This window comes from Castor canadensis, chromosome 12, assembly GCF_047511655.1.
Source record: "Castor canadensis chromosome 12, mCasCan1.hap1v2, whole genome shotgun sequence".
Taxonomy (NCBI): domain Eukaryota; kingdom Metazoa; phylum Chordata; class Mammalia; order Rodentia; family Castoridae; genus Castor; species Castor canadensis.
In genome coordinates this window covers 53,485,915-54,062,630 of record NC_133397.1, presented here as the reverse complement: position 1 = coordinate 54,062,630, position 576,716 = coordinate 53,485,915, and the positions used below count along the sequence as shown (strand labels likewise).

At 40.3% G+C, this 576,716-nt stretch overlaps 5 protein-coding genes, 3 long non-coding RNA genes, 3 other non-coding genes and 7 pseudogenes across 19 annotated transcripts; 7 read left to right on the top strand and 11 right to left on the bottom strand.

Annotated features, from left to right (window-relative positions):
• Window positions 1-40,096: 40,096 nt before the first annotated feature.
• On the bottom strand, window positions 40,097-43,042 carry LOC141415038 (cyclic AMP-dependent transcription factor ATF-4-like; annotated as a pseudogene).
• Window positions 43,043-44,737: 1,695 nt separating this feature from the next.
• LOC109698718 (eukaryotic translation initiation factor 3 subunit J-like) lies at window positions 44,738-48,342 on the top strand (annotated as a pseudogene).
• A 56,477-nt stretch (window positions 48,343-104,819) lies between these two features.
• Window positions 104,820-104,922, top strand: LOC141415342 (small nucleolar RNA U13). Its single transcript, XR_012440316.1, has one exon. It is a non-coding gene; the product is annotated as a small nucleolar RNA U13 (small nucleolar RNA).
• An 11,912-nt stretch (window positions 104,923-116,834) lies between these two features.
• LOC141414818 (uncharacterized) lies at window positions 116,835-136,794 on the bottom strand. Its single transcript, XR_012439700.1, has 4 exons — window positions 136,005-136,794; window positions 127,072-127,199; window positions 126,607-126,728; window positions 116,835-118,791 (listed from the first exon to the last, which is right to left on the bottom strand). It is a non-coding gene; the product is annotated as an uncharacterized lncRNA (long non-coding RNA).
• A 13,866-nt stretch (window positions 136,795-150,660) lies between these two features.
• B3gnt2 (UDP-GlcNAc:betaGal beta-1,3-N-acetylglucosaminyltransferase 2) lies at window positions 150,661-327,907 on the bottom strand. 4 transcript variants are annotated; one of them, XM_074049822.1, is made up of 3 exons: window positions 178,733-178,973; window positions 173,844-173,982; window positions 150,661-153,151 (listed from the first exon to the last, which is right to left on the bottom strand). In XM_074049822.1, exon 3 carries the CDS (start codon window positions 153,140-153,142, stop codon window positions 151,949-151,951), a length of 1,194 nt encoding a protein of 397 aa, XP_073905923.1. In that variant the 5' UTR covers window positions 153,143-153,151; window positions 173,844-173,982; window positions 178,733-178,973; the 3' UTR covers window positions 150,661-151,948. The 4 variants fall into 4 exon arrangements, with proteins under 4 accessions (XP_073905923.1, XP_073905924.1, XP_073905922.1 ...); XM_074049823.1 differs by lacking the exons at window positions 173,844-173,982; window positions 178,733-178,973 and adding an exon at window positions 327,770-327,907; XM_074049821.1 differs by lacking the exon at window positions 173,844-173,982 and having other exon boundaries at window positions 178,733-178,972.
• Window positions 227,654-393,379, bottom strand: Commd1 (copper metabolism domain containing 1). Its single transcript, XM_020175020.2, has 3 exons — window positions 393,144-393,379; window positions 327,770-328,051; window positions 227,654-228,131 (listed from the first exon to the last, which is right to left on the bottom strand). Exons 1-3 carry the CDS (start codon window positions 393,318-393,320, stop codon window positions 228,024-228,026), a joined length of 567 nt encoding a protein of 188 aa, XP_020030609.1. The 5' UTR covers window positions 393,321-393,379; the 3' UTR covers window positions 227,654-228,023.
• Window positions 254,393-261,108, bottom strand: LOC141414816 (derlin-1 pseudogene; annotated as a pseudogene).
• On the bottom strand, window positions 260,424-260,532 carry LOC141415226 (U6 spliceosomal RNA). The gene has a single exon (XR_012440230.1). It is a non-coding gene; the product is annotated as a U6 spliceosomal RNA (small nuclear RNA).
• On the bottom strand, window positions 271,151-301,728 carry LOC141414817 (EKC/KEOPS complex subunit GON7 pseudogene; annotated as a pseudogene).
• LOC141415347 (small nucleolar RNA U13) lies at window positions 273,929-274,021 on the bottom strand (annotated as a pseudogene).
• On the top strand, window positions 331,186-333,431 carry LOC109693634 (cysteine and histidine-rich domain-containing protein 1-like; annotated as a pseudogene).
• LOC109693628 (proteasome subunit beta type-1 pseudogene) lies at window positions 357,889-359,942 on the top strand (annotated as a pseudogene).
• On the bottom strand, window positions 387,347-393,131 carry LOC141414819 (uncharacterized). Its single transcript, XR_012439701.1, has 2 exons — window positions 391,449-393,131; window positions 387,347-388,245 (listed from the first exon to the last, which is right to left on the bottom strand). It is a non-coding gene; the product is annotated as an uncharacterized lncRNA (long non-coding RNA).
• Window positions 393,380-410,483: 17,104 nt separating the features above from the next.
• On the top strand, window positions 410,484-428,212 carry Cct4 (chaperonin containing TCP1 subunit 4). Of its 3 annotated transcripts, none has more exons than XM_020175018.2 (15): window positions 410,484-410,752; window positions 413,514-413,566; window positions 414,408-414,497; window positions 415,546-415,654; window positions 416,395-416,537; window positions 417,850-417,971; window positions 418,359-418,394; window positions 418,488-418,620; window positions 419,599-419,738; window positions 420,498-420,594; window positions 420,683-420,793; window positions 420,876-421,006; window positions 421,146-421,380; window positions 427,346-427,459; window positions 427,674-428,212. In XM_020175018.2, exons 1-15 carry the CDS (start codon window positions 410,626-410,628, stop codon window positions 427,686-427,688), a joined length of 1,656 nt encoding a protein of 551 aa, XP_020030607.1. In that variant the 5' UTR covers window positions 410,484-410,625; the 3' UTR covers window positions 427,689-428,212. The 3 variants fall into 3 exon arrangements, with proteins under 3 accessions (XP_020030607.1, XP_020030608.1, XP_073905921.1); XM_074049820.1 differs by lacking the exon at window positions 410,484-410,752 and adding an exon at window positions 411,896-412,047; XM_020175019.2 differs by lacking the exon at window positions 418,359-418,394 and having other exon boundaries at window positions 410,486-410,752.
• Window positions 428,213-440,026: 11,814 nt separating this feature from the next.
• Fam161a (FAM161 centrosomal protein A) lies at window positions 440,027-458,719 on the top strand. Of its 3 annotated transcripts, none has more exons than XM_020175016.2 (7): window positions 440,027-440,290; window positions 445,788-446,020; window positions 447,922-449,079; window positions 449,445-449,612; window positions 451,789-451,888; window positions 457,506-457,660; window positions 458,140-458,719. In XM_020175016.2, exons 1-7 carry the CDS (start codon window positions 440,135-440,137, stop codon window positions 458,273-458,275), a joined length of 2,106 nt encoding a protein of 701 aa, XP_020030605.1. In that variant the 5' UTR covers window positions 440,027-440,134; the 3' UTR covers window positions 458,276-458,719. The 3 variants fall into 3 exon arrangements, with proteins under 3 accessions (XP_020030605.1, XP_073905919.1, XP_073905920.1); XM_074049818.1 differs by having other exon boundaries at window positions 440,027-440,314; XM_074049819.1 differs by lacking the exon at window positions 449,445-449,612 and having other exon boundaries at window positions 440,027-440,314.
• A 39,789-nt stretch (window positions 458,720-498,508) lies between these two features.
• LOC141414815 (uncharacterized) lies at window positions 498,509-503,279 on the bottom strand. Of its 2 annotated transcripts, XR_012439698.1 has the most exons (4): window positions 503,055-503,279; window positions 502,717-502,808; window positions 501,057-501,131; window positions 498,509-499,318 (listed from the first exon to the last, which is right to left on the bottom strand). It is a non-coding gene; the product is annotated as an uncharacterized lncRNA (long non-coding RNA). The 2 variants fall into 2 exon arrangements; XR_012439699.1 differs by lacking the exon at window positions 502,717-502,808.
• Window positions 503,280-530,060: 26,781 nt separating this feature from the next.
• Window positions 530,061-533,075, bottom strand: LOC109680308 (small ribosomal subunit protein eS12-like). The gene is made up of 2 exons (XM_074049021.1): window positions 532,933-533,075; window positions 530,061-530,571 (listed from the first exon to the last, which is right to left on the bottom strand). Exons 1-2 carry the CDS (start codon window positions 533,073-533,075, stop codon window positions 530,061-530,063), a joined length of 654 nt encoding a protein of 217 aa, XP_073905122.1.
• Window positions 533,076-548,741: 15,666 nt separating this feature from the next.
• Window positions 548,742-548,932, top strand: LOC141415123 (U2 spliceosomal RNA). Its single transcript, XR_012440148.1, has one exon. It is a non-coding gene; the product is annotated as a U2 spliceosomal RNA (small nuclear RNA).
• Window positions 548,933-576,716: the final 27,784 nt, after the last annotated feature.

Sequence of the window (576,716 nt, the reverse complement as noted above, 5' to 3'; positions counted from 1 at the left end):
TGGAGCTTGCAGTATTTTTCTAAGACTTTTGTATTTGGGGAATAAATTTCCAGAAATGAGGCAGGGCTGCAGGCTAATTCCAGTACAGGATGAGGGCTATGAAAACAAGAAGACAAAAGAAACTTCAGCACTCAGTGGGAAGGGGCCTGATGCTAACTTTCCATCACATACCCTCTGGCCTTCACATGCCTGCAAACACCTTGGGGCCTTCCCTTTCCCAGGTCATGATTTGGCATGACCTGGAGCTGCTTGCTCCTGTGTTTGAGCACTGAGATCTGGTGCTAACTCTCTTCTGGTCTTAGGAACACAGGTCAGTGTTCATCTCTCCAAACTGACGCTGGAGCTCAATAATGAATGATGGCTGCAGGAGTTATGGGTGTTCACCCACGTCAGGCCCGCCTCCTCCCCAGTCCCAGTCAAACCCTGACACAGCTACTTTGCAGGGAGTGGTGAGACTCCCTAATTCTAGAAGGTCATTTAGGGTGATAATTAGGACAGTTATTAATTTCTGAGGTCTCAGATGACTCATTTATCTCTGATATGCACAGGTATCAAAGGAGGGTATTTATGGCTTAGAAACAGACCTCCCATTCTCCCCTGCTGTTAATTATTTATTAATAATGAAAGGCTCCTGAGCCTCCCTTCCTGTCTTCTCTTCCTTGCCCCCTCCTCTGTCTCAACTGTCCCTGTACAAAAAATGATGCTCTTCTTTCTCACTACTAAAGCTGTTCTCTTCCGGCTCTGAGAGACTTAGCTCAACTCTGCCATGGAGTGACAGGGTCTGATACTCGGTCCCCAAGGGAGGACACAGACAGGACTAGGGTGGGCATGGAGCAGACTTTCCCTGGGAGCTACCTGTCTTTAATTTGCCTGCTTATGTATATCAGTCCCCGGGAAGGCTAGAAACCAGGCTGTCACTTAATAGCTATGTGACCTTGGGCAAATTACTCAATCCTCTGGTTCCCAATCTGTAAAACAGGATAATAAGGCTAGCTAATGATAGCAGTGATATAAAATGTGTAAACTGCTTAGCACAAAGCCTATATCTGTCTAAACCTCAAAATTCTTATTTTATTTTCAAGAACTGTGGTTGGAATACAAACTGAGTCCTTCTAGTTCAGTGTGGTCTCTGGATGAAACCGGCCCCACTAGGACTCAAGACTCCAGGAATCAAGTGACACGGGAGATGAGGGGAGAAATTGCTTGATTTCTCAACCTTCTCAACCACGGCACTTGTAGACACTTTGGACCAGATTGTTCTTCATTGCAAGGCATTATCTTGTGCATTTGAGAATGAGTTAACAATATCTCTGACCTCTGTCACTAGATACCAGTTAGCAGCATTATAGTAGCAACAATTAAAAATGTGTTTAGACATTGTTCCCTGGGGGGGGGGGGCAAAGTTGCTATGGGTTGAGTAGCAGTGGTCAAAGAAGATGGGGAAGGTGGGGGCATCCCAGCAAGAAACTGGCTGAGCTGGCCAGGTTAGGCAGACCCTCAGTGTTGAGTTCGGAAGATGGCCTTGGCTGATGAGCCCTTTGGATATGCCTCTTGGCTTCCTCGGGAGGCAGAGCTCTGCTTGAACATGGGCCTCTGGATTCCCTGCAGCCCCAACTAAAATATGTAAACTTGTCTAGCCTCAAGAGGCCTAACCAAGAAACAGCGCCTCACTGGCACAGAATGGACACTGGGCCAATTCTCATCTCGGGGCAGAGTATGTAACCAAACCAGCTCTGCCACTCACTTGCTGTGTAACCTTGGGCAAATTGCTTAACCTCTGTGTGCTAGGATCCTTATCTATAAAATGAAAATAATAAGAACATCTACCTTGTAGGGTTGTTTTGAAGATTAAACAAATTCAATATGGGAAAGTACTTAGAACAGAGGCAGGCAGATAGGAAATATTGTTTATCAAACAAGCCCAAATCCAAAAATCAGCTGCTACTGACCAGGAGACACAGCCTCCTGCAGAGGTGACCAGGCCATGGCCTAAGGCCTAGCAGTGGAATTTTTGTGGGTACCTGACTATCTGTACCAGGGGGAGAGGGACAGGACTGTGAGTCCCTGGATCCTTCCCCCTAAGGGGTTGTTCTTACAGAAAACTCTGTGAAAGGCTCTAGAACTTTCCATTTGGCAGCCCCTGGGGATTTCTCTGGTTAGAAGGTATTGGGAAGAAATATTTTTCCTCCCCCAGTTCAGGAGTGGGGGGCTGTGAATTAACTGACAATAGAGGAATAGTGTGTGTGACCACTCAGGACCGAGTACCTTGTCCAGTGGCCAGAGGTAAATGTCTACACCAATTTAACAAAAAAGGGGGCAGATTAGAATGGAAGTGGCTTGTTTACATAATCATTGTTTTTGGAATGTCCAGATGCTCAAGGCCAATGACCTCCATGACTGGAGACCGTTGGACAGGGAAAGGGTTATGGTAAAGTTCTGCTTCAGTCAGATAAGGGAAGTTCCATTAAGAGTTCTCTACACTTCTGCTGTTGGGATTTTGGCCCATGAAGGGAAGTACCTGAGGAGTGAGGGAAGGAAGAGGGAGGGAGTGGCTATGACCTTTTGGGAACCCCAATACTTCCTGTCTGGCAGAGAAGGTGAAACTCCAGCCTGGAGGCCTCTCTAAATATGCAACAAAAAAAGTCACTTAGCATTGCCAAATGCTTTGGATGACTTATCTGTTTCTGTATAATAATTCACCCTCCAACTAAGCAGCTTAAACAAACAAAAACCCCGATATTTATCATCTCTACCAGAAGGTAAAGGTCAGGAATCTGTAAGCAGCGGAACCGGGTGGCTTTGGCTCAGGGTTTCCCATGAGGCTGTGGTCAAGATCGTGAGCAGGGCTGGCTGCACGTGAGGCCTTGGGAGGCAGATTATCCAGGTACCTCCACCCTGGCTTCTTGTGTGGCTGTTGGTTGGAAGCTTTGGTTCCTCACCACATGGACCCCCAAGAGGGTTGCATGAATGTCCTTACAGTATGGCAGCTGGCTTCTTCCATAGTGAGCACTCCAAGCCAGAAACTAAGACGGACACCATGCCTTTGAGCTAGCCTCCAAGGCATAAACCATCACTTTCTATAGACCAACTGTGATGCATTGTGGGAGGAGATGGTACAAAGGCACCATCTTGGGGGCTGGTGACCACGGCCTTCAGGACTCTCTCTGTCAGCCAAGCTCATGCACACCCAGCAGAGACTCTCAGACTGAAAACCCAGTAGTGGGCTGGAGCGGGACTCAGCGCTGTTCCCTGCTCTGCTTGCCTCCTCCTCGATGAGCGACACACCCACTCAGAACTGGGCTAATTGTCCTCATGGCAGAGTTGAGGCACTGGTAAAAGAAGCGTAGACTTTGGTCCCCTCTTCAAGTTGAGACTGGGAAATAAGGGCTTCGCACCAAAAACAAGGACAGCTGGAAAACGTGCCACTGTAAATAGTGGTCCAAGCTTTCAGAGGAGGGACGTGAGAGGGACTGAGCAATTCCTGCAGGTTTCAGAGAGGTGATAGGACCTAAGTTAAATCTTATACCCAGCGCCTTTCCTGAACCCCAAATGTAGACACACAAATGATGCCAGCTTTCTAGGGCTTTGTGGTGATCTGGCCCTGGAGACTGCACCACCCATTCTCTGCAGCAGGATCCTGCCTGGCATGGCTCATCTCTTGTTGACTTTCACGTGTCCTTTCTACTCAGCACCAGGAACTCCATGGAGAAATGACCCAACCATTGTATGCACAATGAATAAACAGAAAAAAAAAAAACCAAAACAAGGAACTCCAGCCCCCAAAATTGCCTCTCCTATCTTTCCATCTGATGTCACCACCTGTGTCTGTGGTCCCAAGGCACCCCAAACGCTGACGAATCCCTGCCACACCTCACACACTTGTGGCTTGCTCCCCACTAAGCTAAGCAACTCCAAGGCCGGCACTGAGTACAGAATGTTTGTAGAAAGAAAAAGGAGCAGGGAGAGGAAGGACACATCCAGGAGGCAGCAGATAACATGTCTCTCTTTTTCCCCTTTATTCCCAAGAGGGGCTTCAGTACTCTCACAGCTCTCAGCCAAACTGCCCCCCGTCTGTCCTCCACATGAAACTAGGCAGGACAGCTGAATTGTATGGCACGCTGTTTGAGAAATGTCTTAGACATCAGAGGCAGGCCGCAAATGGGCAAGCTCTCCTACTGTGCAGGAGGAGGTGCAGGTTATCTTTTATTAATTTTTTTTTTTTTTTTTTTTTGCCCCTCCCCCTCCCCGCCCTCCCCGAGGTGCAGGTTAATAACAGGTGGAACATGCCCTGCCACCCAACGATCTCTGTGGGAAAATCTTGTGACCCAGCGGTTCCCCAGATAGCATGGGCAGTGCCTCCAGCTGAATGTCTGTGATTAAAGTGAGTCAAGATTATGACTGGTTGACCCCAGAATGACACCAACCATTTGGAGACAATCATAAGAGCTGAAGGTTTCAGGATGCCTGATTGCCCCTAGACCTACCCGAAGCCACCCCTCCCACCCCCATTTCCCCCACAGTCTGCCCCAGAGTGCCACCTTGGGGTATTCACAGGGGCTCACTTGTGTTTTTTCTCTCCACATGCGTTAAATATTAACTCGTGTTCTGCTTTGGTTTTGTTTTCAGCTTGCTGAGACCAGAGCTTTGGTTTTGTTTTCAGCTTGCTGAGTGAATTAGCCTTCTGTTCAAGGCATACCATCTTTATTGATGTAGTCAGGGTTCACTTATTTTGCTTTAATTTTTGACTTTTTCAACTCCCAATCTCATTTTCCTCCTCTTACCATAGGACTCATTCCTGATTCTTATGTGTCCTCCCAACCTATATTTCTATTTGCTTCCGGGCCCAAAATTGGTATTATTTTGAGTGTACTTTTGTTGTTGTTTTGTTTTGTTTTTTGTGGGACTGGGGTTTGAATTCAGGACTGCATGTTTGCAAAGCAGATCTCTACCACTTGAGCCACACCTCCAGTCCTTTGGGTGTATTTTTAACATGTGTATAAATAGCCTTTTGATACACATCTCTTACTGCTTCTCACCTCCCAATCCAGGTTATGCTTTTGAGATTGCTCCAAATTGATAGAAGTAGACATGTCCCACGCAAAAGTGTCCCTTTTGCCTGCTGAATAGTACTCATAATAAATAAAATACATTTTATTTATCTGCTTTCTTACTAATAAACTTCTAGGTGTTTCCAAATCTGTATTACAAACACTCTGCAATGGGCATAGTTTTATATGTCTTGTTGGGGGCCTGGGCAAAGGTTTCTCAGTCCCAGAGTGGCAGAGTGGGGTAGGAAGATCTTTGTAAACTGCTTCCCAGAAGGGATTGCACTAGGCGACATTCCCAGAGGGCTTCTGGTTTCTTCCACCTTTGGCAGGGCTTGATACATAAGTTTTAAAGATGTGCCAGTCTGATAGGTGTACAACCAGTCCTTACCACATCTTAACCAAATGCTCCCCAGGGGTTCTCCCGCACTAGGCGTCTGATGGTTTCCCAGGGTCAGTGTGCTGTGCGCTCACTGCCTAGCAGGAAGCAACAGATCACAGAAAGCAGGAGCAGGAAGGACAAGAGGGACTTTCTGGCTTTTTGGTTTTAGGTTTTGGTGGATTTTTTTTTGTTTTTTGGATTTTGGTATTTTAGCCACACCTCCAGCCCTTCTTTCTGGCTTTTGAGTTTCAAAATCCTGGCTTCTTAGGGGACCAAAAAGGATTTGTGGCACAGAAAAAAAAAAAAAAATCCAGAAGAACATCATCAAAAATGAAGGCTGGGCCAACAGCCTGCTTTGTCCAGCCCCACATGGACGATGACAGCTGGCAGTGTGAAGGAGAGAGTGGAGAAGGAAAGTAAGAAAAGTTCCCAACAGATGGTGGCCCCGAACGCCCAGGGCTGAGGCAAGTAGGCACACAGGATGGGGACCAGGGCTGTGGTTGCCTGGATCACACTGACTTGGAACACTTCTCACCTCCAGGTGGCTGCCAGCGCAATGCAGCAGTCTGCTCTAGTGTAACCAGATCTTTCCATCTTTTCATGCTATCCAAAATCGTAATTTTTTTTTTTTATGAAAGCTCTCTTTTGCAAAAACTATTCTGGAAAACTTCAAACAGTGAAAAATAATCAAGAGTATAGATAGGGTCTTGGCTTTTTGCCTAGGCTGGCCTTACTCACAACACCCAGTTGTTATTACCAAGTTTCAATAATAACTGACAGTGGCTAATTTTCTGTCATCTATATCCCTATTCACTCTTCCCAATTCTGAGTTAATTTAAAGGAAATCCCAGATTCATATTTTTCTTTGTAAAGACAGGGACTCTTGTTTCTAACCATGACACAATTATCCTAGCTAAATAAAACCCAATACTTTTTTTTAACATCAAACACCCTGTCAAGGGCTAAAAATGATAATTTCTTCACAAAATATTTATTTCATATAATTTTATTCATTTGTAAGTTCTAGGGATTGAAGCCAAGACCTGGGGCATGCTAAGTGTATACTCTACCACTAAGCTACACCCCAGTCCTAATTTTCTTTTTTAGTTTGTCCAACATAGGATCCAAACAAAGCCCAGGCGTGGGGAGTGACTGACGAGTTCTGACATCTTTAATCTGCTGCTTTATTCCCTGCTTGCAATGCATTTGTCCTGTGTCCCGTGTCCTGGGTTCCCACCTGGACTTTGCTGCTGTCAGTTAACATGTGCCTCTGTCTTCAGCATTTCCTGTAAGTTGGTATTTGGATCTTAGAAGCTAAAGATCTAATTTTTTTAAATGGATTCCCTGTGTGAGGATTCACAGCCTCATCCAGGGAGAGACAAAACTCCAAACAAATATGCAAGATCTGAGTCTGGGGACATGAGCACTGCACTTCACTCTCTTCCTAGAATCCCACCAGAGAGCCGCAAGACCCCAGATGTGAGTGGGCGTGGAGACTTTGGAGGTGAGCAGAGTCTTATCAGCCTTGCAGACTGATTCACAGAGCAACAGTTCAGGGGGCCCTGCACCCCACAGCAACCGAGGACCGTGTGCGCTGCCCCACTGCCACACTGGATAAGTCCTCCCAACACAGGCAACCTGAGAGAAAGGAAGCAGGACCCTGGTGGCCAGATTGGAGCCCAGGATCCCTGGGTGGAATGGGAGCTTGTCACTGGGTTTAGGATGCACGGAGGGAAAGAGAGCACCCTCCTCACTGGGGCTTGTGGGCTGGGCTGGGATCCTTGTGGGATCCCTAAAAGCCTCCGAGCTGAAGCATTCCCTCCTCCACCCGTGGGACAATTGCATGGAGGAGGTGAGGGGGACCCTCAGGGGTCACTAATGATTTAGGAAATTCTCCTTTCCTGTCCTTTGGATCAAAATGGTCTCCCTGAGACTGAGGATATGACTCAGGGGAGAGGGCTTGCCTAGCAACCATCATACCTGTGGGTTTCCAGTATCCCCCCCAAATATTCTTCCCAATGTTCTGGGTTTATCCTTTAAAAAAAAAAAAAGCAACTGAGTATACCTCATAATTAATTTACTAACTTTTTTTTTTCAACCTGAACTCAGGTTCTTTGTTTTCAGCAGAATTTTTACTCTATTTGTTTACTGCTATATTTAATAATTTCCTGTCTTTATATTTTATTTTAATTTTTATATTTTCTTGGTTTTTTTCCTTATTATGCCTTTTGCTTATTCATGTCTTTGCAGTTAAGTATGTATGGTAAGTCATAACTTTTCAGCAGGAATAGGAAATTAAAACAAACAATGAATATTTTCTTTTCTATATTTAACTCCGAATAATTACAATCAGAACTTTCAACTCTCTTTTCTAAAGAAGGGAAAAAAAGTTTTGCTTTTACTTCCTATCAAGTAAAGGCAAGAAATATTCAAAAGAATTTTTAAAACATCACGTAATGGAAGACATATCTAATAACAAAAAGCTAAGAATACTGAAATATATTGTACCCCAAAATATAGCCACAAAATACATACAGCAAAAGTTGGTAGTGCTGGAGATGTAGTTCAGTGGGAGGGCAATTTCTTAGCACGTTCAAAGTCCTGAATTTGATCCCTAAAACAAAACAAAAAAAATTGTTATAAACACAAAGAAATTACATTTTAGAGAAACAATTACACTAAGAAGTTTATTTACTTATTTATTTATTGCAGTACTGGGGATCAAACCCAGGATCTCACGCATGCTAGGCAAACACTTAACTGCTGAACTACATCCCAGCCCCTGCACTAAGAAATTTTAATGTTCCATCTTCATTTAGGCTTGAATTCAGCTGCTTAATAATAGAAACCCAAATAAGGCAGCTTCACCAAATGGGGTTTTTCCCAGGTAACAAGACGTCTGGTAGAAGGTCCCCAGGGCTCGTGTGGAGGTTTTCTAACTTCAGGCTGTGCTACAGTGTGCACTGTTCTTGACTTCATTTTACAAGATGGCTACTATGTTTCCAGGCATTGACTCTGCATTCCAGGCGCACACACACACACACACACACACACACACACACACAGCCTCCCTTCTAGATCTCGTTAGACCTCAGCTATGCTACATGACCATTACTGGTTGCAAGTGAGGTATTCCTTTTTTTAACCCGGGCGCATTGCTATCCAGAACAAAATTAGTTATCTTAGTGAAGAAAATGTTGCTGTACGTCAGATGGTTTATCAAGTAGCAGCGCCTGCCCCACACATGTCAATAATCCAGTGTGGTGGGTTGGATATTTGTGTCCTTCCTCCCCAAATTCATATGTTAAAACCTTAGCCCCAGTGTGATGGTATTCAGAAATAGGGCCTTTGGAAAATAATTGGATTTAGATGAAGTCATTCGGGTAGGTCTCCCATGATAAGATTAGTGTCCTTACAGAAAGAGAAAGAGAAAGAGCTCTGTCCATAAACAACTGGGCACACCACAAGAAGACAGTTGTTGACAAGCCAGGAAGTGGACTCCCACCAAACTCTGAGTCTGGCAGCACTTTAATCTTGGACCTCTTAGCCTCCAGAACTATGAGAAATAAGTATGTGTTGTTTAAGCCACCTTGTCTATGGTATTTTGTTATAGCAGATCAAGCTAAGTCAAAGGAGGCGGAGTGGGGGGGGGGAGGAAAGGCAGCCTGGTGGGGACAAAAAAAAAACCGGAAGCAGAAAAACCTAGTCTAGCCACATCTCCCTGCGTGACTCTGAGAAAGTTTACCCAACCCCAAACCTTACATCTCCTGAGTGGGCATCCAGAATAAGGGCAACGCCTCGCTTGTAGGATTGCTGGAAAGGTTGTGCTGCTTGTCCCAATCCATGGCCTGGGGCGGAGTTCCAGTTCAGCTAACACCAGTTGTTACGCCTGTTGACTCTGGCTAACATAGCTCTCAGGAATGGTGTCTGCTCTGCTTAGAGCAAATTCAGACTTAACTTCCTAAATCACTGTGGTCTAAGTCTGTAAATCTTTATAAATACACTGTGTGCCTGGAACTAGGAACATCCTGGGAAACCACACGTGGTTTCTATCCTGGGAAATATGGCAGACTGCTTGTTGCCCTCCCTTTGTTTCCCCTTCTTCCATAATGACAGAGCCCTGATTCTGCTCGTGGTGATACTAATCCTGCTAAAAGATGACATCTCCTAGCTTGCCTTGCAAATGTGACCGATCATGAGATGGAAATAGGAAGATGAAACTTCTAGAAGGACTTCTTCAATGAAGTGATTCAGCTAGAAGGTGAGCTTTTTGGTCTTTTCCTTTTCCTGTCCCAGAAGTGTAGACACGATGGCTGAGTTCAGTCAATTCTGAGACTGGCAGCAGAGAAAGAGCACTTGGGTGTCAGACTCTGACTCTGTGAACTGGCCTTCCCACCCTAGACAGCCTTCCTCCAGATGTCTTTCATTTCACCCTGAGAGCGGGTGTGGTGGCAACACCTGGAATCACAGCCACTTGGGAGGTATAAATAGGAAGATCACATCCAAGGCCAGCCCTGGGGAAAAAAAAACACAAGACCCTATCTGAAAAATAGCTAAAGCAAAAATGACCGAGGGTGAAAAAAAATAACTAAAGCAAAAGTGGTAGAGTGCTTGCCTAGTCAGCTCAAGGCTGTGAGTTCAAACACCAGTACCACCGCAGAAAAACAAAAACAAAACATGAAATTATCGTTACTTAGGAGTTTCTGCCAGATGTATCCAACCCAAATCCTACCAAATACAGGGATTTTCATGAGATCCACATCTCTCTCTCTATCCCCTCTTCCTTCCATTTGATTACTGTTGGAGGCTGCCTTCCTGCTACTGAAAAACAAAATCTGTTAGGAAATTAGTTATAAAAGGTACATATCCTCAGTCTTCTAAAAAGATAAAACCTGGCTGGGCACTGGTGGCTCACACCTGTAGTCCTAGCTACTTGGATTGAGATTGGGAGGATCACTGTTTGAGGCCAGCCCAGACTCCTCCCAAAAACCCACAAGATATAATCCAGATAATTAGGCAAATACTTTGACCAAATTCAAACAGAAGGAAAGGCTAAGATGTCCTGAATCATTAGTGACCTCTGAGGGACCCCTCACCTTAGTGCAGTTTTCCCACAGGGAGGGGATGGCTGACCCAGAATGCCTTGCTCTGAGGCTTGCTAGAAGAGCGTTCTTGGGAATCCTGGGAGGCTCCTGTCTCAGTCACAAACCCCAGCGAGGTCCTACATAAGCTTCTCTGCTTTCCTTGGTCATTGTGACCTCTGTGACAGGATCCCACTCTGTCCAGAGGCCCTGATCTCCATCCTGGACACCTGGGTCCTGCTTCCTTCCTTTGTACACTTTTAGCTGAAGACATTTCCAAATTTCTCTTTCACTCCCAAATTATCAGTTTAATATGTGTTAAAGTTTAGACTTTTATATGGCTAAAAAGTTTGTTTAAGTGTTGCTAATAAATACTTTTATGGGCTTTTTTTTTTGTCTTTTTATATATTGGTTGGTGTGTCTTTTCTCATTCAAATTTTACCAAAGATGGATTTGCTTTTCAAATACTTAGCTTTTGATTTTATTTCTTGAGGCTACTGAAATTATTTTTTTACTTTTAAAATTTCTCCTACCTTCTTCACCATAACTTTCTTCTTCCTCTTCACTTGGGCCTTCTCATTCCTTTGCTAGTATTTTAAGTTGAATTCTTTCTAAAATGCTCTATCAACCACCAAAAAAAACAGAAAAAGATTTAAACCATAAAATTTCCTAAAAGAACCTCTTTAATGCATTCCAGAGATTACTGTGGTACATTTTTACTGTCATTGTTTTGAAATAAACTGTTTGTGTTCTTAATTTGCCATCTTGTTCCATTGTTGATTCGGTGAGTATTTTTAAATTTTCTAATAGTTGGTTTTGTATTTGTGTTGGTTGTTACTTTATTGTACATCCTATTTTGGCCATACTTCAGTTCTCCTCTTTTTGAACTAATTGGGATAATGTTTGTGAGTTAGCTCATAATATAGGAGAACATCTGGGTAATTACCATGCTGGTGGTGGTCCATTTTCAAGGCAAGGCATTTCACTCCAGCTGCTTGTTTGTGTATCAGTTTTTGGATGTTGGAGGAGGGGAAACTGATATGGGAACTTAAACTGGGGGGGGAAGTCACATCATAGTAAAAACTGTGTACATGCCAGGAGGCACATGTCACAGGGAGACCTTCCCGCCACAGGAAGAGACAGATCCCACTTCTAAAATTTGACCAATCCCAAGAGAGGCATATTTTAAGTAACCCACTAGAAACTAATCAATGGGAGGGAGAATGTAAACCCCATAGTACTCAGCTAATGAGGAACTGGGGGAGAGACCTGCACACTAGCGATAAATGCTTGTTGTAATTGCTCTGGATGGGCCTGGCTTACTAGACACCAAATCTTGCAAGATCATCATGAAAGTCTCACTTCTGCTGTACCTCAAGTATCTCTGAGTCCACTCTTTGAGTTTGGACAGGTGAGAATATTTCTCACACACAGATGAAAACTATACATACTACAAGCTAGATACTAATTTCATCTCTAAGATGCTTTTTCTCAGAGGCTGGGACAGGCTTGGGGACCAAGGTTAAGGGTTGTGGACTTTCTGTGAGTACACCTAGTAGGGGCACAGAGCACCTCTCACACAAACTATGTGTTGCTGAAATAGAAAGGGGGTAGTTAAGAAAATAGCTTTGTGATTGGTTAGAGAGATGAGAACAACTTAGGAAAGACTCTCAAAGGATGGACTGAACTAGAAACAGAAGGCTCTGGGGCTGGAGTCATTAGTGAGGTCAAAGGTCAAATGTATTTGTTGGCTCATTTTGTAAGATGGTCAGAGATGAACAGACAAGGTCTTCACTACATGGTTGGCCTTAAAGCCTCTGTGCTGTTCTAGCTATTGTGTCTGAGCCTTGAAAAGTGTGGCCTGTTGCATGTTTCATTCTGAGAGGTAGAATATAACCTGATCCTGAAATCTAATAATGGTAATGCACAAATAAAGAATATTCTAGGCCACATGTTCTCCATGGGCAGGGGGAATAACTCCTGCAAGGGGTCAAATTTGGTTCTTGAAGGGGCTAAAAAGATCTTATTCTAAGTATATAGAAAAAGCAGCTTTACGTGTAGCACATATACAGAGATACCATTCATCTGTGGTATTAAAATTAAGTGGAGGAACAACTGAGGAAAAAAGACTGGATAGGATGAATAATGAGATAAAGATAGAAAATTCACTGTTCCAGGGAATCCTCGCTTATACATATAAACCACCCACAAATCTTACATAACAATATAAATAGAATAGATTTCATGAATATATTATGAACTACATAAAATAATGAGCAAAGAGGCTTTATCCCAAGAATGAGTGAAGATTACAATCACTGAATTAAATAATGAAAATGTGGGGATTCAACACGTGCTGAAACAGCCATTTCTGGGTTTTTTTTTTTAAAGAGGAATAGAAATACATTACAATAACAAAATTCAAAGCTATTTAAAACAGTACAGACTTAACCTTTATACAAAGCAGACACATTGTAATTTAAAATAGGAACAAAACAGGAAGAGCCACCAGTCCCACCTTTACCTCAGCCTCTTGAAGTGATGAACTGCCACTGCAGCTATGAGGAGACCTCATCCTCTTGCAATTTGGTCTGCAGATAGCCTGCTGCTGTCCTTTGCACTGGCTGGAGGTCAATGTCACCTGCCGACCAGGGCATCTTCTGCAGAGCAGCTTCCTAGATCCCTGGCAGGTGGACATACCCATATCTCAGCACCTGTAGACTGGGTGGCTTGACGATAGACACATTTCTCATAGCTCTGCAGGCTGGGAAGTTCAAGATGAAGGTACTGGCAGACTCAGTAACTTAGTGAGGGCCCTCTTTCAGTTGTAGGTGGCTTATGTTTTGTATCCTCAGAAAGAAAGTAGGAAAGCCTCTGGGGACCTTTTTATAAGGACATTAATTCCATTCATGAGGGCTCTACCCTCATAACCTAATTACCTAAGGCCCCAACTCCTAATACATTACATCAAGGGTTAGGATTTCAACAGATGAATTTGAGGGAGGGTCACAAACTTTCAGCCATTGAATTCTTTCTGAATCCTTCTGGAGTGCTTAGAAAGCCTGATTTCCCTTGCTGTGTTCAAACCAGCCAGTCTCACTGCTCGAGACTGTTTCTAGCCTTGCTTGGCTTGGCACATCCTCTAGTTCCTTTGGCATTCTCTACCTGCCCATCATCCTTCAGGCAGACACACACCCATACCCGCCCATCAGAGTTCGGCTTCAATATACCCCTGTGTTCCCACTTGGAGATTTCTTTCTCCCCCTGGAACAATAAGACATTTCTCCCAATGATTGTTCAGTCCCTTTTACCTTCTGCGTAAGCTGAAGGTGTGATTGCCAACACCCTTTAGGAGCTTGTACTAGATACAGTTCTTAGTTGTAAACAACAGTAAGTAACAAATGAAAAAAGAAATTTACTTAGTGTTTTGTGTTAGTTTGCTAGGCCTGCCATTATGAAGTACCACAGCAGAAATTTATTGTCTCAAAGTTCTGGAGGATAGAAGTCCATTTTTTTTTTTTTTGTCTGTACTGGAGTTTGAACTCAAAGAATAAGAAAGCTTGAACCATACCTCCAGCCCATTTTGCTTTAGTTTTTTTTTTTTTTTATAAGGTCTCCAATGTTTTTGCCAGGGTTGAGGGCAGTTTCAAACCTTAATCTTCCTATGTACACTTCCAGAGTAGCTGAAATTACAGGCATGAACTTCCACTCCCAGCCCCAAGGGTAATTCCTTTTCAGAGCAATGAGAATCAGTTTATGTCTCTTCCCTAGATTCTTACAGCTTGCAGATCCTCACCTTCACCTTCACACACCATCTTCTCTGTGTGCCTGTGTGTGTCCAAATTTCCCATTTTCATAATGACAATAGTCGTATGAGTTTTAGAATCCCACCCTATCCCAGTATGACTTCATCTTAACTATCTCCACAATGACCTATTTCCAAATAAAGTCAGATCTTCAATGGCAACACCAAGTGCACATCAGTTGGTCTTATTGCTATCGTACTGTGCTGTGCCTCCCAGGACCCCATTTGTTGGGACATCAGGCTCTGTACTTCTACACAGCCGTTCACAATGCAAGTGCAAGCAAGGGTGTCTGGCCATGCCTGAGCCACAGACTCTCACTTAGCTGCCAGGGGACAGGAGAAGGTAGATATGCCCCGCCTGCATCTGGGGTAGAAGGTGGAGTTCTGCCTCCATAATTTGTAGCAGTTCCTTCCCAGTAAGAGAAGTATTGGGATGCTAAGCCGATAAAAAGACGAATGTCACTGCAGAGCTGTTTTCCATATCATCTACACCAGTGTCCCTCAAAGTATGGAACGCCAGCATCAGCATCCCCTGGGAGCATCTTATATGCAAATTCTTGGCTCACCCCAGACCTACTGAATCAGAAACTCTAGGGTGGGACCCAGAAAACTTCAACAAGTGTTCCAGGAGATTCTTTTCTTTCTTTTTCATTTCCTTTTTTTTTTTTAAAATAGTTTAACTGAGGTATAGTTCACATACAGTAAAGTGCACAATTTGGTGAAACTAAATTGTATACACTTGTGAAACTATCACCATTGTCAAGATAATATTCAGACTCATCACCCCCCAAGTTTCCTCCTGCCTCTTTATGATCCCTTCCTTCTTACACCCTCCCCCATTCTCTCTGATGTCACCAGGCAACCCTCATCTGTCAGTTTTTGATTTTTATAATTTTTTCATAAAATGAAATCATAAGTATGTATTCTTTGACATTCACCAACAGGGTGGTGTGTGTTGTCATTTCTTTTTATAGCTGAGCAGTGTTCCATGGTGTAGTTACACATTTGTTTACTGACCTGTTAATGGACATTGGGTTGTTTCCCATCTGGGGCTATTATAAAGAAAGCTGCTCTAACCATTCATGTACAAGTGTTTATATGATTACATGCCTTCATTTCTGTTGGGTGCATACCCAGAAGTATGACTAAATCATATAGTAGAAGAAACAGCCAAAGTGCTTTCCAAAGTAGTTGTTCTATTTTGCACGTCCACTAGTAAATGTGTAAGGTTCCGGTTTCTCCAAATCCTTGTCAACACTTGGTATACTCAGGCTTTTCAGCTCTGAGTATTGTCTTGGATGTGTAGTGGTGTCTGTGGTTCTTATTTGCATTTCCCTAATGTCTAATGATGCTGGTCATCTTTTCATGTGCTTATTTTGCCATCTGTACATCTTCTTTGGTAAATTATGTGTTCAAATATTTTGACCTTGCCAAACCCAAGGCTACTAAGATTTTCTATTTCATCTCCTTCCAAGTGTTTTAGTTCTTAAATATTATCCATTAAAAAAAATTTTAGACTGGGACTAGCAATGCAAGCCTGTAATCCAGCACTGAGGAGTCTGAAGAAGGAGGATTGAAGGCCAACCTGGGCTACATAGCAAGACACTCTTTGGCCTAAAAACAAACTTAAAAAAACTAACAAAACTTTATTGTTGGGCACCGGTGTCTCATGTCTGTAGTCCTAGCTGCTCAGGAGGCAGAGATCAGGGAATTACAGTTCGAAGCCAGCCCAGGCAAATAGTTTGTGAGACTCTACCTCAAAAAAACCCATTACAAAAAAGGGTTGGTGGAGTGGCTCATCGTGTAGGCCCTGAGTTCAAACCACAGCACTGCAAAACAAAAACAAAAAAACACTTTATTTTTAAAGAAGTTTGAATTTATAGGAAAGCTACAAAAATAGTACATGCAGTTCACTTATGTCCTTAAACCCATCTTCCCCTGATGTTAACAACTTACATAAATATATGTAACATAATTATCAAAACTCAGAAATAAGCATTTATTAACTAAGACTTTATTTATGTTTACCATTTCTTCCCAATGTACTTCTGTTCCTGGATCCAATCTAAGATACTGCATCGCATTTGGTCGTTGTGTCCATTTGTCTCCTCCAATCTGTGCCAGATCCTCAGAATGTCCTTTCAGTTTAATTGCATTGATGGTGTGAAGTAAGGATCAAGACTTTTTTTCTGCAGAAAAAAACTGGAGATGTGGCTCTCCAGTTGTTCCAGAAGTATTTTTTGAAAAGATTATCCTTTCCCGACTCGAATTGTGTTGAATTTGCCAAAAATCAACTGACCATATTTATGTAAGTCTATTTCTGGATTCTGTTTATTCCACTAAGATATCAGTTTGTCTATTTTTACTACAGTGCAATATTGTCTTGATTTGTGTAGCTTTGTAATAAATCTGAAATCAGGTGGTGGTGTTAGTCTTTCAGTTTTGTTCATCTTTTTGAAAGTTGATTTGGCTATTTCAGGTCCTTTGAATTTCCAAATAAATTTTAGAATCAACTCAAAAGAGCCTGGTGGGATTTTTTTACTTGAATTGCAAGGAAGTTACAAATCAATTTGGGGAAAGTTGACATCATAGAATATTATATCTTCTGATTCATGAGTTTAAAATATCATGCCACTTATTTGGTTCATCTTTAATTTCTCTCAACAATGCTTTGCAGTTTTCAGTGTACAAGTTCTGCATATGTCTTTTCAGATTTATCACCAGCAAGCCCTCCAGGTGAATTTCATACACAGCAAGTTGAAACTCATTTTCTAAATAACACCACTATTACTTAACTATGATGCTGAAAAGGTATTAGGATAAAATGCACAAAATATATATTGCAAACACAATTGAGAGTTTAGAAAATCCAAAAGCATAATTCACATGAATTGATAAAACAAGTTGGGTATAATAGATGAATATAAGATCCACTGTATACTCAAAATACAACAGGATTCCTTTGAGTTAATTAGAAATTTTCATTAAAAATGAGCTCCTGCCAGGCACTGGTGGCTTACGCCTGTAATCCTAGCTACTCACGAGGCAAAGATCAGGAGAACTGTGGTTTGAAGCCAATCTGGGCAAATAGTTCACAAGACCCTATCTTGAAAACCCTTCACAAAAACAGGGCTTGTGGAATGGCTCAATGGGTAGCCCTGAGTTCAAGCCCCAGTAGTGCAAAAAAAAAAGTGAGATTCCTTCTTTTCTGGTGATGCTAGGGTTTGAACTCAGGGCCTCATACTTACTAGGCAGACACTCTACCACTTGAGCCACTCCAGCAGCTATTTTTTTAAAACCATGTATGTTTCTATGTGTTTACAATTATTTAAGCAAATGAATAAAAAATGGCCTGGAAGTCTCAGACAATTTGCATTCCAAGAAGGGAGGAATATGGAGGGAGGGAGGGAAGCCCCTCCTTTGAACTTTTTTCATTGACCATGTATTAATGCAGAACTGAGCTGAATAAAACTTAACAAAACAGCACAATAATCTCACTTTGTAAATTATAGGTATATTTGCATATATAAAAAATACATCAAAAGATGACCACAGAAACTTAATAGTAGTTAAGTATCATGGAGATTTTGGTGGTATGACTTAAGTGGTAAAGCACTTACATAGCAAGCACAAGGCCCTGAGTTCAAATCCCAGTACCATATGAGAGAGAGAGGATAAATGGAGGGATTTCAGATTATTTTCATTCTGATTTTCTGTTTAATGTTGTTTAATGTTTTATAATGAGCAATTAATTTTATAATAAAAAAGTAACAAAGATGTCTGTATTTTGAAAAGAAACAAACTGAATCTAAAGAATGCTGTTCATGACATAAACAAGGATACTTTTAAACTAAGTTAAGGGTTGGGGTGTACCTCAGTGATACAGCACTTTTGTGAGGCTTTGGGTTCCCCCCAGCACACACCACACCACACACACACACACACACACACACACACACACACACACACACATCTCTAAGTTAGGAGAAATAAGATATAAACAATAGAAAAATAGATCATGTTCCTATTTATAATTCATAGTATAGTCACACATAAATGTAATAAAGGTAAATCTTCCCAGTTTATAAATAGTTTATTGTAATACTATGAGTTTTTCAAAACTTCCTGTTAAAATATTTATTTCCTTTTCCTGTTATGAAAACCAATAATCATAGTAAAACAAATGAAAAATACAGAGGGAAGGAGGCCTCAGTTTTCCATGAGACAAAGAAACAGCACAGCAACAAAGAAGAGCCCAGCAAACCTGCTAGATCCCATGGGATGGGAACTGGAGCAGGAAACAAAAATGCCAGGTATCTCCCCAGACCTGGGGTAGGACCCAAGCTCTCCAAAAAGCTATAGTGGAAGCTTGGCTGCTGAAATTTTAACTTCATCTAGAAGATGTAGCAACACAGGCTGGCCTCCATTGAAGGTGGGTTTAGGGACAGGTCCCATGAAGAGCATCTTGCACTGTGGAGGGGTAGGACAGGTGGGGCAACAAATCACCTTACTGATGTTGCCTCCAGAAAGGAAGATGTGTGGGGATGGTAGGAAAAAAGGAGGAAGTAAAGACCACCAGATTATACCCAGGGACCTATGAGTGTAGGCCACATGGACCTCCTGAACGTCAAACACTACAGGAAGATGAAGCCCACGGAAAAGGGAATAACTGAAAGGATATTTGAAACAACAAAGCCTGCTAACACTGAAAGATCCCAGATTCTTTCCAGTCTCCTCACCTCCTTCTCCACTCTTCATACTGCTATTCAGTCAATAGTGAGCCCCATTCAAAGATAAGCAATAATCAGAGCTGGTGGAGTGGCTCAAGTGGTAGAGCTCCTGCCTAGCAAGCATGAGGCCCTGAGTTCAAACTCCAGTACTGACAAAAAAAAAAGCAATAATCAAAAGGGACCATCTGGGATTTATGCCTAGAAATTGTACTAAAGGCTGATTAAAAACATAAGAGGGTGTGAAGTCCTGAGTTCAAACCCCAATCCCAAAGGGGAAAAAAAAAAACAAGAGTAATTACCTAAGGAAACAGAAAAGATGTTTAGATAAGTTCTCCATATTCTCAACAAAACTTCAGACAGCACTCTTCCTAGAAAATGATCCCAAAGAAAAGACAAGAATCCAAAGATGAGGTTATAAAATAATAGAAAATGATAAAACATAATCTCACAGACTCAGGATAAAAACAGAGGAGCAGAAGAGTAAATCATGATAGAAATAGAATCTATGCCAGAAGTAAGGGAACTTAAGGTAAAAGCATGTAGTTAACTGTGGTGGCCAGACTCCAGGAAGCCATGCCAAGTGGACAACCACAAACCCCAAGACTCGCTAACGATCTTAGAGCAAGTTACAACTGTTAGAGAAGAACAAAGGATTTCTCAAGGAAGATAGTCACTTTTGAAGGACTAAAAGGAATGAAAGAGAATTATTTTCAAAAATAAATACAAGAGAATTGTTTTGAATCTGCTGGTCAATCGGAATCTAGCTATCTGTATATAGATATAGTCAAGAAATACTGATATATATCTCTACACTGAGATATAGCCTACTGAAGTTATGAAATGCTGAGGATAAGGAAAAATCTCACATGGATATCCATGTAGGAAAGCATGTACAAAAAGGAAAATCAAAAGACAGAAGGTCAAATCTAAAATGTTCTGAAGGAATAAAGAACATGACATAAGGACTTTGTACACACCAAGTTATCCTTCAAATATCAAGACAACAGACCTTTTCAAGGATGTGAAACCTCAGAGAACAAAAAGACCCAGGAATCTTTCTGGGAAAACAACTTATGAATGAAATCTATCCAACCAAAGGGTGAGTCAAAATAAATTCTAAAAGAAAGAATCTGGGTGTGTTAGTTTCCTAAGTCTGCCATAATAAAGTACCACAAGTTGGATGGCTAAAAACAACAGGAAATTTACTGTGTCCCAGTTATGGAGCCAGAAGTATGAAATCAAGGTGTCGGCAGAGCTGTGCTCCCTGGGAAGGAGCTAGGAATAATCTCTCCCTGCCTCTTCCAGCTTCCGGCTGTTCCTTGGCTTGTGGCTACATAACTCCATCCTTCACATAGTGTTCTCCTTGTATGTCTATGTTCAAATGTTCCCTTTTTATGAGGACATTAGTCATTTGAATTAGGGCCCACTATAAGCACTTCATTTTAATTTCATTACTTCTGTAAAGATCCTATTTCCAAATAAGGTCACATTCTAAGGATTTCAACATACATTTTTTTCTTGGGGACACAATCCAATCCCTAATACTGGGATGGCATAGGTAATAGTGAGCACTGAAGTCTAAGTGTGGATAATTCCTCTTCTCTCATAGCAGGAAGACACCTGAAGTTAGTCTTTTAAAAAAATTTCTTATTGTCTACCAGTTGTCATTATTTTTCCTAATTCTGGGATAATATTTTAAGAACTATTTTACCTTGTGCTGAAGAAGTAACCAATTTACTAATTCTGAGATTTGTTGCAGATTTTCTACTGCTAAATTCAAGTAAAATATGTTTAATTTTTTTCATCTAAAATAATATGCAGAGTACGATTCTAGTTTTATAAAATTATATCTGTTGGTCTATCTATTCACCTACCTATTAGTCTCAAATCATATTTTATAAATGTTAGGGGCAGTTATTTCAGAGAAGTGGCATTTATAACTCTCTTTGTTGTACTTACCTATATTACTTGAACTTTTAAAATGAATATGTTATGTTGACAAAAATGATCAAATCACTATTTCTTTTCCTTCTCTGTCTCTCTCTCTCTCTCTGTCTCTCCCTCTCTTTCCCTCTCCTCCTCAACCCCTCCACCCCCAGCTTTCTTTCTTTTTAGGCACTGGGGGTGCTAAAAGTCATTCAACCTCAGGCGGTATGAGGGGGTCAGTTCAGAAGACAGAAGGTGGTGTCTGAGAGTGTCATGACAGCAAACACAAGGTGTCTGGGCTGTAGGATGTCTTTCCCAAACTGGGGACCTGATCCACACAGCTGTGGCAGAAAACTCCAACTGCAGGGGGTACCTATATTGACAACGGTAACACGCAAGCCCCAAGAAACCAGATGGTCTCCAAGGTTAGCAAAATGAGTCAGACCTGTCTTCTAGCTTTTGAGAAAGTTCAGCATTGGCTTTATTAGGCATCAAAGAAGCCAGTGTACCCACAAACCAACCAGGAGGTCAGCTGTGTTCTTCTCGGCCCTCACTCAAGGGGCTGTCTTGCATGACTGTCCTGAGGTCACAGCCACGTGACTAAGTCTTCCACTCCATCCTCCAAGGAAAGGCACCTGGGTACATAATGGTTGCTATCATATTCATAGTCTATTGTTCTTCTAGCTGGTTGCCCCCAAATGGCAGGAAATGTATCTTTTATTATTCCTCTTCCTGTATTTTAGTGGGAAACCAGTTTTCTGAGAATGTAGCAAGCAGGCAGCTGGACCTTGTAAGGCTAAGCACATCGCCAAAGGGTCATGGCTTTGCACCTGTGCTCCCTGAAACTTGTTGCCGGCATTCGTATTTGATCCTCTCAGCCTCCCTTATGTAATAGGTGTGCCTACAGGAGACCAGATCAGCCACAATAGATGAAAGGACAAACAAGGCAACAAGCAGCAGCAGAGGGTCCTGGCATGGTCAAGCCCTTCCTGTGACCTGAACTAGGGGTATGGATCAGTGGAGAGTCTGTGGTCAGTGTGCACGAGGTCATGGGTTCAATCTGCAGTCCCACAAAACAAAACAAAGAACTCTATAGTGCAGTATCACAAATGAAATATCGACACAGACAACAGCCCCACTGGACCTTCGTGGTGTGCTTTTACAGTCACACCCACGTCCCTCTTGCACCTACTGACCCCTGACCTCTGGTATCCACTAATCTGGTTTTCATTTCTATAATTTTGTTATTTCCAGAATGTTATATACAAAAGGGGAAAAACATATATTGTACAAGTTAATCACACACTATGCAACCTTGTGGAATCTTTTTCATTCAGCATAATTCTCTGGAGATTTATCCAGGTTGTTACAGGACCGTTTGTTTTTCTCTCTCTTTCTCTCTCTCTCTTCCTCTCTCTCTGTCTTTGATGGAAGTGGGATTTGAATGAACTCAGGGCTTCACACTTACAAAGCAGGCACTCTACCATCTCCAGTCCATTTTTCTCCGGTTATTTTGGAGATGAAGTCCCATGATCTATTTGCCTAGGCTGGCCTCAAACTGCAATCCTCCCGAGATCAGCGTCCAAGAAACTAGGATTACAGGCGTGAGCCACCAGTGCCTGGCAGTCTGGTTTTTTTCTGTTTTTATTATTGCTGAGTAGTACCCATCCTAGGGATGCACCATTTTGTTAGCGGGTTTGTTTCCAGCCTGAAAGACCCTCTTTTTCCCAGGCATCTGTCAAATCCTACTACCTAGTAGGATTTCACACTGTGGCAGAAAACTGCTTCAACTGCATGGGCCACCATTTGTTTGTAACAACTTTACATAGTCGCACGCAACCCCCAAGAAGTCTGATGGCCTCCACGTTCAGCAAAATGAGCCAGACCTGTCTTCTAGCTTTTGAGAAAGTTCAAAATTGGCTTTATTAGGCATCAAAGAAGCCAGCATACCCACAAACCAACCAGGAGGCCAGCTGTGTTCTTCTCGGCCCTCACTCAAGGGGCTGCCTTGCATGCCTGTCCTGAGCTCACAGCCACTGACTAAGTCTTCCACTCCATCCTCCAAGGAAAGGCACCTGGGTATATAATGGTTGCCAATCATATTCACATTTTATTGTTCTATCTAGTTGTCCCCAAATAATTGGCAAGAAATGCATCTTTCTGCTTTTCTCTGTAGCTTAATGGGAAACTAGGAAACTTCTCCCTAACGCCAATAAAATAAAATTAAAAACCTGAATACAGGCCTAAGTGGAGGCAGCTGGTAAGTTCTGCCTTTGGGCTGAGGAGCCCATGTCTCCAAGGGACAGAATCACTAGACAGGCTGTCATGGTAACCTAGTAGTAATAGCAAGTGGTAGGCCCTCAGCAAAGGTCGAGTGCAGTGAAACACAGCAGGAGTCCATGAAATTAGCCCTTGCCAGCAGTCAGGGATCTGTCTTGGAAAACATTGCCTATATTCACTATTTTTTTTACTAGAAAGATTAATATTAAATATACAGAAAATTATTCATGAAAACCTATAGGAAATCAACTCATTTGAAATAAAAATATTATAAATTATAGGTTATCCATGTTCACAATCTAAGCCCTAGAATTGTCTGTGGCAATTTGTCCACCTCACCTCCACTCTCTAGATTCAGCTAAGATTGGTACTAATTATTCAGGGAGGCTGGATATCTCTGTGGTCAAATCCCTGGAGACAGAACTAAAGGGCATCTTACCACCTGATAAAAATCAAAGAGGTACAGAATGAAGACGGCTCAAATGCCAGCACTGGATTTTTTGTGGAGAAGTGGTCCTATGGAGGAGGTCCCCAGCAAGAGACCCAGTCACTTACAGACTGGGGGTAGATAAAGGTGATGGGTGGAGACGCTCCAAGAAGGTCACTGGGCAGGATAATCCTCAATGTACTTCTAACCCTCCCTAGATAATGGCTTAAGAGTGGGTCATTCCTTCTGGGCCAGGTGGGGAGTCACCAGTAAAAGGTTAAAAGTAGATGTCTATTTTTCTTTAGGGCGGGGCAGAGAGTTTTCAATAAGTCACTTTCAAGGGGGAGGGGGTGCAGTTCTAACATGGCTTCCTTTTGTTCACCCTAACACCACCTTGCACCCTGACCTTTGCAGTACTCCAGTTCTCCTTAACTTATGCTAACTTCTCCATGCCAAGATACATCTCTAAGAACCTCTCTGTTTGTTAAAAATGTGACTTTACTCACTTGGTGGAAGTAGATTATATGAACGAATATGCTCCTTTGACCACGTCCTTCCAGCTGTCTCTTAGCTTGCCTTGGAGGCTGACGGCAGTGTCTGCCTTAGCCAATTTCAGATCTTGCCTATGTTTAGCCCTTTTTATGTAAGTCACTTCTTAAGCTCGCTCACTCCTCAGCCTGCTTGAATTAAGGGTTCTGTCCCTTTTGCCCCATTGATTTGCTCTTTCCCGGACCACCATGGAGCCCCTACTCACAATAAAGATGGTGACTCGTTTCAATTGTCATTTATCTAATGCTTCTGCTTATTTTCCATGTGAAATGCGCACGGTCTCCACCTTTAAATCCCCTTGTCCATTTTCTCTCACATCTTCCTTTCCCAGTTCTCACAACCTCTCCTATCATTTTCCCGCACTCCTTAACAGACTTTTCTTCTCCTGGCCCTGTCCTCAGCAAACAAGCTCTTTTATCCTCATGTTTTAACTCCCAAATAATCTCCACACCCAGAACCTTCCCTGCATTTCAGTTCCATATACCCAACCCTATAGAACGTCTTTGAGGTTTCCCAGGTTTGGTTTGTCTGAATCCGAATACACCATCATGCCGCCGAGCATTGGCTCTCTTCTTGTGCTACCTTTTCTGACACAGCATCTGCAGCCCAGAGGACAGTACTCCTGAACAGAAGTGAGACCATTCTGGGGTCCCCAAAGCGGAAGCTGACTTTGAGACTTAACAACACTTTCCTTGGTTTGGTCAGAAATCATGGCCCCAAGAGGTTTACTAGACACTGACCTCAGAGGGGAAGTCTGCTTGCCTTCCCTTCTATCAGCATCCCCTTAGAGCTTTTACCTCCCAGAAAGAAAACGGACTGCAGTAACTTTGCTTCTCCTTTGCATATAACGATGTCAGCCTAGACAGGGACCTATGTGAAAACAAGGGTGGGGGGGGCCCTGGGAATGAAGAGTGAGCCCAGTGGGAGGCCTCCAAATGCTCTGATGTATCCTGAGAATACAAAGCCAATTGATGGAGCACAAGACCTCGGAATTTTAATCTTTCAAGAGCACACTTCCTTCTGCTTCTGACTTCTCTGGAAATCCCACCAGTCACCCTGATTCTCTATTCCATAAGAATTGAGTCACAAAAATAGAACTACGAGACAAGTTAGTTTGACCCCTTTGTCCTCTGAAATGTGCTGGTGCAAAGAGGCTGGGGCAAGGAGGAAAAGGCAGTACTTTTTTAATCTAAGTGGTTCTTCCGTCTCAAGGAAAAACAAACTGAAGCACGCTTGGAATTTAAAAAAATGTCCTAAATTAGCCATCTATAGAAAAGGGACTGGGGGTGGGGGAGAGCTCATACATGGACTGTTCTACTATTTCAGGAATGAATTTTTATCCCCAGATTCATAAATGGGCTTTACTAGGAAGGATATACGCTCCTCCAGAAACTGTGAGCTACATATTTTTGTGTTGATGTATTTTTCTAAGGAAAAGGTCCAGAATTTTTTATCAGATTCTCAAAGAAGTCCTCGACTCCAAAAAAGGAGTCAAAAGGTAAATATTTCTCAAAGGATACCTTAGTTGAATTAGTTATCTATTGCTGTGTAACAGATTATCCCCTAACAGCAGTATACACTAGCATTGTTATCTCATAGTTTATGTGGGTCAGGTGATGGGAGTGACTCTGGTTGGTCAAGGTCTCTTAGGATGTTGTAGTCAAAAAGTCAGTTGAGCTTGCTGTTGTCTAAGACTTGACTGAGGCTGAAGGATCTGTTTCCAAGACGGTTCACCCACAGGGCTGTTGGCAAGAGGCCTTAGTTGCATGCCACTTGGACCTCTCTGCTGAGCTGCTTGAGTGTCCTCACAACATGGCCACTGGCTTTTCCCAGAGTGAGTGACCAAGAGAGAAAACAAAGAGGAAATCACAAGGCTTTTTATGACTACTTCAGAAGCCATACATCACCACTTCTCAAAGGCAGAAATCAGGCTCTACCTTTTGAAGGCAGGAATATCAAAGAACATGTGGACATATTTTGAAACTACCAACTAGTAGAAAGGCCATGCTTTATAAACTTGATGAGAAGCACATTTCTCCCTCTGTACACTCTTCCCTTTCTTCTACTAGATTATTTTGCAATGGTTGGGATTGGTCCCGTAATCTTGCGCAAATTAGTAAATTTTGTATCTCAAATTTTTCTTTGGTAACTAAGGATAATAATAATATCTACTTCAGAGGATTGTTGTATGAATATTAAATGAAATGTTAGGTTAATAACTGATAAAAACATTAAGTTATTTTTTTTTTCATTTTTCTTTTATTATTCATATGTGCATACAAGGCTTGGTTTATTTCTCCCCCCTGCCCCCACCCCCTCCCTTACCACCCACTCCACCCCCTCCCGCTCCCCCCCTCAATACCCAGCAGAAACTATTTTGCCCTTATCTCTAATTTTGTTGTAGAGAGAGTATAAGCAATAATAGGAAGGAACAAGGGGTTTTGCTGGTTGAGATAAGGATAGCTATACAGGGCATTGACTCACATTGATTTCCTGTGCGTGGGTGTTACCTTCTAGGTTAATTCTTTTTGATCTAACCTTTTCTCTAGTTCCTGGTCCCCTTTTCCTATTGGCCTCAGTTGCTTTAAGGTATCTGCTTTAGTTTCTCTGCATTAAGGGCAACAAATGCTAGCTAGTTTTTTAGGTGTCTTACCTATCCTCACCCCTCCCTTGTGTGCTCTCGCTTTTATCATGTGCTCATAGTCCAATCCACTTGTTCTGTTTGCCCTTGATCTAATGTCCACATATGAGGGAGAACATACGATTTTTGGTCTTTTGGGCCAGGCTAACCTCACTCAGAATGATGTTCTCCAATTCCATCCATTTACCAGCGAATGATAACATTTCGTTCTTCTTCATGGCTGCATAAAATTCCATTGTGTATAGATACCACATTTTCTTAATCCATTCGTCAGTGCTGGGGCATCTTGGCTGTTTCCATAACTTGGCTATTGTGAATAGTGCCGCAATAAACATGGATGTGCAGGTGCCTCTGGAGTAACAGTCTTTTGGGTATATCCCCAAGAGTGGTATTGCTGGATCAAATGGTAGATCGATGTCCAGCTTTTTAAGTAGCCTCCAAATTTTTTTCCAGAGTGGTTGTACTAGTCTACATTCCCACCAACAGTGTAAGAGGGTTCCTTTTTCCCCGCATCCTCGCCAACACCTGTTGTTGGTGGTGTTGCTGATGATGGCTATTCTAACAGGGGTGAGGTGGAATCTTAAAACATTAAGTTATAATAATGCTGACTCCAATCTAGAGATTTCCTTTTCCATTCAATAGGATTGTACATTTATGGATTATAAATCTAAGTAGGGTCAGAAGTGATTATTTATTGAGATTTATTTTGTAAAGCAAGTGCTGTAGGGTAGAGATGCAAAAGAAGTTAAAAACAGACCCTGTTTTCAATAGTTCCAAGGTGAAAGGTATATTTGCATGAAATAGAAGGTTGTTTTGGAAATCCATGACACCATTTCTTTGCTGAGAACAGGGGAAGTCCCTGCCTTGAGTGTAATTATGAAGGTTTTGAAACATGAACAAAAATTTAATTGGAAAGGAATGCTAAAGTTTGAAGGGGAACAGCAGAAATGCCTAAAGGGACCATTCCAGGAAAATTTAAAAGGAAAAGAGAAGGATGTATGAAGTCAAGAACTCCACGAAAGGAACAGACTTTTAAAAGAATAATAATTTTAAAAAAGAGAGAGAACTACTTCTCTGGGGGAAGAATTGATTTGTGCTGTGGTGATCCCCAAAGGGGAGTTTTACCATATTTATTAATCTATTCATTGGAAGAAAAAGATATTTTGTTAGCCCTTAAGGCACAAGGTCAATGTTATTAGGCTTCTATGATCCAGAACACTTGTAGCCATGCAGGATACTTTACAAAATAATAATAACCAAGCATACATTTCTCTCATTAATTCAGACTTTAGATTAAAATGTTGGCCAGCAAACATCCCGCTGAGATTGTTCCTTGCCACCCAGTTTTTTTGTCCCCTTTTGTGGAAGGGGCCAGGTTTCCAGGAGCTTCCTGGTTCCACACACCTCATTCAAATTCAGATTCCCAACAGATCTTCTAGTCATGGCTGCAGAAAGGAGACAAGAGTGGTGTCTCTAGGCTGGTGTCAAAGGCCATCTGCAGGTAGAGAGAACAGGAAGGATGTTGACTATGTACGCCTGGAACTTTCAGGGATCAGCTTTTTTCTCTGATGTTTGGCTCCTCTATTTTCTTGTTGTTGAATTTGAGGATACTCTGGGCTACATAATGAGTTCGAGGTCAGCCTGAGCTACATAGCAAGACCCAGTCTCAAAAAACAAACAAACGAAACCTGGCGTGGTGGTAGCTCATGCCTGTAATCCTAGCTACTCAGGAGACAGAGATCAGGAGGATTGAAGCCAGCTGGGGCACACAGTTCATGAGACCCTATCTTGAAAAAACCCATTACAAAAAAAGGTTGGTGGAGTGGCTCAAGGTGTAGGCTCTGAGTTCAAACCCCAGTACCACAAAAAAAAAAAGAGAAGGGAATGGTATCATGGTCAGGTCTTCAAGGGGCTTCAGCCGTGTTAGGAGTGCTGTAGGCTGGGACTATAGCTCAGTTTGCCCAGCAGGTGTGAGGCCTTGGATTTGATCCTCAGGACTGGGGAGAAAAAAAGAGAGATTTATTGAGTTTAGAGGTTATAACTGGCTATGCATTGTAGTAGTCTCTATACATTCTATATTTATTGTTTGATAAAGTAGTTTAAAAATAAATGACTTATGTTGATTGCTAGTTTGCAGTTTTGCTCTTTTATTTCAGAGCTAACAAAACCTTTTTTCCAGGCTGTATTAGTTTCTTTTGGGTTTTGTTTTATTGTTGTTTTGGGTTTTTTTGAGACAGGTCTCATTAAGTAAGGCTGGCCTCAAACTCAAGGTCCTCCTGTTTCCATTTCCTGAGTACTGGGATTACAGCCATGTACCAGCACGTACTCTGTATTAGTTTCTCATTTCTGTATAACAAATTACCAAAAAGTTAATTGTAGGTAGATTTATTATCTTGGAGTTCTTATCCCTCCTTGCATTGTCAACATCAGCAAAAAAATAAAAAATCTTTGAAGCAGATTCTCTGTCCTGTTTCTATCAGCACTTGACCTCTGGCCTCTGAATCTGACCCTCTTATAAGGACTCTTTGACTACATTGGGTTCCCCTATGTAACCCAGGGTAATCTACTCACCCCTCTGGGTCCTTAACTAATCACATATGCGAGATCCCTTTCACCCTGTTAGTAACATCTTCACAGATTTGGGGGATCAGGCTGTGGACATCTCTGCAGGGCACTTTTCTACTTGCCACAGACCCTACAACAGTCTTTGAAGTCCTAGTGCCATTCCTCTTATGCTTCAGGGAAAACCCATCCCCTGCTTAGCTCTTGGTTACTATCTATCTGACTTGGTTTTCCTACCCCTGTGAGACCCACCTGGCCACAAAGTGGCTAAAAGGTGAACCTTGGTAGTGGGGTGGGAGAGGGTCACAGAGACCAGAAGTTCCCCAGCTGAAGAATGAGTCCAGAACTAAGGGAGTGGTTCTGAATGGAACAGTTGGGCCTCAGAATTTCCTTGGCGTAGCTGGACTCTGACCCTTTTAAAACACAGATCTGACTATGTCACTCCACTACACAAAACCGCTTCATGACTTCCCCTGGGCTTTAGAATAAGGAACAAAGGCCTAAGGGTCCTGGAAGTAGGTTTCTCAACCTCAGTCTACTGACGTTTCGGGCCAGATCATTCCTGGTTGCTAGTGGCTGTCCTGCATTGCAGGATGTTTAACAGCTTCTCAGGAGCACACTGAAAACACACATTCACCCTGTGACAACCTTGCCAAGTGTCCCCAGAAGACAGTATTGCCCTGAGTTGAGAACCCCTGTCCTAGCCTGGCCATCCCCTATACATGCTCCCTTCTTTAGCCACCCAAGGGCTGTATGTCTCAGCAGCACAGCCTCAGGATTTCTCTGGGCCACTCGCCTCTACCTCTGAATCAAATGTCTGCTGCTCAGGCCTCCTTCCCTGCTTCTGCCTCCAAAGCTGGTTGCTGTGCACTGTAGCAGGGCCACTCCTCTGTCACACCTCCTTCACACCTGCTTTCCCCACAGACTGCCACCTCGAGAAGAGCAGGGACTGTGACTCTCTGGTCCTCCCACGGTGCTAGTGAATAGTAGCTACTTGGCCTGTATTGTCCTATGACTGTTGACGTTGTCATCCAATCTATCCTCAACCCATATCAGATACCCAAATCAGGAATCAGAGTAAATCCCCAAAGAAGCTGTACTTTTATGTGTCTACACCTTGTGTCTGGAGTGCATTGGTCTCATTAAAGGTTAAATAGTAACTTGGGGTGTGAACTGAAGAGGGTGGTGAGCCTAGAATTCCTAGGACTACACCACAAGAATCCTTTGCTGATGGGGAGGTGGGGGAAGCCCAGCAGAGAGAAGGCACTCACCTATCAGGTCAGTTATAAGAGACCACTCATATATTCCCAAACCAGAGATATCTAGATCCTGGCGAGGTCCCATCAAAGAGCAAGAAAGGCGAAGATCTAACATACCACAGAAACTCAATCCCAACCTCAGCTAAGGGTCAGTATGTCACCCAAGTAAAAGGTTTTAACCAAGACTCTGAAATGCAGTCCTCTGAACAACACTAAAAGGACAAAGTCCAGGCACCAGGTGGTGGCAGCAAATTTTCTAGCACAAGAAGCCAGTTATCATGCTTCCCTGATATTGGGGTTCAGTTGGGTCCTCCCTGATAAAGCCCTGCACCCCACTAAACCACCATTCTCTGAGGTGGGTTTCCTAACTTTGTCCAACATCCTAGCAAATATATTTCTTATATTTTTTATTCTCTAAATATATTCATTTAAACATATGTGTGTGTTTGTATATACCTTTCTCCATAACAAAAACAATACTTTTCTGATTATATAACTAACTCATTATTTGTTCGTGGTAAAACATGTAAGCACTACTCAAAAAAAATATGTAAGGAAAATTAAAAAATCACCTGAAATCCGAAGACAACAACCATCAACATGGAGACCCTCTTTTCCTCCATTTCTTTATCCAAATGCACATGCAATGTGATTTTTACATATGTAAGGCAAATGTATGTTGCCTTTTTGCAAGGCGCCAGTGGCTCATCCCTGTAATCCTAGCTACTTAGGAGGCAGAGATCAGGAGGATTGCGGTTGGAAGCCAGCCCAGCCAAATAGTTCCATAAGACCCTATCTCGAAAAACCCTTCACAAAAATAGGGCTGGTGAAGTGGCTCAAGGTGAAGGCCCTGAGTTCAAGCCCCAGTACCTCAAGAAAAAAAGGCAAATTTGTTTGGCTCAGATAAGTGAATTCAAAAGGAAAGACTATCATTAATAGCCAACTGCCATCACCCACCAGAATGGAAGGTAACCCCCCCCCAAACACAATGAAAACAAAACAAGGTGATTAAATATCTAGTCAGATACCAGAGCTCACCAAGGCTCCAATGCCTGAGGCTACTACTCCCTGAGGGTTAAAAGAGGGGGTGGATCTGCAAGGGGCTTTATAATTTAGACTTTCTTCCAGATGCAATTAGAACAATTAAAAGAAAAAAAATTTTTTTTATGTCTGTGAGTAGCTTAAACTTTCTGGAATGCCCACAAGCACCCCTTATATTCTCTGGTGATGTCAGGGGACCAGACCCTGCAGGCTTCACTCATGACAGCAGAAGGTAGGCTAGGATCCTGCTGCCCTCTGAAGCCTCAGATTGCTATGAAGCCTCCAACAGCACCTCTGGGCCTGCTCCCAGAGCCTCCTCTGGCTCCTCCAGCCCCAGGCACCCCTTCCATCTACAGCCAGAGTTGGTAGGAAATGCCAAGGCTCCTTCTCTCTCACAAAGGCTCTTCTGTATCAGAAAGCCACTTCCTGGGCAGGATACCCAAAGTTTCCTGTGTGTTGGGGACTGTTGGCAGCAAGGGAAACCTTCACCATGGGCGGGGTCTGCAGAAGGGGAACGCTATAGCGTGAGGCAAGGCTTAAGAAGGCACACTCAGCTGCTGATCATGAACTTGCATGATCCTGGTGCATGGTGCTGGGCTTGCCTCACCCTCATCCTGGCCCCGTGAACTGTTCAATACGAGTTGCTAGACAGCTGGGTGTCCATGTGGAAAAAGATAAAAATCACATCCTTACCCTAGGCCATGCACAAAAATAAATTCAATGTGGACCAAAGACTTAAAGGCAAAACATTAAAACTTTTAGAAAATACAAAAGAATTGCTTTATAATTTAAGTGTAGAAAAGCATTTCTTTAAAAGACACCAAAGAACAAATGTTTATTATTAGTAGTATTAATGTTGATAAACTAAGTTCCTTTGATTAATGTTGATAAACTAAGTAATATTTGATTACTTTTTTTTTTTTGGTGGGACTGGAGTTTGAACTCAAGGCTTCATGCTTGCAAAGCAGGTGCTCTGCCACTTGAGTCTATTTTGCTCTGGTTATTTTTGGAAATGGGATCTCACAAATTATTTGCCCAGGCTGCCTCAAACCGTGATCCTCCTGATCTCAGCCTTCAAAGTAGCTAGGATTACAGATGTGAGCCATAGGCACCAGGATATATATATACATTTTTTTTTTTTTAGACAGTATCTCACTGTGTAGCCCATGCTGGCTTCATATTCCAGATCCTCCCAAATGCTGGGATTACAGAAGTGTACCACAATGCCCAGCTTTTGGGATGACATTTCTAAAGTCATCATAATAACCAAAGTTAGAAGATAAAATATAAACTGGGAAAACACATCTGCACTGCATATAAATGATAAGAAGTAGGTGTCCAGAACCTGTAGGGAAGAAAAGATTTTTTAAAATGCATACAGGTACTTGAGATGTAACTCAATAGTAGAGCACTTACCTAGTTTATATTAGACCCACACCATTAAGTAAATAATAAATAAATAAATAAAAACTCAACAGACAAACATAAAACCTACAGGGAGAAAAGGACAAGAGAGTGAACAGGAAAGTCACAGAAGAGGAAACAAATATCTAACAAATATACAAAAAAAGATGTTTGACTGCACTCCTAGCCAGGGAAATGCTAGTTAAAATTATAAGGAAATGCCAGTTCTCACTCCTCTGATTGGCAAAAATGTAGAGAAAGGTCTGCCAATGGCAAGTGATGGTGAGATTATGAGGAAACAGCTCAGCCTGCTGGCGGGATGCTAAATGAGGACAGCTCCTTAGGAAGAGAGCCTGGCGCTGCCCAGCAAGGCAGGAGGGGTGTGTGTGCGTGTGTGTGTGTGTGTGTGTGTGTGTGTGTGCATACTAAACTGGCTTCTTTCCTAGCTCAGTTCTTCTGAAACATGGCAACCACTTCATCTTTCTTCAGTTCAACCTGAACATACCCTTTCTGCCTTTAGGGGCCTTCATGGCTCCCCATGGCCTACAAAGAAACATCCAACTCTTTAGCTGGACATTCAGATGTAGCCACCCACTTTCAGTTTCTATCCCCTCTACCCTGTATCCTTACTGCTCTTCCTGTAAAATTAATAGTGCAGGGTGAAATGTTGCTTTTCAATCTGCAGCTACATGGAATGTTTATAGGGAGAAAGGTAGCTACGGGACGATCTAGTACCCCCATGTTATAGAAGAGAATACTGAGACCCAGGGAGGCTGGCACGGTCCTCAAGGTTGCACCAAGAGAGAGAATCAGAGATGCCAGCTCAAGGCTCTTACACAGCACCCTTCCTAGGCTGAAGTATTACAAAGCCAGTTATGGGGATGTGGGGAGCCCAATCCACCTGGTTCTCTTCACATCACCCTAATTGACACAACCCAAGAGTGACAGCTACTTGTTTGTCATGAATACAAAATATCCCAGGATGCTGGAGCAGGAAACTGGACCTGAAGTACCATATCCCCAAATTGGGATGTCCTTGTATTCACCTTGTCAACAGGGAGCAGCCAGAGCTCTCTGTTACTATAATTGGATTAGTCTTGTGGGTTTGCCCTGCTCCTACTTGTCAAAAGAGATTATACAGCACAGTCCTGAACTGCTGCATGGACCACAGTTCAGGTGCAGGCTGAGGCTGGAGCAGGAGGAAATGCAGTCATTAATCACCGAGTACCTGCCTGTGCCAGCTGCACCGCCTTCTTCCTGCTGCAAGCACGTTTGCTCCAGCCACAGCTCAGAGGTCTCCCTGTGAGCTGCACGTCCTCAGCAGGGGCCTGGGTGCAAACCCAGGGAAGGTGCCAGAAGCTTTTGAGGATCTGTATTCACTATTCACCTTGCCTGCCTCTCTGTGACTGAAAGAGGAGTAATATTAAGTAGCAAATTAAAAAAAAAAAAAAAGTCACAGGACAGGAGGGAGCCAAGAGAAGAAAGGAGAAAGCTTGCTCCTGCTTTTTCAACAGGAATCCTGCAATTTCATTTTGCACTGGACCCCACAAGTGACAAAGCGGGCCCTGCCCCCAACCTAGCAGTTTCTCAACTCTATTGGGTGAATGGAAAACACTGTTCCTTCAGAACCCTACAGATGCCTACAATAGTGAAGCTGCTGGGGTTGAGCCCCCGCCCCATTCTCAACTACAGCAAGCCAAAAGGCCACCTAGAGAGCAAGTTAGAAACGCACTCCTAACACATTCCAGGTGTGTCTAAGCTTCGGCCTGGGGCCACATTCCAAGGGAGTCTCTCTCACAGAGTCTGAGGATGGGTTGCATAGGTAGGGACTATGCTCTGAAAGTTTCCATAAGTGTCCATTGGGTAAACAAGCATCTAGCAACTCCATGACTACCTCCCTACTTTCCCCCAACCTATGAGATAAGGCAGAAATTCTACCCTTCACCCACCACCCTAAGCCCATTTTCTTAATAACAGCCAATATTCACCAAGTGCTTACCAGGTGTTTTCTACACGTCAATCCTTGCCACAAATTTATGGTAAGAGGTACCATTATTATCCTGATTTTACAAATGAAGTCTTCCTATCCCTGGTCTCTAAACCCTCCTACTTGGCTGGTCCAGCTCAACCCACAGCTCCCTTTGAAGATTCCCCCTCAGGGGTGCTCTGCTCCTCACCCTCCCCCAGGAGACCCTGGTCTAATGTACTCACTCAGCCAGAGTCCTCACACTGCAGTGCTGACCTCAGTGGGTGAGAGGGGGTCCTGGCCTTGGGATTGTGCCCTGAGGGACTCGCCCTGCCCCCTCTCTAGCCATTTCCTTTCCAGTGAGATGGAGCATCTATGGGGGGCGGGGACCTCTAGCCCCCTCCTCTGGGATGCTCTTGGAAGCTGGAACTCTGGAGTCCCTGCACAAATAGCCCTGAGCCATTCCCATGGTTTCTGTGGGATCATCCCTTGGCCCATCTTCCCAAGGGCAACACTGCTTTCCTGGTGGCACTGAGTGTGTATAGATAGATCCCTATCTCAGAGTGTGGAGGAGGAAAGAATGGTACTCCCACAAAGCTCAGGTGTGTACATAGATGAACATGAGGCTCCTCTAAGTTGAGGATGAACAGGTGGGAAGAGAAGGTGAGCTGGCCGTTAACTGGGGACCAGGGTTACTGGGGGCTGAAGATCCACTTTTCCAGCAATGCCATTGTGTTAGTTATCTGTTGTTTTGTAACCAATTATCATAAACATATGGCTACATAAGAACATATTAATTGTCTCACACATTCTGTAGGTCAGGAATCTGAGCAGGGCTTAGCTAGGTCCTCTGCTTCAGAGTGTCTCACAGGGTGTTATCCATAGCTGCAATCTTATCTGAAGGTTCAAGTGGTGAGGGATCCACTTCCAAGCTCACATGGCTGATAGACTTTCAGTTCCCTGAAGTCCTTAGACTGAGGGCCTCAGGTCATTACTGGTTGTTGGCTGGGAGCTGTCCTCATTTATTTGCATTATGGGCTTCTGCAACAGGGCAACTTGCTTCATCTAAACCAGGAAGTGAGGGGGTCTGCTGCAGGAGCAAAGTCGCTATCTTACATAATCTGATCATTGAAATGCCATTTTTCATTGGTTAGAAGCAATTCATGGGACTTGCCTACACTCAAGAGAAGGAAATTAACCAGGATGTAACTATGAGGAGATGGGAATCTCTGAGGGTCATTTTAGAAGATGCTGGCCACAGCAAAATTCAAGCCAGAACTTCAAGGACACAGACAAAGTTCTAAATTCAAACCTGATTTTCCCAGGCTTATTAAGGGAGGAGAATAGATAATATTCTAGTCAGCACCTTGGTAGCTTGAGTTACAGCTCTTAAATAATTAATTACGTGATATGTGTTATAAATTTATGTTACACATAACATAAATGTTAGGGGTAGGCCTGCTTCTGTGCATGTGTCCTAGCCGCCATCTCACACAGGGAGAACCATGTGGGCAGAGTCCTGTCTGCTGATCTTTTGCCCCCTACACAGCCTAGCACGAGTGGCAGTCATGTGGTGGCCATCAGCAGAGTTTGTGTGACAACTCTGAGCTGCCCGACTGCAGGGGTAGCGCCCTCTGCCCAAGCCTATCTGGGGAGGCAGCTGGGCTGATTTCAGTCTCTATGGTTTGGGTTTCCTCTTGAGCAAGAAGAGAGGATCCCACATGGTGCAGGAAGAAAGCACAGAGGCAAAAATCTTCCACCACAGTGAAATAAAGCCGGATCCTTCCAGAGTTCTGCCTCTAGATAAACCAGGATTCTTAGCTTTCTATTATTTTATTACAAAAATATTTTTAAAAACAGGATAAGAAATGAAAAAGCCAGATAGTTCTACCACTGAAAGTCCCTGAGGGGGTGTGTGTGTGTGTGTGTGTGTGTGTGTAATTTCCTTCCTTAGAAAATGTTTTCTATGCATTTTTTGCCTTTAAAAAACTTACATTAGGGCTGGCAGAGTGGCTCAAGGGGTAGAGCACCTGCCTAGCAAGCGTGAGGGTCTTTTTTTTTTTTTTTTTTTTTTATTCATATGTGCATACAAGGCTTGGGTCATTTCTCCCCCCTGCCCCCACCCCCGCCCTTACCTCCCACTCCGCCCCCTCCCTCTCCTCCCCACCCCCTCAATACCCAGCAGAAACTATTTTGCCCTTATCTCTAATTTTGTTGAAGAGAGAGTATAAGCAATAATAGGAAGGAACAAGGGTTTTAAGCATGAGGTTCTGAGTTCAAACCCCAGTACCACCAAAAAGTAAAAACACTTACATGGTTTGTGGGCTTAAAACATAAAAGTGATCATACTGTTTTCAATTATATACCTACCTTTTTCAGGACACTGAATGTTTTTTTTCTAGATAGCAGAGATAGAACTGTAGAATAACTTAAAAATAGATAGGAGATTCACAAGGTCACAAGAATGCACAGTGAAAATTTCTCTCCCGTCTGCCAGTTCACACCCCTGGAAGTTCCTTCCTGCCCTTCCACAGATTACTTATGTGTTTGTAAGCAAACATATAACTCTTTTTCTTTTCCTTTTTCTGCATAGTGTTGGCACACTATAACACGATTCTGCATTCTATATATCTTGGGATGGTTCCATATATTTCCTTGCAGGTGGCTCAGCCTCAACCTTGGCTGAACTTTAATATTACCTAAGGTGTGCTGGGGATGCAGCTCAGTGGTAGTGCTTGCCTACCATGTGCAAACCATGGTTTCAATACCCAGGGCCTGAGGCTAGTCTGGGCTATACAATGAGAACCTGATCCCCCTATCAAAAAATAAAATAAAATAAAACCAGCTTTCTCAGAAAGGAAGAGGAACTAAAACAATTCCATAGTTGCTATTGGGTAACTAATTACCCTTGTTAGGGACTGAGGAGTGTCTCAGGACACAGGACCTTCAGCACAGAATGCTGTGGTCCCAAACACCCCATAAATAAAATTGATAGATATGGCTAATGAAATTAGAGAATTAAGAGTATTCCATTAATTAATTATTGATTAATATTAAGTCTATAGAAAGGAGGGGCTGGCCTGTACCTTGGCAGGTAGAACACTTTCTTTTTTTTTTTTTTCTTGTATTATTCATATGTGCATACAAGGCTTGGGTCATTTCTCCCCCCTGCCTCCACCCCCTCCCTTACCAGGTAGAACACTTTCTTAACACACATGAGACCTAGGGCTGGATCCCCAGCACTGCCAATAAATAAATAAAAGATTATAGGAAGAAATTTTGTACTTAGGTAGAAAACTACGCAACATCTATCACAGTCCTACAGCCGATTCATTCTGGCCCTGTTTACTGTCTGTGAGCCTCTCACATCTCTTTGTAAATTGAACGTGACTGATGGATAGACTTGAGACTATTATCTGGCAGTTTTCTTTGACTTCTTTTCCCCCTGTGGAAAAACCAGTTTGCTTCCATTTGTAAATCAATCTCTTTAATTCCATTCAAATGTGTATGCCTTTCACTTTTTTTCTTTGAATCAGTTATAATGCCAGTTATATTCCCTTGCAAATTAAGGAGTAAAATAAAATCTTTAACACATGCTCATTATTGTGTCTATAGGAGAGTCTGGTCTTTAGAATTTTATGGGAAAATTGCTTTTTAAAATAAGGCTATAAGGTAACTTCTAGAACAAAAATACAAACGCACAAAATCATCTCACACACACACACACACACACACACACACACACACACACACACACTAATAAAACAAAGATGATGGACCAAAACATAATTGTCACAACCTGTTAGTAGATCAAAAGCATCTGTTAAAAGATGCTCTTACTGGATGTGTGGCTCAAGTGGTAAAGTGCCTGCCTAGCAAGTGCAAACTGTGAGTTCAAACCCTGGTACCCTCAAAAGACTATCATATTATAGCACAGAGTAAAAGTCAGTGATCAAACAAAATGATTAAGAGAGGTTGAAAACTAAAGGATGAGGAAATGTGTTTTACCAAGTAAATATAAAAGTTCACCCAAGATTATGATCTTAATGCAAGACTTAGCAGGTCAAAAATTGTCAAACAAGAATTCTTTAGTAACAAGATTTTGAAATTTAAAAAAAAGGATATGCTTATTAAATTTTATAGAACAATATACATTAATAAATGAAAAGTAGGGGAGGTATAAAGAAAAATGAACACACACCAGTAAGGGAGATTAATTTATTCTTCTGTTTAGCCATGGACATAAGGTGGACCTACATAACACCATTTTAAAAATGGAATTTCCTTATATATATCAAATTTATAATCTAAGAACTACACTCTTATTTTCATGTGTCTATGGGACATCTTCAAAATTAATTGACTACTGTAATTAAGTTACAAAAAAACTTTAATAAATTCCAAAAGAAATAAAGACACTATTCTCCAAACATCATGTAATAAAATTAGAAAATTACAGAACCAGGAAATAATGACTTTACTTGTTGGACATTTAAAACTTACTTAACAGTTTGTTTCAAAAAAAAAAGAGAAAAAAGGAGGAAGAGAAAAAGAAGGAAGGTAAGAACATGCAAATGAAGGGGATCAGAGCATGACACCTACGTTCTATCACTTTGGCTTAAGGATTATTTTAAACTGAAGACAATTGAGGGTCACACTTCCTCCTGAAATGGGCTAAGGCCTGGACTCACATGGACATAAATTAGTTAAGCTGTCCTCTAGGAAAAGCCTCTAGGCCTTTCACTAATGACACTCATGGTTTAGAACCAGCTTTTCAGGAAGAATGGACATGAGGGCTGGAAGAAGCAGTAGAGCACCTGCCTAGCAAGCATGAAGCCCTAAGTTCAAACCCCAGTACCACAAAAAAAAAAAAAAAAAAAAATTGATTGCCAGGTGCTGGTGGCTCATGCCTGTAATCTTAGCTATTCAGGAGACAGAGATCAGGAGGATCATGGTTCAAGGCCAGCCCAGGCAAATGTTCGTGAAACTCTGTTGTTTTTTTTTTTTTTTCACTACAAAATAATTTATTACAATACAGCTTCAGCACAAAAACTTCTATGTACAAGCACACAGCACTGACTATCCTATTAGGGGACCTTCTTTTTCCCCCTTTCTTTGAGGACCTCTTCTAGCAAATCTTTCAGATACTGGATCTCCTTGGCCAGAGCATCTGCCTTCTCTTTCAGAGCTTCATTCTTCTTTTCTAGCTCTTTACATTCACCAGTGAGGGCCTCCTGCTCTGCCCTTTTTTTCTGGAGGTACCTGATGGCTGCTGTCTTGTTCTGCTCCATTTTCTTCAGTTTCTTATCCAGCTTCTCAACCTTCATTTTTGCTATTTCTCCAGGAGGGTCATACGGTTTGGGGCGGGTAGACCCACGGGGGACACCTGCAGATGGCAAGCTCCTATTTGGAGAGCCCCTAGAGGTTGAGGGGCTGTGCTGGGGAGAGCCTGGGTAGGACCCTGAGCTCGTACAGATGCCACTGTCATTATCTGAGAGGTTGTCTCCCTCCTTTACACACTGGGGGATCATGGTAATGTAAGCAGTAAAGTCAGGCTTCCTATCTTCTTCAGAGATATCTACTTCACTCCCTAACTCTGAACTAAAGAAATGGTCTGGAGTGGAAGAGAGGACCCCAGGGGGAAGAGGTTGTAAGAAGGTGAAAGGGGCAACCTGATCAGTTTTTGTTAAACACTCTGGGAGATGGCCAGTTGGGTTCACTGTCTGGGGCGGGGGGGGGGGGGGTGGGGGGGTGCTCCTTATTAATCTCTCGGACTAGTGGGGTAAAGAGATCACGTGTCACCCAACATGGCCAACAGCTCATCTGGCATGGTTTCTAGGTCATCCAAGCGAAACAGGGCATCAAAGTCAAACTCCTTCAGATCCATTTGCTCCAACATCCAATCTGTCCCGGAAAAGGCATTCTCCTTGCCGGTGTTTGAGGCACTGACCTACCCATCCACAGCCAGCCATTTGGAGGAGCCCGCCTTAGCCTTGGTAAGACTCTGTCTTGAAAATATCCAACACAAAAAGGGCTGGCAGAGTGGTTCAAGTGGTGGAGGACCTACCTAGCAAGTACGAGGCCTTGAGTTCAAATCTCAGTATGGCCAAAATAAAAGAACTGAGCAGAAGAAGCCTGGTCAAAGATGATGTCTCAAGTTCAAAATCCTCTAAGCAGGACATAACTCTCCCCGCAAAAGAAACATGAGACCTTTGGAGAGGCATAACATCCAATTAACAACAACTTTCCCTTTCCTTTTCTATAAATACCCTCACTGACAACCAACTGGGGAGGCAGATTTGAACTTACAGCTCCTGGCCTGTTTGCCAATCAGCAGCACAATAATCTTTTTGCTTTTTGCAAAAACACAGTGCCATAGCATTGGCTTCTATGTGCATCGTACAGCAAGCCCTTGCTCAGTAACAATTTCTGGCGACCCCAGATGGGACTTTGAGTTCTTTGACTGCTGGCCCAAGGTTCTGTGGCCCCTCAGTGTGGCTCTGGTGGCTGACCTTCAGGAGCCACCTGCCTGATGTTAGTCTGGAAGGCTCAGCAGCTGGACTTGCTTCCCTGTCCCAGTGCTGCAGGACCTCAGCACCAACTTCAGTTTTGCAAAAAAATCAATTATCTTGTGAAGAAAATGTCTCTAGGTGAGTAAGCCTGCAAGAGTGACTGTACCTTGAGCTGACTCTGGTTTAGGGGCATAAACCACCTTTACAGGCAAAATTATCCCTGTGGTTTTGACTTTTGGGGTGAAATAATCCCTTTGGGAGTCCTGGCTTATTCTGGCCTCCAGAATCTGGTTTCATTAGAGAGTTAGTCCCAGTTATCTGGACTGTTCTGGTCTGGAAGTTCACTTTGTTTTAATGTAATTGTTTTATACTTTCTTTAGTCTATTCATTTGTTAGTCTGCATTTTGTTTACTAGTCTGTGTTTGTGATAATTGGCTTTGTCACCAGTGTAAACCCTGAAATTACTGAAAGTCTGTTGTCCTGTCAGTTAGATGTCACTTGCTTGTACAAATAAACACATGTTCCCAGCTGCCGACCATCAAATTAACACATACCAAGTCTGGGGATCAGACTGGTGGTTCAATTTGGTCCAGATGTCACGTTCATACTCCAGACAACCTTGGGCTCAATATAATCTCATTACAATGATATTTAAAAAAAAAAAAAAAAACACTGGTGCTATGATAGATCCATTCATGTCCAAATTAGGGGAGAAGAGAGGTGGTACCCCATCTCTGCCTTGTTGTGAACTGCTGTGATGACAGCAATGCAACCTCCTCGTAACCCAGACCCCCCAGAAATCCAGACCTGCTCAGGGGGAAGGGGCCTTTGAAGCATGAGATCCCCATCTCCATTCCCTGGCCCTTGAAGAAAATTTCCTGTTGGGTTATTTATGAATGGAACTGAGTAAGAAAAGAACCTGCAGATTTGGTAACAGTTTGATAGAGGCTAAGGGATTTGCAGGCTGCAACACCCACCCTATTAGAAATGTATCTACAGGAGGGTCTCCAAGGTGAATGCTCCCTCCAGCTCGGTCTGGGCACCCCTAGGTGACTAGGATCTTGAGACGTGTCAGGGTAACTCACTTATGATGCAAAGAAGTCTCAGAGGAACCACACAGAAGAACATACTCCATCCCTGGATTGAAAGGAACTCTTAAGCTCACCCCACTGTGAGCTACCCAGCAACTCTTAGTATTTGAGGGTTTCTGAAACCTGTAAAAGGGGATATCTGGCCCATTGGTGATGCTCTAGGAAGGCGAACTTCATAAACAGCACACTACCGATCCCACACATTTCTTGAGCCCCAACTCTTGCTCTGGCCATCAAATAAGCCTCTCATAAAATGGGGCACTGGGCAGAATTTAATTAAAACCCACCAGGGCAAACTTTTCCTGAAATTTTTAGGAATAGTTTTGGCAGGGGTTCCACCAGCCAATCCCTGCTTTTCAGCAAGGTTTTCTCCTATACTTTTTAGCATAATTAGACTTTTTCCAGTGAGTTTATTTTTGGTTCCACATACATAATTTAATATTTTGTTTGATAGGCATGCCCAATTTAAAAGTTTCTTCTCTTTCTCTCCCTCCCCCTCCCCCTCCCTCTCCTCTTCCTTCTCCCTTTCTCCCTTTCCCTCACTCTTCCTCTTCGATTTTGGACACTAGAGCAGAGTGCTTAAGGCCACACATCCAGCCCTGTTGCTTGTATTTTGTTTTTAAGATAGGGTCTAAAGTAAATAACTTTTAAAAAAGACAAAAAAAAACCCAACAAAAATAAGATAGGATCTAGGTGACTTTGCAAGGTCAGGTCTCAAAATCCCGCTTCCACCTCACAAGTAGCTGGGAAAAGTTTCTTGTGAACACTTTCAAGATAATTTAAAAGTTACATGCTAATTTTTAGAGCTGACATGTAATGGTTTTTAACCCTAGACTACTTTCTTTCCTCAGCCTACTTTAAGTTTATTTATTATTTAAGGCTGTTTGGAAATTGTTATTTCAGCTAGTCCTAGCTAAGATGTAAGCATTCAAGAGTTAATTTCTAGACTCATTTGAAAGGAAAAAAAGGAAACAAAATTGAAAATCTTAAACCTCAGCTACATAAACAGGTGACCTACCTTGTTTCATTTTGTCATAAATATAATTTGGATTCAACTATCTTTTTATAAACTGGTAAATTTACGTTTCTGTATCACTCTGCCTCATGACTAAAATTTTAGCACGAAAGTTATATGATCCTGGTCTGTGTTATGTATGTGTTTCTATGTGTTATCTTTGAGTACATGTTACATGATATGTCCATATAAAATTCCCTAAGGAATTCTGTTCCAGGTGGCTTACAGATAGATGAGTACTCACATAAACTCAATCTATTACATTCACCCAAATACTATTTAGTTCAAAATTGTAAGCATACAGTTTTGCCTGGATTTGTTGGTCAGGTAGGCTTATATTTATCTCTGTTAAATATTAATTAATAGATAAAAAATATCTGAGTCATTTCTAAGTAAGTGAAAATACTGAAACATCAATTGTTAAATATCAGTTGAAGTAATCTTGGCTTCTTAAACTTTACAAAAAGGACAATACGTGTGAGTTGATAAATAAATGTATTTTCATAAATTTTTGGCATCTGGCAAATAATTGGAGATTACTTTTTTCCTGGATCTTACAGAAAAAAAGGTTACTGGATAACATTCCTATCTAATTAAAAGTATCAGTGCATTTCCCTTTTCCAATGAAATTTGCATTTGTAAAAATGCCCACCTCTGCTGCATCAGGAGGAGGAGTATAGGAAACACTGTCACCACCAGAGATGGCATGGGGTGAGTCTCCCCAACAACCCTCATCTCCATTAATTTCACCCATGTTCTTCCTAGTCACCTTCCCACAACTCCCCCAAGCTGAACCCTCTTTTCTTTTTTGGCAGTACTGGGGTTTGAACTCAGAGCCTCATGCTTGCTAGGCAGTTGCTCTACCACTTGAGCCTCCACCAGCCCTCTCAACCTTCTTTTCTTTTCTCCATAGTCACTAAGGTTTATTATCCTATGATAAAATGGCTTTAAGCCTGCAGGTGGGTCTAACAATCACTTGGAATTTTTCATTTGTTTCTTTCTTTTTTTTTTGTGACGCCCCATGCAGGTAAAAATATCAATATCTATAAAGTTTATATGTATTTTCTCCTATTATCTGCCCTTGGTCAGTTTAATTCACAGGTTCCTATGCACTGAACATAAGAGGGTAGAGGAAAAGAATTTCCTCCTCTACATAGACTGTAATTATCACGGATTTGGGGGTCTGCAGGTTGGTAAAAGAATGCCTGGAAACAGAGTAGAGAAAGCAAAGATTTATTAAGATGCCATTAAAGGGGGTTAAATGGTGGGCAGCTGTGCAAAGGAGCATAGCACGGGGAGACAAGGCTGAGAATAGGTTTATTTATACCTTGGGTCAGGCCGTTTTTGATTGGCTGTCTCCTTTCTTGTGGACTTTACTGATTGGTTGTCTCTTCCTTGGGTTATGGTTTGAATTTTGCTGCACTGGAATGTCTCGTCATTTCACCTGGTTCTTGGTATTTTGTCCCTGCCATGCCTCCATAATCAGGGAATTTTCCTCTACAATAATATTAGTGAAAACTGCACATATGGGAAGACATAGGATACAGTCAAAACATTTCTTAAATGAAATATAATTACATTTAAAAATTCTTGCTGGGTGCCTAATAGCTCATGCCTATAATCCTAGCTATTCAGGAGACAGAGATCAGGAGAATCATGGTTCAAAGCCAGCCCAGGCAAAAAGTTCGTGAGATACTATCTTGAAAAAAACTTCCACAAAAAAGGGCTGTTGAGTGGCTCAAGGTGTAGGCCCTGAATTCAAACCCCAATACTGTTGGTGCTGGGTGTACATTGTGGCATTTACAAAGGTTCTTACAATGTATCAAATATATCATACTTGAATTCACCCCTTCCACTGCTCTTTCATTCCCCGTTCCCCACCAAAAATTATTATTATATTTTTTGCAGTACTGAGGCTTGAATTCAGGGTCTTCACCTTGAGCCACTCCACCAGCCCTATTTTTGTGAAGAGTTTTTCGAAACAGAGTCTCGCAAACTATTTAACCGGGCTGGCTTTGAACCATGATCCTCCTGATCTCTCTCTGCCTTCTGAGTAGCTAGGATTATAGGCATGAGCCACCAGCACCCAACCAAAAAAATTTTTAGTAAAAAGAAAAATAAGGACTGGCAGAGTGGTTCAAATGGTAGAGCACCTGCCTATCAAGCATGAGGCCCTAAGTTCAACCCCAGTAATGCTCCCCCAATAAGAAATAAAATAGGTTAAACACAAAATCTCAAAAGGAAAATTATTCCTAAGGAAAGCAAGAGAAAGAAATCATCTAAGAAAAAATGAATGAATTAGAAAACATAAAAATTAGCATTAATAAATCTATGAGTTGGTTCTTTGAAAAGGCCAAGAAAATAAGAAAGGGGGGATCCCCAAAGAAAACAGAACAAAGATCATAAGTAATTCATAGCAAAAAGCATACAAAGGATGTTTGAACATAAAAAGATGACTAACCTTTCTCATAGAGAGAGATATGTAGCACACTGAGATATCACCTCCCACCTGCTAGACTGGCTATAATAAAAACAAGAAAGATATGGAGAAAAAGGAGCATTTTTACACTGTTGGTAGTTAATATCTATTTTAGTACAGCCATTTTGGAAAACAGTATGGAGGTTCCTCAAAAATCTAAAAATAAGATTACTTATGATCTGTATGAGTGACCCTAGAGGACATTAGGTTAAGTGAAGCAAGCAAGGGACACAGAGACAAATACCACAGGATCTCACTTATATGTGGACAATTCAAAAGTCAAGCTCGTAGAAGTAGAAAGTAGAATGGTGGTTTCCAGAGGCTGGCAGAGGGCTGGAGGAGTGGACAGAGAAAGTCAGTGGGTACAAAGATATACTTAGAAGGCAGAAGTTCTGGTGTTCTATAGCACCAAAACATGGTGCATTTCAAAGACCTAAAAAGAGGGTTTTAACTGTTCTTACCACAAGAAACAGAAGTATTTGAGGCAATGGATATGCTGACAAGACTGATTTCATCATTCCACAATATATACATGTATCAAAACACCACATTGAGCCGGGCATGGTAGTTCAAGTCCATAATTCTAGCTTCTTGGGAGACTGACACCAGGAGGGTCTCAGTTCAAGGCCAGCCTGGGCAAAAAAGTCGTGAGATCCGCATCTCAACCAAAGGCTGGGTTTGGTGGCATGTGTCGTCATCCCAGGTACGTGGGGGAAGCACAAATAGGACTGTGGTGCAGACTGGCCAGGGCATAAAGGGAGACCCTATCTCAAAAACAACCAATGCATTGTTGGAGTGGCTCAAATAGAAGAGTGCCTGCCTCACAAGCTCAAGGCCCTGGGTTCAACTCCCAGTGCTGCCAAAACCAAAACAAAATAAACTATCACATTGCATATAAATACAATTATAAATAGATACAAGTATTATTTGTCAATTAAAAATAAAAGTATAAGCCAGACATGGTGGCACACATCTGTAAGGTGCCATCTGCCTAAGATGGAAAGATCATGAGTTCGAGGCCAGTCTGGTCTATATGAGACCCTATATCAAAAAAAGAAGCTGGAGTTGTGGCTTAAGTAGTAGAGCACCCGCCTAGCAAGCACATGGCCATAAGTTCAAACCCCCATACCATCAAAAAAAAAAAAAAAAAGAAGAAACTAATGAACAAATAAATAGTATAAAAATAAGTAAAAAGGGATATACACTTTAAAACTGTAGTAAACATGCACACGAAAATATACTCACCATCATTAGTCATCAGGGAAATGTCAATCAAAACCACAATGCACACCAAGCTGGCCAAATCGAGTGACAGTGACTCACCTCCGCTGAGCTAATGCTCCCCTCACACAGGCTCACACCTGGCCCATGATGGCTACAGCCATGGCAGCAGCCTGGCACTCTCCCAGAACTGGGGGACTTTCCCAGGAAACTCTTTCCTCAGAGGAGCAGGGACAGGCAGTGGGGGAGAAGCACCACTAGCAGGACCACAGGGGAGTCCAGGACAAGGACATCAAAAATAATTGTGATGATGAGGATGTTGAGGAAGGAAAAAGAAAGAGGAAGTAGAAGTAAAACCAGAAGCAAAAATATCAAAAAATGAAAAAAAACAATCAGAGAAGATAAAAGAGAAAGGAGAAAAACTAGGAACAGAAGAAAAGGCTAACGCTCACTAGAAGAACAATTAAGAGATAAATGGTGCCTAAACACATTATAGGTCAGGTATCCAATTAGCAAAAGAAACTTTTGGTATGAATAATTCAATTTATGGAATAGATGCAACGAACCCATCTTCCAGAGATGACAAGGCAGAATTTGTAAAGTTACTAAGCATAAAATTACACAATACGAAAGGCCGCTGTGTTACACCAGGTTTTTGGAAGCCTCAGTTAGAGGAGTGTATTTCATTGGAAATGGATTTCTTGAAAAAGATTACCAACTCATTGACTGGGCTTCACAGTGAAAAACAGAAGCAAGAAAAGACAAGCAAGGCCAAAATAAGGCTGCAAGTTGTGCTTGCTGGAAGGAGACCAAAGGCCATCATGAAAGACATCCATCTGGCAAATTGTGTTGGTTATGATGGCTTCAATATGACTTTTATCACCAACACACATAAGCTGAAATCCACTTCTTGCCCACTAGCATAGCTACAGAAAGGAAAAGTGTTGAGCTAGAGGAGTGGCTCAGGCAGTAGAGTGAGTACCTGCCTAGAAAGTGTGAAACCCTGAGTGCAAATCCCACTACTGCCCCCCCGCCCCAAAAAATCCAAAAAGAAAAAATGTTGGCAAAGACATGGAGAAATCGGAACCCTCTTCTACTGCTGGTAGGAAGGCCACTTTGGTAACCATTTAGCCATTCCTCAAAAGGATAAACAGGTTGCCATTGGCCCCAGCAATTGTAGTCATAGGTATATAGTGAAAAGAATTAAAGATGTATATTCACACAAAAACTTATAACCAAATGTTCATAGTAATATTATTTATAACAGCTGAAAGGTAGAAATAACCCGAATGTCCACCAACCGATGAATTAATAAATGAATTACTATATACAAGGGATGCAAATCAGCAGTAAAAAAGGAATGAGATACTGACTCATGCTACAACATGAATGAGCCTCAAAAACACTGTGCTAAGTGAAAGAGCCAATCACAAAAGAACATATATAGGATGATTCCATTCGTAAGAAATTTCCAGAATAGGCAAATCTACAGATGCAAAAAGTAGATTGACAGTTGCCTAAGACTGGAAAATTGAATATGGGAAGTGATTGTTATAATAGTCATGGGGTTTATTTTTGAGGCAGTAAAATTGTTCTAAAATTAATCATGGTAGTGACTATACAACTTTGTAACTACAGTAAGCTCATCTTATTCATGGATTTATTCCATGCAATTTTGACCAAGCACAGTGAAAAAAGAATATTTTTTTTAAATCAAAAGAAAATTTAAAACAAACATTTTAAATTCCTGCACTCACATTACAGTCAGTCAATGTGGAGGTGCTCTCAGTCAGTTCCATGTTGGTGTTTAAATTGCCATGTAATTTGCTGAGTGTTTCCCTGCCCTTCATTTTGTGAAAATGTGTCTCCCAAAAAGAAAGTGGAGCTCAAAAGTAAGATAAAAGTTAGTGTGCTTAATTTAAGCAAGTAAAAATGTGAGATTTGTTGAAAGGCAGCATGTCTTTAGTGGAAGTTGGGTGGTGTAACGGGAAAAATGAATCAATCCTCTGTATAACTCTGAACTCCATGCGTCCTGAGCGGGCAGTTTCTCTTCAGTTGTGGTCTCCTTGGAACCATAGACCCGTGGATATCAAGGGTCGACTGTATACCCAAAGTCACCAGATTATATACCTTAAATAAGTTAACAATATAATAATCAAGTTATATTTCAAGCTATTATTTTAAAAAATCCAAAACTAAGGTAGCACTTTTTTTTTTTTTTTTGCTACTGGGGTTTGAACTCAGGGCTTTCACCTTGAGCCACTCCACCAGCACTTTTGTGTGATGGGTTTTTTTGAGATAGGGTCTCAAGAACTATTTGCCCAGGCTGGCTTCAAACCATGATCCTCCTGATCTCTGCCTTCTGAGCCTGAGACACCGGCGCCCAGCAAACACTTTTTTAATGGTTAGGAAACCCCTGTGCCTTTTTGTCTTCAGAGAAAAGTTTGCCACCCAAGGACCACCTCATCCTTCCAGATCCCAAATAAGACTTGGCTCCACCCCTTCTCAATGACTTCCTCATTTATAAGCCATAATTCTCCTGTGCTTTGAGACCTGCCCCTTGATAAATGCTCTTCCTGTTGCACTGACTGGAATAAAGTGATTTCCTTCAATGTCAGATGCATTTGTCTTAGATGGTATTTAGACATAGGGTGCCCTCTGCAAGAACTGGTTAGATTTTATAAACTCAAGAATTCATGGAAATTTTAGTGATCTTATCTTGGAATTTTAGGTCTGAAGAAACTGTTGTTAAGTGTTTAAGTTTTGATGTGTATACAACACATCATAGCTTGGCCAGGCATAACTCATCTGCTTTGTGAGTTGGGACAAGCTGTGATAGTTTCTGTTCCTCATTTAGTGAGACATACTAAAGGGACCCACCTCTTCCTGGAGTACTGAGGAAGGAGTTCAGGCACTGTCAATTACTGTTAACCACTGCTAATAATAAGCCTTTATTGTTAATGATAAGCCCCACTTTTAACATTTATTTTCCTCTAAATAAACTAAGATATTGGGGGCTGCGGCAATTTGACCCCTTAATTGGCAGCTGTTAGCCTCTCCCCTGGAGCTCTGGTTGCCTTGAGTGAAGGACTGTCAGCCAAGTCTCCAGCAGGACTGTCCTCATGCTGCACCTGCTGCTTTGAACACTCTATGGACACCTTGAGGAAGCTACACAGCAACCACAGCAGTTTGCTGCCAAAGCTCAACTCTGGTTCCCAAAGGCACTGTCCCAGCCATGACTGTTTCAACCAGCTTGCACTGAACTGTTTACCATCACAAACCTCAGTGATCTCTACATGACCCTGCAGCCATTACCACCCTGGCCAGAGGAGGAGCATGTCCCCTGGTGACCCAATAGATGGCCTGTGATTGGTGCAAACACAGTCTTTCATTTGCATAAGGGACTACACCAAGATTGGTGCAGACACACTTGCCATACCCCCTTTCTGGTTGTATATACAGGCTGATTAGCTCACTTTGTGAGCCAGCCAGGAGACACCCCTGGACTGCCCTCTGATATTGCAAATTTAAGCTCAGTTAAAGCTTCTCTCGAGTGGCCTTTTCTTGCCTACTTTTGACCTACTTTTGATCTTCATCATTAGTAAAGTAGGCTGAGCTGGTAACACAAAGAAAGAAGAGGTGGCATCAGTGACAGATGCAGTGGCAGCAGTGACAAGCAGCAGCTGAAGAGTTCCAGAGAACAGGGCAAAAATGATAAGCAAAAGCAGCAGAGATGAGAGACAAGAAGTAAAGAGAGGACAGAGAGCTGTAAAGAGCCAGAGAGAGCTATAAAGGGATCACTGAGGTGTGTGGTGGCCAAAAGTCTAATGCAAGCTGTTTGGAACAGTCATGGCTGGGACAGTGTCTTTGGGAATCAGAGTTGAGCTTTGGCAGCAAACAGCTGTGGTTGCTGTGTAGCTTCCTCTGGCTGTAAAAAGACAGAAATCTGTATAGATAGAAGTCTATACAGACAGAAGTCTAAAGAGCCAGAAGAGAAAAACTGTGGGCCCTGATCACTGGAAAAACTCCAGACAGCTGCCAGACCTCAAGGGCCAAGGGTCTCAGACACTTTAAGCCCAAGAGCTATAACACTAGCCACCACTGTCAAGGGCTGACGATCCCTGCATCTAGGTCCAGGTCACTGTAGGGTTAAAGGTCCTGGCACCTGAGGCCTGTACAAGAGCTGTGACACTAGACAGCACTTCCTGCTACTGTCTGCGGCTGCCCATTGCTGCAGAATTACAGTAACTGCATCTGTGTGAAGGTCTAGAGTGAGAAGCCTGGAGCAACAAGCCCCTAGCTCTCACTCTATGAATTTGCAATCAGAGTCTCTGGGTCTACCAGTCCAGCCCCTGACCCTTGGGAACTTAAAGGTCCAGGTTTGCCAGTGCTAGAAAAGCTTCTCCTCACCTACCGTGATTCCTATTCTGGGAAGAGCAAAAGGACTCCAGCCAGCTGATTGGTAATCCTAGTACCTGCTTAATGGTAGATCTCAATAGATACTCGTTGAATGAATAAAAAGTCAATATATTGTTGGCGACAGAGAAAAAGCACTACAATTTCTTTGTTGGTGACAGTTTGGTAAAATCTATTGAAAATACAAGTACACAGACTCTTGACTATTTATCATTATATATTTACTTGCTTATTTCCCACAAAAATGTAAGCACCAGGAGAGGGAGCAGTGGTTTCTAATATGCTTCTGCTTGTTTTATTTAAGGGAGGGACTGGCTGACCATGTAAATGCATTAATGTGCCTGAGATAGCTTTAAAAGGTCACAGGAGAACTAGGTCATGCTGGTTGCCTGCAGGAAGGTGAACTTGGTGGCTAGAAATCAGAATAGAAAGGAGGCTTTTCACTGTATTCAATTTGTAGACTATTAGCTTTCAAAAATTTCCTTAATTTTAAAAATAAAAAGAAAGCTCTCCTATCATATCTTTTTTTTTATAGCTCCAAAACAAGCTGCTGTATGATGTAGTATAAATCATTCATCAGTCCTGTTTTAATGGACAATTAAGTAATTTTGAAACTTTGGCTGTTATAAACAGGATAGTCTGGATATTTGCTTCTCACATGTCATGACGAATAGGATGCAAGGTCTTTTTTATGACCCCTGACCTGTGATTACAAATCTTTGCAGGAAAAAATGTAACCAATGGTCCAAACTAAACAGAAGTTTCCTACCATTAAGTCCAGCTGTGCTTGGTGGCTGGGAGCAGGGCAGCCTCAGGAAGCAGGGGGTGCTAGGAAAGGGGGAATTTAATTACCTTCTCTTAACATTTTCATATGCTCATTGGTAAACTCACTCAGTTCCTAGGCCTGTGAATATTTACTAATTTGCCAGGGTACAGCTGTCTTACAAAGCAGGGGAAAAGACAAAGTAACGAGTGTCTACTAAGATATGAGGACAGCTCAGAAATTTTAATTTGTACATTGCGAAAAGATCTGAACTGGAAATTGAGAATCCCGGTTCTGGTACTGAGGAGCTGTGTGACCTTGATGAAATCACTTTCCTTCTCTGGGCCTCCATCACTTCGTTCATGGAATGCTGTATCCCCGTGGTAGCTCTGCTGCTCTGATTTGAGGCAGTGGCTAGGTGGTAGCAGCTGTAACAAGGCTGTATGTTGTGGTTCCTGTAGGCAAATAGGGCTCCGTGCAGAGAGGGAAAAGCAAACAGAAAAGCAGCACTTCTTTATTTCCAGAAGTGATGGCAATAGTCTACCCCTATTGGGGCTGATGGACTTCAGGGCACAGATGGGAACATCCTCAGAAGCCCAGTATCTGCTCTAACATGATGCAGGGACGCTGTCAGTTCTGGGTGCTTCCTGTGGCACCTTTCTCAGTGCCCAGGGGCCCAGCATGTCTCAGGAGGCCTATCCCTTTTGAAGAATCTGACAAGTCACAGACTTCCCGGAATGCCTCTACCCTGTTCTGCCTAACCTGAAAACAAACGCCTTTGGAGAAAGGGGGATTGACACTACTCCTTATCCCTCCCACCGTCCATCCTGTAAATGCAAACAAAGGTCTCCTGCATTCTCACTCTCTGAATTTGCGATCAGATCCTCAGCTAGGAAAGGGCTTGCATTTCCCTGTGCAAGCTATGGGTTTAGTGAAAGTAATGTTCTTCCTTATTTTCAGTTTTCATCAGTGATTAAGACTTCATTCAAAAACAATTGTGAACTTCTCTGCTCACAAATTTTATGAGGGACCTGCCCAACAGAAGTCTGCTCATTTTTAGTGTTCCAGTTTCTATCTTGGCAGAACTGGGGTTTCAACTCAGGGCCTCTTGCTTGCTAGGCAGGCGCTACTACTTGAGCCAGGTAACCAGTAGTTTTTTAAAAAATTTAAGAAGACTGCTTTTTTTGGAAAGTCCTCCTTTTTTGGCTTTTTTTCTTTTCCTGAGCTGAATGGTCATATTTTCTAAATTGATCCCAACTTGTACCCTTTCTCAGTGATTCAAGAGTGTGCAAAATAAAGTGGCTTTTCTTCTAAAGCATTCAAAATTATCAACTTACAAAGCAAAATACACTAACAAATAACTACAAAAATGTTAAATCCAATTGCTTGAATAAAGTTGAGTGACTTTAAGTCTTATTCAGTATTATTAAAAAAGAAAACAGCACAAACTTGCAGGGTTTTGTTTTGTTGACTTATCAGCAACAAAATTTACTTGTCAAAGTTCCAGAGGCTGGAAGTCCAAAATCCTGTAGTTTTAATGTCTACTTAATAAGCGCAGCAAGACTGTATCACACAGTCCTAAGTGTATCACACCTCAAGTCTTATAACTACATGTATACAAACATAAGAAAAACATGGATTCTTTACCATGGCAAAATGTTCCTCAAACACCATGGTATATCGTCACACAATGGCTCCCAACACATCACGCCTTCCTGTGTCCAGCTCTTTACAATTTGATTTCTGCCATATCTCCCATCACAAGAGTCTATATACCAGACCCCACCCCACCCCACCCCACCCCACCAATTTGGGAATCCCTTAAGGCTTCATTTGCTCAACAGAGTGGGCCGGAAGCAACCCTGCAACTCCCAAAGCTAGGTCTATAAGACCCAGGTAGCTATTGCCCTTTTGAAGGTTTCTACCATTATGTGAAAAAGGCTGTCTAGCTTAGAGCACGAAAGGTCATTTGGAGGAAAAACCGAGTCATCCCAGCCAACAGTCAACTTAACTGTCAAACATGTGAACCAAGTCATCAGTCCTGGTTTGGCAGCTGGCTAACTGGAGCCACATAAGTGGCCCCAAAGAAGATCAGCAGAGAAATGGTCCAGCTGAGCCCAGCCCAGAATTAAGAGCAAATAAATTGTTGTGATCTTAAGCTACCTAGTATCAGTGTTAAACAGCAATGACAACTGACACATGCCACGTGCAACTGTTGTGGACACTATGTTACTTCATGAATGCCTCCTGAATCACAAATTAGAACAAGAAGAAAATGGGCCCTTGGCGCTATTGGGAAACAACAGTTGCTTTTGTCAGGGCATATTGAATTCACCCTCTCTGAGAAGAAGGAAACCTATCAGTCAACAACATTCTTTCTTCCTCTAAATCAGGGTCAGTTTCCACGGTCAGACAGGCACAACCCACAAACCCTCGCAAGTCAAGTGGTCTCTTATTTTGAGACTATGGGAGGAAAATGTGGCGATTTGGGGTGGTGACATGCTCTAGCACATTAATGTCCCCAATTGCAGATTACACTGTGCCTGTGGCAACTGCAGGATTCCAGGTGACAGGAGCTTCCACTCTGCCTTTAATCATTAGAGTTTGTGACATGCAAGGCCTTCTAAAGAGTTGGGAGCCAGACAGAAGTCCACTTGTCTGGTCTGAGGGCACTATTGCCCTGGCTCCAGCTTGAGGTTATGTTTGGAGATTTGCCTATGAATTGTAACTAAGAAGCAATAACAGTTATTAAAATTTAAAGTTGCCTATCTCTTGATCTATCAATCCAGCTTTAGGGAAAACATCCTGTAGAAATAAAAAGGATCAATAAGGATAGCTGTGCAAAAATGTTTATCATAAACATTGCCTAAAGTAAGAAAATGAAGCCAGGGGCTGGTGGAGTGGCTCAAGTGGTAGAGCACCTGCCTAGCAAGTGTGAGGCCCTGAGTTCAAATCCCAATCCCACAAAAAAAAAAGGAAGAAAGAAAGTGAAGCTGGGCCTGGTGGTGAATGCCTATAATCCCAACACTCTGGAGGCTGAGGCAGGAGAATTGAGAGTTTGAGGCCATCCTGGGCAACATACCAAGACTCTGTCTCAAAAAAAATAAATAAAAGTAAGGAAAAAATAGAAACAATTTAGACATAACTAATAGGAAGAGAGGTAAGTAAACTGTGGGCAATCCTTATGAGCAAATGTTACGCCATGTTGAAAAGGTGATTATATTACATCAATTGACTTGGAGAGATTTAGTTGTTCTTTCATTCATTAAATATTTACCAAACATCAGCTATGAGCCTGGCACTGTTCAAAGTATTAGGAATACAGCAAAGAACAAAACAAGGTTTGTTGCTTGTACAGTTCATAGCTAAGTGGAGGAAGGCAGACCATAAAAAAACAAATAAATATATAGAATGTTAGATGGTAATAAGTGCTACAAAATAATGAAGGTGGACTGGAAGATGGCCTCTGGAAGGCCTCAAGGGAAGGAACTTGGAGGGTATCAGAGGAAGGGCAATCTGGACTGAGTAAACAGAAAAGGCAAAGACCCTGATTAGGGAGCATGCTTGATGTGACCTAGAAACATCAAAGAGGCCAAGAGTGGCCCAAGGTAGGGTAGAAGGGGAGGTCAGAGGAGAGAGCAGAGGGGCTGGGGTGTGGGTGTGCACGTGTACAGATCCTGCTGAAATCTTTTGGTTTTCACTCTGAGCAGGACAGAGGCCCTTGGAGGCTTCTAGCTGAGGTGCCATTGATCTGTCAGGCTTCAAAAGGACCCCTGTGGCTGCTGTGAGGAACACAGAATGCAAGGAGCAAGGGCAGAGCTTACTTCACAGGGGAAGCAATGGGTGGGACCTGCAGGAGGTCCTAATGGAACTGGAGGTGGGGTGTAGGCATGGAACGAGAGAGCACTAAGTAACACTAATGTAGCACTAATGAGTAAAGTTAATTCCAGAATGATGTGGATAAGCATGATCCCATTTTTGCTCAAATAAACATCAAACAAATGCTCTCACTAGCTATGGATCTTTGTGTAGGGGTTAAATGAATACACTGGTTGGCTGGGGCTGTCACAAAACAAAGCCACAGACTGTGGGCGTTAGATAACAATTTCTAGAGGCCAAGAGGCCAAGATGCTGCTGCTGTCAGAGCTGTTTTCTGGGGAGGCCTCTCTGGCTGGGCGACAGCTGACTTCCCACTACTCTGACAGAGGCCTCTAGAGCCCTGTGCTGGCACAGGTGACAGAAGAAGCTCTCTTCTGCCTCTTCCTTATAAGGACAGCAGTCTTTGGATCTAGGCCCAACCCTATGGCCTCACTTACCTTCATTGCTTCCTGTTAGGCCCAGTCTGCAAATCCAGTCATATTGGAGGTTGGGGATTCAGCCTATTAATTTGGAGGATAAAAATTAGTCTGTAATGGTGAGATTAGGAAAGCCTATGGAGTGAGCCCCACAGTAGTCAGCACTGGCCACCTGGCTAGCCTGTGGGTCAGGGGAGGTTCTCCTTTCTTTCCTTTGAATTGTTTCAGTAGATGCACTAGCACATGTTAATTTTTAAAAATACTAAAAATATGTATTTTTAAATATATATTAAAAATATATATTTAAATATATATAAATATTTAATATAATATATATAATATACATATAATTATATATAATATAATATATATTAAATATAAATATATATTAAATATAAATATATATTAAATATATATTAAAAATTTATATTTAAAAATATATTTTTTGTCCAGGTATTTAATAAAGAAAGAGCTAAGGGGAGTGGAAAGTCAGTGACTGGTGCCCTATCCAAATGCTCTCAGGGCTGGTGGTGTAGCTCAGTGGTTGAGCACAGCATGGTATGAGACTCTGGGTTTAATCCCCAGCACCAAAAACAAGAGCAACAAAACCCCCAAACCTTGCAAACTAAGTAATCTTAAACCAGTCATCTAAATAAAGATGGAACCTGTCATGGGTCCTGGTCCTTCTAGCTTCCTTAAAGAAGCTGACTTGGGCCTCCTCACCTAGAAGTAGCAGCCTCCTGGAGAAGCCTCAATCCTCATGGCTTCTAGAAAGCTCACCCCCAAATCTCAGAGACTAAAAACCCTTCACACTCTGGCCCTGCCTTCCTCTCCACACTCCACTCTTACTCCCCTTCCTATTACATTCCAGCAAGAAAGATGTTCCCTCTCCAGGGACTCCATTCATGCTGTAACTCTGACTGTCCCTCCATCTTCTGACTCTTAGAATGAAAGGCTGGCTCCTCCTGCCCTTGAAGGTAGGTCCTTTGTAGAGAAGGATCCAGAATACACCGCTGAGAAGAGGGTTTGGTTTTGTTTCCTGGATTCCCCTTGCCTAACTAAGGCAGAACCTTCCAAAAGGATTCAGCTCTCATAAATTCCCTCTCCAGGAGTTTCCCTACCAGAGAAGACTGACTCTGATCACCAGAAAGAAGTCACAAGGTATTAAAAAAAATCACCTAGACAGACATTGTCACAAAACTGTCACCTCTTCTATTTGTTCTCATAAAGATCCACCATCTTTCTCCCCTATTCCTCTATTAAAAGGTTACATGAGCTTCAAATTCTCATGTCTCTTCAAGTCACATTTTTCTGTTGAACTCTTATATGGGTGAATAAAATTCTGTCTTTTGTTTTGCTGCTCTATTTGATCAGTTTAATTCACAGGCCCCCAAGAACAAAACATAAGATGATAGAGGAAAAGTTTTTCCTTCCTGACAAGTATCACCTCCTCAGAGGAGGCTGCCCTGTGCTATCTCTTTTTTCTTCTGGTTTCCCATTTCATTTATCATATCTAATGATGTTATTTGTCTCCAGTTCCCTATGATAAGTACTTCTAATTTTTGAGGTTTACATTTAACTAAAGAGAACCAAAAGCCTTTGTCTGTTCCTTTAGAAAGACCAACTTCAGTTGTTAATGACTTTGACTAATTGCAGAACATCCTATTTTTCTGCCACAATAGTATTGGTGATTGTTATATCAGTGTTATCTAGAGTTTAGATAACACTGATATAACAATCCTTCCACTAGACTATGAGCTGCACAGAGACACCGGTTGTATCCATCACATTCATCACTGAATATAAGGGCCCAGCATTGTGCTTTGCATATAAAAGGTGTTGCTGCGCAAAGGGATGAGGGAACCCATCCTTGGCCTGCATCCATTGTTCAGCCTACAGTTTAGCTCAGATCAACACTCACTCAGTGAGAACTTATTGAGTGCCATGGTGTGGGGGCAAAGGAAATTTCTCCACCCTCTGAATGTTCACTGGAAGAAACTAACAAAAGCTAAGTAGGAAAAAGGCATACAAGTTTAACATGCAAAAGGACATAGAAAGTTTGGGGGAAATCACAGGAATGTAACTACCCACTAGCTCAGTGTCATTCAGAAGCTTACGTACCTCTTTTTCTATAGAAGAGGGGGAGAATGGGACATATAGACTCTTTTTGAGAGGTTTAAAATGAAAATTGGGGGAAATGAATGGTTCTGACAGAAGTTAGTCTGTAACAAGCCAGGTACCAGCGGCTCACGCCTGTAATCCTAGCTACTCAGGAGGCAGAGATCAGGAGGATCCAGGTTTGAAGACCACTCCAGACGAATAGTTCGTGAGACCCTATCTTGAAAAAAAGGCTGGCAGTAAGAGCGCCTGCCTAGCAAGTGTGAGGTCCTGAGTTCAAACCCCAGCACTACCAAAAAGAAAGAAAGAAATTAGTTTTATCTTTGGAATTTGTGCCCAAGGGACAGATATCTTGTAAGGGAAGTCGTCCAGGTGTGGTTGCCTTCTGTTTTGAAACAGGTGATAGAATTTCAGGGTGGGGATGGCCCTGAAAGCAGATAAGGAAATTCTCTGCCTAAGTTTGGGTGGGTAGAAACAGCACAAGCTTTCCTTTAGCTTTTCCAAATGCCACATTGGTGGTGGTGGTATGTGCATTATTCTCTGAGTCCTGACAATGGTGCTCAGTGTTAAAAGCACACAAAGATCCACTCCTTGTCCTATAGGAGATTATAGGAAAATGAATTGCACATGCTGGGCCCTGTGAGGGGCAAATAGGAGGAAGTTTACTGATGCAGTGGGGGAGGCAGGGGAGAGAAAGGGGAAAACATGTGAGAAGGAGCTTGGAAACAAACAGCTCCACGCACAGTGGTTTAGCACATAAGTAAAACAGAGATTGTTCATCTATTCTTCTGGCCTTTGTTTAGGGAATAATTCACATCATTCTGCTAATTACAGAGTAGTGAAAATAACAGCAACATTAGATGGAGCTTACGTTATTTCTGCCTCATGTAGACAACTGTGCATGGGGACTGCCTGTTCCCTGGCATATCACTGGTCCTCTCTTGGCAGAGTCTCAAATGGCAGGCCCAGCACATAGGATAGTCAAGAAGCCCCCTAAAGGGTGAGGACAGGTAAGACACCTAAAAAATTAGCTAGCATTTGTTGCCCTTAACGCAGAGAAACTAAAGCAGATACCTTAAAAGGAACAGAGGCCAATAGGAGAAGGGGACCAGGATCTAGAGAAAAGGTGAGATCAAAAAGAATTAACCTAGAAGGTAACACACACGCACAGGAAATCAATGTGAGTCAACTTCCTGTATAGCTATCCTTATCTCAGCCAGCAAAAACCCTTGTTCCTTCCTATTATTGCTTATACTCTCTCTACAACAAAATTAGAGATAAGGGCAAAATAGTTTCTGCTGGGTATTGAGGGGGTGGGGGGGAGAGGGAGGGGGCGGAGTGGGTGGTAAGGGAGGGAGTCGGGGCAGGGGGGAGAAATGACCCAAGCCTCGTATGCACATATGAATAATAAAACAATAAAAAAAAAATAAGCCCCCTAAAAAGCCCCACAGTGTTGCCTCCCTGTCTCAATTAAGGCTCCTTTAGCCATAAGGGCCAAAAGAGGTCCTGAAGTTAATTCCACCATCCCCCAAAGAACAAATACCTAATGGAGAATTTTATGAAGTGACTTCAATGCACAGGAATCCAAGAGAACCTGAAAAACCAGGCCAGGCCTCACGTTCTCAGAGGATGTTCTCCACTCCTCATTTTCATGTGTTCAAATGTCCACATCCCCTTATCTTGAGTTGGACCTCAAGTGCAAGGAATTGAGGGATGCCTAGAAAACTGGTAAGCATGCTTCTGAGTGTGTTTATATGTTTATAACAGACTCTTAGAAAGTGCTTTTGTTGAAAACCATGTACATGTCCAAAGGGTAACTAAGAGCAGGAGAAGAGCGGGTCATCCCTGCCCCATTGTACATCTGTCTCCTTTACACTGAGTCTCTCTCCCCTCAATCATATGGGATCCAGGAAAGCAGGACTGATGGGTAAATAACTTCTGACATGAATTGAAACTGCCCTGACGAAGACTTTTTCATCATGATCACATTGCTCCCCTCAAGTGATGACAGAGATAACAACCTCTCTGGAACCTCCTTGATAATGATCAACCAGACCACACCTGTGACTGGGACTGTTTAATAATTATGCACAATTCTGTCCCCTATCCCAGTTCTTCCTCTCCGTAAACCTAAAGCCCATGTCTGTACCCCAAAGATGGTCTGAAGTATTAACTTTTCTTTCTCCCACACTGCACCTGTGTCACATAATAACCTCTTTTTGCTGCCCTTCACCCCTTCTTGTTTCTTTATTTGACATATTGGCATGGCATGGGTAATTGCACCTGTCATACAGAAGCCCTGGAGTTAAGCCTCTGGCCCAGCATGTGCAATTCATTTTCCTACAATCTCCTATAGCACAAGGAGTGGATCTTTGTGTGCTTTTAACACCAAGCACCATGGTGCTCAGTGAACTGAGTGAAGAAGACTCTCCCTGAACCTGGGCAGTACCATCCCACAGGCTTGGGACTCAGGTGGAATGAAAAGGTGAAAGAGGGGGAAATCTGGTCCTGTGCTCAGTCCTTCTCCAGGACTGTTTTTTTCTGCTGCTATCATCTGAGGATATAAGATCCCAAATTCTTCAACTTTTGAACAAAGACTCGCACCAGCAGCATTCCAGGGGCCTTCAGCCTTTGGCCTCGGTCTGGGCTCTCTCATTCTGAGGTTTCTGGCTACTTGGACTGAGCAGCTATCAATTTCCCTGGCTCTCCAGCCTGCAGACAACCATTATGAGACTATTCAGCCTCTGATCTTGCAAGCCAATGGAATAAATCCACTCTTAAGGCTATCTATATTCTATTGTTTGTGTCCCTGGGGAATACTCTGACTAATACAGCATTTTAGCAGAGTTGACGATCAACCTTTGGATTTGGATTTGTCTGGGATTGGGGGAATATTATAGGAAGCGTGACTTTTAGGGCTAAAACCAGGAAAGTGCTGGACAAACTGGAAAAAGTTTGCTACCAGTTCAGTCAACATCACTTTTTTTTTTTTGATGGCACTAGAGATTGAACCCACAGCCAGACAAGCACTCTATCATTGAACTACACCCCTAGTCCCCAACAAACACATCTGTTTTATGTTCATGTATCAACTGATTCTAAACAACATGTTTCTTCACATTTTAATATCACCAAAATTAAGATGTATCTTAAAGTCAGGGTGTCTTCCCCTGGATTGAGGCTGAGTTCTCCCAGAGAAGATGCAATGCACATTTGCTAGTCACTTCTGGGCCACGACCAACCCAGGGTCACCTAAATCAATTATCTGCTTAACTTTTTTAGATCACTCTAACAATATGAATTCAGACCTCAGATCTTCATTAGTACAGTCTTGTGGTTCAAATTCTCAGGAGATGCTGGGAGCTGGTTGCTCACGCCTGTAATCCTAGCTACTCAGGAGGCAGAGATCAGGAGAATCATGGTTCAAACCCAGCCTGAGGCTCTATCTTGAAAGCACCCATCACATAAAAAAGGACTGATGGAGTAGCTCAAGGTGTATGCCCTAGGTTCAAACCCCAGTCCCTAAAAAAAAAAAAAAAAAATCCTCAGGGGAGAATTACTATTTCTCCCTCCATACAGCACCAGGATTGAGAAGGGCACATTTCCAGCTAGTCACTTCTGTAGGAAGATTGATTTCCCCATGTCTCTGAGCTTTTATGTGAAGTCCATCTTTGGCTTTTTTTTTTTTCCTAGCGTAGTGGTACCTAAAATTATGGTGCTGTTAGCAGTTATGGGCGTGGTGTCTCAGATTGAACGAAATAAAGGTAACTATCAACCCCCTACATGGTCAGAGGGACTTTGTCCTGGGTGCCCTGGAACCCTGCAATCTCTGGGAAGGAAGAGAGTGCTACCCCGGCTACTCAAGTCTATGTCCAGAGAATATAGCAATAATTCTGCCTCCATCCAAGCCTCTTTTTCTTTTTTGAGAGAGAATGGGTCTTGCTATGTTGCCCAGGCTGGCTTCAAAGTTGTGATGCTCCTTGTCTCTCAAGTACTGAAATTACAGGTATGCACCACCATGCCCAGCTCTCATCCAGGCCTTTTGATCCTGGTGATCTCTCCCTGAGCCTAGCAGCCCATTTAAAAAGCACTTATTCACCAGTTTCTCCAGACACACCAGTGTTGGGGACTTTTCTACATGGTGCGCATTTCACTGAGATGTTTTTAAGCTCTGCCCCATGTAGAAAACCCTAGGAAGCAGAATTGCCAAAGAAAAGAAAGGTAGTGTTTGAACTTGGAAAACCAGTTATCTACATATTCTACTCCCTGAATCTTTTTTCACCTGGGTCCTGCAGGTTGCATAGCATTTCCTGAATGTGTGATGCCCATCCCTTTCATTCCCAGGTATCCCCTCTGATCAAACCCCTGTCCTCCTCCTCTGTTCACTCACATCACTGAAGCTCACGATTTCCTTCCTGGTGTAACTTCCCAGCTTACTGGATGCTGGCCCCAAATTCATGTTAAAATCCTAGTCCTCAAGGTGATGGTGTCCAGAGGCTGGGCCTTTGGGAGACGATTAGGTCTTGAAGGTGGAACCATCATGAGTGGGAACTAGTGTCCTCATAAAAGAATTCCAGAAAGCTTGCGCCTTCCACCATGTGAGAGCACAAGAAGTTGCTAAAATGAACTAGGAAGTCAGCTCTCATCAAACAACGAATCTGCCCCAGCTTTGATCTTAGACTTCACAGCCTCCTGTAATGCAAGAAATAAATTTCTTATGTTTACAAGCCACTTAGTTTATGATACTTTGTTAGAGTAGCATGAATGAACTAAGACACTTGACTAAGCTTTTTCTACCCTCAGCCCAGTGCAGAACTGCACCCTCCCACTGCAATCAGAAGCAGTTTAAATCCGAGGCCAGCTACTGTGAAAGGCTGAAGTAGGTACAGGGGCCTCTTGCCCTAATGACAGGTGCACCTTGTACCCTGCAAAGGCTTTGACAACTCTGCTACTCCACCTGGGCTGGGAAAGGATAGAAGGACAATGGCATGCCAAGTCCAGACTGACAAGGGGGAAGAATTCTGCAAATTTGTGGGCACTAAGAATCCAGCATACACAAAAGGAGCTCACTTGTCCAGTTCATCCTGAACTGGACAGTCGAGGGTATTGATAAGAGGGTCTAGCAGACTGGTTCCATTAAAAGAGCACTGGATTTAGATTTGGAGTTCTGCATCCAAACTCTCCCCTTTCTGTTTGCATGACTTTGGGCAAACTGCTCCACCATCTTAGACTTTGTTTTCCCCACATAAGGGAGTGAAAAAAGGTTTCCTTCCACCCTCTGTGTTGTTTGGCCGGGCTACAAATTAAATGGACATAAAACAGATTAACAGAAAAAGAGGAGAACATATTTAATTATGTTCCGATGCACAGAAGTATCACAAACTAGGAAACTTTAATTTTTTTTTTGAGACAGGCTTTCTGTATGGAGCCCAAGAATTCATGATCTTTCTGCCTCAGCCTCCAGAGCACTGAGATTACAGGTGTGCACCACCAAACCCAGCTAATGGGACTTAGAGAAGAGTCAAATGATTGAGTGGGAGGGGGGCGGGGAAAGAAATGGCTCAAACAATGTATGCACATATGAATAAGCGATTAAAAAAAAATAAAATGATTGAGTCACAGAAAAGAAGAGGGACTTAGGGCTTTAAGACAGGGTAAGGATACAAGTTAGGGAAGGGTCAGGGGAGGAATCATTTGATGAACAAAGGTTGCCTTTTTTAAGCACCTAAATCTCTCAGGTGATAAAAGGTGTCTCTGAGCAGCCCTCAAAACAGGTGACTGTCTGGGCTGAAGTCAAATTCCAGTCTCCTCTCCTGTGATCTGAGTTATTCTTCCGTAGTTGATAAGATTCCCAGGAAAGGATTCAAGACAATTGAGTTCCTTCTGGAGGCTCCTTCTTCAAGCAGATAAGGGGAGCTCCAAGCCCCTGCCTGCATCCCTGTCCCCCAGGTGTCACAGTTCAAAGGAATCAGCAGACCAAAGGGGCAGATCTTGAGGTAGCATTTCCTGAGTTCCTTCACTCATCTATGAAAAGGGAGTTATTATTTCCACTTTAGGGTTGTGTAAGGATTAAGTGGGATAATGTGTGCTTTAAAACATGCTTTGCAAGCATTAAAGCATTACACAAATATGCATCGTAAGCCTGGGAGGGAAGTGAAGGGGACATTCTGTTTAGAGCATTATTTTTCAGAGTACAGCTTGTGAGCCATCAGCAGGTCATAAAAATAAAATTCAGTGGGTATAGGAAGGCAAAAATCTTTTCCTTTTACTCTTCTAGGTTCTTAGCAGGGAATTCTATTACAAAAGACAGATTAACATGAAAAAAAAAACAAAAACAAAAACACCCCAGAAGTTCTTGAACTTTTGTGCTGGTGGCTCACACCTATAATCCTAGCCACTTAGGAGGCAGAGATCAGGAGGATCAAGGTTGGAAGCCAGCCTGGGCAAATAGTTCTGCAAGACCCTATCTTGAAAAACCCTTCATAAAAATAAAGATGGTGGAGTACCTCAAGGTGAAGGCCCTGAATTCAAGCCCTAGTACCACAAAAAAAAAAAAAAAAAGTTCTTGGACTTTTAAAAAATTATTTTTTTAAAAGACAGGGTCTTGCTATGTTGTGCAAACTGGCCTTGAACTCCTGGGCTCAAGCAATCCTCCTGTCTCAGCCTCCTGATTAGCTGGGACTAATGGCAGCACATACCTATAATGCCAGCATTCAGGAGACTGAGGTAGGAGAATCATGAGTTCAAGTCCAGGCTGAGATAAATAAATAAATGAGGGCTGGAACATGTCTCAAGTAGTAGAGCATCTGCCTTGCAAGCATGAGGCCCTGAGTTCAAACCCCAGTACTGCTGAGAAAAAAAAAGAAAGAAAAAATGCGTATCTCACATACATGGGAAATACTCAGGAAAAAAATAACTCAGAATTGGTTAGAATTTGAGCTTAAATGGCATTTTCAGTTAAACAAAGAAAGAAGGGCATGGGAGAGGCAAATTATGGGAAGAATACCAGGGAAAGCACAGTGAACAAAGGTAAGTAAGGTTTGCAGATTCAAGACATTCCTGACAGGAGCAATTTAGAGTCATCCCTGTCTTCTTGGCACAGAGAGATCTACTTACATATAGAGAGAGACATTCAAACAGAGATGTACTTCATAAATGTAAACTTCTTTACTAAAGTGTCATGAGTGAATTATGTCAGTAACATAGCTTATGTTTTTCTACAATGTCAATAAATTCACAAGCTATGCCAATTTTGTCAGCTTAAGTCACCAATTGAGTATTCTTGATTTCACTTGGTACTTGTGACCATTGGAAAAACACAGGTTCTTTTATTCCATTCCAATCTTAATCACTAATATGCACTCTCAGATCACACATTACACTTTACACAATGATATGTAGGTTACAAAATGGCTAAGAGAGGTTTAAGTGGCAACAGGGTTCAAAGGGAACTTACTGAAGGCAAAGGCAGAGAACTAATACAGATGCAAAGAGAGTTACTACAGGTTGGTAAGATACTAATTTAACAACCCAGTAACAGAGCTGTTCAGGGGCAGAGCTGGCTCAAGGCATAGTGGGTCCTGACCAACAGCAAATCAAGTAGGCCACATCAAACAGGAAAATCATGATGACATCAGAAAGTCAGCACAGCTATCTGCCTCAGGTCCTTGTATCCAGCAAGAGATGATTTCAGGCGAGATACAAAAATGAAGTGAAAGCAATAGTAAAGTTTATTAGAAAAGGAATCTAGTATAACAGAATGAAAATGGGGAGAAGGGGGGAAGGGAGAAACATTTCCTGCTCCCCATGCAGGAAATGGGAGCAAAGACTCATAATTATGGGCCTTAATCTCTGGTCTTATACTTCGGGAAGTCCAAAATTTAGGGAGCCATATCTGCTGCTATAACAGTACCTGAGGTAGGGTAATTTATAAGGAAGAGTAATTCACTTGCATCATAGTTTTGGAGAGTGAGAAGTCCAAAATTGAGGGGGCCATATCTAGTGAAGATCTTCTCACTGTGTTATAACATAGTGGAAGACATTATGTGGCAAGACAGAGATTTTTGAGAGAGAGACCCAGAAATTGGATTTGTAATCCCAAGCCTTTTATTATCCATGTTCATCTATTAGCAAGGGTGGATCCCTCATGGGTCAGCCTCCCAACATTAGGCCCTAACTCCCAACACTTTTCCACTGGGGATTAAGTCTTCAGTATATACTTTGTGCAGGGATGCATTCAAACCACCACAACAAGGGTGGATGTGCTCCTAGGATCCTTGGAGAATCTGGGAGTGGGCTGAAATCCTGGCCTCAGAGTAGGTTATTTTCTTTGACTGATTAAGTAAAGGGTAACTCTGAATGGCTGGGTGGCTCCCCTACCATATCAAGAGCTAACAGGGTTCAAACACAGTTTAAAAACAGAAGTACTGATCTGCAGCTTTCTGGGATCTCCATTCTTGGCAGATCCTGGACTCCAATTTCTGTCACCCAAATCTCAGAAGATTGCCAAAAGACATTCGTGTACTACTTTTGTGTGGGTGCCTGTACACGTGTTAAAATATATGTGGTAAAATTTATCATTTTAACCATTTTAAGTGTATAATTCAGTGGTGTTAAATATATTCATGATGTTGTGCTGTCATCACCACCAATCTTCAGAGCCTTTCATCATCCCACACTGAAACTCTGTGCTCATTAGTTTATAGCACCCCATTGCCTTGCCTCCTTCCCTGACCCCTGGTTACCTCTATTCTACTTTCCATCTCTATGAATTTGAATATTCTAGGTACCTCATTTGAGTACAGTCATAAATACTTGGTTTATTTCACTTTAGCATGTTTTCAAAGTTCATCCATGTTGTAGCATGTGTCAGAATTTCATTTCTTTTTAAGTCTGAATAATTTCCATTGTATGGATATACCTCATTTTGTTTATCCATTCATCCATCCATGGACATTTGGGTTGATTCCATGCTTTGGTTGTTATAAACATGAATGTACCTAAATCTGAGTCCTTGTTTTCAAGTCTTTTAGGTATATACTGGAAGTGGGATTGCTAGATTATATGGTAATTCTATGACTAGGTTTTTGAGGAACAGCCATACTATTTTCCACAGTAGCAGTATCATTTCACATTCCCAAGAAAAATGCCCAGGGGTTCCAAGTTCTCTGCATCTTTAGCTATACTTGTTATTGTCTGTTCCTTTAATAGCCGCCATCCTAACAGGTACAAAGTAGTATCATCTAGCACTTTTGAATGGCCAACACCAAACCTGGGCTCACCACCCTGGGCTACTCTGGGATGTGACCTGACAAGTCTTCACTCCCTTGAATTTTCTACCACCTTCAAACCTATTTGGAAAACATTTGTCCAGATTTTCTAGTTGTACTCAGTGGGAAGTTAGTTGAAATAAGCTCTTCTGCCATTGTTGCCCCCTCTATACTTCTGGAAAATAAGAAAAAGTCCACAACTCCTTTTGTCATGGGAGTGCTAAGTGTGTTAGCCAGTTTTATGTCACTGTGGCCAAAAGCCTGAGAAAATCAACTTAAAGAGGGAAAGATTTATTTTAGATTGCAGTTTCAGAGGTTTCAGTCCATGTCAGCTGGCTCTGCTGTTTGTGGGTTGTGGTGAAGCAGAACATCCTGATGGAGCAGTGTGGTGAAGCAAAGTTCCTCATCACATGGTAGCCAGGAAGTAGAGACAGACAAGAAGCAATCGGGTGTACCCTGCAAAGGCACGTCTCCAGTGACATCCTTCCTCCAACCAGGTCCGACCTCCGACTTTCCACCACCTCCCAATAAGGCCATCAAATTATGAATCCATCAATGGAGCAATTCATTGATCCGGCCAGAGACCTCATGGTCCAATTATGTCTCCGTGATTGAATCTACCAGCTGGGGAAAATCCTTCAACCCAAAAGCCTTTTGGGGGATACTTCATATGCAAACCAAAACACTAAGTAAATCTATAAGTTCATCAATGTGTGCTAATCATTTGTGGTTTTGCTAAAAATTCAGTTCACTTTTGTCTCCTTCTGGGAATATTAGGGTTATATTTCTTGGTGTCCTTGTAGTTCTGTAGAGCTATGTGAACATTTCTGGCCAACGAGTTTTCAGCAGAAGTGATACTTGTCATTTGGGAGCCAAGGGTTTAACTGCTGAATGAGACCCACCAAGATATTGCCATGGTCACTAGCAATGCTTTGAATGGTGACTGCTCCAGCAGCCTGGGTCTCAGAAGAAGACAAAAGGCAGGGGGACAGAGCAAATAAAACATCTAAGATGAACCTGTACTAAGAGGAGAAATAAGTTTTTGTAGTTTTAAGGTACTGGGATTTTTTTTTCTTCTGGATAGCCTATTCTGACTAATAAAATATACCGATGAGCTTTAAAAGCTAAGCTACAGTACAAAAGGAATAAAAGTACTGTTCTATCTTTAATTGGACACCCTTTGCAGTTTTTTCTGACATTAACAAAGTCTTTATTTTGTAGCCATGGATAATATCTTAATGGATAATTGCTTGCCAAAGTGCTAATATAATGATCTGCTACAGGAATGGAAGAGGCCATTCACCACAGTCCCTGGAGCAAAACTAAAGGGGAGACATTTTGGAATCCTTTTAGGGGATTGTCTACTAATGAGACATCCTTTACTTTTGAAGCAGACTGTAAGTGCCCACCTCTCCCTAGGGCACTGAGACAGGAGTTAAACACTGTCAGAGTACTGTAAATACTAGTAAAGCACAGTTAATGTTAATGATGAGCCTTTACTGTAAGCACCCCTTTTAATGTTTTTTTTTTTTCTTTAAGTGTGCTGAGATGTTGGGGGCTGGGACAGTTTTACTCCCTAACTGATAGCTCTTAGACCCTCCCCTGGGGCCCTGGCTGCCAGGACTACCCTCATGACAGCACTGTCTGCTTTGAACACTGCATGGACACATTGAAGAGCACACTAATGCACAACTGACTCCTGAAGCCACTGTCCCAGCAAACAGCTTGCACAGGACTTTTTGCCATTACAAATCTCAGTAAACGCTAGACAACCCTGCATCCATTTCTGCCCAGGCCAGTGCAAGAGCACTTTCCCTGGTGGTCCAACAGAAGCCCCCCAACTAGTGTAAAAACACATGAGGGGCCTGCCATGATTGGTGCAGACTCCCTCGTTACACACCTTCCCTCTTTCTGGCCATATAAGGAGGTTGCTTAACTCACTTAGTGAGCAACTGGCTGGCAGGCATCCTCCTGTGACGCCCCACCCTGTGATGCTGCAACATTAGGTCGCCATAAAGGTTTTCTCTCAAGTGGTCATGCCCACCTTTGCTGAGCTGGCAACACAAAGAAAAAGTAAAGAAGAGCAAACAACAAGAGAATCATTCCACAGCAGTGAAATCGACAGGCTTGGCTTGGGATCAGCATGTAGAGAGAAGGAGAGAGACTCCTCCTGCCCCAGGGGACAAAAGTACCCGAGACTGAACCTTGCGGCCTCGACCTTATGCAACTGTCTCAGCTGTTAAAGCCTAGGGCCCACAGTCCCTGTCCTGTCATTCATTCCACGTCCTTCCACATCCTACAACTACCCACAATTTCTATCTGGGTAAAGCAGAAGGACCCCAGCCAGCTGCTTTGTGACACTTTGAAGGAGACTTGGGTGGTTTCATAGATAGGGCTTGAAAGGAGTTCTGGAGTTCATTTCACCTGATTGCTTCTTTTTAACTCAACTTAGCCATTCTTGATGCTGTCAGCAGCCATTCTAGAGGCAATGTTAAGAATGCTTTTCTAGGTAACCAAAGCCACCAATCATGACAAACAAAATGCAGGGAAAAGCCCTGGGCTTTGGTTCACATCACAATGCAGCCACTTACTGGTAGTGTAATCTTGGGTTTATTACACAACCTGTCAGAGCCTTAATGTCCTCATCTTTGGTAGCTAGTCTGCAAAGATGCCCTCTACCCACCACTGGCCTTGTCTCCTATTATTCACATTTTTTTCTAGTTCCCTCCTACATTGACTGGGTTGCAGAGAGTAACCAATGGGAGGCAGCAGACGTGAGGCTAGGCCATAAGAAGCAATCCTGTCTTGGAACACTAGTTCTGGGGAAAATGAGAGTGATGTGAGAAGTCCAAGTACCAAAATTCTACAATGTTGTGAGTCAGTCCAATGGGGAGAGGCTGTGCACGGACAGCTCAGCCAGCCTTCAGCAGCTGTGTCCACCTCAGCAGAGGCAGCAGATGTGACTGAAGATGCCACCTTAGAAGTTCAGTAGAGTTTGGATTTTTGTGTTGTTTCCTTTTGTGGCAAGAGGGATCAAACCCAAGGCCTTCTGCATGAGTGCAAGCACTCTAACACTGAGCTACATCTCTAGCCCTAGAATAGTTTTTTGTTTTGTTTTGTTTTGCAGTATTGGAGCTTGAACTCTGGGACTTCACCTTGAGCCACTCCACCAGCCCTATTTTTGTGAAGGGTTTTTCGAGATCGTGTGTCACGAACTGTTTACCCAGGCTGGCTTCGAACCATGATCCTCTTGATCTCTGCCTCCTGAGTAGCTAGAATTACAGGCGTGAGCCACCAGCCCCAGCTAGACTAGTTGTTTTAAACCACCAACATTTCAGGGATGGTTTGTTATATAGAAATAGAGAACCAGAACATCATCTGAGAAGTGAGAATAAGACCATGCTTAACAGGCTGTGTAAGGCTAGAGAAAAATGTATACAAAATGTCTGCATGATGCTTTCTACTTTATAGAAGTTATTTGTAATATAAAGGGAATGTCCATGTAAATACATTCAAATGGAATATATATATATATATATGTGTGTGTATATATATATATATATATTTTTTTTTTTTTTGTAGGACTGGGGTTTGAATTCGGGGCTTTGAACTTGCAAAGCAGTCATTCCACTACTTGAGCCACACCTCCAGTTCATTTTTCTCTGATTATTTTGGAGATGCGGTCTTGTAAACTATTTGCCTGGGTTGGCCTCAAACTTCAATCCTCCTGCTCTCAGCCTTCCAAATAGCAAGAATTAGAAGTATGAGTCACTGGCACCTGGCAAAAATGCAATAAATTTTTGGTAGGACTAGGATTTGAACTCAGGGCTTCACACTTGCAAAGCAGGCACTTTACACTTGAGCCACACCTCCAGTCCAAATGGAGTAATTTTTATAATTAAAAAATACTGATATCCACAGTGAAGTCATTCTTATAATGCATGCAAATGTGGCAGGAAAAGCTGGGTAAAAACTGAGACTCTCAAAGGTTGTGGCAGAGCAGAGGAGCTGTGTGGGACAAAACACACTTGGAGGTTTGGGACAATTGAGAGAACTCTGAGGCTTTAGGCTTATTATGTTCTTTGCATATCAATAATAGCAAGAGGAAATGAACACAAGGTAACCGATGCAATAGTTACTGTGCTGTCTGTAAAATATGGCCACTTAAAATTAAATTGGGTTCTCTGGATTAATGAAAAAAATCCCTTGTATTCTAATTGGCTGTTGTGCTGTTGTGTTAATTAAAAAATAGGAATGAGAAATAACTAACATTACAGTGAGTTCTGAGGTAGCTCAAGTTCACCAAGGTCTGTCAGCCTCTATAATCTTCAAACGTCAAGGAGATGCTCACTTAGGAACTCCCAAATTGAAATTCAGACTTTTTTCAAGGCTAAAAGGCACACTTAATTATGCTCTAAGCTTGAGATATTCAATGAGTAACAGCTGCTTCTTTCAGAAAGTAGGCTGAATGAAAATATATTTTGTCCCACTGCATATCAATATGGCAGTTTAAGTGAAGGAGTAGAGAGGCTGTAGGAAAAGTAGGAGGAGAGGAGAGGGAGGCAGAAGGACAAGGGTTTGTATCTTAGCCTGGCCAATTAGGTGGGCTTATGGCTTCCAGGTTCTCTTCCCACCTGCTGTGATTTGGATAAGTGTCCCCACAAAGGTCCATGTGTTAAAGGCTTGGTCCCCAGAGTGCTGCTATTAGGAGCTGGGGCCTGTAGGAAGTCCTTAGATCACTGAAGTCATGTTCTCAAAGGGACTTGTGGTTCCACAGATCCTTCCTTTTTTTTTTTCTTTTGCTTCCCAGCTATGGAGTAAGCAATTTTTGCTCCACCATATACACCCAACCATGATCTACTGTCTCAATCCAGCCCCAAAATAATGGACCCAATTGATCCTGGACTGGAACCTCCAAAACCGTTTGCTAAAATAATCCTTTTCTCTTCAGACACTAATCACCTTAGGCATTTCGTTATAGTGATGAAAATCTGACATACCACCTCTCTCACCCACGAAAGTACTCTTTCTTTTAATTCAGGCTTCCCACATAGAGTCCTTATTAAAGCTCGTCTCAGGATAGAATTTAACCAGCAAACTTCTGCTGACAGGATATAATTGCCATAGTTTCAAATAAAGACTTCTCTGAGACTAAGGAGATCTTTGAACAGAGAACAAAGCTTCAGACCAAAGGAGTCATTTCTTATTATGATTTAAAGAACAGTTCATCTGCAACAGAGAAGGGGTTTTCAGACAGAGGTGTTTAGTGTCCCTGATTCAGTAGGGTCTCATTCTACCGAAGAAGAACAAGTTTTATTCTCACTGTGTTTAAATGATGCCTGGTTATATTGCCATAATCAAGTCTGTTAATGAACAATTCCATTCCGCAATGATTTTTACTTGTTTTTATTTTGTCTGCTATATATGTCTGATAATAAAAGGGTTTTCTAAAATCTCCCCCCATAGTCATAATCCAGTGTCTAGGATCAGTTCCTTGTTGCACTCTTGTTATTCGCTGAGATTTGGGTACATCAATGCCTATTAGACTTATTTCTCCCCATTACTGCTTCCTCTGTTCCTCATCTTTCCCTCTCTTGAGATTTTTACTGTGGTCGGTTTGTTGCTTGGATGCAGGCTTTTCTTGTATAAATCTCCCAATGGAGTGTGTGGGTGCCATACTCTCTGAACCATATCACACCCACAAAAACATTTTCTCACCTTGAGAGATGTTACAATTTGGATCTTTAATTTACCTCCCTCCCCCAAAGATTCATGTGCTGAAGCCTTGGTCCCCAGTGCAGCATTGCTCAGATATAGAGTTTTTGGAAAGCAATTGGATGGTGAGGGTTCTAACCTTATCAGTGGAGTAATACATTGATGGATTCCTTATTTGATGGGCTATTGAGGAATGATAGAAATCTATAAAGTGGAACTTAATTGAAGGAGGTGGATCCTTGGGGGCATGCCCTTAGGAGCTATTTAGCTATATCTTATTCCTGAGTCCTTCCTTTCTCTCTCTCTCTCTCTTTTTCTTTTAGGGGCTAGGTTTTGAACTCAGAGCTTTACTCTTTCAAAGCAGACACTCTACCTCTTGAGCCATGCCCCCACTCCATTTTGCTCTGGTTATTTTGAAGAAGGGGGTCTCCTGCACTATTTTTCCCAGGCTGGCCTTAAACTGTGATCCTCCCAATCTCAGCTAGGATTACAGGTGTGAGCCACCGGTGCCTGGCTTGTCTTTCTCTTGTTTTGCTTTCTGGCTGGCTACCATGAGGTTAGCAGCTGTCCTCCACCACAGGCTCCCAACTGCCACGATGTTCTGACTCTTCACAGTATCAAAAGCAATGGAGCCAGTCAACCACAAGCTGAAACCATGGCTAAAATAAATCTTTCCTCCTTTTGAGTTGATTCTCTCAGCTATTTTGTCACAGCAACAAAAAACTGACTAACACAGGAGATAAAACCAATCAGGCTGGTTGGAGGCTTCTTAGATCAAGGTCTTTTTCTTCTAGTTGTCATTAGATTTTTTTCTACAGTCTCAGAGTTTCAGTGTTGCAAATGAAAAGTCTGATAATAGTTGGATGCTCCTTTTTTCTTTTCTTTTTTTTTTTTTTTGGATGCTCCTTTATAAGTTGTTTGCTCTTTTCTCTGAAAGCTGTCTTTAGCATGAGAGTTAAAAGAATTTTATAGGATATTTCTAGATGTGTAACACCTTTTTTCTAAGTCTGGCCTGGAATTCAATGAGCCCTTTTAAAATGCAAGTTTGTTTTAACCTCACAGGCATTATGTGCTTACTCCAAAAATATCTTTTCTCCCTGAATTTCTGTTTGTCATGTTAGGTCTCCTGGATTTCGTGCCTAAGTCTTTTATCGCAGTACAGATGAATGGGCATTGAGAAGTAGAAATGTGGTTAACAGCACACTCACGGAAGCGGTACATCAGCTCTACCACAACTGTGTGACGTTGGGCTAGTTCCTTAATCTCTCTGGGCCTCAGTTTCTTCAGCTGTAATATAGATTGAAGAATAATAGTAGCTAAGTCATAAATTTTAGTAGGAATTAAGTATACTAATATATGTATACTTTGATAGTTATGTAGTTATTATATACCTCATCTCTTTGTACCTCTGTTCTGTGATTTGAGATTTTCTTTCACTGTCTTCCAGGTTACAAATTCATACTTCTGCTTTACCTGTGAGCTCTTTGAATTAACCTACTGAGTTGTTTGTTTGTTTGTTTGTTTTTGGCAATACTAGGGTTTGAACTCAGAGCTTCAAACTTGCTAGGCAAGTGATCTCCTACTTGAGCTACTCTGCTAGCCCCCTCTATTGAGTTTTAGAAAATCATGTTTTTAGTCCCAGAAAGAATTTCTTTTCTTTTGTGCAGTGATAGGTAGACAAGCACCCTACCACCAGTCCCAGAAAGAATGATTGAGCACTGTACTTAAGTCATCTTAAATGCTCATCACGTAAATCATGTCATTAGCCTCCATTATTCGCTGCTCCTCTCTGTGAAATACTCACTTTCCTACCCATTGACACCAAGCTTGGCATGCTTTAGTCGATGAAATGTGTGTAGAGGCAACAGAGGACATTTCTGAGAGGAAATTTTAAGAGTCTTCATGTGGTTCTGCCATCTTTTTTCCTATTCTCTGTGAACTGAACATTTTTGTTGGGGGGAGGGGCGTTGCAATCCCCTTTAGCTTGAATCCTAAAATAAAAAAGGCCTGGGACAGAGACAAGTCATGAATGACGTGAAACATGACTGAGAATATTTCAGTGGCTTTGTTTTCATAAGCCACTGAACTCCTGGGATTAGTCTTTTTTTTTTATTTCCTTTATTCATATATGCATATAATGATTGGGTCATTACTCCCCCCTTCCCCCCACCCCCTCCCTTTTCCCCACCCCCTCGCTTCCAAGCAGAAACTGTTTTGCCCTTATCTCTAATTTTGTTGAAGAAAGAGTATAAGCAATAACAAGGAGGATCAGGGGTTTTTGCTAGATGAGGTAAGGATAGCTATACAGGGAGATTCCTTGCATTGCTTCCATGTACTTATGTGTTACTTTCTAAGTTAATTCTTCCCAAACTAACCTTTTCTCTAGTTCCTGGTCCCCTTCTCCTATTGGCCTCTGTTGCTTTAAAGTTTCTGCATTAGTTCCTTTGCATTGAAGACATCAAATGCTATCTTTTTTTTTGGGGGGGGGAGGTTACCTACCTATCCTCATACCTCCCTTGTGTGCACTCCCCTTATCGTGTGATCAGAGTCCAAGCTGGAATTAGTTGTTATTGTCCTTGCTGAGAGTTCTGATCAGAAGATGCCTGGTTCTTGTGTTCCTGCACATGGATGTAGCAGGAGAGATAATGACGCTTGTTAAAAGTAAAGGGAAAGTATCACAATAAGTCATGGTGGCCTCATCTGGCGAGATAGGCCTGGTGGAAGAAAGAAAGCAAAACTAGAGAGTTCTCTCTATTTCAATGCATTTAACAGCCATATCCTGTAGGAGGGGAAAGACCTGGGCAGTTTCAGTGGGTAGAGCTAGGGTGATTGGAAGTTACTCTGATCGTGTACCTCTTAGGAATTTTAATCATATGCATGGGGTATGATCGATATTCATGTTTTTTAATCTGACAGATAATGGAGGGTGAAATCACTCCCAGGCTTCTTGTCTTAGAATTTACAACAGAAAAGAATAGCATTAGACTAAAATAAGGAGTTTAGAATGAGATATTGTGAGAATAAGTTACATGGGGTCTGAGGAGTTCCATAGCATCCTTTCCTAATTTCTAACCTGCCTCATTATCACAGCACAATCCAGCAAAAGCTTACTCACACAGCTAGTACTAGTTTGTTGCTTAAATTGTCACATGTGTCTTCTAGCAATTATGCTGTACCAGAACCACTTATTTTGAGTGATCTAGTTTTCGATATGCCTGATTGTTGGGTCTCCCTATGTGCCTTATTTTCATGTGCCTACATGGCTCTAGCCACCTGAAAGCTCAGGTCTAGTTGCTAAGACTCTTTAGGTGGTGGCAAACCTATAGTCACTACTCCATAAGTTGCTGTGGTCTGATGTTGATGATACAATCCCCACCTCCAAATCCATATGGTGGCGTCTAATACCCAATGTGATACTATTAATAGGTGGGGCCTTTAGGAAAGTGATTAGATCATGAATGGAATTAGTGCCCTTATAAAAGAGGTTGAAGGGAGCTGCCCTGTAAAGATACAGCAGCAAAGTGCTGTCTTTGAGGAAAAGACCCTCACCAGACATCAAATCTGCCAGTGCTTTGATCTTAGACTTCAAGCTTCCAGAACTGTGAGCAATAAATGTCTATTGTCATAAATTACCAAGTCTAAGGTATTTTGTTATAGCATCTTGACTGTAGTTTCCTATCTAGGCACCAGGTTCAGGCACTAACAGGTAAACTTCCTGTCTCTGTAGTTTTCTAAAGCACAGGTTGCTGCTTTCCAAGTCTCAGAGGCAGTGGGTCACCCCCTCCTATTTAGCTTCCTGGGGATCAGAGAGACTAGCTGCTCTCCCAGAATCACACTCACAGCTGGTATTACAGTCTTCTCAGATTCCAATCATTTGTACATGATGTTGTCTGCTTACATTATTAATCAGTTGATATTGTCTTGGATACTTGGTGTTGATTTTTCTACTCTTTATTATTTCCATGTTTCATTCTGAATAATTTCTACTGACCTTTCTCCAAATTCATTTTTTGTTTTCAGTTGTCTGCTGATAAGCCTATCAAAGGAATTGCTCATTCTTGATATTATTTATTTCTAGAATTTTCATTTGACTCTTTTTGTTTTTATTTTTTGCAGTACTGGGGCTCGAACTCAGGGCTTCACCTAGAGTCACTCCACCAGCCCTATTTTTGTGAAGGGTTTTTCAAGATAGGGTCTCTCCAACTATTAGCCCAGGCTGGCTTCGAACCGTGATCCCCCTGATATCTGCTCCTGAGTAGCTAGGATTACAGGCATGAGCCACCAGCGCCCAGCAACTCCTTTTGTTTTATAGGCTCCTCTTCATTGCTAAAAGCCCCCATAAATTCATACTTCCTTTCCACTTTTTCAACTAGGTCCTTGAACATGTTCATCTTATTATTTTAACAATATATTAACATATCTTTTGGATAGATACAAAATCTAGGTGGTAATAATGATAAAAAGCCATCATTATTAGGCTTGAGAGTAGCCAAGGGTGGGAGTAGGGAGAATAGGACCCTATGTTTTCTTTCAAAGCTCATATTTTGAAGCAAAATTTGGAGATAATAAATAATCTCTCTGTGCTCTTTGTCTTGTAACCACTGTGCTCCCTGCCCCCTGGTGACATTTCTGCAGTTTGTAGTTGCAGGTGCAGGCTGCCCCTGTAATCACAGTTCTCGGAGCGGGAGCGGGGAGTGTCCTTCCTTCCTGCCACCTTCTCCCCTTTGTTATGTAAGATCAAGTGGAACTTATTAGACACCTGGCAAGTGTTTCTCTGCCAGCCAAGCACTAATCCTTTCCTCAGAAGGGAGGCGCTGAACATCTCTGACTCTGCCAGTGCAGATGCTGCCTAACCATTTCTCTGGAGCAGGAGGGAGCTCCTCACTCACACAAGTACTGTGCCTCATCCCTGGACTCAACTCCCCTCTCAGCTCCTTGACCACATGGGGACAAGGCTCTAGTCCCCAAGAAAGCACATGTTACTCCATGCCTGGAGTCTGTTCAGGGAGGGTCAGGCCAAGAAGGCTGCTGGCTGGGGGAGTGATAGAGCACATTTTAAAATGTGCTTCCTTTTGACTAACTTCTCTTGGTGTCATAGAGCCTGACCACTTAACCACTGGTTTTCTTTTTCAAGTATGGCTTTCTTTTCTTGTGATTTAAAAATTCAATCCAAAATCATATATAGTCAGCAGTCCATATATATGTGTTTCATCTCCATGGACTGAAAATATTTTTTAAAAATTATACCTGTACTAAACATGTAAGACTTTTCCTTGTCATGATTCCCTAAATAGTGCAGTTTAAAAACTATTCATATAGCATTTATATTGTATCAGATATGTTATCTAGAGATAATGTAAAACAGATGGCAGGATGTGCAGAGGACATACGGAAGTACTATGCTGTTTTATGCAAACTTGAGCATTCATGGATTTTGGTTTCTCTGGGTATCCTGGAACCAATCTCCATGGATACCAAAGATCAACTGAACGTGTATGAACACCTGGGAACACTGCTCTCAACCTGAAATCTAAAATATTAACAATGACATTACCTATGTGTTTTCCTTTGCTTTCATTTTGTATTTTTAATTTTCTTCTTTTTAAAGTAACTTAATTGATGGCATGTTTAATCAATATTTAATGCTAAATTATATTTCATTAATGTAATATATAATTTAGTTTAGTTTTAGTTATTTTGGAACTTTATAGAAAATGTATTGTTATATTTAGTCTTTGTGGACTTGCTTTCTCACTCAGCATATATAAAATTATTACATTGTATAGAATCCCATTGTGTGAATATATCAGTTGAGTTGAATTGTGTTCCCCAAAAAAGATACATCCTAGCCCCTGAATCTGTGACTGTGACCTTTGGAAACAGTCTTTGCATATGTAATCAAGTTCAGATGAGATCATACTCGAGAAAAGTGGGCCCTAATCCAGTGACTAGTGTTCTTATGAGAAGAGGGAGGCTTGGACCCGGACACACAGGAGAGACGGCTGTGTGAAGATGGAGGCAGGGTTTGGAGCGATGGGCCTACAAGTTGAGAAATACCAAGGACTGCAGCAACCAAAGATGCTGAGAAGAGACAGGAAGAATCCTCTCCTTCAGATCCTTCAGAGACACTGTCAGCACCTCGATTTTCTAACCTCCAGAACTGTGGGAGAATATATTTCTGTTGTTCTAAGCCACCTAGTTCATGGTTCTTTGATAGGGAAGCTCTAAGAGACTAACACAGGTACCTTCACTTTTCCTGAACTGTAGAAATGGTGAGCATGATGGGATGGAAAAGATTGTGAGTTCCCAGCCTTTCCATCCTTGCTTCCCCTAAGAAGGGTCCTGGCCCCACTTCCCTCAGGCCCTTCTGGACCCCACCCTCTGATGGAGGGAGCCCTGCTCTGCCAGTCATTCTTGAGGGGAAAGGGGAAGGAGATGGAATACTCCGCTAGACCAGGAGCACCTGGAGCCTAGGGAAGCAACGTAAAGACAGGCAGAGAGGGAAGTGCAAGCCCTATTGTGTAATACCAAGGAAACTCAAGAGGTCTGCTGAGGACTTTGTTCACTTAGCAGTATGTGAGAAATGCACATGAAAGATTATTTTGAAATCATGTGGTCTTTTGGCAGTGTGGGAGTTCCAGCCAAGCTGAACCAGTGGACCCTGGCTCGTCAGCTTTACTCCCCAACTCCCATGCTGATGCTCTCTGCCCACCAGGCCTCTACAAAGCTTGACAGACATATCTCCTCCTCATCCCCAGCAACCTTAGGAGGAAGTGTTTTAGATGAGAAAAAGGAAGCTTAGCACCAAACCTTCATGACATGGCCAAGGTCTAAAGCTACAGAGTTACAGATTGCCTTGTGCCCGTTCAGAGCTAGAAGCACTGAGGAACCTTGGGGCAACACCTGCTCCATACACTCAGAATAGTTGTGCCTCCGTATGTCAGGCACTGAGGCCCAGGCAAGCAAGAGAGGCAGAGATGGAGGCTATAAAATGAGCCCTAGATCCAAATTTTCCAGGTTTCCCCTAGGTTTTTCTAGCTCTATGGATGTTTTACCTAAATTCCCTGGGCCTCAGTTTCCTCATCTGAAAAATGGAGATAATTCTACTACAACCTCAGAGTATAGTTGTAAGGATGAAGCAAATCAACACAGTCTATGAGACACTTGGAACAGCACTGGCACAAAGTTAATTCTTAATAAAAGCTAGCTCTCATAATTATTTTAAAAATGGTGCCCTACTCAGATCTGACAAGACATCAACTACAAATATATAAATCATTAAGAAGACTTGCTGGATGCTAGTGACTCGTGCCTGTAATCTCAGCTCCTTAGGAGGCAGAGATCAGGAGGATCATGTTTCAAAGCCAGTCCAAGCAAATAATTTAAGAGACCTTATCTTGAAAAACCCTTCACAAAAAAGGGCTGGTGGAGCAGCTCAAGGTGTAGGCCCTGAGTTCAAACCCCAGTACTGGAAAAAAAAAAAAAGACTCTTATAAATAGACTTTTCACTTAGCATAAGGAAGAACTTCAATCTAAATATAAAAGGGGAATTAAAGTATTAACTAATTATAACGCACCATATATTTAAAAACACATATATAAACTAGGAGCAGTGGTACACATCTGTAGTCCCAGCTACTCAGGAGACTAACATGGGAGGATCACTTGAGTCCAGGAGTTTGAGACCAGCCTGGACAACACAGCAAGATCCTGTTTCAAAAAAGACAAAAATACTTCTACTGGAACTCTGTTGCAGTTACAGAAAGGAGCAGTGAGATTGGATAGACAGACTTGTACTCACATCCTAGGATTGTCACCTTATGGGAACCTCTTGGGCCTCACCTGTAAATGGAATTATAGAGCCTACCTTCCTCTTCTGAAGGCTACAGGAGACCATATTTGGGGAAGCACTCAGCAGGGCACCTGCCTAAGCCTCACTGGTGCCCCTTAGTCTCCTTATCTATAAGATGGGGATATTCTAACAGCACTACTTTCCAGACTTAAGGTGAGGTGCTAATGAGATCGGGCCCAGAGAAAACCCTCACTGGAGGATAGTTATCAGGGTTGTTACATACTTTCACATTCTTATTCTTGTGCCCCAAGAGTTTCTCTGATCCTAAGATCAAGGGCCTCTCAAACTAATCTCAGGACCACTACTAGAAGAAACATGTAAGCATGGCAGCTGCTCCCTGGCCTCCTGAACGTCCTTCTGGCACAGATCAGGAACTCGCCCATTCCCTGCTGGGCAGGCCCCACTCAGGTGACCTCTCAGCCCCAGGGCTTCTTGTTTCCTCCCAGCAGCTGCAGGGCTGGGCCTATCTTCTCCACTTCAGGCAGCTGCCCTGGCCGCCACTCATTGAAACTTTCACAGTTAAAGAGGCTCTGTCACGTTCAAGGCTTTCTCTTTTCTGGTTGCCCATAGATAAGCACATAGGGCATTTTTATTCCATGACTCACAGCTAGCTGATGATTACAGGAAAACAGATAGGGGTTTGTCCAAATAGCAGTTTTGAGGAAGTTCCAGTCTTCCCAAGTTGGTCCTGACTTTCTGGGAGCAGGAAGTGTTAGTTCTGAAGACTGGTAACTCCCAGGGCTTTTACATTAAACTTAGGACCAGGATACCAAGGTTTGGGCTACCAGTGGAGAACTTTCAGCCAGTACTGGTTTCCTGTCAGGAAGGGCAGAGGAAACACAGGCAGCAGAGGCTCTTCTGCCTACTCTTCACAGGGGAGAGCAGTGAATGAAGCCACTGCTACAGAGATACCCAGACCCTGCACCCCAAGTCCTGTAAAAACAGCCCAGACATCCGGTGATCTTAGCATCTATGGCCCATTCCCTGGGGACTGTGGCTGGGCGCAGAGAGAAGAGTCATCAGCCTGGCAGGGAACAGAAAACTTGAACCAAGAAGTCTCTTCCTCGTGTGTTAACTGAAATACAAAAATGAGTCATAAAAAGAAAGCAGAAAAACCAAAGAGATGTGTGACCATGTCGTCGTTTTGGTGGTGCAAGCAACACCAGTGGGCAAAATGTTCTCTGTAGAGGGTCCTACCCACCTCCACCATGTGTCTGGCCTAGCCTGAAGCTGAGAAGGGAAACTGGCAACCTTGCAGGGCAGGAAAGTCCCAGCAGGAAGCCTGGCAGCTGCTCTCTTCCCTTGAAAGAAGATGGGCTTGTAAGAGCCCAGATGTACTTTGCCCCATGATTTCAAAAAAGAGGCCTAGACACCATCAAGTGACATCTGGTGACACTGTGTCATGCACTCCACATGCATTCCCTTCTCATTTAGTTCACTTCCCAGGGCAGTCAGGTACAAAGTGATTATACTCATTTGACCTGTGAGGAAACTGAGGTCCAGAGACTGTAAGTAACTGGTCTATACTTACGTGACTGAGAAGTCTCTCAGCTCCAGCCTGAGTCTTAACACTGAGTCCACAGCTGCTACTGAGTCAGTGGCATGGGTTTCCAAGTGCTCTCATACTGCACAGACAGGGCACACCTGTAATTCCCACAATCAGGAAGTAGAGGCAGGATGACTGTGAGTTCAAGGTCAGCCTGGGCTACATAGTGAGATCCATCTCATACATACACACAGCCCCACACCAAATCCTTCTAAGTACTCTCACATCTATCAGATCGTGTGCTCTCTGTGTAAAATACTAGGCATAGGTCTTCCGCTCTCATCTCCCACATCACCCATGAGAATCAGTGCTGCCAGGGTGCAGGGCTACCAGCAGCTGCAGTCTATGTGGCTAGCCAACATCTTACTGAGACTTGAACACAGGGCTTTCCCCCATGACACTGAGCTGGCTGCCTACCTCATCTCCCCACCCCGGGCACATCTGGAAAAAATGACTCAGGGAACCTTGGGCTACTCATGTCGCCCTCATGTATTGAAGATGCCATGTGGTTTAGAAAGTACTTCAAAGTGGGAACCCATGCCCTGGCTTTCCCCGGCCTTATTAAGTAAAGGTCATGGTGTTTGTGAAAATGTGAGCTCACAGTGGCTGGCTCACAGGAAAGACTGTGCCTGAGATAAGGCTAGCTTCTGGGGGCTGCTCTGCAGAAGCCCGATCCATCCCTGCACCTCATTGGATGGGTTGGTCAGAAGCTGCAGCCCTCCCCATCCTGTCTGGCTTTGGCGAGCTCTGTGTCTGACTGACTGCCACTCTTCTCCCCTACTGAGGTCTGTCACAGTCCTAACCACACCAGAAAGGCAAGAACAAAGAGAGGTTTGGACCCAAAACAATTTCTGGACTCTGTCTGTAACATCCTGTCTCCACAGAGGATTCCACAACTTTCCTTCAGTCTCTGTGACTCTGGATTCCAGATCTAGGGGGCCTGAAGCACTCACCTGGTCATTGCACTAAAACTTTGGCTCAGGTGTTTGACTTTCTTCTCTGTCCAGAACAAAAGGTCATCAAAGCCTCAGCAGCCTCTCTGAGGCAGGAACAGGAACTAGCCCTCCTAACCAATCCCCACCAACCCACTGTGGTCCAGAACATGATGTTTCTAGGGACAGAAGAAATGGTGGACCCTGAACCACCCACTACCCCTGCCTTTCTTGTGGGGTTCTGTAGCACAAGCCCAGGTAGGTGAGGAAAGTGGCAGTCAGTCAGATGCAGAGCTCACCAGGATGGGGAGGACTGCAGCTTCTGACTTCTTATGCAGTCAACCAGTGGGGGGTGGATGGTTGCTCTCTGCAGAGCAGCCCCCAGAAGCCAGTCTCATCTCATACGTAGCCTTTGAAACCCTTTCCTGTGAGCCAGCTCATATTTGACCATGTCAGACAGCATTTACAGCCCACCAGATGTGAGGCAAATAGCCACCGCTGTCTTGAGGAAATCCAGATACGGTAATTCCAGGCCAACAAGTGATGGGTACCGATAGCAAATGTTAAGTGGGCGGAGAGTAGAAGGGCCCCTAACAAGTTAGGCACGAGTTCTAAGATGTTCCTTTTTCTTAAGTCTGGGTTTGGGCTGCTCTCTTGTTCCCGGGTGGCGTAGATGTTGGGTTTTCCAATACTCGTTCCTGGGTAATGAGGTTTCTGGATGACAGAAACCTGACCTTAAGTGGCCCTTGCCAGATGGAGGCCTGGGAGTACCAGACACTTGTCCTCTGCAGACAGATAGAAATTATTCTCTATGATTTGCTTCCTTTACCTCCTGACTCAGTGGAGTCTGTGGTCAGGTGGGCTATGGGCCTCTTCCTGAGCACCAGTCCCTTGAACTTGGAGGTAGAATCGTGGCAGCAAGATGAGAAGCCTGGAGTGGGAGAGATTTTCTGGGTCTCATGTGATCCTGGGCCCTGGGAAATTTCAGAAATACTGGGGAGGGAAACTCCATGTTTGGAAGTAAGAAGGAAGCATAATTTCATTTTAGAGGTGGTGAAATTTCAAAATAGGTTCATAGCATATGAAACACTTATTTCACAAGTGAAGAAGCCAGGAATCAGAAATTGGGGGAGAGAGGGGAAGAAGAGAAAGGCCCCAAGAGGATCTGCTGTCTGAGAGCAAGTGCAGATGCAGCAGCAGTAACCGAGTCTCTGGGACCGTATGAGTTTGTTCCAGCTGCCTCCACCTAGGTGTTGTCCAAGGGAGGCTAGATCACACAAATTCCTTCCAACTAGCCCATCATGAAGTGATCAAAAAATAACTTTTTTGAAAATAGCAAAAGCTGCCTTGTATGCACATATGAATAATAAAAGAAAAAGAAAAAAAATAAAAAAAAAAAATAATAATAAAAAAGAAAATAGCAAAAGCTAACCAGAAGCAACCAAACATGGACACTAGTATAATCTTAAAAACATAAGATAGAAAAAGTGTCAAGAGGAAAGAAACAGAAGATCCCAGAATGGAATGTTAGCTGTCTCTTCCTACACACATACCTGAAGCAGAAAGAGGGAGGGTTATAGGACAAGTTCCTAAGAAGTTATTACCAAATCCCTCTCCATTTGGCACAAAGAGTTCAGGAAGGTGGATTTGAGGCCTGAGCTGCCTTCTAGGGAAGTCCTAGAAAGAAGGTGTCCCTGAGCCTAAGCACAGAAGACAGGGGTGCCTGGAGGAACACCTGGATTTGCCCTTGTCCAGGCTAACAGCTGTCTTGGGTCACGAGCCCCAGCACCAGCAGAAGGACACACACCTGCTGAGTCAGTGGTCCCTCATGTGGGACACTGAGCTGGTTTCAGGAAAGGGGAAAGGACACAGCTCTGTCCTTGCCTGTCCCTGAAATCCTTAGACCTCAGTAAAGCAAGAAGTAAGTCTCACCTGGCCCCAAACTGCAGTACCGAGGGAACAACAGATAGGAAAATGGGTCAAAAAAGAGCTCACTCTCACACTTTCAACATTAGATGGTCCAATCAGGCTCACTCATGCAAAATGAAAAGAGGTGATATGGAGGCTAAGCCAACAATACTAGATTTTTTGAAAGTATCAGGAAGAAGGAGGCAGGAAGGAAGAGAAGAAAAGAAGGAAAATCACCAAGAAGCAGAACATGAAAGAGAGAAACCTACCCAGGCTGTAAGAAATCCTTGTCCCAGATACAGAGAAAAACTTCTACGAATGCTTCACACTATAAAATTAATAAGCATAGCTACTAGTTAATTAAATATATTAAATTTTAAATTATATTGATTGAATAATTAAAAATATATCAATTTAGTGTATAATTAAATATTTAATATTTTTTAATTTAATAGAATAAGAACTCAAAGATGAGTCTCAAGTAAATGAAATGAAAAGGAAATTCAGAGCTAAGGATAAAACAAGAGATTTATAGAATTACAGGAAGAGCTAGAAACATTAAGGAAGCTGAAATTTCTCCAGCTCAGAGGAGGGACTGGAGATAATTGTAGTCAACACATAGAAACTGACATGCAGAGGATGTCAGCATGTGGAACACAAACCCAAATCATCCAACATAGGATAATTGGTGTTGAATTTCAGGTGAAGATATTGAATACAAGCTGGGTGCTGGTGGCTCACACCTATAATCCTAGCTACTTGGGAGATCGGGAGGATTATGGATCAAAGTCAGCCTGGGCAAATAGTTCGTGGGACCCCCATCTCCAAAATAACCAGAGAAAAATAGACTGGAGGTGCGGTTCAAGAAGTAGAGTGCCTGCTTTGCAAGCACAAAGCCCTGAGTTCAAGCCCCAGGCCCACCAAAATAAAAAACCATATTGAACACAAGGTGAACCTCCCTCAACTGCCCTCATATCCTCCTACAAATACATAGGAGAACTTAATAAAATATAAAAACATATTTTAAATAATATTTCCAAATGCCAAGCACAAAAGGGAAATTTCCAAGGCAAAGTAGGAGCAAAGTTGTAAGCAGAGGCACAAGCTGCCAGGCCCACAGGGGACTTGGAGTGCATGAGTTGTGGTTGGGGTATAATGACTCAGGAGCCGTAGGCACAGCAGGAAGCCATGAGTTTAGGAGGCATTACCAAGCTGCCCCTCCAGGACATGGGCCAATCTAAGACTGGCTGAACACAGCTATCTGCCCAGAGCCAATGGTCCTGGTCTGCCACACTAAGACTTAGTGCTGTATTTTGTTAGGACAATACTGAAATCTCCCTTGCTAGAGTCCTTCCCCTCAAACCCCACACTCAGGGAAGAAGACCCAGGAAAGATGACTCCAGTGGAGATGAGCTCAAGACAAGTGAGCCTATAAGGGAGACCAAGAACTCTAAAGGCAGCCTTCAAACCTCCCAAAATGAGACTCATGCTTAAGAACTAGACTTAGAGATAGTAGCTAATTATGAAGAAATTGTAAATAAAAATGTATATGTAAAACTTCAGTGAACTAAATGAATGAATAACCACCATAAATAGAGCAGGTGGTAATGAAATAAAAACAGACAAAAATTTTACTAAGAAGGAATATTAGAAATTAATAATGTAGGTATTGAGATAGCTAGAAATAGTCTTATATCTGTTTTATAGGTTAATGAGGGTTTTGTACACAAACATTCCATATGCATACACAGAAAAAGATTTGGGAGAATATACATCAAGTTGTAAATACTAATTAACTCTGAAAATGGGACTAAGGTTACCTTTTATTTTCTTCTTTTTGCCTATCTGTATCTTCTACTTTTTTTTTTTTACAGAAAAGACACAATGTTTTCATTAAGAGATAAAATCACTGAGATATATTTTAATTTTAAAAGATAGGGAGGTGGTAGCATGTGTACAAGAATTATGAATTAAGCCATGAAATAATTCTTTTTGGTGGTACTGGGATTTGAACTCAGGGCCTCATGCTTGCTAGGCAGGTGCTCTATCACTCCACCAGTACTGTTTTGTGATGGGTTTTTTCAAGATAAGTTCTCAAGAACTATTTGCCCAGGCTGGTCTTGAGTTGTAATCCTCCTGATCTCTGCCTCTTGAGTAGTGTGAGTCCCAGGTACCCGGCTGAGAAATTAATAAAACTTATATCACATGGAAATAATTGAATAAATTTTGAACAAATATTTAGAGTATATTTTGGGTGGTCTGCCTTTATTTAGGCTATGTATCATACCCAAGATAATTTGCTTCAAGGACAGCGGCAACAGAATGGCCACAGCTGAAGACCAGAGAGGCCAATGAGAACCAAGAAGTGATCATGTGTGCTGCCTAACCAGACCTCCAGCACGCATCGGAAGTCACAAGGGTAGCTGCTAGGGATTCCAGCACTAACTGGACTCAACCTGCTTCTCCATGAGAAACCACCGGAGTGCGCTGGTGGGGAGAGAGAGGTTCTGTACTTAATGCCAGCTACAGGTTCTCCTGAGCAGCCCAGGTAAGCCTGCTGCAGTAAGTAAAATGATTTACAGAGCATGGCCTAAACAGAATTTTCCAACCCAAGTGTAATGCGCCTTCCTTGGCACAGCCTCCTCAGGGAAAGTCACAACTGCTGTGTGAACAGAAATACCTGTGACCCCAGGAGACAGCCGTTGGTTCTGCTTCCGTAGGCCAGACTACGTCCCAGCCAACAGAGCCTCCCTGTACTTCTCTTGGGCTGGTCTCTGGCCATCAGTCACCCAGGGGTGCCTTCAAAAGACTTCTCCCTGTCAATCTCAAACCTCACCCTTCTACAGTGGAACGAACTTTTTGTACACCAAGCGCTGTCTTCAAGGGTCAAGGTCACCTTTGCCTTTTTTTTGCCTTGTCCTCTGGAGTTATAAGCCTTCTCTCCTAGGGTCTTGCAGTTAGTCCTGTGAGTTCTCACTTCTCCCAGGAGTCACAGCAGGTGCTCATGTAAAGTGGACCCCCAAAACCCCATTTGGATCTGCCAATTCACATCCCTTCCCTCAAGCATATCTAGGGTCCTGGGAGCCTCTGCCAAACGATTGTGACCTGCTTCTCTGAAAAGAGTCACCTTCCCATCATGAGTCACCTGCTGTCCCTTGGTAGTCACATGCAATGAATGCATTTAACAACCAAAGTCAACCCAACTAAACCAAGAATATATTAAAATATAGTATATTTTAACAATTATAATAAAATATTAATAATATTATTAATGGTTCATTAATAATTAATAAACTAATAATACATACATGAGTTTGGTGACAACTTGCTCTCTCACTGTGTTCTTTACAAAGAACCCCTCTCCCCAAGTTGAAGGGCTCAGTCTCTCAAGATTGCCCCACTCAGTATGGCATTTGCAAATGCCAGGTTGTCACCTGTACTTCTGACCAGCCAGCTGTGTCTGAGGAGTTCCTGTGAGGCCATCTGCAGGCTTGGTCCTTTGCTGGTTGGCATGCCTCATGGAGCTCAGCAAAGCACTGTGCTCACTAGTGCCGGTTCTTTGAGCAGGCTGCTAACCAGGAGCAGTGGGATGGAAGAGGAACAGAAAGCAAGGGATGTGACAATGCACAGCGTTTCCAGGACCATGATCCATTCACCAACTCAGCAGCCCATAGTTTCAGCCTCCTGAAACTATGTAGGGACTCCAGTCCCAATCACCTCCTGAGCATACAAAAGACACTCCAGTCTCTCTGGGAACAAAGACCAAGTGCATGTCCTTCTCCCAGATGGGTGGACTGGACCCCTTCATGAAAGAAGTCTCCAGTTTAGTCTGGAAGACAACAAAAGTCACTAACTTAGCTGTTTGCCCATCACAGCCCCACTCTACAAGGATTGTCCCATTTCACTCTTAAGACTGTCACCTTGGAGGGTAAAAGTTATATGGTCGCCCTAGAGATAAAGTGCATTCACATGGAAAGAGAACTTGAAATCCAGAGTAGAACACAGCCTCCAGCATTGTGTAAAGGACTGCCATGTTTCTATTATGGGAAACTGAGGCTCCAAGAGTTTAAGCGGCTTCCCAGGACCATGAGGCTGGCTGGGGATCAGTAGTTTCTCAGGCTTCTTACCAACGGGGCAAACAGAATCTGGAAGAGGAAAGCACAGGGAGAGCTACAGCGCTTTTCCAGAAAAGTCTGCTTTCATTGCTTGTCAGTAAAGCCAAAGGGTAGGTTAAAAAGTTAATTTTAAGGAGACGAAGGACTGAGAGAGAGAATTATGGACTTTAAACCTGTGTAGACTTGAAGTCCCACATGGCATCCACACATTCCACAGCCTCTGAAAGGTGAGCAAAAATATCTTAGGGTCAGTGTGTGTGTGTGTGTGTGTGTGTGTGTGTGTGTGTGTGTGTGTGTGTGAAAGAGAGAGAGAGATTGAGAGAGAGAGCATATGTCCATGTGGCATGACAGCACTTGACTCAGGAGTTTCATCTGGGGTATCCCTGTGCCTAGCTGCCTCTCCTGGTCCTGGCCACCCTGCCATTTCCACGCATGTCTCACTCCTGTGCACCACGTTCCCAGTCCTTGTGATTGAGGCTGTCTCTGCTCAAAGGCAAAAAGTGGCAGCTTCTTACTGCCTCTGTCTGCAGTAACACCCAGGTGTGGAGCAGCCCCATCCTAGTTCCCAGAAAGCCTTTTCTGAAGGGTCCCATCCTCCTTGGAGCCAAGCCTAGGTGCCACTATCTGCTCAGCCTGTGGGTTGGAAGGTGCCAGAGGGACATCTGGCTTGGGTGTCCATGTTTAGTTCAATTCTTCAGCCTTCCTTTGGCGGACGCTTCTCACCCACACCTAGAAACGATTTAGGGGTTTCCTCTCCGTGTTCTCATGCCTCATTGGGTGGTTCCTAGAAACCTTGCCAGGAAGGCAGGCATGGGGCATAGGGATGGGTTTGGATTATGTGACCCCGATGCCCTTCTGTGGGCTTGACGGAGGGGGACAGATAGGGAATCACACTGGCCTGGGCTGTGACCCACCCACAAAGGCCTGGTCACCAGCTTCCTCTGCATGCTGTCGAAGAACAATTTTCAAAAAAACCAAAAGCATGGCTCTGAAGGCATGGGTGGGAGGAGGGAGCTAGTGGGGGTAGTGGCCTGTTTTGTAGAGATCGTGGGCACAGGAGTCTACAACGATACATGACAAAAAGTCAGTTTTGCTATGTGATTTTTAAAAATTAAATGAGAATCATGGCTTTCATACAAATACAGAATGAATGTGTGTCAAAAATGTATTGAACTAAAGAATGAGAGAGTCAGCAGGATGGAAAAGATGATTCAAAAGAAGGAGAGGTGGGCTGGGACTGGACATAGGTGCATGCACAAGGCCTGGAGTTCAATCCCCAGCACTACAAAAGGTGTAAGAGATCTGAAGTACTTATAGTCACTCAGGAATAAACATAGAATAATAAGATTATTAAATGACCTTATATAAAATCTCAGCCTTTTGTCTAAAACACTTATTTATATCAGTATAAAATAAGCTTGCATGGTTATCAATTTTCTATTCCTTCCTCACAAAGTTGTAAAATAAGCCAGGCGTGGTGGGGCACCCCTGCAATCCCAGCACTTAGGAGGCTGAGGCAGCAGGATCACAGATTCCAGGCCAGCCTGGGCTACATAAAGAAATCCTGTCTCAATACTACCCCCCCTAAAAATAGTTGTAAAATACCCTAATGAATAGTATAGCAAGTTAGACAGAGGTTGCACCCCTAGAAATGAGATAACACCCCGGGTAAGGCCTGCTAGCCAGTGCCCAAGTCCAGCATGACCCTAAGGGCCTGCAGGAATCTTTTGTCCTATTTCCAAATCTTGGACAATTTTTCCTGCCTGTCCAGATGAAAGGGAACAAGAATTGAGCTGTCCAGTGACGGAATCAAAGAAACAGAGGCCCAGGGCCTCTGTATGCCTAAGGAAGCTTGTCTTCATCCTAGTAGGATATCAGTGGTTTTCAGGAATGTGGCCATTTTAAGAATTGTAGGAGCAGGGTTTGGGGGGGGTAGGTGGCCCAAATAATATATACACATGTGAGTAAATGTAAAAATGATTAAGTAAATAAAATACTATTCACCCTCCCCCCCAAAAAAAAGGAATGTAGGAAAGAGGGCTGGCGGAGTGGCTCAAGTGGCAGATTGCTTGCCTAGCAAGCCTGAGGCCCTGAATTCAAGTCCCCGTGCTGCCAAAAAAAAAGTATATTGTAGGAAAGAAAACCAGGAAGGGAAAAGAGAGGGAGATTATTTTCAGGACCACCAGTTTCATCCTTGCTCTGGGATTCTTGACGCAGAGCAGGTGGCAGGGCAGGCTCTGGCATATCTCCCTCTAGGTTTCATGGCACCATGCTGACCTTCAGCTCTACAGATGGGTTCCCCATTTTTGTTCCCAGACAATAGAAATGGGGGCTCATTAACCCAGTGTGCCCACAGGAGACCCCAGAGAAAGCCCCAACAGATTGGGAGTGGATTTTTCCTCCTCAGACCCCTCGGGCTGGCTGGGAACTAAGCAACTAAGTTTGGGTGGCCCTGAGACTGGCCGTGGAAACTGAGGTTCTGGAAACCCAACCCATGTGCAGCTGCAGGTCTTCCTTTCCATGAAGGAAGGAAGCAAAGCTGATTTGCTGGAAGGGGAATGCTAACACTGTATGCAGGGAGGCGAGCACCCTTTAAACAGGCCCTGAGAACTGGGGGACAGGGAAGGCCAAGTGTGACCCCCTCAAGATGTCCTGTTTACAATTCTGGTCACACTGGGGCAGCTGCAACTGGGAGTAGCCGAATTCTTCCTTTCCTGGGAGCCCACGAACAGAGTGGGGAGTTGCTGACCTGTCCCCTTGGCACTGGTGCCAGCAGCCTCTCTCCCAGGGCTTAATAATTCAGGCCTCTGTGTCTGCAGCAGGGCTGAGAAGTGTGGTTTCTGTTTCAGACTCCCTCCCCACACCTTGAGCTATTAGAGGAGGGTAGGGAGGCTAATGAGAGCTACTCCCTCCCCAGACCCCTGTGTCCTGACTGCCCTTCAGCCTTTGTCTCAGCCTGGGGGGAGGACTGTCCCCACAGCTCTATGGCTGTTCCCTGGCAGGCAGCCAATTCCCCCCACCCCCATGCTGGATTCACACCTCACTGGACACAGCTCAGGAAGGGGAGTTCCCATTCTCCTCTCTCCTCCATGCCCTCTCCTTAGACTTCTCCCTCTCCTACCCTTCCCCAGGCACACCGATCTCCAGACCCGACCTCCCTGCTAAGGGGACATCAGCATGGCAGAGGGCAAGGTTTCAACCCCTAACTTCACTCAAGACACCAGACTGTCTGGTCTGGGGCTTCCAGATAGTTATCTGTTCTGCAACTATCTGGGGTTGGGGTGGAGTGACACCTTTCTGCCTGAGTGTGGACTGAGCAGAACAGGATCCTGGGGCCTCCTTCCCTTTGGGCAGGTTCCTGGCATTCCTGTCTCAGGCTTAATTCAGGAAAGGAGACCATTGAAAGAGCCGCCTCCCAGTCACAGGCTAGGCCAGAGGGTCTGTTGCTGACCTGGGTTCTGGACTTCCCATAGTACATCATGCTGAGATCCAAACAGAGCAGGAGACAGTCCTGACATTGGGATTTCTCACAGGGAGCTGAACTGGGGCTGCTGCAGTGGTGGCAGCTGCTGTGGCCACAAAGACAACCAGCTAACCTGGGCAGGGGAGAAGCCTTCTGCCTTGGCACAAGAGGCAGGCAGTTTGGGGCCTTCAAGAAATCTGGAGACATTGGAGCAACAGCCAGGACAAATCTGAGAATGACAAGGAGACAGATGTCCCTAAAGAACTCCAGAGAGTCTCTACTGTCTCTGGTCAATGGGAGCCATCTCACAGGGGCTAAAAGTTTGTGAACTTTTTGTCAGTGACAAAGAGCCTGGAGGGTCACTTTGCTGACATTGACACTCAGAATGAATAAGCAAGGGAAATTGCTCTCACACAATCTTAGCTCAACTTTTCAAAAGCCACAGCATTCCTAACAAGGTTCCTTTGATCTGAGGGGCTCCAGAGGTGGGATTCTTCCTTGGGGTCGCTTCTTCTCATTAGGGAGGTTCTCCTGTCCTGAGCAGCAGGAACGGGCCTATGCTGAGCCTCTGGGCCCTCTCACTCTGAGTGGGAATTGCCACCCTGAGACAATGAGCCTCTGGGGTTGAGCATCCCTTCCCAAATGACTTATCTTCACCTGAGCTTCTGCCAATCAGTTTTTGAACCCACACGTAAATTGTCACATTTCCCTGCTAAAAATAATTTTGAAGCCAGCCGCAAAAGACATCATAAAATATGATTCCCTTATACAAAACATCTAGAACAGATGAGTCTATGAGAGAAAGAAAGTAGATTAGTGGTTACCTAGGGCTGGGGGATGTCTGGGGGATTTGTGGTCTAAAGGGTAAGGATTTCTTTTGGGAGTAATGAAAATATTCTAAAATTGATTGTGAAGATGATTGCACAGCAGTTTAGATAGATGGGTGAACTGTATGTTATATAAATTCTGTCTCAACCAAACTTTCAGAAAAAAGTAATTTGGGCAGATGTTGACTCACCAGATGATCTGCCATTTGGCATATGGCATATGGGGTGGCTCTTTGTCCACTCTGGTGGCAAAGGTCACAGCTGGCCCAGCTAAGTGTGGAAGGGCAGTGAGCTCTCGGGGATGATAGGCTGCTAAGCACCCAGAGCTGTAGGCTCGGTTCACAGTGGGTGGGAGGCGAAACGGGGCCTCCATCTCCTAGAGAAGTCAGCAAAAGACCTCACAAAGCTGTTCCTCCTCCTCCTCTCTCGGAGGAGGCCCCTGGGCCTCTGGCAGTCAGCTTGGGCATCTCTATGCTTGAAGACACCAATTCCCAATTCCCTTCACTAGATGGGGCCTGAGATGGGGCTGGTAAGCCTGGGCTCTTAGCACTGTGCTCCAGGCTCCAAATTTCCTCCAGAGATGCCATGGGCTACATCATCCCAAGAGATGAAAATAACGGGAAAATGACTGCTACCCGCTTTTGGTTCTCCAGGAGTGATCCTGGGACCACTCTTCAGCAAACAGGAATATTTCAGGAATGCAAACTTCAGAACACCCACAAGACCTACAGAATTGGAAGCTCTGGGCGGGGACCCAGCAATCTGTGTTTAACAAACCATCAACCATCCAGGGGAGTCTTATGCACTGTAAAGTTTGAGAGGCATGGCACGGATTCTGAGGTACAGGAGGCAGAGGGACCCTGCCGTACTCCAGTTGTAGCCTCAGCCTGCACAGTGCCTGCCTGGGATACAGCAAGCAGTCATGAAGATTGGGTCGAATGAATGCTTGGACTTAGCTTCATTTGTCACTGCTGACTTCTCTCTAACCAGGTGCCAACCAGGACATTTGCAAGTTGATAAGAGAATGGTGTGGTAGATCTGATAATTCACTTTAGCTCCCGGTCAGCTCTGTTGGGTCTCTGAATTATTAAGGAGGACTCACAGCCCATTTCACATTTTATAGACAAGGCTTGGCTCATTGACAGGTTTTCTTTTCTAACCTCCATAAACCAAAGCACTTTGCATTTGATTTCAGAACCTCGCTCTCCTCTCCTGCTGCATCATCCTGGCCCTTGGAAGTAAAAGGAGGAAGCAGCTGGAAGGATGTTTTTGCATTTTCAAATTAAAATGTACCCAAATTATTATACATCTGGCACCAGAAGAATGAAGACATACAAGCCAAGTTTTTCTTAGAAAACTAGGGGGAGGGCACCTTACTACAAGGAACATATCCTCTTCCCATTCACAATCAGGTGCAGGCCAGAGGCTGAGTGAAGTTCTGTGCCTTCTCTCACTGGTTCTGGGTTCTGGGTCATCTCTCCCATTCTCTGCTGCTGCCACTCCCCTTTATTGCCCCAAAGCCAGGACTTATTGGGGCTCACACCTTCCCAGTCACTTGCTCGATCATCCACGCCCATGCCCTATCTCTGTAACCATTCACACACTTATTTCTTTCTCTCTCTTTTTTTTTTTTTTTTTGCCTTATTGGGGTTTGAACTCAGGACCTACACCTTGAGCCAGTCCTTTCTTTTGTGCAATGGTTTTTCTCAGATAGAGTCTCACAAACTATCTGCCTGGGGCTGGCTTCTGACCATGACCCTCCTGCTCTTTGCCTTTTGAATAGCTAGGATTGCAGGAGTGAGTCACTGGTGCCTGAATAGCTAGGATTACAGATGTGAGTCACTGGCGCCCAGCTAACCATACACATTTCAACTGGTGACACACTGGCCTCAGACAGGCTGAACACAGTACCAGGATGCAGAGGTGTCTTGTCATCTGTTTCAGAAGCTCATGGCACCCTGCCACTGGCCCCACCCTCACAAGGTCATCACACTTGACTGACATGCACTGACACCCCCCCACCCAGGTTATCTCTCCCCCTTGGAAGTCCAGAGTATTTACTTTTTAAAACACAGCCCTGTAGCAGTCTGATTGATAGAACAACCAAGCTAAGAAACTGACCGTCCCTTGTTTTCTGGGCTATGGACCCATAATGAAAAAATGAAATTCCTCCCCGCCTCCTAACAGATAACCAGAGTTTAGGTCCTGGGGTCTTAGGTTTCCCTGCCCAGAGAGAAGAAGTCTTTATTTTTATCAAGTGGGTAAACACCCCAAACATACCACTAATGATGGGGAGCACCATCTAATAAGTTGGTCGGGCATTCCTGTATCTTCTTTGGGGAAGTGTCTGGGCAAATCTTTTGCGTTTGTAAGATGGATTTTGTTTTTACAGAAAAGCTGTAAAGACAATGCAGTGAGTTCTGATACACCTTTCAGCAGGCTCCTGCTGTCTGACCTTCCCTGAGCCTTTAAGGCCTTGTCCCCCTATTTCACCAAGGAGCCTGGTGTCTGCCTAAACAATGAGGAAGATCAACTCTGGGATCAGAAGAGTGACAGTCACCTCAGAAGGGCCATTTCAGTCCTCTCTGAGGCTCTCAGGGCTGAGAGCCAGACTTTCAGAACAGTCACAGCGCCTATTCCCTGAAAAGCAGCATGCGTTTGGTGGACTTTGATCTCAGATTTGCTTGCATTAGAGCAAACAACCCACTAGGAGATTAGCGTGACCTTTGGCAGGTCCCACACCTGAGTATTGTCAAACAGTCAAATCAGTTCAACAGGAAAAGGAAGGAAACCAGTGCAGGCAAAATAAATAGTCATTATAAGGATGGCTTCAAAATAAGAATTCCACCTGAAGGAACAATGCCTTCCTTGTTTTGGGGAGAGGGGCCACCATCAGGCCCAATTAGGCCTAAGCTCTGCAGGGCTAAGGCAGGACCTCTGCCTTATAGAAACCTCCTTCTTTGTGGCTCCTCCCCAGCCTCCCCAGGTCTGGCCCTGCTCCCCCTCCCAACAGAATCCCTCTGTCACACTCCAAATTTTTTCTATAGCCAAGGCCACAGAGGCCTTGGTTCTTCTAGGAGAGTCACATCAGGTCAGGTGGGTATGTACTGAGGGGAAGCCAAGGCCCAAGTTACTGGCTTTGAAGGGTTCCTTGAGAGGCCACTGCCAAGCCCTATTCAGCCTTTATCATGGTACTTTTATTCATTGTCACACAAGCAATCTTGCAGTTGCATTTGTACTAGAAATTTAGGAAAAAGAACCAAGTGCAGTGGCTCACATCTGTAATCCTCACTACTTGGAAGGCAGAAATCGCGATGATCTCCATTCAAGGACAGCCCAGACAAAAAGTTCATCAGACTCTATCTCAAAAATAAGCAACACAGAAAGAGCTGGGGGCATGGCTCAAGTAGTAGAACACTAGCCCATCAAGCACAAGCCTCTGAATTCAAACCCCAGTCCCCCCCTAAAAAATTATACTTGAATGTTTATAGTAGTGGTATTTGAGATAGCACCAAAGTGTAAACAATCCAACCATCCATCGTTCTGATGAACGATAAACAAAATGTGGCATTCCCACACAATGTAATATGATTTGGCAATAAAAAGAAATAAAGTATGACACAAGCTACAGTGTGGACGAAACTTGAAAACATTAAGGTAAAACAAGTCAGAAACAAAAGGTCACATATTACACAATTCCATTTATTTGAAATGTCCAATTGGCAGACAAATCTACAAAGACAAGATATAGATTAATGGTTTCCAGTGAGTGGGGAGAGGAGCATCTGCTAATGGATATAAGGTTTCTTTTTCAGATGATGGAAACCTTCTGAGAGTAGATAGTAGTGAGTATACTAAAAACCACTGTGTAATGTAATTTAAAGTAGGAAAGTAAAGCCTAGCATGGTGGTGTATGTCTACAATCCCAACACTCAGAAGGTTAAGGCAAGAGGATCATGAGTCCAGCATTGGCTGTAAGAGACCCTGTATCAAAAAAAAAGTAATTAAATAAATAAAATAGTAAAGTTTATGGTACACGAATTATTCTCATTTAAAAGCACATCCTACCCACCAATCCATCAGCAATTAATATTTAGATGGAGATTATCTTAGTCCCTTTTGTGCTGCTATAACAAAGTGTCACAAACTGAGTAATTTTAAATGAACAGAAATGCTTTGGCTCACATCTGGGTGCTGGATAGTTCAAGATCAGGCTGACGTCTGGCAAGGGTCTTCTTGCTACAAGACCCATGGCAAAAGGCAAGAGGGTGAGAAGGACACAAAAGAGGGCCAATTTTATCTTTTATAAGGAACCCATCATGTCTCCCGGTACATGTGTCGAAGGCTTGGGCCTGCGGTGCCATTAGCAGGTGGTAGGCCATTTAGAAGGCAGGGCCTGTGGAAGGCAGTCAGGTCCCCGGGGTGTGCACTTGAAGGGGACACTGGAACACGGGTCCCTTCCTCTCTCTTTCTTTGCTTGCCAGTGACCATGAGGTGAACAGGCCTTCTGTGCCACACATGCCCACTATGAGAACTGTGCTACCACAGGCCCAAAGCAACAGGGCCAAGTGACCAAAGACTGAAACCTCTGCCACCGTGAGCCAAGATAAACCTTTCCTCCTTTTTTTTTTTAATTATTCATTTATTCACATGTGCATTCATTGTTTGGGTCATTTCTCCCTCCTGCCCCCAGCCTCACCCCCTCCCCCACTTCCTCCTTTTAAGTTGATCTGTCTTAACTATTTGTTACCACAATAGAAAGCTGACTGACAGACATTCATACAATAAGGACATTAACCCATTCACAAGGGATGAGTCCTCATGACCTAAACACCTCTTAAAGGGCACCCCGCACCTCCACATTGGGGAATCACATGAACCCTGGGAGTACATTCAAACCATAACAGATATCTTTCCAGGTCTAAGTTACATAAGTAGGTACTTTAAAGAAAGAGTATAATATTTATATTATTTGTTAGCCTGCATTTGTTACATAATGAATTTGAATACCAACCCATGCCACTAAATATAGCTCTGCATACAATTTATCAACAGCACTTATGAATATTCCTCTTTGTTTACTTTTCTAACTTTTCCCTTAAAATTAATTTCAAGAAGGAGGACTGCTGGATTTTTAAGAAATGCAGAATTTGTCGGCCAGGTGCTGGGGGCCCATGCCCGTAATCCTAGCCACTTGGGAGACTGAGATCTAGAGGATTATAGTTCGAGGCCAGCCAAGGCAAACAGTTCCAGAGACCCTATCTCCAAAATAACCAGAGGAAAATGGGCTGGAGGCATGGCTCAAGTGGTAGCATACCTGCTTCGAAAGTATGAAGCCCTCAGTTCAAACTCCAGTCCCACCAAAAAAAAAGAAAAAAGAACTTGTCAAATTGGCCACAGAAGTCTGTGATTTACCTGCCCACCCAGAAGGTGAGAAGACCCAATGTGGTACCACGGTCCTATTCAATTTCTGACCACTTTGCTGCCAGACTTCACCTTCATCACCACATTCCTCCATTTTATTTTCTAGAGCCTTCCACCCTCCCAACCCATCTCTTTGGGGAGGATGTCTGTATTTGCCAAACATCTGTTCATTTATTGAGCACCTCCTTTAATTATGTTATTAGGTATTGAATATTTTGGTATTTGCTTTAGGTGACTAAACATCAGTATTGTTTACTCTTCACAACGTCCTGGGAGATGGGTGGAACGCCCCTTTTGCAACTGAGCAGACCAGAATTCAGGCCCACGGCTGTCTCTTGCCGAAGTCCCCACTCTTTCCACTCAGAACTCAGGACCATGCCTGTCTTTCTCCTGAACTTTGAAGAAGTTTCCCTTCCTGGAGTCTAGAGTACACTTTTGCACGCCTCCCTAGCAATCAGGTACAGGCTCACATCTTATCAATCAGAATTTCAAAACACCAATTCCCCGACGTCTCCTATATCTAAGAGGACATTGAGATCCCTCCCGCAGACGCCAGGCCCCAAAGCAATCTATCCAAGCAAGAAGACCGTGCTCCCAAGTCCACATGGATGATTGTCACTGGAAGCCAGCTTTGGCAATGCACATGACTCAAAGCTAACAGCCCCCACAAAAACTAAGGACTATAGGACACCCAGAGGAAAAAAAGAAGTTTCTTTAATAGTGAGGTTTCCTTTAAAGAGCCCCCCAAAAAGGTTGATTTTTCTGGTACAGTTGGCAACTTTTCAAAACGACCCAAGACCAGTGTGTGTTTAGAAAGAGACTGGGGCTCCCATCACTGAAACAAGAATGGCCGTGTCTGGCCTGCAAAGCTACTGCAGGGCTGAGGACTGAGCAGGTCCAAGAGAAGCAGATTCCTGTGTGATGAGCAGTGCGCCATGCCCCCCACGGGCTCCTGGGATCGGCCAACCACACGCTAAACCAGCCTTAGGTAATGTTAGCCTAAGGTCAGAAATTGAGTCCAAAAGTCAACAGTGACTTGTATTCTCTCTGCTGCTAAGAGGTACCACCTGGATGGGGTGGGGCTTCCACCCACCCAGGCCTCAGGCCTTTCTGGGACATCAGGACTTGGAGGACCCTGTTTAACCATGGGTGGCAGATCCTTTGCCCTTTTCATGGTCCTTGGCTACAGCACCCTGGGGCTGTTCTCTCCCCTTACTCACTTGCTGGCCCTGGGGCCTTCCAGCCTCCAGTGCTTCTCTACTTATCTCCTCTTAGTACATTTCACTTTGTTCTGATTACCTACTGCTACAGAATTTAGTAATGAGGAACTGCAATTTTCTTAACTCCCACCTTCTGAATGTTAGACAAATCTGGACAGGATGCTGCTGAAGTGTCTTCTCTCTACCCCAAAATAAGGCCAGCCAGCTTCAAGTGAAGAATTCAGCCCACCCCTGTATGAGGGTGTGGCAAGGTCATATTACAGAGAGCACATAGGATGGGGGATATCGTTGTAGCCATCTTTGGAAACTATGTTCAGTCTGTCCATGCTGCTAATGGAGTCCTCACAAAGCTTAGTGTAGAGACTTTCACAACTGCCCATCACCTAAATGATGCCACTCAAATTGGGCGTGGTGGTGTACATATGTAATCCCAGCTCTCAGGAGGCTGAGGCAGGAGGAAGGTAAATTCGAGGCCAGCTTGGGCTGTAGGGTGAGCTATAGGTGAGACCTGGCCTCATGAAAATAATTGTTAATTTAATTAAAAACAAATAAAAATTTCATGGCCTAGATGGATAGAATTGGGCAAAAGGATTTGCCTTCATCTTTCTTACCCATCCCATCTGAGCTTTGGGGCCAACTATCCTAATTGCTCAAAGCCTTATTGTCAATAAGCATGTGTCTTGCCAATTCTATGACAAAAAATAACTATAAATAATGAAAACAGATACTCCACAGCACCATTGTGGATGATGTTTTTCTAAAGTAAGGACACCTACCTGGCACTGGTGGCTCATGCCTGTAATCCTATCTACTCAGGAGGCAGAAATCAGGAGGATTGCTGTTCAAAGCCAGCCAGGGGAAATATTTCAAGAGACCCTAGATAGAAAAAAAAAAAAAATCACAAAAAATGGCTGGTGGAGTGACTCAAGGTGTAGTCTCTGAGTTCAAACCCCAGAACCACAAAAATAAATAATAAATAAATAAAGGACACCTGAGATGGCGATGTACTGTTTACACATTGAATAATCAGGGAAGTTATGCTGGGGGAAAATGGCCTTTCATCCAGAGCTCCCAAAGGTCCAGTTTAGCAAGAAAGACTGTCCCATGTATGCCTCCCTCTAATCTAACATGATGACACATTGAAGTGATGGCAAGACAGAGTGTCCCTACTCACCACACTAGGCAGGTGTGAACTTGAACAAGTTCTACGTTGGTGTGGAGGTTCCCAAATCAAAAGTGACTTTTATCTCATCAGTCACTTCATCAGCACTCATGGTGTTTCTACATTTCTTTGCCTGACTTCAGACATGTGGAGAAGGGGCTGGGACCAAGAGGGGAACAGCAAATTAAATAGAATATGGGACTGGGGGATATAGTTCAGGGGTACAGCACTTGCCTAGACTGCATGAGGCCCTGGGTTGGATCCCCATCATTGCAAAAAATAAAATAAATAAATAAAATATGGTCCCAACTTTGTGACATTATATATACATATATATGTGCACACACATATATAATATGTATGCATACACCCATACATTTTATAATGGTCAATTCTATGTGTCCACTTAACTAAGCTAGGAGATGCCCTGGTAGCTGGTAAAACATTACTTTTAGGTGTATCCATTTGGGTTTTTCCAGAAGACATTGGCATTTGATTCAGTAGGCTGAGTAGAGAAAATGCCCTCACCAATGTGGACTCAAACAGAACAAAAAGGCAGAATAGAGCTGAATTACCTCTCTCCTCTAATGTGGGGACCCTATCTTCTCCTGCCCTTGGCCTTCAGACTCAGAGCAGGATTTCACCATGGGCCCCACCCCTATTCCCCACCCTGCTCTCAGGCCTGCGGATTAGAGCTGGAACTTCACCATTGGCAGCCCTGGTTCTCAGGCCTTCTGGCTTGAACTAGAAACCACCAACTCTTCTGGGTCTCCGAGACAGGAAAAAGCAAACTGTTTCCTCTCACACATTCACCTCAATCCAGTACTTCACCTCTGGTCACCAAACTGTGTGGGATATTTCTCCTCACCAGCAACCAATTCTCCATCAGACACCAACTGGGTGCCCTACAATTTAAGTGAATCCTGACATGCTAGCTACCTGGAGTTAGAACTGATACTACAGGTATCTGTCCTACTTCAGAATGCCAGTCGCAAGTTCCAGGTGTGACCTGTGCTTCTGGCCAACAGGCTAGAACTCAGGAGTTCCCATGAACCCCTTGTCAGGTTCAATTGATTTCCCAGAACAGCTAACAAAACTTGAGGAAATCATTTACATTTACCTATTTATTATAAATGATAATACAAAGGATACAGAAGAACAGCTAAGTGGAAGAGATTTGAGAAGCAAGTGTTGGGGAAGGGTGTGGGGCTCCCATGGCCTCTTGGCCTGCCACTGTTAGGGCACTTGCATGTGCTCAACCACCTGGAACCTCTCAGCCCCACAAAATTCAGGAGTTTTTAGGCAGGCTGCATCACTTAGGTGTGATCTACCACTGAGCCAGTCTTCAATCTCACTTCACATCCTGAAGAATGGGCTAGAGCTGAAAGTTCTAATTGGCTGCTAATCATGGTGGTGTCTGTCTGATGGTTGGCCCCCATCCAGGATCCCATCAAGAGTCACCTCATTAGAGCAAAAGATGTGCCCTATCACTCAGGAAATTCCAAGAGACTGGGAGCTCTGTCCCAGGAACTGGCGGGCGGTTGGGGGCGGGGCAGAGACCAATGTATATTTCTTATTATATCACAATTTCCAGCTTGCAGACAGCAAATCACATGACTTCATTCTCCATAATCACGTGAACCACACACACACTTGATTCTGTTTCTCTGGAGAATCTGAATACATATATACACAAGAGTTAGTTTTTGTTTTCTTCTATGTATCTTATATTCTCACTGAGTGATAAGCATACAACATTTTTATATGTATATGCTTAACACATAAGCATTATTTAAAAGAAAGAAGAAACAGACCATAAAAGAATTCCAAATTAAAGAGAATATAAAGAGCTATGAGTGCCAGTCATGGCAGATTACTTATCTAGTTGCCATTTCTGCTTCTTTCTTGTTAACAAAACCCCTAGTTGACCCAGGGTCAGCCCAACTAAAGATTAATCACAATTGGTTCAAAGCTCATCATTGTCAATAATTGAACTAAAGTTGGGTATGGTGTTTCACGCCTGTAATGCCAGCGCTCAGTGTGCTGAGGCAGGAAGATCTCGAGTTCAAGGTCAGCCTGGGTTAGGTAGCAAAACCCTGCCTCAAAAAGCAAACAAAAAGAAATAGTTCTGAGGGTAGGTCCATGACTCAGTTTTGTTCATAAAATGCACGTGAAATTCAGCTTGCGGCTGTTAGGGAAATTTTTGCTCTTCGGTTATGAGACAGGGAGATAAAAAGAAAAAAAGGCCCCTTTCTACCCTCCTCCTTAAACTTCCAGGAAGTGTCATATAAAGACAGTACTTAGAGCTCCAGCAGCCAACTTGTGACCATGAGGGAGGACTGCCATCATGCTGAGATGGCAGAAAGAAAAGTGAGAAAATCCTTCTGTGGTTCAGAAGTATGATGGCTGAGTTTTTTACTATTGTGTGAGACGTGCTTTCCTCAAACCTTGTTATGACAACAATACATTACTCATTTGACATGAGCTTAGAAGAAAAAAACAGAAAAAAAGAAAAAGAAGAAGAACCTAGATCTTCAATGACATCATCAAACCACCTAATGAACACTGAACCTGCCTTCTACTAGTCCCTGAAGTTGGAGAAGAATAAGCATGGTGGTTCCTGATACTTGGGTCGACTCAAGTCCTATTAGCAAGAAGAAAGGATAAAATATATTTTGGGTGGTGACCAAGACAGTCTGCCATGAACACCTTTTATATCCATCCTTGTGTATATGCAAGTATATTCATCAGACAAAGTCCTTAAAGTAGACTAGCTGGACCAAAAGAGTCTGTTCATTTAAAATGCTGATAGACATCAATCCAGACTTAAAAAGAAGGGAAGTTCTGACATAGGCTACAACATGGATGGATTTGAAAAACATTATGTTAAATGAAATAAACCAGGCACAAAAGGGCAAATATGACATGATGCTACTTACCTGAGGTACCTAGAATAGGCAAATTCATAGAAACAGAAAGTAAAATGGAGATTGCCAAGGGCTAGGAGGAAGAGGAATGAGGAATTATGGTTGGAATTCCAGTTTGGGAATGAAAGAGTTCTGAAAATGGAGATGGAGATGGTTGCAGACAGCACGAGTATAGAGTGCTATTAACCTGAGCACTTCAAATGGTTAAAATGATAAATTATATGAATGGATATTTTAACACACACACACACACACACACACACAAAATTGTTGCAAAGTCATCCTCCAAGAGGCTTTGGCATTTAATCGTCTCAACCCTAGTAGGCAGGGTGGTGCCTGAGTTTCCCATAACGTTTTGAGCCCAGCGTTAGCTCAAGAGTTCCTGAGTGGCAGCACAGAAGGTATTGGTAGATATAAGAGACCAGATATATTGCCAGGTACTGGTGGCTCACACCTGTAATTCTAGCTACGTGGGAGATTGAGATTGGGAGGATCATGGCTTGAAGCCAGTCCCTGGGAAACAGTTTTTGGGACACCATCTCCAAAATTACCAGAACAAAATGAACCGGAAGTGTGGCTCAAGTGGTTGAGTTCCTGCTTTGCAAGTTGAAGCCCTGAGTTCAAACCCCAGTCCCACCAAGAGAGAGAAGAGAGGAAGGAGAGAGAGAGAGAGAGAGAGAGAGAGAGAGAGAGAGCAGATATAAGATCAGTAGCAGAAAGGTTAGCTTTAGAACACTCAGGAAGGGAGGGCTGAGCAAGCAATCATCTGTGCCTTTCTTTTTTATTTTTTCTTGGCGGTACTGGAATTTGAACTCAGAACATAATGCTTGCTAGGCAGGCACTCTACACTTGAGCCACTCCACCAGCCCTCTCTGTGCTTTTCTTAATTTTCTTTTCCCTTCATAATTTCCACCAATCATGGTGGCTCCAAGACTCCACTGTAGTTCTCTAACTTAAGTGAGAACAATAATCTAGGCTTTTACTTTCTCTGCTTAAAAAATTATCCAAAATTAGAAATTCAAGAAAAAGATTACCACATGCCTTTTCAAAGCCACATGACTAAGTACTGTGTAACAACCTGCCTGAGAATCATATAATTTTGTAAGGAACATATCTGCATTTGACCTCCTATCTACAATTGATCAGACTGGGTTCTATAAAACTAGATTTCATGTGTAAAAGACTGCTAAGTTTTACAAATGAATTTTTTCCCTGATGGAACTATAAATGATGAACTAAGAAACTGCCATTTCTGACTCTATGGCAGTAAAGATGTTACCTCCTTCATGCATTGTCCCCAAAGATAGGTGGCTATTTCAGAAGGCCATGGTGGCTCTCCTGGGTTCCCTTCTTAACTCTGTACCATCCACATAGCTGCCCACCAGACCCTCTGCCACCTCCAGTTAGGCCACAAGAGCCTCAAAATCTGCTACCCCTGAAATGGTGACTCCCTTTTGACTTTTCCCCAGGTGAGGGGACAGGACCCCCTCTCACCAGGGGTTGGGTGGTACCCAGTCTCTTCTCGAGCCCAGCAGTGTAACCACACTGTCACTATGTGATTCAGATATAGACAAGAAAGTCCTGGGCCTTGGGAGTCATCTTTCCCTTTAACCTTTGCATCTAAGAGGCTCACACTCTCCTTTCCTGGGGTTTTTGTTCTTGTGGCCCAGGAATTTGCTCCTTCCAATTTCATGCATCTCTTCCCTTCTCTGGATCCTGTCCCTGGAGCCCCACTGCTCTTTTGGGATTTCCCATAGCCATCACTTGCCCAGAGCCTTTGCTGCAGGTTTTGATAAAGGTTTAGAGAGAGGCTACTTTGCCCACACAGCCTGGGCTCCTTTTCCTAGGTGTGATTGGATCCCATAAGCATTCCTTCTTTAGAGCCTCCGGCTGGCTCTCCCTTCTTAGGCCTCACACTGGGCCATCTGACTTAAGTAAGCTCCCGCTTTCTCTAATCCTTGCCATACCTTGCCCTTCCCTTTCCTATCTCTCAGCTCCACTCTCTGTAACTATCTTTAGGAATTTGATATTCTTCCCACATTACTGAACAGGGCAACTCATGATGATCTCCTAAAGGTCCCATCTCATAGGAAAGAAAGATATAAACATGTAGCAAACTGGAGGGAGGTTTTTGTGTCACATGACTCTCTAGAAACTGTTCCTATATTTGTCATATTTTTATTCTCTCTTGGAGCCCAGAAAAAAGCTATATAGCCTAAGAATTACCCTTTTGGGGAGTCTCTGTTTTCCTGGAGGTAGAGCAAACCTCTCTGGTACCAGTGATCACTGTACCAGTTCCCACATAAGGACTCTGAGCTGTGCCCCACAGGCCAGGGGCATCACCATCTAAGCAGTGCATGGAACCCACAAGAAAGCAATCACTCCTGCAGTGATCACCAATGCGCAGTCTCCTCCCTGCAGCCCGCCAAGACCTCGAGGAACAGTTAAGTTTCATGCTGCGATTTCTAAAGACTTCCGGATTTTGAGATTCATCAAGACTTCCTTTGGTTTAACAATCGTATGCACATGTCCTTCCCTTCTGACAGGGTCTCAACTGTCACACTGCTTCAAGGATACTGTCCTTCTCCTGGAAAGGCTGGCCTCAGAAAGTTCTGTCTGCTGACTCTGACTATGGGAGGCCCCCAGACTGTCCTAGTTGGCCTGGGCTTGCTAATAAACACTACAGATTTCGTGGTTTAACCCCAGATGTTTACTTCTCACTGTTGAGGCTGGACGTCCAAGATCAAGGTGCCAGCACAGTAGATTTCATTCCAGGGCCCCACCCCTTCCTTGGCTCATAGGCAGCCACCATCTTTCTGTGTGCTCACATGACCTGTCTTATGGAGAAGGAGGGAACAAGCTCTTTGGAGTCTCCTGTCTTGAGGGCGCTAAACCCATCACGAGGGCCCTACCCTTGTGACTTTAGCTCATCCAAATAATCTCCCAAAGCCTCGCTCCCAGTACATCCTATCAGGTCAGGGCTTCAACATGAACTGCGGGATACAGTAGTTCAGTCCATCGCAGGCTCTTCTTCTTAGTCTCAGACTTTGAGGTAGTCTCTTTAATTCCCACAGATATGATGCAAAGTGACAACCAGGATCACTGGGTGTGACTGCATCTCTGCAAAGTTTCTTCTTATCTTCCAGACTAGAAACAGGAAAGCAATTTTTTAAATTACTACCCTAAATTTTAAAGGTTGGTTTTTTTGTTTGTTTGTTTGTTTGTTTTAAAGTGCTCTTGGATATTTCCCAGAAGATTCCTTTGTCTTTTATTATTATTATTAATTTATTCACATGTGCATACATTGTTTGGGTCATTTCTCCCCCCTATCTTCATGCCTCCCCTCCCTCTATTCCCCATCCCACCTCGCTTCCAGGTGATTTCTTTATCTTTAAAAAAAAAAAAGTTTCTGAGAAAGTTCTTCCTCTGGAGAAAGAGGTTAGATACAGAAAGAAGGTGACAGCTAGTTCCTCTGTGCTGATCTAAAAATATCACAGAATGCTATGTGATAAAACCCATTAAAATGCACAATGACTTGCGTTTCACCCTTTTATAGCTCCATTTATGGACTATGATTCACAAGAATGCTCTGTCACCAGAAAAGCACAAAAGTCAAATTTTGCCATTGCAGTTTTATGATTATTACCAGCAACACTGATGGTGTTGAGACCATGGGTGATTCTTTTCCCTTTGGCCATTTTTTTTTCTTTTCTTTCCCTCTGTTGTTACGATGTTGACGGTACAAGCACTTAAAGAAGAACAGTAAATAATGGCAGCTAACATTTACTGAATTCTTAACATGTGCCAGCAACTTGCCAAGTCTCATTTAATCTTTACAAAAGTCTCCTGAGGTAGATACTATTACCCATGAAACCACAAAAAAATGAAATATTAAGTATAAATAATTACTTCCCTGCTCTTCACCTTCTAAGAAGTAGATTCCTAGGAGCAGTCTTTTGTTGTTTAGCTTAGTTTTTTTAATAGTGAAAATGGTAGTCTGATTTATTAGGAGAAGAGTACACTTTCACTAGACTGAAAGCAGGTCCCCTGTAGAGTGAGAATTAGGATGACCTTTGTTTTTTGAGATACAGTCTTGCTATGTAGCCCAGGCTGGTTTCAAATTCACAATCCTTCTGCCTCTGCTTTCAGAATGCTGGGATTACAGGTATGCACCACCATGCCTGGCTATGGAGAATGGTTTATTTTCCTTGGCAGGGTTCTATTGAGGGTAGGAAATAGAAAAGGAGAGAAACAGAGACAAAAATAGACATAGAGGGCCAGAAAGAGCTAAACTAGAATAAAAACGTGGAGACCTCAAGAGCTGGAGAGAGGTAGGTGATTAGGAGTGGGATAAGAGAGTAAGGAAACACGAAAGCAGGAGATGATGTGAGGTAGGACATGAGGGGCTGGGCTGGAGAGCTGGTAGGAGAAAGGGTCATGGCCAGCACAGAGGGGAGAAGAATTTTGGGAAAAGTGCAACATTTGGAGAAGATTTTTCAAAGTTCTGGTATGTGGTATATAACGTACTCTTTCTTCCATATCCCCAAGTAAACTTCACCACAGACTACCACATTTCATGTCATCTAAGGTGCTACAGACTATACTCAATTGCAAGGCACATTATTTTTTTATGTGTTAATGAGAGAAAGAGAGGAGGAGGAGAAGGAGGAAGAAGAGGAAGAGGAGGAGGAAGAAGTGGAGAGGAGGGAGAGACAGGAAGGAAAGAAAGCCACCAATTGTAAGTGCCCATCAACTGAAAAGGTCTCTAATTTCAAAGAAATACATCATTCTTTAATCTTTTCACAGTCGGATTCATGCCTTTTTTAATGCGTCATTATCACACAATTCCAGATCTGAGCTGCAATTCATATTTGAATCGCACTGGTTTCATAGAAAACTGAGTATGAGAGAGGTTAAATTACCCGTTGCTCACAGCTGAAGAACTGAGCCCCGAGCAGCTTGGGTCCCAAACCCGTGCGCCCATGAGCTCAACTTTTTGGTTACCACACAAAGTCAATAGTTTGACAAGATTTTACTAAATCTGTAGTTAGTAACAAAAATGACTTTTGCATTTCAAAATTACAGCTTTACATGTATCTCTTATGTGGCAGTGTTGAGATTCAGAACCTGCAGTCCCAGCTGGAGAAAATGTGAGAAACCATGATCTGGAATTTGCGGCTAAAGAATTCTTTTCTCCTTTTTCAAATGATCATGAACCAAATAAGGGTAGAATGGTCACATGCCCCAACATCCACCAGCAAAGGTCTCAAATAAAAGCGGAATTGGCACCACTGCTAAATATGCATTTCCTTCCAAGACAACAAAAAAGAAGCTTTTTATAACTCGCAGAAGTAGAAGATTGTGGAGCTCCAAGGCCAAGTTCTAAGACCAAACCAAATATGTAAAATGCAAACAGATCATCAGCTGACCACGACCATGGGAAATGCTGCCCAACCTTGTTAATAATGACAGCCTCCTGTGCTCCCCATTACAGGCACCTGGCAGCTCGCTCCCCAGCCTGCCCTGGCACTAACAAGGTGTCTAGTCTTTACCCTGGCAGATCCTCGCTCCCACAGTGCACCCATCCCTGCTCTCAAAATCCTACAGGTGGGAACAGAAGCTGCCTTTTCTGTAGAGTTCCAAATCCTCTGACAGGATTTGATAGAACAGTAATGTCGCCATTTTATCCTCAGACCTCACTCGAGAAACTCCCAAGGACAGCCCCGCCCTAAACAGAAATTCCCGCGCTCTAAGACAGCCCCACCCCTACCAGAGACTACCGCGCATGCGCTAACTTCCTTACCCTCCCCCTTCTATAAAAGCCACGCTTCGCCCAGAGCCAGGGCTGCGCCATCTTTCCCCCGGACCAGCCTGGCGGTTCCAGCCTGGCATTAAACTTTGCTCTTGGACGTGAGACTTTTCTCCTGAGCTTTCTGTGTGAGCGGCGTTTTTTCCTAACAGAATTGATGGCCTTTTCTGGAACCCCTGTCATGATTCTGATTTTCTTTCTCCTTGTTTTACAAAGGAAACTGTCAACTAGAGAGATGGCCCCTGAGGGCAGCACTACGTTGTCGTTTGCTGGTTTGTTGGCTTGTTTTTAGTGAGATATGTAAAGCTTGAATGAAGTCACTGATAGGGACCAGGGAGAAAGTTAAAATAGATTCAGAGCCAGGACCACTTGATTTGTGGTAGAACCAGATGAGCCAAGGACGGTAACCATGGGCCTTTGCCCTGCCTGGGTCCTCTAGCATTTGACAAATAACGGCCACAACAAACAAAATCTTCTCTAAAAGACCTAAAATGGGCTTTCCCAGTAAACCCATTGTAAACTGAAGTAATCATTAGTTGAAAGGACATTAAATACAGGTAACCTACAGGGCGAGGGGTGGAGTGTGGGTTCACCTCGCCACCTCACCGCTGACCCATACAGAGCTGGGCTTTCCCTCCAACGTCCACTATTGCAAGATCACACAACATATCTGGGGAAATCAAAATTCAGAATTTGAAGTATAGTGTCTACCAAATGTGTTGCTTATGCACCATGATAAAGTTAAAAGTCATAAGTGAAATCATTGTAAGTTGAGAACTGTCTGTACATAAGGAATAATAGGAAATTCTAAGGAGTAATGTCCTGCTTCTTTTGTTTTCTCAACTTTTATCATGGAAATCGTCAACCAAAAAAATTGAAATAGTGTAACTAGGAGCACAAACGCCCGTATCTCACCAAAGCACTTCCTCTAACACATTCTGGAGTAATAGAAGCTCTAGCCCAGGGAGAAGGAAGTAGGAATTCTGGAGCAGGTAAAGACAGGTCACAAAGTTTCCTCTGCCAATGCCTCAGGCTGAGTTCCTGGTTCCCTGCTAAGTGCTGAAGAGAAGCTGCCCCCTTTCAGAAACTGCTGGAAAAGGCAGTCTCTGGTTCATTACTGTTACGCAAATGTTAAGCAGGAAATACTTGAGCTAAATGGTTTCCTGCATTATTAATGTAAACGTGTCTGTGATTCTGCAGAGTCAAATCTCTCAGCAGTCCCCTTAAGAGAAATACGGGTTTTGTTTTGCTTGTGTGTGGTGTCTAAGTATGGGTTGAAAATTCTGTGCTTGAAAATTGTTGCTAGTTCACATGAACATAGGTGGAAAAGAGTGTTCCCAGAAATGGCCTGTCTATAGTCCTTGCTATTATCACGAAGGTATGGTCCACGGAAGTTTCTTCAGCTAAGTGGAAGGACCCAAGCCATCAAGCTATCAGGAAGTGAACTCTGGGCATTCCCAAAAACCCTGGAGGACACCCTAAGGAGTGGCTTAAAGTCCTCTTATCAGCAATAAGTCAAGACCTCATTCTAACACAGCTTGTAAAATGCTGTCACACACATAAAGCTCCTTGCCCTGAGAAAGCAGTGTCAGTGTTGGTAGTAGTGAACACAGAGGAAAAAGAAAGGAAGCTGGGCCCCCCTTAAATGGCAGCTTTAAGAGGGAATGAGAGGACACGATTTGGTGACTGTCTTCTTGGGCCAGGCCTGGGAGGTGGCTCTCTGCAGAGTCATTAAAAATTGATCAGTCCAAGAGAAATAGCAGTTAGTTACAAAATATATAATAGAAATGGTAATTGTGTATAATTATTATATGTAATAAAATATGTTAAATGGAGCTTATTCTTTATGTTATTCTAGTTCTTAAATTTTTTGGTCTCAAGATCCATTGACATTTTGAAAATTTTTATTTAAGTGGGTTATATCTATTAATTTTATTGTATTTGAAGTTAAAACTGGGAAATGTTAAAAATACTTAAACAATTATAGACTTTATGGCAATAATGAGCACATTACATAGTAATATAAATTAACTATTTTTATGAAAATATTTTTCAAAACTAAAAAATAATATTAAAATAGAGTTGTTTTGTATCTTGTAAATCTGTTTAATATCTGACTTAATAAAAGACGGCCAACTCTCTGTGTTTGCAGTTAATCTGTTGTGTATACTTCTTTGGTTGAAGTGTATGAAAGGTCTAATCTCATACAAATATGTAAGTGGAAAATGGAGAACTTTTGAAATAGCCTTTTTGTATAATTGTTGACATTCTTCTTTGATACTACACCAAAGCTTCCAAGTGATAGTTTCTCAAAAGTTAGTTGCAATGTAGAATCTGGAACCTAACAATGAACTTTTTGTACTCTGCTCCTGTAAAAACTCATTGGTCTAACTTGTAATTTGAATGGATCTTTTATCTGTGCATGATTTTGTAACATCATGCATTGGAAATACTGGTTCACTGACTTGTACAGGCCTAATTATTGACACATTTTACTATATAATGTCAAAAAATCACTTTCATTCATATCACCACCTATCTCATCAGAAAAGTTTTTAAATATTAAGAAGGAGTTGCTAGAAAGCTCAGATTTTATCCTTGGCAACAATTACTGTCAACTATTGCTCTTGACGTGATAGACTTGCCTGGTTCTTTTTTGAGAAAATGTCTACCAAATACAAGTCTGAAGAGCCCATTATTTTTCTGCCAGTCCTTTTCTCAGTGAAAAAGGAAAAGAACTGTTCAGGTCACAACTTGAACAACCGCACAAGTGCTTTCACTCCAGACAAACACTGTACCAAAGTATGCAGCAATGTGGCTGAAGTCCTTTCTGTGTACTTGCATTTCATCACACAGAATGCTTACTTAGGAGTAGCGATTTTATGCTTCATTGGTGTTGCTCTTGAGTTAAACTGTTTGCTTTTTACTGTAAGTGTGTAGTGTCGAGAACATGCCAGCCACAAGCAAACCTTGGAGCCCACAATGTGATTTATGCTCAGGCTCCAGAAGTTTTATTCGTCACTGCTTTTGTGCCAGTCAGTACAAATTTCAACATGGTGAAAAGAGCAAATATTGTTGGAAGGAAAATTTGCCTTTTTCAGTTTAAGTCTCAGGGGCTGGGGGGTGTTGCAAGTTAGTTGACAACAGGCAGATTCACAGGAGAAAAGATGTTATCCACATAGGAACATTCAGATAAAGAGGTTCCCCTCAAAGGGGGTTTATCTGCCAACTTAGGTAAAGCCTGAGAAAGAACTTCTATAGGGAAGCAAATGGAAGGTTGATAGCATTTGTGATCATGTGTATTTAATGCAGTTTGTCATCTTGGCTGGAAACTCCTCCAAGGGGAGCATTTATGGCCACTTCTCTCAAGAGGCTCTGGGAAGTTCTGAAAAAGTGTCCATCTGCATTTTGCTGGGTCTCAAATGCCTTCTGTGTAAAGGAATCTTCATGCCAGTTTGTTGGAGCTGAGTAGGTCCCATCATCATTTTATTACTAATGTGAGAATAATTGTGATTTGGCAGAAACCTTCATTAGGTTTCATGGACCCAGAAGTGTATGAATGGCACTTTAGGAATCTCTGCTTTACACCCTCCCTTATTTTTTAAAAAATCAGCATAATTTGTTTTTCCTTAAGAAGATATATTGATTTCCCCTATTGTGATTGTAATTTTATATTTCTATCATTTTTGCTAAAGCAAAATTGCTTTATGTCTTCAAAGATATGTTGTTAGGAGCATAAAGGTTTAGGAAAATTTGTATCATCTTGTGTATGATATCTTTTACCAGTATAAACCTTCTTGCTAATTATTATTGTTTTTGGCAGGGTTAGGGCTTGAACTCAGGACCTTGCACTTGCTAGACAGGTTTTCTACTACTTGAGCCACATCCCCAACTCTAACTAATGTTTTTGTCTTGAGATTATCTGATATTAATATTGTTATACTTTTGTATTTGCCTACTACATTTTGAAAAATTTTATTATCAAGGCAATGCATTGTGCACAGCTTTTTGTTTGTTTGTTTTTTGTGGTACTGGGGTTTTAACTCAGGGCCTACACCTTGAGCCATACTACAAGCCCTTTTTTGAGACAGGTCTAGCAAACTATTTGCCCGTTAGTTTCGACCACGATCCTCCTAATTTCTGCCTCCTGAGTAGCTAGGATTACAGGCGTGAGCCACCAGTGCCTGGACATTTTTTTAAAATCAAGTAGTATAATAAGACTTCTAACAAAAAACAGGGGAGTGGCCACTGTCTGCCAACCAGTCTTATTCTCTGAAGGCAAGTACTGCAAATGTTTGTATTTATATCTACCTTCATAAATGACATGCTGTACCCTCACTGACTGAACATCAGTCTATTCTCCTTCAAAGTGGTTCCATCAACATGCTGGCTGCATAATTAATGAACTAAATGACCAGTCATGTTGAGCATCTTTTTGTGTGCTTATTTATATCCATATACCTTCTTTGGTAAAATTCAAAATTTCAAATTTTCCCATTTTAGTCTAGTGTGATGGTACATACCTGTAGTCCCAGACACTCAAGGAAGAAAGCTGAGGCAGGAGAATCACTTAAGCTCACAATTACAAGACCAGCCTGGACAAAACTTGAGAGCCCATCTTTGTTAAAAAAATCCATTTTAAAATTGGTTATGTGTTTTCTTATTGTTGCGTTTTGAGAGTTCTTTATTCTGGGTACAACTCCTTTACTAGAAATAGGGCCATTTATTGATGATTATCCTTTTTCCACTGAGTTGCCTTTGTGCCTTCATTGAGTATCCATTCCCAATCTCTCTGTTCCACTGATCTTCCTTACTGTAGCTGCATAAGAAGTCTTGGAATTGGGTAGTGTTAGTCATCCCAATCTGTTCTTTTTCAAAGTTGGTCTTGCTATTCTAGGTCATTTATATTTCCCCAAAATTTTAGGTTCAGTTTGTAAATTTATACTAAAAAAGTTTCCTGGGACTTTTGTTGGAATCTCATTGAGTCTGCAGCTCAATCATCAGATTTCCACACAGATTGTTATGTCTGTAGATAGAGCTTTATTTTTTGTTTATGATATGGATGTCTTTCGTTTCTTTTTCTTGCCTGATTGCATTGGCTAGAAACTACAGTGCAATATCGCATAGAAATGGTGAGATAATACCCTCCTGTCTTGTTTCCAGGCTTAAGCAGAAATTGTCAATCTTTCATCATTAAGTATAATGTTTGAGCCAGGCATGGTGGTACATGTCTGTAATCCCAGCATTCAGGAGGCTGATGCAGGATTGTGAGTTTAAAGCCAGCTTGGGCTACATAATAAATCCCTGTTTAAAAAAAAAAGAAAGGTTTTTTTGTAGACACCCTTCATCAGGTTGAGGGTGTTCCCTTCCAATAACCCCTCTCTATTTTTTTTTTTATTAGTGTATATTGATGGGACAAAAGGTTTTTATTGTGATATTTTCATAAATGAATATAATGTACTTTGATCAAATTTACTCTTCTATTTCCCTTTCTTGTCCCCCCTTCAATTTTAATGAGTTTCATTATTCTATTTTTATACATGCATATGAAGTACTTACTTCAATCATATTTAACCCCCTTCCCCCTCTCCTTTTACCCTTCCCCTCCCACTGGTTTATGCCCCCAAACAGTCCCCTCCCATTTTACATTAGTGTCATTCATATTTTTTTCTTTTTAGGTCTAGATTCTGCATATGAGAAAGAACAAGCAGTATTTGTCTTTCTGAGTTTGACTCATTTCACTTAATATGATTTCCAGTTCCATCCATTTCCTATATATGATAGACTGAATAATACTCCTTTGTATATACACCACCTTTTCTTTATCTAATCGTCAGTTGATGGACACCTAGGCTGATTCTATAGCTTGCTACTGCAAATAGTGCTACTATAACAAAAGGTGTGTAAGTGTCTCTATTGTATGCTGATTCACGTTCCCTGGATATATGCCCAGGAGCAGTACTGCAGGATCATATTGTAGTTCTACTTTTAGTTTTCTGAGAAAACTCCATTCTGATTTCCATAGTGGCTGCACTAATTTACATTCCCACCAACAGTGTATCAGGTTTCCTTTTTCCCCACATACTCACCACCATTTGTTGTTTGATTTCTTGATAATTGCCATTCTGACTGGGGTGAGAGGGAATCTCAATGATGGTCTGATTTGCATTTCCTTCATGGCTAAGGATGTTGAATATTTCTTAGTGTATTTATTTGCTATTTGTACTTCTTTTGAGAACTGTCCGTTCATTTGCCCATTTATGAATTGGATTATTCATTCTTTTGGTGTTTAATTTCTGGAGCTCTTTATATATTCTGGATATTAATCCTTTATCCATGAATAGCTGGCAAAGATTTTTTCTCACATTCTATAGGTTGCCTCTTGATTCTGGTAATTATTTCCTTTGCTGTATAGAGCTTTATAATTTGATACAATACCATTTGTTAATTATTGCTCCTATTTCCTGAGCAATTGGAGTCCTATACAGAATGCTATTACCTATGCCCATATCTTCTAAGGTTTGCCAATGCTTTCCTCTCATAGTTTCAAAGTTTCAGTCCTTACATCTAGAAATTTGATCCATTTGAAGTAATTTTTGTACGGGGTGAGAGACAAGGATCTAGTTCCAATCTTTTACATGAGGATATCCAGTTTTCCCCACACCATTTTAATGAAGAGGCTATCTTCTCCAACATATGTTTTCAGCACCTTTTTAGAAAAATCAGATGACTATAATGTGTAGACTTAGTTCTAAGTCTTCTATTCTATTCCATTGGTCTAATTGCCCATTTTGGTAGCAGTACCATGCTGTTTTTGTTACCATGACTCTATAGTATAATTTGAGGTCTGGGATTGTGATATTTCCATTACTACTCTTTTTCTTAGAATTGCTTTTGTTATTCAGGGTCTTTGTGCTTCTGTATCAATTTTAGGATTGAATTTTCTATTTCTGTGAAAAACTACATTGGCATTTCAGTGGGGAGTTCATTAAATCTGCAGACTGCTTTTGATGGGTTAGTCATTTTCTTAATTTTTATTGTGCTGATCCATTAACATCTTTCCATCTTCTAGTGTCTTCTTCAATTTCTGTCTTCAGGGTTTTACAGTTTTCATGGTAGAAGTCTTTCACTTCCCTTTGTTAAGCTTATTCCTGGGTATTTAATTTTTTTACAATGTTAGTTTTTGAAATTTTATTATTTTTAATACACACATTTCACAAATAGAATCCCTCTAACACCACACACATTTCCATAACCAAATGTTATTATTTACATAGTCTTCCCTCAGCAAAATTGTAATACAAGACATCTTGACAAGAAATCTTTACATATAGCAATATATTTTGAGATGGTTTCAATGGTGCCCATCTGTTATATATTTTTTCAATTTCCAAGAAGAAGAAAGTCAACAGGACATGGAGCTGAGCTGGGTTAGGCAGCATCCTATTGTAGGAACCAAAACATAAAAGAAGAGTACTTTCTCCTCACCTCTTCCCCAACCTCCAACTAAAATTACTCAACAGCTGCTACCAGGAAACTACACAGAAAACCAAACCTCGTTGGCAACCTGGGCACAGCAGAACAGAACACACAGTCAGCATTGGTCCTGAAGGCCTAAAGGAAAAATTTCAGCAAGTTAGTTTTGGTAGCTAAAAAGTTGTGTCTCTCAATCTGTAAGTTTTAGATTTAAACACTTAATAATATTCTTTCTTGATGAGTTTATTTCCCCCAAACAGATATTAAAATTCCTTTTATTCAGAAAATGAACTTCTTTTACAAAAACTGAAAACTTAAAGGATGTTTGGGGAAGCAACTTTGGAATTAGATTGGGACAATTCACCCACCTTGCCATTGCATGGTACAGTGTGTCTTTTAAAGAAAAATCCAGTTAAACGGAGAAACCAGGAGGACCCCCAGGCCACCGCAATGACACTGGTGCCCAGATGGCTCAGGAAGACACGGACCACAAGGTGAGCTAAGCAGTACACGGTACTCCCACAGAAAACCCTGGGCCAGATCAGCATAGCCCCCTGGACAGACCAACCCCCACCCAGGGAAAAAAAGAGAAACTGAGTAATAAGCAGTAAGAACAATAAAGACACATGGCAAAGAGGGTGGCGCGCACTGAGCGCTGAAGAGGTGGGGAGGGGAATTCCTCACGGAACTGTTAATAAACAAGCCGGCCGTAGAAGGCAGGAGTGGTGGCACACGCCCAGCAACCAGGAGCAGGAAAGCTTGTAAAAGTGGTGGAGGGAGGAAAACTCCACAGGAGAGGGGGAAGACCCACTTCCCACGTGAGCTGTAAATAAACACGCCGGCCTGAGATAGCGGGTGCAGTGTCATCTCCCCCAGTGTGCTTGGAAAGGGGAAAGTTTGTAGCAGTGGCATCGTGCACAGGAGAACTCTGAGTAAACAAAGCCTGAGGGGCCAGGTGAGTGTTAAGCTCACCCCAGAGATCTGGATGAATAACGCCTCCAGCAACAGCAGGCTGACAGCAGTGGGCAGGCAGGCCACAGCCATAGATAGCCATTCACAGACCTGTCTCCAGACTCTTTTTTTTTTTTCTTTTCTTTCTCCCTACCTTTGATGAGACAACAACAGAACTACATCTGCATGCTGAAAAACTCACTGAAACTGTATTGCATTTGAACTTGAGACACTTTGTGGGGTTTTTTTGTTTGTTTTGTGTGGTTCTGTTTTATTTTATTTTTCCTCTTTGATGAGACAACTACAGAACAACATCTGAGGCACCATCTCCAGAATTGGAGGCTGAGGGACAAACACCAAAATTACTAAGACTGAATCTTTAATGCATTTGAACTTGGAGATTTCTTTTATTTTTATTTCTTATTTATTTTATTTATTTATTTATATATATTTTTTTCATTTATTTATTTTTTATTTTTATTTTTATTTATTTTTTATTTTCAATTCTCTCTGTCTCTCTAATGCCTTTTCAGCTAACAGTTGATTAGTACACGGTCTCTCCCTGTTTATATCTTTGAAACTTTTTTTGTTTGTTTCTTTGTTTTGTTTTTTCTACTTGTTTATTTGTTTTTCCCTTTTCCTTTAACTTCTTTGCTTTCCATCTCCTCTCACCCTTCCATTCTAAATATCACTAGTGCTATTATTACAAGCCAGAAAATACTTAATTGCACACAGTACAGGGACAATAACAACAAGGGCAATGATGGGAAGACAGAAAAAACAGGGAAACCAGTTTCCCCATAGCAAAAAATTAGTACAGGAATGAGAGGGAAATGAAGAAAATAGATACTCAGATCCAGACTCCAACAAAATGAGGATAAACTACGCCAAGGAACCCAATGAAGCCCACAAGAATAATCTAAAAGAAGAAATACTACAGGTACTCAATGAGAATTTTATAGAGATGATACTGGATAGGGTCAACCAAAATGTACAGGAGACACTCAAGAAATTCCAAGACAACAAAAATAGAGAATTTGAAAAATCAAAAGACGAAATAAAGAAAACCATAGAAGCACTGTATAAACACCAAAGTGAAACAAAGAATATGATTAATAAAGAGATAAATGAACTCAGGAAAAAAATAGACAACATTAAAGAGGAAACAACCCAAGCTATGGAAAACTTCAGAAAAAAGAATGAAACAAAATTGAAAAACAAAATGGAATGCCAATCCAGCAGAATAGAACAAACAGAAGACAGAATCTCAGAACTCGAAGATGAAATGGTAATTAAAGGAAAAACTGAAGAACTATTAGTTAAACAACTCAAGACCTGTGAAAAGAAAATGCAAGAACTCACCGACTCCATCAAAAGACCAAACCTGAGAATCATGAGCATCGAAGAAGGAAAAGAGGTGCAAACAAAGGGAATGCGTAATATATTCAACAAAATCATAACAGAGAATTTCCCAAATCTAGAGAAAGATATTCCCATACAGATGCAAGAGGCCTCCAGAACACCAAACAGACTGGATCAAAATAGAACTACCCCATGGCATATCATCATTAAAACAACAAGTTCAGAAACTAGGGAAAGAATATTGAAGGCTGCAAGAGAGAAAAAACAAATAACATACAAAGGTAAACCCATCAAAATCACAGGAGACTTCTCAACAGAAACATTAAAAGCAAGAAGAGCTTGAGGAGAGATCTTCCAGGCACTGAATGAAAATAACTTCAACTACAGGATACTCTACCCAGCCAAACTATCATTCAAAATAGATGGAGCAATAAAAGTCTTCCATGATAAGCAGAAACAAAAACAATAAATTACCTAAAAGCCACCACTACAAAAGATTCTTCAAGGGATTCTGCACACAGAAAGTGAAACCCAACATAATCTTGAAAGGATAGGCAACACCAAACTACAGGAAAAGAAAAAGCAAGAAAGTAGAGAGTAACCTCAACTTAGGTACATACAATCAAACCTTCAAACAACTAAGACAACTAAATGACAGGAATCACCACATACCTATCAGTACTAACAATTAATGTTAACAGACTTAATTCACCCACCAAAAGACACTGTTTGATGAAATGGATTAAAAAGGAAGATCCAACAATTTGTTGCTTACAGGAGACCCATCTCACCGACAGAAATAAGCATAGGCTGAGGATGAAAGGCTGGAAAAAGATTTACCAAGCCAATGGCCTCTGAAAACAGGCAGGACAAAGTAGACTTCAAACCTACATTGATCAAATGAGATAAAGAAGGACATTCCATACCAATAAAAGGGGAAATAGACCAAAAGGAAATAATAATTATCAACCTATATGCACCCAATGTCAATGCACCCAATTTCATCAAACATACCCTGAAAGACCTAAAAGCATACATTAACTCCAACACAGTGGTCGTGGGAGACTTTAACAAGCCATTATCATCAATACATAGGTCATCCAAACAAAAAATCAATAAAGAAAGTCAAGATCTAAAATATACAATAGATCAAATGGACCTACTTGATGTCTACAGAACATTTCATCCAACTTCTACACAATATACATTCTTCTCAGCAGCCCATGGAACCTTCTCCAAAACAGATCGTATCCTAGGGCACAAAGCAAGCCTCAGCAAATATAAGAGATAGAAATTATACCATGCCTACTATCTGATCACAATGCAATAAAACTAGAACTCAACAACAAAAGTAAAGACAAAAAACATGCAAACAGCTGGAAACTGAATAACTCATTACTTAATGAACAATGGGTCATTGGTGAAATAAAAGAGGAAATTAAAAAGTTCCTGGAAGTCAATGAAAATGAAAACACAACCTACCAGACCTATGGGACACAGCAAAGGCAGTCCTGAGAGGAAAGTTTATAGTCATGAGTGCATATATTAAAAAGACTGAAAGATCCCAGATCAATGACCTAATGATACATCTCAAACTCCTAGAAAAACAAGAACAAGCAAATCCCAAAACAAATAGAAGTACAGAAATAATAAAAGTAAGGGCTGAAATCAATGAAATAAAAGCCAAAAAAAAATACAAAGAATTAATGAAACAAAAAGTTGGTTCTTTGAAAAAATAAACAAGATCGACAGACCCTAGCAAACCTGACTAAAATGAGGAGAGAAAAAACCCAAATTAGTAGAATCAGGAATGCAAAGGGGAGATAACAACAAACACCATGGAAGTCCAGGAAATCATCAGAGACTACTTCAAGAACCTATATTCAAATAAATTTGAAAATCTTAAAGAAATGGACAGATTTCTAGATATATATGATCATCCAAACCTGAACCAAGAGGATATTAATCACCTGAATAGATCTATAACACAAAATGAAATTGAAGCAGCAATCAAGAGTCTCCCTAAAAAGAAAAGTCCAGGACCTGATGGATTCTCTGCTGAATTCTATCAGACCTTTAAAGAAGAACTGACACCATCCCTCCTTAAACTGTTCCACGAAATAGAAAGGGAAGGAAAACTGCCGCACACATTTTATGAAGCCAGTATTACACTTATCCCAAAACCAGGCAAAGACACCTCCAAAAAGGAGAACTATAGGCCAATCTCCTTAATGAACATTGATGCAAAAATGCTCAATAAAATAATGGCAAACTGAATTCAACAACACATCAAAAAGATCATTTACCATGACCAAGTAGGCTTCATCCCAGGGATGCAGGGGTTGTTCAACATATGAAAATCAATAAACATAATAAACCACATTAACAGAAGCAAAGACAAAAACCACTTGATCATCTCAATAGATGCAGAAAAAGCCTTTGATAAGATCCAACATCATTTCATGATAAAAGCTCTAAGAAAACTAGGAATAGAAGGAAAGTTCCTCAACATTATAAAAGCTATATATGACAAACCTACAGCCAGCATTATACTTAATGGAGAAAAACTGAAACCATTCCCTCGAAAATCAGGAACTAGACAAGGATGCCCACTATCTCCACTCCTATTCAACATAGTACTGGAATTCCTAGCCAGAGCAATTAGACAAGAAGAAGGAATAAAAGGAATACAGATAGGTAAAGAAACTGTCAAAACATCCCTATTTGCAGATGACATGATCCTATACCTTAAAGACCCAAAAAATGCTACTCAGAAGCTCCTAGACACCATCAATAGCTATAGCAAGGTAGCAGGATATAAAATCAACATAGAAAAATCATTAGCATTTCTATACACTAACAATGAGCAAACGGAAAAAGAATGTATGAAAACAATTCCATTTACAATAGCCTCAAAAAAAATCAAATACCTAGGTGTAAACCTAACAAAAGATGTGAAAGACCTCTACAAGGAAAACTATACACTTCTGAAGAAAGAGATTGAGGAAGACTATAGAAAGTGGAGAGATCTCCCATGCTCATGGATTGATAGAATCAACATAGTAAATATGTCTATACTCTCAAAAATAATCTACATGTTTAATGCAATTCCCATCAAAATTCCAATGACATTCATTAAAGAGATTGAAAAAATCCACCGTTAAATTTATATGGAAACACAAGAGGCCACGAATAGCCAAGGCAATACTCAGTCAAAAGAACAATGCTGGAGGTATCACAATACCTCACTTCAAACTATATTACAAAGCAATAACAATAAAAACAGCATGGTACTGGCACAAAACAGACATGAAGACCAGTGGAAAAGAATAGAGGACCCAGATATGAAGCCACACAACTATAACCAACTGCTCTTTGACAAAGGCGCTAAAAATATATGATGGAAATAAATAAATAAATAAATAGCAGCGTCTTCAACAAACTGCTGGGAAAACTGGTTAGCAGTCTGCAAAAAACTGAAACTAGATCCATGTATATCACCCTATACCAAGATTAACTCAAAATGGATCAAGGATCTTAATATCAGACCCCAAACTCTGAAGTTGAAACAGGAAAGGGTAGGAAATACTCTGGAGTTAGTAGGTATAGGTAAGAACTTTCTCAACGGAACCTCAGCAGCACAGCAACTAAGGGATAGCATAGATAAATGGGACTTCATAAAACTAAAAAGCTTCTGTTCATCAAAAGAAATGGTCTCTAAACTGAAGAGAACACCCACAGAATGGGAGAAAATATTTGCCAGCTACACATCAGACAAAGGACTGAAACCAGAATATATAGGGAACTTAAAAAACTAAATTCTCCCAAAACTAATGAACCAATAAAGAAATGGGCAAGTGAACTAAACAGAACTTTCTCAAAAGAATAAATTCAAATGGCCAAAAAAACACATGAAAAAATGCTCACCATCTCTAGCAATAAAGGAAATGCAAATTAAAAGCACACTAAGATTCCACCTCACCCCTGTTAGAATAGCCATCATTAGCAATACCACCAACAACAGGTGTTGGCGAGGATGTAGGGAAAAAGGAACCCTCTTACACTGTTGGTGGGAATGTAAACTAGTACAACTACTCCGAAAAAAAATTTGCAGGCTACTTAAAAAGCTAAACATTGATCTACCATTTGATCAAGCAATACCACTCTTGGGGATATACCCAAAAGACTGTGACACAGGTTACTCCAGAGGCACCTGCACACCTATGTTTATTGCAGCACTATTCACAATAGCCAAGTTATGGAAACAGCCAAGATGCCCCACTAGTGATGAATGGATCAAGAAAATGTGGTATCTATACACAATGGAATTTTATGCAGCCATGAAGAAGAACGAAATGTTATCATTCACTGGTAAATGGATGGAATTGGAGAACATCATTCTGAGTGAGGTTAGCCTGGCCCAAAAGACCAAAAATCGTATGTTCTCCCTCATATGTGGACATTAGATCAAGGGCAAACATAACAAGGGGATTGGACTTTGGTCACAAGATAAAAGCAAGAGCACTCAAGGGAGATATGAGGATAGGTAAGACACCTAAAAAATTAGTTAGCATTTGTTACCCTCAACACCGAGAAACTAACGCAGATACCTTAAAAGCAACTGAGGGCAATAGGAGAAGGGGACCAGGATCTAGAGAAAAGGTTAGATCAAAAAGAATTAACCTAGAAGGTAACAGCCACGCACAGGAAATCAATGTGAGTCAACTCCCTGTATAGCTATCCTTATCTCAAGTAGCAAAAACCCTTGTTCCTTCCTATTATTGCTTATACTCTCTCTACAACAAAATTAGAGATTAGGGCCGGGTATTGAGAGGGTGGGGCGAGAGGGAGGGGGCAGGGTGGGTGCTAAGGGAGGGAGTGGGGGCAGGGGGGAGAAATGACCCCAGCATTGTATGCACATATGAATAATGTAAAAGGGAAGGAAGGAAGGAAGGAACGAAGGAAGGAAGGAAGGAAGTCAGGAAGGAAGGAAGGAAGGAACAAAGGAAGGAACGAAGGAAGGAAGGAAGCAAGGAAGGAAGGAAGGAAAAGTCCAGTATTTCAACTACTTCAGAATAAAGTGGAGAGTTGAGATGCCTTGAATAGAAAATGATCAATCAGAAATTGTCTTCTCTCTTAACTAAGCAGGTAATTTTATTTGCCCAGGGTTGGAACACTTAAAAATAAATGCTTAAAAAATGTTAGAGTAGATGAAAAATCACTTTGAAATGATTGGTCACTCTTAGGATGACTGCATGTTATTGAACACTATTCATCAGAAAAACGGACTTTGGATCTCCTGGATGACTGATATCCTTTAGTATTTGAACCACAATAAAAATAATATTCCAATTCTAGTCAAGGTGCCCAGGGCACACTCAGAAAACATTAAGGTGAGCAGAGTTCTAAAGTAAGATTTACCTTTATAGTGTTGCATACCAAACTATATTTTGTTCTCTAATCAGCCAAATTTTCCCTTCCAGACAAAAATGTAATACTTTAAAGGCAAACAATATTGAGCATGTACTCAGGCTTCTCTTTTTATATAACTACAGATGTATATCTATGTAATCTTCATTTCATCATCAAAATAACATTCCAAAGCAAATTTTACCCAATTATACCAAAACCTCATCATACTTGCTTTTCAGGGGGCAGAAAACAATCTAAGGAGAAAACAAGGATGCAGCACACACTGTACCACCAGAGCTTCTTTTAACACAAGGTCACCTTTAATCTTCAGAACAATAGAGCAGGTTTCACTAAAAAAAAAAAAAAAGTGTAGGTGAGTTAAAGAACAGCCTTACAAATACTTTACTATTTATTTTAAAATTAGAAATAAATTCCAAATGGTTCTCTAAAGAGAAACTTACCAACCTTATACTTGGGTGCTTAAGAGAATCAGTAGGGAAACAGTTACTCACAATTCCAGTTTGGGGCTTCAAAGACAAATTTGCCTATAGGCCTCTGGTAGGTGTATGGAACACTGTGTAGCCAATAATGACTTTCTGCTTCTCATAGGCATTTTGAGTATCCCAACACCCCCACTGCTGTGAAGTATTTCCAGATAATTAAACATCAATTCAGAGGCAACAAATCAAATACCAATCATCCAAATGGAAAGATGAAGAATATTAGCTGATGATTCGTTCTTCAGTGCTGTACCACTTCAAAAGACATTGAGGATTTCATGTAGGAGAGCAAAACTCACTTGTAATACTGCTTAAACACATCTGAAAGGAATAACAACACTGAGTTGGGGAAAATAGTGTAAATAAAATGAGTAATATAAAGATATTCACATCAACCCCAAATTTTCCTAGGCACAAAATGATTACTTTTAGTATCCTTTTACCATATCTACATATTATACCTGAAATTATCGAATTTGGGAGAAATTATATTGCAATTCCAATTCTTCCAGGGTACAGGGGTATCAGTGTATTTGAGTCACAAAGAGCTAATGAACAGAAGGATGTCTTTTGGAATGCCCAGTGCTCTGACTAATCCAGTTCTATATGTGATCATTTTCTTCACTAATAGTAAGCTATCATGGGGATCTTTAGACTGATCTATTTCTCAAATACACTGTTTGCATTTCAAACAGTAATTTTCCAAACTGAAACATACTTTAAAAAGAAATATTGAGGGTTTAAACATGGTGGTGGTACAACTAACTACTTAAGAGGTACAGAAGGAGAGGATTATGGTTTGAGGCCAGCTCAGGAAAAAAGTTAGCAAAACCTCGTATCAGTCAACAAACTGGGCATGGTGGAATACACCTGTGGTCCCAGCTGCACAGAAGGTAGGTAGAAGGAATGAGGTCCAGGCCAGCCCCAGGTGAAAACATAAGACCTGATCCAAAAAATAACTAAAGCAAAAAAGGGCTGGAGGTGTAGCTCAGGTGGTAGAGTAAGTGCAAGGCTCTGAGTTCAAACTCCAGAGGAAAAAAAAAAAAAGAAAGAAAACAAATGCTAAAATTGTTCAGTTTTTTTTCTTTCAATTTCTTCAGTTTCTTTCTTCAAAGTTTTACAGTTTTCATTGTATAAGTTTTTCACCTCCTTTGTTAGGCTTATTCCTAGGTATTTAATTTTTTTGAGGCAATTGTGAATGGGATTGTTTTCCTGATTTCTCTCTCAGCCTGTTCATTATGGGTATATAGAAAAGCTACTGATTTTTGTGTGTTGTTTTTTTGAATCCTACTATTTTGCTAAAAGTGTTTCTCAGGTCTAAGAGTTTTCTGCTGGAGTTTGTATGGCCTTTTAATATCAGATCATAGCATTTGCAAATAGGGATAATACCTCTATTTGCATTCCTTTTATTTCTTCTCTTTCCTTATTGCTCTGGCTGAGAATTTAAGCACTATATTGAATAAGAATAGAGGCTGGACATCCTTGTTTGATTCCTGACTTTAGAAGAAATAATTTGTTTCTTCCTATTTAGCATAATGTTGGCTATAGGTTTATCATAGATAGGTTTTACTATGCTGAGGTACGTTCCTTTCATTCCTAGTTTGTTCAGGACTTTTATCACAAAGGGATGTTAAATTTTGTTAAAGGTTTTCCCTGTATCTATTGAAATATTCATGTGATTTTTGTCCTTTACTCTGTTCATGTGCTGTATTACACGTATTGATGTGTGTATGCTGAAACTATCCTTGCATCCCCGGATCTAAACCAACTTGATTATGGTGTATAAATTTGATTATGGTGTATAAACCATGGAATTTGGCTTGCAATTACTTTTTTGAGCATTTTCACATCTATGCTTATCAAGGAAATTGGTCTGTAATAATCTTTTTGTTGTGTGTCCTTACCCGGTTTTGGTATCAAGGTAATACTGGTTTCACAGAATGAGTTTGGCAGTGTTCTTTTCCTTTCTCTTTTGTGTAATTATTGCAGAGCATTGGTGTTACTTTTTCTTTAAAGGTATGGATGGAATCCATCCAGTCCTGGGGTTTTCTCTGTTGGAAAACTCTATTACTACATCAATTTCATTTCTTGTGACAGACCTATTTAGGTAGTTTATGTTCTCTTGGTTCAATTTTGGTAGCTCATATGCATCCAGAAACTTACCCATTTCTTCTAGTTTTTTTTTTTTTTTTCCTTTCTGGGACACTATTAAAAGATCTTGCAGTTTTTCCAGTTAATTAGAATATAAGTTTTTGAAGTATTCCCAAATGATCCTCTAGATTTCATTGGTGTTTGCTGTGAAAGTCCCTTTCTTATCTTTAATTTTATTAATTTGGGTCTTCTCCCTCTTTCTTTTGGTTAGTTTGGCTAAGGTTTTGCCAACCTTGTTTATCTTTTCAAAAAACCAACTTTTTGTTTCATGGATTTTTTGTGTTGTTCTTTTAGTCTCTGCTGCAGTAATGTCTGTCCTGATCTTTATTATTTCTTTCTGTCTACTGCTTTTGAGTTCTTGTTTTTCTAAGAACTTGAGGTACATGATTAGGTTATTTATTTGGGATCTCTGTTTTTCTTTTTGTGGCATTGGAGTTTGAACTCAGGGCTTCATACTTGCAAAGCAGGTGCTCCATCAGTTGAGCCACACCTCCAGTCCATTTTAGCTCTGGCTATTTTGGAGATGAGCTCTTGCTATTTCCCTGGACTGTCCTTGAACGTCAATCCTCCTGATCTCAGCCTCCTAAGTAGCTAGGATTACAGGTAGAAGTCACCAGTGCCTGGCAGATCTCTGATTTTATTTTATATTTTTTAACAAAAGCACTCATAGCTATAAACTTTCCTCTTAGCACTGCCTTTGCTATGTCCCAAAAGTTCTGCTAAGTTGTGCTTTCATTTCATTGTAGGAATTTAAAAAAATCTTTGCCCTTATATTTTTTGGTGACCAACTGGGTTATTAAAGTCACCCACCATTTTTTTTCAGAATTTCTAAATCTTCATTGAATTCCTTTCATGCCCTACATTGTCTTCATTTCATTCAGCTATTTATTTGAGTTTTCTTGGAACTCATTCAGGCATATATTTGTATCCTCTTTAATTTATCGAACATTTTTGTAATCATTTTTCTGAATTCTTTGAGAATCCATATAATTCACTGTCATTAGTGTTTATTACTGTGGAGTTTCTGAGTTTTGGAGGAGTCATGTTGCCTTATTTTTTCATAGTTCTTATGTTTCTGCATTGGGATTTACACACTTGCAATCATGTCCTTGGGCTTAGAACTGTTTGCTGCTTTTCTTTGTTACCTCATTTTCTCTGTGATTTTCTGTCATCTTGCCCCCTCTTTTGTGATTCCCAGTGCTCTTCTTCTCTCTCTTCAAAATATAGTCTCTCCTGTGTTACCTGACTATCTTTTTCAAGAAGTCAAAATGTGGATTCTTCTAATTCACCATCTTTCTCCAATTTCTCTCATTATTTTTGAAAGTTTTAAATCAGAAATGGACATTGGATTTTTATATCTGTTGAGAACATATAGATTTTCTGCTTTAGTTTGCTAATATGGTCTCATTGATTGTGTGTGGATGTGTGTTATTAGGAATATTGATTCATTTTTTAATGTTGAGCCAACTTTTTAATCCTGGGATAAACCCAGTTGGTCATCATGTATTATTATCTTTAGATACTATAAAACTCAATTTGCTAAAACTTTATTTGATGAATATTGATCTGCAGTTTTCTTATAATGTTTTTGCCTAATTTTAATATTAGAGTGATGATGGCATCATAAAATGAATTGAAAAACATGTTCTTATCTTCAAATTCAAGTAGCCCATTTCTTCTTGAAAGAACTTTGGTTGTTTGTATCTCTCAAGGAATTTTACCATTTCATCTCAGGTATCAAATTTATTGGCATAAAGTTATTCATAGTGTTCCCTGTGTTCCTGTTAATGTCTATGGAATATGTAGTGAGACACCACTTTCCTTCCTAATTGATACTTTGTGTCTTCTGTCTTATCTTCCTTATGGTCTATCAGGAGGTCTATCAATGCTGTTCACCTTCTCAAATAACCAGTATTATGGTTTGGATATGAAGTATCTCCCAAAAGGCTCAGGTGTTACAGGCTTTGTTGATAGCTGATAGGCTTTTGGGAAGTGATTGGATCCTAAGGGATCTTATCTAATCAATGGACTAATCCCTAAAATTATTCATAATATAATGCAATAACATTAAATAATACTATTGCAAAGTGTTAGAAAATAGGAAGTGAGGTTTAGTTGAAGGAAAATGGTCACTGGTGGCATGTCCTGGAAAAATGTTCTTCTTTCTCTTCTCTCTTTCTCTCTCTCTCTCTCTCTCCCTGTCTCTCTCTCTCTGTCTCTCTCTCTCACTCATCTCTCTCCTTTCTGGCTGCGATAAGGTGAGCATTTCTGCTCCATCACACCCTCACCACCCATAAGCCCAGAAGCAAAGGAGCCATGTGACCATGTACTGAAACTGAAGTCCAAATAAATCCTTCCTCTTTTAAGTTGTTTCCCCAGGTATTTTGTCACAGTGATGAAAACTGAATAGCATAACCAACATTTGGTTTCATTAATATTCTCTATTGCTTTTCTTTTTTCGGATTGTCATTATTTCCTTTGATTGTCATTATTTCCTTTCTTTTGCTAACTTTGGTTTCATTTTTAAATCATAAGGTGGAAGTTTAAGTCATTGACCTTTGGTTTTTTTCTTACATTGGGCTTTTAGTGCTATAAATTTTTCCCAAGGGCTACTTTAACAGCATTTACAAATTCTTATATGTTGTGCTTTTATTTTCATTCATTTCAAAAGAAGATTTTCTAACATCCCTTTGATTTCTTCTGTGACACCTGGCTTATTTAGCAGTGTCTTATTAAGTTTATAACTATCTGGGGATTTTTCTAAAGGTCAATTTTTTTATTTCCAATTTTTTAAAATTCATTTACTCACATGTGCATACATTGTTTAGGTAATTTCTCCCCACCCCCACCTCCATCCTCTCTCCCCCCCACACCCCTTCCAGGCAGAACCTGTTCTGTCTTTTCTCCAGTTCCATTGAAGAGTAGAAATAAGCAATAATAAGAAAGACAAAGCGTTTTTGCTAGTTGAGATAAGGACAGCTATACAGAGAGATTCCTAGCATTGCTTCCAAGTACAAATGTGTTACAACCCAGGTTGATTCATCTCTAACTGATCTTTACACTGGTTCCTGAGCCCCTTCTCATATTGACCTCTGACACTTTAAAGTTTCTGTATTAATTCCTCTGGAGTGGGGACATCAAATGCTTTCATGTTTTGGGTTTTCTATCTAACCCCATACCTCCCGTATATGTTCTCCTCCTTGTCATGTAATCCAAGTCCTACAACATTGCTGTATTTCCCCTAGATGTAAAGACCGCATATGAGGGAGAACATAGGACTATTGGTCTTCTAAGTCTGGCTAACCTCACTCAGAATGATGTTCTCCAGTTCCATCCATTTACTTGCAAATGATAAGATTTCATTTTTCTTTTTTATTTCCAATTTAATTCCATTGTGTCCAGAGAAAATATTTGATATGGCTTTAATTCTGTAAAATGTATTAAGACTTGTCTTATGGCCCAGAATATGGTCTCTCTCTCTTTAAGCCACTCTACCAGCCCCTTTTTGTGATGAGTTTTTTCAAGATAGGGTTTTGGGAACTATTTGTCTGCAGCTGGCTTCAAACCATGATCCTCCTGATCTCTGCCTCCTGAGTAGCTAGGATTATAGGTGTAAGCCACCAGTCTGGTGAATATAGTCTAGCTTGATGAATCTTTCATGTATTCTAAAAATGTGTGTTCTGTTGTCATTGGGTGGAGTTGTTTTACACCAGGTTGGTTGATAATGTTCAAATCTTTTATATTTTTAATGATTTTCTGCCTTAATATTGTATCAATTAGTGTGTTTATTTCTCCTTGATAGTCTACCAGTTTTTGCTTTATGTGTTTTGAAGATCTGTATGCATAAATATTTAGGATTTTTATGTCTTATTGATGAATTGACCCTTTGGTTATTATGAAATGATTTTCTTTATTGTTCTTATGAAATCACCTTTGTTTAATACTAATATAATATAGCCATTACAGCTTTCTAGGCAGGCACTCTACCATTTGAGCCACTGTACCAGCCCCCATTCCAGCTTTCTTTTTCTTTTCTTTTCTTTTTTCTTTTTTTTTTTTTTTTGAGACAGGGTCTTGTCATGTAGCCCAGTCTTGAACTTGCACTCCTCCTGACTCTGCCTCCTGAGTGATTGGATTACAGGTGTACTTCATCATGTCCAGATTCTAGCTTTCTTTTGAAAAGAGTTGTCATGTATATCTTTTTTACATCCTTTGTACTCTTATCTTATGTGTATTATATTTAAATGTACTTCTTGTCACATTTCACTCAGTCTTGCTTTACTCTAACATTCTTTTTTTTTTTTTCCATCTTCTTTTGTGGTGCTAGGGATTGAATCTAAGGCCTCATTGCATGTTAAGCAAGTGCCCTAACATGGACACAGAGCTACACTCCGAACTCCCAGTCTTTTTTTTTTTTTCAGGTGGGCCTAGGGTTTAAACTCAGGGCTTCATGCTTGCAAAGCAGGCACTCTACTGCTTGAGCCACACCTCCAGTTTCCAGTCTGGTTTTGCTCTGGATATTTTGAAGATAGGTTCTCTCCAACTATTTGCCTGGGCTGGCCTGGAACTGCAATCTTCCTAATCTCAGCTTCCCAAGTAGCAAGGATTACAGGCATGAACCCATGGGTGATTGGCTCCCGGCCTTCCCACCCCCCACTCTTTTTGCAAGTAGGATAAATCAGGAGAGTTTATTGAGTTAGAAAAGTAGCTAAAAGTACAGCTCCCAGAGCTGGGAGAGGTCCCAAGAGAGGGGTGCCAAAGAAATTACATTGTCTGAGGTTTTAATCCATTTTTTCCAGGGCCTTGCTCAATCTCTATGCTAATTAGGTGAGCAGAAAGCAGCATTCTTATTGGCTCTGCCTGCAATGTTCTGATTGGTTGGTCCTCATATTGTCCTTATTCTGATTTGTCTTGCTTTTTCTTTTTTCTTTTCTTTTCTTTTTTTAAGGTCACAGAGAGCTCATAATGGAGGTTTCCAGGGGAACTTCTGTCTCATTCTCTGAAAAAGTAACCCTAACTGCCATTTGGGAAAAGGGGTGATGACTGCTCTTTGGATACTTCAAGGTAGAAAGGGACATCAGTAGGACACAGTAGTCAGGGCCTTCTTACAGAGGCCTATCTAATTGTCCCTGGTAGATGGAGGCCTGTATTTGAGACTCCCATTTTTATCTTAAATTTAAGAGGTGACAGGGAAGTTTAGTTGGCAGGAAATCTAGTTGACAGGTTGCCAGGACCAGGAGACATCCAATTATTTTTTACCCTTCTGATGAAGTCCTGAATTCCTGGCCAACACAGTAAATATGTAACAGTAGATTTGTGTAGGACCAAAGCCTCCATTCAACCTTGCTGGCTTAGGTGTTGGCGGGAGCCTGAGAATGAACTTCATAGGCAACAAGAGTGAGTAAAGTGGGAGAGTTTATTGAGATAGGAAAGTAGCAAAGAGTACAGCACCCAGAGCTGGGAGAGGTCCCAAGAGAGGGTACCTAGCCAGTGCCCTCTCTTTTAACTAAGGGTGTTTAGACTATTTTCATTAAATATCATTATTGATATGGTTTGTTAAGCCAATCGTTTTGCTATTTTGTGCCCTATTGGTCCTACATGATCTGTTTCCCTTTTCTTCTTTTTCTGCCTACTTGTAGATTAGTTAAGTATATTTTATGATTTAATTTATCTTCCTTATTTGATTTATTACCTATAAGTCTTTAGTTTTTGTTTGTTTTTTCTTTGGGGGTACTGGGGTTTGAACTCAGGTCTTCACGCTTGCCAGGCAGGCACTCTACCACTTGAGTCACTACTTAAGTCACTCCGCCAGCCTTTTTTTGTGTTGGGTATTTTTGAAATAGGGTCTCACAAACTATTTGCCCAGGCTGGCTTCAAACCATGATCTTCCTGGTCTCTGCCTCCTGAGTAGCTAGGATTACAGGCGTGAGCCACCAGCGCCCAGAAAGTCTTTGTTTCTTCAGTGGTTGCTTTAGGGTTTATAGTAAGTGTCTTTGCCTTACCACAGTCTATCTTCCGGTAATATTATACACATAAGAACTTTATAACTATATTCTCATTTCTCCCCTCATGTCCTTTATGGTATTATTTTCATGCAATTTACATTGTGTGTGTGTGTGTGTGTGTGTGTCCTCCATCATGCTAGGTAAATGTTACACCCTTAGCTACTTTACATATGTTATAAACCACACAACACGCTATTGTTATTATTTAAGTAGTCAACATTCCTTTGAGATGTTAAGGAATACAGCCTTGCTAAGAGAGATTATCATAGCCTCTGATCTGCAATCAACATAGGCTCTGAGTCAGGAGATAAGCGGGAGACCCCAGGCCTTTCCCAAGAGTTTCCATTAGGATTTCTCAGGCAACATGAGAAGTATGAGGGCCAAAATGACAAAAATAATGGTGAGGTCACCACCTTCCTCTCCACACCCACTGTTTCAGATGATCTCATAGCAAACAGTCCTTAAGAAAGGTCTCAGAATCTAGAGCTATGTTTAAATATGCTATCTAGCATTGTTACACATACAGATAGCAGGAGGTACATGTTTGGAAAACCTTCTAGTACCAGAAAGACTTGTACCACAACACCACATTGCAAGCCTGTAAGCTAGCCTCAAACGACAGTGTTCCATCAGCTTTCCTAAGACTAACATTTACTTTAGAACTAGCTTCTCCTCCAGTCTGACCTTACCCTGAGCTCCAGATCTGTCATTTTGACCTGCTCAGTCCTTCTCCCCTTACCCACATCAGATTCCTATTCCACAGCTCCAAACAGCCCTCTCTCACCCCAGCAAGAACTCACTGCACCAGTCCAAGCTTGCTGGACTAGACTCACATTAGCTCTGTCTCCAGGCTTCAGCTGACCCAGTGCCAAATCCAGATTCCAACTACCAGCCCCTGCAGTCAGGCCTGAGGCTACCACAGCATCTAGGTATCAACAGCGATACTTCAGATATCAGAGAGTCCCCTTACCTGGCCAGGCAGAGTCCTCGATAGATGCTCAACTGGATGGTGTTTCTCTCAGTTAACTGACGTCTCCGTCCACCTGGCCACCATTCACAAAATGACAGCTTGGATCACATGCTTCCTTCAAGAATAGAACTCAAAGCCAAAGTCTCTTCAGCTGAATTAAATTTAGAAAAAAAAGATTTTAATTTGCATAGGGATAGGTAAGACACAGCTGGAATCAGAAGTGGAAAAGCAGGAAGGACTTCTGATCTTTGTATCAAGAAATTACCCTACGTGGCAACTAATAAAGAGCCAGGCTTTGTGTGCAGTAAAGCTTATATGGTTTTGATGCTCTCTCATGAGAAAGAGCACAACCTCTAAATACACCCAAAGGGTTTTTTGTTTGTTTATTGTTTTTGTTTTTGTTGGTGGGACTGGGGCTTGAATTTAGGGCTTTGTGTTTGCAAAGCAGGCACTGTACTGCATGAGCCCATCTCCAGTTCATTTTGGCTCTGGTTATCTTAGACTTGGTAGTCTCAGGAACTGTTTGTTCATGCTGGCCTCAAACCATGTTCCTCCCAATCTCAGTCTCCCAAGCAGCTAGGATTATGGTTGTGAGCCACTGGCACCCAACTAGTTACACTCAAAGTTTTAACTTAAAGACAGAAAGAAAGAGGCTGGGTATGGTGGCGCATTGGAGAGACTGAGGATCACTTGAGCCCAGAAGCTTGAGATCAGCCTAGACTACATAGGGAGTGCCCATCTCAAAGGTAAATGAATAAGTAAAATAAATAGAAAGAAATTGCAACACATGAAAAATTGCTTAACACTTAGGAATATAACAATCATAAAATTCAAATATATATATATTATATATATATATAATATTATATATATATAATAGTTTCATAAACTGCCTGGCACACCTCTATAATGCTTTTTCAGACCAAAGTGTGTGGGCTGTACCTTTCCAAATGTTATCTTATGACAATTTTGTGATATAATTTTCCATATAGTAAAAGTACAACTCAGTCTTTCTTTCAAATTTTGCCTCTCATTGACAGTTTAGAAATGTCTCTTCCAGCTTCACAACTCATTTTCGCTGTCATATATATTATAAGGACTTTTGCAAATTTTAAGGAAACTATTAAGTTTTTCACATAGGAGCTATATAATTTCAGGAAGTTTCAGTTTTCTTATTCAGTCACTCCTCTCTTTTTGAGAGAAGATTTCACTATATAGTCCAGGATGGTCTTGAACTTGTGATCCTCTTGCCTCAGAGTCCCAAATGCTGAAATTACAGGTGTGTACCTCCACATCTGGCTCTCAATACTTTTGAAGGACTCGACTCATTATCCAGTTTGCTATCAGTATTTTCATTGTAGCTTATTATGAGTTTTATGTTATGTCAATATTTCATATCAAGACAGCAACATCTTAGAATCTATACATATGTTCTTGGGAGTGGCCCTTTCAGGCTAAGGCAGAAGAACACACGTAGGTCCAGCAAAGGTAAAAGGTTCCAAGGATCAAGTGAATGGTAGCACCAGTGAAAAGCCTGGGGCATTAGGCCAGAAGGGAAGGTAAAAGACAGCACCTAATGTGGCAGATGTCTGAGGACAGACTCTCAAGCCTTTAAGTTAAGGAGTAAAATTTGTTGAAGGATCATTGAGAAGATGAAAGCTAACCTCATCTAGTGCTGAACTCATGGAATCAGAATAAGATGAGTCTAGGTTTGAATCCTAACTCTTCCACATCACAGCCTGTGAAACTTTGTCAGCAACTACATGGCTGTACACCGAAGTGACTGCAAGCCACGTGAATGCAGGGCCCTGAATGATTCCCAGCTCAACTTCCCCTTAGCCAAATCCTCCACCCACAGTTATTCCCACAGCAGCAGACTCAAGGAGAAGTATGAGAAAGAGGAAGTGAAGTAATAAGAGGCACCAGCCCTAACTGATCACAGTTAAAATATTGTCTGTAAAGTTTACAAAATCATCACTTTGGGACCCCATGGCTGGAGACTGTCCCTGGGACATACGAGGGGCTCCTGCAAGTGATAGCCCTGACATTAAAGTTGCATAGCTTCATAATCAATTCACATCCTGATGGAGAACGTAAAGTACGCAATGTATACTTCTCACTTGTTGAGTAACAAATTCTGCTCACATTAGTGCTGTTCTAACAACACCACTCACTACCTCACGGTTTCTGTGGGTCAGAAATCTAAGCACAGTGTAGGTGAGTCCTCTGCTTTGTGGCCTTTCCCAAGGCTGTTCAAGGTCTACATTCTCATCTGAAGGCACAGCGGGAAGGGGTGACTGCTCAGCTCACTCCTGTGTTTGTCGGCAGGATTCAGTTCCTTGAGGACTGTTAGGCTTCATTTCCTAGCTTGCAGATGGCTAGAGTTCCTTGCCACACATAGACCTCTCCAACATGGTAGCATGCTTCATTAAAACAAGCAAAAGAGTCTGCTAATATGACCGAAGTCACGATCATTTATAACCTAATCATGGGAGTGACATCCCTTTATCTTTGCTGTATTCTATTGGTTAGAAACAAGTCACTATGTCTAGACACATGTAGGATCCAAGCTGTAAACTGGTTTCTAGAGTTATCTCCAGTCTTCTTTGATGGGCAGGGTCACTGGACAGAACAAGAGATCACATGCCAGACTACAATCCAACGTCCTTGTGTTGAGATTTCAGGTCTCCAGGCAGGACTGAGGTAGGCATCGATGCTAAAAGCAGAGGCAACCTTGAAATTGGAAGGACAAGAGCGGATTCAGAAAGCCCGTGAGGTAAGTGACCTGTATCAATGGCAAATCTTCAGGTTACTCTGCCAAGGCAGTGTAGGTCCATGTACGGGGCAGGCAGGAAGGATCTAACAGTTAGTGCTTGTGGGGAACCAACACTTCCCTGCTTTTTCTTCTTCCCCTCTCTGGAGAGCTTTTGATCGTCACTCTAACTTTTCTTCCTTCAAAAGCATGTTTGTCGAATTCATTCAATGACTGTGTCTCAAGCTCTCATGGAAAGGCGTGGAATGGATTGCAACAGGTAACACCCCTGACCTATGGAACTTTTCACACTTTCACATGAAGACTGGAAGAGAGCAAAGGCTAAATTAAAACAGTCTATCTGATTAGTAGAAAATCTTATGAAGAACACTGAAAATCTTTATCTGTTACCTATTCACTCATATACTTCTTCCTTCAACAAACACTACTGTGCTCATTCATTCTACAAGTACTGCTTGGCTTCCTATTATGGGCAAGGTACAAAGAACATGACAGATGACATCCTACCCTTGTGGACTTTTATTTTAGTGGTAGGAGACAATATGTGAACAAAACAACAAGTCCTTTGATGACAAGTGGGGTGACAGTACAGGAGACATTAGGAACTCAGAGACAAAGACAGAACTACCCTGTATAAGCATGTCACCTGACCTAATGGGATGACAGATGTGAGGACAGGGAAGCTTCCATGCCTAATTACAGCCGTCCACCCCAGACTGCACCCATCATTCCAAGAAACCAGCTCATGAGCAGGCCGGGGCTTATGGCGACATGAAATCAGAATGCTGCAATTTTAGCATCAGAAGAGGCCTTGGGCCTTTACTTTGTTCCCAGAACTGGAAATAAGTGTATGGACAACTCAGGGAAAGCCCACTCTGGTGAGCAGTAAACCTATTAGAGCATCCTGGGAAGGTGCTGTCTGTTGCTGGTATTGGAGGAGCACTCTGAATTGATCCATTTGATCTGCTTATCTCAAGACTTAGAATTGAGGCACTGTGTAAGCTTTATTTATTAATTTTTTTAGATTCAATGAAATTTCATTTTTAATACCACTTTATTGAGATATTATTTAATACTCCATTACAATTCAGCTATTTAAGGTGACAGTTTTAGTATATTCACAGAGGTGAGCAATCATAACCACAATGAATTTTTTTACCATTTCAATCCTCCCCCAAAGAAACCCCATACTTGCCTTAGCACCCCCCACCTCCAACTCAAGCCTCTGGTAATCTGCTTTCCCATTACTGCCTATTTGAAATTAAAAGACCACAAAAATCCATGAGCCTGGGTTTTCTCTCCTAAGAGCAGTGTTCATCTGGAGTGCCATGCACCCAACATTGTGGTGGGAGTGGAACACCAAGCCTTGCACGGTAAGGCACCAGGATAAGGTTTGGATCAGACTCTGAAATGACAAGGCTTGAGCCAAGTACCTGGTACAGGTAACAGTCTCTGGACAGCAGGATGAAAGACCAAAGGGCAAACATCAGTGCGTGGCTGGGGAGCTTACAGACTCTCAGAGCTGGTGCAGCGTCCCTGGACTATGATGGCCACACACATCTTCCCAGGCAGGCCCCTGGAGCCCTTGCTTTCGAAGGAGCAGTCACCTTCTTCTTGCAGCCAGGCCATGCTGTTTGCTCCTACTTCTCCACAGTGGGGTCTAGACAGGGTTGTCCTTCCCTTGACCTTGAGGCCCCACAATGGCCAAGGGCTGTATGCTAAGCCCTTGCTCCCTCACTCCAGCCCACCAAGGCACTGGGTTTTACACAAACACAAACACAAACACACCCTCACTCCTATATTTCTTTTCTTTTTGGGGAGGAAGAAGAGGCTCGTCACATGTCACCAGAGCAAACACCTCTAAACTTGACGGGAAAGCTGTGCCCTCTCTGACCCAGGAGTCTCCAGACCTGTCCTGAACACCGTGTAGGAGACAGGAAGGGTATACTGCTTCCTGTTTTCTCACCTACATTCTTTGCCCCAAGACAGCACATCAACTCCTTTCCCCACTGCCTCCTGGGAGCAACCTCCACAGACCTGACCCGGGGTGTCCCAGTGTAGGACTCAAGCACCCATAGCTGGGCTCAACCTAGAACTAAGGGAAGGAACTGGGCTTTTGTGGTATCATTCAGGACCAAGAACTCCAACTCCAGCTAGCTTAAGCCAAACAGGGAAAGGGAGGCTCGCATGGCTGAGAAGGTGGGTCCAGGGCTCACAGGCTCACCTGTACATCACAGCTCCCTGCGTCCTGCCTCCACACGTGCACAGCCCTTATGCTCACCTTTTGTGGGAAGGGGAGCTACCTTCAGGTAGTCAGGGAGACAGCCAGTGACACCCTTATCCCCATTTAGCCACACCAAAGGAAGGGCAGCTTCCCTGTCCCAGGCCCAGGAGGATGCAGACAGGTCGGGTCCAGTCTGACCCAGAGGAGGACGGAGGGTGGCTGCCAGGCAGGCAAAAGCAGCAGGGATTGCGGTTCTTCCTCTCCATGGCAACTATTTTCAAACATGGGAACCTTCCCCTCTCTGGGTAAAAATAGAGCCAAATGCTCCAAAGTAAGGGAAGAGCCTGGGAGGCAGAAAAAAACTGCCATGAACGGCCTTCCTGTAAATAAAGTCATGCCGGAGCAGAAAGGCCTCCCGGGGAGCAGTCTCAGCTGCTGTGCTCAACCCGCTGGCCCTGTGGGACGCTGGTCGAGGAGACAGGGACAGGCACAGCTCTGGAGCCCCGCTCTCCCCCCACCCCCACCACTTCTCCTCTCCTCTCCAATGCTGCCAGAGAGGGAAGGGGAGGCTTCCCACAAAGGCCCTGGTGCTCCCCTCACCCCCTGCTCATCTCTGGGATGCAGCTGAAGGTTGCTCAAGGCAGCAACCCAGCCCTCCTCCTTGGAGAAAACTCCAGCATCTTCTATAGGCTGAGGCCAAGCTCCAGCTCACTCTTGCATCTGGAGCTCAGCCAGGCAGGTTTCTTCTCCATCCTGCACCCCTGGGAGGTCCAGACCTCCAACATGAGGGATGGGGCCAATCAGGGACCCCCAAGGTCACCTCTGAAGTGGGTACACCCTGCACAGAGGAATTCATCCTCCTGTTAGCATAGCTCCGTCCTTGCTTTTGAGTAATAGTGAGGTTCTTCCTCTACCATGAGCCCATGTGCTGAGAAACACTGAGTTCCTCTGCGCCCTTCTAAGGCCACAGAAACTTGGAACAAGACGGCTGACCCTGAGGAAGTGGCCAGTCAGGGTGGGTCAGCATGACAGGACAGGACAATGAATGAACAGTGCAAGTGCAGAGCAGCAGAGGAGGAAAACTGGGGACAGAGCCAGGGCAGAGACACCAGTAACAAGGATAACAAAACCCAGCAGCTCTTTCTTTGCCAAGCTCTGTAACTCATTCACATACTTGTACATTGTAAATGTACAAGTGCCACCCATGATGTCTCTTTCTTCTTTTCTTTTCTTTGGAGGAACCGGGCCTTGTGTTTGTGCTCTTTAGTTATTTTTCAGGCAGGGTCTTGTATTTTTGTCCAGGACAGGCACCAGACTGTGATCCTTCTACCTATGCTCCTGAAAAACTGGAATTACAGGTGTGTGCCACTACACCCAGCTTGTTTTTTTGAGATGAGGGGAGTTGCTAACTTTTTGCCCAGGCTAGCCTCAAACTGCAATCCTCCTTATCTCTGCCTCCTGAGTAGCTGGGATTACAAGGCGTGCACTACCATGCCTTGCCCAATATTTCTTAACTATGAAAAGAAAGATAAGTCCTTCCTTCCTTACTGTGCTACCCAGTGCACAAGGCTAACATTATCAGTAGTGGGGACATAGTGACAGGGTGAACCCCTGATGTGATTAATGAACTGAAGACAAAACACTGCTTCAGTGGTATTCACAACCTCATTCTAATCATGAGAAAACATCAAGACAAGCCCGCCCTGAAGGACATTCTGCAGAGAACCAGTACACATCAAAAATGTAAGTTGTGAAAGACGAGATTGAGAAACAGATAGGAGACAAGGAAAAAATAACACTAAATGCAGCATGGAACCCTAAATGGAATCCTGGAACAGACCATGGACATTAGTGAAAAATACAGGTAAAATTCAAATAAGGTCTGCAGTGAGGGCTCCTGGTGCTGGGTGGCACAACGCTGACCATTACAACATGGTTATGGCAGAGGTTAACATTAGGGAACGGTAGGCAGGGAGGTCTACACTACTCTACCATTTGTGTCTTTTCTGTATGTGGAGAATTAATTCAGATGGAGGTGGGGCTCAAGCAGTAGAGCACCTGCTTTGAAAGCACAGAACCCTGAGTTTAAACTCTAGGCTCACCCCCCAAAAATTAATTCAAAATTGAAACTAGAAAATTGCTTTTTAATTTAAAGTTTGTGGGTGTGTGTTTTCATTTTGTTTTTGAGGCAGGGGCTCACTGTGTAGCCCAAGCTGACCTCAAACTTGTGATTCTCCTACTTCTGCCTCCTGAGTGCTGGAATTACAGACGTGCACCCACACACCTCGAGAATTTCATTTTCTAAGTGGCAAATTAGCCCAGCAGATTGATTCAATCTAAGAAAATTAGCTTATTGGGTTGTCCTAATAGCAATGAAAAATGCACAAACTTAGGAAAAGGCAGAAAATATTTTAATTGCCTCCATGTTATTAAAAACTACCACAAGTGGTGGTGAGGTTTTTTGTTGTTTTGCTTTGTGTTTCTGAGACAGGCTCTCCCTTGGTAGCCCATTCTCTTAAGTGCTGGGAATACAGGCATGTGCCACCACACCCATCCTCACAGGTGGGGTTTGTTTGTGTTTTTTAAATTGCTATGGTGTCCCTATTATCGAGTAGGTACCCAGTTACAGAGGCGAGAGCAAGCACTTACATAGCAAGCATTTCTTCCTTTTCTGGAGGTGTGAGTAGGCGACAGGCTGCCTCCAACAATGAAGAGCTCCTCCCCTGCCTGAGAGGGAGCCATAGGCGCCACATGGGGTTTTGAGTCTGGTTTGTTCTGTATGTCAGTCCAGTAGTGCTCAGTGAGTTAAGTAAGTTCTCCAGGCTTCTTGACAGTAGTTACTGCCCCTCCTTCTTCATTCCTTCCATGGTGACTCATTTGTAGAACCTTTTGCGATCAAATAAAAAGAAAGGCATTTCCCACCAACTTTAAGTCCAACAACTGATCCTTCAATTCTCACAGCCCACGAGAGGAAAACTCCATGTGAGGCTGTTGCTGTGTGAGAGATTAGAGCACCCACGTGCCATCATTTTGTTTCTCTCTCAGTGTTTCCCCAGGTTTGGGTCTCCATCCCGCCAGCCAGGGGGACAACAGCAGATGGGCAGAGGCTGCCTCCAGAGAATCTGCAGCTCTGGCTTCCAGGTTGCTGCAGCTGGAAGGCGAGTATGTTGGTCCTCAAAGACCAGATCAGCAAGGCAGGACTTGAGCCTTGAGTGTGCTGCATTCTGGCACCTCTTGTCTGCCTCTGGGTTGCAGCCAGGGTAGGTTTCCAACAGCTTTCCCTGTGCTGGCTTTGTGCTCCACCAACGCAGCTCTACACTTCGTCCTCCTCTTTCCCCATGGCAGTTAGCAATGAGTGAGTCTCATCTCAGCCCTGGGCCACACACTGCAGCGAGAAAATGCATTCATTCCCACCCCAGTTGCCTGAACTCTTGGACAAGAGAAGGGAGCACCGCAGAGGACCACTGGGGCAAAAGAACTAGCCCTCTCTCTAGTGCTCAGGGAGATCTTGGGGAGGCTCACCGAGATTGGGGGATACTGGCCACTTCCCACCCACCCCAGGAATTTATGGCAACTGAAAGGCTGCCTAGACAGGGCCAGGTGTCTCTGAAGGAGCCCCAGAGCCTCCTCCTCAAGGCCACTTCCCAGGTACTGGGCTCTGCAGAGGCAGCAGCAGGGAGGATGGGGCACAGCTGTCTCAGGTCCTCCCAGCTGTAACCCACAGGGCAATAGATAAGGAAGCGGGAAGGGCTCACTCTGAGCAGTCAGAGGAGGAGGAGGGTGTACTCTGACCTGAGCTCACCTTAGATGTTACTGTTCCCTTTTTCTTCTTTCAAGTATGGGGATCAAACCCACAACCTTATTATACTTGCTTGGCAAGTGCTCTATCACTTGAGCCACACCTTCAGTCCTTTACTCTGTTTCTTTCAGATAGGGCCTGACACTAACTTTGCCCAGGCTGACTTCAGACCTCAGTGCCCCTACCTCAAGCCTCCTAAGTAGCTGGGATTACAGTTGTGAGCCACCATGCCCAGCCAACACATTAATGTTCTTGCCTTGATATGAGGAGCACCCTAACCTCTATCACGGTCTCGGACAACCCACGGCCACAGAGGGCCTGTACCCCATCCCCAGCCTTACCTTTTTCAGTGAGGCACTGAAAAGCATCAGGAGGGAAAAACAGATCTACCACAGGATTCAGCTATCCCATGTTTGGGTAGATATCTGAAGAAAATAATATTTAAAAGATCATGTACTCTCATATTTATTGCAGCACTATTCACAAAGCTAAAATACAGAATCAACTTAAATTCCCATCAATTGATGAATGTGTAAAAAATGTGGTGTGTGCATTTATGTACACATACACAAATGGAGTATTATTCAACCATAAAAATGATATTGTCATTTGCAAAAAATGGATGAAACTGGAGGACATTATGTTAAGTGAAATAAATCCAGACACAGAAAGACAAAAACCACGTCTCCCATGCTAAACAAAAAAGTGAATCTGAATATAGAACAGTGCTTTTTGGAAGCTCAAAGAATAGTGGGAGATTGGATAACTAGTACCCAAAGAGTTAGTACTGTGCAGGGCAGTGGGGGACCAGCATTCACGGTAACAGTATATGCTTTGTGAATGACTAGAAGAGTGGCGCTCAAAGACTCCAAACACAAAATAATAAGATAGCATTGTCAATTACCCTGATTTGATCAGCATGATCAGTGGTAGAGTGGCTTGCCTGGCATGCAGATCCCCAGGACTGCAGGGGGTGGGTGGATCAACAGCCAAGGGACAGTCCTTTTATTTACATCAGGGGAAAATACACCTTAGATAAAACGGAACCCGTTCCATTTCTTACAAATGGGTCTCCCCCAGGCTGGGGGCTTTAGAAAGGGACGATTTGACAGGGTGGAGATGGGGCAAGAGGCCATGGTGGGGCTTGACCAGCATGAGAAATCCATGCAATGTACACGTGGGACCCTCAGAATCTGCCAGGCTTGGGGGAGAAGCCAGACAGGCAGGTTCTGCACAAGTGGAAGCAACAGGAGGGAGCTGGCTTGTCTCCTGACGTGCTGGGGACAGTGAGATCATAGGCCCCTAAGAGCTGGGGAGGCAGGAAGAAAAGTGGGATGCGTCCTCACTGGTTTAGGGGATGACAACCCCTCACAGAAGATGATGACAAGCAGCCTGACTCAGAAAGGAAGGAAAGGTGGCCATGCTGGGGGGAGGATGCTCACAGGGATGACCCGGAAGAGCCTGGCAGGAGACATCCAAGGGAGAGGCCCAGGCAAAGGCTGTAGGGCCAGCATGAGGAGCCAGAACCAGGATGTCAGCCAGAGTCAATGAGCCAAAGGAGGCTTTCAGGCAAGGGCTTAAGAACCCAGACAATGGATGCCTCTCACTGAGCAGGGAGAGCGTCTAGGTGGAGTGGTCAGTGTGGTGAACTGCTACAGAGGTCTGGAATGACAAGAAAAAAATGCTGGGTTCTCAGTTCAAGAGAGTGGACAGTCAGAAATGACTGCCTCCTCTCCACTAAAAGCACCCTGCGAGGAAAGAGATCCAAGTGTGTTAGACAAATGGAAGAGGAATCCACAAAGAGTGCAGGGGGTCAGCCTTCCCAGGGGGCTGGCCAAGTCGTCCAGCCCCCCAACACACAAATCCTTGCACACGCATGTGTTCACACAAACGCCCAAGTTGAACTGAGCATCAGCTCAGATGCTTCCTATAAGAAATGTTCCCTAAATGAGTGGAGGCACAGTGTTGGAGCACCCCAAAACTGACCCAGAGCAAAGAGGAAAGCAGGCAGCTCCAGGCTCTGGGGTCAAGGCCACCTGCTCAGTCCATGAAAGAAAACCATGTCACTCACTCAGTGAGATCCTTCTTCAGCCTTCCACGGCAGGATGTCTTTTGGGTTGACATCCTTGAAAAAGAAAGACGTTCCAGCAACTTCTAGAAATCGGTTTAGTCCTTCATTCACGAAAATGGCCAGGGAGAGCTGGGCATGGCGGCTGGTGTACTCCCAGCACATGGGAGGCTCGGGCAAGAGGATCAAATACTTGAGGCTGGCCTGGCTACATAGTGAGCCGCTGCTCACTCCCATCCCACCAACCAAAAAAGAGAGAGAGAGAGAAGAGGAAAGAAGGGAAAGGAAGGGAAGGGAGGAAGAAAGAAAGAAAAATTGGGGAGAACAGCATCACTAAGCCCTGAGATAACTCATTAAAAATTATCAAATCAAAGTTTAATTTGTTTCCTTATAAGGAGTCCTTGTATGCATGAAGAGCAGGCTCCTATAGAAAGAGGAATAATCAGAAAACAAGGCATTGTTCTGGAATTTTTTTTTAAAGAAAAAAGATGGTTAAAATAAAAATTTCTATAGAAAGCTGATAGATTGGTTATGCATCACAACCAAATCGGTCCTGCAGTGGATTGTTGAGGTAGCTGCTGCATAACTCTATCTACTAAAAACCACTGTGGACTTTATGCTTTTTGGGAGGTTCGTGGTGCTGGGGGAATGGAGCCCAGGGCTTGCCCAAATTAGGCAAGCACCTACCATTAAGCTACACCCCCAGCTCCTCACTGTACACTTTAAATGGGTGAATGCAATGGGGGAGAAATTATGCCTCTATAAAGTAGTTACAGAAACCAGCTCACGAGCCTGCATCTTGCATTGCTGTCCAACTTCCCCAAGGGTCTGAGCTCTAGCCCAAGTGTCTCACATGCAGTCTCACTGGATGCCTTCCCTCCCCAGTGTCACTTCCCAAAACATGACTTCCGCCAGAATCCTCATCCTCTGCTTCTGGAAGAACTCAACCCGAGGGTAGGATAGTTTACTTTCCATTCTTTTGATGTTGTATTCTTGAAGAAGAGAGGACTGACGTCATGTCCCAGATCCTAGATTAGGGTTATTCAAGACATGTCAGTAGAACGGCTCAGGAAGCCAGTTTCAGGGAGTGTTTGGGAATAAGCACAAAGGTGAGAATTAGTTGACAGGATGGAAGGGCAAGTCACAGGATGGAAAGTTTAGGGGCAGTGAGGTGAGTCATTGCTATAGACACTTGGCCTGCAAGTTCTGCAAGTGGCTTATTGCTGGAGTGGGAAGATCAAGAACCCCCGGGGGAGGGGCAGCTACCAGTAAGCTGTAAGCCCCTTTGTTCAACTTAGACTATAACCAAATCAAAAGAGTTGTGCTGCTTCAGTGCAATCAATACATCCCCTTTCACAACCACAATAGGGAGAAAGGACCTGCCAAAGCTCAAGCCAAGGTGGGTGTTTGGGACAAAAACTCCTGAACACAGACCAAAGTGACAGAGAAGCAGGAAGTGCTCATTAACAAGACTCTATCTCTCTGCTTTTTGTTTGAGACAGCATCTCACTCTGTTGCCTCACCTGTCCTCAAACTTTTGAGCCTCCTACCTTTGCCTCCCAAATGCTGGGATTACAGTTGTGTACCACCACACTCTAAGATTCCATCTTTCAATTTCAAGGTTTTTAAAGTACAGGAACTATATAGACTCTACTGCTGTATTTTAATTATCTTGAGATGTAATATTTCACATTTAATACTGCAATTGGGAGTCAGGTGCAGTGGCACATGTCCTTGCTAACTGGGAGGCTGAGATTGAGGCCAGCAGGGACAAATAGTTCACAAGACCCCCATCTCTAAAATAACCAGAATAAAACAGACTGGAGATGTGGCTCACATGGTAGAGTGCCTGCTTTGCAAGTGTCTGCTCTCCCATAAATATATATATATATTATATATATATATTTTTTTATTAAGGAAAAAATTAACTTAACCTCAATAGCCCTCAAACACGAAGAGTTTGTCTTTGCTGTTGCTCCTGTTCTAAGTAAGTTATTTAATCAACAGTTTCCCTTTTTCTTTTTTAAAAAGTACTTTTATTTTGTGGTGCTGCGGATAGAATCCAGGGTCTCATGTATAACAGGTAAGCTCTCTACCACTGAGCTATGCCTCCAGTCTTTGGCATTTTTCATCAGAAGGTAAATCACACTCAAGTGGTAAAGCACCTGCCTAGCAAACGTGAGGCCCCAAGTTTAAACCAAGTACTGCCAAAAAAAACGGAAGATAAAGCACAAATTAACTTTTGTGCCAAGTAAAGCATTCATTCATTTCACCTTTGCAGGAAGTGAAAATAAGTCCTCATCCCTTCCTGCCTCTGAAGGGTGAAGATGACTCAGATCATCAAATATTCATCATTACCAATCAGAAGTGGAGAAGTAGGAGCCAGGTGTGTAACTCTGGACGTAACTTCCAGGTGTAACTGAGCATTCCCCAACTTCCTGTCCTTCCTTTCCAATCTCTTGACCAACTCAAGAAAGATGAATATAACTAGTGTCCGGACTGGGAAGAAGTTGCTCTGATCTCTTTTATACTTTTCCTCTTAGGGGTTCATGAAAACTCCACACCCTGACAATGCTATCCAGCCTTCTTGACCTTCAGTAAGCGTAGCCATGAAAAAGTCCAATACCCATGTCCGCTGAGGCCTCAGTTTGTAAAGAAATCTAAAGAATGAATTAGACTTGAGGTACTTACACACTCATGAGACGGAGGATCAGCAGACACCCTGGATTAAGGTCAGTCCATACCACATGGACCCAAGCACACGTGAAGCTCCAAAGCCTGGAATTCCAAAGCCCACGAGGTTAATCGCACAGCACAGCAACAATGAGGGTTGTGGGCTCACAAGGTTAAATAAAGAAGGACCTGAGATCACACCACCTAAATACTGTCAGTGCCAAGACTCACAGTCAAACACAGCACAACACAACCCCAAGGCTCACAAAACACCTGTAGTGAACCTCCAAAACTTGGTATCACTTCTTTCTCTGCAGGAGACTTGAAACTACAGGGAAGAAGAATTTCCATTTAGAAAATTAGAGGGAATTTCCCTCAGAGGAGAAATCTATTACCTAAGACTGCCTGGTCAAACTATAAGGACAGAAGGGAATTAAGGACAAGTACCTGTGAATGTTCTCGGTGCTACTTTCTCCCAGTCTAAACCTAGTATGTGGTTCTTTGGGAGATGTGCTAGCAACTATCAGACAGCAGAAGTCAGATGCAGGTCTGACTTCAGAAAGACCAGAAACCTTCAGAAAGACCAGAGTTAACAACAGCCTTCAAACCTATGTCAAGGCTCCCTGAACGTGCATCTGCTCTTAAGTGGCCATCATGTTACACGCAGGACAAGACAGTTTGCTAAATCTTACACCACCAGTCCTTCTGCTTTTTTAAGCTCCATCAAATGTCTACTTGTTTTTAACTGGACATTTGTAATGTCTGCTCCTCACGAGTCTCTGAAAGAAACTTAAGTGGTCAAGCTGTCTCTATCTTTCATCATGGTGACTACAAATGTCTAAATGGAACTGGTTTAGGATTATCCAGTCAATGATTCTGTACTTAGCTAAGTTTTTTATACTCAGTGAAACTAGAAACATAAATACATACTAACAACTTCTCTTTATTGGCGCCAAGTGAGAAAGCACTTTTGAGATGTGAAATGCAAAGAGAGATGACCTACTGAAACAGAGAAAGATTTATAGTTCAAAGTTACTGTACTGGTCCCTGAGGAAAATGATCTCTTCGGAAAAAAATGTAATCAAATATACAAAAACAAAACAGACAGATTATTACAAATGACAATTAAAAATACAGTGATTTTTATTTCCACTTTTTAACAGGCCCTTGGATTGCATCTGGTAAGAATCCTCATCTCTACAAACAAAAATATTTCAAGAAAGCTTGTTACAAGATAGTACAATTAAGCAATAGTTTGGCAGAATTTTATTAACTCTAGTAAATCCTTACCGCAAACAACAAATTTTAAAATTCAAAAATAACAGTTTTATTTAACATGTTACACCTTAACATTTAAAATATCATGCTCTAGTTAAATATTTCATCAACAACACCGTATACAAATAAAATATTACACAAAATATATTTAAGAAAATGTTTTGGTCTTTGATCTGAACAATAAATAAAAACACAGGCACTTCTACACTGAGGCAGAGAAGCAATCACTACTCAGAATAATAATTTGTGAGAGCAACATATGAAAATACGGCAAGAATAAAATCCTGGAGTTTTAAATTGACAAACCGCTTAAGAAAACGTCTGTAACTTCAATCTTTACAATTCAAGTTCAAAAATCACATATGCTTTCTTGGTCCACATTGAAAATTCTTTAACCCATGTGGCTGCCAGGGGCAGGTCAACCTTCAGTTAGCCATTATGGAGCCATACTCATGAATTTTCAAAATACTAAAATTAGATAACTATGATGATACTACCCATTTAAGAAAAATCAAACCATCTCTCTCCTTATGACTTAAGACCGCAAGACACACTGGATTTGTTACACAGTGATTCTCTCTTTGCAAAATTAACTGATTATATGAACATAAGAGAATACTGTTGGGGTGGCAGAGAATTTTCACAGAAGTCCATTTTCTAGGCAATTTAAAATACGTATCCAAATCTCCTGAAAATAAATGCAATTCCATTGCACAGAAGTCACTGAAAATGTGGAACATAATCTCAGTAGCCAATAGGTTCATAAACCCCCAGATTACAGGTAAATCAGTCATCACAATAAAAGCAGGAGCATTACGTAGAAGGGCAAAATGAAAAGTAAGTTAAAAAAAAGTCAAATTCTAGACACTTATGATTTCAGACGAGAAAGGGGACAAATTAGAAAAATAATGGCCACCAGCTGGGAGGAAGGGTCAGAACCGACCTTCCTACCACATTTGCCATAAAATTTACCATCTCCTGTCTTCCCTCATCACAAAAGTACCAAATCGAAGGGCTACTTAAGAAGGCAATTCTGATGTTGTCACATAGAAATCACCCTAATGTGAGAACGCAACTTGGGAACTAGTTAAGATACACCTTTCTGTGCAAAATTTAGCTCTTATATATTTTAGCATTTTAAATGAGCATTTTGTAACCGTGACCAAATATCAATCATCTCCTGAGGTTTTCTACTGTGTACTAACATCAGATCTACATAGGAACAAATATTATTCCTGATTTTCTCCTCGATATCAAATGTCCTGAAGCCTTTGTGCTTCTCTGGAACGAGGCCGAGTTTCTGAAGGCACATTCCAGTATAAACATCATCAATGGGGTAGAGATGGACCCGGTCAGTTATACTGTACAGCCTCAGGGCCAAGTGGCCGGAGTAGAGGAATCCGCCTCCCCCTGCGTACGGTGGGTAGACTCCGGAGTAAACGACTTCTGGGATGTAGTACTTCAGTTTCTTATCCCGATGAGGTCCAGCATTGTGGATCACATCACCTATAAACAAATCTTTGGCTTTATTCTTAGATAAGCTATTCAAGTAATTCAGGATGTGATGAGTATTCACAAAAACGTCGTCGTCACCCTTGAAAACGAACTCAGCGTCAGGGCAGGAGGTGCTCACCCACCTGAGAAACAGCACCTCCTTCAGAGACAGGTTGAAGAAGGTATCTCTGTAGTTCCACATCAGAATGTCCTGGTGCTTCTCACTCTCAAATCTCAGCATATCTGAAAGGTCAGGGTGGTTGTCCTCAGGAGGGGTCTGACCCAGCAAGAACACTCGCACCACTGTCTGGTTTCCCACATTGCTTTCTCTGCCCCAGGACTCCCGAATTGCTTGCCTTCTGGCAAAGTGTGGCGTAAGGGACTTTATCGCCAGCAGTAAGAAGGGTTTCTTTGCACATTTATTTGGTTGATCTATAAGCATTGAATAATTTCGACATCTCAAGTACAGAAGAAAGTCTTTAAATCTGTCCGGCAAATTGTTAAAATCTGTCACAACTGACATGACTCTCAGGTCAGGTTCACAGTAATTCAGATGGCTTATGTTGGAAGGCCCATATGCATCTCCTGTCTGGTTGGCCAGCATGCTCAAGATGGGGTTGTACCTCTTGTTTAGCTTCTCTTGTTCTCTGTTCCAGTATGCCTGGGGAGGGCTAGATATCTTCCAGAACTTTTCTTTGGGTATTATTACCTCCCCCTTTCCATTTTTTTCTTGGCTACTGCTTTTGGAGACTTCCACAATCAAATAAATAAAGACATTTGCCATCATCAGGATACCCAACAACTTTATTCTTCGACGTCCAACACTCATTTCTCATATCTGAAATGAGAGAAGTGTTATCCTAATTAGATAATTATTAATTTACATTTGCATATAAAATTCATTTTATTTGCTTTTTTGTCTCCCCAGGAAGACAGCTGTAGTTCAAATCATGGTCCTTCCTTGACTTTTGGCAAGTGGGGATAATAACCTACTTCAAAGGAGGGGTGTAGGGAATGCTCAACTTTGTATACAAAGCTCTGAAAATCATGCCTGGCCCAAGTCAAACACTATGTAAGTGATAGTTAACATCATTGTTGTTTTAAACACCTGAGCAAGGGCAGCAGTAGGATGACTGAATAATCTAATGACTGTGTAACTACTTTGCTTACAAGGGTACATACAAATCAGTGCTTTGCTAACTGATTTACCTACAAATCATAACAACATGTATTTTTTTCTTAAACTGGGGTTTGAACCCAGGACCTCACGTTTGCTAGGCAGGTGCTCTACCACTTGAGCCACTCCACCAGCCCTTTCTTGTGTTGGGTATTTTGGTGATAGGGTCTTGAGAACTATTTTCTGGGGCTGACCTCAAACCAGGATCCTAATGATCTCTGTCTCCCGAGTAGCTAGGATTACAGGTATTAGCCTGTAATTTGTTGTACCTGGCAGGAAATATATTTTATATTGTGATCCAATAAACACACATGCACACATTACTCTCTCTCTCTCTCTCTCTCTCTCTCTATATATATATATATATATATAGTATTGTATACAGTTCCATGACATTCGCTCTAAATTTCTATTCTATTTCATTTTTTTAACAATGCTGGTCTTATCCTAGCTTCTCTGGACGCAGAGATGGGAGGATCGCAGTTCAAGGTCAGCCCAGACAAAAAAAAAGGTAGTGAGATTCACTCTCAAAAAATAAGCTGGCATGATGCTGCACACCTATAATCCTAGCTATGGGGAGGCAGAGGCAGGAGGACAGCTGGCCCCAAGCAAAAACATGAGACCCTGTCTGGAAAGTAAACTAAAGCAAAAAGAGCTGGGGGTGTGGCAAGTGATAAAGTGCTAGCCTGGCAAGTGTGAGGCCCTAAGATCAAACCCCAGTACTGAAGAAAAAAGAGAAACCCTCTGGTCCCAATCCTAAATTATTTCCTGACTCACTGTTTTATAGATAAGCAAACTGAAGCAGAGAGATTATGATGCTTGCTCAGGGCTGCAGGGCTAGGAAGTAGAAGAGACACTGTACATATGCAGAGAGATAAAGATGAAAAAATTTATAACCAAAACCTGAGAACAAACACCATCAACAGGAGGATGGGTTAGCAAATAGTGCATCCTACAACAGTGTGGCGTCAGAAATAAAAAGGGAAGCAATCATCACCAGCAGCACTACACTGAGGGCAAGTCAGACCAAAATTTCATTTAAAGGTTTCCTTTTCCTTCAGTGCTGGGATTGAAACCCGGAGTCTTTTGCATGCTAGACATACCACTGAGCTCTATCCCAGCCCCCAAGATTTCACTGATATTGACTTCAAGAACAGGCAGAACTATCTAGGACTGAGAAATCCAAAAGTGATGGAGGTAGGCATTTGGATGCCTGTGTGGATCTGGGCAAGGGCTTCATGGGTGAGTACCTCTGTCAAAGCTCAGAATCTCAAGTGTATGTTGGAAAAAAATGCAAACAGCATTTCCGTGAAATGCCAAAGGGTTTCAGGCAGTGGGCTACAGAGGAACAAAGAAAAGAGTAAGGAAATGCTTGTCAGCGACAACTCCAAGACTCTAGCACCACTGAAATGGGACCTGCACAAGAACAACCATTGTGACAAGATTGACATTGGAAGCCAATGCAAGAAAGTAGACTAGCAACACATTGAAGGATTTTCTTATTAGGTTAACTCTACAACATGGGGGGGGGGGGGGGGCGGAGCCTGAGGCACTGTTACTTTTATTCTCACTTTAGATCTGAGGAAACAGTCAGGGCAGAGATGGAATTGCAGCCAGGACTATGGGATTCCAATGGCGGCCACTATTCTGCCAGCTCTGAAACAAGCTGATTCTTTAAATTGAGCAATATTTATTTTTTAAAACTAGAAATGGATTATTTTTATTTATTATTTTATTTTTTGGCAGTACTGGAGTTTGAACTCAGGGCCAACACCTTGAGCTACTCTGCCAGCCCTTTTTTGTAATGGATTTTTTTTGAGATAGGCTCTCAGGAACCATTTGCCTAGGCTGGCTTCGAACCATGATCCTTCTGATCTCTGCCTCCTGAGTAACCAGGATTCCAGGTGTGAGCCACCAGTGCCCAGCAGAAGTGGATTTTTTAAAGTTCACTAGGTTCTAACAAATAGTTCCAAGGTGAAAGAGTAATTGTTATGCTAAAAATGAAGTGAAACAGCCCAGATCATACCAACAAGAATTCATAGTTCTTTTCATGTCTCTTAAACCTGACCCAGTGCCTTTGTGTTTACTACTGCTAAACAGGTTCAGCTATTGACACACAGTAAGTAAGCCCTACAGTGAAGCTCCCCATAACCACAGATCAAATACATTTGTTTAAAAAATGTGCCTGTACTGAGCACATACGACTTTCCCACTGTTCTTCCTTAAACAATGCAGTGCAGCTATTCCCATAGCGCTTATCCTGTGTTCGGTATTGTAAGTGACCCACACGTGTTAAAGTGCACAGGAGGATGTGCAGGTCACACAGAGTCCAGGTCTGCAATGGGAGACCTGGAACCCAACCTTCAAGGACGCCAAGGCTCTATTAGGTTTGTTTGTTTGTTTTGTTTATTTGTTCCTGTATTTTTAAAAGACAGGGTGTTGCATTGTTGGCTGGCCTTGAACTCCCAGGCTCAAGCAATCATCCTGCCTCAGTCTCTGGAATAGCTGGGACTACAGGCACACACCCCCCATCCCAGCTTTGTTTTTACTCCAACTCCCCAAACCTTTGCACATCTCGAGAGCATGGAAGGTGAGAAAGTGACATAGGTACCCGTGGCTCACCCAGTAAATAGCCTCCCATCACCACCCATCTCCCCTCACCCTCCAGGCCCCACACACCTCTACCCCTGCAGAATTCCACCACCCAGGCAGCAGAAAGAATGGCCTTCTTATACTTCCTAGACAGTTCTTACTCCTTAGAGTTTTATCACACTCCAGGTCACATGGCATGAATAATTTCCAACTGTCCAGACCTAACCCCAGGTCCACACCCTCCTCAGGTCAGCTCTGTTCAAATGAGTTTTTGAGCAAATCTTGGGAGCACTATGAAGATCTGATTCAGTACATCTCAGGCTACCTCAACCTCTTTGCTATGGGCTACCTTGCAAGAGGCAGGAGAACTCAACTGGACACTTACAGCGTATTACACAAGTACCTGAAGTAGGAAAAGAAGTAGTCGTCATTGTCGGGTGTGGTGGGTGGCTCAAGCCTGTAAGCCTAGCTACTTGGGAGGTGAAAATCCAGAGGATCACAGTTTGAGAACAGCCTAGGCAAAAAGTTCATGAGACCCCATCTAAATAGAATAAAGCTGGACATGGTGGTACACGCTTGTCATCCCAGCTATGCAGGAAGCATAATTAGGAGGATCATAGTGCAAGCTGGCCTAAGCATACATGAGACCCTATTTAAAAAGTAACTAAAGCAAAAAGGGCTGGGAGTGTGGCTCAAGTGATAGAGCGCTTGCCTAGCAAGCACAATGCTGAGTCCAAATCCAGTATCTCCTAAGAAAGAATTAGCTATGTATTTTAGAAAATAAATCATAGATACATTTAAGTTTGTTTTTCCCCCCTTTCACAGCACCAGGGTTAGAACTCAGGGCCTCACAATTGCTAGGGAGTGTTGTTACTGCTTGAGTTACTCGCCAGCCCTTTTTTGTGATGGGTTTTTCAACATGGCGCCTCCCTCCCAGTAGAGGGGGGCTGATCTCTGCCTCCTGAGTAGTGAGGGTTATGGGCATGAGCCACCAGCACCTGGCTAAGCTTTTTTTAACTTCCAGATTTGAGTCAAAATACTCATCAAAGCAGCCTTTCCCCCAGCACTGTTGATCTCAGGTCACAGGGCCTTCCTAGGCTGAAAGAAGCAACAAGGAAAAGAATGAAGATGAAAGAGCAAATTATAATGAGGAAAAAGATTTGGAAAGGTATTCAGAAAAAACCACAAAAATAGCACACTCTGTTTACAGGCAAGCTAAATACCAGGCATAAATTTTCAATTCAGTAAAATGATGTAGACACCAGTAGACGATTCCTGAAATTTCTAGAGTACAAGACAACACCTTATAGAAGAAAAAAGGGAGGCACATTATTTACACAGCAGATTATGAACTTTGAGAGCTAATTCTCTTCAGAAAAGATGTAGGGTAAATACCATGTAAAAATAACTGCAGGTAAGTTAGCAAGTTATGCAACCCAAGTTATGCAGAAGGCCAGGAATATCTGGAATCCAGCCATAGCCATGTAAATTTTCCATCATGAAGCACCAATCCTTCTTTTGAGGTCACTTGAGGACTACATTAGATTTGTTGACCCTGACAGAGATGTCCAACCTCACCTGCCACAATTCAGGCTTTTATCTTCTCAGTAAGATCCAGTTGGGACAAATAAGAGTCCTCATACCACCTGTGCCCAAGACAGGGCTCTAAGAAACACAATCTTCACCTTGCACTTGGCTCAAGGCCTTCAGACAGCTGGAGCACCCCTTCCGGGAAGATTACAAGATTTACTGTACCAGTAAGAAAAATGGAGGCCAGGGAAGGGAGTAAGTGATCTGTCTGAACATTATGGAAGAGTAAAGTGGCCAGGGTGAGATGAGACTTCCATCTGGCTGCCAGTATGGGCTCTTTCCATGTCCTCCTTCTCTACAAGGCATGACCACATCCTCATTTCCTGGCCCAAGGCCACAGTGAGGTCTCAGGGACTGGCTCAAGACAAGGTCTGAGTCCCAACAGTCCTCCAGGGGAAACACGAGCCCGCCCCAGCTCCTGTCCCTTCAGAAAATGGGTCAGTCTTTCTTGTAAGAAACTAAATTCCCAAAGGCTCAGTTTGGAGGAAAATTACCCATTCCTTGCTAAAGATTGTTGCCTCCAAACCTACCTGAGGAAGAGGGTGGAAAAAACAAGACTGTCAATTTGCACAAGGCCAGATACCAGTTTTTACTGTGGCCTGTGTACAGACTCTTGCATGAAAACTCTGCTTTTAGACTCCTATAACAGCTGAAGTTCATAGAAAGGAGACGAGAAAGCCAATGACCCCATAAAAAGAGCTGTGGGAAAAAACTCTCTAAGTATCTAACTAAATATTCCCATTGCAGACATAAAACCCAATTCTATGTCCTTTTTTGAACAGGAAGTTGCATTGTTTAAAAAGAATTTGAGAAAGAATTACAAAATGGCATAAACCCTCACTGTGAGAACAGAATTTTTATTGTAACAGAAGCAAGAGAAAATCCCATATTCAAACAAAGAAGGACCTTAGCTTTTTACTTTGCCCCCAACAGGGGTGGGACAGGGTTCAAACTTCTACAAACTTCAGTTGATCTTGTTTAACGAAAAACAACTTCCTTATTTTGCAACTAAAATATTTAGAAAGGTGATGTGGAAGCAGGAAAAATGTTAACTAAAAATGGATTACAAAACAGAACGGATGCTAAGCTAAGCTTAAACTATGTGACCAGCCAGATAAAACAGGATGCACAACAGAGCTGGTTTACTCAGGGCGGTAGAATCAGAGGCTGTTGTAATGTCTTGTAATGCTGCCTCAGGGGTTACCATACCATCATTCCTCTCAGCAGCCCTTGAGTGGCCCTGGAGACCGCCACTCAGGGAGTGGGGGCCACAGCACAGGAGGCCTGGCTGGATTCCCACCTCTGCAGCCCGCCCTAGCTGCATAGTCCACCTGACCTGCATTTCTCTTCTCTGCAACACCATCTACTAGAAAAGGTTCCTGCACATAATGGCAAACTGTGAACACATCTGCTGTATTCTAATAAACACATACCAAGCACCAGCAATACTAGGAGGCAGCTACTCTAAATGCCACACCTATCAATTTGCAGATGGGGTCACACAGTTGATAAGTGGCAGAGCCAGGATTCAAACCCAAGTAAATGTGACTCCAGAGTCTGAGGTTTAAATCATAATGAAGGCTTATGATGAAAGGAACTGAAGGAATGCTAGACTTTTTTCAGTGGTTAATCATCTTACAGTAATTTTTTTAAAAAAAGCTTTATGTTTATCTAAAGCTTTTAAAAAATTAACTACAAAACTACCATGAATCAAAAATCAGTTATGGGAGGCAGAGAGCAATGGTAACATTTATTAAATTACTGCTTGAGCAAACTGTGGTCCTTTGCCTCTTCTTGCATGAGGAAGACAGAAATGAGAATCTCAGGTGCCTAGCCAGTAAGCAATGGAGCCAGGATTTGAGCCACAACAGTCTGATTCCAGACGGCTACATCTTGTACTGGAACATGGGGAAAGATTACCAAACTCTGAGAACAGACAGTAACACCCACAGACTTTGTCTCTGACCCTGGGGGGAGGCCAATTTCTCAAGACCTTAGTTTGAGAAGAGGCTAAGAGGCTGTTTTATTTTTTCCTCCCACTTAAAACCATGGTCGTCAAAGACATCAAATTTGTGACTTCCCTGTTGTTCTATTAACGAGCAGCTGAGATCCTCCCGGGCCTTCCTCCTACTCATCCACAGGGGATGGTCCACCCTTCCAATGCTCAGTTGTTTAACTTCAGCCAAAAGCAAGAAAGGCCTTCGTAAGCTACTCAAGCCACAGAGACTCCATCTTAATACTGAAACAATTAAAATGTGTCGTTCATGGACACTAGCCTGGGAACCACTGAACTGCATGATGCTAAAAGGTTTCTTCCAGTTCTGAAAGCTCTATAACCACTAAGCAAAATGTGGGCCAGCAGACATATGAATGTCACCAGGGTGGCCATCAACACAGACTGACCCCCACCGAGAGCTAACCAGCATAGTGCCAAGCAACACACCCAAATCAGACCTAAATCTTGCACCAAGATACCCTGCACTTCCCCCAGGGCCAAGGTGTTGTGTTTGGATCTTACATGTCCCCCAAAGGCCCGTATGTTAAAAGTGGCAGACTGTGGCACAATGGGAGGTAGTGGAACCTTTAGGAGGCAGGGCCTCACGTAAGATAGTTAGGTTATTGGGGGGGGGGTGTCTTCCAAGGGGGAATCGGAGCCTCATTGTCTTTCTCTCCCTCCCTCCACCACTTACTACAAGGATAGAGGACCTGTGTATCCTGTGCCCCAGGCTCAGAGAGCCTGTTGACTGTGGCTTCTCTAACATCTTCACCTGCCAGGCTGTTCCATCTGTTGCCAGCTCCTTGCCAGCCCTTCTCAAGTTGTGCTCAGACAAACACAGGCAGAGACAGTGTGCAGCTAAGTGGTTCTGGGGGAGAGAACAGCTCCCAGCATGATGGCAGATGGCAGGTGATGAGGCAGAGAGTGCAATAGCTCAGTGGGATCAGAAGGCATCAGCCATGCCTAGAGCTTGGTTCCTAAGTTCTTGCCAGGGCTGGAGCAGGGAACCACCCAGGACACCCCACTCCCTCATGAGAGGCTGGCACTAGTCTGAGCTGTGTCTCTCCTGTGCTCTAGTCTGTAAGTCACAGAACAACTCCAGGCTAAGTTGAAGGAATATAGTTCCTAGGTATTAGTATTTTATCCTTCATGTCCAATTTTTATTAGGGTATTATCTGTTGTACAGGGGGGATTCATTGTGACAATTCCAAATAGCCTTATATTGTATGTTGATTAAATCTTCCCCCTTCTCCCCCTTCCCGCCCCCGCCAAGCCCCTTCCCACCCCACTTAAAGTGACTGCAAGAGGTTTCATCGTTCAATTTCATGTATGTATATGAAGCCCATCAACCATATTCCTTCACCTTCATCTCCTCCATTCATCCTCCCCCTCTCACAAGTACCCTACACACACTGTGGGAAAAGTACTTTTAATGAAGCCATTCACCCACACGTCCCCACAGGCAGCATTACAGACCAAAGTGTCTGGGAGGACATGTTCTGGGCCTCATTGATCACAACTCCCCCGAAGCCCAGTGTGCCTAATTTGCTAAAATAGTATTTGTCAATTAAAATAAAATTAATCAGGCCTGGGGTTGTAGCTCAGTGGTAAGAGCACTTGCCTAGCATACATAAGGCCTTGGATTCCATCCCCAGCACTGAAAAACAAAAGACAAAACAAAAAATTAAATTAACCACTAGATAGAGTTATTCTTTAAATAAATATATAGAGAACATTCAGAAAACGGGGAGGAAAAGAAATGGTGGAGGTCATCTTGCCCTGTCTTCAATGAAACTGAAAACAGTTTTGGGTCCTCAGTGGAAATAGTATGTAACTTAAAACACGGCTAGCAGATGGTTGAGGATGGAGATGTCCCAGATCCATCTTCAGTGTGAAAACCAGCCTGGCAGGTGCAGTCAGACCAACCAGAGTCAAATTCTGGTTATACTACCTAGTATCTGTGTGACCTTTGGCAAGTTACTTGACCTCTCTGAGCCTCCGTCTCCTCACTGTAAAATGAGGATGAGATAACCTACCACACCAGCTAGTGTCTACCATGCCATGGACATTTGGTAGTTCTTCTTCAGGGGTTCTCCCTCCAAAAAAACTAAATGACAGCACACAACTCAGGTTTTGTCCTTTACTACCTCTACAGTTAAGTTTTCTCTCTAAAAACTCATCCCTCCACACCACTTCCAAAAGGAGAACTTGTGGTCTGCCCCGTCTAACGGCAGATGCTGCCTCATAGAGACCCTCTTCCCGGGTTCCTCACTGGCAGGGGGTCAAGTTCCAGGCTTCTGAGTGAAAAGCCCAGATTTCTTTGAACTACCTCTCCCCCTGCTCTCCACAGGTCTTGGGTCCCCTCTCCATCACAACCTCCCCTCTATTCAGTTCAGGTTCTGCTGCTGGCCACCTGCACCACCTCCCTCCATCCCTGTGTTGTCGTCCACTGCCTCTCTGCTCCACACCCAGAGCTTCAGCTGACCGCTGCCACTCTCCTCTAAGGCATGATTTGCCCAAGGAGGTGCCCCAGCCTGAACACTAGCCCAACCTCCTGGTCACACCCAGGCACCTGCCATGGTCAAGGTCACTGAACACAATAAGAATTAAGCAGAAACTAGATTAATTACATATATATCCTTTCTCCAAAAAGATGATACTGAGAAATTACTGGTGAATTACACAACGTATTTATAAAACACAAACCTGTCTCATTTTACTATGTATTTAAGGACAATGGGAACCCTCTGAAGAATTTTCTAGAGCTAGAGGATATGCGAATTTTAGTAGTGAGTCCACATTAGACTTGAGAGAGTGGAGTAAGATTTGAAGAGGTGATCTGGATGGAAGTGCAGCCACACCCACTTCCATGGTCTTCCATGGCCAGGCCACACCCACCAAAGGCAACACACAGTGAGTGAGTGAGCATCGTGTATAGGGATGCAGGTGTGTGAGGCTTGGTAGTGCTTCCAGGTGAGGCTCCAGCCTTCCTCCACCCTCCTCCCCTCCCAAATGGAAGGCCTCCACCAACTGTTACCTACAGGATCATGACAACAGAGGGACAGAGTGAGCGTGCCTAAAGCTAGTACAGATTTGCAACCTGAGGGCATCTACTCACCTAAGGTGGAATGGATCATTTTTTCTTTTCGGTGTGTTTTTTTTCAGGGGGTGAGGTGTGGTGTGGGAGGGGGAGGATGGTACTGGTATTTGAACTCAGGTCACTGCACCTACCCTGCAAGCACTCTATCTCTTGAGCCAGCCCCCAGCCTTGAACGATCTTCTTAGAGAAGAAATGCTATCCCTTCCCAGGGGACCTATGGGGTTTGGAAGCCCTGGTTAAGAAGCTGTACGTGGTAATCAGCTCCACTCTTACCTCCAGGACCTGTGCACGAGCAAGTGTAGTCTGGCAGGTTCTCAGCGAGCCCTGAGAAAGTCTCTGAAGACTTCCCTCTGACCGGCCCTATGCTTGCTTAGTTAGGCTGCATAGGGTCTATCCTGGAGACATAAACCAGATAGTAATCTAAGCAAAGGAAGTTTAATACAAAGCATTCTGACAGACGGAGTAAGAATTTACAAGGTGACCTAGGACAGATAAAAAGTAACCTCAAAAAGACAAATTTGTTGGTTTTTTTTTTTTTTTTTTTTTTTTTTGCCAGTACTAGGGTTTGAACTCAGGGCTTCCTGCTTGCTATGCAAGGCTCTCTACCACCTTAGCCACACCGCCAGCCCAAAAAGACAAATTTGGAAAAGAGGGTTTTGGACTTCATTGAGGAAGGCACAAAGAAAAGTAGATAAAAAAGTTCCTGGTCCTCAGGTTAGAGATGCTATAGTCACCAGGAACGCAAGGACAACCCTCTCAGGTGCAAGCAGGTCGAGCTGAGGGATGGGCAGGTGAGCAAGCTAAGCACACATGGGGGTCCTGGGGTACTTCTGGAACCAGGAACTCCAGTGGCCTCCCCCAGTGGGAGCTAGACAGGTGAGTGAACAGGTGGCCAGGAAAAGCTCAGAGAGTGCTCAAGACGAAAATCAGGTGGCCTGCTCACTAGATGGCCCAGCACCATAGGGACCAGGGTACACACACATAAGAGCTAAGGACAGGGTGTGGGGAGCAGTGACCTGGGTGGGGTGCAGGCCACTCTGCCTCAGACTCTCAGTCTTACAATTGAAGCAGAGTGGCTGATGAAAGCTGTGCTCTGTAGGCGTCAAGGAGTGCAGGAAAAGCAACTGGTCTTTAGCAATCTGAAATCACACACACACTGTGAACACAGAGACGTTGGACCCAGGAAGGAAAATCCCTTCTTCCTGCAAGATGACAAGATGAGGAAGAGCCCTCATTTTCCACAGAGGGCAAAGGGCCCAGATCCATTTTCAGAGATCAGGCAGCAGCAGGTGAATTTGGAGCAGAGAGGCAATAACTGAAAAACTGGAATTTTCATCAGCCAAAAGTCATCTCTAACAACAAACACTGTTATTTAACTCTAGAGGTAAATTGTCAAAGAGATAAGAAACACATGACAGTGCTTTAGTTGATGGCAGGGACAAGGCAGGATCTGAGTGGGGCCCACAACAGGGCAGATTTCAGAAAGGAAAGAAGTGAGGTGGGACACATGGTGTCTGTAGGCAGAAATGGACACACCCAGATGGGCTTTGAGGCTACCAAGAAAACAATGGACAGGAGCTGGTAGGGCTCAGAGTTCCTGCAAGGAAGAAGAGGAGTCCTGCTCACAGCAAAAGTGACAAATGTCACTGCTGGATAGACTGTAGCATCTCTATTTCAAAATGGGAAACTGACTACATCACACAGGACTAGGAAACAAGGGACATGAAGGACTGCAGGTTGGATGTCCACAATGATTACAAATATAGTTGGCATTTGTGTTCACCAAGACTTAATTTCTACAAAACACAGGCCTGGTTTATCTCCTCTCATCAACTCTCCAACACACCTCTGACAGCACACAGCAAACAACTGCTAACCAAAGTACATAAGCTGTTTCTGACTTTCTCATATTGAAAAGCAACCTCTTTTTTTTTTTTAATCATCTGAATATTTCCTTTGGAAAAATTACAAAGGGAAGATAATCATTTGAAGTCATTTAGCATCTAATCAAAGTATTCTATTCACCTTCATTTCCCACCTACAAGACTGACTTATGTTCTCATCTCACATCCAAAAGCATGAAGCCATTCACGCTGACAGCGGACACTGCCCTTCAGTGTTTACCAAAAAGAACATCTCTCTGTTTTAGTTCACACCAACTTCTTGTAGGTTTCTTTCCTGATTTTCCTACTCTACGTTGTCCATTCTTCAATGTCAGAATGTTCTCATTTCATTTAATCTTCGCAAGAAGCTAAAAAATGCGAAGCAATTGTTAGGTTGAGGTCACAGAGCTAATCCCTGTGGAGGCAAAGTTTGGACTTTGGGCCCAATCCTGAGCTTTTACACTGTCCACCATCAACATGTGGCTCAAAGAGGAAGGACATCAAGGATCCCCATGCTAAGTTGTACTCTAAAAATAATCAAGGGACTGAAATCACTACATTTATGAAGACCCAGGAAGGTGTAAACAATCCAAGGAATGAAAGGGGATTGACATTTTTTACAAAAAGTCAAACTAAGAAAGGAATAATGTAGATAAATGGTCAACTGGAAACCATTCCCCAGTTCCCAAAGTGTGCAGACGTCCTGGTCTGGTAACACAGGCACCAATCCAACCAATAAGTGCAATCTCCTGCTTGTGTGTTGCGTGATTCATGAGTTACTTTTGATTAGTTATTTATCCATACTAAAGAATGAGAGATTGGCAAGAGCTTAAACTAGCCCGGTCACAAACATGTCCAGGCAAACCTGTCAGAGTTGTTTACACAGGAAATGTGCCTTTCTTTCTCTCCAGGACCAGAGCCTGCCTGAAGGGAACTTGGCTTAAACCCCTGCTCTCTTGCTCTGAGGGAACAGCTAGCTTGTGACAGAGTAGTGACCAAGGAGCAGCTCTAGCCACAAACTGCACCATCTCACTCTTCTCTGTTATTCCAACAACACACACCCCCATTCCTTGCATAGGACACACCCAATTTCATCACCATAAAGAAGTGAACGTTTCTTTTTCAGGGCTTTCTAGATCACCTGCTCCAACCCCAGAGACAGAGCTGAGAAGTGAGGCAGCACTGGTAGGGAGAACAGCCAGGATACTGAATACTTCCCAGCCGCACGTCAGACCCTCTGTAAGAATTTTTTTTTGGTGGGACTGCGGTTTGAACTCAGGACTTCATGCTTGCAAAGCAGGAGCACTATGCCTGAGCTCTACCTCAATCCCATTTTACTCTGGGTGTTCTGAAGGTGGGGTTCTCAGAGCTATTTGTCTGAGCTAGCCTCAAACTGTGATTCTCCTGATCTGAGCCTCACAAGTTGCTAGGATTACAGACGTGAGCTACTGGGTACCTGGCTGTAGCAGTAGGAATTATTATTAGTGACGAAGACTTTTTCGACAGTATACATCTTCAATTCTGGGCCACCGACATAAGAAACAAACAAACAAAAAAGCCTATTCCTTCTACCCCACTCCCCCAGTCCATTCCTCCCACTGCAACTCTTGGGCTCCGTTTTTATTACTTTCTCCTATTACAATACCTCACCAACATGTATCTGACTTATTACTGTGTGTGATAACATGTCTGACACTCCAAATAAGGCCTAGGCTGCATTTCTAATGCAGTCTACTATTCCACAGACTGACAATAAATGCAAGGACAAGAAAGACACAAAAGGGAAGGGGCAGTAAAGGAGGTAAGACATAACTGAACGAAGATTTTATTCCTTTATCTTTCTGACCAAGAGTCTTAAGCTGCTTGAGACAATTATTCTTGGATAATTTCATACACAGAACCTAAGCTTCCAGGCCCCAACAAAGCACACCCTCTCCCCGACCCCTGGCTGACCATTTTAGACCTGGCCACTCCTCTCAAGAGTCATAACCCTTTTCCAATTCCCACATTCCCTCAGTGCCTCACCCATCACAGCACTACCTGCTGCTGTCGCAAGGCAGTACATCACCTAAAAACATCTCTTAGGAAACACCACATACAATTAAATAAGTCTATAAACAAACGCAGACCCAAGGGATGGGGGGAAAGGAAGAAGAGGCAATTAAAAGTAATAAAAAATGCACAAGCATAAATCACAGTACTGGACTAGAAACAGAATCCCATTCTATAAACTAAATTATCAAACTGACCTTGTGGAATTGCTTCTGGTTAGAAGGAGGCCATTAGCCCTAGCTTGGCAATCCTGGTGTCCAGAGATGGGGTTGGGGGTAGAATTTGGTATCTGTTAGGTCTCTATAGACATATATGTGTACAAAAAACTGGTGAAATCAATTAAGAAAGAATATTTTTGTGTAGGTTTTAGAAAAGTGATTACTGTCCCTATACATAAAACATCAAAAATTCAATTTGTGACCAATTAACAAAATTAAAAGTTGACACCCAAGAAACTCTTAAGATTTATTTTTCAAAATTACATCATTTTCCACTGCTTAGTTCCATAGGCTTTGATAACTACAAATAGATACGGAAATTTAAAATTTTAAAACAAATCACTTTAATGTTAAGCACTTGTACAACCAAATTCAATACTCCATTTCTCCTGTTAGGAAGAACCATCCACAACCAAGTGTGATGGCAGATGCCTATAATCCCAACCAGCACCCAGGAGACTGAGGCAGGAGGATTACAAATTCAAGACCAGCCTGGCCAACATACTGAAACCCTGCATGGGCAGGGGGGGAGGTGTAGAGGAACATCATCTATAAACAGCAGCAGAGTAAGCAAAATCTACTTTTGCTCATTGTTAGTGGTTAAAAAAACTTTCTCCCGCATAATTATTGACAACACCTTGCTTTTGGTCATTGTGAACATTTGGGGAAAGGGACAAGGAGGAAAGTAACAACAGTCCGCATGTCCCTGGCATTTGCTGAGAGTTTGCAGAATGTAATGCTCTTTTGTAAGAAATGTTTTATGATTCAATTATAAACTTAGTGAACCTATTTTTGGTGGTCTTTTTTTTTTTTTTAAGACAGTCAAGTCAGTTTTCAAGTGATGGTTGATTTCCCAACCCACCCCAAAACTAAACACTAAATTTGATTTTCAGGTTCCTCTGTTGGGTGTAAGTATACCTCTTGGATACAGGCAAAATATGTTGGCAAAAATAAGTTGTGGTGGTTTCTGGTTGGTTTGAAAACCCAATGCTTGGGAAAAACTCCACCGTACACATCTTTGTTCTTATAATGCACTGGGACAGGGTGTTTGTTTTTGTGAATGCTTGCCCCTTTCTTTTCAACAGTTTTCTACATTAGTTATGAAGAACCAAGACAAGGAGTGACATCACAGATTGAGTAACAATGTAAGTTTCACCAAATGTGGCAGTGGCTACATAAGTGTCAGCTCTCTGTTGTATGCTGGATTATCCAGGAAATGTTTATGAACAACTAAAAAAATGTAAAAAAGTTCCTGTGCCATATGTTTTGTGTAGTATCTTGGCATTTGTATTAATAGTTAAAAGTTGATAAATAAATAAAACTCCCATGATTTAAAAAAATATATTCTATATCACTCCCAACAGGTATTCTACAGACAAACCCAAAACAACTGTCCTTTCCGATTCTAATAAATTATACTTGGCAATGCTTATCTCCCATGAGATACACACTGAGAGCATCTCCATATTTTCCTGAAAATAAAAACACTTACAAATGTCTCTCTTCCAAAATAAAAATATAACCTTTAAAAATTAGCAAAGCATTGTGTGAAGGCCTGGGCAACCTGGGACTGCAGAGAGCATGGTAATAACCACCTCTTTTGTAACTTCAATAAATAGTTAATTTACACCAGTGGCATTCATTGTGTTTATTTTAAGTAACTTAATAAATTGCCTTAGGAAGTCTTAGCTGTTAGGATGAAGGTTTCCAGTGACACATTTCTTAAAAGAGAACATGCCCTTGGTTACAATAAGGGAGACACCGAGGAGCTTAAGGGACCACAGTTCAGACTCCAGGACTCCTTGACTTACTCGTTTGGAGTCTCTCAGAGGAGACTGTTCTAAAACGGGCATGAAAATCACAGAATAGAGGCTGGGGGTATAGCTCAATGGTACAGCACTTGCATGAGTGAAGCCTTAAATATGATCCGCAGCACAAAAAAGAAAAGAAAATAAAATCATAGAACATTATGCAAAACTGTCATGTGCAGAGATGTTTAAATCATGTATTAAGGTGGGTGCTGGTGGCTCTCGCTGATAATCCTAGCTACTCAAGAGGCAGAGATCAGGAGGATGGCCGTTCAAAGCCAGCCAGGGCAAACAATTCTTGAGATCCTATCTCAAAAAAAGCCCTCCCAAAAAAGGACCGGTGGCGTGGGTCAAGGTGTAAGCCTTGCCCTAGTACCGCAAAATAAATAAATAAAATAATAATAATAATGTATTAAAACAAAAGGAATAAAGATGAAACTGCCCAAAGGTCTGACACCTTAGGGGACAGACCTAAAAAAGAAATGAGATAGGGATGTTAAGAATACTCCTTATAACAAGACACCTAGTCCCCATCCATTCACTGAGGGCTCGTCGATGTGACAGAGGGGCCACAGTCCTAGGAAGTGGCTACCAAGATCTCCCACTTTACAGAGAAAAAAGCTGGCCCCCAGGATCGGGAACTTAGCCAAGGTTCCCACAGCATAGAGGGAGGAGGCAGGAGCTGCGAAGCCAGGTACTCCTCACCCCCAGTATGGGGCAGCCAGGTTGGTGTGGGGCTGGAGGGAAAATGGACATCCCTGTCCTCACTAAGCTCTTCCCAAAATCTGACCCTAGATCCAAACATGCTATCCTCAAGCCACTTCCTGGAGGCCTCCCACACACGAGGGCCCCTTAAAACAACTGCTGCCTTCCCCATCCACACTACTTCTCAGCCTGAAACATCCTTTCTCTCACTTCTCAGTCCCACACTCCCGTCCTTGAAGACTGCCTCCTCCCTCTCTGAGCAGTGATTTCCCCAGGGCACTGTATAATCCTCTCCTCCAAGTACTCAGGATCTCCCCAAAGCAGGGTCCCTCTAAAGGAGTACAAAAATATACTCACCTGCATCCACCCTTGCCACTAGCAGTGCTTCCCAACCAGAATGGTTACATGGACGCTGAGAGCCAGTCCTGAACCCTGTGCATCCCACCCCCAAACGCCAGGCGCCATTCCTCACACACAGAGGTCAGAAGCCATACTCCTCTCAGAAAACCTTCCTAGGGACATGTGACCCTGATGTGACACAAATAAGCCAAATGGCTTCCTTTATCTGATCCCATCTCTGATTCCTTTCCTGCCTCTTCTCCCTTTCTCAAATATTGGTTAAATTTCAACCAGTTACTGGTAGATGTTTGAGGACTGTTGTTGCTCAGTTTTGTTTTGTTTTTTTTTTTAGTATTAAAATAAACCACAAGGGATTTAAAATACATCTCCTCAAAAGTGACATTTTGGCCATTCATCCAAATGGCCCATTAAAGGAGGGCGGAGGAGTCATTCAGTCATTCAACCAAGACTTATGGCTACATGTTTGAAGAGGTAAAATAGTAACATAGCTTTCTCTGGCCACTTGCCAGAGAAAAATGTGTGTTGCCAAAATAAAAGAGATGGTGGTGTTTGCTCAATATATGGGCACACTGCTGAGCAGCTGGGAAATCTGGACTCTTTTAACAAGGGATTCAAATCACCTGAGTTTTCAGAATGTCGATGAATGCTACTGTCACATACAGTAGGCATCACAGACGTGGAACCAGCAAGGACACAGCAAGCCATCCTCATGCCTCAAGCTGCCGCCTCTTCACCTCTGTTTACTCTCCCTATGTGATTCTGGGCTCTTCCAGCCTCCTGGGTCTTTAAAGTGATGGTGCCAGTTCTACCAGGAGCACCTGCCTCTCCCTTCAGGATGGTGTCAGGATGGCTACCTGGTCGTAAGTGGGAGAAGAGTGAAGAAAGCAAGTCATCCTATCCCTGATGGCCACCTGAGACTTCACCACCCCATTCTCTGTGTCTGCACTTGTTTGAAAATTTGCGTTATAAAGAATGTGTTTTGATCCATCAGAACCTTGAGGAACAAAAATTCAAAAGAGAAACATTCAGTTAAAAATAGGAGTATTCATGAGGGATATTTTAAGTTCATTTGGAGAAAATAATTCCTTATGTGGTAAAGAGAAGTAAAATGGCTGCATCTCATTTAAAGAATAAAAGGCACAAAAGTTCCTTATAAATAAGCTTCAAGTTCAACCATAAAATAATAAATTTTAAAATTATTTTAAAAATAAGTCTCATTAGTTTCAAATGTCAAATACAGTGTTCCTTGGTATCCAGGACGGATTGGTTCCAGGACCCCTTGGGACACCAAAGCCCTGGGATGCTGAAGTCCTTTAAATACGATGACACGGTATTTGCATAGAGCCACAATACCTAACACGATGCAAATGCTACCCAAGTAGCTGACACACTGTATTGTTTAACTTGTAGTATTTTTACTGTCGCACTGTGTTTTCTTTCTGAATATGTTCCATCCTCTGATGAAGAACGCTCAGATATGGAGAGCCGACTGTATTTAGAAAGGGAGACATTAGTAACAAACCCACTTGGGCTCTTTAGTGTTAAGACAAATATATTTTGTTTTTGTTTAAAAAAAAAATACGCAGTTGTGTTACTCCCTGAGCAGGAATGAAAAAAACAAAAAGCACTTTTTGTAGAAGCATTTAGATAGTAAGTGCTTTTCAAAGAAAATAAATGATTAAGAAATTGTGAAGCACAAATTACAAGCTGTGGAAGTTTGTGGTTCGCAGAAATACCTTGCTAGAGTGTTAACACTTATCTTCCTGTTCATGACTTAGATGGACACAGAACGCACCTGTGAAAGTGGCCATGCAGGTTTTATCCTACTTTGAGGGAAGGGTGGGAGAGACGCTTAACAAGTTGACATGGTTACCAAAATATCTGATGTCAGCCCTGGAACTAAAACCTCTTTCTACAGATATTCAATTCACCAGTCACCAGGCCCAGGGTCACTCTCCCAGAACTCCTACTCCAGTGACAGCCCTTGTTGCTCCCTTGGGGTCTTGTACAAACAGTAACCTCTACTTTCTCCTCCCCAGCTCTCCTATATAGTGGCTGCTGCAAGTGCCCCTTGTCTCCCCTTGTCCTTCCCACTCTCCTTCACCTCTGAGGTCTTCATAGTCCTCGAACTCTGACTTTCAGGGTACACAACATTGCTGGCCCCAACCTCCACCCACCCCAAGCTAACACCTCCTGATTCTCTTGCTTCTTGAAGTTTTGGTTCCTGGCCCAATCCCCTAAAATGGACCCTCAGCAGTGCTTATTCCCTCACCCCACACTGCTGTCCCCTGGACACTTAAGATACCAGCATAGGCTCCAATATCCCATGTGGTAAAAGCCGCTCCAATGGACCTGTGTGTATAACTTACCCCCTCCCAGATTTCCTTAATTGGTTTCCAAATGCCATTCTACCCACCATGAGTAATTTTATCTCCCACCTCTTTCAAATAAAACACATACTTTAATCCTGAGTAACCCTTCCTGCTCTGTCTGGGGGCCCCCAGTTATCCCCCTACTGAGTCTAATTTAACAGCTATCAACAGCAACTACTTAAAGCAAGTGGTGTCTAAAACAGACAACAAAAAAATAAAGTTACATGACTTTATTTTAAGGTTTATTTAAGGTTGGTAAGTGCTTAGGTGAAAAACAGGGCACAGATGAGGGAGTAAGGAAAAGTCTGTGTTAGCAGAACCTTCAGAGAGTAGGCTGGGACTAACCCTGGGCAGAGGGGGTGCTGGTACAACAGCCAAAGGCAGGAGACTGGCCAATGGAGAAGCAAGGGGGGTGGGAGAGTGCAGATCACCAATGTCCTGGAGGTGACCTGGGAACTCTGCCTTTATTCTGAGGAAGACAGGGAACCAGTGAAGGAGTCCAAAGAGAGAAGTGAGCTCCAGTAATAAAAGTTTTTGAAGGATCACTTCAGCTTCTTTCTAAGGACAGACTGGGGAGTAGGTGGTAAATGGGAGGCAGCCAGTCATGTCACAGTCCATGAAATGACCCCCTGACCAGCCCAGATTCTAACCTGCCTCTCTGGCTCAAGTTCATCTTTCTCAATGTGTGCCTGACCAAACAGGTCACCACAGCCATCCCATGGCGAGAACTTTCAATAGCTCCTCACTGTCTCCCAACTATCAGATGCCCCAAGTGCTACTTCCTCAGGAAATCTTATGGCTGTCCCCAACACATTGCTCCTACCTCTACTGGAGCCCTTACCAAGTCCCATTAGTGCCCACCAAACTGCAACTCCAAGAGGGTAAAACTCAGAATGGCGCCTGACCCCCTACCCATACACACAGGGCAGCACACAGGGCTAGGCATGTACACAGTGCTCAATCAGCGCATGTTGACTTGTGTGCAAGCTACCCATTTCACTAACCATCATTCTGAGGCCTTAATGGGGGGAGGAGGGATCAAGAACAAGCATTCCCTTTCTGCCATTTATCATCTGTGTCCCCAGCACTCCTGACAAAAGGGACAGCCTTAAGGAGGAGCCAGAGTAGACAGACTTGAACCAAGGCCTTCAAAGACTCTTGTCCTCTCTGCCAGCACCTCCAAGCAGGCTCACACTGTGTCAAATTTGCCTCATGTACTAGCAATGTGTTTCCTAAGGTCATTCTAGAAGTCTACGAATGCAGAGAAAGGTCATCTAGAAGAATCCAAATAGTTGCTTGCAGTAGCCACAGTATTACATCAGGGTGGAATGAATTTTAATTTCCTTTACCCTATCCTAAATATTGTTTCTACATAAATATCTTATAAGAAAAAAAAAAAGCCTTTTAGAAAGAATGCCAAAGTATCACCCACATTACATTGAAAGAATGAATCCAAAAGTAAAAAGTATCCAATCAACACACTGGGGACCAGAGTACTGGCTACATAATACCACTTACAGAGTGAGATTACAGAAGGTGAAGACGGTTTAAATGGCTTGTCTGAAGTACGAAATTAAAACAATCGGAGCTGTGCTCACTTCTGAAATAATTATCTCACCCAGCATAAAGCAGTGAGTGTTGTTTTGCGTATCTTGGGCACTCACTCATGTCTCTCACCTAAACTCTTCCAAGTGCTTCTGAGAAGGAGATGCAAAGCAGCTCTCATTACTGTGCCCTTCGGGGCTGGTGGAATGGCTCAAGCAGTAAGAGCACCTGCCTAGAAGCATGATGGTCCTGAGTTCAAACCCCAGTGCCACTAAAAAAAAAAAAAAGAAAATGTCATTACTGGGCCCTTCAGCACCCTAGCTCCTATCACAAAGGTGACCAAGCAGCACTGTGTGGGCCATTTTGATGACTATCGCTAGAGAGGGAAAGTCAACTCAGTTTATTAAGAGATCACCTATCAGCCAAGAATACATCTTATTTAAGCTAAATGCACAGATCAACAAATGTTGAGTCAACAAATTTGATTTCTACTTTTAAATAAAAGAACTATACAACTTTTATAATGAAATAGCTTAAACAGGGAAAATATAGTTGCTTTAGTTATCACCTTTTTAATGAAATAAAAGGGGGAAGAAGAAACTTCATGTCAGCCACAAGATAGGTGTTTTAGGTGTATCATTTACATTAATTTTCCCAGCAAATCTTTGAGAAAGGCTTTATCTCCTCCATTTTACAATGAGAAAATTAAGGCTCAGAGAAGTCAAGTAACTTGTCCTTGGGTCACACGGCAAGTGGCAAAAATAGAATTTGAATCCAAATCTGTTTCACAAAACACTACACACTGTGTGATCCTGTGATTATATGAAGTCAGAGAACAGGCAAAACCAATCTACAGTAACAACAGAACATCTATCATGATGTAAGAGTAACAATTCCTTGTGGGGTGTGGACACTGACTAAATAGGAACACAGGAACCTTCTGGAGTAGTAAAAGTGTTTACTTCTTGATCTGGGAGGTACAAACACATACGTGGGCTCACACTATTAGCTCACTTTGCACATAAAAAACTGTATGTTACACTTCAAGTGAAAAAATCCTCAGCTCTTAACCTTAGAGCTCTTAACCACTAAGCCACCTCACCACGACTGACAGAACCTAGCCACAATCTAGAATTGATTGCCTTGGATAATCAGTTTTTAAAAACATCCTGGTAAGCAATGTACATCCTAATCACATCCGAGTAAAGACATCTGAACAATGAACCTGGTTTAAAATGTCACAGAATGAAAAGCAGAAAGTATTGATTTCCTGGCTACTGGGAATTTCCCCTTTATAGCCACATGAGGAAAAAAACAAAATTAAACCCTGCTCTAAGGGACCGTTTTTAACAAAGTTCTTAGACTTATCTAGGGAAATGCAGAAAGCTAAAATTAGACAAATATTCCAAAATATATGTTATACTTTTATCAATAATGCTGACTCTCCCAAAAATTTGGATTTTGCTACAATGATTATGCCAGACCAAGGAGACAAAAGCTGCTGAGCAAAGGGCATAAAACAGTAAGTGCAAAAGCCTCCGAGTTGTAACAAAGCAAAAATCAGTACAAATATTTTCCAGCAGTAATTGTGCTACAAATACCCTAGTAACAAATTCTCTACGCAATCCTAAATTCTCACTGAAGCTCTGTGCTGGCTGACAAAACTTCACCAGTGGATGATGATGAAATCATTACATCAGTTCTCTCAAAGCCTTACCCCACACATGCTCGCACCTCTATCCAAACAGTAATTGCCTCTCCAGAGAGAGGGCTATATGCATCCTACAATTTGGAGACATATTTGGCAAGTGCCTCCTAACAGCTACAGCACCTTGCAGGGAGGAGGGAGGGACAGACAGCTGGATCCACACCTGTTGAGGGTGTGCTGTCTTTTTTTACTGCATACTTTCGATTACAGACAGGAAATTTTACCTGTTTCAAATGACCAGAGCCTGTTTTAATTTTCTGTACACACCAAAAAATACCAGGGAACTAATCAACATGACTTTAGTTTCCCTGAATCAAAAAGACCAAAAGGCCTTTAGGAAAAACTAAGTGTTGGTAATTTATGCATCATCATCAGATGTGCAACAATCGATTACATAACCAACTATTATCCCAGTTGTAAGATCTTAATATTTATAAAAGTGCCCAATTGCATTTAGTCCATTTTTAAAGTATGAACAGTCTGTTCAATAACACTGTCCAAAAAAACAAAAGCTAAAACTAAAGAGTTTATAAAAAAAAAACCAACATTACTAGAAAACATTAAAAGCTTTTTCTTTGAGAAACAAATGATTCATCTTCATCCCTTATTCTCTTAATCCCTTCATCAACTGAAAAGCCCCACACATTTCTATCTCAGCTTTATACCAATGCATCATGGAAAGATAAATGATTAATAATATTTTTTTGGGGGGGGCCCACATGATCCTTAATATAACTCGTTAAACACACACACACACACACACACACACACACACACACACACACACACACACACATCTCACTGGTGGCTCATGCCTGTAATCCTAGCTCCTTGGAAGGCCAAGATCAGCGGATGAGGCCAATTCAGACAAATAGTTTGTGAGACCGCCCCCCATCTCCAAAAATAACCAGAGCAAAATGGAGTGGAGGTTTGGCTCAACTGGTAGAGAACCTACACAGAAGCCCTGAGTTCAAACTCCAGTCCCACACACACACACACACACACAAAAACCACACTTTTGAACAAGCAACACACTGAAAAATCAACCATGAATTATCAGTTTCATTCTTCCATTTTTAGCATAACTGTAGTTTATTAGAATTAGAAAGATCAAAGTAATTTTTAAATAAGGAAACCTTCAAAATTATAAGCCATCTATATACCCAGCCCTCCTTCAGAAAGCCCAGAAAAAAATCAATAATTTTTTACAAGCAAGTTATATTTAATTTCCTCAGGGTCTACTTAATTCCTTGGATTTTATTTTTTGTTTTGTTTTGGTGGGAAGGGGGTTCAATTCCTTAGCTTTTAAAACCTCACTATCTGCATCTCCCAAATCTGAATGTTCCCACAGGGTTACTGTTTTGGGTGAGGGGAAGTTGGTGCCAGGAGGAATTTCAATATTGATTACAGTAATGACTACCCCCTCATTAAGCACTCTTAACTCCCATGGGATAATAATCCTATTTGTCCTCAAAAATAATCTTGTAGAGCAGATATTATCAGCCCCAAAACCAAATATGAGAAATGAGGCTCAGATGAAAAATAACTTGTCCCCTGTCACTGAACAGAATGTGACAAGATTAAGACTACAGAAAAGTGAGAGTGGGAACTAAAATTTAGTGGAGAATTAGGCTTTTCATGAGACAAAGGCCATCTGCCCCCAAAAAACTAAATTAACAGCAGTGAGTTCGTGCTGCAGGGAGGGCCCCAAGGGGAAAAGCAATGTTCCACATGGAAAAAGGATTTTCAACTCTGATCTAATGATAACGACGTTTATAAAAGCTGGGAAAGGTAGAAAAGGGTTGCTCAAGCTAGTCAAGCCGACTTCACAGGGCTGCTGTCTTCAAATCTAATGTGGTTTATGATCACACGGACTGTGGCTACAAAACTCTCAATTCTACCGAGCTAAATTCAAAGACAAACAGAAGCGGTAGCTAAGGCAGTGGGAAGTGACTGCCCTGCCCTATCAGTCCTCTCTTTGGGTCAGCTGTCAGATCCACGTGGGCGAGACCCTGAGATTGAACGGGAGCCCCCGATAGGTCCCCGCCTTCCTAGTCCTTGTCCCGGACCTGTGGCCACCTCGTTAACCATCCCATCACCTCCTGAGGCACAAATAATTACCGTGAAAGAATTTGTTACAACAAGTAGAAGCCCATATTCACCAACTGGCTTCGCAATTTGAACAGCTAGGCTCCAAGGGAGGGACAGGAAAATACGGCTTAATTGTCCTGAACAATTAGTCTACAAGCTGGGGAGGTTGAGGCAGCCACTGGGGATAGCCACTCCCCTATGCTTTAGGCAGGAGAGAGCCTGCTCTCTGATCAACCTAGGTTAGAAATGTATGCATTATTTTTAAAGATGAGATTTCACGCTGTCACTCGTGAGATGTCTCACGTCTGCTCCTCCCCTCGATGAGAGACGGAGTTCAGTGGCTCCCTAGCCCACAGTGTAAAATACTGCAGCCAGGAAATTCACAAGGTGGTTCTGTTTTACTGCCTCCCGCAGGGTCCGCCCGCGATTCCGCAGCCGCCAGACCTGCGTCGCGGCCCCGCAGGGCCCCCACGCCCACCTTCCCGCGCAGTGTTCCGCACAGACCGGCCCTATGCGCTCCGGGCCTGCCAGCCCCCACCCTCCCCGGGTCTCGGGCAAGCAGCCGGGTTAATCATTCAACACCCGCAGCGTGGAATATTTTTCTAGAGGTCAAATCGAAAGGTTCTATCTAAGTTTCACAGAAACCAATCTTTGGGGACCCAGAGGTGGCAGTGCAAGAGGCTGGGGGTGGGGAGCGGCTGGCCGCCAGAGACTCTCTGGCTCACAAAACACCTGATCTCCCATGCGGCACCGGAGACCGGCGCAGTGCGAGGGTGGGGTGCGGGGGTGCAGGCGACAAACCACACACGGCCAGATCCCCCACTCGCCCGTGCGCCCCAAATGAGGACACCGAGCCGTAGACACCCCTTCCCAAATCCTGCATCACCCCGGCGCGGGATCCCCCGGAAGTTGGGGTGCAGCGGAGAGGGAGAAATGTCCCCAGCCCCTCCCCGCCCAGGGGATGGGTGTAGGATGGGGCAAGAGGCTCCCAATACCCGCAGCTGAGGGGTTCGTTATTCTCTTCCTCTAGGGTCAGAAGGTGCGGAGGCCCGGGGTAGGGGGAGAAGGTGGGGGAACCACCTCGGAGCGGTTTCCTTCGCTGTGACCGAGCCGGAACTGGCGAAGGGGGTGGAGGGAGAGAAGGGGTTCCGTGGTGGTGCTGGGGAATCGGGGGAGAGCCGAGTGAAGAGGAGGTGGCGGTGCCCACCCACCAGGGCCCTACCTTGTCCTGGAGCAGCTCCAGCTCGGGGGGAGGGGGGGCGGCTGGGGCGAGAGATCCCGGCCGCATCCACGTCCCGGCCGCTCCGCGCGGCTCAACCCGGCGACCGTCGCCCCTCACGCTCCATGCGCGGCGCCCGGGACTGGCGGCGCGGCCGGGTCGGCGGGGGGAAGGCTTCGGCTCCCCTCCGGCACTTGTTGCCGACGCTGCTGCTACGCCTCACTGCCGGCTCGGGCTCCCGGCGCCGCCGCCGCCGCCGCCTCGGGGTGCCCGCCCCGGCCCGCCCCCGCCCGGCGCACCAATCAGGCGCGGCACCGCCCCTCACGTCACCGCCCGGCACTGCTGTCCGCCCACCCCACGCCCCAAGTTTTGGGAAGGCCGGGCTCGCGCCAGCCAGCCAGTCGGCTCCCGGGACCCGCCCAGGTTTCCCGGTCAGCGTGGTTCCAGGGACCTTCCTACCTCCGCGGCTGGAAAGCAAAGGGTTAAACTGGGAACGAGAGCGCCAAAGGCACGCAGCCGGGGAAGCAGACCCCCTGGAAAGCAGAGCGGCTGGAAACTCTAAAAAACTTGTAACTCAGGTCCAAATCCATGCACTACGGTTGTCCCCTCTTTACAGTCGCTGGGAGAGAAAGTGCGTCGCTTGGTAAGGACTCCAGTGACCTTTGGTGGCCAAAGCCAGTGTGTGACTGGACTCAGACTGGATCCCGGCCGCCCCTCCAGTGCTGGGGCCGATGAGAAATGGTTCCACCGTGGGAAGACCAAAGTGGGACCTGACCTTTTCTTCCTGCCCTCCCCCACCCCAGTACCCGCAGGCACTTCTTAGCTGCCCAAGGCCTAGTGCAGTGTCCTATTTGGCACTGCTAACCAGATCCTTGGGTTTATGAAGACGTCTAAGACATGAGAGGTGAGGGGATCTTGGTTTTCCCCGTGGTGAATGCCAAGGGTTTCCTCGAGTCCCTTTCGTGAGTCAGGAAGCCGGAAATGCAAGGTGCAGGGGCGCTAGGCTGCGAACCCGCGCAGCGGCCACAGAGACAGAGCTGCTATCTAGGTGCGGCCGAATAGCTGAACACTGACCCCTCGCGACAGTGCTGGGCTTTGCAGGCGGGGTGGAGGCTCGGAGCCAACAACACCCACGAGTGGGATTTCCCGGGACCACCGAGGCTCCCTCCTAGCCCAGCGCCCCTGCCAGCTCGCCAGAGCACTGCAGGCCAAGTGTTGACACCACTTTGGGGTCTCAGGTAAAACCCAGTTCGACCAGACAGAGAACTTGCCCAATTTTGAAAGGCCCAGGTCAGCGGGGAGGCAAGCCCCTCCCTAGGCGCACCTGCAAGCGTCTCCTTTTCTGAATCCTTACCTCTGCAAGTTGAAAATGATCCCCTCCAGATAATCACACTGAGGAATTAGGAACTCTCCGCCCCTGACTATTTGCTTTTTGTTTGTTTGTTTGTTTGGAAGGCACTTAGTCTTAACCAAACTCCGAGCCAAAGAAGCGCAAGTTGTTGCTGGATGCGCAGAGCCACGTGGGTATGGCCCTTTAAAACCAGGAGTTCTGAGTCAGTGGATCTGGAAATACAATTTGTAGTCTTACGACCATTCTGCTTTTATGTTGATCACATGATTCTCCTAGGACTGCGAAGTGAAGCCCCCAAAACCAAGTTGGATTTTTTTTTTTATAGTCACAGAAAAGACATCTGGAAGGGATGCACACCAGCTGTTAGCCACAGTTACCCAGATTTGGGATTGGGGGAGGGGAAAAAAAGGGAGATAAATTTTTGCACTTATTGACTGAGTTTTGTTTTTCCAGTTTTACTTACTTCCATAATTTAGAAAGCTAAAAAAGCATTTTTAAAGACACACATTAGAAGTTAAGAACCCGAGTATAAATTAATAAATAAATGTATCCTGTTTCTTTAATTCCATGTCAAAATAATCTTGAGTCCACATCCCTTGATTTAAATAAATGTAACTTGGACTTTGTTTGATCTTTGAATGTTGTGAGGGGCAAGGCTGACATCTGAAGATGTTTCTGTGCCCTCAGACTGGTATTTTGTTACTGTGTGTGTCTTCCCTTTAAATGCACTCCCAGTAGCCACTGACATGCTTTCAAGGACTGCCAAAGAGTTTTTAGTACAGGAACTGCTACAATGTCAGCTGGCAACCAACAAGGAAATTAAGCTTGTGTGCTTCACAGCTGCCAAAGGCTGCCCAGGCCCTGGAATTAAAAAATAAGGGCATTCTCTCCATGGTGCCATTAATTAGTACAGCTGGAAACGTATCAGCACTGTGACTTTGGAGAAATAACTCAGTGCTGGATTCCACTCACCTGGCTATGGTCCTTTCTCTTAGGTTAGGGCCAGGGTTCATTAGCAGTAGGTAGATGTGTATTATGATCTCCTACTAGATGCATGGCACAGGGATAGATACTGGAGTAGTGACTATGGCAGACACACTCTTCTCTCTTAGAGCTCACAGTCTAGCTGGAGAGAGGTGCTTAACAATTAAATGCACCCAAATTATATAATTATAATTATGACATGGACCACAGAGTGCAAGGTGGTAGAACAATTTGGGGAGTCCAAGAGAAGCTACTGGTTGGTTCCAACTACAAAGGGAGAAGTTGGAGAGATAGGCAGAGTTTAGACCAAACAGGGCCAAACACTCCATGTTACAGGTTCGGGTGGTATCTGAAGAGACCTTTTTAAGTCGGAGTTGTATATTCAAGTCTGCACTCTGGGTAAGTCATTCTGCCTGCAATGTGAAGAAAGAGTAAGGAGAGACAGGAGTGGAGTGCAACGACAGTTAGGAGGATGTTGGTCTAGACAAAGCAGTAAAGCCAAAGGAGAGTAGACACTAACAAGATTTGGGTAATTGCTTAGATAGGGAGGAATCAAGGAAAACTCCCCGATGGCTGCTTCTTCATCTAGATGGGCGGTGGTGTCATTTTCTGAGTTGAGAAAACTCTGCCAAGATTCAAGCTTTGTCTGGGTGGATTTGAGTGCCTGTAAGATGTCCAAGTGTTGAGCAGGGGGTTGCTTGTAGGGGCTGGTGCTCTGAAAAGAAGATGGGGCTGTAATAGCTATAATGAAGCCACCACAGTGAGGTGGTCTCCTAGGAGAGCATAGAGTTAGACAGGATGAAGGCCTGGGACTGAGCCCTGATGAACCCTGGGCAGGGTTCTAAGGGCTGGACAGAGGTGAACTCTCTAGCAGAGGAAGTGTAAGAGCAATAGAGAGGCAGGGAGAAAACTAGGAGCTTGAGGTGAGGATCACAAAGTCCAGGGAGCAAAAGTGCTATGAGAAGAAGGTACAAGTCAACAGCACTCAAAATGGCAGAGAGACCCAAGTGAAGTGGATGGATGGATGGACAGACATACAGATTGCTTTGGTTTGCTTGTTAAAGTCTGCAGTTCTAGAGGACCATGTGGAAGAATTTGGGGTCAGCAAGTGAGTAGGGGAGATAAGCCAGGTGCCTGGAAGAACAGAGCATTGTGGTATAGTGTGGGTTTTATTGTCATCAAGTTAGCCCTGTGGCCCAGTGTGTTGGGAACCAGGAATTCCAGGCTCTTCCTAACTCTTCCTCAGACAGCTTATTGACCTCTTTTGTCAGTTTCATTGTAAAATTAAAATATTGAAACACACCTACTTCACAGAGGCTACTGCAAGGAGTAGTACAGTACTTTCTATACTGTGAAGCCTTGTGTGGATGGGAGTGATTTCCATCATTCAGAACCCCAGCTGAGCCCCAGATACACCCAACACCCACAAGTCTTCCAGTATCCCTCCAAAGAAGATTCAAAGACAATTCCCTGCTCCAGAGGAAGTTGTAATTTTGCCTGACAGGACAAACATATCCAAAACAATTAGAGGAATGCACAGCTGTGTCTGATTAAGTGCTAAATTATAAAGCTCAGACAGTAAGAGCTCTGAGATTAGAAAAGGGAACAATTAGCCAGAGTTAGGAAAGGCTGGGAGGCTTCCTGGAGAAGGTGTGGTGGAAGGTACCCAGACTGCTCTTTTATCCTGACGGAAACATGGCAAATACACCCATTCCTTTGTGGCTGTAAAGACTATTGATACGACTGTATGACATGGGTTTTCTCTCCTGGCACTTGTATACTTTAGCCTACTGCTCCTGGAGCCCTTCCTTTGCTCAGTCATACTCATGTGCTACTCTCCAGGGGACCTGTAGTCTGGGCTGCATTGAGAATTCATGTGTTTTGCCCGAGGCCTCTCATACTTGGGGTTCCCATGTCAGCCATTAGTCTGGTGAGGAAACTGAAGCTAATTTTGGCAAGTTTCCTGTACCCTTTTGATGCTAGCATCCACCTGGTATTTTTGCCTAGCTAAACTGCAAGCTTTTGAGCAAGCAGACCTAGCTGTCCTGCCTTAGCTTTCAGACTGTAGTTTCTCCCAGTGCATGTGACTAGCCTAGGACATGCCACAAAGCCAAAGTCCTGGGTCACACCTGCCTCCTTTGTTCTTGACTGCCTCTGCCTCACTAACCAGAAGCACCCACCAAGCCACCATCTGTGTACAAGCTCCACATAGCTGCCACCCCAGAGCTCAAGCATCTACAAGCCCAGATCTGGCTTCCATCTCCTTGTTTTTATTGGAACCAGCTCCTACAACCATTTGGATGTGGTTCAGAATGAAAGTCTCCCTCCTCAATGGCAAGCCTATAGCCTCATGCCTGGTGAGCCTCAGCCCTGTTATCTCCCTCCTCCTTTCACCACAGGCCTAGCAAAGCACCAGCATGCCCCAGGGTCAGGCACAGAAATCCCCAAATCTATGTATGCCATGAACTTAGATTGTTCTAGAAGGACAGCAGTATTTTGCTTGTCTGTTCATCAGCCTCAGGTGGGACTATGAAACCAATAACCACCGCTGCCAATGTGTGAAATATTAATTATTGATGTGTGCAATCTTGGCACCAGAATTCTTAGGATTCTAGTTTAATTCGCTTGGAACTGGCACATGAAAAAAAAAAAAAAAAAGATCTCAAAAGTGACTTTCCAGAGGCCAGACACCTGATACCAGATATCTTGAATGTTGGACAATTGAGTCTCAAGTTTAAAAGTATCTGCTCCTAAAGCAGATACTTTGCTCCCAAGGTTACTGTGACTTTGCAACAGAAGAAAAACATAAAGCCTCATTATCAGATGCAGATACTAAAAACAAATGTCATGATTCCCAGAGGGCTCGCTCCATATCCCACAGTCCTGATGCTGGAAGAACTCAAAATTCTCAGGTTAGTGAATGCTAGCTTGATCAGGACATTGTGGCACAGCATAAGAGCAGTCGAATGAAGAGGCATTCTTACGAATATTGTTCTGGAAATGGAACTTTCATTAAGGAGAAATGCAAAATCATACTCCTAATTATCATCAAACTGCAAAATTATGTTGGAAAGGAGAGGAGAGGTCCAAAATTGCAGCATGGAGCATGAGACAGTACTATTAATATGATTAGCGGGACATAAGCCTATTAGAGAGCTTAATGCTTCTTTGCTGGCATCATCCCTTGCAAAGCTCCCCAGGATCTAGAAACCATCTCAATTGTAAACACAACTGTTACAAAACAGTGATTTCCAAGGGGCAAAACAAAAATCTGCTGACCTTTTCCAAAGGCTAAAGCTGCTTGGCAGAGAACATTTCTAGAAAATGAAGACTGGTCAACAACTCTGGTTAGCTCTTGTTGAGAAAGGAAGTGCATCTGCCTCTGAGTCTCTATGGAAACTTGTAGCAATCAGTTGTGGATATAATTGTGAGGTCCAACTGCCATCTGGAAATAGGGACAAGCTAACTCAGATGGCCCAGGTCTTGGCTACTGCTAGTGAAAAATCTTGGTATGAAAGTTCCCAAGCCCAGGTTCAAATCCCTCATCAGGAAGAAGCTGAGTATGATCCTCAGGAGATTTGCCTATCTCAAAGAGTTCCCAGGAAAAAGAATTGAGGTCAATTGTGACCAAGTGCCTGCAGACACTTGGGGTTTAATAAGTATTTGTTTTCCTCCTTGGCCCTGGTTATGGGTCCAAGTCCTCACAAGGATGAAGTACAGGTGGTATCTTGGCATAGAAGGCTAAGCAGTCTCCACATTTGTTCTGGGCCCATAGGAGGAAGTGCCACTCTGTCCTCATTCCAAAGGGTTTTGACATTGTTGTTGTCATCACCACTGCCCTCAGGGAGAACAGAAAAACCATTGGCTATCCCTGGGAAGAGCCACCAACTTGGTCTTTAAACCTAGTGACTTACAAGAAAATAACAGTCAAGTTTGTCCCATAGCAAAACCATCACGGGGGTAAGGGGCAAGGCCTCCTCCTCCAGTTATAGAGGATAGTCAGGGAAATCAGAAAGCAGTGGACCTCAAGGATAGTCTCAAAAGGGAAGCAGGATACACAAAATGTTGAATGAAAGAAGTCTCACACAAAAAGTATATTGGAGGGCTGGCAGAGTGGCTCAAGTGATAGAGTGCCTACCTAGTAAGTGTGAGGCCCTGAGTTCAAACCCCAGGACTGCCAAAACAAAAAGTTTAAAGAACATATCTGAAGTTCAGGTGATAGCTAATTTATGGTAGCAGAACTCAGAGCACTAGTTGCCTCTGGGATAAGAACCAAATTAACTGGAAAGGGCCTGAAAGAATTTTCTACGATAAAAGTTCTATTAACAGAGATGATGGTTACACAGAAGCATACAATTGTCACAATTCATCACACATACCCTTCAGATTTGTGCCTTTTCTTTTACCAGAAAAAAAAACCAGTCCTTTCTATTAGTTCACTGCATGACTGCCCTCAGGGAGAACAATAAAATGACATAAGTGCATTTTATTGTTAATTATACTTCAAAAAAGAAAAGGAAGCAGCAGACTTTAAGCAGAGGGAAATATGGGCAAGTAGGAAAAAAAGGGGTTCCCTATTTACCAAACCCACTACCATTTTAGACAATTTCCCTAATGCCAAACTCTAGGACAGATATGAACTGGCATTTCAAAATAAACTATATATAGGAGGAGATGAATTCTTCTGAAATGAACATCCTAGTCGGGGCAAATCATTGAAGTTCAATCCCTGTTCCTTCATAGTTTGAAAGCCTCTCCACACCCTTTCCTTCCTTCCTCCTCTAAGATCATACTAGGAAATGAATTTCCAAAGTCAGCATCCCTCCACTGCTAGCAGTGATGTAGAGCACTGTGTATCATTGTTATTGAGTAACATTGACTCCATAGACTTAATGGCATAGAAAAAGGAAGTGGGCTTTGTTGATCTACTAAAGACATATTAATGATCATCAAAACTCAGAAAAAAAGAGAATTTGGGTCACCAGGAAACTTTCAAGAAGAAAGAATCCTGACAATCAAGTTTTTTAATAAGCTAAGACCCCAAAAGGGTGGGAAAACAGGATGGTCAGTTGGAACTAGAACAAAAATAGCAAATTATAGATGCAGTTCCATCATTAAGTACTAGTGTGACAAATTCCTTCTGTGCTGGCAAAGGGGATTTATCTCACATGACAAGCGGATTGTAGGCAGGCTAGGCTCCAGCTAGTTATGGCTCAGCTTCAGCTTGACTTCTCTGCTGTTCTCTTGGCTCTGTCTTCTTCCCACGTCTGCTCCTTTCTACCGCTCTTTCAGGCATCTCATTCAGAGCCAACATCCAACAGAGGCGAGACTCCTTTCATGACCCAGGAAACCTTTCCTATAGTTGTTCCCTATCACATTTGCCTTCTAATCTCATTGGCTGGGATGGAGTCATCTGACTCTTCTAAGCCAATCACTGGCAAAAGTGAAAGATAGTACCCCGAAATGCTCAGGCCAATTAGGGTTTACTCCTGAGTGTTCACGTGAGAAGGATTCTGGCCCCAAACACAGTCAGAGCTCTAGTAGCCCAGATCCATGGAGCACTACAGGGCAGGCAGGGTCTCCCAACTCTGAGACAGAGGTCTGCAAGTAGAAAGTTTGCTGAGGACTAAGCTTAGCACCCACACCTGTGGGGAAGTGAAGCAAGCAGGAATGGACATAGAGAGAAGTTGAAGTTCTATGTTATGCATCATAACACTTTCGCTGATCTTTCAGGGAGCTCTGGTGCTGGGATGACTCAGAGTTGTTCAAATTGGGTGAGAAGACTAGGCCTTTACACTTCTGCATCAGTCATTAGATAGGGGCTGCCCTTGGTAATGTGATCATGATCTTAGGCAAGCAGGCTCTCTTTAGCAGAGTACAAGAGTCAGAGACTGATTCAGGTGAAGGTTGCTACCATCAAAACTGGGGAATGAATGAGTGCTTCAGTCTTAGAGGGTGGATCTGGGTGCACACGTCACCCACCAGACAGGAGATGGATGTTGCATGGGCAGTCACTCAGGTCTAGTAGAAAACAAACAGGAATCCACACTGTTCTCTGGAGAAAAGATTGTGTGTTTCCTGGTAAAGAAAGCCTTTATCTGGACTATCTCTGGAAGCCCATTATCTCCATACCCCTCCCCCCTGACCAATTCCTTAGGGAGAGGACACAGGAAAGCTTCCTAGTGTCAGCGATTGCCCTGGTCTTCAAGAGAACAGCTGGGAGATGGCTGTATAGACTGGGTTTGGGTGGGACCCAAGTCCTCAGACTTAAGGGACATGATGCCCCAAGAATGAAAATCCTCAGGATTAGTCTTGAACAAGCCGAGAGCCTGCTAAGCCCTGGCATCTGCTGAACTCCCCAAATCACACGCATTAGACTGTTCAGTTCCACATTTCCACAGTGTGCTTCCTGCCAAGCTACCCAACACAGTTGACACAATAGGAAAATCAAAATGAGCAGTTAGTGCAATTATGGTTATGCAGGTCAAATAAATAAGCCTTTATCTCGAGTTTAAACTGACACAGTCAACAAGGGTCTAATCCAAAACTCAGCTTGGGACAAAGAAAAGCTTTACAAAACAAAAGGGATGAGGGAGGGGGGATGTTTGCATGAATGTTTTCTGTCTCACTGAAATAACACATTCTCCAGCCTCCACGCTGTCCTGACACCTCATGTCCCCATCTCCCACTTTCCCTAGCTCCATTACTATTCTAGCTGCAGGGCCAACTCACAGGAAGTGTTATGCTAGAGTGTGAAAACAGTCATCATTGAAAGGAGCTGGGGAAATTACTTTGCACATCGATACATGTCTACTAAAATCCTAAATTGAAACCATGTACATGTTTGTGTGTACATTCAGGAAGTACAGCGATTATATGTTACAGAAACCTCAAGCATTTCAACCAAGTGAATAGGTAGAGTGAGGAGCTTGAACCCAATGCTGTAGGCTGCTCTGGAGCCAGAGGTGCTGAAACTTTATTATTATCATTATTATTATTGTTATTACTACAATGCTGGGGATTGAACTCAGGCATGCTAGGCAAGTGCTCTACCACTGAGCTATACCTCCAACCCCTATTATTTCTTTTAGTAAGTAAAATTGTTTATAAGTTTCATTCTTCAGTCTAGCAGTAGAGACACCAAATCTCCTTGGGAGGAACCACAGGAGGCCCCTTGGTTATGTGCATGTAAGGTCAGGGGTATTTGTTATTCCAGAGAAAAGGAAATGAAGAACATTTTTTTTCTTCATCTTCCCCCCTTCCCCCCCCCACCCGGTCTGACAAATATCACACATACACACACACACACACACGGCCACAATCTTCAATTCTTTCTTGGTGTTTTGGTGGGACTGGGGTTTGAACTCAGGGCTTCACACTTGCAAAGCAGGTGCTCTACCACTTAAGTGACACCTGTAGTCCATTTTACTCTAATTATTTTGGAGATGGGGTTTCTCAAACTATTTGCCTGAGCTGGGAACACTGATAGAGGAGCAAAGTGATAAGGAAATGAATGAACTTGGTGATGACCATAAGGAGTGTGAGGTGCTAGTATGACATTAAAGTAGAGATGTCATAAGACAGCTAGATAAGATCTAGAATCCAGAAGAAAGACCAATGCTGAAGATACATGGATAGCTATAATTGTAGGAATTCTCACGTACAGATGGCAAGGGATGTCATGAGTATGGATGGAAGGCCTAAGGAATAAAAGTGACCAAGAGGGAAAAAGGGCCCAAGATGGCGCCTCTCAGGATCAAATTTAGTGAGTGGGCCCAGGAGGAATATCTAGAAAAATGAAGCCAAGAAGTAAGAGAAAGAAAAATCCAGAGTGCGGAGGCCCTGTGGCCAGAGAAAAGCTCATTTCCACATGAGATAATAATCAGTGCTGGCTTGCAGAGGCTGATGTCAGACCAGAAGGCAACTAAGGGATTTGCAGCCCCAGAGGTCTTGACTCCTAGAAGGCTGAGAACATGTCTTAAACTTATTTGATCTTTTTAACAGCACTTGAGTGGGGTTTTATTCATTGTAGGTACCAATAAAGACTTGTTCAGTTATTGAGTAAATATGTCCTTTAAAGCCACAGATCAGAGGCACCCTGCTTGTATGAGGCCTCAGTGTAGGGAAAAAGGCTGGGAAGACAGAAGAAAGAACACAGAGAGCATAAAAATGACTGAGAAGGGAAAGGAGTTTGCTCCCTGCTATGAACAGTTGCAAAACACATTTTACTTCTTACCAGTGGCAGGGCTGGGTAAATAGAAATAGGCAACACTGGTAAGTCTTTAGGTGAAGTAGATGAACCCAATAAACATTTTATTCTATAAATGGGGGGGCAATTTATAGAATCATAGGAATATGAAATCAACTGAATTAGTTCACAAATAACAATGACTAAAAAGAGTCCTCAGAGAGCCCAGAGAATCACTTAAGAGAATAGCTAGTAACTGGAAAAGCTGGGACTCCAACTGTAGGCCCAGCCCCCAGTCAATAAATGGAAACAGTATAAATCACAAGACCCCAGTACTAGGCCCTTCTCCTCATTTCCCGAAACATTTCCTTTTCTTATCCTCCTCCTCTTCCTCCTTATTATTTATTTATTTATTTATTTGTTTATTTATTGGCAGTATTGGAGTTTGAACTTACAGCCTCACGCTTTTTAGGCAGGCACCTACCACTTAGCCACATCCCCAACCCTCCTTCACTTTTATGTGAGTAAAATTTGGTTACTAAGAACACCTGTCACTCTCTGCATGAAATCACAAACACTAGGACTGAAGCACTCTCAGATGCCATGATGGAGCTGGGATAAAGGATGGAGGTGTACAAACAGACCAGATCAAAATAGAACTACTCCACGACATATCATCATTAAAACAAGTTCAGAACCTAAGGAAAGAATATTGAAGGCTGTAAGAGAGAAAAAACAAGTAACATACAAAGGTAAACCCATCAAAATCACAGCAGACTTCTCAACAGAAACATTAAAAGCAAGAAGAGCGTGGAGTGAGATCTTCCGGGCACTGAATGAAAATAACTTCAACCCCAGGATACTCTACCCAGCAAAGCTATCATTCAAAATAGATGGAACAATAAAAGTCTTCCATGATAAGCAGAAACTAAAACAATATGTGACCACAAAGCCACCATTACAAAAGATTCTGCAAGGGATCCTGCACACAGAAAGTGACACCCAACTTAACCATGAAAAGGCAGGCAGCACCAAACCACAAGGTAAGAAAAAGCAAGACAGTAGAGAGTAACATCAAGTTAGGTACACACAATCAAACCTTCAAACAACTAAGATAACTAAATGGCAGGAATCACCACATACCTATCAGTACTAATGCTTAATGTTAATGGACTTAATTCACCCATCAAAAGACACCGTTTGACAAAATGGATTAAAAAAGAAGATCCAACAATTTGTTGCTTACAGGAGACTCATCTCACCGACAGAAATAAGCATATGCTTAGGATGAAAGGCTGGAAGAAGATTTAACAAGCCAATGGCCCCCAAAAACAAGCAGGAGTAGCAATACTTATCTCTGACAAAGTAGACTTCAAACCTACATTGATCAGACGAGATAAAGAAGGGCATTCCATACTAATAAAAGGGGAAATAGACCAAAAGGAAATAATAATCATCAATCTGTACGCACCCAATGTCAACACACCCAGTTTCATCAAACATACCCTGAAAGACCTAAAAGCATATATAAACGCCAACACAGTGGTTGTGGGAGACTTTAACACTCCATTATCATCAATAGATAGGTCATCAAACAAAAACTCAATAAAGAAATCCAAGATCTAAAATATGCAATAGATCAAGTGGACCTAGTAGATGTCTACAGAACATTTCATCCAACCTCTAACAATATACATTCTTCTCAGCAGCCCATGGAACCTTCTCCAAAATAGATCATATCCTAGGGCACAAAGCAAGCCTCAGCAAATATAAGAAAATAGAAATAATACCGTGCATACTATCTGACCACAATGCAGTAAAAGTAGAACTCAACAACAAAAGTCAAGACAAAAAACATGCAAACAGCTGGAAACTAAATAACTCATTACTTAATGAAGAATGGATCATCGATGCAATAAAAGAGGAAATTAAAAAGTTCCTGGAAGTCAATGAAAATGAAAACACAACCTACCGGAACCTATGGGACACAGCAAAGGCAGTCCTGAGAGGAAAGTTTATAGCCATGAGTGCATATATTAAAAAGATTGAAAGATCCCAAATCAATGACCTAATGATACATCTCAAACTCCTAGAAAAACAAGAACAAGCAAATCCCAAAACAAATAGAAGGAGAGAAATAATAAAAATAAGAGCTGAAATCAACGAAATAGAAACCAAAAAAACCATACAAAGAATTAATGAAACAAAAAGTTGGTTCTTTGAAAAAATAAACAAGATCGATAGACCCCTGGCAAACCTGACTAAAATGAGGAGAGAAAAAACCCAAATCAGTAGAATTAGGAATGCAAAAGGGGAGATAACAACAAACACCATGGAAGTCCAGGAAATCATCAGAGACTACTTTGAGAACCTATATTCAAATAAATTTGAAAATCTTAAAGAAATGGACAGATTTCTAGATACATATGATCATCCAAAACTGAACCAAGAGGAAATTAATCACCTGAATAGACCTATAACACAAAATGAAATTGAAGCAGCAATCAAGAGTCTCCCCAAAAAGAAAAGTCCAGGACCTGATGGATTCTCTGCTGAATTCTATCAGACCTTTAAAGAAGAACTGATACCAACCCTCCTTAAACTGTTCCACGAAATAGAAAGGGAAGGAAAACTGCCGCACACATTTTATGAAGCCAGTATTACACTTATCCCAAAACCAGGCAAAGACACCTCCAAAAAGGAGAACTATAGGCCAATCTCCTTAATGAACATTGATGCAAAAATCCTCAACAAAATAATGGCAAACCGAATTCAGCAACACATCAAAAAGATTATTCACCACGACCAAGTAGGCTTCATCCCAGGGATGCAGGGGTGGTTCAACATACGAAAATCAATAAACATAATAAACCACATTAACAGAGGCAAAGACAAAAAACACTTGATCATCTCAATAGATGCAGAAAAAGCCTTTGATAAGATCCAACATCATTTCATGATAAAAGCTCTAAGAAAACTAGGAATAGAAGGAAAGTTCCTCAACATTATAAAAGCTATATATGACAAACCTACAGCCAGCATTATACTTAATGGAGAAAAACTAAAACCATTCCCTCTAAAATCAGGAACCAGACAAGGATGCCCACTATCTCCACTCCTATTCAACATAGTACTGGAATTCCTAGCCAGAGCAATTAGGCAAGAAGAAGGAATAAAAGGAATACAAATAGGTAAAGAAACTGTCAAAATATCCCTATTTGCAGACGACATGATCCTATACCTTAAAGACCCAAAAAACTCTACTCAGAAGCGTCTAGACATCATCAATAGCTATAGCAAGGTAGCAGGATATAAAATCAACATAGAAAAATCATTAGCATTTCTGTACACTAACAATGAGCAAACGGAAAAAGAATGTATGAAAACAATTCCATTTACAATAGCCTCAAAAAAAATCAAATACCTAGGTGTAAACCTAACAAAAGATGTGAAAGACCTCTACAAGGAAAACTATACACTTCTGAAGAAAGAGATTGAGGAAGACTATAGAAAGTGGAGAGATCTCCCATGCTCATGGATTGGTAGAATCAACATAGTAAAAATGTCGATACTCCCCAAAGTAATCTACATGTTTAATGCAATTCCCATCAAAATTCCAATGACATTCATTAAAGAGATTGAAAAAATCCACCGTTAAATTTATATGGAAACACAAGAGGCCACGAATAGCCAAGGCAATACTCAGTCAAAAGAACAATGCAGGAGGTATCACAATACCTGACTTCAAACTATATTACAAAGCAATAACAATTAAAACAGCATGGTACTGGCACAAAAACAGACATGAAGACCAGTGGAACAGAATAGAGGACCCAGATATGAAGCCACACAACTATAAGCAACTTATCTTTGACAAAGGAGCTAAAAATATATGATGGAGAAATAGCAGCCTCTTCAACAAAAACTGCTGGGAAAACTGGTTAGCAGTCTGCAAAAAACTGAAACTAGATCCAGGTATATCACCCTATACCAAGATTAACTCAAAATGGATCAAGTTTCTTAATATCAGACCCCAAACTCTTAAGTTGATACAAGAAAGAGTAGGAAATACTCTGGAGTTAGTAGGTATAGGTAAGAACTTTCTCAATGAAACCCCAGCAGCACAGCAACTAAGAGATAGCATAGATAAATGGGACCTCATAAAACTAAAAAGCTTCTGTTCATCAAAACAAATGGTCTCTAAACTGAAGAGAACACCCACAGAGTGGGAGAAAATATTTGCCAACTATACATCAGACAAAGGACTGATAACCAGAATATACAGGGAACTTAAAAAACTAAATTCTCCCAAAACTAATGAACCAATAAAGAAATGGGCACGTGAACTAAACAGAACTTTCTCAAAAGAAGAAATTCAAATGGCCAGAAAACACATGAAAAAATGCTCACCATCTCTAGCAATAAAGGAAATGCAAATTAAAACCACGCTAAGATTCCACCTCACCCCTGTTAGAATAGCCATCATCAGCAACACCACCAACAACAGGTGTTGGCGAGGATGCGGGGAAAAAGGAACCCTCTTACACTGTTGGTGGGAATGTAGACTAGTACAACCACTCTGGAAAAAAATTTGGAGGCTACTTAAAAAACTAGACATTGATCTACCATTTGATCCAGCAATACCACTCTTGGGGATATACCCAAAAGACTGTGACACAGGTTACTCCAGAGGCACCTGCACACCCATGTTTATTGCGGCACTATTCACAATAGCCAAGTTATGGAAACAGCCAAGATGCCCCAGCACTGACGAATGGATTAAGAAAATGTGGTATCTATACACAATGGAATATTATGCAGCCATGAAGAAGAACGAAATGTTATCATTCTCTGGTAAATGGATGGAATTGGAGAACATCATTCTGAGTGAGGTTAGCCTGGCCCAAAAGACCAAAAATCGTATGTTCTCCCTCATATGTGGACATTAGATCAAGGGCAAACACAACAAGGGGATTGGACTATGAGCACATGATAAAAGCGAGAGCACACAAGGGAGGGGTGAGGATAGGTAAGACACCTAAAAAACTAGCTAGCATTTGTTGCCCACAGAGAAACTAAAGCAGATACCTTAAAGCAACTGAGGCCAATAGGAAAAGGGGAACAGGTACTAGAGAAAAGGTTAGATCAAAAAGAATTAACCTAGAAGGTAACACCCAGGCACAGGAAATTAATGTGAGTCAATGCCCTGTATAGCTATCCTTATCTCAACCAGCAAAACCCTTGTTCCTTCCTATTATTGCTTATACTCTCTCTACAACAAAATTAGAAATAAGGGCAAAATAGTTTCTGCTGGGTATTGGGGGGGGAGAGGGAGGGGGTGGAGTGGGTGGTAAGGGAGGGGGTGGGGGTAGGGGGGAGAAATGAACCAAGCCTTGTATGCACATATGAATAATAAAAGAAAAATGAAAAAAAAAAAGGATGGAGGTGTACTTACTTGCCTACTCTGGCAGCCCCTGAGGGGAAAGGGCCCAGCATAGCTACAAAGTTGCCCTTGGAAATTATTTTTAAAATGTGGTAGGGAAAGGACAATGCTATCTTTTCCAAACAGTATTTATTATTTTCATAATCATGAAGCATTCGTTGTTAGTTTTAAATGAGAGCATGGGCAGTTAGGAAGAATTAAGGAGAAACAGGTTTTTGCAATGTAACCAGCAGCCACTTTGAACATGATGTATCACGCAGAGTGAGGAGATTAATTCTACTTTCCTTCCCTTCTTGTTTTCCTTTGGTTTGGTTTGTGGGTTGTTGCTTTGGTTTAAAGATGAATTTCTGTGCAAGGAAGCAACTTGCATAGGGAAGATATTGCATTTTTCTTACCTTGGTGAGAGAGGAGACCAAAGGAGGGAAAAAAAGATTTAAAAAATGGGCACAGGAGAGTAGGGTGAAGCCATGTGACTTGGAGGAGCCATGCAAGGAAATATTACCTGAGTTCCTGTTATGAACAAGACAAAGAACAATGGAACATGGTCCTCATCTTAAAATGTGGGCTGTTTGATTCACTGCGCTATCCTCCCATCGTGGGGCCTGATAAACAGCCAGGGATCAACCAGTCTTTCCTGAATGGAAGAATAATATCCAGTGATATAAAGAGGCAGCACATCCTCATGATTAGAAAAAGTTCCCACACTCTTTCCCTTGACATTTTTAGGTCCATTAGTCCCAGTAGGTACTCTGTATTCCAAGATGACAGGTCTCCTGACACTAGCGGGCCACCATTTCCCCTCTCCTGGTATTTAACATACCAGCATAGCTGACCATTACATAAGTGACTGGCCCCAGCCCCGTCAACAACCAATCAGGCAATCTGCCCCCAGACTGCCAAGTCCCCAGGTCTTAAGTTAAATGAGACATTCTGGCTATAAGGAGAATCCAGGGACAGTTTCTCAACTATTTAGTGGCAATGTTCAGGCCTACCTGGTGTGCTGTGGTGTCAGGGGCCAAAAACTATTAACATTTGCTCCCAAAAGTCACTTTTGGGTCCCAGAAAGAGGAAGTTAATAAGCTCTACCACTTGGAATAAACATTCCAAAAAAGTTGAAAAGGCCTTGGAAATTTCTCTGGGTAAGTTCTTTCAAACCCTCCCTTCCACTAAGGGCCAGCAATTACTATTCACAGAGAAATAACTGCTCAAGTGGCTGTCTCACTGCGTCTCTCCGGATGAATGAGTCTTCCAAGGACTTGAGAATTTGGTTTGGAAAACTGTGTAGAAAGTGCTGGCTGTCCCTACAAGGGAAGAAGTTGTTTTCTCCTCAGAGGCTGTAAGCCTCAAGTGGAGGAAAGTGGAGGGCATCTCCTGCCAGCAGCTTTTACTACAGCTCATAGCTCTAATATTCAGCCAAAGGAATTCTACCCCCCAAATCCACCCAGGAAGAAAACATCTGAATGGCACACAGCATGGAAGCATTATGCTCACCATCGGAACGGCCAACTTTGCCCTGACAGGAATCCATGGTATCAGTCTTTCCATCCGATGTCCATAAGCTCTGACAATGTCAATTTTGTGTCAATGTCACTGACACAGAATAAGAGGGTCACCATAGCACAGAGGCGGCCCTTCGCTTACACTTTTGCTTGTGCAAGAGATTTCTTAGTGCACGGAATTGAGCTAGCCCAGGCCTGGTCACAAATTGCTGGGAGGCATTTCAGGAAAAAGGGACCCATTGTCCCCAAAAGGATGTACACCTTGTCAGCCTGTCTCATCAGTCCAAACACAGGTTGGCTTCTCTGCCTAGGATCAACAACATCCTTGTCCACAAATGTTAAATGTCTTTGTGTTTTAAAAGAGTCTCATGACAGATATGCTGAGGTATCTAATTGCAGTTTAGGGGCTGTTCGCCCAGTTTATGTCAGTGGCTGACTTACATAAAATGATGTTAGGTGCTACTGAAAAACCAATGTAAGAGCCATCTCTCTCTGCCCTAAACATATAGTTAATTTAAAATTTATGCAGCAGGAGCAGGGTGAGGATGGAATCTTCTTTTCTGTCCCACTTTTGTCTTTTATTTATTTATTTATTTTTGCAGCACCAGGGCTTGAACTCACAGCCTCACACTTGTTAGACAGGCGCTCTACCACTTGAGACACTCCACCAGCCCTCCCATTTTTGTCTTTTTAATACTGGTAAGTTCTCAAAAGCTAGGGTTCCTGGGCATCTCACGCTGTGTTCTTGCAGCTTTTAGTATGTTAAAGAGTGAGTAGAAGACTTAGGATTATTTTTATTTTTACAACAATATGCCCTTACTGAATTAGTATATGGGGAAAAGTACATTTTAGATCTTCTAAAAAGGACACTTGAATGGTCTCAAATGATCCCAAGTTTTCTTTTGCCTCTAAAAAAATATCTTTTCCCAGTACTTTGGTGCATATTATCTTGTCTGCCTGAAATCAGCTTTTAAAGCACATTCCCACCAGGCAGATTCAACAGCAGTCTAAGATAGAAATGTCACATTTCCTACCTAATACACAAATGGAAAAACACAGGATCTAAATCCACTTGTTTTCTCTTTTATTCCATTCTCTCATAACTTTTAAATAAGGGCTATATTTGTTTCCTTAGTCCTAAGACTTTGGGCAACAGCCATTTAAAAGAAAGAATCATACGGCAATTATTAATTTTGCATGGGATCAACTCTGGCCTCAGCTTTCATTTGAGATGCAGTTACATGAAAATAGACTGTGTTAATTTCATCCCCTCTGGAGTTGCTTGGCAACAAGGCCTTGTTCCAGACCATCTCTTCTTGGCCCAGAGTGATCTCTTTGGGGTGTCGCTCATCTAAAGCAATCACCACCGATTGCTGCTGATTTTGAGTGTGCCCCTGTGGTCTTGATGGCCCAGGGGGTTGGTGACTTTGCTCCAGTCATACTGTCTAGGGTCTGTATAAATCCTAGGCATGTCATTCCAGAGAATGAGCTAGATATGGAGAATTTGGGGTTTGTACAATTCAGGTTTGACAGAAAAGAGAGCATGAGAAATGTCTGAGGTCATGCTATAGGTGGCGGGGCTGAGATGGGGTCAATGTTAAAATCCTTTAAAAAAAAAAAAAGCATTACTATGTCCTGATTTGGAAATACTTCCGTTGAAGCAGGGAGGAGGGCCAGAAAAGAAGCAAGCAAGTCTGTGTCCTGATAATGTAGCAAGAGAGAGGGGATGGCATAGCAGGGAAATAAAATTTAAAGAATCTAAATGTGAAGAAGGTCACATAGCACTGGGAGTGAAGTAGCCAATAGAGTTGCATGCAACCATATATAGGTTAAATCTTGCTTTTTGCTTCTGTAACCTGCTTGCAAGGGTATATAAGGGAAGACCCCTTTGTTCTTGGAACTCATCCTTTAGACTGGAGTCCTCTGAGTCTGTGCTGGCACATTAAAACGTTGCTTTCTGCTAATTTTCCTCTGTGTCCTGTGTCTCTGAGAGTCCCTCAATATTTCACTACGTTGAAACAATAAATGAAAGGTCCGGGACAATATACATAGGATGCTAGCTTTTTTTTTTTTTTTTTGGTGAGTCTGGAATTATTTCAGAATTAAAAGTTGAAAAAAGCATTTTCAGTATTAGCAACCCAAACAGCTTTTATACAGTTTTTCTCTTGCTGTTTAAATGCCATCCTTGCCATCCTTGTAAAGAAAGACAGGCTGGACATTTTGAATGTCTTGAGTGACTTGGTAGGAGATGAAGATGTCACTTAACATAATGAGCTGCAGAGAAAAGCCCTCTGCTAGGAACAGTAGCCTTAATCAGAGTATGGTACCACCTTCCCTTGTGGCTTCAGCTGTGGTACCTAAAGATCTGTGGAGATAAATGACAGTCTCTCCAGGGGCTGGCCTCTTGGGAGTGTGAAGTTCCCATGGTAAAAGTATAGCTCTTCAACTCAAATAAGCCCGTGAGCACACCTTCCTGGCTTTCCTGGGCATTCCTCAGTGTTTTCTCTCATTTCTACAGTGGCCAGCCATTTCCTTCTTCCATCTTTCATGTCAGTCTACCTGCAGCTGTCTCCTCTAGAGTTAGCTCCTTGAGGGAAGGTGCAATGGCTGAATGATCACCATATGTGGCTCCCCTAGTACATGCTATTTTTTTGTAAGTTTTTATTTGGAAATAATTATACAGTCACATAAAGTTGTGAAAATTATTCTTTGGTCACATTCTGCATTCCATCCTGGAATCCCTCAACCTCCCAAATGATTTTTAAAATTTTGTATACATTTGGATTTTTTTCTCTGTGATGTAAAGTTCTCTGGATTTTGAAAAATGTTTACTATCTTGTATTCACCATTATTGTATCATACAGAATAGTTTCACTGCCCCAAAATGTACCCGTACTTCACCAATTCATGCCTCCCCCATCCTGAACCCACTGATGTGTTTCCCATCTCTTTTCAGAATGTTAGCTAATTGGACTCACTTGCTTTATTTCCGACTGGCTTCTTTCACTTAGTTGTATGCATTTATGAATCATCCATATCTTGAACAGTTCATTTCCTTTCTCCCTTCCTCTTTCCTTTCCTGCCTTTTATTCCTTTCCTCTTTCCTTCCTTCCTTTATTGGTTTCTTGAAACAGGGTCTTGCTAGGCTGGCCTCAAACTCAAAATCCTCCTGACTCAGTCACCCAAGTGGTGAGATTACAGGAGTGTATCACTATGCCCAGCTCTTTTTTTTACACAACATAATTTCCTTGAGATCTCAGTTGTTCTGTGCATCCATAATTCATTCTTTTTTATTGTTGTATAGTATTCTGCAATACAGAAGAACCAAATTTTGCTTAACCGTTTACCTGTTGAAGGACATCTGGGTTATTCCAACATTTTGGCAACTACAAAAAAAGATGCTATAAAACTCGTGCAAGTTTTCATGTAAGCATAGGCTTTTATTTCTCAGGAGTGCAATTGCTAGGTCATATGGAATGTGTATTTTAAGTTTGTAAGAAATTACTTATCTGCTTTCCAGAGTAACCATACCAGGCATTACATTACATTCAGCAGGATTTGAATGATTCAGTTTTTTTTTTTTTTGTCATTCTTGCTAGCACTTGGTATTATCACTAATTTTGTTTCAGCCATTGTGAAAGATGTGCTTTTATTTTCTTCTATAAAGCTATACCCATCTTAAAGCAATTGAACCATGTTAGCCAGCTTCTGTTACTATAACAAATACCTGAAATAATCACTTTATAAAGAGAAAGAATATTTTGGCTTACAGTTTTAGAGGTTTCAGTTCCTGATCTGTTGACCCTGTTGCTTTGGGCCTTTGGCAGCACTCGCGGCAGGAGCACAAGGCAGGGCAAAACTGTTCACCTCGTGGCCAGGAAGTGAAAGAGAGGAAGAGGGGCCAGGGTCCCATAATTCCTTTTAAGGGCACATCCCCAATGACCTAATGACCTCCCTCTAGGTCCCACCTCTTAAAGTTTCCACAACCTCCCAATACGACCTCCCTGAGGACCAAGCCTCCAACACATGGGCCTTTGGGGACATTTAAAATCCAAACTACAGAAATCCAATGCTAACTCACTAGTATATCCTGTATGCCTAGCTCCAAGTGTGGAGGACTCTCCCCTGCATGTGAAGGACTGAAGAGCAAGTGCAAGAAAGGAAGCCAGTTCCTCCAAAGTCAGCCCCAAGAGCCTTACTGACTCACTTGTAATGATGCGTGTTGGGTAATGAGCCCTGAACCCCAAACGAGAACTCTAGCAGGGACAGCTTCGCGGTGAACTCCCAGCTCAGAGGGGAAAAACAACTGTATGGAAAGGTAAAAACGGAAATCACTGTCTGCATCCAGGAGAAGCTCGAGTCAGCTGCTTAAAGCACCAGGTAAAAAGAATGACATTTACTGTTCAGGTCTGCAAGAAGGGTTCAGATTCTACCTGTGTTTTGCAAAGAATTAGGACAAAGCTAACAAAGGCTTGTGCACATGGGTGGCAAGACTGAACAGATTTTTAACCCCAGTGGGCTCCAAGTCCAACTCCAAGTCCAACTCTCTCATTTTCTTCACCTTCTATTTATTGTATTACTGTAAGGGAAAAAGTTCCTTCCATTTGCTGACAGTTGTTACTATGGACATACCATGTTTCTGTACAATTAATGGATCTCATTTATCTGAGGAGCAGAGCGCCTTGATAAAACAACTCAGTTTTTTAAAAACAACTCTTTAAACAAAGGTCAGTTTTGTCTGGAATGACCCAGAACATTGTGCTCAGGACTTCATAGAGGAATAATGCTATCAGAGAACTTTCTGTCCTTCTTGGCATACCTTTCTCCACCCTTGCCCTTCCTGCCCTTCATCCCAGGGGATATCTATTGTCCTCATGGTAGTCAGATTTTTAAAAAGTATTTATTTATTCCCCACCCTACCCCAAAAAAGCTTTGAAGGAATTAAGGGATTTTCCTCTGTAAAACAGAACAACAAAACAGAAAACAAAACCAAAATTAGTTAAAAGGAGCAGAAAAATAGGTGTGGCCAAATTAGCACTGATCTTCTACAATAATCATGCGTTGCTTTAAGGAGTACTTTTAGCAACCAGTACACAAATAAAAGAACATTTTTTTTTTTAAAGTCACTATTTGACTTCTCCCATCTTCAAAAGTTCAATATATACTCTCAATTTCCATTTCACTATTTTGTTTCTCTTTCTCTTTTTTAAGTTGGTATTGGGGGTTTGAACTCAGAGCTTTGCACTTGCTAGGCAGGCACTCTACCACTTGAGCCATGCCTCCAACCCTTTTGTTTCTCAATTACTGAGCTCTTAGTGGCTTAGCCACTTAAATAAACATCTTAGGAAGGACTGTCTAGGTAGTCTGACTCCAGCTGATGGCTATTATCCCCAATAAGTAACAATACAATGGCCTTTCTGCTGCTGCTATGGACAAACATTATTCATCTCAAAAACTCTCTGATGATAACTTGCAAAGATGTGACTTAAAAAAAAACAGTGTGGTGGACTGAATTGTGTCCATCTCAAGACTCCAATGTTAAAGCCCCAAACTCCAATGTGATGATGGTTTTTGAAGGTGGGACCTCGGGAGGTAAAAATGAGGCCCGTATGATGAGATTAATGCCCTTTTAAAAAGAGCAAATGGGTCCCAAGTGTGTGAGAGCTTCCCCCACCCCCAGCCATGTGAGGATACCATGCCACTATCTACAAACCAGGAAGAGGCCCTTATTTACAACCGAATAGCTGGCACCTTGATCTTGGACTTTTCAGGCTCCTAAAGTGTGAGAAATAAATACGTATTGTTTAAGGCACCCCAGTCTATGGTATGTTGTTATAGCAACGAAAGCTAAGATGCCCAAACCAACTAATGAATGAATATGTACTGAGATACTCCTGTTAATATGCCATCTGAGGTTAGGGGCCTTGTCTCTCTCGCCTGCTACTATGTCCTCATACAATACCTGCAACACAATAGAGATTCAAATATTGCCCAAAATTTGTTGACTGCCTTCTCCGAGCAGGAGACTGGTCTTAGACCTGGGACCATTTAGAAATAAAACATCCAGGGGTTTATGACCAGCAACTCCTACACCAACCTAAGTCCCATCTTGATACATTTAGTGTTGTCTTAAACTTTTGACTTCCTGTGTAAGGTCTTTCAGAAGAGTGAAGATTCCTTTGCAGTTCTCATCTTCCTGGGAGGCCACAGAAACCCTGCACAGGTCTATCATGTGGAATGGGAGAATATTATTCACTGCATGCAGAGGGGGTGCAGCTCTGAAAAGCCTTAGTTAGTTATAGGTAGTGATATCCTAGCATGTAGTCACCCTTTCAGCCCCTTGGGCTCTGGAAAGGGTCACAGTGCCACCATTTTTAAAGAAGACACAAAATCAAGAAGTCATGTTTGAAACAATTCCTTTGGTCATTTAAGTTCTGAGGTTGTGGTTTATCCCAGTGCCATGACAAGATTGCTTCTTGCTAGGACCAGATCTCCCAAGCCACAGGCCTTCCTAGCCCCCTCACTCCCCACTTGCTATTTTATCACTTTTCCAGACACTTTGCCATTAGTTTAGGGTGGTGCTCAGAAGCAGTAGCACTTTAAGCCTGGCCCGTGCCCTATCAGGCAATAGTCAAACTTTTATGTCCCTGTGCGTGCGTGTGTGTGTGTGTGTGTGTGTGTGAACGGACTAAATGACCAACTAATAAATAAAGCGAATGAGAGACACATTCCCCGTGTTCCAAAACCCTAATCTGGGAGTAAAACCCCAATCTGTTTAATCAGACCATAATACTTTTCCTTCTGTTGAATGCATTGAGTAGAGAGAGACGGCTTATCGACTTGAGCACTGCTGACGTTTTGTACAATGTCTGGCAGCGTCTTTGGCTTCTAATCACTAGATGCTGTGGGATCTACTCCCACCCCAAAATGTCTGCCAACATTGCCAGATGTCCCCATGGAGAACCACTGGAGTAAAGTAAGCCACACAATCTGCAACGAGCATACGAAAGTCAGTGAAGTGTGTTAGCTCAAAGCTGATGGAATGTGCCCTTACTAAGAGGCAAAATGTCAGTAACTGAGGAAACTTAACAACTTTTTGTAAACTTGAAATTGCTCCCAAATAAAAACTTTTAGAGAGAGAGAGAGAGGTTGGCTTCAAGCTTGAGTCCTTAAAAAAAAGTTTTATTTAGATAATTCACATACCAAACTATTGACCCATTTAAAAGTCAATGTTCTTATTTAAAATTCATTTTAACATTCCACATAAAGTCAGTGTTCTTTACTAAGTTCATAGGATTGTGAAAGCATCACCACAAACTAATTTTAGACATTCACCACCCTCCAAAAACCATCCCGTGCCCATTAGCAGACCCACAGGTCACCCCAGGCAGCCGTAACCTACTTCGACTCTACAGATTTGCCTATTCTGTACATATAATCATACAATATGTTGTCTTTTGTGACTGGCTTCTTTCACTTAGAATAATGTTTTTTCAAGGTTTGTCACATGGTGCATGTGTCAACACTTCATCCCTTTTTATTGCTGAAAAATAGTTTTTTGGTACGTTTTAATTTCTCTTTGATATATAATATGGAAGTAGAATTACTGTCACATGGTAACTTCATGCTTTTTGGAAGCACTGGGGTTTGAACCCAGGGCCTCCCACTTTCCAAGCAGGTGCTCTACCACTTGAGCCACACCCCAGTCTATGTTTATGATTTTGAGGAATTGCCAAACTGTTTGCAAAAGTGGCTGCACCGTTTTGTTTTTTTCAAAGGTACTGGTATTTTTTATTTTTTTAGGGTGAGTTCATTATCATTCTTCTGTGGGTGTGCTATATTCACTCTTTTGTATGTATGATTGTTCACGACAAAAGATGAGTGAAAAAGAATCACCACAATCACTGGGAGCAGTGGCTCACTTCTGTAATCCCAGCTCCTTCGGAGGCAGAGAATAAGTGGACCATAGTTTGAGGCCAGGTTGGGAAAAAAAAGCTCACAAGCCCCTCTCAGCTAATAAAAGCTGGACATTGGTTCCTGCACCTGTCATCCCAGCTAAGAGGGAGGCAGTCCAGAGGAGAACCTATCTCAAAAATAACAAAGCAAAAAGGACTTGGAGCTTGGCTCAAGTGGTACAGCACCTGCCTGCCAAGCGGAGTTCAAACCCCAGTTCTGCCGCCACCAAAAAGGAAAGACTTGCCACAATGTCTTTTCCTGGCAAGAGTAACCTGTAGATGAATTCATTTGGGGTAGCTGGGTTGTATGGTGGAGACACATAGCCAATTCCAGGTCTCTGCACTTCCTGTCCGGCAAGGGGCTGCAACTCTCCTCCAAGCTGGGCTGCTTCTGACTGAAAGAGATGTTGTGAACGTCCACGTGAGAACCAGTGGGCTGCACCGTTTTATATTCCCACCAGTAATGTATAAGGGTTTCAACTTCTCTGTACCCTCTCCAATACTTGTTATTGTCTGCCTTTTTTTTTTACTAGCCATCCTATCTCATTGTGGCCTTGATTTGCATTTCTCTACTGACTAAGGATGGTGAGCATCTTTGTGGGCCATCTGCATATCTTCTCTGGACAAATGTCTATTCAAATCCTTTCCCATTTTTTAAAATTAAAGTTTTCATTTTAAAGTAATTATAGATTCTCGTGTGGTTCTAAGAAAGGTCCTGTGGACCTTTTCCCAGTCTTCCCCAGAGTAACATCTTATGAAACTATAATACAATGTTACAATAAAATATTGACACTGACACAGTCAAGATATGAAACCCTGCCTCACCCCAAGGTTCCCTCAGCCACACCCACCTTACTCCTGCCCCTACCCCCCTTACTCCTGGCAACCACCAATTCTGTCATTTTGAGAATGCCATAAAAATGGAGTAATATAGTCTGGAACTTTGGGGGATTTTTTTAACTCAGCATCCAGGTTGTTACATGATAGTTTCTTTCTTTTTACCGCTGAGTAGTATACCATTGTGGGATGTATCAGTTTGTTTAGACATTGACCTGTCCAAGGACAGCTAGGATGCTTCTGGTTTTGAGCAACTACAAGTAAAGCTACTGACACATGTTCAGGTTTTGGTTTAGACATGTCTTCGTTCCTCTGGGATAAAAGCTGGAAATTGAAATTGCTAGCTTGTATATTTAGTTTTTAAAGAAATGCCAAATTGATCTCTACTGTGACTGTGCCATTTTTACATTTCCTCCAGCAATGTATGTGATCTGGTTTCTTTCTGCAAAGAACTAGAGCTCGTGCCCTCTGAGTGAAGGCTGAGTGGAGAAGGGAGCCTTGGTGTTCTCTGGGGCACTGACCTGTCACAGAGCCTCTGTTACAGAGGATAGGGGAGGTGGGGGAGAAACACATTGGCAATCCCCCCACTAGTTGTGCTAGCAGACTGGGAGCCCCAGGGAGAGGGAGCCTCTGTCTTCTCAGCTGTGCGTGTATGGAAATAATGCCTGAGGCAGATCTCCCAGAACAAGGAGCTGGGGGAAAGACGAAAGAAGCTTGTTCAAGTCTCCCATGCCAAGGACTTTCCCTGTTCTCACCAAGTTAGGAGACTTTAAAAGATTTGCTGGAGAGAGGGTCTGTTAAGCTTGCTACTCTGCACTGGAAGTCCCAACCTCTCAAGCTCAATTGTTTTTAAGAGACGGAGTCTTACTCTGTTGCTCAGGCAGGAGTGTAGTGGTTATCCACAGGCAGGACCTCATTGATTGGCACAAGCCACCTGCTGGTCCCCACTCCTGGCTGGTTACCATATTGATGCTGACCATAGTGCAGATACCGGATCAGCATTGTGTACCAGAGCCCTGAACTCCTGGGCTTAAGCAATTCTCCTGCCTCCCCTTCAAGCAGCCACAACTGCTGCTTGGCTTTTGATTCCTGATATGACCAAGAATCAGGTAGAGGGAAAAACATCCCCCATCCTACCCCAAAAGTCTACATTCTTCTAACAGTACCATCATCCCAGGTCCTCCTATGAGGTTAAGAGTGTAGGCTGAGGTACACCTCCCAGACAACTTGGGCACTGGCCTGCCTTGAATATAAAAAGCTAGAGCTTTTCTTTTTTTCTAAAGGGGATTGGATATGTCAGATAATGTAAAATTGATTGATTTTGGAATTCTGAGACTAGTACTTTAATTTTTATGCCAAAATTACTGCATATTAAGTAAGTGCTTATTAAGCTGGTCACTGACAAAAAGTCAGTAAACAGGTCACTGACAAAACAAGTCAGAAGTAGAGTGCCTCCCTAACATGAGTGAAGCCCTGGGTCCCATCCCTAGCACCAAAACAAACAAACAAGAACAACAACAAAGGAAGGAACTTGTTTTGGAGCTGGAGTATAGCTCAGTGGTGGTGTTCTTACCATGCACAAGGCTCTGTCTGGGTTCAAGCCCCCAACAACACACAGACACAAATACTTGTTTTGGTTTTGGTTTTTTAATGGACAGCACAGTAATGTAGTTCACGAAATAGTATATAATAAATCTTCCTGTCACGCCTACTCCCCTGCCATCCAACTCTCCTCTACTAACAGGCCATCCATGAAATCACTTTCTTACATATCCTTCATGTATCTTGTTTCCCCAGAAAGCTTGAATTGAACCCAGTTTTGTTTCCTAGTAGCTGAATAGCCATAGGCAAGAAAGTTAACTTCTTTAAGCCTCAGATTCTTCATCAGAAATATGGAAAAATCCAGGCATTGGTGGCTTATGCCTGTAAGCCTAGCTATTTGGGAGACGGAGATCAGGAGGCCAACCCAGGCAAATAGTTTGTGAGACTCTATCTCGAAAATACCCAACACAAAAAGAGGGCTGCCAGAGTGGCTCAAGTGGTAGAGTTCCTGCTTAGCAAGTGTGAAGCCCTGAGTTTAATCCTAGTACTGCTTTCCCCCCTCCCGAAAAAAAAGAAATATGGGGCAAGTACCTACTGTACTGGGGAAGGGTGAGCATGAAATGATTGTGTTTAGCCAGGAGCAGTGGCTCAAGCCAGTAATCTTAGCTGTTTGAGAGGCAGAGATCAGCAAGATTGCAGTTCCAGGCCAGCCCAAGGAAAAAAGTTGGTGAAACTCCCCCCGTCTCAACCAATGGCTGGGTACAGTGGCATACACCTGTCACTCCAGCTATGCAGGGAAGCACAAACAAGAGGATCGAGGTCCAGGCAAACCCAGCCATTAAGCAAGACCCTATCTCAAAAATAACCAATGCAAAAAGAGCTGGTGGGTGGCTCAAGTGGTGGAGTGCCTGCCTAGCAAGCATGAGGCCCCAAGTTCAAACCCCAGTACTGGCCCCTGTCACCAAAATGGTGTTTAATGGTGCAAATATAAGAGTACCACAGCCATACCAGCTGTTGGTTTAATGGGAGCAGCCACCATGTACCAATAGTGAGGTACAGACTGGCTGTGTTTAGTAGGCTCTCTGGGATGAGGAATTTTTGGTGCTATGGAAGTTGATTGAGAGAGAACATGAGCCACAGGAAAACTCTGATGTGGTTAGAGTAGGCATAAAAAGGGATCTGACTGGTTTGCAAAGAAAGAACTTTGAGAATCCAATGATACACAAACCTTTCCATCTGTCTATCATCTATGTATTGACAGTATCCAGCAGGGTTAAAGGCTAGGAGTATCCTTGATAAAGAGGAGTCTTTCTCCCAAAGAAGCCCACTTTTGGGCCAGAGTCAATGTCCTAAATAGACTTAGACAGGTGGTGATCTTCCAAAGACCATGCAGAAGGGCCTGTGTCAAAGACTACATACAATCTAATTTATGATGGGACCAACCCAGGAGAAGTGACATAGGCTCAGGTCAGGAAGCTAATACCCAAATTGAGTTAAGCATACATCTGTTTCCATCCTACTCCTTTTTGGCAAAATGAATATAGCAGCAAGGAAAATAAGAGAAAGTTAAAGGGCATGAGCAAGGAGTTAAAAGTTGTCTTAAGTCTTCCCTACCTTGGAAACATCCTGTAGGGACCCTGTTCCAGTCTCTTGGTGTCCCTTTAAAATAATTTCAGAGGATCACAGTGGTGGTGGAGTAGAGACACCAACGGTCTCCAAGCAGAATGCAATGGGCAAATTTGCCTGGGAGAGATGGAGAGATAGGTGCAGCAGAACAGCTATAGACAGATAGAAGGGAAGCCAATTCAGAGGCTGCAATTTCCACTGCTGATCTCTGTTTTGGGAGGAATTCGACAGGCAACAAGACAAAACAGTTGCCTGCCATGTTGAGGGCTCCCTCAGACTACAGATTCTGTAGCTTGACCAGATCTGGTCAGGATTGTGAAGGTTGGACATGTGGTTGATGGTTGAGGGGGACAATAATTCAGACTATAGGGCCCAGCAAAGTTGACTTTCTGCTTTCTCAGCTGCTTTTTTTTCAGTCCTGGGGCTTGAACTCAGGGCCTACACCTCAAGTCACTCCACCAGCCCTTTTTTGTGATGGATTTTTTTTTGAGATAGGGTCTCACAGACTTTGCCTGGGCTGGCTTCAAACCTCAATACTCCTGATCTCTGACTCCTGAGTAGACAGGTGTATAGGCGTGAGCCACCTGAGTGGCCAGTGCCCGGCCTCAGAGCATTCTTTTAACAAGAGTTAGGTGCTCATTTCACAGCCAGAATCAGACCCACTTGGTGAAGAGGTTTGGGTCACTGCCCATTCTAGCTTCAAAGGCAGACCCAAAGCTCCCTGTCATGAACGCTGGATGCCTTAAAAGCGTCTCTCTCCCCATGCCTTCCCATAGATTGATTAAATGAGAGTTGAGCCAGATGCAGTGGATCACAACTGGTAGTCAAAGCTACTTGGGAGGCCAAGGCAAGTTCTCTGAACCCAGGAACTCAAGAACACAATGACACCTGGTCTCTGCACTTCTACCAAACATTTTCTTTTTTTGCTTCTTCCCTTAAAATTTATATGCATCCATTGCTGGGTGCCGGTGGCTCACGCCTGTAATCCTAGCTACTCAGAGGCAGAGATCAGTAAGACAGCAGTTCAGAAGCCAGCCCAGATAAATAGTTCATGAGACCCTATCTCGAAAAAACCCTTCACAAAAAAGGACTGGTGGAGTGGCTCAAGGTGTAGGCACTGGGTTCAAGCCCCAGTACCACCAAAAAAAAAAAATTTATATGTATCCAATATATTTAACTGAGAAATGTTATATTTGTATTATTCTGCATTTTCTTTTATTTTTAATTATTGCTTATATTTTCAATTAAAAATGTACAAAATAAAGTTATATTGCTGGACTAGTAAGAGCTATACAATTTTCCTAACTGTATATCTATAACTGCAGCAGTTCAGCTATTTTAAAAATTTGGAATTCTGTTCATTTGTTATCTTTAAGTCCACCTCAAGTTTAAAGGCTACCTTATTGTAAGTTTAAAGTATATCAGTGTGGTAGTGAATAAAACACTGTTTTTTTTTTCTTTTGGAAAAATAAATAAGGACTTAAAGAAGAAATAGTTAAATGGTTTAAAAGTGGTTGCCTCTGTGGAGGACTGAAGGGTGAAAAGGAACAGAATAGGAGAGTGAAAAACAGTTGTCTCACACTTCTTTTTGATGGTGCTGGGGATCTAACCCAGGCCCTTGCACATGCTAGGCAAGTGTTCTACCACTGAGCTACATCGCAGCCCCAGCCTTCTTCACTTTTTTCCTTTTGTATTATGAAAATTTCAAACTCAAAGAAAAGTATAATGAAATAATACCAAAAGAAGTATTTGTATTGATAAATTGAACTTTATGGATTAAAAACCATAAAACTCATAAAGAACATTAACTAACCTAATAATGGGCAAAAAAAAAGATTTGAACAGACACTTAACCAAAGAAGGTATACAAAAGGCAAATATGCATATGAAAAGAAGATGAATATCATAGGTCACTAAAAAATGCAAATTAAAACCACAGCGAGATGCCATACCTCCCCATTAAAAATGGTCACAATCAGGAAAACTGACAATACCAAGTGCTGGTGAAAATTTGGAGAACTGAAATTGTCACATTGCTGGCGGGAATGGAAAATGCTTTAGGGAAACAGTCTGGCAGTTTTTAACAGAGTTAAACATAATTCCACTACTCAATATTTACCCGAGAAGTGAACATTTGTGTTCACACAAACACCCACACGCAAATATTTATTGTGGTTTTCTTCACAATTGCCTAACACTGGAAACAATCCACATGTTTTTAGTTGATAAATGGATAAACAGAAAGCAGTACATCTAAACAACAGAATACTACACAACAATAAAAAGGAACAAACTCAAACATGCAAAAGCATATATGAATCTCAAAAGTATTATGCTAAGCATTATAGGTTAATTGTGTGAAGTCCTAAGCCCCTAACACCTCAGAATGACATCTTACTTGGAAAGAAAGCCATTGCAGGTGTAATTACGGAAGATAAAATGTGCTAATCAGCTTTCTGCTGCTGTGACAAAATACCTGCGAGAAATCAAATTAAAGCATGTCTCCAGTGACCTAATTCCTCAATTAGGGTCCACCTCCTAAAGTTTCTACCACCTTCCAAGAGCACCATCAGCTGGGATCTGAACCTTTACTACACAAGCCTTTAGGGAACACTTCAGAAACAAACTATATCATGAGGTCATACTGGAATAAGGTGACCCTTAATCTAATATCACTGGTGTTCTTATAAAGAAACAGTGGAGGAACATTGTGCAACAACAGAGGCTGATTTTGGACTTATGCTGCTGCATGATAAGGAATGCCAAGGGTTGCTGGCACTCTAAGAGCAGGGAATGGAACAGATTCTTCCATAAATCTGAGATTGCAGAGTCCTCCAACAACTTTTAGCACCCAGAACTATGAGATAATTTCTGTTGTTTTAAGCCCCCCACTTTAATTTGTTACAGCAGCCCAAGCAAACTAATTCACTAAGTGAATGAAGCCAGACTCAAAAGGCAATATATTATAAGATCTCATTTATATGAGATTCTGGAAAAGGCAAAACAGCAGGGATAGAGAAGGATCAGTGGTTCCAGGGGCTGCATATGGAATGAGAGGGTGATTAAAAGGAGAAAGGGAGAATTGAGGTTATGAGAGAACCATCTGGATCTCGACTGCGGTGATAGTTACGTGATGACATATTTGTCAAGATTCATAAAACTTGGGCTGGGGGGTATAGCTTAGTGGTAGTGTACTTTCCAGCACTAGGCAAAAAATAAACCTTTACAGTTAATGGATGCATTATTACTCTATGTAAATTATACTTCAATAAATCTGACCCCACCCAAAATTTAATACTGGACCTAACTTCTGGTTTACTGGTGTAAGAAAAATGATCTTTTCTACCAAAGTATATGTCATCCTCTTAGATTACTTAAAATTTCTCAGGTTGCCATCTTAGGTGACTTGCATTGTTTAAAGGGTTCCTGTTTCTTCTTCCAGATTCTTGTACAGCTCCATTGCCTGTGAAAATTTCCCACCAAACTGTGTGCCCTAACCCATCCCCCAAGCCTTTTAGCCAATCTAGAGAGATTGTGAACCTTTGACCTGGACAAATCCCAGGTAAAGGGCAGGTACAATTGCATCAGGGATATAAGGAGAAGCCATTTTGTGTTCTCGTGTCTGCTCAGGTGGAGTGAATACATGTTTACACCCTTTTGATCAAAAGAAATTACCTTGTTGACCTTTAAAGAAGAACTAATACCAACCCTCCTTAAACTGTTCCACAAAATAGAAAGGAAGGAAAACTGCCTAACACATTTTATGAAGCCAGTATTACACTTATCCCCAAACCAGGCAAAGACACCTTCAAAAAGGAGAACTATAGGTCAATCTCCTTAATGAACATTGACGCAAAAATCCTCAACAAAATAATGGCAAACCGAATTCAACAACACATCAAAAAGATTATTCACCACGACCAAGTAGGCTTCATCCCAGGAATGTAGGGGTGCTTCAACATACAAAAATCAATAAACCTAATAAACCACATTAAAGAAGCAAAGATTAAAACAACAACAGGTGTTGGCGAGAATGGGGAGGTTGGGGAGAGAACCCTTTTACACTGCTTGTGGGAATGCAAACTAGTACAACCACTCTGGAAAAAAATATGGAGGCTTCTTAAAAATCTAAATATAGATCTACCATATGATCCAGCAATACCACTCTTGGGGATATACCCAAAAGACTGTGACACAGGTTACTCCAGAGGCACCTGCACACCCATGTTTATTGTGGCACTATTCACAATAGCCAAGTTATGGAAACAGCCAAGATGCCCCACCACTGACGAATGGATTAAGAAAATGTGGTATCTATACACAATGGAATTTTATGCAGCCATGAAGAAGAATGAAATGTTATCATTCGCTGGTAAATGGATGGAATTGGAGAACATCATTCTGAGTGAGGTTAGCCTGGCCCCGAAGACCAAAAATCGTATGTTCTCTCTCATATGTGGACATTGGATCAAGGGCAAACACAACAATGGGATTGGACTTTGAGCACATGATAAAAGCGAGAGCACACAAGGGAGGGGTGAGGATAGGTAAGACACCTAAAAAATTAGCTAGCTTTTGTTGCCCTCAATGCAGAGAAACTAAAGCAGATACTTTAAAGCGACAGAGGCTAATAGGAAAAGGGGACCAGGAACTAGAGAAAAGGTTAGATCAAGAAGAATTAATCTAGAAGGTAACACACATGCACAGGAAATCAATGTGAGTCAACTCCCTGTATAGCTATCCTTATCTCAACTAGCAAAAACCCTTGTTCCTTCCTATTATTGCTTATACTCTCTCTACAACAAAATTAGAGATAAGGGCACAATAGTTTCTGCCTGGTAGCGAGGGGGTAGTGAGGGAGAGGGAGGGGGTAGTGAGGAGGCGGAGGGATAGGGAGGGGGCGGGTTGGGGGAAGGGAGGAGAAATGACCCAAACATTGTATGCACATATGAATAAAAGAAATTTAAAAAAATAAATAAATTGCCTTGTCAAGATTTTCAGTCTCTTGTGTGTCTGTTTTTGGCACCAGAGGGTCTTTAATTCCAACATTAGGGATAGAGGAATTTTACATCACATTGACTTGAATTACAAACCATAACCATGGACTGGGGATATAGCATGCACAAGGCCCTGGGTTCAATCCCCAGGGCTTTGGTCCCCCGGCAACACACACACACACACACACACACACACACACACACACACACACACACACAAATCAGAGAACTTGTTCAGAATTATAGTCAAACTGAACAAGTGGTCTGAGCTGTCATCTAAAAGAACTGGGGATCCTAGAAGAAAAAAATGACTTTTTTCTTGTTAATGTTAAAACCATTTAGTCTATTTGATTTTCCTAAATATTTGAGTGATACCAAGGGCTCAAACCCATTCTCTACTCAAATAAATAGCCCTATATCATTGCTTCTAGTCGTAACTACCAAAATTTTTTAAAATTCCCCTAAGCCATAAAAGACAGTCAGAATCGAGTCCAAAGTTGCTGGCTCCAAAGCCTGTATTTATCACACAGCATTGTGCTCTATAATAATAATAATGGTTTTATAATGTAAGTCAAAAGAAAAACAGATACTTTTAGCACAGTAAGGCCCAAGAGTGGTGCCAGCAGGAGGTTAACTGGCCTAACATGCAGGTTATTTTTAGATGCTTGAAGGAGGCTAGACTCTAATGGCCAGAATATTTCACTCTCCACCGTTATCACCCTCCATTAGGAACAGAAAATGTGCTAGAGGTAAGAAATACAAGGCTTTCGGATTTGGGGGAAAGGCACAGTGGGGTACAAAAGAGAAGCGTACAGGGAAGGGAACTGTGTGAGAGAAAGGAGAGGTTGCAGGGAGGTCTGCTATAAACCTCCTTGCCCGGAGCTGAACTTCCAGGTGAAGAGTTTAGAGAGGCTGCTCAGATTTCTGTCATCCCACACACTCTGGGTTGGTCAGAATATGATGCATGAGTCTGATTTAAAAGATTGACTCACCACCCTCCAGGATTCTGTTCTTCAACAGGCAGTTGGAAGATAGTCGGGAACTGTTGCATGATGAGCTGCTGCTTGCTTCTGTTGGTGTCAGGCATGGTGCTGACTAGGTGCTTTAGATACCTGGCCCTACCCTCTCAATAGCCGCCAGGAGAGGTTAGTGCAGCCTAAACAGGTACTCACATATGATCATACAGCTATCAGATCAATGTCAAAAGATAAACTTAGGCACATTAAAAAAATTAAGAGTTTGAGCAGTGACTCATGAATTGGGCAGTGCCAAACCACAAGTGGGAAAATGATAATAAGGTGTTTGCAAGAGCAAGACAAAATACCAAAATACTTGATTGGTTGAAATGGAAAGTCCCTAATTAGAGGTGAGTTGGCAGTTTCTGATTGGTAAAGTCTTTAGTTAAGGTTAGTTGGTGGGATTTGATTCATTAAGCTTAAATTTTGTTTTATTTTTAGTTGTGCCTGTCTGACTTTGATACAACTAAATTAGCTAACAGCAATGCTTTTCAAACTCTCTGTGAGGGAGGACCAATTAAATTTTCCAATTCATCACAGACTAGTAATTTGTAAAATACAAAATGAAATAAAAGACATGCTGGGCTGGGTATGGCAGCACACATCTGTAATCCCAGTAGTTGGGAGGTTGAGGCAGGAGGAACAAGAGTTCCAGGCCAGCGTGAGCTACATGAAAAAGGAAAAAAAAAAAAAAAGACATGAGAAGTACAAGTTCAACCTTATTATTAATTCAACAGACATACTCTGAAAAATTGTGGTAAATGTTTCGTAAACACTATGAATGCTTGTACTGATGTTACAAAAAGCACTAGAATCAACTTCCTAGTCAGGAGGGCACATCTGAGTCATTTCCAGAACTTTCCCCAAGTGTGTGTGCCTGCCCTCCACCCCAGACTGATTCAGCAGACTTGGCATGTCTAGTAGACACTCCTCAGGGGATTCTGATGTTCATCCCTGGTTAAGAATTAGTCACTGCTCTAACACGTTACCAAAGTTGCTGTTTGTATCATGGTACAAGTTTGAGAATCAAGGTTCCCTTTAGTAGCAATAGTGGACAAGGGGATTGGGAATTGGGGCAAGAATGCCAGGAAATTGAGGAAAGGCTTCAAGAGTTGTCCTCCCTAAAATCTGCAGTATTACCCAGTGCCATTTCACTATCTTTTCATCTTGAAAATTTTGATGTTTGGTTCAAGGATGAAATCTCTCTGAGCAGCAAATTACAAGCAGTCAAAACTGCATTTTGCAGAGAATCTAAGATGATATCTATATTTTGTTTCCTCCTACACAGTTCTGCCCTTGTTAAAACTGGCTACTTAATGCATTCACATATGAGGAATTACGGAAACGGTCCATGCCACAGAAGAACAGGGTCTGTAATTCATCCCAGGAGATGGCAAGTAAGCAAGGCAGCCAGTCATATTTAAGGAGAAACAGTCTGGAGAGGAAAACCACTCCACCTTTTCAGATCAGGACCCATAACGAAAGGAAGAAAGGGAGAAGAGGGATGGAGCCTCACAGAAAGATTCACTCAAGACCTCACTAAAGTGGGCTGGGATGTAGATCAGTGACAGAGCACTTGTCTAGCTGTGCTCAATCTCCAGCATCATAAAAACGAACCAACCAACCAACCAACCAACATAAATCCTAGACACCAGAAGAGAGAACAGAAAGTGCTGATGTATTCCCTCAAGAAAAAATCCACTGACCTAAGCGACCCCAACAGAGATGGAGTCAAGAGGGTATTTGAGGACTGGAGGAGAGGCTCAAGAGGTAGAGCACCTGCTTTGCAAGTGTGAAGCCCTGAGTTCAAACTCCAGTTGCACTAAAAAAAAAAAAAAAAAAGAGGATATTTAATAGAAAAATGACAAATAGGCTGTCTGAGCCAAAGTATACTTTATTTTCTTCACTACTCCTAATAATTACTTTTTATTAGTATCACTGGTGTGTGCCTGTGTGTTCAACTGATTCTATCACAATATTAGTTTTATACAATCACCAATATAGTTTGGTGATTGTGTGATGTGGCCTTTTTTTCTCAGTGTCATTTCTTGATAAGCATATTCATATACAACACCCTCATGTACAATAGAATATTGAAATATTCGTCCAACATCATTCTCTAGGAAAGACTAAAAACTTCTTGATGGATGATTTATTTCCAGGCTACACCAAGGGCTCCTACAAATTGATAAAAGACAAAAGGAAAAGGAGGCAAAGGATCACTTCACAAAGAAGAAATAAAAGTAGCAAAGACATGACAAGATGTTCAACCTTGCTGGGAAAATGGAAAAAGGAGTTTTACTCATCATATTGGCAAAAAATGTGTATTATCAAACATTTCCAAGAGTGAAGGGAGTGCTCTCATACACTTCTGTGAAAGGGAACATTGGTTGGGCTACTTTAAAGGGATTTTTTTCTAATATATATTCACATCCCAAGTTTAAGGGGTCATTTCATACCAGCTTCCAAAAGCTGATTGTGCATTAATGTCACAATAGTAACTTGAAATTGTTTCCAGAAAGTTGATTCCCTCAATGCTGATGCACAAATAATGAGAGCCTGATTTTGAGGAAAAGGAAATAAGGTTTATTATTCATTAGATGAAGAGGACAGGGAGAGTCAATGTCTCAAAGTTCTGTCTACTTTTTTATAGGGGCATTCAGGGGCCTGAAACGTGACAAAACAGGTACCCAAAAACGTTGGCTTTTTTCTCCTGGTGCCACATCTTTGGTTGACATAGATTTACTCCTTCTTGGTAAAAGGGAGAATACTGCCTGGTTTAGTTGAGGAGTAAAGAGTGTTAACCTTGGGTTCCCCCATGTGGAGAGAGTGAGAGCGAGAGAGTGAGAGGAGGGGAGGTGAGGGGGAAGGAAAAATAAAATGAATAATGAGCATGGTAACCTGGCCAGCACACAAGCTGCTACAATCAAAAGGTTTTCTCTCTTTTGTAGCCCTGATTACATTTCCCCACTGTCAATTTGTTCATTTCATTTCTATGGAAAAGGGGTGTCACAATCAAGTTTCCTGTCCTTAGTAAATTTCTGGGCCCAAGTAAGGAGTCAGTGCTCCTCTGCAGAAGCAGCTTTTAAGCACCCATTACAAAATCAGCCATGCCGGGAGAATTCACAGGGAGACTGGCAAGTGCTACAGATCAGCCCTTAAGCCATCTCTTTCGTTTTCGGAGAAGGCTGGTTGGTAAACGTTCATCCGAGCTCCACAGTGTCTACAATCTCTAAAGCACATAGTCGGTTATACGCATGCTGAAGTTTGGATTTGACCTGTTCTTCAGAGCTCCATGGGTTAAAGGCTTTCTCTCCCGCTTGGTGGTCTTGGGAGGAGCTGGAGCCATAATGTGAGCCACAATAAACCTTTTTTCTTTATAAGCTGATTGTCTCAGGTCTTTTGTTTCAGTAATGTAAAGCTCTAGAACACTCAGTGATTCCTATGTTCCGAGATATATTTGGACATGTGTACAGGGAGACATGTTCAAGGATGTTCACTGCAGCATTGTTTGCAATGGAGAAAAATTGCAGACAACCTAAAAACCCATTGTTACAGAACTCAAACTGGCTCAACTTGTGTCTAGAGAATATAATGCAGCAGTTATAATTAATGAAGTAAATTTATATGTCAGTGGCCTGAGAATTAGCTGATGATAGACAAATTAACGGAATAGTGAACGATTGTATGCAGGAGTACTCTAAAAAGAGTAACTCGCAGAATAGCAGGAAAAGAAACATAAGCTTAGTAAGGAATTTAGGGCGTCACAGGATTTTGAATGAGCCTTATTTGCCTGGTGTCCAAGGTCAATGCCTCCTGATTGGAGAGCCTCCCCCAGCCCCTGAAGGCTTTGTTGGGTCAGCTAATTCTAGTAAAAGTCTTATTTCCACCAGAAAAGTTCAGAGGAGACTTCTTTTGGCATCTTCCATAGGTGAGATGTCTCCACTTTGAAGTATTTTCTTCGACGGTTGGGTGGGTTCATCCTTTAGTACTAATACAGAAAAGTATGCTGTGTGGGGGGGAGGTGAGGGGGTGGGAAAGCAATTTGCAAGACAATACCTAACAATTACACTTCATGTTACAGAATACAGAAAATACTGTAAATATGGGTATATATGCAAGTAGGTTAAAAATCCATAAAAGGGAGAATAGAGGAGGAAACCAGGATTAATGGTATTGGTTAAAGGGAACTTCAATTTTAAGGGTTAAATGCTTCTCAAAGACAAGAAGTAAGAAAGCTTCAGGGCTCTGAGCTCCTGGGAGAGAAGGCACCTTACTCGTTGAATATAACCCCTCCTCCTCTCCTGACCTGGGCCTCTTGGGCAGCCCTACACTCCTCCCCAAGGACACTCTGGAAATTGTGGAAATTAAGGCCCTGAAAAGCACTAAAAAGATTATGATTATCTTCCTTCCTCTATAAAAATCAATTCTACAAAGTTCTGATTTTTTCTTTTTATGACTTATAGTGAGGCTTTTGATATTCAAAAAACTTTGAATTTCTCAAAAATTGTTGACTTAGCTGGAGGCATGTGCTTAATTCTGACTTACTGGGTAACTGGGCATCTGGCAATAGAAGGACAAGAAATGGCCCCAGCAATTTTCAGTCATTTCCCAAAGAGAAGGGTGAAAGGATAGAAGGAAAGGATGAGTTTCATCACCACTAGCCTCCTCAAGCCGTGTGCTTAAACCTCCAGGTGAAAAACCAGGTGTGGCGTTTCAGCTGCAAAGAATGGCACAGGCTGTGGTTACCATAGTAACCACTTCTCTCCCATGGCTCACTAAAGGCTACAGGGACTTTGCTGGGTCTCGCCCGCCCTTCCAGCAATGGTTCCTGGACTGGTTGCCCAAAGGGGCTGAAAGCTGACTCTCCCAGGGTTGGGTCCCCAACAGAGGAGATTCTCCAGCTCTATGTTCAGAACCAAATTCCCTTAGCTTTTTGTTCGACTGCTCTCTGTGTACATAGAGGAAGGAAGGGTACTGTTTGTTAAAACTTTTGCATTATCTTTCCCCATTATTCAAGTTTTATCCATAAGCGCTGATGACGAGAAAGGCCGGCTTTTCTTATGTTTCAGCAAGGAAATTGGTTAGTGCTAATAACTTTCCTGCTGGATGCTTTTGGCCTCAGATTATCTGTTATTTACTTTTTAACTTCCTGGAACTGGGGGAAAAGATTTTTTTTCTCTAAATTCCCTTTAGACTCTATTTAAAGTGGTGATACACTATCTGGTAAATGGCTGTATCTATGGTTGAAATGGATCATAAATTAACTTGTGAGATGTCTTACAGAGGCCAAGGAGATCCAGGAAAAGATACCTTCTTTCTATGTGGCCCATGTACACCCAGAAGATTTGAGCCTTATCTTTAGTCTCCCCTGGCCAGCAACCCAGGTCAGTCCACGGCTCTGGGGGGAGAAGGAAATTTCACGTGGCTAGCTTACCTTCTTGTGCTACTATTGGGCAGCTGATAGGTAAATATAAACCCTGTTGGGCAAAGTTCAGTTTTGCAGAGTAGAGGTAAAGTAGCAACCTTTACCTCTACAGCTGAATTGTGCTTTGAGGGAAAGGTCAGGAAGGGTCTTTTTTTGCACTCATTCCCTCCACCAATCTGCTTGGGGACACTCTCTCCGGCTAAGGAGGCAATAGTTCCTTTATGTTCCTCCTCACTTTCCCTGACATTCTCTTCAACAGGCAGTAAGAGGTTAGTTAGCATTTGTTGCCCTTAATGCAGAGAAACTAAAGCAGATACCTTAAAAGCAACTGAGGCCAATAGGAAAAGGGGACCAGGAACTAGAGAAAAGGTGAGATCAAAAAGAATTAACCTAAAAGGTAACACACATGCACAGGAAATTAATGTGAGTCAACTCCCTGTATAGCTATCCTTATCTCAACCAGCAAAAACCCTTGTTCCTTCCTATTATTGCTTATACTCTCTCTATAACAAAATTAGAAATAAGGGCAAAATAGTTTCTGCTGGGTATTGAGGGGGTAGGGGGGAGAGAGAGGGAGCGGAGTGGGTGGTAAGGGAGGGGGTGGGGGCAGGGGGGAGAAATGACCCAAGCCTTGTATGCACATATGAATAAAAAAAAAAAAAAAAGAGGCAGTAAGAGATCCCTGGAAGGACAAAAGATGTCACAGAGGCCCCACAGCTCTGTTAGGGGTGCTACTTAAGCTGCTTCTGGCCTCAGATCCCCAGGTAGGGAAGGAGCTTTGCGGTTTGCTCAGTTGCGCTGTTTCACATCTGTTAGCAGCCATAGGTTCTCTTTATCTGGCTATGTTTGGCCTTGTTTATCTTCCATGGGAACACAGCCTTTCCTTTTCTCTGTTTTCCATTTATAACAACTGGTTACCAAGAACTTGAGCCTCAGATGATGAGCTGGATATGATCCAGGTTTGTAAAAAAAAAAAACCAAAAAAAAAACTTCTAAATCGGGTGTGGTTGTACACATCTATAATCCCAGCACTTTGCTACAACATCAAGACTGTCTCAAAAAATAAAACTTTTCCTGATGTCTCTAGGTCTCTCTGCCTCTTTGTTGAAACTCTCATAGCAACTGCATTGTGCACTACTCAATTTAGCACTTAATTGTCTCCTGACTTGTATTACTTGTAAATTGCCTCATGGTTACTGGTTTCAGTATCCTAAGGAGACAGTTCCTAACAGTAATAATGATAATAATAGCAACAGTAGCAAACACTTGTCTGTGTTGACTTTGTGCCAGATATCACTCCAAGGGAAACATGTTATTCCTCCCATATGCCTACTGAGGCAGGTACTATTACATTATAACTTTTTTCTTTTTTTTTTTTAACAAATGAAGGAAATGATGTTAAGCCTAAAGATGTTAAGCTGCTCAAAGTTACACAAATACTAAGTAAAAGAATCAGGACTTGAACCAGTTATTTAGCCCCTAAGTCTCTAAAAGATAGATGTCTTTTAGACTATCCCATAAATACCATTTATTCCACATCACCTAGCTCTGTAAATTAGATTTGTCATCCCTATTTTCAGATGAGAAAACCAAACTTGCCCCAGGTCAAGGATTTCAGTCAGAGCTGTGATTCAAATCTAGGTCTGCCACTAATGCTTTCATTTCACTAGCTAAATAGAGACCATGAATTTGATTAATACTCACTCAATCGTTACATCTCTTGAAGCTCATTCATCTCAGGCCCATATGTAAAGAGCACAGATCCAGGGAGTGGGAACACAAAGGTGTGTAATACACGGTCCCTGCCCTTAAGGAGTTCGCAGGTTAGGGGAGCAGGGAGGTAACAAGCAATGTAGGACTGAGATGGCAATTGGTAAAGTTTAACAAGGCCAAGGAAAGATGAGGTGGGTGTGCATACAGGTGCCTGACACTGTTACATGGGTAGTGGACTAAAAATTCAGTTCATAAAGTTTTCAATCCAAGGCTTTGTGATAACAATGTTTTGTGATAAACTCTGTTAACCAGAAAATTCAAGTAAGAGCATACTGAGTTCATTAGGTTTCTGCTATAAATAATAGCCCTCTCCAAATCTATTATGAATTGCTATTTTGTAGGTTGCCATAAAACCTTGGGGAATGGGGTAGGGGTGGTGTCACAGATTGCTTTCTGAGCTGTCTTGAACCTGCTGACATTGAAAAATTCTGTAATGTGAATAGGTGTTTTTCTCCCAGAGGAAGAGAGAAGTCATAGCTTTCACTGGAATCTTTTTTTTTTTTTCGGTGGTACTGGGGTTTGAACTTGGGCCTACACCTTGAACCACCCACCAGCCAGCCCTTTTTTGTGATAGGTTTTCTTGAGATAGGGTCTAAAGAACTATTTGCCTGGGCTGGCTTTGAACTAGATCCTCCTATCTCTGCCTCCTGAGTAGCTAGAATTCTTGAAGACATAAAGTATCATCCAAAAGTTAAGAACCACTAAAATGATGCTTTGAATGTACATGTGCACATGTACTATATAGAAATACAACTTTAAAACACACACAAACATATGTAAATATGAACCCACACATTTTCATATGCCTAGAAATTATCTGGAAAGAAATACCAAACTTCTGGGGACAGAGAGCTTTTCCTTTTCTTTTGCTTTTATTTGTTTTTAAAATATAAGGAAAGAGATTTACTTTTTTGCACCATGTAATTCTGTGCCAATTTAAAAATTAAATTATTAATAATTTTAAATCTGCACATATTACTTCTATAACCAAAATGTTTAAAGCATCTGATCTCTGTTCTACTGCATCATGGGTCGACCATGTTGAGAAAATCCTAACAGTGAAGATGTGCTGCTGCTATGGAGTTCACTACAGAGACTGCTACCACTCTCTAAGAGCCAAGGATTATGCTGTATTTCGGATGCTTGGACCAATGGCTGTCTAGCTAAGATGAGGAGAATCTGCTGCCTACCTGGAATGGTGACAACCAGGAAGCCCATGTAGCACCAGACGTACTCATCTTGCACACTGCACCCAGAAATGGGTGGCTTTTAGTGGAAAGTGAGACCAAGGCCATCACAAACAGCTTCAGACTCTACAAAGAGCAACAGCAGCCTCAGGCACAGACAGATCTAATATGGATGAGGCTACCGATGACACTGGGTCTACCTCAGGGTCACATCTGCTGTAAGAAATATCATCTAAATACAATGAACAAGGATAGAAATACTTTTTATAAGCACATAATTTTTCAAAAGTCTGGCAGGTAGAACATAGAGATGGAAGACAGTAGCCCTGAATTTTTTTTCTGGGCCATGTCCTTCTACAAATCCTTTGCTGTCTATCCAGATAGTTCCTCTTTTTTGACAAGATGCTAAAATAACCTCTACCAGAGTCTCTGCATCAGTTATTGAGATCTGTGCCAATTCTTGGCCATTATTCTAAAGAAAACTTCATGTTTGTAGAAAATCCTCATGTTTCTTAAACTAACGGTTTTAGCTTATTCCATTTGAGCAATCACTCAAACTCACATTTTTTCCCTTTTTTAATCTCTCCCCCCAACAATGGACTTGAAACCCTAATACCAGCAGGAACCATAAAACTAGTCAAGAACATGAGAAAGAGAAAATAACATCACAATTCTTAGTGAGTAAGAAGTAAAATATACAACCATATTTTACTATCTGCTCATGTACTGCATTAGTATTTTATCCTGATAATTTATGTATGGAACAAATACATATGCCAGTTGGCACCCTTATCTGACAGGAAGCAGGCCTAAGTAGGTTCCTTTGCAACAAAGGCTAGCTCAAGGTTGCATTCCCTTGTGATGCTAAGAGAGACAGTTATGGCCATCTCCATTTAATGAAAAAATCATCACGCTTAGGTAAAAAGTGCTATTTCTTAAATTTTACGGTTAAAAAAGTTAAGCACAGGATAATTCGGTTCTTGTTAGGTTTCCCTTCAGTGGACAAAATCACCATCTAAAGTATGTGAGGGTCAGGCACTGGTGTCTCATGCCTGTAATCCTAGCTACTCAGGAGGCAGAAATCAGGATTGCTGTTTAAAGCCAGTTCAGGCTTCAAAAAAGGGCTGGTGGAGTGGCCAAGTGGCAGAGCACCTGCCTAGCCAAGTGTAAGGCCCTGAGTTCAAACTCCAGTACCACCAAAATAAATAAACAAATAAACACCAATAGCTGAGCATCTTGTCTACAAAGGTGGAGAAATAAGAATTTTAACATAGCAATTGTCTTACAGTGAGGAAAAGGATCCTGTTCTCTTGGGGAAGTATCCAATCATTTCTCAGTTGACCCTAGGATTCCTTCCTTGTCCAGTACACTGGTCTAGATATTTACTGTGCATTTCAGAACATATTTTCTAATATCTGTTTAACATTTATTTTCCTTTAATTTCTACTTATACTCTGTTCTTCAAATTTTCTCCCAGATCTAAAAAAAGAACTTCAATAATTAATAGCTTGACACGATGTCAGCTATTTGGCATTTCAGATATTCAATGTTATCCTTTGCTTTTCACCACCTTCTTGCTTTTAGGGGAGAATAGTTAAGCTACATTTTAAAAAATGCTATAATTCTTTTTTGAATCATCATTAAAATTATACTGGGGGAAGAGCGATTATATAAAGGGAAGAGGAGGTTATAATGGTACAATTTAGGCTTTACTGATAAACTGGTAAGAATTAGCACTTCCAAGAAAAGCCAGGCCCGAGAATAAGGCCAACTCTTTTGCTCATTAACACAAAACCCCTGAAGTCTGGAGCTGCTTTCTGGCTTGATTCTGAAAGCTAACTTTTGGCTTGGTTGGACTGAAGTTAAAGTGCTTATTGCTGAAGCACAGATAATTGCTATAAGGCCTAATTCAGACTAGTTATTTATTTTACCCTACATTTTCTGAACTCAAAGTAAATGATCCAGGATCACAGAGGTAGATAACCTGGGGGGGGGGGGTGTCTCTGGGCCCCTTATGCTTTTCTTCTTCCCTGGTCCTTTTTCTGTGCTTGCATTATTAGCAGGGGGAGTCCTGGTTGCATATGTGCCCCTTATAAAGATTTATAAAAATAACTTGGTTCTAGAAAAAACAAAACAAAGGTAATATCCAATTAGGCAAGAAACGGAATGATTTTCTCACCTCATAAAGGAAATACAAACTGATAGAACCTTTCGCAAGAGCAATCTGGCAGAGCATTTATCAAAGTCTTAAAAACCATGTATTCCACTTCCAGGAATTTAGTGAAGGAAAGTCATCTCTTTTCCTAGTTCTTTGTATGTTAGGTTAATAGATCATTTAACCCTTCTTGGTATATTTCTGCATTTTTATAATACAGGAGTATTAACAGGACCACAATATTCTTATAGTGGGAGGATAATAAGCATCTACTCCTCCAGTAATAAAAAATTTAAATAATTAAATATAAAATATACCCTGTTCAAAACAACTTTCACTCAAAAGTGTTTTATAAAATGTGGGGACATTGTTGACAACCAGTTTTGTTTTTTGGGGGACTCAGTATATATTAACAGTAGTTTTTCTGGACCTAGGGTTTGGGAAATTAATTTTAAAAAGCCACTGGGCACTGGTGGATCACACCTGTAATTCTAGCTACTTGGGAGGTTAAGATCAGGAGAATGGTGGTTAGAGGACAAGCTGGGCAAAAAGTTCTCAAGGCCCCATCTCAACCAATAACTGGACATTGGGGGAATCTGGGACAGCATGGGCAAATATGTTCATGAGACCCACATCTCTCTTTTTTGGTGGTACTGGTGTTTCAGCTCAGGGCTTTGTACTTGCTAGGCAGGTGCTCTGCCACTTGAGCCTGTGAGACCCCATCTCAACAGAAAAAGCTGGTTGTGCACCTGTTATCCTATGTACACCAGGAAATGTGAAATACAAGAATTGTGGTTCAGGCTGGTCTGGGCAGAAAGTGAGACCCTACCTTCAAAATAACCAGAGTAAAAAATGCTGGAGGTGTAGCTCAGGTGAATGGTGGGTGCCTGCCTACCAAGTGCAAATCCCTGAGTTCAAATACCAGTACCATCACCAAAAAAATTTAAAAAACATTTTTTAAAGCCCATGCCTACTTTTGTGGCTATGACTTTCATGGGATGACCGAAGGAGAGCTTCAAACCACAACAGTGAGTGGACCATGTACCTTTCCTTCATGTTTCCACAGACCGCCAGGGCTGTGTGGGCTGCCTGGAATCTCATTATCTGATGAGATATTCTTTTCCTCCATTTTACATTAGGAGACATTATCTAAATTCTCCCGAATCACATGGTAGTAGCTCTGGGAATAGAAAGTAAGTTTTAATAGCTTTTTTTGCCAAACCACATGCCTTTTCTGGATCTACGTGAGTACTGTTTCAAGATGTTTTCTGAAGGGCTCACAGGAGCTACTTTTAAAACTTTCTGGTCATTGTTTGCTAACTCCTGGGATGGTTTTAATCAGGAAAGAAGCCAATAGTTTTAGCTTGGGTGCTGGAAGAGCTCCTAAAACGTCTCCAAACTGATTTAGGAGAAGCGCTTAACAGAGAACGGCTTATTCCTGACCTGGAATAAACTCTTTAGAACTGACATACGTTATTGCCATAGGCTAAGAGAAGGACATTTTTCTGAACAAATTACAACACAAAGACAACTGAGGTTTCTAAATATCAGTATCTAAAATGATGAACCTGTTCACCATAGTCTCAATATACTGGATGGCAGCCTCCTCCTCCTTGGATATTCCTGGTGTTTCGTAATCTCCTTGCTATTGTTTGGATATTAGATGTCTCCCAAGGCCCATGTATTGAAGGCCTGGTGGCCAGCCTGTGGCACTACTGGGAGATGGTAGAACATTTAGGAGATAGGGCCTAGTGGAAGGAAGTGAGGTCACTGGGGACATGCCCTTGAGGAGAACACTGAGACCCTTGTCATTTCCTATGCTTGTCTTCCTTTGCTTTCTGGCCACCATGAGGTGAGCAGTTATGCTGTACCATGTGCTCCCTGCCGTGGTGTTTCACCTCATCACAGGATCAAAAACAACAGAGTCAAGCAATCATGGACTGAAGCCTCTGAAACATGAGCCACAATAATAAGTCTTTTCTCATTTTAATTTGATTATCTCATTTATTGTTTTCTCAGTAATGGAAAGTTGAGTAACACACATCTCTACTAGGACCAAGTTTTATTATACTAGTTTTTACTGAAGACATATTCTGAGATTTTATTTGATAACTGAAGCAAAATTTTCTGAGGCAAAAGGCTTCATTTCACTTGTTTTCCATGTCCCACCTCTGAACAAAATAGGATGCAAGTGTCAGTCCCTTGTTAGAGAGAACTGATGCCCCATTTCTACCAAAAAGAGCCCTAAAAGACAGACTATGGCCTCTTCATGACTCTGAAAGTTTAAGAGATCAAAGATTTAGGGGAAAAATGAGGCAGGCTAAAATAGAGACAGGTAGCCTGGGAACCAAAAAAAAGCCACAATAAACAGCTGGAAATATGAAATTAAACATTGTACTAAATAATCACTTAAGAAAGTACATGCATGCATATTCTTTCCAGCACACACTGATTAAGTTACAATATATAGATGCCATGTTCAGTCATTGGATGTTTTCATTATTTCAAATATAAGATTCTCTCTCTATATCGTCACCTCAGTAGACGTTTTCCTCTCCTGACTTGAAGCAAGAAAAGGGAGTGAGGTTTGTGATGATGTTTAGTTTAAGGCTCCAGAAAAGCTTGGTTCTTTCTACTCAGATCAAACCAGACCCCCAGTTTCAAGCAGAACTAAGTCAACTACCCAAATCAGTTCCAGAAGCATCTTATTAGGGTCTGGTAAATCTTTTCTAGTTCACCCAGATTCTTTAAGTCCTCAGCTTAGAACATAAGATGCTTTGGTGAGCCTTGTATTGCAGGACTAAAATGTTTTCCTCCTCATATTCTAACTCTTGCATGATTGTAAGAGTTGTTATATAAATTCCTAAAATTTCTCCCAGGAACAAACAACCACAGGATTTCAAAAGCTGACCCCACTTGCTCCAGTCCTGTTGAATCCAAATCTCTGAGAATAAGGCCCCAAAAGCCTTTTTTTTTTTTTTTTGGTAGCAGTGTGGGGGATTGAACCCATGTCCTCATGCATGCTAGGTGAGTGTTTTACCACTGAGCTATACTCCCAGTCACCCCCCTCCTTTTCAATTTTTCAGTCTTTTCAGCATAGTCTTTATGCTGAAATATGAAAACCTCTGTTCTAGAACAGTTCCAAGAGTAAATGAATGGAAGAGTGGAAGACACCCTAGCAAGCAGAGACAGACAATATTTCAATTTGAGGATTTAATTCCACTGGTGGAACAAGATTTTAAAAAGGCCAATGGAGAGGGATCATGAACACTTTTACTTCAACACCATCAACTCCTTTCTAAATCATCTTCAGTTAGGCAGGTTGCGTCAGTGTGCTGATACTTTCTTCTACCTCTGAGAGCTTCTTCAGGATTTGGTTGACCTTGACCTCATCAAATTCCAAACAAAGAAATTCAGATTCCTGGAAAACATAAAAGGATGGTTTAGAGGGGACCCCCTAAAATAGCTAAGGCTCTTCATCTGGCATGACCAAACTCCACAGGCCCAGGGTCTCAATACAACAAGTCGAGCTCAGGCCTTAGCACCTAAGTGATATTTTAACAGGCAAAGCAAATCCGCACTGTGCTCTAAACAAAACTGATTTTATGGTAGTGTTTCATAAAATGTAAGGATGTCAGTTGTTCACATACTGTGGTTATTTGAGAAGCTCTTCCTGTCATATCATTTGATTGTCTTATAATTTTTAAGGTTAGTACTGAGGTATTGCTATGTTATAGATGAGAAATGTGGGGTGCAGAAAGGTTAAAATCAGAAAATGGCACAGTCATATTGTGAACTTCCACCTCTGGCTGACTCCAAAGTCTGTGTACTTGCCACAAGCACCCTGTAGTATAATAATGAAAGGAGGACAGTGATTTGTTCTGAGTTAGCCTGGAAGTGAGTTAATTCAGATTTTGTCATGCCAGAAATTGTGACAAGTTCCTGGGGAAACATTAGCCAGACAACTAAAAGATAACCAATCTTGAAACAGCAATAAACATTTCTGGGTTCTTTCTACTTACTGCAAGGTCTCCCTCCTAATGTCTCCTTCTAATATGTTTCCTTCAGTAACTGTTAGAATTGATAAATTAATCCTAGGTTAGGTAGATATAAAAGAATAAGTTCTTTCAGGTGTGGTGGCAGAAATTTCATGTACAGTGGACAAATCCTAGGTCCATATTGTTTTGAAAGACAAGGGATAATTGTATGTATCCAAGAGTGACAATATTCAAGATTTTTTTTTTTGGTGGTGTTGGGGCTTGAACTCAGCGATAGTTAAGATTCTTAAGGACAGCAATCAAGTAATTTTAGAGCAGTATGAGTCCTTAGATGGCATATAATCCAACTGCCTTGTTTTCTAGAAAACAGAATTAGGGCCTTAGGCAACGTCCCTCTATTTGTTGCTAGCAAACTCACCAGGTTAATGTTCTTTTCTCTACATTTTCTTCTCTAAACACTAAAGGGGATCAGAAAGTGTCACCCCAAAGTGTGCCACTTTGGCATATGGATTATTTTGAATTGAAGGTAACTTAGAATCAACAGATGGAGAATGAAGTCTTTTTGAGTTTCCTTTATCTGGTTAAAGGCAGAAACTTCTGAAAAATGAGGACTGCCATAAATCTCTTCTCTGGTGGAGTTTTATGCTGATGAAGATGGAAAGTTGGCACCACAACAAGTCTGCACAGTTTTGATAAAATAGCTCTATTATTATTTATATATTATATATCTTCCTATAGTTTACCACCTGTTGTCACTTCATAATGTATCAGTCTCTGTTAAAGTGGCATATAAGATTTCAAGTATAACTACCTCTTTGGGTTTTTAGTTTTGTTGTGTATGTAATTATTTAAAATACCAACATCAATAAAAATTTATAAACTTTTTCTGTCAATCTTTTCTCAGTTTAATTTGTAGTCTTCATACATAGAACCTAAAAGAGTAGAGGAAAAGTTTTTCTTCCCTATGGCATTTCCCAGCTTTTTCCCCAGTGTCAGGCAGATGCAGGTCAACAAGCCTCTTAAGCTGGCAAGAGTCACTCTGCCATAGTTAGATAGAAGAATCATTAGGAGTTAATTCTGAAGAAGCTTTTGTTGTTGCTAAGCTGCTGAACAATGTATACAGATGGCACTGAAGAGCCCCAGGGGAGTAAGTGCAGAGGGAGAAAGGGGGCCTCTCAGAGGAAAGGCTTCCACAGGAGGAAAGGCAGTTTTCCCTGACTACAGGAACCCTGCCTTAAACATACTTGGATACCAAAGAAGTGTAGACTCATAGTGAACTCAGAAACTCTGCCAACTTTTCACTTAGTACAAGAAAAAAACCTAGTTTAAACAAGGAAAGAATATTAATGGAAGCTCTCTGTGTTTCATGCTATAAAGTTGGCTCTTTTTTGGAAAGGCAAATTTATGACAAATTAGGCAATTCACTTGGTAAAATTAAGAATAGGTCTTAGATTGGAAAGCCTCTTGTTTTTTCATTCAGTTTTACTGAGATCTTAGCTTGATTTTAAGTAATTTTTTTCACATTTGGCCTTGGAAACAATATTGCCCAGAACCTAGTGTCTAACATACAAATATACATGTAATAGGTGTGTGTGTGTGTGTGTATATATACCTCAAAAGAAATGTTATAACTTATGTTTCACCTCAGTGAAAGTCAGGTACATCTAGTACTAAATCACCTGGTTTTGTGTTTACACGTGAAGAGATTACACTTATAATCTCTTGTGAAGGGCACTTGTGAGAGACAGGAATAACTGAGTAAGGTGTGTTCATAAATAGCATTTTTCTGACTAAGGGATTATTAGTTTGCTGCAGGTTTCAGTACTCAATCTTTTAATGGACCCTTAAATATCAATGAAGCTCAGATTACTTCTATACTTTTTTTCTATTCTTTTTTGGAGGCAGGGTCTCACTAAGTGGCCCAGGCTGGACTTGAACTAGCAGCAATCCTCCTATCTTAGCCTCTTGAGCACTGGAATTGCAGGGCACCATGCCTGGCTAAATGTGTTTTTATTTTTAATTGGCACATAGTAATTGTACATATTTATGGGGTAGAGTATGACACTTCAATACATGTTCACAAGGTATAATGACCAGATCATATCTTTGTGTTGGAAGACATTCAAAATCCTGTCTATTAACTATTTTGAAACACTCAGTTAATTGTTATCACCCACAGTTATCCGAATGTGGCACAGAACATTTTAAGTTACTCCTCTGATCCAGCTGCATCTCCATACCTGATAACTAACATCCCTCCATACCTCCTTCCCCCACATCCTTGCCAGGCTTTGGTAACCACTATTCTATTCTCTGCTTTTTTGAGATTAACTTTTTAGCTTGTACATAAGTAAGAACACTTGGTATTTGTTTTCCTGTACTTGACTTATTTCCCTTAACACAATGTCCCCCATTTCCACCTCATTGCTGCAAATGACATAATTTCTTTTTTTTCCCCTTTCCTTCTTTTTTACAGTACTGGGGGGTTGACCTCAGGACCTTACACATGTCAGCCAAGTGCTGTACTCGAATTATACTTCCAGTCCCAGAAATCCATTCTTTTTATGACTGAATAATATTTCACTGTGTATGTACATACACACACCCCCCACATCTTTATCCTTTCACTTGATGATGGGCACATAGCTTGATTCTTATCTTGGCTATTGTGAATTGCACTGCAGTAAACATACAAGTGTAGATATTTCTCTCTTTGACATACTGATTTTAATTACTTTGGATACATTCCCAGTAGTGGCACTGCTAGGTCATACAGTAGCTCTCATTCTAGTTTCCTGAGAAACTTCCATACTGTTTTCCATAAGGGCTATACTAATGAGCAGTCCCCTTTCTCCACAGCCTCACCAATATTTATTAATTTTTTGGCTCTTTCATACTAGTCATTCTAACTGGAGTGAAATTATACCTCATTGTGGTTTTGATTTGCATTTTCTGATGATTAGTGATGTTGAACATCTTTTCATACACTTGTTGGCCATTTGTATGTCCTATTTTATTTTCCATAGTGATAGGGACCAAACTTGTATATCGTTTTTTGAGAAATGTCTATTCATGTCCTTCACCTATTTTTTTTATTTTTTAAATTTTTTTTGGCAGTACTAGGGTTTGAACTCAGGGCTTAATGCTTGCTAGGCAGGTGCTCTACCACTTGAGCCACACCTCCAGCCCTACTTTTAGTTTTTTGATGAACCTTCATACTGATTTTTATAGTGGCTTACTAATTTATATTCCCAGGGCTGCAAGCACGAGGCCCTGAGTTCAGACCCCAGTGCCGGAAAAAAAAAAAAAAAAAGATTGAAGTGCATACTTACCAACAATGTATAAAGGCCCCTCCACACACAAATATATACACATACATCCTCACCATCATTTGTTTATTTGTTTGTTTTGCTATTGATAGCAATTCTGACTGGGGTGAGACAGACTCTAGGGATAGTGTTGATTTGCATTTCCATTATAGCCAAAGATGTTGAATACTTTTTTCCATGTATTTGTTGGTCATGTCTGCTTTTTTTTGAGAACTGTCTAATCAATTCATTTGCCCATTTATTTATTTATTTTTGCAGTACTGAGGTTTGCACTCAGGGCCTATACCTTGAACCACTCCACCAGCCCTTTTTTGTGATGGGTTTTTTCAAGATGAGATCTTGCAAACTATTTGCCTAAGCTGCCTTTGAAACTAGATCCTCCTGATCTCTGTCTCCTGAGAAGCTAGGATTACAGGCATGAGACTCCAGTGCCCAGCCCATTTATTTATTTATTGGATTGCTTGTCCTTTTGGTATTGAATTTTTTTAGTTCTTTATATATTCTGGATATTAACTCCTTATCAGATGAACAGTTGGCAAAGATTTTAGAGGAAATGTTTTCAGTTTCTCCAGTTAGTATAATGATGGCTACAGTTTTATTGTATACAGCATTTATTATGTTAAGGTATGTTCCTCCAAGTCCTAGTTTCATCACAGCTTTTATGATGAAGGAATGCTGAGTTTTGCCAAGACTTCTTTTCTATCTGTTGAGATGACTGTGTGATTTTTGTCCTTTATTCTGTTTACGTCCTTTATTACATTTATTGATTTGTGTGTGTTGAACCAACCTTACATCCCTAGAACAAAACCAATTTGATCATAGCATATGATCATTTTATTGAATTTGGTTTTCAAGTATTTTATTGAGGATTTTTTACATCTATGGTCATCAGATACTGATCTATAGTTTTCTTTTGTCCTTATTTGGTTTTATTATCAGGGTAATACTGGCTTTGTCAAATGAGTCTCTTTTCTTTCCTTCCTTTTCTTTTTTTTTTGTTTTGGTGGTGGTAAGGCAGGCTAGGAGTAAGGAAAGTTTGGGACTCACATGCAGGGTACCCAGGGAGGCCCAGACACCCTCACACCTGGCCGAGAACTCCCCATGCCATCATTGATTTTTGGATGGACTTCACCTTGTTCCTCCCATACCATAGATTAGCATAAGTTTTTAAAGCACCTGAAAACAGAAAAGCTTGCTCTCTGTTGACAGACTTCACCTGGGCCCAACTCTTTGTATTTCCCTTTTCCTAACATTTAATAAACCCATTTACACCCATGTGTTCTGCTTGGATTCCTCCATGAGAGAGTGCAAGAATCAAGATCTTCTGGAAACATTATTTGCCGTTATCAGTGGGACTGGGGTTTGAATTTAGGAGTTCATGGTTGCAAAGCAGATGCTCTACCACTTGAGCCACACCTCTAATCCATTTCTGCTCTGGTTATTTCAGAGATGGAGTCTCTTGACCTATTTGCCTGGGCTGGCCTTGAACCACAATCCTCCTGATCTCGGCCCCTCAAGAGCTAGGATTACAGATATGAGCCACCAGCACCTGACTGTTTTTTGAAGCAGGAACTTGTTATGTATCCCAGGCTGGCCTTGAACTCATTATCTTCATGCCTCAATCTCCCAAGTTCTAGGACTACAGGTGTGTAAAGGAGCAAATTTCCTCCTTTTCAATAAAGGATGTAGGCTGGGGTAGAGCACATCATTATCAACAACATGTATGAATCATGGGGCTTTCAGCAGTGAATAAACCTAAGGGTTTATTTCAAATTAGAATAGAAAATAAAGGCAAAATGTTCAAATTTTTGTCTCTTCAAGTACAAGAGCTTAAAAAGTCATAAAATCCTAAGAAAACAACCTTGAGAGACTATGTTCTCCAAACTAACAGAAAACCAGGCCAGCTGTAAATCCAGAAGGCCACATCACATATTCCTTGGAACTCCTTTCCTGAATAACCAGCCTACACACCTTAGGAAACTTTTCTTTGTCAAGCCTAAATCTTTAATGCTTTAGATAAAACACATTTCTTTTTTTTTTTCTCTCTCTCCTTTTAGTTTATCATTTTTACATTTACTTACATGTGTATACATTGTTTGTGTCACTTCTCCCTCATTCCCCCCACCTCCCTAGATAAAACACATTTCCTAGCAGGATCAGAGAGTGTAACTGATTATTAGTCTAGAGAATAACTGAAGGTTGCTAATAGGCAAATGTTTGGCTATTTCTATCTACACAGTAAATAACTGCTTTGTGTGTAACTTCCACTTTAACGACCTCCTTAACCAGGTGCTATAAGCATACTTGAGTGATTCTTCTGCAAAACAATACTACAGTGATAAAGTGCTAAGGACAGAAAATAAAAGTCTTATGACATTACATACCTAAGTGGAACTATTTAAAACAAATGCAACATAAAATAAAACTAATTTTCTATACTATTACTATTTCCTATGCAAAAAACTGTCATAAAGATTTATCAATTTATTATATCATTTAACATTCTAATACAAATTTGGCAAGTTCAAATATGCTGTGGTTTCTTCTACAAGTGGCAAAGTTGAAATTGGAAGGTGCAAGTGGTATTAGAATTTAAACTCAGGGTCTTGTGCTTGCTAGGCAGGCCTTTACCTCTTGAGCCATGCCCCTAGCTCTTTTTGCTTTAGTTATTTTTCAAATAGGGAGAAAGACATTGGCTATCTAGGAATCTTCAGATCTACCACTAACGTTAAGCTGCCACTAAATAAACCCAAGGCACCTAATTCAAATATCAAAATAAAATAAAATATCTTAATTATCCAGAGACCTATTATCTGGTTTCTGTTGCTTCTCTTCCCTCTCCCTTATTGGTCAATCTTTTAGATATTCTCGTAAGATGGAAAAATGAAGTGAAGTTTAAACTGGTTAATCTATCACAGCAACTCTGCAGAGATTTTATAAAAGAAAGATTAGAGTTGTTTTGTTTTGGTGGTACTGGAATTTGGACTAAGGGCCTCATACTTGCTAGGCAGGTGCTCTACCACTTGAACCACTTCACCAGTGGTTAGTCATTGAGAGGAGCTTTAACTGTGACTTTACACAACTACTTCTGAAAATCAAAATTAATTTAAGCAAGAAAGATCTTATTCCCAAACATTTCCCTCTCTTCAGTGACCAGGACTATTGCCCTCAGCCTAAAATGTCTTTAAAACATGTGGTAGAACACATGCTTAACATGTGCAAGGGCCTGGGTTCAATCCCCACCTCCAAAATATTTTCTCCTAAGAAGAATAAACCCAAGTAGCCTGCCTTAAAGCACAGAGGGGGACTGGTGGTAGAGTGTGCAAAACCAAAGAATGACAAAAGCACCAAAGGCAAATCTTTCTCCTTACCCAACAGTCTCTATCAATACACACACATTTCTATAGTGAAATATCTTCACTTACTCAGATCCTTTGATTTATACCTCCATGGTCTTTTAATCACCCAATCACCAAGGCTGCCAGCACCATAAAATCCCAGGGAACCTTACAAATCGAGCATTAGCAAGATAAACTCAAGGAAAATTGTGTCAGTCAGCTTTCTGTTACTGTAACAAAAGCCTCCAATAATCAGCTTATTAAAAGAAAAGATTTATTTTGGTTCACAGTTTTGGAAGTTTCAGTCCATGACTAATACTAGAGGAGGCCCATTTCTCTTCACGGCAATGAAGCAAGAGAGAGAAAGGATGGGGTAGGATCCTATAATTCCCTTCAAAGGCATAACCCCAGTGACCAAAATACCTCCCATTAGGCCTCAGCTCTTAAAGTTTTTAACCTTCCAATACTCCCAAGCTGGGGACTGGGCCTTTAACACATTTCAGATCCAAACTATAACCAAATTTACACATATACACATCACATGACCTACACATCACCCTACATACACACAACCTCCTACTGCTGAGCTTTTTCATTATCTATCCATAGGCTAAGGGCTGTGAGCTAGAAAGGCAATGAAATTCCAAGAACACTATCCAAAGTTTCTTTCTAAAAAGAGAGAAAGTAGGAAAATGCCAAGAACAGATAGTCAAGATTCTTCTTTTGGTGTGAGATTTCTTAGCTGGAAACAAGCTAAAGGCATGGTTTAGAAGAAAACAGACATGCCTGTCTTGCCAATGTGTGCTGGTCAAAAGGAAAATGTATTTTGGCCCAGGCAGTTCCAAATTGTTTCTGAAAGGGAAAAAAAATAGTTTTGTTCTTGCAAGAATGAGTAGTTCTACCATTGGCTGGATTATGTACAGCTAACAAAACTAAACTATTACGTTTGCCTTCGAAATTTCAATGAAGACTGATGCACATTCTGTTTCCCGCTACAGCTCAGTTGATCTCAGTGGATAAGGGAAGGTGGGGTATGATCGATCATCATTTTACTACTAGAAAAGAACAAGAGAAGCCATAAACTCGCCCCAATTGTGGAAAGCCCAGAATTCCCAGTTCATTGATTCAATCCATCACCCACCACACCCACAACTGACTATTGTTCACTTTCAAACTTGATTAGTGTAAATTTAACATAGTAGAATGAGAACTCACCAGGATCTCAGCCTTTACAAAGAGATTTTAGGAACATTCAAAAAAGAAAATAAAATGTAGCCAAGTTAAATAAACATTAAAAACTGAATACAAATGAATCACTGGTTAATTTCTACTTTTCCAAAACAACATGCCTTAGTTCATTTTCTCATTGCTTAGGTATTGGGTATTAAGATTTTCTATATTTTTAAGCCTTTGACCAAAAGCTTTAAGTAAAAAATTATTTGGGGCGCTCTGGTTGTTTAGTTTGTTTGGGTTATTTTGTTTTGTTTGTTTAAGACAGGTCTTGCTGTGTAGTCTAGGCTGGCCACTAGGGGGAAATTCTCCTGCCTCTGTCTCCTGAGTACCAGGATTATAGTTGCACAGCACTATGCTAGGTGTGGTGCTCTGATTTTATTTGCAGGAAATAATACTAATTCCTGGCTATGTAGAACTAGTTCCCACATGACAATGGACACAGTAACTGAGGAACAACTACTGAATAGGTGAAAGGCAAATCACACTGAAAGAGGGAGAAATTTCACAGCAATCTTTAATAAATTAAATGACAAAACTCTTAGCACATTAAAGAAAGAATACTGCTGATTTTAGTTTGAAGTTCAAATTGGGGCCCATGATTCCTGATGAGGTACATTATAGAATAAACTCATTTGCAAAAACTTTGACAAACAAACTACAATATTTACATGAGAGAACTAGAGACTAATCTCTCCCCCTAAAGGCAAGTCATCCAGAGTAGCTTGAACAACATTAGCAAGACAGGAACTAACTATGTGATATCACTTGCTTTTTAAAGGGTTCTTGATAATCTACAGATTAAAATCAGGAACTATCTTGAAATACAATGGCGGGGGTGGGGGTGGGGGGGTGGGGGGGAAGAAGCAGAAGTGGTACTAATCAATCAATTCTGGGATTGTAGATATTTTCCAACTAGAGGCATCACCAACTTTCTCTGCCAACAACATTATTTACATTTCATCTACTTCCAGTTTTCTCAGTGTGGTTTTTTTAAGTTATTCGTGACAACACTATTTAAGCAGAAACAGGCATAGTTAGAAAATAGCATTTCCCTTGGCCAATTTCTGGAGGGGACTATATAAAGTGCAGGATGACTTTCAGATTCAGGAAATGATGATTTGGGGAGAAAAAGTTTTAGATGATGTTTTCTTTTGGGGAAGGTGGTGGGGCTTGTGGGGACTTTGTTGGGTTTCCAACTACAAAAGTTCTTTGTGTTTATACCCCTGCATTAAGTTTGCTAGGGCTGCCACAATAAAATGCCACAGATTGAGTGCCTTACACAACAGAAATTTATTTCTCACAGTTCTTGGAAGCTTGAAGTATAAGATCAATGGTCAGCAGGTTTGGTTTCTTCTGAGCCCATTCTTTTTGACTTGGAAATTGGCCTTTCATCTGTGCACAAACACCTCTGGTGTCTTTTCTTCTCATATGGACATCAGTCATTTTGAATTCCAACCCCACCCTAACAGCCTTCTTTTGATTCATTCACCTTTTCAAAGACCTTACCTCCAAATATAAGTTACATTCTGAGGTATAAAAAGGAACTTCAATATATGAATTTGGAGGAGATACAATAAATCAATAACAATCCCCAAAGCTTAGAGTATTCTGTGCTTATCAACCATGGGTTTGTGGTTGATATGATGGATGTTGATGACAACAACAATTTCACACATAATTCTAGTTTTCTGCTCATAATGTACAAATAAGAATTTCTAGTCATTAGCCCAGAAATAAGGGGGAAAACCCCCAAAAAACAAACAAACAAAAAAACAATCAGAAAAGCCAACCACATACACAAAAGCTATCTGTTGATTGGCCAAGTCTGCCAGCCCACTTGGACAGAAGCCACATCTAGCCTTACTCTTATTGAACATAATTTTGAAATGTCATTTAACCTATGAGTGCTGCCAGGATAAAAACTGTCAGGAAGGGGATTAGAAAATAGCACGAAAGAAATCTTGTCTAATCTCCATTCCTACATCCTATTAATTGTCTTGCCTGCCATGTTATATCCCAAATTCTAGGCTGGGATCTGGCACACCATTCTGTGAAGGAATAATGTGGGCCTGAGGGAAAGAAAGGATTTGTAGTCACTGTATAAAGTCAGACACTTGCATCTCTAACTCAAGTAATATACTGAAAACTTCTGGAGGTGATGTGTAGGAGGTAGGAAGAGAGGAAGTTGCACTTTATTAGCTAGGGTTGAATTCTGACATCACTTGGTTGCTGGAATCATTGTTCAAATGCAGTAATCATCCCTCCTATTGACACATAGTGTTTTATACTTTAAAAAGCTCTTCCACAGGTATGAGCTCATGTGATCCTTAGAATGCTCTTATTAATAACTAGGCAGAGATGAAGCCAGAAGGTGCACTTTAACAGTGTAAATGTGACAGAATTTTCCCATCTGACCTGAAGCAGATCTTGCCAGCCAAATCTGGCAGAAAAAGTAATAGATTTTATGGGCTTTGATGTACTCTAATCCTGTTTATGGAAGAAAAGAAAGTAAGGCTCATTTACTTAAAATTGCCCCGCAATTCTATAAACTTAAAAGTCTAGTTCTTTGCAAAAGACAGAGCATAAGTAAATCATAACTGGGGAAGAAATCAGATTCCTATTTGGTCACTACCATTCATGCAGTAGACAGGACGCTTTGGGGGCAGTGGAAGGAGTAGAAAATGTTGTGTGGATAGAATACATGGATTATCTCTGGACTCTTAGGAAAAAAGAAATGCAACAATTACAGAAAAACTCAGCATGGGACATAGAAATAGAAGAGATTGTGAGTCAAAGCTGAAAAATCTGAAGATACTAACAAATTACATTTAGAATAAAAGATGGTAACATTAATGAACAGTGATAACTAACATGGCTAACAGTTATTGAACACATACAAAGTGCCAAGGCCTATACATGCACCATGTCAGTGAAGATAATTTTATCCCATTTTACAGAGAAGGAAAGATAATGAGTAACTTGTTTAAAGTCACATAAGTAATAAGTGTCAGGGCCAGTTTTAAACCCAGTCTTTCTGGCTTCAGAACCTAAGCACTTAACCATTTCAAATTCCTGACTCACATTCATATATAGCTTAAACACCACCAATAATAATCACTAAGTACCCACATGTGAATGTTATTCTGTGATTCAGTTAATTTCAAGAAAGACTCAAAAAAGAAAGCTGGGTGTTGCCAGTATGATACTGAAAGCCAACCGACAGTGGCCAAAAAAAACCACTTTATAGAGCCGGGTGCCAGTGACTCATGTCTGTAATCCTAGCTACTTAGGAGGCAGAGATCAGGCGGATCATGATTCAAAGCCAATCCCGGACAAATAATCTGTGAGACCTTATCTCAAAAAAACCCATCACAAAACAAGGCTGGTGAAGTGATTCAAGGTATAGGCCCTGAGTTCAAACCCCAGTACCACCAAAAAAAAAAAAAAAACCCAAAACAAGGAAGCATAGATAGATATAGATAGATATAGATAGGTAGTGAGCACATCCTGGCTGGAATTCTAAATTTTAGGCAGAAGCACAGACGTGCGATGGGACAGCAGCACAGCTGAGTTAATATGTGCATGGGACCCAGACCAACAAGCCAGAAGCATATTATACAGAAACTAAGTTCTTACAAAAGCTTTTTTTTTTTCTTTTGATGGGACTAGAGTTTGAACTCAGGGCTTCACACTTGCTAGGCAGATGCTCTACCACTTGAGCCTCTCTGTGAAGTGCTGGGTATTTTCACAAATTATTTGTCTAGGCTGGCTTTGAACTGCAGTCCTCCTGATCTCTGGTTCCTGAGTATCTAGGATTACAGGTGTGAATGCCCAGCTGCTGTTAATTTTAGAGATGGGGTTTCATGAAGCTGGCCCCAAACTATAATCTTCCTGACCTCAGCTTCCCAAATTAGGATTACCAGTCCCCTAGCATTACAAAAGCTTTTTATTCCCTCTTTCTGTGGATGTGGAGGTGCAATACAGTTACTTGTTACCATCAGCAGAAGAGTTGGAAGCAAGGTTTACCTTTGTTGTTCTATGGACCAATATGTAAAACTCTTAAAAGGAGATTCCTTCTCGCACTGCCCCAAGATTAAGTCAGTAGAACCAAAATACCTACTTAAACCTGGAGTTCTTTCTATCAGTAATCAGCAGAAATTCCAAATTCTGCTCACTACAAATATCTGCACTTTTGGAAAGCAAGACGATAAGCAAACTAAATTGTGAGTTTAAACCTTTAACATCCTTTATATTTGTCCCATATCTATTCCCTAAGTCTAGAGTAAGTAGACCTGGGTGGAAAAAGGAATGACACCCTTGAAAATGTCCCAAACTGTACAGTTCATTCACACATAATCAAGGCTTGACTGACAGCCATCTAAAACATGAAGAAAGTACAGGGAGCTGTACACTGTTATAAGACAGAAATATGTTAAGAGTCGTCAAACAAAATGGAATTTTTTTTTGGGGGGCAAAACAATGAACTACTTTGAGGAAAAGTGAGGTATGTTCCCAACAGAGTTATAAGAAAAACATCTTGACAGTATGCTTTATGTATTCTCTCTACGAAATAACTGTCTATCTCTTCAATTTGGTTTGGCAAGTGTTTTGCAAATGGGAGAAACATGCATGAATAGAATACAGACCTTAATTTCTAGTTAAAATGTCTCAGTTGGGTTTTGCAGTTTCTGAAGAATTTTACCTACATTTATAGAATGTATGACATTTGAAATATTTTGTTGTATAATTTCAAGCATACAAAAATATGATTCTCTTTATTTTCTTTACTCAAATTCATCAGGTTTAAAGTTTATTACATTTGCTTTATCATTCTCTTTCTCTCTTACAACCACTTGAGAGTAAGCCTAAGATGTTATGCCCCTTTATCCCTAAATACGTTAGTGTATATTTCCTAAAGACAAGGACATATACTTTCACAGCACAGTTACATAATACTAACAAATACAGGTAGAAGAACATCCCTAACTCAAAAATGCTACACAATTCAAAACTTTTTGAATGCTAACACGTCACCACATGTGGAAAATTATCTTACACCTGACCTTATATGATACATCACAATCAAAACATAGGCTCAACTGGGCATGGTGGTACACAGCTATAATATGGAGGATGAGGAAGGAGGATCTCTCAAGTTCAAGGCTAGAGAGACCATGTTTCAAAAAAAAAAAAAGCACAGTTCACTACAAATACTGTATAAAGTTATGTTATATTCAGGTTATGTGTATATGAAACATAAATGAATTTCATCCATCCCCAAGATATGTATGACATACATGCAAATAGTCCAACATTCAAAAAAACCTGAAATCTGAAACACCCGAGCACTTAGGATAAAGGGATATTCAGCTTATACTAACATCTAATTCTATCTATACTCAGGGCTGGTGGAGTGGCTCAAGTGTTAGAGCACCTACCTAGGAAGTGTGAGTCAGACCTGAGTTCAAGCCCCAGTACCACCAAAAAAAAAAAAAAAAAAAAGCATACTTAATTCTATCTACATTCAATTTTATGAAATGCCCCATGTGATGTATAGAGTTTTTTCCTGGTCTGGAATTAAATCTATGATCACACATTGCCTTTAGATGTCATATTCCCACATGGAAAGTCCTTTTCTAAAAAAAAAGTCTTACATATTTCACAAAGCCTAGACTATACCCCCACCTCACCCCCTTTTTTTTTGCAGTACTGGGGATCAAACCCAGGTCCTGTCACATGCTTGGCAAGTGCTCTACCTCTGAGCTGCCATACACCTAGCTCCAAGTCTTACCTCCTTAAGGAGGATTTTCCTGATCCTTCCAGTCAAACAGGCCTATCCCACTTCTGAATTTCTAGACAACTTAACGATCTTCTAAATGTGAAAACTGTAGCACAGTGTCTTACAGTGTCTGATTCTACATATATGTGCATAACTTTTCTAGTTCCTTTTTCCAACTATTAGTCAACACAGGCTTTGAAGTCATACAAACCTAAATTCGAATCTAAATAAAAACTTCACCACTTTCTACCTGTGTAGTTAGCTTGGTTTTAGTTTCTTAATTTGTAAAATGATGATTTTTTTTTTAACATATTACCTTGTAAGGTTTCTGAGGATTTAATGATAATGCATCTAACACAACTTAATAGTTTTGGGGATGGGTAAAACTATGTCTTACGTCTCTCTGATTTCACCACATTCTTTCATACCCAATAACATGAAATGTTAGTTAAGCACTGTTTTTTATTTTCCCAAGGGAAAAATAAGCACTTCGCTTTGACAGACATTACTTTAGCAGTCTAGTTTGGCTAAAGTACTTCACTGCCAGCATGAAGTCAGCAGCAGTTTCCTGCTTCCTGGATGCTCCTAAAAACTGCCTCCTGATATCCCAGGGCTACCTGTACTAGCCCAAGAAGTTTACATCCATCAGTCAGTGGAAGAATATTAGGGGTGCCACAACTGAATGTATGTGTTGCTTTTTTCTGAGCTCAGGGCAGCACACCAGAAGAATATGACACAGCACAAACACAAAACTCCAGGCTAGGGCTGAGGGCATAGCTCAGGTGGCAGAGTGCCTGCTTATAAGCTCCAAGTCCTGTTCAAAACCCCAGTACTGCCCCTCTTCCCCCTGAAAAAGACTCAGGCTAGATCTGCCTAGAATATGAACCTGCTTTAGGGGACTACTAATGAGCAAGATGCAAACTCTGTTCTTCCTGCCTGCCCATCACTGTCAATCCTGAAAAGGAGAATATACAAATCAAGCACTTTTCTTATAATCAAATTGAGAGATAATTTTAACATTCAACAATAACAATGAAAAAACCAGGAAGTCCATAGTTTAGATGCCTTTCATACTTCATTTCCATAATTCCCTTGCTCTTAGCAAGAGGGCACAGGAGCTGGTAGGCACAGCATTTCCAATCTATTATTTGATATAATAATCTCATTCTCCCACTCTGAGAAAACAGCAGTGAAGTTATTTATGTTAAATCAATCCTCTAAGTCAAAAATTAGAAGAAAACAAAACAAGGATTAGAATAGCTACATCAATTCTTTAAAGTATGGAAGTACAAACCTACTCTGAGGATTGGAACCAAATTTAAATTGGATTTTTCTGTTAAGTAGTCAACTATTCCATCATTTTCTTTTTTCCCCCCTCTGTCAATTAGAACTTCAGATGAGAGTCAAATGCTCCTAGGGGTTAAAAAAAATTAAATTAAACAAATTCCTCATTTCAAGCTGTGAGGAAGGGCCTCCAGCAAAGCTAATGACTATTTACATCTGTAATCTGAGAAGATAAAGAATTCTAATGCAAACCTTTATCTTCTCAATGAAGAGTAAAAATATTATTGGGCTGGGGGCATGGTTCAAGTGGTAGAGTGGCTTGCCTAGCAAGCTCAAGGCCCTGAGTTTAATCTCCCAGTACTGCTAAAAGAAACAAAACAAAACAAAACAAAATTATAACATGAACATTAAAATGGAATGTCCAATAATTCTGTCAGTTTGAGACTGCTCTAAGAAATACATTAAAGTTTTAGAAATGTGAACTCTAAACCAGATGTTAAACCTAAACACATGACAGTAAAGACGCTATACCTTGAAGATATGATTAGCTTTTGTTTCTTAGGGTATAATAGCTCTATCAGAAATTTACATATATGTTTGGGAGAAGAGCTCTTCTCAGAGTACTCTGAAGTATGGAACTCAGAAAATGATATTCTTTAAGCCCATTCACCTTCCCCCCAAAATAATTTGATCTCCCTCTAACACTACCAACATCCCTCTCTTCCCTGTCCCCTATGAAGAGGCTATTTAAGTTTCAGTCATCTGGTCCTCCTTTGTGTTTTCCTACTTTGTATGACACCTATTGCTTGTGTGTTAATAAATCTGTACATCTTTTCTCCTGTAAATCTTTGTACTGTCCAGTTGTTTCAGCATCAGTTATCATGCCTTCAATGGGAAGAGGGGAATTTCCCTCAGCCCCTACCATTACATCACTTATGAGATCTGGTATTATGTTTCAAAGCCAGTATATTTAAGGCATTTTGAAGATTAGAGTTAGGAAGGAAATTCCAACTATTCTGCTATTTTATATCCAGCTTCCCTTTCCCTCTAAAGGAAAGTCAGATAGAATGCACTCTCCATCACAATCCAAAGCAGTACTACAAGGGGGAAAATATCATTGTTTTGAAAATTTAGACTATTTGGATTTAGATCTGACTCTAAGATTATTTATTAGCTATGTGACCTTGGAAAAAAATTAACTTTCTTAAGTTTTCCAAATGCAAAAAAAATGGGAAAACAATACCTATTTTATAGGGCTATTATAAAGAGTAAATAATATAGAAAATATACAAGCATTATGTCTCTTGTAAAACAGTCTCCCTACTATGAATCTCTCTACTCTGTTATACATATCTTGTCCCCCATACTTTACAAGGAGTCCTGCTAAACATTTTAACTACTAGCTCTTTTCCTTTATTTTTTTATTTTTTATTTTACTCATATGTACATAAAATGTTTGGGTCATTTCTCCCCTCTTCCTCCCCGCCCCCTCCCTTAACCACCCTACCCCCTCCCTCTCCCCCTCTACCCCCTCGCTTCCAGGCAGAAACTATTTTGCCCTTATCTCTAATTTTGTTGAAGAGCTAGCTCCTTTCCTTTAAAATAGGCACTTGGCTCTTAATAGTAACAGTCACATGTAAGACTCCTAGGGCCTGACATTGGCTTGGAGAAACAGAAAAATTCACACATTGGGAAACACCACCAAACAGTAAATCCCTTTCTACATGTTTTTACAATGTTAACATCCCCAGAGCTTCAAGCACTTCCAGGAGACTTTCAGGCACACAATTGTCCTCTTTTCCCTTCATAGTAGATGTTAGTTGCATATTTGACAAGACCACCCCCTGGGTTAAAATACTAGGAATTGGAAAAGGTCAGGTTCAACCATGAAGAAACTGGCAAAGTCTCAGGACCAAGCAAGTAAGCCCCTCTTAACCTTTAGAATCTGAATTTTTTTGCTTTCTATTTTCAAACATAGCAGACTTGCTGATGTACTGGTTCAAACTTGTATATTTCTCTCACCTATATATATAAAACTCTTCTCATGTATACAGTCTCAGACTATAACCACAAATTAATAAAGCAGTACTTCCCAACTTTTCCCACTTCATGGTAAATAGGTAGAATAATTAGATAGCCAACTGCAGGTAGAACAGCAAGGGGGGAGGGGTATCCCAGGAAAGTCCCACTGGGAAGTATACCCACAAGAACTTATCTTGAAAAACATACAAGGTTGCACAAAATGATTCAACCAGAGAAAAACATATTGTCTATCTCTCCTTTACCTGATGGGGGTGGATAAGGAGAAGGGAGGAAGGGCAGGACAGACCTAAATGGGAACTGTTGGTTGCCCTTCAAGCTACAAAGGTAAGGGTAGCTCTCCAATCTGCCCTTGCTGTGTTGTCAACCAATGAATGAGCATAGCACCCTTTTTGTACCTATTAGCATGTAAATTGAGCCATATCAGAACTAGTTCAATAAAAAACACTAGGCCCTGCTTCTTCAGAATTCACTTAACCCACTTTGGACACCCCCCCTTCCTGTGGGAGCTTTCCCTTCATAATAAACTTTCCTACTTTCATGCTTATGGAACTTCCCTCTGGCTAAAATGCTGTAACACTTAAGCCAGCAAGGTTTACTGGAGGCTTTTGGTCCTGCACAGATCTCTAGTATAAATGGTATAGACAGAAGTTGAAAAAGCACCTTTTGGAAAGCTCTCAACTAAAGGGACTTGAAAGCTGATTATAAGAGACTAGAACATGCCACTTAAAATATATCTTTTTAATATCAGGATTATTTTGAGAAACTATAGATACAGAAGAAACCCTGAAAAATAACACTTCTATAAGAGAAATTTACATTTATAAAGAAAATTTCCATTTGTAAGGAGAAAGATAACTATATGAACAGACTCTTAATAAATGGAAAAGACATAAATAAATCTTGAGTAATAAATCTCGCTGTGATTTCAAAGTACTTTTCCTGGCCATTTTAGCCAGGCTTTTCCCCCATCCTTCTTTGTTTCAGAGAATGATGGTATTTAGGTGTCAACTTTATCAAAGTTTAAAGTGTGCCTTTCATATCTACTCTAGAGATTTATTTTTCTCCCTGGGTTATGATAAGAACTGCCCCTTGCCACCATTCTGCAGCCTGAGCCACAGCTGCTTTCATCCCTTGTAGAACAAAGCCCACTGTTCCTTATCTCCCGCCACCTCTCTTTGCCCATCCCTAGCCCTTGCTTTCTCCCAAATGCTACTTAAGGCAAGACCCACTGATAAAAGCTGCTGCACCATTTTTTCTCGGCTAGCCAGCCTGCTTATTAAACTTTTGGACATGAGATACCTCTCGTGAGCCTCCTTTGTGTGTGATGTGGGTGTTTGCCTAACAGGTTACCTCCCACATATGTAGGAGCTATGCAAGTTATTAAACATCTGCTTGTTTTTTGCTTGTTAATTTTTTTTTTTTTGCAGGGCAGCCCAGATAATAACTCACGAAAGATGGAAGACAAAACTACTCTTCTTCTTCTACACTACAAAGTGTTGCTTAAAGGCCAATACTCGGAGATTCCAAGATGGTGGCTAGAGGGAAGAAGCAGAAAGTGTGCCTCCTTATAGTGAAATCTTGGAGAGATGCTGGAGACACACCTTGCAGGCAAAGCCACCGAGAAGAGGCAAAACTTTGACCCCTGCACACCTCCAGCCTGCGCAGAGAATCTCCACTTCACGTTAAATGGAGAAACCAGGAGGGGACCCAGGCCGCAGCCGGTTGCCTATGCTCAGATGGCTTGGGAAGACACAGACAAGGTGAGCTAAGCGGTACACAGTACTTCCACAGAAAACCCTGGGCCAGATCAGCATAGCCCCCTGGACAGACCAACCCCCACCTGGGGAAAAAAGAGAAACTGAGTAATAAGCAATAAGAACAATAGAGACACATGGCAAAGAGGGTGGGGCGCCCTGAGCACTGAAGCGGGGGAGGGGAATCCTTCCCGGAACTGTAAATAAACAAGCCGGGCCTGGCCGAGAGGGCGGGAGCAGGAGCGTGTGCCCAGCAACCAGGAGCGGGAAAGCTTATGAGAGTGGCAGAGGGAGGAAAACTCCAGAGGAGAGAGGGGAAGACCCACTTCCCACATGACCTGTAAACAAACACAACGGCCTGCAGGAGCAGCAGCACACGCCCAGCAATCAGGAGCGGGGAAACTTGTAAAAGCGGCAGTGGGAGGAAAACTCCACAGGAGAAGGGGGAAGACCCACTTCCCACATGAGCTGTAAATAAACACACAGGCCAGAGAAAGTGGGTGCAGTGTCACCTCCCCCAGTGTGCTTGGAAAGGGGAAAGCTTGTAGCAGTGGCATCGTGCACAGGAGAACTCTGAGTAAACAAAGCCTGTGGGGCCAGGTGAGTGTTAAGCTCACTCCTGAGATCTACATAAATGCCTCCAGCAACAGCAGGCTGACAGCAGCGGGCAGGCAGGCCACAGCCACAGATACCATTCACAGAACTGTCTCCAGACTCTTTTTTTTTCTCTCTCCCTACCTTTGATGAGACAACAACAGAACTACACTTGCATGCTGAAAAACTTACTGAAACTGTATTGCATTTGAACCTGGGACACTTTGTGGGTTTTTTTTTTTGTGCAGTTTTGTTCTACTTTATGTTTCCCCTTTATGAGATAACTAGAGAACAACATCTGAGGCACCATCTCCAGGATTGGAGGCTGAAGGACGGACACAAAAATTATTAAGACGGAAACTTCATTCCATTTGAACTTTGAGGGTTTTTTTAAATTTTCTATTTTTTATTTTGTTTTATTTTAATTTATTTATATATATATTTTTTACTTTCATTTACTTATTTTTTATTTTTATCCTTATCTTTATTCTTTTTATTTTTTATTTTCAATCCTCTCTCTGTCTCTCTAATGCCTTTTCAGCTTATGGTTGATTAGTACACTTATCTCTCCCTGTTTATATCTTTGAAACTTTTTTTGTTTCTTTGCTTTGTTTTGTTTTGTTTTCTACTTCGTTATTTGTTTTTCCTTTTTCCTTTAACTTCTTTGCTTTCCATCCCCTCTCACCCTTCCATTCTAAATATCACTATTGCTATTATTATAAGCCAGAAAATACTTAATTGCACACAATACAGGGACAACACCACCACCAAGGGCAATGAGGGAAAGACAGAATAAACAGGGAACCAGTTTCCCCACAGCAAAAAATCAGTACAGGAACCAGAGGGAAATGAAGAAAACAGATACTCAGTTCCAGACTCCAACAAAATGAAGATAAACTATGCCAAGGAACCCAATGAAGGCCACAAGAATAATCTAAAAAAAGAAATACTACAGGTAATCAATGAGAATTTTATAGAGATGATACTGGATATGGTCAACCAAAATGTACAGGAGACACTCAAGAAATTCCAAGACAACAAAAAAGAGAATTTGAAAAAGCAAAAGAAGAAATAAAGAGAACCATAGAAGCACTGTATAAACACCAAAGTGAAACAGAGAACATGATTAATAAAGAGATAAATGAGCTTAGGACAAAAATAGACAACATTAAAGAGGAAACCACCCAGGATATGGAAAACCTCAGAAAAAAGAACGAAACAGAATTGAAAAACAAAATGGAAGGCCAATCCAGCAGAATAGAACAAACGGAAGACAGAATCTCAGAACTCGAAGATGAAATGGAAACTAAAGGAAAAACCAAAGAACTATTAATTAAACAACTCAAGACCGGTGAAAAGAAAATGCAAGAACTCACCGACTCCATCAAAAGACTAAACTTGAGAATCATGGGCATTGAAGAAGGAGAAGAGGTGCAAGCACAGGGAATGCATAATATATTCAACAAAATAATAACAGAAAATTTCCCAAATCTAGAGAAAGATATTCCCATACACAGATGCAAGAGGCCTCCAGGACAATAAACAGACTAGATCAAAATAGAACTACCCCACGACATATCATCATTAAAACAACAAGTTCAGAAACTAGGGAAAAAATATTGAAGGCAGTAAGAGAAAAAAAAACAAATAATATATAAAGGTAAACCGATCAAAATCACAGCAGACTTCTCAACAGAAACATTAAAAGCAAGAAGAGCTTGGGGAGAGATCTTCCGGGCACTGAATGAAAATAACTTCAACCACAGGATACTTTACCCAGCAAAACTATCATTCAGAATAGATGGAGCAATAAAAGTCTGCCATGATAAGCAGAAACTAAAACAATATGTCACCACAAAGCCACCACTACAAAAGATTCTTCAAGCGATTCTGCACACAGAAAGTGAAACCCAACATAACCATGAAAGGGCAGGCAGCACCAAACCACAGGAAAAGAAAATCCAAGAAAGTAGAGAGTAAGTTCAACTTAGGTACACACAATCAAACTTTCAAACAACTAAGACAACTAAATGACAGGAATCACCACATACCTATCAGAACTAACACTTAATGTTAATGGACTTAATTCACCCATCAAAAGGCACCGTTTGATGAAATGGATTAAAAAGGAAGATCCAACAATTTGTTACTTACAGGAGACCCATCTCACTGACAGAAATAAGCAAAGGCTTAGGATGAAACGCTGGAAGATTTACCTAGCCAATGACCCCTGAAAACAGGCAGGAGTAGCAATACTTATCTCTAACAAAGTAGACTTCAAACCTACGTTGATCAAACAAGATAAAGAAGGACATTCCATACTAATAAAAGAGAAATAGAACAAAAGGAAATAATAATTATCAACCTATATGTACCCAATGTCAACGCACCCAATTTCATCAAACATACCCTGAAGGACCTAAAAGCATATATTAACTCCAACACAGTGGTTGTGGGAGACTTTAACACCCCATTATCATCTATAGATAGGTCATCTAAACAAAAAAATCAATAAAGAAATCCAAGATCTAAAAGATACATTAGATCAAAGGGACCTACTTGATGTCTACAGAACATTTCATCCAACTTCTACACAATATACATTCTTCTCAGCAGCCCATGGAACCTTCTCCAAAATAGATCATATCCTAGGGCACAAAGCAAGTCTCAGCAAATATAAGAAAATAGAAATTATACCGTGCATACTATCTGATCACAATGCAGTAAAACTAGAACTCAACAACAAAAGTAAAGACTAAAAACATGCAAACAGCTGGAAACTGAATAACTCATTACTTAATGAACAATGGATCATGGATGAAATAAAAGAGGAAATTAAAAAGTTCCTGGAAATGAAAACACAACCTACCAGAACCTATGGGATACAGCAAAGGCAGTCCTGAGAGGAAAGTTTATAGCCATGAGTGCATATATTAAAAAGACTGAAAGATCACAAATCAATGACCTAATGATACATCTCAAACTCCTAGAAAAATAAGAACAAGCAAATCCCAAAACAAATAGAAGGAGAGAAATAATAAAAATAAGAGCTAAAATCAACAAAATAGAAACCAAAAAAACCCTACAAAGAATTAATGAAACAAAAAGTTGGTTCTTTGAAAAAATAAACAAGATCGATAGACTCTTGGCAAACCTAACTAAAATGAGGACAGAAAAAACCCAAATTAGTGGAATCAGGAATGCAAAAGGGGAGATAACAACAAGCACCATGGAAGTCCCGGAAAAAATCAGAGACTACTTTGAGAACCTATATTCAAATAAATTTGAAAATCTTAAAGAAATGGTCAGATTTCTAGATACGTATGATCATCCAAAACTGAACCAAGAGGCTATTAATCACCTGAATAGATCTATAACACAAAATGAAATTGAAGCCGCAATCAAGAGTCTCCCCAAAAAGAAAAGTCCAGGACCTGATGGATTCTCTGCTGAATTCTATCAGACCTTTAAAGAAGAACTGACACCATCCCTCCTTAAACTGTTCCACGAAATAGAAAGGGAAGGAAAACTGACAAACACATTTTATGAAGCCAGTATTATACTTATCCCAAAACCAGGCAAAGACACCTCAAAAAGGAGAACTATAGGCCAATCTCCTTAATGAACATTGATGCAAAAATCCTCAACAAAATAATGGCAAACCGAATTCAACGACACATCACAAAGATTATTCACCACGACCAAGTAGGCTTCATCCCAAGAATGCAGGGGTGGTTCAACATACAAAAATCAATAAATGTAATAAACCACATTAACAGAAGCAAAGACAAAAACCACTTGATCATCTCAATAGATGCAGAAAAAGCCTTTGATAAGATCCAACACCATTTCATGATAAAAACTCTAAAACTAGGAATAGAAGGAAAGTACCTCAACATTATAAAAGCTATATGACAAACCTATATCCAGCATTATACTTAATGGAGAAAAACTGAAACCATTCCCTCTAAAATCAGGAACCAGACAAGGATGCCCACTATCTCCACTCCTATTCAACATAGTACTGGAATTCCTAGCCAGAGCAATTAGACAAGAAAAAGGAATAAAAGGAATACAAATAGGTAAAGAAACTGTCAAAATATCCTTATTTGCAGATGACATGATCCTAGACACCATCAAATAGCTATAGCAAGGTAGCAGGATATAAAATCAACATAGAAAAATCATTAGCATTTCTATACACTAATAATGAACAAACTGAAAAAGAATGCATGAAAACAATTCCATTTAAAATAGCCTCAAAAAAAATCAAATACCTAGGTGTAAACCTAACAAAAGATGTGAACGATCTCTACAAGGAAAACTATAAATTTCTGATGAAAGAGATTGAGGAAGACTATAGAAAGTGGAGAGATCTCCCATGCTCACGGATTGGTAGAATCAACATAGTAAAAATGTCGATACTCCCAAAAATAATCTACATGTTTAATGCAATTCCCATCAAAATTCCAATGACATTCATTAAAGAGATTGAAAAATCTACCGTTAAATTTATATGGAAACACAAGAGGCCACGGATAGCCAAGGCAATACTCAGTCAAAAGAACAATGCAGGAGGTATCACAATACCTGACTTCAAACTATATTACAAAGCAATAACAATTAAAACAGCATGGTACTGGCACAAAAACAGACATGAAGACCAGTGGAACAGAACAGAGGACCCAGAGATGAAGCCACACAACTATAACCAACTTGTCTTTGACAAAGGTGCTAAAAATATACGATGGAGAAAAAGCAGCCTCTTCAACAAAAACTGCTGGGAAAACTGGTTAGCAGTCTGCAAAAAACTGAAACTAGATCCATGTATATCACCCTATACCAATATTAACTCAAAATGGATCAAGGATCTTAATATCAGACCACAAACTCTAAAGCTGATACAGGAAAGAGTAGGAAATACTCTGGAGTTAGTAGGTATAGGTAAGAACTTTCTCAACGGAACCCCAGCAGCACAGCAACTAAGAGTTAGCATAGATAAATGGGCCTTCATAAAACTAAAAAGTTTCTGTTCATCAAAAGAAATGGTCTCTAAACTGAAGAGAACACCCACAGAGTGGGAGAAAATATTTGCCAGCTACACATCAGACAAAGGACTGATAACCAGAATATAGAGGGAACTTAAAAAACTAAATTCTCCCAAAACTAATGAACCAATAAAGAAATGGGCAAGTGAACCAAACAGAACTTTCTCAAAAGAAGAAATTCAAATGGCCAAAAAACACATGAAAAAATGCTCACCATCCCTAGCAATAAAGGAAATGCAAATTAAAACCACACTAAGATTCCACCTCACCCCTGTTAGAATAGCCATCATTAGCAATACCACCAACAACAGGTGTTGGCGAGGATGCGGGGAAAAAGGAACCCTCATACACTGTTGGTGGGAATGTAAACTAGTACAAGTACTCTGGAAAAAAATTTGGAGGCTACTTAAAAAGCTAAACATTGATCTACCATTTGATCCAGCAATACCACTCTTGGGGATATACCCAAAAGACTGTGACACAGGTTACTCTAGAGGCACCTGCACACCCACGTTTATTGTGGCACTATTCACAATAGCCAAGTTATAGAAACAGCCAAGATGCCCCACTACTGATGAATGGATCAAGAAAATGTGGTATCTATACACAATGGAATTTTATGCAGCCATGAAGAAGAACGAAATGTTATCATTCGCTGGTAAATGGATGGAATTGGAGAACATCATTCTGAGTGAGGTTAGCCTGGCCCAAAAGACCAAAAATCGTATGTTCTCCCTCATATGTGGACATTAGATCAAGGGCAAACACAACAAGGGGATTGGACTTTGAGCAGATAATAAAAGCGGGAGCATACAAGGGAGGGGTGAGGATAGGTAAGACACCTAAAAAATTTAGCTAGCTTTTGTTGCCCTCAATGCAGAGAAACTAAAGCAGATACCTCAAAAGCAACTGAGGCCAATAGGAGAAGGGGACCAGGAACTAGAGAAAAGGTTAGATCAAAAAGAATTAACTTAGAAGGTAACACACATGCACAGGAAATTAATGTGAGTCAACTCCCTGTATAGCTATCCTTATCTCAACCAGCAAAAACCCTTGTTCCTTCCTATTATTGCTTATACTCTCTCTACAACAAAATTAGAAATAAGGGCAAAATAGTTTCTGCTGGGGATTGAGGGGGTGGGGGAAGAGGGAGGGGGCGGAGTGGGTGGTAAGGGAGGGGGTGGGGGCAGGGGGGAGAAATGCCAAGCATTGTATGCACATATGAATAATAAAACAATAAAAATTTAAAAAAAAAGGAATAAATAAAAAAAAAAAAGGCCAATGCTCAGGAGATGAGAGTTTTTGGGACGTAATCAAGTTTTTTCAAGGGCTGGCCCAGAAGGGAAACTCAGGGGTACCAAGGGCTTTATAAGAAGGGAAAGGAGGTGCAGTGAGACAATGGGCAGGACGTCTATGTACTGAGAGGTGTCTTCGCCATCTACAGCTTACCTCCTTTATATTTACCCCTGGCTAGAACATTGCAATTGACCTCAACCTCCTAGGGCCACTTCCTGTATATATATATATTTAAAACACACATACTACTTTTCTGCAAGAAAAACCTCACAACAATTTGAGTGCTTTGTGTTAGTTGACATACAGAGCTAAAGTCTAAGGAGGGGATTTAAAAGGTCAGCAGAGGTCCTGCTCTAGAGATTATTTAGCAGTTAGCATCTTAACCCATTTAAGTGGGCTTAAATAAATCTAAAGAAAGATTACTCAGCAGTTAACATCTTAACTCCTCTTTAGAATTTAGAAAGGAAAAGGCAAAAGGTAAGATACGTAAACCTTGGGAAAGAATCAGGGAGGAGAAATAATCTTGCAGAAATGCAAAGAGAAAAGGAGGCAAAAGTAACTGCTAAGGACAGCCTCCAAAAGAACAGCAGCATTGAAAGTATATACAAAGGTAAACCTATGTACCACCCCACACAAAGACTTCTGTCACATAAACTAATGTTTCAACTCCAGAAGTCAGGGTCAATGTCCATACTCTTACAGGGCTAATCACTCCTATCAAACCTAAAGGAGAAAACAGGCCTCAGAAAAGCAATTAACATTTGACTTGGGGCAGCCAATTCATAATGTAAGGGTCAAAAAACCCTAAGATAGTAAAAATTAGACATAAACACTACTCTTATACTTGCCAAGTCCACTATATGTATTGGAGATTCAGCTTTAAATAAGACAGGATCACTGCCCTTAAGGAGGTCCCATTATAATGGGGAAAAGACAACAAAATAAAACAACCTAAGAAGCAAGAGCTAGGCACATGGTGGCCCACGCCTGTAATCCTAGCTACTCAGGAGGTTGAGTTCAGGAGGATTAGGTTTGAAGCCAGCCTGGGTAAAAGGTTTTCAAGACCTCCATCTCAACCAATAAAAAGCAGGGTGCGGTGGTACACACCTCTCATCCCTGCTACACAGAAAACCTAAATAGGATTGTGTCCTAGGCCAGCCATGACATAAAAGCGAGACCCTATCTCAAAAATAACCAAAGCAACTGGGCACCAGTGGCTGATACCTGTAATCCTAGCTATTCAGGAGACAGAGATCATGAGGATCATGATTCAACGCCAGCCCCAGGCAAATAGTTCCAACACCCTATCTTGAAAATAGCCAACACAAAACAGGGCTGGCAGAATGGAAAAAGAGGTGGAGTGCCTGCCTAACAAATATGAGCCCTCAGTTCAAACCCCCACACCACCAAAATAATAATAATAATAATAGTAATAATAATAACCAAAGCAAAAAGGGATGGAGTGATACAGCATTTGCCTAGCAAGCTTGAGGCCCCAGGTTCAACCCCTAAAAGCAAAATAGACCATGTATTTCATAACTTTTAATCTACAGTAGACATGTAGAACAATACTTTGGATGTCATGAGAAAACTGTTAGCTACTTCCCAAATAATTTATTCAAAGGGGTAAAAAAGACTGAATGAATTATAGATAGAGGCTGACCCAGTTCCAAAATTCAATTCTCACATTATTGTCTGCTTGGGTTAGCGTCAATGCCTCCGTCTTTTAGTAATATACAAAAGCAGGATGACATCATTTAGAGGGAGATAATGAAGACCCAGATAATATAAAATTACAAAATACAGGACAGGAAGTCAGAAGACCTGGGATCTACGTCCAACTCCATCACTTGATATTCACAGGTAGTTTACTTTAACTTTTGGAGCCCAACTTTCTTCGTCTATTCTATCCCACTTCAAATGTTTTTTAGAAAGTTTTAATGAATAAAAGAACTTGAAAATTTAAAACACTGGACAAAGCCAGCTATAATTTCCTAATCAAAATATTTATAGGAAGACTCAAATGAGGAAATAGCCAAGAGTAACTACATTTAAGACCACAATGAATCATTTGCTTCCTTTTACTTTTTCCTGGCTGAAAAGGCTCACCTTTTGGAGGAAATGGATTCTAAAAGTGGTTTCAGGGTGCACAGAACCCATTTAGTTATTACTCCCACCTCAAACTGGTTGAAGATCAAAAAATTACCTTCTGAAAAGTATTTTGTTTTTTGGCATTCTGCTCCAAGACTACATGTCCTTACTCTTTTTCTGTAATTTGCATGACTGATATTTGTTCTGCATAGCAGTAAGAACTTGAATAAGAATCATGAGACTTGTTTACCTTCAGGATTAAAAAAAAAAAAAATTGTCCTCCTGGGTCCCAGTGGCTCACACCTGTAATCCTAGCTACTCAGGAGGCAGAGATCAGGTTCAAAGCCAGCCCGGGGAAATAGTTCACAAGACCCTATCTCAAAAAAACCCTTCATGAAAAAGAACTGGTGGAGTGGCTCAAGGTGAAGGCCCTGAGTTCAAGCCCCAGTACCCCCCCACACACACATTGTTCCCTACTAAAAGACTACATTCAGCATGGGTTAGGTTCAAGAACCATAAGTGTTAAGCACACCTAGCACTGGGAGGAAATGTGGTCTGAGTGGAACACCTCGTGGCCAGGCCACAGGCTGCTCCTCACTGGCCTCCAAGTTGAGAGCCTCAGCCCAAGTGTGTCTCTGGCCTCTGCCATTCTGATTGGCAGCTAGCCTCAAGCTAGCAGAGGGCACACCAAATCCTGACACTCCTCTTCTGTTGCTGGACAGCCATCCATCCAAAAACTGATGAGTGGATACAAAATTCCTTCCTCCCAAGTCTGAACATTAGGAAGAAATAAAGATGGAAACAAGATTCCCAATTAGCTCATTGATTACAAAGCCTCCAGTGATATAGTTGAATCTAAGGATAACCCAGGGTAAGTAACAGCCTTAAATCTTGTTCCAAACCAAAATGATTACAATCATGTCTCTATTCAGCTGGGCTCAGACATAAAGCATATCCATTGCTAAGCCAGTAATCACGATGAAAATCCAGTTAAAGAGAAGCATGAATAGTTTGCTGGCTTCCCATCAAAAGCTCCTGCTTCAAGTCATATAGAATACTGATATAAGAAATATAAATTGACTAAATAATGAAATCTAGTTCCTGGACCTATAGGGAAATAAAAGGTGGCAGTAAGTAGCCTCCAAATTTGCAAGTGACAGAGGAAGGTTTCAGGCCAGAGGAAGAAGTAGGCTGGGCTGATGAGGCTGAGCTTAAACACCAAGGGATCCACGATGGGTTTAACGAACCAGTAGTACATAAAGCTGGCATGCTCCTGAACCAGTCCCTGATGTCTGACGTCTTCATCTCTCAGCTGCCCCCTGCACTACAGCTGCAGGCTCCGTAAGTAGAAAGTGTCAAGGTGGTAGCTGCCAAATTTGGATCTCCATGTCCTTTCTATATGAGTTACTGTTGCTGAATATTTTTAATTTGGAGGTAGGAAGTCATTATGAAGTCACCTCTTCTAACTATTAAGACAATGATTACCAAGGACCTTGAAAATCTCTTCTTAGAACCTGCCCTTCTCCTTTCTTGAGTTTCTCTATAGCCACCATCATAAATTCAATTGTCTATGGGGCAGAAGAGCCAAGTAGAAAGTTACAGCTGGGGCAATATGGGGAGCCAAGTGAGGAGTAGTGGGACTGATGTGGTGAGAACAAGTATCATCTAAGGGGATAATCATTTGTCAGCTTTAGTCTGTTACTTGCAGAAAAGTGAGCAAATCTTTGCTATGTCAAAAAGAATCCAGAAACTAGCTGGGCATAATGGTCTACACCTGTGGTACCAGCACTTGGGAGGCTGAGGCAGGAAGATAGGGAGTTTAAGACCAGCTTTAGGCTACACAGTGAGACCCTATCTCAAAAAACAAACAAACAAAATGATTCCAGAAACTACACTGTTGTATGACACCCCCAAAATTTTTATTTGTAAAATGTTCATAGTCCTCTGTGGCTATGGAAGGAAATCAGGCCAGTCTGGGCCTCATAGGGCTGAGGAAAACACCAGAAACTGTTGTTACTTTCGCAGGCAAGCCTTTCTCTCTAATATGTACACTTGCACATATGTATGTGCACTTCCAACGGTCTCTGCTTATGTTTACCAATTCTGTTCTCTTTTCCCTTCCAGAAAACTTCTGAGGTATACAGATGGCTAATGATTACTCTCCTAACCCAAGCCCTACATGACCTCTCAGTTACATTGTTCTTTACCATCTTGTAGCTTTTCTATATCCAAAGTTCTCAGAAGAATCTATCTCACTCAAAAATTATTATCTCTTCCCTAATAAGCAGAACCCATCATACCATACTATGTTACAAACACCTGATTAGCCTACAGATGGGCCACCCTTGCTCAAGGTTTCCTCTGATCTAACTATCTGGGGCTAGTAGGTAGGGTTGAAAGCTGGCATGGTATGCTATTCACATAACAAGGCTCTTAAGTCATGTAGGATAGATGTTTTGTGTTGCTGTAATAGGATACCACAGACAGGGTAATTTATAAACAAAAGAAATTTATTTCTTATACCTCTGGAGGTTAGGAAATCTAGGATTAAAGGGCCTGCATCTGTCAAGAGCCTTCTTGCTACATCATCCCATGGTGGGAGGTGGAAAGGCAAGAGAGCAGTTGTTCAGAGAGCTAGAGGGAACTTGCAGCCTCGTGCGTGCACTTTTATAATCTGCATCAATCCATTCATGAAAATGGAGCCCTTATGACCTAACCCCCAAACAGTTACACTGGGGAATAAGTTTCTAAGACATGATTTGGGGGAAACACATAGTAGGGCAGGCTATGATATTTTTGCTGTAGCTCAGGAAGAACATTTTTTTTTGTGGGACTGGGATTTGAACTCAGGGCTTTGTGCTTACAAAGTAGGCGCACTATTGCTCGAGTCATACCTCCAGTTCATTTTGCTCTAGTTATTTAGGCGATGGGGTCTTGTGAACTATTTGTCCAGGCTGGCCTCGAACTGTGATCCTCCCAATCTCAGCCTCCCAACTAGGTAGGACTACTGGCATCAGTTACTGGCACCAGCCAAAATAACATTTGCTCTAGGTCAGGTAGCGCACAGAGAACACTTAAAACCAAATAGAAGTGATGACCAGTTAAGATTAGCAAACACATATGATTAACAGGGACTGATAGAAATATACTGAACATTTAACTAAAAATGGTATACATGGGCCCCTTGATCTAAGCAAAGTACCATATATACACACATATTTCATGCACATGGAAAATGATTATTTTCCAAAGGATTTCATAGGCATTTTAAATATAATCCCCTTAGGGCCTGGGGATGCAGCTCAGTGATAGAGTGTTTGCCTAGCATGCATGGGGCTCTGAAAAAAAAATTTTAATTCAGAGATCTGATGTTTGATTTTTCTAGTAATTTACATATTATTTAGAATAACATAGTCATTCAATAAAGCATTTTTTAATTTAATAAACTCTATTTAGGTTTAGTATTTGTATGTCACTATGTAATCTGGACACCAAAATATAAACCCTAAATTAAATTAGTATAGGCAAAGATGATGATAAACAAGCAAGGATTTCAATTTTAAATTAAACCCAGAGCAAGCAATTTATTCCAGATTGTGAAAATCAAATAGTAAGAGATTTTCTGTGTTGTCTTAGTATTTTGCACAACCCACTCCATTACATGACTGTTTCTTAGACCTAGAAAAGACTGTGCTTTTTATATATACACAATTTTATCTCTAATACCTAGAATCTTGCCTGGCATACAATAGGCACTTAGAAATGACGAATGAGTTGTTAGTGGGAAGGATATAAGAATGGAATAAAGATACATTGAATCCAGGCAGACTGTCCTACAATAAGCTTAAATGAAAGAAGACAGATGGAACACATACAACACTAAATTTTTTTTAATTATTTATTTTAAAATAAGGAATTATTTATTTTAAAATATGGAATATTTCACAAATTTGTGTGTTATTCCCATGCAAAGGATCATGCTAATTCTTCTGTGTATCATTCTAATTTTAATATATGTACTACTGAACTGAACACAAATTTTAATTACTTAGAAGATTTCATTTCTATTTATATTGCTGATTTTAGGAAACATGTACAAAGACAGTAACTTTTTCCAAGTTTTTACCATATGTGAAAGCAAAATTATTCACCCTAGTCATTTTTTAGGGGTAATATAAAGATAAATCTATTAAAATTTCTCAATTGATCTACTTAATGAATTATAGACTTTATAAAGACGTGACTGTCTTCTAGATATAATCTCCACCCACAATAAACTTGTGGTAGTATGAAATAGATGCATATACGTGATGAATTGCAATTTGAAGTAAAACATCAATATAATAGAAAAGGCTTAGTTTGGGTATTATAATTACATATAGAAGGCAAATATTAAGTCTAGCTGGAGGAATTAAAGAGTTTCATGAAGAAAATGACAATTGTACTAGGATTTCTATAGGAAAAAAATAGAGGAAGGAATATTTTAGAGTAGAGGGAACAGCAAAAGTACAACGAGTTGAGAATGTATAAATATCTAAAGTATGATCTGATGAAAGGATACTTGAGGTGGGATTCAATCAAGGTGAGAAGTCATAATAAGGCAGTAGAACTTCATACTTCTTGGCTGGGAATATAGCTCAGTGGTAGAGTGTTGTCTAGCATGTGCAAGGCCGAGTTCAAAAACCCCTGCAAAGCAAACAAACTTTATAATTCAGGTGATGGGAAAAAGCTGTGCTAAAATGGGAAATATATATTTGGTCTTTGTCCCTGGTTTCTGACACGTAGCTCCTAATACCTTTGGTAACTCTGGTAATAAAAGTATCTTTTGTATATGCTAATCAGACAACTGGTAGCTGGGTCCCTAGATAGCGGCAAGATGGGTACTGCTAGAAAGAACATCAAGGAATCGTTAGAGACTTAGAAATTTCAGCCATACCACCTGAACTCTGTGGAGAGCAGAAGGGCTGAAGATTGAGTTAATCGACAATGGCATGATTCAATCATGCTATATGATAGAACCTCCATAAATAACCCTAAACGACAGAGTTCACAGAGTTTCTAAGTTAGTGACCACATCAAGTTACTTGAGGGGTGGTATGCCTGGAGAGGCCATGAAAGAGTTGTACACCTTTGCCTGTACCTTGCCCTATGCATCTTTTCCATTTGGCTGTTCTTTACAAGAAACTGATAATGCCAAGTAAAGCACTTTTCTGAATTCTGTGAGCCAGTCCAGCAACTTATTGAACCTAGGTGGAGGGAATACTCAATTCATAGGTGCTCAGAGAGTTAGGTGGAAGGAAAAAAACACACATTTGATTGCAAGTGCTGTGAATAACAACTATCTGGAAAAACCATTCAAGAGGAATGAAGTGACCAGGTATACATATTAGGAAGCATATGAAGGGCTAGAAAGACAAACAATTAGAAACCAGGAGAAGAGAAAGTGATCTCTAGAGTGGTATATGGGTACACAAAATACTATAGACATACAGGACTAGGAGAGAAAAGCAATGAAGACCACTTACATTTCTGGCCTAGGTCATGAGTATTATGGTGATTCCATTAACTGGAACAGGAAATTAGGGGAAGACACATATTTAAGGATAAGACACATTGAGCCAGAAAGTGCTTATAGAACATTTATTTAGCACTGCTTATCATATAGTTAGGGAATGTGGATCTGAGTCTTTGAGGCAAAACGAGAGTTAAAGACAGATTTGGAAGCAGCTCACAGGGAAATGAGAATGAAAACAGAGGGGTTGAGAGTAAAGAGAATTTTCAAGTGAAAGCACACAGAAAACAGAAAATAGCTGTGGCTAGATGTTTATTTACAGGACAAAGAGTGAAATAATTAAGAAGGCATTGATGAAGGAAACAGAAGGAAAAAATGGAAACCAAAATAGGAGTCAAGGGAGGAGGGAGAAGTCAAAATATAAAATATGACAAGTAGAGTGAAATGAGAAGTAAGATCATGCTGAATCTGGAAATTAAAAAGTTACTGGTGACTTTTGCCAGAACAACTTAAGACAAACTGGAGGGAAGGAGACTTGGGGGTCCCATTTCTATGCAAGTGCGCCAAGTACAGATTTACAGTATGAGGATTTCTTCTCGCTCATCCATTCACATCTAGCCCTTTCTTTCACTGATCCTGAAGTACCCATGGTCCCAGAGGGCTTCACCTTCAAGTCATTAAAACTTTAGGATACCTAAGCTAAAATTATGGAGAATCTTAGTAATATTGACAATTATTACCCATCTTTGGTAACTCTGTTGAGACTTAAACATACATTTTACTATTTGTAGAACATTATTTGGAAATTATGCCAGTATTAGACTGTTATTTTTCATGCAGAAATGGACAATGTAAATAGCCAGCATACAAAAGAAGTTTGGATGCTAGGTATACTGTCTAGTACTGACGAACATTTAAGAACAAAGTGTTACTAACATTGGGGATGTTTAGGGGATAAATAATAAATGATAGTGTGTCCATCATTATTTATCAAATCTTAATATTTTTGATGAAAGGAACCATCATCAAGTATTTATTAAGCACCTACTAGAAATATAGTTTAGCAGGAAATATACTGAATCTCATTCAGAAAGGAATGAAGTTTTCATGTTTTTATCTTGACTGAAAAAAGTTCAAACTGTATTATAACAATCCTATTGTTGTGAAAAAGCAACTGTGGACTTAAAGAATCTAGACTAGAAAAATAAAGATATAGTTTTTAAAGATTCATCCTTACTTTGCTTTTAACTCTCTGTGAAGCAGATTTCTAACGTCTTAAAAACCACAACTACTTCTGCAAATTAGAGTAACAGTATTTGCCTCCCCACTTCAGAAGGCCATTTGAGAATTGAGATAATGTTCTTATAGCTACTTGAAAAGCATAGATGAAAGGCCTTAATTGTCAATGATCAGTAGAATTATTCTGGTGCCATTTTTCCTACTCCAGTTGCCCTAAAGTCTATGCTTGAAAAAGCTACCAAAATATGTTTAAATATTTTAAAATAAAACTCTTAGTTTGTCTAATCTAGATGTAGTTCAGTTACAGCAATTATAGTGGTTATGTAGAACATTTACAAGAATACCAGACGTGCTAGAAAAGTAATGGTTCCATGCAGAGACTAGAAAAATCATTAACACAGCAAGTAATGGTAGCATAATTTCATCAAATTACAAAAAAGAGCAAATAAGCCTTTTTGAGATTTTATAAAACTGGATACTTTAAAATGAATTCTGAAGTCATTGTATAAGTCATCTGACTTATGACAAGGGAAGTTCTGGTTAGATCCTATGACAAGAAAGAAAAAAGAAACAAAAGCAACCCCCAAACTAAAGCTTTAAAATTTGATGCATTTAGGAGAAACACAGATATTTAATTAAATTTTTTAAAAGCCAAGATTTCAGTAGTCAATGAGACTGAATACTGAGTACAATGTACTTACTAATATAGTTAGAAACGGCTCCATGGAAACTAAAACTCTCTTAATTTCCAGGACATAGGAATCTTTTCTGTCACTGTCTTTTGTTTTTGTCACACCTTTTTCAGATGCTAGATTCCTTAAAAGCCTGGGCAGCATTACAAGACTCTGAAATCTCTACATCCTCTCCTTGAGCAAACCTCTGTTAAAGAATTAATTTATGAATTACTCTTGCCAAAAATGTTTCAAATCTCTAGACTTATCTTTCATTTTCTTTTCAAAAAGAAATCAAATGAATGAGTAAGCAGCAAGACAGATCCAGAAATTGAGACATTCTATATGAACACTGGCTTCAACCAACACAATGGCTCATGTCTATAATTTTATCTACTTAGGAGGTGGTGGTTAGGCCAGCCTTGGCCAAAAAAAAGCTCAGGAGACCCCATCTCAACCAACAACAGCTGGACATTGTGGTAAACGCCTGTCACCCAGCTATGCTGGAAGAATAAATAGGAAGAATACAGTTCAGGCTGGCCAGGGTGTAAACATGAGACCTTTTCCCCCAAATAAGGAAAATAGAAAGGGCTGGGGGTGTGGCTCATGTGATAGAGCACCTGCCTTGCAAGTTCAAGGTCCTGAGTGCAAATCCCAGTACTGAAAAAAGTTGGCTTAGGTACTTCAAAAGAGACAGAGATAAAGAGATGGGGTGGGAATAATGGGGTGGGGGTGTCTGTTGACAGTAAGACTACTGCAGTTAAGCAGACTACTCTAGATTTGAAATTGGCAGCAAACTTCAGCCCATGGACCAACTCTGTCTTGCTCCCATTTTCTTAGTCTCATCCATTTTCATATTATCTATGATGGCTCAGGCTACAGTGGCAGAGTTGAGTAGCTGTGATAGAGACATTGTAGCACACAAAGCTTAAACATTTACTATCCAGTTACTTATAGGAAAACTTTGTTGACTACTGCTTTAGATTAAGAGATTTAAAATGACACAGAAACAATGTGCTCATGAGAACAAGATCCTTGTTTCAAGTACCAGCAAAGTATATATACACTCAGAACTGCAAAAAGTCTATAGTCTATTCTTCAGCATCATGGAGTAATAAAAAATTCAGCATCACAAATCAAAAATTTATACAAGCTTTTACAATCTAGTCTTTTTTGGGGGGGCGGTCCTATATCCAATTCTTAACTCCCCATTCAGTGGTAATTGTATTAAATTGATGAATATAAGGTTAACTTTGAGATCCAATGATAAATGTATAGATACATACACACATACATATATGTGATAACTTTGACATCACATATTTGTATGTGATGTGTGTGTGTGTGTATATATATATATATATATATAATTATATGTATATTAAGTGACTTAAGTATATTAAATGACATTTTTTTAACTACTGGAAAAGGAAAATTAGACCCCTGACTTAAAGTACATACAATAAATTCCTGACAGGTTACAAATTTAATAGTAATGCCAAAAGATAAACAAAAAACCCCACACAGGATTGTATGTATGTGTGTGTGTGTGTGTGTGTGTGTGTGTGTGTGTGTGTGTGTGTGTGTTTGTGTGTGTGGTACTTCAGTTTAAACTCAGGCTTCATACTTGCTAGTTACTTGCTACGTAAGTGTTTTATTACTTGAGATATGCCCCCAGTCCAAGGAGAACATTTTTAGATATCTAACAAAAAGTGGGAAATCTAAAATGAAAGCATAAAGAGGATTACATATTTAAATAAAATTAAAAGTTCTTCTGAAGAAAAAGGCATCATTAACAAAGTTAAAAAGCAATAAACTGCAATACATAGATTCAAAATTTCCATAATACAAAAAGCTTCTTTAAGTTGACTAAAAATCATAAAAACTTCAATAGAAAAAACAGGCATAGGATGTGCATAGGCAATTAATAAGAGGAGAATCAGATAGATAGCAGACATATGAACAAGACTCAACCTCACAAAGGAATGTAGAGTAAAGTAATAAGGGACAACACTTTTTAAACACCTAGGTTAAGAAAATTAAAAAGCGCTAACATTCAGGAATGACAAGGATATAGGACAAAGGAACAATTTTATGTATTGTTGCAAAACTGTGAATTAATACCACTTTCTGAAGTGGTCCAGTAATAGCTATTAAAAATTCAAGTATGGAGTTGGAAATGTAGCTCAGTGGTACAGTGTGTGCTCTGTATGAGCAAGACCCTGGGTTGAATTCCCAGCACCTCCCAAACTATGTATACCCTTTGCAATAGAAATCCTACTTTTGGGACTCTTCCAGAAACAAAAGCACACACATACACACACACACGATTTTTTTTTGATGGATTGTTTTTAATGATAAAATACCAATAAAACAAAACAGTAACATCTTAAATGTCATTAATGGGAGAATGGTTTACTAGAACATTGAACGAGTATTAAGTCACTGTTAAAAAAGAATGAGTTATACCTGTATCTAATTGAGTTACAGAATTTCCCAGGATCTATCTTAGTGGTAAAGCAAACTTGAGCTTAAGCAATGAGTATAATACAATCCAATTTTGGTAAAGACATTCAACCAAAACACCAGAAGTATGATTATGTTTCTATCTACAAGGAATATGATGTGAAAAAATACTATTATGGTAGAACTAGGAGATATATACTATTAAATTTTTGCATATTTTTATAGTTTTCACTGCTTTTATGATGTACTCTTTCATAATTTTTGAAAAGGAGCTTGGGAAAGTAAAATTTATTTAAACTTTACTTATACTTATTTTACTTATACTATTCAATGACTGTTTATCAAGAATCAAAGACTACAAACCCATTTCTCTGGTGAAAGTAAATGCATGCAGCAATTTCCACTAATTTCTCCTCAGCAAGAAGGCCAAAATATATATCTCAGTCACCAACTAACAAATACCAAGTGCACAGGTCACCCAGTTTTGTTCTGTTCCACTATAAAACAAGAGTTACAATATTTACCTCATATGATTATGCTCAGAATTAGCTAAAACAGTAAAAGTAAGCGACTTTAGTTAGATCCTGATACATTTTAGAAGGCCCTCCCTACTCTACACCCTAAACTCAGAGGTTCTCTAAAGATCAAGTTACAAGATGGAGAGAAGTGAGGAAGTGGGGTAAGAGCTGTGATAAACTGGAGAGATTTCTAAATTGTTTTTTAAAGGGGATGGGCACTACTTCACTTTAGTCAATTATTGATACATAGAAACACAGACCTAGAGATGTTTCTGATTTTTTAAAAAGTTATAAACTCCACATTAGTATTATTTTTGAGATAGGTTCTTGCTTTTTGCTCAGGCTGGTCTGTGATCCTCTTAATTATATGTTCCACAGTAGCTGGGATGACAGGCATGTGCCATCACACCCAGTTTTTTCTGTTGAGATGGCGGCTTGCCAATTTTTTTTTTTTTTTTTTTTTTTTGCCTAGTTGACCTGGAACCACCACGTCCTACAGCCTCAGCCTTCCAAGCAGGTGGGATGACTGGAACACATGACCATGCCCAGCTACTGGTTGAGGTGGGAGCTTGCAAACTTTTGGTACATGGTTGGCCTCAAAGTGATCTCCTGACCTCTGCCTCCCAAGTACCTAGGAGTACAGGTGTGAGTCACTGGCATTTGGCAAACTCCCATTTAAAAAATATTGACATATAATTCATATTTTTTAGAATGTCTAGACTGAATAAAATATTTGCCAGCTAAATTCTGTAAGTCACCAATTTGCAATCTATGTCTTAATGGTTAGGAGAGAAGAATGGAGTGGCATATTCCTTCCAAGAAGCATTCAAAGATTTGATGAGAATAGAAAGTGTTGCTCAGTTAGTTTCATCATTTGGTTCTTAAGTTTTTCCTGTGTTCTGAAAATCATAACAGGCAAGATAAGGAAGACAAATACTGCTATCTAGAGGCAATGCCAAACACAAAAAATAAAGGACTTGAACACTGTCTAGCTCTCGGGTTCAGAGTACTATATAATACAAAATTTGTCTGGTCTTTGTTCCACATTCCTTGCAGAGAACATCTAAATCTTTGGAATTTCCCAAGTGACAGGAGTGTCTTTGGTGGACCCTGGTAGTTCACACTAATAAGTTAACTCATTGTGGAACCCTAGAGAGCTTATGCTAATGGGGGCTGGCCAAGCTATAGTCCAACTTTGTAATGAGAGGGTTAGAGCTTTGAGCACAATATGATCAAGTTTAACCATGTGCCAGTGATTAAATCAACTGTACCTATAAAATGTAACCCCATTAAAAACTGTGGACACAAGTACTAGTAGAGCTGCTCAAGTGGTACAGTGCCTGCCTAGCAAGTGTGAGGCCCTAAGTTAAAGTATGCTGGGCCGGCAGGGCTGGGAGTGGGGAGGAAGACCCTCTTGGACACAGATTCTCAGCGAGAATTTCTGGCTAGCAAACAGAATGATGTAGTGGGAGGGCTCTGACTTCAAAGAGATAAGGCATGGATGTTTTGCTTTTGGAACCCTTCTACATTTCATTCTTCTGTTGGTTTTTTCCTGATTTATATATTTTATAATTAAACTATAATCATAAATATAGTGCTTTCCTGAGTTCTGTGACTTGTTCTAGTTAATTACTACCTGAGGAAAGTTGCAGGGATTTGTAGCCAGAAAGATGGTCAGAAGAGCCAATGGCCTGGGACCCCAAACTTGCAACAGGCATCTGAAGTGAGGGCACTTTTGCTGGGAATTGTGCTTTTATCCTGTGGTATCTGTGGTAATTCCAGTTGGTTAGCATCAGAATTGAAATAGTGTAGTATTTCAAGAACATATCCTCTAAGTGTAAGATTTAACACTGTTAAGACATTTTGATAGATCTAACTTGTTGACGCTAAAAATTATAATTTCAAGAGTATGCAGTAGCCAACAACTTATTTAGCTTATAGTCTAATTCAACAGCTTGTATTTCAGCCACAAGTGACGTTAGCAAAGCAAGTGCCAAATGTTACATTGAGAAGACATCAACTTTCTTTTTTTTTTTTTTATTATTCATATGTGCATACAATGCTTGGGTCATTTCTCCACCCTGCTCCCACCCCCTCCCTTACAACCCACCCCACCCCCTCCCACTCCCCCACACCCCCTCGATACCCAGCAGAAACTATTTTGCCCTTACCTCTAATTTTGTTGAAGAGAGAGTATAAGCAATAACAGGAAGGAACAAGGGTTTTTGCTAGTTGAGATAAGGATAGCTATACAGGGAGTTGACTCACATTAATTTCCTGTGCATGTGTGTTACCTTCTAGGTTGATTCTTTCTGATCAAACTTTTCTCTAGTTCCTGGTCCCCTTCTCCTATTGGCCTCAGTTGCTTTTAAGGTATCTGCTTTAGTTTCTCTGTGTTGAGGGCAACAAACGCTAACTAATTTTTTTGGTGTCTTACCTATCCTCACATCTCCCTTGTGTGCTCTTGCTTTTCTCATGTGATCAAATTCCAATCCCCTTGTTGCATTTGCCCTTGATCTAATGTCCGCATATGAGGGAGAACACACGATTTTTGGTCTTTTGGGCCAGGCTAACCTCACTCAGAATGATGTTCTCCAATTCCATCCATTTACCAGTGAATGATAACATTTCATTCTTCTTCATGGCTGCATAAAACTCCATTGTGTATAGATACCACATTTTCTTGATCCATTTGTCAGCAGTGGGGCATCTTAGCTGTTTCCATAACTTGGCTATTGTGAATAGTGCTGCAATAAACATGGGTGAGCAGGTGCCTCTGGAGTCACCTGTGTCACAGTCTTTTGGGTATATCCCCAAGAGTGGTATTGCTGGATCAAATGGTAGATCAATGTTTAGCTTTTTCAGTAGCCTCCAAATTTTTATCCAAAGTAGTTGTACTAGTTTACATTCCCACCAACAGTGTAAGAGGGTTCCATTTTCCCTGCATTCTCACCAACAACTGTTGTTGGTAGTGTTGCTAATGATGGCTATTTTAACAGGGGTGAGGTAGAATCTTAAGTGTGCTTTTAATTTGCATTTCCTTTATTGCTAGAGATGGTGAGCATTTTTTCATGTGTTTTTTGGCCATTTGAATTTCTTCTTTTGAGAAAGTTCTGTTTAGTTCACTTGCCCATTTCTTTATTGGTTCATTAGTTTTGGGAGAATTTAGTTTTTTAAGTTCCCTATATAATCTGGTTATCAGTCCTTTGATGTGTAGCTGGCAAATATTTTCTCCCACTCTGTGGGTGTTCTCTTCAGTTTAGAGACCATTTCTTTTGCTGAGCAGAAGCTTTTTAGTTTTATGAAGTCCCATTTATCTACGCTAACTCTTAGTTGCTGTGCTGCTGGGGTTCCGCTGAGAAAGTTTTTACCTATACCCTCTAATTCCAGAGTATTTCCTACTCTTTTCTGTATCAACTTTAGAGTTTGGTGTTTTAGTTCCTCGGTTTTTCCTTTAATTACCATTTTATCTTCAAGTTCCGAGATTCTGTCTGCTGTTTGTTCTGTTCTGCTGGATTGGCCTTCCGTTTTGTTTTGCAATTCTGTTTCATTCTTTTTCTGAGGTTTTCCATATCCTGGGTAGTTTTCTCTTTAATGTAGTCTATTTTTGTCCTAAGTTCATTTATCTCTTTATTAATTGTGTTCTTTGTTTCATTTTGGTGTTTATACAGTGCTTCTATGGTTTCCTTTATTTCTTCTTTGGCTTTTTCAAATTCTCTATTTTTGTTGTCTTGGAATTTCTTGAGTGTCTCCTATACATTTTGGTTGACCATATCCAGTATCATCTCTATAAAATTCTCATTGAGTACCTGTAGTATTTCTTCTTTTAGATTATTCTTGTGGGCTTCATTGGGTTCTTTGGCATAGTTTATCTTCATTTTGTTGGAGTCTGGATCTGAGTATCTATTTTCTTCATTTCTCTCTGGTTCCTGTACTAATTTTTTGCTGTGGGGAAACTGGTTTCCCTGTTTTTTCTGTCTTCCCATCATTGCCCTTGGTGTTGTTATTGTCCCTGTACTGTGTGCAATTAAGTATTTTCTGGCTTGTAATAATAGCACTAGTGATATTTAGAATGGAAGGGTGAGAGGAGATGGAAAACAAAGAAGTTAAAGGAAAAGGGAAAAACAAATAAACAAGTAGAAAAAAAACAAAACAAAGAAACAAACAAAAAAGTTTCAAAGATATAAACAGGGGCACACAGTGTACTATTCAACCGTAAGCTGAAAAGGGATTAGTGAGACAGAGAGAGGATTGAAAATAAAAAATAAATAAATAAATAAATAAATAAATAAATAAATAAATAACATATATATAAATAAAAAATAAAAAAAACTCAAAGTTCAAATGCAATTTTGGTGTTCATCCCTCAGCCTTCAATCCTGGAGATGGTGCCTCAGATGTTGTTCTGTAGTTGTCTCATCAAAGGGGAAAAATAAAATAAACCAAAACCGCTCAAAACAAAAAAAACCCCACAAAGTGTCCCAAGTTCAAATGTAATACAGTTTCAGTAAGTTTGTTAGCATGCAGGTGTAGTTCAGTTGTTTTCTCATCAAAGGTAGGGAGAGAGGAAAAAAAAGTGTCTGGAGACAGTTCTGTCAATGGCTATCTGCAGCTGTGGCTTGCCTGCCCGCTGCTGCCAGCCTGCTGTAGCTGGAGGCATTATTTATGCAGATCTCAGGGGTAAGCTTAGCACTCACCTGGCCCTGCAGGCTTTGTTTACTCAGAGTTCTCCTGTGCGCGACCACCACTGCTACAAGCTTTCCCCTTTCCAAGCACACTAGGGGAGGTGACACTGCACCTGCTTTCTCAGGCCCGAGTGTTTATTTACAGCTCACATGGGAAGTGGGTCTTCCCCTTCTCCTGTGGAGTTTTCCTCCCTCCACCACTTTTACAAGCTTTCCCACTCCTGGTTGCTGGGCATGTCCGCCACTCCTGCCTTCTACAGCCCGACTTGTTTATTTACAGTTCTGTGAGGAATTTCCCTCCCCCCTCTTCAGCGTTCAGGGTGCCCCACCCTCTTTGCTACCTGTCTTTATTGTTGTTATTGCTTATTACTCAGTTTCTCTTTTTTTCCCTTGGTGGGAGTCGGTCTGTCCAGGGGGCTATGCTGATCTGGCCCAGGGTTGTCTAGGAGTACCGCATACCACTTAGCTCACCTTGTGGTCCATGTCTTGTCTGGGCGCCAGCGTCTGGCAGCAATCCAGGGGCCCTCCTGGTTTCTCCGTTTAACGTGAAGTGGAGATTCTCTGCACAGGCTAGAGGTGTGGAGGGGTCAAAGTTTTACCTCTTCTCAGTGGTTTTGTCTATAAGGTGTATATCCAGCATCTCTCCAAGATTTTACTTTAGGAGGCACGTTTTCTGCTTCCTCCCTCTAGCTGCCATCTTGGAATCTCTACATCAACTTTCATAAAGCAAAATAGAAAACTAACATTTATTCCCCCTCAAAACTTACTGTCACAAACCTGTCAGCCAAGAAGTACGACCAATGAGGTTATGTCCTTCAGGCCCCTGCAGTATGTATTATGACTTATTTTGACTCAACTTTAACTGCTTGCCCACTCATGTAAGCTTGACCATTCCTGAATGGGTGCATTTTTTGCCATTGCCATCATCCAGACACAGCTCCAGCTTCTTTAACCAGCAACTCTCCAGGGAGCTTCCAGGCCTTGGACTGGAGCTGCATCATTGGTCCCTCTTGTTCTGAGGTTTCAGCTTGTTAGTCTGAGCAGTCACTGTTTTTTCCAACTCTCCAACTTATAACCAGCCATTATGGAGCTATCCAGCCTCTGCTTATATAAACTAGTCTAATAAAGCTCCCTTTATAATCATACATACATTCTAATAGTTCTGTTCTCCTAGAGAACCCTAATACAACAGATTTTATGTGAAGATAACTTTTCATTTCAGTTGGTAAATAAATACCTAAGAGTAGAATTCCTGATCACAAAGTATGTTACACTCTACAAAAAGCTGTCAAATTCTTTTTTTTTTTTTTAATTCTCAAAAATTTATTTTATCTTGCTTTGGTAAAAACAAGTTTTCTCTCTGACAAATTTGTCCCAGGGAACAAAACAAATGCTTTCTGGAACTAGAATGCAAGTCTTCCTTAAATATCAGCAACATGATGATTAGGATACAGTAGCAGTCTTTTTTTTTTGGAGTGGCTTGTGATCTTCCTGTCTCAGCCTCCTGAGTAGCTGGATTATACCTGTGCACCACCTGGCCCAGCTCAATAGCAGTCTTTTAAATTTCATAAATGCTATTGCTAAGATGAGGGTTTTGGTCATTTTGCAGGTGGTCCATCTGAGTTAGTTCTGTTACCAATGTTATTTTCATCTTCTGCATCATCTTCATCACCATCCAATGCGTTGTCTGGGGTCACAGCCACATGGTCCTGTGCTTCCCACTAGATTAGGGGGCCGAAGAATTCAGTTACCAGCTCCTTCATCTGGGCCATGCCCGACAACAGGCTCTGGAGGGGGTCGGCATCACCTGATGTCTCACAGGACACCCGCAGTCGCTGAGGCTCCCTGTCCTGCCCCACATACTCTCCTAACAGCTCCATGGCGACCACCTGTCAAATTCTTTTTTAAATTGCTGTTGTGCCATTTTTCATTACTAGTTTCACCAGTAATGTACAAGACTTCCAGACTCTCTACATTTTTTATAGCACTTTGTATTGTCAGCTTTAAAATTTTTTAGCCATTCTAGCAAGTAGTTAGTGCTATTTTGTTATGGTTTTGTGTTTTCCTAAAAGCTAATTATGTTTATTATGTTTGCATGTGTTTATTTGTTATTCATGCATCTTCTTTGGTGAAGAGCTTACCTTGATCTTTGATCAATGAGTTTTCCTTTTCAGTCGTTTGAATCTTATTACTGAGTTTTAAAAACTCTTCATGTATTCTAGATACAGGCAATTTATCATATACGTACTTTTGTTCTCATCTTTGGCTTACTTCAAAGTTCCTTAACAGTATGGAGATCTGAAGTTTTTTTATTTTGATGAAGTCTAGTTCTGTTCTTTTTTTCATGTGCTGATGTCCTAGCCACGATTGAGGGAGGCACATGTCACACAATGCATTGAAAACCTAATCATCATGCTTACAACCACCAAGAATTCTGGTTTTCTTCTTTTATTAATTATGTTTTTTGATATGCTAAGAATTATTTGTCTAAGTCAAGATCACAAAAAAAATTTCTCCCATGTTTTCTCCTTTTGCTTTGCAAAAACACTATTAAGAGAATGAAAAGACAAGCCAAAAACTGGTAGCAAATATTTGGGAGAGGTTTTACAGTTTTATGACCCATTTTGAGTTGACTTGCTTGTGGTTCAAGGTATGGTTCAAGTTTCATTCTTTTCCCTCAACACAGATGGATGTCTAATTATGTCATAATTATCTCAGCCCTATTTCTTGAAAAGACTAACCTTTCTCCACTGAATAATCTTTGTTTGAAAGTCAATGGACCATGTACTTGTGAAGTTCAATTCCATAATCTATACTCTTTTATACTGATGGATGTGTTTATCATGTATCAATTATTTGGACTACAAATTAAATGGCTCTGCTTAGTTATGGTGGCACCCTATGATCAGTGGGTTTCTTCATTAACTGGGATTTGAGAAAGTAATTAGTATTCTATATTTTCTCTGTGTATTTGTGTGCTATATTATAATCTAGCACAAGTTCTAAAATTAATGACTTTGTCAGGGCTCAGAATCAGACACCCTAACACATGACAACCTGGCATATATTAAGTATTTTAAGATGAAGGAAACTGAGAAAAGCTTAGACGTAGAGAGGTGAAACAGAGAGCTGATCTTCTGTTTTTGAAGACCTATGTGACAGGTGTCCTGACCATCCCCACAGGGAAGGAATAGTAATCAGAGAGACCAAAAAGAATCTAAATAGACAGTTCCAACAGTTTATTACCACTAGGGTCATATCCCCCTTTTTGTCAAATCATAATTCTATATAACTGTCCATTCTTCATCAAGCCTAAGCACGAAAACAAATAGTTTCCTCTGGGTCTTTGAGTCATTTCTAAAGGCTCCTATATCATGCAAAACCTATATTAAATAAAGATGTATACTTTTCTCTTGTTAATTTGTCTTTTGTTTTAGGGGTGTCAACCATGAAAGAGTGGTGAAGATATTATTTTTTCTACCTTACAACTCAAAATCACCTAATTTCTTAGGGAAAATCATACTCATCAATGAGGCCTGTTGAGGGCCAAGTAACAAAGAAGATAGGAAAATGCCTTGAATGAACTACATAAATAGAACATTTATTCTGATTTTTTGTTGAGGAGACTAATTTTAAATACTTATAAAAAAAACTAAGTCCGCTTAGCTAGAGGCATGACTTCAGTGGTAAAGCACTTAAGTGTTTTAATGTCATAAGTGTGAGGCCCCAAAATAAAAATAAAAACAAACAAACAAACAAACAACCCTAAAGCAAAACTCAGTTCCAGCTGGCTGGTAGCTCATGTCTATAATCCTAGCTACATGAGAGGCTGCAATTGGCAGGATCGAAGCTCAAGGCTAACCTGGGCAAATAGTTCACAAGAGACCATCTTCAAAAATAACTAGAGCACAATGGCCAGGAGGTGTGGCTCAAGCAGTAGAGTGCCTGCTTTGCAAGTGCTAACTCCTGAGTTCAAACCCCAGTCCCACCAAAACAAAAAGCAATCTTTTTCTCTACATCTGATATTCAAACTCGAACCTAGGGCTTTAGCAATGACAAATAGCCATCAAATATGCATAGAATTTGATCTTGATTTGCATCTCTGATCAGTCATTTACAGAAGTGAAGCAGCTGTAGTCAAAATTTCCCTTCACTGTCCCCTGGGAATTTAGGCATTTTCATAATCATTTTTATGCAGATATTTTACCTTCTTCTCCTCCCTCAATCTAAATTATGGTATTTAAATGCTAAACAAAGATTATCTTAAGAATTAGAGTACATGGGGAGAGGAGGGATAAAGAACAATGGTGGAGGGGGTGAATTCAAGTATGATATATTGTAAGAACTTTTGTAAATGCCACAACGTACCCCCACCCAGCAAAATAAAAATAAACAAATAAATAAACAGTACAGAATAACAACAACAAAAGAATTAGAGTATAATAAAGAAAATAGGACAGTGTATGGGGGAGGGGTTCCTATAGGTCATTTCAGGAAATAACTGAGATTAGAAATGATAAATAATTTAAGAATCTACTTGTTCTCTCTCCAATTTTATCTTTCAAAAGAAATGAGGATGAGGACCCTTAGTCCTTAAGCCTAAGTAATATCAGTTTCATTGCCTGTAATTGACCATAGTAAGTGGGAAATTCTCATGTACTTCTAGGATAGGAGGCAAATGGAAAGACCCAACAACTACACCTGAGTACGCCATCTGCTCCTTACATTGTAACTAACTACTTCCTATTCTTATTTCTTTCTCTCTTATTTTCTTTCCCAGCTTTAAAAACATCTATTTTAATTATTAAAGCATATAACAGAATCCAGTTAAATGGTTCTTCCTCTTCTAAATTATACAAGAACAGGTTAATTTTTGTGTTGAGGTATATATAATCTATCAAAAGTTTTATCCTGAACTTTTATTAAAAACAAATGAATGATTATAGTAAGTATCATGCCATCACCTAAATGATTTTATTCCTGAAAAAAATCATCTGAAATGAAAGTAACAAATTCTAGGTTCCCTTTAAAGTCAGTGCATACAAAATGTCACTGTTGTACTTTTGTAAGTTACAGCAGACTGGAGTTGTAGTTCGTTTTGATTCATATTATTTTGAATCTTTGCATCCTACTGACGGATTTCATCATATCCTTGACAGGTAAAAAATAACTTATTTTTACAATGAAAAATATGAATACAAAAACATTTGTTGTATTTCTTGTACTACATGTTTGCTCCCATCTTTGCAGAATATCTTTAATAATACTATCTTAGTTAAAATAGCTAGTCTTTAGTTTCTGAGAACATGGTAAACAAAACATCTTAAAGAAATAACTTAGAAATGTTATATAAATAGAACATACATGCTTTTAAACAAATGGCTAAGTCCACAAAAAAGTAAAAGGGTGTGTGGGAAGGTGAGCAAAAACAAACAGGGAGTTGAAAAATCAGTGGGTATACTGATGATACAAGGCAAAAAAACAAAGCCTGAGGTCCATTCAAGTCAGAGAGGGATCAGAGATGCCTCCTTAAAGTTGAAACCTGCAGAAAGCTTCCTCTTCAGCAAAGGGGTGAACAAGTCAAAAAGACACTTAACATAAGAGAAGTTAACAAAGAGATAAGCTCTCAATCTAAAATTATAAAGTACAGGAAGAAAAAAGCTACCATGAGTAAGACTAAGCAGAAACAAAATTTAAACCCTTTAAGAACTTCACAACATGGGATCATCAGATAAAGAATGAACAACAATATATTATTTTAAATAAACAGATTTTAAAAGAGCCAAATGGAGTTTTAGGAAATGAAAATACAATTCAAGTGGCTGTTCTAATCTCAAAGAAAAATGCTAAAAATGCCCGCATTGATGTGGGGTTTATTCAAGAGAGATTAATTTGTATATAGAAAGTCCTAGCAAGCATGCAGGCCAGATCTTTTAGTGAAAAGTATTCAGAATAATAAATGTTTTAACATTGCTTTAAGGAATATAGTCTTAGGCTCTGGAACTTGAAATTTTGACTACATTGTAAGAAAAGCTATCTTATTCACTCATTCAGTCATTTAAGAAGTATTCATTGAGCACCTACATATCTTAAATGTCAGCATTGATAGATATCCATAGGTCTGTCATATGTCTGCAAATTTTGTGAGCAGAAACACTGACTGCCTTTCTTATAAACTACCTTTGCAAGAATGGTAGTACAGTGAACAGTTTTGGAAGACAGAGAAGGTGTCAACTTTCAGAACAGAGGTCTATTTATTGTCTAGTATAATAATGCCCAGAGTCCAGGTTTCCTCTCCTGTAATTCACCCAACTGCATGCTGCCACCCAACTCCATATTCAGAAGCATGCAGTTGGATCACCTGCACCTCTTTGTATCACTCAGGTAGGACTGGGACTCAGGTAAATGGCACAAATGTGAATATACTAATCATCATACCATGAATGATTAAGTTCTTGGTCTCAGACTAACCCAGATCACATGACTTCTGCTAGCACCTATAAACTAATGGGAGACTAACTTGTTAGCTTGCAAGCAGAATAAAATCTCAGATCCTTCAGGAAGCTTAAAAGATAAGAGCTACAGTAATTCATCTCTATTTTTAATTAGCACAGCACCTAAGTAAATGAGGACACACTGTTTTGCGGTCATTAACCATATAACAACCCAACATTGTCATCACAGGAAAAAGTTTACTCAAAGATCTGTATTATTTTGTATCAAGATGTTCTGTAGTGGTTTCCAACTCAATATTATGACCTACTAGAGCACATCATCAGGGTCAACTCTGCAGCCATTATTTAATCACAAAAAATACTTACGAGTTAGTTTTGAGTCCATAAAATATGAGTTGCAAGAATGAGAAAAAAAAAACAAGAAAACAAAGAACTGTGAAATTAGTCAGGTTCTAAAGTATTTTAGTATGTAGGATTTTTCCTCATAAACATATGCCACCAGACAGAAGAAGATCTAGAGATCTACAAAGTACATGCTTGCTACTGGAAAAACAACTCAAAGTACAGATGTCAATTAGAGTAAGTTTATTATCCAGGGATGGTCCAGGTGTAATGTGTTTAACAGTTTCATCTTGACTCAACAACAGCTGGTTAAACAGGTGTGCCTTTATGGCTTATTGCTCTGTCTGGCACACTGAGTGCAGTTGGTGGGAAATGCGTTATTTTACTACCTGGCAATGGTGACACGATAGTACAAGTAGCAGATGTGTTATTAGCACCAACCTGCCAGAACAATATTTGATGACCTTAACAAGTCTCATAAATTCATAGCCTCCATCCAGCCAAAAAAATCTGAAAACAAATTGCAATGATATTTCTGTTAACCTTTCATGAGAACCAAGCAACTTAGGCCTAAAAACTAACTTGATTATATAGAGACAAATTTTACTGATATTAATAGTGTATGTGTGTATACATGTTGGAAAGGTGAGACTGGAAATTGTCCTACTTTCTTCCTTTAGGGAATAGTCACTACTTCCCATTAAGTATTATTTTTTAAATTTTTTCTTTGAGCTATTTTTTTCTATTATATTTTTTCCTCTCTCTTCTCTTCTCTTTTTCAGTACTGGGATTTGAACTTGAGGCCTCATGCTTGCTAAGCAGGTACTCTACCACATGAGCCTCTCACCCAGTCCTGTTCTCCTATTTTTTATTTTAAAAATTTATCTATTTATTTACAATTCAAATTCTATGAACTCAAAAGATGTTTCAAATATTAACACAAGGGCTGGAGGTATACCTCAATAGTACAGCACACTCCCCACCACTGCGAAACAAATGAATATTAACATTGGCTGCATCAAACATTAAATACACACACACACACACACAATAATGCTGTGAAGTCTAGGTAAAGCCATATGGCGATACAGCTTAAACCTGAAATATAAATGAATCCAGGGTCATTTGTTTCTAAAGGTTTACATGGAAATAAAAAGTTACTTTAGGAATGGTAGAGTGCCTCAGGTAGTAAGAGACTTGCCTAGAAAACATGAGGCCCTGAGTTCGAACCCCAACACCGCCAAAAAAAACCAAAAGTTATTTTAACCTGAGAATCATAAAAAAAAAAAAATTGTTTAATGTAAAAACCAGAACTACAGTTTAGGTCTATTGAAATTCACACTCAGGTTTTTCTCCTGATCATGCTGTCATCTTATTTCTAATATTTCATAATGGAGAAAAGATACCAGTAATATCTATGTCTAGGATACCTATGTCTAGAATGGCCAAAAGAAGAGCTCTAGGGATGGTGGTGTGGCTCAAGTGCTAGAGTGCCTGCCTAGCAAGTGTGAGACACTGATTTCAAACCCCAGAACCACACACAAAAATAAATAAATAAAATAAAAACACATAAATTTAAAAAGAGATGAGCTTTAAGTCATGGCTTGAAGTCTTTACCCTATTCTCCAAAAATAGCTTTAGGTAGTTTTATTTAATCAAAGAAAATGGTAGAATAGTGTGTATTTAACCTGCCATCCCACAAATGAGAATTATAGAAGCTAGACATTCAGTATGAACATAGATCTTACAAATAGCAGCATAACATAATTGACATTTGTAAAACAATATCCTTAATAACTTCAGAAAGCATATTAGTCACCCCTCAGTATCCAGGGAGATTGGTTCCAGGCCCCCCATGAATACCAAAATCAAAAGATGGCACAGCGTTTCATATACCCTACACACATCTTCTAGTATGCTTTAAATTATCTCTAGATTGCTAGGTATTCATCATACCTAAGACAATGTAAACAGTGCAGTACTGTTTAAATAATGACAAGAAAAAAAGCTTGCACATGTTCAATACAGATGTGTTATTTTCTGATTTTTTTTTTTTTTTTTTTTTGCCAGTACTGTGGTTTAAACTCAGGGCCCTGAGCTTGCTAGGCAAGTTCTCTGCCACTTGAGTCATGCCCCTCCCCCACCGGCCCTTTTTTTTTTCTTTCTTTCTTTTTTATTTTTTACTTTTACGTATTTTTCACATAGGGTCTCACATTTTTGCTCAGGATTGGCTTTGGACTTGTAATCCTTCTACCTATGTCTCCTGCATATCCAGCATCACAGGCATGAGACACCACTACCAGATTGTTTGTTGATATGAAGTTTCACTAAGTTTTTGCCCAGGTTGGCCTTAAACTGAAATTCTCCTCTGCCTCCAAGTAGCTGGGATTACAGGCATGACCAATCACACCCAGACTCTTCTGAATATTTTTAATCTGTGATCAGCTGAATCTATGAATTTGGAACACACAGGTACAGAAGGGTGAGTGTACTTTCTGGTGTGCTCGGTTGATTTACCAACACAAATCAAATGCTAAGTCAGAAGGTAAGTCCCAATAAACCTCAAGAGATTTAGAAAACTTATGTAGAGTATGTTCTCAGTGTTTTATTTATTTAGTGTTTTTTTTGGAAGTACTGGGGTTTGAACTTGGGGCCTCATGGCTTGCAAGGCAGTCACTCTACCACTTTCAGCCTCTCCTCCAGCCCTAAAGTATGTTCTCTGAACACAATGGAATTAAATTGCAAAGTGTTGATAAGGTATTTAGAAGAAACCCAAGTATCTGAATGTTGAACACAGTATTTTAAAATAAACCATGGGTCAGGAAGAAGTCACACCATTAACTAGAAAACATTTTCAAGTGAATGTTAAAATGCAATATATAAAATTTGTGTTGAATTTTAATGCAGTGCCTAAAGATAAATGAATAGTTTTAAACAAATTCTTCATAAACACAAAAAAACCTTAACAGAACTTAAGCAAGTCAAATTCAACAATATAGAGAAAAGACTATAAATCTTGAGTTAATGGGGTTTATGCAGGAATATAGGCAGTTTAACATGATATGTGTATTGTATTTGGTTACGAGATTATATATACTTATTTAGAGTCTAGGTGGCCACCAATAGGACAATGAATTACTAAACTATGGTACTTTCATACAACAGAATACTGCTCAGCAATTACAAAAAAGGAATGAACTATAATAGTCTCCATGATTTTGCTTCCTACGGTTTCAATTAACTGTGATAAAAAATATAGAAAATTCCAGAAATACGCAATTCATAAGTTTTAAATTCATGCTTTTTTGAATAGCATGATGAAACCTCTCGTTATCCCACTCCATCCTACCTGGGACATAAATCATCCCTTTGTTCAGCATATGCAGGCTGTATACACCTGTTAGTCACTTCGCCATCCCAGTTATCAGACTGCCTATTTTGGTGGTGCAATGTTTATGTTCAACAACCTTCATTTTACTTAATAATGGCACCAAAGTGAAAGAGCAGCGATGCTGGCAATTTTAATATAATATATTGTAATAATTATTGTTTATTTTTTTAGCAGTTAATCTTTTACTGCACCTAATTCATAAAAGTAAACTTTATCATATGTGTATTTGTGTAGAAAAAGACAGTATTTGTAGGGCTTGGTGTTATCCATGGTTTCAGGCATGCACTGGAATCAAGGAATGTATTTCTCAGGGTAAGGAGGACTACTGTACTGACACATGCAGCAGTATGGATGCATCTCCAAAGCATGCTGAGTGGGATAAGCCTCTGGTGAAACAATCTACACTGTTATTTCATTTAAATGAAGTTCTACATTACGAAGATACTCTATGACTTTTTAAAGTCACAACAGTAATTGCTTTTAGAGGCTGTAACTGCCTGGGAAGAGGTATGCGAGAACTTTCTGGGGTGATAGTAATGTTCTAAGAGATTCGATTACACAGTGTATCTATTTTTCAAAACTCATGAAAAGATACACTTCAGAGTTGAACACTATATTGCATCCAAATGACTTTTATTTTTACCTTTAAAACCATAAACAAACCTAGTTAGGAAATGTATGAAGAGTTTAGGGGAGAAATAGAATGATGTCTGCAAATTACTTTTGAAATGATAACACTAGGTATACAGCTGTTGTGTAATTCTTCAAACTTTTGTGTTTGAAATTTTTCATAGTAAAATATAGCAGAGAAATTACTTAAAAAAAATCAAGTAGCCAAGAGTACAGTTGAAAAGTATGTGCTTCATAGATTTTATGACTAGCTTGCATTCTTCTACCTTATTCATGATAGCTAACATTACGTTTCTTAGTATTTTGCTAACATGGCCACAAGTTTCTTAAAGTTATTTTAGATTTATAAGGTTTTTTTCTTTCATTTTTTCTTAAGTATAGTAACTACATTACTAGGATATATAACTATATTTGGATAATAGCTACTTTTCTTGGGAAAGTTACTTAAATTCTCCTAAATTCCATATACAAGATTTTGTTGTTTTTAGTTTGTTTTTGAGACAGGTGTTGCTATATAACCCAGGCTGACCTAACACTCGTTATGTAAGCCAAGGTTAGCCTTGAACCCAAAATCCTCCTGCCTCTGCCTCCCAAGTGCTGGGATTACATGCATGCACTACCACACCCAGTTGTTCTATAAATTATTTTAAAAGACTGCCAAGATAGCTGAAAAGTGCTTCATCAATAAGAAATACCTTTCACCTTGATCTACAATCATTTCTAGAACATCCGCAACTTAATAAAAGACACTAAATTCTTGGTTTTTCAGGCTTCATTTTAAGTGAACAAAATTAAAAAGAAACAGCAAGCCATAGGTAAGTGTTCTATATCCATAAAAACTATGCCAATCAACATAGTATTTCATTATACTTCATTAAAAAAAAAAACACCCTCTTCTCTGGGGCAAAGAATGTGATGTCAATGTGACATCCACAAAATACAACCTGGTGTCCTACTGCTAAATTCAGACAATTCCACAGAACTCACTGAGTTCATTTGAACAATTCAGAAGACATAGACCTTTCTGGTCTTTTTTCATCATACTCCCGACCTTAGATTCATCTCATAGGTCTCAAAACTGTATGCTGATCATTAAAAGTTGAGAAATAATATTGTTTTCCCTCATCTACTGGGAATGCAAAATGGTCGCATCATTCCATTTTTTTTCATCACACAAAATCCTATTAATAAAAATCCAATATAATAAACAACAAATACACTACTTCCTAAAATATAGGGCCATATTATTGTGCATTAGCTGATCGTGGTCTTCATCTCTTTTCTGGGGATCCCAGTCTCTCAGGTTCCATGTTCTGTTTCTATTATCCTGCCTTAAATATCTTGCATTATCATGAAAACTGTTTTTTAATCAATGCTCTATTTCTGCCATTTTTTTCCCCGTAACTGCTCCCACATTCATCTTCCTCTCATTATTTTGTGACTGACCATTTAATATCCCAATGCATTCAGGAGATGAAGTAGCTATCCTTACCTTTCTAAGGAGGTAAAGTAGGCATCAGAATTATAAAAGATACTGAAAATACTTTTTAACTGGCCTAGGCTTTATGCTCAAGACTCTTTGAAGGCTGGAAGGATCTTTCATAAGTATGATCAGTAGTCAGCTGTCCCTTTGACTCAAATGATAAAGAAACTGTAGTATCTAGTGAAAAAATACTCTGTAGAGATACAGGAAATTCAAAAAAAAAAAAAAAAAAGAAAAGAAGAGATAATGTAAATATGCTGACACATATTTAATGTTAGTTCTATTTTTCCCCTGATTTTAATCTATCTTCAAAGGTTTTATCAAGAACATCCTAAAGACACTAAAATTGACATAAAATCATATTGAAATCTACTTTATTCATGGATAGCAGGTGAAACAGGAAACAGGCTGCCTGTAACCTGGTCCAATATTCATCTTCCCTTCTTCTATGGTAATAAATTGGACATGCAGCTATCCTGAATGATAAAAACATGTCCTTCCCTCCCTTGGACATAGCCATGTGACTAAAATCTAATTAATGGGATATAAGTGGGAGGGCTGTTGGGTAGCTTCAATGAATCTTCCTTAAAGGACAGGAGATATGCACCTTTTTAAAATTAGCTATATTAATTTAGCTAATGAATAAAGGGGTTTCATTATTACATATTCAGATATGCATATACTTTGAACATTTGAAAATTAGCTATATTAATTAGCTATATTAATTTAGCTAATGAATAAAGGGGTTTCATTATTACATATTCAGATATGCATATACTTTGATCATTTTCACCCCCTCTATTATCTTTCCTTGTTTTCCACCCCCTTTTTCCTTTCCAGATCCTTAATAATCCCTTTACTTTTATGTTCTCCCCTCTCCCCAGATTCCACATGAGACAAAACATGTGATAAGTTTGTGAGACTGGTTTATTTCACTTAACATGATGAACTCCAGTTCCATCCATTTTCCTACAAATAACATAATTTCATTCTTCTTTATAGCTGAATAAAACCCCACTGTGTATATATACCACAGTTTCTTTATCCATTCATCCACTGTTGGGTGTCTAGGCTGATTACATAGCTTAACTACTGTGAATAGTGTAGTGATAAACATGCATATACAGCTGTCTCTATAGTAAGCTAACTCTGATTCTTTTGGATATATACCCAGAAATGGAATATCTGGGTCATATGAAAGTTCTATTTTTAATTTTTTTGAGGAATCTCCATACTGATTTCCATAGTGGCTGGACTAATGTACATTCTTACCAACACTGTACAAGGGTCCTTTCCTTCCCGCAACCCCCATCCTTAGCAATATTTGTTGGTTTTGGTTTTCTTGATTATCAAGAGGGAGGAATAAAATCTCAATGTCATTTGATTTGCATTTCTCTGGTGGTTAAAGATATTGAATTCTTTTTTCACATATATATTGACCATTTCTCTACTTCATTTGAAAAATGCCCAGTTAATTTGCCTATTTCTTGATTGGATTATTTGTCCTTTTGTATTTAATTTTTTGAGTTCTTTATATATTCTGGAGATTGATCCCCTACTGAATGAACAGCAGGCAAAGATTTTTTTTTTCTCTTTCTGTAGGCTGTCTCTACATTCTGTTGTTTCCTTTCTACATAGAAGCTTTTTAATCTAAGGCAGTCCCATTTGTCAATTCTTGCTACCATCTCTTGGGCTGTTGGAGTCCTGTTCAGAAACTTGTCGCTGATGCCTAGATCTTCAAGTGTTTCCCCTATGTTTTCCTCTAATAGTTTAAAAGTTTCAGGTCTCACATTAAAGTCTTGGATCCATTTTGAGTTGATTTTTTTTCTACAGACTAAGAGACAGGGATCTAGATTCAACATATGGATATCCAATTTTCCCAGCACCACTTGTTGAAGAGGCTGTCTTTTCTCCAACGTATGTTTTTGGCACCTTTGTTGAGAATTAGATGGCTGTAGCTGCATGGGCTTATTTCTGGATCTTCTATTGTATTCCATTAGTCTATATGTTTATTTTTGTGTTGTACTATACTGTTTTTATTACTATGACTCTGTAATATAGTTTTAAGTCACATACAGTGTTACTCTTTTTGCTCAGGGTTGCTTTGCCTATTCAAGGTCTTGTATTTTCATATGAATCATATGACTACTTTTTCTCTTTCTGAGAAGAATGTCATTGGGATTTTGATAAGGACTACATTGAATCTGTAGATCATTTTTGGTAATATGGCCATTTTCACAATATTAATTCGGACAAAATATGAATATAGAGATCTTTCTATCTTCTAGTGTCTCCTACAATTTCTTCCTTCAGTGTTTTATAGCTTTCATTATAGAGGTCTTTTACCTGCTTGGTTAGGTTTATTCCTAGTTTTTTTTTTTTTTGAGGCTATTATGAATGGTATTTCCTGATTTCTTTTTCAGCATGTTCACTGTTGGTATTAAAAAAAAAAAAAAAAAAACTACCGGTATGTATCTTTTGTCCCTTTCTTCTCTAACCTTTCTTTCATCCTATTGCCTTATATGTGGATATAATGGTTTCTTGGGCCATATGAGGACTTAGGACCGCACCCAAGGGAGTAATCTGATGGAAAACACTAGGAGTACATGAAAGAGAGACTATCTCTGGGCTTTTACATAAAAGACGAATAAACTTGTATCATTTTGAAGTATTTAATTTGGATCTTTGTTACTTGCAGTTGAATTTAACTCCAACTGACACAATAGATAAGCAAAACAGGATAGTTCAGAGACTTCTTTTGAGAGAGCTGTAAAGTCATCCCACTGAAGCAGACCGAATACATAGATGATACATTCTCTGAAAAAGGAGATGAGAAATTTATTACTATTTTTCCATTTTAATATGGCAGTTCTACAAGGTTGTTTGGATAAAATTGCACTTGGCTAAGTGAATGTGCTAAGTCTTTGGCACATTCACAGAATGCTAATAGTTGCTATGGAGCCTACTCATATTGATAACCTGACAGAGTATATGAGCTTACTAAACTATTAACATGGTTTACTGAACATATGTCTTTAAAAACCTTTGGCCTATTTACAGTGCCCAACTGAGCAATTGTTTTTAAGAGAAAGTAGAGTTCTAAACTTCAGACTCTAGCCCTATTCCCTATTATATTAGCCACATCCATTGAAATAGGCCAAAAGCAGGATATGAACTCTTTATTAAGAATATGCTAGAGACACACTGAAGGACATCTTAAATCCACTAATGAGGAAACACTAGAACCATAGGGTGATATGATATTACAGTACTGTAATACCAGAGCTTTGCTCTCTCCTCTACCTTATTGAGGCCTGTTTAACAACTTTGACTTCTCTGTTACTTTGAAATGTCCACCTAGGGCAGGGTTTCTCAACCGTAGCACTACTGACATTTTAAGCTGAATAATTCTTTATTTGGGGTTATCCTGTGCACTGTAGGTGCTTTAGCAGCATTCCTGCCTCCACCCACTAGATACCAATAGCATACCCTGAGTTAGAACAACCAAAGATGTTTCCAGACATTACAAAATGCCCCCTGGGAGTTAAACCCTCCCCAAAATGAGAACCCTGACCCAGGAAGAGAACAATCATCAGAAAAGATATAGCTCAATGATCTTATTTGGGATTTTCCCAAAAAGACACATCTAAGAGTATAACTGAGTTTGTAAATTATACACATATTTGTGAGATTTCTATCTAAAGTGCTACAAAGTTAGTTCTCTTTTTGTTATTGTTGTTGTTGCATTCTGTTTTATAGTACTAGGGTTTGAACACAGGGCTTTGAACTTGGCAGGCAACCCCTCTACCACTTTAGTCACATCTTCAGCCCACAGGCCTGTTTTTTTTTCTGGCAACTAAATTTTCTGAAGTTTCTGACCCATGTCAAGTGTTTGGTAAATATTTATTAAATGAATTAAAGTATGCAGGCAGACACAACCTCCTTAGTATTGTGCAATTAACTACCACTCGATTTTTTTGTTAAAATAACACTACTTCCACATGTGTTCGGGTTTTTTGGGGGTGGCACTGGGGCTTGAACTCAGGGCCCCACACTTGCTAGGCAGGTACTTTACCACATGAACCACACTGCCAGCCCCTTTTTGGTGTTGGATATTTTTGAGATAGGCTCTCTGGAACTATTTGCCTGGGCTGGCCTCAAACCTCATTATCTCCTGATCTCTGCCTCCCAAAGTAGCTAGGATTATATGCATGAGTCTCCAGCACCTGGTTATGTATTTATTTCATTTTTTTCTCACCTACTTTAACTAGAAAAAAAATCTATTAATTAAATAGTATTAAAATTATTGGTAAGTCTTATGATGCTTAGTAACCACTATACCCAATCACTTATGAAACATTAGGATCATGGGGTAAAGTAAAGAAGGGATATTATCATGGAAAATGAATATAAAAGAAAAAGTAAACCCCATCATGAGTCTGTAATGAAGATGTAGCAGCTCAAGGGATTATTATTTAAAGAAAGTAGAAAATTTAGGTGCTGTCATTTCTGTCCAAATTGCTCCCTCCTTTTTGTCTTATTGTTCAGCATTTAGCTCAAGACCTCATGCTCTAATTCTCCAAAATAAGATTTTAGACTTTTTTTTTTTGAGACAGGATCTTGGTATGTAGCCCAAGGTGGTCTTGAACTCTTGATCTCCCTGCCTTAGCCTCCAGAGTGCTGGGATTACAGATATGTGTCACCGTGACTTAAAATCTTTTTTTTTTTCAAGCTATACACTCACTTTCAAAATCTGATGAAATGAGATTGGTAGAATGGCTCAAGTGGTAGAACACCTGCCTAGCAATCAGGAGGCCTGAGTTCAAACTTCAGTACCACAAAAAAATTTTTTTAATCTGATGAAATGAATGGCAATACATCTGCATTTTAAAAAATACAGGTAGGGCTGGTGGAATAGTTTAAGTGGTAGAGCACCTGCCTAGCAAACATGAAGCCCTGAGCTCAAACCTCAGTACCACAAAAAAAAAAAAAAGGGGGGGGGGGGGGAACTGATGAAAAGTACAAACTTTCTTTCTAGAAAAATGCACCTACATATAAGTTTTACCATATAATTTTAGGGACTTTGTAAACCTTTTAAAATCTATTAATAAACAATGGTCTCACCTATTCTTGTATAATCATTTAAATTTACTGTTCATACAATAAAATTTAGCAATTAAAGTAACTTAGAATTTAATTTCTCAAATGAATTTAAAAATCATGTGGCATCTAGTCTGTCAACTGGGCAGCTCATATAGTGATTCTGAAACTCATGAAATACAGCATTTGAGAAAAGTGCTTATAATCTGTAAAGTATAATAATATTTAGATTTAAATTATATTGGATTATATATAATAACTTTCCTAAATACACTATGGTGTCCAGCACAACAGAATATTTCTTTTTTTTTTCCAGAATATTTCTTAATAGCTATCTCAAACAAGGAACTCTGGCTTATTTTGGCAGTTGATGGTGGTGGTAAGAGTAACCACTTCTAATCTGTATCCAAAGACAACATAGAATCCAAAAGAAAATGACCTGTGTTTGAAAGAGCAAGACTGTAAAAGTAACTGTAAAGATTCATAAGCTCTTCTCTTTATTCATTTTCTTCAATCAATGTTTCATGGTAGATTCTATACTAATTTTCAGGTATATAATGAAGATCAAGATAGACAGCAAAGCCCAGCTCTGTTACATGTCATGGGTTCTGGATAAATCCTACCTTTTTTTTTTTTTAAGAGTCTACATCAAGTCACCAATTGATGAACTCTTGTTTTTGATCAGTCTCATTTCCCTTGATTTTGAGTCTAGCATTTTAGCACACAGTCCCTTCAGGCTACATTGGCATAAACTTTATTGGTCAGAATTGCATATACAAATTCATTATCCTTAGCAAGCCTAAGTTCTTTACTTTTCTGTACCCTGTGTATCACAGAACTAGCCACAGTTTTGGTACTTACTGAAGAATAACTAAATAACTAATAACTAAAATATAATAGAATGAAAATAGAATAACTTATCTAAGACTCAATTTTTTAGTAAAAAAAAATACCAATTGCTCTAATTCTCCAACGTTTGTATCACACATTAAATTAACATTAATACAATGACAGAAGTCCTGTAATTGTTTACCCAGGAAGAAAACAGGTCATTTTTTTTTTCTGGTTAAGAGCCTGCTCCTTGCACTATCTACATAGAAATGATCAGAAGCTCATTCTCCCCTGACTGTGTCTTTGGTAGTGATGGAGAAAGGAATGGAGCTCTGGTCCCTAAAGTTCTATTACATTACTTCTTTTCACTTTTATTTGATGGTTTTACTACTCTACAATGCTTAGTTTGACCTTTGAAAAAAATAATGTATAAAGAGAAACAGAATAACTTCAGTCTTTAAGTCTATATTACAAAGACACCAGCAAGACAAATAAGACACATAAAATCAGAAAACAGTTTGGAGAAAGATAAAACCCAAATAAAACTATTAAAAGCTTCTTTCATAGTTCTAAATCCTGTGCCTAATTTTCAACTTACACTGGTAGTTTAAAAAAACAGAGGCCACCACAGAAATCAGTAAGTCAAAGCAGCATAAAACTGAAATCAACAAAAAGCAAGGAACTACCAGGGGATATGAGGTATAGCTCCGTGATAGAGGGGTTGCCTAGCATACAGCCCTGAGTTTGATCCCAAGCACCACATTTTAAAAAAAGAGAGAGTTTAACCAGAAGATACATTAGAAGGTTACCAGACCTAACATAAATACTTCTTCAAAATGATATCTTTACTGTAAGCAGATCTTATAAAAAATTAATTAAACAGAATGAAGGGCTGCTATACAAGCTACAGAATCAAGTAAATCTGTACATTAAAATCTAGCTTTGGAAAAAAAAAATCTAATTTTGAGCCAGGTGTGGTCGCACATGCCTTTAAGCAGGAGACTGAGGCAGCAGGATCCCAAATTTGAGCCCAGCCTGGACTACACAGTAAGACCCTGTCTCATAAAAACAAAGAATCTCATTTTGGTTAATCATAGTGAAAGAAAAGAATAAACTAATGGCTTGCAAATTTGCAAGGGTTTTGGAATTTAATTACTGATATATGTAACATAGGAGGAAGGGCAAAAACAACACCTAGAGATTAGCAGCAGGATGTCCACAATAACAGCAAAGAACAAAACTACTCCACCAAGATGGAAGATCATGATTTTTCTGCAGAAAATGTTTGGAATTCCCATCCCCTGCTGGGAAACAAAAATATACAAGATATAACAAATATTTCTCCATGTCACAGGGAGGGATACAGGACTATCATTATAATAACACTCATTGTATTATAAGACATGATTTAAAGGATCTATAGGGACAGAAAGATGTGAACACTTTCCTCATCCATCATCAGGGCCACAGACAACAGTCCTGCAACAAAAGACACGTTAACAAAAGAAAAGCATAACATCTACTTGAGGTTTTATATGCACAAGAGCATTCAGAAATAAAGACCCAAAGCCCCAGGCACAACTGTGTGTTTTGTGTTTTTGTGTATGGACAGTCCTGTGGAAATGTGATTGGACAAAAAGGTAGGCTCTAACAGTAGATGACAGAGGAGGGGACCAACAAGACCTGTCTGTTCAGATTCTTCTTGGCCTCTCTGTGTAGCCTTCCTTCTCCCAGGTATAGGGCAGGATTCCTCTGGAATGATGGTGGAGAAGGGAAAGAGTAGCCTTTTCAAGATTTCGTGCTTTCTTTGAAGGAGAGGAGTTCTAGTTTCTGTGATCTGCCCTTGTGAAGAGGTTAAAAAAAAAAAAGGCCTTGGTGCCGAGGTCTTTCTAATTTCCTTCAGTTTAAAGTACTCAGCATGCCAAGGTGCCATACTTTGTGGAGTATTGTGCTCTAAGCTCTGCTAGGTCATTCATATAATTATATTTTTTTCCATTTCTCAGGCTCTACCCACATGCAAACATACACACACTGTGCTAGTTACTATGGTGAAAACCTCTGCATCTTTAATCTCTTTTACAAATCAAATAAATGAATGCTCAGACCAAAATCGTAAGCTGACATGAGCATAGAAAAAGCTGATATAAAGTCCAACCTGTAAGAAGCAGAAAAATAAAATACACGTAACAAAAAAAACCCAGGGTAACAAATTTAGAAATAAATGATTTAAGAGGGAGGGGGTTAAGGGAATGTAAGGGGGGAGAATTAACCTGTTCAAAGTATACTATACTCATATGTGGAATTATCACAATGAAACCCCATTATACTATTAATGTACACTACTTAAAAATTCATGTTAAGTGAAGTAAGCCAGGCTCAGGAAGACAAAGGCCACATGTTTTCTCTCATATGTGGGAGTCAGATACAATACAAATACAAGCAATATTATGAAAAGCAGGTTATGCTAAGGGGAGGTCACTAACAGGAGAGGGAGGGTAAAAGAAGGAAGTTAAGAAGGTGAATATGATTGATGTACTTTATAAGAATGAATACAGATTTTTTAACCCTGTTGAAATCACCATAAGAAGGGGATTAAGGTAGAAATGAGATAAATAGAGGGCATGAACCAATTCAGGTTATAATACATGGAAATGTCAAAATGAAACTCCCTGTAGTTATCTTAAATAAGTAAAAATGCCTTTTTTTCAAAAACAGAGAACAGGAAGTTAAAACAGGTCTTTTCTGGGGGTTTGGCAACAGTGTGGGGGGAGGATATAAGGAAAGGGTGAAGGAGGCTGAATGCAGTGGAAATATTATGTATTCTTGTATGAAAGTGGAAAAATGAGACATGCTGAAATTGTTCTAGGAATGGGGGAGGAAGGATAAAGGAGAATGATGTGGAGGGAGGTGAATTCAACTATGTTATATTGTAAGACTTTAAAGAAAATTTATTAGTTTAGGGAACTAAAATGCTGAAGAGAATGAGTCAGGCCAGTCCTCACCCAGAATCACTAGTCTCTCCTGACACCTGACCACTTGTTTGCCCATTAATACCACAAGTTTATATCAAGGGACATGTGAGACATGAAGGATGAAATGGAATTGGTTAGGATAAGCACTTGAGTTTCCTCCTTGTTATCCATAGGAAGAATAATAGTACTCCTCTTATACAAGTTGGCCACCTTTATTTTAATTTCACTGTATTTCAAATCTTAAGACATCCTGAATTTAACAGCTTGTATATGAGGAGAAAAAACTACAGAAGAGTCTATCTTTTGTCACTGCTTCCAAACATTTATTCAGTACATTTAGTAAGACCCAACTTTTAGAAATATAAGTTAATTAAAATTTGAAGTAAGGACAGAATAGGGCATGCTTCTGTATAACAGATACTACTAAATAAGAACAAATTTTAAAAAAATATATTTTCTATTTCTTATGAGATTAAAAAATCATCCCAGATTTGATTATAAAAAATAAAAATATAAAGAACCAAAGGTAGAAGGGAGTGAACTTGTTCAAAGTAAACTGTGCAACTCTGTGATTACTAAGTAGAGGCTTGTTCAGTGAAGAGTAACTACAATTATTAATCTCCAATTGGCCAAGATGCAAACTATTCCCTTTGCCCAAAGTTATATCCACTATCACCAACTTAGCTAGTATTTCCAAAGGCTCTGACTCGTAGGCAAATCTCAAATGACAGGGCCTGATATCTTTGAATTAAACAATGTCTGTTTAGTGCATGAAAGATTGCACACTCAGTGTTCCTTACTCCAAAATTGACGACACTTGACAATCTTCTCAAGTGTCTAAATCTTCACAGAAAAATAGATTTAGAGTATTGTTGGCCTTAAAACTAGGAAGGGTTATTTCACTATCTTGTAAATACCTTTGGAGGTATAGGCTTCTACTGGCCTGGTAGTTCACTTGTGTCAAAAGTCTATTTTTACCTGTGGCACCATTACCCCAGTGCCAGTGTACAAAATACATATAAAGACAGCTCAGTAATTACTCAACCTCTTTTATTAATAAAACTAGCAAAAGGAAACATCAGTCAACTTTATAAATATAATTTATCAAGCAAAGAAAGCTATAAATACTTTTCATTATAAACAAATTAGAGATCTGGAATTTTTAATCCAGAGAGTAGAACTGGATTTACCTAAAGTAAAACCATGAATACAAGGAATTTTTAGAGCCTGGCACTGGTGAATCACTCCTGTAATCCTAGCTACTTGGGTGGCTGAGATTGGGAGAATTATGGTTGAGGCCAGCCCAGGTAAATAGTTCACGAGACCCCTATCTCCAAAATAACCAGAACAAAATGGACTGGAGGTGTGGCTCGAGTGGTAGAGCGCCTGCCGGCAAGCATGAGACCCTGAGTTCAAACCCCAGTAATGCCAAGGGGCCGGGGGCAGGGGGGGCGGTGGGAATTGGAGTTGCTTCAACTTACATGGGGCCTGAGCTGTGTATACAGAAGCTGGCTCTTCCTTCCTCCATGATAGGCTTTGAGTCTCTTCTGGAAAACATCATGTCTTCAAAGACCAAGGTTATTCCTCTGGCTCATTCCCAAAGGGAAATCCATCAGAGGTTAAAGTTTCAATCCAAACAATACAAATAAAACTAAAAACCAATAAAACAATACCTATTATAGCTACTAAATATCTTCTGATGAAAATGAAAGTAAAATTTGTATCTCTCACGTACTACTCCAAATTGCATGACCACATAGAGGCAAATTACTAACTGCTCTTATACACTGTTATCTGACAGGAAGGGGCAGGATGTGGTACATTCCATTTCTTTGGCAATACTACCATCTCATTTACAATTCTGATATTTATAATTCAAGCTAAGCCATTTGTTTCCAAAGTTAAATATAGATAGCTTTCTTCAAATAAAACCTTATGTGGAGGGTACCTTATGAACTAGTCTACTTAAATGGGTACTAGGGGAGTAGGCACAGGCGAGGGAAGCCAACCAAGCCTCTCCAAAGTAGCCCAAAGCTCTGGCATACTAAAATGGAGGCACAGCTGGCAAAAGTAAAGGATTATTTCCAGGTTTCTGGGAGGTTACTGAGGTACAAATGGTAAGTAGCAGTATGATGCTGGTGGACTAATACTTGCAGCAGAAGCATGGGCAACAACATTGGATTTATACACACAAGCAAATGTTCTTGAATGCGAAGTACAGCCTAAACTTCCTCCTGTCCATACCTACCTGAGTAAACCATCATATATCACCTTTCACACAAGGCTCATACAAACAAACAAAAAAAAGGATCATTTTTTAAAGAATCTTATCACAAACTTTCCAGTGTCTGAGCAGTAATTAACCAGCAAACCCAGGTTTACCCAGGTGCAAAATAGAAAACAAATCTCAAATTTAACTTACCTTTGAAAATAAGCCTTAAATTCAGAAGAGAACCAATGTGGAGATGACTGACAGTCTACACACAAAACCATAGGCGAAGACAACTAAATCACATTACATCAGAACAACATACACACACACCACACACAGCCTTACATCAGCTCCATTTCTTCCTTACTACCAAACACAACCCAAATTATCTGTTGTACCCCAAAATAAATCTTGAAGGTGTAATACACAACAATTTAAATCTAGGTGACCTTCAGAAAAGGAGAGCTTGCCTATGCTACAAATTACCTATGTGAGCTATAAAGTAATTTGTTTTTAGACTTTTCATAAATTAAAAAGAGATTCTAATATTTATCTTACCTCACAATATTGTTGTAAGGACATGATAAAATAATGTATATAAAAATAGGACATAAAGCACATTACTAAATATCATGTAACCTGGGCACTGTGAAAGATATCCATTCTACCAATCAATCATAGTGAACACGTTTAATTTATGTTTGATAAATGAACTTGAAAAGATTCCATATTTATCACTATTTTTTAAAAAAAATCCCTATACCTTGAGTAACAAACCATACATAAACTCTGAATCTCATAGCATTATAGATATAGAACTGAGAATCATCACCAGAGGTCACTATCAATAACTTATTTCAATTGCCTGAGTAATTTTTCAGTTGAGTTTTGAATTCCAATATAATATGCATTAAGGTAAGAGTGGGGAATATGTTGTGAAAAGTAGAGAAAACATTAAATGAGATGTACCTCTCCCTTTTTAGTGTATCAGTACACAAAATGAGACAATTCATGTAAACATATAGTGGGTACCTGCTCTGTTCTGTCTCAGGCCCTGTGCTGCTGAGGTCTGTGTAATAGTGACTTGGACCTGCAAGCAGTACAACACAAATTCTTACCTAAGCCAAATACTGAAATCATTTTCCAAACTTCCTGCATACTTCACTGGAGGAAATAAAAGAATTAAACATCTAAACTGAAAGTGTCTTACAGAACATGCACTAAGTAATGGTTTGGGGATGTTTAGAGGAAAATGATGATGAAGAAGCATATAATTTGGGCCTCATATTGCTAACAGTTTCAAGTGTCACTTGGTTTTCTTCTTTACTGAAGCTCTTATAGCCTAGCATTCAAAAAACATTTATGATGAGACTTTTTATCTTAACTGCTTCTACTTAGAAATCAAAGGACAAGGGCAGTTCTGATATTCTGTCCATTGAGAAAAATCTACCAGTGCTCTGTGAAACATACACCTGACATTTCCACCCTGCTAAATTCTCAGTCACTTTTAATATATTTTCTAACTACAGTTTTCATCACAAATGCAGAAGAAAAGGTAGACAATGACACTCTTTTATGGGTTTCACAGCTTCACTCACTAAATAGGATTCAAATTTAAGGACTAAATATAGTAGCTTAAGATCAGGGCAATTCAAACAGAAACTTCAATTCTTACCATGTAAGGTACTTCTTTTTAAGAACTTCTAAAGAAGATATTTTCCTGTTCCCTAAACCACAAGCTTTTTAAATTTAACACTTAACAAAAATTATGTCATATTTTCCTTTGTACATTAACTGAGGAGAAAGATGAGCAGAAATATAACTAAAGCATAGCTAATCAGCAGATATCATTTAGAACTATTGTTTCCTCACTTCACTGGTAGGTATTCTTTCTTTTTTTTTTTTTGGTGGGAGTGGGATTTGAACTTAGGGCTTTGAGCTTACACAGCAGGCACTCTACCGCTTGAGCCACACCTCCAGTCCATTTTGCTCTGGTTATTTTAGAGATGGGGGTGGGGGGGGGGCCTCATGAACTATTTGCTCAGGCTGCCCTTGAACCATGATCCTCCCAATCTTAGCCTCCCAAGTAGCTAGGATTATAAGCATGAGCCACTGGTGCCTGGCTATTCCAGATACTCTTGTTTCCAAAGAAAATGGAAATTATATCTGATCCTGTAAAATTTATGTCATTTAAAAAAGTTAATTAAAAGTGGTAACCAAATACAGAAGTCATAAATGGCCCAAGAATATAAAAATAAGATTTGAGGCAATATATGTTTATTTATGCCCTATTTTAAAGAAGCTAAGTCAATATAAAGAACAGCCAGAGGAAGTATATATGAGTGTACTTAGGTTTTAGTGAAGTAAGCAATTCTCAATTTCAAAGAAAATGCTTAGGGCCTTGAATAGCAGATACATGCATTTTCCTTCTATAGATCAATTGTTTGTGGCAGTCAAATCTGAAGTGACTCTTCCTAAGAACAAATTCATAAAATTCATTGCTCTAGTCCATCCCTAATTATCTGCCAATCAATCACCGGCACACTCAAGAGTTTTTTCTGTATGCTCAGTACAAGATATATAACCAACAGTCCTATATTTAAATTTTTAAAAATTTAACTAGGAAAATAAGACCATATGGGCCAAGAACTTGAAAATTATAAAGGAACCTGTAATTAAGGGGTAGGTTCTACTGTATACACTAAAGTGCCAGAAGAATATGAACGAAAGGTAGAATGATGCAGTAGAAAAGACTGTTTCACATAATCAACTAAGAGTGTTAATGTGATAGTGATAGCAGATGTTCTCAAAAGTAAATGTAAAGGGAGCTAAAACAACCCAGTTTCTATGTCAGATACAAATAATCTGTGTAAAGGTCACCAAAATCCCACCATATAAGCCCTTCCCTTATGATTCATTAGAGATCAAATTATAACTCTTTCTGAAAACACAAAACCGTTTTTATCTTTTAAAAGTCACCAATAATCACAAGTGAGAGTCTTCCAAATGAAATTTAATGCAAATATACCACCATAAAAATTAGTATAAAACAAAATTTAGTTTAACTTAAATGGCATCAGGTCCCCAAAGAAAAGATAAGCCCAATGAAAAATGACACCCCTGGCTTTTCAGATTAATGTAAAATGAAAAACCAGATATGAGTTAATTAACTTATAATTATCAACAACCTTCACTGTCAAAGCCATCTATAGACAAATAGTTTTTAATTTCTTAACATGCTCCAATAGTGCTCACTAATAAGATGCAAAAACTAAGATCTTTAGTAAAGAGTTGGGTATGTAAAAGAATGAGTTTCTAAGTAAAGAAAAGATACTCATTAAACATACAGCATTTACTTAACATTTAGTTATATTTTTGTCTTATGTCATACAGACTTGGTTCATAAGCAATAGACTTATTGTGTCTACCTATTATTATTAATATGAGTAAAGAAAGGTGTCTAAAAGTGAAGAGAGCAACCCTATACCAAGTTTGGCAGTTGCAGTTAGACACAGTAGAGTTCCTAAGTGGAAAATAAAGATAAAAGAAAGCAGATAAAGTGATGAGGGTAATATAATGCTTTCTTACTGGGACAAGCAAGTTCTTGTGCTATAAAACATGAAAATAGTCAGTTCAGAGGTCCGAAAACCCAGACCAACAGCCAAGAGAGACAAGAGCAGTAGAGGCATTGACCAACATGCACAGAAGAGAAAGAATTGGAGAATACTTATAAAACCTCAGAAATATATTTAGGCTACATTCGCTCTTTTATTACTCATTCTATTTAGTGATACTAAGTGCCATCCCTTTCAAAATAACTGCAGGTTAAAGTAAAATAAAAATCAGATACGAGGTTTTAGTATTAAGTTAATACTAAAACAAGGAGAATTATCTGCATCTATAACTACAAATCTAAACCCAAAACCTGGGGGCTCTAAATAAAAAATTTTTAAGAGGATACACAGTCATCTAGTATACTGTACCTAAGTATTTTTATCAAATTGTAAAAGAAAGTGTTTCTGAGTCTCAAAATAAACGATAAGGTCTGAAGGCATAGCTCAAGTGGCAGGGTACTTGCGTAATAAGCACAAAGCCCTCTGTTCAAACTCTTGTACCACCAAAAAAATTATTAAATAAAAAATAACTTCTAAAATGGTAAAATAAGTAATGCATTCTGGATGTTATCATATGATATACTCACATAAAGGCCTGAAACACTTCAGGAAATATTTACACATTCATTAAGAGAACAAGAAAGGAGATAAAAGTGGTGCTCAGAAAGGGAGAAAACACCATAACTATATGTGACAGGTTCTCACCAAGAAACAGAACCTGAATCTGATTAAGTCTCTTGATTAGTGGTTACATTAGTGATTCTCCACCAGAAGTAATTCTTGCCCACCAAAGGACATTTGGCAATATCCAGAGACATTTTTGCCACAACCAGAAATGGTGGTGAGAGCTATTGTTGACCATGCAGTGGCTAAAGAGCAGAGATACTGCCAGATAGCCTGATAATACAGAACAGCTGTCCACAACAAAAAATTATCCAGCATAAAATATCTGCCCTTAGGAAAACTGCAGCATGGAGAGGTGAAGTAAATTTCTAAGTATCACACAGCTACTAGAAGGTGGAGCCAGTCTCATCATGTGAATGATTGGCGTTTATGATGTTACACTAATGAACTCTTGAGAAATGAATATAAATTCCACATGATACCATAAACAGTACTAAGAAAATGGTTTATCATTAAAGAAATACAAAAAGGATCAGAGTGTACACAATACCATTAGTACCAAAACAAGTAGCAAGAGAGAAAATATTAAAATAGAATCCCCCAAGAAATCTTGATTAAAATTAAAAGGAATTATAGGTTACAAAGCTATTGTTTAAGTCTTAGAAAGAATGAAGTTTTGTTTTGTTGGTGATGGGGACTGAATCCAGGCTCTCGTGTGTGCTAAGCACATGCTCTACCATTGAGCTTTTACACCCCCAGCCCTGAATCTTTTTTTTTTTAACAATTTAGATACCATATATTAAATGTAGCAGGAGTTATGATATATTTCTCATACATAATTACATATCTCATATATACATTAATACATAATATATGTTACCTTTAATCTTTAGGACAGTTCTTTAAAAAGTGTTACTGTACCCATTTATAAATGAAAAGTCCAAGGATCATAATAGTGCAGTGATTTAAGTAGTAGGTATCAGAAGGGGGATTTAAATCTCAAAATGTCAGGATCCAGAATCTATCATCTTTCCTTCACACTGTTGTAACAAAGTCATCTCCTTAGAGAATGCAGTGGCTTTAGTATGAAGGGATGAGGTATACCTACAAGAGAGGTTAGCCCTGGGTGGCTATAAGTGAAGGAGATTACAGATTGCACACCAACCCGCTAGATGAGTTTGAGTATAAAATCTGACTGGAATTAGACAGGTGTGAGTCTGAATTCTGGCCCTATCTCCTACTACCTATGTGATACCAAGAAATTTACTTCACCACTCCATGCTGCAGTTTTCCTAAGTGCAAAATAGGGAATAAAAACAGTATATATTCCCACTTGACAGAAAGCAAATGATATATTTTTTTTATTGTTATTGACTCAACCCCCTTACTTTCTGTTCTTGGGGCTAAGAGGACAGAAAGCATCAAGACTGCATACAAAAAGCATCAAGAGAAATGCACACAAAAAAATTCAGTTTGCTCAGAAAAAACAGAACTAACAGATTTTATAACAGCATTAATGACTGCTGTTTCTCAAGTGCTCATATGTGCTAATTATTTTTAATTTTTAAGCCTTGTTTGAGAGAAAAAGAAATTACAGATGAAAATATTATTAGGTAAGTTTGGATAGGAAAGAATCTTACTGTTGCAAATATTCTATTTTCACTGATTATGTAAGGTGACTTTATATGTTTACAGAAGTCTGTAAACAAAGAACACTGGACTGGACAGGAAGGGAAATGTCTTGCTTAACTCTAAATTTACACAGGCCCTGAAGAAGTAAAATCCTCAGAAGTATCCATAAATAACTTCAAAGATCTTCCTGAGAGATTCAATACAAAATTCCCTTTTCAACTCCCTGGAACATAACCATCAACCACAAAATATAGGGAGCTCAGAAGCAGAGCATTTGCCTAACATGCACAAGGCCCTGGGTTCAATTCCCACATTGCAAACAAAACAAAAATTCAGCACAGTATGTATGTATAGTGTACTTATCTATAAAGTGTAATCACATACATTATAAAGGAACTCATTAAGACTTATAATTAACACTCTATCAATCTTGTAGACATTTTCTTAATTGAAAAAGAACCTAGATCTAACTTTACTCTTTGCAGAGTACAAGCAAAATAAAATAGTACTTCCAGCAGATTTAAGTCCAAACACACTGTAAAGTTTATAACCTAAATATGGATGACCTAAATATAGAATAAGATAAATACACAGAGCATTTTGTGATCATAAAATTGTTATACAAATATTTATTCCTAAATGTGAAAATCTCAGGGCCGGCAGTGTAGCCCAACGGTACAGCACTTGGCTAGTATCCATGAGGCTCTGGGTTGGATCCCCAGCACTACCCCAAAAATATTTTTCTTCAATTAAATGATAAACTTTAAAGAATGTCCAAGAGCCACAAAAGAACCTGAAAATGTTCTTTTTTTTTTTTCATTTTTCTTTTATTATTCATATGTGCATACAAGGCTTGGTTCATTTCTCCCCCCTGCCCCCACCCCCTCCCTCTCCCTCCCACTCAATACCCAGCAGAAACTATTTTGCCCTTATTTCTAATTTTGTTGTAGAGAGAATATAAGCAATAATAGGAAGGAACAAGGGTTTTTGCTAGTTGAGATAAGGATAGCTATACAGGGCATTGACTCACATTGATTTCCTGTGCGTGGGTGTTACCTTCTAGGTTAATTCTTTTTGATCTAACCTTTTCTCTAGTACCTGTTCCCCTTTTCCTATTGGCCTCAGTTGCTTTAAGGTATCTGCTTTAGTTTCTCTGCGTTAAGGGCAACTAATGCTAGCTAGTTTTTTAGGTGTCTTACCTATCCTCACACCTCCCTTGTGTGCTCTCGCTTTTATCATGTGCTCATAGTCCAATCCCCTTGTTGTGTTTGCCCTTGATCTAATGTCCGCATATGAGGGAGAACATACGATTTTTGTTTTTTTGAGCCAGGCTAACCTCACTCAGAATGATGTTCTCCAATTCCATCCATTTACCAGCAAATGATAACATTTCGTTCTTCTTCATGGCTGCATAAAATTCCATTGTGTATAAATACCACATTTTCTTAATCCATTCGTCAGTGGTGGGGCATCTTGGCTGTTTCCATAACTTGGCTATTGTGAATAGTGCCGCAATAAACATGGATGTGCAGGTGCCTCTGGAGTAACAGTCTTTTGGGTATATCCCCAAGAATGGTATTGCTGGATCAAATGGTAGATCCTGAAAATGTTCTTAATGAGTTTAATTCCAAACCTCATTCAATTTCATAACCTTTTTCTTATTATTAATCTAATGCAATAGAGCACTTTCTTAGATAAATGCCAAAAAAACCCTCTAGCCCTTTGTATATTTCAAAACAAACACAAAAAGGAAATAAACATTTAAAAATTATTAAAATTGAAGGAAATAAAGAACTGCTACTTTCAAGCTTTGAAACTTTTTAGGATTAGAAAAACAAACAAGGCATTTTCACTGCAAAAAAATTTGAAAAATACTGAAAAGTATAGAGAATAAGAACTAGAGCAATCGCTACTGAACAGAAGTAATCATTACAAATACCTTCCATGTATTTTCTTTTGTTTTTTCCTATGCAAATATGTATATTTTTATAAAATTTGGAATATAATGGCAGCACAATATTGCAAATGTACTAAAATTTCATTTAATGGTTTTATATTAATGTTACCACCACAAAAAAATTAAGTCTGGGGCTGGTGGAGTGGCTCAAGTGGTAGCACACCTGCCTAGTAAGCACAAGGCCCTGAGTTCAAATCCCAATACTGCTCCAAAAAATTAGGCTTGCATCATACTAGATGTACACAATTCTGTATCTTGTCTTCCCTCCACTGAACATTACTTTATAAATATTTCCCATTGTTTAACAGTCTGCATAAATAATGACTTTTAATGATTATAGTGCATTCCAAATGTACATGTAACTATTTATATGGTATTCATTCTCCTATTCTCTTCCTTGCAATTATGCTCCTATTATTAGACATTCAGTTTTTCTAATTTTCTACCACATAAATTCCACAATAAATATTTGCATAAATATGTATAGCATTAGGCTATCTTCTCTCAGGTTGTTTACTCAGTCTCAGTTTCTGTGAGTAGCTCTTCTTTCCCACAACATATGCACTCAACTTTTCTTTCTGTCTTGGGTTTTTTTGAAGTAATAAAAGTTCATGATAATAGCAATATAAGCCTAACTGGAATTGTCACTATGAATACCTCCTATCTTATAATGAATATATCCTAATTAAAAAATTTATTTAAAAAAAAAACAAGGAAAAGTTCATGGCATTGTTGAAGGCCACTGTTTTCTTCCCCTATCCCATTTTCCTCTCTTGACTCCACAGAGGTACCTACTTCCTAACTGCTGTATTCACCATTCCCATACATGCTATTAAAATGACCCAGCCACTCTTAAGAACTTCATATAAAAAGTATCTTTTTAAGTGCATTTATTTCCCCTTTACTATATAGGAACCAAACTGTCAGCTACAAACACTGACTTGAGAGTAGAAAACCCATGGCTGTGGCTTCACTCATCACTTTGCTCTTTGATTGTATTTCAGGTTCATGGACAAGTTTATCTTTTCTGAATGTGTCTATGTCTTCTGAGCTTCTATTTTTTTACTTTTGTATATCATTTTACAAGAAATGGCACAAAGTTTAAATTTACAATACTTTATTCATAAATACCCCCATTCAGTTGTTTTTAAAAAGAAAAATGTAAAACTAGAATTAAAACACATTCCAAAGACTACCTAAACAGACTGCTAAAAGTACTTTATCCTTAAGATATGTTCAATAAGTGCCTCAACATAATACTAGTTTCCATTTACAGGAAAGGGAACACAAATGAGTATTAGAAGACTCTCCTAGAATACTTGACTTAAGAGTTTCTAGAACAATCCTCCTTCATAACCAAAGCTCAAAAGGAAGAAAAAAAAAAAAGCAAAAATAAATTTCAATAATTAGAGTTCAAATGATTTTCTTAAGGTCTAATAGAGGAATGAAAAGCTATATTATAGAAAAGTAGAATATTCTATATTCCTAATATCCTAATTCAGGCAATATCCTGAATTAGTCAATTCCTATCCTCAGGTATAAGAACAGACATATCTGCACAGGTTGGAGCAGATATGAGAAAACTTATTCAGCGCCTACTTCCCTCTATATACAAAAGTTAACTCAAAGCAAGGCATGGTGGTGTACAGTTGTAATCCTAGCACTCAAAAGCCGGAGACTCATGACTTTGAGGCCATAGTGGGTTATACAGCAAGACCCTGTCTCAAGAAAACAACAAAACAAACAAAAGACTTAACTCAAAATGGACTGAAGACTTACAGATAAGAATTACACAGTTACACAGCTTCCTGACTCAGATTTGGCAACAAGTCTTAGATTTATCACCCAAAAGCATGGCCAACAAAAGGAGAAAAACTAAACTGCTTAAAAATTAAAAAACCTTGTGCATCTAAGGACATTACCAAGAAATTGAAAAGTCATATTACAGAACAGGAGAAAATACCTGCAAATCAAGTATCTGATAATAGTTCAATATCAAGAATGTATAGGCTGGGGATGTAGCTCAATGCTAGAGCCCTTGCCTAGCAGGAGTGAGGCCTTGGGTTGGATTCCCAGCACCACAAGAAAATAATTAAAAATAAAATAAAAAGACAAGTGTCACAATTTTTTAAAAATAGGCTGGATTTTAAGCATATAGGTTATTTTCTATGGTGCTCTTTACAGCTACAGAGGACAAAGTCATATAGACATGTTCAACTTTGCTTTTATGGTGGTATTTGCATCCTTCAGCTTAACATGAGAACTAATGTCATACTTTTTTTGAGACATAAATGATTTTAATCTGACTTAAAGAGTTTATGTGAGCTGGGCATGGTGGTATACACTGGTAATCTCCACTCAGGCAGGAGGATTTTGAGTTCCAGGAAGACTGGGCTATATGGTAAGACTCTGTTTCAAATAAACAAACAGTTTATAGGAAGAAAAGCTGAGGCATTGCCATTGTCGAAATTTCTCTGACCCTGTACTTTCCATTTCTCCAACCTGTCTCTGACCCATACCAACCTTGCCTCCTTCAGTCCTTCAGAATCTTTTTTCACTTGCCTATAAAGATATGCATTTCTCAAATTTCTATTCTTAGCTTTTCTTTTGCTATTCAATAATCTCTTCAACTTCTACTGAACAAGTGCTCATGACTCCCAGACCTCCCTCTTTGCCATGCCTCCATCACTAAAATACAAATCCAAATTCCCAAATTTCTAATAAATGTCACAAGAACACTTCAAAAGAAAAAAGAAGCTAGAATGGGCTGAGGATGTGGCTCAAGAGGTAGAGAACCCACCTAGCAAGTGCAAGGCCCTGAGTTCAAACCCCAGTATATAAAAAAAAAAGAGAGAAAGAAAGAGAGAGAAAGCTAAAACTTGCTGGTTTTGAAGATTCCTATCCAAATATAAACAATATTAAAGTAAGAAATGGCTTCCAAGCAAAGTTCAAATCCAACACACTGCCAAGAAAACAGTCTAAATGATAAGGCTAAGGGTATAGCTGTAAGATTCTTTGTTAGAACTTCAGAAAAAGACAACACACATGCACACATGTGCACATACACTCACACACAGTCCCTCTTGCCCTGTGATGCCCTGTGCTGCCTTAAGACTCTGCCAGCCAAAAGGCTATCACCAGATGTGCCCTTTAAAACCATGGACCGCTAAAGCTGTGAGCCAAAATAAACCTCTTTAATTTTTAATGCCAAGTAAGAAACAATTTATTACATAATGGAGAAATTTTTCTCATCAAAATATAGAATATACAATATTGCCACAATCAATATACATGAACTATCCAAGTTTACACCAGTTCATAATTTACCAACTAAAAGATGACTAACAAAATAGATAAACCTATTTCCTTTATAGAGTTATTTTGCATCAGGTATTTTGTTATAGTAACAAAACATGGGTTAGTGCAATAACCACTAATATCTGCTGAGCCAGGTGTGGTGATTCACTCCTAGGCTGAGGCAGGAGGATCATGAGTTCAAGATCAGCCAGGGCTACATAGCAAGACCCCATCACTAAAAAATAAATAAATAAATAAATAAATAAAATAAGCTTGTGCTTCTGAACACAATCAATCAAACAAACAGCCTTTTAAAGATGTTAAAAGTGTGACTTAAGAGATAAGTTTAATCAGCTAAATTTCTAAGAAAGTAAAAGCCACTGTTCCTCAGCAGAATCCCAAGAGAATAGTTTATCTCAAAGAAATTTTTAGGTGTGGTTTTTTATCTAATGAAACGCCTAGGAGATGCCACAAAGTTCTGAACAGAATTATACTGCCAGAAACACTGTCCGTTGGGACTAACACAAAAATAGATCAAAATAAAAAGATACCGAAACTTCTGCAGGCAGGAAGTAAGTAAAGGAAACAACACAGCTACAAACGCAGCCTATTTTTCATAGAAAAGGAAGGATAACTCAAAAGTATGACACCTAAAACCTAGAAGACAGAGCTAAGAGCTATGAGGAATTATGACCAGTTCTTGAATTCTAATCAAGGAACTGCCAGCCTGTGCCCAGTTGAACTTCAGAAGTGATTTGAAGCAATGTACCTTTGTGTCACTATCCCCCTCGCCTTTTTTTTTTTTTTTCACAAGAATGCTGATAGTGGCTGTCTCATGGGGCAGATAATTTGCCTCTTTAGTTTTGCAAATCTTTAGGTAGGGAAGACTTAAGGAGAGGAAATTAAGGAACTACTCATGGGGAGCCTTATCTAAATCTCGACCTGGTTTAGATGGCAACATCCAAGACTGCAAGCTGATATTATTAAGAAGGGGTTTTGATAGAAAACGTGAGCATACTTTGCACATGGGGTAAATGTGAGCCACCTGTGGCCACAGAGTGACTTGGGGTGGCCTAAAACATAAATGCTCTGAAATGTTCTCCAAAAACTAGAACCTAACTGCCCACCTACGGAGTGTGGGTTGGACTTAGTGACTCATTACTATAACAAAAAAGCAGCTTCCAAAGTATAGGGTAGGGAGAAATAAAAACAGTAACTTTACTGCAGAGAGACCTAGTAAATGCTACTTTAGCCAAGTGCTCATGAACCAGGAGTGATGTCATATGGATTGCATATACCTCGCAATGTGGTGTGATCAGAAAGGTATTTCACTTCTGTTGTGTTCTTTCCCCAAACCCATTACTAAGGCCTGAATGTGTCCCCCAAAATTTATGTGTTGGAAACTTGACCCCCAGGGTGGTGGTGCTAGAAGGTGGGGCCTTTTGGGAGGTATTCAGCTCATTGGGACTTCTTTACCTTTGTGAATGGATTAAAGCCACTATACAAAAGGGCGTGCAGGAATGGGTCCATGCCTTCTGCTCTTCTGTCATGAGAGGGGCACAGCACTCATCCCCTTTATGTCCTTCCATCTTTTACCAGGTGCTGACAAAGTCTCTCCCCTGGGCAGCACTCTAGGCACCATATTAGAAGCAGAGAAGAGCCTTTACAGGGCACCAAATCTACTGGTACCTTGATCTTGGTCTTCCAGCTCCAGAACTGTGAGAAAATAAATGTGTGTTCTTCATAAGTTACCCAGTTTCAGGAATTTTGTCACAGCAGCACAAAATGAACTAAAACACCCATATACCCATCTAACCATGAAAAAAATGACAGGCCAAGACTTGTGAGCATAGTGCAAGATATGATATCTGGCTGGTATTTTTCAAGACTGTCAAGGTCATTTCAAAATATATACATATATCAAAATACCAAGTTATAGACCTTAAATATATACAGCTTTTCTTTCACAATGATACTCGAATAAAGCTTAAAGTTAGCAATTTAGTGATATCTTGTATTACATTCCTGAAACAGAAAGGAAATATGATTGGAAAAACTGAATACAAATAAAATCTGGAATGTAGTTAGTAACAAAACACCATTGTTCGTTACTTTTTTTCACCAATGTACCATGGTAATGTAAGATGAGAAAACTAGTTGAGGAGTATAAGGGAATTCATTGTACCATCTTTGTAACTTTTGTTTTACTTCTAATATTATTCAAGTATTGTTAATCTCCAGTCAAAAATAAGACAAAAGAAAACTAAACTGCCTAGTCTGCTTTGTACTGCTATAACAAAAAACCTGAGGCTGGTTAACTTATAAAGTAAGGAAGTTTATTTGGCTTACAATTTTTGTGGCTACAGGGTCCAAACAGCATGACACTACAATCCTGGAAAGGTCCTCCCTCGCTGCTTCACAACATGACAAAGAAGCAAAAAGGGTATTGGTCGTGTGCAAAAGGGGCATGTGTGCATGCAAGGCAGCAAGAAAGATTCAGGGGAGAGGCAGACTTGCTTATAACAACCCACTCTGGCACAGCTTCCTGTAAGAGCAAGAACACACTCTATGAGAAAACCATTAATCCCTCTTAAAGACCTAAGCACCTCACATTATGCTCACCTCTTAAAAGTCTACTGCTTCAATACCAGTGGTTTGGGGACATGCTGAAATCATATCCAAACCATTATACATACTTAACTCAGAGGATTATAAAGAGAAATAAATGCATCAATTCAAGAAAATTTGTTTAGAATAGTTCCTAGAACATGGAAAGGATACAATAAATATTAGCTATTATTATTCTTATATTAAATGGAACATATGATAGCAAACATGCAGCACTATTTACAGTAGCCAAGCTTTTGGAAACAGTCCATATGTTCCATGACTCATGAATGGATTAAGAAAATGTGGTAAATATACACAATGGAGTTTTATTCAGCCTTAAAGAATGAAATTATGAGAAAAGAAAGAAAAAGAAAAAGACAAAGAATGAAATTATGTTGTTTGTAGGTAAACGAATGGAACTGCAGAACATGATGTTATGTGAAGTAAAACGGGTTCATAAAGTCAATGGCCACATGTTTTCACTCCTATGTGGAAGCTATCCTGTAAGTTAAATGTATAGATAGATACATGATCATAAATCTATATATATATATACAAACACACACACACATACATATATACATATCTTCTCCCCCTCTCCTCCCACCACAGGACCTGAAGCTTCTTCCAAGAGCCACAGTGAGTAAGTCTGGAGACAGATCCTCCAGTCTATGAGTCAAGCCTTGGGACCACTGCAACCCTGGCTGACAATGAGCACAAATCACAAGGGGCCCTGAGCTAGAACCACATAGCTAAGATGCTTCAAAATTCATAACCTAAATCCTATGTGAGATAATAAATGTTTCTTGTTTTAAACCCCTAAATTTTGGACAATTTGTTATACAGCAATAGGTAACTAATACATGAATTCTCTCCCTTCCTAATTCATTCAACAAATATTTATCATGCACTTTTTTTTGGTGGTGCTGGGTTTGAATTCAGGGCCTCACAGTGGTAGGCAGGTGCTCTACCACTTGAGCCACCCCACCCTCCAGCCCTATCAAGCATATTTTAATATGTTCAGGCACAAAAGATGTGAATGATCTCTACAAGGAAAACTATACACTTCTGAAGAAAGAGATTGAGGAAGACTATAGAAAGTGGAGAGATCTCCCATGCTCATGGATTGGTAGAATCAACATAGTAAAAATGTTGATACTCCGAAAAGTAATCTACATGTTTAATGCAATTCCCATCAAAATTCCAATGACATTCATTAAAGAGATTGAAAAATCTACTGTTAAATTTATATGGAAACACAAGAGGCCACGAATAGCCAAGGCAATACTCAGTCAAAAGAACAATGCTGGAGGTATCACAATACCTGACTTCAAACTATATTACAAAGCAATAACCATAAAAACAGCATGGTACTGGCACAAAAACAGACATGAAGACCAGTGGAACAGAACAGAGGACCCAGATATGAAGCCACACAACTATAACTAACTTGTCTTTGACAAAGGAGCTAAAAATATACGATGGAGAAATAGCAGCCTCTTCAACAAAAACTACTGGGAAAACTGGTTAGCAGTCTGCAAAAAACTGGAACTAGATCCATGTCTATCACCCTATACCAATATTAACTCAAAATGGATCAAGGATCTTAATATCAGACCCCAAACTCTAAAGTTGATACAGGAAAGAGTAGGAAATACTCTGGAGTTATAGGTATAGGTAAGAACTTTCTCAGTGGAACCCCAGCAGCACAGTAACTAAGAGATAGCATAGATAAATGGGACTTCATAAAACTAAAAAGCTTCTGCTCAATAAAATAAATGGTCTCTAAACTGAAGAGAACACCCACAGAGTGGGAGAAAATATTTGCCAGCTACACATCAGACAAAGGACTGATAACCAGAATGTATAGGAAACTTAAAAAACTAAATTCTCCCAAAACTAATGAACCAATAAAGAAATGGGCAAGTGAACTAAACAGAACTTTCTCAAAAGAAGAAATTCAAATGGCCAAAAAACACAGGAAAAAATGCTCACCATCTCTAGCAATAAAGGAAATGCAAATTAAAAGCACACTAAGATTCCATCTCACCCCTGTTACAATAGCCATCATCAGCAACACCACCAACAACAGGTGTTGGCGAGGATGCAGGGAAAAAGGAACCCTCTTACACTGCTGGTGGGAATGTAAACTAGTGCAAGTACTCTGGAAAAAAATTTGGAGGCTACTTAAAAAGCTAAACATTGATCTACCATTTGATCCAGCAATACCACTCTTGGAGATATACCCAAAAGACTGTGACACAGGTTACTCCAGAGGCACCTGAACACCCATGTTTATTGCAGCACTATTCACAATAGCCAAGTTATGGAAACAGCCAAGATGCCCCACCACTGACGAATGGATTAAGAAAATGTGGTATCTATACACAATGGAATTTTATGCAGCCATGAAGAAGAATGAAATGTTATCATTCGCTGGTAAATGGATGGAATTGGAGAACATCATTCTGAGTGAGGTTAGCCTGGCCCAAAAGACCAAAAATCGTATGTTCTCCCTCATATGCGGACATTAGATCAAGGGCAAATGCAACAATGGGATTGGACTTTGAGCACATGATAAAAGCGAGAGCACACAAGGGAGGGGTGAGGATAGGTAAGACACCAAAAAAATTAGTTAGCATTTGTTGCCCTTAACGCAGAGAAACTAAAGCAGATACCTTAAAGCAACTGAGGCCAATAGGAAAAGGGGACCAGGATTTAGAGAAAAGGTTAGATCAAGAAGAATTAACCTAGAAGGCAACACAAACGTACAGGAAATTAATGTGAGTCAACTCCCTGTACAGCTATCCTTATCTCAACCAGGAACACTTGTTCCTTCCTATTATTGCCTATATCTCTCTTCAACAAAATTAGAGATAAGGGCAAAATAGTTTCTGCTGGGTATGGAGGGGGTGGGGGGGAGAGGGAGGGGGCGGAGTGGGTGGCAAGGGAGGGGAGTGGGGGCAGGGGGGAGAAATGACCCAAGCCTTGTATGCACATATGAATAATAAAACAATGAAAAAAAATATTTTCAGGCTACAAGGGATACAAATATTAATGATAAATTAATGATAAATAGTAGACTTCTTGACGACATAAACAAACAAGACACTATGACAGACACATATTGGTTTCCTTGTCTAGTGTTATTCTTTTGGAAAACTGCTCATCTATCCCTTGTGATATCAGATGTCAATCTATATCTTATCTGGCATATCCTACAAATGTAAAGTACCTTAATTTCTTTCCTTTTTTTCTTTTTTCTTTTTGCAGTACTAGGGCTTGAACTAAGGGCTTTGTGCATGCTAGGCAGGTGCTCAACCACTTGAGCTACAGACCAGCCCAAATTACAAACAGTGACTTATCCATGTGACCCAAGCAGGAAGATAAGAATTCTCCTCTTATGAATACTGTTGAGGAGACAGAAGCACCTGAAAAGACAGGTATGGGCCTGATAGATATCATCTTGCCTTTATATGAAGTCAGCTTTAAATAGCCTCCTCGTTGGCTTTAATTTGACATTAATACAGGCATTTCATTTTTAAAATCTAAGTTTTATTAATTACTACAGAAATATTCAGAACATGTTAGGAACTCATAGTATCAAATCCAGGTGAGATAACAGGGGAGGAATTCATGGCAGAGTTACTCAGTAATATGAAAATGGGGGTAGACAGAGAACATTCTAAGTAGCAACAGGAAAAAATATGGCATGTATGGAAAATGTAATCCAGCTTGGTTGAGCAGTACAATATAAGAAATGATAGATCATAAAGCCTTAAATGATACTCTTACAGGACCAGACTGTTTTCTCTAGACCAAAGGAGTATATTATTTATGAGTAGGGTAGATCATAGAAAGACAGATCAAACTTATTTTGTGATTAACTCTGTTTAGATGTCACCACTCGATTAACTAAGCACTTATGAGGTTTGTCATCACAATTCAATTCAGGCTTTTCCACTGTATCCATAAGACTATTAAATGACTTATTAGAATTCAGACATACTTCCTCTGTTACTGACTTCTAATCTACTTAGGTTAATAACCCTGACAATAAGCAGGAAGTGTAGCTTATTTAGCAGTTAGTATGAGCTGGTTCCTAGGGATTACCAATCATTATTGCCACATGCACCTAAAGTAATATACCACTGAGCTCTCCTTTAATTACTTATACAGAGAGTTATCTAGAAAGTTCTGAAACATGGTAAACATGAAACTTAAACTTCCAAGTTGGAAAGTGTCATTATTTGTTTTCCCTAAACCATAACTCATTTGGGGAAAACATTCATTTCAAAACATCCAAACAGAAGTGTTAAGAATGGCCTTACCAGCCAGGCATGATGGCTGCAATCCCAGCTGTTGGGAAGCTAAGAGGATTGAGTTGGAGGCCAGCCTGGGCAACTTAGCAAGACCCTATCTCAAAAATAAACTTTTAAAAGGGGCTGAGATATACCTCAGTGGTTGCACCTTACTAGCATGTGAAATCCCTGGGTTCATTCCCGATACCACAAAAAAAAAAGTTCTTATACCATACAGAAAATTAACTAAAAACAGACTGAAGACCTAAACCTAAAAGCTAAAACTATAAAACTCTCTAAGGAAAACATAAAGTTTCATGACATTCGATTTGGCAATGATTTATTTTGGATATGATCCCAGTTTCATAGGCAACAAGTGGGAAAAATAGATAATATGAATAACATCTAATTTTAAATTTTAAAACTTTTGTGTATCCAAGTACACTATCCAAAGAGTTTTGTTTTTTTTTTTTTAAAATCAAAGTGGGAGAAAATACTTGCAAGTCATTTACTTGACATGGGATCCAGATCCAGAATATACAAAGGACTCCTACAACTCAACAACCACCACCAAGGACTCAGGACATGGGTCAAATAGAAAAGCACTTGCTCAGCAAGCACAAGGGCCTGAGTTCAAACCCCAGTACTGTCCAAAAAACAAACAAACAAAACACCAGGCTTTCTTTTAATGGGCAAGTCTTAAATAGACATTCCTCTAAAGAAGATACTCAACATCACTAATCATTAAGGAATTCAACTCAAAACTACAATAAGGTACCATTTTACAACTATTAGGATGGCAACTATCAAAAAAACAAAAACAGAAAATAAGTGTTAGTGAAGATATGCAAGAACTGGAACCCTCGTGTATTGTGGCAGAGAACATAATATTGTGCAGCCACTGTGGAAAATAGTTTGACAGTTCCTCAAAGGTTGAAAGCATAGACTTGCCATCATATCGATCCAGCAAGTCCAATCCTACATAGATACCCAAATGAATTAAAATTAGGGACTCAGATATTTGTACACTCACATTCATTATTCACAATAACTAAAAGGTAGAAACAACCCATGTGTCCATCAACAAACAAATGGATAAGCAAAATGTGACATACACATGCAATGGAATATCATTCACCCTTAAAAAGTAATGAAATTTTGATATATGCTACAGCATAGATAAACCTTGAAAATACTATGCCATGTAAAATAAACCAGACACAAAAGGACTATTGTATAGTTCTATTTATCTGAGGTACCTAGAATAAATGCAGATAGACAGAAAGTACAATAGAAGTCACCAGGAACTGGAGAGAGACGAGTAGGTAGTTTTTGGTTAATGGGTGCTGAATTTGTGTTTGCACTAATGAAAAGATTCTGAAAATAAAGACTGGTGATGGTTATGTACCACTGCAGATGTATTTAATGCCAGTGGGCTGAACAATTTTAAATGGTTAAAATGGTAAATGTGATGTTATGCATATTTAATCACAACTTCTCAAAGTATGCTCTAGAATGGGCAAGGGCCAGAGGCCCTCATTTACCTTGGGAGGACAGCAGCAGCACACATGGAATGAAGCCCAAGTCAACTGGCCAGTACTAGACAAACACAAGCAATTTCAACACTGCTGGGCATGATGACTTTAGGACAAGGGACTTAAATCCAAAAACTGTTTCTAAGTTCTTAAAGCTTGGTTTCCTCGCTTCCTCTCAAGTATCTCATCTGTACACAAGAATAGAAGCAGAGTCTGAATTACAACAATATGGAATAAATCTAACACCAGGGGCTGCTGGCAGGCTATTAATCAGAGGCTGAGGACTCCAATACCAAAACGGTGTTTTCACAGTGTCAATGAGTTTGCAAAGACATCTCTCTTTCTTTCCCTCTTTAAATCTTTGTATTGAAGCATAATATTTATACAGAAAAGGGCATGATAAGAAGCAATGTCATTTTAAAGCTTATTGGGAAAAACTGAACTTCAGTAATCTTAAATTCATCTCTATAAATTGGGAGCTTAAAAATAAAATTATTTCAGCACAAACAGCATTTCTTAACTGTCAAATGTTAAATAATTTAATTAACTTTTCCCACAAGTAGAAAGGTTACCAGAAAACACAAGTTTCCTGGGTTATAACTCAGTGGGAGAAAACTTACCTATCACACATGAGGCCCTGGGTTCAATCTCCAGCACCACAAAAACAGAACAGAGAGGAGTGATCAGTGGCATGTGTGTATGTAATTTATCTTCCTAGGTCATCAAGGATGTGTGTTCAGAAAAATGACAGGGTTAACATGATCTGAAGGTGGAGTTTTTGACCTCCTGACATCAAAAGGTCACCCATTGAACACCTGCACGGCCTGAGTGAAGAGTTAGTGGTTTAGACAAAAGTAGCCTTCAAGTCCCTGAAAAGTAATCTAGGCAACTAGTTTCATCATGTCCTACCCAGCAAGGCGCTATCTCCAGCAAAGCTAGTGGGAGACTAATAAAATATTCCTCAGTGGCCAGACCTTCAAAATCAGTGATTTTTAAAGTCAACCAAGAGCAAGAACCAGAAAGAAAGTGAAACTACAAGATTTATTCAGGTTTTCCTTGCTTTTGCTCATAAGAGCTTTCCTCAACCTCATGAATAAAAACACCACGTCTATGTTCAAAGCGTTGGTAAGACTCTTCAGTCTGTTAAAATTTCTTTCACTAATTATTACCTTCTTTTACTATGAGCCCCATAAGATAAGGGACTAGTCTGTCTTGTTCACTGATAGTATCTCCAACTCTTAGTGCCCGACACACTTAGCAAATAGTGAATTATGCATTCATTTATTCACTCAACAAATATTTACTAAAAACCAAGTGCCAGGTAGCATCCTAGATTTTGAAGACACAGCATTGAAAAACAGGCGAAAATCCTTGTCCTTGTATTGCTAATGTGGAGCACAGATAATTTGTAAAATAAAAATAAGTGAAAAGAAGGGGAAAAAGTAGAAAAATCAACCTATGGTAACAAAAGGCAGACCAGTGGTGTTATAATTTGGATATAAAGTGTCCATGCAAAAGGCTCTTGTGTTGAAGGCTACATGTCCACTGGCAGATCCAACCATTGAGACGTGACTGGGACATGAGGGGTCTGACCTAACCAACGGGTTTATCCACTAATGGATTCATAATTAATGGCATTATTGTGAGGTGGTGCAAACATTAGGAAATGGGTCTTAACTAGAGGAGGCACCCTGGGGGGAGTACCTCTGAAGAACTATCTTGTCCTTTCCTTTTTGACTTTCTGCTTCTAGGCTGCAACAGATGAACAACTCTGCTCCACTATACCTTCCACTGGACCTTCTCTACCATGATGTTCTGCCTCACTATAGGCCCACACATAGCACACTGGGTCTAAGTAACCAGGGACTAAAACTTCTGAAACTGTGAACCAAAGTAAATCTTTCCTCCTTTTCAATTGTTTCTCTCAGTTATTTGTCACAGCAACAAAAAATGTCTAACATTAATAGTTACCTAGGAGCTGGGGTAGAGAGAAGAATGGACTGTAAAGGCACACAAGGAGACTTTTAGGGGGTGGGGACACATTCTGGTTCTTGACTATAGTGGTAGTTACACAAGAATATACAACAGTCAAAATTAATCAAACTGTATACTTCAAGTGAATACAGTTTATTGTATAGAAATTATACAAAGGAAAGCAAGAAACTTTTGGAAAGGCAGTTAGTGTAAAGACCTTCTTGAGAAGGAAACTTTTACAAAAAGACCTCAAGAAAATAGAGAAGCAAGCCATCAGAGGAAGAGCAATTCAAACACAGGGAACAGCAAATACAGGTCCTGAAAAGATAACATGCCTGGCATGTTTCGGGAATAAGCAAGGCGGTCAATGAGTCTACCTAGAGTAGACTGAGAAAAGGAGAAGGCTGTTAATCTGATTGACACAAGAATCCAATAGAGTAAGATGGGAAGCTATGAATAAGTTTTTCTTTAATGGAGTCACTTTGGATACTGCATGTTGAGAACAGGCTAAAAAGCAGAAGCAGACCTCACTTAGGAAGATGTTATTATAATCTAGAAGACAATAATGAAGATCTGAACACAGTATTGGGGACAGTGAGATGCCCCCTTTTTTTTTTTTTTAAATTCATATGTGCATACAATGTTTGGGTCATTCCTCCCCCCTCCACCCACCCTCTCCCTTACAACCCACCCCACCCTCTTCCTCTCTGCCCCACCCCCTCAATACCCGGCAGAAACTATTTTGCCCTTATCTCTAATTTTGTTGAAGAGAGAATATAAGCAATAATAGGAAGGAACAAGGGTTTTTGCTGGTTGAGATAAGGATAGCTATACAGGGAGTTGACTCACATTAATTTCCTGTGCATGTATGTTACCTTCTAGGTTAATTCTTTTTGATCTAACCTTTTCTCTAGTTCCTGATCCCCTTCTCCTATTGGCTTCAATTGCTTTTAAGGTATCTGCTTTAGTTTCATGTGTTGAGGGCAACAAATACTATCCAGTTTTTTAGGTGTGTTACCCATCCTCACCCCTCCCTTGTGTGCTCTCGCTTTTATCATGTGCTCAAAGTCCAATCCATTGTTGCATTTGCCCTTGATCTAATGTCCGCATATGAGGGAGAACATATGACTTTTGGTCTTTTGGGCCAGGCTAACCTCACTCAGAATGATGTTCTCCAATTCCATCCATTTACCAGTGAATGATAACATTTCGTTCTTCTTCATGGCTGCATAAAATTCCATTGTGTATAGATACCACATTTTCTTAATCCATTCGTCAGTGGTGGGGCATCTTGGCTGTTTCCATAACTTGGCTATTGTGAATAGTGCTGCAATAAACAAGGGTGAGCAGGTGCCTCTGGAGTAACCTGTGTCACAGTCTTTTGGGTATATCTCCAAGAGTGGTATTGCTGGATCAAATGGTAGATCAATGTTCAGCTTTTTAAGTAACCTCCAAATTTTTTTCCAGTGTGATTGTACTAGTTTACATTCCCACCAGCAGTGTAAGAGGGTTCCTTTTTCCCTGCATCCTCGCCAACACCTGTTGTTGGTGGTGTTGCTAATGATGGCTATTGTAACGGGTGAGGTGGAATCTTAGTGTGCTTTTAATTTGCATTTCCTTTATTGCTAGAGATGACGAGCATTTTTTCGTGTGTTTTTTGGCCATTTGAATATCTTCTTTTGAGAAAGTTCTGTTTAGTTCACTTGCCCATTTCTTTATTGGTTCATTAGTTTTGGGAGAATTTAGTTTTTTGAGTTCCCTATACATTCTGGTTATCAGTCCTTTGTCTGATGTGTAGCTGGCAAATATTTTCTCCCACTCTGTGGGTGTTCTCTTCAGTTTAGAGACCATTTATTTTATTGAGCAGAAGCTTTTTCGTTTTATGAAGTCCCATTTATCTGTGCTATCTCTTAGTTGCTGTGCTGCTGGGGTTTCGTTCAGAAAGTTCTTACCTATACCTACTAACTCCAGAGTATTTCCTACTCTTTCCTGTATCAACTTTAGAGTTTGGGGTCTGATATTAAGATCCTTGATCCATTTGCAGTTAATATTGGTATGGGGTGATATACATGGATCTAGTTTCAGATTTTTGCAGACTGCTAACCAGTTTTCCCAGAAGTTTTTGTTGAAGAGGCTGTCTTTTCTCCATCATATATTTTTAGCACCTTTGTCAAAGACAAGATGGTTATAGTTGTGTGGCTTCATATCTGGGTCCTCTATTCTGTTCCACTGGTCTTCATGTCTGTTTTGTGCCAGTACCATGCTGTTTTTACTGTTATTGCTTTGTAATATAGTTTGAAATAGGGTATCATGATACCTCCAGCATTGTTCTTTTGACTGAGTATTGCCTTGACTATTCGTGGCCTCTTGTGTTTCCATATAAATTTAACAGTAGATTTTTCAATCTCTTTAATGAATATCATTAGAATTTTGATGGGAATTGTACTAAACATGTAGATTACTTACACTTGGGAGTACAGACATTTTTACTATGTTGATTCTACCAATCCATGAGCATGGGAGATCTCTCCACTTTCTATAGTCTTCCTCATTCTCTTTCTTCAGAAGTTCATAGTTTTCCTTGTAGAGGTCGCTCGGATCCTTTGTTAGGCTTATACCTAGCTATTTGATTTTTTTTGAGGCTATTGTAAATGGAATTGTTTTCATATATTCTTTCTCAGTTCGCTCATTATTAGTGTATAGAAATGATAATGATTTTTCTATGTTGATTTTATATCCTGCTACCTTGCTATAGCTATTGATGGTGTCTAGGAGCTTCTGAGTAGAGTTTTTTGGGTCTTTAAGGTATAGGATCATGTCATCTGCAAATAGGAATATTTTGACAGTTTCTTTACCTATTTGTATTCCTTTTATTCCTTCTTCTTGTCTAATTGCTCTGGCTAGGAATTACAGAACTATGTTGAATAGGAGTGGAGATAGTGGGCATCCTTGTCTAGTTCCTGATTTTAGAGGGAATGGTTTCAGTTTTTCTCCGTTAAGTATAATGCTGGCTTTAGGTTTGTCATATATGGCTTTTATAATGTTGAGGTACTTTCCTTCTATTCCTAGTTCTCTTAGAGCTTTTATCATGAAATGGTGTTGGATCTTATCAAAGGCTTTTTCTGCATCTATTGAGATGATCAAGTGGTTTTTGTCTTTGCTTCTGTTAATGTGGTTTATTACGTTTATTGATTTTCGTATGTTGAACCACCCCTGCATTCCTGGGATGAAGCCTACTTGGTCGTGGTGAATAATCTTTGTGATGTGTTGTTGAATTCGGTTTGCCATTATTTTATTGAAGATTTTTGCGTCAATGTTCATTAAGGAGATTGGCCTATAGTTCTCCTTTTTGGAGGTGTCTTTGCCTGGTTTTGGGATAAGTGTAATACTGGCTTCATAAAATGTGTGCGGCAGTTTTCCTTCCCTTTCTATTTTGTGGAACAGTTTAAGGAGGGTTGGTATCAGTTCTTCTTTAAAGGTCTGATAGAATTCAGCAGAGAATCCATCAGGTCCTGGACTTTTCTTTTTGGGGAGACTCTTGATTGCTGCTTCAATTTCATTTTGTGTTATAGATCTATTCAGGTGATTAATGTCCTCTTGGTTCAGTTTTGGATGATCATATGTATCTAGAAATCTGTCCATTTCTTTAAGATTTTCAAATTTATTTCAATATAGGTTCTTGAAGTAGTCTCTGATGATTTCCTGGACTTCCATGGTGTTTATTATCTCCCCTTTTGCATTCCTGATTCTACTAATTTGGGTTTTTTCTCTCCTCATTTTAGTCAGGTTTGCCAGGGGCTGTCGATCTTGTTTATTTTTTCAAAGAACCAACTTTTTGTTTCATTAATTCTTTATAGGGTTTTTCTTTTGGTTTCTATTTTGTTGATTTCAGCTTTTATTTTTATTATTTCTCTCCTTCTATTTGTTTTGGGATTTGCTTGTTCTTGTTTTTCTAGTACCTTGAGATGTATCATTAGGTCATTGATTTGGGATCTTTCAGTCTTTTTAATATATGCACTCATGGCTATAAACTTTCCTCTCAAGACTGCCTTTGCTGTGTCCCATAGGTTCCAGTAGGTTGTATTTTCATTTTCATTGACTTCCAGAAACTTTTTAATTTCCTCTTTTATTTCACCAATGACCCATTGTTCATTAAGTAATGAGTTATTCAGTTCCCAGCTGTTTGCATGTTTTTTGTCTTTACTTTTGTTGTTGAGTTCTAGTTTTATTGCATTGTGATCAGATAGTATACATGGTATAATTTCTATTTTCTTATATTTGCTGAGGCTTACTTTGTAAATGATCTATTTTGGAGAAGGTTCCTTGGGCTGCTGAGAAGAATGTATATTGTGTATAAGTTGGATGAAATGTTCTGTAGACATCAAGTAGGTCCATTTGATCTATTGTATTTTTTAGATCCTGAATTTCCTTATTGATTTTTTGTTTGGATGACCTTTCTATAGATGATAATGGGTTGTTAAAGTCTCCCACAACCACTGTGTTGGAGTTAATGTATGCTTTTAGGTCTTTCAGGGTATGTTTGATGAAATTGGGTGCGTTGACATTGGGTACATATAGGTTGATAATTATTATTTCCTTTTGGTCTATTTCCCCTTTTATTAGTATGGAATGTCCTTCTTTATCTCGTTTGATCAATGTAGGTTTGAAGTCTACTTTGTCAGAGATAAGTATTGCTACTCCTGCCTGTTTTTGAGGGCCATTGGTTTGGTAAATCTTCTTCCAGCGTTTCATCCTAAGCCTTTGCTTATTTCTGTCGGTGAGATGGGTCTCCTGTAAGCAACAAATTGTTGGATCTTTCTTTTTAATCCATTTTGTCAAATGGTGCCTTTTGATGGGTGAATTAAGTCCCTTAACATTGTGTTAGTACTGATAGGCATGTGGTGATTCCTGTCATTTAGTTGTCTTAGTTCTTGAAGGTTTGATTATGTGTACCTAAGTTGAAGTTACTCTCTACTTTCTTGCTTTTTCTTTTCCTGTAGTTTGGTGCTGCCTGCCCTTTCATGGTTATATTGGGTTTCACTTTCTGTGTGCAGAATCCCTTGAAGAATCTTTTGTAGTGGTGGCTTTGTGGTCACATATTGTTTTAGTTTCTGCTTATCATGGAAGACTTTTATTGCTCCATCTATTTTGCTGGGTAGAGTATCCTGGGGTTGAAGTTATTTTCATTCAGTGCCCGGAAGATCTCTCCCCAAGCTCTTCTTGCTTTAATGTTTCTGTTGAGAAGTCTCCTGTCATTTTGATGGGTCTACCTTTGTATGTTATTTGTTTTTTCCCTCTTACAGCTTTCAATATTCTTTCCCTAGTTTCTGAACTTGTTGTTTTAATGATGATATGTCGTGGGGTAGTTCTATTTTGATCTAGTCTGTTTGGTGTTCTGGAAGCCTCTTGCATCTGTATGGGAATATCTTTCTCTAGATTTGGGAAATTTTCCGTCATTATTTTGTTGAATAGATTACGCATTCCCTTTGCTTGCACCTCTTCTCCTTCTTCGATGCCCATGATTCTCAGGTTTGGTCTTTTGATGGAGTCGGTGAGTTCTTGCATTTTCTTTTCACAGGTCTTGAGTTATTTAATTAATAGTTCTTCAGTTTTTCCTTTAATTACCATTTCATCTTTGAGTTCTGAGATTCTGTCTTCTGTTTGTTCTATTCTGCTGGATTGGCCTTCCGTTTTGTTTTGCAATTCTGTTTCATTCTTTTTTCTGAGGTTTTCCATATCCTGGGTGGTTTCCTCTTTAATGTTGTCTATTTTTGTCCTGAGTTCATTTATCTCTTTATTAATCGTGTTCTTTGTTTCACTTTGGTGTTTATACAGTGCTTCTATGGTTCTCTTTATTTCTTCTTTTGCTTTTTCAAATTCTCTATTTTTGTTGTTTTGGAATTTCTTGAGTGTCTCCTGTACATTTTGGTTGACCATATCCATTATCATCTCTATAAAATTCTCATTGAGTACCTGTAGTATTTCTTCTTTTAGATTATTCTTGTGGGCTTCATTGGGTTCTTTGGCATAGTTTTTTCATTTTGTTGGAGTCTGGATCTGAGTATATGTTTTCTTCATTTCCTTTTGGTTCCTGTACTAATTTTTTGCTGTGGGGAATTTGGTTTCCCTGTTTGTTCTGTCTTCCCGTCATTGCCCTCGGTGTTGTTATTGTCCCTGTACTGTGTGCAATTAAGTATTTTCTAGCTTGTTATAATAGCACTGGTGATATTTAGAATGGAAGGGTGAGAGGAGATGGAAAACGAAGTTAAAGGAAAAGGGGAAAACAAACAAGTAGAAAAAAAAAACAAAGAAACAAACAAAAAAAGTTTCAAAGATATAAACAGGGAGAGATAGTGTACTAATCAACTGTAAGCTGAACAGGCATTAGAGAGACAGAGAGAGGATTTTAAATAAATAAATAAATAAATAAATAAATAAATAAATAAATAAATAAATGAAAAAATATGTATGTATAAAATAAAAATAAATAAATAAATAAAAATTATAAATAAAACAAATAATTTAAAAAAATAATCTCCAAGTTCAAATGCAATAAAGTTTCAGTATTAATAATTTTGGTGTTTGTCCCTCAGTCTCCAATCCTGGAGATGGTCCTTCAGAAGTAGTTCTGTGGTTGTCTCATCAAAGGGGAAAAAGACTGGAAAAACCAAAATAAAACAAAACTGCACAAAACAAAACAAAAAAAAACCCTACAAAGTGTCCCAAGTTCAAATGCAATACAGTTTCAGTAAGTTTTTCAGCATGCAGGTGTAGTTCGGTTGTTGTCTCATCAAAGGTAGAGAGAGAAAAAAAAGAGTCTGGAGACAGTTCTGTGAATGGCTATCTGCGGCTGTGGCTTTCCTGCCCGCTGCTGTCAGCCTGCTATTGCTGGAGACTTTATTTATGCAGATCTCAGAAGTGAGCTTAACACTCATCTAGCCCCGCAGGCTTTTTTACTCACTGTTCTCCAGTGCCTAAGCCGCTGCTACAAGCTTTCCCCTTTCCAAGCACACTGGGTGAGGTGACACTGCACCAGCTTTCTCAGGCTGGCATGTTTTCCACTCCTGGTTGATGGGCGTGTGCTGCCGCTCCTGCCTTCTCCAGCTGGCTTATTTACAGTTCCGTGAGGGATTCGCCTCCCTGCTCTTCGGCACTAAGAGCACCCCGCCCTCTTTGGTATGTGTCTTTTTTTGTTGTTATTGCTTATTATTCAGTTTTTCTTTTGTTCCTGGGTGGGGGTTGGTCTGTCCAGGGGGCTATGCTGATCTGGCCCAGGGTTGTCTGTGGGGGTACCGTGTACCACTTAGCTCACTTTGTGGTCCACGCATCTTCCCAAGCCATCTGAGTGCTGATGTCTGGAGGCGGTGTGGGATCTCTCCTGTTTTCTCCCTTTAATGTGAAGTGGAGATGCTCTGTGCAGGCTGGAGGTGTGAAGGAGTCAGTTTTGCCTCTTCTTGGTGGTTTTTCCTGGAAGGTGTATCTCCAGCATCTCTCCAAGATTTTACTTTAGGAGGCACGCTTTTTGCTTCCTCCCTCTAGCCGCCATCTTGGAATTCCCTCCCCCTACTACTTTCAAATAGACTTTTAAATAGACCCACCAAGATTTGGTGATGGATTGGATGTAGGAGAGAGAGAGACTGGTTGATTGATTGGGTAATGATATAAATTGGAAGAATAGAGGTACCACTAACTGAGATGAGGGAAATATGGGAGAAACAGGCGTAGGAAGTAAAATACATCATTGTAATCTCAGTTTGGAACACATTCAATTTTTGGCATGTCATATAAATTATATATAGTTTAAGGGAGAATTCAGTTTGGAGATATAAACTTGGGAGTCAGCAGCATATAGATGTTCCCCAAATCCATGGAGCTCAGTGAGATCACCTAGGGAGTGAGTTAAGGAAATGAAAAAAGAAGACTAAGGACTGGCCCAAGGAGTTTAGGGAGATAAGAAGGAACCAACAAAAGAGATTTAAAAATAAAAATAAATAAATAAATAAAAGGGTAAGCTAGAAAGCTAGAAGGAAAACCAGGCAAATGTAGTATCCTGAAAGACAAGTATTTCAAAGAGAATGCAATGTCAATGCTGCTCATTCATCAAGTAAACTAACATCTCAAAGGCTATTTTTAAACCAAAATAGATACAAAAACATTATATAAATTTTTAAACAAATAAATGATTGAGAAAAAAATAAGTATATATTAATAGCAAAACAGTCTAATCTTCAGCACCGGAAAAATATTACTTATTATACAATTCTCACATAAAACATACCACAAAATATCAATTGTTTAACTGGAAATTATCAAGTACTCAATAATCCTAGGTTTTGAGGGATTTTTTTTTTTACGATACTGGGGTTTGAACTTAGGGCCTCACACTTGCTAGGCAGGCACTCTACCACTTGAACCACTACACCAGCCCTCAATAATCCTGCTTTTAATTCTTTTAAAATAAAATGATCACTTTAAATTCACACTTTTCTTTCACTATCACTTTTTCTCTATTGTGATAGTGAAAAGGTTTCCTCTATTCAATAGTTTTCTCCATTGAATACCTACTTATTCAAATTGGTCATGTAGAGTATGGTCTACATGGTCATTTAGAGTATGTTTTGCAAGTTACAAAAATCAAAAGGCACATTATAACCCCAGTTCAAGAAATACTAGGAAAAGTCAGGTTAAAGAAACACTATAATAATTTACTATGAATCTTGAAATAGATATGTGTGCTTTTATATTTTTGTTCAAACATAAATACTTAAAGACAACATGAAATATAGTGGGTCCTCAACAAGTTCCACATCTGAGGACTCAACCAATCACAGATTGAAAATATTCAAGCTGGGTATGATGGCTCACACCTATAATCCCATCTACTTGAGAGGCAGAGATTAAGAGGATGGCAGTTCAAGGCCAGCCTGGGTAAAAAGCTCGCAAGACCCAAGCCGGCTCACACCTGTAATACTAGCTACTTGGGAGGCTGAGTTCAGGAGGATCGCAGTTTGAGGCCAGCCCAGAAAAAAAAACCCAAACTCAACCAATAGCTCGGCATGGTAGTGTGCACCTGTCATCACAGCTATACAGGAGGCTGAGATCAGGAGGTTGTGGCCCAGACAAACACAGGCAAAAAAATTTTGAAGACCCCATCTCAGTGAAAAAGAGCTGGGCATGGTGGCATGTGCTTATCATCTCAGAACATCAAGAAGCTTGCGGTCCAGGCTAACCCAGGCAAAAAGCAAGATCCCCCCCAATTCCAAAATAACCACAGCAAATAAAAGGGCAGGAAGTATAGCTCAAGCAGTAGAACACCAGGTACAAAGCTCCAAGTTCAACCTCCAGTATTGCCAAAAAATATTTTTAATAAAACTCAAAAAAAATGGCATCTATATTCACATGTACCAAATTTATCTTGTCATAATTCCCTAATGATACAGTATAACTATGACTTATGCAGAATTAACATTGCATTGGGTATTATAAATCTAGGAATGATTTAAAATATACAGAAGGATGTGTGTAGGTTACATGTAAATATCATACCACTTTATATAAGGAACTTGAGCATCCATGGACCTTGGTACTTGTGCAGATGGTAGAGGGTGTCCTGGAACTAAGCTCCCCATGAACACTGACAATGATTACACTCACAATTATCAAATTAAAAAGTGAACAGCCTATATAAATGGCTGGTGAAACAAAGTATCCAAGTGTACTTATTATACTTTTCTAATATGTCATATTTTTGGTTTAGGAATAATACAGTGTATAAATGGGCATGTGTTGATAAAAGCGAGAGCACACAAAGGAGATATGAGGATAGATAAGACACCTAAAAAATTAGTTAGCATTTGTTGCCCTCAACGCAGAGAAACTAAAGCAGATACCTTAAAAGCAACTGAAGCCAATAGGAGAAGGGGACCAGGAACTAGAGAAAAGGTTAGATCAAGAAGAATTAACCTAGAAGGTAACACACATGCACAGGAAACTAATGTGAATCAACTCCCTGTATAGCTATCCTTATCTCAACTAGCAAAAACCCTTGTTCCTTCCTATTATTGCTTAAAGATAAAGGCAAAATAGTTTCTGCCGGGTATCGAGGGGGTCGGGGGGAGAGGGAGGGGGTGGGGGCAGGGGGGAGAAATGACCCAAGCATTGTATGCACATATGAATAATAAATAAATAAATAAATAAATGGGCATGTGTACACATATGTGCCATATAACATAATGACTGTAAAATGGACTTTAAGATAAAGTTCATTACCGCAGTTATCACTGTTTAAGTTTACTTTTTAAAGGAACTTTCAATGAATTATCTTTTAAATAAAAATTTAAAGGAATTAAAAACATTGAAAAGATCCAAAGAAACGAAAGAGAACATGTGAGAAAACTTAACAGTAAGAAAAATACTCTTATCATTAAGAAGAAAAGAAATAAATTCCTATTAGTGGATGTAATAGAAATATTTATTTATTTATCTGAAAATAAATATAATTAGCTAATTCAGTGATCTGTGTATTTTCTTTCTAATAACCAGTCTCTCCCCCTCTCAAAGCCAGACCATTAAAAGTCTGATTTGGCAGACATCTGAAGCACAAACTTAACAACTTCAAGAAAAGCCATGCAGACTAAAATTGCCTGCTATAGTGACTGTGGAAACAGCAAAGAAAAGCAACATTGCTTTGTAAATAATCAAGATCAAATTGAGAATTATTTGTGAACTCAGAAAGAGTACAGCACACTCAAGTCTTAAGAAACAATACATTAATGCGATTAAGATACACTGCCTCCTATACCTGACTGACTATAAACATAATTGGATAAGACAGCTTGTTCTGTGTTGTTTATTCTTGTTCTTTATTTAATCTTGTTTTTTATTTAATACCTATATCATTGCCTTAGACATTCTGACCAAATGCCAAGAATTCTGAGATCTAACCAAAATGCAGTAGGAGCCAACTCTACAATCACCTTATTGACCAATTCCATGTTAACACGACTACAAGGAACCTGGTGGTTTCTAGACTCTGTCCATAATTGGAAGTATCTCAATTTCAGATGATTCTACCTCTACAAAGGGATTCTAGGAACAGGGCCTTTTCCTATTATTCTTATTATCTTTGCAAAGAAGATTGTTAAATAAAAAGTCAAATGCACAGGCTAGTATGTAATAGAAATATAGTTTACAAAGAGAAATTGATTGAAGTTGAACTCACCTGTCCATTTTTCCCAAATTCCAGCTCAATTATGGCAACAGGGGTGTGTATTTGAGCTGAGTGCCTTGATTGAGACTTGCCATCCACTCTCCAGGTCAGGGCCCGAAGTCCATTGTCCCAACGGCTCTGGTTCATGAGGCTCTCTCGGATTTGCGTCTTGTGGCTCTTCCAGAATTTGGAAATGACAGTAGCTTGGTCAGATGTGATCCCACCTTGCTTTTTGGTCTGAGCAGTCAAGAATGCCTCCAGCTGGTTGAAATCCATGTCTGCAGATGCAATTGACTAATAAAAAGTGACAGGAAAAAAGCAATAAATTTGAATGTGGCAGATAACTAGAAACACTTCTTAACAACAGAGCATGTTCTGAGTGATCTTAATAACTGAATATGCTTTTTAAAAGGGCCATCAAACAAGAGGAATGAAAATGACTATGATTACAGTTTGAATGAAAAAATACTCCCTTTTCAAATATCAAGTATCAGAAAAACTACTGTTAAAAATTCCGTTTCACTCAAATTCTGTATTGATAACTAGAATCTAACTTAAATATCCAGTTTCATAGTGATAAAACAAAAATGAAAATTATTTTAAATAATGAAACAAATTGCCTTGTCCATAAGAAATACTAAATAAATTTTGTTAAGTGAATGCTTAGCTTTTCAGCCTATCTTCAGTCAAACAGCTCATTCAAAATACTACTCTGATGTTTTACATACATATATATATACTTTACTTTTCCTTACATTTTCAAAACTTAATTGCCATTGAAACTGGATCTCCATTCAAGTATCCAAGAAAACACAGAACCTAGATATAGACTCATGTATAATAAAATGCTTTAAATTTGCACAGTACTCTTTAATATTTCAAAGCATTTTCACTTGTATTACCTCAGTTGAGACTCATATAGTTCATTTTTCAAAGACTATTATTAATAGTCTCACTGTGTTGCCTAGATTGGCTTCAAATTCATGATCCTTCTGCCTCAACCTCCCAAATATGGAATTTCAGGCATGTGCCACCATGCCCAGTATTTTTCTTTATCTTTCTTTTTTTTTTTTTTTTTTTTTTGGCAGTAGTGGGGGATTGAACTCAGGGCCTTGAGCTTACTGGTCAGGCACTTTGACACTTCAGCCACTCTTGAGGACAAAGATCCTCTTATTTATTTTTCCCCATGTAGCTGGGATGACAGGTACAATGCCCAGCCACTGGTTGAAATGGGGTCTCAGGAAATTTTTGCCTGGGGCTGGCCTTGATCCTTTCAATCTCTGCCACTTGATTAGCTAGGACTACAGGCTTGGACCATCGCCTGACTCTTCCTTCTTTTTACTCTCAATTTATAGCAATGGAAACTGAAGTACAAATAAGCCAGTTGATTTCCCCAAAAGCTCAAAAATCAAAGTCTCCTGTTAGGCCATGTTTCTCTCTGATTAGTTGTTGTAAGTGAATACATAAAGAAGTAGACTCTACATTACTACCAATGGTAATATCTAAACTGATACATTCTGCCGGCGATGATACAGAGATGCCAGAACCTAAGGATTAACTATAATGTTTCATTTACTGGCCTTCGGAGACTCTGACTCATTTAAGTAATAATATGAAGAGTATCACCACCAACTTCTTATCTAAGCGTTGGCTGTTCCGATGAGGGACGTATGTGTTATTGGAACTTAGACAGCCAACTAGTTCAGTTTAACAATGAATAGGAATACAGAGATCAAATTGAGATGGTAGTATGGGGTCAAATTATAATGTACCAAAGCTGGAAGTTTGAATACTTATACACATGGGCAATAAGGAACCACCAAAGGCTAAGTAACTGACAATCATGAGGCAAAGCTGTATCTAAGAACACTAAGTAGCTGGAATAAAGTAGGAAATCACAGAGCCTGGGAGAGGACAGAAACAGGTAATGATTTGGGCAGGGTCCTTCCCCACCCCCATCTCCACTCCCCTCCCCCCCCCAGCAAGTGGAGGCTCTGAGTTCAAACCCCAGTACCATCAAAAAAAAAAAAAAAAGTTAATGATTGAGGAGGACAAGCTTTTACTTGTTTTTTCTTTCATATGTCCCCGTGTCCCCCCCCCCCCGCCCCCTCTCCTGGCCATGGGGGTAAAATGAGCTCCAAACCAGACAAATCAGAGTACTTCCTTACTCTTGGCATGCTGATTGGGGCAAATCAATTTAGAGCAAGAGGACAAATGGTTTTGCCTTTTGGAATCATGGTACCAGAAAGATGTGAGGCTGGAGCTCTTTAACCTTTTGGCAAAAGCCTGATTGTAATAATAATAATAATAATAATAATAATAATAATAACAACAACAACAAATGAAGCCCAACAGAGATGAGACTGTATTCTGTTCTATAATCTCCAAGGCCTTGACTCCTAAAGACCTTCCTTCAATTCTGGATGCTATCCTTCCCACCTACATGCACCAAAAAACTTCCATTTACTGTTCATGATAATTTAAATCAAAGTCCTATCATTTGGAACTAAGAATACCGACTAAATAATAGGTGGCAGCAGTAGGAACAGAGGAACATAAAGGCTGGCAATGTACACAGAGTGCAGCTACAGGAAGTGGGACTGGGGCTAAGACAGCTAAGACAAGCTGATTTTCATTTCTCCATTAATACAAAAAATTATATGGTAAACCTTGCAATTTTCTGGTAGATTAAGGATGTTTCATGTTACAATTCAATAAGCCTTTACTGAGTATTTCCTATTTACCAGATAGTAGGAACCAAAATCTCTTGCTATGACACTCAATAGAAATATTACTTTGTGTAGTACACTATAGTTAAATTATTTCTACTGCAACTTGCTTCACAATATCATGAAACAACTCAGGTGATTTGCATTATTCTTTTCCTCAAATCATATCAAAAGATATCTGATATAATTTCACCTGCAACAGAAGTTATTTTGGTTTGGATCCAGTTTTACCTTTTTTTCTTTCTTTCTTTTTAGGTGATAATAGGGTTTGAACTCAGGACCTCATGCTTGCTAAGCACTTGAGCCATGCCCTCCAACCCCTTTTCGCTTTAGTTGTTTTTTCAGGTAGAGTTTCATGTTTTTTGTCTGGGGCCAGCCTGAACTACAACCTTTCTACTTAACCCTCCTGCATGGCTGGGATGACAGGAACACACCATCACACTCAGCTTTTTCATGAAGATGGAGTCTCGCTAACTTTTTTTGCCCAGGTTGACCTCAATCCACAATCCTCCTGATTTCTGCCTACCAGGTAGCTGAGATTACAGGTGTAAGCCACCATGCCTGGCCTCCAGTCATTATCTTGAACTCGGGTCTATTTATCCAAATTTAACACAACTGGGAATTAAAGGAGGAAGAGATTTTGGGTTAAGTTCAAAGCTATCAATTTTCATTTAAATGAGAAATATCTGAATAGCTACCATGACAGACACTGTTCAGAACATGCTACCTCCATCTGAACTGATGGCCTGCCTGGTACTCATCCTTATTTTTACCTCTTCTACAACTTAAATTAGTACTTCTCAACATTGTAACATTAGAATTGTAAGGTACAAATATCAATGCCCTGATGTTATCCCAGAAATTCTGGTCTCTAGAAATTTTGTCCGGTGCCCAGGCATTGGTAGTATTTAAAAGCTCCCCAAGTGATAATGGGCAACAAATAAGCACTATAAAATATAATGTCTATAACCTTTCGATTACTGAGCTCTAAAATTTACATGGAAATTATTTCTAGTGAAGTAATTTTCTAATAATATATCACTTCTGTTCGGTCCCTACTACCTAGTAGAGGCCCTCATAATCTTGAACCTAAATTAAGCTTTGACACAAACTAAAGATGTGAGTCAAGTGGTAAAGCACCTGACTAGCAAGCATGAAGCCCTGTGATCAAACCCCAATACCACCATCAAAAAAATATATATTTAAGCTTGATAACCTCATGTCTACATTCTACACCACCATCAAGAGATTTCACTAAAATGTCTATAGCATTCTGCCACTTTCAAAGCTATCCCATGGCTGGAGGATCACAAGTTTGAAATCAGTCTGGTCTACATAGCAAGTTCAAGGCCAGCCTGAGCTACATAGTGAGACCCAGTCTCAAAAACAAACAAAATGATTAAAAGAAAAGCTAATCCATGGCTGGCTATTACCTGCTGCAGTGATTATCAGCTGGGATGTTTGAAGCATTCTATTATGAAGTATGAGATAAGTTTTAAGTACTATGTTAGTAGTAGTACAATGTAGTAAAGATTTATTTTCTTAAGTTAGAGGATTTTCAAGGCATCCTTGTATTAATAATTTCCTTTCTCGTTTTAGTTGATTCTTTGAGTGAAAATAAAAAAATAAAGTTACAAACATAGGAACTCTGCATGGAAATATATTATGCATGAATTATCTGTTAAGTGTGCCACAGAGGAATAAAAACTTGAAAACTAATAAACTAGGGTAGTGATTCTCAATGAGGTAGTATCACGTAAGAAATGTTAGTGGTGATGTTTGGTTTCCCAGTGACTGGAGTGCTGTAATCACCTAGTGAGCAGGAGCTAGGGATAGCAGGCAATCTGCAATGCTCAAGAAAATAGGGGTTGGAAATTTTTCTATAAAAGTGGTAACCATCTTTGTTGCATAAAAATTTTTTCTCTTTTTTTATAAGTGAAAATATAAAAGCCATTTCAAGCTAATAAACTATACAAAAATATTAGTTTGTTCAACGGGCTGTCGTTTACTAATTCCTGCTCAAGAACATGCCACAGAACAAACTGACCCATGTCGCACATGACTTCAATGCCCCATCTGTGGGAAAACTTGTTGATAATTACTAGAGCCTAGAAATTAACTTTTTTAACACATAAAAGTACTTTTTGAATAGATTTAGTAAACACCAAATTTTTCAGGGATGCAAGTAACAACTTATACTTTGATATGGTCAGAACTTCACAGGATGTTGAGCATTTTGGAAAAATCTCACTATTAGTGTTTGAAATTATCTGAGCTAACAATATACCAGCATTTGGTGATTCACATTCATAGTGTTTCTACAAATAGGTGAAAGCATTTGACAATTATATGTTCTACTGTAGTAAAGCTTAAACATTTATATTTAAAAATACTATTTCAAGTTTACACAGGGGACTAAGAATCACTGTACAATTCTGCAGATCCTCTCAGGCACATGCTTGCACATACCAACCAGGTGTTCTAGTCTTTTATGATGCATTGAGCAGTTGGTCTTGCTGTAAGAGAACAACTGATTTTTCTGGTTGCTTAAGCACTGTAGGCTGTACAAACAGTAGTCATAATAGTATGAGCCACCTGAGCTAGTCGAGCCTGAGGTCAAGACTACTGAAAAGAAATAACTATCTGAATTCAAACCCAGATTTCAAGACCACATCATTCAAGACCCTAAACCAGTAAAAGCAATAAAAAGGCCAATCCCATATGAAGCAATGACAAATTTGAAATTAAAACTATTTGCTTCCCTAAAACTAGCACTTAATAAACTGTCATTTGGGAATTAAGAAAATAAGAAAGAAGATAATAGTGATGAAATTAAGATTAGGACCTCATGTGAAAACAGAGGGTGTTCAAAGATATATCAGGGTCTACAAAGTGAAGAAGTCAGTGTATATCATTCTGGAGTACCTGTTTTCCATGAGTGGTAACTTAGGTACTAAAATAGTTTGTAGTAGAGCATGAAATATTGGAGCTGTTACAGAAGAAAAACTTCTGATTTTAATACATTCTTAACCTAAGAGGGCTGTACAACAGGGATACATATATGGACTAAAAAGGAGGCTGAGAAAAATGTTGTTCCATGTAGACATGTCTGGCATCAGACCGGGGATGAAGTCACCATTTCTGTATATGCTAAACACTCACTTTCAAGGGCTGGAGGTATGGCTCAAGTGGTAGAGTGCCTGCTTTGCAAGTACAAACCTGGGTCCCACCCAAAAAAAGTAAACCCAAAAACTCATTTTCAGAACTTATTTGAGTAGAAGCAAATAGTACATTGCTAAATGTGCCCATTGTGTTTGAAGGAGAGAAGGAATATCATCAAAATGTGAAAGTATGGAGTGCAATTGATGTGAAGCAAGGTTATACAATCATGACTGCAACAAAGATTGAGATCACCATGAGGAAAGCTAAAGCCATGCAGTGGGCAAGCCCTGAACTGCCTACAACCAAACAGCAGGAAAAACAAAAGAAGATACTGCAGATTGCATGGAAAGGGGGAAACAAGCTGTTGAGATTTCAGAATTCTTAGTAATGTGAGGTTAAATGGTCACTTGCTGCCGTAATCTTTTTGAGTTGTTTTTGATTCTGGTATTCCAGGGTCAATGTGAGGTTCTTCAAGCCAAAGTCAGATTATCTTTCTGTGCCTCTCATCTCCCTTTTGAGCTCCATAATATTGGTTACTCATTTCTCCTCAGTGGTAGAACCACAGTTGGACCCTGTACTTGAAGAAGCTGGAAAAGAGCTCATAAACATAACTGCAATATTGACATTGTTTTTTCAAATCTGTTATTCCATAATTAGGAAAGTAAAATGAAATGCCAAATTTTTAATCAATTTTTTCATGGATTTTTGTCTCTATCATACTTGAAGATCTTTAAGGAAAAAATGAAACTCTACATCGTTTTTTCCCCCACAGGGTGGTTACTTTTTCTAGGAGCACTAATTCTGAGATAGTGCAGTATAGTTAAAAGGAATATATGCAGTGGCTAACAAATTAGAATTTGTTTATAATTAGTTTAATTTAAAAATTACATCAATCCTACATTACTTGCCAGGCAGTATCATTTAAGAGAATAGGAAACACAATTAAGATTACAGAGGTATCAACTTGGTTAAAATTCACTATTTTATAAGACTAAACAATAATGTTAAAAACATCCTTCCTAAATAAATAATTAATAAAATAAAAAATCTCTTTCCTGATTATTTAAAGGTCTTTGGTGTTACGACTAAATTGTACCTGATTTACAGTCTAAACCTTCTTAATTAGCTACATATAAAAAGAAATTACACACACACACACACACACACACACACACACACACACACACACATACGGTCTCCCCGATAATAAAAAGTTATGATCTGCAGAAATATACTAAGGTATGGGAAAACAAAATGTATAAGCTTTGCTTTATGACAACTGTCTGTTATATGTCAAATAAATAAAATAACTTAAAAAATAAAATATATATTTCAAATTACTTTAGTTTCCTTTTTCATTTATATTGCATTTATATCATCATATTGATTTGTTAGAAATTATGGATGTTAACTTTGTCACATATGAACTATAAGAATTCCACTTAAGAATAATAAAGGGGCATTAGAAAACACTAAAAAGAAGACCCAATGGGCCAACAGGTTTGAGAACCACTGAGGATCAAATCCAAGCTCAACAAAACAGGCTTATCTTTTAGTACCTATTGGACAACTTCTGGCCTCCCACACTTGAAGTTAAGCAGCAACTAACCTGTTTGCAATGCCCCTACTTGTAGTCCTAACATATTATTTCTGTGTGTCTCTATCATAATGGCCTAAGATGTCTTCTTTCACCAGACTAATTTGTATTCATTATTAAAAATTCAGTCCAAGTATGACTTCCCCAATATTCTTCCTCCTCTAGTAAGTGCCCTGTTCAATTCCCAAAATGCCCTAATATTTATCACCACATTATCACAATGAATGAAATTACCTACTTACAAATCTACTTCACCCACAGATTCTAATCTGTGAGCCTGATGTGTATATCTCTCAGATGCAGCATCTCACACAATCTTCTGAAGTAAAATTCAAGTTCTAACAGGCACTTACAACCATATCGACTTTTTAAATCAAAAATACTGAATGTTGCATACAAATATTAAGCCCACAAATATATAAAGTTACCAACTTCTTACTTTACAAAATCTTCCCATATACATATATATATATTCATAAACTTAAACTCCTTTAAGATAAAGGTGGAAAATAATTCATGATGCTGATTACCTTAGAACACAGGGCATAGAGCCAAAAGAAAGTAAGGCTAGGAAAATAGAGAAAAGAAGAATTTGAATGAAAATGTAATTCCTCAAATCATCAACAAAGTTGATGCTCCTAAAAAATAATCATACAATGATCCCAAATGGTATACCTTGATGGTAATTTACAGAAATTACTGGTCTCCTAGTCAAGACAGACCAGCAATATGCTGAAGATGTACTTGATCGAAATATAATGATCCAGTAACAATTTTGGTAAGAGGGGTGCTGGGGAGTTTGAAACCAAGGCCTCACACATACTAAGCATGCTATCTACCACTGGAACTACACCCTCAGTCCCCAGTAACAATTTTTTAATATTAAAAAATTAATAGTTATCAGTATAAAAGTGAAATTCCACATGAACATAAACAGTGTGGTAGGGGAGAAGAAACAGGAAGAGAAAATAGATTAAATATATGTAATTCTTATCAAAATCCTAGTAAGATTTTTTATAACTATAAACAAAATTACTCTAAAATTTAATGAAAAGGCAAAGAAAGTAGAATAGCTAAAACAATTTTGAAAAACAACAATGAAGTGGTAGGAATCAGCCTTCCCCATTTCAAGACTCACTGTCTGGCTACAGTGATCAAGACCACATGGAATACAGACATAGGCCAATGGAACAGAGTACCACAGAAGCAGACCCAAAATTATTTTTGACAAAGGTGTAAAAGCAATTTGATGGAAGACAGCCTTTCCAACAAAAGATACTGGAGCAAGTCAAAATCCTGTTAAAAACAATAAAGGAATCTCAAACTAAATCTCACACGTACATAAAAATTAACTTAAAATGAATCATGAACTCATATATTAATGTAAACTGCAAATCTTAAAAATATATACATACATATACACATATACATATACATAGAAAGTCTTTGGAATCTAATGCCAAGCAAAAACAAGCAAACAAAATCTAAGGCTAAGCAAACAGGACAACAAAAACCACAATCCTTAAAAGGTAAAACTCACACTCACCCTCATAAAAGTTAACTTTTTCCAGATAAACAGTTTTCGAAACCCTATCTCAAAAAAACCCATCACACAAAAGGGCTGGTGGAGTGGCTCAACTGTAGGCCCTGAATTCAAACTGCAGTACAGCAAACAAAGAGAACATGTGACATATATACATAATAGATTACTATTCAGTCATAAAGAACAAAATCATGTCATTTATAGGAAAATGGATGGAACTAGAGATCATCAAATTAAGGGAAGTAAGTCAAACTCAGAAAGATGAATATCACATGTTTTGTTTCATATGTGGAATCAAGAAAGAATGGGGGTGGGGAGGACATGAAAGTAAAAGGGAGACTCTTAGGGAAGAGGCATGGGACCAGGTGTGGGGGTATAAGGGAGGGTAATGGAGGAATAAATATAATTAAGTACATTACATACATGTATGAAAATGTCACAATAAGCCCATTACTTTGTACAATTAATGTACATTAATAATAAAAAGAAGAAAGAAAAGCCCGTAGTGTAGCTCTGTAGGTAGAACATGTGCTTAGTATATGTGAGGCCCTGGGTTCAATCTCAGTACCAAAAAGAAAAGGAAAAAGAGAAAACCTTTAAGCACTGCTCTGATCTCCACATTTAAGTTCCTCTTTTTTTGTAGCTTCATTTCTCTTTTTAGCTCTATACTGTGTCACTCTTATCTCTATTCTCTAGACCTTTGCCCATACTGTTCCCTCTAGGTAGAAAATCCTAGCTGCTGTTCCTTCATCCCCTTACCTTGTTGATACTAGGTTTCTTCTGTCTTCAATATAGATTTTACTTTATAGAGGAGGCCTTCACTGAACCTCCAAACCTGGGATAGGGGTCTCTAGGTAGGCTGCAGAGTAAATCATTGGTATTTGTCATGGTGTAGGATAACTGCCAGATCTACATTTTGCTATAAGATGTAAATGCTTTAAGAGAGCAAGGACTTTGCCCCAATTACTTAGTATTTAATCCCTGGAGCCTAACACAGTAACTGGCACACAGTAGGTGTTAGGAAAAACGCCGCTCACAAAGAAAGCTCACAAGAGAAGTCTCATGTCCATAGAGCAAAGTTTAATGGCAGGCCCAAACTGCCAGGCTGGCCAGGGAAAAGATGGCGCAGCCCCAAGTATGGGCGAGCAGTGGCTTTTATAGAAGGGGGAGATTAAGGAAGTTAGCACATGCGCAGTAGTCTCTGGTAGGGGTGGGGCTGTCTTAGAGCACAGGATTTTGTTTAAGGGCGGTGCTGCCATTTTGGCTGATTCACAAAATGCCGACATTATTGTTCTATCAGTAGGTACTCTGAAAATACATGTTGAAGGATCAACAAAATTATGGAAGACAATAAAAGGATCAGAAGTATCCAGGGATTAGGAGCAGGAGAGTAATATAAAACCCTCTTAAGTCACTATTACAAAAGGCAGTTTCAAATAGTCACAGAAATTGTGTTAACCAATTCAGTTTTAAGACCCCATTTCTTGTTCCTTATTTATTATCTGTGTCCTAAGGTACAGTTTGGCCACCTGCACACCATGGGCCAAGCTCTTGAGTAAAATGAAGAACAACATGTGGACCTATCTTTGAAGAACTTTGAATCTGATCATGTAACCAAAAACTTGGTATAGCACAGCATCCTTGGGTTTCCCTATTTGCTAGAAGTTCTAGAACAATGCCATCTACAGTGTGGCCTGCAAACCAGTGCCAGACCACAACTCATTACCTCATTTCACTGCAAAGAAAACTACAGAAACTCAGAGTAAACAGTGAGAAACTTCTGTGGTCTTCTGACAGCATTTGTATGCATATTTGGTAAAACATTTAAAAAATATTTTTAGTTATTTGGTTCCATTTAGATTATAATAAAAGTCCTGGAGCTGCAGAGTGATTCAAACGGTAGAGTTCTTGTTTATATGTGAAGGAGAACATATATCAGCTTGGAAAGATAAGTCAAAACTCAAAGTAAGAAAGGAGAAAAATGTTATTGCTCTTCATCAGGGAGAAAAATATTTTAAGTTGACAGCAAACTTTTAAAAGCCATTGTGTGTATGCTTGGCTTTTCTTACAAGGGAAAAAACACTTTAGTCTTTTAGAACTGTTCAATTTACATAATTTAAGAACTTGAAAATTACTGCTGCCAAAGCAAAAGCTATGGGATTTGGTTCACTGGAGAGCACTTGCATAAAGCACACATGGGTCTGGATTCACTCCTCAGTGCTCTAACAACAACAAAAAAGAGCCATGGATGACTGGATTAGGTAGCTTTGTTCCTCACAAATCTATGTAATTGTTCCTGTTTTTTACCATCTGAGATAAAAAATAATGTTTTTATTTATATGATGTCTCCAAGTTCTGAGACATCACTGGAACCTTTATACACAAAGTCCAAGTTTGCTACACTTTACACAGCTAAAAGCAGAAGTGAAATCAAAATATATTTTAAAAGCAAATTCATATTTCCCGTTACTATACTTAATATAAAACTGGTATTTCTGTTGCTATTACTGCCATATTCTGAGTGCTATACTACCAAAAGCAATTACATGTTCAATGCAATTCCTATCAAAATCCCAATGACATTCTTCACAGAGATAGAAAAATCAATCCTAAAATTCATATGGAAATACAAAAGACCTCAGATAGCCAAAGCAATTCTGAGCAAAAAGTCCAATGCTAGGGTATCACAATTCCCAACTTCAAACTATACCACAGAGCCATCACAATAAAAACAGCATGGTATTGGCACAAAAACAGACATGAAGACCAATGGATTAGAATAAAAGGCCTAGACATAAACCCATGCAGCCACAGCAAAATGATTTTCAACAAAGAAGCTCAAGGCACATGATGGAAGAAAAGACAGCCTCTTCAACAATGTTGCTGGGAAAACTGGATATCCACATGCAGAAAACTGAAACTAGATCCTTGTCTCTCACCCTGTACCAATATCAACTCAAAGTGGATCAAAGACCTTAATATAAGGCTTAAAACTTTGAAGCAACTATAGAAGTAGTAGGAAATACACTGGAACATACAGGCATAGGAAATTATCCTAAATAGAACTCCAATGGCTCAGCATCTAAGAGAAAGAATGAAGAAATGGAACTGCACCAAACAAAAAAGTTTCTGCACAGCAAAAGAAACAGTCACAGACTTAGGAGACAGCCAACAGAATGGGAAAAAAGTCTTTGCCAGGTATTCATCCAAGAAGATTCTAAAATCCAGAACCTACAGGGAACTCAAAAAACTCAACTCCCAAAGAATCAACATCCCAATGAAGAAATGAATAGGGAATTTTCAAAGAAAGAGGTACAAATGGCCAATAAATACATGAAGTGTTCAACTTCCTTGGCTACTAATTACTTCAAAATAGGTAATATAAAGATGATTTTAAGTGTTCCTAACATAGAGAAATGATGTATGTCTGAAGTGAAAGATACATCAATTATCCTGATCTGGTTATTATACATTGGATACATGTACTGAAATGCCACACTCAGGCCCACATCTGTAATCACAGCTACTGGGGAGGCAGAGATCAGGAGGATGGGGTTCAAGGCCAGCCCAAGTAAAAAGTTGGCAAAACCTTATTTCCACCAATAAACTAGGCATGGTGGTGCATGTCTGTCATCCCAGCTGTGAGGAAAGCTATAGGTTACAGAATCACAGTCTGAGTTCAGCCCCAGGCAAAAATACAAGACCCTACCTAGAAAATGTTAGGTCCCTGGCATTCTTGGGTGGGCAGAAGGTCCTAAGGCTAGCACCAAAACCAGACCCCCTGATTTATGACCACTTGTTTCTCCCTCTGATTGTTTCTCGGCTTGCAAAACCCTCAGGAACTCCCAGTTACTCAACTAGTCAGGCATGTTGACCTGTTCCATCTGGTGGTCATAGATAATCAGAGACCAGAAACTCTCTCCCTCCCCCATGGCTTGGCTCCTCTTATAAAGCCCACTACCCATTTTCAGCCAAGGCACTGCACTCTGAACCCGAAAGAGTGACAGTCCTGCGGTCTGGTTCCAACAAATCTTTCTTTTCCACATGTGGCAAGGTCTTTATTCAGCAGTACCTTACATCTGGTACCGAAGCCCAGGAGAAGTTAACAGGATGCTCCGGCCTGGGGCTGCTCCCTTGGCCTTTGTGTCCTGCCCGCTCCCAAACCTAGACTGCTGAATTGACCCCATGTGCCTTCAAACTGTGGATTTCGGACCTTACTGCCTTGCCGGCTTTTCCATCCATCATTAGCCTTTCTCTTCCACTGCTCTCCACCTGACTTACTCCTCTCCTCAGACTCGGTAAGTGACACCCTCCTCGGGGCTGCCTGCTCTCTCTCTCTTTGGTCTCGGAAGTTGCAGGCACCACGCCAGGCACACCTCCTACCCCTGCTTGGGGCACCCACTGCAGGCTAACCAGTTGGGCATTCTCTGTCGGATGGCAACCCAGGCCGGGGATGCCCACCCTTGGGAACCCGTTTGGGTGACATTCCCCCTCCCTCTCACTCTCTCACTCACTCTCTCTCTCTTGCTCTCCCTCTTGCTCTTCCTCTCTGTTTTCCTTTCCTCCACCCAAGGTGAGAACTTGACAGTCCCTCCAGCTTACTATGACCAAACGGCAACTGGACAATTCTGCTCTCCTTGCCTGAGTCACGTAAGGGAGGCTAGATCTTGACCTGGGTCTATATTGGCCTGAAGAGTAAACTCACCAAGGCACCTGCCTCTCTCTCTTGCTTTCCTTCTACATTATGGGGACCTCCCACTCTACATTAGATGCATCCACTGGGATGCCTTCTCTGCACCCTCCCCCTTATCTCCAAGATGATATATAACACTTCCAGGTCTTGACAATTTCTGCCATCACAACAGCAAGTGATCCCAAATTCCATTCATCCAAGCTTTCCTTTCTCTCAGCTCTCAACCCTCCCTGCTCCAATCCTGTAATGTTGTTCAAATCCTCCTTGCCAGTGACAAACCCCCTCTCAAAGTCTGTGTCTCTCCCTCCCACTGAATCCTCTCCTGGAGACTCTTCTCTTACTTGTGACCTCATAGGCTTTGTCTGCCCACCTCCCAACTCCTCCCGCCAATCCTCTACTTCAATCTCTTCTCCTACCCCATCCTCCCATGACTCAGACCCCACTTCTTCCACCCCTGCTGGCTCTCCCAAACAGCTGCCACCCTATTCCCCTTCTACAGTGGTCACAATTGACCCTGAGCCATCAGCTCCTCAGGAGCCAACACCGCCAGCCTTGCCCTCAGCCCCTGCTACACCTTCACCCTTCTCCTCCCCACCTGCATCCCACAGCCGCTCCCATACCTCCTCCCAAGCACACCCAGCCCATCTCTACCCACTCCAGGTGGTGGCAGGAGCTGATGGCATTATCAGAGTTCATGTGCCCTTTTCCATGATTGACCTCTCCCAAACTGAAAAGAGACTTGTCTCCTTCTCTAATGACTCAGCCTCCTATATTAAAGAATTTAAATACCTAACCCAAGCATATGATATGACTTAGCATGATATATATGTTATTCTTTCCTCCACTTTAACTCCAGATGAAAAGGAAAGAGTTTGGTTAGCAGCCCAGGCACATGCCAATGACGTCCACCACACAGATCTCATTCTCCCAGTGGGATCTATGGCTGTGCCATGTAACAACCCACATTGGGAATATCAGGACCCCACCATGCTAGCCACCTGAAATTATATGCTCACCTGCTTCCTTGTGGGGCTACAGACTGCTTCATATAGGGCAGTCAATGTTGACAAACTTAGAGAGATTATCCAACGCCCAACTGAAAACCCCACTGACTTCTTAGGGCGCCTTAATGAAGCCTTAACCCACTATACTAAGCTAGACCCATCTTCCAAGAATGGAATAATTATTCTCAACTCTCATTTTATTTTCCAATCCTTCCATGATATTCAAAGAAAACTTAAACAGGCAGAGGAGGGCCCTCAGACCCCCAAAGGAGATCTTGTGAAAATGGCATTTAAGGTATTTAATAACCGAGACAAGGCCTGATACCAGCGAAAGGCCCAGCTCTTGGTGGCCGCACTGAGGCTACCTCCTCAACTTCCAGACAGGCCAGACAACAACACAAACACACCTCCAGGAGCCTGCTTCAAGTGCAACCAGACAGGACACTGGGCAAAACACTGCCCTTCTCCTCGCTTGCTGCCAGGACCCTGTCTATGATGTGGCCAGAGTGGACCCTGGAGGATCTTTGTCTCTGCAAGGTAGGTCAGTCTCCCACTCCCATTCTCAACAGAGTGAAGGCCTCACGGACCTCTTGGGCCTGGCAGCAGAAGACTGATGCAGCTCTGGGATCTCGGCCCCCTTCAAGATCACCTCGGAGGAGCCCAGGGTAACCATCCAAGTAGCCAGCAGGCCTCAATCACCTACTTGGTGCTACCTGACTTTTCAGGTAAGCTTTATCCTTCACAGATCTCCATGGTGGGGGTGGACGGTCTCCTCCACCAGCCAGAAAAGGAAAGACAGTTTTATTTAAATTTAAAATTCTTATAAAAGTTTATTTTAAAATACAAGTTACAAAGTAGACAATTGGAAAGGATATAGATGGTAAACTTCAATGTGTGACAAAGTTAAAGCTGACTATAATTTAAAGTTGCCTAAAAGATTTTTAAGGTCATATCAAACTAAAATCAAATTCTCTATGTCTATAAAATAACAAAGTTATCTTAATATTGTTCTGCTCTGAGTAAAATCTACAAAAAAACTACTATAGGGAAACATTTTATCAAAAAAATTATTCGTGTTTTCTGCTGATCTTGTCAAGCTTTAAATACTACTAAATCAGAGTTCATTTACCTATTTGTTCATGTGTCTTAAATGACCACCTTGTAACAGTATTGTGTCTATACTTTACCTAAATATGGTACAAACATTTACAAAATTAATAATGTAGATTTATATAAAATAATGAGCTAAAGCTCTCTTTTATCCAAAAATGTTACTGCATTCTGACAGTCAGACCCTGTTTGCCTTTAAAGATTACACAAACCCTTCACAGCAACTAACCTGGACAGTTTTGCCACAAGAATTTAAAGACAGCCTTCATCTTTTTGAACAGACCCTAACCAGAGACTTATTAGGTTGGCACTACTCAGAGGCCCACCCTTCTTCAATATGTTGATGACTTACTTCTGTGCAGAGCCACAGAGCCCCTCATCTGCAGGACGACTGAGTCCTTTTAAAAAAACTTTCTGGCCTCTGGGGATACAAAGTCTTTAAGGAGAAGGCTCAATTATGTCTCCCTCAGGTCACCTACCTAGGTGTGGTCTTAAAGGGACAGACTCACTCCCTGAGTCATGAGGGAATCTACCCAATCCTCCCTTTCCCACTCCCCCATACCATAAAAAGCAGCTTAAAGCCTTCTTGGGAGTTACAGGATTTTGCAGAATCTGGATCCCTAGATATACATCCTTTAACAGACACCTTTTTATGCTCCTTCTAATATTCCTATTTGTGTCTTAAATAATGTATAGCCACCATTTCTCTTAGGAAACTTGCCTCAACGGACTCTGCTCCTCTGGCTGACTATCTACCTTATCTTAACCTCCTCCGGGAACTTCTCAGACAGCAGGCAGACCAGATCCTACCCCACCCCTCAGAGGGCCCTGTAACAATTTCTGTTAAACCAAGGGATCTTGTTCTCCTAAAGGATCTTCAACCCTCTCCACTGGGACCTCAGTGGACCAGCCCTCATCTGGTCATCCTCACAACGCCCACAGCTGTCAAAGCTCAACAGGACCCCCCAGTGGCAGCACCTTTCAAGGATAAAACGTTGCCCACCAAATTCAGGCTCTTCCACTACAGCAAAGGATGAGTATTCCTGCATACCCACTGGGCCCCACATGGCTATGCCTCCCCTACAAACTCTCTCCCTCTTCCACTCCTACATAAGCTCTTAGTCCTCATCTGGCTCTCAATCTACTTTCCCTTTGCAGCCCAGAAATCCTCCTCCTGTGACCCATGCATGTGCATTGTGTGGGCAGGAAGTATTGTTACTAAGACTTTAATGTTCCACACTCACTATTCCTGTGCAGGCTCTGTTATCGGGTCATGCACTCATAATCACACCATCTATCAAGTGTGATAATCAATTTGCCTGCTTCAACACCACTTATTGCCCTGTGGAGCAGTGGTTAGAACTCAGGAATGGACCTCACTGGGAACATTGTTACTCACACCCAGGTGTTCGATACTGAAAAACCAGTGTTATTACTGTTTGATGCGTGTGTGGCCATAGACAAGCTATGTGGAGGTACAAGGCTGTGGCTGTGGGAGCCTGGGTTGGGAAAGGACCTATACATCAAATGAAAAATACATGTGCCGGGGAGACAGCTCTTGGCCATGTAAGGATAGATGGGCAAGGCTTTGACCCCAGGACTCTGTTACACCTTAAGTTAACAACTGTTACCCATAAGAGTTCCATAGAGGAGATCACTGAGAGAATGACAAAGCTTGCCCATGTCCCTGTACAGACTTGGAGGGGATGGGATCCTGATGGCTTGTTTGGAGGATGGTTTTCTGCCACAGGTGGATTTAAAACACTGCTGGGGGCAGTGGGCCAAATTCTGGGAGCATACACAATACTTCCCTGCTTCCTTTCTTCCCTTGGTTATACGATCTATTAGGTCCATTATAGAGGCTACTATAGAAAGAAAAACAGCTGTACATGTAACCCTTAAACCAGAAAAATGCTCTTTAACCCTAGATGCCTCCAGGATCATTTGGGGAACTTAGCAGACTTCCCACCAGATGTTTCTCTGGCCTACCAACAACTGGCTTTGTCTGCAGATGAAGCCTGGGAAAGACCATCAGCCTCCACTCCTGGGGACCACACAAATTTCCAAATTCCAGCCAACACCCCCCCTTAATGATGCCCCCACTCAGCACAAAGCAGCTAGATCAATTGGCGCCTATAATACCAACAAAAGGCTGGAAGGTTAGGTCCCTCACATTCTTGGGGTAGGCAGAAGGTCCCAAGGCTAGCACCAAAACCAGACCCCCTGATTTATGACCGCTTCTTTCTCCCTGACTAATTGTTTCTCAGCTTGCAAAACACCTCAGGAACTTCCAGTTACTCAATTAGCCAGGCATGTTGACCAGTTCCATCTGGTGGTCACAGATAATCAGAGACCAGAAACTCTCTCCCATTTTCAGCCAAACCACTGTACTCTGAACACGAAAGAGTGACAGTCCTGCGGTCTGGTTCCAATAAATCTTTCTTTTCCACATGTGGTGTGGTCTTTATTTGGCAGTACCTTACAGAAAATAACTAAAGCAAAAAAAAGGTCTGGGAGTATAACTCAAGTGGTATAGTACCTGCCTAGCAAGGTCCTGAGTTCAAACCTCAAGACTGAAAAAAAAAGAAAGAAATGCCACTCCATAAATATGTTCAATTACTATGCCAATTAAAAATACATTGACAAAAATTAACAGAATACTAACCAAAACAGGCACTTGAAGGAGAATCTTCATGTGAGAAGGGCAGCTGGACTGTAAGAATTTAACATCTGTCCTTGAGATTTACCTTGCTCTTGAGGATAACTTAATCCCTGCTGCAGTCACTTTTTGCACATTTAGTAAGTACTGTGATGAATATGTAAACCTCTGTCCCTAAGTTTGTGTACCTAAGGTTTTCCTTGATCATGTATAAGATTTCATATGTATTAGGCATAGTTGGTCAATTGGTCACCAAATATTTACTAAGTATCCACAAAATTCTATACCGTACTGAGATACCTTGCTCTCACTGCTTATTGTCTAATGAGAGGCCTACAGATGACATCTGGTTTTCTCTAAGAAAGTATTTTCCTTTGGCTCTGGTTTTTGCAAAAGTCCTACTTGGCATACAGGACTAGCAAAGACAGATCATACTGCTAATCCAAATAGTGTCCTTCATTAAATGATACTTAACTGTCATCTTGAAATTTCAGAAATTAAAACTATTTCAGAACATTATTGCATGAATTTCTGTCCATGTTTACATCTTCATATTAATAAAATTTCAGAATTTTTAATTATACTTATCTATAGCAAAAAGAATATTACACCTGCTATTCTAAGTATCAACAGCATATTTATACAGATCTTAAACTATAGTCAACCAGCTAAAAACATAAAAGTCAGGTAATGAAGAACACAGAAAAATGGCTCTGTCTCTCAATTCTTTATCACAAACACAAAAGTGAAAAATATAAGGAAGAAGATGGAGAAAGAAAAGAAAAAGAAGAGTGCTGGGACATTTAGGTATCAAGATTGCTCAGGTACCACTAAGAAACCACTCTGGAGAGACAAAAGGAATGAGAAACCCTAGATACTTCTGAGTGAAAATTAAGTTTGAAACTGGAGAACTGGATGATCATCTGCTTACTCAACCCTGCCATCATGCGTTTTCTATTCTGGAAAGTGAGCCAACAGGTTCTGGATGCAAAGAATCTAGCTAAGGTTAAGGGATTCATTTGGAAAACTAAGAAATGAACATACCCTTTTGTCCTCCAAGCATACTATCCCTATAATAGTCTTTGGAACTTTGTTTCTTTATGAAGGCTTCCATGTCACACGAAATTTATATTAAACAAATATGTATGCTTTTCTCATTTTTGTTTATTTTGTTTGTGACAGCATCTGACCATGTAGACCAAGCTGGCCTCAAACTCACAATCCTGCCTCCTCAGCCTGCCCTCCCAAGTGCTGGGACAGCAGGCATGCCCCATTAAGCTACTTTTCTCTTGCTAATCTGTCTTTTGTTGTAGGGCTCTCTACCATGAACCTAGTGACTGGTGAGGGAAAAAATGTTGACTTTTTTTCTCTCAAAGAGTACAGTTCAAACCAAGCACAGTGGCTGAAACCTGTCATGCCAGCTACTTGGGAGGTGGAGATCATAAGGATTATGGTTTGAAGCCCCTGTGCAAAAGCATGAGCCCCTATCTGAAAGTGAAAAAATAACTAGAGCTCGAGGTGTGGCTCAAATGGTAGAGTACCTGCCTAGAAAGTGTGAGGCCCTGAGTTTAAACAACAGTACTGCCCAAAAAAAAAAAAAAAAAGAGAGAGAGAGATAGTAATAAAAAGTTATCACAGTGAGTAAATAAAGAAAGCTATGTTTTGCTTTGATGGGGGGACTTCAATACATGATTCCACTTTACTGTCTCTCTTCAATAATTACTCTTGGAATAACTGGACTTGGGGATTTAGGGCTTTTTTTTACTTTCTTAAGTAACAAATTTAAGATGACTATCTAAATCTTTTCCCTAATGTTCTTTTAAGAATTTGAGTTAACATTAAGCAAATTGGTGTACAGGGAAAAAAATCTAAATAATCTGACTCTCAAAGTTAAAACAAATAGTTTCCAAGCCTTGCAAAATATATTTGAACTAATGTTTTGTTAATCTTTGCAATCTTTTCCTATCAATTTCACTACAAAGCAAAATTTTCAGGTGCTTTTTTTTTGGGGGGGAGAGGTGATACTGAAGGACTGAAGGACAGACCTGAGGAGGTCAAGGAGACACTTCTGCTCCCTAGGAAATGCCTGTTTGCATCTGAAAGGCATCTCCTGCCATCAGGCAATGCAAACTAGGCTATAAAACCCAATCCCCACCCTAATCACCGGTTTCCGGGTCCCCCTGCATTCTCCAATATGCAGTCTTTCTCTTCTCTTTTCTCCAACTAAATTCTCTGCAAATAAAATCTTTCCGACCTCTGCTGTTGGAGTCTGCCTGTGCTTTCATTCTCAGAGCAGGCTCAAGAACACTGAGCATCTGAAATTCCTGTGCGTGTCATCCGTGCATCATATTTGGCGACCACGAAGGGACTAGCCTTCACCTGAGGTCAGTATAGGTTGTGCCAAACTGGGAAAGACTGCCTAAGAATGTGACCGTGAGCGTCCGGCACTCCAGTGGAGTCTGTTTTCCAGGAGAGACCCCCCACCACGGCCTAGCTACGATGGAACTCTCAGGTCAACCTTTTCTCCCTCTCTCTCTCTGTCTTGTTAAGGAGGGTTTCTTCCTTGGGAAACTGAGGAAAAGGTCCAAGCCCACTACAGCTGTACGGCAGGCAATCTGAGGAAACTCAGAGACCGGGCAGGGTTTTGTACTGCACTGCCAATGCTACGTGGGCGGAACTCGACTTCAGTGCACCAAGGCTTTTTCTATTTTTCTCTCCTTAAACGCTAACACTCTCTTTCAAGATCTGACCAGCTTAAGGGGAGGTCCAAAAACAGCCGGTGGAAAGGAAAGTTTGTCTTCAAGCCACAAAAGGTGTTTTGGCCGGGGCACTCCCCAGTGTCACCCAAAGGCTGGAGACGCAACTTCCTGACCCATCCTGAGGCCCCAAAGGTGGTTAAGTCTTGGACCTCTTCAGCTCCGTCTGCGACAAACAGACAATCAGATCTCTCATGCTTTCTTCATGGTGTCCGTGGCCTGAGAGTGGAGGTCACCTCTTGCTTCCAGTGCTCCAGTACTGCCTTTGGGCAGGATCGACCTGGACATCAAGGATGATCAATAATCCCTCATGCATTGAGCCTGGAAACTCTCTTTTTCCTCAACCCTCAGCCTCTCCTTCCCCTTTCCCAGGCAGTTCAGGATGAGTGTCCCCTTCCCTGCCTTTGCTGTAAATAGCAGTAAGCTTCTTTCTTCAGGGAGTTTGGGAAAACTCCCTACAGGCATCAGAAAGTGCTAGTCTCCAATTTAGGCTTAACTGTCTTTGTCAAGCATCAGATTAGTTAAATGGGTTCCACAGCCTGCCCTCAGGGAAAGGAAAAAAAAACAGTTAAAAGGCAAAAACCTCAGGTCTCCATTTTCTGCCCCTTATCAGAGCAAAAGCCTCCAGATGCTCTCTCTCCTTTCATAGAAAGCATATATGCCTCACAGGATATATAGGGGAACAAAAGTCTACTTCATCAAGAGTCCCCATCCATGTCTCTAAATCGGTTCTCCTTCTGGCCATGCAAGCCCTCTTGGTTACTTTAATAGAGTTACTTTTTAATTACAAGCCTTCAGCTGATAGAGGAGAACTAGGCCTACTTGGGTCACAGGGCAAAAAGGCAAGTCAAAATAGATGGGAGGTTGGTCAAGATCATCTCAGGGGGATGGATGCAACTGAGATATCTATCTGTAAATCCTCCACAACTCTACCCACGAGTGGCAGTGGAAGGAACAAGGGAGAGCGGGACGCCCTCTCCCACTAGAGTTTCTCCTCATCTGGGGACGCTTAGATAAAAGGAGAAACCTCTGTTAAGGTGACCAATTTTCCCTTGTTTCCCTTTTTAGATGGGAAATCAAGCCTCAAGGATCCAGGAAGGATCCCCCCTTGCCTACTTATTAACTCAAGTTTTACTGCACCCAGGCTTGGCCACAGTATCCTCGGGGAGATGAGGAAAGATGGCCAGAAGGAGGCAGCATTAATTATAATACCATTCTTCAATTAGATATGTTCTGTAAAAAGGAGGGAAAGTGGACCAAAGTTCCATACGTTCAATTGTTTTTTTCCTAAGAGACCACTCAGAATGGCTAAACAAATGCAGGCTAGATACCTAGACCATGGTAACCCTTTGCAAAAAGCCCCCAAACTCCCTTGAGCAAAAAAAAAAACCCATCTAATACTCCATCAGCATCCCTCTTCCCCCTTACCCAGCCACCTCACACACTAGACACTGTCCCACAGGACTCTACCCCTCCAGTTAATTCCCGGAGGGGACAGAGCTCATGTTCCTTTTAGAGTGAGTGAACTTAAAGAAATAAAAAAGGATTTAGGAAATTACACAGAAAATCCAGATCAGTACATCCAGGCATTTAGAGAAGTCAGCCAAAACTTTGAACTGAGCTGGAAAGATGTAATGCTATTACTATCGAAGACCCTCACTTCACTGGAGAAACAGCGGGTTCTAGATCAGGCAGTCACTGCTGGAGACAATTATCACTTAGATAAAGCAGCCCTACAGGCCTGTCTCCTACTGGGCCCTCACAGGAGGAGGAGGAGGGGGAGGGAGAAGAAAGACAAAGACATTGGATACCTAGATTCCAACAGGAGATCAGGCAGTGCCTAGGTATGACCCTAAGTGGGACCCTGAAAATGACAAGTGTAAATGAAAGTCATAACCACTTCACCCACTGCATTCTTGAGGGACTAAGGAGAGCCAAGGTAAAACCTCTTAATTACTCCCAAGTCACAGCTGTACAGCAAGGACCCTTAGAAACTCCAGTAGCTTTCCTACAGAGGCTTAAAGATGCTTTACAAAGCATACCAACATTATACCAGTGTCACAGGAAGAGGAAATCGTCCTAAAAGATAAATTTCTAACATAGTCAGCACTAGATATCCGTAAAAAGCTTCAGAAATTGGTGGCTGAAGGGAGCAGAGATCTGGACCAATTGGTCCATGTAGCCACGTCTGTATACTATAACAGGGACTTAGAAAAAGAAAGAAAGGACCTGGAAAGGGAAAAGAGAAAGGATAAGTGGCAGGAGGCTCTGATCACAGCATTCAGAGGCTCCCCTGGGGCGAAGTCCAAACCCAAGGATATGCTTTCAATGTGGACAGGCCGGCCATTTTAGAAGGGAGTGCCCACGGAGAAAGCTACCTCCGGGACCCTGCCCCATTTGTTGGGGAAAACATTGGAAGGCACACTGTCCCCGGTTCTCAGGGGAACCAAGGTCAGAGCCTCCCACCCAATGACGGGTTCTGGGGCCTCCCATACAGGCTTCTGTAACCACTGTAAAAGCAGAAGAGCCCCAAATTAAGCACAAGGTCAGCCTCCTTATCAATACTGGAGCCAACATCTCAGCTATTCCTTTCTCTCCCGGACCCAGGTCCTCCAAGAAAATTACTGTTCAAGGCATATCAGGCCAGCCTCTAGAATGTTATTTCACTCAGCCTTTAGCCTGCTTCTGGGGAGATTTCCATTTCTGTCACTCCTTTTTAATTGTCCCAGAAACCCCTACTCCTCTGCTAGGGCGAGACCTTCTATCCAAATTGGGGGTACAGCTACTTTTACCCCCAGGGAGTACTTTTGCTTGCCCCTAATAGAGGAACAAGTAGACCCCACGGTGTGGACGGATGGACACACTGTGGGACGGGCACGAACAGCTGCCCCAGTCCTAATTCATCTCAAGGACCCCTCCTGGGTTCCCCATCAAAAACAATATCCTTTAAAGCCAGAAGTTAAGGAGTGGCTAATTCCCATAATCAAAAACTTAAAGAGACAGGGACTGCTATCTCTTCCAGCCCATATAATACTCCTGAAATTCTTGGTGTTAGGAAGGGACCTAACAAATGCAGGCTAGTCCAGGATCTCCGCCTGATCAACAAAGCAGTAGTGCCTCTCCATCCTGTAGTTCCAAATCCCTATACGCTTTTAGCCCAAATACCTCCGGGTACTACTTACTACTCTGTCCTGGATTTAAAAGATGCCTTCTTTTGCATTCCCTTACACCCTAAAAGTCAACCTATCTTTGCCTTTGAGGACCCCACAAGAAAGTCTGGACAGGTCACTTGGACTGTCCTCCCCCAGGGACTCAGAGACAGCCCCCACCTCTTTGGGTTAGCTCTAACCCAAGACTTGGCAGAATGGCAATACCCACAAGCTACTCTGCTACAATATGTAGATGATCTCCTGCTCTGTGGACCAAATGAGCCTGTCATTTCACAAGCCACTGAGTCCTTACTAAACTTCTTAACAGATAGAGGTTATAAGATCTCTAAAGAAAAAGCCCAATTGTGTCAGTCTAGGGTTACATATTTAGGTCTTGTCCTGAAGAAAAAATGAGATCTCTAGAAGACAGAATCCATCCAATCCTGATGTTTCCTCCACCTAAAACTCTAAAACAACTGAGGGCCTTTTTGGGAGTCACAGGATACTGTAGAATTTGGATCCTGGGATATGCAGATCTAGCCAGGCCCTTATATCAAATCCTTAAGGAAGCACAGAAGGATACCCAGCCCTTTATTGAATGGATGACAAGTCAGAAAATGCATTCCACAAGTTAAAGAAGGCTCTTATGACAGCTCCTGCCCTGGGTCTCTCAGTACAAGACAAGTTTCAATTATATGTCTATGAAAAGGGAGGACTGGCCTTGGGCGTGGTGACTCAGCTCCAGGGCATCACTCCCCAGCCAGTAGGTTACTTAAGCAAAGAGTTAGATCAGGTAGCCAAGGGATGGCCAGGATGCCTCAGAGCAATGCTACAGTAAGCCTTCTAGTGCTTGAAGCTCAGAAACTTATCCTAAACCGCCCCCTAATGGTTTATGCCCCACACGACCTAGGGAGAATTTTAAACTCAAAAGGAGAACTTTGGCTATCTGACAGCCCTCTACTTAAATACCAGGCCCAGCTTCTGGGAGGGACAGAAATAACTTTAAGGACCTGTCAGAGCCTAAATCCTGCATCCCTTCTACCAGAGGCAGAGGGAAATCCTGAGCACTTGTGTGAGGAGGAGATACTTATGGAAAATTATGCTGGCTGACCTGACTTAACTAATCAGCCCTTAAAAAAACCCAGATCTAGAATTATACACTGATGGCAGTTCCTTTGTCAAGAATGGTGTCAGACATACAGAGTTTGCAGTTGTGACAAAATTTGGTACCCTCAAATCAGGTCCTCTTCCTCCTAATACAAGTGCTCAATTGGCAGAATTAGTGGCCCTAACAGAAGCCCTAAGACTGTCAAAAGAACAGAGTCAACATCTATACAGATTCTAAGTATGCCTTCCTGATCCTGCATGCCCATGCAGCCATTTGGAAGAAAAGACAAATGCTAACTACAATAGGAACAGCTTCCCATAGAAATAAGAGAGGTTACTTTAATAGTTTTAGGGATAACAGCATTAGTTGCAGCCCTTGCTGGAATCAACTATGGGGTAATTGCCAATCATGTAACTGCAAAAAACCTAACCAAAGTGGTAGAGGACACCTCAGACCAGGTAGGCCTTGCCATTAAGGACATGAAAAGGTCTTTGTCGTCCCTTGCCTGCATGGTAATAGACCACCGCCTGGCCCTAGATTTTCTTTTGGCCAAGCAAGCGGGGGTATGTGCCATTGCCAATACCTCCTGTTGCACATATATAAACACTTTAGGCATTGTAGAGGAACGTGCAGATTACATTCTCCAACAGGCTAAATGGCTCCGGGAGCAATCTCCTGAAACTCAGGTTTCCACTCAGGTATGGGAACAAATAAAATCCTGGCTTCCCTCCAGGACGTGGTTCCTACACTTTCTGGGGCCTATAGTTGCCCTTATTCTCTTGCTTGTGTTTGGGCCTTGCATTTTAAACTTACTTGTCAAGTTTGTTTCTTCTTGCCTAGAATCCATCAAACTACAAAGGCCTCTGGTGGAGATGAAAACGACATACTACTGTGGTCCCCTTGACAACCTCTCTCGTGGTCAGCCCTGACGCTGAGGGCCCCTTCATCGCCCCCTGTCAGCAGGAAGCAGTTACTGAACAGACTTCGTGGTCCCTATTCCTAACAGCAGTTAGGGCGACCATTGAGAGGGGGGAATGAAGGACTGAAGGACAGACCTGAGGAGGTCAAGGAGACACTTCTGCTCCCTAGGAAATGCCTGTTTGCATCTGAAAGGCATCTCCTGCCATCAGGCAATGCAAACTAGGCTATAAAACCCACTCCCCACCCTGACCCATGGGATCACCAGTTTCCGGGTCCCCCTGCATTCTCCAATATGCAGTCTTTCTCTTCTCTTTTCTCCAACTAAATTCTCTGCAAATAAAATCTTTCCGACCTCTGCTGTTGGAGTCTGCCTGTGCATTCATTCTCAGAGCAGGCTCAAGAACCCTGAGCATCTGAAATTCCTGCGTGTGTCATCCGTGCATCAATACTGGGATTGAACTCAGGGCCTCATGCTTCCTAGGCAGGAACTCTATCACTTGAACCACTCTCCTAGTCCTTTTTTGTTTTAGTTATTTTTGGAATAGGGTCTTATGTTTATGCCTGGCCAGGCTTAACCCCAATCCTATTTATGGTTCCACGTAGCTACTGGTTGAGATGGAGTCTTGTTAATTTTTGCCTAGTCTAGCCTGCAATTCTTCTAATCCCTACCACCTGAATACCTTGGATTACAAGCATAAACCACCAGCTCCTGGCCAGGTGCAAATTTTTGCTTGGAAAAAAATATAAACATGCATCTTCCTTCAACTAAAATTTATGAACTTTTATTTAACTGAAAATTACAAGGGCTACACGCTGGTAGCTCACGCCTGTAATTCTACCTACTTGGGAGGAAGAGATCAGGAGGATCACAGTTTACGACCTCCCCAGGCAAAGAGTTCTCAAGACCCTATCTTGAAAATACCCAACATAAAAAAGGGTTTGGCAGAGTGACTCAAGTGGGAGAACGCCTGCACAACAGCAAGCATGAGGCTCTGAGTTCAACCTTAATATCACAAGAAAAATAATTAAAAATTACAAGGAATTAATTTGAGATACTAATTTTAATCTTAAAATTTATTCTATCTATTATCTTATAATAACCAAGCTATTCGATATAGATTAGTAGGACAGAACCGAGAGTTCAGAAATAAACCCTTATATTTTTGGCCAATTAACTTTTAACAAAGGTAATAAGGCAATTCAATGGGGGAAAGGGTAGTCTTTCCACCAAATGGGACTGGCAAAATTGTGATCACTGTGTAAAAAGTTTAATTTAGACTGTTTCTCAACTTTTTAGTATCACTCTCCTAAGGAGGGTTTGTAGACATTTTTTAACCTAATTGAGCCTTTCTCTCATGAAATTTTAGTACCACAGATAAACTGTGTATCTGTTTATGTACTGGATATACTTATCCTTTAATGTTAAAATAGCAAGATTTTTTCACGTCCCAAGAATCAATTCTTGCATGAAATCATTAACTCCGACATATAAATAAAAATAAAATGCAAAACTATAAAAAAAAAAAAAACTGGAAGAACTCTTTGAAAGGTTTGGTTAAGGAAAGCGTTCATAGATACATCACCAAAAATACAATTAATAAAAGACCAAATTGATAAAGTGGACCTCATCAAAATTTAAAAGGTTTGCAGTTCAAATGACACCATTAATGAAAACAGGGTATATGGCTCAGTGGTAGATCCCTTTTTTAGCATGAGTGAAGCCCTATGTTCAATGTTTAATCTCTAGCACTGGAGAGAGAGAGAGAAAAAGAGAGACAGAAACAAACTTCAGAGAGAGAAAAATACCCGCAAGCCCACCTTATTTAAAATAAAACAAAACAGACGAACCCAGAATGTTTTTTAAGCTGTTTTTTTTGTTCTTTGTTTTGATGGGACTGGGGTTTGAATTCAGGGCTTTAGGCTTGAAGAGAAGGTACTCTATTGCTTGAGTCACACCTCCAGTGAATTTTCTTCTAGTTATTCTGGATATAAGGTCTCACTATTTGCCCAGGCTGACCTCAAACCTTGATCCTCCCACTCTCAACCTTCCAAGTAGTGAAGATTATAGGCATGAGCCACCTGTGTCTGGTTCATCTTTTAAACCTTTATAACGTAATAACACAAGACAACCCAATTAAAAAGTAGGTAACTTAAATAGACATTTCACCAAAGATAATATAAGAGGAGCCACAAACAAACACATAAACAGACACTGAGCACTTAAGTCACTAGAGAAATACAAATTAAAATTATAATGAAGTACAATAACACATCAATCAGAAGAGCTAAAATAAAAGACAGCTAACAGGGCATGGTAGTACACATCTATAAATTCCAGCATTCAGGAGGAGGAAGGAGGATTTTGAGGTGAGGCCAGCCTGAGCTACACTGCAATGAGAACCTGTCTCAAAAAAAACACGGGCTATAAAATAGTACGGCACTTGCCTAACATGCACAAAGCTCTGGGTTTGCTCCCCAACATGGCAAAAAAAAAAAAGCTACACCAAGTGTTAGCAAGTTCTTCAAGGAACTGAAACTGTTACAACTGTTGATAAGAAAATAAAATGATACAACCACAGTAGAAAACAGTTTGTCAGTTGCTTAAAGTTAAACATAATTTTTCATATGAGCCAACCACTTCATTGTTAAGCCTATATACACAAACAGTTGCAGCAGCTTTATTATACTGTATATCATACAATGGCTTACTATATAGCAATAAAAAGGAATAAACTAATCCAGCAAGGTGGCACACACCTTCAGTCCCAGCTACTAATGAAGCTGAGGTGGGAGGATCACTTGAGACCAGAACTGGGCAACATAAAATTCTAGAAAATGTAAACTAATCTCAGTGATCAAAAGATGGTTTTCTTGGGGAGGGTGTGGGGAAGAGCAAGAAGAAGAAATTATAAAGAAACACTGGGGAAACATCTGGGGGTGAAATACCTATTTGTTATATTGACAGCTTCACTGGTGTGTTCATGTCACTTTATCAAACTGTATGCTTCAATATATACAACTCACTGTATGTCTATTATGCTGCATAAAGCAGTCATAAACCTTTTATCTCTGGTTGTTGAATGAGTTACTTATGACTGAGCAGTTCCATGACATGTGGACATAAATCTTGTCTTTTCTCCTATTAACCTGCCTATCTTCAAATAATTTTCAGGCGTGCAACCACTGGACCCAAATTGGAAGGAAAGATTGCCCTTCCAACAGTTTTGGCAAAAGGATGGGATGGTGGGGACTCCCTGCTTGCTCTGAAAATTGCAGCTGAGATCCCCTGGCTTCTGACAAAACAAGCAAAAGTAAATGTTTTACTATTAGACCCTAGATCTATGGTCAGGGTTCAGTTGAACAAGGATAAGAGCCTCTCCTTGTCTTTTCCAAAAGGAATATTCTAAAATATAAGTTTAGAAAAGAAAGCACATTTATAGGAACTAGTTCTTTGGGTACTGTGACTCTTGGTTTAAGTACTATTGTTATAAATCTTTTACCTCCCAAGGACAGTCATTATGCCCGGTTTGTCTCATTTTGTCCTGAAAGCTTGGTCTGGACCCAGTGACATAATTTCCTCACTAGCTTTCTGCCTGCCAGGGGGCAGGTTAGCCACAGGCTATGGGCCCAAAACATTTTCCTATGACAGGCCAGTTTTCAGGGGAGTTTGTCTAAATAAAGGATCTCAGCGCATTAGAGCATGTGGAGTCTCTTTCCTCATTACCTTGCTAGTGTGGAGAGTCCCATTTCACTATCACAGGCCTATTGTTATAGATTGCGGACCGATGATCAGATGCATCTCGATTTTGTGGGAGACCAATACCCAAATCTTCATAAGCACCATTCGCACCAACTGTGGCGACAAGGGTCTTTGTTTTCTCTTTAGCTATTTTTCAGAGTGGCTTTGGATCACAGAGGCTGCATCTTTTGTATCCTTTAGGGGATTTTTTTTCACCCATGGTGAATCCATAAAGAGGTTTATGATCTGCGTCATATTTTGAATTGCGTATCCTCTCTGACCTGTATTAGAATCCCAGGCTTGTTTGGAAGGCACCTCTTGGGCTGGAAGTCTTTCCCAGTTTTGATTCCAAGAACTCTGCTCTTTGTTTCAAGGCCTCTCTGTTCTCCCTATTTGATCCTGCTCTTCTCATGGAAACTTCTCAGTCACCTGAAACCCCCCTTTCCAAACTCTGGTTAACTATATGCTCTGCCATGGCATATATAGTCTTTCCCTTCCTTTCTTATAGGCATGATTTGACTTTATTGGGGGTAACTTAGAACATCAATGGCTTCTTTTGAGAAAACAAGGTGACTCCACTTAGACCTACTTTCCTATTCCCAGCACCTCAAGTCTTTATAATTACTGGAACTTTAGGCCTCCCTCTCCCTCCCTTGAGTAACCTTGAGGGGGACTCCAGGACATCAAAAGCAACCAGGGCTAAAAAAGGCGAAATGGAAACAATTTAGTCCAAGATTTTGTCAGGGCAAAAGAAAATCTTAAATTTTGGCAAAAAACGTTAGCCCTCATACTGAGCAGGCAACAACTTGATTCACCTGCCAGAGCATAATTTGGACTAAAAATTAAAGAAAAAAAATCCCTAACTCATAAATAAACTAGTGAGTTCTGTATTAGTATATTTATGCCTGATTCAGGACTAAAACTTTAGAATGAAAGCCATAAGGATGTATATATGTATACAGTTGACTCTTTCAATAATGCAGTCATTGTGCAGCCAAAAATCCATGTATAACTTTTGATTCCCCAAAACATCTAATAGCCTGCTAATGACTAGAAGTCTTACTGATAAAATTGTCAATTTACACATATTTTGTATATGTATTTTATACAATGAAAAGTACTCAAGAATTTTGAGAGATCATTGTTTACTATGATACGCAGCTTACTGAAAACACAAATTGCTCACTTGGAGATGGTTAGTGGGTCTTTTTTACCAAAGAGCTAGCTCTGTCAGTACTCTTAATCTCAGGATCATGGGTTTGACTCCCTTCTCCCCCCGCCCACCAATATTACACTATGGAATATATCTGTCATTGTGAGGATATTAGCTAATTTCCCCAGCTGCCTATGTGCTCGGTGGCACATCACCTGGCTATGAAGTTTCTGTCTTTAAGCAGGGAATTGTCATCAAATGTCCTAAAACTCAAACTGCTAGTTTTAGGATAATCATTGTTCAAAGAAATCTCTGCTTCAAGATCCCCTTGGGGTGAGACAGCAAGAGAAGTCAGCGATGCTGTCCTTCACTGCCGCCTACTAGGGTCCCCACAGAGAGACTGTCTTACCCTGACAAAGATTACTGAAGCAAGGCTAAAGATATACAAACATTCTAATAACAAGGCCATGACAACTGGGGCAATTGCTGCAATGCTGTCCACCATCCTGTACTCAAGACGCTTTTTTCCATACCATGTTTACAACATCATTGGGGGACTTGATGAAGAAGGGAAGAGAGCTGTATACACTTTGACCCAGTGGTCTCCTATCAAAGAGACTCCTTCAAGGCTAGAGGCTCAGCAAGTGCCATGTTGCAGCCCCTGCTTGACAACCAGGTTGGTTTCAAGAACATGTAAAACATGGAACATGTCCTGCTGTCTTTGGACAGAGCCATGTGACTGGTGAAAGACACCTTCATTTCTGCAGCCGAGAGGGACACCTACACCAGGGAAGCCCTCAGAATCTACACTGTGACCACAGAGGGCATCAAGGAGGAGACTGTACCCCTGAGGAAGGACTGATTTTTGGACCTTACCTTAGAGCTACTGGATGAGTTTGTTTTATTTAAAAAGAATACTGAAGTACTAAAAAAAAAAAAAAAAATCCTTGGCTCATAGCTTAATTATATACCTGGTGCTGCCATTTCAGGTCAAACGGTCATGTCAGATCTCAGTTTCCTCAGAATCCTAGAATTCTCACCTTATGGGTCACCTCTTTGTCTTTGGGTACACCAACCAAATTAAGTTTCATGTCCATGCTCTCCGATCATGTCTGCTCTTTCCCTGTGCCCTCTGCTAAACATCAACCATAGTCAATCACGAACAGCAAAGGGGTGGTTCCTGAATTACAGAGAAAATTTGAGGCGGTTCTTCCGCATGGTGTGCTTGCTTGCCTGACTCTGGTTAGAGGCACACTCTTCTGCAGAAGTAAATTTTGCCTTGCCCATCAATTTTCCACCACGTGTCTGATTTGTGATCTCAGCAGTGTCCCAATATTTCTAACATTAGTATCACACAGCATTTTAAGGACACTCACAGCACTTGAGCTTACTATGGTAGCAACTGGTAGCTACAAAATTATTACAGTATAGTATGTACTATAATTGTATGCAGTTATGATTTAATACTGCATCTTACTTTAGTTTAGATTTCTCTCAACTGTGACTAGTGCGATGTACTATATTGTAAGAGGTGCTTAAACTGTTTTTGCTGAAAAGCACTGACTCCTTACTTGGGCCCATGAATTGACTAAAAACAGGAGAAAAGCCTGGTATCTTTGTCTCCATTTGGTGACTATGGTCCTTTGCTCTGAGCCATTCTCTTTCTGCAGCTACCTTAGAATCAAGGAAGGACAGGAAAGACTTATAACATCTTTATGACAAGAAACTAAAACTACCCTAATGAACAGTAGAGCCTTGTAGGACAGACCACTCCTCCAAATGAGGACAATTATCTATAGTGATGAGGATGCACCCTGCAGCAGGAGTAATCATCTCATAGGAACCAGATTGGTTCCCTCAAGTGATAATAGCAGTAACATCTTCTCAGGAACACTTGGACTGAGATAATGGTCATCCAGACACACCTATGACTGGAACTGTTTAACTATGCATAACTCTTTCCTTCTGCCCCTAGCTCTTGGTCTATTTAAACCTATAGCTCATGTCTGTACCCAGAAGATGGCTGAAGATGGGCTGGGTGCTTCTCAAGGCTTGGGAAGAGGCAAAGTAAGCACCAAGCCCATCTTCAGCCACCTTCTGGGTACAGACATGAGCTTCAGGATTCTCCTGAGCCAGGTAATAAATCTCCTCTCTCTGCCTTCACCATGCTTCTTTATCTGGCATATAGGCCAGTGGCTGGACCTGGCATGTGGAATCCCAGAAGTTTGGGCTTTGGGTCCAAAACTCTGATTTTACTATCTAATAATGTGCATAAGTTTTGATAAATTTTAATGTTTTATAATAGATATGTATGTGGTAATAAGTGATAAAATAGACTTATCTACATATATTTTATGCATTCTTAATTCCTTCTCTTAATTTTTTTTTCAGTATTTCTAGACTACATAGCTCATCAGCAAATTTTTTTCAAATTGTCACCAATCTCTAAAAAGAACGACAATAACAACAACAAAAAAAACCCTATGTGTAAGTGACATGCAGTTCAAGCCCATGTTGTTCAAGGATCAACTACATATGTAGTAAGACTATGTGATACTGCCTACCTCCAACAGTATTACCAAATTAATAAGGGAGCTCTATTCTCATTGGTTTAGAGAAAAAAAAGCATTAACACAAATTGAACATTCCTACAACTTTCAAAAATACAGAAAACAAAACTGAATATTTTTCAAGGTCACTTGATTTGGATAAATCATCTACAAATAGTTTAACATTGGTAGTTTGTGCTTTATCATACCATTGGTTATTTAAGAGATACTGTTAGCCAGGCATCGTTGGCCATGCCTGTAATCCTAGCTAGTCAGGAGGCAGAGATCAGGAGGATCTCAGTTTGAAGTCAGCCTGGGCAAATAGTTCACAAACCCTATCTTGAAAAAACTCATCAGAAAAAAGGGCTCAAGGAGTAGCTCAAGGTGTAGGCCCTGAGTTCAAGCCCCAGTACCACCAAAAAAAAAAAGAAGAAGACGAAGAAGAGATCCCATTAGCAATCAGCTGGCTGGAGACCTTTTGCTCTAGTCAGAAGGAAATCACAAATAGGTAAGGGATAGCTCTTCCAGCATTGGCAGTACTGGGCCAAAGGCTTGCGTGCCAAAGGCTTATGGACTAGACTGACAGTTTCAGATACTTACAACTCCAAGCTCTGAGAACCAGAGATTTATGGCTCCCGGCTTTAGAAACCAGAGACTTAAAGCTCCAGGTGCTCAGGATGTGGCTTACTGTTCCATCCTTTACTGCCAGAAACCCAGCACTTGATACCTAGTGTACTCTTCCGCTTTCAAAAGCAGATGGGGTAGCAACGGTGAGCTAACACTACGGTTCTCAAGCCTTGGGTGTCAAAACCCTTATCCCCAACAGCACCTAGTCTTATAGCTCTCAGGCTTTAGGTGTCAGGACCCTTAGCCCTTCAAGGTCTGGTATCTCTCTGGAACTCTTCTAGCAACCAGGGCCCAACTTCTTTCATCTTTAGTTCTCCACAGCCTTCTGCTGTCCACAGTCTTGACTCTCTCACCTTCTCTTTACTTCCACCATCTATCATCTCAGCTGCACATGCACCCTGCAGTTCCTGCCCACTTCCCATCATCTCCTCAGCCACTGCTACACCATCATCTCCTTTTCATGTTACTAGCTCATCCGGTTCTATCCATGATAAAGACCACAAATAGACAAGAAAAGACAACTTGGGTAAAGTCTTTTATTGGGCCTAATGTTGCAACACCAGGGCAGCACACAGGAAAGGATCTCCAAATTGAATCAAAAAGTGTAGGGAGCAGCCTGGTTATATAGCCGGAAGGGGGTATGTCATGCAAATGTGGGATTGCAATTTGTATCAGTCATAGCACAGCTCTCAGTTTCATTAATTATAAGACTCACAGAACAACCAATCACAACCCTCAAATAAAGACTGGACATATACACCTCCTGTTAGGTCATGGGGGATGTACTTTCCCCTTGGCTTGAGTAAGAATGAGTATGATGAGTATGATGAGTAGCGTGAGCAGGCTCATCTAGAGCTCACCAAGGCTTGTGTTGTCCAGAGCTAAGATTTCCAAAGCCAGTGCAGGTTATCTGGAGCACTTGTGACTGGAGCAAGGCCTCCTGAAGCAGGAGCTGTAGTTCCAGGAGCCTGGGTTACAGTGCTCCTTGAAGCTAGAGTATAATTTCCTCAAGGCATCTGTGGAGTGTTCAAAAAAGTCAGACTGCCATAATGACAGTCTGGCCAGTCTCTAAGAGGAACTGCTCAGTTGAAAGTTCCTCACTGAAAGCAGCTGGGCACAAGGAAAGGGATTGAGAGTCATCAATCAAAGGTCAACTCACTCAGTCCCCAACATTTTTTAATATATTTGAAGGAAAAGTAAACATTAAAAAGTGCTTACAATAAAGAACTGTCATTAGAGCTGGGGGTGTAGCTCAATAGTGGAGCCCTTGCCTAACATGCTGAAAGCTATGGGTTCAATATCCAGTAGAAAATACACATACACACACACAACACACAGCCCCAAAGACTTATCACTGAAATTAACATTCTTAACAGTATTTAAGTGTTTAAATCTTAGCCAAATACCATAGGGAGAACTGAGTCCTTCTGATCTGTCTTAATCCCAGTCTTCTTCTAAAAATAACCTAGGAGTGAAGCATGGTAGTACATGTCTGTAATCCCAGCACTCAGGAGGCTGAGACAGGAGGATAATGAGTTCAAGGCTAATTTAGGCCATGAATCAAGACTGTCAAAAAAAAAAAAAAGTTACCTGGGATCTTATTTTAATCAAGTTTTCAAACCTTTTGACATTTTTGCCCTTTCAAAATTAAATTCTGATATTTCAAACTGGCTTTGAGATGCCCAGAAGGTCCCTGGACAATCTCAGAGTCTGTTCTTTCACCTTTTAAAAAATGAGATATTAGCAGGGTGCTGGTGGCTTATGCCTATAATCCTAGCTACTTGTCAGGTAAGAAAAGGAGGATCATGGTAGCCAGGAGCCAGTGGCACTTCCCTTTATTTCTAGCTACTAGGAGACAGAGATCATAAGGATCAAAGTTCAAAGCCTGCTCAGCCACATAGAACATGAGACACTATTGCTCGAAAAATCCATCACAAAAAAGGGCTGGTGGAGTGGCTCAAGGTATAGACCCTAAATTCAAACACTAGTACCACTAAAAAAAAAAAAAAAAAAAATCATGGTTTGAAGTCAGCCCAACAAATATTTGCAAGACTCCATCTCTAAAGTAACCAGAGCAATGGACTGGAGGTGTGGCTCAAGCAGTAGAGCACCTGCTTTGTCAGTGTGAAGCCATGACTTCAAACCCCAGTCCCACAAAAATAAATAAAATAAATAAAAAGTAAGATATTAAAAATCACTAAGTTTATTTGATAATGTTAAAGTATATGGGAAACACTGTTGAATGGAAAGTGATGCCTAATCTTCTCTAGATTATATCTGAACAAGAACTTCATAAATTGCATGAAGTTCTTAGACATGTGTCAGTGTCCTTACTGTCTATGTCCTGACACATAATCAGCCATAATTCCAGTTTTCTTTCTCTTTTTTTTTTTTGGGGGGGGGGTAATGCTTTTTTATTTATTTTTTTTGTAACAGTAGTGGGGTTTGAACTCAGGGCCTCACACTTGCTAGGCAGGTGCTCTACCACTTGGGCCACTCAGCCCAACTGAAGCCCTGCAGCCTTCAGTAATCTTAAAATGACACAGAAAAAGCAAATTTCCTTTTCAAGTGCATAATTTTCACAATGAACTTCCATTAAATTTTTTTTTCTTTTTAGTAGTACTAGTCTTTGAACTGAGGGCTTCATGCTTGCAAAGCAGGTGCCACACCTCCAGTCCATTTTGCTCTGGTTATTTTGGAGATGGGAGTCTCAAGAACTATCTGCCCAAAAAAAAAAAGAACTATCTGCCCAGACTGGTCTCAAACCATGGTCCTCCTGACCTCTACCTCCCAAATAGCTAGGGTTACAGGTATGAACCACCAGGTAGATTTCCATTAAATCTTTAACCATGGCCATTTAAAGTCTTTTATCATTCACATATAGTTAACTGTTTTATTCAGATGTTTCCCTGAAAGCGCTTGCCATCAGCTACAAGCAGAAATCTTCAATTTAAGGGAGTGTCTCAGAGACCAAGACAGGTACTCTGGAGAACAGGTTTCAGATGGTATTACATAAATAATGTTGAGATCATTCTACTGGACTAAGTAAGCATTTCCAGAACTTTAAGTTCATAACACTGACAACCCAAGATCAGTAGAGCAAGAATTCGTTACATGGTACTAAACGAACTAATGAAGAATGATCGCTACTTTTTATGGCTACTTGCTATTTGTTGTTTGGAATTTGCTAGCTCTGGACATACAGAACCCTCCCCCTTTTCTTTTCTCTTAAAACTATAACGTACAACAATTCAGCAAATTATACTTTTGTAAACAAACTTGAAACATTTATCACTTTCTCTGACCCAAGCCCTCCAGAATTCTAAAACTCTTACTGAATATTCTTATTTTCAGGACAGCATAGTTATTTGTACAATTTCAAAACAATCTGTTCTTATTAACAGGACATAATTTGGGGAAATTGGCTGTATCACCAAGGCTCTGACTGGAATGTTACATTTGTGAATGATGTCCACACAATCTGGTATGAGCAAAACATTTAAGGAGCAAAACATCAATGGAGCCAATGCTTACAAAGACCTCCTGGAAAAACCAACCCAACTTACAAGGTTTCCAGCCTCACAAGTAAGCAAGGTCAGTTCCTTGCAAGCCTAGAACTTTAGGCTACTTAGGAGACCTAGAGAAAAAATGAATCCATTCAATCTATTGGTACTGCAGATGAAGTCTAGTGACATCCTTGGCGGTCTTCCTAGTCTCAAGGCGGTTTAAAAGTTTGATCTGAGGGCTGGGATGTAGCTCGGTGGTACAGCACTTGCCTAACATGTGCGAGGCCTGGGTTCGATCCCAGCACCAAAAAAAGGACCAAAAAAAAAAAAAAGTTTGATCTGAGATTCCTTACAAGTTTCAGCAAAGCAAACTTTAAAATGGCCAGTTACCATTCTTATTGTACTTACGCAAGTGACTAGGCCAAATTTAAGCCACTCAGGAAGTTCACTAAAACCTGCATGTATCATACTGAGCTCCAAGAAATAACTCTGACACTGATGTCTCACTCCATCATGTGAGGATGCTTCAAGCACATCTAGAAACTGCCTCAGTTGGGTTCCCTCTGGAATAAGAAACTGGGTTTATATTCTACTCCAACTATTACTCTTTGGGTTTTGTTGGTGGTCCCTCATCCTAATCTATATTCTTCTTTCCCTTTTCAGGTTTTTTTACTTTGAAACTTCTAGCCTTAATCTTCTTTTCACAGCAACTAACCTAGTTTTGAAGGATGTTTCTGTTTGTAAAACTAATAGGAAAGGTCAGATAAGAGAAATGTGGGAACCACTCAGAACCATGTTAGAGACTAGAATATGTCACTCCAAAACATGCCTTTTTGGCATAAGAATTGTTGAGCTGAAGGTAGAGCATTCTCTGCTCTAGCTTTATTTCCCTAAAAGCAGGACTTAAATTTACAAAATACAACAGGTATCTCCCCCACCGCCACCACCCTTTCTACCACAGAGAACAAAGGTTAACTACTAAGGCAACTTTAAGACCATGTTTCTGGGCCTAAAGATGGTACCAGAGAACTCTACATCAATAAGCTTTACTAAGAGCCATCCTTTATTTGCCAATTATTTGCCTTCCCAAGTTGCTGCCCTCTATATACTAGAGTTTTCCTTTATCTTGTCACTAATCTAAAAATGTACAGTTCTTTGTTAAAGACACTATCAGCTGGAATTCAGAGCCACTTTTCTGAGAATTACTTATTTCCTGGGTGTCTTCCATGTATAAATGAATATGTGAGTTAATAAAATTCTGTTTGGCTTTCCCTTGTCAATCTGTCTCGTAACAGAGGTCCATTCCCTCTAAAGAAGGATTGATATTTTTCCTCCCCTACACAGACAAACCGGTGAACACTGTACTACCTAGCCCCTTCTTTTATTTCTCAATTTCATACCCCTGGCCTTCTCACCTAACTGAAAATGTCAATCCACAACTTGAACTTGTAAAGCCTTTTAAAAAATGAAAATAATTTTTTTCTTACTGAAGCAAAACTCTTTAGTGTATATATGAAAGGCATCCTGGTTCTCTCTTTATGAAACACCATCTCCATGGCCCATCCAAGGCATCTACCCCAACTGTGCCACCTGAGTAGGCCTACTGATAATTAAAACTTATTTTTCCTTATGTACTACCTTCCATGTGCCACACACACATATTCTTACCTCAAATTCATTTTGTATTTACACAAAGTGCTGACACTTAAAATGTATTGGGTGTATTGGATTACACATATAAAGCTACTTGTTCACTTGTTCTTCTTTACTCCCTAGACTTAGTGCCAATCTGCCATGTCTTGGTGCATCAAGAACAAAAAAAAAAGGAGCACGGAACATAAAGCCAAAGATCATTTATTCATTTGTCTCATGTGAGCTTCATGCATGGAATACAGCTACTTGCTTATTACTATTGAAGGAGCTATAAAACATGAGTGGCAATTCAAACAACTGAAATAATAGCAACCAAATGCCATAAAGGAGATTACTGTTTTGTATAAATCTATTTGTGTCTTTAGCATACATTTTATTCAAAGAACTTTGCAGATTTAGACATTACTGTCAGAGAAAAATTAAAAATATAGGCAGTGCTGGGAATGATGATGCATACCTGTAATCTCAGCACTTGTGAGCCTGACGCAGGAAGACAGTGAGTTAGAGGCTAGCCTGGGTTGCACAGTGAGACCCTTTCTAAAAAATAAACAACAAAAAAGCATGTAGGCAGAAAAGGAAGAAAAGATTTACAGACAATTTGCAAAAAGGAGACAAGAAATCTTGATTTGGTGGGGTTTGCTGAGAATGTGGTTTTAATTACCATCTGTGACAAATTCCCAAAGTTAAATGGTAAGAGAAAGGTGGAGATTTATTAGTCTCTGCCTGGAATTTCTTGATAAATAGGTGAGAAAGAGTGCTTTCTGTTAAAGGGATATATTATTTTATTTCTAGTCTACCAAACTTTAACTTCAAAATAAGGATGTAACCAAACACACTAACCTTTGGGACTTTATTCCAGGAAACTGGAGGGGTTGATTTTGGGGATCCCGAAACATGTAGTATGCCTCTAGAACTACATCAGTGAAACCAACTAAGACCTGGACATTCCGGTACACCAATGCCTGTCTTCCAGAAAAATGCTCCAGGCCTTTCACTAATGATTCTTAGGGCTTAAAATCAGCCCTAAGAATCAAGAACAGACATGAGTAGAAGCCAGGTCATCTGGTCCATAATGTCACAAACTCAAACTCCCCATCCTCCAGTACAACCCAACTCCTCCACAACAGAAACATGCAATTCTTTTTTGTCATCCAACCAACAAAATATTTCCCTCTCTCCCATTCTATAAATTCCCCCCACTACCATCCTATCAGGGAGGCAGATCTGAGCTTTTAGCTACTGGCCTCCCTGCTGGTTGGCCATGCAAAAAAAGCTTTTTCGATTTGTCCAGCAGCTCTTGGTAACAATGTTGAGATTGATCACTTGATTTAGGCAATGTCTGCTGTTGATGTGTCTGTGCTTCTATTGCTAGACTGTGAGAGCTACGTGACATCTATTTATCCATTTCTAACTATATTTTGTGATCTTTTCTAGTCTTTCAAGGCTCCACAACTCCCAACACCACAATCTCTGTAGAGAATCTGTATTCTACTTGATCACTGAAATCCCAAGATGGGTCCATCAACTTCATCTTTACTTCTAAATTCCTTCCAAATATCAACAACCAAATGCAATGTATGGTCTTTAGCAGATCCTTGTTTGACTAAACCAGCAATAAAAGACACTTCTGGGGACAATTAGGGGAACTCTGGTTGAAGACTTACTGTAAATTTTATTAGCTATAGAATCATATTGTGATTATGTGGTTTTAAAATGCCCACTAAAATTAAAGTGAAATATTAAGATATAGCCTGTAACTGTTCCAGTACAGCAAAATATCAACCTTTGTTAAATTAGGTGAAAGGTATAATTTCTCTATTTTTCTTATGTTCAAATGTTGTATTAACTCAAGAAAAGGTTTCTATCTTTAGAAAACTGAAGGATTTAGATTTAAGTGACTTCCTTGCTTAAGATGACAAGTTGAAAGTGGCACAGCTGAGATTCTAATTCAGTCAGCCTGGCTCTACATGCCTCCATGTAGAAGCTGGGCTCAGCTTCTGTTCTATACTGCTTCTTAGACATGGATCACAGTTTGTAATGTAATAGATCTGGGGTGGAAGAAAAAAGAAGACAGGAGGCTTAGCAAAAATAAACTAATGTATATAAGGCACTTAAAACATTGCTAGCATATAGTAAGAACTCTTACAGACCACTTGCTCCACAGAAAACTACTATAGGAGAGAAGGGTTATGAATGGAGTAAGTCTGAGAAACCCTGAGTAAAACAAAGTTTTTGACAAAAAAATTAAAACTTTTGTTAGAGATTCTTCACTGTAGACTCTCTCCATGCCTTTTATATGTTAATACTCATCTCCAAGGAAGGAATTTAGCATACAACATTTCTAATTCTAATTATCATTAAATGTTTTTTGTTTTCTCCCAAGTCAGTAACAAGAAGACTGATAATTCTGTAAAACTTTGAAATGCCCCAATTTATAAAGAAATTAGGTCCTTAATAATAGGAAACACTTTACTTCAGGGCTTAGAGGAAAATATTGATAAATCTGTAATGTTTTATTTGGACAAATACAATGTTCCCTTTCAAATATTTGCTGTCGGATGTGAGGGCGATCTGGCTGCGACATCTGTCACCCCATTGATCGCCAGGGTTGATTCGGCTGATCTGGCTGGCTAGGCGGGTGTCCCCTTCCTCCCTCACCGCTCCATGTGCGTCCCTCCCGAAGCTGCGTGCTCGGTCGAAGAGGACGACCATCCCTGATAGAGGAGGACCATTCTTCGGTCAAGGGTATACGAGTAGCTGCGCTCCCCTGCTAGAACCTCCAAACAAGCTCTCAAATATTTGCTGTCCACCTGCCTAACAAACTTTTTTAAGTTTGCTAACATAAGAATACTTGCTCCATCTTTGCTCCTTCTCCAAAGCTGAGTATCATGAGATCTGGTGTCCTCTATCTGAGATTTGAGCTTGCATTTTCCTACTCCAGGATCATGAGACCCCTTCTCCCTGCTGTAAATGAGACCACCTACTCCCCTCCTCCACCACCTGCACCAGAGGTCTCTCATTTAAAAAGATATGATTTTTACCTGGTGCCAGTGGATCATATCTGTAATACTAGCTAACTGGGAGGCTGAAATCAGGAGGACTTGAAGTATGAAGCCAGCCTGGACAAATACTTCTAAGAAACCCCTACCTCCAAAATAACCAGAGCAAAATGGACTGAAGGTATGGCTCAAGTGACAGAGTGCCTGCTTTGCAAGTACAAAGCCCTAAGTTCAAAGCCCAGTCCCATCCAAAAAAAAAAAAAAAGACATGATTTTGATGTATTAAGGAAAGAAGTGATAATCCTCACCCTTGAAGTGAGCACTCCCCTCCTTCTTTCCAACAAAGCAGTTCTTAAAACACTCAAATCTTTAAATTCTGAATCTGGAGTCTTTTTCTCTTGCACCATGACCTACTATACTGCTGACGTATTACATGAAAGATTTGTTTTCAAGTCTTATTGTGCTTTGTTTGAAGAAAAAAAAAAAGAGAACTTTTGCCAAATTTCAAAGGAATCTTCAAAGAAAATATCTAAAGCTAGAATTTAGGAGCTTTAAGATGAAGGGCTGGGTATGCAGTTCAGGGGAAAAGCGCTTGCCGAGCTGCACAATGCCCTGTCCCCAGCACTACAAAAAAGTTTTTAAAAAAAGAAGACAAAGAATTTTAAGATGAGATGTCATGGAGGCAGGACTCAAAGCTCTGAATTCAAATCCCAGTACTGCCAGTTTTGTAAAAACGTGATTCACAGACTTATGGTGTAATATTTTAGGTACTGCTAGTTAATGTTTTAAATACACAGTCAATAAAATCCATGATATCCCACATTCTATTTCCTCTCAAATTGCCATATTTCTGGAATATGCCCAAACACATAGTAAAAAATGAGTAAGTCCAAGAAAAGATTTTGTATCTTATAAATGTGTGTCTAACAAAAACATGTCACAAAGACTTCATAAATGACCTGGATCAACTCATATACTAAATACTTAAAAACAGATCCTAAAAAATGAACTATGCAAGCTGTCTTTTATCACAAATATTATGATTCTAATGAAAATAAAAGGTATGCCCACAAATCACTTTAGTTCCCTTCTAGCTCCTGTCTACATGCATATATAATTTGTGATCATAGTAGTCATCATAGTATGGGTATGATCTAAAGGTACATAAGCACTTGAACACATAATCACTCAAGACTATTTGGCACTTATAATTAGATTCTATTACGGGTAAATGTATTGTCTGTTATGAAAAATATTAATAAAGTATAGCTGGACACAATCAGGTAATGCCTAGGACTTTAAGAAAGAAATCACCAGATCAGAAATTAACACTGATGCACCTATTAGAATGGCAAATGTCAGAACAACAATACACTAAGTGCAGAGGAGGATATGGAGCAACAGTAACTCTCATTCATTGCTGGTACGGATGCAAAAATGGTACAGACATTATAAAGGACAGTTTGGCAGGTTTTTTACAAAGCTAAACACTCTTACCATATATTCCAGACAGTGCTTTCCTTGGCATTCACCCAAATGAGTTGAAAACTTATGTCCACACATAAACCTGCACATGAATGTTTACAGCAGCTTTATGTATAATTGCCAAAACATGGAAATAACCAAGATGTCCTTCAGTAGGTGAATGAATAAACTATGGTATATCCAGACAATGGAGTATTATCTAGTGTTAAAAAGAAATGGGCTATCAGAGCCATAAAAAAGCCACAGAGATAACTTCAGTGACTATTACTAAGTAAAAAAAAGCCAATCTGAAAATGCCAACTATTGTATGACTCTATATGACATTCTGGAAAAGGCAAAACTAGGGAGACAACAGAGCAATCAGTGGTTGTTGGGGGCAGGGAGGGGAAGAGTGAATAGGTAGAGCCCAGTAGATGTTGAGGGCAATGAAACTATTCTGTATGACACTATAATGGTTGACACATGTGTCAAAACCCACAGAATGGTCAAGCACTGGTGGATCACACCTAATCCTAGCTACTTGGGAGGCTGAGATTAGGAGGATCACAGTTTGAGGCCAGCCCTGGCAAACAGTTCATGAGATCCCTATCTTCAGAATGATCAGAGCAAAATGGACTGGAGGTATGGATAAAGTGGTAGAGAGCCTGTTTTGTAAGCACGAAGCCCTGAGTTCAAACTACCACCACCAAAAAAAACAAAAAACAAAAAACAAACCACAATACACAATGCAAAGATTTAACCCTAATGTAAACTATGGATTTTGGGTGACAATGAGACGTCACTGCAGGTTCACCTATTATAAAAAACATACCACTCTGGTGTGTGATGTTGAAAGTAAGGAGGCTGTGTGTATGTACACTTTCTGTTCAATTTTGGTGTGAACCTAATACTGCTCTAAAAACAAAGTCTATTTACATTTTTTTAAAATTTTATATTATTGTTGTACTGGGAGTATACTGTGACATTTACAAAAGTTCTTACAATATATCATAGTTGAATTCACTATTTACATTTTGTTTTAAAAAAGTAACAGCAATGTGTTTCAGTGATCTTAGTTATTACGAAGAAAATAAAATTTATCAGTTTTTTGGTAGTACTAGGGCTTGAACTGAAGACCTCATGTTTGCAAGGCAGGTACTCTACCACTTGAGCCATGCCTCCAGCCCTTTTGCTTTAGCTATTTTTTTAAGTGTTGAGTTCTTTTAATTTTCTTTTCTTTTTTTTTTTTTGTGGGGGGGTGGGACTGGGGTTTGAACTCAAGGCTTCTCACTTGCAAAGCACACATTCTACCTGAGCCACAAACCAGTCCATTTGGCCCAGCTTATTTTGGAGATGTGATCTTGTGAACACTTTGCCTGGGCTGGCCTAGAACTGCAATCCAATGGCTCTCTGCATCCCAAGTAGCTAGGATTACAGGAATGAGCCTGGGCTTTAGTTATTTTTTGAATAGGGTCTAGCATTTATGTCCCCAGGCCTCCTGAACCAGAATCCTCCTATTTATGCTGCCCACCTAGCTGGAACAAGAAGTGCACACCCAGTTTTTGTTGGTTGAGATGTGGGGGGGGGGGGTCCTCTGGGCTAGCTTTGAACTAAAATCTTCCCAATCTCTACCTCCCAAACAGCTAGGATTACAGGTTTGAGAAAAAGTCCTGTCTTGTTTTGGCAATACTAGGGGCCTTGCACTTGGTAGACAGAGACTCTACCACTTGAGCCTTACCCATAGCCCTTTTTACTTTGGTTATTTTTTGGATAGGGACTCGTTTTTACCAGGGCTGGCCTTGAACCATGATCCTCCCAATCTCAGTCACCCAAGTAGCTAAGATTGCAGGCATGTACCACATCCAGCCCTCTCCTTTTGTTTTTAAAGTGAGCAAAGAGAGTTGTTTTTCCAGGATCTGATATTATTACCTACCTCTTTAGTGAAGCCAAAAGATAGGAACAAGCCAGCACCAAAGCTTAAACACATGTCCAGTATCTGTTCTGTTTACTGATTGATTTTTCTCTTGTTTTGTTTTGTGAGGCAGGGTTTCACCATATAGCCCATGCTGGCCTCAAACTTACTGTGTAACCCAGGCTGGTCTCAAACTCATAATCAACCTCTCAAATACTGGGATTACAGCCCTGTGCCACCATACCTGGTTGTTTACTCTTTTTGTACAAAGAACAATTCAGATTTGATAGACTTCAGAATGAGAGCATCCAACAGATTCTGATTATCTAAATCTGAAAAATGTCAAACCCATTAACTAAAAGATTCTGATGGCAGCCAGGAGTGGTGGCACATACTTAAAATCCCAGCACCTAAAATGGAGGCAGGAGGATCACAAGTCCAAGGCCAGCCTGGGCTATATAGTAAGAAGGACTGGGAAGTTCAGTGGTAGACCATTTGCCTAGCATGCAGAAGTCCCTAGGTTCAATCCCTAGTACTGCAAAGAAAAAAATCAAATGGCTATTAATTTCTCACAGAAGAAATTTATATACCAGGTAAATAGTAAGCATAATTATTAATTTCCTTTTAAAACCTGTGGTATTAAAACAATTTGAGACAGAAGGGACCCCTGGACCTTCTTGTGACCTCCCTGTGACCTTGAAGGGTGGAAAGAAGGAAAAGCAGGACAGATCAGAATAAGGACACTATGACGATTAGGACATGACCAATCAGAAACATTCCAAGCACAGTTAACCAGAATGCTGCTTTCTGCACACCTAATTAGCATAGAGATTGAGCAATGCCTTGGAGAAAACGGATAAAAACATCAGAGTACGTCACTTCTCCGGCACCCTTTCTTGGGACCCTTCCCAGCTCTAGTAAAGATAGCTTTCCTATCTCAGCAAATTCTCTTATTTTCTCACCCTTTTCTGTGAAGTTCATTCTTCAGCTTCATGAGACTCTGACTAAACATCTAAATCAGCAAAGTTGGGTGGAGGCTTCTGGCCCTACACAAATCTCCTGTTTCAAATTGATTACCATGGAGGCACAAAGGTTATAATGTTACAAACTGAATGTATATATCCCACCCACCTGGAAATTGACAGGTTGAAGCCCTAGCCCCTAGTATGGCAGTATGTATTTGGAGCCTTCAGGAGATAGTTAGTTTTGGATGAGGTCATGAGAGCAAGGTTCTCTTGATAGGATTAGTGCTTTTATCAGAAAAGACACCAGAGAGCTTGTTTTCTCCACCAGCATGCCCACAGAGGTCACATGAAAACACAAAATGGAGGCCATCTACAAGCCACAAGAAACAACTTCAGAATGAAACCTACTTTGCCAGCACCTTGATCTTGCACTTCTCAGACTCTAGAAATGTGAAAAATAAATTTCTATCATTTAGGTCAGCCAGTTCATGGTATTTTGTTACAACAGCCCTAACAAACACAGACACAGCAGGAACTAAAAGCAATTATATTAGTTTAACTCCAATTAGAAACTGATCCAAACCATTGACTTATCCAGGACCATGACTTCCAGATTTATATCCATTAATTTGTAAGTGAATTTGTTATCAAAGGCTATAAATTCACAATAGGACAGAAAATAAAAGCAAAAGGTAACATATAATAATAAACAAAATTCAGGATTTTGGGGAGGAGGATGGGGTTTGAACTCAGAGCTTTATGTGCTTGCAAAGCAGGTGCTTTACCTTTTTTGGACTACATCTCCAGTCTATTTTGCTCTGCTTATTTTGGTGATGGGATCTTATGAACTATTTGCCTGGGCTGGCCTCAAACCTACAATCCTCCCAATCTCAGCCTCCCACATAGCTAGGATTATACCTGTCAGTCACTGGTACCCAGCTTAAAACTCAGGATTTTGGACTGTAAAAAAATCAACTTTAGGAATTCAGGATCAATCTGTCATCTTGTGGATCATTGCTGCTCTGCTTCCTTCTCTGCTCATATAACTGCTCATATGTTTAGTGAAAGTCTGAGCTAAGTGGCAAAAGGAAGTGGTGAAATTCAAATTGATTAATTTTGATCTCTCTAAGCAACTTAAACGTTATTAGTGTAAGCAGAATCCTAACTAAGATCATGATTTTCAAGATTACCTCTGACTTTAAAAACCAACAAAAATATACAGGAAAATCAGGTCCTAAAATACTAGAACACTAAGGAGACACCTGGGCATTGGAATCTGGTTTCTTCCCATAGGCAAACTCAAAGCCTTACTGACAAACATTTGGCAGATCAGGCGTTTCAAAATTTCTTAATGGGGAACAGTGATTAGAGTTCCTATAAAAAGGGCACTTATGAAGCAAATATTAAAGTTTTGAAAGCAGACTATTAGTGGGGATCAAAAGAAGCTAAGCTGGCGTTGAAGGCATAGTTCAAGCAGCATAGCACCTGCCTAGCAAGCTCTGAGTTCTAACCACCCCCACAAAAAGAAGGCAAGCTAAAATATAATTACACCTTTTTCTGCTGTTTGTGACCACTTCTCAGCGAGATTTTGTATAGTTGGCTAAGCAAATCAGGAATTTAACCTTGTAAGTTTACTTACTAGTAAGTACACCTACCTGAAATACTGCAGGGCTACATGATTTGGGAACTACATTGAAATAGTTCCCAAGAAATTCTATTCAAGAAATTCTCTTAAATATAAATCTGAGTTTACATCATTTACTCAATTTAAATTTTTCTCTGGCTCTTTGCTTCCCACAGAATAAGTCCCAATGTATTAGTAGAACATTCTTGACAAGCCACTCTCATTTATCTTCTTTGATCTCACGTTTCACTGCAAACTTTAATCCCTGAGCACAAAACACATTTCTATACTCAAATGTCTTTATGCTATTCTCCCTACACAGAATCCCTTATTCTGTCTATGGAAATCTTACCTTCTAGACCCAATTTAAATATTGTTATAACCTAATAAATGGAATTAATTACAAGTTATTTATTGTGCTTTTTATTTTGTTTTCAATTCTTATCATTTATATACATGTTCATCTCCCTAGTAATCGATAGGTTCTTCATGAAAATACAGTGTCTTATTCTTTTTTATATCCCCCCAATACTTATTGACTGTTAGGGTTTGGATATGAAGTGTCCCCAGAAAGAATCATATGCTGAAGGCTTGCTCCTGAGCTGGTGGCACTATTGAGATTGCATGATGAGGGTGCCAACTTGATGGATGGATTAAACCATTGGTGAGTTCAGAGCCACATGGGCTATTAGGAAGTGGGGCCCAGGTGGAAGAAGAAGGCCACTGGGAGGAATGCCTTAGAAGGTTGTATCTTCAGCCCCTGAGTTCAAAAAAAAGAAAGAAAGAAAGAAAGAAGGTTGTATCTTGTATTTCTCTCTCTCTCTCTCTTCTTCTCTCTCTCTCTTGCTCTCTCTCCCTCCCTCTCCCTTACTTTCTGTCTCTCTCTTCTCTCTGTCTTTCTGCCTACTGTCCACCATGAGGTAACCAGCAATCTTCTACCATGTGCCATAATGTTCTGCCTCACCTCAAGCCTAAAAGCATTGAAGTCAAGCGACCATGGACTAAAACTAAAATCTCTGAAACCATGAACCAAAACAAAACTTTCTTCCCTTAATTGTTTACCTCAGCAATTCTGTAACAGTGACAGAGCTCTGACTAACATACTTACACAATACTTTGTACATAGCTTAATGTGTACAGGAGTGAGTGAAAGACCCCATACTTGTTTTATTACCTGATTAAAAGGAATACTCCAATTCTGCATCATCCATCATTCAGTTTACCAGCCTAAGTCAGAAGAAAATTAATGATTATGCCTACCCTAATAGAGTATTAAAAGGGCTTGCAATTTAATAATGAAAAAAATCTTGACAGATACTCTATAAAAAGTAGTGGCTTTGTTTTCAAGTCCACTAATCAAGTCAGTTTTCCAATATTAATATTCTGAACATCTAAAAGAACAGCTTAGTATCTGCTTCAGCAAAATCTCTTGAGGTTAGATATCTTGAAAGCAACTTGCTGCCTTCCACATCACCCAAGTCTAATTACTGCACATTACATTAGGATTATGTTAAATTACACTGTTATTCAACAAAATGATATATAAGTTTAGTCACTCTAGAACTAATTTGCAAACGAACACAGAAATCATGTAAAACAAAGTCAATGGTGATTCTATGGATTTGATTCTTAACCTTTTTTCTCCAAACAGATGTTCATCCTCATCTTATCCTTCTCCTACATAGGTAATATTATAATCTTTGGCCAGCAGCCTAACTAGGATGTCTTAAAGTAATTATAATTCATAGCATCTCTGGAATTGCTCCATGTTTATTTTAATTGATTTCAATTTACATAAAGCTACAAAAGGGAAAAAACTAAACTTCACAAACTTTTATAAAGCACTAAACCAGACACAAACCTATAAAAATAAGGTGGAAGCAGACATTTTTTTAACCAGACTAAATTTAAGATACTGTCTTTAAAGTAAATCTTTAGAACTATTCCTATGTTGGCCCAGATTGTGAAGGAAAAAAAAAAAATCCCATATCACAGTTAAATGCCCAATCCCAAAAATTTCCAATATCATAATACAAAACACTATAAAACTAAGACCTGGTTATTTTCTGTATTAAAGGAATTATAAAAACTAATTAGTATCTTTTACATTTCTTCTTATGTAGTCTGTTATTATAGTAAAATGGTAATAAATATAATAATACTGAAGTCCAAAATACTCTACAGAGACATCAAAAGAAAAACAACTGTAAAGTTAACTGTGGGCTCCAAAAACCAATTTTCTACTTTGCACCTATATAATCAAGAAAGCAGGCCTGGTACCAGTGTCTCATGCCTGTAATCCTAGCTGCTTGGGAGACTGAGATCTGGAGGACTGAGGTTCAAGGCTAGCTGGGGCAAACAGGTCAAGAGACTCCATCTCCAAAATAACCACAGCAAAATGGACTGAAGGTGTGGCTCAACCACTTTGCAAGCACAAAGCCCTGAGTTTATCAAAAAAAAAAAGGTGGGGGGGGGGCGGTGCTGGCAGAGTAGCTAAAGTGAAGGGAGGGAGAAAGGGGGGGACAGACTAGCTATACAACTTAAGAGGACCATAGAAGAACTATTAGAGAAGTTACAAAACACATGACAAGTGAAGCTAAAGGTATAGCTCTGTGGTAGAGCACTCTGGTGTGTGTGTGTGTGTGTATGTGTACCCCCACCCCACACAAACACCAATTAAAAAAAAAAAAAAACTTGGAGAGGAACATATACAAATTTAGCCAGGCATGGTGCACAAGCCTATAATCCCAGCGCTTTCAGGGGCTAAGCCTGGAGGATCATGTGTTTAAGGCCAGCATGGGCTACACAGTGAGACCCTGTTTTGAATACATACACACTCACACACACACATACACACAAACACACACACACACATATACACACACACACACAAACAAATTTATTCAATTATCTGCTATGCAGCTTCTAAGAAAAATATTTCTCAGTGATAAAATGGATCAAATGAAATATAACTCAGGGAAGGGGTACCTATCTTACCATCTATTTGTAAGGACAAAAGAAGAACCAAAATAAACTGTCCAAAATTTAAAACACTTCTGGTCTCAAGCACTTTGGATAAGGGATACTCAACTTGCACAAAAAGCACACATACAGAAACTATAACAAAGTTTATTTAATGTTTTTTAAATAAAGGAATTCATTGAGGGAGTCGGGGGGCTAAAGGAGAATGATGGAAGGGGTGACTTTAACATGATATATTGTAATGACTTTTGAAAATGTCACAATGTACACAGTACAACAATACAAAAAAAAAAAGTAAAGGGCTAGTGAAGTGGCTCAAGCCTGTCTATCAAGCATAAGACCCTGAGTTCAAACCCCAGTGCCACCAATAAATAAATAAAAAGGCATTAGTCAAAACATAAATTTTTATCAAAGATTAATAATGAAAATTCAAGTTTTCAAAAACCAAAATATCTTGATTTTTTTCATATTTATACATTAACCAATTTCTGTCCATCCTTCAAGACAATGCTTCCTAAAGGAAGTATTTCCTCATCTTCTCTTCCCTCCACCCACACGGACAACCCTTCCTTCGTGCTTCTAGCATATGAGATGACTTGCTAACATACTCTCATTGTTGCTTGCTCACTCCTGTACCACCTAATTAGGGTTTAACTTTTTTGATGATAGCAATATATGGTATCCTCTCCACAGTCCTAAAGCTTCACTATGCCTGGCATTAGCAGATAACCAAGAAATTTCTTTTTAATTTCCAAATTAAATCTCAGCTGACTCATTGGGATACAAACAATTTACATGCCAAATAGATAAAAGGGCAAACATGTACAGAAAACCATGGACCCTGAAAACTACCTTTCCTACAAGTATGCTAAACTCCAAGTATTCAATGAAATATATTATATATGTTTATAAATATATTTGCAAGTAAACTGTTCTGAACCTCAGAAAAAGAAAGAATGAAAGAAAGAGAGAAGGGGGAGCTGGTAGGGGGGGCACACAAATAGTTCTCTAGACCTCGATCTCCAAAATAACCAGACACATTACTACATTTGCATAATTTTATCTCCCCATATTCAAGTGTATGTATTTTCAGAGAAAAACCGACAGACCTAATGCTACCTTACATTTCTGGGGGGGGAAGAAATGCTGGGGTTTGAACTCAGAGCCTCGCATTTGCTAGGCAGGTGCTCTACCACTTGAGCCATACCCCCAGTCCTACCTTACTTTTTTTATCTGTGTATGTTAGTTATGCAACAGGGTTTCATTTTGATATTTCCATATGTGCATATAATACACTTTGATTAAAGTTACCCTATTTATTCTTTCTTATCCCTCTTTCCCCTCTTTTTAAATGCAAGTGGCAAGGGGTTTCATTATTCTATTTTTACACATGTGTGTAGAGTACTTTGATCATTTCACCCCCTACTGATGGCATTTATTATGTAAGACTTTCTAAGACAAGAGACTCTGACATTCACCTTGTGTACAGAGCAGGGTATAGCACATTAAGGGCTTAGTAAAAATCTAATACATACATCAAAGATGGACATTTCCTTTAAAAATCTCCTTATGCCAATTAGGCAAGAAGAAGGAATAAAAAGGAATACAAATAGGTAAAGAAACTGTCAAAATAACCCTATTTGCAGACAACATGATCCCATACCTTAAAGACCCAAAAAACTCTACTCAGAAGCTTCTAGACATCATCAATAGCTACAGCAAGGTAGCAGGATATAAAATCAACACAGAAAAATCATTAGCATTTCTATACACTAATAATGAACAAACTGAAAAAGAATATATGAAAACAATTCCATTTATAATAGCCTCAAAAAAAATCAAATACCTAGGTGTAAACCTAACAAAAGATGTGAACGACCTCTACAAGGAAAACTATAAACTTCTGAAGAAAGAGATTGACGAAGACTATAGAAAGTGGAGAGATCTCCTATGCTCATGGATTGGTAGAATCAATATCAATATAGTAAAAATGTCTATACTGCCAAAAGTAATCTACATGTTTAGTGCAATTTCCATCAAAATTCCAATGACATTCATTAAAGAGATTGAAAAATCCACCGTTAAATTTATATGGAAACACAGGAGGCCACAAATAGCCAAGGCAATACTCAGTCAAAAGAACAATGCTGGAGGTATCACAATACCTGACTTCAAACTATATTACAAAGCAATAACCATAAAAACAGCATGGTACTGGCACAAAAACAGACATGAAGACCAGTGGAACAGAACAGAGGACCCAGATATGAAGCCACACAACTATAACCAACTTGTCTTTGACAAAGGAGCTAAAAATATACGATGGAGAAAAAGCAGCCTTTTCAACAAAAACTGTTGGGAAAACTGGTTAGCAGTCTGCAAAAAACTGAAACTAGATCCATGTATATCACCCTATACCAAGATTAACTCAAAATGGATCAAGGATCTTAATATCAGACCACAAACTCTAAAGTTGATACAGGAAAGAGTAGGAAATACTCTGGAGTTAGTAGGTATAGGTAAGAACTTTCTCAATGAAACCCCAGCAGCACAGCAACTAAGAGATAGCACAGATAAATGGGACTTCATAAAGCTAAAAAGCTTCTGTTCATCAAAAGAAATGGTCTCTAAACTGAAGAGAACACCCACAGAGTGGGAGAAAATATTTGCCAGCTACACATCAGACAAAGGACTGATAACCAGAATATAGAGGGAACTTAAAAAACTAAATTCTCCCAAAACTAATGAACCAATAAAGAAATGGGCAAGTGAACTAAACAGAACTTTCTCAAAAGAAGAAATTCAAATGGCCAAAAAACACAGGAAAAAATGCTCACCATCTCTAGCAATAAAGGAAATGCAAATTAAAAGCACACTAAGATTCCACCTCACTCCTGTTAGAATAGCCATCATTAGCAACACCACAGGTGTTGGCGAGGATGGGGGGGAGGCAGGGGGGAGGGAAAGGAACCCTCTTACACTGTTGGTGGGAATGTAAACTAGTACAAGTACTCTGGAAAAAAATTTGGAGGCTACTTAAAAAGCTAAACATTGATCTACCATTTGATCCAGCAATACCACTCTTGGGATATACCCAAAAGACTGTGACACAGGTTACTCCAGAGGCACCTGCACACCCATGTTTATTGCAGCACTATTCATAATAGCCAAGTTATGGAAACAGCCAAGATGCCCCACCACTGACGAATGGATTAAGAAAATGCGGTATCTATACACAATGGAATTCTATGCAGCCACGAAGAAGAACAAAATGTTATCATTCACTGGTAAATGGATGGAATTGGAGAACATCATTCTGAGTGAGGTTAGCCTGGCCCAAAAGACCAAAAATCGTATGTTCTCCCTCATATGCGGACATTAGATCAAGGGCAAACACAACAAGGGGATTGGACTTTGAGTATATGATAAAAGCGAGAGCACACAAGGGAGGGGTGAGGATAGGTAAGATGCCTAAAAAATTAGCTAGCATTTGTTGCCCTCAACACAGAGAAACTAAAGCAGATACCTTAAAAGCAACTGAGGCCAATAGGAAAAGGGGACCAGGAACTAGAGAAAAGTTTAGATCAAAAAGAATTAACCTAGAAGGTAACACACACTCACAAGAAATCAATATGAGTCAACTCCCTGTATAGCTATCCTTATCTCAACCAGCAAAAACCCTTGTTCCTTCCTATTATTGCTTATACTCTCTCTTCAACAAAATTAGAGATAAGGGCAAAATAGTTTCTGCTGGGTATTGAGGGGGTGGGGGGGAGAGGGAGGGGGTGGAGTGGGTGGTAAGGGAGGGGGTGGGGGCAGGGGAGAGAAATGACCCAAGCATTGTATGCACATATGAATAATAAAAAAATAAAAATTTAAAATAAAAAATAAAATTATAAACTCCTCTTTAAAAAAAAAGGAATGATAACAATGATGATCATAATTGTACCAGTTGTTATCATGTGCCACCTTCCTTTCTCCACAGTTCTTAAAATAAATAAACATGTATTTCACGCTAAAAAAAAAAAAAAATCTCCTTATGCAGGCACTACTTTAACTCAAGTCAAGTTTTCATGCCCAGAACAGTTGTTTTGAGAAAAGGAGAACCAAAAGTACATTAATTAATATGTATTTTCCCCCTAAACTAAAAAAGAAAGAAAAAGAAAAAAGAAAACCTACAGAATACCTCACTACAGGTCATTTAACTCTTTTAAAATATTCTGCAAACCCAACTGGGTTATTCAATGGCATAAAAAGTAATACCAAACAGCTGCCAATCTTTCAAAGGATTAGGAATACATCTCATGAATTATTAGCTAAATTTTCAAAAACATTCAATGAAATTAGCAAAACTGAGTCATAAAAAAACTAGAGGACCATAACAAAAAAATCTGTTTATAGAACTTTAAAATTTCCAGAAAATAGTATTTCTAAATTCGAAATATCAAGCCAAATATTTAGACTTCTTTTAGGATAAGAAATTCTAATTGTTGAGTAGCCATCTTTTAAGCATTTTCCAAACTAGAACATTCCTGGGAAAGAAAACATTTAAACATTATGCAGCTCCTAGTATATTTTATGAGTACATTAGCATGTCAATATTCTACTGCCATCTACAGTATAAAAACAGAATTACTGCTGATAGTTCAGACTTAAAAATGTAACAGGTCAATCATTAGGAAGTCTCTTTTATTTATGTTCCCTAATATAAACATTTTAAGACCAATATTTTATACTAAAGTTAATATCTTATTATTCTATTCAAAATGTAAGAGTAAAAATTCATTCTTAAATTGACTCTAAATTATTTTTTAAAAATCACTGCATTACACATTTTTCTTCATTTATAAGTAATAGGTAAAACATTATCTTACATAGTAAAATATTTCTACATTATACAGTAAATGCAAAACCTCTTGTAAAGACAAAAATTCTCAATGTTAAAAAACATTCTGGATTTTTCACAAGAAAGAGGAACTCAATACATTCTATAAGATAAATCTCAAAACAGAAGCTGATATTCTTTCATGATTAAAAAAATCTTTAATGGAAATATGATGCCAAATGCAATTTTAAACTTCAGTGTTTATTATAAATACTTTCCACAAAATGTTCCAGGTATTTAGAAATGAGAGTCAAATTGTGCAAGCAAAACATTAAATTATTAGAATATTAAAAAGATTTAAGTCCTGTATTGTTTGACAGGCACAAAACCTCTTCTATCTACACCATGTCCCAAAATATCTTAGCAATATAAAGTTCATCAAAGGTCTCTATAAAGAGCTTTCACCAGTCCTAAGTACAACTAGACTAAATTTCTAATACTTAAGAATAGCATAAAAAAAGAAGGAGCCAGGCGTGTTAGCACACCCCTGTAATACCAGTACTCAAGAGGCTGAGGGGATCTCAAGTTCAAGGCCCTGCCTGGGCTACACAGCAGGTCCCTGCCTCACAAAGCCAATCGATTAATAATTTTAAAAATCTCAGTCAAGCTGGGCACCAATGGCTCCTGCCTATAATCCTAGCTACTTGGGAGGCTGAAATCAGGAGGACTGAGGTTCAACGTAAGCCCAGGCAAATAGTTTCTGAGACCTCATTTCCAAAATAATCAGAGCAAAATGGACTAGAGGAGTAGCTCAAGCAATAGAGTGCCTGCTTGTCCCTTTTGTTTGAAAAGAGAGAAGAGACTGTTGGTTAAACATAATATTTTGTTCATATGAAAACAGAACTCTAAAAATTAAAAACATGATCAAATGAAAAATTCAAGTAAAAGGGTGGAAAAAACCCTGAGTTCAAACCCCAGTACTGCCTCCAACCCCCACCAAAAAAAGTGCAAGAAAAAAAACAAAACCAATAAAATTAAAGGATTCAGCCTAAAAGGTCTAACACTTAAAAAAAATCAGAATACAAAGAAAAGTAATACAAACAAGGTAAGAAATTATAGTAGCAATAAATTCATCTCTACACATCGGTGGGTAATTAGTTCCAGGACCCACCAGAGATACTCAAGTCCCTTATATAAAATGGCATAGTATTTGCATGCAACTTACACATAAAACTTTAAATTGCCTCTAGATTATTTATCATATCTAACACAATGTAATGCTAAGTACATGGTTGTTACACTGTGTGGATTAGTGGATAATGACCAAAACACAGTCTGTACATATTCAGTACAGACAAAATTTTTTGTACAAAATTTTTTCCACAATTGCTTAAATCCTTGATTGAAGAACATAAGTATACAGAGGGCTGACTGTACAACTTTTCCCAGAACTAAAGGTCATGAGTCTACAGATTGAAAAGACACACAGAGGACTGAATAATGAAATCAAGTCACACAACAATGTCAAGGAAACAAAAGATAACAAGAAAATCCTAAGCTTTCAGAGAGAGAAAGGTCACATTCAATGAAACAATACCTTCAAAATTGTGAATTGGGGGCTGGGGATATAGCTCAGTGGTTAAGTGTTTGCCTAGCATGCACAAGGCCCTGGGTTCCATCCCAGTACCACACACACACACAAAATCATAAGTCAATTATTTCACAGCATAGAAATACATTATCAGCCAATTAAGAATGAGACTAGAATGAAAACACTTTGTAAGACTTTAAAAGAAAATAATTACTTCCCATACTCCATTTTTTTTTTTCTTTTTGGTGGTACCAATGTTTGAATTTAGGGACCTTGCACTTGCTAGGAGGCGATCTACTACTTGCACCACACCTCCAGCCTCCATATACTCTTCCTTAAGGAACTACTTGAGAACATGATTTAGAATCTCTTAAGAGCGGAGCCCCAGGGAGAGAAGATGGGAATGCTGTAGAGCACATCTTGGCCTCTTCAGGTGACACTTTAAGGCTGAATCTGAGTTGGGTACCGGTGACCCACACCTGTAATCCTAGCTACTTGGGAAGCTGAGGTAGGAAGGATGGAGGTTCAAAGCCAGCTCAGGGAAATACTTCAGAAGACCCCATCTCCAAAATAACCACAGCGAAATAGACTGCAGGTGTAGCTCAAGTGAAATAATACCTGCTTTGCAAGTGCCTGCTTTATATGCACAAAGCCCTGAGTTCAAACCTCAGTCCTCCCAAAAAAAAAAAAAAAAGCATGAAAGACTGAATCTGGCCCAAAGAAACTTAAAATGAGGTCCCACAAGTTAAAGACATTATCATGACCCTAGTCAATCTTATTTATGAGAAACCCCACCCTGGGACCACAGATAGACAATAAGGGCAAGGAAAACTAGTTTCATACTGTTCTAACATTTTCTTTCAGTCCAATAAGTAAGCCTCTCTTTTTCATATTCTTCCTCCAGTCCCTTTTTTGGCAGTACTAGGGTCTGAACTCAGGGCCTTGCACTTGGTAGGCAGGCACTCTGCCATTTGAGCCACAGCCCTCTTTTCCCTTTTTTCATTACTATTATAGAGTTGGACTAGAAATTCCTCTACCTATAACTATTGTCTTTAATGTTTATATTCTCCAGGAAATTACATGCTTCACAAAACAGAGACACAGCTCTAATGTTGACTGCTATATTCTAAGCCCAGTGCATGGCATATAGTTAACATGTTTAATTAACATTTGTGAGATGAATAAATGCACAAATGTATCTGGTTATGTCAGCACTAGTATTATACATATTTTTACACATCTCAAATTTCTCTATTTTTAATATAGTTAAGTAATGTTTATAATAAAATTAATAGGGAAAGCATACAGGTGGCTAGAGCTTTGTTAAAAAACAAAACAGATTGGTTCAGTGATGCATGCCTGTAGACACAGTTACTCAGGAGACTGAGGCAGAGGATCATTTCACCCCAGAAATTCAAGACCAACTTTTGGCAACATAACAAGACCCTGTAACATACAAACACAAAAACACTCATTCTCAGCATGGCTGGCAAAAAGAATACTAATAATAATACCCAAAATCCTTCAGATGATATCGTAAGAGACACAAAAATTGACAAGGGAAAGATATGTGGTAACTCAATTTAATTTTCAAAATCACAAATTTTCATGGCTTTAATAGTTGATAGAAGCAAGTGTTAAAATATTTCTTAGTCTTTGGGTTTTGTTTTGGTTTTTTTTTTTTTTTGGCAATACTGGGGTTTGAACTCAGGATTTCACACTTGTAAGGCGGATGGCTCTACTGCTTGAGCCACAGCTCCAGCCCCATTACTTTTACTATTATAAATTCTTAACATCATGTTACTGATAAGTTATTTTCTATAAAGTTTAAACTAGTTTCCATATGACTATATTTTTCATTTGATTATCAGGCTTAAACATTAAATTTTGTCAATTTTATTACATTTATTTATGTATTTATTAATGTAAATTTTATACTCTTTGGATATGAACAAAATTTTCAAATATAAATTCTATCCATGTCTTACTAGGAACACACAGTACTACAAAAACATCAATGGTTACTTTTTTATCACAGATTTCATAAGTCTTAAGAACAAGTGAGTTTTTTTTTTAGGTATCTATCAAGTAACCAACTTCTAAACATAATTTACATATGTACTGCCAAATATATGAGTCTAAGAACAGATATTTGGGGTACATATATAAACATATATAAACATAACAGATATATGGGGTACATATATAAAAGGTTAACACACTTTTTATATAAATGTTCAGGTGGTAAAGTTGGGGCTTTAAATGCCACATGGTATTTAAATGCCACATGGTATTTAAACACTCAACTCTGTAATAGTGGTTAAAGCTGTTATAGACATGTAAATGAATGTACATGTGGCTGTGTTAAAATAAACTTCATTTGTAAAACTGGGTACTGTGGGGGGTATCACTCTAGTAGAACAGAACGCTTGTCTGTGTATCCAAGGTCCTGGGTTTGAGCTCCACCACTGAAAAACAAAACAAAAAAATATCAAGGCCCAGAGAAAAATTGACAGGCACCAGGCCAAATTAGTCCCATGGGCCACAGTTTGCTGCCCCGAATTTAGAGTACTACATTTTCCAGCTTTCCCCATATAGAAGTGGTATACATATTCCTTCTATGTTGCTTAGACTGGCCTTGAGCTCCTAAGTGCAAAAGATCCTCCTGTCTCAACCTCCCAAATAGCTGGAACTACAGGCCTGTACCACTGTGGCCAGCTATGCATTTAAGCACCATCCATTCATTCACTACAAATTTTTTACATGTCAGAAAAAGTACTAAGGATAAAGAAGAAAATAATAAAGTCTTGCTCTCTTAATGCTTACACTGAAGTCAACAAATAGACAATTAATAAGCACATAATGTAAGTGTTAAGCATGAAGAAAAGTATAGCAGGAAGCTACACTTTTGTAAGTGTGTGGAAAAGCATCTGCAAAGGCCCTTGAAGAAGGTTCAGAAAGTATCTAATATGCATAAATAAAGACAAGAGGATTGCATGCTAGAAATGAGAAAATAAGATCAGAGAAATAGGTAAGGGTGAGATCACATAAGAACTTGTAGACTTACGGTAGAAGGAATGGATTTTATTCTAAGTGTGATGTGAAGCAATGAACACAAAATGAATGAAAGCAGGAGAGTACAGAGGTATGATGTACTTTTTTTTGGTGTAATGGGGTTTGAACTCATGGCTTTGAACTTACTAGGCAGATGCCCTACCACTTGAGCCACCCTCCTATCTGTGATGTACATTTCAAAAGGATCATGAGGCCAGGTATGATAGTGCACACCTGTAATCCCAGCTACTTGGGTGACTGAAGCAGGAAAATCACAAATTCAAGGACAGCCTGGACAACAGGGCAAGACTTCCAAAAAATATTTTTAAAAATGTTTTTAAATTAAAAAAGGATTACTAATAGCTGTGCAGAAAATTAGACTATACAGCAGGAGTGGAACAAAAAGGCCAATCCATAAACTGCATGTATCTCTGCAGGATCTAAACATATTTTTAATTCAAATTAAAAAGGAAAATTAAAATGAGCGAACTTTTGATTGGCACAACTGAGAACAGGAGTGTATTAATTATAGATAAAAGTGCAATTTTTATTAATTTTTTAAGTACTAGGAAATACCAGCAAGGACATACAAAATTATCACTAACAAAGGACAGTAGTAAATTAAAAACATAAGTGAACAAAAGGTACTCTATCCTCACAGTTAAGATCATTTTCTAAAGTTCAAGTAAATGAGAATTAAGAAGCCCGCCACAAGTTTAAGAGCAACAGCAAGTAACAGAGTATGAAAACTCATACATACAAGAAGTTGAAATTATAAATGTGAGCAAAAAATTAGATAAAAATAGCAGTCTATGCCAGGCATGGTGGCACACATCTATAATTCCAGCACTTGGGAATTTGGAGCAGGAGGACCTAGAGATCAAGGCCAAATCCCTATCTCAAAAAAAAAAAAAAAACAAAAAGAAGAAAGTGACAGTATAGCAAGCAAGGTACTACTATATTCATAGGATATCATCTCCCACACTAAACATACCACATCCAATTTGTTGATTTCATTGTTCCTCAAAAGCTACCCAAAAATAAAAACTAGAGCAAGTGAACGGCCTGCTTCACATATCTACAAGCAGTCAAGGTGTCTACTTTTGCGACTAACAGGCAAACCTAGAGAGGGTCAATGCCTCATCCAAGGTGAGTAGGAGGGCTACACTCTAAAACTATAGAAGTCAGTACATAATACTCAGACACAATGTGAAAATTAGAGACAAAGGCTGCAGTTCAGGGAGCACTTGAACCTGAAACACAGACTACAAAACATACTGCCAGGCAATAAGGAAGCTATTAACAGGGCAAGCAGTTTAGCTTAACAACAGCATGCTTGCCTCCCATGCACAAGACCCTAGGTTCAATCCCCAGCACCACACACAAAAAAAGGAGGCTGTCAACAAGTGTGCCCACTAGATTCCCTGCTGGAGGTTACATATCCCCTCCATCCTTTCCTCCTTCTCCTGTTGTCCCTCTTCTTTTTTGATTTGGTCACAGACCAGGAATCTATAGATGACTGAAAGGCATGAACACCACTGTCATTTACATGTCAAAGTGTATATCCTGCTTAAAAGCAGATTAAAGCAATAAATGTTTCACTTTTTCTTGCCTCCTCCACCAGCACTCCTTATTGGTACCCACATATTATTATGGGCTGGGTTGTAGCTCAAGTGGTAGAGTGTTTGCCTAACATTTGCAAAGCCCTGAGTTCAATCCCCAGTACTACAAAAAACAAAATAAGTAAATAAAAATTGAACTATTCACCATTTCCTGAACATATTCTATATTTTCCTCTTCTACCGCTAATAGTTTCTTAACTTCCTATATGGCTGCCCCTTATCTCACTCTAAAAGTCTTCACTTTCTTCAAGAGCTGCAAAAATGGCAGCTTGAAGAAGCTTCCCACAAGGAATACCTCTTTTCTTCCTATAGTTGCTTACTCATACTTCTATTTACAAATACTACAGCATGCTTGCAACGTGTATTTGTGCATTTTCCCTCTTACTGCAGATTGGCCTTCTGTCTCTGCTCGAAGCTTTTTTTTTTTGTTTAAAAGTCATGCTTGCCTTTTATGTTTCCATACAAATTATAAAGACATTTAATCTTCAGTGTTACTTACAAGGTAAATGAAGATTAAAATCCAGATGTCATATCAAGACCATGCCTCAAAAAAAAAGACGAAAAAAGAAAAGAAGGCCATGTCTCAAAAAAACAGAGAGAGAAAGCAAGCTGAATTTGGGGGAAGGGATTGGTGTAGTTTTTGACTGAATGCAGGAGAGCTGCATCATGTCAAGCAGAGTGAATACCTAGGTACCTGACAAAGCATTATATGAGTCTGAGTGGACTAGCAGGGAGATCCATCATGTAGAAAATAAATGTGACCTATTTTCAGAGAAAAGTCATGCCCTAGGAAAACAGTGAGAGCAGCTATTAATTGTGATAAAATCATTCAAAATATAGTGAATGATCAAGAAAGTCAGCCCACTTTTATGGACTACCTCCATGCAAATGCCCATAATCTATCCCTGAAATACACTTTTTCATGTGTTGAATTTTCATTTTATGCATTTTTTGCAAATTATGATTCAGTGAAAGTACATTATCACAATACTTACTTTGTGTGTAAGTATTGTGCATGTATGTAAAAAATGTTGAAACTTCCTCAATAAATGAAGTGATGGCCTCCTTCCTGTGTTAAGAAAAAAAAAAAGATGTCACCCTGGGCTCATAGCTTCAGCCTAAGTCAAAGGCTTTCTCCCTTGGTTCCTCAGGCCAATATACCACACAAAGCCTGTGCTGCCAGGCACAGGCAAATCTTCTGTTGCCTATTCTCAATGCTAACAGAACCACCCCAGCTTTACAACCCAGGACCACTCAGAAAACTTAATTATCCTAGATATTACTGAGCAATGTATTTAAAAGAAAATCAAAGAGACCATTTTCAAGCACTATGGTTCTGGAGATCTGGCAGATTCTATTTCATAATAAGACAAAGAATCCACCTAGAGAGGAGATGCAGCTCCCAATGTTTAGAGACCCTAAGACACTGCCTAGCCATGTGCTGACCTTCTTGGCCTGTGGTCCCTTGTCCTCCTCCCTGTGGGCCTAGTAGACACCTCAAAAACCCTGATAGCCTATCAAATTTTCTAGAAAACCTCTGATTATGTGAAAAATAAGATCTGATAGAAACAGAAGGCAGTCAACAGGAGAATATGACCTCAACTAAAATTACTTACAGGGGACATGGTTCAATAGGTAGAGCACCTGCCTACCAAGCAGAAGTCCTGACTTCAAACTCCAGTACTGCCAAAAAAAAATCTTTTTTTTCTTAGAATTTCCATGAGACAATCCCTTTGCTTTCTGTGAGGTAACTGCTTTTCTTTTCTTCCCCCCTGTATTCAAACGCTATAGGCAAAAGCAGTTTTTTAAAAAAACACAAGAGGGTGGTAGTGTAGTTTAGAGGTAAAGTGCATGCTTAGACACAGAAGGGCTGGGTTCAATCTCAGCACGGTGGTGGGGGATATCAAGTTTTGAAACTTCATTGACTTCACTTAGAATGTGACTTGAGGCTATTTAGACTCTCTGAATCTGTTTCCTAATCTTTTTTTTCCCCCCCCAATACTGAGCTTTGAACTCGGGGTCCACACCTTGAGCCACTTCACCGCCTTTTTTGTGATGGACTTTTTTCGAGATAGGGTCTCATGTACTATTTGCCAGGGCTGTCTTGGAACTGCGATCCTCCTACTCTCTGCCTCCTGAGTAACTAGGATTACAGGCGTGACCACCGGCGCCCGGCCTATTTCCTAATCTTGAAAATGGGAGTGCACCATGTTTTCCCAAGAAACAAATGCAGTAACATGTAAAACTTCTAGTTCAGTTCCTAACACACAGGAAGCCCACAAAATCATTACTCTCAGAGTCTATCTCTAAAGTAACTTTAGCACTCGATGCATTCTTGACTAGCAACATTGACTACTGAAGTGTTTTTATCCCACAAGCAATGACTCCTCTAACGACCCCAACTTCCAAGACGCGGGAAAGCAGGCAGCTCGCTCAATTTTACAAAGTCCGGGGTCCACAGAACCGCCGAGGGAACTTGGAATGCAACAAACAGAAAAGATGCCTTAAATCTTCAGCAGAAAGGGGTCACTGTCGGGGAAAAAGAGAAGGGGCGACAGAGCGAGCACCTCAGGTCTGCAGGAGCCCAGGAGAAGAGGAAATGAAATCCTTCAGACCCAGCACTGGGAGCGAGTCTGAGGCACGGGGAAGGGGCTGGGCTCCGCGGCCGAGGTGGCAGGGCAGAGCAATACCTTAAGAATCCCCCTCATCTTCGCCAAGAAGGGGCGGAACTCCTCGGGTGGCACCTCGGGATAGAGCTGGCTCCGCAGCAGCTCCTCTGTGATGCCTGGGTGCCCATGGAAAGCGTCCTGCGCCAGTCCGCTCAGTAGCCCACTCAGCGCCTTGCTGCCCTCAAGCTCGCCCGCCATGGTCAGCGGAAGCCACGCCCCCGCCGGGCACGCCTCCCGAAGGCTACGCCCTCGACAGCTGAGCGCGTCGGGCCACCGGGGCCGATACAGGCCAAAATAGCCCGGTAAAACCTCGCCGGGAACGCCGAGAACATGCTCTTCCAGGGGGTGGTGTTGGCTGTGTCCGGGTTTGCGCGGAAAAACCCGCCCCCTTGAGATGCCACCCCCGGCAAATTCATCGACTTCCATTGCGTCCGCTGATTTCCTCCATCACCCCAGAGCCCACTCAAAGGAAAGATCGCTGGGTGGCGATCACTTAAGATGGAGTAACATCCTATAAGGGTGCAGTTTAACTCTTGAATGGCTGTATCTCATTCCAAGATTTGCCAACCTATTAACAGGACCTACCACTCAGATCTAATTGCTGCAAATCTTTACCCGTGGACCCTTGACCCAAAAATATTTAACTGTCTTCTGACAACATAATTCGTTTGCTTGCATTGTTGCCTCTTTCTATACATCTATCTTGTCTTTCCAGATAGATCAGTGGCTCTGATCCAAAGTTCCTTTCTATAACAAATATTTTGTCATTGCCTTTCAATCCCGAAGTGAAATGCATAAATAACTTCCTACCCACATAATTATAAAACATCAACTTACTGTTCAGTCAAAAAAAGGAATGGAGTACTGGTACATGTTACAACATGGGTGAACCTTAAAAACATACTAAATGAAAGAAGCCTGACACAAAAGGCCAGATATTGGACAATCCCATTTATATGAAATGTCTGGAATAAGCAAATCCATAGAGACAGAAAGTAATAGCTGCCAGGGGCTGGAGTGGGAAGTGAGAAATGACTTAATGGGTATAAGGTTTATTTTGGGGTGATGAAAATGTTCTGGATGCAGACAGTGGTTGGTGATGGTTGCACCATTTGTGTCTTTAAGCACAATTACACTAGGTAGGTAACTAGAACATATATGAAATTGCCAAATGCCTGGGTCTTTTTTTTTTTTCAAGGAAATGTGTTTGAATCAGTGACTTTTACAAAAGATGTGTATGGAGGGGCTGGGATTTATTTTGTTTTGTTTTTGCAGTAGTGGGAACCTAATCTGGACTTTGCCTATGCTAGGCAAGCTCTCTACAGTGAACTACATTCCCAGCCTCAGCGAATTTGTTTTAAATGAAAAAGATTCCCCATATTAAAGACAAAACACTCATTTCTTGATAACTTATATTACATTAATGATTTGACTAACAATGTACAAAGAAGGGCTACTAGATTTTTTTTAATTAGGTCAAAGATCAATATAAAAACTGATAGAGAAGTAGAGTGTTTTCTTTCCCCAAACTCCAACATTCCAGCTGTGTCCAATCCAATCCTGTTATAATTTGTAATAAATAAGCAAATAAAAACATCCTATGACTTCTATGAAGGCAAATTAATACAGGTATGCAATACTGTTAACAACAAGAAAGAGAAGTTGTTGGTAACTGATACCTGAAATGTAAGAAAGATTGGTAACTTTTTTGTTCTTTCTTCTTCTGGGGAAGCATTGGGGTTTGAACTCAGGACTTCACACTTACTAAGGCAGGGGCTCTACCACTCAAGCCACTCCAACAGTCCTTTTTCATGTTGAGTATTTTCCAGATAGGGTCTTGAGAACTATTTGCCCTGGATGGCTTTGAACCTGATCCTCCTAATTTCTGCCTCCTGAGTAGCTAGGGCTACAGGTGTAAGCCACCAGCGCCCAGCCAAGGTTTGTACCTTTTACCAAAAAAAGGAAAAAATAAAATATTCTTTCCTCACTTTACACAGTAATTGAAAACCTAGAACATTTTGTATACATATTCTAGCCAAGGTAAAAAAAACTTCATTGTATTTATATGTAAAATGGAGTTGAGTTTTAGGTTCAAACAATAACAAACAGGTTTTTCACCTTCACAGTATGTTCCCTGCATGGCTGGATGTGTTATATCCCTGGCCTCTGTCCAACCTGTACTATTCCTCATCTTCCATTAATGTGACAACTAAAGTGCACCTTTCAAGGCAGTGCTACCAGATGTTTTAGGAAATGTTGCCTTCAGGCAAGAGGTATTCTTTGTAACAGAAAAGATATGAGCTATTTCTTTCCATAGGGGAATTAATTTTCTAAAAGGCAAATTCAGACACTTTCATGGCTCTGAGAAGAGCAAACCTAAAGATAAACTATGCATTTGTGTTGATTGTCCTTACAGAAGTTGCAGAGAATAGATGATGGAAGAGGAAAAGTAATAAAAGGGTGGCAAGTAGAAAAAAGCAGCATGCTGGGAATGTGGCTCAAGTGGTAGAGTGCCTGACTAGCATGTGCAAGGTCCTGGGTTCAGTACCCAGTACTGCAAGAAAAAAATTCATAAAACACTTAACTTCCAAATTATTCATCAAAAAGGTTGTAGCCATATTATTCTTTATAATGTTTGCCATCTAATAATGAAAAAATACTGCCCTATTGTTTAATTTGTATTTCTTAAATTTTGAGACTGAATTCTTACTTAGATATAACTATTGGGTCCTGGTATTTCTTCCTAGTTCTTTGTCCATTTTCTATAAGGGTTTCTGTCACTTAAGTGATTTCTAAGTGCTCTTTTTATATTAGAAATGTTAATGTTCACCTGTATTAAAATATGCACCTCAAGTTCAAACCCTAATCACTCTTTGTTCAACCTAATACAAAAGCAAAGTCCGGAAAGTTATTCACCAACATGGCTATAGTGTATATTTTCCAGTACCTGAGGATAGTTTTTATTTGCTTCTTTCTGTTTACCTGGTTTTTCTAAATGCCTGCAGTATACATGCAATGCAGTTGTAATAAAAAAATTATCCAAAAAAATCAGGTGCTAGTGGCTCATGCCTGTAATCCTAGCTACTTGGGAGGCTGAGATCAGGAGGATCCAGGTAAAAGACTAGCACAGGAAAACAGTTCATGAGACCCCCATCTCCAAAATAACCAGGGCAAAATGGACTTGGAGGTGTGGATCAAGTGGTAGAGCACCTGCATTGCAAATGCAAAGCAGCAATTCAAACACCACTCCCACCAAAAAAAAGTTATTCAATGAAAATATTAAATAAGTAGTATGTACTATAATTTTTTGAAAAAAATTTTGAGTCAGAGTCTTGCTATATATCCCACATCCTCCTATCTCAGCCTCCCGAGTACTAGGATCATAGTTATATACCACCAAGCCTGGCTCAAAATTCTTTTAATGAAAAGTTTTCAATAAGTTTAATATGAAAAGGTTTTAATGTGTTCTACCTGATAGAGACAAGCTGTGAGCTTTAAATAATGGTTCTTAAACTTTTTGTTATCATAAGATGCTTTTGGTTTCTAATAAAACCTCAGATACCTTCTCCCCAAAATGCAAGTACACATCAAATGTAGTGTACAGTCTCTGTGGGTTAATTTACCCCTCTGATGTCTTTCTATGAACTCTTTCCATGAGCCCTAAGAACTCTTCAGCAATCCCAGTTCTAATTAACCTTCACAAGAAATAAATTATTTATACCTCACTATCATTATTTAACTCTTATTCAAATATAAGTAGGAGAGGCAAATTTTTAATTTTATCCTCTTAGTGTTTTTCTGCTGGCCTAATAATTAAACTGATATAAGACAGATTAATAGGAGAAAAGTGTACACTTATTTAATATAAGTTTTGCATGACATGGGAGCCCTCATGAGGAAATGAAGAGCCACACAAGTGACAAATCCTAAATGCTTTTGTATTAGGTTGAAGAAAGAGTGACTGGGGTTTGAACTCAGGGCCTCATACTTGCTAGGCAGGTACTCTTTCCCCTTGAGCCCCTCCAGAAGCCGGGAAAGTCATTAATTTATAAGATCTGTTTGCACAGAACTTTTTAGTCTCAAGTTCTTGTCCTTGAGAAGACTCTTTCCTTCTGGAATGGGGAGAACATCTTCTGTATGATGGTTTTATCTCCTGCTTCAAGGAAGAAAAAGGAGTCTGATTACCCATCTGGCAACTTTTGTTTTTTAAGTACTTTTAAATTAAAATAATTCTGATGCCAAAGTGACATATTTGGAGGTGGCATATTCTGTCACCTATCACTGCCTGCCTGCCTCGCCAACAAGTCCCAAAACACCCAGGTGAACAATAAAAGAAATTCATTCCTGTGCCACTAGGGGCTGCTATTGTCAATGCTACTGTTAGAGGTTGGTCCCAGCTGCTTTTTTTTTTTTTTTTTTTTTTTTTGCGGTACTGGGACTTGAACTCAAAACCTCCACCTCCACCAGTCCTTTTTTAGGAAGGGTTTTTTGAGATAGGGTCTCACGAACTATTTCCCCGGGCTGGCTTCGAACCGTGATCCTCCTGATCTCTGCCTCCTGAGTAGCTATGAATATAGGTGTGAGCCACAGTTGCCTGGCTCCAGCTGCATTTTTTTAAATGCCTTTCAAACAAAAGACTCAAAATACAAAATTAACTTTTATTAAATTTCAAAACACAAGGTTTTATCGATAGCAAACCTGGGCACAGACCTATTAAGAGAATAGGTGTAGGCATCACAACAAGAAGGAACAGACCGTGAAATTTATACTCACAGGAAAAACAACACACCTAACTAGCAAGCCTCCCGGTAAACAGTTTCCCTTCCACTGTGGCCACACAGGTTTCCATTCTAACTTCCACTATGCACCTGATCCCAGGCAGGTGACCTGAGTGATTTTATAAACATTAAAATATAAAGGGTGGGGCTGGTGGAGTTAATCCCTTGCTAGGCCCTCAAGTGGCCTAACAAGTGCAAGGCCCTGAGTTCAAGCCCCAGAACAGTTAAGAAAAAAAAAAAAAAGATAAAATATAAATAAATAAACATAAAATGTGAACTGAAATAATGTCAACAAGGGCAAGAAACTTGCCCTGCCCCCCATCCCATTTCTACCTTTTCTAATCAGCCTTTGTTATCATTCAGTCTCCACTCCACCAGCCACTCAACAGACAGAAGTTGAGAGTTTAGTTCCAGCCATTTTGCTAGGCTCTAGAAGATGGAAAAATGAAACACAGCCCCTGCCTTAAAATCTTACATTCTGGGAAAGGGAGATTGTATGTAAACATATGATTAGAATACAATGAACTTAGAATTCTTATCACTTAGTACTTAGAAGTAGCTATCAGATGGGTGGTGAAGAAAAGAAATTGATGAACTCAGCTTGAGTAGGTCAAAGAAGTAGAATGAAGAAACAGCAGGTCCTTATATATGGAGGCACAAAACAGACTGGTGTAGGCTGGGGTATGGCTCAAGTGGTAGAGCGCCCATCTCAAAAGTGCTGAGCCCTGATCCAAACCCCAGTACCAGAGGAGAAAAAAAAAAAAAAAGAGAGTGTTGTGTTGACGCATCTATACCTATACAGTAAAGCCAGGAGCCTAGGGTAATGAGTCTGAAAAGATGGACAAGGATGGCTGGTGCGTAATGCCAACTTTTATACTTGGCCACTGGGTAGTGTAGAGAAGGAAAAATCTTTCCCTTGCTCATCCTAAATTCTTGGTGAAGCTCTGTAACAAACTTAGATTAACAAGAGAAAATATACAATTTTTTGGCTATACTGGGATATGAACCCGTGACTTCTCCTCTACCATTTGAGCCACGCCCCCCAACCCATTTGCTTTCATTATTATTCCATAGGATCTTGCTTTTGCCCAGGGTAGCCTCAAGCCACTGTTGGATCTTGGGGATCAGAAGACAAAATGAGCCAGTGCCCCCATCCCCCATGTGAGCACTGTGGGCCCCATATCCTGTAAAGGGACAGGTGGCTTCACAAGTCACGGCCCCCTGGGGATGCCTCAAAATGTCACAAGTCTGATAAGCAGGAGGCTTTCGCAGCACTGTGTATATATTCTTGTAGAGATGTATTAAGACACCACTCCACTCTTGACTCCTGTACCTCCCCTCCCCTAGAGTGTGTTTTTACAAAGATACGTCAAAAGGCCACTCCACCTGACTCCTAACTCCCCTCTCCAACAAAAACGACCAAATTAACCCCCCCTCCCCCCACCCCTCCCCCCCACCATGAACGACAGAGGGCTACTGATTTTCTGGGCTCCCTGTCCGTCTCTAAGGGCACTTTTCCTTTCTCTCTAATAAATCCTACTTGTGTGCTAACCTTGTCATCCCTTGAGTCAATTTGCTGGCTCACAAGCCAATTCTTTGGCTAGTGAAGGCAAGGACCCTTGACATCAACACACAACACCACAATCCTCCTATCTCTGCCTCCCAAGTAGCTGGGACCACCACAACCAGCCACAAATTTATTTAACTTAAGTTTTGTTTTTTTTTTTACATTTGTCCTACTTTCTTTTTTTTTTTCTTTTATTATTCATATGTGCATACAAGGCTTGGTTCATTTCTCCCCCCTGCCCCCACCCCCTCCCTTACCACCCACTCCGCCCCCTTCCTCTCCCCCCCACCCCCTCAATACCCAGCAGAAACTATTTTGCCCTTATTTCTAATTTTGTTGTAGAGAGAGTATAAGCAATAATAGGAAGGAACAAGGGTTTTTGCTGGTTGAGATAAGGATAGCTATACAGGCAGTTGACTCACATTGATTTCCTGTGCGTGGGTGTTACCTTCTAGGTTAATTCTTTTTGATCTAACCTTTTCTCTAGTTCCTGGTCCCCTTTTCCTATTGGCCTCAGTTGCTTTTAAGGTATCTGCTTTAGTTTCTCTGCGTTAAGGGCATCAAATGCTAGCTAATTTTTTAGGTGTCTTACCTATCCTCACCCCTTCCTTGTGTGCTCTCGCTTTTATCATGTGCTCATAGTCCAATCCCATTGTTGTGTTTGCCCTTGATCTAATGTCCACATATGAGGGAGAACATACGATTTTTGGTCTTTTGAGCCAGGCTAACCTCACTCAGAATGATGTTCTCCAATTCCATCCATTTACCAGTGAATGATAACATTTCGTTCTTCTTCATGGCTGCATAATATTCCATTGTGTATAGATACCACATTTTCTTAATCCATTCGTCAGTGGTGGGGCATCTTGGCTGTTTCCATAACTTGGCTATTGTGAATAGTGCCGCAATAAACATGGGTATGCAGGTGCCTCTGGAGTAACCTGTGTCACAGTCTTTTGGGTATATCCCCAAGAGTGGTATTGCTGGATCAAATGGTAGATCGATGTCTAGCTTTTTAAGTAGCCTCCAAATTTTTTTCCAGAGTGGTTGTACTAGTCTACATTCCCACCAACAGTGTAAGAGGGTTCCTTTTTCCCCCGCATCCTCGCCAACACCTGTTGTTGGTGGTGTTGCTGATGATGGCTATTGTAACAGGGGTGAGGTGGAATCTTAGTGTGCTTTTAATTTGCATTTCCTTTATTGCTAGAGATGGTGAGCATTTTTCCATGTGTTTTTTGGCCATTTGAATTTCTTCTTTTGAGAAAGTTCTGTTTAGTTCACTTGCCCATTTCTTTATTGGTTCATTAGTTTTGGGAGAATTTAGTTTTTTAAGTTCCCTATATATTCTGGTTATCAGTCCTTTGTCTGATGTGTAGCTGGCAAATATTTTCTCCCACTCTGTGGGTGTTCTCTTCAGTTTAGAGACCATTTCTTTTGATGAACAGAAGCTTTTTAGCTTTATGAGGTCCCATTTATCTATGCTATCTCTTAGTTGCTGTGCTGCTGGGGTTTCATTGAGAAAGTTCTTACCTATACCTACTAACTCCAGAGTATTTCCTACTCTTTCCTGTATCAACTTTAGAGTTTGTGGTCTGATATTAAGATCCTTGATCCATTTTGAGTTAATCTTGGTATAGGGTGATATACATGGATCTAGTTTCAGTTTTTTGCAGACTGCTAACCAGTTTTCCCAGCATTAACTTAAGTTCTACATGACAGTGAGACTTCGTGAGGAAATGAAAACTCAAAGAAGCAGTTTGAGAGCTAGATATGGTTGTTCACATCTGTAATCCCAGCTACCTGGGAGGAACAGGTAGGAGGATCTTGGTCTGAGACTGGCCTGAACAAAAGCTTCAGACCCTATGCAGAAAGTAACTAAAGCAAAAAAGGGTTGGGGGTGTGGCTCAAGTGTTGGAGTTCCTACCTAGAAAGCAAGGCCCTGAGCTCAAACCCCCAAAAAAGAAAGCAAGCAGTTTGAACCAGGCAAATATTTGCTAAGGTTGGGCAAAGAGTGGTAGTTGTAAAAATGTAAGAAGACAAAGAACGTGCCTTGGGAAGGGAAGATAAGGGTTACTTTAGCAGGGTTCATTTATGCAGGTTTCTCTTCTCCTGATGCCTTGTATGGTTTGGGAGAAGACACTTTCGTGTGGGAGTTTTATCTCCCACTTTTAGGAAGAAAAAGAAAGGGCAGAGTACTCTTCTTGTATTCCCTGTTTTTGAGTGCTTTTAACTCAAAATAATCAATATGGCAGAACTACTTTAATAGTCACTATAGAGTTAAGCAGGATAGCAATAACAAGACTGATTTGAGTTTTTTTTAAATGCCAGAGCCAAGCATGGTGGTTCACACCTGTAATCCCAGCATTCAGGTTCCACACCTGTAATCCCAGCATTCAGGTTCTGAGGAAGGAGGCCAGCTTGTTTGTCTAAAACAAATGAACTGGAGAAGCAGAGGGAGAAGCCAAAAGCTTGTTAAAAGGTTATCTGAAATAATCAATTAGAGTAGGATGTGGGTCTGATCCAGGACAGTGACGGTGAGGATGGAGAATATGAAATTGATTTTTTTACAGTGGTGCTAATTGAACTCAGGGACATGTGCCTGCTAGGCAAGCATTCTACTGCTAAGCTACAATTCCAGTGCTTGAAATGGATTCTTGGGATAAAGGACCTAAAATTAGAAGAGAGGGAAAAGCAAAAGGTGAGTGAGTAGATGACAGTTCAGTGTCTATGGGAGACTCAGTTTATTTGTGGGCTCTCTTCCTCATTTCTTCTGTGTTGTTTTATTCTTCTATGAGCTGTGTTAATCAAAACAGGTATTACAGCAAACACTTGGAATGAAACTTCCATAGAACAAAACCAACATGTCATTTAAAAAATATTTTAAACCTGAGTGTTGTGGCATACTCCTGTAATCTCAGCACTCAGAAAGTTGAGGCAGGAGAATTTCAAGTGTTAGGCTAGCCTGGGGTACACAGTGAGACCCTGTCTTGAAAAATAAAAAAATTAAAAAAAAAGGAAAAAAAATTCTAACTCAAATTCAGACTCAAAGATTTAGAAAATAAGATTGATTTTGGAAAAATGTAAAATTATTGGAGGAAGCTAATCTTGCTGTCTTATTAAGTATTCAAGCTTGAAAAAAGTGTTGTTTGTTTGTTTTTGGCAATACTGTGGTTTAAACTGAGAGATTCCACTTGCTAGGCAGACACTCTACTGCTTGAAGCATGCCCCCAATCCTTTTTAACTCTGGCTATTTTTGAAATGGTGTGTTGCTTTTTGCCCGGGCTGGCATAGATATGATCCTCCTAGTTATGCTTCCGCAAGCTGGGACGGCAGGCATGTGCTGCTTCCCCCCAGCTTTTTCTGTTGGGATGAGGCTCACAATTTCTCCCCCAGAGGCTGACCTCGAATTACATTCCTCTGGATCTCAGCCTCCCAAGTAGCTAGAACTACAGGTATGAGCCACTGGTGCCTGGCTAAAACAAACAACAACAAAACTTTTTAATGGAAAATTTAAGCACATAATTAAAAACCCTTGCTTCAGGAGCCAGGCCCACAGACTTGAGTCTCGGTTGTGGACCTGAACAGCCCTGGGACTCTCATCTGTGGTCACGAACCAGTACTACCTGCCCAGAGACCCACCTAGCTACCCAACAGGAGCCTTACCAGTGACCTGGAGGAAGCCACACCAGTCCATGCAGCTGGTAACAGGCCTACTGTCTGCAGACCTTGAAGTAGACCCTTACCCCAGCATCAGCCCTACTGACCAAGATCCTGGGGCAGCCCAGTCTATCCAGTGATCATACAGAGTCCACACCTACAAGAGCCCCTATTAACAGGCCCACTCATTTGCAGATCCCACAATAAATCTGTTATCAGAACCAGTGAGGCTCTAGGAAGCAGGTCTCCAAAAGGAAGGAGGCCTCCACCTGGCCCTGGGGTACCAAGTTTGTGATGCTGCAAAAAGAATTTTTGGACACATCCAGATAGAAAACAAGAAAATTTATTAGTAAAGCAAAGCAAAGATAAATATTACACGACTCAGACATGGATGTGAGCACATTTGATAACAGGTACAGTGTGTGGTCTACCATCAAGAGTATTTATGGTAAAAACACAGGTTTGGGTTTGGCTCAAATTTGTCTTCAGATAAGTGTTTCCCTTTGTTATGAACACCTGGTATATTCAATCATTCTTGCTGTTTACCAGTTGAGCACAGAGATATCAAGGTTAGTCCGTTTATTAAACTTGGGTCATTATGACATAGATATCTGAACATCCCTTTAAACAAAGGATGGATTCTGCCATATGCTCACCTCAAGACAGGTGTCCATCCTTTTTTATTATTATTATAAATTTTTTATTAGGATATATTCATTATGGGGGGGATTCGTAGTGACAATTCCGATTAGTCTTATATTGTACATTATTTACAATGCCCCATCATCTCTAGGTATCCATCCCTGAGATAAATATTTTCCTTTGCAAACACTTTTGTGATCAAAAATGTCCATTTTCCCAAGTGGTTTTTATCCTTGCTCAGTTTTCAGAGAGCACTAATCATTTGGGTAAATGGGGAAAGTCAAAGAAGAACTGCTCTTTTTTCCCTCTTTTTTTTTCCTTATTACTAAATGTTGCAGCTTATTGAGGGAGTGTAAGGCTTAAAGCAAAGAAGTCAATGTCTGTGTGCTTTTAATGAAGGCATTCATTAATACAGTGTTTGCCTCTGAGTTCCTGACTTCTGTTTCTCGTGCCTCCGTGTCCCTGATCCATCCTGCCTCAGGTCTCCATTCTGACCCAGGTCCAGCAGCAGCCACATGACCCCACTCCAACATCACTTGACTGCAATTCCAGGGGCAATCCCACCAGCCCAGGGGCCAAACAAGACCTTTTCCTGCTGAAACCAGCCTGTAAAGAGTAGAATTGGTGTTTGTTACCTCAATACAGACACCACCGCAGGGTTATATGGATGACAAAGAACCAGGCAAACACGACACCACCAAAGAAATGTTTTTGTCTCCTCCAAAATTTATGTGGTGGAAAGTCATTCCCCAACTCAACAGTGTTGGCTGGGGCGGGGGGGTATCTTTGGGGGAGTGTTTAGTTCATGAAGGCAAAACTGTCCATCAGTGCCACTGTCTACAAAGCATGCAGGAATAGGCTCACTCTCATTTGCTCTTCTGCCATGTGAGGGCACAAAGTCCATCCCTCTCCTGCCCTTGCACCTTCTACCAGGTGAGGTTGCAGCAATAAGGTCATCATCAGATGCTGGCCCCTTGATCTTGGATTTCCAGCCAAAAGAATAGAAAGAATAAGTTATGATCCTCATAAATTACTCAGTCTCAAGTATTCTATTATGGCAGCACAAATGGACAAAGACAGAAGTTAATTAAGCTCTAGAAACGAACCCCAAAGCAACAGTGATGTATAAGTTACCTAAAAAGGAATTCAAAATAATCATCTTAAATTAGCCAGTAAGGCTGGGCATGATGGCAAATGCCTGTAATCCCAGCTACTCCAGAGGCATAGATCAGAAGGATTGTGGTTCAAGGCCAGCCCAGGTGAAAAAGTTAAGATCCCAATCTCAACCAACAGACATGCTGGTATACATCTGTAATCCCATCTACTCAGAGGATGTAAGTAGGAAGATCAGGGACCAAGGTCAGTCCCAGGCAAAAAGTACACGACCATATCTGAAAATAACTGAAACAAAAAGGGCACAGGTGCCAGGTGCCGGTGGCTCATGCCTGTAATCCTAGCTACCCAGGAGGCAGAAATCAGGAGGATTGCGGTTCGAAGCCAGCCAGGGCAAATAGTTCGTGAGACCCTATCTCAAAAATCCCATCACGAAAATAGGGCTGGCAGAGTGGCTCAAGGTGAAGGCCCTGAGTTCAAGCCCCAGTACCGGAAAAAAAAAAAAAAAGGTAGGGGGCATGGCTCAGGTGGTAGAGAGCCTACCTAGCAAGCGTGAGACCCTGAGTTCAAATCTTAGCGTTGCAGTATCTGGTCTCAGGTGTGGCACAGTAGTGCCCGGGGAACTTTGTCTCTCGCAATCGAAGAATGAAAATCACAGACAACAGGGTGAACAAGAGAGCAGAGCCTTACTTAAGCAGAGAGGAAAAGCTGAGTTTTATTCAAGCAGACAAGAAAAAGAGAGAAGAAACACCAGTACAGGAGGGGTCTCAGAAAGGCTGAGCCCTAGAGGCTCTCTGTCTAGTGGTTTTTATAAGGATTTTATTTCCTGGTTGAAGGGAAGCTGGTGTATCTCTGTGCTATTGGTCCATTTAGGGTATGTATGTCATCACTAGCCAATGCGTTCCCTCTTGTCCTTCCCAATGGCCCTGAGATCCAGCGTACCAGCCTGGCATCCTATCAGGGCAAGGCTCATGTTCCATTTGCATGCCTTGGTAGTTTCAAGGCCTGGGCAAGTAGTTTTAAAATTCCCCAGACTCCCCAAACCTGTTTATCTCATCTCTGTTTCCATCGAGTTCCTCTGTGCCTGTTCAGCCTGACCATTTTCTATCTCTTAACTTTAATCTCACTAGAGCACTTGCCTAGCACATGCAAGGCTCTGGGTTTGTTTCCTAGAACTAAACAAAAAAAAAAAAAAAAAAAACCACACACACACAACTTCTTATACTCTGGTTTCTCATATTGTATAAATCTTTGCCTTTTACATTGACAATCGAAAAAGTCAACAAGACAAGCGCACTTGGCTGGTTAATTAAACATTCAGATGGTTAAAAATATGATGTCATTAGACAATGGCCTCATCCCCAATGAACTTGGCTGTAGTACCACTAGGTCCTGGTCCTCCCACCAGAACTATTCATCAAGGGACCTGGAAAGGAGTCATCTGACAGGCCCACCAACATGAGTCCCAAGGCAAACCCTGAAATGGCTGTAAGTCTTGTCTCCAGACCTTCTCAGCTGCAGTCTGAAAGTAGCCCTTCCTGGATCTTAGGCGTCACCACAGTTTCACAGTCCCCTGCTTTCTCCTACAGCTCCTACAAGCACTTCCACTGGTGAACATCTATAAAATTATTGTTGCTGTAGGAGATAGGAGTGGGGCAGCTTCCAGTCCCCCATTATACCATATTGTGCCTCTCCATATCCTGAATCCCCAAAGCGGCAATCATTTTTTCCCCACAAGTTTGCAACATTGTAGCTCTTGGTAGTACTACAACAATTAAAGATTAGTTATTCCCTTTTCAGACAGAAAATCTGGTTCTTTATTTACTCAACATATGTCATAAAACTTCTAAGTTTGCCAGCATCCTCCTTTGGCTTTTTCTCTTCCTATTTTCAGATAGAAATATAGAAATATTTTAAATGAGAGGGTTAGAAAATAGTAAAAATGTGAACTTAAACCATTCAAGGAAATTTAGGAAAATCAAAATATATTTACTGAAAACAGGCTTGTTTCATGTTAGTATTAGAAGCTTAACTTTAAGATAATGGTAGGGGATGGAGGCATGGCGCAGGCAGTAGAGTGCCTGCCTCCAAAGCTCAAAGCCCTGAGTTCAAACCCCAGTACTGCCAAAAGAAAAGAATGGTATAAACAGTATGGCTTAGGAAAATAGTAATGTCAGTAACATAAAACAATGCAGAGAAGCAAAGGTCATACAAAATAACATCAAACCTTGTCTTGAAGTGGAGTGCAAACCTAAAAGAGAAGATGCCCACACCTTTCTCCTTTTCTTTTTTTTTTTTTTTCTTCAGTACTGGGGTTTGAACTCATGGCCTACACCTTGAGCCACCCCACCAGCCCTTTTTTATGATGGGCCTCAAGATCAGGTCTCTCGAACTGTTTGCCCTGACTTGCTTCAAGCAGCAATCTTCCTGATCTCTGCCTCCTGAGTAGATAGAATTACAGGCATGAGCCACTGGCACCTGGACCCTTTCTCCTTTTCTAATGATAGCCATGGGCTGGCTCACTCCTATTATTGGGATCTAAGATATGGTGGGACATCCACCCTAGAGAGAACCCAAGATGGAGGTTAGTCAAGTATTACTGTTTTGTAAAACCTATTTTACAAACTATTGAAGAAAGTCTGTAAGGATATTGTTTATTGTCAGCATTCCCACATAAGCCTTGTGTCTGCATGGATTTGATAGGCTAGTCTTTTTTTTTTTTTTTTTTTTTGTGGTACTGGGGTTTGAACTAATAGGATAGTCTTTAAAAAAAGACTATGGTGGCTCTGGGCCCCATGCTTTCTAGGCAAGTACTCTACCACTTAAGCCACTCTGCCAGCCCTGTTTTGTGTTGGGTATTTTTGAGATAGGGTCTTGAAAACTGTTTTCCTGGGTTGGCTTTGAACCTTCATCCTCCTGATCCCTGCCTCCTAAGAAGCTAGGACTACAGATGTAAGCCACTGCACCCAGCTAAAAATAAATATTTCTATCCTTCATGAGCTTTGCTTATATGAAGTACCCTACAAAATTTTCTTGTTTTAATACTTGTTGAAATCCCATTCTAATGGAGAATTAATGTACATGGACACCCTAATGTTGTTAACCTGAAGAGAGGTACAGAAGGTGGAGGTGGTTCAACACCAGCACAAGCTTTATTTGGGAAAGAGAGCCTGTGGAGGGGGTCTCCAGTAAGACAGCTAAAGCCCACTGCCATCCACAGGCTTGGGGTAGATATAGGGAGCTAGTGGAAAAGTACCAGGAATATTCCTAAGGAATATTGTTGCTGGGCAAGCAAGGAAGGTAAGTTGTGGTTAGGTCACTGTCTGCTCAACTGTTCTTGGCACCCACTCAGAAACAAAGGTTAACAACTGTCCCTTTGTCAGTCTTTGGGATTGGGTGGGGAGTTTCCAGTAAACCACCTGCAAGCAGGGAGGGTGTCTGGTCCTAACATGGCTATCCTCACTACTAACCCTAACAAATGTAAGCAAATTTTTAGCATTTATTTGTTGCTTAGTCCCTGGCGCAAAAACAATTCTGATTTAAATTGGCACAGAAAAATGTCTATAACTTGAAACTTTTCAAATAAAGTAACTGTCACACCCAGGGAGACTGCCCTAAGAAACCAATAATGTAACTTCCAAATCCTCCTGTTCTTTATAGCTGTTCTACTCCTTACACTGATGGAACTGGTTGAGCACTTAGGAGACCATATAGTTCAACCCTCCTATTTTATAGATAAGGAAAATGAAACCCAGAGAACTTAAGTGACTTGCTAAAGATCACACAGGTAATAAGTAATGAAGCTGGAACTGAAACCCAGAATTTTAGATCCTCAAGTTAATGCTATTTCCATATCGTATGCTTATTTTCACCATATTACATCGCTTGTTTTAACAATCATAGAATGTTCATGTGCTACATGAGAGGAAACTGGTCCTCTGAAGAGAAGTCTGCCCTAGAGGCTTACAGATTACAGAGACCCAAGAAGCTTCATCTTCTAGTCCTAACAGCCTGAATGCATATAAAATTGCAAGAGGTGTTTAAACTACTTTTGCTGAAAAGCACTGACTCTTTACTTGGGCCCACAAGTTAGCTGAAAACAGGAGAAAAGTTTGGCATCTCTGCCTCCCTCTTGTGCCTACTGTCCTTTGCTCTGAGCCATTCTCTCCTGCAGACACCTTGGAATCAAGGAAGCGTAGAAAAGATCAATAATATCTTTACGACAAGGAACTGAAACTACCCCTAGAGAACAGTAGAGCCTTGCAGGACAGCAAAAATGAGGACAATTACATATAAGGATGAGGCTGCACCTTGGAGCAGGATTAATCATCTCATGGGAACCAGACTGCTCCCCTCAAGTGATGACAGCGGTAACATCTTCTCTGGAACCCTTGAAAAACAAGGACTGAGATAGTGACCAAGCAGGACACACCTGTGACTAGGACTGTTAATGCATACCTTTTGTCCCCTGCTCTAATTCTTTGTCTATTTAAAGCTTAAGCTCAGTTTGTACTCCAAAGATGGGTAAAGATGGGCTGAAGTGCTTACTTTGCCTCTTCCCAGGGCAAGTCCTGGGGCATATAATAAATCCCCTTTCTCTGCCCTTCACCATGGATTTTTATTTGGCATACAGGGATGAGTGTCCGAACCTGACATGTGAAAGCCTGGGATCCAAAACTCCAGTTTCAAGAGTACCTAACAATCACATGATCAAGTCCATGGAACAATTGTCCTTGAACCTACTTGGGACCATCTGTCACTTAAGGCTGCTTAAGAATTACTTGCAAACCAATACTTAATGAATGTGGCCTACATTAACGTTCCTATTCAAATATAGTGGTAATAGGAGTCGGGCAGCTTAGTTCATGAGAAATTTCTTGCTGTGTATTGGAATACCGCTTCCACCTACTTATTGGCAGTAGACTGGGCTTCAGTTCGCTCATCCACTAAGTCAAGACAATGGCACCTACTGCATAGGATTATTGAGGATAAAGTGAGATAAACTGTGTAAAGGTTCAGCTCTTTGATTAGCAGATAACTCAACTAAACAGTTATTATAATGTTTATGTTACACAGGAGAAACTAGTGTAAATGAGCTGGTGCAGTACGTAAACAGGCAGTCCTGATTCTTTAGCGTTTATTTAAACCTCCATCACCCAGTGTCAATCAAAACGAAACAACCATCCTTAACAGTCAGAACAAAGGGAAGGATCTCCCCATCGTAAGTCTCCTCTTCATACTCCTTTTCAAAATGAGTAAAACTGAACACAATTCAGGTATAGGTAGGGGCATCACCAAGCTACCCCATCACAAGTCCGGAGCAAAGTCGGCGCAGGAACCACCTCGCCAATAGGTCCATCCGGAGTTAGTGGAGGGGACCTCGCAGCCGTGGAGAGTGCGGTGGTGAGATGTGAGTGTCCCTAACACCCGCCTATAAAAATCACGCCTTACCTTGCGGCCCCGTGTGAATGCGCCCCGCCTCTCCCTTCATCCCCAGTGTTCCCGCGGACAGCGCCGTGGACCTGGAACGCCCCGCGTGGCCACCATACCCGGCGCGCGGCGGGCAGCCTCTACGTCACGCCGGCGCCGCGCCGCCAGGAAGGCCCCCTTCTCCACCTCCTCCCGGCGCCGGCGCCGTTTCTGGAAGGTTCGTGGAGGCGGTGGACGTACGCCGCTACTTCGCGGCCGGCAGGAATCCGTAGCCATCCGACCTTCCTGAGCCCTCGCAGACTTACCCAAGTTTGCTATGCCAGAGAATGTGGCACCCCGAAGCGGGGCGCCCGCTGGGGCTGCTGGCGGCCGCGGAAAAGGCGCCTACCAGGACCGCGACAAGCCGGCCCAGATCCGCTTCAGCAACATTTCCGCGGCCAAAGGTATCGCCTCCTTCTCCCTAGGCCGGACCCCGCATCGGTTCGGGATCGAGCCCTTGCCCTCTCACGCTTGGTCCTTCAAAGTGGTCCTTACTGAGTAGCAGCTTTGGAGGGGTTCTTTTTTTGCCAATGGTGCCCCACCCGGAGCGTGGAAGCCTTAGGACCCGCACCATAGTGGATGTTAGCCGCCGTAGTTTTTCATTCTGGGTAGGCGTTATTTATCGCACGTTGGAACGGAAAACAGTTCACCGAATAATGCTGAGGGCTGCAGTGTGGCGGTCCCTTGAGATCTGACACTTAAGAGAGTTGTTGTTTATTATTAGCGGCCAGGGATAAACTGCACAATGTATTTCAGCTTTTTTACTCTTAAAAAGATGCCATTTATTGCCCGACGCTGGTGGTTTACGCCTGTAATCCTAGCTACTCAGGAGGCAGAGATCAGGAGGATTGCTGTTGGAAGCCAACCCAGGCAAATAGTTCACCTGACCCTGTCTTGAAAAACCCATCACAACAATAGGGCTAGTGGAGTGGCTCAAGGTGAAGGCCCTGAGTTCAAGCCCTAGTACCGGGGCGGGGGGAACTAAGCTTCCTTTGGCACAGCTATTGGGACTAATTTAGAGTTCCCGACTAAATTGGGGCGGTATCCATTGCTCTGGGTGTGGAGAGAAACGGTTTATCTATCTTGTTTAGAAATAATTGTGGAAAGCTACATTGTGCTTTTGTCTCTGCAGTCCAGAAACCAACAATAAACTGGGTTCCGTAGAACAGTGTGGCACGTGTTGGAAATTAAAAAGACCTGAGGTTTCCTTACACATAAAATTGGGGAGACAGTATTCGTTTTCTAAAGTTGTGAGGATTAAGGGAAGTTGAAGTAGAAAAATGTAGAAGAAAAAGTAAGAAGAAAGGTTTAGAGTATTTGCCTGGGTTTTGAGAATTAGATTTGGGAAATAGTGCCTGAAGAAGTGACAGGTGAGATTGAGGTTTGGAGGCATGCCTCAAGTGGTAGAGTACCTGCTTTGCAAGCGCAAAGCCCTGAATTCAAACCTCAGTCCTACCAAAAAAAAAAGAGAGGTGAGATTGGAAAGGTAGGTTGGGGCCAGATCTCAAAGGTCTTGAAGCATTTGGCTTTACTTCCTGCAGCTACAGATCATTCTTAAGTGGAATGAGATAATAGCTAATTCGTTAGGTGGCAGTGAGGATTAAATAAGAAAGTATAAAGACCAATATATAAAGTACACCTTGCAGGTAAGTATTGCAGTCATCAGCTCAACTGACTGGAAATGTGATGATGCTAAAAGGTAGGTGCTGAACCATCAAAAGTTTCTGATTTGGGCCCAAGTAGTTGGCGATGTCAGATTGACCAGATGGTTAGATTTGGAGTCATTTGGAAGTTGAGATAATACCTGTATCTGAGATAGATGTATTAGATTATTAAATCGGGATGTTGAAAGATAGGTTCTGGGGCTATGTGGATGTCCAAGAATACATTCTTAGTTGATTTTCAACTAAGAAGGAAGATACAAAATGAGAAATTTACTTTAGTAACCTTTTAGAAAACAACTGCACAAATAATTGAAACAGAACAAAAGAGGTAATGCACGTGAGAAGGAAAGGCTACCTTAAATTATCTGTGAACCTAACCACATAGAGTGAAACAGTCTTAAGAGAGAGACACAACTAGTTAGACAACTAGTTTTTCCAAGTCAGACAAAACCCTACAAAGCACGTGAGGAGAAAAAGGTTTCTGCCAGGTATGTTTTTAGTTTAACTCTGGGAGTCAGTTTTTAATTTCACTGTATGTCAGACTTTCAGAGACGTAAGATGTCTAAAATAGTGAATTTTTTTGGATGGTGGATATTTATCCCAGAGCATTCTTGAAGTGAATCCCTCTTGTAGAATTGTGGCCATGCTGGTCCACTAAAATCGTCTGAAAGTGTAGTATTGACTGGATAATTAAGAACAGTAGATCAAAGTTATGAAATTTTTTAAATTTTTTTTAAATTATGCAGAGTATTTTCCATTAAATTGTTGTTCCCACAATATGGCAAAAGCATACTAGTTGTGGAGTATAATAAAATGATGAGAGGATAGTCCTATGTATATGGGTGCAGTGGTATGTGAGAAAGCTATAAATAAACATTCTTATGAATAATAAGGACATAACTTTAATACTAGCAATTTAGTTAACATGAGAATAGTATTAATAATAACATGACTATCTGGAGATGTTTTATAACCTTGATAATGATTACAAGCTATGATTTAAGAGTTTTGGTTTTGTTTGTCAAAGTGTGTTGCTCTGTAGCATTTTCAGAGGTTATATAACACTGGTTTGCCCTGTTGACAATGCTAATTTCGCCTATGCCATTTTATACCATATTGACATTACTGAACAAAACAAAAGTCTTTGATTTCAAGAGATGGTATTCTTGTGGGGAGAGAAAAAGTAAAATAAGTGAATAGTATAGTTAGGAAGTCTAATGTGTCCGTTTTAGCTTGTCGTATTTTGAAGAAATACTATTTTAGAGGAAATAATGCACCCCTCAGTTAGAACTTACAACTATATAGTACTATTTTGAAGAATTCTCAAGATGTATTCTGCCACAAGCAGAACACAAATACTATGTATAGTGACTTTAACAAAACATGTGGAGTGTCATAAATTTTAAAGGGGTAATTACTGTTTCCAGTAGATTGTACTAGACATGAATATTCTGTAGTGGACACGGTAAATTGTTACTTGTTTTTTGTTTTGTTTTTACAGCGGTTGCTGATGCTATTCGAACAAGCCTTGGACCAAAAGGAATGGATAAAATGGTAAAATCTAAATCATTCAGTACTAAGTGCCCCGCATTTATAGTTCAAGGTCTGATGAAAGGTTAAGATGTGCTGTTTAAAAAGTAAAAAGTGTTAAATACTTTTGAGAGATAGGGGAAGGAGAGATTACTTTGGACTGAATAGGACTTAGCTGTGATTCATATTTGGTTTGTTTAATCCTTTTTAAACAAGTGTAGTTATCTGTTGTGCAGTTAGATGGAAAATAAAGTAAGTCCAGTTGTCAGGGCATGAATTCAGTTTTCCTTAAGGATGAGATTGTTCTAATGAAGATCTGTGGGATTTCAACTTATAGCTTGGTTGACTGGCATCATAAAACATATATTCCAGTAACTCTTGAGTAATATGTCCTCAGATTCAGTACTAGTTAATGCCCAAAAATGGAGTATTACCTGGATGATATGCAAATTGTTCCTTCTGAATGTCCTAAAGTCTGTGCTTCCTAGTTACTCTTTTTTGAGAATACCGTGAAACATGTTAGTGTAATGACTGTTACAGTTGTGTTCACCACATTACATGGTGCTTTTTGGGCATCCATGGTAGAAAATATGTTTCTGATTATTTGTATGAGCCCCGAATGCTAGTGAATCTTTCTAACATCTTTTCTGTTGTGTATGTTTAGATTCCTTCCTTTTTGAAGTACCTTGAAGAGGCAGTTACTTTTGTAAAGTTGGATTGTTACCTAATATTCTTACATTATTATATTGATTTAAGGAAAGAATTTTAAATTAAGCCCTATGCAAACATAACTTTTCTACTATGAAGTATTAAAATTGAGTAGAGTTTTTAGAATTAAAATACAAATTCTAAACAAATTTTCCAGATTCAAGATGGAAAGGGTGACGTGACCATAACAAACGATGGTGCCACCATTTTGAAACAAATGCAAGTATTACATCCAGCAGCCAGGATGGTAAGTATAATTATAGGTAAATTTTTTTTTAAACATGTACTGTTTGATATTTGGTTGTTTATTTGATCACAATGCCATTTAAGCATGCTGAAGTTGTTTCTTTATGTAAAACAGACATATTTTTGTTTGTCTTCTGAATAAAGTGATAATAAAACATGAATTAACTCATTTGTCCACACAGAAGTGCCATACAGTTGAGGAAGAGATATAAAAATTAAATGCTAGTTTTTTAGTACAAATTACTAACTTAATGAGTGTTAGAGAACAAAATATTTTTGTTTTGGGGGTACGGGGGGAATTGAACCCAGAGGCTTAGTATGCTAGTTATATTCCCAGCCCCTAGGAAACAAAATAATTTTAATTGTATATAATAGCCAAACTGATGTTTCTAACTGAGGGTCACAATGATGAGTCTAGTGTCAACCTGGGAAATCATCATGACAGCAAAAACAAACGTCTTAAAAATTCTTATTTATTAAAACATCTTACTGGGCGTATGGTGCATTCCTGTAGTCCTAGGTACCGGAACACTGAATGAAGCTAAAGAATCCTTTGAGCCCAGGAGTTTGAGGCAGCCTAGGCAACATTGTGAGATCCCACCTACAAAACAAACAAAAGGTCCCTTTTTTATGTAACAGTGATCTAATATGAATCAGATTATGTTCACACAGCATCGTTAAACTTGGCGGCGGCGTCTATAATACCTCATTTCATACTTGAAGTCTGTAGAGTACCAATGGTATACCACATTGATGCTTTTTGATAAGAGTTTTTCTTTTAAGAAAACTTTTATTTATAGTCCACAGTCTGAACCAGAAATCATAGTATTGCTTTATATAAAGAAAGTTTGTAAGTAGAATATTTTGTATGCCACAAGTCTTAGGTTTCCATTTTTTAAATGAAACCCCAGGTAGACAAAAAATCAGAAGTGAAGAATTATATTGAATCTTTTGTGTTCTGTGTTTATGACACTGATGTAATAATTTGAATTAGTTCTTAATTGGGTTCATCTCATTTCTTACTATGTTGGCATGTTCTGTTCACATAGCTGGTGGAGCTGTCTAAAGCTCAAGATATAGAAGCAGGAGATGGCACCACATCAGTGGTCATCATTGCTGGCTCTCTCTTAGATTCCTGTACCAAGCTTCTTCAGAAAGGTAGGTAGGACCTACCTTATTACGGAATAAAAAGGCAGAAAAGTTTTTTAGACAAACTTTAGGAAAAGCCAAGTTACTTTTAAGTAATGGGATTTAATTTGAAATGACTGGTAAGAGTTCTTGCTTCGGTAAATAGTTTATTCATAATAGTGACTCCATCATTCTACCTGTTACCTAGATGTTTGATGTTTGAAAGGATAAAATTTTATTTTAAAGTATCTCATAAATATGTACTTGATCTGTTTCAAACAAAGTAGAAGCAAATTATTAGCTATAATTAGCAGTTAAAAGTTATTTAAGTCAGGGCTGGGAGTGGTGGCTCAGGACTAAGCTCAGTCACTGTGGAGGTAGAGATGAGATAGGTAGGATTGTGGTTTGGGGCTAAGTCAGGCAAAAAGTTAGCCAAACCCCATCTCAATATTACAAGCTTGATGTGGTGGTCCACAGCTGTAATCCCAGCTATGTGAAAGGTATTGGTAGGAGGATCTCAGTCTGAGGCCAACCCAGGTAAAAACACATGACACTTCAAAAAACTAAAGTTAAAAAAAAAAAGTATTTGTGGGCTAGGGACATAGATCACTTGTAGTACACTTGCCTAGCATGTGTACTTGGTTCAGTCCCAAGCACCACAAAAAAGAGAAGTATTTGATTGCTTTGACATTTTAATAAGTAGTATATTTTTAAGTTGTGACAGAGTTTATCTGCTAATAATTAAACAACTAGTCTTTCATAAATGACAGGGATTCATCCAACCATCATTTCTGAGTCGTTCCAGAAGGCTTTGGAAAAGGGTATTGAAATCTTAACTGACATGTCTCGACCTGTGGAACTGAGTGACAGAGAAACTTTGTTAAATAGTGCAACCACTTCATTGAACTCAAAGGTGAGACAAGCACTAAGGTACAGTTGTCAAGTTACAGTTTAGCATGTGTTAATCTGTGATTCTTGGTGCTATACAGTACATGCACATTTAAGTGTCAAGGGTGACTAGGTAACGAAACTTGTATAACTGTATTAGTTTTAAGATTATGAAATAAGATGATCTATAAGGTTAGCAAAGGAAATGCACAATGTCCATTTCCAGCTTTTCACTTTATGTACTTTAACACTGTTTTGTTGTTTTCGGCCTTTTAACATTTTGATATAGCTAAATAACTTGCTAGGCTTTAAATTGTCTATTAGAAACCTTTCCTTCTCCCAAGTCACAAAGACTCCCATAGAATTTCTATTAGTACAGTTAATTTTTTTATTAAATACTTAACGTGCTGAGCAGCATCATGTTTTTTACATTTATTATCTATAAGGCTTTCAACTAAGTAATCATATTTAATAGTTTCACAAAGACTCATTAATGAAACATAAAGCTGAGATTTGAAGCCAGGACGGACTGCCCATCCATGGTCTTTCTGTCAACTAATACCAGTGCCACTTTTCTTAGCAATGAACATTTAAATTTCTTGGGAAGTTGAAACTAGGAAAAAAAAAAAATTAACAGTAAAAAATTTAATGTTACCATATCTTATTGTGTTATTTATCACCCGCCCCAGTCCTTTTTTTCCTTTTTTCACAAGTATTAAATCCGTACATTCATTTTCTTTTATTATAAATGAAGAGCTAGATAATAAGCAATATTGTTGAATGTCCCTAACACTCGTTATAGAATAGACTTCTTGTATATTGTACTGGCTCCACTACTTAGCTAAGTTTGACTTTGGGTAAATGACTTAACCTTTGTTTCAATCTGTCTGAAAATTCAAAGAATTAGTAACATGCAAAACACTATAACCTGGTGTGTATGTTAATAAATAATAAATACTAGCATTAGATGTTTTTATCAGCCCCTCAGTATAGAGGTGTGCATATATATAACATGGATAACTTGATTCCATTCATTTTAGGAGACCTGCACTTAAAATTAATCTGATACATTTTGGGGTTTCCTATAAAACTATTAATAATCTGAATAGTTCTGAGAACTGTATTAATAAAAGCAAGGGTTGATATTTTCATTTGTGCCCCTGGTAAATGACAAACTGGAAACGGCAGTTTTGTATACAGTATTTTCTCATGTGGTTCCTTTTCCCCACCCAACTCAAAAAAGATAAAAGTCCTTGTATATCTTTGTTATTGAAAAATTAGGATCTTTTCTATTGTGAAAGTAACTTTTTTTTTTAACTTTTTAAAAAAAATTCTAGGTTGTGTCTCAGTATTCAAGTCTGCTGTCTCCAATGAGTGTAAATGCAGTGATGAAAGTGATTGACCCAGCTACAGCTACTAGTGTAGATCTTAGAGATATTAAAATAGTTAAGAAACTCAGGTAAGCATCTCTAATTACAACTTTCATATTACCAAAAGTAGGTCAAATAAAAAATACCTAATGAGCCAGATGCCAGGGGCTCATGTGTATAATCCTAGTTACTCAGGAGGCTGAGATCAGGAGGATGGCTATTTGAGGCCAGCCCAAGCACAAATAGTTTAGGAGACCCTATCTCTAAAATAACCAGAGCAAAGTGGACTGAGGTGTGGCTCAGTGGTAGAGCACCTACTTTGCAAGTACAAAGCACTAAGTTCAAACCCCATTCCCACCAAAAGAAAAGAAAAAAAAAAAAACACTATAATGTTGAAAAACTTTGTTTTCTTAAGAACTTGCATTACTATGGAAATCTCAAGGTTTTGTTTATATTTCCTTATGGTGGTGCGACAGAAGTGGATCCAGAAGGTCCAGAAATGGAGGATTAATGTGAGACTGAAGCACTTTTCATTGGACTGATGAGCTGTTGGGAACCTATTAAATTCTTAGGTTTTGTCCCCTCCTTGTTTTCTTTTTTCTTAGTGGGACAATTGATGACTGTGAATTGGTGGAGGGGCTAGTTCTCACCCAAAAAGTGGCGAATTCTGGCATATCCAGAGTTGAAAAGGCTAAGATTGGGCTTATTCAGTTTTGCTTATCTGCTCCCAAAACAGATGTAAGTAAAATCCAAGTGTAATTGGTTTTCTGTTTATTATTTAATTTTCTAATAATTTGATATTTGTTCATTAAAAAAAAATAGAAAATGGTGGTACTAGTAATTTAATAAAATGTAAATTTCAAAGGAATTAGTAAATTGAGACAAAATAGAAATTGTTGCCACAAGTGACAAATCACAGTTGAAGACAATAATAATTAGGGGTATGTGTGAAATTTAAAAATAGATTATGTCTAGGTTGTGTTTGTGGAATTTTCATATTCTTTGTAGATTTCTGGAAACAGCTTCATCTATTCAGGAGATTGCAGATGACTTATTTGTACAAATGGAACCTTATAACAGTTTGATGCACATACTATAAAGAAATTGGCCTTACTTACTTAAGATACTATTTTACCTATTAGTGTGCCATTCTCTAAGAAACTTGCTTGGTCCCCAGGCTTCTTTTCTTAAGAACTTGTGCTGGCATCCAGGTTTCCTGGTATTTTATTTTTCAGAACTTCAGACCATACAAAAATTAATTTTTAATGCCTTAATATTAATAAAATGTGTCCTGGTCATTGTCTTAACATAACAGTTTAGTGACAAAGTATAGAGTAAAAAGAATGCAACTAAAACCATTTGTGTTGTACATACATTGCTTGTATGCAAAAAAAAAGACAACAGTGGAGCTGGGCATGCTGGTGCATGCCAGTAATCCCAGTATTTGGAAGTTAGGGGGATAGGTCAGAAGTTCAAGGCCACTTTAGACCCTGTCTCAAAGGAAAAAGAAAAGTCAACAACAGTGGAATAATTGAAAGTAAAAGACCTAAGTTTGTGTGTGCATATATATTTCCAAGCTTTTTTGCTTGTCTATATAATTTATATGGTTTGGTTTTGGTTGAATTTATTCTGTACATGATATTTTCATTTAAAAGGTTTTTTCTTTTACTTCTCACTTAACAGTATAAGTTGTTGATATGTTCTTTTTCTGAACAGATGGATAATCAAATAGTAGTTTCTGACTATGCCCAGATGGACAGAGTGCTGCGAGAAGAGAGAGCCTATATTTTAAATTTAGTGAAGCAGATTAAAAAAACAGGATGTAATGTCCTTCTCATACAGAAGTCTATCCTAAGGTGTGGGACTATTTTGTTTATTGCTTAATTATGATTTTAAATACCCAGTAGCAGTTTTTAAAGAAACAATTAAGGTGACTAAAGCATCTGAAATGTAGAGTGACAATTTGAAATTGTAGATCAAGATCTTAAATGGAAGAAAATGGAATGCCCTGCTTAACTCTTTAAGTTTGATCTAAAACTAATTACCTAAAAGGGGTATTAATTTAAAGGCCCATGCAATTGCTTGCTTTTGGTGGGAATGCTTAGGATAGTTCTTACATCAAAAGAATTTCTCAAGTTTTTGAACTGTTTGCTTTTTTTTCTTCTTCAGTGTTTTCTAATAGGTAGACACATTCCCATTTTTACTCCATTGATAAGTAATGCCAGAAAGTACTGTGGGTGCTTATTTTAGATAGAATCCTTGGTATATATAGTTGGACAAGTGGGTTCTAATCCCAAGTCATGTAATAACTAGTGACCTCAAGTAAATTGGTCCCAAAATTCAGTTTGCTTAGCTTTCACCATCTTTGGGGGGCATGGAGAGGGTTACATTTTACTTCTGAAATCTCAATAAAATTTCCAGTAGAATTGGAAATCTTATTTTAAGGATTTTGAACTTATAAACTTAAACTAGCATTTAAAGCATTTTCCTTTACAAATAAATAAAATTGGCCATTTGAATACAGTAAAATAATTTAAAGCCTTAAAAGCTGTTGAACAGCAAGGTGAGTTTTTTATTGCCCAGCATTAACATAAAAACTGATTATGTGTTTTTAGAGATGCCCTTAGTGATCTTGCTTTACATTTTCTGAACAAGATGAAGATTATGGTGATTAAGGATATTGAAAGAGAAGACATTGAGTTCATTTGTAAGGTAAAATACTAACATTTATACATGTGTGCAAAAGTGTCCATTAGTCAAATAAATGTCTTAACTTGTGGGTTTGATTAATTTTTGCCAGACAATTGGAACTAAACCAGTAGCCCATATTGACCAGTTCACTGCTGACATGCTGGGTTCTGCTGAGTTAGCCGAGGAGGTCAATTTAAATGGTTCTGGAAAACTGCTCAAGGTAACAGTGTTCTAATTAAGCTTTCATTTGCCTGAGTTGTGTTTTTTAACTTTTAACTAATTTGGAATATTTTTTATTAAAGATTACAGGCTGTGCAAGCCCTGGAAAAACAGTCACAATTGTTGTACGTGGTTCTAACAAGCTAGTGATTGAAGAAGCCGAGCGCTCCATTCATGACGCCCTGTGTGTTATTCGCTGCTTAGTGAAGAAGAGGTAATGTACATGTTACAATACTAAGTAATAGTTCAAACGTTAAAACTTTTGCATTTTGACTATTTTTGAAGTATAAGTAGTAAATTATTAAAAATAACTTTCTGTTGAATAAAAAAACTAAAATATTTGTGAATTTCAGAGCTCTTATTGCAGGAGGTGGCGCTCCAGAAATAGAGTTGGCCCTAAGATTGACTGAATATTCACGAACACTGAGTGGTATGGAATCCTATTGCGTTCGTGCTTTCGCAGATGCTATGGAGGTCATTCCATCTACACTAGCTGAAAATGCTGGCCTGAATCCTATTTCTACAGTAACAGAATTGAGAAATCGGCATGCCCAAGGAGAAAAAACTTCAGGCATTAATGTTCGAAAGGTAATAACTTACTCTTTAATTATTGCAGAAAATGTTGATTCATAATGAAGTAAAAGTTATGTAATTATTTGTTGAATGAAAGGCTTTGTAATTAAAAGTAGTGTGATCTTGCATTTAAATGAGAGTTTCTGCTTGAGCTACTCCTCCAGTCCATAAATGAGAGTTTCTAAGGTTAATTACTTTATGCCTTAGATGATGTCTTAGTGGGAATATTAGTCATTAACTCTGCCACTTATTGACTTAACTTTTAGCTAGTTACTTAGTTTTTAAATTTCCTTACTTGTAAAAACATAATAGTTCATGAATCTGTTTTGAGAACTAAATACATTACTAATTAGACACTGTAAATATTGACCATTGCGCCTGTTGTATCCACAAGTATAGTAATGTAGGATAAAACATGGGTATAGTAATGTAGGATAAAAACAGAGAAGAATAATCATGTTCCCTTTTTTATTAGTATTTTATTGAGGAAATTATATGATAGAAAAGAGGAATAATCTAAAATGTTATTTGTTGTTGTTAGTCTTGTGTTTTTTCTAGGGTCTGCCTAGATTGCAGTCATCTTACCTATGGTCTCCTGCATAGCTAGACCCCCAGGTGTGAGCCACCACACCTTGCTTATTTGTTGAGATGGGCATGTCTCACTAATTTTTAGTCTGGGTTGGGCTCAAACCACTGTCCTCTCATCTCTGCCTCCAGCATAGCTGGGATTATAGGTATGGGCCACCATGCCTGGTCTAAGATGTTACTTTTTTGAGTCCTACAATGTCTTCCAATGGGTGGCACTATTTGGTTAGGGAGATTTTTATGAAAATGTCCACTTTGGTTGATGGGATAAGGAAATTTCATTAAACAAGAGGCTGAGGCAATGAAGAGAGTTTTTAAGGAGGAAAGACTTGGAGGCAGGTATAGTGTAATGAAGGACTTGCTATAGGAAATTATGAGAGAAGTAAAGAAAAGGTAGACTAGACTTCACCAAATTCAGAATTAAGATTCAAAAGTGATTTAAACAATGAAGATCTCATAACTTAACTACTGTAATCACCTAATTTTGCCAGCATAAAAAAAAGTGCCTCTTTTTTTGGTAGCACTTAGGTTTGAACTCAGGGCTTCATGCTTGTGCTAGGCAGGCACTTTTACCACTTGAGCTACTCTACCAGCCCCAGGATATTTTTTTTTTTTTCTTTTATTATTCATATGTGCATACAAGGCTTGGTTCATTTCTCCCCCCTGCCCCCACCCCCTCCCTTACCACCCACTCCACCCCCTCCCGCTCCCCCCCCTCAATACCCAGCAGAAACTATTTTGCCCTTATCTCTAATTTTGTTGTAGAGAGAGTATAAGCAATAATAGGAAGGAACAAGGGGTTTTGCTGGTTGAGATAAGGATAGCTATACAGGGCATTGACTCACATTGATTTCCTGTGCGTGGGTGTTACCTTCTAGGTTAATTCTTTTTGATCTAACCTTTTCTCTAGTTCCTGGTCCCCTTTTCCTATTGGCCTCAGTTGCTTTAAGGTATCTGCTTTAGTTTCTCTGCATTAAGGGCAACAAATGCTAGCTAGTTTTTTAGGTGTCTTACCTATCCTCACCCCTCCCTTGTGTGCTCTCGCTTTTATCATGTGCTCATAGTCCAATCCCCTTGTTGTGTTTGCCCTTGATCTAATGTCCACATATGAGGGAGAACATACGATTTTTGGTCTTTTGAGCCAGGCTAACCTCACTCAGAATGATGTTCTCCAATTCCATCCATTTACCGGCGAATGATAACATTTCGTTCTTCTTCATGGCTGCATAAAATTCCACTGTGTATAGATACCACATTTTCTTAATCCATTTGTCAGTGCTGGGGCATCTTGGCTGTTTCCATAACTTGGCTATTGTGAATAGTGCCGCAATAAACATGGATGTGCAGGTGCCTCTGGAGTAACAGTCTTTTGGGTATATCCCCAAGAGTGGTATTGCTGGATCAAATGGTAGATCGATGTCCAGTTTTTTAAGTAGCCTCCAAATTTTTTTCCAGAGTGGTTGTACTAGTCTACATTCCCACCAACAGTGTAAGAGGGTTCCTTTTTCCCCGCATCCTCGCCAACACCTGTTGGTGGTGTTGCTGATGATGGCTATTCTAACAGGGGTGAGGTGGAATCTTAGTGTGGTTTTAATTTGCATTTCCTTTATTGCTAGAGATGGTGAGCATTTTTTTCATGTGTTTTCTGGCCATTTGAATTTCTTCTTTTGAGAAAGTTCTGTTTAGTTCACGTGCCCATTTCTTTATTGGTTCATTAGTTTTGGGAGAATTTAGTTTTTTAAGTTCCCTGTATATTCTGGTTATCAGTCCTTTGTCTGATGTATAATTGGCAAATATTTTCTCCCACTCTGTGGGTGTTCTCTTCAGTTTAGAGACCATTTCTTTTGATGAACAGAAGCTTTTTAGTTTTATGAGGTCCCATTTATCTATGCTATCTCTTAGTTGCTGTGCTGCTGGGGTTTCATTGAGAAAGTTCTTACCTATACCTACTAACTCCAGAGTATTTCCTACTCTTTCTTGTATCAACTTAAGAGTTTGGGGTCTGATATTAAGATCCTTGATCCATTTTGAGTTAATCTTGGTATAGGGTGATATACATGGATCTAGTTTCAGTTTTTTGCAGACTGCTAACCAGTTTTCCCAGCAGTTTTTGTTGAAGAGGCTGCTATTTCTCCATCGTATATTTTTAGCTCCTTTGTCAAAGATAAGTTGCTCATAGTTGTGTGGCTTCATATCTGGATCCTCTATTCTGTTCCACTGGTCTTCACGTCTGTTTTTGTGCCAGTACCATGCTGTTTTTATTGTTATTGCTTTGTAATATAGTTTGAAGTCAGGTATCGTGATACCTCCTGCATTGTTCTTTTGACTGAGTATTGCCTTGGCTATTCGTGGCCTCTTGTGTTTCCATATAAATTTCACAGTAGATTTTTCAATCTCTTTAATGAATGTCATTGGAATTTTGATGGGAATTGCATTAAACATGTAGATTACTTTTGGGAGTATCGACATTTTTACTATGTTGATTCTACCAATCCATGAGCATGGGAGATCTCTCCACTTTCTATAGTCTTCCTCAATCTCTTTCTTCAGAAGTGTATAGTTTTCCTTGTAGAGGTCTTTCACATCTTTTGTTAGGTTTACACCTAGGTATTTGATTTTTTTTGAGGCTATTGTAAATGGAATTGTTTTCATACATTCTTTTTCCGTTTGCTCATTGTTAGTGGATAGAAATGCTAATGATTTTTCTATGTTGATTTTATATCCTGCTACCTTGCTATAGCTATTGATGATGTCTAGAAGCTTCTGAGTAGAGTTTTTTGGGTCTTTAAGGTATAGGATCATGTCGTCTGCAAATAGGGATATTTTGACAGTTTCTTTACCTATTTGTATTCCTTTTATTCCTTCTTCTTGCCTAATTGCTCTGGCTAGGAATTCCAGTACTATGTGGAATAGGAGTGGAGATAGTGGGCATCCTTGTCTGGTTCCTGATTTTAGAGGGAATGGTTTTAATTTTTCTCCGTTAAGTATAATGCTGGCTGTAGGTTTGTCATATATAGCTTTTATAATGTTGAGGAACTTTCCTTCTATTCCTAGTTTTCTTAGAGCTTTTATCATGAAATGATGTTGGATCTTATCAAAGGCTTTTTCTGCATCTATTGAGATGATCAAGTGGTTTTTGTCTTTGCTTCTGTTAATGTGGTTTATTACGTTTATTGATTTTCGTATGTTGAACCACCCCTGCATCCCTGGGATGAAGCCTACCTGGTCGTGGTGAATAATCTTTTTGATTTGTTGCTGAATTCGATTTGCCATTATTTTGTTGAGGATTTTTGCATCAATGTTCATTAAGGAGATTGGCCTATAGTTCTCCTTTTTGGAGGTATCTTTGCCTGGTTTAGGGATAAGTGTAATACTGGCTTCATAAAATGTGTTTGGCAGTTTTCCTTCCCTTTCTATTTCATGGAACAGTTTAAGGAGGGTTGGTATCAGTTCTTCTTTAAAGGTCTGATAGAATTCAGCAGAGAATCCATCAGGTCCTGGACTTTTCTTTTTCGGGAGACTCTTGATTGCTGCTTCAGTTTCATTTTGTGTTATAGGTCTATTCAGGTGATTAATTTCCTCTTGGTTCAGTTTTGGATGATCATATGTATCTAGAAATCTGTCCATTTCTTTTTGATTTTCAAATTTATTTGAATATAGGTTCTCAAAGTAGTCTCTGATGATTTCCTGGACCTCCATGGTGTTTGTTGTTATCTCCCCTTTTGCATTCCTGATTCTACTAATTTGGGTTTTTTCTCTCCTCATTTTAGTCAGGTTTGCCAGGGGTCTATCGATCTTGTTTATTTTTTCAAAGAACCAACTTTTTGTTTCATTAATTCTTTGTATGGTTTTTTTGGTTTCTATTTCGTTGATTTTAGCTCTTATTTTTATTATTTCTCTCCTTCTATTTGTTTTGGGATTTGCTTGTTCTTGTTTTTCTAGGAGTTTGAGATGTATCATTAGGTCATTGATTTGGGATCTTTCAATCTTTTTAATATATGCACTCATGGCTATAAACTTTCCTCTCAAGACTGCCTTAGCTGTGTCCCATAGGTTCCGGTAGGTTGTGTTTTCATTTTCATTGACTTCTAGGAACTTTTTAATTTCCTCTTTTATTGCATCGATGATCCATTCTTCATTAAGTAATGAGTTATTTAGTTTCCAGCTGTTTGCATGTTTTTTGTCTTTACTTTTGTTGTTGAGTTCTACTTTTACTGCATTGTGGTCAGATAGTATGCATGGTATTATTTCTATTTTCTTATATTTGCTGAGGCTTGCTTTGTGCCCTAGGATATGATCTATTTTGGAGAAGGTTCCATGGGCTGCTGAGAAGAATGTATATTGTGTAGAGGTTGGATGAAATGTTCTGTAGACATCTACTAGGTCCACTTGATCTATTGCATATTTTAGATCTTGGATTTCTTTATTGAGTTTTTGTTTTGATGACCTATCTATTGATGATAATGGAGTGTTAAAGTCTCCCACAACCACTGTGTTGGCGTTTATATATGCTTTTAGGTCTTTCAGGGTATGTTTGATGAAATTGGGTGCGTTGACATTGGGTGCGTACAGATTGATGATTATTATTTCCTTTTGGTCTATTTCCCCTTTTATTAGTATGGAATGTCCTTCTTTATCTCGTTTGATCAATGTAGGTTTGAAGTCTACTTTGTCAGAGATAAGTATTGCTACTCCTGCTTGTTTTCGGGGGCCATTGGCTTGGTAAATCTTCTTCCAGCCTTTCATCCTAAGCATATGCTTATTTCTGTCGGTGAGATGAGTCTCCTGTAAGCAACAAATTGTTGGATCTTCTTTTTTAATCCATTTTGTCAAACTGTCTTTTGATGGGTGAATTAAGTCCATTAACATTAAGTGTTAGTACTGATAGGTATGTGGTGATTCCTGCCATTTAGTTATCTTAGTTGTTTGAAAGTTTGATTGTGTGTACCTAACTTGATTTTACTCTCTACTGTCTTGCTTTTTCTTATCCTGTGGTTTGGTGCTGCCTGCCTTTTCATGGTTAAGTTGGGTGTCACTTTCTGTGTGCAGGATCCCTTGCAGAATCTTTTGTAATGGTGGCTTTGTGGTCACATATTATTTTAGTTTCTGCTTATCATGGAAGACTTTTATTGCTCCATCTATTTTGAATGATAGCTTTGCTGGGTAGAGTAGCCCCAGGATATTTTTAAATAAATGATATTTAGAAGCTTTTCTGGAGTTAGGACTTTCCAAATTGTAGTTGGAGTATAACTTATAGTGAGCCTAACAGAATACCTTACCCTGTTGTGCCTACATCAAAGAAAACTAGGTTTGCAAAAGTGTTGAGGCATACTAATAGTGGGGCAGTTGTTAAAGTGTAATTACAAACACTAAAAGCAACCTGTACTGATTTCAGGGTGGTATTTCCAACATTTTGGAGGAAATGGTTGTCCAGCCTCTTTTGGTTTCAGTCAGTGCTCTGACCCTAGCAACTGAAACTGTTCGGAGCATTCTGAAAATTGATGATGTGGTAAGTATATATAAGTTACAAATTTCCCCTTGAGATAAAAAAGGCTATAATTTTTTCCCCTGAATGTTTGCTAATCATTAAGGTAATAACAATCTATTATTAGTTTTTTCTTACCTGTAAAAATGAGGGGGGATTTGGGTAATTGCCTTAAACATCTTCCAACCTTAAGATTGTATCATGACAAGTTTTGAAACTTAAGCTTTTCTCTTACCAGGTAAACACTCGATAATCTGGGTTACACTGGCAGACCAGCATCATGGCCACCAGTGATGTGGCAGGAATGGAAGATGACCACCTTGGTTTTTCCTTGTTGTCTTGAAGATTGTTTCCTCTATGAATTCCTGGATTTGGTCTTCTAGTTGGCATTTGCTTGAAATTGTATGAAGCAGTTTAATGAAAATTAAATATTTGGTTTCAAAAGGCAGGTTAATTTATTCCCCCCTAACATTGTATTATTTCTGGTAGTTTTGAAAAACCTGTATGAACCACACACACCCCCAAAAAGACTTTACCTTTCCATGACTATCTTATGACTGTCCTGAGTATTTTACTAATTATATTCTACATAGGCATTTATCCTGTTGATGTTTTTTAAAAAACAGAAATGTGTACAAGAACAAAATGTCCCAATATAATATGTTTATTATTGATAAATGCACATTGGCATAAAAGACATCTAAGCATAATATATATGGTGTTCTAAAAATTGACAATACAGAAAAATACAAAGTAAAAATAAAAGCCTCCCTTTAATCCCTTTCTCTAAGAATAATCATTGTGTTAATTGGGATTCCTTCTATAAAGAAAAGTGTATTCTGGGCTGGGGTGTTGCCCAGTGGTAGAACATGCTTGCCTAGTGTGTATGACAGTGTTCAATCCCTAGCACTTCAAAGAAAAAAAAAAAGTAGACTTAACCAGTAGACCACTGTAGGCCAGGCTAGAGTTTCTCACCATAAATAGTGTAAAATCTAACTTGTCTCCACCTTTGCTTTAGCCACTTTATTCTGCATAAATTTTAGGTAGTGGTCTTCTAAACTTTGTCAGGCACTCAACAAGCTTTCACGCCTTTAGATAAAGGCCATACTTTTAAGGTAGACCACATATTTGTCCTACATAATTTGGTGTTTTGCCCATCGCATTCTGTATCTTACCAAAACTCAAGTAATTAGTTAACTAATTTAGTTAAGTCTGATATCTTTAGATAAGATTTATGAATTGTCTAGAATTTAGTAGTTTATTCATTTTAATTGGTAAGACCCTGCTGTACAATAAACTTAGTTCTACCTTTCATAGAACAGTTGAATCAAGTACAGCTTAAAAACTTTTAAGTCAGAATTCTGTAACCTGTATTACTTAGTAGAATATTTGTCAGTTATTAAAGCATAGGTTTTTTTATGTTTTATACCTAAATATGCAAATAGTTTATACAAGAGAACTTTTTTTTTGTGGCCCTGGAATTTGAACTCTGAGGCTTCACGCTCTTAGTGCTGATGGGTTTTTTGAGATTCTGAGATAGGAGCTGGCTTTGAACTTTGACTACCTGATCTGTGCCTCCTGAGTAGTTAGGATTACAGGTCTAGTGAGCAACCAGCGCCCACCTAATAGAACCCTTAAGCAGAATTTCACCAAGAGAAATACCTCCTAATCATTGCTTACTTTAAATTTGGTGTAAACCAATTACTACTACCTACCTAAAACCAGTTGACATGGGTTTTATAGCAGCCCACCATACAATCTAAGCCAGTTCTGTTTTAATTACAAAGCAATGAAAGGGAAAGGTATCCTGTTAACATTTAAAAGGAATACTTTTTATTACTAATGAAAAGGGATTTAACTTCCTGAAGGGGCAGAGTTTTCATATGCTTTTGTTTTATTGAGTGCTATTTCTTTTTATTAGGAAAATTTGCAAGTATGTAGGAAAGTTTAGAATTTGTACATCTCTGTAGATTCAGTTACATTTTGCTGTTCACTGAGCTCTGAAACAGGTTATCTTTAAGTCACCACATACACAAAATTGTACAGTAGGAATCTCAGGACTGGAATGGGAATGAAGGTAGCTCAGTCGTAGACCTTGTGTAAGCATGCACAAGGTTCTGGGTTTGAGCTCCAAAACAAAACACCCACAGGACTTGGGAAAAACATGGTTAGAAGGACAAAAAAATCACAACACAAAAGGAAGCTGATAAAACTGACGACAATTTCATACATGTTAAATGATTAACAAATACAATATTAAATAACAGTACTTTACCTTGAAAAATACTAAAGCTTGGTTGTGGAAGTATTGGAAGTATTGCACTTAGAGTTACTATGAGGTGGTAGAATTACCTGAAAAGTTGACAGTAAACTGGACAGATGGATGTAGTTCGTAAAGATGAATTGATGTAAGTGTATTGTATCTGTGCATTTTGTGTTTTCTTAGCTTAATTGAGCTGGGTGCATTACTCACTTTGTTTCTTCTAAGGAAATCACTAGTGTGAAATTAACACTTGCTCATATTTTTCACTAATAATTGCTTTGGAACAAATGTTTTCAAAACAATCATACCTTAACTTCTGAATCATTTGAAAGTACATTGTAGACTGAAAATTTTCAAACCTGGATTTCCTGAGAATAAGAACATTTTCTTAACAGTACCATGCCATTTTCATGTCTAAAACCAGTTTTCCAATGTGCCTAATCCTTAGATTTTATCACTCATTCGTAGAATGTCTTGTTGCCTTTTAAGATTCATTTAACACACTAAAGAGGTTTAGGTTTAAATTAAGCCTTTACAAGAATATTTCATAAGGAATATTGGATATACGTGGTATTTATAACACATCTGTATCAGGTTTATCCAGAGAATAAGATAATTGTCCCTACAAAGATTTATTGACTCTCCTACCTTTATGAAGGCCAAGAAGTCCCACAATCTGGCATTTGTGAACTAGAGACATAGGAAAGATGATGGTGTGGTTCAAAGGTCTGAAAATTGGAAGCTCAGAGGGTAGGAGGTCTGTGTCCCAAGTTCAGTAGTCAGGAAACCAACCCCCTGCCTTTTCTGTTCAGCCCCATCAATTGGATTGTGCCTACTGTGTTAATTTTTCTCACTGACAAAATGAGCTAACCAAGGGAGGAAAGTTTTATTTTGGCTAAGATGTTCCTGGGCTGTGAGGCAGAACATCATGGCAGGAAGCATTGTGGAAGAGCAGAGCTGCTTACACCATGGCCAGGAAGCTGGTTATGAGGCTAGGGTTAGGGAAGGGTCAGGGACGAGGTATGCCCTCCAAAGCCACACTTCCAGTGACCTGCTACCTCCAAGTAGGCCCCACATTCAGCTATAAATTCATCAATGGGTTAATTCATAAGTTAAAACCTTTATGATCCCGTCACTTCTCAGAGGCCCATCAGCTGGCAATCAGTCCTTTAACAAGCTTTTTTGGGGGACAATATCCAAACAATACCCACCAACATTGGGGATGGCTATCTGCCTAAGTTTACATAGTTACCAGTTCAGATATCAATTCAAACATACTTAGCAAATATTTTAACAATCATCCTTTGGCCTTGTCAAGTTACAAAATAACACAAGTCTACCTGTTAATTCGACTTCCATGTCCATCCCAAGCAGTACCTTCATCCCAAAAATGAGTAACAAGGTTCTACCCATAATTCTCCGTAACAAAAACTAAACAACCAAAACTGTATACAACTGAAAATGCACTAAACCCTTCCTCAGAAGTTAAAAGTCTTTGAATGTTTAGTCTTAATATCTCACAAATTCTATGCAAAATTAAGACTGGGCATGTGGTACACTTGGGAGATGGGAGGGTGGTGAGTTTGAAGCCAGTCTGGACTACATAGTGATATCCTGTCTCAAAAGATATTTACTATGACATAAAGTTAATACAGCTTATAAGGGAATGAGGAGGAAGAAATACAGGTAGGTACAATTATATTTATTACAAAATGAGAAATGACAGTTTTTGTTTCATTACATGATTTGGTAATTCTTGGTATTTATAACTTCCTTCTCCCATTGTCTACTCTATTTCTTTTGCCTTCAACAAGCAGTCTACTGGTTGAGGCTCTGCCATTCTGAAGAGTCTGAACTATTAGTTCTTCCTGAATTGGGTTGTTTTCCGCTGACCTTAGTCACAGGACATGTCCTGTGGGATACCCTGTATTTCAGTCATACTCTTCTTATGTCTGTTATGGATTCGTAGTTCAACTTCTCCTTGTAGTCTGACCAGGCCCTGTAACTGTCTTCTTTGTTGATTCTGAGGCATGAGGAGTCCAGAGTGGCCAGTGGTTGGTGACTCCTGGTGGGAGCATTCCTCTGGAGACAGTTCTAGGCCAGCAAAGCACAGTCATGAGAACAGGAAATAAAAATTGCCAGTGGGTCACTGGGCATAATACTGCGCCACTCTCATTTACCTCGCGATTGCTCTGGGTGAAATAGCATCATATACTGACCACTGATTGAGAGTGTCCACAATGTGGAGAACTTGTCCCAACCCTGCAAGGGACTGCCACCTAGCTATCTTCAAACTATGTCTTTTTAAAAAAAATAATAATCCAGAGGCTAGGGTGTAGCTCAGTGGTACAGTACTTCCCTAGGATATATATGGCCCTGGGTTTGATCCCAGCACGTACACACACACACACACCACTGTTGTATCAAACCAACTGAGACTTGTGGGGAGCATGGTAAGACCAGTGACAGTGTGTCCCATGGGTTGGGCCCATTGTGCTTCTTTTGCTGTGGAGTGAGTCCTTTAATCAGAAGCAATGCTACAATGATATATAAAACATTGCACAGATTAAGGCAAATCCAATCCGGAGTGTCTATTCCAAGTAAGGACCTTTTTCATGATGGAAGCCATTCAGTGTAATTAGCCTGCCACCAGGTAGCTGGTGGCAGCTAAGGGTTGGTCTCCACTGCCCGCAAGGTTGGGCACTCAGCAGTGGTTGCATCCAGGTCAGCCTTGATGAGTGGAAGTCATGCTACTAAGCCCACACTAACCTCTATATCTGCCACCATAACTACTTTGTTTTGAGCACATTGGTCAATGACAGGAATGACCAGGGAGAGACTAACTGGTCTCCATAGAATGGGCCATCCTCTTCAACTGCCTATTAAAATCCTCTTCTGCTGCAGTCACAGTTTGGTCAGCATTCACATGAGTCACTAGTATCCTCACATTTTTTGCTCAGAGAGGTCTATCCACATAGTTCTTCCCCAAAATTTCTTCATTAATTTTTCCAATCATGTTCTTCCCAAGTCCCTGACCATCCAGACAAACCTTTGGCCACAACCCATGTTCCTATTCATTTATCCCACATCCATCCATTTCTCCTTCCAAAGTGCATAACGAGATGCACTGTCTGAAATTGTGCAAAATAGGATTTCCTTTCACCACTATCTGACAGGGATGTCTCAGAGGGACTGTAGTGCTGTAGCTGCCACTTTTGGGTGGTGCCTGCATATCACACAGAACCATCTGTAAACCAGACCTGAATCTTCTCTCTCAACAACCTAGTGTAGGAAGGGGTTGCAGCTAACTCCCCCATGAAGTCATAGTTCTAAAGCAGGAGTGAGAACCATGGGCTCTGGAGCCATTTCTTCATGTAACTTGTACCTTCAGAGCATACTCAGACCCACTCTTTTTTTTTTTTTTTTTTGAGGCAGGGTCTTGCCGTGTAACCCAGGCTGGCATTAACTTCACATTCCTCCTGCCTCAGCCTCCCAAGTGTTGGGATTTCATGTGTACATCATCATGCCTGGCTATATACCACTTTTTGGGGGGGGAAGGGAGGGCAGTAACAGGGTTTGAACTCAGGGCCTACACCTTGAGCCACTCCACCAGCCCTTTTTTGTGAAGAGTTTTTTCAAGATAGGGTCCCACGAAACTATTTGCCAGGCTGGCTTCAAACCACAGTCCTCCTGATCTCTGCCTCCTGAGTAGCTAGGATTATAGGCGTGAGCCACCAGCACCTGGCTATGTATCACTTTCATTTGACAATAGAGTGCTGTTCTGCATGTCCAACCTTATGGCTTGGTGGGTCAGATGAAACTCAGCTCATGAAAGGCAGCTCAGGTTGCATGGTAACTTGGTCACCATGGTTAATCAGCATCGTGTCATCAATATACTAGACTAATGTGATATCTTGTAAACTGGCTGGGCATGGTGTCTCAAGCCTGTAATCCTAGTTACTTGGGAGGCAGAGATCAGGAGGATTGCTGTTCAAGGTCAGCCTGGGCAAAAAGTTTACAAGGTCCTATCTCAACCAATGGTTACTGGGATATACCTGGCATCCCCAGCTACTCAGGGAAGTTAAAATACGATCATGGTTCAAGCCAGCCCCAGGCATAAAGCAAGACCCTATCTCAAAATAACCAACACAAAAAGAATTGGAAGCATGGCTCCAGTGGTACAATGCCTGCCTAGCAAGACCAAGATGCTGAGTTCGACCCTCAGTAATGCAAAAAAAAAAAAAAATCTAGGGCTAAGAGAGTTAATACCCCTGAAATAGGACAATGTAAGTATATTGCTGGCCTTACTTGGCTGAAAGCAAATTGCTTCTGGTAGGCCTTGTAGACAAGTTTGGCAAGAAAGGCATTTGCCAGGTCAGTAGCTGCATACAAGATACCAAGAAATGTGTTAATTTGCTTCAGCATTGAAAACACTTCTGGTATCAGAGCTACAATTGGAGTTACCTCTTGATTAGGTTTACATTAATCCACTGTCATTCTCTGAAGTCCATCTGTTTTCTTTGCAGGCCAAAAAGCCAAGTTGAATTGGAATATGGTGAACGTCACCACCACTGCTTCTTTCAAGTCCTTAATTGAGGGACTAAACTCCCCAATCCCTCCAGGACGAGCTACTGCTTTTGGTTTACTATTTTCCTAGGTGGAGGCAGCTCTGGAGGCTCATTTGATCTTTCCCACTGTAACAGCCCTTGCTTCACAACATCAAAAAATACATCATGTCAGGTCATCCCAGTCTAACAAGGCTGAATTTGGTCACTTGGCTAAAGTGGCAACCTGTAGATCTCTCCTTTATAAATACACATTTCCCTCCTTTGCAATTATTAAATAATCTATGAGTAATACTTTGGCACCAGACAAATATCCTGTACTCTTGCTTAGACTGCTTGCTTTTTAAAACTTCACTCCAGCCGTTTGAACATAAATTCAATCACATCATCTTCAAACCCCAGGACTTTCATTACTTGTTTGGTTATACAAAGCTTTATTGACCTCGAAATTTACCTTGCTCATTTCTGCACTTTTTTCTTAGGCATTCTGAATTTTTCAGCTTGCTCAGTAGCATCTGCACTTATTCCACATATCCCAAGGTGCACTGCATGGCTAGGACTTGCAGAGGGAAAGCCCAGCACAGAAATGGAGCCAAATTCATTCCTTTTTATGGCTCAATAATATTCCACTGTATGCATACACCACATTTTGTTTATCCAGTCAACAGCTGATAGACATATGGGATGTTTCCACTTTGGGGTTGCTATTAATACTGCTTTGAACATTTGTGTACAAGTTTTTGTGTGGACATATGCTTTCAATTTTCTTGAGTACTTACCTAGGAATGAGTCAGGTAGCAACTGAATGTTCAACTTTCAGAAGAACTGCCAAAAATCTGTTTCAAAGTTGCTACCCCATTTTACATATTTCCAAGGAATTTTGACACATAGCATTTTGTTATTTTAATCTATATATTTTATAATTTAGTTTATAATTTCTATAACCCATGAATTGTTTTTAGAAGCATTTTTAAATTTCCAAACAGAAAGACTTTTCCAGTTATTTTTCTCTTATTAAGTGACCAGAGAATGTTGATCGAATCCTTTAAAATATCTTGAGGCTAGCTACATTTATGACTTAGTACTATGATTCCTTTCATAATGCCCTGTGTGCTCCAAAAATAATGTATACTTTCCCATTGTCTTTTCATATATGTGTATATATATATATTCTATATATCGTCTAACAAGGTATTACATAATAGCTAATTTTGCTGTTCAAGTCTTCTATACCCTTTCGTTTTTGAGAACATGGGTACATAAAAGTATCAAAAAAGCTTATACAGCAGGCATGGTGGCATATACCTGTAATCTCAGAATTTGGGAAGCTGAGGCAGGAAGAATGCCAATTTTAGGCCAACCTGGGCTACATAAAGAGATGCTATCTTAAAAAAAAAAACCTTGTACATGATATTGTATTAAAATTATAACTATTTTATTTACAACAGCAAATGTGGTATCCATGGAACTAGGAGGCTTAGATTTCCCCTAAAGACAGGATCTACTATGAAGAATGCTGGAGCCTGCTATTACTGGTTTAAGAGACTTGGTTGTGATATTTTAAGGTAATTTGCAAACTGGTTAAGAGACAGATCAGGAGGACCAAACCCTCCTTTAGGGTATCTGCTTGAGGTTGAGTTGTTTGATCAAGCTCACTGAGGAAGAATGTTAATTTCATGTTAGGTCTTTGTTGTAAGCAATGCTTAATGTTTTATTTCTTTTATCTTCTTTCTGTTTTTTCAGTACTGGGGTTTGAACTCAGGGTCTACACCTTAAGCCACTCCACCAGCCCTTTTTTGTCATGGGTTTTTTTGAGATAGGGTCTCACGGAACTATTTGCCCAGGCTGGCTTTGAATCTCAATCCTCCTGATCTCTGCCTCCTGAGTAGCTAGGATTACAGGCATGGTGAGCCACCAGCACCCAGTTTATTTCCTTTTTAATGTTTAGCAGAAGGCTGCTGAAGAGTTTCAAGATCAGCCAGGAGCAGGGGCAGCAGAATGCAAAGGACGCTGAGGTGCTGATAAGTGAGGGACTTGGAGAGTTGGGGCTGCAGAAGATGAAAGACTGTGAAGGACCAGTACTGCAGAAGGGGAGAGAGCTGAGATTGCAGAAAACTGTGCACACACACGCATACACACACTGCTGGAAGAGTTCCAGCATGCCAGTGAGAATTACCAGCTCTAACTGGGCTGCCCGGAAACAGCCCAGAGCTGTAACACTAAACGCTGAGGGCCGCTGGTACTCAAATGCTTGCAATTGTTGACACTAAGGGAGCTGCACTTTGCCTATTTGTGATTTCTATTCAAGTGGAGCAAAAGAACCCTCAGCTGACTGGTAATAGTTAAACATAGCCATTATTTATTTTTTGGCGGCACTCAGGTTTAAACTCAGGCCCTCACACTTGCTAACCAGGCACTCTTACTGATTGAGCCACTCTGCTAGCCCTTCTTTGTGTGATGGGTTTTTTTGAAATAGGATCTTGTGAACTGTTTGCCCAGGGCTGGCTTCAAACCATGATTCTCCTGGTCTCTGCCTCCTTAGTAACTAGGATTACAGGCACGAGCCACTGGTGCCCTGCTAAACATAGCCATTATTTAAAAAAACAAAAAAAGTTTGCTGTGCATGGTGGCTCACATCTGTAATCCCAGCTACTCAGAAGGATCATGATTCAAGGCAAGTCCAGGCAAAAAATAATCAAGACCCTATCTCAGCTAATGACTGGGTATGGTGGTGTGTGCCTGGGTCCTACTACTTGAGAGGGTATAAGTAGGAGCTCACCATCCAGGCTACTTTGGCAAAAAACATAAGATCCCATCTGAAAAGGTAACTAAAGAAAAGATAAAAGGGCTGGGGATGAGGCTCAAGTGGTAAAGTGCCTGCCTAGCAAACTTGAAGCTCTGAGTCCAAACCTCAGTACAGCCAAAAGCAATTTTTATATTTTTATTTTTTAAGGTTTTTTTTTATTGTTGTACTGGAAGTACATTGTGACATTTACAAAAGTTCTTACAATATATCATAGCTATATTCACTCCATCATTCTCCTTTATTTCCCCTCCCCATTCCTGAAATAGTTTCAACAGGTCTCATTTTTCTATTTAAAATTTTTAAATGGTGTTAAAAATATCAACCAACAGTTATATTGGAACTACATTGCTAATCAACTGTTAACCATAGATTGGTTACAGGTATGAGTTCAGCAGAAGCCAATGAAAGTATTCTGAAAAAATAAATTGTCCATGAGGAATTTAAAGAGTACATATTATAAGTTATGTGCTACAATCCTTTCTGTCAATAAAAATTTAAATTTATAACAAACTTAATCGCGCGCACACACACACACACACACACACACACTGTCCCAGAGAGCAAGTTGTTAACTACCGGAACATGACTGGCTGACAGCCTGCAGCCACAGCACCAATAGGATGCTCCACAGCCATCTGAGAACGCTCTTCCCAGGGAGATGGCAGGGCGGTAGGGCCTGGCCATTTCCATTCGCTGGAGAACTCCTCTATGAGCAATCTTCATGCCCGAGCTCTCTTGAGCTGGCTGAGACCTTCTCAGAGTTGCATTGTAGTTTAAACCTCCCTCTACCCAATTATTTTCCCTTTCCCTTTGCTTTTCTAAAGTGTTCAACTGTATCTTGGCCTGAAGACTTTTCTATTCCTCTCTTTATCTTTCATAACAATTTCTCCCAATGAGTCTTTTGCACTTCTAACTCCTTGGTGTCTGCTTCCTGGAAGATCCAAACTGACAGCGAAGAAAAGCCCATCAACAACTGAATGGATTAAAAGATAAATTTAAGAAAGTGATAGAGACAATATTAACAGTGTGGATTAAAAGGTCTATTTTATAGTCAGGTGCAGTCCTTCATATCTATAATCCCAGCTATTCCTGAGGTGAAGGTAGGGAGGATCAAGATTCAAGACCAGCCTGGGCAAAGTTATCAAGACCCCATCTCAACCAATAAAAAGTTGGGCATGGTGCTTCATGCCTGTCATCCCAGCTGCACAAGAAGCATACATAGGAGGACCCAGTCCAGGCTGGCCAGGATATAAATGAGAAACTCTATTGGAAAAACAACCAAATCAAAAAAAAGGGCTGGGACTGTGGCTCAAGTGGTAGAGAGCCTGTCTAGCAACCACAAGACCCTGAGTTCAAACACTAATACCACCAAAAAAAAAGTATCTTGTATGTAACTGTTACATTATGTATGAATCACACAAAAAAACAGACTACATGGATGAATCTTTAGAGAGAGAGAGGGAGAGAAGGGATGCTAAGCAAAAGTAGCTCAGTGTTGGGCTGGGAATGTGACTCAGAGGTAGAGCACTTGCTTAGCATATGTGGGGACCTGAGTTCATCCCCAGCACTACAAAAAAAGAAAGGAAGAAAGACGAAGAAGAAGGAGGAGGAGAAATGCTGAGAGCAAAAAGAGTCATATTGTATGAATCTACTTATATGAAGTTGTAGAACCGTCTGGGAGTAGACGGGAAAGGAACTGTTCTATATCTTAATAAGGTGCAATTCATGGGTGTACACATTTGTCAGAATCCATCTTACTATATCCACTTGGACTCCCAGCTCTGCCTTCTATTCAGAACCAACCAGCATTTGTTCTAGTGTGAGAAGCCATTGTTCTGACAAAACAAAGAGCAGCCTGAAAGTGGGGGGGGGGGGGCGCTGCGGGATTTTACAGGAGCTCACACTGCAGACAGGTGAACAAGAAAGGCTTGGGAAGAAGGGCTCAGACTTCAGAGATGGGTTCTATAGGTATTTGCCACATGACGCGGAAAATACTGTCATTTTACCGCAGCGAGGGGGAGAGGAAGACTCGGCCTCAGGAAGTAGGGACTTAGGTAACAGGTGCTACTGAGGCCACCACATGGTATCTTACAGCCACGTGGTGCAGAAAGAAGGTGCCATTTGAATCTTCCAAATCCTGAGTGGGCAGCTGGTGGATGTGACTGTGGTCACTGTCAGGCTGTCGCGTCCTCCCTTTCTGCCACTCCGGAGCTGAAGAACTGAAGAGAAACACCCGGGGCTCGCTGTCTGCACTGTCACTCAACGGTAGGCGCGGCAGGCCCCTCCCAGCTCTAGAAGGTCCCTCGTGGGAGAGACTATGAGAAGCCTCCTTCTGATTGGTCACTCCTGCTGGCCCTCAAATCAATCAGAAGAGAATGTCCCACCCTCCCCATTCTCCGATCCCAGGGAGCCATGTTAGATAGCGGGATTTCTGAGACTATCTACACAACATCCTCGCTTTCCTTCTCCACCGCCGTCTCCTAACATGTTAATAAAAATGAACTCTTTCTTCACAGAACGATTTATTTCGTTCATATAATGTGAGAATTCTGCGTTTAGGTGGTTAGATGCGAAGGGGAAGAATTGCATTGTTCTTCCAGCCAAGGATCTAAACCAGCAAAAAAAAAAAAAAAAAAAAAGCCAAAACAACTCGTCACCGACTCCGACTCCTGCTAGACTGACTAGCAATTTATATAAATTAGTGATCGTTATAACAACTGCCAAATGAGAATGTCATTTAAGATTACATTTTGCTTTGGCTTGCTGTGGTGGAGTCAGTTATTTGTACAGTTGCAGTTATACTTCCATAATGCCCTGTTAAACTGCAGATTTGTATTATAAACTGTTATTACCTTAGAAGAAATAAAATGAATGGAAGATTTGGATTTCTGGCGGCGCGCGAGGATTTGCAGGACTTTTGTCCCCTCGCGTCTCCTGTAGCGTCCCTAGCAACCGCGCCCCTGGCAACCGCCCTCTCCTAGCGGGGAGCAGCCAGGTCGCTTGGAGGCGGTGCCTGCTTACCCGCCCCGGGCCAGCGCGGGCGCTTCGGCCTCGGAGGCGGGGTGATGGCTGCCTCGCATCAAGCGGCGAGGCTGGCGGCTGCCAGTCTCCACCTCCCAGTAAATCCCACCACCCAGGCGCGGGTCGCCCAGTACGAACGGGAAGACCCCGTACAGGCCCTGGTGGCGGCGGCGGCCTTGGAGGAAGAAGAGCCGGAGCAGGTGGTGCGGCCCACGCGGGCGTTGGTAATGTGGGAGCTGGACGTGGGCGGAGGGCTGGTCCCTGTCCCCACCCGCGAGCGCGGGCTGGAAACGCTGTGCCCGGTGCAGACCCTCCCTCCCTCCCTGGTGATCCCGGTCCACTCTTTCTCGCTGTCCTCACCACAAATTTCAAAGCGGAGGTGTTTGAATCTTTAACTAAAGAGATTGTTGGAAAACTTTCTTAGAGAGCATTTTTATGACTTTCTAGAGAGTGCAATGAACAGAACTTTACTCCCTCCTCCACCCTCCAGCATCTTCTGGGAATAGATACTCCACCACCTTCCCCCTCTCTCTTTTTTAACTGGAGGAAAACTGTACCCTATAGTGTATAACTCATAAAAACAGGTGAATCTGTGTTTTATCACTTCACAGTCTTAGCTATTAGAGGATTTTAGCATAGTACAGTAGGACTGGGTGTTTAAAGCCACCAAGAGTTCAGTGGATTAGCAGATTATATATAAGCATCCAGACAAGCAAGTTGCTGAGATTCCAGTTTCCTAAACTGTTCTGCAGGTGGAGTGAGACTACCTCTTCACAAATCAATTCTCAGTGTCCTGGACACCTGTCCAACAGGTGGAGGGCAGAGTTTGCCATCTGCTCGATTCACTTAAAAGAATTTAAGCTAACAATCTACAAATGTAAACCTTCTTATCCCCAGTTAAAGTTTCTTCATGCCATATGTCCAAAGCTTCTCAAATATAAAACATATGGTCCAGAGCTAATAGAAATTACTGGATATTTTAAAATTCTAGTCTCTGTAATCTATACTAAAACTATTAATGACAAAATTTGTAGCAAATCTTTTTTTTTTTTTTTGGTGGTACTGGAGTTTGACCTCAGGATCTCACATTGATCTTTTATGGTCTGTATTTCACCAGGAGACAGACAACTTGAGGTTATCCAGAGTAACATCGAGACTCTGAACATTAGTCAAGGTCAGAGCCTTAGGACCATCTTCATACGTGATAAAGCTACCACTCAACACAATTGGCAGTAGTAGTTATCAAAGGAGGCAAAATATTTGAGTAGAGGAAAGGATTTGGATTCCTGGATTAGAATCCATTCTCTGCTACTTGGTGTGAAGATGTAACCTCCTTAGAGCTATTTCCTTATCTATAAAAGAACTGTCTCTCTTTTCTGTAGCACTCAGCTGTCAAAGAGAACCAAATGAGAGAACATGTGTCACATCTAAAGAGCAGTTTACATAAATTAATAATAATTATAACAACTGCCACTGGGACTGTCATTTGAGTAACTTGTTTGAAGATTCTATTCTATTTTGGCTTGCTGTGGCGGAGGAGTCAGTCATTTGTATAGTTGCAGTTATACTTCTAGAATGCCCTGTTAAGCTGCAGATTTGTATTATAAACTGTTATTACCTTAGGAGAGATCAGTTTATACAATGAGCTAGTTTCAACAGGACGAGAACCTATTCCCCCCCCCCCCGCAAAAAAAAAAAAGAATAGAAGAAGCAGCTAAATCTTATGGTTTTGATACTTTTCTGAGACCACCACATGAAAGATCCAAAAGTAAACCTGGCTAAGCTGCCACAGTAGGCCTGGTAGCCAGAACACACAAGACTGAGGGAGGAAGCACTGAAAAGGCAGGAAAGAGTGCAAGAGTCAGACTTTGCTTTCTTCAGAGATGGGTTGTGATCCGTTGATCCATCTTGGTTTTTTTTCGAGGGGGGACAGTACTGGGCTTTGAACTCAGGGCTTCCTGCTTGCTGAGCAGGTGCTCTATCATGTAAGTCATGATTCCAGCCCTCCACCTTGATTTTTAAAAGTTAATTTGCTTCAACTTTGTTATTTATAAAATATAGTAAATCAGATACTATGTCTACCTCACAAGACTGATTAGAGAACCAACTACCACAATAGCCTCTTTTAGTCCTCTGATTTTATCAAAACCAGGCCCCTCCTCCCCCCATATGTCCTCCCTCCATCCTGACTGTCCCCCTAGTGCACACATACCCCTTGAAGGATTCTGTACCTATGTTTGGCACTGATGCGTGTTCTTTGAATGTAGCCCTAGTTGAAGATGTCAGTTCATAGTCCTGTTATGTAGCTAATGATGACATGGGTAAAGCAACAGTCTATATTTCACAGTTAAAAGTTCACTTTCTTTCTTTCTTTCTTTTTTTTAGGAACTCAGGGTTTGAACTCAGGGCCTAATGCTTGCTAGGCATGCACTCTACCACTTGAGCCACTCTTCCAGCAGTGAATTTCTTAATGGAGCAGCATTCTCTTTTTCAACAAATACTGAACACTTATTAGGTACTAATCACTGACAATTCAGTGGTGAACAAAACAGACGTAGCTCACATCCTTAAAGAACTTTCAGTTTGGTGGGTGGGGAAAGTTAGATAACAAAGTGAACAAACAACTGGGAAATGTTGGGAAAAAATTAACATGATTTAAAGAAGAGCTAAGAGGAGACTTACTTAAATACATTGTTAACATTTAAGTCCATACTTGATGGATGAGAAAGAGCATCCATTAGTCGAGTGAGCATAGGAAGAACGTTCCAGGCAAAGAAAATGTGTGCTTAAGGATCTGAAAAAAAGCTATCAGGACTAGGGGGTTAAGGGGAAAAGGAAAGAATGAGAGGATGAGAATGGGGAGGTGATCAGGGCCTAATCACTCAGAGACTACCGGCAAGTGAGAGGTTGTTAAAGGCTTGTAAGAGATACATGCTCCTCTTTACATCTTAAAAACATTCTTATGGGCTTATGGAGAATGATTGGAGGGTTTAAAGTAGAAGTTAGGAGACTGTTGTAGTAATTCAGGTGCCAGTGGTCTAGAGTCTGGGGGTGGTTGCAAGAGGTGTACAGATTTCTCTAGAATGGTTAGGACATCCTGTAGGGTTGGATGTGATGGCTGAGGAATAGGAAGAAATCAAGGCTGCCTGGTCCCAGGTTTCTGGTTTGAATAAAAATTCTAGAACTGCAGGCAAAACTTTATAGACTACCACACAAATGTTTCCTTATTGGTGCTGATGCTAATGAAGCAACTGGACTGGAAGGATTCATTACCTAAGTGGGTCAAGCCAGTCTTGGGAAGATTATCCTCTTAACCAGTGGCAGCATTTACAACATTCCACAAAAAGAGAAGAAAAATAATGTCCATGGCCTATGCTGTTTGATATACTAAGTGTTCTGTGAGTGGAGACAAAGATGAAATTAGAATTGAGAGTCATTTCTCAGCCATTCATCAGTTTTAAGTAAAACACTGTGAGATCAGTTTATCTGAAAAGTTCTAGCTAGTGTTAATAGTATTAAGCTGAACATTGAGTAAATGCTGTGCAAAAGTCAGTGTGTAAGTAGAGTTTATCAGACCTGCCACATCTCTTCAAAAGCTACTCAGCCTTTTTTTAAGTAGTTCTTCTAGGTCCAAATAATTTCATCCTTTTTGTGTAAATGATTGAGATAAGACCTTCTTTTAAGAGATAGTCTGAAAGAATGAATGAGAGCATATGGATGCTTTTGCCTAAAAACAGTTCTTTGGAATACCCTCCCTGTTTTAATTATAATTTATGGAACACAGGTCTTTTCCTTAATAATCAGTAGAATGAATACAACCTTTAGAGCAGCCAATATTTCTTTACAAGATTCAGTCATTGCTAAGGGAGAAGCTGTTTTCTTCCTTGTACTTTTTAACTGTACATTCATTCATTCAGCAAATGTTTACTGGACATCTACCATTGGCCAGGTACTTTCTAGTCACGATGAACACAAAAGTCAACAAAACAGAAAAATCCTTTCCTTTGTAGTGTTTATTTTCTGGTAGGGTATAGAATACACAAATTAGCAAAGGTAGGTAGGATGTCAGTTGGTGGTTGAGTACTTCTGGGAAAAATAAATCAGAAAAGCAGGGCTGACTGTGTGGAAAGAGTTATAATTTCAAGTAGGTAGTCAGTGAAGACCTTTTTGAGCGAATAACATTTGATGAAAGCCTGAGCAAGTAGGCTGTGCAGATTTCTGGAGGGCTGGCATTCTTGGGAGAGGGAACAGTAAGTTCAAAGGCCATGAGGTAATTCTGCTTATCCTTCGAGTGGTAAATGATTCAGCCAGTAATGGTGAGGATCACATAGAGGAACAGCAGAGAATTCTTTTTTTTTTTTGAGACTTACCTTAATTAATTTGTGTGACACAAGTAAAGGAGCTATTCGTAACATATTTCTGCATCTCACTTCTAATGAAGAGCCAGGCTCAAGAGTGCTTGCTAGTAAGTCCCAGGCCCTGAGTTCAAACCCCATGCTGCCAAAAGAAAAAATATATATATATAAAGAAGAACACTTATTTTCTTTTATTGGTTTTCTCTAAATTTACCCCAGGTGGTACAACACTGGCTTCTTATACGCTATTTTTAGCCCACTGAAAAGACTGCACATCTGTAACTATTTTGTGTATGTGTGTGTGTGTGTGTGTGTGTGTGTGTACATGTGTACGCATGTGCTTGCGAGGATTGAATCCAGGGCCTTGTGTATGCCAGGGAAATGCTGTACCACTGAGCCATGTTTCCAGCCCTATTATACGTGTAATTGACTTTTCTGAATTTTCCTGTTGGAAAAGGCTAAACAGATTTATTTTCTAGAGTGATACCAGATTGAATCTGTAATTGTCTATAGCAAATATACTTCATAAATTTTGAATCTGTTCCAGACAGTAGGCTAAATTTAAAATCATGGCTGGCAGTCTTATGCATAGTATCATAAATAATTTCAACTGTTTCTCAACTGAGGACATATTAAAACTTTTGTATTTATAGAGAAATGAGGTTTTATGTGTTCTGTTGTTTCAGTTAAAAGAACTGAAAACAATGAGAGAAAAAGGTCCATTCAAAACTTTTAGACATGAATGTGCATAGAATCATGCATTCCTCCTAGTTCTGGTCTCCCAAAATCTCTGTCACTCATGGGAGTTACTACTCTTGTTGCCCTCAGGAGCAGCTCTTCTGAAAGTCTCCTCACTCCTCCTGAGGGCTCCATCCACCTGGCTTTTTGATGAGCCACTGAAAACTTCCTTCCTTTCTTTCCACGGCACACCCTCAGCGCCACACTACAGGAACCCAGCTCAAGGATGGCAATGGGCTCTGTTTACTTGGTTTGCACCGGGAGGAATTGTGTTCCTCTTCTTCTTGTTAAAACTTACAACTCATAAGAACTCCTATAGAAGCCCTGTGAAATGGTTTGGTTCTATTCTACTGTAATGTCATTTAACAAGTTAAATACCTTTTGTTGATTATCTGAGAACCTAATCATCCATTATAAAATGGATTAAACAACATATTTTCTGGGAGGTTGGTTTCACTTTCTGTTGTTCTCAAAATATCATTAGGGTAAAATATACATAGCCCACAAGTAACTTGACTGGTCCTCTAAGAATCAGCATTTGCATTAGTATCAATTTAATTTGTCTTTTAATTCCAAATACCATATAACAGGTTTTTCTCCCCAGCCAGCTGATCATAACATCAACTTTTCTGAGGTGGATAAATATCTGACCTATAAGGACCTTGTGAACTGTTCTGATATTTACCACTCTAATGAAGAGTATTTCAGGAAACTAGAAGAGCTGAAGGCTGCCCACGTACAATCTATGGCAAAATTAGAGAAAATGTACCAAGATAAATTAAACTTAAAGGAAGTTCAGCCAATGCTCAAGGGAAATTCTCCTAGTGTCTCTTCCAGGTAAGTTTGTATTTAATATAATTTGTGGATTGGAAAATGAAATGTATATGTAGTATAGTATAAAATTGTTTCAGAATATTTTCTCTTAAATATACCTGTACACTCTTTTTTTTTTTCAGTACTGGGGCTTGAACTCAGGGTACGCACCTTGAGCCACTCCACCAGCCCTTTTTGTGTTTGGTATTTTTGAGATAGGGTCTCATGAACTATTTGACTGGACTGTCTTCAAACCACAATCTTCCTGATCTCTGCCTCTTGAGTAGCTAGGATTATAGAAGTGAGCCACGGTACCCAGCATGTGCACTCTTAATGATATAAGAGGTGGGATTTTATTTAAGATATTTAATGTTGCTGAATGTAGTGGTGCAAGCCTGTAATCCCAGCACTGTGGAGGCTGAGGCAGAAGGATCACGGTTTGACGCCAGCTTGGGCTACATAGTGAGTTCCAGGCCCGCTGGGCTACATAGTGAGACCCTGTCTCAGAAAAACAAGATAAGGACTGGGAACATGGTTCAAGTGGTAGAGTGTCTACCTTGTAAGCTCAAGGCCCTGAATTCAAACCCCATTACCACAAAAAAAACAAAACAAGAATATGTAATGACTTATCAGTTTACTAGGTTACCTATTGCTTTGAGGGTCACTTAGCGGCCATTTATTTGTAGGCCTGTAGACATGTACCAAAATATTTGGAATGGGCCATTTAAAATGATGAATATTAAAGTTTAATTTTAAAATACGGATTAACATGAACTCATTAAAGGTATAGTAGAAAGAGTTCAGAACTCAGATATAAATCAGATTTATGTTTTCAAAATAATCTATAATTTCAAGACCCATTTCTTTTTTTTTTGAGGGGGAGGGAGGTACTGGGGTTTGAACTCCTGGCCTCACACTTGCTAGGCAGGCACTGTATCACTTGAGCCATTCCACCAGTCCTTTTTTGTATTGGGTGTTTTGAGACAGGGTCTCATGAACTGTTTGCCCATGCTGGCTTTGAACTACAATCCTCCTGACCTCTTCCTCCCAAGTAGCTAGGATTGTAGTCATGAGCCACCAACACTGGCTCAGGGCCCATTTCTGATGTGAACTTCATTGCTTTGAAACTTGAGGCCAATTCTTAGCTCATTCATTTGGTCCATACCACTTGTGTGTCTCTTGTGTGCCAGACCTTGCCTGAGTGCTGACTAGTCAAAACCAAGATGCCCTCACAGAAATCAGAGACCAGCTGAGAACCAAAAACTGCATTACAACATCATATAGCAAAGTGTTACAGAGCTAGAAGAAGAAGAAGTTGAGCATGCCAAGGTGTTGGTGGAGGGATTCAGAAAAGAATTTTCCACAAAAGTGTCACATCTGAGTTCAATGTTGAAGGAGAAGTAAGATGTGCAGCAGATAAGGAAGCAAGGAGTGGCCTTCTAGGCAGCAGAAACCATGTGTCCAGGTGTGGTGGCACAAGAGTCATGGTTTGTGTGAGGAATTTCTTGTGACTGGATATGACTTAAGAGTGATGACAGGGATAGGGAGGGATGAGAGAGGTAAGGCAACAAAGGGAAGCAGGGCTTTATAATCTGGACTTTGGAGCGAAGAGGAATTATTGACATCGAAGTTACATAATCAGATAAATGTTTTAGGATGGTGACTCTGGAGAATTTAATAGAGGTTAGATAGAAGGAGCCTCTGATATCACAAATTCCTTCCCCATAAAATAAGAGAGCGAGTTAGAGAGTTTATAGGCACCTCTCAGTTCTGTTCTAAATAAAAATGATAATTTTCATAAGCCCTATCCAAGTTCTGTCTTGTAGCTGATTACACCCTGTCTTAGACAATATTGAACTCTATTTTAATTTTTATATGTGGTCAAGTACAATTGAAAGTGTACTCCAATTATTCTTCTTACCTAGTTCTGTATCAGAAAAGAACTCCTCTCACCCTATCTTGTTGGTGACATCACTTTCGGAGCCTGATTTAGGCCGGTCCCCCTCCTTGTATACCTCTTCCTCTGAAGAGGAGCTGTCCAACGTAGACAAAGAGAGTTCCAGGAGAAACAGAATGATGACCTATGCCAAGGAGCTCATCAACAACATGTGGACAGATTTCTCTGTTGAAGATTACCTGCAGAGCGAAGATGCTGACTTGGAAACAGTTGAAAAACCAGGGAAGAAACCAAAAGAATGGGTGCCCACAATTACAGTGCCTGTGCCTTTTCAAATGATGATTAGAGAGCAGAAGAAAAAAGAAGAGGCCATGAAGTCTAGGTCAGATATCGAAATGGGACATAAACTGCTCAAGAAACAAGAAGATTCGGAGTGTAAGAAGAAATTCCGAGCCAATCCCGTTCCTGCATATGTCCTTCTCCCCCTTTACCAAGATATAGTCAAGCAAAATGAAGAGCGGAGGAGGACTATGAAGGAGAAAAACAAAGAAGCTCTTTTGGCCTTACAGAAGCCATTTAAGTTCATTGCAAGGGAGCAACAGAAGCAAGCAGCTCGGGAAAAGCAACTGAAAGACTTTTTAAAGTCTAAAAAGAAAGCAAAACGATTTAAAGCCAGACCCATACCTCGATCTATTTATGGTTCATCTACAAGTGACAAATTAAAAGAAGATGACTTCTATAGAAACATTAGGATGCAGCTAAGAGCCCAAGAGCTTTCACAGAATTCATCTCCCCTGCCTTGTTCACCTTGTAGACGTTTCAGGAACCCCAGCTGTCTTGAGAAGGCAAGAAAGTTAAGGTGTAATTGCCAAGAGAGGTGCCAGGCTCCTCATGTTGATGACCTTCCTGAGAAAAATAAGGACCACTTCTCAGAACACAAGTGTCCAAAGTTCTCAACAGTCCATAAACGATTTGATCTTCATTCATCCTCAAGTGAGTCTGCTAAAAGAGAGAAAATTTTGGCAGACATTCGAGCAGATGAAGAAAATTTGAAAGAAACTCGTTGGCCTTATCTGTCTCCAAGGTTGAAGTCACCAGTAAAGAGCATGAGTGCAAAGCCCATGCTTTATAACTACAGCCCTCCAATGCCCACAGCATCTTCCCAAGGACGGGAACAAGCCATAAGGTAAATGACTGGGATTCAGTACTGACTGACTCATGGTTGCTAAGCTAGGGTATGCAGCTATGTTGATTTTATGTTGATGAGTTTAAAAATATTAAGAAATTGTTATTGTATCTGTAAGATATTTTACTATATAATATAGAACATTTTGCTAAGGGTGTTCTAAGAAGTGAATACATTGTCTGCTTTATTAATCTTTGGGGATAGAAAAGGTTACAGTCAGTCTTGATTGGATTTCCAACTTCACAAGTCAGATCCCTCTCAAAAGATTGCCTTTTCTCAATCTTTGAATTATCCCATGTTAAATCTTTGCTAAACAACTTTCTCCTTGGCTTAAAGTGAATTAAGCCTTAGTTTGTTGCCCTCAGGAGATCACTTGAGGAAAAGAAAATGTTGGAAGAAGAAAGAAATCGGATCCTAACTAAGCAGAAGCAAAGAATGAAAGAATTGCAGAAACTCCTGACAACCCGGGCTAAGGCTTATGACTCACACCAAAGTTTAGCTCAAATATCTAAATCCAAAGTAAAATACTTCAGGTATCATGAAAGAATCCTGAAACTCCAGAACATTGGTTTCCAAACTTTCTTTTTTAAAAAGTCAGTGGATACCAAGATATGAACAAATTGAGAATGGTATTTTAGTTTATAGATTCAAGTTATAATTGGTTACTTATATCCAACATGTGCAAACATGCACACATGCATGTACACGTATACACACACGGACTCACTGCCTGGTGAGAACCTTGGAGCTGTGTTGATGAACAGAAACATTTTCTACTGTAGTTAATGGCTGTAATCTTATGTCAACAGATAATCTTTTTCTTTGTGTCTATATTTTTTTTGTTTTATTTTGTTTGGTTGTGCTGGGGATTGAACCCAGGGCCTATGTTCAGCCTGTGTTCTACCACTGAGCAATATCCCCAGACCTCTTTATATTGTTTTTGATTGCACAATACAGAATAGTGAGAAAAATCTTTTTTTTTTTTTTTTTTCGTGGTACTGGGCTTTGAACTCAGGGCCTCATACTTGCTGGGCAAATGTTCTACCACTTGAGCCATTCTGCCAGCCCTGTTTTTGTGTTGGGTATTTTTGAGATAGGGTCTTGTGAACTATTTGCCTGGGCTGGCTTCAAACCTCAGTCTTCCTGATCTCTGCCTCCCAAGTAGCTAGGATTACAGGAATGAGCCACAAGCATCTGGTCTATTGAGAAAAATCTTGATTCACATAGATAAAACTTTTTTTAATAGCTTACCATAAATCTCAGATTTTGGGGAGAGGTTGCTGGGGATCTAACCCAGGGCCTTGCACAGCCTAGGCCTGTACTCTACCACTGAGCTACATCCCCAACTGAGAATATTTCCTTCCTTCCTTCCTTCCTCCCTTCCAGTGAAAAATCATGGCTAAATTTATGAGGAAAGGAAACTAGTATGACAGGATAAGAGTGGGGAAAATTGTGGGGAAAAAGAGAAACATTTACTGCTCCCTGTGCTGCAGAAGATGGGAATAAAGATGCCTTTTTTTTTTTTTTTTTTTTTTTAGGAAGGGTCTCACTATATAGCCTAAGCTGGCCTTGAACTCACAATCCTGCTGCCTCAGTCTCCCTTGCACTGGAATTACAGGCATGTACTACCATACCCAGCTTATTTTTCAATAAACACATACCTCAAAGAGTAGTTCTGAGCATGCACAAATCAACACATTATGGCTAATTAACATTAATACGTAGTGTGTTGATTAACACTTATTAATGTTTAGTGGTACAGATTACTAGAATTCTGTAAAACAGAGTTTGAAAACCAATGTTTCAGATGTTACACATAAAAATATTCATGTTTAAGTAGGAAAATGTCTCCCCAAATCTGGGTAAGTAATATGATTTATTAATTTTTAATCCGATTTAGAAGAACCAAATATATGTATTTGCTTTTAATTATGAGTATTCCTTTATAATGTAGCATTAATTCACTTGGCAGAGGAAACAATTTGGTGAACTTGAGCCAAAAAACCCTTAGAAATGCAGCATTTACCTATAGTAAGGAAACTGGTTTTCCATAATAATAACTTGTGTTTGATTAAGCATAATTATAATTTTAAAGTATAATTATTTCCTCTAATCCATTAAATCTTATTATTTTGGTTGCTTTAATATAGTTTACACAGAAAAAAAACAGCATAATTTTATTTCTTCATAGGATCTAGTCTATAGAGTGGGTACACGTACGAAGTCAGTCTCTGTATTCCGGTTCTGTTCTGTGCGTGTGTTACATCCCATGCTCCTCACTGCTCCCTGACTTGCTCTTGTTTAATTAACTTGGCCACTAGCCTTTAGGAGATCTCATTCAGGGGGAAAAGTAAGAGCATGGTCCTATTTTCAGAAGAAGTTCCTTAAAGAAACAATACATAATTTGAATCAAGTTTTCTTGGTTTTGTACACTTATAAATGAGATTAGAGACTGGTCATTCACCTCTTCAGGCCAGTTTGAAGCCCCTTTGTGTATTATGCCTCGAAGATTTGGGGAGTCAAAGTACCCAGAATGTTCCCAAGGGCATGTAATGTGTGCTCTCAGAACCTCGGATTTTTATTCTGTATCCCATGAGAATTCCAGGAGTGGAGGTAAACTGCTTACAATTTCTATTTGTCATCTAAGCCAAATGTTGTGTATGTTCTTAGATGACCTTTTAAAGTTCCATTCCTTTTATTTGATTTTAGAAAAAGTGAAAAGGAAAGGATGAGAGACTACCAACGAGAGCTAGAAGAAAGAGAAGAAAAATTAAAACAGAGGCCACTGCTGTTTGAAAGAGTTGCTCAGGTTGTGTTTGTTGGAATTTAAGAGCTTTGTCAGCCTTTTTAAAAAAATGTATTTGGCTCCCATATTTACAGTCAATTTTTCCTACATGTTATGTAATTACTGAGATGTATTGTTTCTGTGAGAGCTTCATCAAATCAGCCAAAGAAGTAATGTTGCTTAAGATCAGTGAATTAAATCTTGTTGATGAGGCATATAAACTTGATTTTAAAAAAATGCTGCTAATCCAGTTCAAAAAATATTAGCTTTACAACCTGTTTTTAATGGGTGGTCTTTTTAAAGTATCAACCTAGTTATTTATTAAGGTGAGGTTTCATGATATGATTTGGCGGGCTTTGAAGAATTAAAAAATGAAACAAAATGGCTAGTTGAATCAGATTTATTTCTGCCAATTTTTTTTTCTTTGTAATGGTACTGGGGTTTGAACTCAGGGCCTCATGCTTGCTAGGCAGGTGCTCTACCACATGCGTCCAGCCCTTTTTGCTCTGTTATTTTGGAGATAGGGTCTTGCTTTTTGCCTAGGTCGGCCTGGTCAGATACTACTATTTTATGCTTCCCACTGTAGCTGGAATGACAGATGTGCACCACTGCACCCAGCTACTGGTCGAGATGGGGTCTCATGAATTATTTGCCTGAGCTGTCCTCAAACCTCAGTCCTCTGGATGTCAGCTTCTTGAGTAGCTAGGATAATAGGAGTGAGTTCCTGGCACCTGACTTTATAATCTTTCTCTTAAGGGAGATTTATAGATTTCAGGTCGTCTCCTCCTTTGTCCCCGTATTGAAGAGTTTGTATGGGCGACAATGTTTAAGACAAAATCACTGGAGATTCCAGGTGTTGTATTGTGAATTCCAAGCTCTTAGCAACTGGACAGTAGACACTTGGAGCACTTGCACCTCTGATGGATAAGCACAGTTGCAGGACTGTGCTCGTCAGTGACACCTAGGACAACGGACATGTACTGTAGGAGAACTGACTCAGCAGAGTCTCTCAGTGACATAATCCTCTTACCTCTTCATTTTGATTTAATTTTATATAATGCCTTCCATTTTAAGGAGTGGTTTTTTTTTTTTTAACATCTCCATTTCAACTTTAGGGAGAAAATAATTTTAAGCTGTTCTTTATTATATAACATCAAGTGATTGACTTCTGGTTCAAATTATTTCTGGCTCCATACTCAGTTTTTTATCCACTGCTCTGGTAATCTCTACCTAGATTCCTGTATGCATTTTACATTCATCTCTCCCTTCCCCCAACTAGATCCTCCTCTCGATTTCCTGTTTTGGTTACAGGTATAATTTAGATGACTGAGAGCTACTTCTCCTCCCAATTGGGTTGGTCACTGAGAGACCTGTCATGTTCTTTTCCTAAGTAATTTTCCCTGCTGGAGAATTGCCAGATGAAACTGCTACTATTTCCTATCTGAATTATAATAATTTCACTGAACTGGGTATGGTGGTACATGCCTGTAATCCCAGTTACTAGGAGGCCGAAGCAGGGAATCATTGAGCCCAAGAGTTGGAAACCAGCCTGGGCAACATAGTGAGATCCTGTCCCTTAAAAAATTTTTTTCACTGCTCTTTCTGCCTTGTTCTTTGCAAAGCCATCCATTATGTCTTCACCTTGCCATTCCCATTGGTGGCAGTTAATAACCCTTGATCACAGTCGATCATCCAGTCTCATTGACTTCATTTTCATTTATAATGAATTTTATTAAGGAGTCTCATCACTAACTTCCCCAACAGTGCTATAAGGTAGATCATATTATGGATGAAGAAACTGAAGTTCAAAGAAGGTAAGTAATTTATGAGGTTTATAGTTAGTAAATTGTAGAACTAGGATTGGAATCCAAGTTGATCTGCTTCCAAGCACTTTATTAACCCTTAGCTGTCCTGTTTGCTTCCAAAAGATAATTTCACAAGTCTTAGCCCAGTAGACAGACTCCTCTGTGATCCCTGTTAACCTCTTTAGTCTGTCTCCCATTGCACTCTTCCTGTCCTGCTCTTCCTGTCCTGTTCTTCTTTCCCCTAGGGAAACATTTCAGGCCATACCAGACAACTAGACCGCTACCTTCATACTTGAAGTCTTCATTCTTGCTGCTTTCTAAACACCTTTAGTCTCTTTACTAGTTCCTGCTTGTTTAAGTCTTAGTGTACAGTCAGTGTTCTTGCATTATTTCCTCAGGTTGCCTTGGGTGCTCTTCTCTTCTCTTTTACTGGTCTTGTGCACATGTCTGTCTTTGTTCCTGGCACAGTGTGTGAAAATTATCTGTGTAATGGTCTCTCTTCCTTTCTAGCCAATTCATGTTAAGGATGGTGGCCAAATCTTTGCATTCCCAGCACCTAACACCTAGGACAATGTGTCTGGCACAGTGGAGATGTTAATAAGCATTTGTGGAACCAAAACTGAACAATTATTATCAAATTAGACAATGACCTTATGTTTACACTCTGGGATTACCCTGGCTAAGAGCTCTACTCTGATGTATTAGTGATGAATCTCAGCATTAATAAACAGTTTCGTCGTGCTGTGAATTCCCACTGTTTCTAAGCACCAGGGAAAATGTGGCAAAGTAAATGTCAAAAGCAGGTTAGTTTTACAACTATTTCTCCTCCCACTTTTGGCTCTCACACACGCTGTTCCCTTCCCTCAAAACTTTTTTCTCTCCCCATGTTCTTCCTACCACACATGAGGACTTGAGAAAAATAAGTATTCAGTTAATTGTTAAACAAATGAAAGAATTACTACAAAATAAACCTCTGGTGATAAAAAATAATTTTTCCCTTTGAAGTAGGACACTGATTATAGACAAAACTTTGACCATCATTTACTATTTTAGTTTTTGGAAGAAACAAAGGTAATCCTTTTTAGCAGGATTTTGATAGTAAAGAAAATAATGCAATTTTTAAAAAACTGTTGTACTGGGGGGTACATTGTGACATTTACAAAAGTTCTTAACAATGTATCATAGTCCAACTCATCTCTTCCATCATTCTCCTTTATCCTCCCTTCCCAATGCAATTGTTTGCATTGTTCCTTTGACTTCACAGTCTTTACAGTTCTTTTGCATGGTGAATTGCAAAGGAAAATAGAAATAATTATACATTATTCACCTTGATGTAAAATTTTAAAAAATTCTACATATAGAGTGATACAGCAGTGGATGGATCACCATTATTTTGGTTTTGTTAACATAAACTAGTACTTTTTTCTTGCAGTCTATTTTTGCTATGACTATTGCTGCTAATTAACAGCTGTTATTTAGTAAACTCATTTACAGCTTTATTCATTGCTCATTATAAGAGTTAATTGTGGCTCCCTGCTGTTAAGTTATCCCCTAGCAGAATACACCTATGATTGATTACAGAACAAACCATATTGTCCTGTTTCTTGGAAATAATAAGGTTTGTTAAATTCAATTTTAAACTAAATTCAGATGAGGGCTTACTAGCATTGTCTTTTTAATTTCTTTTGTATTTAGTTCACTTACTCATAATATACTGCTCTTCCTGCATTCAGAGTTAGCGTTGGGCTTTATTCTCTTCTATGGTCTTTGAGGCATAGTTCTCATCTCTTGCTTTGCCTTGCCCTTCAGTTCGCCCAGGTATTTACAGCTTCTGGATGCATTTTTACTTACTTTATAAAAGCTGCTGTTGCTCACAGTGGTGCATTTTAGGGGAGTTTAAGAACTTAGAGTATCAGGGAGTGAATACACTGGCATTAACTTTATCCACTATAATTAGCCTTTGCAATTTTGGTTTCTCCTGTGAAACAGGATTCCCTGTATTGAACAACTTTCTTACAACCTCATTGCTCATGTCAGGATTTCACCCACCTTCAAGTTCCAGAATGACACTATCCTTTTGGGAAAGCAGCGTGATAGAGTGGGAAAGAGCTAGGAAGGGGTCCTACTACTCACCAGCCTTGTGATCTTAAGCAAACCACTTAGTCTCTGGAGGGGCATCTTGGTTTCCTTATTTCTTGATATGGAGGTTAGCCCTGGGGATGTCTTATACCTTTTGCAGTATGGGATGCTATTGGTCTATTGGAACTGAGCCACTTCCTGTCACATTGCTTTAGGTGGAAGGCCAAAGGGCAGTTCTTGGCCCCAGACTAGCTCAGATCCACTCCTTGGAGCCAAAAATGAATCAAAGCTGAGGCAATAGCGTGAACATAGTCACCCCGTACCCCACAAAGCCTGTGGTCTCAGGAACTGTGATGGCTTTCAATCTGCTGCAATTATATTTTGCTTTGTTTTTGTTATTTTGCGGTACTGGGGATTGAACCCAAGACCTCATGCATGATAGTCAAGTGCTCAAGGGCATCCCAGCCCTCAACTTGCTGCAACTGTGTAAGGGTCATCACAACTCCCAATAGATCTCCAGCCCAGAAAGTGACATGCCAGAGAGTTGAATCCACTTCTAAATCCATGTCTTTTTTGCTGTATCCCTTGTTTCCTTCATAGAGTAAAGATAACAATACTGATGATTTATTATCTTTAATGGATTGGAGCTAGATATGGTTTATAAAGAATAAAAATTGTAGCTGGGTGCCATGGCTGACACTTGAAATCCCAGCTGCTTGGGAGGCAGAGATAAGGAAGATTGTGGTTGGAGGCCAGCCAGGGCAAAAGTTAGTGAGCCTCCATCATGCTCCTGTGATCCCTGCTATGAGGGAGGCTGTAGGTAGGAGGCTACCCCCAGGCAAAAATGTAAGACCATACCTGAAAAATAACAAAGTGAAAAAGGGCTGGGGGCATGGCCCAAGTGTAAGAGCTCCTGTGAGGCTAGCAAGCAAGAGACTCTGAGTTCAAATCTCAGTACCCCTTCCCCCCGAAAAAGGAAGAATTACAGTAGACACTTAAAAGAGCCCCCTAAAAATATACGATCTCACTTTCTGATCCATGTAGATATGTTATCTGTTGTGCTACTGATGTGATCTTATTTTCTTACTGATTTCTTCCAGGTATCTCTCTTTAGACAGTCACAAAAGCATATATAAAACCTAGCACAGTGTAAAAAAGTAATTACAGATATGTGGCTACTCCCAGGTTAACAAATACAGTGTACAGTACATTAGAAGCCCTGTGTGCCCATTCCTTAGATAAACATTTCCTTGTTTTTCTGTGCAGTTTTACTACCTGTACATCCATCCCCAAGCAATATAGCTTGGCTTGTCTGGTTTTGAATCAAGTTCACGTACTCTTGTATGCTTTGGTCTTTTTGCTTCATATTACATTCATGAGACCTATTTATATGGCAGCAGATGGACTATAGTTCATTCATCTTCATTGCTTTATTTTCTTTTGTGAATAAACCAGTTTATTTACCTATCCGTTGACAGATACCAGAGTGTTTACAGTTTTAGGTTACTACAGACACAACTATACTGAACATCTGAACAATGTATCCTGATGTTCTTGTAAGCATCTCCTGGGGTACATATAAATGAGTTTCTCTGAGTACACACTAAGAAGTGTCATAGTTGGTCACAGAATACGCATATTTTGGTCAACTGTGAAATACTGTTGAACTGAATTTTCACTGGAGCTTTTAGCCCATACATTTTTAATGGAAATATATAGTCTTTGTACTCATCTAAAAAGGTTTGTCTTTCCTATAGAAAAATGCAAGAATGGCAGCAGAAAGGCATTATTCTAACACCCTAAAAGCACTAGGAATATCTGATGAGTTTGTTTCAAAGAAAGGCCAGAGTGGAAAAGTCTTTGAGTCCTTCAGCAATCAAGAGAGGAAAAGTTGCACTGAAGCTAAACAAAGGTAACATATATAAGATGTCTGAACGGTTTACCTTTGAAAAAATTCTTGCCTGCAGGAAAGTATCACTTCTGTTCTCTATTATTTTTTTTAAAAATCTTTTTTACCTAAGGGAATGCATGTAAATTGTTGTAAAACATACCAATATTTTACCATGTTTGACAAAACAAAATATTACATAGTGATGAAGTATTTTGTTTTTAAAGCAAAATCACTCAGATTTTTGACTGACATAAATAACAAATATAATAGCATGTTTCCAAATGACGTGTAAGGAGTCAGTTACTCAAGTTTTGAAATAAATTAGTTCTCAAAGGAAGATTTAATTTCCCAGTTGGCACTTTCATAGAATTTTCTTGGTAATAAATTGGAACTCACACACAAGGAAGACTGGCTAGCTGATGGTGTCAATTGCAAAGGGTTTGTGTGCCTTTAAACCAACTCATTTTTCCTTTGAAAGATTGATAAATTTCTTCCCTTAGCTTTAATGAAGAAGAAAAAATAGAAGAAAGAGAGCATGGGGAAGAAAATTATTTTGTTGATACCAACAGCCAGGATTCTTACAAGGAAGATGAAGATGATGAAGAAAGTGGAGAAGAAAAATCTGTTGAAGACTAAAATTTAGTGAAGGAGGTCTCCTCTATGTGCCCTTGCTATTTATGACATCAGGATGTCCACAGCTGCACCTGTGATGTTAAGAGCATCTGTGGGGACACCTCTGATCTGTGCAGGGCTGTTAGACAAAGACATCAGAGCCTCCTAAGGTAGAATCCAGATGATTGGTGATTGGGTTAGTTAGAGGAAGGCTTTGCCTCTTCCATTTTTTAAATTGCGATGTATAGTCTGTTTGCAACTATGATCTTATATGTATTTTTTTAAATGGTTGAAAAAAAGATGCAAGAATCACAGCTGTCACAAACTGACCAGTTATGAAAATAAACATTTTATTTTGTGGGGAAATTTGCTTAGCATTGAGAGGAAAGAGAAGTATTTATTGACTTTTGGTGATTTATTTAAAATATTTTTCTAGAAAGCATTAATCAATAAAGATTTTTAAATATACTATTTACCCTTTTTCTTCTCTGCAGTACATTTCACAAAATGAGTCCTCAAACTTACTTTGTTAGGTATTTTAAGTTCATCTTAAAATTATCATTTTTTAAAAGTAATGTAGAAGAAAATAGATACTTGAACATTTACATTCATCTCATTTCATTTTTTAAAATAATAGTAAAGTTTATTAGGAAAGGAATTTAGCATAACAGGATAAGAATGGGGAGAAATGGGAAAGAGAGAGAAACATTTCCTGCCCTCCATGCAGGAAATGAGAGCAGAGACTCCTACATTCATTTCTGTATTGAGAATTTACTGTGAAATTATCCACACTGCCATCACTTTTCCCTTTTGTCTTTAGCTTCAGTCCTTTCTCTTTTTTATTTTTTAATTTTTTTTTTGGTGCTGGGATTGAATCCTGGGCCTCACACAAGCTAAGCATGTACTCTACCACCTAGCTACACTTCTTAACCCAACTGAGTTATTTTTGATAAAGTATTAGAAAAGTTTTTATACTAATTTTTAACCCTGTGTATTATTACAGATGGCATCTGTAAACTATACTCTTAATTAAGAGGTAAATAGCATCCCAGTTTTAGATTTACTGAAATTATGTATAATAACTTGCCAAAGGCAAGTCTTCAAAGTAATTCAGACTTAACTTTTAATGCTAGACTCTATGCTCAACTCTTTCCACACTCTTGCAAACTTACCATCTCTGTATGATGTTAACTTGGTGAGTCATACTTCCTCTTAAGCAAATTTTTATTTTAAAAATTCAAACCAATCATAAAGATGTTACAGAGTAAGACAATTACTTTTCTAAAAACAATCAGCATCCTTTAAAAAGAATGAACTAACAAAGGTGTATATAATAGCTGTGTTTTCCTACTGGCAGCTTATGCTCTCACAAATGAGATTTTTCTCAATCAGGAGCAGTGTTTACTTTTAACTCCTTTCCTACAGTTTATGGTAAACTACATGTCACTAATACTAGATTTTAAAGTTCTTGAGAGACAGTGCCATTAAAACATTCATCTTTGTATTCCCTTAATCTTTAACACATGCTGTGCATATGGTAGATAATTAATAAAGATCTGAGTGAGTGAGTTGATGAATGTGATTTTTAGTTATACTTACAGTTACTTCAGGTGAGTACAAATGGATTTAAAAACATTTCCCTTCCATGATTGAGAATCTGTGAAACACAGTCCACATCCTGTAAGATTTAAAACTTTGCTTGCTTCCACGGGTTCTCACCACACTGTCCCTTCTCAATTTCCTGGAGAGAGTGTGAGCTTTGATCATGAAAGACTTGCCTTCAGATCCAGTCTTCAGTTTTCTTTTAAAAATGGGGATGGTAACTAACTTAGGTGGCTTTGGAAAGGACTGGGTGAAATCATTTATGGAAAAACTGAAATATGATATTCATCTGATCACATCAGAAGATAGCATATGCCTGAGGAAGACTTCTTCCTTGCGGCATTGGGGGTCACACCCATGGCATTGTACATGCTAAGCATGCTCTTCTCCACTAAGCTACACCCCCAGATACTTTCTGTTGTTCCCACAATGTGAAAATAGCCATTGAGTTGCAAGCATGATCTTGAAATAAAGTACTAATTTTCAGAGAAAATGATAGGGACCATTGTTTGGCTGGTAACTATTTTCCCTTTTCTTTCCTATTATTGTGTCTCTGTTTTGCTGGAGGTGGCACCATGCCCAGCTTTAAAAAAACAAAACAAAAAAACACCTGTCTATTTCCCAAACTTCCTTGTAGCTAGGTGACCATATTATACCATTTTGGCCAGAAAAGGGTTTTCAGGAAAACGCGTTAGAAGGGAAAGTCTTGGCCAGCTTGGCCCTTTGACCTTTGCCTTTTCTCTTCTTTTCCGGAACTCTTATTTGATGATGAAAGCCAGACTAGCAATATTGCAATTAGGAAGAAAAGGCCAAAGAAAGTCTGAGAAACTTGGGTGCTCATACTTTTGAGCCACAGAACCAATACTAGCAACTGCCAACCTGCAGATTATGTGTTATCTTGCTTAATCCTCAGTCATTTGGGTTTTTATTAAATGCAGCTGAACACAATTCCTCATTCCAGAGCTATACCCAGCTCATCATTCAATATATTGTTTCAAGTATCATTTCTGAAATTCAACAAACTCTGCATCTGTGATGTTAGATGTGTACAGTGAGGTCATTCATTCACTTCTCTTTAAATAATGCTTCTTTTTAAGCCAGGCACAGTGGCACACACCTTAATTTCAGCATTTGGGAGGCTGAGACCGAAGGATTTTTTAGTTCAAGACCAGCCTGGGCTACAAGGGAGACTCTGCCTTAAAAAAACAAAAAAAGAAAGAAAACTTTCCTAAAATAAAAATATCCACATTTGTCTATGAAGGAAAGAAATGCAAAACCAGGACATTAACAGTGTAAAGAGAAAAAATAAGTCTTTCTTAAAGAAATATTTCTGTTCATCTCCAATTATTAATCTAAAGTATGGCATATTTTCTTCCAAAAGGTATCTTGTTCCACTATAGTAATGCTCAGAGGAATCAAGTACATGCTATCCTAAAAGTTATGTTCCTGAAAATGGTGCCAAGCACAATTCATGGAAACCTAGGGACAGAGGACAAAACAGGGCAGGAGGAAACCTAACAGTCTTGTACATTTGGGAAAATTCAATAGATAGCAGTTCATTAGGTAAAGATGCCAGTGGTATTAGGGACACACACACACACACACACATGTCCACGCACGCACACACACACACACAAATAATGAATAGCATGCAATTTTCTTAGTTATCCCTTGCTCATCAAGGAATTTTCAGGACTTCTCTTTCTCCCATAGTTTAATGAGAGTTTGTGACTTTTACTCTCAGGGAAAGGGAAAATTGTATTCTGCTTCAGCTTCTCTGTCCCTCACAAGGAGGCTGTGAACCCATATTTCCTGTTGCTGTCCTGTTTAGTTCTTCCTCTTTCCAGTTCCTCCAGCTTCTGATCTCTCAGTCCATCTGGGTGAGCTTGACTCGCTCAGAAGAGCACTCAGGCCTACCATCAGGAAAGTATGAGTTCAAGAAAGGGGACTAGGAGGAGAGTTGAAAAGCAGCAAATATATGGGAGGAGAGCGTCTTCATAAATAAGAATCTATTAGCCAGGCACCAGTAGCTCACGCCTGTAGTCCTAGTTATTTGGGAGGCTGAGCTCTGAAGGATCATGGTTCTAGGCCCACTCAGGCAAATAGTTCACAAGACCCCATCTTCAAAAGAACCAGAGCAAAATGGGCTGGAGGCATGGCTCAAATGGTAGAATGCAAGTACTAAGCCCTGAGTTCAAACCCTAGTCCCACCAAAAAAAAATAATCCACTTTGTATATCTGTAGTTTTTTAGGGATTTCACACCATATCACTGGAATCTCACATCCAACCTGTAGGTAGGTAGACAGTTTCCTTTCCATGTTGCACAGGAGAAATGAAATGGCACGGGCAATATTATGCCAGTAAGTATGACAAAATGTGGACCCGAGTCCTCTGCTCATTAGCTGACCTACCCTTCACCCTGGAGATGAGTCCAAGCTCTACGTTATATAAGTAAGATGTAATCTATGTCTGTGTAACACGTAATGTATATATATGTAATATGCAATATGTATTCTACAGTGTATAAAACCTGTACTACATATAATCAAAAGGTGTATACCTATATCCCGTGAGTGGCACCATAGATTTCATTAGTACCTGTTTCCATCTACATCATTCTCAGATGTCACCCCTTGTGAACAGCCTCTCCTTCCCTAGACCTCTTAGACTTTGGACCTTTGACTTCCTCATCCTCAGACACCTCTTCCTCCTCAGCTGAACACTCCAAAATCACTCATTTGAACTCCATGTTCTGATTACAACTGCTATTGCCTTCAACCTCACTTGATGCTCTTTTTTTTTTTCATTTATATCTTCACAAATGTTGTCAAACTCTACATTCATCTGCTTTGTTTCTTCCCTTGCTTTCTTTTACTTATGGCTTTACCCTGTAATTCCTTTACTACCATTCAGGAGGGACCACATGGTCAGAGAAATCCTGCATGATTTCCTGGGTATTTCCTGGTTTTCTGCCTTCTTTGCCAGTGGCTTATATCTCCTTGCACTCTGAGTGCTCCTTAAGGCTGTGTCCCTGCTCTTCAGGTGATGCCATCTTTTCCCAAGAACATCTCAACTGCATATCTCAATCTCAGACTACCTTCAGAGCTTTACCTTTTAAGGACAAATACATCTCAAATGCAATGTGCCCAAAATCAATCTTCAAATTTCTTGATTCTCCATTAAGTAGCACTGCATTCTTCCTAGTTGCTCAAACCAGATACCTGGGAGTGGTCATCCTTGGTTCCTTCTTCTCTGTTTGCTCATGCAGCCAGTCATCAGCAAGTCCTATTGTAAATCCCTCCACCATGTGTTACTATAGCCTGCTTCTGTCTGTTTCCACAGCCTCCACTCTAGTGCAAGTCATTGGCCTCTCTCTTTAAGATCCACGGGATCCAGCCTTTTATGATTGTGTGTTTCATGAGAAAAAGAAATTTGAGCATGCCCCTCCAATCTCTTTTTATATAAAGTTTATATTTAATATATTTTATAGTTCATGAATTATTTTTACAGCATCTTATATAAATGTTTATGATATATCTGCTACTTACTAACATGTTATGTTTACTATGAAACATATATAAAAAGATATCTAAGAAGATAAAATTAGAATAACTTTATCTTAAAAGTAATTTTAGAGCTAGGTTCCAGTGACTCACATCTGTGATCCTAGCTACTTGGGAGGTTGAGATCTGGAGGATTACGGTTCCATGCCAACCCAAGCAAATAGTTCTTGAGACCCCATCTCAAAAAATAACCAAAGCAAAATGTACTGGAGGTGTGGTAGGGTACCTATTTTGCAAATGCAAAGTCCTGAGTTCAAACCCCAGTCCCACCAAAAGAAAAAAAACTAATTTTAGAAATATAATAAAGCATATAAAAGCATTTGCTTCATGAGAGGAAGGTGATTGCAGATGCTTCTTTATTTTTGAAAATGTTAGTTTAATGTTTCATGATGAAGCAATTTGAGTGATTAGTTCCAAGTTCATTGTATCTCAGTGCTGGACTTGAGTGTCTGTTATGCTCAGAAAAATAGCCCATGAGGCTCAAGGTCAGCATCCAATATTCCCGTATGGTGAGGTTATGAGTTTTAGTGGGTATAAATCTTTATTTCAATAGTTGTCTTGATAATTTTGAATTTTTGGCTTAGCCCAAAGTAAGACTTGTTTTTGTTGCTTAATGTGACTGGTTAAGAGAAGCACTTGTGGATTTTCTTGTTCCCTTGAGTTTGTGTTAAGAGTATTACCCTCAGTCTGGCATTTCCTTGCTGGATTTTCTTTTGAAGCTACTTGTTCATTTGCTGAGGATTGATGGGGAAGTTGCTAATATAACCTGTGAAGCTAACAGGGCACATGCAACTTGAGGCACATTGTCAAGTTCTACATGAATTAAAATGAAGGGCCCTGGGTTTATCCCCAGTATTGGGGGGGAAATTTAGCAAGGCGAGAATGTATTAATGGAAATAAGACTTCTTTGTGTGGCTCTTAGGCTCTGGGAGGAAGCCAGCAAGGAGTGGAAATCTCACTAGTATCCCAGGATCCACAGCTGACCCCTCCTCCAAAGGTGGGGATGAGGGGAACAAACAAGATGTGATTACCAAGTCTCTCTGCAAAGCCAGCAGCAACAGTCTTAGAGGTTTAAGAAAAGACACTGATTTTCAGTAGAAGCTGAGGATGCAAAGCTTGCAAGACACAGGAGAGTAGGGGACAGGCAGTCCATTATTTTTGTTGGGAGGATTGCTTTACCTTGGGTAAAAGGAGGTAAAGTAGGAAGCAGAGACAAAATGAGGAGAGAATTGAAGGAGGACCAGTTTTCACATATATCCTTGCTCTTATGCATCCAGGAGAGCAGGGCCCATGCCTGATTTTCTACTCCCTGCTGTGCTCAGAAAAATAACCAAACAAAAAACCTTAAAATCTCCCAGTACTCTTTATTTGTTTTCTTCCTAGTAACAGGTAATCTGTAGATACTTGCCAAAATTCTTCATTTAAGCCTAATTCAGTACTCTTAAAAAAAACCCAAATAAACAAAGGTAATATGATGGAAGGTTTTTTTCTTTTTGATGGAGAGCCATCAAAAAATTATTCATAGCTGGACACAGTGGCTCACCCTTATAATCCTAGCTACTTGGGAAGCTGAGATCAGGAGCATCTTGGTTCAAGGCTATCCTGGTCAAAAAGTTGGAGAGACCCCATCTCAACCAATAAAAACTGGGTGTGGTGGCACAAATCTATTATCCTATGTACACTTGAAACGTAAATAGAAGAATCAGATCCAGACTGGACCAGTACAATACAAGACCCTATTTCAAAAATAACCAAAACTCAAAGGGCCGAGGGTGTGGCTCAAGTGGTAGAGCGCCTGCCTAGCAAATACAAGGCACTAAGTTCAAACCCCAGTACTGCCTCCCCTGCAAAAAAGAATTTTTCAGTTGCACTATCTTCCTTTCAACACATATTACGTACTGTTCTGATACGATCACCTGGCTTGTGAAAAAAGCTGGTTTCCACTTTCTGCTGTGGGATCTTTGTGACTGGGCTCCTCAGCATCACACACACGTGCACACACACACACACACACACACACATACATGCCCTGTTCAGAGTGGATCCAGAGGATTTTGTCAGTAAACAGCACACACTGCTGCAGGGAGGAGAAGCTTTCCGTTCTCCAGGTGTGTCAGAAAACAGCATACTGGCATGGTTTGGGGGCAAAGATTTTCTATTTCATGTTGTAATTATATGGAGTCTCTCTGAGAAAATCCCTCCCAGGTCCTGAGTGAGTAATAATTTACAGCCACAATTTGCTATTCCTATTTGCACCCCAAGAGGAACAAAAATCTTGGTTGTATGGAAGGTGTGGGGACTTCAAGCCTAGAGAGGATTGGCCCAGAGTTGCTCCACCCTGCTCTGGGTCATCTGACAGGGTGGAAAGTGCCCTCCTTATGAACTCCTTACTCATCAACAAACAGCTGTGGCTCATGCGTGTAATCCTGGCTACTCAGGTGGCAGAGATCAGGAGGATCAAGGTTTGAAGCTAGCCTGGGCAAATAGCTTGCAAGGTCCTGTCTCAAAAAAATCCCTTCACAAAAAAGGGCTGGTGGAGTGGTTCAACGTGTAGGCCCTGAGTTTAAGACCAATACCGCAAAAAACAAACTAACAAAAAACAGCTGTGCACCCACACGCAGTGACTATTTGGGGCAATTTCAGAGCTGACTGCTCACTGCTTGGAGTGGCCAGGGACAAAGTCTCAGGTTCAGAAGAGAGAAGGACTTGCTGGGATTCACAGGGACTTGGGATGGTGGCCAAGATCTAAGTGGGACAAGAAGGAAGGGAAGCAGAGAAATAGGCTGTAATTGTGCTAACAGTTGTCTGAGTATACTGTTACTGTATTATGACTACTGCATTTTTTTTTTTTTGTCTTTTTTCTTTTTTGGTGCTGGGATCGAACCTAGGGCCTCACGCATGCTAGGCAAATGCTGTACCACCGAGCTACATCCCAGCCCTGACTACTGCATTCTTATGTTACAGCAAGTGTTTCAAGTACACTAAAAAGTATTCCTTAAAATAGAGGCTGGCTTTAAATCATATTTGGAATTGATATCCCAAGTGACTAGGGGAATCCTCATCTTACAAAGATGAGTGATATTTTTAATATAAACATTCTTTTTAATAAATTTATTAGCATATTATAGTTGTACTGGGGGTGCTTACAATATAACTTAATTAGAGTCACCCCCTCCATCTTTCTCCTTTATTCCCCCTTTCTCCACTTCTTAGAACAGTTTCAACAGGTCGCATTGTTGCATTTTCACCTATGAGTGCATAGTACTTTCACCATATTCACCCTCCTTCACCCTTTCCTTGTGCCCTTCCCCCTCCCACTGGCACCACTCCCTAGATAGGACTTCCTGTTTACATTACAAATTCAATAGTGAATAGCCTTATGTTCATATGAAGATAACTAAGGGACTAGAGGCATGGCTCAAGCAGTAGAGTGCCTGCCTTGAAAACACAAAGCCCTGAGTTCAAGTCCCAGTACTACCAAAAACTGGAAAACAAATGTGGAATGTTTTACTGGAGGCTTCTCATTCTCTTATTTCAACCAGAGAACCAGCTTATAAATAATCCACACAAAACAATCAAAATGTTCTGTAATACATACGAACTCCTCCAGTCAACAAAAACTTAAGTGCTAAGGATATATCAGCAAACAAAAGAGACAGACTCCTTAGTCTAATGGAACTTACATTTTAGTGGTGGGGGGAGATAAGCTGGATAAAAATAATGTGAGCAGATTAATAAAGAAAAATAAGGCAAGATAAGGGGATAAAGAGTGACTGGGGAGAGTTTGCCTAGTTAAGAGTCAGGTAAGCCATCCCTAATAAGGGGACATTTGGGCTGAGATGTGGAAGCAGTTAGGACTGTAGCACATGGATAATTGAAGAAAGGCAAATACAATGGCCCTGAGGTGGAAGTTAACCTGGTGTTTTTTGGTTTTGGTTTTGGTTTTGGTTATTATTGTTTTGGTGGTCCTGGGGTTTGAACTCAGGGTCTCTCGCTTGGTAGGCAGGTGCTGTATCACTTGAGCCGAAGCCCCAGCTCAAACCTGTTTTTTTTTTCCCTTGATTGTACTGGGGCTTGAACTCAGGGCTTCATGCTTTAAAGGTAGACACTCTATCACTTGAGTCCTGCCTTCAGCCCCTTTTGCTCTGGTTATTTTGGAGGTAAGGTCTTGCTTTTTGCCCAGGCTGACCTGGATCGCAATCCTCCTATTTTACACTTCCTGCCATAACTGATAACAGGTTTTTGCCACCACACCCAGCCTTCTCTGTTTGTATAGGGTCTCAAAAATTTTATTTTTGCCCAACCTGGCCTGGAACTGTGATCCCCCAATCTCAGCCCCCTGTGTAGCTGGAATGACAGGTGGGTATCACCATGATCAGCTCTTGGTTGAGATGTGATCTTGTGAACTTTTTGCCTGGGCTGGTTTCAAACTGTGAGCCTCCTGATCTCAGCCTCCCAAGTAGCTATGATTATAGCCTTGAGTCACTGGCACCCAGTTGGGTTTTTGAAGAATTACAAGGAAACAAGAAAGACCAGAGCAGTAAAGAGATGGGGAGAGTTGTAAGATGTGAAATCAGAAAAATAGCAGTGCCAGATTCCATGGAGTTTTCCAGGCCACAGTGAGGATTCTGCATTTTATGAGCGAATAGGGAGCCCTGGGAGGGTGAGACTTGAAGAGGGAGTTGGGTTTTAAATGGTCACTCTGACTGTTGCCTAGAAGACCAGTGAAGAGGCTGATGAAATCATCCAAGTGAGAGATGATAGTGTTGTGGAGTTGTAGTGGAGAGGATAGTAGAAATATTTGGATTCTGGATGTATTTCAAAGGTAACACTGAAAGGACCCGAAAGTGGAGTGACAGAGAAGTTGAGGCATCCAAGGAGGAAGTTTCTAGTGTGAGCAACTGGAGGAGGGAGTTGCCATCTAGTGAACCAGGGAAGATTTGGGCAGAGACAGACTTGGGAGCTGAACAGCAGAGCACGCCCTATTCCATATGCCCTTGGCCTACCTCTGGGTTACTTGCAGTTAGAGCAGACAATTCTCACACACACACTAGTGGCTTCCACCGTAAGTCTGCCCCCATCCACAACCCTGCCTGGGAATTCTCTGTTGCCTGGGGACTCATTTACTTGGCCGTAGAGCAGCTCAGAAGTGCTGGGGACCTACATTCCCTGGGGAGCCCTGTCACAGTGAGGGATGTGATAGGGAGTTATTAGATAAGTAACCGTACTGCTCTTCACTTGGGTCATGGGAGAATCCTGAGATACCTTATACAGGACTCCTCAGAGGGCATCCAGTAGGATTTAGCTTCAGTTTCCCTCACTCATAACCTGCTTCTTAAAATCTTTTATTAGCTTTTCTCCCTTCTCTTACTTATTTCTCCATTTCCTCCCTTGTACTTTCTGGGATAACCTCCTGTGGAAGATAGTTTTTGCTGCAAAACAAACTACTCCAAAATTTAGTGACTTAAAACAGCCATTATGTGTGCTCATGACTCTGTGAGTCAGCAATGTTGGCCAGGCTCAGCTGGGTGACTCTTCTGCTGGCCTTATCTGCTACCACCAGAATCTTGACTGGGGCCTGATGGTTTAAGATGATGTTTTGTCATAGACTGACTGTAGATGCAGTCACATGATTCATTTCAAAGGATGACAAGAGAAATCCCACTTCTTGACGGGGTGTGTGTGTGTGTGTGTGTGTGTGTGTAAGTCATATTGCAAAGGAATAGGCCTACAGGAAGGGAAGAATGTTTAGGTCATCTGTGCAAATAATCTACCCATCTCCTCAAACAGTGTTCCTAAGTAAGCACTGTTTTCCTTGTTTGAGTCTGCTTTGCAGGGAATCTAAACAAAGCTGGGGGTGGTGGGAATGACAGCTGTACAGACAGGCTAAGTTTGAAATGCTTTTGGAGAAAACCAAATGGAGATTTTTGACTTGGACATTGATACATGAGTCTGGAATTCAGAACAGGGGTCTGGGCTAGGAAAACTCAGTTTGGGCATCACTCAAATGTATGTAAGTATTTAAAGTCACAGGTCTGGATTAGAGCAGATAAGAAATGTGCACACACCAGAGATCAGAAGACTGAGCCCTAGGCCTGTGCATCAGTGTTGAGAGGCTGGGGAGAGGAAGTAGGGCCAGGAAAGGATGCTGAGGAGTAGCCAATAAGGTCCTAGGGCGACAGTGGTGTTCTGGGGACCAAGTGATGAGTATTCCAAAAAGAGTGACAAGCTGTGACAGGGAAGAGTGCTCCAGAGTCTCGTCTCTCCACGTAAAGTGACTCAGGGGCCACTGCCTCCTATGTGTCAGAATTTTATTTTTTTTTCTCTCACTAATTCGCTTTGTATTATCTTACAATTCAAAGACAGAGGAAAGTAAAACATTTGTCTTGGGCAGGTATATAAACATGGAAGGAGTTGAGAAAGAAGCCAAAGAGGCAAAAATTCAGCACAGTAATGATTAAGTCTCTGCAGCCCCGTGAACCTTTCTATGATTTTTAACTGTTTAGACCTATATACAGTTACTATGGGCTTAACCGTTGAACTAGGAGAATTAAAATTCACATCTAAAAGGACGTTAGCATCATTAGGCTTGTTTACAATTAGCTTGTGATCAGTTCTATGCACCCCTCCCTCACCCCAAATCATACTCTGTTGTGCTATTGGTGCCGCAGTTGTAAGAGGCACTCAAATTGCTTTTGCTAAGAAGCACTGACTCCTTACTTGGGCGCATGAATTAACTAAAAACAGGAGAAGCTTGGCATCCCTGACTCCATTTTGTATCTGTCTTTGCTCTAAGCCATTCTCTTTACAGTCACTTTGAGATTACCTTGGATTCCAGAAAGAACAGAACTGATAATATCTTTATGACAAGGAACAGTGGAGACTTGCAGGACAGACTACCCCTCCAAATGAGGATAATTACTTAAAATGATGAGACTGTACCCTGAAGCAGGAGTAATCATCTCACGGAAACCAGATTATTTCGCTCAAGTGATGACAGTGATAACATCTTCTCCAGAATCCCTCTTGGAACCATTGGACTGAGATAATGGTCAACCAGAACACACCTGTGAATGGGATTGTTTAACTGTGCATACCTTTGTCCCCTCCCCCCAGTTCTTTGTCTGCTTAAACCTATAGCTCATGTCTGTGCCCCAAAGATGGCTGAAGATGAGCTGAGTGCTTACCCTGCCTCTTCCAAGAGCATGGTATGTCCCGAGCCGTGTAATAAACCTCCTTTCTCTGCCTTCACCATTTCACCATTTGCCCCTTATTTGGCATTTAGGGGTGGGTGGCCAGACCTGGCATATGGAATCGCAGGAGTTTGGGTCTTGGTACAAAACTCCGGTTTCAATTTTATTTTACCCACATGGTTTGGTCTCCTCTCTTCCCTGAAGTGTATCTCCAAGACTTCCCGGACTTATTCTTGTCATGCATTCCATAATACAATAATGCTATAATTTTCTGAATGGTAGACTCTGTGCCTAAAAAAAGAATAAGAGTTGACCTTAAACACTCGGGTTCACCTCATAATTAGAAAACTTTTGCCACTGTCATAACGAATTACTAAGAAACTTGAAGTATGCTTACTGCTAGTAACTGAGACTCCAAAGCATTTCTTTGAAAAGATAAGGCAACTTCTCGCCCTTGCTCTCAGGCATGGGCACATGGCAGGTGACCATGTTGCAACCCCAGTCCCTCATGAAGGTTCCCAGTGTCACCTCTCAAACAAACACCTGCATCCAAGGCCTATCTCAGGCTTTTGGGGAGTCCAAACCAAGATGAATTCTTCTGATTACTAGCATGTCTCGCAGCACTGACCCATACTTTGCTTGGCAAAAAATGATTAGCGGGCTGGCGGAGTGGTTCAAGTGGTAAAACACCTGCCTAACAAGCATGAAGCCCTGAGTTCAAACTCTAGTACTGCCAAAAAAAAAAAAATGATTGGAGTCCAGAGATCAGTGACCATTCACGGCCACTTGTCCCCCTACTTTGCAGAGGATAGGTATCTGCGTTTGCTATCTTGTACATGTAAGACACAGACAAAGGGAATTCTAATTTCTTTTTTACATTTTTAAGTAGTACAAGAAGAAACATATGAGGAAAAGAAATATTTCACAATTCAAAACCATGGTGCAAAGAAAACAAATAACAAAAAAAATCAAAGTCATGGTGTGTTCTATGAAATGCACATAATTTTAAAAACTATATAATTTTTTAAAAACCTTCCTTCCATCAGTAACTTTTATTTGATAATTTCCCCTTTATTCTTTGCCTGCTTATTTTCTCAAGTTGAGTTTCATTTCAAGAACTGACTTGCTTAGTTTTTGTCCTCAGGGCTTTTGTTACCTCATTAGCACGAGTACTTTTGGGAGGACATTTAATGCTTCAATTTCAATTAGCAAGCTCTCCTGGAAGAAAGAACACACCACTGTCACGTGTAAATTAATTCTACAGCCTTACAAAGTTTGATTTCCACAAAAGAATGTGAAAATCGTTTTAGATAATTTAGGTAGCAATTTCATCTGACAAATGTAATATTCTATTCTTTCAAATAAAAAGATGTGGAAAGCAAAAATTACTTTCAAGTGAAAAAAATGAGAATACACACATGATTTGACCTCTTCAATATCAATTACTCATAAAAGTATCTCTTCCCTTAGACTTGTTTTTAAGTCAGAAAGATTAATCTATGTGAAAACCAAAAACTAAGAATTAGTATTAAAATTTCAGAACCATTAGTTCTTCATCTGATTTTAAAGCACGGTTAACTTTCCCCTTCCTGAGATGTTTAAAGGTGAACATTTCACGACAGTGGCAGAATAACAGGGCAACATCTGAAGTTCGTTGTAAGGTAATGCTAGATTCTTAAGCTGCAACTAAAAATAGTGTAAACTGGTGAATGGATAAACTGGTAGATCGCCTGCCTAGCAAACATGAGGCCCTGAGTTTAAATCCCAATACCGCCAAAAAAAGTTATTAAAAATAATGTGAGTGTTTAAACAGAACTTCAATATGCATTGAAGTAGTGATAGCCCTTTCTGAAGAATGATTCTAAATGATTCAAGCCACTGTGGAAGGATTTAACATCGTCTTTCTCATTTCTGAGCCTGTGGTGTATTCCTTTGAGTACTTCAAATTGCCAAACCCTTCTTTGAGACCAGGTTAAAATTTTAAAAACTAACAAAAGTAATTTGATAATTGCTAGTGAGTCAGGTCTGTAATCAAACTAGAGGTATTGTTTTGGAAAGGAAGCATAGTGGTAAAATAATGAGACTGGAGTTCATGCTTGCTCAGAAACTGCCTCTGAAGAGAGGTTGGAAGGGCCCAAAGTGTTTTGGGGATGACAGCAGCATCACTGGCAGCCTCAAGTCCAGGAGGGCTGTGCTTGTGACCATTGTGCCCATCACTATTTCCTGAGAAACTGCTAGGGTTCCTGGGGCACAGCAATTGGCCAGAAAACAATTATGGAATGACCAAGGGAATAAATGTAAAAGTTCACAATGCAACCAGCTCAGAGTACCTGCTCATTTGAATGCATACATTTGAAACAGTTATTGAAAAAAAATAGAGGAAGGGGAAAGAGGGAAATCAATGAGGGTGTGTGAACCTAATTAAGATATATTGCAAGCACATATGTAAATATCACAATGTATCCCTCTTGTACAACTATTGTATGCCATTAAAAAAAGAAAACAGTTTTCAAAATTTGCAGCAATGAGATAGTTCATAGAAGATGCCAAGCCATTGAACTTAACTTTTCAATTATTTCAGGAAATTGTGGCTCAACCTACTGAAGTATTTCTTTTGACATAATGCCAGCTTCTAAATATACCATTTGCAAGATATAAAAGTATTTATATATGGTCATTATGTTGGAAACAGGAATACTGCCTCTATTTTATAAATAAGAACAGTAGGACATGGGCAGTGATTTTTTTCTTTTTTTAAAGAATGTTTAGGGCTGGGTTATAGAACGCTTGCCTCGCAAGCACAAGGCCCTGAGTTCAAACCTCAATACTAAGAACAAAAATGATTAGCATAATGAAACAAAGGGTTTCATTGTGAAATTTATGTAGTGCATATAATGTGATTTCTTTCAACAGTATTTAGTTAGCATCCTTACTTATTTGGCTACTGTCCATTCCTGCAAAGAGTCTGGGAAGGGTAAATGTTAAGAGAGTATACTTCTCTGAACACACAGAGTCTTTAAGCAGCAGGATGGACACCTGAGCAAGATGGGGGAGCTGTTGGGAAGAAGGAAGGTGGGAATAGATCCTGGGGAGGTACTGTCTCCTACAGTCACTAACTAATAATTGGAAGAATTGTTTTCAACCCAGCCCTCCTGAAATCAAATCCCATGCTTTGGTTTCAACGGAGCACGCTATAACAGTTCATTTTAAAACAAGTTATCAGGGATGAATGCACTTTACCTAGATTGGTAGCTGTATTCTGGTTGAAAGTTAAATTTGGTTTATGTGCCTTACATGTTTTGATTTAGTTTAATATATTTCAAAAATAAAGAGTTGCAGCAGAATGAAAATGATAACACTTTGTGTTTATTAACGTTTTTATTTTATCTTATTTGGCGGGACTGGGGTTTGAACTTAGGGCTTCACACTTGCAAAGCAGGTGCTCTACCACTTGAGCCACACCTCCAGTCCATTTTGCTCTAGTTATTTTGGAGTTGAGGTCTCACAAACTATTTGTGCTGGGCTAGCCTTGAACTTTAATCCTCCTGATCTCAGCCTCCCAAGTAGCAAGGGATTATAGGCAAGAACTACTGGCACCCAGTTTGTTTTTAAATTTAAAGTTGTATTTTATTCCTGGAATCCTTTCAGCAGCATTATTCAAAGTCTCTTATTAACATTATTCAAGAGAATCCATAGAATATATTCCAACAATTTTCAAAGTGGTGTTCTTTCAGGGTTTTCTACAGAGCAGAATTGTTTCCTGTGAACTTCTGCCCTATATCCTCCTAAGAAATTCTAGGAACATACCCATTGTTTTTTCCTCTTTCTGCCCAACTCATGGACACAATGCTTGTCAGTGGAGGACCCATCTTGCCACCACAAAGATGGAAGCAACAACCCAGGAATGATAGCGGGAACTCAGAGGAGCCTGGGTCCCTTGAGCAGCTGCCTCAGCCTGGACTACCTATTGTTGAATGCCTACCATGTGAAAAAATAATCCCTATTTGGTAAACCCATTGTGCAATTAGGTTTCTGTTTACATACATTTCGATGCAATGCTGACTGCTACATTCAGTATTTCCATTTTTGTGCATTTCCTAAAGCTCCAATAAGAAGACTGAGTAAGAAGAACACTCCTGCACAAAATCCTCCCTAACTAATTAACTCGAGCACAGTTCCCTTCTCTGTGACACGGGTTTCTGTCGCATAATTAGCTCACATGTTTGTAAGTAGGAGAATGAGATGGAAGTTGCATTGGTTTATTGTATGTCATTTTTACAGCATATTAATATGAAAGGAATATTTAAGAAAAAAAACCCCTGAGAATTCAGTAGAAATGATTTCCTTTAGTACAAGTGCTGGCAATATATTGATTTCAAGAGACACCAGCTTTTCCCCAATGTTAAGATATCTAGCAAAAAGCAGCTGAAATTAGTTAGAAAAAAAAAAAAAAGCTGGGGGTAACAAAGGTATGTTACTGGGCTTTCTATTACCTTAACAAATATCTGAGATAACCAACTTATAAAGAGAGAAGGTTTATTCTGGCTCCGTTTCAGTTCATGGTCACATGGCCCCATTGTCCTTGGCCTGTGGAGAGGTAGCACATCATGGAAGGAGCATCTGAGAGAGCAAAAAAGCTGCTCACCTCACGAAGAGGAAGAAGAGAGACCGGCCTGTCACTATCCTTTCTCGTGACTGGAAGGCCTCCCTTGAGATCCCCGTTCTTAAAGGTTCTACCACCTCCCATTAGGTCCACAAACTGGGGCCTTTCAACACATGGGCCTCTGGGGAACATTCCAGATCCAAATTATAGCAATAAGAGTCATTTAATTCCAGAAGGCTTTCCCCCCTCTCCCCACGGAAGAGGATCTCCAATTCTCTCACACATCTCCATGTCAAGAGGTGGTGGTGTGAGCTCTAGGCTTTGATGCTGACGAAACTAACCATGAAGGTGAGAGCAGATGTAAGCATAGATTCAAAGTACCAATATTTTTTATTAGAATTATTATTCCCTTGTATTAGTGCTCTGATTATAACCTTGCATAGAATTTGAGCAGTTGACTGACTCCAGACCTATTTCCCTCCAAATCCAGTGATTTTTGGAACATGATTTTTTAAAATTAATTAATTTATTTATTTATTATACTGACATTGAACCCAGGGCCCTGTGCTTGCCAGGCAAGTGTTCTACCACTGAGTCACATCCTTGGCCCAAAATTCAATTTTTAAAAAATGGAATGCAAATATCCACTGAAGCAGAAATTTTTGATTCTTAGAAATGGATATTAACCCTTGCCAGGACTGCCTATACAGATCAAAAAATCATCTTATTGGACCTTGGGGAAAAAAAAAACCACACCAAGTAATGAAAACAATGATGATGAGTGGACTGGCCACAAAGAAAAATCTTGTGCAGATTACTAACCTTTACATAAAATCATTTTTGCACTTTTGCAAGCAACCATAAATTCTATTTGTCAATGAATTCAAGAAACAAATCCCATAGTGCAAGTATGGTCCAACTCCCATCTACCTGCAATCTCCAATCCAAGCAGCCACACCAGGGGAGGAGCAGAGTCTTTCACGCAACTTTACTGTATCATGATCGTCAACAATACTACTTGTCTAAGTGCCTCAAATAGGTTTTGTAAGTTCACTCTCCATTCCCATAAAAAGACAACCTAAACCCACCAGACATCCAGAGAACTAAATAACATAACATACTAGAAAAGTTAGAGTCCAGAAAAAAATTATGAGATGAAGATCAATATGTGAAACTTCCCTTGTTCTTTTAACTAGAGTTCAGGAAATTTGCAATCCCTTATAAATTCTTTGCAGAGAAGCTCTTTGGAGTATTTCCCCTCCTATTTTGGCCAAGTCCTAATCAAAAAGGTCCCTTATGATCTAGCCCCTGCCCTGTCCACATCTCTGATCTATTCATCATAGTTCTACAACTTCTTACTCCACCCCAAAGTTGCAGTAGCCTTTTGCTGTGCCTTTTATTCATCCAATACACCAAGCACTTTCCCACCTCAGAGTCTTTGCACAGGCCTTTTCTTCTGCCTGGGATACTCTTCTGAGATAGTCACAAGACTCACTTTCTTACCTCATTCTGGTCTCTGAATGTCACTTCTTCAGAGAAGCCTTTCCCAACTTCTACACCTAAAATGGCACCACCCTGCGCCCCATCACTACCTACTTACTCTGATTTTCCTAACTAGCATTCATCATTACTAAGGGTTATGTAATACGTTTATTTGCATATTCATTGTCTCTCCTCCATTAGAATGTAAGTGCCATAAATGCAGATATTCTTCTGTTTTGTTCGCTTCTATATCCTAGAGCTTACAACAGTGGTCAGCACATCCAAAAATATTCACGGGGACCAGGTGCCAGTGGCTCACGCCTGTAATTCTAGCTACTCAGGAGGCAGAGATCAAGAGGCTGGTTTGAAGCCAGCCCCAGGCAAACAATTCACTAGACCCTATCTCAAAAACACCCAATACAAAACAGGGCTGGCCAAGTGGCTCAACTGCTAGAGCTTCCCTAGCAAGAGTGAGGCCCTGAGTTCAAACCTCAGTGCCGCCAATATGTGTGTGTGTGTGTATATATATATATATATATATTTCCCCCGCACACACTGGGTATCTGCTAAGTGCTAGACACTGTTCTAGGTGCTGGGTTTATAGAAGTGAACAGTATCCTCAGCACTGCAAGAAAAGAAAAAAAGAAGTGAACAAAACAGAAAAATCTCTGGCCGGAGGCAAATAATAGTTGTTAATAAATAAATCCCAGCCTTCAACCAAATGAATGTTAAAGTTATGACACCATAGTTGTTACTAGCTTCCTGTGACTGTGTAACACATTACCACAAACTGGGTAACTTAAAAGAACAGATGTTATTCTCTCACAGTTCTGGGGGCCAGAGCTGAAGACTCTAGGAGAGTGTCCTTCCTTGCTTCATCCAGATTCTGGTGACTGCCAGCATTTCTTGGCTTGTGACAGCATCACTCCAATTTCTGCCTCCATCTTCATCCCTTCTCCTTTTCCCAGATGTCTGGGTCAAATCTCCCTCTTCCTCTTTCTTACTACAAAGTGTGTGATGATATTTAGAACCATCTGGATGATCCAGGAAAATCTTCCCATCTGAAAAAAAATCTAAAATAAAAATCACTTGGCAAAGACCCTTTTTTCAAATATGGTGAAATTTACAGGTTCCAGGAATGAAGGCCTGCTATCTTCAGGGACCATTATTCAGCCTACTCCAAAATGTTCTGGTAGCCAGAGGAATGTTCCTAATTTTCGCTTCTTCTCCCAGCCTCAGAAAACATGTTTATTTCTAGAAAACTAAGGCAGATGATGTCTTAATCTGTTTGGACTGCTGTAACAAAAATTCCCATATGCTGATCGCCTCCAATGACAAATTAATTTCTCAAAGTTCTGAAAGCTGGGGAGTACAAGATCAAGGGCTGGCTTCCTGGTTCATACATAGTCGCATTCTTGCTCACACGACGAAGAGGGTGAAAAGGCTCTCTGAGACCCTGTTTATAAGGACACTAATACCATTCATGAGGACTCCATCCTTGAGACTTAATGACCTTCCAAAGTCCCTACCTCCCAATACTACTATCTTGGGAGTTAGGATTTCACTATGGCTTTGGCAGAGGGAATGATACACACACTCAGTCTACTGCAGGAAATGTCTATTTTCTTATATAACAATAAGAATTATATTTCCCCAAGAATCAGTGTAACGGTATTTGTGACTCATTCATAAAATTGTTTGATTTTCTTCCATCGGGAAACTCCCACTAAATCAAGTTAATGAGCAGTGGAGGTGGCAAAGCAATACTTGAGAATCATTTGTTTTGTACCACTAGATTCCATCATGATTGGCAGACAGATAGAATATAAAAACCTTAGCATTCACCACTTAAGAGTTATTATCACTGTATCACACAATCAGGCTGTGACTCAGGGTTCTTGCTAAATGCCAAGACCACACAACCCAGTGTCTGTTCTCACAGGGCACTACAGCATCCTTTGGTGTTTGAGAGCCCCTAGGATGAAGGGACAAACACATCATTAACCATAAGTTCATTTTGGTACTAAGGTCTAAGAAAGAAAATAGTTGAATAATTTTTTTTTCTGCTTAGCACTGGGGATTGGACCAGTTCATTCGAGGCAAGCACTGTATCACTGAGCTGCATCCCTAGCTCCAAAGTTAAATGATTCCTAGAAACTTATTTATAATAGACTTGGGGAAACATTTTTATTGTATTTGTTACATTAGTCTTTTTTAAAAAAATCAAATTGTAAGAGTAAATTGTGAATTTCTTCTTTATCAGAAAACCTAGTTTTTTTTTTTTTTTTTATTCACATGTGCATACAAGGCTTGGGTCATTTCTCCCCCCTGCCCCCACCCCCTCCCTTACCACCCACTCCACCCCCTCCCTCTTCCCCCACCCCCTCAATACCCAGCAGAAACTATTTTGCCCTTATTTCTAATTTTGTTGTAGAGAGAGTATAAGCAATAATAGGAAGGAACAAGGGTTTTTGCTGGTTGAGATAAGGATAGCTATACAGGGAGTTGACTCACATTAATTTCCTGTGCATGTGTGTTACCTTCTAGGTTAATTCTTTTTGATCTCACCTTTTCTCTAGTTCCTGGTCCCCTTTTCCTATTGGCCTCAGTTGCTTTTAAGGTATCTGCTTTAGTTTCTCTGCGTTAAGGGCAACAAATGCTAGCCAATTTTTTAGGTGTCTTACCTATCCTCACTCCTTCCTTGTGTGCTCTCGCTTTTATCATGTGCTCAAAGTCCAATCCCATTGTTGTGTTTGCCCTTGATCTAATGTCCGCATATGAGGGAGAACATACGATTTTTGGTCTTTTGGGCCAGGCTAACCTCACTCAGAATGATGTTCTCCAATTCCATCCATTTACCGGCGAATGATAACATTTCGTTCTTCTTCATGGCTGCATAAAATTCCATTGTGTATAGATACCACATTTTCTTAATCCATTCATCAGTGGTGGGGCATCTTGGCTGTTTCCATAACTTGGCTATTGTGAATAGTGCCGCAATAAACATGGGTGTGCAGGTGCCTCTGGAGTAACCTGTGTCACAGTCTTTTGGGTATATCCCCAAGAGTGGTATTGCTGGATCAAATGGTAGATCAATGTTCAGCTTTTTAAGTAACCTCCAAATTTTTTTCCAGTGTGATTGTACTAGTTTACATTCCCACCAACAGTGTAAGAGGGTTCCTTAGAAAACCTAGTTTTAAAGAAAGACTTCGATTCTGATTTAATCCTTAATATTGACCAGTTACATATTTTTCTTGGGAATTAAAAATGCTTCAAATATGGTATTTCATTTGTTAATACATTTATTTTGTTTTGTTTTTCATTTTTATGAGTGTAAATTATAGAAAGTTTCATTGTGATAGTTCCATACATGCATATAATCTACTTTATTCAAATTTACCCACTCTTTTATTTTGTTTTATTTTGGTCTTTTGAAAAAGGGCCTCCCTATGTAGCCCAGGTTGGCCTCAAACTTGAGATCCTCCTGCCTCAGCTTCCCAAGTGCTGGGATTGCAAGCATGCACTATCATGCCCAGACCCAGCATTTATTCTCTGAAGATCTATTTTATATCAGGCACCCTAGGCATTGAGGACACAAAGCTAACAAGACTCAGCCCCTGCCCTCAGGGAGCCTGCAATGTAAAGGAAACAGAAAGAGGTTCTCACAGAATGGCAATTCTGATGGCCCCAACAGAGCCTCACCAGCTTGAGGGAGGCTAGGGAAAGGATGCAAAGGCCTGAAGAATGTGTGGAGACAACTAATTGCTCCAGCAAAAAGATTGTAGGGGGCATGTACATGAGAAATGAGAGAAATGGAGGCCTTTAACATGACAAGCACGAGAATGACAGGAAGACTTAAATGAAGAGGTTGGACCAGTCCCTGTGTAGCCTCAAAAGCCTAAGAAAGAGTTTGGACTCCAAAGACCATGGAAGGATTTTCAAGCAGAGCAATGACGTCTTCTGATATGCAGTTTATAATGATCATTCCAGTTGGGACAAGACAACTGGCAAGTCTGGAGGCAGCGGCAAGTCAGGGTGGAGAAAGAGAGGCCCAGGGGGAGAGAGCGCTTAAATGAACTAGATCTCAAGGGGGCAGAAATTGACAGATTTGAAGAATAATTTTCCCAGTATTATTCTTGAAGTAAATAAAACAGTGAAATCCTTTCCTGCAACGAGGTTGGTGTGTGGCAAACGAGTTTTCACATAGCCTGCTTCTAAGCCTGATTATATGCCTATAAGAACAGGCTTGAAAACAGCCCTTTAATTTTTATTCCTAAGGTCATATGACATTATCCTGAATAAGTGCATCTAACCTGTCCACACAGTATGGAACCTGATCTCAATAACGTAGGCATGGAAGCCACCAAGATTGTCCCCCAAGGGTGCTCCCCCCTGCTTCTCACCTATGGGTGACTCCTGCCCACCGTGCTCCCGCCCAACCCTTCCCAGCCTCGGGTGTCAAGGATGGCTGCAGACTGTACGACTCACCACCAGCACTGCAAGGTCAGAAAAGCCACATCACACCGCGCCTCGGAGGGGTGGTACAATTCTTCCCCTGCAGAGGAGGAACAGGTTGGACAGACAGCAAGGGTTCAGCCGCACTTCTTTTCTTCTCCAGCAGGTGGCGATGAATAAGTGTCAAAAAACTCCAGGAAGTCTTCATCGCCAAGACCAGACGGATATTTAACATTCTTAAGTACCAACCTTTAAAATGCTTAAATTTTGCTTAGACTGACATAAGGTGAAGGGTCTACAGAAGGTCCTAGAATTGCAAACAATTATGACAGCAGCAGGCATCCTAATTTTTCAATAAATCCAAAATGTAACAGCTCTTATTTATTTTTTAATTAGTTGATGTCACTGACCAGGGCCAGTGGTGAAACAGACAGGGTAAGTTGCAGAGGATCCCAGGAGATAACTCTGGGCTGCCAGGACCACATATCTGTCACCAAGGGCCTTCCTGTTTCTCCTAACTTCAGCTTTCCATGGCACAGGTGGCTTTCTCCCTCCCAGCAACAAAGTGCCACGATTTCACAACTCCTTGCAATATGTCTGTACAAACACAAACAAAATCTTTTGCCTTTGGTCAACCCAACTCATAACTGAAAAATTATGAGAGAAGGTGGCTAAATTATGGAAGTCCCTGAAAAACTGATTTTTTTTCTCTCTCCTTTCTCTCTCTCTCTTTCTTTTTCTCTGCTGTTTCTACCAAAATACTCAATGAATATGGTGTTAAGTAAAATCAACAGGGTTGAGGATTTAGCTCGTGGTAGAACTTCTGCTTAGCAGGCATAATGCACTATGTTATTCTTAGCATGCAAAAAATAAATGAAATTAAACCAATGAAAGAAACAGTAATACAATTTTAGTGGCTTACACTTCAATTCATAAAGTTGACACACACAAACTGCCCTAACTCAATGTCTGTACAGCTAGCATGAGATGGGCTTACAGCAGTCATGGTAACTGAACAAGAGACACAAAGCAGAAGAGGGGGTGGTCTGGGGAAGGGGACTTCCTCTGCTTATTAGCCCTCTTATCACAGATGACCTCAGGAAGTATTAGTAGTGCTAACAAGAAAAGAGATACAAAGCAGTCCAAGTGTCCACAGTGCTCTTCACTGTGGTGAAAATACTGTGTTTGTGAGTAGCCGTGTGGGCTCAACTTATTTTTTGTTACATATGTGACTACATTTCATAAATTCCCATTGATAATCTTCCTAACATGTAAAAGTACACAAAATCTTTACTTTTTTTTTTCTTTCTTTTTTTAAACATTTCTAAACTTACTGACTATAACCTTAACTACTTTTTTGAAGTAGGAAATTAGACTTTCAGACAGAGCAATTATGCAAATCCCCAAAGTATTTCAAAGATAATCTTGTACTTAAAAAAGATAAATATAACCATATACTTTAAAAAGATCATGTCATTGAATATATAAGCTAAAATAATCCTATGAATTTGAATAATAATTTTAAGAAGTAAAGTAGTAGCTCTTTGATTATATACATTTAATTTATTCATTTATTTGTATATGTTTAATACAGCACTTTGTTATTTAATTCATTGGAATTATTCTAATTTATAATCTGCTTTTTCTGCTGAACAATCTATCTTGGACATTTTTCCATTTATTCTTTTTGTTGCTTGTTTGTTTTGACACAGGTTCTCCCTGTGTAGCCCAGGCTGGCCTTGAATTTGTAATCCTCCTGCCTCAGCCTCCTAATTGCTAAGATTACAGGAATATACCACCACATGTAGCCTTGTCCATTCTTTTTAAAGACTTTGTAGTATCTCAATGTACAAACACCATTATGCTAACAGATTTCATATTTATGGATATTTACATTGTTTTTAATCTTTCCTGTTCTACGTAATGATGTGATAAATATCCAGTACATATGCCCTTGAATGATTACTTATATAGGTACAGGTAGAATTATAACTCAAAGAGTGTGAGTGTTTACATTTTAACAGATATTGCCAAATAGTCCTCTCAGCAGGTCAAATTACTATCTGTTCTTGTTTAAATCCTGGGTTGGGTCAGACAGTGATTTTCAGACTATTGATATATGGGCACCCTTTCATCCTTTTTAGGATCCAGAATGTAAAGGAGAAAAAAAGCTTTGTGTAGTGGAAGCTGGTAGGAGGCCACCAGCTCCACCCATGTGGCCCTTCCCTTAACCTCTGTGGCATCTCCAGTGTGACTTCCTGGAGCACAATTCAACATAGGCAGTTCTTTTCTTTCTAACATGACATGTGCTCTAATATATTTGACTGACTGCCAGTGAAACTCACATGATTTAAGACCAAAAAGTTATTATAAAACTTCTAATTACATCTCAATTGCAGACACAGTTTTCCATAATTTAGCTTCAGCACTTTGTATGTGTTCTTTCATTGGACTCTTTTGCTTTACAAGGAGCTTCTGACTGTGCCTGAATTCTGTTCCTCTTAGGTAGTCAATGTTTCTTTGTCTTAAGCATATGAAATGTAAACGTGCTATCACTGATAGCAGCACTTTCATTTTAATAAGAAAGGGACAAAGTGCAATAAAACAAAGTCAAATAATTGAGTAGACACAAACTCATCAACAAAAATAGAGACTACCAAAACCAAACTGAAACTCTTGGCTATATCACCATACCATAGTTTAAAATATTAATTCATTAGTTAACATATAACAACCAGAATTGAAAGGTGGTTGGGATGTAACTGTGTATACATAGAAGGGCAGGGAGTCAAAATTTGAAAGACCACCTATATATCATTGCAATCAGTGTCTCTACCCAATGTTTTAATGGCTTTAATATTTCCTTAATAGTTTTATCAGACTTTAACATTTTAACAAGTCCATCTTTTCCAGGGAAATAGTTTGTTGCCTTTTTTTTTTTTTTTTGTGGTGTTGGGAATCAAAACCAGGGTCTTGTTCATTGTAGGCAAGTGCTCTACCACTGAGCCACATCTCCAGATCTTCTAGGAAAATACTGAAGAGAAAATGTGGCAGGTAAAGAATTCATGTTTCCATTTAGATGTGGAGTCATTTGGGCAAGTCATCTTCAGAACTAGCCCCTCCTAAAGCCCCCACCCTGGACCTAAGCTTTGATGAAATTCAGCTAGAGGGAGGTTTCTGCTTCCCCTGATGCATCAGGAGAACATAAACCTTTCTATTTTTATTTTTGTTAGGCTGAGGGGTAAAAAAATCCATCCAACATTCAAGGTTGCTTCATGTAAGCAGAATTAGGCTTATTATTTTTAGGTAATCAGGTATTGTTCCTCTTTTGATAATTGTACAATGCTTCTTAAAAGCATCCAGAGATCCTGGCTCTTAGAGACAAGGATGGAACACATTTGTCTACCTAAAAGAAGTAGATCTTTGTCCTCAATTAGATGCTTATTGTGAAGGAAGAAAAAAAGAAAAACCCAGTAGGAAAACACACACAAAATGTTTATACATTGGTTCAACAAATACATGAATCCCTCTGAAGCAATGTGCACAATGTATAAGTCATGGTTAATACAATGAGTTTATGATATCACCAGGGAAGCTAGGCATAACCCCCCCCCCAAAAAAAAACTTTACAAATACATAAGGCTGCCTACGAATAAAATGTGGCATGTGTTATACAGATTAGTTGCTATATCAGTTGCGTTGAAAAGAACAGACTGGGCTTGCTCTGGGTTGCTCTACGTTGTACAAAGCAACAGTTTTAAGGCTGTCTAGTCTTGACTTATTTCCTTTTATAAAGCAACAGTTTTGACCTAACCTACTCCATTTTTTTTCCTTTTTCTTTTATTATTCATATGTGCATACAAGGCTTGGTTCATTTCTCCCCCCTGCCCCCACCCCCTCCCTCTCCCCCCCACTCAATACCCAGCAGAAACTATTTTGCCCTTATTTCTAATTTTGTTGTAGAGAGAGTATAAGCAATAATAGGAAGGAACAAGGGGTTTTGCTGGTTGAGATAAGGATAGCTATACAGGGCATTGACTCACATTGATTTCCTGTGCGTGGGTGTTACCTTCTAGGTTAATTCTTCTTGAACTAACCTTTTCTCTAGTACCTGTTCCCCTTTTCCTATTGGCCTCAGTTGCTTTTAAGGTATCTGCTTTAGTTTCTCTGCGTTGAGGGCAACAAATGCTAGCTAATTTTTAGGTGTCTTACCTATCCTCACCCCTCCCTGGTGTGCTCTCGCTTTTATCATGTGCTCATGGTCCAATCCCCTTGTTGTGTTTGCCCTTGATCTAATGTCCACATATGAGGTAGAACATACGATTTTTGGTCTTTTGGGCCAGGCTAACCTCACTCAGAATGATGTTCTCCAATTCCATCCATTTACCAGCGAATGATAACATTTCGTTCTTCTTCATGGCTGCATAGAATTCCATTGTGTATAGATACCACATTTTCTTAATCCATTCGTCAGTGGTGGGGCATCTTGGCTGTTTCCATAACTTGGCTATTGTGAATAGTGCCGCAATAAACATGTAACCTACTCCATTTTGAGCATAAGTGCCAATACTGAATGAGGCTACATCTTGTTTATACAAGTAAACAACTACTATCTACTAGTACACAGAGGCACGAGCTGATTATTTGTACCAATAAACAATTATATCTGTATATATATCAAATCATATCAGAAACACCAGACATATGAACTTATCAATCCAACCAGATGCAACCCCCTCATCTGGGACTATAAAAGAAGGAGCATGACAAGATTGAGATGTGGTAGGTACACTGACCAGTCACCTGATCACCCATCACAAGCCTCATCCAGGAACATTGCCAAAGCAAAGGGCTTTTGCCTCTACCCCCAGATTCTAGGTTTGGTGGTTTCTTTTGTCCATGACACACAACCTACTTCAAACTGACTCAAAATGTCCTACCAACTGGACCTGCATTTGACAATTTTGCTTCTAAACAGCTCTGCACCTGTGGTTCATAAAACTTGTTATCTGGTCCACTACAGAAACTTTTTCTTGTATCTGTATCAGTATCTTTTATCTGTATCTTGTGTCTATATCTGTATCTTTTTCAGTACAGACTATTTGAACTCTGAATCCTCTGCAACTGTTTTGTAGCCATTATGTAACATATAAATGTATATCTGTGCATACATAGATACACACATATATACACACAAACATGTATTTTATTGGGTAAAGTATAATGTGTGATCTGAAAATTAATAGTACTAACTAGACTAATAAAAGAGACTGGCTGGGGCATGGTTCAAGTGATACAGCAGCTGTCTAGCAAGTGTAAGGCTCTGAGTTCAAACCCCAGTACTACAAAAAAAAAAAAAAAAAAGGAGAGAGAGAGAGAGAATCTATGTTGCCAATGGCTTGTGGCTATCAAGTGAACTCAGTAGTACTTGGTAAATTAAAACCAATGAAATGATGTACCTTGCAAATTTATTGTTATTTGATAAATTATGACATTGTGGTAAGACACAAGCATGTCTGTCTGTTTCTAACATAGACATCCACTCTTTCATATTCTCAGTTCATTGACCTCTTTATAGTTTCCCATGCTCTACTTCCCTGTTTAGAATTCACACCCAGCCACTACCATGATGCCAGCATCTCAGAACTCTCTACCCATTTGATCCTTCAATATATACCTTGTCAACCACCAGTCCTGGGCAAGCTCTGCTTCCTTGACTTCCTTTCTCCCAGGGTGCTAAGGGTTGCTACAGAGCATTGTGTTCTTTGCTTTACTGACTCTTTCTGTGATATCTCACAATAGCTCTTCCATTTTTTCCTACTTTCTCAGAACACCTGATCTCAGCAGATGACCTACTCACTTCTTTTATCAAAGGAGTCAAGAACATCTGGCCTGATCTCATTTTCTATCCTTTGAATCAGAAAAGTTTTCTGATCCTCACTTTTTCTTTCCAAAAAATAACTTATCTACCCTTTCCTGAGGATCCTATCCCCTACAAGCTTCCACCAGAACTTGACTTAACTATAATTTCCCCTCTCCTATGTGATCTTCACTCTCTTGGTCTCCATTGGCTCCTTCTCAACCCACAGACGTGTTTAAGAGTGGCATTGTCTCCAGATCTCTGATGAAGATGCAATCAAGACACAGCCAGAGCTGTAGTCATCAGATAGCTTGATTGGAGCTGGAGAAACCCACATTCAAGATTGAGTGTCTTAATATGGTTAATAGCACAATGGGCTTTCCCCAGGGCAAGTGATCAAAGAAAGCAAGAAAGAAGGAAGCCCCAGAACTTTTTATGACCTGGCCTCAGAAATACTTACCATCACTGCCGCTTTATTCTATTTGCTAGAAGCAAGTCACTAAATCTAGTCTATAATGAGAGGAGCAGAATTAATCTCCACCTCTTAAAGAAAGGATTTCAAAAATTTTGTGGACATATTTTAAGATTACCACATCTCTCAAATAAACTATTTTTCAAGGCTGCTGGTCCTTAAACTATTTCTCAACTTTCTTCCTCCTTTTAGGGCCACTCTTCTTAAAATAATGATCTATTCTCTTCCCTTATTTCTCATCACCTGACATTTGATTATTGAGAGTTCAGATTATTATCCCCTAACTGAACATTGCTGCTGTTGAGCATAACATCCAAATTAAGTGCAGCATTCAAGGCCCCACAAAACCTAGCTGCAGCCTACCTTTTATTCTCATCTCCCACAGTTCCCTTTACTCTCTAGCTAGTTATACTTCTCAACATTCCCCAAACTCCCTCTGGGCTTTCCTATCTTTGTGCCTTTGCTAAGATGGTTGTTTTCACCAGGAAAGTCCTTCTCATTTTTCAAGACTCAGACAAATCCAAGATTTGCTTGACTTTCCCTCCATCCTCACATTCCCAGAGCACACTGATGGTCAACTTTGCTGTAGTCATCCCGTTTTTCACCATTGTAGTATTTGCATACATCTTCATATTGTTTTCAGCACCCCAACAATACCTTGCTCAGACTAAGAACTTAATTTTTTTTTTTTTTTTTTTTGGTGATACTGGGTTTTGAACTTCGGGCTTTGCACTTGCTAGGCAGGCGCTCTACCATTTGAGCCATGCCTCTAGCCCCTAATCTTTTTGAATGAATAAACGTACCTAAATCGTTAAAATTTAATTTTACTCTCATCAAAAGGCAAATTAAGATACTTATAATCTCCAGCTCTACTAGATTAATACATTGAGCTAAGGAAATTACAGAAAGGTCTCTGGTAAAGAACAATACAGTTTTCTTTTCTATTATTTGAACAATTTTAACAGAAAGACTCAAATTAAATCATGATTATACACCAAAGAGGTTTGTTTCTCAGATATGTTTGCATATAGTACTTTTACAATTCCTAGTCAACATGAAATTTCCATGGAAACAGATCACACACACTGGAGAAGAAAGGAATTGAATTATGTTTGAGTTACATTTTGTCATCTCCATGGAGCTATTTATGCTAAATATTTGAGTATTCAGGGAAACTGTAATTTAAAATCGCCTAAGTAAAGACATAATATTTAACACTTTTAAATTGGCAATGCCTGCTATTAATTTAAATTTTATTAATACATGGAGATAATATAAAAGGAAATTTTATTAGTTTATTCAACTGCCCTTTTGCCTCTGTGCAAGTGCAGAAAAAGGAAAGAAGTTAAAATCTCAGCATGGAAAGGGTGTGTTGCTATTTTTAGTCTATAGATAAAATAATTTTTTCTGGATGTCATTCAACTGTTTGTATAAAAAAGCTTCTAGTCTATACCTGTTTGTTTCACAATGAACTACTGAACAATTTTGATTCAAAATACGATTAATCAAATAAGGGCAGTTTAAAATACATGTCCAGAAACTCTAACATGAAAATGTTTTTCACTCACTAACTGGTGCTGTAAATCTTTATGAGTAATGTATTCTTTTCTTAAACACTGTAAGAACTTACTCAGGAACTTAAAATTATCAGAAATAATATATCTTGAAAATGATCATTTTCCAATATGTCTTTTGAATAGCAATCTATCTTCATAAGTCAAAATTCTTAGGCATCTATTCAAGTAACTCAAAATGCTCAAGAAATGGTCAAGGCTCATTGGAAACATTCCTGGCTTTGCTTTAAAATTCCATATATTGTACATCAACTATGAACTTTTATTTTTATATTTCAATAAATATAATCAGAACCAGAATGTCAGAAAAAAGTAAAAGAACTATAAAAGCTGTACATTCTTTTCATTAAAAATGTGCACCTAAGTTGCTAAATATAAAGAAGTTACATGTCACTCATATGGCTTGTTTCACAATCATAACAACTATTGGATTGTTTTTGGTTTTGGTTTATTGAAACAGGGTCTTACTGTAACCTAGGCTGGCTTCAAACTCACTATGTAACCCAGAGTAGCTTTGAACTTGAAATCATCCTGCCTCAGACTCTCAAGTGCCAGGATTACAAGCATAAGCCACCATATCCAGTCACAACTGTTGGATTTTACAAAACAATATTGCAGTGGTTTGAATGGTCCCCCCAAAAGTTCATGTTTTAGAAACTCAATCCCTAAATTCATAATTGGTGATATCTGGAGGTAAGTCCTTTGGGAGGTAATTAGACTTGGATGAAATCATGAAGGTGAGATCCTCATGATGAGATTAGTGGTTCTTGTCTACAGCCATTCCGCCCTGACTGCGCCCGATCTCAAATGCTAAGCAGGGTCGGGCCTGGTTAGTACTTGGAAGGGAGATTAGTCACTTTAGAAATCTGACCTCACAGGCTTCCTCTCTTGCCATATGATGCCTCCCTCCATGTCAGGAAGGCCCTCACCAGATGCCAGCACTTTAATATTGAACTTCCCAGCCTCTAGAACTGCAGGAAACAAATCTATGATCTTTATAAATTATCCAGTGTGTAGCATTTTGCTATCACAACAGAAAATGGATTAAGATAAATTAGTAGGAAGTGATTTAAAACTATCAGGAGCACACTAATCTTCCTTATAGGCCAATTCTCTATGCCAAAATACATCCGGTACAAAAGAATCACATTTCCTGCTCTAAAACTGTTAAAAGTAAAAAGGTCAAAGTCCAAAAAGCAGCAGGAAGTTGCTCATGGAGTTTCCCCTCCACTAGCTGACGTGGTCATGTTCTGGTAGTTAAGCCCCAGGGGACATTTGAATGAAGCCTTTACCCAGCTGGGCAGAATGAAGCCAGGTGGTGATAACCCACTCAGTGTCCTACTCTGGTTTATGCTACTGTAACAGAATACCACAGCCTGATAACTTTAAAATGAACAGAAATTGATTTGCTCATGGTTCTGGAGACTGGAAAGTCCAAGAGCATGGTCCTGGGATCTAGTGAGGGCTTCTTGCTGCATCATAACATGGAAGAAGGCATCACAGATGTATGAGAGAGCAAGAGGGGACTGAACTCACTTTTATAACAAATCCACTCTCAATATCAAGCCCACTCTTGCAATAGCTGCATTCTTCCACTTATGAGGGCACAGCTAATCACCTCTTGCAGTACCACCTTTCCACACTGTTGCACAAGCACCCAACACATGAACTTTGGGGGTCACACTCAAACAATAGCAGGTAAGTTTGCTTTATGCTCTGGCACTTTCTCTAGGTAGGGAAGGGATGCCTCCAGGATTATTATTCTATTTGTTTTTTAGGGTACTTTGGGCTGCCTATACTTTCAACTAAATAACTGGCAGTCATCCTTAAAGGAATAAGAGCTCCACTTATGGGATTTGTCCCAGTTAGTCTTTTCTGTCCCAGCTTTTCTTGCTGGCTTTGATTGGAGTAAACAGAAGCTCAGAGGCTCTGAGATAATTAAGCTTTGACCTAAAGGGCTGTGTGATTTGTCAGGTGGGGAGGGAAGACTAAGGACGAACTCAAAGCCTTGTGCGTGCTAAGCATGCATTCTACCACTGACCTACATCCCCAGCCTGTGGGTGATTCAATAGATGTTGGGCCACTGGTCCAAAAGGCAGGTGAATCTAAAATTCAAGATGTGACAGAAAAAAATGGGTGAAAAAGCCAAAATATTCAGGCCTGGGCATTCTTAAGTTTACAAGAATCTATATACCACAAACAATCCTCTGTGTTCCCTTCAGATTCGTTCTCCAGCCTTCTCTATCCTCCTTTGTTCTCTAAGGTAGGTCCATATAGACCTCTGGCTTTAGTCATGTGCAGCAACTGTGGAGGGGCTGGTATGGGAGGAAGTTAGCAACCTCCCTGCCACACAACCATGGGTTGGCTGTTGTCCTCTGCCAAAAGCTATGGCTCCAGTCAGGAGGCCCTCACAACACAGGTTTCTCTCAAGCTACCACTCTTTCCTTGTGCCTTTTTAAGTTTAAGGGTGGAGTCCTCCCTGCTGTTTCTAACCTTGGGTTTAGAAACTTTTTTTAAAACCTTGCCTTAATAAATAGCCCTGTTATTAGACTCTCTGTACCCAGTTTAAAGATGTCTGTTTCTTGGATCCTGACTAATACAGTTGGTATTGATTTTCCACAAGAAATCTCAGAAGCATGATTTTCCACATGCAATTAGGCTCCACTACAATTTATATTATGGAGGCATTTCTTCGTTCAAGGCATAATTTACAACTAAACTTTCCCAATGCCCTATTCCCCTCTCGCCCAAGTCCATCCTGGAGGTAAATTGTCTTCTCTCTCTGCATTGATGAGAGGGATTAGAACAGTCCTTTCTATCCTGGAGATGAACAATGAGTCTGTCACTTTCATTCAAAGACCAGCCCATCTGACTAACTTTCAGTCCTGGATACTGGTTTTCAGTCCCAGCTCCCTGCTGGACCTGGAGCCTGACCTTGCCCTCTGTCCTTATTAATCTTGCCAATACTTTCCCCAGCGATTGGCATTTTCCCCATTGTCATTTAGTGGCTGGCTACTCTCTGTGTCACCTAGATGGATGTCCTTGTCCTGTCTCTGGCCTGCTTCTAAATCTGAAAACTGTGTGTCTCAAAAATCCCTTCTGTTATGCCACCACTTCATTCGATTGAAATCATAGTCACTGATTCTTCTGGAATTTTCCATGTGGACCACCAGCCTCTCCTTGGAGGGGCTCTGCCTATTGGATGAATTTATCCCTCAGCTTCCATGCCTCCTCCATGGTTATTGGCAGTGGTCAAGGTTACACTCATGATCAGTGAAAATGGAAGGGTCAGCAAAGTGTTTAAAATAGATAATGCATTCTAAACAACCAATATGAGTGTGCTTCAGGTTATTAATGAATTGGTATTGTAATTTACAAATTAGACCTGAAAGTCAATTCCCCAAGGATGAGAAATGAGGTGGCATTACCCAAGGAGAGAAAACATCCTAGATAAACTTGAAAATCAAGTTTTGGTATTTAAAAGCCTGAAGATTAAAATTCTGAAAAAGAAAGTGATAATTCTTGGGCTCCAACATAGACTAACAAGAAATGATCACATTGTCCAAAAATAGGAAAAATATTAAGATTATGGTATTAATAAATGCTACTTTTTTGAGCACTTACCATATTCTAGGCATTTTACATATGTAATTTTATTTAACTCCAAAAACCCTGAAGATTTAGTATTTTCCTGATGACTGAGGTTGAGAGAGGCTAACTGCTCAAGACACCCTGCTAGTATCAGGGAAATGGAATTTAAATCAAGGCTTTTGAAAACTCGGATTACATTAGCATAACAATATTGGGAAGCCCTTAAAACAATAAATTTGATGACCATATTGAATAAGATGTTTATGAAAATGTAAATGAAGTATACTATAAAATATAAACATTCAATGAGCATTTAGATAAGAGAATGCCACTTTAGAGCAGTGACATTTTGAAGCTATTATAAATATTATTATCTGTAATTTTTTTTTTTTTTTTGCAATACTGGGGTTTGAACTCAGAGCCTACACCTTGAGTCATTCCACAAGCCCTTTTTTGTGATGGGTTTTTTTGAGATAGGGCCTTGAGAACTATTTGTCTAGGCTGTCTTTGAACTGCAATCCTCCTGATCTCTGCCTCCTGAGTAGTTAGGATTATAAGCGTGAGCCACTGGCACCCAGTTTAAATTTTTGGTTTTCAATTTGCTATTAGTATACAGATTTACAACTGACTTTTGTGTGAACTTGAATCCTGCAACCTTGCTAAAATTCTTATTAACTCTAAATGTTTTTCAATAGATTCCTTGGGGTAGACAATCTTGTCATCTGCATATAAAGAAGGAGTTGTTGCTATGGTTGTTGTCGTGTTATTGTTTTTCTTCCTTTTCCAATCTGTATGACTTCTTTTTCTTGCCTCCACTGGCTAGGACTTTCAGTACCATGTCAAATAGGCATAATGGGAGTTGATAAGCTTGCCTTGCTCCGTATCTTAGGAAGAAACATTCATGTTTTCATTATTAAGTATGACATTAGCTATAGTTTTTTGAAGATTCCCTTTACCTTGTTGAGAAAAGTCCTATGTGGCTCATGGTCCTCCTGCCTTCTTGAATTTCAGGTGAGTACCACCATGCCTAGTGAGGAAAGTCCCTTCTATTCCTTGTTTGCTGAGAATTTTTAAAAAAAATAATGAATTGACAGTTAACTAAATTTTTTTCTTCTGCATCAATTAACACAATCATGTGGTTTTTATTCTTTATGCTAATGGTAGATTACACTGATTTTTAAATATTGAACCAGTCTTACAGTCCTAAAATACTGCTTGGTTATGATGCATTCTTTAAAAAAATTTGCTAATATTTTGTTAAAGATTTTTTTGTCTGTGTAAGGAAGGATATTAATCTGTAGCTTTCTTGTAATGTTTGCTTTGGGGATCAAGGTAATAACAGCCTCATGAAATGAGGTGGCATTCTTCCTGCTTCATCCCCACTCATCCCCTCCCTGCTTTATCTTCGGTGAGTTTTGGCAGTTTGTACTTTACAAGTCTTTGAGCTTATGTGCGTGCAGTTTTTTATATTATTTTCTATTATCCTCTGAATGTCTATAAAGTATGTGATAAGGTGTAAATGGATAGCCTCTTTTTTAGTCTGGATACTGGTAGTTTACATCATTGCTCTTTTTTTATCAGTCTTGCTAAAAGTTTATCAACTGTATTGTTTTAAAGAGCTAATTTTTGAATTATTGGATTTCTCTACTGTTTTTCTGTTTTTAACTTAATTGATTCTGTGCTCATTATTTTCTTCATTCTGCTTACTTTGAGCTGATTTTCTCATCTTCTACATGCTTGTTGATTTTCTGTCTACTGTGTTATCTATTGTCAAGAGAGGAGTATTGAAGTCTCCAACTCTAATTATGGATTTGTCTACTTCTTTCTTTTAGGTCCTACAGGTTTTACTTCATGTATTTTGAAGCTTTTTATTAGGTGTATAAACAATTAGAATTCTTATGTGCTCTGACTTCTTTGTTCTTATGAACAGATCTTTATCCCTGATCACTTTCTTTGATCTGAAGTCTATCTTGCCTGATATTAAAGTTTTCTTTTTCTTTTATACTTTTTGAGACAGGGCTTCACTATGTAGCCCAGCCTAATCTGGAACTCGCTACATAGCCCAGGCTGACCTAGAACTCATGAACTCCTGCCTTAGCCTCTTGAGTGTTGGGATTATCAGCCTGAGCCACCATGCCCAGTTCAAGTTTTCTTTTGAGTAGTTTTCATGTTATATGTTTTCCCATTCAATCTCTGATATATTTGAAATGAGTTTCTTACACATAATACATACTGAAAGAACCTCTTTTTTTTTTTGGCAGTACTGGAGTTTGAACTCAGAGTCTCACACTTGCTAGGCAGATGCTTTACTGTTTGAGCCACAATCCCACCCCAACAGCACATTTCAGTTTGTTTTTAGTTTATGTATTAAAGTCATTTATATGTTATTGAGGTCAGTTACATGGCAATTTTATGTTACTATTGGTATATTTGGGTTTAGGTTAACCATTTTACTATGTTTTTGGTTTGATCGCTGTTTTTCATTGCCTGGTTTCCCCTATCCTGTCTTCTTCTGTTCTTTATTTGAGCATTTTTTAGAGTTCTACTTTAACATGGTCTATGTTTTTAGTGGTTGCTCTAAGGACTACAATAAGCATATCTTTGCACTGTCTGCTTAGAATCAATACATTACGACTACAGGGGAATGTAAAACCCTGATCACCATAGCCCTCTCAAGTATGTAACATCTCTAATCATTGAAAAACAAGTCAGACCTTGTTATAATTTTTGCTTTCAACCATCAAACATATTTTAAAGAAAACCAAAGAGGAACAATGTATTGAATTTATCCATATTTCTTCCATTTTGTTGCTCTTTCTTCATTCCTAATGCTCCTTTTAGTATCATATTCTGAAAGCTTCCTTTAGCAATTTTTTTTTCGGTACTATGGTTTGAACTCAGGGCCTTGTGCTTGCTAGGCAGGTACTCTACCACTTGAACTATGCCCTCAGGCCTTTTTGCTTTAGTTATTTTTCAAAAAATATGGTCTCACATTTTTTGCCAGGTCTAGCCTGGACCTTGGTGCTCTTATCTATACCTCCCTCAGTAGTTGGGATGATAGGTGTAAATGATCATACCCAGTTTTATTTATTTATTTAGCAGTACTGGGGCTTGAACTCAGGGCCTTCACTTTGAGCTCCTCCACCAGCCCTATTTTTGTGAAGGGCTTTTCGAGATAGGGTCTCCAGAACTATTTGCCTGGTCTGGCTTTGAACCAAAATTCTCCTTATCTCTGCCTCCTGGGTGGCTGGGATTACAGGTGTGAGCCACTGGTGCCCAGCTATACCCAGTTTTATGGTTGAGATGGGGTCTCACTAACATGTTGCCCAGGCTGGTCTTGAACCATGATCCTGTTGCTCTCTACTTCTTAAGTGGATCCCAATCTGGGATTACAGATGTAAGTCACTATGCCTGGTGTCCTTTAGCAATTCTTTCAGAGCAGCTCTGCTAGCAACAAAATCTCTTAGTTTTCATTCATTTGAGAATGTCCTATTTCACCTCAATCCTGAAGGAGTTTTTGCTACATGTAGAAGTCTGAAGTGAGCTTCCACCCACCCCCAGCACTTAAAAATATTTGACTTCCTTTGGCCTTTATGGCCTTTGTTATGCAAAATACACCATCGTTTGAATTGTTATTTCCCTTAGAATGTATTTTTTTCCTCTAAACTATTGGGGGAAAAAAAATTTTTTTTTTTTTGAGACAATCTTGCTCTGTAGCCCAGGCTGGCCTTAAACTTGCTATGTAGCCCGGATGGCCTCAAACTCGTGATCTTCCTGCCTCAGCCTCCTGAGTACTAGGCATGTGTCACCACATTTGGCTTGGCTGTTTTTCTTTGTGTTCAGTTTTTAGCAGTTTATGACATGTCTGGACATGGATTTCTTTGGGTTCATCCTGTGGGGTTTGCTAAGATTCTTGGGTTTGTATGTTTATATCTTCCATTAAATTTAAGAAGTATTCAACCATTATTTTTGCAAATATTATATTCTCTATCACAGCTTTCCTTCATTCTGGAATTCTAAAAACATGTATATTAGACCTTTTAGTATTATCCCAAAGATTCCCAAGGCTCTGCTCCTTTTTTAAAAAATTCTTTTCTTCTCTGTTGTTCAGTTCTTTAATTTCTAAATCATCAAGGTCATTGACTCTCCTCTGCCATCTCTAATTTAGCTTTTTTGTTTTTCAATTTTCAAATTTTCATTTAGTTCTTCTATTTCTTTACTGAGACCTTCATCAATAATATTTTCATTTATTTCAAGGGAATTCTCAGACTATTTTTATAATAGCTGCCGTATAGTCCTTATCGGATCATTCTGGCATCTGTGTCATCTTAGTGTCTGTTTTATTTTCCTGACATGGACTTTCCTGCTTTTTTGAGAGATGAGTAATTTCAGATTGAATCCTGGACATTCTGACTACTATGCTCCATGACTATGGGTTTTGATAACCCTACAGGAAATGCTGATATTGCTTGAGCAGACAATCAATGTGGTTGGAATCAGACTGTTTCAACTAGACTTATCTAGGCTATGATTTCAATATCTATTCTGTTTTCAATGGCTATGCAGTATAATTTGGATCTGTCCTGCATGTTCACCACCCACTGGCCAGACAAGGTCTGTGGTAAGAACTACAGTTCAGTTCTCAAGGTTAATGGTAGAGTGTTGACGGTGAGATGCATATATGCACTGCTTAAGAATTAAACCAGAAATCATAAAGAACTTTTGATTTCCAGAACTCCTTTTCTGCTTATTTTCCTTAATTTTCCCCCCAACCATCTGGGGCATGCTTTTCTAGTTTGCTAATCAGAAAGCTAGGGCTTTGCTGTTCATTTCCTGTGATTGTGCCTGTGTCAGGCCAAGCAATGGGAGGCTAGAGAAGGAAAAAAAAAACAACAGGGGTTTTCCATTTCCCCTACCTTCAGAGTTTGGGGAGCACAGCTACTCTAATCTGAAAGGAAAGTTCCCTTTCTGGAAGTTTTAGGCACTGGCTGGTCCCTTTTACTATTGTTGCCACTTTCACTGTGTTGTTATGACTGCTTTGAGTTTGAGTACTTGAGAATGGAGAAAAGAAAGCCAGGCACATGCATTTCCCTTACTTTCCACATGAGGAAACTCCTTTCTGATTCCTACAGCCACAGGAAGGTGTCTCCTAGAGCTCTCTCTGCCCACAATGATCTGCACTTCAGGCTTTTGGGTTGCATTCAGTCTAGTCTGGGATATCAGAGGGAGGAAAAAAAAAAAAAAAAAAAGAGAAAACCCAGTCTTTTCCAGCCTTCCTGCTTCTGCTCACTTTTCAGACTCCTTCAATAACTGATTCACGCCTTCCTTCCAGGTTTGTAGCTATGTTCAGTGCGAAAGGCAGGGTGGGATATCCGTACTCCATCTTATCTAGAACTAGAAACTTCCTAAAGTAGTGTCATAAAAAGATAATTTGAATTATAATATTTTAATTTTGTAGTATTTTAAATCTGACTAAAGATAAATAATTTTTAAAAGATACTTTGGGTCCAAATCTTAACATTGTAATTTGAACTACTGGATCTATAATTTATTCTCATAATAATTGGAGGATTTCAGGCACCAACATTCAATGTATTAGAAGTAAAATACATTCATGCTTACTCCAATTTTTGTGCTTCTCTAGTAGCAACATAACACATTTGCTATTAATATTCATTTGCCTCATCAAAAATGTCACATAAAAATTCACATAATTCAGAAGTTTGGAATGGATTCATCTAACAATTAGTAAATTATATTGTAGAGTTTGACTTATAAGAAAGCATTTAGCCAAACATATATAAGGTTTAGTGTTAGGATTTGGTTCAGCTATGAATGACAATAGAAGAAAACTCCCAAAGTAACAGCAGCTTACATATTTTATGTCTCCAATATGTAAGCAGGAAGTGAAAGGTCCTAGGTTGTTATGATGCTTTATCATGTCAGGAATGTAGATTTCTCCTTTTTTGTTGCTCTGCCATACATGACCTTGATTCTCTCATGATTATCTCAGGATCCAAAATGACAGAAGAGTTCAGCCATCACAGGAAGAAGGTAAAGGAGAAGAAGGCACATGTCCTCTCTTAGGGACACTTCCTGTCCCTAAGCTTCTCTGCTTACATATTTTTGGACAGAACATAGTAACAAGGCCACATCTTGCCACAAGGTTGGAAAATATAGTTATATATTAGACAGTTAAAAATGGGGATTCTGTTACCATTGAAAGGGGTAGAATGATTATTGAAAGTCAACTAGTATTCAATATTCATTTACTGAAGGTCAATAGTATTCTCTGGATCCTTAAGAACTCCTAATGTTGTATCAGAATCTAAGTTCAAATTAACCCAAAAAAGAGGGGCTGAGGATGCAGCTTAGTGGTAGCATGCTTGCCTAGCATGAGATCCTGAGTTTGATCCCCAGCACTGCACAGATAGATAGATATACAGACAGACAGATAGATAGATAAACAGCTTGGCTTATTTAGCTGAAAAGAGGGAGTTTCAGAGTTAGTTTGATTTTTGGGGAGTTGTTGATGTCATGATGGATCCAATTTCTTTCCCTTTTTTTTGTTAGAAAAACTTCATTACTTCATTGTCAACTTAATTAGAAGACTAGCTTTCTTTTTTTATGGCAAAATATCTTCAGAAGTTACAAGCTTCACATCTTGCCACCTAGAAGGAAAGAAAATATTGGTTTCTGGTGATTATGGAAGCCAAATGTTTCAGTTTGCCTGGGGCTAGTTTAGCATTGAAATTGCTAAATCCAGGGAAACCCTTCAGTCCCCAGGCAAACAGAAGGATGGTCATCTATTGTAGCTCTTTCAAAAGGACTGAGGACTTTCTTTTTCAAAGTTTCTCAGCTAACCTCTCATATTTCATTGACTCAAACTGTGGCTTATTGCCCTTTAGCCAGGGGAATACTAAACACTGATCTGCTTAGACCTGAAACTTACTGTAACAAGAGAGATAGAAATGTCTGTTTAGGACCAGGCATGGCAGGGATAAAAAGCAAAAAAGGGCTGGGATGAGGTTCAAGTGGTAGAGCTCCTGTCTTAGCAAGCATGGGGCCCTGAGTTCAAACTCCTGTATCACCAAAAAGAAAAAGTGTGCTCATAGATTTTGTTTTATTCAGATAATAAATATGTTTGTTGATTATTCCAGGCAAATCAGTGGCTCATATTCCAAAAGGAGAATATGTTCCAATATAGCCATTTGATAGGAAAAGATATCTCAAGAATAGGTGGCACAAAGCCACAATAAAACACATTATTATTGTGTTTACATAACAATGACCACAGTAGTACTCAATACTATTTTATTTTCTTTGGTCAGTATGCTGAAGCTGGAGATAGCAAATAACTTGTCACAGTATTTATTGGTAATGAAATTGCTTAATGAGATTTAAGATAATCCCCCCCAAGACTGTCTTTATGTGGCACACTGTACACTATTGACTCATACTTGGTGCCCTCTGTGCTGTCTCTCCTACATGAGGATTCTACATCCCTATCCTGCTGAAATCAGACAGTGGCATGATTTTCTTGAACTAGTGAAATGGGAGGAATAGGACATGTCAACTCATGGCAGAATTTCTTACAGCCAGTAGTTCACTGTGGTTTTTTTCCTCTCTGCCATGATGACCAATTGTTCCCGTGTAGTGTGTGTGAGACATAAATCTCTGTGGTTGAAAGCTCCAGGAATTTGGGAAGCATTTCTTACTGCAGGACCATTAGCTTATGCTGACTGATGTTTTACACATCCTGCCCTCAAGAATTTGAGTCAAGAAGAGCACAGAGAAAGATTTTTTAGGGAGGAGGGGTGGCGGTAAGAAAGAATAATAGAGAGTCGAATATAATCAAAGTGTATTATAGGCATGTATGGAAATATCACATGAAACCCCAAATACTGTACAATTAATATGAGCAAAGCCAGGCACTGGTGGCTCACACCTGTAATCTTAGCTACTCAGGAGGATCAAGGTTCGAAGCCAGCCCAGGCAAAAGAAGCCAGACCCCAGCTCGAAAATACCTGACACAAAAAGTGCTGACAGAGTGGCTCAAATGGTACAGTACCTGCTTAGCAAGCCTGAGGCCCTGATTTCAAACCCCAATACCACACACACAAAAAGTGCTAATAAAAATGTGAGGGGGCGGGGAGAAGAGCTGGGCACCAGTGGCTCATGCCTGTAATTGTAGCTACATGGGATGCAAATATAAGGCCAATCACGGTACTAAGCCAGCTCAGGTAAGTAGTTCATGAGAACCTATCTCAAAAATACCCAACACAGGGCCAAGGACATAGCTCAAGTGGTAGAGTGTCTGCCTAGCAAGTGTGAGGCACTGAGTTCAAACTCCAGTACCCCGCCCCCCAAAAAAAAGAGCAGAGAAACACCAGACATGGAGGTACATACCTATAATTCCAGCACTTGGGAAGCTGATGCAGGAGGCTCTTGAGTTCAAAGCCAGCCTGGCTATATAGCAAGACCCTGTTTCAAACAAAAAGAAAACTATAAAAGAGCTGAGAAAGTTTACTAGCCTAGAGCTTTGAAGGATATTACTGTTGTCCTACACAAGCCAGACACCTTCTAAAAGAAATGTGGGCATATTAGTTCCTAGACAGAAAGCTAGAAACTTGAGCATCAAACAAATGTTACATCTAACTAGCATTGTAAATGTTTACATTTAGCTAGTTTTTATTTATTTATTTTTGGCCATACTGATTGTTGCTCAGAGCTTTGTTCTTGCTAGGCAGGCGCTCTGCCAATTAAGCCACTCCACTAGCCCTTTAACCTGTATTGGTTATTTTTGAGATAGGGTCTCCCTTTAAGTCTGGACCGTGATACTCTTATTTGTGTTTCCCCAAGTAGCTGGGATGACAGGTACATACCACACCCAGCTAATGGTTGAGATGGGGTCTTACTAACTACAAATGCAAACCATAGTTTGAACTAGCCTCAAGCCATGATCCTCTTGGTCTCTGCCCCTAAGTAGCTAGGGTTACAGTCTTAAGCCACCATGCCTGGCTTAGCTAGCTTTTAATGATTGACTTTATAATAAATACTTCATATAAATGCATGTATTTTAAAAAAGACTGGGAGTGTGGCTCAAGTGATAACAGGCTTGCTAGCAAACATAAGGCTCTGAGAACAATTCCAGTACTGCCAAAAACCAAAACAAAATCCAATAGGTCAGGCAAGGTGGTGCATATCTATAATCCCACCTAGCTAAAAGACAGAGACAGAAGGATCATGTTTGAAGCTAGTCCAAGCAAAGTTAGCAGGAGACCTTATCTGAAAAACAGATTAAAAGGACTGGGGGAGTAAGGCTCAAGTGGTAGACCACTTTCCTTGTAAACATGAATTCCTGAGTTCAATACCAGAAAAAAGGGGAAAAATATAAATTATAATAATTCTATTATATAACAATGATCAATTCCACTCTCTATTACAGTACTTAAAATTTTTTTATATGAGCCAAGCATTGGTGGCTCATGCTTATAATCCTAGCTACTCAGGAGGTGTAGATCAGGAGGATCATGGTTCAAACCCAGTCTGGGCAAACAGTTTGTGAGACCCTATCTGGAAAAGAACCATCACAAAAAAAGGGCTGGTGGAGTGCCTTGAGGTGTAGGCTCTGAGTTCAAACTCCAGTACTGCAAAAAAAAAACATTTTTTTAAAAAATGAAAGTGTTTAAGAATGTTTAACACTCTTGTTACTTGAGGAAAGAGAATGTGCACACACACACGAAAAAAGCCCTTTAATTCTCCTCCAAGCACACAGGGAAAATAATTCTATCACTTTTTGAGTTTACTTAAAGATTCCTGGATATTTGCCTTTAAAGATTCTGACTTAGTAGATTAAATGACTAATTAAATCACTAATATAACTGGCACAGAGATGGTTAGTCCTCAACCCCCAAGCTGTATTTGTCCTTTTTCGAGTACTAATCAGGAAAACTGTGGAGAGCCTGCTATTCCTACAGCTGTATGAAACTGCCTGGCCACAATTCCAGCCAAGGAAAGTGGCTGGGCTACTCCTCCAGAGCTCATGTCACGTTCTATTCCACATTACCTTCATTCCTCCTCCAGTTTGTCATCGACCAAACTGAAGATGACAAATGATGACTAAGACAACAGGATTCTTTTTGAATTTGGCATTCAAAACTGAGGGATGGAAAGAAAATTGAGTTGGCAGTGGGAGAAGTACGGAAACTGTCCCAAAGGGAAGTCGAGTTACAGGCCAGCTTTGGGCTATATTGTAGTTTTCTCAAAAACTAAAATAAATAAGGGAAGCGAGATCGGGAGGACAGCAGGTTCAAGGCCAGCCCCAGGAAACACAAGACCCTATCCCGGTCTGGTAAGCGAGGTCTTTACCCAGGGGTCTCCTCCCGCCCTCCCGCCTTTCACCACCTGTTAACCCGAACTTTCTGCCTGGGATTCGCCACAACTTCCATTTTCACTTCCCAGACCGCCCAGGGCCTGGCCTCGGAGGAAAACCTCCTTAACTCCTGCAGCCTGCTTTCGGCAGCATGCTAACAAGACGCGCGCTCGCTCGTCCCCAAGAAATAGATCACTCCGCCCACTTCAAGGCCCCACGGTCCCGCAAGAGCACAGCTGAGACATGCACCCGCGGAATCGTCTCTGCGCATGCGCAGAGCCCCACCAGCCGTCGCAAGGAGAGGGAGCCAAGGACCAATCAGAGCGTGCTTCTCCTCCACGCCCCTCCTCTCCGAGGGGCGGCCTTGCGACTCAATGGCCGACGCGCGGAGTCATTACCCGTGGAAACGGCCTCCGAGCCCCGCCCACGTGAGCTGGGGTATGTGGTTTTTTCCGACCCCATCCCAAATCTCAGGGTATAAACGAACGGAGACTGCGCTCAGATTAATAGGAGGTGTTACGAAATTCGCTTCTCTTTTAAAAACGAACCCGTTGCCTCCCTGTGAGGTGCGTGACCCGGAATTCCCGACGGCGGCGTGACGTATTTCCAGTCGCCTGCGCCCGAGGAAAGCGGGGCGAAGTCGGACAACCTTAGTGTTTTTCTTCACTAAGACTCGACCGAGTCTTCATCCAGAGGCACTTTTCCTTCCCCAGATTAATAGTCTTTGGTATCTTCTGGCTGTAAGAATACTGTTTTTTAAGAATCCATATTTCTTGTCCTAGGAGTGGTCCAGTGGTACATAAACGTGTACAAAAATAAGTAGTCTAAAAATCCACAAGCTGGGCGTGGCGTACGCCTCACGCGTGGAGGCTGAGGCCGGAGGATCAGGAGTTGGAGGTCAGCTTGGGCACGTGGCGAGACCCTGTCTCAAGAAAGATAAAATATCCAAAAGAAAAACTCCAGAAACAAGCTCAACCCATAGTGTCCACGCAGGGGTCGGATTATTATCATACTGCTATGGAAAGCAGAGTTTCCAAGTGCACATGTAAAGGTGTGTAGCTGGGACGTGTTGCCTCCCAACAATATTTGGTATTTTTCCATGTAAATTAAAATAGATGATACATTCGTTTCAATGAATGTATGGTTATAATGTGTGCAGTGAATCCCTAATTAGCAGAATTTCAATGTATCTCTAGTTTTTATTTTTTACAAGCAGTGCCAAATACATATTCTAATATATAATTCTGTATATGGCCCTGATTATTTCCTTGCAATAAGCACAAAATCACTAGATGAAGGGGAATGCGCGTTTGTAGGATTCGGAATGATGTTACAGTCTCTCCCTACAATTGAATTTATTTAAAGTAAACCTTAAATAAAATGTGTTTTTCCACCAAGAGTATGAGAATGCTGTGTGAAAATGCCAGAACATTTATTCCCTTACTAACTACGGGTATCACCAGCTTTCTCTCCATCTCTTCAAAAGCCTCTTTTTTGAGCAGGATGTGGTTGTCGCAGCTATAATTCCAGCTTCTCAGGAGGCAGAGGTCAGAGGATGTCTCTCCCAGGGCAAAGGGGCGAAGGGCTGTGGGTGTGACTCAAACGGTAGAGCACTTCCTAGGGAGGCGGAGTTCAAACCCAATTACTGAAGGAAAAAAAACCAACTCTTGTTTGAATTTGCATTTCATTAACTAACTGTAAAACTGAACATCCTTCATATATTTAGTGGCTCTTGTGAATTGTCCGTTTATGACATTTGCTTATTTTAAATTTGAAACATTCACATTTTTTAAATTAGAGGATAAAAAGAAAGGGTGTAGGAGGGTGAATATGGTGAAATAGTGGTACGTATGTATGAAAATGGAAAAATGAGACCTGCTGAAACTGTTCCAGGAATGCTGGAAGGAGGGATAAAGGAGAATGATGGAGGGGGTGAATTAAACTATGATATATTGTAAGAACTTTTATAAATGTCACAGTGTACTCCCAATACAACAATATGATAATTAAAAGAAACAAAAAAATTTAAACAAAAAAAATTAGAGGTGCTTCATGTGTATTAAGTGTAGACTTTTTCTGAAATAATTATGAATAAATTTCCTGTTTTTAAAAATTCTTCTTTTAATATAGCCTGTAGGGTTTATTTACTGAAGAAAGATTTTTTTTTTTTGTAGACATATCTAATCAGCCTTTTGTTTCTAGCTTTAATGTCATGCTTCCCTGTGTGAACTTACAGAATTTTTACTTTTTTTTTTTTTTTTTTGTGGTATGGGGCTTGAACTCAGGGCCTACACCTTGAGCCACTCTACCAGTCCTTTTTTGTGATGGGTCATTTCGAGACAGGGTCTCATGAACTGTTTCCCCTGGTGGGCTTTGAACCTTGATCCTCCAGATCTCTGCCTTCTGAGAAGATAGGATTTCAGATGTGAGCCACCAGAGCCCGGCAGAATTTTTACTTTTTTTTGTTTTTGTTTTTGTTTTTTTTCTTTTATTATTCATATGTGCATACAAGGCTTGGTTCATTTCTCCCCCCTGCCCCCACCCCCTCCCTTACCACCCACTCCGCCCCCTCCCTCTCCCCCCACCCCCTCAATACCCAGCAGAAACTATTTTGCCCTTATTTCTAATTTTGTTGTAGAGAGAGTATAAGCAATAATAGGAAGGAACAAGGGTTTTTGCTGGTTGAGATAAGGATAGCAATACAGGGCATTGACTCACATTGATTTCCTGTGCGTGGGTGTTACCTTCTAGGTTAATTCTTTTTGATCTCACCTTTTCTCTAGTTCCTGGTCCCCTTTTCCTATTGGCCTCAGTTGCTTTTAAGGTATCTGCTTTAGTTTCTCTGCGTTAAGGACAACAAATACTAGCTAATTTTTTAGGTGTCTTACCTATCCTCACCCCTTCCTTGTGTGCTCTCGCTTTTATCATGTGCTCATAGTCCAATCCCATTGTTGTGTTTGCCCTTGATCTAATGTCCGCATATGAGGGAGAACATACGATTTTTGGTCTTTTGGGCCAGGCTAACCTCACTCAGAATGATGTTCTCCAATTCCATCCATTTACCAGTGAATGATAACATTTCGTTCTTCTTCATGGCTACATAAAATTCCATTGTGTGTATGTACCACATTTTCTTAATCCATTCGTCAGTGGTGGGGCATCTTGGCTGTTTCCATAACTTGGCTATTATGAATAGTGCTGCAATAAACATGGGTATGCAGGTGCCTCTAGAGTAACCTGTGTCACAGTCTTTTGGGTATATCCCTAAGAGTGGTATTGCTGGATCAAATGGTAGATCGATGTCTAGCTTTTTAAGTAGCCTCCAAATTTTTTTCCAGAGTGGTTGTACTAGTCTACATCCCCACCAACAATGTAAGAGGGTTCCTTTTTCCCCCGCATCCTCACCAACACCTGTTGTTGGTGGTGTTGCTGATGATGGCTATTCTAACAGGGGTGAGGTGGAATCTTAGTGTGCTTTTAATTTGCATTTCCTTTATTGCTAGAGATGGTGAGCATTTTTTCATGTGTTTTTTGGCTATTTGAATTTCTTCTTTTGAGAAAGTTCTGTTTAGTTCAAATAAATACATTTACTCCATCTGAAGTTTATTTAAAAAGAGCTAGAGGAAGATGTACTTGCCTAGAGCCTGGAGCCTAGAATGTTTGACGCCCAGAGTTTGATCCCTAGACCACTAGAAGGAGAAGAAAGGAGAAAGGGAAGAATCTAGCTCTTTTTTTTTTTTTTTTCTAAATGACTTGCTGATCTCATTCTATTCATTGAATACTCTGTCTTCCTACTGATTTAAAATAGTACTTTTATAAAATTCTAATTTTCTATATGTGCCTTTTCCTCTACTGCATTGATTTATCTGTTACTGGGCAATAATACTGTTTTAATGAAACTTTAAATTAGTTTTGAATTTCTGATGGATGTAAATCCTTACTTAATAATCTTCTTTAAGAATTGTCTTTTCAGGGCCAGGAGTGGTAACTCAAACCTGTAATCTTACCTACTTGGGAGGATGGAGGTTTGAGGTCAGCTCGAACAAAAAGTTCACAATATCCCATCTCAACCAATGACTGGGTGCAGTTGTGACTGCCTATTATCCCAGCTATATGGGGAAGCACAAAGGTAGGATTGAGGTGCAGGCTGATCTGGGCATAAAGTGAGACCCTATCTCAAACTAACCAATGAGAGGGCTGGAAGCCTGACTTTTAGTCATGCACTCTAGGCTGTAGTACCTGCCTAGGAATCATGAAGCCTGAGTTCAACCCCCAGTACTGCAAAAATCAAAAAAAAAAATTCTTTTCAAAATACATTTGATATATGTGAAATTTTTATAAAGTTTAAAAGTATCATAATATGAAAGCAACCCCCAACCTAAGACCTTGAATACTACCAATATCTTGCATCAGTCTATGTCCTCTCCCATTATATCCCTGCCATCCTTTCCAGAGATTATTATTTATTCCATAGTAACTTCAAACTTCAAGTTAAAAAAGAATTGAGACTTTTATTGGAATTGCATTAATTGTATAAGTTAGGGGAAATGGACATGGCTTGCAGCTTTATGCATGTATATGTGTATTTTACTTTATACATGTATGTGTGTGCATTTTTGCTCTGCTGGCAATGGAACCAGGGCCTTCCATGTGCTAGACAAGTGCTCTACCACTGAACTACATCCCATACCCAAGAAATGGGAATCTTTATAAAAGTAATAAGTACTTAGTTCTTACTGAATACTTTATTTATATTAACTCATTTAATCCATGCAACAACTCTTTACTTGCATTTTACAGGTAAGCAAACTCAGTTATAAAGAAATTGAATAGCCTAGTGCCAGTGGCTTACACTTGTAATCCTAGCTACCTGGGAGGCTGAGATTGGGAGGATCATGGCTCAAGGCCAGCCCAGGCAAATAGTTTATAGACCCCTTCTCCAAAATAACCAGAGCAAAATGGACTGGAGGTGTGCCTCGAGTGGTGGAGTGCTTGCCTTGCAAGTGTGAAGCCCTGAGTTCAAACCCCAGTCCCACAAAAAAAAGAAAAAAGAAATTGAATAATTTGTCCAATGTTAAGTGACTAATTAATGAGCAAAGTCAGAAGCCAAACCAGACAGTTCAGCCCCAGAGCCTGTTATTTTAATCACCATGTTACATTGCCTGTCCACAATATGGAAACTGCTCATCCATAATGGATATGTCAGTTTGTCACCAATCTGCATCCCTGTTCTTTGTTAATGAATAGATACATATGCATTTGACCCTCTTCTCCCTGCCATAGCTGATTGGAATACAGATGGTAGAAAACTGATTCAAGCTGGTTCAATTGGGCTGGCAGAGTGGCTCAAGCCATGAGTGCCTGCCTAGGAAATGTAAGACCCTGAGTTCAAACCCCAGTGCTGCAAAACAAACAAACAAAAAAATGGTCCAATCAAAATCCTCTAGACCAAAATTTACAATTAGTCTTAGTTGGTCTCTTAAACTAGAAAGTTGTGACACAAAGACAAAGCACAGAGAGCCATCTAGTCTATACGGAGGTTATATGCAGAAAGCAACATGGCGTAGGGAAGTAGATGCAGAGAGAAGCAGGTTATGTAGATTCTGTGACCCTAGAGATAGCTAGTGTGGTAGCTGCCCTGTGCTCTGGGACTTTCCAAATACTGATGTACTTCTGCTAAGGTTCTCCTACCCTGTCTCCTCTTGTAGATCTCCACAGGATACCCCCTCATCTGTCAAATAAACCCCTGCTTTCAATTTAAGCCCACCTGAATGAGCTCCTTGGTTTGAAACCAAATGTACCATCTAAAAACATCCTTTGTTTACTCAAGTTTTCTTTCAAAGTTTTCCAGTAGCATTTTCTTCATGTATATACTATATGTGTCTGTTTAGTTCACTACTAAATATATTTTAGATGTTTTTTTGTTTTGTTTTTCACCATGATAATATCTGTTCATCATAGTCTCCCCTACATCTTAATCTACAAAAATTCTGCTTTTATCGATTGGGACTGTCAAATTTCAGTGGCTTGTAAATGTGACATCAGTCTTTGAAATGCATTCCAAATGTTTCTCACTAGGTATATTTTTTAGTTTTATAACTTTAGTTTTTCTCATGATGATTCATATGAGAATGACAGTGATTCATCTCATTTCAGTGAGCCATCAGGATCTTAAAGAAGTATATAACATTTCCTATAACCTGACTTAAAAAGAAAGTATCACATATGAGTAAAGCATTTAGCTTCTAACACATTTGGCTAATATTAAAACAGAGGTAGGCACAGTGGAACATGCCTGTAATCCCAGCACTCAGGAGCCTGAGGCAGGAGGATCTGAAGTTGAAGGACAGCCTGGGCTGCATAGTGAGACCTTGACCTTGACTTAAAACAAAACAGAAGGAAGAAACTACTTTGAATTTTCAGTTACAAGACAGTAAAATAAAAGAGGGCATAATTTGAGTATTTGGAGTACAGTAAATACAAAAATAGAGTTCAAAGGAAATTGATAATCTCACTCTTAATGCAGGACTTTATTCAAGTCCTTTTTTTTTGGGGGGGGGGTGTTAAGATAGGGTCTCCATATGTAACCCAGGCTGACCTTGAACTCACCATCCTTCTGCCTCAGCTTTCTGAGTGCTAGGATTATAGACGTGCATCACCACACTCAGCTCCAAGATATTTCTTGTCAGAAGTTTTAGGAATTCAGAATGGCTGGGATTTTAGAGAAGAATATAATACATATGCCATTTACTCTAACATGGGATCTGGAGCACCATCTTGAAATATTAATAGTCGTGTAAAAATGCATTAACATTAAACCTAACTAGGATAAATAAAGGCTAGAAATAATCACAAATCTGTTCAGGACAGACTTTGCTGCCAAATGAGTTTGTCATAAAATTATGAAAAACTTTAGGTCTCCAGACATTTGGGGGATTTTAGAATTTTAGATAATGATCTTTAGGCCCATTTGGGCAAATATATTCAGATTTCAACATCTAGCCAGCTCTGGGAGTCAATTGAGTTTTTTGAAGTCCTGGTTGTGTTAGATAGTCTTGTGGTTTGGGGTGTTTAGTCTGAAGGCAAAAAGCACACTTTTAGAAGAACAAAACACAGACTTTGAAGTAATTATTGAAAAAGTTATGGGTAAAGTTTCTTATCAATTCACATTCTTGACCTTTGTACTCTCATTATTTCAGTGTGGTATTTTGCAATAAACAGTTAAACTTCCTAACAAGTATTAACATAAAAAATTGCTTTATTTTTTCCTATACTTATCAATGAAGAAATTCCTGCCTTCACATTTTCATTCTTTATTTCTAGCACATAGAAGCACTTCCTTCTAAACATCCTATGACTGTACAGATGTTGTTTCATTTGAGTCTTTTAAAGTGTCAAGAATGAGGAATTTATTCAGTCATTATATAAAGTGAGTGCCTATTCTGTGTCAGACTCCATGCAAGGTGCCGAGGATATGATCTGGTGGGTGAGAAACACTTACAAATAGAATGTTAGAATACTCTTTAAATATAAGTGATGTGATAGAGTAAGTACAGTGTGCCATGGAACACCATGTTCCAGTAGGGTAGGAGTGAAAGTCAAGAAGTCAGGCAGGTGAAGGGGTGAGGAAAATTTTAGAATACTCAAAAACTGATTTTTCAGAGGTGATCCATGGACCAGAAACATTAATATCACCAGAGAACTTGCCAGAAATACAAGTTTCTAAGCCTTACCTTAGGCCTACTGAATCAAAAACTCTGTGAGTAGAGCCCAGAAATCTGTGTTTTAATAAGCCCAACCATCTCAGTGATTCTAATGTACATTAATGTTTAAGAATCACTACTCTAAATTGTGAAAAAATCAGAGTAGGGAATCTTGCCATAATTGGCAAGATGGTCAGTAATTCTGAATGACAGAGTATAGGAATAAGAGTGCATTGATGGGTCATGAAAGGGAATGATGGAGTTGCTGCATTTATGATCTTATAGGTTCTTTAAAGACTTTAAACTTCATTCATTCAACAAATACTTATTTCATGTCTGTCTTGTAAGTATGAAGAACAAAACAATGTCAGGTGATAAAAAATGCTATGATGCAACAACTTGAATGACAGCAAAAGGAAATTGTACACTGAGGAAAAAAAACATACAAAAGATTAATTCTATGTGATTATGTTTATATAACATTCTTGAAATGACAAATCTGTAGAAATGGAGAAGAGATTTGTGGTTGCCATGGGTTAAAGAGGGAGGGAGTAGAGGGAAGTGAGTGTGGTTATAAAAGGACAGAGCTGTCATTTGGATCTGCAATGTTCTCCAAAGCCTATGTGGTAAAGGCTTAATCCTCAGCTTAGTGATATTGGGAGACTATGGAAACTTTAAGAGGTGGGGCCTACTTGAAGGTCGTTGGGGTCAGGCCCTTGAAGGCTATTGTGGGAACCCCATCTCTTCTCTGTCCTTCAAATCCAGGACTGCATGTATAATGTGCTACCTTGCCATAGGCCCAAAAACCCGGAGTGGTGGCATATGTCTGTCATCCCAGCTACATGGGAGATTAAGGCAGAAGGACTGCTTGAGTTCCCCCAATTCATGACCAGCCTGGGCAACATGGCAAGACCTGTCTCAAAAAAAAAAAAAAAAAAAAAGAGAGCAATGGAATCAATTAATCATGGACTGAAACTTCCAAAACTCTGAGCCAAAATAAACCTTTTTCTCCTTATAAGCTGATTATCTCAAGCACTTGTCACAGTAAGAGAAAGCTGACACAGGTAGCATGAAGGATCCTGTGGCAATGAACTGTAGAAATGTTTTGGGTCTTGGCTGTACCCATGTCAATATCCTGGTTGTGATCTTTTAACTATAGTTTTGTACAGATGTGACTATTGGAGGAAACTGAGTAAGGGTATATAGGATCTCTCTGTTATTTCTTACATCTTCATCTGAATCTACAATCATTCAAAACAAAGAATTTTTAAATATTGCTCTGAAGAATAATGAGAGGGATGGGGTTATAGCTCAAGTGGTAGAATGCCTGCCTAGCAAGCGTGAAACCCTGAATTCAGACCCCAGTGGTGGAAAAGGAAGAGAGAGAGAGAAAGAGAGAGAGAAAATAATCAGGATAAGGGGACAGAGAGATATGAGAGGATTCATTTTATTTGGGGTGGTTTGGAAAGGCACCACTTTGAACAATGTTAGGGTGTTACCTATGAATATCTGGAGAATAGTAGAAGTACAAAGACCCTGAGACGGGGTGCACCTGATGTATTTGAGGATTAACAAGAACAGCATTGTGGATAGAGTAGGGTGAGCTATGGGGAGTGTTTTTTTTCTTCCTCTTGCTTTTTTTGGTGGTCCTAGAGTTTGAGCCTCACCCTTGCTAGGCAAGTCCTCTACCACTTTAGCTACTCTGCCAGCCTTTGTGTGTGTGTGTGTGTGTGTGTGTGTTAGGCATTTTTGAGACAGGGACTCCAAAACTTTTTGCTCAGGCTGGTCCCAAACTGCTGATCCTCCTGATCTCTGCCTCCGGAGTAGCCAGGGTTATAGGTGTGAGTTATGTTTGTTTTCCAGTACTGGAGTCTCGTGAACTTTTTGCCCATATTGCTGATCCTCCTGATCTCAGCCATCTGAGTGGCTAGGATTATAGGCTTGAGCCACTGTACCCAACTCCCAAGAAGAGATTTAAGAAAAAAAAAAACTAACATGCTCTAACATATTTTAGAAGTATCACTTCACTACGTTAAAAAAAAAAGAGTGTGGAAGGCTTGGATAGAAGCAGAGGAACCAATTGAGACTTTTGGAATAATTCAAGCAAATGGTGGTGGTTTGGACTAATGGCAGAGGAAGAGGTAACTGAATTAAGAATGTGTTCTATAGGTGTGGCTAAACAGGTGTTCTGATGAACTGCACGTGGAATGTGAGAGAAGGAGTAAGTCAAGAATGATTCCAATGTTCAAACTGGAGCATGTGGAAAAATAGAGATAATACTTTTATGAAGTAGAGTGACAAAGGAAGAGTAATATGGGGCAGAATATCAAGAGTTTAGTTTTGGGCTTGTTAAGTAGCCTTGGATTTGCATGTCTGCAGTTTGGGTAAGAGTTGGGTTAGTGCTAAATATGTGCCCACTAAATGCACAAGTTAGAACTCAACCCCCAAAGGCACAGTGTTAAGAGATGAGGTTTTGAGAGGTGATTACATGAGGCCAGGAAGGCCCTACCCTTAAGAATGGGATTTATGCCCCTATAAAGGAGGCTTGAGAAAGCTCCCTGGCTCTTTCCATTCCTCCTGCCATGTGTGAACGCAGCATTTGTCCCATGAGAGGACACAGCAATAAGGCACCATCTTAGAAACTGAGACCAAGGCTTTCTCAGACACTGAATCTGCTGACGACTTGATCTTGTACTTCACAGACTCCTGAACTATGGGCTTTTTTTTTTTTCTTTGTCGTGCTTGGGGCCTTGCACATATTAGGCAGGCACTCTACTAACTGAGATATATCCTCGGACCTAATTTTTATTGTTTATAAATTCCTCAAACCCTGGTATTTTTGAAATGGAATAAGATAGCTAGATATATGAATTTGGAGAGCAATAACACATACTTGGTATTTGTTGTGGACTGGTTGAGAACACCAAAGACTGGATGTGTGTAGTTAGAGAAAGATGAGTTCTATGGCATGAGTCTGAGGTACTCTAGCTTTTAAAAGTCAGGAAGATAAAAGAGACCTTAACAGTGGACATGGTAGTGCACACCTGTAATTCCACCACTCTGGAGGCTAAGGCGGGAGAATCAAGAGTTTAAGGCTACACAGTGAGTTTCAGACAAGATTGAACTACATAGACTCTGTCTCAAAAGGAGAGTCAAATGCTACTAATAGGAAGAACAAGACATGAACTAAGATTTCTCCTTTGATTTGTCTGCGTGGAGGTCCCTGGTGACTTTGATAAGCACCAGGAGGAAGGCTTGGTTGGAGTGAATTTGAGATAAAGGAGAAACTATGGAAATTAAGCATACACAACTTTTTGGAGGAATTTTTCTGGGGGTGTTGAGACAGGGCCTCATTATGTAGGCCAGGCTGGCCTCCAACTTGAGATCCTCTTGCTTCAACCTCCCAGGTGCTGGGGTTACTGATGTGCCATCACAACTGGCAAGAATATTCCTTGGAAGAATTTTTATCGGACAGAAGATGTACAAAGAAAAGAGGCAGTAGCTTTATATTAGAGTGGTAGGATTCAATGAAGAGCTCTTCAAAGATAATTTAAAATACTTGATATGACTCTTTTGTTACTGTGTCTATCAACCACTATTTGCCAGAGTGCTTATGTTAAATACCACTAATTTTAAGTACCGTGCTGCAATGTCATTGAGTACTGGATGTGGCTGGGCATGGTACCCCATGCTGGTAATCCCACCTACTGGGGAGGCAGAGATCAGTAGGATCACTGTTCAAGGCCAGCCTGGAGAAAAAAGATATCAAGATTCCATCTCAAACAAAAAGTCAAGGATGGTGGCATGTGCCTGTCATCATGACTATGCGGGAGGCTACAGGTAGGAAGAATATGATCTGAGGCTGACCTAGGCAGAAATGTGAAACCCTACCTGAAAAATAACTAAAGTGAAAAAGGGCTGGGGTCATAACTCAAGTGTTAGAGTGTCTGCCTAGCAAGCACAAGGCCCTGAGTTCAAATTCCAAGACTGCAAAGCAAATATGTGTGCGTATATGTGTATATGTTATAGCAACCAAATGGACAAAGAAAACAGTAATATGCAACATTTACCAAAAATGTAAGTACCATTCTGTGAGGCTGTATGAAAAGATGTAAGCTGCCCAAAGCCTACAGTTTTTAGGTGGTAGAACTGAGATTTTGAACCCAGGCAATCTGGCTTAGAAGTCCAGGAACTTCACCACCCCAAAGAGATGAACAGAAAGAACTGGGACAAGAGCGCTGCCTAAAAGTTGCTTAAGCAAAGAAACATTACTAGCCAGGCACGATGGCGCATGTCTGCACCAGCATTGTGGAGACTGAGGCAGGAGGACCAAAAGTTTGACGCCAAGCTTGGGCTATATAGTCAGCTTAAGGCCAGCCTAGGCTTCGTGGTAAGACCTTGTCTTAAATAAAAGGGGAAGTTATAAAAACATAACAAATGTTTGTGAGAGCCTTAGTAGGAGCCAGGCAAGGTCTACAGAAGGACTGGGAATTGAATCTCTGGGAAGCAGGAGAGTGTCTCATTCCTGATGAGCAGACTCCCTTTTGTCCCATAAATGTACAACAGCATGTAACAGGCACAAATAACGTACAAAAGCATAGACTTTCTTCAATTAAAGAAAAGTCTCGCCAGCTTGGGAGTCTGAAGGTATGGTTTTTGTTCACTTCTAAGTGTTTATGGAAACTTTGAAGCAGTGGATATATTTGATATGTTTAATGTCCTTATTGTTTTGTGGATGTATGAAAATGCCAAATTTTAATGAACTGTACACTTTAAGTATGTGCAGTTTATCATGTCACTGTAAGAGATAGGAAAAACCAAACTCTTTCCTGCTCTCACACACTCAACCTAACGCTTCAATACTGACATTAGATATGGGGGTTTCCCCACATACCAAGCAATTCTCTAGCAGACACCAATAAGGTGTCCTATAATTCAGTTCCATCTGATACTCATTACCTGAGCTCAAGCAGTCCTCCTGCCTCAGCCTCAGCTACTCAGCCAGGATGACAGGGACAGGCCACTTTCTTCGAACTACAAAGGGAACTTCAGTTAAGGGAAGAGATGAGCCAGATTTCAGAACAAGGATTAAAATTATTTCCATGGGCAGATCTCAGTACTCCCCACAGATAGATGATTCTTGCATTCTCATTTTACTAATGTTGAAACCAACACCCAGAGTGTACGCAGTCTGCCTCAAGTCCCAAATCAGCAAATCGCAGCAGTGACTGCACAGTAACAGAATCTGCAGGTCTAAGTCTTCTTGCCTAAGCGTCCATTTCCTCATCAGCCAGATCTGTGTTGGGCTGTGAGGCTTCAAGTCCAGGGGATGGTGCCATTGACCTTCCAGATGTTCTGCATCCCTGTGTAAGTGATACCTCCACAGGTCTTGTTAGCCTGGGACCTCAGAACAAGGCCATGCTTTGACATCTCCACCCTCCTCCCCATCTGGCCCAAAGCTGGGGAATGCTCAAGAATTGCCTGTTAACTCCATCAGTCTCCCAGGCCTCCTCCCAGGCCTGGGGCAGAGTCTTAGCCATGCATTCAAACAGAAACTTGTGTTTGCAAAAGTTGAAAATACTTGAAACACCATTAGTTATGGATTCTACTACTTGACACTCTCCCTGTCTAGGGTGATACAGAGTTGCCATGTACCTTTTGGTACAATCTGGTTAAAAGGAAAGTAAACACTATATGTTAGTCTTCAAAAAAAACTTTTTTAAGAGGAAGGTAAGTTGGAGGTAAGGTATTTTTAAGGGCTTCATTCAGGTCTTATTGACATACTTAAAGTATACAATTTGCTGAGCACTGGTGGCTCGGGCCTGCAATCCTAGCTACTTGGGAGGCTGAGATCAGAAGGATCTTGGTCTGAGGCTAGCCCAGACAATAGTTCTTGAGATCCCATCTCCAAAATAACCAGGGCAGAATGGACTAGAGGTGTGGCTCAAGCAGTACTGTGACTGCTTTGCAAGTGTAAAATCCTGAGTTCAAATTACAGTCCCACCAAAAAAACTATACAGTTCGATGACTTTTATTTTTTCTGCTTTATTTATTTATTTATTTATTAGCATATTATAGTTGTACCAGGGTACACACTGTGACATTTACAAAAGTGCTTACAATATATCTTAGTTAGATTTACCCTCTCCATCATTCTCCATTATCCCCTCTCCGCCCCTTCTTAGAGCAGTTTCAACAGGCCTCATTTTTCCATTTTCATATACAAGTACATAATAGCTCCACCATATTTACCCTCATTCACCCTTTTCTTATGCCCTTCCCCCTCCCACTGGTACCACTCCCTGGACAAGACTTATTTTACCTTCCTGGCCTTCATTTTTTTAAAGACATTTTTGTTTGTTTATGGTAGTCATATAGGGAGTTTCATTGTGACATTTCTTTATATATATGTATTATATCCAGCATGGGTTCATTCCCTCCATTATTCTCCTTTCTACCTTAGTCCTCTTCTAACTGATTTCAACGTGTTTGAATGTTCCATATTCATTCTTGTTTAGAAAGTTCATCAACCATATTCACCTTCTTTACTTTTTCATTTACCTACGCCTTCTCATTAGTCCCCTCCCTTTAGCATAACCTGTTTTACACTTGTCCTTTACTGCTTAGGTGTCTGTTCATTGTTCAGTGGGATATTTGCCTTGGTATTTTACCTGTAAATGTATTGAGCTTAAGTCAATGTAACTCTTCTCCACTGCACTTCCTCACCCTTTCCCCCCATCCTGTGTCGTTCAACAGTTTTCAGTGTGTTTCGTTGTGTCTTGTCCTACACAGATGTGATATATTTCATTATTATTCACTATCTTTCTTTACTACTTTTCCTCCTCCCTTAGTCTCCTCTATCAGTTCCACTTTTGTGTACAAATTTTAACTCATTCATCACCAAATTTCCTTATACCTCTTAGAACACCCTAAAAAATCCTCACAACTTTTTGTCAGTTTTTCCTTTTTTGCCCTCACCTCCAGTCCCAAGAAATCACTGATCGATTTTCTGCCAGTTCAGGTTACTTGTATTTTCTATAAATGGAATCATAACAATGTGTACACTTTCTTGTTTGGCTTGTTCATTCAACATAGTTACTCTTGAGTTTTATCCATGTTATATGTATCAATAGGTCCTTCCTTCCTTTTTATTGCTAAATAGTATTACATTTTATGGGTACGACACAATTTGTTTATCCATTCAGCTGTTGAGAGGCTTTGGAATGTTTCCAGCTTGGGGCTATTACAGACAAAGCTGCTATGAACATTTGTGTTTAAGTATATTTGCATGGACCAGGTGCAGTCAAGTACTTGGCAGGCTGAGGCAGGAGGATGGAAAGTTCCAGGCCAGCAAGGGCTACATGTGAGACTCTGTCTCAAAAAAGAAATATATATATATAGACAGAGAGAGATGTATGTCTTTATATAGCCATATGCTTTCTTTGGCAATACCTGGAAATAGAATGTGTAGGTCCTATGATGGATATATATTTCATTTTTAAGGAACTTCCAAGTTGTCCAAAGTTGTGTCATTTTGCATTCTTGCTAGCAATATATAAAAGTTCTACCATATATACGGAAAGCAGTATGAAGATTCCTTTAAAAACTAAAAATAGAACTGTCACGTGATCCAGCAACACTGCTCCTGGGCATGTACCCAAAGGAACATAAGCCAGGATACACTAGACACACCTGTACACCCATGTTTATCTCAGCATGATTCACAATAGCCAGGCTATGGGAACAGTCCATATGTTCTAACAACTGATGGATGGATCAAGAAAATGGGGTATATGTATACAATGGAGTTTTATTCAGCCATAAGGAAGAGCAAAACTATGTGGTTTGAAGATAAATGGATAGAATTGGAGGGCATGATATTAAGTGAAGTAATCCAGGTTCAAAAAGACAAGGGCCCATATTTTCTCTATAAGTGGAAGACAGATCCAAAAGTAAACATATATATACAAAAACAAACGTAATGATATACAAATTTATATATAGAACATTTTTGTAATAGTGGAACTACTCTATGGCACTTGAAGAGAAGGGAAAGGAAAGAGAATGACAAAGAGTCAATAATATCGAAATGCATTACATCTGTGCAGGTAGAGGACATAATGATAGGTACTGAAAGCTGTTGAATAATGGGAGAGTGGGAGGGAAGGGGTAAGGGAGAGTAATAGAGGGGGCTGAACTGACCAAAATAAAGTAGACTCACAGAGGGGATACATTGAGAAACCCCTTTGAGCATTGACTTAGGAATTAGTAACAAAAGACAGGACTGTAAAATAGGTACAGTGTGGGGGGGTACTTGTGGGAGTGGAGAGGGTGAATGAAGGAGATGAGAGTGAGGGAATATGGTTGATGGGCTTTATATACATACACAAAATAGAACGATGAAACCACTTGCAATTGCTTTAAGTGGGGTGAGGAGGGGATTGCGGGGGAGAGATGGTGGGGACAATTTAACCAATGTTGAATATAAATCTATTGGGAATTATCAGAATGAATTTGCCTTGTACAATGAATACATGCCAATAAAAATGAAAAAAGAAAGTTCTATCATATCTTTGCCCATACTTAGAATGATCGGTCTTTTTATTTTAGTCATTGAAATAAGTGCAGTAGACTCTCAGGATTTTAATTTACATTTTCCCAGTGGCTAATGATACAAATTGTAACTTGTCTAAGGTATCTTTTCAAATCTTTTGTTCATTAAAAAAATTGGACTGGTGGAGTGGCTCAAGTGTTAGAACACCTGCCTAGCAAGCATGAAGCCCTGAGTTTAAACCCCAGTCACACACACACACACACACACACACACATAAAATGAGATTGTTCATGTTCTTATTATCAAGACTTGAGAATTCTTTATATATTCAGTGCACTCCCAGACATGGACAGACTTCATATGGTCAGGAAAAAGCTAACAGATTATTTCCAATGCTGACTACTGAGTTAAATGATGCTATGAGTGGGACATCTACCCCTCAAAAATGCAGTCCATACAGCACCGTGCAAAACCAATCTAAGTCCTATTCATGACTTTCCTTCTAGCATGGGGGAAGAATGACTCTGATCTGCACATAATCTTGCCTATGGTTCTGCCTTAAGTCTCCCACGAGCAAATACTTTGACAAAAATGCACTTACAACTTTTAAGAGCCCCCATTTTCAGGGACACTCCAGTCTACATTCACAATTAGAAAAAGAAAAAGCAAACAAAATCTTACATTGAGAGTGCATCGTCCTGCTGGGAAGCTTATGTCCCAAATGGAGGCTGAACACTTTCAGCTTAGATTCTTTACAACTGCCTGTGCCTGTCTTTACAGTTGTCTGTGATAACAATTGATGCTTTGTGTTGCATCTTGCGGGTTCGATTTTGGCAACTTTTCCCTAAAGCAGAGCTTCCAGAAGCAGAATGTTAGCAGCAATGTCATTTATTCAGCTTCTCAAAATACTAAACTAAACTTGTTTATCCAATGAATAATGTTATCATATATATAATATATATAAAATATAAATAAGTAGATATTTTATATAATAAGCATAAATATATTCTATAATTCTCCCTCCTAAAAAAAGTCTGGTTGGGGTACTTTAGGTGGGATTGAGGAATCTCTGGATTAATGAGCAGACATTTGGAACTTCCTAACATTCCCAGATGTGTAAGTCTAACATCTAGCTATTTCCAAACATTGGTAAAACTTAACAGAGGAGTGAGGGAGCCACTCTAAACAGAACCAAGAAGTCAGGCTCCAGTGACTCACGCCTGTAATCCTAGCTACTCAGGAATCAGAGATAAGGAGGATAAGGACTCAAAATCAGCCTAAGCAAATAGTTTGTGAGACCCTATCTTGAAAAATCCAGCACAAAAAAAGGCTGGTGGAGTGGCTCAAATTATAAGAGTGCCTACCTAGCAAGTGTGAGGCCCTGATTTCAAACCCCAGTACTACCAGGAAAAAAGTAATGAGGAAATGGATGGCAGAATGTTCTTCTCAATTTAAATTTTTGTCGTGCTGTTATCACCTTTAGCTATGCAAAAACAAAGAAAGGTTTTACAGAGGGACATAAAATAGGAAAAATCTTGAAAATTAGATCAAACATGATACATGTTATGGAATGGATAGAAAGTCACAGAGCAGAGAGGGAGGTGAAACAGCACTCAGAATCAACTGACATGAAAATTAGTTCCATGTGGGTCCAGGAAGTATGAAAACATCTCCTAAAGTGTGGCCATGTTTTTCTGCCTTGACTATCTGTTTGTTGGTGCTCCTTCTCCTCCAAATTAAAAAAAAAATACTTTAAATCATTTTTCACAGATTTTATTGCAGAATCTTGAAAACAAAAATTGGAAACTAAATCCCTGTCAAAGTAAACTTAAAAGTCACAATTGTTTGGGAGCATTTGTAGTAAGATTCCTACAGTTGAGATGTGGTTTCAGTGCATCCCCCCCAAAATTCATGTGCTGGAAGCCTGGTTTCTAATGCAATGGGATTTAGAGGGGTACATTTTTAAGAGATGAAACCTAGTGGAAATGGATGGAGCCTAGGAATCAGGCCATTGGAGTACACTCTCAGAAGGGGTGAATGGAGTTCTTGTAGAACCAGATTAGTTTTAAGAGCCCATCCCAAGTGCTCGACCCATTTTGTACACAGCCACTTCCTTTCCACTCTGCCTTGTTGTAACAGCCATAGATATCCTTGCCAGATGCCAGAACTGTGCTGTCTGGACTTTCCAACTAACAGAACTGAAAGTCAAATAAGCCTCTGGTATTTTGTTATTGTGATGTAGTAGGGAGGAGAATCAGAAGAGAAACAGACAGGCTATGTTCTGATAATGAGACAGGGGAAGGGATGGCAAAGCAGAGAGTTAAAACTTAAAAAATTGAAACATAAAGGTCACATAACACTGGGGGAATGAAATAGCCAATAAAGTCACATGCAGCCATATGTGGGTTGAGCTTTGCTTTTTGCTTCTGTAACCTGTTTGCAAGGGTATATAAGGTGAGACCCCTTTGTTCTCAGGGCTCAGCCTTTGGACATGAGTCCTCTGAGTCTGTGTGGGCACAATAAAATGTTGCTTCCTGCTAAACTGCCTCAGTGTCCCGTATCTCAGCTTGAGATTCCTGCAACAATAGCAACCCAAAATGTACTAAGATAGGATCAAAATGCATTATATCCCTCAACAGCCCCTGAGTACTTACCGTATTCAGTTCAGCACTGCTTTCATCATCATCTTTACTAACACTAGTATTGCTCTCATTTTTACCACTGACCATATGCCATGCACCAAACTATGCACTTTATACACCATCTTTTTCAATAACTCATAACGGCCCTCTGAATCACTTTATTATCCCCTTTTCACAATTGAAAAATTCACAGAGAAATTAAGTAATTTGCTCAAAGCTACAAACTAGTAAATGGTGGAATTAAAACTCAAACACAGATTCCTTTAACCCCAGAGGCATTCTCATTACTGCCTCATTATATTCACTCCTTCATTTTAATAATTAATGTTTGTAGAAACAGAGTCTTAAGCACCAGGCCCTTGACTTCCAAAGCTGGGGAGTGTAGCTCCCAATGACATCTTTGTATGCTCATATGTCTGTGCAAAATTCCCAAGCAGAAGAATTCTGAACTCTGACTCCTCCTCCTCTGTCACACTGTCCTCCCATCAGTGGCATTAGAGTAGCTGGAGAGATTTTGGGAATTCTGCATTGGAATTTGGGGATACATTTGAGTTTCATATGACATTTTATGTTGTTCCCAATCACTTTCATGTACAGTTAAGCTACTGCTACCTATGTTGGTGTAGGCATGGCTTTCAGCAATATTCTTACCACTTACTGTGCTAACTCACCTGCTGCTGTGGCAGGGAAACTAGAAGAGTTTAAAAAAAAAACTGTGGGGAAAATAAAACAGAGGCAATTAGAACAAAAATTATATTTTGGACATTTTAAGTTAAACTTGTATACAAATTCGTAAAATTTAAATAAAAGTAGGCCCCTTACTGTCAGCATTAATACATTAAACCATTAATGAAAGTAGGCACAGTTATTTTCATGAAATGGCTTGTCATTTTTTTTTGGGTGGTGCTGGGGATTCAACCTCACACTCTACTATCAAGTCACAACCCCATGCCTGAAATGGTGTACATGGACCAGCATGGGTTTTCTGGGTAATGTGCTTTTATGATGCAGTTCGTGTTCCTATGGTGACCAATGAAGCATGTATTTGCTGGAACAAAACCTGGCAGGCACCCATGGCTCATGTGTGTAATTCTAGTTACTTGGGAGGCTGAGATCAGGAGGATTATGGTTCAAGGCCAGCCCAGACAAATAGTTTGCAAGGCTCCATCACAGAGCAAAATGGGCTAGAGGTATGGCACAGGCAGTAGGGTGTCTGCTTCACAAGTAAAAGCCCTGAGTTCAAATCCTAGTCCCACCCAAAACAAACAAACAAAACCCTGGCATTCAATCACATGTAATGTGTGATAAGCATAATATCAACCCTCCCAGCTTGATTGTTGCATGAGCAATGAGAGCTAGGTTTCTACGTGCCTGGCACACACACACTGAAACATTTATCTAACAAATGAACAAAGGCACAAGGGACATATCATTCTGTAGATCAAGATTCCTTGGTTCAGAGAGGCCAAGCGATTTATCTGCTCGTGACCACTGGCAAAGTGAGACGAGGACTCAGGTGACCTGACTTTCAACCCTGTGCTCTAATAGAATTTCAAATTGTGAACAGTTTCTAGAAGGCTTTAAACAAATCACCATTTCCAACAGCAACAGCACTGAAAGTCCAGCTTTACCTTCTGAGGAAAAGGATTTCTCCTTAGGAAATCCAGGAAACAAGGCATGTCTACGTGTTGTTTGATGTGCTTCTGATAAATAAAGGTGCCACAAAGTCTCAGTGGCAGTGGAGTCTCTAAGATCAAAGGTTTTCAAACTGAAGGTCTTGACCCGTAAGTGGTTATTGAAATCAATTTAGCAGTTGATTTTTAAAAATCTTTTATTTATATATTTTATTAGTGTACAAAGAGACTTCACTGTGGTATTTCTCTACACGCATATAATATACTTCGATCTTATTCACTCCTCCATCACCCTCTCCTTTCGCCTAACACACAACCCACTGATTTACCTCACAGTCCCTCTTTTACATTCAAGTCATTTTTTTTAAAGTCTAGATTCCACATATGAGAGAACCATGAAAAACATGCAATGTTTATCTTTCTGAGTCTGGCTTATCTCGCTTAACATGATGATCATCAGTTCCATTCACTGTCCTGAAAATGGCATGATTTCATTCCTCTTTATAGCTGAATAATAGCATAAAAAAGGAAATACCAAGCCCAGCACTGGTGACTTATGTCTGTAATCCTAGCTGCTTGGGAGGCTGAGATTGGGAAGATTGTGGTTTGATACCAGAACAGGCAAAAAATTAATGAGACTTCATCCAACCAACACCTGGGCATGTGGCATGTCCCTGTCATCCCAGCAATGGGGGGAAGCCTAGAACAGGAGGATGATGGTCTAGGCTGGCCCAGGGGTAAAAATGAGACTGTCACAAAAATAACCAGAGAAAGAAGGGCTGGGGGAATGGCTCAAGTGGTAGAGCTCCTGCCTAGCAAGGGTGAACTCAAACCCAGTACTGCCCAAAAAAAAAAAAAAAAAAAAAAGAGGGAAATACCAGGTTGCATTGCCAAATGGAAAGAGACTAAGCCTCATGGGAAAAACTTTGCCTGTGCATTATCACAATGTAAAGCATATATATATATAGATATAGATATAGATATAGATATATAGATTTTTTTTTTGTCTAGGTGCCATAGTTTTATTTTTATTTTTTTTATTATTTTTATTTTTTTGTGTTTCTTTTTTTTAATTATTTTTTATTCATATGTGCATACAATGTTTGGGTCATTTCTCCCCCCTGCCCCCACCCCCTCCCTTACCACCCACTCCGCCCCCTCCCTCTCTCCCCACCCCCTCAATACCCAGCAGAAACTATTTTGCCCTTATTTCTAATTTTGTTTTAGAGAGAGTATATGCAATAATAGGAAGGAACAAGGGTTTTTGCTGGTTGAGATAAGGATAGCTATACAGGGAGTTGACTCACATTAATTTCCTGTGTGTGTGTGTTACCTTCTAGGTTAATTCTTTTTGATCTCACCTTTTCTCTAGTTCCTGGTCCCCTTCTCCTATTGGCCTCAGTTTCTTTAAAGTATCTAAAGCATATTTTTTATTGTAGATCATGATCAAAAATTTTTTTATTTAAAAAATTTTTATCATATTATTGTTCCACTGGGGGTACATTGTGACATTTACAAAAGCGTTTACAATATATCTTAGTTGAGTTCACCCCCTCCATCATTCTCTTTTGTCCTCCCTCTCCGGTTCCTGGAATAGTTTCGAAGGTCTCATGTTTCCATTTTCATACATGAGTACATAAATAGTTCTCTCATATTCACCCTCCTACACCCTTTCCTAAATTTTTTTTTTAAACTGAGTCTGATGACCAAGTGCCTAACACAGAGTAGCAGTACAGCATTCAGTGAATGTGTGCTGGGGCGTGAGGCTTGGGAGAATGCCTGGGGTATCCACATGATTGTTTTGGGCTGAGGGGAAAAGGAGGGAAGAGGAAGAGCCACCACAGTTGGGCTGGTTCTTGAATACTGTTGGGAGATTTGCTCAGAGCTCTTGGTTGAAGTACAGAGGTCTCTGCTGGAGATCCAGGATCCTGGGCAGCCTCTCAGTTGGTGAAGATTGAGCTTGACTTGGGCCCGTGTTGGGACTCAAGGGGAGGTGATGTGCATAGGCTTGTAATGGGCCAAGTTGGAGCAAATATGCCCCTGGAGCAAAGATCACCTTGCAGAAGACTGCAAGTGCCAACTTTAAAGTTTTTTTTTTTTTCATTTTTCTTTTATTATTCATATGTGCATACAAGGCTTGGTTTATTTCTCCCCCCTGCCCCCACCCCCTCCCTTACCACCCACTCCACCCCCTCCCACTCCCCCCCCTCAATACCCAGCAGAAACTATTTTGCCCTTATCTCTAATTTTGTTGTAGAGAGAGTATAAGCAATAATAGGAAGGAACAAGGGGTTTTGCTGGTTGAGATAAGGATAGCTATACAGGGCATTGACTCACATTGATTTCCTGTGCATGGGTGTTACCTTCTAGGTTAATTCTTTTTAATCTAACCTTTTCTCTAGTTCCTGGTCCCCTTTTCCTATTGGCCTCAGTTGCTTTAAGGTATCTGCTTTAGTTTCTCTGCATTAAGGGCAACAAATGCTAGCTAGTTTTTTAGGTGTCTTACCTATCCTCACCCCTCCCTTGTGTGCTCTCGCTTTTATCATGTGCTCATAGTCCAATCCCCTTGTTGTGTTTGCCCTTGATCTAATGTCCACATATGAGGGAGAACATACGATTTTTGGTCTTTTGAGCCAGGCTAACCTCACTCAGAATGATGTTCTCCAATTCCATCCATTTACCGGCGAATGATAACATTTCGTTCTTCTTCATGGCTGCGTAAAATTCCATTGTGTATAGATACCACATTTTCTTAATCCATTCGTCAGTGCTGGGGCATCTTGGCTGTTTAAAGTTCATCAAACCCCACTTTCAGCTGTAGCTGGCTTTATTCAGAGCTCTGTTCTTAACTTGTCTTTACATTTGTTTCTTTTACACACAAACACATATTTATTCAATTTTTTCCCTATTTCTCAGAAATGGGAAATCCAAGGATTCTCTGTGTGGTATAGCTTATCCTCGTGTTTCCCACTTTTTCATTTTTGCCCAATATTTTAGTCCTTGTTCATGTATTTCTCCAGCTAGTGAGCGTCACTAAACTTTCCTTATCTGATCAGCATAGAGACTCACTGACATTTAACAGGACAGTTAGAGCATGAGAAAGTCACTACATTCTGTAAGAGTTTGATCCCACAGATTAGCTACTTCAAAGACAATTACTTTTTGTGATTGTCACTGATCCACTTGGGGGGAAGATTACAATTTGTATCATTACAATCATAGAAATGTCTCCTGATAAATTTCTGAGCTCAAATGACTCATTTACTCTCCACAAAAGCTATTTCAAACTTTAACTTCTGAAGTCTCTGGCCATTGCTCCCTACCTACTCGCTGGCAACAGCTAACTTCACCTCTATATTACAAATAGAAGCCCCATCTTCCTAATATAAAACATACAAGCCTACCTTTCCTCCTTCCCGTAGTTACATCCGAGAGCCAAGCTTTATTGCTGTTCAATGTGAACCCTTGTTTCGTGATTTAGATTCCATCTCCTCCCTGCTTCTACACTATCATGTTTGGATCTGTTTTTTGTTGTTGTTTTGGTTTTTTTTTTTTTTTTTTTTTGAGGGAAGGGTCTTGTAGCCCAGGCTGCCTTTGAGATAGTATAGCCTCAGTCTCCCAAGTAGCTGGGATTATAGAATGTGCACCACCACACCCAGAACTCTCATTAGATAACTTCTTATCTAGCTCTAAATGCATTCAAGTAATTCTCAAAGTTTAAAAAGTCACTCAATCTACATCCCCCTCCAGCTATCACCTCCCCTCTCTCCTTCCCTTTTTGAATGTGCGATTTTTACTTGCTGTGCATCTGCTGTAGTTGCCTTCCATCTCTCCTTCTTTCTAACAGAAACTGAATTTTTGGGGGGTTTTTTGGTGCAGCAATGGGTCCAGCAATAGAGCTGTATTTCCCAGCCTCCCTTAAAGCTGGGAGTAGCCATGTGACAGAATTCTGGGCAATGATGTGTAAGCTGAAATCAGATGGGGATTTACAGCACATTTCTCTCTTCTTAATGAAGACACCAGACTTTTCTCCTTGGTGTTTCTTTTCATCTGAAACACTGAGTGGAAAGTGGGCAGCCATTGGCATTTGCAGTGAAAAAAAAGCTACATACTGAGGATGACAGGCCAGAAAGTAGAAGGATTCTAGGATAGTGGTATCATGGAGCCACTCACCGTCTGAGCTGTCATCCTCTGTCATTATTTTCTAGATAAGCTAGGGTTATCGGATTCCATTACGTGTATCTAACACAATGTCTAATGAGTATACTTGCCCTTCCATTTCCTTCTCTTCCACTCACTCTCAAACCATTCCATTCTGGTAAACTACCTCTCCTTCCAGTCGGCACACTCAAAGAAGAGAGACATAAGTCTAGTTTTGTTCTCTATTGTATTCCCTAAACTTCTCACGTTCCACACTATATAATGTGTACTCCATAGGTTGGAGCCGGAGGTATAGCTTAGGGGTAGAGCATTTGCCTAGCATGTGTGAGGCCCTGGGTTCAATCCCCAGCATCAATCAATCAATAAATGAATAAATAAAAATATGTGTGTATATACATGTTTACATTTCTTGAATATGTAAATAGAAAATGTGAAATTATATGTGATTTACTTGATTTCCTGTTTATTGTCTTTCTCCAGCTCCATAAGAGAAGGAAATATATTTGTTTTGCTCACTACTGTGTAGGCAGTTCCTAATACATAGCGTATGACACACAGTAGAATATGTAATAAATTAGTTTTTAAATGTATAAAGAATAAGAAGAATTCCAAGAGAGACATTGTAGTAGTTCTACTCCTAGTATGACAGTGTTTGTGATTTTTTTTTGCTGTCTTTGCTATTGTTGTTTGCTTATTTGCAGTAACAGACAAGTGCTCCACCACTGAATGCTTTTACTGTCTGCAGAGAAGTCCCTCGGAAAATGTTACCTACTAGTTTATTCGCCTTATAGTATGTCATGTCTATAGGCTGACTACAGAGAACCTGGACTTATATACCTCTCCCCCTCTTCATTGCTACCAACCTACTTGAAATCACATTATATTATCTTTGGACTAAGCCTGATTTATTAAACTATTCAAAGTTTCCATAAACTTGGATGATTCAGAGTTTTGATTGAATCTTAAGGTCAAGATCATACCTATTTATGTTACTCTCGAAGAAAGCTAAGCTTGTCAGGTACACAAGTAGTGTTCTTATTTTGCTGTGGCAGATTACTTGTGTTCTGCATTTGACCAAGTATTTAGTTAAGGAAAAGAAGTTTTTATTATTAGCATATATTAATGGTATAAGGTTTCATTTCAATATTTCCATAGATGAATATGCTACACTTTCAAACAAGTTCACCCCTCTACATACTCCCTAACTCACTCCTCTCCACTTTTTAGACAGTATTTAGTGATTTCATAATACTAACTTCATCTAGTTCTTTTTTCTTTCCTTCTTTTTTTGGTGGTATTAGGGTTTGAACTCAGGGCTTCCTGCTTGCTAGTCAGGCACTTAACTGCTTGAGCCATGTCTCCAGTCATATATATATGATTGTATATATATATATACAGTCCTGAATATATATACTTCAGTCCTGCTCACCCCCAGTATCCTCTCCTTTCCCCAACCCATCTCCCACTGATCCCCCTAGAACGTCCTCCTAGTATGACAGTGTTTGTGATATTTTTTTGCTGTCTTTGCTACTGTTGTACAATAGCATTCATGTTCATCACCCTTGTTGTAGTCATTTTAGGCATAGATTCTGCATATTTGGCCTTTTGAGCTTGGCATCTGGCTCAACATGATGGTTGCTAGTTCCATAATTCTTCCTTACGGTTGAACAATACTCCATGATGTATCTATCCCACATTTTCATTCTGTTCATCAGTTGTTGGGCACCTGGGCAGATTCTTCACTTTGGCTATTGTGAACATTGCTCCAGTAAACACGGGTGTGCAGGCATCTGTCTTGTATGTTGATTTACACTCCTTCAGGTATGTGCTTAAGAGTGATATGGAGTTTTTTGATGACCTGCTATACTGATGCTCATATTAGCTGCACTAATTTACATTCCCACCGACAGTATAAGAGGGCTCCCCGCCCCCCACCCCCCCACTTCATCAGCATTTGTTGGTTTTCTTGATGATTGTCATTCTGACTGGTGTGAGATGGAATTTCAGTGGCTCTAATTTCCATTTTCTTTATGGCTAAGGATGCTGAAGATTTCTCCATACATTTATTTTCCATTTCTATGTCTTGTTCCGAGAACTGTTCATTTGTCCATTCATTAATTGGATTATGGGTTTTTTTGATGTTTAATTTCTTGAGTTCTTTTTATATTCTGGATATTAATCCTTGTATCCTATGAGTAGCTGGCAAATATTTTCTCCCATTCTGTGGGTTATCTCTTCATTCCCCTAATTGTTTCCTTTGATGTGCAGAAGGAAACAATTTGTAATTTGATATAATGCCTTTTGTCAATTCTTTTTTTTTTAATGAGTCAAAAATTTTATCTGTTCATTTCTTGCATTTGAAGAACGCTTGTATGACATCCTTGGCCTGAGACTCTTTGCCACAGTCCTTAAACACCACACAACTGCAACCAACCACTTTACGGGGTTTTCCCTCTCGATCAGTTTTGCAGAGGCCTACCCTGTCTCCTAGTTTCTTGTTGTCATCTACCTTAATGAGGTTGATTTGGTGCTCAGCACAAAGGGCCTCCACCAGCTTGACATACATGGGCTCCTTACAGATGGATGCAGGCACACAAAGATGGGCTTGGCGCTTGTCTAAGGCTTTGGCAGCCTCGCGAATTCCACGTGCAACGCCATCGTGGATGAGAGCAGTCTTCAGCACCTCTTGTAAAGCAGTGTTAACATCCGTAACACCTCCAGCGGCAATGCCTTCCTGGGCCAAGGCGGTGGGGATTACAGGTGGAGCCGAATCTTGACCGCTCCCGGGTCTCCACCTCCGCGCGACTGGGCGGCGGCTGAGAAAGAACCCTTTTGTCAATGCTTGCTCTTCTTTCCTGGGCAATTGGAATCCTATTCAGAAAATGATTGCCTGTGCCTATATCTCAAAGTGTTTTCCCTATGTTTTCCTGTAGTAATTTCGAAGTTTCAGACTTCACATTTAGATCTTTGATCCATTTTGACTTGATTTTGTACAGGGTGAGAGACAGAGATGTAGTTTCAGTCTTCCACAGCTTTCCACGCACCATTTATTGAAGAGGCTGTCTTTTCTCCAATGTATGTTTTTGATTCAGGAAAAGTTTGTGTGTGTGTGTGTGTGTGTGTGTGTGTGTGTGTGTGTGGGACTGGGGTTTGAACTCAGGACCTCACGCCTGCTAAGCAGGCACTCTACCACTTGAGCCAAGCTCCAACGCAGGAAAAGATATATTTTTAAACTAACATATTTTTGGTTTCAAATGACCAAACTGAAAATGTTCTGTTAAAAACAAACTCACAGTTAGTGACTTTTTTTTTCTTGAGCTGGGAGTAGGATTTTTATTAGATGGCATTACTGACCTGCAGGGAAGACAAAGGCAGCACAGCACTGTCAGAGGCCCCTGGTGAGCCCCAGGAAAGTGAATGTCCTGGTTCTATTGACCACAGTGACAAGTTTCTTCAGAACAGCCCCAAGGGGTGACACCAGTGAGCCTCAAGGTTAGAAGAAGAACTGGAAAGCCTCATATATTTCTGTACTTCCAGGCAGGGCCTCAAGGAAGAAATGCTCATGACATGCCAGGTCTCCCCATAGCACACCACTGGGGTCTGGCAGCTGCATGCCAGCCTCTGGCAGGAGACCAGATATGGTAAGCAGTATTGTAGGGTTGGCGGGTTGAGGCCAGAACATGACGGGCTCAGGCCATTGTGGAAAGGCGCTTCTGGCTGAAAACTTCTCCACTGAGCACCCACAGCACCAACTTGGATCCTGGACCCTGAACCAAGCCCACAGCCTAGTAGGGAACACCTGCTAGTGCCATGGTCAGGAGACATCCCCACTGCCCTATTCCGCTGGTGTCACAGCACAGTAGGAGGTAGTAACATTGAGGACAGCCTCCTTCACCAGCAGCTCACATCCACCTGCTCAGAGATCTGTGAGGCAGACTTCTGGATCCACTGCCGGCCTACTAGATTTCAAGATCTTAACCGCAAGGCAACCCTACTCCTCATCTATGCCTAGGTGCCAAACTCCAAGCAGACCACATTTGCTCCTGAACAATTTTGAAGGCACCAACTGACCAGCTTTGCTCAGTCAGGTGAAATTCAAATAGTTCTTAAATAAAATTGTAAGTCTGAAAATAAATAATTTAGAAATAGCAGGAAGGAGTGATGTGTAAAGACCCACTTTGATGTTGGGATGTGGCTACAGCTTAGGACTATAAAAAGCCACTCCACAAAGAAGCATTAAAAATTGCCTTATAAATTTTTTTAGAGAACTGTAAATGACACTCTGTCATCTCTGGAGAAGATGAGTAAATTGTCCTCCTTCCTTTTTGTCTCTTCATTCTCTGTCCCAGAGGGTAAAAAAAAAAAAAAACCAAACCTGTTTCATTTTAAGATTGAGCCTTTATTTGTTGAAGTTTTAGCTAAACTGAGAGCAGCAAGGGGTGGGGTTTAGCTCATGGGAGAGTACATGCTTAGCCAGCTTAAGGCCCTAGGACTGGGGGTGGGGTGGAGGGAAGCCACTGAAAGCAAGAAAGGCCATTTCATGTTGGCATGAATATTTAGTCACATTCCATTTTAATGATGGAAGATTATTAAATTTTAGTCTCCTTATTTAAGAAATACTGTTGACTAATTCCCTTCCTGTCAAGAAAAAAAAAAAGTGTTACAAAGTCTTGAATACTGGTATTTTAACCAGCTTACCCTCTTTATTTTAAGTGAAAGGCACACTATACCACAGGCCACTGAGTTTCCTCGAAAGGAAAGCTCAGGAGAATCTAACAGCTGGGAGGAAATTCAAGAGTAAGATAGCACAGAGACTCAAACCTGCAGCAAAATGGAATTTCTTCAAATGAGGCATCAAGAGAGTTAAGCAACTGGCAACTGGGGATAACCTTGTTATTCTCTGGGCTAGAAACATGCTGGCAGAAGCTTTCACTAACTAAATTTACTCACAAGTTCTCCGAAGGGAAGGATTAGATTGCACCAGGGTTGCTTTTCATAATATACAACTTTGTAAACAAGTTCCCAGGACCTTGTAAAATATTGAATTCTGAACCTCAAATAAGACTAAGGCTAAAAATTCCAGCAAGTGCCTTGCACAGGCCAACTACGAAAGTATGAGTGTACTCACTGAAAATGGAAACTCCAATAGTATCTATGATTTATTAGGGCATACGATCTTCATTTTGAAAGACTTAAAGACTCAAAGAGGTATTTACCCAAAATTAGCATCGAGTAACTGCACCTCGGGATATCCCTGTTTTGGCAGCATCTGTAGCCAGATTTGGTTACAGTTAATAAGTCTAAAGCTGGAGCCACTGACCTCAACGAAGACAGGTGCCCTCTCCATCAGCAAGCCCATATGCTGGGCAATGAGAAATGGACTTGATTAAATTGCCCTGAAGCCTGGTTTGTTTGCAAAGAGGCCCTTACAAAGAAGAGTTTTCATCTCCTCCTCCTAAGTAAGTTGCTCTTATAATTAATTGAGCAGCACATTCTCTGAAAGAAATTTTGCTTGGCTGAATACAATACAATATCATTAGTCAACTTGTTAGTTAACACAGTTTTTACTGAATACCTACGATGTGCTAAGCACTTGCCAGGCCATGAAGGTACAGGTATTAATGGCAAGGAATCTCACTCACGAATGAGCTCAGCATAGTGTCCTGTAATTACTTTAAGAACCCAGAAGAGGTCTTCCAGGCTAATCTTTAAAGACTATTTTGAGTTTTATCTCCTAGTTCATTAATTTAGGAAAACTTTATCGGGTTCCCAGAACTGTTGTAACTACCAGAACTACAAAGAAGACAAGAATACAATCCCCATTACTGGAAGTTTCTAGCATTGTCGGGAGAAGGTGAGTGAGGTAAGCAGGACCAGATCATGGAAGACACTGTAAGCCAGGCTAACAAAGGATGTGGGTTTTACTCTACAGCAGAGGAGGGCTACTAGACAATTCAAGGGAGAAAGAAGCATGACTAAATTTTCCTTTTAGAAAAATCAGTTTGACAAAGATAACACAGATAGATGGTAAGAAAATGTGACTGGAGGACAGCTCACACGGCAATCGAGCCAGCCTCCAGTGACTAACTCCTCTGAAACAGTGAGTCAAAACAAGGCTTCACTCCTTCTAAATTGTTTCTCTGACACAAACTCCTATAGCATGTTTAGATGACGTGAAAGATTCTGGGTGTACATAGCTGAATAAACTTTGATTCCCTGCCCTAAAAGATCTCACAATCTGGTCGTTCGACGTAGACTAATTCTCTAATTCCAGGTGTTTCTAAGTCTCATGTCTCTAAGGAGAAGATAACTATCCAGAGTAAAGGACACGCTCTTAAATTACTTTTATTTGGCAGTTCCTAGGTTGAACTCAGGACTTCATGCATGGTAGGCACTCCTACTACTTGAACCATATCTCCAGCCCTTTTCTCTCTAGTTATTTTTGAGGTAGGGTCTCGATTTTTGCCCAGGCTGGCATGGACCACTATTGTCCTAATTTGTGCTTCCCAAATAACTAAGATGACAGGTACATGCCACCATGCCCAATCAGCATAGGATCTCACAAACTTTTCGTCTGGGCTGTCCTCAAACCTTGATCTTTCTGATCTCAGCCTCTCAAGTAGCTAGGATTACAGGCTTGAGCTACTGCTTCTGGTGATTTTCATCATTATTTTTTACATGTTTCATTATATTACATTGTATGGCTGTACCATGACCTACCCAGCAGCTTCTGTACTGATGGAAATTTAGCTTGTTTCCAAATATTCACTGCTACAAACACTTCCATGAATATGTTTAAACTTAAAATTTTATACATTGGATGATATTTTCCATATAATAAATTCCTAAAAATTAGTTTATATATTTCTAAAATTTTCTGTGTACATCATCAAATTACTCTGAGTATGAGACTATTCCAATTTAGGGTTTGAGTTCCTAAATTCTAATTAAGGTTCCTTATTAAGGCCATTTAGAGGCCTATGAACTTTGAAAAATTTAAACATACCACAAATACATAAAAGTTCACAAATCAAAAGTGAGTTTGATAAAAATGTATAAAATGAACACAGCATGAAACCCTTAGATCAAGAAAGAGATGGGACTGAGACTGTAGCTCATTGGTGGAGCGCGTGCCTAGCACATGCAAGGCCTCCAGCGCTGGAAGAAAACCTGTGAAATAGAAAAAGATCATTACCAAAACCTCAGAAGCCCTCTTTTGCTTTCTTCCAGTTGCTACACACCCATGGCCATTTTATTCCCAGGAACCTCCAGCCAATGACTGAGCACAATGTAGGTAATGGGACATTTCTGCCCAACATGGGCCCCTCTGGGCAAGATTTTCTCAGAGCTACACACACCTCAGGCTGAAGCTCTTCCTACTCAATCATCCTTCCTTTCCCATTTCCTTTTACAGGTGTCAGACCTGCATCATGGCATGACTTGCCCTAACCACTGCTGCACTGTTTCTCTTTGTATCACCCACCGCAAATCTCTGACACTTGTCTTGATCTTGACATCTGCTTTCCAAAGGACTCAGTCACATAGTTGGTTCTGAAGGCAATCTCTATCAACAAGCAAGTTTAGCCAGGCACTGGTGGTTCATGCGTGTAATCCTCGCTACTTGGAAGTCTGAGATTGGTAGGATTACGGTTCAAGGCCAGCCCAGGGAAATAGTTCACAAGACCCCATCTTCAAAATAACCAGATCAAAGTGGACTGAAGTTGTGGCTCAAGTGATAGAGTGCCTTCTTTGCAAGCATGAAGCCCTGAGTTTAAGCCCCAGTCCCACCAAAAAAAAAAAAAAAAGCGATAGTTTGAAGACTGGACACAGGAGTCCTACATATGCCTAGTCCCCACTAACCTAACTGCTAAAAAGATGACCAATAGTGTCTTAAGAGTGTTGCTCAGTGCAGAATGCACTGGCTGCTGAGATGATTCAAGTCTCTGAGAAGCATGGCACTGAGAGGGAGGGGACACACATACAAGGACAATAGGATTGGTTCATTGTTGAATTTTGGATTCACATCCTACAGAGTAGTAATTAGAAATGAGAGTGTGGGAACCAGAGTGTCACTTTGGTGGATTATCAAGTGAGGAGTTAGCACAACCAAGGAACAAACTCAGGATCTAATAGGGTCAAAGAGCCCCCCAAATGGTTTTATACTCAGATGAGGCAGGTCTGTTAACACTGGTGGAGAAAAATCTGGGGCTCTGAAACATGAAACGAGAAAATCTGGGTGGATACCTTCAAAGGGTAATGTCTTTGCATATTCCCTTGTATCCTAGACTCTGCATAGATGGTTCACCCCTCCCTGTGCAAGAAGATACTGTAGAGCCTCTCTCTCTCCTTAGGAGCTGTGCCCACCTCCTCTCATGGCTGCAATACTGATAATATGAATTAAATCCCTGCACAGTTTGACTGAGGAACATGCTGGGCCTGATAAGACCACTAATTCTCTTCTCTCAGTTCACATCTATGGCTGGAGGGGACATTTAGAATGACCACTGAAGGAGGAGGGAAAAGCCTTGTTTACAGATAGGTCAACTCAGTCAAGCTTTATCACTGGAACTGGCACAGTAAGCACATGAATGGAGTAACCACGGTGACAGACATGAAGGCTAAGGATCGGCCAAAAAGTATGAACTCCTACTTACTAAATCCGAACTGCCTCCAAACATCCAACCTGTTGGCCAAGAGACCAACACTCTGTCCCTACTATGACTCTATTCGTTGAGGAGTCCCGATAATAATAAGCAGATAAATTGGGCCCCTTCTTTCCTAGAAGCTGCAGAGTTTCATCCTCAGGTACACAGATACCTGAATATGGATTTGTTTTTCTGTCCTCAGAGCCATTAAGGATTTGCAGAATGTTTGATCCCAGCATGGAATCTCACACAACATGGAATTCAAACAGGGACCAGCTCTATGATCTGAGTGTTTGAGTTCTCCAAAAATTCTTATATTAAAAAATAGAGAGTGGGAAGCTGCTCCCTGAACCTGTGTGGAGGAGATCTGCATAGCATAGGGGGTAGATGATGGTGACCATGGATAGATGTACTGTTGTGATGTCTCTTTAAGAATTTTTTTAAAAGAATTTAATGATCAGCTAGCTGAATTCAGACGAGGCCATGCTTTGTCTCAGCAGTCCTCAGCCAATGACTGAGCATGACAAAAGTTTGAGAACTTTGTTCCCCAAACCCTACCCCAAGCCCTGGAGTTCCAACAGGAGCAACCATGCTGTTATATGTGCCAGTTCCATGGTCTAAGGAAGGATGCCAAAGCAAGTCCACTCACATTCCTCCTCTAGATGTTGGGTTTTTGTTTTGTTTTGTTTAAAACTATTTAATTGAGAAGGCAGTCTCTCCAGTGGAGGAAGTTTTAAGAGATAGACTCAGAAGTTGTAGATTCTGGCCACATGTGGGAGGCCATTTTCAGCAAGCAAGAACGAACTCCCAACATACACACACACACACACACACACAGAGGAGAGGAGAAGAGAGAGAGAGAGAGAGAGAGAGAGAGAGAGAGAGAGAGAGAGATCAGAGACAGAGAGTGCCTGTGGCATTCTGAGTTCCAGCTGAACCCAGCTCTCCTGGGATTCCATTGCTCCAACCTTTCCTTCCATTGGGTAAGATGGTCTGGTATACTCTCTCAGAACATTCTAATTGGAATTATCTGTCTATTACTTGTGACCAAAAGAATTCTGACACAATTAGAAGCAACCTATGCTTGTCTTATACTGCGCTAACATAGGTTGAATTGAGGACTTATGCTCTAGTCAGTGTTCTAAGCACTTACCATATATGGATTTATTTAGTTTTCCCAGCAACAGTATGAATCCACATTCTCTCTATTATTTTCCCAATTTACATATAAAGAAACTGAGGCTACTTTATTTTAGAATCAAGAATGACTACGGTATTTTGTCACATGTCCTTATAACGGAACTTCCAGAGAGCAGAGGCTGGTGATGTGCAATCTGACAGCTCTGGATGGGGCATGAACAAGACAGGTGGCAGCTGCTGGAGTCCTACAGCTCAGATAGGGCCCTTTCTAAGAAAAAGGAGAGAGGCATCAAACATGAGCAGAACTGATAATTCCTACATATACACATCTTGTGCTCTTGGCTCGTTTATGAACAATTTTTGCTGTTGCTGTTTTTAGCTCTTCCTTCCCTGCTTATCAGTTCAGATGGCTTTTGCTCTGGAACTGGAAGTCCCACATGGTCCTCCTTTTCTCTGACCTAGAACAAATGATTAACCACACAAAACAACCATCAACCCTCTTTCCAAGGACATCAGTAATCTCATCATGTCCAACCCCCCTGGCACATTCCCCTCTGCCTCTCTGCAGTGTATGACACTGTTGTTTCTTTTCCTCATCCTGGTTCTCCTCCAACATCCTGCAGACTAAACCTCCTCCTGCTTCTTCCAACATGGTACTGTAGTAGATATGAGGGCAGGGAAGGACTCAAGGGTAATGTGCCCATATCAGTGATAGAGACACTGATAGAGGGACACAGGAGAAAGGGCGAGTATGGAGGAATGATAGAGCATTTCACTTGGGAACATGTAGAGTGGCAGTAGAATGGCAAGATCAAGATTATGGATTTGTATCTAAGGAGAAAGAACTGTTTGAGATAGAGATTTGAGTGTCATCAATGGTAACTTGAGCAATAGAAGTATATAAATAATCCAATGGGATAAAAAGTGAAAGGAAAAGCAGGCTGAAGAAAGAATGCTGAGGAATATCAACATTTAAGAGGTAAGGAGGCCAGGCGTGGTAGTGAGTGCCTGTAATCCCAGTTACTTGGGAGGTAGAGATAGAAGAATCATTGCCTGAGGCTGTCCCAGGCAAAAACATGAGACCCTATCTGAAAACCAATCTAAAAAAATGCAAAAAGTACTTTGGGCATGACTCAAGTGGTAGAAAAGTTACCTAGCCAGAATAAAATCCTGACTTCAATCCTCAGTACTGCCAAAAAAAAAAAAAAACAAACGACAAAAAGGAGGAGGAGGAGAAGAAGGAGGAAGAGAAGAAGAAATCCTGAGAGGATACTGAGAAGAAGAAGCCAGAGAGAAGAGAAGAAAACTAAGTGGAGTCTTCTGCTGGAAGCAGTGTTCTTATGAAGAATAGTCTAAGTGGAGTTTGGGTGGTAAAAGCCAGTATTTGGCGAGTTGAGCAGAGTTTGCATGGAGGTTGGACAGTGAGGCAACCCAGTCAAGACATCTAGCTGCAATAAGTTATTGGGAGGATTGAATGAGATGATTCATATAAAGGAATTAGCAAAATGCAGGAGACATATCAATAATTCAATAATGTCAGCCATTATTATTGTGTTAGAGAATGCATTTCAAGGGAGAGCCAAAGTGAATTTACAGAGGTTTTTTTAGGATTCTCTTCCCATCATCTTAAAAATCAAGAAGGAAAGAAAGAAACCTTCAAAATTTCTTCAAAGGAATACATGCAAATAATTCAGAAAAGAAACATTCATTGGGCCATCCTTCTCAGCCGGGAGCCACTACTGCAAAATGCCTCTGTGTTGTAGCAAACTCCATATGTCTAGTTAACTTCCTAATATGACTATTTCTTGATTTACCAGCCTTAGACATTAACTACTAGCTTCTGGATCTGCTGTGAGACTTTGGTTCACTTTGCATCTCTGTGTGTCACCTCTCTACCACCATTCTCAGTTTCTCCATAGGCTACCTGTGCAACCGAATTAAGCTCTATGTTTCATTCCATTAGTCAGAGAGAACACCTCCCTTTTTTTTTTTTTCAGTACTGGGGTTTGAACTCAGGGCCTTACCCTTGCTAGGCAGGTGCTCTACCATTCTAGCCACTCCATCAGCAAGAGAGCGCATCTCTTAACTCCCTGTTTTTAAGATGAAGACATCAGTAGTCCACTCTTCCCACACCTCTCAAGGGCGACATGTCATTTCAGTTTTTGTTTTGACTTTTTTGTTTTTCTTTTTCTTTTTTTTTTTTTGACAGTACTGGAGATTAACTCAGGGCCTTGTGCTTGCTAGGCAAGTGTTCTACTGCTTTAGCCCACATCTCCAGTCCTTCAGCTTTTTGTTTTCTTATTTTGCAGATAAGATCCTGTGCATTTGTCTCAGCTGACAGACTTCCTTGATCCTCCTGCCTCTGCCTACTGAGTAGCTGGGATTTATAGGCATTTGCCACCATGTTTGTTTCTGAGATAGGCTCTCAGTTTCTCAGCTTGTTTCTGAGATAGGGTCTTGCAAATTTTTTGCCTGGGCTAGTCTCTAATGGAGATCCTCCTATCTCTGCCTGCCAAGTAGCTAGGATTGCAGGTTTGTGCTAACACACCCAGCCTTTGTATTTTTTTTAATGTAAGAGACTCATAAATAGGCTTCAATGGAAAGGAATCAGTGAAGTGGACAATTGAAGATGGATGACAAAACATTTGTTGGCATGAGGTCGCTGAAGAGACAGAGGATGACTCCAGAGCCCAGTGTGGAACGTCTCTATAATGACACCACCAATTTCTTAGCACAAATTTTGGAATTTTTTGAGATGAATAGAATCTCTTTGCACCCTGGGTCTAATCAGGTATAAAATTTCACTTCTCCAGCTACCATCTATCAATTATTTTCTCTCCTGATCATGACTTTAGCTTGGGTTTCCATTATTTCTGACTTAGTCAATGGACTCGTAACTGATCTCCCTGTCTCACTTTTCCCACCTGTCTATCTCACACTGATGTCAGTTAATCATCTTAGAGCAGGGTCCTGATCATCTTACTCCCTTGTTTAAACTCCATAGTCTGGTTTTCAAGGCTTCCCAGATGTGGTCCTAGGCTAGCACCAGATAATGAAAGGTCAGTCAAGGAACAGTGGAGTGGAAGGAAATCAGGGGCAAATAAAAGGTAATTCCCCCCCACTCAGCAAGAGCAGCCAGCTCTTCTAAATGAGCTAGAAGCTGGTTAGCCCATCAATTTGTCTGTTGCAAAATCAAATAACCATAGCATGGGCTGTGGTTCTGAAAAATCTCTTAATATTTCTTCTGGAAAGTCACAAAAGAAGAATTACAAGTATATTGTCCAAAAAACATCTAAAAGTTCAACATCACTTAGTCTAGAATGGCAGCCAGGGGAAACGGTGTGTGCTATTTTTTAAAGGGCTTCCTTTGTATCCACTATCAAATGCAGCCAGTAGCTGGCCAGGGTAGCTGGCAGCTGTGCTCCCTCCTTCTCGGATTTGCGAGCTTGGGGAACCGGATATGCCAGGATTAGGGCACTCACTGCAGAGAGCATGTGAGGTATGCACCTCTGTGTCACCGAAGCTCTGACACTGAGCAAGATTATTTTTAGAGGTGACCTTCTAGGTTCCACGGAAAAGTAAACAGACAGGCGCACATGATTTCCTCTGGGAGACTGGAGGTAAACAGACAGCTCTTACTCCCTGATGTCCTGGGCCGGGTGCAAAGCTGGGGAGACTGAGTGTGAGGTCAAGGTGGCCACCTTCGTGGTCAGGAAACTGCAGGTGAAGCGAATTCTCTATCCCAAGTTCTTGAAAGACATCATTTTTAAGTAAACTTCCCCATGAAAACGCATCTCATCTCTTACTTTTTATTGCATACTATTATATTTGTTTTACCTTTGTTTTTCCTCTATAATGTGTTTATTATTTTCCTTATTATTTAATTAATTTATTTATGGTACTGGAGTCTGAACCCAGGAAGGACTCTACTGCTTGAGCCACTCCTCCACCCCTAATGTGTTTATTTTTCACTGAACATTTTATATATAAAAAACACAGCCATTCTCTTTATTAGTAATTTGTTGTATATACCTTCAGATACCAAATGTATATGCTTCTGTCTATGTCAACAAAAGAAAAACATTTGTTAGGACTTTCTTTTGTTGTCTAGTACTGTATCTTGGTATCTTTTCATGTTGGTGTATATGGGCTCCTCTGATTCAGTGTAAAACACTGGTCATTTCCAGTGTTTTACCATTTTAAAACAATGCAGAAAAAAAGCATCTCTTTTAATTTTTTTTTTTTTTGAACAGGGCCTCAGAGTCTGTACTCTACCACTTAAGCCACATACCAGAGTCCCAAGAGCAAGCATCTTTGAACAGATATCTTTGGGTACTTGCATGAAAGTTTTTGTTGGCTTCTGAGAAGAATAAATTTTAGATCAAAACATTTACTTACTTAAAAAGTTTCAATTCAGGTATTGTCAAATTGCTTACCACCTATTTCTTGAAACACATGAAAATAATTAATTTCTCATGAAGCCTGAGCACCTAACATGGTATCTGGCATCCAGTAGCTGTTCATTAATTGCTGAATAGGTTAAATCATCACAAATATTATTCATTCATTATTCTGGTGTGAGAACATACTAAAACACATAGCACTCTGATTGTCCTCTTGCTGGCAAGCTGTTCATTGTCACCTGAAATCACAGACCTTTAGAGTAGACAGGAGCTTAAACATCAAATATTCTGTCTTTTAAGAATTATAGAGCCTACTTAAAGCACTTCTTTTCCACCTTCCTTTTAACTTGAAGTAGCTAATGTAATTTTATTTCACTTGACTATAGCATATAAATGAGGCAAATTGTGTTTCCTCAAGTCTTTTTAATTCTATGAATTTACCTGCTTAGAGCTTTTTTTTTTTTGGCAGTACTAGGGTTTGAACTCAGGGCCTCATGCTTGCTAGACAGTCACTCTACCACTTGAGTCATTCCACCACCTCTGCCTAGAGCTTTTCTTCTTGCCTTTCCAATTTCAATTCAGCTAAGGACTGGCAATGAGACAAGCAAGCTTATTAGAACTGAATGTCAAAAATGAGCACTATTAGAACTATCTGTCAAATGGCAGGATCTGAGTGTGAGTCTAAAGCTTTCCTACAAGTGAAACACACAGTCTTAATACCTTTTTGTTAGCTATTTTGGCTGCTCAGGATGGCACATGTGTGTGCCTATTTCCTAAAGTGCAGGTTTTTAGTAGCGTTGCCATGCTGGATAGATAAAATGATATTGAGATGACAACTGAATGTCATATATATATATATATATATATATATATTTAACATATATATGTTAAATATATACATATATGTGAAATATATGTATGTGTAAAATATATAGGTAAAATATATATGTGTGAGATATATACATAGAAATCTTGGAAGGTATTTGCAGCCATTTCGATTTTAAGAATTCCCAAATCCTAAGGAAACAAATAGGCAAAGGGCTTGTCTTTGAATACTATTAGCACTAGGCCAAAGTGGTAGGGATTTGTTGTTGTTTTGTTTGTTCTTTTGAGACAGGGTCTCACTGAGAAGCCTGGGCTGGCCTCTAACTCATGGTCTTCCTACCTCCACCTCCAACGTGGTGGAATTATAGGTGTATGACACTATGCTCAGCTGCCAAAGTCTATTTAAAGGACACTGAGGTTTTGGGGATGTAGCTCAGTGGTGGGGGAACACTTGCCTATCATGCTTAAGACCCTGGGTTTGAAATCCAGTGCCACAAAAAAAAAAAAAGAATCTTTTCTCCATCCCTTTGCTAATATTTAAAGCTAGATTTTGTTTTATTGTCAGAAATTTGAGGAATAGTGTCAGTGACAGGCAGAATAACCAAAGATGTCCATGGTCTACTTTCTAAAATCTGTGACTGTGTCACCATACATGGCAAAAAGTGTGATTGAATTAAGGAGTGTGACATAAGGAGAATATCCTGGATCACCCAGGTGGGACCAATTTAATCACAGGGTCCTTGTAAGTGGGAGAGGGAGGCGGGAAAGTCTGAGGTGATATGACATCATAAGTAGAGGTCAGAGTGATCACAACTGTTGGAGGAAGGCACCATAATCAGAGGAACGACCATGACCTCTAGAAGCTGGGAAACGGAAGACATGGCTTCACCCCAGGAACCTTCAGAAAGGACTGCAGCACATCACTGACACCTGAATCTCAGCCTGGTGAGACCATTTTGGCCTTCTGGCCTCCAGAACAGTAAGATATAAATGCATGCAATTTTAAGTCACTGACTTTATGGTAGTTTGTTGTACCAGTGATAGGAAACTAATGCAGTGTTTAGCATAAGGCAGCACAAGTCTATTTTTGCTTAAAGGACAATTGTTCTTTTCCATTTTAATCAGGGCAAACATCTTTTAAATAGAAATGCTAGTTTATGCAAAGATATTGAAGCAGTATCCAGTGAGAATTTATTAGAATCTCCTGGTTTTATTTCCTTTCCAAAAAACTGGACAGTTATCAGATCTGATAAGTGCAAATGATTTGTAGAAATAGAAGTCAGTGCTTATGAAAGTACAAGAACATTATTATAATATCTGCTCCCCCAAGTAGTAATATTCATAATTGTATAACTTATTTTTACTATATAAGTAATATATAACATATTGTGTGTGTGTGTGTGTGTGTGTGTGTGTGTGTGTGTGTGTTTCTGGGCTTTGAACTCAGACCCTAGACTTTGAGCCACTCCACCAGAACTTTTTTGTGATGGGTTTTTTCAAGATACGATCTCACGAACTCCTTCCCCAGGCTGGCTTTGAACCTCAATCCTCCTGGTCTCTGCCTGAGAAACTAGAATTACAGGTGAAAGCCACTGACACCTGATGCTTCATATTTTTCAACTTTTATTTTTTGGTGGTATTGGGGTTTGAACTCCTGGCTTCACACTTGTTAGGCAAGTGCTCTACTGCTTTAGCCAGGCCTCCAGCCCAATGCTTCATATTTTAACATACATATATACATTATGCCAAAAGTTCAATCAAATATTATTTTACTATTTCATGGATGATGGGCTTGATGACAAGCCATCTCATGAGAGCAGAGCAGAAGAATATTAAATGGGACTTGGAGTACAGCTCAGTAGTAGAGCACTTGCCTAGTACATACACATGCTATAATTCTGTGCTTTGGTTGAAGCTGGACACATTTTGATAAGCAATTTTTTCAGGATTTTCCACCTAACCAAGTATAGCAGAAGCTTTATAACTTGCATGGACTTGGATACAAAGCTTCCTGTACCTTCCTTATGTAGAGCCAAGACTACAGTGAGACAAATGAAACACTCATTTGAGTACAAAATATAAGGGGGCAATACAATTTTCAGTAATCAAGATCAATCATATAGTAATATAATTTTTTTAAAAATATAAATCAGCAAACTATGGTCTGTGGGCCAGCTGCTTGCTTTTTGTAAATAAAGTTTTATCAGCAATCCTGGAAAGTGGAGCAGAGGAGGAATAGGGGCTAAGGAAACTGACCCCAGCTATAGCATCACCTAAAAGACAACCAGGAAAACAAATGCACAGTAATATCCCAGAATAGCAACACAGAAAACAAATAAGGAACAAAATTGGAGAAAAATATGTTATAAATATATCAAAAGGGGAATATCTTCAATGTGTACATAGTTAACACAATAAGTAAAACACTAACACAATGGAAAGCTGAGCTAAGAATATAAATTGTCAATTTGGAAAAGAGGAAAAACAATGGGCGCTGAAAGAAGGAAGAAAAGGAGGAAGGAAGGGAGGAAGGGAGAAAGAAATAGAGGAAAGAAAGAAAAGAAAAAAATGAGATGGATTTAGTTATACTGACACATAAATGTGTCCCAGAAGTATCATTAACTGAAAAAAGCAAGTTGCAAAGTCCTGAGGTATATTTTTGTAAAATAATATATATAACCATATTATGCACACCTTAGTATATTCATAGGAGAAAGCTAAACCCCAATGAACCGGACAATGTTTGCAGATAAATACTGTTGTCTCTGAATTATATTTTCTGTGCTTTTCTCTAGGAATATTCACTTTCCACCTTACGTATTTCTTATTAGTTGGATTTTTATAATCCATATATATAATTTTCATAATCAGAAAAATACAGGACTTAAAAATAAAACCTATCACCAAAGATCTTAACAAAATCTGTTCCCAGAGGGACTTTTCTGAGGGCAGTGGCACACTGTTTCCAAGGGCGCAGGCAATGTGAACTGAGCAGTCTTCCTGGAGGGTGGTATGGAGCACAAGCCAAGCTCTGGAAAGGGACTTGTTGACCCAGGTATTCTGCTTCTGGAAATTTCTATCAGGAAAATGGTTAAAGATGCAAGCAAAACATTAGCTACAGGGATAGTCTTCATATTGTTGTTTCTCTCAATTAACCTAAATGTTTAGTAATAAAAAAGAGGTTACATAAATGATCATAACTTCATATAATATTCTACAGCCATTAATGACAATCTAGAAGCCTATTGATATACAAAGATGTTTCAACTTTTTTGAAAGTGTCAAAAATGAAAGCAGATCACAAAGCCATGTGTGCAGTATAGTGTGATCCCCACTTTTATCAGGCCGAAGCTAGAGATTCTGTGACTTCACTGGTTCACATTCAATTCAAGTCAGTATCTGATTTGTGGAGGGGAATGAGCTTGATGCTTTTCTGAGAGCAATTCAGTAATGTGGGTTGAGAGATTCCCACTTCCTGGAATGACCCTCTTTGTTCTGTGTGAGGAATTCTATTCCAGGTTCTCATCACCTCTCCATCACACTGTTGATGGCAGTGTACATTAGTAAATTAGAGGGTATTTGGCAATATTTATCACTTTTGCATGGGAGCTACAAAATCTCACTGAAGGCTTACCACAATCCTATATTATCAATTTGTTTATTAGATATGTAAGAAAATAAAACATAAAGGAGGTGAAGAATTTAATTAACTTTAAATAAGCAAAGAGAGTAGCTGCTGAACTCTCCAGTAGGAGGCACAGAATTCCATCATCTCAAATCCAGCAGGGAAAAATTGGAAGCAGTTACCATAAAAATTAGGGAAAGATAAATATTGCAGTTTCCTAAGGGACAGGCAATGCCCTAGGTTGCGAGCATAAATCCTAGCTGAATTGTCTGGGTTTTGAGTTCCCACTAAATGATTCCAGGCTGTTAGGACTCAGTTTGTTAAAGAGTAGCCCAGGTGGAATTCCCAGGCGGTACATCCCCTCCCTTTTCCCTTCTCACCCCAAACAGCAATCTTTGAACATAACCATATATCAGTCAAATCCTTGACTGATAACCCTGAACATATACCATCAAATTAACAGCCCCAAAATAAATCCATTCCCCTCCACTGGGAAATGGCTGCATCCCCAAATAACCATGGTGAAGAGGTTGATACAATTTTAATGATATTCTATATTTGTTGTATTTACAAGATGTAATAACAAAATTTTTACTTTACTGTGCTGGTTGTGTGGATACATTCTTTATATTTAAGATATTTTCAATATTTTAAAGACTCTCACAGTTTGGAAAAAGTATATGACATTTTAACTGACTTTTAACTGAGATACTTAGGACACAGGCTCCAGCCAGACTGCTGAGGGTTACAGAGCCTGGCAGCACTAAGTTAAGGAAGGTCACAATAACCAAGTGTGTACTACCACTATCTCCATTTTCAAATGATAAAACGGGTACAACGCATCACATGACTTGCCCAAAGCCACACAGCCAGTATATTACAAAGCAAGAATTTAAACCTCAGCAGTCTGGCTGGGAGCCCACTGCCATAGTTTGGGTCTGGAATTTCCCCAACAGCCCATGTGTTAAAGGTTTGGTCCTCAGCTTGGTGCTATTGGGAGATGATGGAATCTTTAGGAAGCAGGACCTAGTGGAAAAAAGGTTACTGGAGCATATTCGTGAAGGTGATGTTGGTATCCTCAGCTTCTTCCTCTCTTTCTCTTTGCATCCTGGCTAGCATCAGGTGAAAATGCTTCCTCCTTCACATGCTCCTGCCATGATGTACTGTGCCGCCACAGGCCCAAAGCAACACAGCCAAGCAACCATGGACTGAAACCTCTAAAAGCACAAGTCAAAATAAGCCTTTCCTCCTTTTAAGTTGATTATGTTTTTCTCAGTGATGGGAAGCTAACTAATATACCCACACTCCAAAACCATTTTTAGTTTTCTGGAAAAGTCCTACAAGGAAGTGCTAAGTGCTCAGGACTGGGATGGGAGTGGGACAAGGTGATTTACAGAGTATAAATCTGCCTTGTTAGGGGTGTGAAATAATGGAGATAATCAGATACAGCAATGTGAGAATTTCACAGTCAAGGAATTTAATAAATAAAGCTTATCAACAGTTTTAAATATGAAGGGAATTTGATTTGCTCAATCTACTGCTTTTGTGATTTCAATATGCAATGCTTAAGAAACTTCTATTACATTTATAAAGTGTTTAAATGTGAAACTTAATATATCAACTTAATAAGCTCACTGAACATTAATCAGAGGACACGTGAAAGTGTTTTAACATAAAATTGATAGATTTATAAATAAATTTGAGAAATGTGATTAAAGCTTAGTAAGCTGGTGGAGTGGCTCAAGTGGTAAGAGTGCCTGCCCTGAGTTCAAATTGTGGAGCTGCCAAAAGAAAAAAAAAATCATTGCCAGGTGCTGGTGGCTCTCGCCTATAATCTCCTGTCAGGAGACAGAGATCAGGAGGATCACAGTTAAAAGCCAGCCTGGGAAAACAGTTAATGAGACCCTATCAAAATAACCCATCCCAAAAAAGTGTTGGTGGAATGGCTCAAGGTGTAGGCCCTGAATTCAAGCCCCAGTACAGAAAAAAAAAAAAAAAAAAAAAAAAGCTTAGTAACAACTAGGCTTAAAATTTACAGTCATAATAAATTACAACACAAGCAGTTTTATGAATTCCTCCCCATGCACAAAAAGCCCTGTCATATTTAAAATCTCAACTGCCAATTGGTACAGGTATAACCCTATTTGGCAAAGGCAGAAAGTGAGATAAAGAAAAATAACTCCCCAAAGTGACAGAACTAAGCAATGGTGCCTACATTCCAGCCCAGGTGATACCAGATGGCCAAAGCCAACACAGAACCACTTTGCTATACCACTTCCAAGATATGGAGACTCCATTTCTACGGAAAATTATCAGCCACTAGAGGTGGGCATTTAGTATGCCCAAGACCCTGGGCTCAATCTTCGGTACCAAAAAAGAAAAACACAATCGCTCCTCGGCCTTTTGACTAAGATCAAGTGTAGTATCTGTTCTTATCAGTTTATTATCTGATACGTCCTCTATCCGCGGACAATATATTATATGGATTTTTGGAACAGGGAGATGGAATAGGAGCTTGCTCCATCTCCTCCACGCATCAACCTGGTATTGCAGTACCGCCAGGAACAGTGCACCAGAAAAAAACAACAACATTATAACATAACCTGCAAAAATATGATATTGTTATCACATTGGTCCTTCACAGAATGCTTCCACCATGATGTACTGTGCCACACAGGTCCAGAGCAAAAAAGCAAGCATGGACTGAAACCTGTAAGACCGTGAGTTTTGGGGGAGGAGGGGATAAATTTTACAAAAATAAATAAAACCATGAGTTTTCTTAGAGTAGGAATTATGGAGGACCATTTTTTTTTCTATAACTTGATAGAAGTATGATTTGAGTAAAAGAAATTCTTTATCTTTTCACCCCATCTTTCAATACAGTTTGCTGACAATTTAAGGTAATTCTGCACCTTTTTATATTTTACTTTCTTTTCTGTGTTGTCAGTCAGCATTCTGTACTAATTTAATAATATCTACACCATGGACTGTCTTTCTTTTTTCCTTATATTCCTGTTTGTGACTTAAATACTCTCTTGGATGGGTATCATCCCTGGGTGAAGTTTTTTTGTAGCTTCCCATTCTCCACATCCCATAAAATTTGTCACTCCTTCACTTATGCTACCATTGTGTCTAGCACATGCTTTTATTATTAAACTTATAATACTGAATAGTAGTTGCTTTTCTATTCATCCATCTTCCCTATAGAGTGTCTTGAGTCTTTGTTTTCCCACAGTCTAGCACAGAAGTTGGTTGATCAAACTGAACATGTTTTGCAGTTACGAAATCTGAACTCCACTTTGCATAGGCAACTGTATAGTTTTTGTTGCTGTTTCTTTTTTTTTTTTTTTTGAATGGTTTATTCCTTTTTTGTTTAATTCTGGTCTAACATTGGAGCAAATAATACATAATTAAGACAAGATGAGGACTGGGGACATAACTCAAGTGGTAGAACACCTGCCTACCAAGAATGAGGCCCTGAGTTCAACTCCAGTACCACCAAAAAAATTAAAAATAACTAAAATAAAAAGACAACTTGAACTAAAGTGGGTGAATTCAGTTAAGATGATGTTATAAAACTAGAAAAACTGTATGATCTCTCTCAAAAAAACAAATATTTGTAAGGAGGAGCTGAGCATGGAGCCATGTCACGCAATTGGGAGGGAGGCAGATGCTTATTTCCCAAAGTACTGCATGCCCTGCTGCTCCCAGACTAGTCTACCTGCCACATCCAGTATGTATTTCCCAGATTTTCTACTTAAAGAAAAATATAAAAAAACTAAAAAGGCAGTTAATTTCTTAACCAGAAGATTATGTTTAGACAGTAGACAGTCGGGATCTGGGAATACTTGTTGCTCATCGTGACTCCAGTGCGTTTGCATTTTACCCTGGACTTCAATGCTAGAAATTTCGCAAGAGTAAGATTGTGGAGGGTGAAGCTCTGCAGACCCGACGCCTACACCTCACTGCCCCTGTGCGCGCTGCAGCCTGGGGACAGGGGTGGTGACACCAGAGTCTGGCCAGGCCATTCCCTCTAAGTCACAGGTCAGAATGGGACAGAATGGGAAAGTGAATTGAAATCTCTCTTCTTCTTCCTCCTCCCTCTCTCCCTCCTTCTTCCCCTAACCCCCACGCCCCGGTCTCTTTTTCTTCTTTCTGCAGGCTCTCTTAAAGGCTTGCCCCCACGTTTTGGAAAGGGAGTTTCTGGTCGCCACCGCCCCGCCCACAGAGTCACCTCCCCCCGAGGCCCCGCCCCGCACTTCCGCCCCTGAGAGCACGTTGTGAGCCCCGTCCTGCGTGGGGCGGGGCCTCCGCGAACTCACTTCCTGTCCATCCCCGCCGTGCTCCTCTGGCGGGGCGGGGCGCCCTGCGTCCCTGCAGCTTCGGGCCGGCGTTGACCTCCGTTCCTCCCGGGAGGATCGGGCCTAGGCGGCGGACGGCCTGGGGATCGAGTCGTCTTCTCGCCGCGCATCTCCGCGGTGGACGTGTCCGGGTGGGTGGGCCCCGGAGATCCGTTGGCCGTTTCTCCTGGCTCCCTCGCCGACCCAGCGCAAGTGAGAAGGGGATTGGTGAAGGAAGACGCGGCGTGCCTGGGCGAAAACTGGAATCAGGGAGCAGGAACGGAGTACTAAGCATTTCTGAGGCGACTTTCTTGTCAGAAAATAGAAGTGTCTAGAATCACCATCTGGGTGCCACTAATTTCACACTCTCTACAGGGTGCCCGTTAATTACTCTAGACACCTGCAGTCTACCGAGTTCAGCCGTAGTACTCAGAGAATGCAGGCATGAAGCAGGAAAATGGGGTGTTGGTGTTTCAGAGTTCTCTTCAGGCATCTGAAAGATACCGAGGGGAAAAATTTTACATGTGTATATATGTATGTGTGTATATATGTATATACATATATTTATCAGACATAAAAATGATATGAAGCTATTGCCATCTGGGCTTCTTCGCGTCTAAGTGATCGAATTCACAGCAAGTGTTCATCGGCTGGTGTAAGATCTTGTGACCAAAATGAAGCCACACACAGTTTGCCTGTGTCCTCCAAGGCGATTGCCTTGGAAGGAGTTTAATGAAAGGGCGGGGGAAAAAACAAACAAAAAACTTCACCTGCCTTAAGGGCTTAGCATTTTATATAACAATCGTAGAAGCTATCCTTCAGCTTCTGTGAAATTTTGCTAAGGAAATGTGTAGTTCTGAGACTTACTTCCATCCCAGGTGAAACTTTGTCCTAGAGAAGTAATTCTGCAGTAGTTTGTTAGACTGAAAACTGTGCATAGTTGTATATGCTTGTCATGCTGACACAGATGTAGTGAAAGTTCTAAGAACTGGGGGTGGACAGGGTATGTGATCATGCTGTCTCACCAGCGTTCCTTCTGCTCTTACACAATAGAGGAAAAATGACTAACGGATGAGGCTCACAGATTTCTATTTAATAGAAATTTAGAGTTAGGAAGTTTTTTGGTTTTTTTTTTTAATCCTACCTACCAATAAAAGGTGAATTGAAAACACTGTGCTGGACACATACCGTCCATCATTTGAACTATCACAGTTCCATGAGATTCTCTTTATCCTCATTATACAGAGAAAAACTAGGACTTTGAGGACTTAAGGTAACTTGGCCAATGTCACATCGCTATTAAATTACCAGTTTAGGATGAAACTCGGGCTACTCATCTCTCCAAATTAAAAATCATGTGGAATGCAGGTGTATACGTCTAAGTACATTAGGCTGTACAATAAAAACGGGTGTGTTTTATGTAAATTATAGCTCAGCAGAGTTGATTTTTTTTTAATCACGCAATGTATTTGATTGCTTTTAATGATAGAATTTGTGAAAGAGCCAAACTGTGAGTCAAGCTAAACCTTTTGCCAGGTGAAGTGGCGCTCACCTGTAATCCTGGTACTTGAGAGGCTGAGATTGGGAGAATTATGGTTTGAGGCCAGCCTGGGCAAATAGTTCAAGAAACCCCCATCTCCAAAATAAACAGCAAAATGGACTGGAGGTGTGGCTCAAGTAGTATAGCACCTCTTTGCAAGTGTGAAGCCCTAAGTTCAAACCCGACCCACCAATAATCATTTTTTGAGATGAGTATTTCAGATAGTTTGTTATAGTAATGGACAGCTGACTGACACAATTAGTGACACTACTGTCAAGGATTATTCATTCAGGTAACCTTCCCAAACTTCAGGTACAGATACAGAAAAATATCAACCAGGATGTTGTCATGAGCGAGGAGCCTGCAAGTCTGCAGTGGAAATTAGAACACAGAATTGAAAAAGATACCTTTGTATGTGTGTGATACCTACCTAACAAAAAAGAATCTGAAAGCATTAGATACTTCTGTTATGGGGTACACATTAAAGTCACATTTTCTATGTGTAATGTCCTGTGTATTACACTAAGCATTATGGTTATAATCTGTGCAGAACTTTTAAATTTCAATTAAATTTACTTGAATTGTTTGTCAAAAGAAGCAAGGCATCAGTTGTGAATACTTTTTTATTTGAAAGTGTGTTTGATTATTTAAAGACAATATGTTGACTAGTTTCTCATTTCATGATGTTTTATTTTGAAGTTTCACAAACTTGTTTTTGACAGTACTGGGATTTGAACTCAGAGCCTTGCACTTGCTGCCACTTGAGCCACTCTGCCTTCTCTCTTTGCTTCGTTTATTTTTGAGATAGGGTATGGCTTTTTGCCTGGGCTGGTCTGGACCATGGTCCTCGTAGTTGTGCTTCTCCACCTAGCTAGAATGATAGGTGTGTGCCATCACATCTCGCCATTGGTGGAGATGGGGTCTTGCAAACGTTTTGCTAGGTCTGGCCTCGAACTGCAATCCTTCCAGTCTCCTCTGTAGCTAGGATCACAGGTGTGAGCCACCCAGCTTCAAAAACATTTTGAATTTAAGACTTTGATGAAAATTTCTGAATCAAATGTTTTGTGAGTATGTATTCTGTTGTTTTTTATTTATTTCTTGTTTTTGATGTTTTCTTTCTTTTTTCTTTCTCTTTTTTTTTTTTTTTTTTAGTAGTACTGGGGTTTGAACTCAGTGTCTTGTGCTTGCTAGGCAAGTGTGCTACAACTTGAACCTGTACCTTCAGCCATGATGTTTGTATCTTTGTTTGTTTGCTTGTTTATTTGTTTCTTTTTAAGAGACAAGGTCCTACTATCTTGCTCAGGCTGGTCCCAGACTACTGGGCTCAAGGAATCTTCCGGCCTAGCTTCCTGAGTGCTAGGACTACAGATAGCACACCAATATACCCAGGTGAATTGGGCATTCTGTTTTGTTTTGTTTGTTTTGTTTTTTAAGATCACTATGTAGCTCAAGGTAGCCTTGAACTCCCTATATAGCCCAGGCCAGTCTCAAACTCTTAATCCTCCTGCCTTAACCTCCCAAGTGCTAGGACTACAAGTGCGTGCAACCACTCCTGGCTGGAATTTGCCATTCTTAATAATCATGGTTACTCATACATTCAAGGTGACACAGAATAGCTCAGTTTTTCTCACTAGTGGCAAAACTGGCTTTCTTGGGATGCTTAAATCCTGGTTGCTACCTCCACACAATATAGACACGTCCATATTGGTCAATTTAACAGCCCTCCAATAATGACAAAGGCCTTAGAACGAGATATGATAGATTGGATTCTACTGTTTGAAATTCTGCCAACCTTATGTTTTCCAACAGAACATTTTCTCCAGAAGCAATAATGAAGATAGTAACATATCTTGAATAAAAAAGAAAATAATTGTGACAAAAGCATGTCTTGGGAGAAGGGATGCAGTTCATCAAAGTACATTATATGCACGTGTGGAAATATCACAATGGAACTCCTCTGTGTAATTAATATACACTAAGAAAAAAAGAGGAAACAAAAATAAGCATGTGTCTTAGGTCAGTTTGCTGAGGACCCTTCATGAAGAACAAGGGAAGACTGACCAGCACTTTGAACAGGAGTTGTCTGTAAGATTTTGAACATAATGAGAAAAAAACTACTTTTAGTAATTAGATACGAGCAGGACACCAGAGAACACAGAGCCCGAAATGAGGCCTCTGTGTGAACATGCCTAAGCTTCCTGCTGGGGGATGTCACCTTCACCATTTGCTTCTTTAATCCTTCTTAAATATTAGTGCAGCTTGCTTGGCACTAAAGCAACTGCGTTTTCTCAGGAATGCATAAGCCTACAACCAAGGGACAAATAAAAATGATTCCACTCCAAGTAATTTCTAGTACAGTTTTTTTCTTAATTTACTAACAAAATTTATTTATTTATTTACTGGAACAGGGTCTTGCTATCTAGCCTAGGCGGATTTTGAACTCATGATACTCCTACCATGGCCCCCCAAGTGTTGGGATTATAAGTGTGTACCAACCCACTCAGCTATCAATAGAATTTATAGTAATTCATTCCAGAAATATACTCATTTACTCAAAACAATTCTGGACAGGTAAAAGCAACTTTAATACATAAATCATTAGTATTGTGCATGTTCTTTTCCTGATCAGTTCTATCTGCAAGATCAAAATTGAGATACAATTTCAAAACTATACTTCATATTCTTAAGACACTTTTTGGCAAGATACATTAATTAAAAAAAAAAAAAAACTTGTGTGCTTCTAGTATGCTCCAAAGGAAATAGAGCTTTAAACAAATTTGTATATAAATGATGTTAATCATAGTAGCATATACAGTGACAAACATTAGAAGTTTTAACCTAATTAACCAGTAGGAAAATTTTAAAACAAATAGATATATCAATTTGTGATTGTTTAGAAATATGGCCATTTAAAATTTATAGTCAAAAATGTACACCAAGTTTATTTGACTATATGTAGTATCATGGTAAAATTATTAGAAGAAGCTACATCAAAATTTTAACTGATTATTGCAGAAAAGCAGAATTATGGGCCATTTGAACTTTACATCTTTTAAATTTTTTCACATTCTCAAAAATGAACACATCTTTATTTTAGAAGTGTATCTTTTTATTTTTCCTTAGTTTTGTTTGATTGTTGCAGTGCTAAGGATTGAACCTAGGGCTCCATGCATGCTAAGCAAGTGCTGTACCACTGAGCTACAACCCACTCTACCCTTTTGTTTTTTATAATCAGGAAAATGATAAATGCTACTAAAAAAAGAAGAGCCAGGCACCAGTAGCTCACGCCTATAATCCTAGCTACTCAGGAGGCAGAGATCAGGAGGATCATGGTTTGAGGCCAACACCAGGAAAACAGTTCACAAGACCATATCTCAAAAATACCCAACACAAAAATGACTGGTGGAGTGGTCCAAGTGGTTGAGCACCTGCCTAGCAAATGTGAGGCCCTGAGTTCAAACCAGAAGAAAACAGCCAAACAGAAAGAAAACAAAATTCCCAGAAGGCTAAATAAACACATGCTCTCTTCATTTTAGCTAATCGAATAAAACCTTACTGCTTACACGTGGTAAATAACCCAGAAATGACCCAAATGGCTACTTTAGAAATCAACCAGTATTACTCTGCTTCCTTCTTTCTCTCACTCTTCCTCAGCTACATGTTAGAAATGTTTTCTGTGAATAGAAATAATCCCATGCATTCTATCTGATCACAGTGTGTTAAAACTGGAACTCAACAACAAAAACAACAGTAAAAAACGTGCAAACAACTGGAAGCTGAACAACACATTGCTCAATGATCAGTGGGTCACTGATGAAACAAAAGAGGAAATTAAAAGTTTCCTGGAAGTTAATGAAAATGAAAACACAACCTACCAGACAGAACTTAAGGGACACAGCAAAGGCAGTCCTAAGAGGAAAGTTTATAGCCATGAGTGCATATATTAAAAGGACAGAAAGATCTCAAATCAGTGACCTAATGCTACATCTCAAACTCAAAAAAAAAAAAAGCAAAACCCAAAACAAGCAGAAAGAGAGAAATAATAAAAATAAGGGTTGAAATTAATGAAATAGAAACAAAAAAATACAAAGAATCAATGAAACAAAAAGCTGGTTCTTTGAAAAAATAAATAAGATTGACAGACCCCTGGCAAACCTGACTAAAATGAAGAGAGAAAAAACCCAAATCAGTAAAATCAGAAACTCAAAAAGGGAGATAACAACAAACACCACAGAAATCCAGGGAATCATCAGAGACTATTTTGAGAACCTGTATTCCAATAAATTTGAAAATCTTAAAAGAAATGGACAAATTTCTAGATACTTCTGACCATCCAAAATTGAACCAAGAGGATATTAATCACCTGAATAGATCTACAACACAAAATGAAATTGAAGCAGCAATAGAGTCTCCCCCAAAAGAAAAGTCCAGGACCTGATGGATTTTCAGCTGAATTCTATCAGACCTTTAAAGAAGAACTAATACTAATTCACCTTAAACTGTTCCACAAAATAGAAAGGGAAGGAACACTGCCTAACTCACTTTATGAAGCCAATATTACTCTCATCCCAAAACCAGATAAATACACTTCCAAAAAGGAGAACTATAGGCCAATCTCCTTAATGAACATTGATGCAAAAATCCTCAATAAAATAATGGCAAACTGAATCCAACAACATATCAGAAAGATCATTCACCATGACCAATCGGCTTCACCCCAGGGATACAGGGATGGTTCAACATATACAAATCTATAAATGTAATACAGCACATTAATAGAAGCAAAGACAAAAACCACTTGATCAATAGATGCAGAAGAAGCCTTTGATAAGATCCAACACCACTTCATAATAAAAGCGCTAAGAAATAAAGGAATGGAAGGAATGTACCTCAACATTGTAAAGGCTATATATGACAAACCTACAGTCAACATCATACTTTACGGTGAAAAACTGAAACCATTTTCCCCTAAAATCAGGAACGAGACAAGGGTGCCCACTATCCCCACTCCTATTCAACATAGTACTGGAATTCCTAGCCAGAGCAAGTACTCAAGAAGAAGAAATAAAAGGAATACAAATAGGTAAAGAAACTGTCAAAATAGCCCTATTTTCATATGACATGATGCTATATCTTAAAGGCCCAAAGAACTCTACCCAAAAACTCCTAGACACCATAAACAGCTAGAGCAAGGTGGCAGGATACAAAATCAACTTACAAAAATCATTAGCTTTTCTATACACCAACAATGAACAAACTGAGAAAGAATATATGGAAATAATTCCATTTACAATAGCCTCAAAAAAAAATCAAATACCTACAAGTAAACAAAGGATGTGAATGATCTCTACAAGGAGAACTACAAACCCATGAAGAAAGAGATCGAGGAAAAGACTACAGAAGGTGGAAAGATCTCCCGTGCTCATGGACTGGTAGAATCAACATAGTAAAAATGGCTATGCTTCCAAAAGCAATCTACATGTTTAATGCAATTCCCATCAAAATTCCAATGACATTCATCACAGAGATTGAAAAATCTGCCCTAAAGTTCATTTGGAAACACAAGAGACCGTGAATAGCCAAGGCAATACTCAGCAAAAAGAGCAGTGCTAGAGGTATCACAGTGCCCAACTTCAAACTATATTACAAAGCAATAGCAATAAAAACAGCATGGTACTGGCACAAAAACAGACATGAAGACCAGCGGAACAGAATAGAGAACCTGGATATGAATTCACTTGGCTATGCCCACCTTATTTTTGACAAAAGCACCAAAAACATACGATGGAGAAAAGACAGCCTCTTCAACAAATGTTGCTGGGAAAAGTGGGTATCTGCCTGCAAAAAAACTGAAACTAGATTCATGTTTATCACCCTGTACTAGTATCAACTCAAAATAGATCAAGGACTTTAATATCAGACCAGAAACTCTGAAGTTAGTACAGGAAAGAGCAGGGAATACTCTGGAAGCAATAGGTATGGGCAAGGACTTCCTGAATAGAACCCCAGCAGCTCAGTAACTAAGAGAAAGGATGGACAAATGGGACTACATAAAATTAAAAAGCTTCTGTTCAACAAAATAAATGGTCTCTAAACTGAAGAGACCACCCACAGAGTGGGAGAAAATATTAGCCAGTTATACATCGGACAAAGGACTGATAGCCAGAATGTACAGGGAACTTAAAAAAAAACTCTCCCAAAATCAATGAGCCAATAAAGAAATGGGCAACTGAACTAAACAGAACTTTTTCGAAAGAAGAAATTCAAATGGCCAAAAAACACATGAAAAAATGCTTACCATCTCTAGCCATAAAAGAAATGCAAATCAAAACCACACTAAGATTCCACCTCACCCCTGTTAGAATAACCATTATTAGCAACACCACCAACAACAGGTGTTGGTGAGGATTTGAGGAAAAACAAACCCTCATACACTGCTGGTGGGACTGCAAGCTAGTGTAACCACTCTGGAAACAATATAGAGGCTTCTTAAAAATCTAAACATGACCTGCCATATGATCCAGCAATACCATTCTTGGGGATATACCCAAAAGACTATGACACAGGTTACTCCAGAGGCACCTGCACACCCATGTTTATTGCAGCACTATTCACAATAGCCAAGTTATAGAAACAGCCAAGATGCCCCACTACTGATGAATGGATTAAGAAAATGTGGTATCTATACATAATGGAATTTTATGCAGCCATGAAGAAGAACAAAATGTTATCATTCACTGGTAAATGGATGGAATTGGAGAACATCATTCTGAGTGAGGTTAGCCTGGCCCAAAAGACCAAAACTCGTATGCTCTCCCTCATATGTGGACATTAGATCAAGGGCAAACACAACAATGGGATTGGACTTTGAGCACATGATAAAAGCGAGAGCACACAAGGGAGGGGTGAGGATAGGTAAGACACCTAAAAAACTAGCTAGCATTTGTTGCCCTTAACGCAGAGAAACTAAAGCAGATACCTTAAAAGCAACTGAGGCCAATAGGAAAAGGGGATCAGGAACTAGAGAAAAGGTTAGATCAAAAAGAATTAACCTAGAAGGTAACACCCACGCACAGGAAATCAATGTGAGTCAATGCCCTGTATAGCTATCCTTATCTCAACCAGCAAAACCCCTTGTTCCTTCCTATTATTGCTTATACTCTCTCTACAACAAAATTAGAAATAAGGGCAAAATAGTTTCTGCTGGATATTGAGGGGGTGGAGGGGGAGAGGGAGAGGGCAGAGTGGGTGGTAAGGGCGGGGGTGGGGGCAGGAGGGAGAAATGACCCAAGCCTTGTATGCACATATGAATAATAAAAGGAAAAAAAACAAAACAAAACAAAACAAAAAAAAACAAATGTATGGATTGAACCGGAGAACATCATCCTGAGCGATGTTAGCCAGGCTCAGAAGACCAAAAATCATATGTTCTCCCTCATAAGTGGACTTTAGATCTAGGGCAAATACAGCAATGTTGTTGGACTTGGGTCACACGCTAAGGGGAGAGCACATATGGGAGGAATGGGGAAAGGTAGGAAACCTAAAACTTGAAAGTGTTTGATGTCCCCACTGCAGAGGAGCTAATACAGAAACCTTAAAGCGACAGAGGTCAATATGCGAAGGTGACCAGGAAGTAGTGAAGAGGTCAGGTAGAGATGAATCAATTCGGGTTGTGATACACATGTGCATGAAAGCAATGCTAGGAATCTTTCTGTATAGCTATCCTTATCTCAACTAGCAAAAACGCTTGTCTTTCTTATTATTGCTTATGTCTTCTCTTCAACAAAATTGAAGAAAAGGGCAGAACAGGTTCCGCCTGGAAGCAAGGAGGGTGGAGAGGAGAGGGAGGGGGCGGAGGCCAGGGTGGAGAAATGACCCAAACAATGTATGCACAGATGAATATATAAATAAAGAAAAAAAAGAGAAATGTTTTCTGTGGTGGAAAGCCTGTTTCTACCAATGTAGAATAGCATAAAGTAAGTTAAGTCTAAAAGCTTACACCTGCATAAACCCAAAATGTTAACATTATTTTTAAAAGGTAGTGGCACAAGCCCCAAAACAAAGGACACATTAGGACCTATGTTCAATAAACCCTGTGGAAGTGCCAAAAGTGTACTTCTGAAGTGCTCGTTTACACTGAAAAGCCTTTGCAAACTGAAATACATATACATTTAAATATGTCTTAGGGAAAGGTCTGAAAAGCTCTTTGTGTCATACATGAAACCTGATGGCGGATGTTAAGTGGTTTTCAGGACACTTGCTTGTCAAGGTTGTTCTATAATATTCAACTATAGTCTTTTGTAAGAAGGGAAAAGTGGCAGGGTGGTGGGGTGGGGGTGGGGAGCAGGCTACTGTCATTTAGACAACTAAAGACGTTACTCAAATCAGTTCAGCCCTGGGCAAATAGTTAACAAGACCCTATCTCAAAAAATACCCAACCCAAAAAAGGATGGTGTCCTTGGAGCCCACAGGGATACCATATGGCAACCCTCCTACCCTCCCCTGCCAGGAGTGCCATGGAGATGGAGTGGGCAGCTGGAACGCCATGCCTCCCTCCCCGCCCCGTTACCAAGAGCACCTCCAATGCAGGTGCCACCACAGGCCAAGTAGAGGCTGAGAGGGTCTAGTACCCAACTGGACTTCAGCCGCCAACTGGCAGTGATGTTGTGGCCACCCCGTCACCCCAACCCTTCTCCTCTGGACCAATGTCAGAAGAAATCAGCCAAAGCAAAAGTTTACGTAAAAGATCTGTATGGTGTCCCTTGAAGCACAAAAGATTTTTATTTTGATGAAGTCAATTTATTTTTTTCTTTTATTATCATTCTAAACATCCTTTGCCAAACCTAGGATCATGAAAACTTACTCCTATGTTTATTTTGAAGAGATTTTATAGTTTTAGCCCTCTTCCATTTAAATCTTGGATGCCTTTTGAGCTACTGCCTTTTGGCAGTGCTGGGGTTTGAACTCAGGGTCTCGTGCTTGCTAGGCCTACATTCTACCACTTAAGCCAAACCTCCAGTCCCCATCATTTTCTGTTGAAGATAATATTTTTTCCCATTGAATGGTCTTGTACCCTTTTCAAAAATCACCTCACCGTAGATGTATGACTTTACTACCGAACTGTTAATTTGATTCCTGTTGACTTACATGTCTGCCCTTAAGGCTGTATTGCGTTGTCTTGCTTACTGGTGCTTTCTAGTAAGGAGGTATGAGTTTCCTGGTTTGGGGGGGTGGGTTTGGAGGTGGTGGTCCTGAGGCTGAAACTCAGGGCTTCTTGGTGCTTGCTAGGCAGGCACTCTACCACTAGAGTCATACCTCCCATCCTCATTTTTTAATTTTGCTCTCCTTTTTTCAGGATTGACTTGGTTATTCTGTGTCGCTTAAAATTCCATATGAACTTTAGAACCAGCCGGTCAATTTCCACAATGAAGTCTGTGGGGCCCTGAGAGGGATCACACTGAGTACACCAGTTTCAGTAATGTGATCTTCTGGATCCAAGGACAGGAGGTTTTTTCCGTTCCTATAGACCTTTAAATTCTTTCAATGTTTGACAGTTTTTCAACTATAAGTTTTGTACTTCTGTGAAAATTATCTCTAAATATTTTACTCTTTTTGATGCTATTGGGAATGGATTTTTTTTCTCACTTTCATTTTTGGATTGTTTGTTGCAATTGGGTAAGATTGCAATTGATTTTTGTATATAAATCTTGTGTTCAACAAACTTACTGAAATAGTTTTCTACTTCTGATAGTGTTTTAGTGTATTCCTTAATATTTCGTGTTAAAAGATCAGGTCACCTGTGACTAGAAATACTTGTTTCTTCCTTTCCAATCTGAATGTCTTCTGATTCTTTATCTTGACAAACTGCTCTGGCTAGCCTCACCAGTGTAGTGTTGAGTAGAGGGGTAGAATGAGTATCATCACATTGTTCCTGAGCACTGAGGGAGACATCCAGTCTGTCGCCATTAAGTGTGAATTTGATGAAGATTTTTCATACATATGCTTTAGCATATTGAGGAATTTTCCTTCTATACCTAGGGCTTTTTGGTGTTTTTATCATGAAATGTTGTTGAATTCTGTCAAATGCTTTTTCTGTTTATTGAGATGACCATGTGCTTTTTGTGTTTGTTTTATTGATATATTTATTATATTAATAGATTTTCAGATGTTGAGCCAATCTTGCATTCCTGGGAGAAATTCCATTTGGTTATAGTGTATAAATATTTTTATATGTTGTTGGATTTTGTTTACTGGTATTTTATTGAGGACTTTTTGCACCCATGTTTATATGAGATAGTGGTCTGTAGTTTTCTTCTGATGTCTTTGTCTGATTTTCAAATCAGGGTATACTGGTCTCATAAGTGAGCTGAGAATTGTTCCCTCTTCTAGTTTTTGGAGGCATTTGTGAAAAACTGGTATTAATCCTTCCTTAAATATTTGGTAGAATTCAGTGGTGAAACCACTTATCTTTGAGAGCAGCTTTTAAATTTTTTCAGATCACTAATTTAGTTTACAATAACTACATGCTTTGTTTTTTTAAAGAAACTAAGCTGGGTGTGGCGATTTACATCTGTAATTCTAGCTACTCAGAAGGCAGAAATAGGGAACAGCACAGTTCAAGGCCTCCCTGGGCAAAAAGTTAACATATCCCATCTCAACTAATAAACTGGGCAGGGTGGTGCACATCTGTAATCCCAATTGTATAAGAGGTGTGAGTAGGAGAATTTTGGTCTAGGTCAGCCCAGGTGAAAATGGAAGACTCTATCAAAATAATAACTAAAGAAAAAAGGGCTAGGGGGTGGGGGCAGGGGGGAGAAATGAACCAAGCCTTGTATGCACATATGAATAAAAAAAAAAAAAAGAAAAGAAAAAAGGGCTGGAGGAGTGACTATAGTGGTAGGTATGTGCCTAGAAAGCATGGGGCTGTGAGTTGAACCCACAGAACTACACACACACACACACACATTAACTTTTGCTCTGCAGAAAGTTTTGTGCAGAAATAATAGACTAGGAGAAAGTATGTGTAAAGCACATATTCAATGAAGAGCTAATATATAGAATATATAAAGAATGTTCAGAACTCAACGCTGTAAAAATAAATCCACAGTTACAGGGGTACACAGCCAAAATCCCAGCATTTGGCAGGCTGAGGCAAGAAGATCATGAGTTCAAAGCCAGTCTGGGCTACCTAGTGAGACCTTGTCTCAAAAATAAATACATACATACATAAATAAACCCAAGTAGAATATGGGTAAAAGGTTTTACCAAAGAAGATATAGATACACACACATGTATATACATACATACACAACAAGACATTTTATCATATATACCTCTATACTATATATCTCAATGTATATCTATAATATATATATATATATAATATTAAAAAGATGTTCAACTTTATCAGTTATTAGGGACATGCAACTTAAAACTACAATAACATGGTACTGCACACCTGTAACCCCAGCTACTCAGGAACAGAGATCAAGAGGATCATGGGTTAAGGCCAGCCCAGGCAAAAAGTGAGAGCACAGCTCATCAAATAAGCTGGATGTAGTGGAGCACCACTGTAATCCCAGCTATGCAGCAGATTTGCTTGCATATATCTATCAGAGTGGCCAAAATAAAATAAAAAATAGTGACAGTACTAAATTCTTGCAAGGATGCACAATAAATAGACCTATCATACATGGTGGTGTGGAGGTGGAGGTAAAATGGTCTGGCCATTTTCAAAAACAGTGTGTCAGTTTTCATTTGTTTTGGCAAACTGAGTTTTGAACTCAGGGTCTTGTGCTTGCCGGTCAGGTTTCTCTTGAGACACACTCCCCAGTCCCCTCCTTTTTTTCTTGAATAGAGTTCACATTTTCATGCCCAGTATGTTTTTCATTTTTATGAAGTCCAATTTATACAGTTTTTTCCTTTCACGAATTGGTTTTAAAAATCTTTGCCTCACCTTCTATCTCAACATTTTCTCCATTTTTCTAAATGTTTTATTGTGTGTTTGTTTTTTATAGTACTGGGGATTGAACTCAGGGCCTCATGCTTACTAGGCAAGTGCCTTACCACTTGAGCCATGCCCTCATCCTTCTTCTTTTTAGTGTGTTTTTCAGATAGGCTCTTGTGCTTTTGCCCAGGAGACCCTGTTCTCCTACCTCTGCTTCTGAGTAGCTGGGATTACAGGTATGCACTACCACATCCAGCTATCATTTTATGTTATATGTACATCCAGGTTCATCTTGAGTTAATTTTTGTAGAAAGTGTGAAACATAACTTTATTATTTTGCCTTTGGATGTCCAGTTACCCCTGGCCCATTGGTTTAAAAGGCTATCTTTCCCATTGAATTGTCAAAATTCAGTGGGACATATTTGTGGGCACCTATTTCTGGGTTCTCTATTCTCTTGATCTTTCCTTCCACCAATACCACATGGTACTGATTGCTGTAGCTATATAATCACATCTTTTTCCACTCATTTTTATTAGTGTATATTAATTATACAAACTAATGTATTTCATTATGACATTTTCATACATATATATAAGGTCCTTTGGTCATATTCATCCTTACCCTCTTTTGCCCTCCTCCCTCCTCTTGCTGGTCTTCTTTCTCTTCCTAAATAATTCCCCTTCTATTTTCATGGGTTTTTTTTAATCTAGATTCTGCCTATGAAAGAAAATGTGCAGTATCTGCTTTCTGAGTCTGGCTTACTACGCTTACCATGATGACTGCCAGTCCATCACAACTGAGTCTTAAAATCAGTAGACTGAGTTTTCTAACTTTATTTTCTCTTACAAAATTGTTTTTAGCAATTCTAGATCCTTTGTATTTCCATATAAAATTCTAAATAATCCTGTCCATCTACAAAAAAGTAGTGCAGGAATTTTGATAGGACTTCCATTAATCTGTATGTCAGTTTGAGAAACAATTGGCATTTTTACCTCGTTGATTCTCTCCATTTATTTAGACCTGTTTGATTTCTTTCAATAGCATTTTGTAGTTTTCAACAAACAAGTCATCTACATGTTTTGTTAGACCTGCACTTTATTTCATTTGGAGGGAACAATTGTAAATCTTTTTTTTTTTTTTTTTGATAATGAAGCTTGAAGTCAGGGTCTACACCTTGAGCCACTACACCAGCCCTTTTTTTGTGATGATTGTTTTCAAGAACAGGGTTCTCATGAACTATTTGCCTGGGCTAGCTTCGAACACGATCCTCCTGATCTCTGCCTCTTGCGTAGCTAGGATTAGAGGTGTGAGCCACCAGTACCTGACAGTAAATCATTTTGGGTTGTGATATCCATATGCTCATTGCCAGTGTACAGAAATGCAAGTGATTGGTGTTTATCTTATATACTATAAGTGGCTCCACCATTCACCCAATTATTTAGGCCAAACACTTACAGTCCTTCTTGGCTTCTACTCACACCCCACCCTCAGGTGTCAGCAGATCCTGCTGTTTTAGCTTCAAACCTATAATGAATCTGATTTCACTTCCTAATCTCATCCTTGTAGGCTAGCAGGGAGACTGCAGCAGTCTCCCTGCATCCATTTTTAGAGTTTCTTCCTACAAATTTTTCTCCAAACAGCAGGTAGAATGTTCCTTTTTAAAAGTTAAATCGCTCATGTCTCTCCTCTCCTCTGAAGCCTGCAATGGGTTCCTGGTGCCTTTTTGTGACCTGGGAAACCTTGCTTATGATCTGCTCTTCTGCTTCCTACTCTCTTAGTCCCTCCAGGGTGCTACAACAAAATGCCATAAACTGGGTAGTTATAAATCACAGAAACTTTTTTCTCGCAGTGCTGAAGGACAAGAAATCAAGACCAAGTGTTTTTGCAGATTCGGCGTCTAGTGAGAACTGCTCTGTGGTTCATAGATAGCACGTTCTTGCTATGTCCTCATGTGGCCAACAGACATGGGCGCTAAGCCCACTCATGAGGGCAGAACGCTCATGACCTAGGCTCCACCTCTTCATATCATCCCTTTGGAGGTCAGAATTTGACACATAAACCTGGGGGAGTCACAGACACTCAGACTATACTACCCATCTTTTCTCCATCCTCAACTCCTACCAGGGTCCCCTAACTCACCCCTAGCTTCATTGGCCTTTTTATACACCAGGCACATTAATATCCCAGAGCCATTGTACTTTCTGTTCCTTCTGTCCAGAACACCCTTCTTCTAGACATTTGCAAAGTTGCTTTGTGCTTTCAGATCTCTGAGACGATGTGAAGTCTTCTAAGAGAACTGGTTGCTTAACCATCCCCAAAATACCAGCCCTGTTGTTGATGGCAAAATAGTATTTTCAAAAGATTTTGGTTCTTGCCATTAGCTTTGTCACCTTCTGCACCTCGACCCTGTCTACAAACACCTCCCACCGCCATCCCTAGCTCTCTACTTTTTATCCGCCTCTTTCTCTAGAAATAAACTCCAGGAGGGTAGGGACTTAGTTTGCTGATAAATCCCTAGATCCCAGGTCAGCATTTGGAACCTAGAAAGTGCTCAATAAATGTTTAGCCAATGAATGAATGATGATAGTCAGGAAAATGAACCCCCAGGGATTATCAAGCAGAAAGAAGTGAGAAGAACGTGGAGGAAAAGTCACCTGGCTGTTCACTGGCAGCCTCAAAGTGAGTAGATTGCTGTCTGTGTATCAGAGGTGCTCCTGACCTGCCACAGACCAGGGACTGATGTGACCACCACCCAATAGTATCTGTAGTGGAAGTAAAACAATGTCCAGCAGTAACAAAGACAGTACCTGTGCTCGTGGCAGGAAATACTGTATGGATTAAAAATGGAGAAGTATGGGGAGCAAACTCCCTTAGAAATTTTGTAATATCAAGACAGTTTTGGGTGACACTTATGGCCACATTTTTCTGGGTACCTTTGATTCCTTACTAAAGATGATGAAAGCAAGTATGGCCTGATTTAGCCAAAGTGACACCAATTTCCTGAGGCAGCAATAAACTGCCCATTTCGTGTCAGTATAGCCTACTTTCAGACTAGTGTCTACACAGCTGAATGATTTTAAGATCCTGCTACTGATGATTTTTGGACTTAGGATATTTAGGAACATTTCTGATACTCTATTTCTGCTTAGAACTATTAGACTTCCCAGTGGCCTTAACATTCAATGTCTGCTGAGCAGGGTGGTGGTACCAACCTGGGGGTCGTGATCAAAGAATTGATCCAAGAGACAAGGAGTGCATGGCAAAGCAGCGAGGTTTATTGATGAAAGTGAAGGCAACGCCACAAAGGGAGAAATGGCGGCTCAGCTAATTGAGCCCGTAGCTGGCAGGAGAAACCTGGGTGTCTTTGCAGGTGGGCCTAGGGTGATTGACAGCCAGATGTGACATCACTTATTTCTGACAGTACATGTCCCTACCCATAATCACTCCATTATAATTGTATGCATGAGATGCAATAAATATTTATGAAGTCTTATGTTGGGAAAGACACCTAAAAGATAACAGGTGAGCTACACTGCGCTTGCTTTCTGAACTGGTTGGAACTGGTTATCATCCCTTTCCCACTTTTTAGGATGAAGGGACCACAAGAGCGGCAGTGTTAGCAAGCAGGGCGATTCTCAGGAGGTTCAGATCTTATCCCCGCTGCTAGTCTTCGCATTCACTCTGCAGTCCTGGACCCCTGCATCAGTGATGCACATCTCTAATCCCAGCTTCTTAGGAGTCTTAGGCAATATGAGAAGTTCGAGGCCAGCCTTGGCAACTTAGTGAAACCTGTATCAAAATGAAGTAAAAAGGGGCTGGGGATGTTAGATCAGTGGTAGGGTGCTGGCATAGGAGTCACAAGGTCCTGGGCTAAATCCCAGTACCAAAAAGAAAAGAAAAAAAAAAGTGGGCTAGGAGCATGGCTCAAGAGGTAGTGCGTGCCTAGCAAATGCAAGGTCCTTAGTTCAAAACCCAGTACTGTCAGGAAAAAAAGAAAGAAAACATGAAAAAGGAAAAAATCCTGATTAAAAAGTAAATGTCATATCATAGAACTTGTCCCCAGCAGATCCAGAGCCAAGCTGGTTCTGGCCCAATTTAAGAGTGTAGACATTCCTAGTGGTTCTGCACCATCTCTGTCTGGGCTTTGAAAGAGGAATTCAACAACCTTCCACCCTCTACACACACACCGTGTCATTCATTCCCACCCCTAACCTGCAGTGGTCCATTTCTAATAGGGCAAGGATGAATTTCTCCATCATTAGGACTGATGGAGAGTTCAGTAGGAAAGCCACCTGAGCCTGGGTTTTTCTTTGTGAATAATTTTTTTTAAATTGTTAATTCAATGTGTTCACTTGTTACAGATCTATTCAAATTGTCCTTTTCCTTAGTTAATTTGATAGTTTGTGTCTTTCTAGGAATAAGTTATCTAATTTGTTGACATACAATTGTTCACAGTTCTCCTCCTTATCACTTAACACACAGCTAAACCAAATATTCCTAAGCATGACTCATACTTTCCTGCGGGTTCATTCTAGTACCTTAAACAGCGCCTTCACCTTGATCCCTACCAACTGAAGTGTGTCGAATACATACCGGGGCCAAAATATCCCTCAGAGTTCCCTAGGGAATACATGAACAAATAGATGTGATAAGCTCTCAGCTCCTAAAGAGTTTATTGTGCATTATAATGTTTCCTAAAGTAGGTTCTATGCCAGGCATGGTGGTACATGTCTGTAATCCCAGCACTGTGGAGGCAACGGGATCACGAGTTGGAGGCCAAGATAGGCTACATAGCAAGACTTTGCCTCAAATGTAATTAACTAATTAAAAATAAAAATGAGGCTCTGAGATCAAAGACACAAGGGAAACACTGTGTCATTTCTTCTGTAGGTAGTTTACAATTCTCATTGGCAGGTTTGTTGCTGTGAAAAATTCTGCCATAGAGAAGCCCATTGTTCAACCCAGTGTTTCCCAAAAGTGTGTGATCACAGAACTCTCTGGGCCCTTTCTTTGTACAACACCTATTAACAACCCAAAACGCTTCTGTTCCATGGAACACACATTAAGAAACACATTTGGCACTAGATAAAATAGACACCCAAGTAATTTTAGTGCAAGTTAGTATTTCATAATAGAGAGTGAGTGCTTGAGTACGAAGGACTGGATAGAAAATGAAGGCAAGGAAAAGAATAAAACATAAATGGTGCATTTCAGGCAGTAAAAAGGAAAACAGAAAAGGCACAGGTAATAAGAGTGAAGAAAGTTAAGGAAAGAAAAAGACAGTCAACAATGTCAACAGAGACAAAAATAACTCCTGGGTTTAACAGTCTTGAAGTCAATGTCAGCTTTCAGGAGAAAAATTCCAGTGAAACTGAAGAAGCAGATTAGAAGGAAATAAGGAGTAAGAAGAACAGTATCTGAACTTTAAGGAGGCAGAGACTTACTTCTCTCTTGTTTGCTGATATTCCCCAAAACCTAGAATCATGCCTGGCCCAGTGAAAGCTCTCCATAAACATTAGTTACGTAAGTGATGAATCAGTGCATGATGAGTGGTGGTTAGAAAAAAGAGAAGTAGAGAGCCAGGCATGGTGGTGAGGCCTATAATTCTAGTACTTGGGAGGTGGAGATAGCAGGATGGCAAGTTCTAGGCCAGCCTGAGCTATAGGGCATCCTATCTCAAAAAAAACCCAAAACAGTAGAGGCAATGGGTTAATAATGAAGAGACTAGGGGAGGAGGGATAATAAAGAATGATGGAGGGGTGAATTCAACTGATAAATTATAAGAACTTTTGTTCTTACAGTGTGACATTGTACCCCAGTACAACAATAATAAAAAATAATAATGAAGAGATTAGAAGAATGGATTAGGTGAGGAAAGGAGCAACTTGAACATGCTTCTAGTCAGATGACTCCATTTGAAAAGTAGGAATCAAAGACAAGAATAAGGAAAACTAATGGAATGCTATCATAATGGAAGCAAGGAAAAAGGAGAGCAAGGTCACAGATGGTAGGACAGGAGGAGGCAGGTTTCATATGGGTTCCATATCATATTCCCAGTAACTATATCAAAATCCATTGAACTGGCCATGCTAGAAAGTTCCTTGACTTCCATCTTCTTGCCTGTTTACACCGGCACCAAATTTTTTTCATTTCTACCCCTTCATTGCTGCATATCCACTCCTCTGTTTTATCCCCACTGGCACTGAGTGAGGCATTTGTCGCTTCTTGCCTGGAATATTATAATGATTTTCTGCCTATACTATGAATTCAGCAGCTTTCTGTTCTCAGCCCTTTCCCACTATTGCCACCAGAACTGTGATCCTAAACCACACATATGTTGGGACCATATTTCTCTTCAAAAAAGCAGCATTAGGGCTGGGAGTGTTACTTGGTGGTTGAGCACAAGCTTAGCAGGTTCAAGGTTTCAGACCCAGCACTCAGAAGAGAAAAAGAAAAGTGCAGCAGTGCAGCCACAGACCCCATTCCCATCACATTCCTTCACTCATCGAGGGCCTCGAATACTGCCAGTTGTGAAAAGGGGGAGCTATGTCAAGTGAGGGAGCAGGAGTCAAACAGCCATAGCAAAAAGATGCTCGAGATAAAATGTCATTTTCTTCTCTGAGATTGGCAAAGATTAAGGAGAATGAAAACACCCAATGTTGGCAAGTATGTGGGAAAACAAGTAACCTCATTGTATTAGTGGGAGTATTCATAGATGCAATTTAGTAATTTCAGCTAAAATTTTAATAATACCCATTTGCTCTAACAATGGTTATCTCTGGGGTTGTAAACTTATAGAACAGAAACTTTCTACTTCTCACAGCATTTATTATAGTATTTAAATATTTATGATTGTGTTGGTGTACATTTTAATTTGAAAAAAACTTGAAGACAAAGATACAAAAGAAATAATCTTTCTTTTTATCGCATTTTAGGTCAAATCCCCCACAAGTCCAGCCACACCTCTCCGGTAACACTCTCTGCCTCTGCTATTCCTTTATTTTTATTTATTTATTGGCAGTGCTGGGGTTTGAACTCAGGTCTTCGTGCTTGCTCTATCACGTGGGCCACACCACTAAACTCCTGCTGTATCTTTCATTGGAAGGCTTCGCCTCTTCCTTCTCTACTATTGATCAAAACAGTGATCCTTCTCCAGGACACCTCCTCCTCTGCAAAGGAGTCCTCCCATCTGGATCAAATTGTCCCTCCCTGGTGCTGAGGAGGTAGTTTGTTTACACCTCTAGCAGAGCATACACAGTGTGGCTTGCATGGTTGTTACTTGTGTCTAGTGTCTCCCTTGCCAGCATTTATTCTCAACCTTATTCACCTTTTTTTATGAAATAAATGTTCATTTCAAAATATTTATCCAGGCTAAATCTACACTTGCATTATACGGCTCCTGGAGATACACAGCTCAGCCATGTGGGCAATTACCTCCAAGCCACCAAATGCTATTTTATATTAATTTGTATTTGAAGAGAGTAGAGGAATTAATTAAACATGTCTATAGCTGCCTGGTGTTTATTCACTGACAATGAACCAGAATTATTACCTCACTTTAAGGCTTTCTCTGGTGATTTGTTTACAGAGAGTTGTACTAAATAGCTGAATTGTTGTCATGACCCTTTGCCTAGATTTTTTCAAAACAGTCATTAGATTTGTGTTTTCCCTAACAAACACACACACACACACTAAATCTCATAATCAGGAGAAAAATCAAAAACAACTGTTAGAATTTTAAACTTGCACAGGAGTTAAGACTGGGTTTGCAGGGCAACGGACATTCCCACGGATTTTATAACTCACCGGCAATTACATCTGACTACTTGCAAGTACTGAAACGTCTGTGGTTGCCAAAAGTGAACTGCAATAATGTGTAGAATGAACTAATAACCTTAAATGGACTTGATCAATAAGGCTCCTTTCAGTAAATCAAAGAATTACCTACCTTTTTGCTTTTTGGGTGACTACACAGTTTTGGGTTCCCAAGTGGGGGTAACTTTAAAGCAACAGTGGCAGCCCATAATGATTTGTAAATTTCCACTGACAAGCCAGCTTGGCTGTGTCTGTCTGCAACACGGGCTGTGACCTTTCTAACAGCCTAGAATTGCCTTGGTTTTGTTTATGGGCATCTGTATATGCCACGCAAGTTCTAGGGAGAGAGATTCAGAAAAAGAAAACTGAAACCGAGAAGGAAATGCCCGAGACTACTTCTTTATGATCTCAGAACTTCAGGGACCATGAAAGATTGATTTCCTCTCACTCAAATTTCTTACAAAATTAGCTTTGGCTCATACATCTGATACACAGTAATCAATTTGACAAGATAAGCTGTAGAGGGAAAATGTATCTAAAGGGAAAATTGAGTGCTGGAAGCTCGGGAGGGACAGAAGGTCACAGAACAAAGTCAGGTGTCCCTTCTATAGACCTGCAAATAGCAAAAGGTTAATTTCAGTGTGTTTTTCATGGCATTTCACTTTTCTTCTCAGCCAACCTTAACTATAAGGGGCTTTACTCAACTTGTACTGTAAGAGCCTCTTCAGTGGCTCAGCCACAGAGCAATCATGATTTAAGCTCATGAACTCTCACTTTGCACTTCCCTGTAATGGTCTCCAAGACTGTTCGAGCCACAACAAAGGCGAGTTAAGCAGCTCTTCATGTCACAGCTGCTTATGCCATTTTCAGATACCACATGTGCAATTCAGGTGTGCACCGCTGGCTAGCCTCACTAGAAAGAATAGTAGAGTCTTAAATTCAGTCCCGGTGCTTTCAACAGGGGCCGATGACAGACTCAGAAAGGCCCCTGAAGTGTTTGAGAGCAGAGCCAGAGTCAGAATCCAGATCTCAAGTAATCCAGATTCTAATCTTGGAATCTACTCAGAGTGACATATGCCAGAGTAATTTATCACTTATACAAAGAAATTCTCTGTGAATTAATTTAATCTTTTTATTTGGATATGTTGGTCATGTGAAGAAAAAAAAACAAAGAAACCTCATTTAACTTCATGTACGTCAGCACTGCAAAAATACTCACAAATAAGCTTTCCTAAGAAGCATTTTAGAGTTGTCCTCTAAAGCAGTTTGATGGGATTGACCTGTAAAACTGCTTGATGATCCACAAGTGACCAATGTTCAAGAGACCAGTCACAAAGACTGTTAAATTTCAAACAAATAATTAAGGTGCTACGTTAATCAACTTGCTTCAACAAGATCCAAGTCAGAGGACTCACTTAATTCCTCTCTCCTGTGCCCCAGGTGGGTGCCATGAGTTCTGAAAGGTGTTCAGTGTAACATGAGAGGCTATTCAATTGCCTTCCCTCTTTGTTAATTTCCAGATACAAGGAATTGGCATTTCCCGAGCATATCTTAGAATGTTTACTTAGATTTGAAAAAAAATGGTTCCATTGTCAAGTAAATTGAAGTAATTTACTTCACAGGCTGGTGTAGTGGGGCACACCTGTAATCCCTCAACTTGGGAGGCTGAGGCAGGAGGATTCAAGACCAGCCTGGGCTGCATGATGAGTTCCAGACCAGCCTGGGCTTCATCGTGAGACCCTGTCTCAGAAAAAAGAAAAAAAAAAAAAAAACACCAGAACTGGGACGGGACAATGACTCGCACAGTTAATAGTTTGCAGTACTAGTAAAAGCTGTGGGGGAAAGGTCCAAGGAGTAAGGGAAGTCACTGGGGTTTGGTTAGAGACTTGTTACCGGAACCTCTGTGGATGGGTGGCTCATTGAAATGTGACTCTGAGTCTGGCTGTGGGCAGGGAGAACTTGGTCTTTTGAGTCTCTCTTAACTGCTTACCCAGCCTCCCTTTCCTTTGTGAGAGCCCTACACCACACCCTGGAGCTCATTCCTGGGCAGAGTGAGCACCCAGCCAGGCCAGCCTGGCCTGGGGCACTTCTTCCCACACCCTGTGTGTGCAGATGAGCAACAAGCAGCAATTACTCCAGGAGGAAGGCAGGGCAGGAGGGAGTGACTTGGGACTCTCACTATTATACTCTGACACTTCCTCCAAACTTGACATCCACACAAAATTTCCAAAGTGTAAAAAATATTCATGTTTGTGTTAGAAACCAGAAAAGTGTCCATACCTTTAACTCAGCACTCCTACTCAAGGGAATTTAACTTAGGAATTAATTCAGCAGAAGAATAAAGCTATATATTCTCAATTGCCCACTGTTATTCAGTCTAATAACAAGGAGGAAAAAATAAAGAAACGAAATATTTTGTAGTTGGCAAACAGTTACGTCGAGTGTGGTATAATTTTTTTATGACTTTTAACTTGTGACCATTATGTCAACTGTGAAAAAATATAAAGTAATGACAAATGAAAAGGCAGAATTCTGAATCATAATGAGCACAAGCCACATAAACATACAGAAGGCATGGCAAAGGGAAAATGCAATCAATTTTGTAGGATGGCGGGTCTGCAGAATAGAAACCCAGCTGAACTGGCTTAAGCCAAAAAGAGAAAATGAGGCAGGGGATGTAGCTCAGCAGTAGAGCACTTGCCTAGCATGTGTGGGTTCAATCCCCAGCACGGCAAAAGGAAAACCGAAAGAAAACAGAAAATGATTTGTCTCAAATAACCAAGCCTTAAGTGGGACATGGGTGCCATTGGATTTAAGGAGGTCTCAGAAGAGATACACAAATTGCCCTGTTCTTCTATCCCTCTTTAGGGAAGCCGTTTTAGCCCACTTCTTCCCAGGACAACGGCCTGCCTCTAAACTCAAATTCTTGTATCTTCTAACTCCTGTTTAATAATAAACTGAAAAGAAGAAGGAGGAGAAAGATAGAGGAGAATAAGGAAGAAGAGGAAGAAAGTAATATTCTGCCTCTTAGTGGAGAGGAGAGAACTAGTTCCCTAAGGGAGAGACACTGCTCCCAGTGAAACTTATTGTGTCAGAGCCAGCAGGAGTGGCTCAAGCTGTAGAGCACCTGCCTAGCAAGTGTAAGGCCCTGAGTTCAAACCCCAGAACCACAGAGAAAGAACAATTAATGTGTCTTATCGCTCAATTTAGCATACCATTCCTAGTAGCAGGTTGAGGTGTCCTAATGCGATGTGCTTTACCATAAGGCCACATGGCACAGTGGAAAGAGCACTACAGTGAGTGTCAGGAAAACAGATTCCAGTCCTGGCTCTGCTGTGAATAAACTGTGACCTTGGGCTAGTCCCTAACGTCTCTGGATTTCAGGTTCTTCAACCCTGCTGGAATACCATAATCTCAGGGAGGGAGGGCCAGAACCAGCTCTGCCGGAAATGAAGGTTTCTGGTTGAGAACAACTGTAGGGGTTTGGCTTGCAACAAATGCCTCAGGTCCTCTGGGGAGTTCTGGGCTAGGATGGCCTTTCAGAGGTCAGGATTTCAGCAAGTGGGCCTTGCTGAAATTCAGTCACTAGGTGCGGGCTGTACCTAAGGAAGGACAAATACTTCGGCCTCAGGCAGTTCCTGGAAAGGAACTTGGTTATGAGCTGATTACAACGAACTGGCCCAGCTGCCGGGCCTTGGTCATGAAGGAAGGTGCTGGGCAGCTTACCACAGCATCCAGTCAGCAGATAAGGTGAGCAGCTAGGTGCTCATTAAACATTTGTTAAGCAAATAAATTCCATTCAATGGACCGGGGATGTGGCTCAGTGCTTGCCAAGCGTGCATGAGGCCCTGGGTGAAAAAGAGATCTGTAAAATGCAAGCTAGACTGGATAGTCCCTTCCACAACATTGCACACATCTATTGTCTCCTGGAGGCTATGTGCCAGGTGCCAGGTGACAATGAAAACCTTATAGGTTTTATTTTTGGTGAGGGTTGGTTTTTTGTTTTTTGTTTTGGCTTTTGCCTTTTCTTTTTTTTTTAAACAAAGGAGTGGTAATAGGAATACAAATGTCCACTAAAATTGATGTTGATTGAATTGTTTGAATAAAAGCAATAATATATTCTTTGTGACCCAGTTATTGGTCAAATTGTGCTGTCCAACACAGCAACTACTAGCCATAGAAAGCTATTAAAACTGTTACAATTTAAAATTCAGTTCCTTAATCATACTGACACATTTCGAGTCTCAGTAGCCGTATGTGGCTATTGGCTGCTGTATTACAACACTGCAGATACAAAACTTCCCTCATCACAGAAAGTTCTACTTAGTAGCACTGGTCCCCACTGAATAGTTGTGTTTTTTACCTCCATCCAATGAAAACCTAATTTATTCTCGTGAATTCTGCTGCTTATTATTGCGAGATTACAGGAAACGAAGCCAAAAACATTGCCCTGAATCTAAGTTTCTTCTTGGAAATCCAAGTTGTATAGGACAATACTGAAAGGGCATAAGTCTTTGTTGTCATTTCATCTTTTTCTGCCATCTGGATCATCTGGATGTAGCCAGGACAAAAGGCCTTGGGTTTCTGCAGTGTGCTCTGTTTGTGACTCCCGACAGTCAGTGAGGAGCAAACCTGCCCCCTCAAGCCTCAAACTGTCAAGACCTAGACACTCACCAATGGATTTAGGTTCTTTTTAAAATGCCTCCTACAATGTAGACA

Coding starts and splice junctions, on each gene's coding strand:
- B3gnt2 (XM_074049823.1), bottom strand. CDS start 153,142: ATGAGTGTTGGACGTCGAAGAATAAAGTTGTTGGGTATCCTGATGATG.
- Commd1 (XM_020175020.2), bottom strand. CDS start 393,320: ATGGCGGGCGAGCTTGAGGGCAGCAAGGCGCTGAGTGGGCTACTGAGC. Junction 328,052..393,143: donor AGATGAGGGGGATTCTTAAG/GTATTGCTCTGC, acceptor ACTTTTTATTAG/TCAATTGCATCTGCAGACAT. Junction 228,132..327,769: donor AATTTGGGAAAAATGGACAG/GTGAGTTCAACT, acceptor TATGTTTTCCAG/GAATCTGAATTTCTTTGTTT.
- Cct4 (XM_020175018.2), top strand. CDS start 410,626: ATGCCAGAGAATGTGGCACCCCGAAGCGGGGCGCCCGCTGGGGCTGCT. Junction 410,753..413,513: donor CAACATTTCCGCGGCCAAAG/GTATCGCCTCCT, acceptor TTGTTTTTACAG/CGGTTGCTGATGCTATTCGA. Junction 420,595..420,682: donor ACATTGAGTTCATTTGTAAG/GTAAAATACTAA, acceptor AATTTTTGCCAG/ACAATTGGAACTAAACCAGT.
- Fam161a (XM_074049818.1), top strand. CDS start 440,135: ATGGCTGCCTCGCATCAAGCGGCGAGGCTGGCGGCTGCCAGTCTCCAC. Junction 449,080..449,444: donor GGACGGGAACAAGCCATAAG/GTAAATGACTGG, acceptor TGTTGCCCTCAG/GAGATCACTTGAGGAAAAGA. Junction 451,889..457,505: donor TGTTTGAAAGAGTTGCTCAG/GTTGTGTTTGTT, acceptor TCTTTCCTATAG/AAAAATGCAAGAATGGCAGC.
- LOC109680308 (XM_074049021.1), bottom strand. CDS start 533,075: ATGGGCTTGCTGATGGAGAGGGCACCTGTCTTCGTTGAGGTCAGTGGC. Junction 530,572..532,932: donor TTACTCGATGCTAATTTTGG/GTAAATACCTCT, acceptor CCAATTGCCCAG/GAAAGAAGAGCAAGCATTGA.